General features: G+C 42.7%; 6 protein-coding genes across 10 annotated transcripts; 4 read left to right on the top strand and 2 right to left on the bottom strand.

Annotated features, from left to right (window-relative positions):
- Positions 1 to 18,086: 18,086 nt before the first annotated feature.
- On the top strand, positions 18,087 to 25,290 carry PSMC3IP (PSMC3 interacting protein). The gene is made up of 8 exons (XM_063132715.1): positions 18,087 to 18,167; positions 20,746 to 20,861; positions 21,859 to 21,948; positions 22,450 to 22,561; positions 22,746 to 22,891; positions 23,364 to 23,417; positions 24,723 to 24,782; positions 24,954 to 25,290. Exons 1-8 carry the CDS (start codon positions 18,131 to 18,133, stop codon positions 25,008 to 25,010), a joined length of 672 nt encoding a protein of 223 aa, XP_062988785.1. The 5' UTR covers positions 18,087 to 18,130; the 3' UTR covers positions 25,011 to 25,290.
- Positions 25,291 to 25,889: 599 nt separating this feature from the next.
- MLX (MAX dimerization protein MLX) lies at positions 25,890 to 33,222 on the bottom strand. Its single transcript, XM_063132702.1, has 8 exons — positions 33,143 to 33,222; positions 31,454 to 31,490; positions 30,612 to 30,701; positions 29,973 to 30,079; positions 29,662 to 29,761; positions 28,584 to 28,683; positions 27,998 to 28,199; positions 25,890 to 27,023 (listed from the first exon to the last, which is right to left on the bottom strand). The coding sequence occupies exons 1-8, from the start codon at positions 33,188 to 33,190 to the stop codon at positions 26,967 to 26,969; spliced, it is 741 nt and encodes a 246-aa protein (XP_062988772.1). The 5' UTR covers positions 33,191 to 33,222; the 3' UTR covers positions 25,890 to 26,966.
- A 1,888-nt stretch (positions 33,223 to 35,110) lies between these two features.
- DHX8 (DEAH-box helicase 8) lies at positions 35,111 to 85,301 on the top strand. The gene is made up of 23 exons (XM_063132423.1): positions 35,111 to 35,273; positions 39,799 to 39,884; positions 39,981 to 40,053; positions 40,970 to 41,052; positions 42,134 to 42,243; positions 43,677 to 43,982; positions 44,694 to 44,838; positions 45,896 to 46,096; positions 47,033 to 47,120; positions 48,283 to 48,380; positions 48,722 to 48,869; positions 53,577 to 53,758; positions 54,682 to 54,876; positions 55,826 to 56,011; positions 56,562 to 56,772; positions 75,000 to 75,181; positions 76,570 to 76,710; positions 77,520 to 77,675; positions 77,922 to 78,059; positions 79,038 to 79,166; positions 81,773 to 81,969; positions 82,612 to 82,791; positions 84,470 to 85,301. The coding sequence occupies exons 1-23, from the start codon at positions 35,168 to 35,170 to the stop codon at positions 84,687 to 84,689; spliced, it is 3,561 nt and encodes a 1,186-aa protein (XP_062988493.1). The 5' UTR covers positions 35,111 to 35,167; the 3' UTR covers positions 84,690 to 85,301.
- A 19,991-nt stretch (positions 85,302 to 105,292) lies between these two features.
- On the top strand, positions 105,293 to 163,732 carry MRC2 (mannose receptor C type 2). The gene is made up of 29 exons (XM_063132120.1): positions 105,293 to 105,635; positions 107,083 to 107,256; positions 109,011 to 109,175; positions 111,213 to 111,326; positions 112,595 to 112,738; positions 113,654 to 113,836; positions 114,585 to 114,739; positions 115,377 to 115,484; positions 132,047 to 132,162; positions 132,445 to 132,593; positions 137,652 to 137,869; positions 139,613 to 139,755; positions 141,003 to 141,105; positions 141,815 to 141,953; positions 144,277 to 144,312; positions 146,281 to 146,441; positions 147,585 to 147,652; positions 147,770 to 147,870; positions 148,225 to 148,370; positions 148,693 to 148,798; positions 149,709 to 149,872; positions 152,797 to 152,905; positions 153,340 to 153,578; positions 154,638 to 154,826; positions 154,947 to 155,067; positions 157,834 to 157,953; positions 161,513 to 161,692; positions 162,437 to 162,463; positions 163,495 to 163,732. The coding sequence occupies exons 1-29, from the start codon at positions 105,380 to 105,382 to the stop codon at positions 163,713 to 163,715; spliced, it is 4,155 nt and encodes a 1,384-aa protein (XP_062988190.1). The 5' UTR covers positions 105,293 to 105,379; the 3' UTR covers positions 163,716 to 163,732.
- A 4,545-nt stretch (positions 163,733 to 168,277) lies between these two features.
- Positions 168,278 to 218,990, bottom strand: MARCHF10 (membrane associated ring-CH-type finger 10). Its single transcript, XM_063116715.1, has 11 exons — positions 218,893 to 218,990; positions 217,131 to 217,286; positions 203,106 to 203,283; positions 195,607 to 195,753; positions 194,250 to 194,312; positions 191,662 to 193,063; positions 185,832 to 185,998; positions 182,899 to 183,008; positions 180,751 to 180,864; positions 176,022 to 176,055; positions 168,278 to 168,931 (listed from the first exon to the last, which is right to left on the bottom strand). The coding sequence occupies exons 1-11, from the start codon at positions 218,977 to 218,979 to the stop codon at positions 168,903 to 168,905; spliced, it is 2,487 nt and encodes an 828-aa protein (XP_062972785.1). The 5' UTR covers positions 218,980 to 218,990; the 3' UTR covers positions 168,278 to 168,902.
- A 51,339-nt stretch (positions 218,991 to 270,329) lies between these two features.
- TANC2 (tetratricopeptide repeat, ankyrin repeat and coiled-coil containing 2) lies at positions 270,330 to 571,584 on the top strand. 5 transcript variants are annotated; one of them, XM_063132062.1, is made up of 28 exons: positions 270,341 to 270,408; positions 318,206 to 318,338; positions 318,505 to 318,604; positions 381,018 to 381,089; positions 405,878 to 405,949; positions 452,253 to 452,363; positions 480,314 to 480,462; positions 489,819 to 490,008; positions 492,234 to 492,497; positions 499,496 to 499,621; positions 505,164 to 505,445; positions 507,411 to 507,544; positions 513,591 to 513,822; positions 513,942 to 514,108; positions 522,471 to 523,078; positions 535,870 to 535,978; positions 537,747 to 537,869; positions 538,501 to 538,737; positions 540,701 to 540,886; positions 542,902 to 542,995; positions 551,299 to 551,432; positions 556,377 to 556,500; positions 557,286 to 557,461; positions 558,483 to 558,615; positions 560,147 to 560,238; positions 563,207 to 563,353; positions 565,029 to 565,129; positions 566,674 to 571,584. In XM_063132062.1, the coding sequence occupies exons 3-28, from the start codon at positions 318,538 to 318,540 to the stop codon at positions 568,613 to 568,615; spliced, it is 6,072 nt and encodes a 2,023-aa protein (XP_062988132.1). In that variant the 5' UTR covers positions 270,341 to 270,408; positions 318,206 to 318,338; positions 318,505 to 318,537; the 3' UTR covers positions 568,616 to 571,584. The 5 variants fall into 5 exon arrangements, with proteins under 5 accessions (XP_062988123.1, XP_062988132.1, XP_062988114.1 ...); XM_063132044.1 differs by having other exon boundaries at positions 405,878 to 406,060; XM_063132053.1 differs by lacking the exon at positions 318,206 to 318,338 and having other exon boundaries at positions 270,330 to 270,408; positions 405,878 to 406,060.
- Positions 571,585 to 576,716: the final 5,132 nt, after the last annotated feature.

Genomic DNA, 576,716 nt, shown 5'->3' with positions numbered 1-576,716 from the left:
ATGTAAAATCAGCATTTGTATGCTCCACATGGCCAGCCCCAGTACAATCTAGCAGCTACTTTTGAACCAGCTGCTCGTTCCAAATACATTCTAAAGGCAGGCCCACATTGAGCGTATTACATCTATCTAATCTAGATACCCGTGGCAGGAATTTGCATGAATTAGCTTCTCTTTGCCAGCTTTCTGTCATTTTCTCCCACACTGATTTCATTTTATCCAACTAAGATACTTAACAATAAGAACTAGAAGCTTAGTTCCTTTTAAAAGTTGGGTCATGGAAGATCCAATTGAAGATGGCAAAGGCTTCTTCGCATTACCCACTGATTCTTCCTTCTATTTGCTCAACTTCTGCAATGCGCTCTACATGGGGCTACCTCTGTGCCTAGTCCGGAAACTTCAATTAGTCCAAAATATGGCAGCCAGGCTGGTCACTGGTACACCTAGGGGTGACCGCATTACACCAGTTTTAAAATCTCTTCACTGGCTGGCGATTAGTTTCCGGGCAAAGTACAAAGTGTTGGTTATTCCCTTTAAAGCCCTACATGGTTTGGGTCCAGACTACCTGTGGGATCGCCTTCTCCCGTTCAATCCACCCCACACACTCAGGTCCTCTGGGAAGAATCCCCTTCAGCTAGCAAAAACTAGATTAACAACGGTTACCCAGAGGACCTTTTCTTCTGCTGCTCCCAGACTGTGGAATGGCCTGCCGGAGGAGATTCGTCAACTTGACAGTCTTTTAGAATTTAAAAAAGCAATAAAGACTGATCTATTGTGGCAGGCCTATTCAGTGAAATTTTAGAATGTTTTCAGGATGTTTTAAAGATGTTTTAATCATGTATGATATGTTTTAATCCGTTTTAATGTGTATTTTATATCATGTTTTTATACTGTTTGTTTTATATTTTGAATTCTTTTAGTTTTGGGGAACCCCCCAGGGAGCTTCAGCTATTGGGCGGTATAAAAACGCAAATACTACTACTACTACTACTACTAATAATAATAATAGTAATAATTGCTTACCGCATCCTATTTGCCCACATATTCTGTATTCTATATTCCTTCCCAACCCATCTAGCCTTTCTTCCTCCCATAATTCCTATGGTAGAAGGGTTGTTTTATTGTGTGTGTTTTAAAAAATAAAAACATTGTGAAAGGTTTGTTTGTGTCCACTGAAGCTATAGCTAAGACGTTAGAAAACAAGCAGGATATTGCACTATGAAAGTGGTATTAGCGAGGTGATGTTTGCCCTGTCCTGGACGGGGTTGCACTCTCCCTAAAGGATCGGGTCCGTAGTTTGGGGGTGCTCTTGGATCCAGAACTGTCACAGGTGAACTCAGTGGCAAAGAGCACCTTTTATCAGCTTAGGCTGATATACCAACTACGCCCTTATCTAGACAGAGATAGCCTAGCTACAGTTATCCATTCTCTCATAACCTCTCGTTTGGATTACTGCAATGTGTTATAAGTGGGGCTGCCTTTGAAAACGGTCCGGAAGCTTCAGCTGGTACAGAACAGGGCAGTCCGTTTACTAACAGAAGCTATAGCTAAGCTGTAGCTTTTTGTACTGTATTTTGTAATTGTGCTTTTAACCTGTTGGTTGTTTTATTGTGGTTTTAATTTTTGTGAACCACCCAGAGAGCTTTGGCTATTGGGCGGTATAAAAACATAATAAATAAATAAATAAATAAATAACAGGGACTGGCCGGCAAGATCTCATTATGCCATTCCTTTTACAACTTCATTGGTTGCCAGTCCAGGTCCGGGCCCAATTCAAAGTGCTGGTATTGACATTTAAAGCCCTAAACGGTTTGGGGGCAGGTTATTTGAAGGAACGCCTCCTCCCATATGTAGCCCGGACCTTAAGATCATCTACAGGGGCCCTTGTCCGTGAGCCCCTGCCAAAGGAAGTGAGGCAGGTGGCTACTAGGAGGAGGGCTTTCTCTGCTGTGGCACCCCAGTTGTGGAATGAGCTCCCCAGAGAGGTCCGCCTGGCGCCTTCACTGTACTCCTTTCGTCGCCAGCTGAAGACCTTTTTATTCTCTCAGTATTTTAACACTTAATTTTAACTTAAATTTAAATTTTACTGTTTTAACTCTGTATTTTAATTTTATATCAATTTTGCTGCGAGGTTTTTATCCTGGTTGTGCTTTTTATACTGTATTTTGTATTTGTGCTTTTAACCTGTTGGTTGTTTTATTATGGTTTTAATTTTTGTGAACAGCCCAGAGAGCTTTGGCTATTGGGCGGTATAAAAATGTAATAAATAAATAAATAAACACGGTATATAAAAGCCAGGAGCCACACTCCTGCTTTATAGTGGTATTGAACTGCACTGACAACTGTTGGGGCCCATTGACACAAACCACATACTGCTTTCACAGTGCTATATCCTGTTCGGTGTGGCTCCTGCCTTTTATATACCGCTTTCATACCACTTCCATAGTGCAATATCCTGCTTGGGGTAAATTAGGCCTAGGCCTCAGTGAGCTGCACACATATGAAGAGATTCACTGCTGCTGTTATGGTAATATGAAATCTGTGCTCCTGCAAACATCAAAGTGACATGGTGGGAGACCCTCTTCTACCTTTGGAGGCAAGTGTCCTGAGCACTTTCCAGGAGCTGCGATCTGATAACAGCTGGCCCTGGAAAGTCTCCAGCAGCTTGGTGAGGACTTCTGCTGGGATGTAGCTCCAGAGAGCTTCGACGATGGCTCCAGCTGCGTCGTTGTACAGATTCTGAAGATCCTACAGCACAAAGAGAGATCGGCATACCCTTTTGGGAACCATCTAAGGCAGGCCTCACAACTTTGGATCTATCAAGCTAATGGAACCCCACCATCCATGTATTGTACCGCATCAGGACCTTGGTAGCCTCCCTGCTTGCAGTCCTAGGCAGGCAGCAAGTTCAGGAGATTTCTCAAGCTCATCATGGGCCACTATACAGGGCAAATGGGGTACATTAAGCTTAGTGGGTCACAAGTTGCATAGGCTTCATCTAAGGAAGAAGGGGAGGAGTTTCAGAACAGGTTAATCAAGTGGCAATGTTTGGAATAGGGCTTAAATCAAAGCAGGGCTCAATCTGGGAACCTGCATTCCAATATCAGTGGGCCTTATGAAAACAAGGGGTAGGAGGTGGGAAAGCAAGCACAGAGTGCTTTTTGGCCTGTAACTGGCATGGCTTTTATCTCCCGCCAAGGACCCCCTCCCACAACACCTTATACACAGATCTGGGATTATGAAGAAGATTGACAAGTGAACCAGAGTAGCTGAGCCCCCACACCCATCAAATTAATGGGTGTGGGGGCTCAGCTAGTTAATGTCACAAATTAAGCAGTGTGACATTAACTCTCAATATTAACATGGACTCTGTGCGAACCTCCTTGCAAAGTTCTTTAAATTCATCCAGGGGCCACCATAGCCATAGGAACATGTGGAAGCAGAACCCTGGTTTCTCTCAGTGCATGGCTCACCAAATCGTATGCATGTTCCTCCAAACAATTTGGACTGGTGAGACTGCATTTTTGGAATGAGGAGGCATGCGTTTTTCACAGAATCTCCAAACAGGCCAGACTACATATAAATGTCCAACCTTGCCATTGCGATACTCACTGTTTTCTTATCAATGTCCTCCATGGCAAGATGGAGCAGGTTCATGGCCAAATTGCCACTTATTTCGCTGGCCGACTTGATAAAAGATGGCAGAAGTTCATTGATGCGCATCCGGTGTACTGGTGCGATCTGCATAGGATTAAAAATGAGTAAGAATTCAAATGAAATCAATAATTTCTCAGTTTGCTTGTGTGTGTGTGTGTCCCCGTGTCTCCAAGAGAGAAAGAGGGGGAAACACCAAATCCAAGATTTCTATTTGCTAAAAAACAAAAACAAAAACCCCACAATAAGAAAGGTCTAACCATGCAATCCCATGCCCAAGTAAGCCCATCACGATCAATGCATTTTACCCCACAGTAGCCATGTTTAGGATTAGAGCCTAAGAATAAAAACAAGACATTTAAATGTTTTTTAAAACAATGGAAGTGGGTGTTAAAATAAAATAATAGTGCCCCAGCTCAATATGGCCTTAGCTAGACTTAAGATTTATCCTGGGATCGTCCCTGCCTGCTCCCCGGATCCCCTGTGTGTCATTTACATGAACAGAGATGACCCTGGGACAATCTTGGGATAAACCTTAGGTCTAGCTAAGGCCTATGTCCCCTTGAACTGAAGGGGATCATCCCAAAAATGGGTTGTATGCAAATGTAAAGTCACAAAAATGAATTTAAAACAAAGCTTCTAAAGAGCAAGTGGATTGTGCTGCCAATGTGGCTGGTAGTCTCTTCTGCCAGCGTGTAATTTGTCTTTTCTTTGTAGGCCAAAGAATCAACCAATACTTTTCTGTGAAAGGAACACTCATCCAAGGTTTACAAAAAGCAAGGAGTTGTTCAGAAACTCAGGCCACAGCTAGACCTAAGGTTTATCTTGGGATCATCCAGGGTTCGCCCCTGCCTGAGCACTGGATCCCCTGTGTGTCACCTAGATGAACAGGTTTGACCCTTGGACGATCCAGGGATAAACCTTAGGTCTAGCTATGGCCAAAGTGTTGCCCAGTATGCAAGTAGAAATACCATATTAAAAAGATTAAGAAGAGTTGTACCCCATAAAACTGCTGCAGGTAGTTGCACGCACTCGTTAAGACCACCACAGGCTGAGTGATCCTCATGGCCCATAGGCTGAGGTTAGAATGGGCCAAGGTGTAGGTGTTACTTGACCCCAAATTCTGGAGGTGTGTAAAGCACAGCTGTGCATCTAGGAAGAAAGAGAAAACAAAAGACCTACAGCAAGTGACACTAACAGATCAGTTACAGAAAACACTTCAAGGACTTCTTGTTCAACAGGACAGCGTGTCCTTATCATGTCTTGTATGTGCACTTCTACCTCCTTTTCTAGAAGGATAAGTAACAAGTCACAAGTAACAAGTTCTTGCTTTTTTTAGATCTCTCCTACCTTAAAAAGAGGCCTGTGACCCATAACTCTCATGTTTTCTACCTTCAGAACTTAATGGCTGCTATCCCCCTTTCATGGAAGGCTGCTCTTGAAGTCTGTTCCAAAGCCTCAGCTAATACCGAATGTAGTGACACAGCCAGGCCTGGCACCAATACATGTCATCTTTGGACAGATGATGGGGCATTGGGGCTCCAGCAGTGCCCACTCCTAGTCTGGGCCACCCTTCAATTTAATTTTGTATTAGCAGTAGGGAAACAGTGATCTTGTGTGTGTGTGTGTGTGTGCGTGTGCGTAAGAGAGGGAGAGAATTCATGAGTGTGTGAGAAATGAATGGGAATTGTAGGTCTTACCCCACCCACCACTGCCATTCTCACCATCAACCCTGCTCACTCGTGCAGCCCTTGAACATTTCATCAAGGGCCAGTACAGCACTCAAACCCCAAAAGTTTGCCTAGCTATTCCATAAAATGGACAAGTTTGTTGGGCTATCCCTGCAATTTAATTTTGTCACCATCAGAATGAGACAGCCCTGCCCCTGGATTCAATCTCAGGCAAAGTCTGAAACATGGCAATCCTAAATTGGTGAATGAATGGACAGGTGGGGCCCATTTGTGTCCTCTCTGGGCTTAGTGATTCTCTTCCTCAAAAAGCCTGATGAAACACAAAGGCTCCCTTACAACAACAGTGTCTCTTGGCATGTACAGACTCCCTCTGTTCCAAGAGGCAGAATTCAGTGGCTAATCTGCACTTGTAGCTGAATTTTGGAAGGGTATCTAAAAGGCAGGAGCCACAATACTGCTTTATAGCGGTATTGAAGTGCACTGACAACTGTTGGGGCCCATTGACACATACCCTATACTGCTTTCATACCACTAGATCCTGCTTGGTGTGGCTCCTGCCTTAATGTTTGCAGAAGCCACCCACAGCAGTGCAGGGCAATGATGTGTTCAGATGATGTGGAATATAGTCAAAAGGTATGATTTCTAGTTTAATAAAGCACTGGATGGGTATCAAATCTTATCCCAAAGAGACTTCCTACTGACGGAATAGCAATTCAAAGGTATGAAACCCCAATTCTGCCTAAGCCAATCCTTAGACACCAGAAGTACAAGACTTAGATCCTCACCAGATACACCCAAATCATCCTTTGGATACACATGGGGACTCCTCCAGTTCATTAGCCTTCTTAACGAAGAGAAAAACCTGCAGAAGTGTTGCAAAATGAAACATGTGTAAAATGCCAGAGTTGTGATGAGAGTTGCTGTAATCCAAAGAAATGTTATAAGACATTTTTGTGCAATGAAAGTAGATCAAGAACTTCTTTCAAAATTTCATATCAGCTTGTGGAAACAAAGAAAGAAAGACAGAACGCTGCTACTTAGCACCAACACCAAATTGATGCTAACCAGTTGGCCCTCCCTTCCACAAAGGATTTCCAGAACTAAATGTAAGGCCAGACGTGGGGGAGGTCCATTAGCCTCCAGGACCCAGTTGGGTGCTGTCAACAACCCTAGTGGGGACCCCTCTTGATTGCTGCACCATATTTTATTCCAGCCTTCCTTTATCATCCAGGCCTCGTCTACACCAAGCAGGATATTCCACTATGAAAAGTGGTATCTAAAAGGCAGGAGCCACACTACTGCTTTATAGCGGTATTGAAGTGCACTGACAACTGTTGGGGCCCATTGATACATACCCTATACTGCTTTCATACCACTATATCCTGCTTGGTGTGGCTCCTGCCTTTTAGATACCACTTTCACACTGATTTCATAGTGCTATATCCTGCTTGGTGTAGATGAGGCCCCAGAGTGAAGTCTCTGTATTAGCACTCAGAACCCCCCTTGGCAGCAATGTTAGCTAAAACCTTAGGAAGCTTCCATTGATGGGCTTCTTCTCTGTCAAATACGTGGTCCTATACAACCAGTAGGAGAACCCCTTCCATTTCAATACAAAGAATTGAAGTATTAAACTATCACCATGACGATCACAGTGAGGATAAAATAAATTAGTGTCACGGTATGGATGTAGTTTTGAAGACCTACAATTATAGGCAGACCATGACTAAGTAACTTCCCTTGTATTGCTTGGAGTATGGCTGTAAAGGTGAATTTCATAACCATTTCAGCTGAAGTCTCGGAAAAGTCTTCCTTATATGATAATATAAAACAGAAAATGATATTATCCTGTGGGTCTGGCTTTCCAAGATCACAATGCATATTTAACCATATTTAAATCTTCAATATGGTTTTGTGGATCTCACAAAACCACTCTCATATAAGGTTGGCTCTTTGATGGGAAAAGTGTTTAAAATGTGTATTAATTGCCCTTAGCTTTGGTGGGTTATGAATTGGAAATCCAATCTGCAAACCAGCCCTAAGTAAAAGTTAATATAGCTCCAAAATAAACCTTTTTCAATACCTGTTACGAAGACCCATTTTTACTGCATTCAGACTCAGTCTGACTGTGAACTGTTTTACACTTTGCCAGAACTTAAAGTGTATCCTGATTGTGACATCATCCATGATATTCAAGCATAACATTTGAACTCACCAGGTTATCCCTGTGCCATATAATGCTCTGCAACTAAGTGGCACATAATGCTCTGCAATGAAGTAACCATCAGCCTGACTATCCAAGTGTGATGTTTAGTTTCAAACTCATAACCTAAATCTGAAGAAGCATTTAGCATAACCTGAAAGTGTGCTTCCAGTATTAAGTGAAGAAACATCCAATAAAAGGTGCAATCTTACTTGCTGGGTGTATTAATGCTCACATATTAGTCTACTTTAAGGAGAGAATCAGCTAGTGTAATATTATTTTTGTTCAGATAAATCCTTGACCTGATATCTTTCAGGCGCTAGGTCAAGACTTTCCTCTTCTCCCAGGCATTTAATGGCATTGAACGCGAAGTTTGTTTTTTAATGGACCCAAGAATTGTTGTTTTAAATGGATGCTGCTGTTTTTATGCTGTTGTTGTTACATCTCTGATGGTTTTTAAAGTGTGTGTGTGTGTATGTGTGTGTGTGTGTGTGTGTGTGTGTGTGTGTGTGTGTGTGTATATATATATATATATATATATATATATATATATATATATTGTTTACTGTTTTTAGCTTTTGTGAACTGCCCAGAGAGCTTCGTGACTTCATGGACCAGCCCACGCCAGAGCCACGCTGCCCAGGGGTAATTAGGCTAATCCTCCCACCATGAGACCGACACACACAGGGAGAGGAAATAAGCCATTGTGGCTTCTTTGGCCTGCACCTCAGTCCTCCCTTATGTGCAAACCTGGCCATTCTATCCAAGCCTGCTAGCCACGATGATGTAATAGAACCTCTAGGTTCCGAGGCAGTATGGGCCAGGGGAGGGGAAAAAAAGTCAGGAAAGGGCAGTTCCATTTATGAAATGAAAGAGGCCGATGCCTTGGGTGGGCTGCCTTTTATAGGCACAGTCCCTCCCTACCTCACATGGTCTACATTTTGCCATGAGGGGTGCCTCTATTCTGCTCCTCCCCCTCGCAACAGCCGGCTTCCCACCCAAGTGCGGCCTGGTCTTTCTGTTTGAGTCCTTGGGCTCAGTTGAAGCAGCTGCGGCGACAGCGGCAGAGCCAGGTAAGTGGGCAAGGGGGAGGGGGGTCTTACCTGCGTCTGTCGTGGCCCATCACCAGCTTCACTAGAGCCCGCGGCTCAACCTGGAAGTGTAGGCCGCAAGATGGGAGCTCCGATTTGGAGCCGAAGCTCTGCAGCAGAGCGGAGCGGACCCTAGGCGGATCGAGGCGGAGCGGGCAGAATCCGCAATTTGCAGATCGGCAGCGGAACGGAGTGGGGGGTCCGTGCACAGCCCTACTTGATTCTATAGTTACTCAAATTGTCTCAGGTGCATATCAACAGCACCATTTTAATTATCCATTAAAATGGTTCTGCTAAGAGTTCATCTGTCGCTTAGACCTTCTCATTCATTCATAATCTATAATGGACAACTAATGTAATATCTTGTTTTCCATCAGGCTCAGTTCATGCAACCATGAACATGAGCTAGTGCTGGGCAGAAAATATGGTTCATTCTTATTCCGAAGATACTTCTATGATACCATTCCATTGCTTGACTGAAACAGGTTTTCTGACGAATTTACTATTTCAATAATGTATGCAAGAATAGAAAATCCTGTTAAATCCTATTGCCCAACCCTGGTAATCTGAACTCCTTATAAATCTCCAATTAATTCTATGATCTATGCCTAATCATGATATGATCTTCATTTCTTATTCGAACGTATTCATAACTAAGGTGTCAAATGAAATCCATCTAAGAAATTTCACTCCTCAGATCTAAACTCCTAACACTTCTATCACATTCCTCAGAAAGCATCTATTCCAGTGCCTCCAAATTTCTCCTTTTCTCTTAGGTTGAATTCAGTGGCAAGTTGGCACCTTGAGAATGTCAATTTCCACAGCCCAGTTGGAGGATTTTGCTAGTTTTGTTGAAACTTTTGCACCTGGGATGTCTGGAGTTTTTACCTAAGGAGGAATATTTGTGAAGGTCTCCAAATCACGCCAACTTAGACAGCAGAATAAAGCTCTAATGTGACATTACTACATTCACATTTTGTAAATATAGCATTTACCTGCAACAGTCAAACAGCGACCTGTGTATTTCCTTATAGCCTTGTGTTATTATAATCAACAGCAAAACAAAGTTACTCCTCTTTAACTAATTAGTGTAATTGTGAACTCAGATTCTTCTTCATCATCATCATCATCATCATCATCATCATCATCATTTCACTGAGGTAATGTCTGAAGAACCCCTTACTTTCCCCCTCACATTAAATTGTGTGATCATTAATGTGTAATTGTCATGTCTACAGAAGCTTACACACTGAAAGTTCAATGTCTACTGATAACTAAGGTTAAGATTTTATGTAATTTTGTTGGCTTGCTGTTTGTCAGTGCAAACCTTAAGATGAATTTTGAGATGAGTTGTTGTTTTTCCCTTAATTTTATTACAACTTTTTTATTATCAGCCTTCTCCTGCAACAGAAGAAGAAACTTCAGGGCAATGTACATAAACAATTTGGGCATTGAAGCCAAACATTTCCCCCCTAGAAACATTGCTAGGCTGGCCAGATCACATTACGCCAGTCCTTTTACAACTTCATTGGCTGCCAGTCCAGATCCGGGCCCAATTCAAAGTGTTGGTATTCACATTTGAAGACCTAAACAGTTTGAGGCCAGGTTATTTGAAGGAACGCCTCCTCCTCCTTTCATCGCCAGCTGAAGACCTTTTTATTCTCTCAGTATTTTAACATTTAATTTTAACTTAATTAATTTTACTGTTCTAACTCTGTATTTTAATCTTATATCAATTTTGCTACGTGGTTTTATCCTGGTTGGGCTTTTTATAATCTATTTTGTATTTGTGCTTTTAACCTGTTGGTTGTTTTATTATGGTTTTAATTTTTGTGAACCGCCCAGGGAGCTTCGGCTATTGGGCGGTATAAAAATGTAATCAAGAAATAAATTACCTCCATAGAATCATAGAATAGCAGAGTTGGAAGGGGCCTACAAGGCCATCGAGTCCAACCCCCTGCTCAATGCAGGAATCCACCCTAAAGCATCCCTGATAGATGGTTGTCCAGCTGCCTCTTGAAGGCCTCTAGTGTGGGAGAGCCCACAACCTCCCTAGGTAGCTGATTCCATTGTCGCACTGCTCTAACAGTCAGGAAGTTTTTCCTGATGTCCAGCCGGAATCTGGCTTCCATGTTCTTTCCACAAATTGTTTTATGCTTTTATCAACGGTTTTCAAGTCCACAGACCTTCTTTTTTTTAATCTTTGAGAAAGGTAATTAAGGGCCAAACTTTACTCTTGTTTACATTGGTGTAACTCCTCATCCATGCATAGCCGCAGAAAACTCACTCAGAAGAGATACCTGGCATACACCAATACAGGATAATCTAGGCATTTAATCATCAGAAAAGCAAGCAACAATGAAACAATAAACACTAACATTTATGTGGCCCTTCTCCTAAGTAATGCAAATGCTTTGTGTACATTATCAGAACAATCCTCACCACAACCTTGTTTTGTAGGCCACTATTGTCATCACCAAACTGCACATTACAGTGAAGCAGCTGAGTGACTCATTAGATTATGTCTCAGTTGGTATTTGAACTAAAGATATTTTAACTCTCATCTTGTGCCCCTAACTGCTATTGCCAATGCCCTTTCTTTTAATCTGCATTCTTCTGCTTTCACCTGTTGTCTTTCTGCCTGCGTGCCTGGTCTTGTCTTTCCCTTTTCCAAAGCACAATTTGACCATTTTTGTACTAATTCTATTTCAAGCACATTTGATGCAAAAATTTGTAACCAGAGGGAGACTTCAGCAGTGGCACATTTCTTCTGCAAGGTAAGTTTCTAGTCATCCACACTTTCCATCAACTCTGATCCAGAGCAAAAACCATCACCTTCTTCACCTAGGTTTGAATCTGGCATCCATCAGTCAGCGCTTTGTAACCCTAACGTTTCTCTAGTATCGCAGTCCGATTTGAGCAGCAGCCTATGAACCAGCCGCTACGTGTTCAAAGTCTTGTATGTGATTAAAGGAGTCACTGCAAGAGACAATGGGCATTCTGGTTTCTTTGTGATACTAAGATCAGCTTCTTTACACATGATTTTTTCCAGGTAGTTTCTTCCTCTGCCTTTCTACTACATTTCATTATACAACCACTAGATTCCACTATGGTAAAGCGGAATTGCACAATTACACAAGTCTCTCCTTCCAATATTTCTAAATAACACCAGGCTTTCTTGTTAGGACCCCACCCCACCCTCCTCGATAATGGTTGCAAAGCACAGGAAAGGTCCTGGAGGATGACAACAGCATCATGCAAAGGATACACAAACTAATGTAAGTGATCAATCATGGGTGCCCAATGAACTCCTCCTGTAAAAACTGAAGGAACAAGAATAAATCCCCTTCTAGCCCTACCACTGACCCAAGGGCTGCTGCTCACTCATTTTTAAATCTTACATTTCAGTCACCGATGATGGCCTTCTAAAACACATCACCCTACTGAATTTGTTCTTAGAAAAGAACAGGGCATCTAAGCAGGATGACAGAGAGTTATCCGACAAGAAGTGAAAATCTTGGAGGTGTTTGGCTTTGCTGAACTCTGTCCTTAAAGCAACAGAAGGGACGTATGAGAATTTCATTTCAGTTTGCTAAACATCAGAATGTGCCCCATTCACACCCCCAAATGGGAACATGAGCACATTCTTTGGGCAAAGCTCATTCTCCCATCCCTAAGCCTGAGGTCACACAGGAAGAAACACTGACGGATCCAAAATAAAAAAATAGCATCTTACCACTTTTCTGAGGATAGCACAGGGCAGCATTGGGCGTAGATAGCTTTCTCCATGAACGTTTGGTGGTCGTTGCTATGATTTGACCAGAAGAATCCATGTCCAGGAAGTGGACTTAACAGTGCAGTCCTACGCCTATTCCTCCCAGGTAAGTCCTACTAGGTCTTACTCCCAGGTAAGAGCTCATAGGATTGAGATTTTAAGAACTGTTCTTCTGGCCTTAAGTCAGAAGAGCAGAGGAGCTTCTCCCACGGGACGGTGTAAAAGCCGGAACGGAACGGAACAGGCCGGAACAGCCCCATAATATAAAAAAAACCATACCAAAAACAGTGGCATGTGTTAGCAACACTTGAGAACAATATTTTAGGACTAAAACCACCAATATTATATCACTATTAACCCCAAAACTCCCAAAACGACGTCTGGAACAGAATGGGATGGCCGGAACGACCACTAGGGAACAAGCGATACCAACCAAACTCACCAGTCATGCATAACTAAATGGCAGGGATGCAATAAGCCACAAAAGTTGCGCCGAAACCACGTTCAGATACCCGTTCCGGGCAAAAAAACGTATTGCGCAAAACGGGCCGTAACGGCAGCTTCCCTATGAGATAAGTGAACCAAACTCACCAGATGCACATAACTAGGTGGGACAAATATAGAAAGCTCCAAAAGTTGCCCCAAAACCACGTTCAGATACCCGTTCCGGGCAAAAACGCGTATTGCGCAAAAACGGCCGTAACGGCAGCTTCCCAATGAGATAAGTGAACCAAACTCACCAGATGCACATGACAAGGTGGGACAAATATAGAAAGCTCTAAAAGTTGCCCCGAAACCACGTTCAGATACCCGTTCCGGGCAAAAACACGTATTGCGCAAAACCGGCCGTAACGGCAGCTTCCCAATGAGGTAAGTGAACCAAACTCACCAGATGCACATGACAAGGTGGGACAAATATAGAACGCTCCAAAAGTTGCCTCAAAACCACGTTCAGATACCCGTTCCGGGCAAAAAAAGTGCTTTCTATATTTGTCCCACCTTGTCATGTGGATCTGGTGAGTTTGGTTCACTTATCTCATTGGGAAGCTGCCGTTACGGCCCGTTTTTGCGCAATACGTGTTTTTGCCCGGAACGGGTATCTGAACGTGGTTTGGGGGCAACTTTTGGAGCTTTCTATATCTGTCCCACCTAGTTATGTGCATCTGGTGAGTTTGGCTCACTTATCTCATTGGGAAGCTGCCGTTACGGCCCATTTTGCGGAATACGCGTTTTTGCCCGGAACGGGTATCTGAACGTGGTTTGGGGGCAACTTTTGGAGCTTTCTATATTTGTCCCACCTAGTTATGTGCATCTGGTGAGTTTGGTTCACTTATCTCATTGGGAAGCTGCCGTTACGGCCCGTTTTGCGCAATACGCGTTTTTGCCAGGAATGGGTATCTGAACGTGGTTTCGGGGCAACTTTTGGAGCTTTCTATATTTGTCCCACCTAGTTATGTGCATCTGGTGAGTTTGGTTCACTTACCTCATTGGGAAGCTGCCGTTACGGCCCGTTTTGCGCAATACACATTTTTGCCCGGAACGGGTATCTGAACATGGTTTTGGGGCAACTGTTGGAGCTTTCTATATTTGTCCCACCTAGTTATGTGCATCTGGTGAGTTTGGTTCACTTATCTCATTGGGAAGCTGCCGTTACGGCCCGTTTTGTGCAATACGTGTTTTTGCCCGGAACGGGTATCTGAACGTGGTTTCGGCGCAACTTTTGTGGCTTATTGCATCCCTGCCATTTAGTTATGCATGACTGGTGAGTTTGGTTGGTATCGCTCGTTCCCTAGTGGCCGTTCCGGCCATCCCATTCTGTTCCGGACGTCGTTTTGGGAGTTTTGGGGTTAATAGTGATATAATATTGGTATGGTTTTAGTCCTAAAATATTGTTCTCAAGTGTTGCTAACACATGCCACTGTTTTTGGTATGGTTTTTTAATATAATGGGGCTGTTCCGGCCTGTTCCATTCCGTTCCGGCTTTTACACCGTCCCATAAATGCCTATTTAAAATTCACCACTTTGTTTTGGTGTCAAATGTTAGCTTTGTCAGACTAAGACTTTGAACTTTCCATTTTCCTTCCCTTCTGTGTCTTGCTTTTTCATTCTCATTTTTGTACAATACTGTTTAAATTGATGTGTATAATTTTGAGAAACGTGCCCCCCCCCACTAAAAACAGGGCAGGATCTACACTACTGCTATTGACAATTGTTGGGGCCCATGACACATTATGTATACCGTTTTCAAACTGCTTTCAAAGTGTTATATCCTGCTTGGCGTAGATATGGCCTGGGATAAAAGTCGTTATAATATAACCAGCATTTAAAAAGTGGGGGAAAGGTAGTCGATCTGGGGAGGTTACAAAACTGACCTTTTGGAATTTATATCTGCATTGGTAGCCTGGTGTTTTTACCAGTCCATGTGAAATTGTTATCCAAGCGCTGCTACCTGATTAAGTCTTTTTCTGCTAAGTGAAGTCAGAATGGCTTTGACTGAGAATATAACCCTTGGTGATGCATTCAACACATGTGAGTCAAGAGAATTTTTTCAAAGATCAGTCCTTGGAATCCCTTCCTAACCTAGGCCATACTTCAGTTGCTTACATTCTTTTATGTTAGAAGAAGTATACATGTTTAGATATTGTCAGGATTAATTAGTCCATGGAAAAGAGTATAATCCTTGCAAATACAATAAACTGATCTTGTATTAATGCCTCCTATTTGAACCCTTAAATTGAAGAGTTGTTTCTCAAGGCAATAGCAAAATATTCAGTTACAAGGATAAATAGCAGGGGGATTATTTGGGCAATAATCAGTGGCTGGTTTTAATTTCCAGCCACCCCCTCAAAAAAAAAAAAAAAAAAAAAAAACCAAGAAGACTCCCCGTAGAATGCAGCCAAGGCCAGTCTGCTTGAACTGCCGTCTTAGATCCCCTCCTAGTTCAAATAACATTCAATTGCACACAGAAGCCTTGTCCTCCATTAATGGAATGTGTATTATCATTTATATCCTACTTTTTTCCTCTTGCAAAAAGGCAGCTTACATTCTATAAATATTTGTTATTGGTGAATAAATACTATATTCAGGCTTCTAAACAGGAATGAAATAGGCAACTGGATTGTCCCGTTTTGCCTAATCAATGGATCACCCCTTTGGCATCTATACCTGACCTTATTCAGCAAAAACATTTGTGTCTATTGAATGCTGCAACATCTCTTTATAATAAGAGATTGTCTAATACAGCTAATTGCAGATGGTGCAATGCTTTTAAAGCTTTTTTAAAAAAAACATGTTTTGGCAATTTCCTGTAGTTTCTTCTTTTTGGGAGGAGGTTATTATATGGATAAATTTTATACTGAAACAGTCTTTATTAGCTGATGTACATATTCTTGGAAATTAAGGAATGGTCAGTGTAAATGGATTTAATGCATTCCTTTGACAGGTAAAAGACTGATATTACATTGGAAGGAGAAACACTCACCTCCTATAATGCCATGGATTGAGGATCTTACCATGCCTTCAACATTTGAACGGGTGGCATACAGACTGGATACTTATTTGGATACCTGCTCCACTTTTGCGGAAAGCTTCCCCCACCCTGCTTTTGTTGAAATTTATGTATAATTACTAGAAACTTGTAATTTCATATACAAATCTATGTATATAATGGTTTTCTTATTCTTTTCCCTTTTTTAAAAATCTTTCATTTTGTGTGAGAGTGTGTGTGTTGAAATGTCAGAATAAAAATATTTTAATTTTTTTTAAAGGCGTCTTAACATGGTTACCATTGTCGCGGAATTTTAGCTGGTTCTTCTGCTATGCCCATAGGTATGAGAAGCACTCATACTCTGTACATGCCTAAATGCTTAGCTTCTTATTGGTTGTTGCATTTTCAGAACTGTATTATGATTGGTGAGAAAGTTCTGCCATGGTATCTAAGGGGAACTGACTCTATAAATATGTTGACATTTCCTGAAATTATTGGGCAGTTTCCTCAGACTGCCACCTTGCAGCGCTGCTCGTAATAAACCTTCTAAGGAGAGAGAAATTGTGTCTTGAGAGTCTTTGACCACCACTCAGCGAACCACACAGGAACCCGTGGTTTTGGGTTCCGCCACACCATCCTTTCTATTTTTTTCGTTGTTGTTGTTGTTTATTCGTTCAGTCGCTTCCGACTCTTCGTGACTTCATGGACCAGCCCACGCCAAAGCTTTCTGTCGGCTGTCGCCACCCCTAGCTCCCCCAAGGTCAAGTCACCTCCAGAATATCATCCATCCATCTTGCCCTTGGTCGGCCCCTCTTCCTTTTGACTTCCACTTTCCCTGGCATCAGCCTCTTCTCCAAGGTATCCTGTCTTCTCATTATGTGGCCAAAGTACTTCAGTTTTGCCTTTAATACCATTCCCTCAAGTGAGCAGTCTGGCTTTATTTCCTGGAGTATGGACTGGTTTGATCTTCTTGCAGTCCAAGGCACTCTCAGAATTTTCCTCCAGCACCACAGTTCAAAAGCATCTCTCTTCCTTCGCTCAGCTTTCCTTATGGTCCAGCTCTCGCAGCCATAGGTTACTACGGGGAATACCATTGCTTTAACTATGCGGACCTTTGTTGTCAGTGTGGTGTCTCTGCTCTTAACTATTTTATCAAGATTTGTCATTGCTCTCCTCCCAAGAAGTAAACGTCTTCTGATTTCCTGGCTGCAGTCAGCGTCTGCAGTAATCTTTGCGCCCAGAAATACAAAGTCTGTCACTGCCTCCATGTTTTCTCCCTCTATTTGCCAGTTATCAATCAAGCTGGTTGCCATAATCTTGGTTTTTTTGAGGTTTAACTGCAACCCAGCTTTTGCACTTTCTTCTTTCACCTTTGTCATAAGGCTCCTCAACTCCTCCTCGCTTTCAGCCATCGATGTAGTGTCATCTGCATATCTGAGATTTTTAATGTTTCTTCCTGCGATTTTAACTCCAGCCTTGGATTTGTCAAGCCCAGCACGTCGCATGATGTGTTCTGCATTTTACCCTGATAAAAACCCTCTGAATAGGTAAGGCTGAGAGTCAGTGACTGGCCTAAAGTCACCCCGTGAGTTCATGGCCTGCGTGGGGGCTAGAACTTGGCTCTCCCAAGTCCCAGCACAACACTCTAACTGCTACACCACGCTGCTCAAAAGCTAAAACGACGCAAAATAAATTTAGAAACATTTGTCCTAAACTCCTGTCTTTGCTGCTACCTTTTGCGGAGTTGGGGCTGTTGCCCAATCACATTTACACTAAAATTATGGATTTCAATCCCTGCCCCCCTACAGACTAGGGTGACCCTATGAAAAGGAGGACAGGGCTCCCGTATCTTTAACAGTTGTATTGAAAAGGAAATTTCAGCAGGTGTCATTTGTATGCATGCAGCTCCTGGTGAAATTCCCTCTTCATCACAACAGTTAAAGATACAGGAGCCCTGCCCTCTTTTGAAAATGGTCACTCTAGTACAGCTCCTGCACTTTAACTGTGGTGATGTAGAGAGAATTTCACCAGGTTCCCTATACAAAGGACACTTTGTAAAATTTCAACCCGGAAGCCGGACAATACTTGTCAATCTACTGTGTGTAGGTCTATGTTCTACAGCGCTTTCTTTTCTTTCCTTTTCTCTCCCCTCGCCCCCCCCCCCGTTTCTTTTTCTTAGCCACAAGCTTCCGCTTCCGGGTTTATCCTGCAGGAGTCTCCGCCGCCGAAGTCAGGATGAGCGGAGGAGGGAAAGCTCGGGAGGCGCCCGCGGGTAAGGCGCCGAGGAGCCGCGGGGGAGAGCTGGAGCCGCCGCCGGGCCCTGGGCCGGCTTTCCTTGCCGCGGCCTTCCGCGTTGCTAGGCGACGTCTCCTCGCGCGGATCTGCCTTGCCGGAATAGAAAACCACGTTGTGATAGAAGCAGATTGAAACTTCGCGTTTCCTCCGGGAGGAATCCCAGCCTGTTGTTTGGCAGGAGGCTGTGTTTTCCGGTGCAAAGGCGCGGGCGGGAGGACGTGTCGTTGCGCTGCTCTTGGCCCCTGCAAGCGCCCAGTGGCCCTTGCTGTTTTGTCGTCGTGTAGCCCGGTGTGTGTCTTCTGCCGTATTCTGACAATCCCTTTAATTAGGGTGGCCCTTTGCAAAGGAGGACAGGGCTCCTGTGTCTTTAACAGTTGCATAGAAAAGGGAATTTCAGCAGGTGTCATTTGTATGCATGCAGCACCTGGTGAAATCCCCTCTTCATCACAACAGTTAAAGCTGCCCTCTTTTAAATCTGGTCACTCTAGTATAGCTCCTGCAGCTTTAACTGTTGTAATGAAGAGGGAATTTCACCAGGTGCTGCATGCATATAAATGACTCCTGCTGAAATCCCCTTTTCTATGCAACTGTTAAAGATACAGGAGCCCTGTCCCCCTTTCCATAGGGTCACCCTAGTTGACAGAGCAAATACTGGGAGAGCAGTAGTAGAGTGACCATATGAAAAGGAGGACAGGGCTCCTGTATCTTTAACAGTTGCATAGAAAAGGGGATTTCAGCAGGTATCAACCAGGATGATCAGGGGTCTGGAAACAAAGCCCTATTATTATTATTATTATTATTATTATTATTATTATTATTATTATTTATATAGCACCATCAATGTACATGGTGCTGTACAGAGTAAAACAGTAAATAGCAAGACCCTGCCGCATAGGCTTACAATCTAATAAAATCATAGTAAAACAATAAGGAGGGGAAGAGAATGCAAACAGGTACAGGGTAGGGTAAGGAGGCACAGGGTAGGGTAAAACTAACAGTAGAAAGTAACAGTAGAAGTCTGCACAACATCAAGTGTTAAAAGCTTTAGGAAAAAGAAAAGTTTTTAGTTGAGCTTTAAAAGCTGCGATTGAACTTGTAGTTCTCAAATGTTCTGGAAGAGCGTTCCAGGCGTAAGGGGCAGCAGACGAAAATGGACGAAGCCGAGCAAGGGAAGTAGAGGCCCTTGGGCAGGCGAGAAACATGGCATCAGAGGAGCGAAGAGCACGAGCGGGGCAATAGTGTGAGATGAGAGAGGAGAGATAGGAAGGAGCTAGACCGTGAAAAGCTTTGAAGGTTAACAGGAGAAGTTTATATTGGATTCTGAAGTGATTTGGAAGCCAATGAAGAGATTGAAGCCTATGAAGAGATTGAAGCCTATGAAGAGAGGCTGAAAGAACTGGGTATGTTTAGCCTGCAGAAGAGAAGATTGAGGGGAGACATGATAGCACTCTTCAAATACTTAAAAGGTTGTCACACAGAGGAGGGCCAGGATCTCTTCTCGATCCTCCCAGAGTGCAGGACGCAGAATAACCGGCTCAAGTTAAAGGAAGCCAGATTCCAGCTCGACATCAAGAAAAACTTCCTATTAGAGCAGTACAACAATGGAACCAGTGACCTAGGGAGGTTGTGGGCTCTCCCACACTAGAGGCCTTCAAGAGGTAGCTGGACAACCATCTGTCAGGGATGCTTTAGGGTGGATTCCTGCATGGAGCAGGGGGTTGGACTCGATGGCCTTGTAGGCCCCTTCCAACTCTGCTATTCTATGATTCTATGTATATATGGAGAACCTGGTGAAATTCCTTCTTCATCACAACAGTTAAAGCTGCAGGAGCTATACTAGAGTGACCAGATTTAAAAGAAGGCAGGGCACCTGCAGCTTTAACTGTTGTGAGGAAGAGAGCATTTCACCAGGTTCTCCATATATACAAATGACACCTGCTGAAATTCCCTTTTCTATGCAACTGTTAAAGATACAGGAGTCCTGTCCTCCTTTTCATAGGGTCACCCTACTTTAATGAGTCCTTTCACAATTTTCCCTTCAAGTTTGCTATAATTAATAGCAGAAGTCTCTTGATTCCTGCCCTTTTAGTGGGATCGCCTTTCATGCCATATTGTTATTTTTATATTTATTTGTATCCCGCCTTTTGCCCAATGCTGGGCCTCAAGGCGGCCTCACAAAGTTTAAAACATACATGGGGGACGACGACAAAACCATAAACATTTAAAATACACAACAAAATTATAAGACATTAACATAGATGGAGGGCCAGATTATTCTCCAAAGGCCTGCTGGCACAATTTTTTTTTAGCCTGCTTCCGAAAGAAAAGATCTTATTTTCATTTTCATAATACCCTATTTCTTTGATTCTAAGACGCACTTTCCCCCCCATATAAACATCTCTAAAAACGGGGTGCGTCTTAGAATCGCAGGTGCTTTTATTTCTTAGAATCAAAGCTTTTTTTCTGTTGGTGGTGCTGAAATTAGTGTGCATCTTACAATCGATGGCGTCTTAGAATCGAAGAAATACAGTATATCCCCTCTTTCTGTCTTGGAGGAGCTGGAGAAGGTGCGGCCGCCATCCTGCTGCGTTATCTTCAGGAGCAGAATCGGCCTCACAGTGCTCAGGATGCGTTTGGCAACTTACAACGAGAGCACGGCCTGGGCAAGACGGTGAGAGAAGACCTCGGAGGTGAAGGTGTGGGAGCTGTATTATCCCACATTAACAAAGGGCACAATGACACCTACAAGACTTTTAAGAGTCAAAATTGTCATGCATCACACCTTCCAAACCTCAGATATGTACTTATATACCTTTCAAATGCCCCCAAATTATGTTGGACTTCTTAGTTGGACACAGTTCTGATTTAAAAAGAAACCCAGCAAATATTGTGTGTTCTTCACAATGCTGGACACTCAGTGGTGTGACACATCCCTGAGATAACTGATTGCTTGGCATATGTACCTATTCCTCTATGCAAATTGTGATGTCAAGTCAGCCCACTCTGCTTATATCAGCAATTTCTGATTATACTATGTGATGCAGTGATGTTGCACCATAGCAGACAGGCTATAGCAAACCTCACATGTTGCTCCCTCAAATGCTTTACTCTACAGGAATATGCAGAAGGTAGTTCTGGATCTACTGCTAGATTTCTGGGTGATTTCCAATAGATCATCAAGGATTTCTAACTCTCTATTTAATAATCGCAACAAAATGACTCCCCATCTATAGTAAATTATACTGCTGAAACTAAGAAAGCTTGCAGCAACCAAGATGGATTTTTATGTGGAAGGACTGTGATTTGTGTTCAGTTTGGGAACTCAAAACCAATTCCTGGGCTAAGATTTCTTTTAATACTATGTATGTTTTGTACAAGGCTCCAGCTGGTGAAGCGCTAGTAAAAACAACAACCCACCAAAGTAGGTCTTGTAATCCTGAAGTCTGCCCACCACTGCTATACGACTCTCACAGCTAGCTCATTTTCCTAGGCTCCTAATAAATAGGAGGGCTGTGTTGAGATAGACTTATGAGTTCATGATAATAAGTCTCCCTTAATGCACAAGCATCTTGGGAGTCCCAAAGTTTTGAATTTCAGGGTTGTTCTTGACATCATGGAGATCTCAGGAAAACTAATTTGTCTCAACCTGCTCCTTGTCTTTGTTGTAGGCTGTAGTGAAGGCACTGGAACAGTTGGCTCAACAAGGGAAGATCAAAGAGAAGGTGTATGGGAAGCAAAAAATTTATTTTCCAGACCAGGTGAGGGAGATATATTTCGATTTCTATGGGAATAAAATGTTTATTTCAGTTACAGATGTGAACCAACTGTTCTTAAAAATGTTTTTTTTAACACAAATATGTTGCAACCCCAAATTCTGTGACAGGAATGAAGTAACATTAGTAGGGAAAACAATGAACTGCTACACACTTGTAGTTTAACAATATAATTAAAAGCTTCTTAATACAAAGCAAATAATTTTGTACTGCTCCACCCATTTTTTTTATGACCGAAAGCAGATTTCATAAAAAAGCTGCTTTCATAAATGGACAAACTGATTCCCAATAGAACTTTATTTTTAAGTTAACTTTAATTGTATTGGAGGAGGTGTGCGTGGCAGGACAGTTTGAGAGTGAAGGGTTTCGCTGTCGACTTCCACACCACCAGAAAAACTTGTTGCTGCCCAGGGAAGTAGAGTTGGAGATGCAGTAGCAGTATTTAACCTAGTTTCTGCATTGTTTTTCATGCCTTTGGTCATCCAGGATCGGTTTGGTAATGTGAGTGACTCAGAACTTAAAGGCTTGGACAATGAGATTTCGGAACTGTCCTGCAAAGTGCAGACTCTCCAACAGAACTGTCGTCAGATGGAGTCAGGTGTGTTTAGGCAGGTCATTTCAGTCTGCTGAGCTAGTCTTGTGCAGAATGAGTGCATGTGTGATTGAGCACTTGAATGGTATGGAGCTTTGTGGAATGTTTGAGCTGTAGTACACAGAATCCCTGTGCTCCTTCCCACTGACGGGTGTCATCTCAGCTGTTGTAACTAGCAATTCCATTCCAGAACTGAAAGAATTGAAGGGCTCTATGACAACACCAGAAATGGTTAAGGAGATTGAAGAGTTAAAAAAAGATTGTGCCAATTATACAGAGAAACTGGAGCGAATTAAATCTGCTGCCAATCATGTGACCCCTGAAGAGAAAGAAAAGGTAACGGAGCTGCCAAGGAAGGGTCCAATGGCAGAGAATGGCAAGGTATAATTGGTCCCATGTGGGTGTCCTGCCATTCTCTGCCAGCTGTGTGTTGGGGCCTCAGAGACCCTGGATGTTCTAAAGTTAACCTCAAGCCTCTTCCATCCTGAGACTCCAAAACACGCATACTGTCATTTTCACCATTACAGCCAGCCTGTGCCAAGATCATTTAAAGTCTGCCTTACTCTAATTGGAATTCATTTATTTATTTTATCAAAGTGAAGATAAACGTGTTTTGGAGTTGGTGGAAGATGCCGTATTCATTTAGAGAACAGGCCCTTTTATAAAAGCATGACTGATTTTCACTTCTGAGGCTCTTCACTCAGTCCGACATATTGCTGTCGTTTTGGTCACATCATAACTGGCTGCATTGCTAATCATTCTGCTAGGGTCTGAAAGTGTAAGAACTGCTTGCTTTTTCTGGTTGCAGGTGTACAGTGAGAAGAAGCTATATTGCAGGGAATGGCGCCGCCGGAAGAGAATGGTAAGGCAGCTTCTTAACTATAGAAGACTGGAAAGAATGAATGGTGTGCGTAGAAGGGGTGATCTTTAGTGATACCACTTGTTTCATTCAGACGTGAATAAACATACTAATAATGTAATGAGTAGAACACACAGTAAACACAATTTGATTATATGCCGTGCCTGTTGTTTTGCTAAGTACTGCATAAGTTTGACAAATAATAATCTAAGGCTCTACCAATAGCTTCCAATGTTCAAATTCAAACTTTGTATTCACAGCTTAATCTGGTTGCAAAGTAGAAAGATTTTAAGCATAAGATTCTGGATTTCGTTGTTACTATGAGACTTAAGGAATTCATCTCTACAGGGTTGACAACAGCTTGTGTATGACATTATGTCCCTTGCTACCAGAAGTTTCTTGAAATACAGGCCACACCATCTTTCCAAATACCAAACCCCCATAAGTTATTAGAGATGTCTCTCAGTTCAGAAACTGAATCCTCACAATCCCTCCTCTTAAAGTTTTAGTCACCTTTAAACTCTAGCTCATTATATTAAATGTGTCTGGGATATTGCTCTATTGAACACTTGCTAACCTGTGCTGGGGTCATGGGGGATTTTGGCACATTTTTCTTTCTGGGGATTTTGCCCATACATCTGAGTATTTGCCTACTGAGTCTCTCACTCCTGGTTGGTTTATTTATTACTTTTCTATACCGCCCAATAGCCGGAGCTGTGGTTCACTTTCTTATTAACTATTTTGAGGTTCGCTACAAGCATTGTGCCTGATATAGCCCCCGTTTGATACTCCCTCCCCTGCATATTTTCAGTTGAACCTTAATTCTAGGTTAGTCACTACTGTCTGTGCACAAAACTGCTTCATTGTTTCTAAAAAGATAACTTCCAAGAATCTTAAGTCTCAAGCCAAGTAGAGGTTTAGAGATGTCTAAATTAAATATTAAGAGTTGGAGAATTTGAGTTGAAGTGTAGACTGCACCTTTATATTTCATTGTGTTCTGCATTATTACTTATGAGCAGACCACTCTGCAAGAAATTGAGAAATGGGGAAAAGCTTGCTGTCGCTATTTCTCCCAGCCACAATATATTACAAAAAATCTCAACCCAACCTTTTGGTAGAGTTAGGCTAGTTCATCTTTTGTGGTAGGTAATTTCACACACACACACACACTCCCCTCCCCTCCCACCCCCCACACACTAACAGGGCAATTTTCTGTTTGTCTACAAATACTCTTAGACTACTATGGTGTTCTGTCTTGACTGATGGGGCAGGCAGCTATAAATATGTGTTTCGACCCTGTCTCAACAGGCAACGGAGTTACTTGATGCAATCCTGGAAGGCTACCCAAAAAGCAAGAAGCAGTTCTTTGTGAGTACTACAAACCCACATTGAGTGACATGACCACACAGGGTGGATTAAACAGGCTTTCTTGGGCAGCTCTCTTAGTGCATCAGTTCAGCCACTGCTCAAAGGTGGGGTGTAAGATGCTCCCATTTTCCTGCCTGGCATCTTAAGGGGTATGTGTTATCCTTTATGCAGGAGGAAGTTGGCATTGAGACAGATGAAGATTTCAATGTTACTTTGCCCACCGTCTGAACCAAGGACTCACCCGTTTTATGAAACAATCACCTACTTAACACTCAAGTTTCAATCCTTCATATTCTACATTGCTGTATATTTTTGAAAGGTCTTTGCATTCAATGGGGATAAGCTGACCTTCCTTACTGCACTATTATTTCTTTTTCCAGCACTCCTCCCTAGTCCTGTCAGGCTGATTGTGATTTTGTTTTAAAAGCTGTTAGCCTCCCTACACAGGATTACCAATAAGCACTTCAGAAAATTGGGGTGGAGAGCACACAATAAATACTTGAATTACTTTGATGGCTTTATCATTTTCTCTTTGAGTAACAGGTCGGTATATTGTACAGAAGGCTTGTGCACATTAAACCAACCCACCCCTTTGTGGTCTGCTATAATGCTTTTTCTGAATACCTAAGTAATGCAGGAATAACAGCAGCTTTGAGGTTAGACTACTTCTAAAGATAGTAATACTGGGTCAAATGATTTTGGGATGGGGAGAGACCTCCTTAAGGTCTGGAGAAGTGTAATATAAATTGTTACCAAGCCATTATGCCTCATTTGCCCCTCTGAAGTTTCGTTTTCCCCAGACTGTTCATGTGGATCATGGGGGTGGGGAGAAAGAGAATTTAACTTTGTCTGGTCTTAGAATGGAAGGGGGCAAGCAGAGATACTTCAGTGAAGTGACTTTCAGATTTAAACCCTGGAGAAGGAGTTTACTGTTTTTTAAAAGTCTAAGATGACATGACTTAAGCAAGCTGGATTACAAGATCAGTGAGAAGGAAGGAACTGCTGGAATAACTTCTGTGCTAGTTACTCAGAAGTATTCAGGCCCAGAGACTTAACACTATAGCTCCAGCCCAGTTCCCTCCAAACAAACCAAGCAAAAGCACCAAATTAATTCAAACACTTAGCAAAATTTATTAGAATTGCTTATAATAAAAAAAATATGTTTTAATTTTCACGAGTGTGGTCTGTTTAAGCGAAGAGTCCTTCTCCACCAACCAGCAGCAGATCCAGGAAGCAGTGCCTATTAAAGGACAGGAGACCTACCTCCTCTGTAGCTAAATAACAAAGTGGAGGAGGTTGGCTTAGGCTTACTTCGCTGCATTATTTAGAAACTGTGGGGCTCTATGGGGTTGAAAAGACCTCCCTCTGCCACCCCCATAGTCTTTAATAAAATGTATAAACCTAGCCAGACTCTCTTAATCTGGTACTGAAGGCAAACTGTGCTTGTGAGCAGATGAAGCATTTAGAAAAGCTCCAAGTGGGCTTCACAGGACTTTGAGGAAGGGGCTTGACTGGCTTATTGCCCTTCTGCTAGGTTTGCAGAATACATTATGCAAAGCAAGCCAATTTATTGCATAATATGTTTAGATCACTGCACTTAGCCCAAACTAAATGCTAGGCAGAGCAATCATGGTGTGTAAATTGGTGTCTCTACATGAATCACAAATTAGACATTGCTCTGCTTTAAACTCCTCATGCCTAGCCAATGCTACTTAAAATTAAAACAAGCCTCATGTGCAATGTTTATGTCTTGTACTAAGGATTTAAAAGGCTTAGCTACCGAAGAAAGGCTGGAGGGAGCTCAAATCCTAGTGTTTCTGTGCCCTTAGAAAAGGAACCAGCTTCACTGGAAAGCCCATGACTATTGTGTTGTAAATGTGTTTCTATCAGACAAGTTAGGTCAACATGCAGAATACAGCAGGGGACCAAGGCTTGAAAAGGGGTTGATGGTAGCAGTTGATCCTCATGAATAGACAACTAATTTCTTTCCTGCTCACTTAAGGATGTTAGTCGTGCCGGCTGAGTAGAGATTTCAGAGGTAAACACAGGCTGAGTAGAGATTTCAGAGGTAAACACAATCAGTAACCCACCCAAAACAGCTCGAAGAGAAATTACTGGCAGAAACAGCCTCTTGGCCACACAGCTCCAAACTGTAATATGCCCCTCCAGTCTTCCCTTGTGGGGTTAGTATAGCTGGCTCTTCAGCTGTTGCAGGACACCAATGACAATGTCCCGTAGGGTCTGTGAAAAGAGAGACCAAATAAGCTGATGGCAGACTGGCTCAGGTTAAGAGGTCGGAAGTCAGGGATAAATGGTTCTACTGGGATTAAGCAACAACCTTTTGGTTTCAGATTACTTAACATGGCAATTTGTTAACCTCTTCAAAGGGAACATGCCCCTATCTTTGGTTTGGGCCAGGTTACCTGTGGGATTCACCTTCTCCCATACAGTCCACCCCGCACACTCAGGTCCTCTGGGGTGAACTTACTTCAGTCAGCTCAAACTAGGCTGACATCAGTTTCCCAGAGTACCTTTTCTTCTGTCGCTCCCAGATTGTGGAATGGCCTGCCGGAGGAGATTCGTAAAATTAACTCTCTGTGTGATTTTAAGGCAGCTTTAAAGACTAGCCTTTTCCGGCAGGCCTATCCAGATCAATGTAAAATCAAGAATTTTTAAGATGTGTTGATTCCTGTTCTAATGTTGTTCCCTGCCTCGATCCAAAGGGAGAGGCAGGTAAGAAATAAATAAAATTATTATTATTATTAAATACCCTGGTTTGGCAGCATCCTGAGAATCTGAAAGGATTTAAAGTAACTGACTACATGAAATGCTTGGAGAAGTTGAGCAAACATAGATAGGACCTCAAGAGTGATGCACCTCCACTCCGTACTAAAGAGTTACACAATCTAAGCACTCAAGTCTTAATTTAAATTAAATTGTAATTTTATGCAGGTACCCTTGCTTAATCTAAATTGCTAGATTTAGATTTTCTGAACACAGCATCCTTCAGCATGGATTAAATTGCCTGGGCATTTAACCTGGCACCAAAAAAAAGTACAAAATTGGCATCAGGCACGCCTCTTGTTCTATATAGTCAGCACCTGTTTCTCTCCGAAAGCGAACAGCCCTGAACCCATGCAGGCTACCCTGAGCTAATCAAGTGCATCTTTGCTACATGAAGCTGCGAGCCACATGCTCTCAAGTTGTGGAATTACCTGTGGCTTGCAGTGCTCCTCTATCCAGCTGAAGACGCATGCAGAGAGTTCCTGAAAGCTTGTCACAGAGATGGAGGCATTGAAGGACTGGAACAAAGAGTCCATGATACCCTGAAAAACGTTGAACTTCACCTGGTCAGAGACTTGGTTCTTCCCTTCATTAGGATTGTCCTGGTGAGCTTTGACAATCTGTTCATAATTTCTGAAATGTATAAATGTGGCTGGTGAAGTTAGGTGAAAACATATGGCATAACCGTTGGGTCTGGAAAGACAGGCTGGGAGGGTTTATACTAACTTGCATTGTGTAATTACATTACATTTCTAGACTGCTTATTAACTGTAGCTCTTTAGTCAATTCACAAAAAAACCCTTAAAACCATAAAATAAAATAACATCGTAAAACATAATATAAAAACAGTAAGTTTAAAACAGAATAGGAATCTTGTTGCAGAGAAAGAGCTTAAACCTCTCAAAAACATGAACCTGATTTGCTGTTCAGGTAAAAGAAGTGAGTTTCCCACCCCTATGAATATTTTGGGGATGGCTTCTCTTGAAGCATGGCATCTGTGCATACACACAGTCTTACATTTTCATGATTTTCAAGGCCATCACATCTTTCCGGAGCGTGGAGACCTCTTCCTCCTGCTTCTTCTTTTCCTTGTGCAAGAATTGAATATAATCAATGGCTGGGGAGAAAAAATGGCTACAGTTTAGCAAACAATTGCAGACAGTGTTCTCAAGATTTAGCATCCACCAGCTATTCTGGTATGTTGCTCAGCCAAGCTGCCCCTGAAGTTATAGACCAGGTTTGGGTGATCAGCAGGGGAAACAATGCAGCATTGGTTGTTTCCCCTGTACGTACCAGCTGCACACATGGGATTACCCTAATTACCGGTGCCACATTGTGGATTGCCGTGTCATTTGAACCCAGTGTGCAGTGCAACCGTTGAGATTTTCTACAACCAGGGGTTGTAGGGTGGGCGAAGTCACCACGGCCACACCATGCGCTGGGTTCAGATGACATGGCAACTCATGACAGGGTGCTGGTAATTAGGGTAATCCCGGTTGCATGACCAGTACAGGTGGAAGAAACAATTGATACTGTGTTGATTCCCCTGCAGATCATCTGAACAACCCCACTGTCTGTCTCTACCTCTAGGACAGGTACAGAACCTCAGGCCCTGTGGCCAAATCCAGCCTTCTGGGGTTCCCCAGGTCTCATGTCCCTTTCCCCAGCTACTGACTGATGGTTTCCTGGCTTTTGTGCAATTTTTTTCCTGTTCCCAAAGGTTGAAATGCCTTTCTTTAGTTACTGGCAGTACAAGGTTTAAGCTAAAATATGCTTGTATTGTTTTTTGTCTTCTGGCCCCTCCCCTTTTGCTCTACCCACCACTCGAATGCCACCTATCCCAGTTTCTCTGAAATCAAATTCAGCCCTTTGGCCGAAAGAGATTCTGCATCACTGCTCAAGGAGGAAGGGAAGTGAGCTAGGCTCCCTCCAGGGACTAACAATAGTAAGATACACCTATCCAGAGAGTTTAATCTGAAAGAGGATGTACAGCAGGAAATGAAACAAGTTTCAGAAGTACTGGTAGTCTAGCAACAAATATAATAGTTAATGGAACATGGAGATAAAGGTGACAGATCAAAAGCCCCCAACTCACTCTTCTGCAGCACAATCGCTTTGCTTAGCTTCTGAGAGCCGATTGAGAAATCCTGCTGCTGGCACGTGGGTACAATTGCTTGCAAGTCGTCATAGCCTTTCTGTAGGAGAGGCAAAGCAGCATTAAAACTCATAAAGCAAGGCTGTCCCTCATGACAAAAAGTTCAAACATAAACAACAAAACCTGAGCCAACATGTCAGTGTCCCTTTCTCTGTTCTTCCAATGTGGGAGCAGTGCAAACATGCCATATAAAGGGAAGTGGGACAGAAGGGGTGGCAAGCATAGATCTGTAGCTCATCCTAAGTTCTCACCTTAATGGCATCCCTCCGTTTCTGTTCAGCCTGTGTGTGGGCACGGCGGCGGCGGTCCTTGTAGGTTTCTTTGTAGGTTTCCTGCTGGTAGTCAGAGTCTTCATCATCTGTGGGAAGAAAAACAGACCTTGTCAGTTAACAGGGCAAGGTAGCAGAAAAGGGCCTAGAAAGCTTTATGGTAGCTTCCTAACCACAAGGTTTCATTAGACTCAAGTTAATGAAAGAATACACGGCACATTTAAGGACCACCATTTTATGTCTGACAGCACCAGTGAACCTTTTCCAAGCTAAAAAGGAACAAATTTCTTTTATGGGCCTCCCTGTCTCCATCATTGCACTTCATGGGCTTCTGGGAAGAAGGGATGGACTGTTCCCAGAGCTACCACGACTGGCACCTTGCACATTCAGGGACTGGCTGAAAAGTTCACCTCTGCCATGTAATAACAGAAGTGTGGCTTCCAAAAGTGACTATCAACCAGCTGCAGGTGTTGAGTGTGATGTCCGAAAGGGTAGTGCCCCCTATAACCACCTAGAAATATAACCACCTAGAAATAATGCAAGGCTACAGACAGGCTCTGTTCACTGCACAATTGGGAGAAATGTGACAGTTTCACAGAGAAGGAAGCTAATGAGCTATACCTGTATTTGGTACTGAAGATGCACTGGTGGAGCCAATGCTGTTAGCTCTTGATACAATGCTCCCCTTTCTCCTGCTTTCCACGAAGAGTGCTGGAAGATAAACACCAAAGTATATCTGACTTGAAGGTGCATACTCAAAATAATTTAATTACCCCTTAATATGCTTTAACCAACCTTTTGTATTTGGAGTGATTAAAGGGTAAAATGGGGATTACCCCACCCGTTCACAACATGCTTATATGTGAAGCAAGGATTCTAAGGTATTACTAATTATAAATGTAGATAAAGGAGCTGGTCTACATTAATGCAAGGGAGTGATCTATTTTGTATACATGTTAAACACTCTATGCACAGCATTGAATAGAACAAAGGTTCCACAAATCAGGTCACCATATCCACCATCCTTTCCTGCTCCCCCTGCAATGTGGCTTCATGCTGGCAGCTGAAAGACAGAGATGAGTCACTGCCCCTCTCCCACATCTAGAGTGAGTGGGAGAGGTCATGCTAATTCATACAATGCTTCGAATTTATTTTGAATGCCTGTAAAGCACAATCTGAAGTTAGATAAGACCTTGTACCTTTTGACTCCTATGCTTGCCAAATAACTCTGAGGGGAGAAGAGTTGGTCACAATAACAAATTATGGCTTACTACTGAGGCCAGCCAACATTTGTGGACCCATAGCATGAATCCACCATGGAAGAAATAGCACCAGCTAAAACACATGGACCAGGAAAAGACAGGAGAAGCAGCCAGGAATATTTAGTAGGTGGATATGGAGCGATATATAAATATTGTAAATAAATATAAGTAAATGAGGGAGGAAGGCTACTACATGCTTACCAGGATCCAGCCCGTTGTCACTAAAAGTTGAATCAACCTGGTTTGTTGAATCACAAAGAGAGAGGTAAAAATAAGACAACTTTGTCTTTAGATACATGCTAATGACTCACTTGAACTGTTCATTCTGAACAGGCTTTCCCAAGCATCTATAGAACTGGACTGCACACCTCCATGCTGAGTGCACGGAGGTTCAACAAATATGCTGTGATCTCATATGGAATAAAACTGAAAAAGTTATTGCTCCCCATTAAAACAATAGAGCAGTTTTTGTCATAAGTTACTGGCTAGACAACTTTTTCTGAAGTCCAAACTGTGATAAACATGACTTTTGCAGCATAGTGAACTAACACCCCCTAGATTCACCCTTTGGGGGAAAAAAAACTCTGGAAAAATCTAAGCGGCAATGCAAGCTCCTTAAAGGGTTCACCAGTCCTCATACAGTTTACTCCAGTAAAGAATCAATGCAGGAAGCAATGGAATGTCACAACACTGAAAGTACAGCCCTCCCTGCCTCCAGAACATAATGGCTTCAGGAATATACTGGGATAAGACCAGGATAAGTCTCCCACTCTGCCAACTGCCTGCTTCCTCACTGCTGAGGTGAGTGCAGCAGGAGGCAGAAATAGCAGTGGGAGGGAATAACTGGGGTGAGAAGAGAGGTACCAGGGAGCAGAAGCAGTGGGGTAGGGAGGAGGAAGAAAAGAAACCCTGAATGAGGAGGAGGAGGGGGAAGAGGAAACTCCAGGGAGAGGAGGTGTGAAGAGAAATGCCAATTCAGGGAGAGACGCCCAGGGAAAAGTGAGAAATGTTGCTGCAGGCCCCAAAAGGTCACCAAGGCACATCTTGAGGACAAGCTCTACTGCCTCCCCCCTTTCATCTGATTAGTCTGACTTCTTCCCCCTTTCCCAGTTTAGTTTACAAACTTTGTCACTTCTCTTCTATCCAGCAGTTAGTGCCAGTGCTAAAACTTAATATTTAACAGAATCAGATGCAAAACAAAAGTTGTAATTGGATTTTAGCCGTGCAAAAACCAATTAGTTCTTTTAAAACCTCACAGGACCACATTCATCATAATACAGCTGTATGCGATCTTAGGGAGAGGAGAATGGATTGCTGCTGTGTGCCCATCTCTACTCTTCTCACATTCTGGGTCAATTAGCAACGAGGTAGGAGACCAACAAGGGAAACTAACGTTTTCTGGCTGACTTCCTGCACATTTAACAGCTCAACTGCAAGCAGATTTTCAGCAGAGGCACCTTATTCCACCACTATGGTAGAGAGGAAGGGCGTCAATTGGAGGAGCAGCAGCAGAATCGCCTCTTAAGCAGCTTTTAAGACAATTCGGGCGACAATTCCAGTTAAGCCACTTACAAAACTAAATCCACATTTAACTGGTTTCCTAACAAGCTGCCCCAGAGAAGGTTTAATACCCTGCGACCTCTCCCTATTGACTGGCTTATTCGACCAGCCGGGAGACGCCGGGGCTCAGGCCTACCTCAAAGGCGGCTACTGTGGGAAAGCGACCCTGGTGGGGGAGAAAGGCATTCTGCATAAGCTCAGAGGCGCTTTCTGAACGACTTCAAGTGTTCTGGGCCCAACTGGATACTGGAGCTGTTTCCCAGACCTGCCCAATACTTTGCCCCTTGGTTCCACCCCGCGGCTTGCCTTTGTTCTCCCGGTTTCACTCACTTTTCCTCCCCAGGCGTTTTCCGGAGAGACGTTTGGCGGTTCCGCCATCTTCCCTCTCCTCTGAACAGTATCACGTGTCATCCTAGTATCAACCAATCAGGGCCGGAGGAGGGTAATTCCCGGAAGAGTCGATTTTGTTTGCAAGGGATGCTAGGAAATGTAGTTTCTTCCCCCCCCCCCCCGACTCAGGCTAGCCCTGAATTCTCTTCTGCTTTCCCGTGAACAAAAGTTGTCTAAATCCCATTGTCTAAATATGCCGCTCTCGGACTGCAAGTAAAAAAGCCATTTTCAAATGCATCTGGGGCGGAAGTGAGAACTGTCCTTCACAGGAACCGTTTATAGGTGGAGGCCATAGGGCCTTTTTCTGGGCTTGCTACATCATTAATTCCCAGGGGTAGGACACGGGTTCCAATCACACGTCCATCCCACAAATGATGGCATCAGCAAAGAGACGGTTCACGCTCTTATTTTGTCCGGAATTTTTTAAAATAGCTTTTCAACTTTTAAAAAGGCGCTTTGCATTTGCAAATTCCATGGCAAATGAATTCCATTATGCGCACATTGCAGGTTGCGCCCCGGAGAGTGGCCTACGACATCGCTGCGGGGTTATTCATTAGGAATATTCATAGAAAAATCATAGAACAGCAGAGTTGGAAGGGGCCTACAAGGCCATCGAGTCCAACCCCCTGCTCAATGCAGGAATCCACCCTAAAGCATCCCTGACAGATGGTTGTCCAGTTGCCTCTTGAAGGCCTCTAGTGTGGGAGAGCCCACAACCTCCCTAGGTAAAATTGCAGGTTGAGGGTCAGGCTGAGAAAGTGGTTTACAAGAACCCTGCAGTGTAGTCCCATGGTATTATACCCCTACTATAGGTTGGCAGTTAGCCTGAGGCTGGAAAATCTGCAGTGTTGTCGAGTATTGCTATACCCACGTTGTAGGCTGCAAGGTGGGGTTGGGCTGAAATATAGAACAATCCAGCAGGGTATTGTAAATATTGTAGGTCAATGCTGGGGCTGATACCGGTTTGAAATTCCAGGCAAAACTCCTCATAGAAAATACCCCTCAGGCTGCAGCAAAGCTATATTTGAAGGAAGCCCCTGCCAAAGGAAGTGAGGCAGGTGGCTACCAGGGGGAGGGCTTTTTCCGATGTAGCACCCCGGTTGTGGAATGAGCTCCCCAGAGAGGTCCACCTGGCGCCTACACTGTACTCCTTTCGAAGCCAGCTGAAGACCTTTTTATTCTCTCAGTATTTTAACACTTAATTTTAACTTAAATTTAAATTTTACTGTTCTAACTCTGTATTTTAATCTTATACCAATTTTTGCTGCGTGGTTTTATCCTGGTTGTGCTTTTTATACTGAATTTTGTATTTGTGTTTTTAAACTGTTGGTTGTTTTATTATTGTTTTAATTTTTGTGAACTGCCCAGAGAGCTTCGGCTATTGGGCGGTATAAAAATGTAATAAATAAATAAATATCGACTTAAATTACCCCTTTCCAGCCAAATCTAACTCTAAATTGCATGCGGAAGTCTTGCCTCTATTAATTTGTATGGAGATGGGTAAACAATTTTATATGAAAAAAAAATTCAAAGAAATCACATTTTCCACAAAGGAAGAGCAAGAATATCTCTCCTTGTCAGTGTTGGGACGCGGGGACCTGTTACCCAGTCATAAGCTACACTTAAATCTTGGATTTTTCCATTGGTTCCTATGGGTAACCCTCTTTTCCAACCGGAGCAGAGAGAGAAAAAGATCTCGGCTGAGTTCGGACGACACGCTAATCAAAGGCTGTTTTGTTCCTCCCCGCCGACAAGCGCGTCGTCCGAACTCAGCCCTCTTGTAACCGGAAACTTGCTTCATTCTAACTGACAAGTCTACGCGTGATGACGTTGAAAACAAAAACCGGAAGTGCGGTCCTCTACGAAGAGTCGGAAACGACTGAAGGAATAAACAACAAAACAACCCCTCGAGCAGTTCTTGGAGCGCTTCCCGGAAGTGCCGGTCCTTGGCTGAGCGGAGGCGCCATGGCGGACCCCACGGAGGAGCTCGCCAAGCTCGAATACCTGTCTCTTGTCTCGAAGGTCTGCACTGAGCTCGACAACCACCTGGGCATCAATGACAAAGACCTGGGTAGGTCCCTCGGGCTCCATCTTATCGTGTGCCTGCCTGTGCGCGGGGGGGGGGGGGGAGGGAGGAAGGGAGGCGGGCGGGCGGCGCCGCCAATGCTGTGCCTCCCCCGAAGGATATCGCCGTGTCGGCTTGTCTCGCCAGCGTTGGAGAGGGGCTGGCGGGGAGCCTTTCCCCGGCCTTCTCCCGCCCTGGGCGTTTCGTCTACGGCAGCCTTCCTCAACCTGGGGCGCTCCAGATGTGTTGGACTGCAGCGCCCCAGGTTAAGGAAGGCTGGTCTACGGCTTCTGGTAAAGACCGTAAAACACCAGCTGAGTTTTACGGTGCCTTTGATTGTGGTCTCATAAGACTGGATGGATGACAGAGCGGCTGGCTGGCTGGCTGGCTGCTTGCTTTCAAAATGAATGGCGATCTGCACCTGTCCAGTGGGATTTAAACAGGGCCGGTGCCAGACTATTTTGCGCCCTAGGCAAGGTGAGCTACATTCACACACACACACACACCCAAAAATGCCAACTTCGATTTTTGAGAACATCTGTTTCCTGGAAAAAATAAGAAGCCCAAAACTTGGAACTGCTAAATTTATTTTAAAGTGCGAGAAATACGTCATGCCAATTATAGCAAACAAATTGGAAAGGAACGTCTATGGGTCTAAAATGCATTATTTAATAGGAATATCACCTCCAAATCATCCCCCCCAACTCACACACGCGCACACACACACGCAGCATCACTCACTCCAAAGAAACACACGCATGAACACATGCATTCACTCAAGGACCCATACATTCTCTCTCTCACTCACACACACCTCAGTCTTACCTTACTTGCTTCTTCTTTTTCTTCTCCACCTCCTGGTGCTTGCTGCTGGCTTCTTCTTGTTTCTTCTTCCCCCTCTTCTTCAGCGCTGGGTGGGTGGGTGATGGAGGCCCAGCCAACTGAGCCCCGCCCCCTGCCTCGCATCGCCCTCATGCTGACGAGTTGGTGCCCCGCCCAGCCAAAGCCAGGGACGCTGGGGGCGTGGCTCCACGTTCAGGCTTCCGGGCGCGTTCCAGAAGTCTGCAAGTGGAGCCGCCCCACCCTAGCATCCCTGGCTTCGCTTCGGCTGGGCGGGCGCAGGGCGCCATCTCGCCCGCACAGGCCCAGCTGAATCCTCGGGCCGGGCCCGGCTCACAGCCAACGCGCGTGAGTGCTGCGCTGCGCCCCTCTTAGCTAGGCACTCTAGGGGGCTGCCTGAGTGGCCTCTATGGTAGCACCGGCCCTGAGTGGGAATTGGTTGCAGTCAGGCATGGTTTGTTTGAAGCAGCCTCACGCAGAGTCACTTCATCTTACTCAACTGGCAGCAATTCTAAGACCGACTGGTAGACAGAAGCCTTGTTGCACCCCTAAGATCCAGTGATGTGGTTTTGTGTCATGTTTTAAATTGAAAGTTTTTCTACTACCCTAAATTGATGGCAAACTGATATGGCATGTATGCTTGCTCTTTAAAATTTTATACCAATATGAAAACAAAATATAGAACTATAGGTGCGACATGCACACCCCATTTGTATATTTTCACCATTCTAAGATATTTAATGCATGAATTTGTACCAGAATATATTCATTGAAAACAGAGAAAAGGGACATACATCATTATGGAACTTTTTCCAAAACACGATAAACAGCATATACTTTTTACGAAGCTATTGTCATAGCTGTTCCGGTTTGCTCATATATAATAAGTAAGATAATTTACCATCACCACAACTTACACTTTGTGAAATGAATTAGATGAGTACTAAACTTCTTTTCCAGTGTGAAACAATAGAAAATAACTATTTACACATCATTTTTGGCTTCACAGGTTTTTTAAAAAATTAACTGAAACTCAAAAGATCTTGTGAAAGTTTATGCCCTGTAATTTGTTCAATATGTAATAGTAAAAAGCATCAGAAACTTGAATTTCTCACATTTTCAAAATGTGCATATAATTTGCATGTAGTTGATTACAGCTCCTACAGTTATAATGTGACAAATGTATACATTTCAATTTATAAGGAGGTAGGTAACACTGATATAATATATTTTAAAAGTTCTTTTCTAAATTCATTGCAGTCAATTTCCCCTCATATATTCTGGTACAAATGTTCCTAAATCATTTATCCTGAAAAAACAGGATGCTATTAGACTTAATAGGTGGGAGTAATCTATATTTATTGACTACCAACCCTTTTACTGGGGAACATGTTTTAGGTAGGAAGACAGTTTTCCCCCATTTCAGCCCTCTGCAGCCTGGATGGCATTGGGGGCAGAGCTATGCTTGCTGAAAGCATCGGCCTGACTTACTTATTATTTATTTATTTATTTATTTATTACATTTCTATACCGCCCAATAGCCGGAGCTCTCTGGGCGGTTCATAAAAATTAAAGCCATTCAAAGTGTAAAACAACACTTCACCCATTTTGTTTTTCTCTCTGCTGAAAGAGACACGATAGATCCCTTTCAGCATGGAGAAAGGGACTCTCTGCCAGCTGGTGCTTGGTCATAATTCCTAATGAGAGCAACAACTGCATGGCTAATTTGAAAAGTTAATTAAAGGCGCAATCTTATGCAACTTCACACAGAAAACAGTCCTAAAATCTTCCAGGGAGATGTAGGACTTTTTTCTGTCTAAACATGTATAAGATCGTGCCCTAAATAATCCATAAGAATTAATTTTCTGAATCCCCTGTTCAGGTGTTATAATATTTCCCTCTTCAATAAAATTAATCAAGACACTCAAATCCTTTCACCAATATGACAATATATCCTAAAACAGGAGTGAGCAATGTTGATGTGGGGCAGAGAATTTTCGGGAAATTTTCCGATGCATGGTAATTTCAGAGTTATAATTAATATTTTTCTGGTAATTATCCTTAGTAGCAAGTATGTCAGAGAATAATATATGTCTTTGAAATACATACATGCCTCAGTGTGAAGTGGAACTATTAAGTAATGACAGAGAAACTGAAGGCACCCCAACCATCTTAGTAGAAGACTTGAACACCATGGAAATAGATGTCTGACTATCAGTGTATCGTGCACAGTTCTTTTGGGTCCCTGAAGTTTATTAGCGTGTCAACAATTTTTAGTGTTTTTTTTTCTTAAATGCAAACAAAGTAAAGGAAGTACATGCTTTTCTCTTTAAAGTTTTACAAGTATTCCAATAAAAAGATCTACATAATATAACATTTAAATCATAGTGACTGGGCTTGCACATAACTGCAGCAAATCATGGATTAATTAACCCAAGATTTGCTGGGGGAGGGGGCAACATTTTGAATACGCAACCTCTGATCAGAGGTTATTCTGTGGTGTACAAACCCGTACACTATGGGTGAATTATGTGTTAACCAACCCTCAGCTAATTTATAGTTTAGATTGGATGTTGCATATTAAAATAGTGGCAGCAAATCATGGGTTTGCACAATTGCCGCTCTTACATGCAAACAGGGCCATTGGTGTGCTTAATTTTTTTTCTCCTCAGATCTTTCAGGTCAAATACTTGTGACCTGAATTGGAACAAGAAATAACATGGGGGGGGGGGGGCTTTTTTCCCTTAGTTTTGTAAAATAAACTTGCTAAATTTGATTATATTCTAAGGCAGCCTTTCCCAGTATGGCTCCCTCCAGATGTGTTGTATTGCAACTCATAGAATGGCCATGCTGGCTAGGAATTCTGGGACTTACAGTCCAACACATCTGGAGGGTGCTAGGTTGGAGGAGACTACTCGGGGCATCAGAATAGGTCAAAACATCTGGGGGGCACAATTCCAGATTCCCCATTATTGTCTGTGGTGGCTAGGGATGTTGACAATTGCAGCCCAAAACATCTGGAGGATATTTTCATTATTTGCTATAGTAACTAGACAATTAAGGAAATATATTTGGAGCTGATTTAAATTTTATGTATAACCAGTACAGTGAAAATCGCCTTGACACACGAATTAAGTAACAATATATCCACATTGCATTTATTGTGATAAAATACTTTTTTAAAGGTGGACAAACCGTTTTCTTCATAGAAGTCCGTAGTGGTAGAATTCATCAAATTCCAGACGTTAGTTATTCTACAAGTTTCATAATAAGACCTTAAAGAAGTAAACTCAATCCCTTTATATGTTATCAAAGCATAGGTAACTATGGCCAGGCTATCCCTGTCCGGGAGAGGCCGCAGCTGATGCTGATGCAAGGCAGTTCTTGCCACAGGAGCTGAATGGGCTGCCGGTGTCAAAGGGGGATCCAGGAATTTCCTCAAATACAAACATGATTCTGTGGGCCGTGAAGAACCCAAGTTCATCTTAGGGAATTTAGCTGTTTGTAGCGAACTCCATTTTGTCTGGAGGGGCTGGCATGCACTCAGTAAAATCACCTGCGTACATTATAAGGTTTTTTAGGGTTCTTGCTTCCTCCAACATAGTTCGCCAGAGGTTGATATCTGAGCCATTTTAGCCTAATCTTTTCCCTCCTTTTATTTAATCTTTCTATTGATCCTTCCTGTTCACAGCTGAATTTGTGATAAACCTCGCAGAAAAAAATACAGCCTTTGATGTATTCAAAGCAGCCTTGGTGAAGAATGGTGCTGAGTTTACAGTAAGTGAGTGTTTTAGTTGGCCGGGAAAGTAACTGAAATACAAATCATTGCATCTGGAAGTTCTGTTTCTAACACAAACACACTGGATATTTCAGGATTCCCTCATCAGTAACCTGCTGCGTCTTATACAGACAATGCGGCCTCCTGCAAAACCTTCCACTAGCAAAGGTATGTGTTTGTCTTTTATCAGTCATTAGAACTTTCAGACGTGTGGAAAGACTTAGAGCCAATTCAAGTCATTATTGCTGTAAAATTCTGCAATAGTTATGTACTGGATTCAAAGCAAGCTTTCCTTGCGGCACAAGCCATATTCTGGAGTGTCACAGCTCCAGTCTCCACCGTCTTTGTTCTGCACACGTTGAGCCCATTTTACAAAAGAGCCCTGAGCAAACTCAGGATTGCTGCCACAATTCCTCAGCCATAGGTGCAAAGCGTCCATGGGGAGGGCTCCCTGCCGTTCCCAACATTGGACCTGTTACAAGTGATCCCAGCCCCTGCCTTCCTCCAAGGGAAAGATGCCCTCCAAAGGCAGATTGTCAGAGTGCTTCTTTGCCCTTTTAGGGCACATGTGACAAGCATATATAATAAGTTTAGATGTGGAATACTTATTGAGAGTTTTCCTTACTCCAGAGGTTGTTAGCAAAAGTTTTACCACATTTTAATTACTATTTGATAGGACCTGTGGGGGCTGGATAATGTTGTAGTGAAGGCTAGAATTAGTCTGTGATTGTCAGTTGCCCACCCCTGGTATAGAATGGGTAGGGTTGGGCACTAAGTGGGTGGATGGTTAACAGACCTTTCTTGTAGCAGGGCACTAGACTAGAGGGCCTTTAGGTACCTTTATAGCTGTGGCATTCTGGGAACAGTTGAGTGTGCAATTTGTCTCTTTTCTTCACCCAACCCTCCAAGCTCAGCAATGGTCTAGCAAAGCCACTTGCAAGAAAGGAAAATGCCAAATATTTTTATTAAAGTAGAAGTCCACCCAAATAAAATGACACCGAGACCCAGTTAGTATCAGAAATGTTTATAATGACATAATGAAAACATTTTAAATTCTGTGTTTTATTTCCACTTATCACATTAGATGTTATTAAATTGAAAACAGAAAAAGAGAAGTTCAAGGAGTTGTTTCCAGCTCTGTGTAGGCCAGACAATCCCGTTGTCAGGGTAGGTGTGTGTATTTTATTTTATTTTTGTCCTTGCTGAAAACTATCATGGTTTGTACTCAGGAGATGGGAGAAGATGGGAAAGCAGAGCGGGGCAGGCAGGGACAAGAGAGCAAACTGAGAACAAGGCAGTAGTGCAGTCCAAGAACTCACATGCACTATATTGGTTGCAGGGACAAAGGCTGGAGGAGGGAGGTTTGGAGGGAGTCAGGGTTGAAAAGCTGGCAACTGAGTCTCAGGGATGGAGATTCTTCCCAGGGTTTGAGCAACAAATTTCAGTGCTTCCAAGCAGTGATGTGGGTTTTCCAGAAAAGTTGGAATTGGGGGAAACTTTCTTCTGCCCTAAATTGATAAGAGTCCCAGTTTAACATGTTTGGCATGTTTTGAGTTACAGTTAGTAAACAAAACTAATGAAGTGTAACATGTTGATTGTATTAGTTGCACATATATCTGCAAAGTTTTTCCAGTAGCAAAAAATAGTTTGAAATGAAATATGTGATTGTTTGGGGGAGGGGGGGATTTCAAAATGTCTATTCAAAGCTTTACTTGGAAATTGTTTTTATTGGAGTACTTCTACATATTTTAAGACATGACAACACCATATCATACAAAACTCTTAAATTAGATTTTAAGAAAAAATGCACCAAAAACTGTAGACTAATTTGTACATACCTGAAGACTTGTGGGCATAAATGAATATGTTTCCTACAGATATTCATCTGCAAAACGTAATTACCACTTTAAATTTAAATTTGACTGATACCTTATCTATTCCATTGCCCAATTTGATTTGTGCTGAATTTTATTGTGTTTGTTCAATACTTCTTTTTTTTTAACCAGTTCTAATGTACGAACCAATGTGTTTCTAAAAAAAGAATTTGCTTTGCGGAAACCCCGTATCACTGCTCCCAAGGAAGGTCTTCCCAGCTATTACTGCTGTTTCCCGACCAATAGGGTGAGCTCTGACCTTAAAGCCGGCAGAAGCTCCGCTTAGCGCACCTGCCACCATGTGCACTTGAAAGGGATGGATGGATCAGGGGGTCTGCTTCCTATTCAGGGACCTTCTCTTCTCTCCTCTACAGACAATGCTGGATGAAGATGACGTGAAGGTGGCTGCTGATGCCCTAAAGGAGCTGGAAGCTTTAATGCCAACGGCAGGCAAGCAGGAGAAACACCGGAGCAATGAGGACCAGTAGGTTGCCTGGGCAGCATCTCCCCCCAGTGTGTGTGTTTCCTCAAAAAGCAGAGCTGATCCAGCTCAACTCCTATTTCCGACAGAACATGCTCTCAGGAATTCACAACTATAGTTGCCAATGGTGGCCAAGACTGGGTGCAGTTTGCATTCAGGAGAAGCCGCAGTATTTTGGTCTGCTTTTCTAAAATAACTGTCAGTATTTTCCTTATAACCTAAATTAAGTTGCTATGCCAACTTCTGCTGTTCTCAATACTTCTGCCAAGCCCTGCCGTCTTCTGATTGACTGACTGAGCAGGGAGTGACAATAGCATTTTAAAAACCATTTTTCTTCCTTCAGACTCCTTCCGTTCTTGCTTCCACGTGTGTCATTTCTGCTGCTCCTCAGTCTTGCTCTGGTCCCTTCTCCAAGTAAACGTCCTCTGTAGCAGAGTGCAATACTAGCTAGCCCCTCACCCCACTCCCTTCCCTTCCAGAAACAACCCCCCCACAATGTTTTACACCAGTTATTTCTGCATTGGCCTTCTAAGAATGATTAAGTAAATAGGACAGCCAAATTGAGCTGCTGTTGTAATGTCTTCAAGGGATCTGTGGAGATTGGTTCCTGTTGTTCCAAGATACCTACACTTGAGGGGCTGGAAAAATGATGATGATGATATTTATTTTTATACTGCCTTTTGCCCAATGCTGGGCCTCAAGGTGGCCTTACAAAGTTTAAAACATACATTGGGGGGGGGGGGGAACATAAACGTTTAAAATACACAACAAAATTATAAGACATTAACATAGATGGAGGGCCAGATTATTCTCCAAAGGCCTGCTGGAACAAAAAAGTTTTAGCCTGCTTCTGAAAGCCCATCAAGGAGGGAGCCAGCCCAGCTTCCACGGGAAGAGAGTTCCAGAGCACTGGAGCAGCCACCGAGAAGGCCCTCTCCCGAGTTCCCACCAAGCGCGCCTGTGAAGGTGGTGGGACTGAAAAAAGGGCTTCTCCAGAAGATCTCAAAGCACAGGCAGGCTTATAAGGGAGAATACGGTCTTTCAGAGAACCTGGACCCGAGCCATATAGGGCTTTATAGGTCATAACCGGCACTTTGAATTGATCCCGGAAACAGACTGGAAGCCAGTGGAGCTGTTTTAACAGGGGAGTTGTGTGCTCCCTGTAACCAGCCCTGGTCAACAATCTGGCTGAAGAGTTTCTTTAGGTGTGGTCAGCCACCATACCCGTCCTTCACTCCTCTCCTGCTAGATGTTATCAGCCACAAACGGCAAAATTTAAGAAAAGAAATGATAGGGTGGACTTCTTATTCCCATCCTCTGTATGAACTGGCATTCATCCAATAGTAGTGACTACTGGGAGCCACAAGAACATCCATTGTTAAAACAGCATCTAAAACAGAGCAGATACGAGTAATCTTAATACTTTTTGTTGCTAGGTTGAAGAAGAAGCGTAGGAGTCGCAGCCGCAGTAGAGATCGGGATCGGAAGCAGAAGCGGAAGCCGTCCTCTCACTCCCGGACACGGGAACGGAATAAGGGTAAATCCAGGTACCGCTCTAGGAGCAGAAGCCCAAGCTGGGACCGCAAGGAACGGGAGAAGCCTGGGGAGAAAGGCAGTGAGCGGTGGAGAGATAAGCATGTGGATCGACCACCACCAGAAGAGCCTTCCATCGGGGACATCTACAATGGCAAAGTCACCAGCATCATGCAGTTTGGCTGCTTTGTCCAGCTCGAAGGACTCAGGTATCTAATGCAAGGTGGATCTCACCTTTTCCCTTCCCGGCTCCTGTGAGTCTGTGCACTTCAGAAAGGGAGCAAGTAAGGCACCATCTTTTTATTATGGCAAGTGTTGTTAACATACAGTTTCATATGCGTAAACATTTTGCTTTTTTTCTGTTCTATGACTGGATTGCTTCAGCATGCACAGACGATTTGCAATCTAGTTAACTGCGTTCCTGTTTAATTATCATGCATTCCTTTTTGGAAGAACGCTCCACTTTTTAGAATAATAATCATTAATAATATCATCCCTAGATAGATAACATTAATTTTTAAAAAAAACACAAAAATGATTAATTTCACTTGAAGATGAGTTCTTTGCAACCTGAAGGCTTGTTTTCCAGAATTTCTGAAAAATTATGTTAGATTTTCATAGATTCCATCCTGCTTTATTAGTGAAGGTTATCCAGGAATGGTTAGCCTACCACAGAACAGAAGTACAGGAAGTAAGTTCTATTGCATTACAAAAGACATACTTTCAAGTTAGCATGCTTAGGTTCCGTATGGAAATCTACTAGTCGAGCTATTAGATGTTTTGTTATTCTAGTCATCTTGATACCTTTTTCTGTTTGTCGAGCTGCATTTGTAAAACATTAGAAAATTCCTGCATGAGCTGTAAAAGACATTCACTGGCTGACTTCTGCTTGGCTCTTTCCATGTCCCGTTCTCCTCTAGAAAGCGCTGGGAAGGACTGGTGCACATCTCAGAGCTGCGCCGTGAGGGGCGTGTTGCTAATGTGGCTGACGTGGTGAGCAAGGGCCAGAGGGTTAAGGTCAAAGTGCTGTCCTTCACTGGCTCTAAAACCAGCCTCAGCATGAAGGTAGGAGAGAACACCCTCCCCGATTCTGTGCAAGCCCATAGGCCTCCTGCTTCAGTTTCCTTTTCCTTCCCGTGCTCTCCAGTCAGTGCCATGCTGCTCCTGATTACCAAGGACATCCTTCAAGTCCCCCAGCCAAGCCTCTTCCTCTGTCACCTTAACCTCACCTTGCTGCTTCTCTACTGTCTCGTATCTCACTACTTATTTGTCAGTCCTGGCCTTTCTTCTGCCGCCCTCCTTCCTCTGACCATATCATGAAGATTCTATTTCTGGCTTGGGCCAACGGTTGGGCAATATACTAAGTTCAGGGTAATTTATATATTTATTATTGCATTTATATCCTGCCTTTTTTCCTGCAAGGAACCCAAGGCGGCATACATAATCCTCCTCCTCCTTTCCATTTTATCCTCACAACAACAACCCTGTGAGGTGGGTTGGGCTGAGAGTCTGTGACTGGCCCAAAGTCACCCAGTGGGTATCCATGGCCAAGCGGGGACTAGAACCCGGATCTCCCGGCTCCCAGTCCGGTACCTTAGCCACTACACCACACTGGCTCTGTTTGAAATGGGCTGCACATACCCTGCAAGTGCTGAAAAATATTTCTTTTAAAATGGTGGTTACAGAGCACCAAAAGGGTTGCGCTCTCTCTCTCTCTCTCTCTCTCTCTCTCTCTCTCTCTCTGTCTGAATTTTGGCGGGTGGTAGTGGAAGGGGGTGCTTGGGGCTCACAGGCTGCATGTCGGCAATCTTGTTCTGATTCTCACTAGTAGTTGTAAGGAAAGGATTGTAATGGGGAGGGGGGGCTGCTGTGAGGGCCGTACTGACCCCTAAGATAGAAGCAGACACAATAGGACCACTGATTTCTGGCCAGTGCTATTTTCTTCCTGGGTGCTCCAAGACAGCAACAGTGATAGTAATGCCAGGCATGCTGTTACAGTACTTCTGACCAGAGAATGAGAATGTGATGTGCTGTAGGATAATTACAAGATCCTTCCAATCTCATTTCCTTTTAACTAAAGCTTCACTCATACATTGTGCGGTACGACTTGTGTTTGCTTTAGGATGTAGATCAAGACACAGGGGAAGATTTGAACCCAAATAGGCGTCGGAACCTCATTGGAGAGGCAGAGGAGACGGCCATGAGAAATCCAGATAGACCCACTCATCTATCCTTGGTCAGCGCTCCTGAGGTGGAGGATGATACACTGGAACGAAAGCGCCTCACTCGTATTTCAGACCCAGAAAAATGGGAAATCAAGCAGGTAAACCATTTCTGGTTCAAGAAGAAATCACTGATGATATTCCATGAGCAAGTTGGAGATCTATCAGCAGAGAAAAGGCGTCAGTTGCGCCATGCAGTTCTATCTACTGCAGTGACTGAGTCTTTAGAACAGAGGTAGGCAAACCTTTTGGGTCTGCAGGCACATTTTCCATTCTGAAATGTGTCTGCAGGTATTGCCATTCATAGACCATAGAATCATAGAATAGTAGAGTTGGAAGAGGCCTACAAGGCCATCGAGTCCAACCCCCTGCTCAATGCAGGAATCCACCCTAAAGCATCCCTGACAGATGGCTGTCCAGCTGCCTCTTGAAGGCCTCCAGTGGGGGAGAGCCCACAACCTCACTAGGTCACTGGTTCCATTGTCGTACTGCTCTAACAGTCAGGAAGTTTTTCCTGATGTCCAGCCATTGGGGTCAATGGGTGCACCTTTCACCCCCACTCACAATTTCCTCCTCCTTTTGGCCCGTGCTTGCTGTTTCCTCCCCCCTGCCCCTCACAACCCCCCTCTTTCGCCCCCTACTCCTGTGGCACTCACCTTATCTCCTGATCAGCTGGAGTGTGAGGGGATGAGTTGCCATGGTGGCAGGACTGAGGAAAGGGAGTAGGGAGAAGGAAAGGGAAGGCCGCATAGGGAATTTGGGAGGTGGTGGTGTTGACGACGGTGGCAATGTGATTGGATGAATGGATGGATGGTCCTGTTTGCAGATGTGGGTTGTGGGGATTGCTAAATGGCCTTGTGGCCTCTTGCAGCTCAGTGGGTCTGTATCATGTAATTGAGAATGTACCTATTTTTGAGATACGTTACATGAGTATAAAGAGGATGCTTGCCTTTGTCACAGAGGCCTGTGTTTAGAACAAAGTGAAAGCTTCTTTGCCCTGAGTTTGAGTATATGTGTCCTCATATCTTCTTTCCCAGATGATTGCTGCCAATGTGCTATCCAAGGAAGAGTTCCCTGACTTTGATGAGGAAACAGGAATCCTGCCAAAAGTTGACGATGAGGAAGGTAATAACCTATTAGGTCCTGTGATAGTCTAGACTTGATGTACTACCATGGTTAGCAACTCATTTTGCTCAATGCCAACTCTGGGGACGGCCTCAGCCATCGAATTCAAACAGTCTGCTGGCAATTCCAGTTACGGCTTAAGACATCTGGAGTTAGTATGAAATTTTATAGGGATAAATGCCAAGTTCTACACCTAGGAAATAGAAACCAATGCACAGTTACAAGATGGGAGATACTTGGCTCAGCAACACTACAAGCAAGAAGGATCTTGGATTGGTTGTAGATCACAAGCTGAATATGAGCCAACAGTGTGATGTGGCTTAAAAAAAAAATGCTATTTTGGGCTTCATTAATGGAAGTGTAGCTTCCAAATTGTGGGAGATACTCGTTCCCCTCTATCCAGCACTGGTTAGGCCTCATCTAGAGTATTGTGTCCAGTTCTGGGCAACTCACTTCAAGAAGGATGCAGACAAGCTGGAGCATGTTCAGAGGAGGGCAACTAGGATGATCAGGGGTCTGGAAAGAAAGCCCTATGAGGAGAGATGGAAAGAACTGGGCATGATTAGCCTTGAGAAGAGAAGGCTGTGGGGAGGCATGATAGCACTCTTGAAGTACTTGAAGGGTTGTCACACAGGAGGGCCAGGATTTCTTCTCAATCATCCCAGAGTGCAGGACATGGAATAGGTTCAAGTTACAGGAAGCCAGATTTCGGCTGGACATCAGGAAAAACATCCTGACTGTTAGAGCACTTTGACAGTGGAACCAGTTACCTAGGGAGGTTGTGGGCTCTCCCACACTAGAAGCCTTCAAGAGGCAGCTGGACAGCCATCTGTCAGGGATGCTTTAAGGTGGATTCCTGCATTGAGGAACTCGATGGCCTTATAGGTCCCTTCCAACTCTACTATTCTATGATTCTATGACCCTCTACATAATGCCTGTGTTTCCTCCAGCAGTCCAGAGACCAGGGTGGGAAATTGCATTGGAACAATGGGGGGAACACATTTGGTAGCAGGGGACCAGGCTGCATTCCTTGGGGGACCATGTTTGACCTAGAAGCTGCTAGATGCCAACCCCTAGTGTATTTGGTAAAGAAAGGGGGGGGGGGTTGATGATCTTGGCTTTAAATTGTGATGGGTATAGAAATGAGCTTGATTCCTTCTAGATGAGGACCTGGAAATCGAATTGGTAGAGGAGGAGCCACCATTCCTGCGAGGGCACACAAAACAGAGCATGGATATGAGCCCCATCAAGATTGTGAAGGTGACTGAATCCAGGTCATGGGTCCCTCTGTAATTGCTAGCGGTGGGAAGGAATGGAAAATGTGGTCTGACACTGGGTTTGTTGGTAGAATCTGTTGTCCCTGAGGATGGGGAAAAGATTTAAATGCTTCCAGCACACTAAGGTGCAATTGAAGGCCTCTGGAAGACAGTGAAAGAGTTGGTTGACTTTGTTCACTATAAATTTGTTCACTTTGTTCCTTGTCTTCCATCTCTCTGGCCAAATAGCACTATTACATCTCCCTGATCCACACCAATTCCAGGAATCCTTAGCACCTCTTCTGCAGTAAGAAATAAATTGTAAATATTTCCTGTTGATTCTAGAACCCTGATGGCTCCCTGTCTCAAGCTGCCATGATGCAAAGTGCCTTAGCTAAAGAGCGGCGAGAGCTGAAACAAGCCCAGCGGGAAGCAGAGATGGATTCTATTCCCATGGGGCTCAACAAACATTGGGTGGATCCCCTTCCAGATGGTACGGCAAATGTTTTTTTTTTTCTAATCTGTTTTGGGGTTTTAAAAACATGCTGTTATTAGAAATTGTTGTGAAATACACTTGAGTGTTCATGATAGTATTTACTTCAAATCAGAATAGAAAATGTAGCAAGCAGTTTGATACGCACAGGGATCCACAAAAGCTGTCAAGCGTTCATAGTCAACGTTTTCTGCTAACCAGCTGTGAAGTACAGTCTCAGTATGATACTGCAACGAAATTATATGCATTTTTCAAAGGAGATCAATTTCGTTTGAATTAAGCTTTGTCAATAAGCGCATGATTTTTTAAAACTGATCCATGTCATGGCTTTTGATCTTTCATTTCTAATTTTTAAAGTTGACCTTTTTTCCTACTTTTTATTTAAATGCCATAATTTTTACAATGCTTAGATTTTCTGGATATAAAACCCAAAATGGGGGAACATATTGATATTGGTCAGTTAGAGTACTATGTGATCCTTTCTGTGCAGGACACGGAATAATGGGCTCCAGTTAAAGGAAGCCAAATTCCAGCTGGACATCAGGAAAAACTTCCTGACTGTTCGAGCAGTACGACAATGGAATCCGTTACCTAGGGAAGTTGTGGGCTCTCCCACACTAGAGGCCTTCAAGAGGCAGCTGGACAACCATCTGTCAGGGATGCTTTAGGGTGGATTCCTGCATTGAGCAGGGGGTTGGACTTGATGGCCTTATAGGCCCCTTCCAACTCTACTATTCTATGATTCTATGATTTATTTAACTTTTTTTTTTTTACAAAAATAAAGGAAGAGGAACACGTTTTTCAAGAAGGTCTGCTGAGGCACTTTACAGGTATTTTTTGTGCCTGAGTTTCCTAAGTTACGACAATATAGCATAGGAGTTAAGACTGCAGAGACCTCTGCTCAAGCACCCACTCAGCAGCCATCAAGCTCACTGCGTGACCTTGGGCTAGTCACACTCTCTTAGCCTCACCTACCTGACCGGGTGGTTGTAAGGATTAAAATATTGGGACAAGGGGAAAGCCATGGAGACCACCTTGAGATCCTTGGAGGAAGGGAGTGATGTAAAATGTAATCAATAAAAGTTTTCAAGTGCAGTTTTTTTTTTAAGCTAAGTGAGTAATGATCTCTTCCCACTTGGAAAAACTACACTGGGTTTTTAAAATTAGGATTCATGCTGAAACCAATTCTTTGTCATACAAAATCATTTAGAGATTTCAGAATGGCCTCAAACTTTTTTTCTTCAAAAAAAGTGAATAAAAATCTCTGAAAAAACAAAGGAAGCAATGTGAAGTATTCAAATTATAATACTTCCTCACTTCTGCAGTTCTTGAATACATTTTTTTATGACTTCACATATTCTTTGAAGATGGCAAACCTATGCACTCTTACTTTAGATAAACTCTGTTAAACTTAATTGGACTTACTTCTGAGTAATCACAGGTAGGCTAATGCTGTAAAATGTATTATCCAAGAATCTTCTGTCAGTTATAATGGATGTTGTGTTCATGCTTGTTCCCTCTGGCATTCACACATGCTGGCAAGCTGACACGAGACACTCACATTAGTGAGACTTCTTTTATTGAGGAAATCACACAGTAGACAAGCCTAATGGTTACACAGTCTCCTAAACACACTTAAAGCTGAACGATGATGATGATAATGATGATGATGATGATGTAGTATTTATTTGTTACCCGCCTCTCCCTCTGGATCGAGGCAGAGTACAACACAAATGCAAAACACCATAAAATACATATAATTGATTAAAACATATAAAACTAATACATTATTAAAAAGCAGCACATTATTAAAAGGCATCTTAAAATTCGATTGGGTAGGCCTGCCGGAAGAGATCAGACTTTATGGATTTCTTAAATTCCAGAAGACTCTTTAAGTTGATGAATCTCTCCCGGCAGGCCATTCCAAAATCTGGAAGCGGCAGAAGAAAAGGTCCTCTGGGTAATGGTTGTCAACCTTGTTTTTGTTGACTGGAGTAAATTCTTCCCAGAGGACCTGAGTGTGCGGGGCAGATTGTATGGGAGTAGGCGATCCCGCAGGTAACTTGGGCCTAAACCATGTAGGGCTTTAAAGGTAATAACCAACACTTTGTACTTTGCCCGGAAACTAATTGGCAGCCAGTATAGTGATTTTAAAGCTGGTGTAATATGGTCACCCCTAGATGTACCATTGACCAACCTGGCTACCATATTTTGAACTAGTTGAAGTTTCCAAACTAGGTACAAAAAAACCCCCTATGTAGAGCGCATTGCAGAAGTCGAGCCTCAGAGTTACCAGCCTCAGAGTTACCAGTGTCTTTAGGTCTTCCAACTCTAGGAAGGGGTGCAGCTGGCGTATCAGCCGAAGCTGATAGTAGGCACTCCTGGCTGTTGCATCTATCTGGGCTGTCATTTGGAGCGACGGATCCAGGCCGGCCTTGTACCTATACCGGACAATAGAATATGTTCCATTAACATGTTCTCGAAGGGGAGCTGTGTTGTTCTTTTTGGTTTAACAGGCTGAGTCTTGTGGCACCTTAAAGCCTAACAAATTTATTATAGCATAATGTTTCATGCATTCTGACGATGCATCTGATGAAACGGTCTGAAGTCCATAAAAGCTTATGCCATAGTACATTTATTGGCTTTTGTGGTGGCAGAAGACTGTTTCTTAACTTTCTCTAGCAAGTTAAATGATCCTACAAAGAACTGTACTATTTCACAACATTTGCCCTGTCCTAACATTTTAGGTAGGCTAGTCTTTGGATTAAATACCATAGAATCTAGTGGAACTTGCCTCTAAATAAGTTCCTTTCCTTCTTCCTACATGAATACAAACCCCTTCCCTCCACATCCAGATGTGATCATGAGCTAATTTATTCATATACAGAATCCATAGAAAGAGGGGAAGCTGCAAGTATCCTGACAACATTCGGGCTCTCCCTCCTTCCTCCCAACATGCAGGTTGCATAAAGCTTCTTGCTTCTGCTGCTGTGTTAAATTGACCACGTGGGACCAAATGGAGCATAGTTTTCCATCAGTACAAGACAGATCCTGCTCTTTTGACGTGTATTGTTGCCCAGTTGCCATTCATAGGAAATTCATTCCTGCTTGATGAGATGACCGCTTGCTTAAATAGCTTTAAAGAAATTAGGTATACGGAGGAATGATGAGTTATCAGTAGCTACTATAACAGCTGGTAATGAAATCTCCATATACCCCCATGATGCTGGGAAGAAATGGGATGGCTATCCCCATCGTTCCCTAGTTTGAGCTTCCAAGAGTCCCTTTCTGGCTAGGCACTATGGTAAACTAAAGTGCTGGAATTGGATCTTTTGGTCAGATTCCACCAGGCAATTTTTGGTGTAGAAAATTCTTATCTGTGCTCCGTGCTGTTCAAAGGAGCCCTCTCCACATGTATATCCAATGCATAGAGGGTGAAACAGGATTCACCCACCAGCTTTGCTCCTCCAACCCCTGCCATTGGCATATTGAGCAGAACACGGACATCTATTCAAGGACAGTTGTGTGTTCCTTCCTTGCCGGCATTGTGCTTGATAGGCGGATGTTGGGAGCAAGGCAGCAGAAGTGGTCTCAACTGCACAGACTGGATATATACATGTGGGGAGGGGGACCACAGCTCTTCTGAACAGCCCTCTACTTAATGTTTGCTGTCCAGTGGCTATCGCTCTCTAGCCAGTCCTCTCCATTGTCCTTGTGTGTGTTGTCAAATGAATACATATGTTCAGGCTTAATGAGTGAAATATATAGAATATTAGTGGAAAAGGGGGAGACGGAAAGCGTAGGTAAGATGGTATGGAAAACCGATTTGAAGGAACAAATAGGACAACTGAGTTGGAAGGGGATATGGAAACAACGAGTGTTGAGAAACATGTCCGTGAGGATAAAAGAAAATTATTATAAGCTCGTCTAGAGGTGTTACCTAACCCCAGTGAAACTAAATATGATAAAGAAGACGAATTCGGCATTATGTTGGAGAGGTTGTCAAGAGAAAGGATCGTATTTACACATGTGGTGGGAATGTATATTTGTACAAAAATTATGGAAAATGGTGTTCAATGAGATAAAAGAAATTATAGGAAGGAGATCGAGGAGACACCAATCGTGGCATTGTTATCAGTGTACGGTGAATTGAAATGTAATCAAGAGATAAAAGAATTGATAAAGAATTTGTTAACAGCTGCAAGATTAATGATATCCAGGAACTGGAAGGTTCAAGGGGATTATATAGAAGACTGGTATAAAGAAATATGGGATATTGCTATTAAAGATAAATTAACATGTAACATCAGAGTTAGAAGAGGAATGACAAAAACAAATGATTTTAAAGTAATATGGAAACCATTTTTGGACTTTGTATTATTAAGGGGGAGAGGGAAAACACCTCCAGAAGAATCATTAAGATTTTGGAAATCAGAATAAGATCCCTGCGGTGGGGGTGCACTTTAATGTTAATCAATGATTAGATCAAAGCAGAATTAAGTGAAAAGAATGTATGTTTATTAGTTTGTTTACGTATGTATTATTATGTATTATGTATTACGGGGTTATTATTTATCTTATTGTTTGTATTGTTTAGAAGTATGGTTATTATGTAGTTATAGAAAATCAATAAAAACATTTTTTTAAAAATGAATACCTATGAAGCTCAGATGTGCATTTCATCAGCTTTATCTCTCTCCTTCCTAGTGGATGGGCGGCAAATTGCTGCCAACATGCGGGGCATAGGTATGATGCCCAATGATATTCCTGAGTGGAAGAAACATGCTTTTGGAGGCAACAAAGCCTCCTACGGCAAAAAGACTCAGCTGTCGATCATTGAGCAGCGGGAAAGTCTCCCAATTTTCCGGCTGAAGGATCAGCTCATCCAGGTAAGGCTGAAAAGATCAGCTGCCATGAATTTAAGGGGTCGTCAAGTCCATTATCCCATCTTGCCTACCACTTTGGCCTGGTCTACCAGGAGATGTCAGTGGTGCACCAAAAGTCAAGGAAACATGTAGAATTATTCTTGCTCTTTAAATTCTGCAGCCAGGAAACCTGAAACCTGCAGCTAGTAGAGTTGATGCAGTTTAATATACTAGTGCCAGCATCTAACAGACTTATGTTTATATGTGCTTTTTATATTGTATTTTGTACTCGTGTTTTTAAATTGTTGGTTGTTTTTATGCTTTTCATGGTTTTAATTTTTGTGAACCGGCCAGAGAGCTTCGGCTATTGGATGGTATAAAAATGTAATAAATAAATAAAATAAATAAAATGTATTTATTAAAATGTATATCCTGCCTTTCTATAATGTATATCAAGGATGATGTCTAATCCAAAGAATAAAATAGTACACAGTAATAACAACAAACCAAAGTTTAAGTCATCCAGCAGTGCAGACTAAAAAATCCTGCAAAGGGCAGTGGCAGCCTGAAAATGGGATCTGCACACAAATTTACTGTTCCAAATTTGCAGAACCTTGATAGGGGACGTCCTGCTACCCAATAAGGCAGGGAAAACACCCCGATGTTATCCTTTAGGGAATTTACAGAGCCCTAGATATAATTGGGTGTATAACAGTGAGGCTCAAGTGGGTGGGGAATGTGAGCCTGGGGTGCCTGCTGAGTGTTGGAGGCTGTATTTTGGGGTTCCCCACAAACTATTGTATTGACACAGCAGTATGATGACTAGTGGCTTGGTTTTAAACAAACAAACAAACAGCCAATTCTGCTAACAATGGGTATAATATTAGCTAAGGGTTGAGCCATACTCTTATCTGAACCAGCCTATTTCAATGCCTTCCCCTTTCCAGGCAGTCCATGATAACCAGATTCTGATAGTTATTGGAGAAACTGGCTCTGGGAAAACAACACAGATCACACAATACCTTGCTGAGGCCGGCTACACCTCCCGAGGGAAGATTGGCTGCACCCAGCCTCGCCGAGTGGCTGCCATGTCTGTTGCCAAGAGGGTATCAGAGGAGTTCGGCTGCTGTTTGGGACAAGAGGTACGATGTGATTTTGTGAAGTGTAATGGACTGGAAACGGAAGAGAGATTGACAGGTAACATGGCTCTAGGTTGGCAGTGATGCTGACTGCTTCCCCCCAGCCCAAAGTAGTGGCGGGCCTCTCTAACTGCATGGGCCGAATTGCTGATTTTAGAACGATCGATGACGAAGCAATGCAAAATTCCACCGATATGTGGCCCTGTAGTTACATACGTAAAAGCGTACTTCTGTGTGTGCGCACACTAATCTCCTTTTCCCATCTCACTTACATTTGCACAGATTCCCCCTCTCCATCTAATAACTGCTTGGTTGGGAATTGTGCTGCCCACTGAAGACTGGGTTCCTCCTGGTTTTCCACATTGCTTTTACTAGCTGGGGGGCGGAAAATTCACTCCCAGGCTGAGCGTTGCTTTTTTCTAAGAACTTGTATGCACTGAATTATGCAACCTCTGACAATTAGGCACATTTACATATGTCCTTATCATTTCTAGCTATGCAGAACATGGATGTCCCACCCTAGACCACCTCTAAAAATCCCACTTCTAGCTTTGCAGATTTCTCCCAGGTATTCCCCACACTCTTTCAAGACTATCTTCGCTGCCTTAAATGATCTAAATTGGCATTGTCTCGTTCTAACGAAAGTGAAGACTTGCAGGTTGCTAGTTTTCCCATCTGATGCCGTTTTCTACACGTGTATGGTGCTGCCACAACTTGTGGAATCCACGTAGTGCAGCGTGTGATCCTTGATTGATATGGGACGTGGCTGGGCTCAGGGCAACCTTGAGGAAATGGCAAAAGGCCAGATGCAATGTGTACACCCTGTTCCAGCAGCTTGAGGCTCCCTACTTTTGCTGTAACCTGTCCACAAACAAACTGGCCCGACACCCCTGTAGTAGAAACCGCTCTCAATTTAATCACTGCCTGTGCATTTTGCCCCACTTGCTGACAGGTTGGCTACACCATCCGATTTGAAGACTGCACCAGCCCTGAGACAGTGATCAAGTACATGACAGATGGAATGTTGCTGCGAGAGTGCCTCATCGACCCCGACTTGACCCAGTACGCAATCATCATGTTGGATGAAGCCCATGAGCGCACCATACACACTGATGTCCTCTTTGGGCTCCTGAAAAAGGTCTCAACTCATTCAAATCTTCCCCTGCCCCCATCCCTGGCTCTAAAAGTAGTAATTGTTGGAAGTCTGTATTTGGAAGTATAATTAGGGTTATAACTTCTGCACTATGTAAGCCTTCTGCTCGAAGCACGAAAAAAAGCTTGTTTGTCTTGGGGCCCCATCTTTGGGTTGGTCTGATTTGGATGCCAGCCAGGGCTCCTGACCCTTGTGGTTTATATCGCCATGTGCATCTTTTTGATCTTTTACATCAGGGGTCCCCAACCCCCGGGCCACAGACCAGTCCCAGTCTGTGGCCTGTTAGGAACCAGGCCGCGCAAGTGAGCTGCTTTCACCACCCCCACCCCAGTATACTTGGGCAGGGGGCGCCATCTCGCCTGGCAAGCCGAAGCGAAGCCAGGACACTGGGGGGGGGGGTTTCCCAAAACCATCCCCTCAGCCCCCCCCCCCCCCCCAGTCTGTGGAAAAATTGTATTCCACGAAACCGGTCCCTGGCGCAAAAAAGGTTGGGGACCGCTGCTTTACATGTTCTGCCAACTTCTCTCTCCTGCAGACAGTTCAGAAGAGACAGGACATGAAACTGATTGTGACGTCAGCCACCCTTGATGCAGTCAAGTTCTCTCAGTACTTCTATGAGGCCCCCATCTTCACCATCCCAGGCAGGACCTACCCAGTGGAGATTCTCTATACGAAAGAGCCAGAGACGGATTACCTGGATGCCAGCCTGATCACGGTCATGCAGATCCACTTGACAGAGCCACCAGGTAAGGCATGGGATAAGATCCATCTTAAGGTCATGGCCCTGAATTGCCAAGATCATGGTTATAAGTGAAACCCATTTCTTCCACCCAATTATTTTTCTCTCTCCTTGCGAAGAAGTACCTTATCTTCAAGTTTTTAACCCGACCAGTTGGCTTATTTTTTTTAAGTACTTGAATATAAAATCCATCTGCTAGACTTGCTCCCCTCTAACAACCAAAAAGCTGCCTGAAGAAAAAATTATTGTATTTCCTAATATTCAGACCTGGACCTCATTAGATACCAGTCTTTAAAAACATAATGCTGATGAATAGGAATTTTAATGTGTGTGTTTTTCAACCCTGGGACAACTGTCAGAGCTCCCTCTTCCCCATACCTTCGCAGTACGTTAGCTGTAGGTTTTATAAGCAGGATTCAAACAGTCTTACAAAACTATGGTTCCCAGAGTTCTTTGGCTGTGAAGCCATTGTGACCTAAAGGGAATTAAGTTTATAATGGAGATATGGCCTAAGAACTCCCCCTATCTGCCCTGAAGCCTTTTTCCTTTGATGAATAACAGTGGTATGAGAGCACAGCTCTCCCTTGGTGAAGGAGGGTTTCCAGAGCAGGTTACCTCCTCCCACTTGCTCTTGAGGCAGGGCTAAGCTGATCAGGTAGACTTGACTGTGCCCATCATAACGATTCCCCTCCCCCCCCCAGTTCTGGCCTTGCCTGCTTCTCTCAATGACCTAGGCCTTTATTGGCCATCATTTGTAGACTAGACTGTTTCTTTCTCCATTCCCAACACTTAGTTTATTAGGCTGGGAAGGAAGCCAGCTGATCTCCCTCAATAATGTAAAAGGCTTGCCTCCATGCCTTTGCTGCCCGTTCAGTCAAGGGAGCAATACAGGGGTCTTACCCCCATGCTTCTCCAGATGGGGAGGCAAGCAACTATCATCTCCCCACACTCCCCATTTGGATGCCACTGGTGGAACTCAAGTTGCATCAATCCATGGGCAGCAGTTGTGCCTCAGCCCCACTAAAGGCATGGAATGGCCACGTCATCTCTGCCACTCTCCCTGATTCTGTGCCCTCCAGGTCAGGCAAAGCTCTCACCACTGCATTGTTCCGGTACCAGTTCACCCACCCATCCCATTGTGTTTGGATAGCCCCTTCATCCAGGCTTTTGCCAGTGGAGAAAGAAAGTCATTGTTAATGATGGAGGTTGGAAAAAAGAAGCCTGAAAGTGGCATGTAAGGGATAATTCCTCATCTTTGTCCTCTTTAAACTCTTACAAACCCTTAACTATAGTTGGTAGATACCAGGATTTGCCTTGTGACTCCCCCATTGAAGAGAGTAGGCAAACTGATCACAATCCGTCTGATTCTACATGCACCAACAGTTGATCTTGTGACCCTGGCACACATTCTAGGGCTGATACTCTCCTGCGTAGACACAGTCCTTTGGGAAGGTTTCACGTGAACGAACTCCTGCCCTGTCAAAGTAAGGTTGCCCATTGGCATCATCGCAAGATCCGCCTTCCTCTCTGGAAGCTGGTGGGTGGAGGAATCAAACCTTAACAAGGGGTAATTGGCGGGGGGCGGAGCCTGACGGTTCATGGAGCGGTAGGCTTTTTTCTCATCTCCAGAGAAGGAAGCCAAGAAGCGTAATTAAATCTCTTCTTAATTAAATCTCTTCTTAAATCTCTTCCTAATTGGCAATTATGTGAGTACTGTCTTTGATAATGAATGGTGAAATATATTTGTAAGCGGATAAATTGGAATGTCTCTCAGAAAGCAGCGGAACGGTTAGTTTCATTTTTGAGCTTTCCGGCAGCTTTAAAGGGAGACTTTCAAAAACATAAATCACAGCGTTACCGGAGGCAGAGACAGTAATTATATACTATCTAGAAGCAATAAAGATAAAGTAATAAATAACTCTGAGGTGAAAGTTACTGAGACGAAGGAGAAGTTGTGAGTTGTTGTTGATGGGATCGACTTCCGTCCAGTAACTAGAAGAGTCTCGGAGGATTAAATGCCAAAGAGGAAAAATAAATCTAAAGACCCCACCTGGGTGAGAGGCAAGTCACACCCCTCAGATCATTCAGCAGCCAGACTGTTTAAAGTTGATATCCCCAGTAACAGTAACGGGGAAGGAAACGGTCTGGCAGATAAACAAAACAGTGAACAACAGCAGAACGATAAGATGGCGGCAGAAGCTGGCATTGGGCCAAAATCAGCACTTGATGAACTGCAGGAGAATTTGAAAGAATTTATCAAAAATAATAATGAGGCAATGCTTCAAGAAATGAAATTAATTAAGGAAGATGTTTTTAAAAAGATGGAAAATCTACATACTTCAGTTGTGAAAGTAGAGAAAGATGTTAAAGAGATTAAAACAGAAATAAATCAAAAATCAAAAAAAGTGGATCTGAATGAACAACAGCTAACTGAGCAAAATGTTAAATTTGATGAGTATGAGAAGAGGCTGATTCGTTTAGAAGACAAGAACGAAAAGGAAATATTCGAATTAAATATCTCCCAGAAACACAAGGAGAAAATTTGAGATCCAGCATCTTGGGATGGTTCAAGTCTCTGGTTCCAGATTTGGATATAAACCAACAAGACATAGACAGAATTCACAGAGTAGCTGGAAACAGATCAAGAGCCATGCCAAGAGATATTTTGGTTAAATTTGGCAATTATTATAAGAAAGAGCAACTGATGAAAAAATTGAGATCAATAACAATGCTGAAGTTTCAAGAAATACCAGTCCAACTCTACAATCATCTTTGTCAGCAAACTATCCTATGGAGGAGGAGCGTAAAACCAGTTTTGGCAAAGCTTAAGCGGGTTGGTATTGCTTACTCATGGGGTTACCCGGTGTTCCTGAGATTTACGCAAGATGGAAAACAGCACATAGTAACATCGTTGGAGCAGGGATTGGAGCTGCTGAGAAGTCTGGGGATGGATAGTGATATTTCACCTCAGCAAGAAGAAGGAGAGGGAGAAGGTCCAGGCCCAAGTGGGGAATAAAGCGTCAAGAAGAGGGAGATAATATTAATAAAAAAATGAGTAAAGGGCTTGCCGTATAAGAACTGTGGGCTTCATCACCCACCCCCCTTAGGGTTGGTTGACCATGACTGGGGTGTTACACCCACGGAGCAGAGGGGGGGGAAGGGGTGAAGAGGGAAGGGGAGGGAGGGGGTTTGGGGGGGAAGGGTAGGGTAATAAAGTAGTGTTGATATGTTGTTATAGGTTAAAAATTATGTTTTTGTCACAAATATGGGTGGACACACGGGATCTAAAAGAACTCAATCAAAAAGCAAATGGATAAGAAGATACAAATTTCAATACTCAATGTCAAAGGTCTGGGGGCAATTGTTAAAAGGAAGAGAATAGAGCAATTATTAAATAAAGAAGGGGCCGACTTTATCTTTCTGCGGGAAACAGATCAAGCTAAGGAAGGTATGAATGAAATACTTTTAAAATGGTCAGGGTGCTATGAAAAGGCCCTAGGGACTTCAAAAAAAATGGGGTAGCTATAATAATTTCTAAGAAAAGTGGATTTAATATGGAAAAGAGTAAAAAGGATGATAAAGAGAGATTTATTATGGTACAAGGGCAATTGGAAGGTAATTATTATACTTTAATAAATGTATATGCCCCAAATGAGAGACAAAAAGATTTCTTTAAAGAACTGTTTAAGGAAATAGATGAATTTAAAAGGGGTTATGTTACTATAGCTGGAGATTTTAATATGGTTATGGACAATAGGGTAGATAGGTCCAACCCTACCAGGTTTGAGATAAGAAATAATATTACAATTTTAAATAAAATGATAAAAGAGAAGGATTATGTGGACGGGTGGCATTTAATCAGTAGGGGGGATCCTCGTTTTATGTATTATTCTCCAGTTCATAAAACTTTTTCCAGGATAGATCATATTTTTGGACGAGTAAGGAGGACAACTTGTCCTCTTGATCCCTGTCCTTCTTGGCTGGTCGCCCAGGGAGGAGATGCAGTTAGACTACAACTACAACATATTATTAATGCATCTCTCAGGGAGGGGAGTTTTCCACCATGTTCAAAAGAAGCAGTGGTACGGCCGCTTCTCAAAAAGCCCTCCCTGGATCCCCTGGACCTTAATAATTATAGACCAGTATCAAATCTTCCATTTTTGGGCAAGGTGGTTGAGAGGGCCGTTGCCTTCCAACTCCAAGCAGTCTTGGATGATACAGATTTTCTAGACCCATTTCAAACTGGCTTTAGGGCAGGATACGGAGTTGAGACAGCTATGGTTGCCTTAGTGGACGATCTCCGCATGAGTGTTGACAGGGGGAGTGTGTCCCTGCTGATACTTTTGGACCTTTCAGCAGCTTTCGATACCATCGACCATGGTATCCTTCTGGAATGCCTGAGGGGTTTGGGAATCGGGGGCACTGTGCTCCAGTGGTTCCGGTCCTACCTTTCAGGTAGATTCCAGATGGTGATGCTTGGGGATAGTTTCTCCTCAAAAAAGGAGCTGTTGTATGGCGTACCACAAGGTGCCATCCTATCCCCAATGCTGTTTAACATCTACATGAAACCGCTGGGAGAGATCATCCGGAGGCATGGGGCGGGGTGCTATCAGTATGCTGATGACACCCAAATATATTTCTCTATGCCTTCAATAACAGCATCAGCTAAGGATAGTGTGTCTCCTCTGAATGAATGCTTGGAGGCAGTAATGGGCTGAATGAGGAAAAACAAACTGAAGCTGAATCCGGACAAAACAGAGGTGCTTGCTGTCAAGGGCTCTGACCTAGGTTTGGAGGTGTGTCAGCCAGTTCTGGATGGGGCTACACTCCCCCTGAAAGACCGTTCGCAGTTTGGGGGTGCTCCTGGATCCGTCACTCCAAATGACAGCCCAGATAGATGCGACGGCCAGGAGTGCCTACTATCAGCTTCGGCTGATATGCCAGCTGCGCCCCTTCTTAGAGTCAGAAGACCTAAAGACAGTAGTGCACGCGCTGGTAACCTCAAGGCTTGACTTCTGCAATGCGCTCTACACAGGGCTACCATTGTACCTAGTTCGGAAACTTCAACTCGTTCAAAATATGGCAGCCAGGTTGGTTACCGGTACACCTAGGGGTGACCACATTACACCAACATTAAAATCACTCCACTGGCTGCCAATTAGTTTCCGGGCAAAGTACAAAGTGTTGGTCATTACCTTTAAAGCCCTAAATCGTTTGGGTCCAGGTTGTAAGGATGGGGTTAATTCATACAAAGAATAGCTTTTTAGAAATGTTAAAATATACTTTTATTGTTATGATTTTAGGAGCAGAGCAGATAAGCGCCAGCTGCATGTGGGCGTTCTGGCACATCCTGGAACCGCTTGGGGCCAGGCCGATCAGCCTTGAGCGAAAATTAACATTTCTGGGAAGGTGTGAACGATCCTCGCAAGGGAGGGGGGAAGGAGTAGGAGAAACTATCTATAAAGAGTACATTTTGCAAGGGGCTTTTGTTCTGAGCTGGATGACCACATGGCTGGGTGAAGTATAGTTTGCAACTTAGTTATTTTTTAGTTTGCTTGGTCTGGGTGCCTACTCTGTATCTGCATGTTTTATCCATTGAATGCTAATCTTGTATTTCCTACCCTTATCCTCAATAAATTTGGGCCTAACCCTCCAGTTTTGGAGCCGTGTGCGTGTATTCTTGGGATCTGTGCAAAATCCAGTAGAAAAGCCAGCTTTGCTGGGGCGTGCTTCCTTTACACAGGTTACTTGCGGGATCGCCTACTCCCATATAGTCCGCCCCACACACTCAGGTCCTCTGGGGAGAACTTACTTCAGTCAGCTAAAACTAGGCTGACATCAGTTTCCCAGAGGACCTTTTCTTCTGTCGCCCCCAGATTGTGGAATGGCCTGCCGGAGGAGATTCGTAAAATTAACTCTCTGTGTGATTTTAAGGCAGCTTTAAAGACTAGCCTTTTCCGGCAGGCCTATCCAGATCAATGTTAAATCATGATTTTTTAAGATGTATTGATTCCTGTTCTAATGTTGTTCCCCGCCTCGATCTAAAAGGAGAGGCGAGTAAGAAATAAATTTATTATTATTATTATTATTATTATTATTATTATTATTATTATTATTATTATATTTTTGTCTCAAAGGATTTAGCAATAAAGCTGTGAAATATGAAAGTAGGGGTAATTAAAGTAACTGACCATGCATTGGTAAGCCTTGATTTTAAAGTAAAAAGAGATTATAGGGAAGCGAATAGATGGAAGATGAACGCTAGTATTTTAAAATATGATAAGGTTGTAGAAAAAATGCAGAAAGAAATGTCGGAAATATGGGAAATTAACGAAAATGGGGGAAGTTCACCAGTTGTGTGGGATACAATGAAGGCTGTGACTAGAGGGATCTGTATTAGAGAAATGTGTAATTTAAGGAGGCAACAAGAGGGAATACAGAAAAATTTAGAAGAAGGGATCAAGAAGTTGGAAAAAGAGTATTTGCAAAGCAGAAATAAACAAATATTGTTAGAATTCCAAGCAAAAAAGAAAGAAGTAGAAAATAAGAATTTAGAAGAAGTACAGAAGAATTTGATTTATATGAAAAGAGAGTATTTTGAGAATAGTAATAAAAATTCAAAGGTGCTAGCAAGACTCACACAAAAGGAAAAGATGAAGAATTCGATAGGGATAGTGAAGGACAAATTAGGGAAACCATGTAGTATTATGAAAGAGATCCATTTCAGTTGGGTTTCAGGCCTGGTTTTGGAACGGAAACTGCCTTGGTCGCCCTGTGGGATGACCTCTGTCGGGAGAGAGACAGGGGGAGTGCGACCCTGTTGATTCTCCTGGACCTCTCAGCGGCCTTCGATACCATCGACCATGGTATCCTTCTGGATAGGTTGTCTGAGCTGGGAGTTGGAGGTACTGCGTTGCAGTGGTTCCGCTCCTACTTGGATGGCCGATTCCAGAAGGTGGTGCTGGGGGATTATTGCTCTGTGCCGTGGCTCCTAAGCCATGGGGTTCCACAGGGCTCTATCTTATCCCCTATGCTGTTTAACATATACATGAAGCCGCTGGGGGAGGTTATCCGGAGATGTGGACTGAGGTGTCATCAATATGCGGATGATACCCAGCTCTACCTTTCCTTTTCATCAAACCCAGGTGAGGCAGTGAATGTTCTGAACCAGTGCCTGAGCACGGTAATGGACTGGATAAGGGCTAACAAACTGAGACTCAATCCAGACAAGACAGAGGTACTGTTAGCGGGTGGTTCATCTGTCCGGCGAAGTGATGCTTGCCCTGTCCTGGACGGGGTTGCACTCTCCCTAAAGGATCGGGTCCGTAGTTTGGGGGTGCTTTTGGATCCAGAACTGTCACTTGAGGCACAGGTGAACTCAGTGGCAAAGAGCACCTTTTATCAGCTTAGGTTGATATACCAACAACGCCCTTATCTGGACAGAGATAGCCTAGCTACAGTTATCCATGCTCTGATAACCTCTCACTTGGATTACTGCAATGCGTTATACGTGGGGCTGCCTTTGAAAACGGTCCGGAAGCTTCAGCTGGTACAAAATAGGGCAGCCCGTTTACTAACAGGGACTGGCCGACAAGTTCACATTACGCCAGTCCTTTTCCAGCTTCATTGGCTGCCAGTCCAGGTCCGGGCCCGATTCAAAGTGCTGGTATTGACATTTAAAGCCCTAAACGGTTTGGGGCCAGGTTATCTGAAGGAACGCCTCCTCCCATATGTACCTACCCAGACCTTAAGATCATCTACAGGAGCCCTTCTCCGTGAGCCCCTGCCAAAGGAAGTGAGGCTGGTGGCTACTAGGAGGAGGGCTTTCTCCGCTGTGGCACCCCGGTTGTGGAACGAGCTCCCCAGAGAGGTCCACCTGGCGCCTACACTGTACTGCTTTTGTCGCCAGCTGAAAACCTTTTTATTCACTCAGTATTTTAACACTTAATTTTAACTTAAATTTAAATTTTACTGTTTTAACTCTGTATTTTAATCTTATAATCAACTTTGCTGTGTGGTTTTATCCTGGTTGCGCTTTTTATACTGTATTTCGTAATTGTGTTTTTAACCCGTTGGATGTTTTTTGTGGTTTTAATTTTTGTGAACTGCCCAGAGAGCTTCGGCTATTGGGCGGTATAAAAATGTAATAAATAAATAAATAAGAGAAAATAAAGATATTTCAGGAATTTTACCAAGAATTATATAAAGAGAAAGATTCATTAAAGATGAAGATGGAGAGATATATAGATAAATATATAAAGAAGGGTCTAATAGAAGAGGATAAAGATTTAATGGAAAAGGATATATCTCAAAAGGAAATAGAGGAAGCTATTGAGAAATTGAGAGGGGGTAAATCCCCTGGATTAGATGGGTTGAGATCTGAATATTATAAAACATTTTAAAAAATGTTGGTACCAAAATTAATGAAATTATATAATGGAATTATAAAAGGAGAGACGATACCACCATCGTGGGAAAAATCATTTATTATTTTAATTCCAAAGCCAGATAAGGACTTAACAGTCCCAGATTCTTATAGACCAATTTCATTAATAAATCAGGATGCAAAAATCTTTTCAGCTATATTGGCAAGGAGAATGAATACTTTTATAGGTAAATATATTGGGGAAGATCAGTGTGGCTTTGTGGGGGGGTAGACAAATGCCTAATTTGGTTGGAAGAGTTTTAAATATGGTACAAGAGGTAAAAAAAATGGGAACAAGAGCAGAGATAATAGCGCTGGATATATTTAAGGCGTTTGATTGTGTGAGCTGGCAAGCACTAAAGAGGATAATAGAAAAAATGGGGTTTGGAAATAGATTCAAAGGTATAATTGAGCAATTATACTCACAAAACACAGCTTCAGTGGTGATAAATGACAGAGTTACGGAAAAGATACAATTTGCCCGAGGGACCAGACAAGGATGCCCACTCTCACCGGTCCTATTTGTATTGGTTATAGAACTATTGGCAAATGTGATAAGAGAAGACAATATGATAGAGGGAGTAGGTTGTAATAATAATAAAATAATAAAAATAAATATGTTCGCAGATGATACTTTATTGACAATTAAGAATCCATTAGAAAAAATGGAAAGAATTAAGTATCATCTGAAAGATTTTGAAGAAGTCACGGGAATGAGAATAAATTGGACAAAATCAGAAATGATGTTATTTAATTATATTAAAAAGGAAAGGAAGGATTGGGAAAGTAAGGAGAAGAATATGAAAATTAAAGAGAGGATTAAATATTTAGGAATTAAAATTACAAAAGATTTAGAGGATTTAGAAAAGGAGAATTTAAATAATTTTAAAAAAGAAGTTATAGATAAATTAGAAAAATATAGAGGATTAAATTTATCGTGGTTTGGAAGAATAGCTTTAGTAAAAATGAAGATATTACCAAAGGTAAATTTTGTGTTTAGAATGTTACCAATAAGAATATCTGAAAAAGAGATTAAAAGTTGGCAAAATATTTTAAATAATTATTGTAATGGGAATAAGAAAGTGAGAATAAATAAAAAAAGGTGGAATTTAACACAAAAAGAAGGAGGATTAGGACTCCCAAATATAAAGTTATATTATGTAGCCAATAGATTAAGACATATAGCAGAAAGTATGTTAGGAGTGGGAGATTTAAGTTGGTTAGAGGATAGAAAAGGAATGGACAAAGAGTGGAAATTGGAAAATATATATACTTTAGAGAATATAATAAAAAATGGGGGGAAGAAATAGAGAACCCCCTCCTAAAAAATCACTGGGAAATATGGCGTGTATATAAAAAGGAGTTACTTCCGAGTATTTCTCCAATAACACCAGTGATAATGTTAGGGAAATTTCCAGGGAATTTAAAAGATAAATTAGGGAAAATACTAATAGAGAAGGATATAATGAAACTAAAAAATTGGTTAACACTCGAGAGGAAATAGAAGAGGTTTTAAAGGAGAGGAATTTAACATGGTTAAATTATTTTCAATTAGAGCGATGGAGGAAGAAATGGTTAAAGGGTAATGGAGAGTGTAGAGAATTAATGAAATTTGAGGAGATGATTTTAAAAAGAGAAACTGAGAAAGGAGAAAATAAAATGATAAAATGTTTAACGAGTGAAATATATAGAATATTGACTGGGAAGGGGGAGTCAGAAAATATGGGTAAGATGGTGTGGGAAATGGATTTGAAGATACAAATAGGGTAGCAGAGTTGGGAGGGAATATGGAGACAAACAGTGTTGAGGAGTATGTCAGTGAGGATAAAAGAGAACTATTACAAGATTTTATGGAGGTGGTATCTAACCCCGGTGAGATTAAATAAAATGAACAAGCTGAACTCAGCAAATTGCTGGAGAGGATGTAAAGAAAAAGGAACGTATTTACATATGTGGTGGGAATGTGAATTTGTTCAAAAAATGTGGAAAATGGTGTTTAAAGAGATAAATGATATCGTGGGAATGGAGATTGAAGAGACACCTACAGTGGCATTGCTATCATTATATGGAGATTTAAAATGTAATAAAGAAACAAAAGAACTGATAACGAATTTGCTAACAGCAGCAAGGCTGATCATATCTAGGAACTGGAAGGTGCAAGGAGATTATCAGGTTGAGGACAGGTATAAAGAGATTTGGGATATTGCTATAAATGATAAATTGACATGTAATATAAAAATAAGGAAAGGGATAACAAAAACACATGATTTTGAGGGAATTTGGAATCAGTTCCTAGAATATGTATTATCTAGGGGGAGTGGAAGACCACCTCCAGAAGAATCAATGAGATTTTGGAAACAGGAATAGATCCCGGGGTGGGGGGGTGCACTTTATGTTATGCAATGATGTAAAAATATCAATTAGAAATGTTATAAGGATAATCAAGATATGTATTATTATTATTATTATTATTATTATTATTATTATTTGTATAGCACCATCAATGTACATGGTGCTGTACAGAGTAAAACAGTAAATATTATGGTTTTTGTTGTTGTTGTCTTGTGTTGTGAATATTGTAGTATTGTATTAGTGTATTGTTTTTTTTTTTTTTTAATAATTTTTATTCATTTTCAACACTATATAAACATAGATAAACATTTCCAAAATATAACTAAAACAAACACAATAAGAAAAAAAATACATCAAATATCTGCTGTATACATATTGAATAATTGTTGAGTACAAATATCAAAAACTATTACATATGCCTTATCACACTACAACATCTTCGTTCTTAACATAAAAGTGCACCCCCCACCTCGGGATCATTCTTGAGTCCAAAATCTAATCGTTTCTTCTGCTGGTGGTTTCCCACTTCCCTTAGTAAACACAAACACTAGGAACTGTTTCCAGATTCCTTCGAACTCATTTATTTTAGTTACGCCTTTTCTCCACTTAATATTACATGTCAGTTTATCATTAATGGCTATGTCCCATACTTCTTTATACCATTCCTCAATAGAATATTCCCCTTGAATCTTCCAGTTCCTAGCTACCATCAATCGTGCTGCAACCAGCAAACTCGATATCAGCTCTATAGTTTCTTTTCCACACTTTATATCTTCAAATAGTGACAGCAATGCAATCTTTGGCGTTTGTTCTATTTTCATTCCCACTATTTCTTCAATTTCTGAGAACACCATCTTCCATAATCTTTGTACATATTTGCATTGCCACCACATATGTAAATACGTTCCTTTTTCCCCACAACCTCTCCAACAATTTGCTGAATGTTGATCACTTATCTTATTCAATCTAACCGGGGTTAGGTACCACCTCCATAAAATTTTAAAATAATTCTCCTTTATTCTTACTGATAAACTTCTCAACACTCTTTGTTTCCATAGTCCCTCCCAGCTCTGTCGCCCTATTTGTATCTTCAAATCTGATTCCCAAACCATTTTCTCTGTATTCTCTCTAAACTCCTTCTCTAACAATATTTTATATATTTCACTCATTAATCCTTTTGAAACTATACTACCTCCTTTTCCTTTCTCCTTACTTACTACTAATTCTTCAAACCTCGTCATCTTTCTGCACATTCTATTATCTTTAATCCACTTTTTATTCCATTGTTCTAATTGACCATATTCTAGCCAAGATATCTTCTTCTCCTTTAACAAATTTTCCATATCCTCTCTTGTTTTAATATCTCTTACCCAATCCTTTAATTTTATTTTATTTTTCTCTTTTAATATTTTACATAATCTGCCCTTTAGATCCTCTGGGAAATTCTTTAACATTATTATCGGTGCTAAGGGAGAGTTGCTCGGAAGCAGCTTCCCTTTAAATTTACTCCAAATTTCCCATTGAGTCCTCAAGAGTGGATTATCTATACTTCCAACCCACTTTCTTCCTCCATCTTTAAAAAAAACATTCTCCAAATTCATCTCTACCTTACTTATGATTTTTTCCTCCATCCAATATAAATCTCCTACTCCCATAATTGCTTCTACAACATGTCTTAATCTATTTGCTACGTAGTATAATTTTATGTTTGGGAGACCCATTCCCCCCTTTTTTTGGCTTAGGTACCAATTATTTTTATTCACTCTTGCTCTCTTTTCTCCATTACAATATTATTAATAATATTTTGCCAACTTTTTATCTCGGTTTCTGATATTTTTATAGGTAGCATCCTAAATACAAAATTAATTTTAGCTAATATCTTCATTTTTATCAAAGCTATTCTCCCAAACCAAGATAAATATAATCTTTTATATTTCTCCAATTTCTCTAGTACCTCCTTCTTTAACCTCATTAAATTTTCCCTTTCTAAATTCTCTAGATTTTTTGTAATTTTAATTCCCAAATATTTAATCTCGTTCTTAACTTTCAATTCCATTCCCTTAAATTCCCAATCCTTTTCTTCCTTCTTAGTATAGTTAAACAACATCATCTCTGATTTAGACCAATTTATTTTTAACCCTGTAATTTCCTCAAATTCCCTCAACTGATATTTAATTCTTTCTAATTTTCTTAATGGATTCTTAATGGTCAATAAAGTATCATCCGCAAACATGTTTAACTTTATTTCCCTTACCTCTCCAATTCCTTCTAACTCTTTATCCTCCCTTAGTGCCTTCGCCAAAACTTCCATAACCATTACAAACAGGACCGGCGAGAGCGGACATCCTTGTCTTGTTCCTCTGGCTAGTCGTATCTTTTCAGTAAGTCCGTCATTTACCACCACTACCGCCGTATTTTGGGAATATAGCTGTTCTATTACATTTTTAAATTTATTTCCAAATCCCAATTTATCTATAATACTCTTTAGTGCCTGCCAGCTCACACAATCAAAAGCTTTAAAAATATCTAATGCCATAATACCTGCCTTAATATTTGCTTTTTTTATTACATTTATTACATTTAAAACTCTACCCACTAAATTATGCATATGCCTTCCTACCACAAACCCACATTGATCTGCTCCTATATATTCTGCCAAAAATTTATTTAGTCGTTTGGCCATAATAGATGTAAAAATTTTAGCATCCTGATTTATTAAAGAAATAGGTCTATAAGAATCGGGATTAGTCAAGTCTTTATCTGGTTTTGGGATCAGAATTATCACTGAATTTTCCCATGATTCAGGTATCTTCTCTCCTGATAATATCCTATTATAAAGTTCCATTAATTTTGGAACTAAACAATCTTTGAAGACCTTATAATATTCTGGACCCAAACCATCTGCTCCTGGTGATTTACCCACTTTTAACTTATCAATAACCTCTTCAACTTCTCTTTGAGTTATTACTGACTCCATTAACTCCTTATATTCTGATTTTATTTCCTTCTTTATAAACCTTCCAATATACTCCTCCACCTTTTCTTGTTGAATTTCTTTACCCTTGTACAATTCCTGATAAAATTCCTGAAAAATTTTTATTTTAACTTTCATTGCATGACAATAATTCCCTCGGCTATCTTTCAACGTTTCTATCCCATTCCTCCCTTTTTCTTTTTGTGTGAGCTTGGCAAGCAACCTCGAGTTCTTATCACTGTTTTCAAAAAATTCCCTTTTCATATACATTAAATTCTTTTGAATCTCTTCTATATTTAAGTTTTCTAATTGTTTCTTCTTAGCTTGTATTTCCACTAATTTATATTTATCTTTACCTCGCCAATATCTTTCCTCCAAGTTTTTAATTTCTATCTCTAACTTTTCCTGTTCTGCACGTTGTTGTCTTTTTAAGCTACATGTTTCTCTAATACAGATTCCTCTTGCTACAGCCTTCATGGTGTCCCAAATGACTGACCCAGCTGTTCCTCCTTTTTCATTAATTTCCCATGACTCCGACAATTCCTTCCGAATTTTATCTACTATTTTATTGTATTTCAATATCTTTGTGTTCAGCTTCCATCTATATGCCTCTTTATAATCTTTCTTAACTGTAAATTCTAAACTTAACAAGGCATGATCAGTTACTTTTATTACCCCCATTTCCATTTTACAAATCCTCGTTGCAAAGTCTTTTGAAACAAATATATGATCTATCCTGGAGTATGTATGATGAACTGGGGAAAAGTATGAAAATCCAGGCCTATTCCCGTTAAGTAATCGCCACGAATCTAAATAATCATTTTCTTTTACTAATTTATTCAATATAGTCATATTGTTCCTCTTTTCAGCATTAGTGGGATTTGACCTGTCCCATTTATTATCCATAACCATATTAAAATCCCCAGCTAATATAGCATACCCCTCCTTAAATTCTTCTATTTCTTTAAACAACTTTATAAAAAACTCTCTATGCCTCTCATTTGGGGCATAAACATTAATCAAAGTATAGACCTTTCCCTCAATTTTACCTTTTAACATAAGATATCTACCCTTATCATCCTTTTTTACTTCTTCTAATGTAAACCCACTTTTTTTTGAAATCAAAGTGGCCACTCCATTTTTTTTCGATGTCCCTAATGACTTTTCATAATAGGCTAACCACTTTAATTTTATCATATTCGAATTCTCGGAGCCTTGGTGTGTCTCTTGGATCATTATAATATCTGATCCCTCTTTATTAAGCATTTGTTCTATTCTCTTCCTTTTCACGACTGCCCCTAAACCTTTAACATTGAGTGTTGATACCTTTATCTTTTTATCCATAATCACCCTTTTGAAATCTCTTCCGATCCCTTGTGCTCAGCAATTCAAACTTACTTACATAAAAACACAAACTCCATACATAGAACCCCCACCCTCCTACCCCAATCCCTCCTCCCCTACCTTCCCCCCCTCCCCACCCCCCCACTCTAATCCCCCCCCATATCCCCGTGAGTCTAGTACTCCAGCCATCTACTTTAAAGGGGGGGGGAGGCAGTGCTGTGCCTGGCCGGCAGGTTTCTATATTAGCATTTCTATTTGCAATTATCTCCAAACATGATTAACAATTCTCTTACTCTCCAGATGTCCCAGCCTCATTCCCTCCCCCACCCACTCCAGCCCCATTTGCTTCCCCATCCAGACCCAGCCTCTTCAGCAAATCTTTACCTTGATCCAATGAGGTTACTCTGTGTTCCCTCCTCCCATATGTAAATCTTAAAAAAACCGGGTAACCCCATGCATAAGGAATTTTATTCTTCATTAATGTTTCCGTTATTGGTTTAAGACTACGTCTCCAATTTAATGTGTGTTGAGAGAGATCATTGTAAATTTGCACTGGTTTGCCTTTATACTGTATCTGAACCTTAGATCTCAATTCTTTCATAATTTGCTCTTTTTTGTAATAGTTACCAAATTTCACCAATATGTCTCTAGTCCCTTTGTAGTTTTGCCCCCCCACACGGTGGACTCGGTCCAGATCCGATCCATCTATTGGTATGTCAGGCATCAGCTCCTTGAACCAGTTCACGATAATTTCTCTAAGATCTTCTCCTTGCGTCTCCTTCAGCTGCTTTATTCGAAGCGAAGATCTACGAGATTGATCTTCCAAGGCAATCAAACGCAATTCCCATTCTTTAAATTGTATATTAATTGATTTTTCAAAAGCCTCTTGTTTCTTCTGGTCCAGATCCGCTTTAGCCTCTATCTCTTTGATCTTATCCGAATTTTCCATCGCTTTATCCGCAATAGTACGCATTTGTTTTCTGAATTCACTCATATGCTGATCCATTTTTTTAAAAATAATAATGTTATTTTCTGCTATAATAGCCTTGATTTCCATTAAAGAGGGAGGGTTACTACCACTTTCTTTTCCCCCTTCAGCCATGTTTTTTTTCTTTATTTGGTATTGTATCCAAAGAGACTGGGTCTATATCTTCCTCTTCCTGTTCAACTCCAGGGGCTGTACTTTCCAGGAAGGAGAGGTGAGCCAAATTATGATTTGAAGGTTTCTTTTTTTGTATATTAAGCTTTTCCCAACTTTTGATCTTCCTTTTAACGTTTGGCATGGGACCCTTCTGAGTAGGGCATAAATCTTAGAGTAGCTTACTTCCTTAGCAACTCATGCTGGCTTCTCTATTGTATAGCAAACTGACTTCCTTCTTCACGAGGGGGGGAATATCCAGTTCACAACAGCATTCACTAGAGGGGATCAGATTTAATCATTCACAGTCTCTCAGCATCCCACATCTCCCTCACCGAATGCCAAATGCAGCTTTTTTCGCCCCTTCACCCCCCCTTCTCGCCACGCCAATAAATCCAATCAACAACTTCCACCTTAGAAAGCCAGCATTTCAATCGTTCCCATGTGAGATAAAGATGAAAGGTTATAACACAAATCAATGTCCGGCAAGCGTAAATTCCTTCTTTTTAAACTGCGTCAGAGTCAGCGTTTACTTTCACTTTTGAGAGTTGCCGTTTAGACAGACATTGCATTAATCATAGTTCATCTCACCTCCCTTCTTCAAATCTGTCCACTTTCCCAGCTCCTGTTGGTTTTATAATCATTTTCTGTCGGTTGCTCAAAGATTTATGCCCATTAGAAGAGAGATAATTGCCTTTTCCGGCAAGCGCCGTTCAGAGCCTCAGAAGAAACCCGCCATCGCTCAGGCTGCCAAGCTCCGCCCCCCCGTATTAGTGTATTGTTAATCAATAAAAACCACAAAAAAACCCCACAAGGGGTAATTGGCAAGGTTGTGAAGACTTTGATCTCTCAAACTGGAGCTTGAGACTTGCAGAGCAGTCGCACGGGCCTCTGCTTTCTTTCGACATTGAAAACCTGACTCCTTTGCCTCCACGGAGACAACTTTTGAAAACACAAGTACGTCCTCAGCTGAAACAGCAAGACAAACCAGCCAGTGATATAGGACTGCTTTTCTTCATCTTGCTCTCCTCCATGAGAAATTGACATTTGTGCTCATAATGAATGCTTGTTCTTTTTTGTGCACCCACAAAAACTTTTTTGTGCATTCCCATCTAGTTTAATCCTAAAACTCTCTTGTTCGTTGGAGTGACAGTTTTGTTTCCAAGAACTTCAGATAAGTGAAGTTCAAATCCTGGGGATTGACCTCACTCCTCTTTGGATGCTTCTGTTAAGCAGTTCTATTTCCAGTGTTATCCAGAATTGTTAAGATGTCTCAGCTTCAATTAGGTATGGACTAATTAGTCTATTTCCAGTCTGTATTCAATTATAAGTGCATTCTGTATTCAATTATAAATCCATTCTGTTCAATTTCCGCATCGGTTTGCAATTTAAAAACACACACGCAACCTTCTCTGATATATGCATTTGTGTATAATTTCTGCATTGCATAATTCAGAGAAGTGTGAAATTCAAAGCATAACTGATCCGAAAATAAAACTGAGAAGTGCAAATTAGATCAGCCCAGTTAAAAATGTGAATTGAAAGAAATTCTTCCCCATCCCTAGATTCAGTATGGCACAGAACTGGGAGGGGCCTCCTCCCATTGGACACTCTCAGATCTACCTGCTTTGCATGGACAGTGCCTTGAGAGTGAGTGGGAGGAGAAAGGAACCTCCATCCAGAAGAAGAAAATATGTCGGATATCAGCATTGCTTTCTGTATGATGCCAACTGTCGGTGAGCGGAAAGTTAGTTTTTCCAGGATAGTGCTCTTTGCATCCACCTACATATTTTCATGCTTGTTTTCACAGCTATAGGGATTGGAGAAATGAATTTGAATTGATATAATGAAACAAAGATTCTTAAGATGCAGTTTTGAACATTCTTGCCTATCGGTATAGGAGGAAAAGTATAACTGTGAGCTCATATGGTTGTCTCTTTCTGGAATTGTAAGCATTGTGTTCTGACATCTAACCATAGGTGCTGGTTTCTTTCTGTGCAGGAGACATCCTAGTGTTTTTGACTGGCCAGGAGGAAATTGACACGGCCTGTGAGATTCTCTATGAGCGAATGAAATCCCTGGGTCCTGATGTGCCTGAGCTGATCATCTTACCTGTGTATTCAGCATTGCCTAGTGAGATGCAAACACGGATCTTTGATCCAGCTCCCCCAGGCAGCCGAAAGGTAAGTACGTGCTCCACCTCTTCTAGCAGGATGGGCTGCCCCTCCCCCCCCCCCCCCCCGCTAATGCAGTGCATAAGAAAGGTCTCTTCCGGATCAGATTGCAGGTCCATTCAGCGCAGGAGATGCTTCAGATAAGGCCGCTAGCAGGCCATGAAGGCCAGCCACTCTTCTCTGGTGCCTTCCCACCTCCTGTAGCCTGTTTTCAGTGGCATATATTACCTCTGAACATGGAAGTTCCCAATAACAGGATAAAGGGGACAGATAGGGGGCACAAAGGTGGAAAGACAATGCCATGCATTCTACCAACCATAAAAACCTGGAATAAATGTTATAAACACTTTCAAGCTCAGGGAAGTTGCATATTTTTGCCAGTAAATCAAAGTTCACATTTGAGTTCTTTAAGAATTCTTGGGTGGGTGCCCCCCCAACCTGGTGATTTGTCAGTTTTTTATTTGTCATTTAACCCCAGAACTTAATCTCTTGCCCCTTATATTTCACATAGTTCATCAGATACCTTTTCTGAGAAAGCAGTTTAGGCATAGTTAACTGTCCAACATCTTCCACATTGAAGATGGATGCAAACAACTCATTTAGTTTTTCTACAATCTCCCTAACTTCCTTCAGCATTCCTTTCACTTGTTTGTTGTCTAGTAGTTCAGTATTGCCTTGGCTTGTTTACGGCTTGTGATGTATTTTAAAGAAATTTTAATTTCCTGGCTCCTTCCTGGTTGCCTTCTGAAAAAATTAATGTTACGCTAGCTACCTTCCAATCCTCCAGTAAGTTGTATATTTTTCTTAGAAGCTCAACAATTTCACATTCAAGCTCTTAAAGGGCTCTTGCATGTGCCATCTAGATCCTGGTTATTTCATTTTTAATTTCTCAGTTAGCCCAACAACTCATCCCTTTTAGCAGGCATGGAGCCTTGCCCCCCCCCTTCCTCCGCCCACTAATAATTTGGTGGTTTCCTGGGGTTTGCAGTGGTGGGGTTCCCCCCATTCTAGTGGTTGTAATACCTCTCCTAAGGGCTAATGACTAGCAGTAAGAACTTTAAGCTAAAATATGCTGGTATTTTGGCCCGTTTTGCCTCACCTACCACTGGAATGCAGCCCTCGAGCTTCCTGGAAATTGAATTTGGCCCTTGGGATGAAAAAGGAGTGACACCTCTGCTTTATAATCTCTACTTTAGTTCTTCAGAGAGCCTGTGCCTGAACCACTTTTTAAAGGAAGGAATCGCTAGCATTTTCTGCAGTGAAGACTGATCTGCGCTATTTCTGTGTATATTGAGTGAATCGTATATGGGGAAATAACGGAAGTGTAACCCAGCTTTTGCCATCTCTTCTTGGCATATTTGACTTGAGCTGTCCCTCATCCCTTTTTTCCTGTCTAGGTGGTAATTGCCACAAACATCGCTGAAACTTCGCTTACGATTGATGGCATCTACTATGTGGTAGACCCTGGCTTTGTGAAGCAGAAAGTGTACAACTCCAAGACCGGGATTGACCAGCTGGTTGTGACACCAATTTCCCAGGTACACGGTGTGCTGGGTAGCTCTTCTGCTGGAAACCTGCGACCGGGGTGCCCCGCGACAGCATAACTTCTGGTAGCAGATGGGATGAATTTATTTTGCTCAGCCCTGTGAAGTGTGAAAAAGAAATCCATTGCCTTTTTTGTGCTATTCTCAGGCTATGAATAGGTTGTCTTCATGGGATTCTAGTCCTATTCTAGTGCTGACTATTTGTTTAATTTTAAGATTGAAGTGGGCACTGCTTGTCCCATGAGATCATCCACAAATAAAGATCAACTTCAGAACGCAGTTACTCCCATCTAGGGCTCATCAGCTGTCTGCCCTGATCAGTACATGTTCTTTCCTGTCTTCTGTATTCTCTTTCCCAAGTGCTACTCCAAACAAACTTGTTTCCAGAACCTTTTGTTCTCCTTTTACCCATTTGAAGAGATCTGCCTCAATTGGGAAAATTTGCCTAACTCATTCTATAATTTATAATTATTCTGCTTCTGAAGAACTTCTCAGACTCTGCTGCTACCCCCACTCACATCATCAGCACCTTCTGAGATTCCATAAAGCAATGCTTGCACACTTCCGATTCTAACTTAAGTCTTAAATGCTAGAAACGTTTTTTGAGATTTCTTGAGATTCTTAGGATGCTGAATTCTGTGTGTATGCAGTCTAATCATAGAATACCAAAAGCTCCTTTAATTCTTTGGACTTTTTTCATATCTTTGCCTCTTCTTTTCCTCCTGGTTCATATCACATTTTACTGGTTCACTGTAGAAGTGATTCACTCCCCCATTTGGCAACTTCTCTATGCTTTCAAATAGGCTCAAGCAAAGCAGCGAGCTGGCAGAGCTGGAAGAACAGGCCCTGGCAAATGCTACCGACTCTACACAGAGCGTGCTTACCGTGATGAGATGCTCACCACCAATGTGCCTGAGATCCAAAGGACCAATTTGGCCAGCACTGTGCTGTCTCTCAAGGTAGGCAGTGGCGAATTAATAGCCAGGCTCGGATGACTGAGCAAGTTCAAAAGACCTCTCACTAAGTAGGTTTTGGAGGGGGGGGTTGTTTTAAGGGCAAATGAATTTCTCTATCCATAAAACTTAAGTTAGAGATTTTTCTTTGCAGCAGAGCAGAGGAACATCTTTCTCAGTTTCCAAATGTATTCACCACCACCACCTTCTTCTTCTTCTTTCTCTCTCTCTCTCTCTCGGTGATGCACATAGGCTATGGGGATCAATGACCTGCTGTCTTTTGATTTTATGGATGCTCCCCCAATGGAAACTCTGATCACTGCGATGGAGCAACTGTACACCCTCGGAGCCCTGGATGATGAGGGCCTGCTCACACGACTGGGGCGCCGGGTATGGCCTGCATTATTCTGCTCTCACTACTCTGGGTGGGTGATAGAAGAGATGTCAAAACTAGGGGAAGCCTCTGGGAAAGGCTGTGTAGAAAATCTTGTGTCATCCAGAAGAAGCTACATGAGTCTGCATACATTTGTTTATTTTGTATAATTCAGATACCTGGAACCAGGCTGGCCAAGGAATTTTTGATAAGAAGGGACTGGGAAAGTCATGATAGCTGGAGACAGTTTGGCAGGGGAAAAGAAATAGTAGCAGCAGTGTGGAAGAGAAGGAACTGTGCAGGGCACTGAAAATCTTTTCTTCCTGTTCTGAAGATCTAAAAGGGCCCGCTCAACCCGTTTCTGAGATTTCACCAGATACTGGACATGGTTTTTTTCTAGTTCCTCACCAGTACAAACTAGGAGTATGCTTTAAAAAGAGAAAGCAGGCTGAGGCTACCAGATACTGAATTTTGTGACTACCGTATTTCGTTGATTGTAAGACACCATCGATTGTAAGATGCACACTAATTTCAGTACCACCACCAACAAAAAAAGCTTTGATTTTAAGAATACTCACACCCGCGATTCTAAGACACACCTCGTTTTTAGAGATGTTTATATGGGGGGAAAAGTGCGTCTTAGAATTAAAGAAATACAGTAATATAAAAACCCATGACTTTGGATTCACAGAACATGCCTTGCCCTGACTTTGGTTGGCCATGGAGAGACTAGCTCTCCAAACGTTATTGGATGAGAGACAGATAGAGAGCTGCATTGCCCTTCATTTGCCAGTGTGGCTGTGAAACATCTTTGAGAAGAAAGAGTTTAAACTTATGAAAGTTATACTAGACAAGACCACAATACATTGTTCCTTCCTAGCAAAGATTCAGTTTCCATCTGGTTGTCATTGGCATTCTTTTCTTGGGGAGGCTGTATGGATGTGATGGGGAAAAACAAAAGCAAACCCAGACACAGTTCTCCTCCTTCCTGGCAGATGGCCGAGTTCCCCCTGGAGCCCATGCTGTGCAAGATGCTCATCATGTCGGTTCACCTGGGTTGCAGCGAGGAGATGCTCACCATCGTGTCCATGCTATCTGTGCAGAATGTCTTCTACCGACCCAAGGTAAGTGGGTGTGTTTGGGGGAGAAAGTGATGGTACTCGACAGGCCAGTGGGTTGTGCTGCTCCCAGTGGGTTTGGGGTCAAGGAAGGAGAAAACAACATGGAATGCCGGCCTAGTGAAGATTAGACATAGGTCTGGGAGACCTGACTTCAAGCCTCGTCCTTGTCATCTATTCAGTTTGCACTACTGGAGTCACCCAGCATCACCTCCTTGTTTTAAAGCACAAAGAGGAGATATAATGGGCACAGCAGGACACGTATAGTCGGCATATGATTCCCTAATGAGTTAACTTGCAGATTGCTTAGGGTCCGGGCCCTATTCAAAGTGCTGGTATTAACATTTGAAGCCCTAAACAGCTTGGGGCCAGGCTATCTGAAGGAACGCCTCCTCCTGTATGTACCTGCCCGGACCCTAAGGTCATCCTCAGGGGTCCTTCTCCGCAAACCCCTGACAAAGGAAGTGAGGCAGGTGGCTACCAGGAGGAGGGCCTTCTCTGCTGTGGCACCCCGGCTGTGGAATGAGCTCCCTAAGGAGGTTCGCCTGGCACCTACATTATATGCTTTTAGACGCCAGGTGAAGACCTTTTTATTCTCCCAGCATTTTAACAGTCTATAAATAAATTTTAACTGGTGTTTTAAATTTGTAATTTTGCATTGCTGCTGTTTTTATCTGGTTGAGCTTTTATATTGTATTTTATATTATGTTTTTATACTGTTGTTTTATACTTTGAATGGTTTTAATTTTTGTGAACCGCCCAGAGAGCTCCGGCTATTGGACGGTATAGACATGCAATAACTAAATAAATAAAAAACAGGGGTCAGAGGGCAGCAGGGCTCATGCCAGCCCCAAAGCAGGACCAATGCCCATCCCAGAGTCCTGCATAGGGACCTTTGACAGCTGCTTTCAATGGAGAGTCAGCAATAATTGGGAAGGGCCGTGTGACACACCCACAAGAGAACCAGGGGCTGCCAGACAAGATTGTCCTCCCACTGCCCACCCGACACCACACTCATTTTCACCTCAAACCGGATAGAGGGCTTGCGGCGTCTTGCCAAGTCAGTGACGTAGACCAAGTTGTAGACAATGTTCTCCATGCAGCCACGGAAGTTCTGCATGGAAGTTCTGAGGCGCTGTTTCTCATGGTTCATCACTCCTCCAAAGAAGACCTGCAGAGGCCAGAACAAGGAGAGCGCGACTCAGCTGGGGCCCAAGGGAATGCATGGCTTCCCGATGTCCAAAGGAGCACCCTGCTCTTATGGTGCAACAGAGAGGCTGTGGGGGGATTGTTACAAGGTCAAAGCATCTTGTTTTATACTTTGAATGTTTTTAATTTTTGTGAACGCCCAGAGAGCTCCGGCTATTGGGCGGTATAGAAATGCAATAAATAAAGAAATAAATTATCAGTAATTCTCTTGGTATGGTTCTAATAATCTAATGCTTTAAACACCTGATCATTATTCGGTAGTATTTATGTGATATTCATCAAATATTTCAGCAGCTCAAACTGCCCAACTCCACAAGCTATGTAAAATCTAATACGATGCCACAAATGGGAGGAACATCAGCAGTGACCTTTCCTTCATTGTTGAGTTGATGTCCAGCAAAATGGATAACTTGAAAATGAGCGGCTTTGTTCAGATAGTGTCATGAGTAATGACGAGGAGAACTTTGTTCGGTTCTCTTTTTGATGCAGAGTTGCCTAATTCGCACTTCCTGAACCAATACACAAACTAAAATGCAGTTATTCTTTGATATTCTCAAATTGTGCAATACAGGTCTCCAATAAAAGTTGCACAAAAATGCGTGTATTAGAGGGAAATGGACACAGAAATGAAATGAAAATGTGTAAAAGATTAGGGAAAATTGCATCCCAAAACTCACATGTGAGGCAAAGTTGCATAATGAAATGAGATCTATTAAACGAAATCGCACAAATGCCTACAATTTTTTGTGCAGATTTGGCCATTTTTAACTGATGTGCAAATGGGGCAAAATTAACTTAAGTTTGGAAAAGTGAGAAATGGAGAGAAACTGAAATGGACAGATTTGTCTGTCCCTAGTCATGGGCCAGTGGACAGTGATTTGTTTCATACACTAGAAATGAAAATAAAAAAGGAGTGTGAAATTTATATATAGTTTGCATTTGTATGCAAATAGATTGCCAGGCCATTAATAAAAGCAAAAACTCCACCCCTCTCTAAATCTGCTCACACAGGCCTGTCGGTAGTAGTGGGATTAATTCAGTAATCATGTATAAAATGGTGGGTTCCAATTATTTGCTTGAATTTTTATCATCGATTTTAAAATTTGTGCTTGTGCAGTTGACTAGCAGTTGTGACCTCATTACAGGAGCTTTCCACAGCAGCTGGAAAGCGGGAGGGGAGGGAAGATATGTGATCAGACCTCTCACCCTCATAGCTCCGCCTGCAGGTGCAGTAGATAGGATCCACAGCATCCTACAGTGGCCTAGACGCTATCCAGGGGCCATAGCATTGCTTTCTAAGTAACTGTTTATAATTTGTGCCTGTTTCCCTACTTTGCATTGGCACTCTTAGCGAGAGCAAGATGGCCTTTAGAGGAAACTGACCTCTTGTCACATATGTTCAGGACAAGCAAGCTCTTGCTGATCAGAAGAAAGCCAAGTTCCATCAGACTGAAGGGGACCACCTCACACTTCTGGCCGTTTACAACTCGTGGAAGAACAACAAGTTCTCAAATCCCTGGTGCTATGAAAACTTCATCCAAGCCCGTTCGCTGCGTCGTGCTCAGGATATTCGCAAGCAGATGCTGGGCATCATGGACAGGTGAGGGTGTGGCCATGGACAGGAGAAAGATGCTTTTTTCAGCTTTAGAACCAGGTGAACTGACCACAGTGGTCCATGACCCAGTAACATCCAGCTGTGATTATTGTAATGTGTTTTATGTGGGGCTGCCTCTGAAAAGTCTTTGGAAACTCCATCATGGCAGCCCGGCTTTTGACAGCGGTTGGCCGTTTTGGTCATGTTACTTAATTGGCTCCCAGTTTGTTTCTGGGTGCAATTCAGAGTTCTGATTCTAATCTTTAAAGCTCTAAATCACGAGTGAGGAATGTGTGGCCCTCTAAACATATCCAGTAGTGAGGGAAGATGGGTCCTTCAGATTCAGCAAAATTTGAAAGACCACGTTTCCCTGAAAAGTTTATATAAGTCTGTGTGCACCAATTGCTGGGGAACATGGGTGGGAGGGTGCTGTTGCACCATGTCCTGCTTTGTGGGTCCCTGGCCGACGGCTGGTTGGCCACTTATGTTCTTAAATTATATTTCAAGTTGGGTTAAAACTCTTATTTGGGCAACCTCCCTCTTGTGGGAGGGCAAACTTAAGTGGAGCTTAAGTGGGCTTTAGCCCAAGCTAGGGGCCCTGCGTCATTACAAGCATCTGTTCTAAACCCTTCCATCACTCCTTGGCAGGCACAAGCTGGATGTAGTGTCATGTGGGAAAGCAACAGTACGAGTCCAGAAAGCCATTTGCAGTGGTTTCTTCCGGAACGCAGCCAAGAAGGACCCTCAGGAGGGCTACCGGACTTTGATTGACCAGCAGGTGGTCTACATCCATCCCTCAAGCGCCCTCTTCAACCGCCAACCGGAATGGTAAGCAGGTTAGGAGGTGATTAGAGAGTGAAGTCCATTTACAAGATGTGAAGCATTTGCTGCCTTAGTTCTAGATATTGGGAGAACTAAAAGTTGGAAATAAAGGAACACACCCATCTTGCTAGGGATGCCTGACTGTGTAGTACAGTAGTGTACAACTGCCTGGATTCATCCTTTTTGACGTGAGTGTTAACACGTTGTTTTACTTGACCCCTTTAAATAATAGCCTTCCTCTACACTTTTAAGGTTGAGAAATGTGGGATATCTTTTTTTTGTCCCCTTGAATTTTAGAGCCTCATGTGGCGCAGAGTGGTAAGCGGCAGTTACTGCAGCCGAAACTCTCCCCATGGCCTGAGTTCGATCCCAGCGGAAGCTGGTTCTCAGGCAGCCGGCTCAGGTCGACTCAGCCTTCCATCCTTCCGAGGTCGGTGAAATGAGTACCCAGCTAGCTGGGGGAAAGGGAACTGCGACTGGGGAAGGCAATGGCCAACCACCCCGCTACAAAGTCTGCCAAGAAAACGTCAGCGAAAGCAGGCGTCCCTCTAGGAGTCAGCAATGACTCAAGTGCTTGCCCGAGAGGTTCCTTTCCTTTCCTGAGTTTGCTTTATTCCTTCTCTCTATTCTGGTATGTTATGGTGCAATCAAGTTAAGAGAGAGCTTCACGGGCCTAAGTTATGGCATTACCTCTTGTGTCAGGTTGTGGTGGAGAAATTCTGAATATTCTCAGTGTCAGCTGGCATATATTCCACATCACATCTTAGAGCAGTATACCAAAAAAGGAATGATGTTAGTCAAGTTCTCTCCTCCGACAGCCTACTGTACTACTGGGACCTACCGTACTACTGGGTTTCTATGGGCAGACAAGACAGCGGTTCTGAGGGTCTGTAGGAGAACTGAGCCGGAAGTGGGGCTTTCTCCTCTTCGGGATGGGATTGTGCTGCACTTGAAAGACTAGGTATCGTTTGGGAATACTTCTGGACCCACCCTTGCTCCTAAATGCTCAGGTGGCTGCTGTGTCCCTTGGTATGCTTGTTGCACAGTTTTGGCTGGTATACGAGCCCCTTCCTAGATAAATTAAATCTGGCCGCTGGATTACTGGAATACATTCTACATGGAGCTAATTTGGAAACTTCAGCTTGGGGGAAAATGCAGTAGTCAAATTATTTCTGGAGCCCGCTTTGCTGATCACATCACCTCAGTTTTGTTTTAACTGTACTGGCTTGCATTCTCCCCCCCCCCCCCCCCATGCGATTCAAAGTGCTGATTCTTACCTACAAAGTAGGGCCTGGATATTTGAAGGAAACACAGCACCCAAGCTTCTGTCCCCCATGGCATCAGAGGCCTTGCTGCGCGTCGCACCACTTTCAGAAACACGACTGGTTGGGACATGAGATAACGCCTTTTCTATTGCGGCACTAGAGAGGCTGGGTTGGCTCCCAATCTTTTAAGATTTGGGTGGGCTGCTAAAATCAGATCAGCCTGTCACATTTTGATGCCAAATTTGTTTGGGAAGGATTCAACACCTGATGCTCTGGTTCTAGTTACCCCGGGTGTGGGAATCCTCCTTCATGTAATTATGTGTGGGAGAGATTTTGTAGAGTAAAAGTGGGGAAGAGCATCATTTGAAGAGAGAGCGGTGTCCTAATCCACCACCCCCTTTGCTGTCCTCTCCCCACAGGGTGGTCTACCATGAGCTCGTGCTCACAACCAAGGAGTACATGCGGGAAGTCACCACCATAGACCCCCGCTGGCTGGTGGAGTTTGCCCCAGCCTTCTTCAAGGTCTCTGACCCCACGAAGCTGAGCAAGCAGAAGAAGCAGCAGCGCCTGGAGCCACTTTACAATCGCTACGAGGAGCCCAACGCCTGGAGGATATCACGAGCGTTCAGGCGACGATGAGCGATCTTCCGTGCCTGCCAAGAACTGTTGGACATTCCTGTGTCACCCATACTTGGGCCATCTAATGTCCTGTAAAGGCAGAGGATGGAGGGGAGTGGGAGGAAGTGCAGCTCTCAACCACACCTGAGTGAGACACCATGGTTAATTTTGGCGGTGCCTTTTATCTTGAAGAGAAAGGTTCCTTTAGTCCTGTCCAAGGATCAAAAGTTGCTGTGTAATTTTGGACTGACCTAGCTACTGAAAGGCCTTGCTGAATTTCAGTTTATATGCTGACCTAACCCTTCGGAACTGTTGTATTTTGCTTTAAAGCAACCCACCACCAGCACAGTTGAACGGCTACACTTTTGGAAGAAGCAGGAAGACGGCCTAGATTTCTGTATGGGCTAGTCCTGCTTGGATGGGGTTTGTCAGGTGTGCTGCAATGTCATTGTCCACTTCCTGTCTGAGTCCAAACAGCCCGCAAAGGCTTTTGGTGTATACTAACATTTTATTTTTTAAAAAAAATGTTCACTGACATCAGAACTGCTGTCATTAAAGAACTATTCCTGTATTTGATCAAAAATATTCCCAAGCAGCTTTTTTTTAATTTTAGAAAACAAAATCTGGGGACAGTGTTTTGTATTGCAATTTTGTCTGTCTTCGTAGTGCTGGATGGAAGCCCAATTTTGCAGTGCTTTTAGGAGAAACAATAGTGATGTGCTTTTAGGAGTGACAATAGTACACTCATGGCAGCTGCCTCCTTGCCTAAGGAGCGTAAGGCAGGTTGTGTGTATCTTTTTGTCCTTGATGTATCTGGTACAAGGAGGGACTTTTAAATAGGTTATCTTCTCTGCAGTGGATTTTCTCTTGGACTGAAAGCTGTCTATTATGTTTCAGGCTGCTCTTCTTTCTGTTGTTGTTGTTGAGATGCTGCAGGAATTATAAGGCCACTGTAGTAACCCTAAGTTATGGGTGAGTTGGCTGAATCACATTCCAGCATTATAACCACAAATGATTAGTTATACTGCCATGGTTTTTTAAAAAAGACAAACCTTATTCCTTCCCCTCTTCCCAATCTCAAATACGCATTTAGAGGGGACCAGCTTCATCCACTCCCATGCTAATATCATTGGTGCAAAGCACTATTTATGCCACAGTAGGTTCCTTTGATTCGCTTTCCATTAGACTTTTGCAAGCTGTAAATTAAGGCCTTCAAGAGGCAGCTGGACAACCCTCTGTCAGGGATGCTTTAGGGTGGATTCCTGCATTGAGCAGGGGGTTGGACTCGATGGCCTTGTAGGCCCCTTCCAACTCTGCTATTCTATGATTCTATAAGGAGCATAGTGTTATCTATACAAAGAACCTTTGTTTATTATGAGGCAATAGCTAATTTCAGCGATAAAAAATGACCATGTACACTGATGGTGCTATATAAATAAATAATAATAATAACTGGAATTAATAATAACTGGAATTATTTTTGTAGAAGTAGCTCCGTACCCCATATATTTCCCCTGATGTGCTTAGAGTGCTCTACAAAAGCAGAGATCCGCTGAGTGTACGTGGCTTTGTCATTGTGGAGAGCTGGTATATGGGCAGCTAGAAGCTGTCTGAAACTCTTTACAACAGCTTTCAGCAGTTAGCACATCTGGTTTAAATTAATTTATAAGAATAAACTTGTATGATTTGGGAGCTGGAAGAGAAATAATCTCTGGTTTATAAGTGAAACATTTTGGGTTTTATTTTAAAAAAGAAACCAAGGAAAGAGATGTAGGCATGAAGCCTACAGTGAGGGGAGGCAATAATATATCTCAAATACTGAAGTGATCATGCTGCCCTCAAAGAGAAAAGAGCAAGTCCTGCTTTGGGAAAGGGGGGGGAGGGGCAGAGTTGGGCCTGGTCTTCAGGATGCAAGGGCCCCTATTGACCAGAGTAGTTCTCAAAAACACACCTGCCACCAGGTGCTTGGAGCCCTCCTCCTGAGGTGGTCACAGTGTCTATAGCCTGTGAGGGGGGACCCTGGACAATCCCATGGACCCGGGGATGTAAAAAAATTAGATTTTACGAAGTTTATGACCACTGAATTTTTATCACTCTCTAAAAAATGTCTGTAATAGTCACCTTAAAGCCCAATTGAGTTAAAGATAATATTGCAGCCCTATCTGCAAATCACAGTAATGAGATCTGATTTAGTCCAAGCTTTGGTGGGTGTTTTACTACACCCAGCAATGAAGAAGAAACCTCATTCTAAAATATACAGAATAAAAATGGGGCCAACATGCATCCCTCTTTTGCACCCCTTTTTATCATGATCTCATCTGAATTTTGGTCCTGTGGACCACTGATTTGGGTATGCAAGTTACAAATGAGAACCAACAATCTTCTATACATAGAACTTTTTTCTAATTTATCCCACAGTTGTTTTTACAAAATAGAATCAAAGTTTCCTTTCTGGTCAATGAATGTAGTAAACAATTTCTCTTTGCTTGGGTTAGTATATTTCGCTGCTGAAGAGGCCAACATATTACAATGATCCAGTGTGGATTTCTTAGGACAAAAATCAATTTGTTTTTGTCCCAGAATGTCATAATCTTCTAAGTTAACAATTTCAGACAGATCCCTTGTATATAGTTTCCCCATGAGGGACAAAAAAAGAGGAAGCTGCCGTAGCTGGTCTAGAAGGTACATAAGGAAGCAAGCTCCCAGAGAGAGAGCGCAAAGCGAGCAAACAGGAGTTTGTCAGGGGGAATGTAGTGGAAGAGGAGACCAAGGCAAAGAGGAGAGAGCCCTTGAGTAAATCCACGAAGCTGCTATTCAAAGTGTCCGTGTGCTTGCCTTGTACTCCTGAGTGCTGATTCAAGGGGCGTGTCATAAGAGCTGCTGCTGGGCCTGAAGGGGTGCAGCCTGATTGCTCTCAGCAACTGAGTGGGCAGGGAGGTTCGTTCTGTTTCTTGACTCCTAGCTGAGCAGAGAAGAGGAGCTGCCCCAGCTGGTCTAGAAGGTACATAAGGAAGGAAGCTCCCAGAGCGAGAGTGACTGGAGTGAATAGGGAGAGCAAACAGGAGTTTGTCAGGGGGAGTTCAGCAGGGAAGGTCCTTAACAAAATTTTGTTCTTGTAAGACACAGTCATCTAGTAGGGGACTTTGTTGTTTACCTTCAGAGAGGACAGGACAAAGCACAGGTAATTCCAATACAATCGGAAAGGCATAAACAAAATGGAAATAGGGACTATGGACAGAAAGGAGTTTCTAGTGGTGGTGACCTGCAAAGTATGTGCAATGTTTGTGTTTCTGCCTGAGCTCAACATGGCGTACACCTGCAACAAGTGCAAGCAGGTTGAAGTATTGGAAGAAAAAGTGAGAATACTTGATCAGCAACTCTTCACCTTCCAAGGAATAAGAGAAGGCGAAGTGTACTTAAACAGAATGGTGGAACTACAACAGCAACAAGGAGCAAAAGAGATTGAAGAGCAACAACAAGTTGAAGCAGAAGTGAGGGGTGCTGAGGTGAGGAAAGCCAATGAAGAGGAAACTCCCTGGAAAAGGGTGACAGGAGCAGAAGAACTAGAAGACACTCTGCACCAGTAGAACCATTAGACTTATGTAACCACTTTCACGAGGTGGAGGATGAGACTGGAGGACAGCCTGCAGAGGAAGAATTACAGGGGACCCCACGCCACAGCGAGCAAGAGGCAGAAGGTCAGTCGACCAAGAAGAAGAGAAGAGTAGTTGTTGCTGCGTGGAATTGAAGCCCAAGTATGTTGCGAAAACCTGTGGACTTGCCAGGTATGTTGTCTCCCTGAGCACAGATTAGAGATGTGACTGAAGGGTTGCCAAAGCTCATAAAGCCCATTGACACATATCCTTTTCTTCTCATCCATGTGGGAACAAATGATACTGCCAAGAGGTGCTATGAAGGAATCACATCAGATGTGGAAGCTCTGGGAAAGAAACTCAAGAACTTTGGGACCCAGATAGTTTTCTCATCTATCCCTCACAGTTCTTGGAAAAGGAATAGAAAGGGAAAGAAAAATACTCTGGGTCAACAATTGGATATGAAGGTGGTGCCGACATGAGAGATTCAGCTTCTGGGACCACAGGCTGTGCTACGTGGAAGATGGACTGCTGGCAAGGGACGGGTTGCCCCTCACAAGGGCTGGGAAGAATGTGTTCGGCCACAGCATGAAGAACTTCATCAGGAGGGCTTTAAACTGAATCCTACGGGGGAGGGAGATGAAAACTTGGAGGCAACAATGGATGAAAGCTTCTGCACCATAACAGAGAGAACAGCTCCAATAGCACCCAAAAATAGTCTTCACAACAATGTAGGGAAGGAGCCAGACTATAAAGCTCATGGTCTTCGATGTCTATATACTAATGCCCTGAGTATAGGAAACAAACAGAATGAACTTGAACTCTTAATACATTAAGACAAAGATGACTTAATAGGTATAACTGAAACTTGGTGGGATGACTCCCATGACTAGTATATAGCAATTGAAGGATATAACTTCTAAAAGAACAGAAGAAATAGAAATGGAGGTGGAGTTGCACTATATGTTTAAAATAGTTATCGCTGCATAGAAATACAGGAGGATGAGCCGGGGAGCCCCATCAAGAGCATCTGGATTAAAATAAATGGGGCAAGGAATAAAAGGAGCATTATAGTTTGTTTTTATACTGTTTTTTATGTTTTTGATGTTTTTTAAATTTTGTATACTTTTAATGTTTACCATTTTTAATTGTTGTAAATCGCCCAGAGAGCTTTGGCTGTGGGGCGGTATATAAATGTAATAAATAAATAGTTGGGGTCTGCTACCAAACACCTAATCAAGGACAAGACGAGGATGAAACTTTTGAAAAGCAAATTAGCAGTGTTTCAAGGAAATCCAATGCAGTAATAATGGGGAGCCAATTAACCCTGATATCTGTTGGGAGACAAATTCTGCCAAAAGTGGACCTTCCAAGAAATTCCTAACATATGCCACTGATAACTTTCTCTTAAGAAAATAGAGGAAGCAACTAGAGTATTGGCTATCCTTGACTTGATACTAACAAATAGGGATGACTTAGTGGATAAAGTGGCAGTTACGGGAACTCGGGGGGGGGGAAGTGACCACATCATACTTGAGTTGTTGGTTTTAAAATAAGCAAAAGCTGAGTGTAGCCATACGCATACTCTGGATTTCAGGAAAGCCGATTCAAATAAACTCAGAGCTATGCTAAGTAAAATCCCATGGCAAGTAACCCTAATGAAAAGAGGAGTCCAAGATGGGTGGGAGTTTTTTAAAAAGGAAATTTTAAAGGCACAATTCCAACAAGGAAAAAAGATAGAAGACAACAAAAGAAACCAATTGGCTCCCAAAAAGCTTAGAAATGACCTGAAAACAAAAAAGGACACATATAGGAAGTGGAAGGAAGGCCAGGCTACAAAAGAAGAGTACAGACAGGTAGCACAGAAGTGCCGGAATGGCGTCAGGAAGGCTAAAGCTGAGAATGAGCTGAGGCTAGCGAGGGATGCTAAAAGCAATAAAATGTCTTCAGATATGTCAATAGTAAAAGACAAAGGAAAGAAATGATGGTTCAACTACTTAATGAGGATTTCCAATTTATAACAGATGACAAAGAAAAGGCTGAAGTGTTTAATTCCTAATTTGGCTCAGTCTTCTCCCCAAAGTGGGTCTATGACCCCCTGGAAAAAGTGAAGTCCATGCTTGAAGGGGCTGGATTGCAGTTTGAGATTGATAAACAAATGGTCAAGGAAGACCTAATTTCTTTGAATGTGTTCAAATCTTCAGGGCCCGATGAATCCAAAGAGATCTCTCCAAGCTGGGAGAGTGGGCATCCAAATGGCAGATGCGGTTCAATGTAAGCAAGTGTAAGGTGATGCACGTTGGGGCAAAAAAACCAAACAACTTCAGGTATAACCTAATGGGATCTGAGCTGGCGGTGACCGAACAAGAAAGATCTTGGGGTTGTGGTGGACAGCTTGATGAAAATGTCCACCCAGTGTACAGCAGCTGTAAAGAAGGCAAACTCCATGTCAGACGTTATAAGAAAAGGAATTGAGAATAAAACTGCTAGTATCACACTGCCCTTATACAAATCTACAGTGCGACCACACTTAGAATACTGTGTACAGTTCTGGTCACCACTCCTAAAAAAGGATTTAATAGAGGTGTGAAAAGTTCAGAGAAGGGCAACTAAAATGATTAAAGGGCTGGAGCCTATCCCCTATGAGGGAAGGTTAGCTTGGAAAAAAGGAGGCTAAGGAGAGACATGATAGAGGTGTACAAAATTATTCATGATACGGAGAATGTGGATAGACATTTTTCTCCCTCTCCCAAAATACTACAACCCAGGGTCATCCCATGAAGCTGATCGGTGGGAGATCCAGGACAAATAAAAGGAAGTACTTCTTCACACAGCACATAGTTAAATTATGGAACTCACTACCACAAGATATAGTGATGGCCACCAATTTGGATGGCTTTAAAAGGGGGTTGGATAAATTCCTGGAGGCAAAGGCTATCAATTAATACTAGCCCTGATGGTTGTGTGCTATCTCCAGTATTCGAGGTAGTAAGCCTGTGTGCACCAGCTGCTGGGGAACATGGGTGGGAGGGTGCTATTGCACTACGTCATGCTTTGTTGGTCCCTGGCTGACAGCTAGTTGGCCACTGTGTGAATAGAGTGCTGGACTAGATGGACCCTTGGGCTGATCCAGCATGGCACTTCTTACGTTGTTATGTTCTTAACGGCATCCTAGAGTAATAAAGGAGCTGGCAGAAGAACTCTCAGAACCACTGCTTTAATGTGGATTCCTACACTGAGCAGGGGGTTGAACTCAGTGGCCTTATAGGTCCCTTCCAACTCTACTATTCTATGATTCTATAAGGTACCCAGAATCTCATTACCAGGAGCAATGCAGAAGCCAAACCTATCATAGAAATGATGAGTAAATATCTGGGGCCTGCTCTGTCGACCAGCTGCCACCCAGGACTGCAAGGCACATTATTACTGCACCCACTGTAGTAGGTGTTTATACTAACAAACTTTAGTTTTATCTTTCACTGTAGTACAAGCCGAGTCTGTGACTTCATCTGATTCAGTGCTTTGGCTCCTTTTTTTAGTTGACAATACCAATTTATCATAGAAGTACATATACAAATGCCAGTTAATGTGGTAAGGCTGTTATATCCTATGCAACAAACTCTGAGTGCCTGGGTCCAACAAGGCGAGCAGAACCTAAGGCCCAATAGCCAAATGTGGCCCACCTGGAGTCTCAGACCAGCCCTTTGGGGTCTCCCAGGTGGCCCCAAACCCCTTTCCCCTGACTCACTGATTGTTGCATGGTTTCCTGGCTTCTATGCCCTTTTTTCTCCATTCTAAAAAGTTGAAATGCTTCTCCTTAATAGCAATAAGGTTTAAGTTAAAATATATTGGTATTCATTTTATTTTTTGCTTTCAGACTCACCCACCCTTGGAATGCAACCACTGAGAACTTCTCCCAAATGGAATATGGCCCTTGGGCTGCAAGAGGTTCTGCATCCCACCCGTGGTGTAAACCCACACATGCACAGGTCCACACATGGGGGATACTTGGGTCAGCAAGACTAAAAACAAGAAGGATCTTGGAATTGTTGTAGATCACAAGCTGAATATGAGCCAACAGAGTGATATGGCTGCAAGAAAGGCAAATGCCATTTTGGGCTGCATTAATAGAAGTATAGCTTCCTAATCATGGATGGTCCTGGTTCCTCTCTATTCGGCCATGGTTAGGCCTCATCTAGAGTATTGCGTCCAATTCTGGGCTCCACACTTCAAGAAGGATGCAGACAAGCTGGAGTGTGTTCAGAGGAGGGCAACCAGGATGATCAGGGGTCTGGAAAAAAAGCCCTATGAGGAGAGACTGAAAGAACTGGGCATGTTGAGCCCGGAGAAGAGAAGACTGAGGGGAGACATGATAGCACTCTTCAAATACTTAAAAGGTTGTCACACAGTGGAGGGCCAGGATCTCTTCTTGATCATCCCAGAGTGCAGGACACGGAATAATGGGCTCAAGTTAAAGGAAGCCAGATTCCAGCTGGACATCAGGAAAATCTTCCTGACTGTTAGAGCAGTACGACAATGGAATCTATTACCTAGGGAGGTTCTTACCTAGGGAGGTTCTCCCACACTAGAGGCCTTCAAGAGGCAGCTGGACAACCACCTGTCAGGGATGCTTTAGGGTGGATTCCTGCATTGAGCAGGGGGTTGGACTCGATGGCCTTGTAGGCCCCTTCCAACTCTGCTATTCTATGATTCTATGTACACACATTCCAATTACAAGCTAGTGGGCAGGAATGGGATTTGGAGATGCCTACTGCTGAGTGACCAACGTTGATTCACCAAGGGAAATAGCATGCAAGTGCACACAAGTAAATAGGCAGCTGGAAAAGCAATTTTTTTCTAACCTTAGAAATGTCAGGTTGGTTTTGTTAAGCTGACACACTTTAACAATCTAGCCTGTTCCCTTTCCGCTGCCTCCATTGAAAATTATTAAGGTAGTGGATGAGCTGTGGTGTTGTGTCTGTGATGGCTGTTTCCCATGTGTTTGTAATAACTTGATGTCACAGTTTATCATGTGATAAACGGAGGTGTAACCTTTGCACCAGAAATGCATAATGATGATATAATAATAATAATAATAATAATAATAATAATAATAATAATAATGTAATATTGTTGATTGGATAGTGGAATATTCTACACTGGGGTAAAATTATGCCATCTGTATAGCTGTGCAGCATTGTTTCTCAGACTGAATGGCAAGGTAGGTTGTTTTCTACTTGATTAAAAGAGAACCAAGAGTGCATTCAACATGACAGATTTCTCTGTCCTGTGATGGTGGCTGAAGGTGAAGGGTTATGACTTAGAGGGGCAGCTGGTCTTTTAGGTAATCTTCCAGATGCATTGTAGCCCACACAGTCATTTTATAATATCACCATTTATTTATAGGAAAGATGTTGGGAAGGGGATATAATGAGAATCTTTAAAAGCTCGGGTTTACTGTCGCTCTGAGATTTATATTAAATTTGAGGAATTGGCGGTGGCTCTACTCCTTCCATCACTTCGAAATTGAGTGGCGCAAACTATTGGAACGCCTTTTTGTGGCAATGCAAGTAAAGGCAGGCTATTGCACATCCTGCTCACCCTATCAAACAGCTGGGGTTTGTTCATATTTTATTTTAATGTCAGTATAACAAGACATAACACGTATCTGTACACGTAGCATCGCACACTTTTTAAGTGCTGGTGCGTAACTGGGAGGAAAAATCCAAAGGAGATTAATGGGGGGGGAGAGAGAGGGCGAGAAGCGAGATATTGCCCCCCCCCTCCTGCAAGAATAGCTTTGAAAAGCACAGGATCCAGAACTTCTCCTCCTTCCTCCTCCTCCTCCTCCCCCCCCCACCCGCGACTTGCAACGTGTTGCAGCTCTTCTTAGCGCAGCTCCAGCTGCCAAACCGCTAAGAAGTTCGCCTCCACTTTGGAAGTCTTCGAGGAAGCGCCTCCCGCCCCATCCCGCCCCATCCCGCCCTCCTTTCCCTTCCGCCCACAACTGGCTGGGCAGCCTCTGGGGTTCGTGACGCAGCGTCTGAATTCTTCGGAGGCAGGGAGGGGCTTTGGGACGCGGGGGGGGGCATTCCTTTTCTCTCCCATCTCTCTGTCTCTCTCTCTCCCCCATCACCTTCCCAGCGGGAGAAGGGCTCGGGAGGGGAGAGGCCCCTGAGCCGAGGCGCACCAGGAGGCGCGCGCCAGAGCGCCAGGATCACGGCAAGGAGGAGAGGAGCCGGCCCCGCTATGAACCTCCCCGGCGCCCGCTCTTCGCCATGGCCTCGCCTGCTGAGATGCGCCCTGGGCATCCTTCTGACCGTTGAGGTCGCACTCTGCACTCTTCTCCCAGGTAGGCTCCATGAGAGGGATGGGGGCTACGAGAGGAGCTGCTGGTAGAACTCTGCCTTAAGGGGGGGGGGGCATCCTAGAAAAGTTGGCATGCGTTTTTCTGGATTGCTTTCCCTTTTTTCCTCTTGTTGGACGGTGATGGGGGGGGGGTGCTTGAGTTTTGCAAAGCAAGGAGAGACCTGAATGAAACCAGATGTGGCTTGGAATGGCAAAGGGAGGAGGATGGAAGGCTGGCTGGCTGGCTGGCGAGATGAACTGGCTGTTTTAAAAACTTGCTCCCCTTCCTCAGCTCCAGCAACAAAGTGTTCTTTCTAGGAATGCAAGATTATTCCAGATGCATTTGAGCTGAGGAAGGGACCCTGTTGCTTCCAGTCCTGATGTTTGGAAATTTTTACTTCCTCACCAACTAAATCCCGCTTCGCTACCCTGGAGGCTTTTCAGATGTGTCCAGCCACAATAAAACCCACACAACCACTTCATGGCAGCAGATGTTGCCAGACAAACCAGTGTTGCGAAACACACACAATTCACAAAAAGCACAAAAGTGGCTCTAATTGTCAAACGATGGTAGGGGTGAAACGAATGAGAGATACTTATTGGTCCCAAGAGCTTTTGTCAATTGCACAATATGTGGACTTTGAGCATAGTTACACTGGACTTCTTCTTTCCTTCCCTTTTGGCAAAACTGCTCTAGGCAGGTCATTAGTTTGTACTAGACAGTGAAAAACATTTTTTAAATCCTGCTCTTGTAGTTTCTGCATATTTTATGATCTGCACACTAACAAAAAAGCCGCTGCAGCTAAATGATACATTTAGAAAAGAGCCGCACTGGGGCTTAAGAAGAGAAAAATGTAACCTAAAATAAATAAGAAAGCAGTTGGGGGAAATAGGAGGAGCTGCAAATGAAAACTGAAGCAGCGCATAGTGTAGGAATTGCACCATTTTGGAAATACTTGTTTATAAAGCTATAGCAAAAGATGTAATGGCAGGGTGCAACCAGCTTATAAGGAGATAACGGCGCAGGCTGAATTAGGTAAGAGACTGGGCACCAATATAAAGTCCCTCCTCCATTGCTCTATGGGACTTCAAAATTCTGCCATTGTCTAGTCAGCCAGTAACCATCCCTGCTACTTCTGTTCAACACTAGAAGTAATGTAAATCCCCCACTGCACTTCCCCAGGCACTCCTGCTCCTAACAACCCCCACTCCCTGCAGCACCTTCTGAAGTGAACCCCCACCCCCACCCCAGGGAGATGCAGTCACAGGTCTCCCGTGTTGTGTAGTTTAGCCCCTAATATGCTGAGCTTGGGCCTGGGAGGATGCATAGTCATAACCCCTTGAGTCGCAAACAGGAACCATGGGCAGGTTTCCTTCTCAGTCTCAGTCCCCGACTGTAAAAGAGAAATAACAATGTCCCAACTCTTCAGTCATCATGATCATCATATTATGATCATCAATAGAGGCCCTCCTGTGTGCTCTAAAATCAGTTGAGTGGGATGAGGTCGAGGGGACCTTCTCAGTGACTTTGGCATTCTCTGCGGAGATAGATCCACCTCAGCCTTTTCCTGATGGGTTTCCACCACAGTGTTGGGGGGGGGGGAACTTTAGCTGTTAGTGTTTTTAGTAAACTTTGAATGGCAGAATTTTACTATAGCTGTTACGGTTTTATCTTCTGAGTTTTGCTGCTCTGTGTCATTGTTTAAGTAATGATATTTAAAATATTTAAGTAATATTTTAGTATTTTTGCATCATGATTGTACTTTTATTATATGTGTGTGTGTGTGTAGTATTTTTTCTTTGTTAGCTGCTGTGAACGTTTTAAAAGGTGTAATATGAATGTATTTTTTTAAATAAATGAACAGCTTTCCCCAATCTGATGAACTCCAGCTGTGTTGTACTATAAACCCCATCATTCCTAGGCAGAATGGCCAGTGGGATCTTGGAAGCTGCAGTGCAACATATTCTGGAGAGCACCAGGCTAGGCTGTTGAGGTCTAGGTGGCCCCTGTCACTTTTGAAGACCTCTCTTAAAATAGGAAGAGAGCTGCTTTTAAAACTTCATTCTCTGGGAAAGTGCCATCTGCTTAACTTTTTCCTTTTATTAATTTGGCTGAAAATAGTTAACTCCTACTTTGTAAAAGGCTTATCCTTGCCTGTAAAACAACAGTGTTTTACTCTGAGTGCAAAAAGAAATCTTGTGTGATATGGGAGTTGGTAGGTCTAGTCCAGAGATCCACAGAACCAGCAGATGGCTGCATGCCCACTGCTGCATGAGCAGACCGAGTGGGCCTTGGGGGGGGGGTGCTTCTGTGGGCGAAGGCTGGAGTGGGCAACTAGTGGTCCTCCAGATATTGCCTGTGCCTGGGCTAAGGGATGTGGGATTGGGACAGTTATGTAGCACAAAGGACAACTGAAGTTTGCAAAACCTCAGTATCTTTGAAACTCCATTTGCTCCTGCGTTTATTTAGATTTTCTTTTAGCCTACCCAAACTCTCTCAGAGCAAGTAATGACATGTGCGAAGAAATAAGTGAGCAACTCAGATCCACTCTTTCTATCTCCCTACCCACTGCAACCTTGCCAGAATGAAAAACGGCCTACGTTGTGCATGAAAGTTGCTTGGGCTTCATCCCAAACCTGCAAAGCAACCACTGAGATTACCTCTGAGTATCCCGGTTGCCTTTCAGGGTCAGCTGTACCATGAGGCAGAGAGAGGCGGCCGCAAAAATAGGCAGCTGATTTTGGGTGTTATGAAGTGGTAACAAATAGTTGGTTATTTAACTTATGTATATTGCGTTTTTATACCAGGGATGGGGAGAGGCACTTGTGGGATCTTCTGCCTCAGATGTCAAAGTAACTTGAGCAGCCTTGCATATTTTGCTTCTTGACTTGGGAGGGGATTTGCTGCTCTGACTCAGGCTGAGTACCATAAAAATTGTGACAATATGCTGTAGTTCTAGAAAGTCCTTTCTGCATTAATTTCCCTCTGACTTCACTGTTTACACCCCTAGCCAGGTGTACTGCAAATATACTGCATATATATTAGTAGGCTTTTAGGATGTTTTAACAATGTATACTATGTTTTTAATCAGTATTTAATGTATTTTATACTTACTGTTGTTCCCCGCCTCAATCCAAATGGAGAGGGGGGTAAGAAATAAATTATTATTGTTGTTGTTGTTGTTGTTGTTGTTATTATTATTATTATACCAGAAATTCTGGATAACACTTAATGCATCTGGTGAAGTGGACTGTAGTCCGTGAAAGCTTATCCCATAATAAATTTGATCGTCTTTAAGGTGCCACAAGTCTCTTCAAGGTTTTGGCTGCAATAGGCTGATACAGCTACCCTTCTGGAAGTTCTCGAAAAGTTTGCCATGGCAGGATCACATCCCCATCCCTTATGTGAGGAGGGAGGGAAGGCATTGAGGATATTCCCAAGCCACAGTTATCTAGAAAGCTATGTCTGAATATCTGTTAGCTCCCTCCTGTCCATTCTACTCCGATTCTTGTGCCTGCTGCCATTTTGTCCCCTGCTTCTTTGTCTTGCAATCCCCCTTTCATAGAATCATAGAATAGCAGAGTTGGAAGGGGCCTACAAGGCCATCGAGTCCAACCCCCTGCTCAATGCAGGAATCCACCCTAAAGCATCCCTGACAGATGGTTGTCCAGCTGCCTCTTGAAGGCCTCTAGTGTGGGAGAGCCCACAACCTCCCTAGGTTACTGGTTCCATTGTCGTATTGCTCTAACAATCAGGAAGTTTTTCTTGATGTACAGCTGGAATCTGGCTTCCTTTAACTTGAGCCCATTATTCTGTGTCCTGCACTCTGGGAGGATCGAGAAGAGATCCTGGCCCTCTTCTGTGTGACAACCTTTTAAGTATTTGAAGAGTGCCATCATGTCTCCCCTCAGTCTTCTCTTCTCCAGGCTAAACATGCCCAGTTGTTTCAGTCTCTCTTCAAAGGGCTTTGTTTCCAGACCCCTGATCATCCTGGTTGCCCTCCTCTGAACACGCTCCAGCTTGTCTGCGTCCTTGGTCATCTCCTATGAGCCTACACGTGACCTAGAGCAGTGGTTCTCAATCTTGGGTCTCCAAATGTGGAATACAATTCCCATTATTGGAATTGGAATCAGTTACCTAGGGAGGTTGTGGGCTCAAGTTAAAGGAAGCCAGATTCCAGCTGGACATCAGGAAAAACTTTCTGACTGTTAGAGCAGTACGACAATGGAATCAGTGACCTAGGGAGGTTGTGGGCTGTCCCACACTAGAGGCATTCAAGAGGCAGCTGGACAACCATTTGTCAGGGATGCTTTAGGATGGATTCCTGCATTGAGCAGGGGGTTGGACTCGATGGCCTTATAGCTTCCAACTCTGCTATTCTATGAATGCTGCCTTGGGAATGCTACCTTGAGGTGATGGGAGTTGTAGGTCAACAACGTCTAGTGGCCCACTTTGAGTACCACTGATATTAGCTGGAGAAGTGGGCTTTAAAATCTGGGAGACTTGTGGTAAAGCCTCAACTTTGCCATAGGCTAGTCTTGTGACTTTGAATAAATCACCATATTTCAGCCTTTATTCTTCAATTATAAAATGGAGATAGTAGTGACCCACCATGCAAGGGTAATAAAATATCTCTTCTATTTGACCACACTTTTTGTTTATAAAAGCTCCACGCCATCTATATTCTTTATTTTTTGTTCTCCTTGGCATGGGAGTGCTTTATTTTTCTGCTAACATCTATATTGAACATGTCTTTTTTCTTCTTCTTCTTCTTCTTCTTCTTCTTCTTATTATTATTATTATTACCCGCCTTTTCACATCTTTGCTTTCCAGGAAATAAGTGGATCCTTTCACATATGGTGTGTGTGTGTTCTAGTGAGGGTCAAAGATCCAGTACACTAAACCAGACTCCCCCAATCTAATGCCCTCCAGATGTGGTGGATTACACCCAGGGCCAGCGCTACCATTAGGCCAACTAGGCAGCCACCTAGGGTGCAGACCTCAGAGGGGCGCAGCAGTACTGACCTTACCTCGTTCTTGGATGGATGGAGTTTCGGGAAGAAGGAACCGAAATGGGTTGATCCTTCTCCCAAGTGGTGTCCGCAGCTGCTCTCAAGAGCTGATGCCCCAAGCCGTCCACACACCTACAGAGGCGGTGGCTCTCTGCTCCCCTGATCTTTTCCCCAGCCAGCCACTTGCCTGGAGTTGATGGCCTCTCGCTGCCTGCCCTGGCAGGAAGGAGGCACCTGATCCCACTCTTCTGCTTCCACCTCCTGCGCCGGGTGGCGGTGTCCCCCCTTGCTGTCTTGCCCAGCTGTGGTGTCGCCCTGTGCAAGTCGCCCGCATGCCTGCCTCTAAGGAAGAGCCTTCCCCTCCCCAGGCGCCTGGCGTTCCTGCCTTCCTCCTCTTCGCCCCGAGCAGGCTTTGGCAAGGGAACCTGGCGCAGGGCGCTGCCACCGACAGGAGTCTGCCCCGACGGCCCACGCACCTCAAGGAGGAACAGCCGAGACCGGGAGCCACCCGCTGGAGAACTGCCAGCTCCGTCCCTCACGGTAGCCAGGCAGACACGTCTGAAGCCGGTTCAGGGAGGTGGGAGAGTTTGGGCCCTGGTGGATTCTGAGGCTCAGGAAGGAAGCCACTGCCATGTGGTGATTCTTGTTTATTTATTTGTAATGCCTGTATATCGCTTGATATAATTAAATCTCTAAGTGGTTCACATATCAAAAAACACATTTAAAATACAGTATTAAAAACAGTTTCAACTATACTAACGATACAAATCCCATTTAAAATGCACTATTCGAAACCATTCCAACTACAATAATAATACAAAACCAGTGGTAGTGATGATCGTTCTGTGTGGATGTGTTGCAATGTCACAGGAAAGAGGCAGGGAATGGGCCACTTTTTCGCCCATTCCCTGGTTCAAAGGTGTCCCAGCAGGAGGGGGTGAGCCGGCTGGGATCTCAACCCTTGATGGTTGTGAACTTGCATTCACAAAGATCACACAGGAACTCCGGCCATTAGCCCATCTAATCCAGTATTGGCAACACTGACTGGCACTGGTTCTCCGGGATTTCAGGCAGGAGTTTGTCCTATACCTGCTAAAGAAGCCGAGGATGGAACCTGGACCCTTCTGCCTACAGAGCAGTTGCTCTACCACGGAGCCTGTCCCCTCCCCAGAGACCGTTTGACTGAGTGGCCACCACTTGTGCTGCTGGCTTAGCTGCTCATCTGAAACCACCTATAGGCTGCAATCCTAAACACATGTATTAGGGCTTAATCGCCACTGAACACAATGGGACTTACTTCCTTTGGAGTAAATGCGTAGGATTGTTGCAAGAGCAGAGTCACCCGTACACAATAATGTATGCTGCCCAAGTTCTCATTACTGGATTTATTTATTTATTTAGGATGACCATATGAAAACGACAGGGCTCCTGTATCTTTAACAGTTGTATTGAAAAGGAAATTTCAGCAGGTATCATTTGTATATATGGGGAACCTGGTGAAATTCCCTCTTCATCACACCAGTTAAAGCTGCAGGTGCCCTGCCCTCTTTTAAATCTGGTCACTTTAGTATAGCTCCTGCAGCTTTAACTGTGGTGATGAAGAGGGAATTTCACCAGGTTCCCCATATGTACAAATGACACCTGCTGAAATTTCCTTTTCAATACAACTGTTAAAGATACAGGAGCCCGGTCCTCCTTTTCATTTTGTCACCCTACATTAAGAAGTATTGTATTTGTAGTGACTTAAATAGCAGATCTCTGCGATGTTTTGCCCTGTGATGGTTGACTCACACGTAGAAGTCAACACTTGCTGTGGCTCTCCACTGTTGATGAACTTAGTTCCAGTCCTTCCCTACCGGGTTGAGTTTTTTCAGTCGGCTGGCAGGGCTGTGTTCCCCATGGAATTAGATCCTCCTGTGGAAGATCAAAGATGCATCTTCTTAGCTCTAGGGTGCACAGCCTTTTTGGCCCCAAGGGCCACATGGCATGCTGGTTTGGGGGGGGGGGTCAGAGTTGCACATGTGTGCTTGCATGCACACACACGCACACACGAGTGTGCATGCAAGCACACATGTGCTGCAGCAGGGAAAGAGTAATGTATATCAGTATCGCTGGGGGACTGAGTGGTGAGTATGGGCACAGGGGATTTTGGGTGTGTGGAAAGGGCTTCCATGGCGGATGGGCACAGTAAAGGCCTTGGGTGGCTGCAAACTGTGAACCTGCCTTCAATTCTCCAGCTACAACTTATATCATATTACTTTAATCAAGTTTGCAGAACTGTGACAAGTTCAGAACATAAATGGTACTAGATCTTTTCCATAACCCAGTAACATTTTATTTAGTGCTTAATTTCAAACTGAGTTAAGTAAATGGGAGTTAACATGACAGGTTGGTTATGTTAAGTAACCTTAAATTGTATATATACTTAAAGATGTGTGAAGTAAAAGGTTTTAATGCTGTGTTGCCAATGGCGGAGGTATGCATTATACCGAGTGCCCTTCAGTTCAAAATGATTTGTGTGCCACAATATTTTCTTTTGTATTTGTGAAAGATAATCAAAAATTGATTATTGCAATTTAAAATAAATTTAGCAGTTTCAAGTTTTGTGCTTTTTGTTTTTTCTACAAAACATCTGTTCTTAAAAATCGAAGTTGCCAAAATAAAATTGGGGTGTGTGCAAGTAGTTTGCCTTGCCTAGGGCGCAAAATAGTCTGGCACCGGCCCTGACTACATCAGTCCAGCATGGCCATGGTGGAGTCGGGCTAAGTTGAGCTTTTCTGAGTGGTTCAGGTGTTACTCACATCAAATCCACTACCGGAACCCTCAGAGGCGTGCTATGATGAATTTGCAAAACGTTTTGAGGATAAAATCACTCACCTTGAACACCACTGTTGATTCAGAGTCTGATGAGGGATCCAGTGCATTGTCTTAACCTGTTTTGTGGGATCAGTTTCAGTTTTTGGAGCCTGAGGATGTGGACAAAATGCTTGCATCTGTCTGACCCACCATGACTTTTTCAAACTAGCTGCAAGGGGTGGACCAGATGGATCAGCAGAGTAGTAAATGCATAATTACTACAGTGAATGCATCATTACTAGTCAAGAGAGACAACAGAGGCTGCACAGACAACCCAGAGACATCTGTTGTAATGTAATAATAATAATAATAATAATAATAATAATAATAATAATAATTTATTTCTTACTCGTCTCTCCGATTGGATCGAGACGGGGAACAACAAGAAGCATAAAACATGCTTAGCCCCACGGTGCTGGCATTCAATGCAGGGCATTAGGAAGAGGGTCCCAGAGTCACGTGTTTGTGCAGGAAGCAGACAGGAGTCCAAAGTCTGGATGTGTGACGTGGGTGCCAGTGCACAAGCCTTGAGAAGCTCATGTATATAAGTGAGAAGTGTGAATGGGTGGAGTACTGTCCACCCACAACACCCACCCTAATGTTAGAGTAGAGGAACTTGTGACAATCATGCACAAGTTTTTTTAAAAATTGGACTTTAAAAATAAAAAAGCCAGCCAGCTGGCAGCCTGCAGCGGAGTGAGAATACAGTCAGAAAATATCATAGAATCATAGAATAGCAGAGCCGGAAGGGGCCTACAAGGCCATCGAGTCCAACCCCCTGCTCAATGCAGGAATCCACCCTAAAGCATCCCTGACAGGTGGTTGTCCAGCTGCCTCTTGAATGCCTCTAGTGTGGGAGAGCCCACAATCTCCTTAGGTAACTGATTCCATTGTCGTACTACTCTAACAGTCAGGAAGTTTTTCCTGATGTCCAGCTGGAATCTGGCTTCCTTTAACTTGAGTCCATTATTCCGTGTCCTGCACTCTGGGAGGATCGAGAAGAGATCCTGGCCCTCCTCTGTGTGACCACCTTTTAGGTATTTGAAGAGTGCTATCATGTCTCCCCTCCATCTTCTCCTCTCCAGGCTAAACATGCCCAGTTCTTTCAGTCTCTCTTCATAGGGTTTTGTTTCCAGACCCCTGATCATCCTGGTTGCCCTTCTCTGAACACGCTCCAGCTTCCTTCCAGCTTGAGGGAAGGGGAGAATGTATCATACAGAGTATAGCCAAAGCTTCAAAGTACAGCAAAAGCTACAAAAGTAGGAGTGAGTGAATTTCAGATACATTGAATGTCTCACTTGTTATTTATTTCAGTGATTTTAACATTACGATGTTATGTAGAACAAATTTGTCTTAATTGTGTGCTGTAAAATCAGACATGTGACCAAGGCTATATTCGTGTGGGCACGCCCCCTTGGTGCTGGACAACCCCCTGGGGCTGTACTTGTTGGTAATCATGCCCTCTTGGGGGCCAACCATGTTGTCCTCCTTTTTGGTTTCCAAAATATGGTCACCCTAGGAGTTGTAGTCCAACCCATCTGGACAGCTGTAGGTTGGGGAAGACTGTAATTCAGTTTCCCAGAATTTGCATTTCGAGATCAATTGTGGTCTGAAAGTTAAATCAGCCAGTGCATCAACTAGAGTTTTTTCCCCTGCAAAGAATCTGGAGCATTCTGGGATTAGTTGCGAACAGAGGCCAAATCATGCAGTGGGGTCTTGTGGCAAAGTGCAAGGGAAAGAAAGGGCTGCATGCAGGAGGAGAAAGTTCGATCCCTTTCCCCTCACACCCTCCACACTCCCGGGCATTTTGTTTAATTATTGAACTGGTTTATCTGTACTGCCCTTTAAAGTCCATACATAAGAAGGTTCCCAATAAAGCCTGGATTTCGTGCCTTTGCTATCCCCTCCCTAGGTATCTTACTATTGTGTTTTTTTCCCAATGAAAGGTTATAATTTTCTAAGCTTTCCTGCAAGTTGTAATTTTCTAACTTTAGCCCTTTGTTTTTAGAGTAAGCTGATGGTTGTTTGGTCATAAGCACACGTCCTTGCTGGTGTGGACAGTTTATGATGACCTTATGATTTCTAAAGGCACATAGCTAGGAACATGGGGTAGTCTTGGGAGAGCGAACTCTTCCCAGAACTTGCCATCTGTTGCTGACACCTTGGAGTCAAGGAGGAGGAGGAGCCCTTTTAGGAGGCAGGGAAAGGGAACTGGACAGAGTTAATTTTTGAAAATATTGGCGCCTGAAAGGCACAACCTATGAGCTGCAAACCTGGCCCTTTAAACTGGAAGCAGTTTAAGGCCTGGGTCTTGTGGCCCTACTAGGAATATTGCTAAAAAGTTCAACTTGGCACCAGAAATCAATTGTAAGGTTAGTCACTATTAGGAGTTTGAAAATAAAACAGCAAGTATAATGTCATTATGCAATAATATATTTATTTACATTCAGAGTGTTGTATATTATTCTAGTTAGCTGCCCCTGACTTGCTTGATCCTTCTAGAACTGTTTGCTTCAGATACAGGGCTAGTGAGACCAGACCCCTCCCCATCTAGGCGACATGCCACATTGTACCTACTCTCCCGTTCTGACATGGTGGTGTGCGGTGGTTTGGATGGATTGACCTGTGGGGGATTGTTGGGAGGATAGTCCTCTATGTGGCAAAGTGTTTGGCACTAGATGGGTGTCCGGATTTGGGCCCTTTGTGGGATTTTTAAATACTACCTCCTCTTTAATTTGTATTTTTTCAGACTCTGGGATCTTTCTCATATATAGCAGTGATCTACAGGGCTGCTTGGAGACAAAGGACTCTCTGGTGAAAATTTCCAAAGGCTGTAACACCAGCCTTCCAGCTCAGAAGTGGAAATGGGTTTCCCGGAACCGGCTTTTCAACATCGGAACTATGCAATGCTTGGGGGTCTCCTGGAAGACTGCAAACACCAGCACAGCAGCCCACGCACTGGCCACTTATGAGTGTGACCGTGAATCTGTCAGCATGCGGTGGAACTGCCGGAGCCTGGGGGACCAGCTGTCCCAGTATTTGAGCTCCAGGCTGGGGAACTCGTCACTGATGACACCGGAGAGGGGCGACCAGGCACGCGGAGGGCAATGGAAGGTCTATGACCGTGATGGAGATCTGTGCTCCCGGCCATACTCTGGTAAAGCCTGCATAAGGGGATTGAAGCTTAATCTTCTCATCCTTCAGCGCTGCTGATGCTATGATCCATGGGCGTACTGTGTAAATCCAGAAATTAATATCTTATTTGAGAACCTATGTTTTTATATAAAAAAAGAACGAAAAAGAGGTTACTAAATCTCATGAGTCCACAAGAATGTCATAACTGCCTTAGATTAACTAGTCCATCATTCCGGCTGCCAGTAGCCAGCCAATTGCCTTTGCAGCTCACAAGCAGGGCATGATGGGGATAGCCAACCTCTGCCGTTTGTCCCCAGCGACTTGTAATCTAGTCAGAGGTGGATGGCCTCTGAACCTGGTCCTAGCAATCAAGACTGAGAAGGACCTAGCCTTGATGGCTTGATTGATTGAAATAGGCGACCATAACAGCATTTGGTAGGAATTAATTGCATAGATTAATTATGCACTGTATGAAGAAAGATTTATTATTGCCTACTCTGGGCAAAACAAATGTAACTTTATCATGAACTTTAACATGTTGTAATCCTGTAGCATATTGGCTCCTGAAAAGATGGTTTTTGCAGGGTTTATCCTACATTCCCAAAGTAAATCCAAATTGAAAAAAATGTACGATTCTTCTGAAAGATGGATTTTGATTTTTGCCTCTCTGCCAAAATGCTAACCAAGTTCCATATTCCTGGGTTCTCACTGGGTTCCATTCTGCCCAAGGAGGGGCAGGCTTGAAAGTCACCAACCAGCATTCACACCTAATGGCTCTTAAGTTCAAACATTGTCCTCAGTTTGCATGAGGAACAGCTGCATGGTGAGATTGTTTTGCTGCGGTTTGGATCCAGACTAAGTCTCACTTACTTCCATCGAAATCAATCTGAAAAATTAGTCATGACTAACTAAAGCCCCACTGATTTAAGTGCAACTGATTTATTCTGGATCCATCCCTCTATCACCAGGCCTGTATGTGCATTCTGTAGTTCTACAGCTGCACATGAAAGCATGAAAATTGGTAACTGGCATGGGACTCAGTATTCTGAAATTTTTAATTTTTGTGAGGGGAAAAAAAGCAAGGTTCTTGCCTGTAACACTGCAACAGATAGAAATATGTGGTCAGTCCTTGGAGAAGTGTCGGAAACCAGAAGTAAGCCATGCAGAATTTCCAGAGGACTGTGAGGACATTGAAGGTTTGGTACTCTTCCCCAAAACATCCCCTAAACCAGCATTCCCCAACCTCATGCCTTCCAGTTGTGTTGGGACTGTAGCTCCATCATTGCCAGCCAGAATGCAAATTGCAGTGGATGTGTTAGCTAGTGATCATGGTAGGGCGACCCTATGAAAAGGAGGACAGGGCTCCTGTATCTTTAACAGTTGTATTGAAAAGGTCTCTCTCTCTCTCTCTCTCTCTCTCTCTCTCTCTCTCTTTCTTTCTTTCTTTCTTTCCCTATGTCTTTCTCCAGAAATTTACACCATTCAAGGCAACTCTCATGGAAAGCCATGCACCATCCCTTTCAAGTATGATAACCAGTGGTTCTACGATTGTACAAGCATGGGGCGTGGAGATGGTCACCTCTGGTGTGCTACCACACAGGATTATGGCAAAGATGAGAGATGGGGGTTCTGTCCCATTAAAAGTAAGTTGCTTCCATGTTCTATGGAATTGTGGGCACTGGTGGGGCCCTAGGTTATCACCAGTGCACCTAGCCATGGGAGTAAAGAGATGGTTGTGTCAATGGGATAATTTGAAAAACAGTGCTCTTTTGTTAAACCTCCCCCTCCCCATAAGAGTTTTTGTTCACTTTCCTTCTGCCACCTAAGCTCCTTTGCCTTCAGCCTATGGCTTACTGAGCTACTCTGCCATTCCTATAAACATTGACCTGGTCCACATATCATAGTTAACAAGCCATAGGTGTTGAGAAGATAAGTGGGAGCAAGTGAACATATGTTCTGGTTGCCATGCACCCACCCTGCTGTGATGCACAACCCAGATTCACTTAGTCTTTGGGTTGCTTATCATGACGTCCAGACCTGGAACTCTGGGATGCTGGGGGACGAAGAACCCAGAGTTTGGACCCATTATTAAGTTTTTTAGTGTGTTTGTTTCTATGTAAGTTTTCCCCAGGCCTCCCAAGCTAGTTCCTTTTGCTCTCCTGCCAGGTGGACCACTGAATATTCAGTCTCTTGCTTCTTCAGCCCCCTCCCCCACTATTCCTGCCTTTCCACCCTACTTCCCACCAACAATGCACGTGTTTATGAGTTTTGCATAGCCAACTTGATGTTCATCAAACAGCAGCTGCACTTGCCCCCCGCATTCTGTGATTGATCCTGCCTCATCAACAACAAAAGTAGTAATAAACATTCCATGCAAATGCAGTGTCTAGGACAAGGGACTAAAATAGGTAGCTTTACCCTAAAATGTGTATAAGATAGGTATGACAGTGTAGTAAAAGTTGCACTACCTGTATAGGAGAATAGGCTTCTTGAATGTTGATGGATTTCGTCCCTGAAGTCTAAGCATTAGGCTTTTTCCTTGAGTGTGGCAGGTAGAATGTAATATTTTAGCTCAGAGTGAGTTACACATTTTAATGTACACATGTATATTAACATTAAACAAACCAGGATGATCAGGGGTCTGGAAACAAAGCCCTATGAAGAGAGACTGAAAGAACTGGGCATGTTTAGCCTGGAGAAGAGAAGATGGAGGGGAGACATGACAGCACTCTTCAAATACTTAAAAGGTTGTCACACAGAGGAGGGCCAGGATCTCTTCTCGATCCTCCCAGAGTGCAGGACACGGAATAATGGACTCAAGTTAAAGGAAGCCAGATTCCAGCTGGACATCGGGAAAAACTTCCTGACTGTTAGAGCAGTACGACAATGGAATCAGTGACCTAGGGAGGTTGTGGGCTCTCCCACACTAGAGGCCTTCAAGAGGCAGCTGGACAAGCATCTGTCAGGGATGCTTTAGGGTGGATTCCTGCATTGAGCAGGGGTTGGACTCGATGGCCTTGTAGGCCCCTTCCAACTCTGCTATTCTATGATTCTAATGTAAGAAGAGTGCATTTCTCTTCCTGGAATGCTTCATTTGAATAAACAAGGTGTGGGTTTACAACGTATTGAAGGCCCTGCCACCGATACCCAAGTGACGCTGTGTCTCCCCTTGTCCCCGCTCTGCCTTACATTCCCCTCTTCTCTTCTCTTTCCCCAAGGGCCCCCAACCACACAACACAGAGGCTGGGAAGCGCCCTTTGCATTATAATCTGAAATGTTTGGAAAAGCAGCCGGCTCCCTTTGGCACTGCTGGAAGACAGCTGCCCGCAAGGTGCCTACTGGTTCATATGACTCTTGGTTTTGTTCACTTTCAGTAACTTCCTCACTATCCCCTCAGGCAATGACTGTGATACATTCTGGGACAGGGACCACCTCACCAATAGCTGCTACCAGTTCAACTTCCAGTCCACCCTCTCTTGGCAGGAGGCCGGGAAGAGCTGTGAGCAACAAGGAGCCAGCCTGCTTAGCATCACTGAGATCCATGAACAGACCTACATCAATGGTGAGCAATGTGCACCTTGGACGGAGCCAGCTTCTGCTGGAAAATGTGTGCAGGGCCTTTTGTCTGCAGAGCTCTTTTCTCTGCCCGTTTCTCTCTTAAGCACATGGACAAATGCTATTCCATAATGGCTGCCCGTCCTGGACTACGTCAGTGTTTGAAAACTAGTTTTGGTAAGGGGCTACAATGAGCAGTGCTATTTGGATAGCAGATCAACACATGTACAACATAAATGTAAGTATTGTAAGACAAAGCGAAGCTTGCAGGCATTTCGTACGAGAGAGATGGGATTCAGGGAGAGAGCGGGTCTCTGACACACACACACACACACACACACACACACACACACCAGCAATAGTGAAGCACAAGCTGAAGGGGCAGGATTGCAGTTTGAGATTGATAAACAAGTGGTCAAGGGACACCTCATTTCCTTGAATGAGTTCAAATCTCCAGGGCCCGATGAACTGCATCCTAGAGTAATGAAGGAGCTAGCAGAAGAACTCTCAGAACCTTTGCAAAATCATGGAAGACGGGTAAGGTGCCGGACGACTGGAGGAGGGCTGACATTGTCCCTATCTTCAAAAAGGGCAAAAAGGAGGAACCTGGGAACTACAGACCAGTCAGTCTGACATCCATCCCTGGGAAAATTCTGGAGCAGATGATAAAGAAGTCAATCTGTAAACACCTTGAAATCAATGCGGTGGTCACTAGAAGCCAACATGGATTTGTCAAGAACAAGTCCTGTCAGACTAATTTGATCTCATTCTTTGATCGGGTAACCTCCCTTGTGGACTGTGGGAATGTTGTGGATGTCATATATCTTGACTTCAGCAAAGCTTTTGACAAAGTACCACATGACATTCTGATTAACAAACTAGCTCAAAGTGGGCTAGATGGAACAACTATTAGGTGGATTCACAGTTGGCTACAGAATCGGACTCAAAGAGTGCTAATCAGTGGTACCTTCTCAAACTGGGGGGAAATAACAAGCAGGGTATTGCAGGGCTCTGTCCTGGGCCCAGTGCTCGTCAACATTTTTATTTATGACTTGGATGAAGAGGTACAAGGAATGCTTATCAAATTTGTCAAGTTCTACACCTAGGAAAAAGAAACCAAATGCACAGTTACTGGGGACACTTGGCTCAGCAATACTACAAGCAAGAAGGATCTTGGAATTGTCTTAGATCGCAACCTGAATATGAGCCAACAGTGTGATGTGGCTTAAAAAAAAGCAAATGCTATTTTGGGATGCATCAATAGAAGTATAGCTTCCAAATTGCGCGAAGGACTGGTACCCCTCTACATGGCCCTGGTTAGGCCTCATCTTGAGTATTGTGTCCAGTTCTGGGCACCACACCTCAAGAAGGATGCAGGCAAGCTGGAGGGGGTTCAGAGCAGGGCAGCGAGGGGATCAGGGGTCAGGAAACAAAGCCCTATGAGGAGAGACTGAAAGAACTGGGCATGTTTAGCCTTGATAAGAGAAGACTGAGGGGAGACATGATAGCACTCTTCAAATACTTAAAAGGTTGTCACACAGATAAGGGCCAGGATCTCTTCTTGATCATCCTGGAGTGCAGGACCCAGACTAATGGGGTCAAGTTACAGGAAGCCAGATTCTGGCTGGACTCCAGGAAAAACTTCCTGACTGTAAGAGCAGTATGACAGTAGAACCAATTACCTAGGGAGGTTGTAGGCTCTCGCTCACTAGATGCATTCAAGAGGCAACTGGACAGCCCTCTGTCAGGGATGCTTTAAGGTGGATTCCAGCATTGAGAAGGGGGTTGGACTCGATGGCCTTGTAGGACCCTTCCAACTATACTATTCTATGATTCAGAGAGAGAGATGGGATTCCGGGAAGACTGGGCTCTGCTGGGTGGATGGTAAGGGAGAGCCTAGTAGCAAGCTTTGGTGAGTTAGGTGGACGGAGGGAGTGATGATTGGAAACTGTGTCTGGGAGCAGCAGATGCAGGTGTGATTGAATGTGGCTAATACTGGAGGGTCTGATCCTGTGGCATTCATACTCTTCTTTCTTTGTATCAGGGCTGCTAACTGGATATGGTTCCACTCTTTGGATTGGACTTAATGATTTGGACCTCACCGGGGGCTGGCAGTGGTCAGACAATTCACCCTTAAAGTTCCTTAACTGGGAGAATGGTAAGTCAGATGGGGAGATGGAGCAGGAATGGAGAATATCTCCAAAAACTATCAACAGAACCATCTTGCAGGCACAGACTGTTGGCATATATTGCTTAATTTCATAGCCTCTCCTGTATCAAAGGGTCCTTTAGATAGATCCTTGTCCTATAATTGGATGAATGAAGTAGAATCAATAAGTGGACACAGGAAATTCTAAGATATTAATCTAAAATAAACATGCTCTCATTAAGGTGAAGCCAGACATCATGTAAATCAAGTTCTTCAGCCGAGATCCAAACCCATCTTCCCCAATGGCTTCACAGTTTACATGATAGACGTATCGGCCATTAACCTGTCTGTTCCCCTTTCAGGCATGTTGCCTGGCTTATATTTTAAAGCACCACATGAATGTTTATCTATCCATACTTTGCCTTATTTGATGGGGCAGGAATTGAGACTTTTTTCCCTCTGGGTATTGGGGAGGGTCATGACTTCATAGCCACCAGTGCTAATCACAGGTGGCTTGTACTGCAAACATTTAGAACAGATTTTCTTTTACAGAGCTTGTCCATGGCAAGGCCACTTCAAACCCATCTTCACTGCTCTATAAATGTTACATTTGCCTTCATCTTTAGTCATTCTTGCTGTGGCTGGAGAAAGGAGAATGGATGGCCAGTACTAGATCTTTCAGCACTGAGTTCATAGAATCATAGAATCACAGAATAGCAGAGTTGGAAGGGGCCTACAAGGCCATCGAGTCCAACCCCCTGCTCAATGCAGGAATCCACCCTAAAGCATCCCTGACAGATGGCTGTCCATCTGCCTCTTGAAGGCCTCTAGTGTGGGAGAGCCCACAACCTCCCTAGGTCAGACCAATTTGTCTTATAACTTACTTCCACAGTTGTTGATGGTGATGATGATGATAATGATGATGATGATATACCACTTTTAAGAGTGCAGTGTGTTTTACAATTCTTAGATGGGCTTGCCCCAAGCTACTTTGCAATTGTCATGTCTGAGCATTGACTTGAACTTGGGTCTACTTGGGTAAACACAGCTCTTTAACAGCACTATAGAAATTCTCCAGTTTCTTCTAAGAAATTCTGCAGGGCATGTCGTATGCTGCTTCTCGTGGGAGTACCGCCTCAGTATTTGAAATTCTGAACTGATCTCAAATGACATCCTTAAATGTTTCTTGCAACATTACAAGCCTTTCTCAGGCTGTGGTTTTCCGTTTTAAATAATGGCCATTGCAAGGATGGGTGATCGCCTCCTTCTATCTGTAGATCAGCCTGACAACCCCAATGAAGAAAACTGTGGGGTGATCCGGACAGAGTCGTCAGGGGGATGGCAGAACCGGGACTGCAGCATCGCCTTGCCCTACATCTGCAAGAAGAAACCTAATGCCACCTCTACTACGTACTTGGCAGGTATGTAGTTTGGAGAAAGGCCGTAACCAAAATATTTATAAGAAGTTGAAAACTGCCTATGGTTTGATTGCCATTCTGCACCCTCTAACAACCATTTGCTGAACTGATGTAATGTGAGGGGAAAGTGGGCCCAGAGACAGCATGACTAGCACAAAGAGAGTAGGCAGAGGGGACTTGTAAACCGGGCCCTTGAGATAAGGATGCATTGACAAGCCCGAAAGGAAGAGCTGAGTGAAAGAGGCCTGGTGAAAAGTTTCACAGTGAGTGGTAGCAGTGGTGGTTTTTATAATTATTAAACTTTATTATTACCGTATTTCTTCGATTCTAAGATGCACTTTTTTCCCCATATAAACATCTCTAAAAACGGGGTGCATCTTAGAATCGTGGGTGCCTTTATTATTTCTTAGAATCAAAGCTTTTTTTTCTGTTGGTGGTACTGAAATTAGTGTGCGCCTTACAATCGATGGCGTCTTAGAATCGAAGAAATACGGTATTATTAAACTTTATTATTATTATTAAACTTTATTATTATTATTATTATTAAACCTAATTAATTAATTAATTAATTTTAAGAAAAAAATACTCTGGGACAGGAGTGTTTGGAAGGCAAGGGAGTTTTGGAGGCTGAGAACCAGGCAGCCCAATGCATCAAAGGGAGGAGAAGGAGGAGGAGGAGGGTAGAATTTTACATTTTATTTGTAGCTAGCTAAAGTTTTGGAGGAAGTGCAGGCCTTTAGTTTGAATGCTTCAGTTAGCTCTTATGGTTGAGGAACTCCTAGGCTCATGTAGTTTATTTTGTCAACGGTGAGCCTGTGATATTCTGCACACTGGGGAGTAGATCTATGACGTGAGCTCGTAATTAAACAAAGCCCATGACTGCTCCAAGTGCCGTTTACTGAAGTTTCTCTGCCTTAGAGTCTGAGATGAAGATCGACTGTGACCCTAGCTGGCAGCCGTTCCAGTCCAACTGCTACCGCTTGATCGGTGAAAAGAAGAGTTGGCCAGATGCCAAAAAGGCTTGCTTGCGGAATGAGGGGGACCTGGTGAGCATCCACACGCTCCCGGAACTGGAGTTTGTTACCAAGCAAATCAAGCAGGGTAAGCAAGAGTTGAGTCAAATATGTGGTTTGTGTGTATAAGGAAATGCGTGGGAAATCGCTAATAATTTGTTTTTTTAAAAAAGTAGAGGTTGAGTCGGACGTAAATACTTGAGCAGTGCACTTGTGGGTCCATCCCTTTTAGGGTGGATGTGTACAGGATAGATGAACCAAACCCAGAAACAACTGATTCTGCCTGTTTCCAGAAGCTGTTAGCTGTGCAGAGTGCTGATTGGCTGGAACTTGTAACAATCACAAACCCAACTCCCTCCCACTTTCCCATCCATCTGTTCAGAATGTGGAATAGCTAAGTCCTTGTGGCAATCACAAAAATACTCGCCCCTCCCCACAAGTGTTAAAATTAAGGAATTGTATTTATTCATTTATTTGTAAGGCACTGAATAAATGTTTAAATAGATGAATATTCTAGTTGCTTGGGGGAAAAGATTTCAAAAGCAGGAGGCGAGCGGGCAAAATCCACACTGGAGCTGAGCCAAGTACAGGAGTGCAGCTTGGGGGAAGCCGCAGCAGGGAAACCTTCACTCACTCCTGTATGTCTCTTGGCTCTAAGTTCCTAGTCCTCATGGAAGAGAGACTGAAGACATTCTGATAAATGCTTCCAAGCCAGAGTAGAGCAACTGGGGAAGATTCAGGGATGCCTTGTGTAGGTATTAGGCATGTTCCTGGCAGATGAATGGGACAGGATTATTCATTTTGTAGAAATCCACCCCTTCTACTTCTTTTGGCAGATGTCGAAGAACTCTGGATTGGCCTGAATGATCTCAGACTACAGATGAACTTTGAATGGTCAGATGGCACGCCAGTGCAGTTCACGTTCTGGCACCGCTTTGAGCCCAACAATTTTCGGAACAGCTTGGAGGACTGTGTGACTATTTGGGGACCAGTATGTATAGAGCCGGAGGGACACCCGTCATGGAAGGGGCATGCAATTTTGAGTATACAGGGCAGATTCCTCTCGGTCGTGCAGGAGTAGGGGGCTGCACGCACATATAAACACACGCATCACAGTGACCCCGTTACAGATCGTGCTTTCCTATTAAATAACTGGCAGCTTGCTGTTTCGTAATGACCACCCACACCTGCTGTTTGAACTGTCTCGGTCTGCCTCAGCTCTGGGTTATTGGGGCGGGTGGGTGTAATTTGTTTTACAGAAAAGGGTGCTGACAAGAAGAGGGGAGTAGTGCAGCCAAGATGCAGAAGCATGCCCAGGCGTATAGCGAGAGTGCCAGCATAGCATAAGGCCGAGAGATGGGAAAAGCACAAGAGGGCTGATAGCAGAGGGGCTAGTCAAGGACGGAGAGAGGGGCAAGCATGGGGAGAAGGCAGTCAAGGCCAGAGCGTTAATGGACGCTTGGGTGTGGCTGGGCCCAGTAAAGACGTTTTGCATCCAGTCGATGCAGCAGGAAGGAAGGGCCAGCAAGCTATCCTATTTGTGGTTTGCATGTCTTGAAAACCCGCCCTCCCCCCACCGACTGTGAAACCACCCTCCCTTGAGCCGGAACTTTTCTGCCTCTGTCCAGGAGGGGAGATGGAATGACAGCCCTTGCAACCAGACATTGCCTTCTGTCTGTAAGAAGCGGGGTCGCGTGAGTCAAGGGAGAGAAGAGGAGGACCATGGCTGCACAAAGGTAAAGAGAACCCATCCTTCCACACCTGCAAGCCAATGGGAGGGGGTGAAGAGGGTGGGTGTTGTGTGTCAAAGTTTGCCTCCTGAGGAAGAGGCCTCTTCAAATCCATGTAGGAGCAGCCCTGGGAAGGAGAAGGGTGGCGCGTGGCCTCTCCTACTCAGCTTGTTAAGATGACTGATGTAGGACAGACTAATCTGGGCTGCTGGGGTGTGATTCTGTTTGAAAGGACAGGTGCTACTAAACTACTGGGGGGCTTCAGTGGGGAATGCTATCAGGCGGGAGTTTGCAAGTGGGAGAGAACGGCTACAGAGGCCCCTCTTGCCGCAGGAATGCTTGTAGGGCTACTTATAGGGAAAGGGCACTTACGTATATGGGGTGTGAATATGAATGCACATATGATATGGATGTTTATATAGGGGTAGCCTAGCAGTACAGCACAGGCACAGGGAGAAAGGCACTTCTGCATTGGTAACTCATGTGAAATGGCTGAACGGTCCTTAGGCATGCCACACGTGGGTAAGGGGCCTAGATCCAGTCAGTGGGAGCTGCATGGATATCCCTAGCTTCCTGCTGTACCAGTGTTTCGCAGGCTGGATTCAGCGGAAGCTGAATCGCCACGACCGTTTGTGTGCCCATCGATGGCAACCACATCGTTCTCATTCCCTGGTCCTGGAAGCTCGGGGTTGTCCTGCAGACGCACGTCACCCCGAGACTTGCAGATGTTGTGCAGGATGCATCAGTGAGCATCAGTGCACTTTTAAGCGGCCAAGTGCAGGCTCAACGGGGACTCTAGCAGGGCTGTTGTAGTAGTTAAAGTCTTTCTGCTTGGCTGGCCTCAGAGCCCGGGACTGGGACATCAGCCACAGTTGAGGTGCAAAAGTTGAAACCCCTGCATCAACATCCATAAATCTCCACTTTGTGTCCACAAGTGCCTGGAGCACTATGCTGTAAAAGCATGTGCAGTTGTAGAACTGTTCCCCCCTTCCTGGCAGAGCGAAAATGAGGACATGCATGGAATCCAGGGGCCCTGTCGCACAAGGGAACCCCAGTTCACAGGACCCCCTACGTGTTGTTTCTCTCATATCCCCCACCCCTGCCCCTTTATGACATTCAGCACTCGCACCATCTCTCTCTCGAGATTTTGCAGGCAGTAAATTCCCCCACTCTGAAGGTTGTGCTGAGAGGTGGGTACCCAGTGTTGGAAGCCCATTTGTACAGGGTCAGCCCTGCACCTTTTCAACTGATACTGATTTTCACATTCCTGTGTCTGGATACTGGATTATGTGGTCAATTTCTGATGCTGTGATTTCAAAAGTTGCCCAGGCCATGTGGAAAGTGACACGGAATCTAGCTTCGTCCCAAGCATCGACCTCCAGCATTGACGTCCAAACCGCTCCAGTGCACAGCAGTGTGCCATGACAGACAACGCATCTGTCTGTGGTAAGCTGTTCTGCCACAGCGGGAGTGATCACGGCATCGTGGTCTGCGTCCACAGAAGCAAACATTTGAAGCCTTTGCAGACTGCGGAAGCTTCCTGGGCCCGGCCGGCATGGGTTTCGGCCATAGCCCTGTGCCTCCCCCTCACCTCCACCCGCAACGTACAGGTGCAGCGGAGCCAATAGAGAATCAGTTGCAGCGCAATGGCGCTGCAAGAGCTCGGGCTGGCCATTGCGCTGATCAGTAAGGGCTCTTAGAGCAATTTTCATCGCGGTAGCAGTTACTGCTGCTTCTGTCATAACTCACTTCAAAGGTTGTCCCAGAGTAGAAGGCAGGGGAGTGAGCAGCCAGGCGTCACAACGGTTTAGCTGCAGAGGAAGGAGGCGTTGAAGAAGAGGAATGGGGAGGAGGCAGAAGTGTGGGAAACCAGCGCTTGGAACTGACTTAGGCCTTTGCTAGACCTACCTGAAAGTCCGGTCGGGAGGAGGGGCGAGCCCATGGCACAAGTAGTGTGGGCTGTCACCCCAGTCTATCAGTCAGACGCGACGGGCTAAAGGCAAACCCCGTCGTGTCTGCCATTTTTTTTCATTTTTAAAGGGCTGGGTGCGCAGGAGCGCACGAGCGACAAAGGTGAGGTGTTTTTTTTAAAAAAAGGTTTCCCTGCTCCCCCCTGCCGCGATCTCCCCTCCCTGGCTGCGATCTCCCCTCCCCAGCCGCGATCTCTTCCCCTGCCCCGTGCGCAGCTTCTCCCGGCTACGCGCAAGTAAGCTGCGTAGCCGGGAAAAGTCGCGGAATGGGCTAGACCTTCCGCAGTCCTGGGCTCAGCCCGGGACTGCGGAAATACCAGGCTACAAGTGGAGCTCATTACCCCGGGGCAAGGGAGGGTTGACCCCTGCCTAAACCCAGGATCCCCTGTGCGTCATCTGGATGCACAGGGGCGATCCTGGGTATCAGCCCAGGCTAACCCCTTGTCTAGCAAAGCCCTTAGTGTGCTCAACAGGGGACGGCTGGCAGCTGCTTCAGCTGGAGGCGTGTCTGAATTGGTTATGGAGACACCCTGGGCAGAGCAGAAGGGATACTCATAGCATCCCCGTTACTATTTAAAGTTAGGTAGCGGGGAGGCTACTGGGGACGGATAACCACAAGCTCCAGCCTGCACAGCAAGCAGCAGGTCTTGGTTAATAGACCAACTTCGATGTTTGCTTTGCTGCAGATACCTGTGGAGCAGTTCGTACCGCTTCTCAAAAAGGGGCACTGCGGGGGATGGTGCTTCATAAGTCAGATTTGGGAGGAGGGAGACAGCGAGCAAAGAGGAAGAGGAAGACAGAGATTGAATAAACAAATACATTTTTTTAGAAAAGGAGCTTGAGGTTTGCGATAACACCCCCCCACACACACACACACACAACATACATCATATCCCACTGAAAACACAGCAGGTTGTCAGGCAGCTTTGCACCGAGGGTGATAGATTCATGGTCGCTGGTAGCTGATCCTAATCTTTAAGAGAGCTCTTACAGGTGTTTGTGGTTCCAGAATTGAAAGTGAACCATCCCATACACCCCCTTCAACCCCACTCAAGCCAAGGAATACCCAGCGCAGCAAGGCAACACGGCTGCATTCTGACACTGAGCACCTTCCCCTTTTCCATACTGCCTTCCTGTGTCTGTGGGTGCCGGCAACTGCTACAGAGGCCTCTTAGAGCCGCTGGTTCTGCTTCCTCCACTCTACCAGCAGCACTGGGGGGTGGGTGGGTGTTCAGTTGCCTCTAGGCCATGGTGTGGTGCCACCCGTGGATCCACTATAGGGCGCACTGGGAAGAGTAGCTGGCGGGGGTGCATGTTCTGGCTGGCCCTGGCCTGGAGGTTGAGGCAGTTGGTGGCACAGGAGCAGGAGGGTTAGGGAGGGGGAGAAACTGCTTCAGGATGTGGGCCGTCTGGATCTCGCACTTGTTGGCCTTGCGCAGTTTGATCCGTCAATGCCTGATCAAGACCAGGTCCGAGGCTGCCATGCTTTCACATACACACTTACCTGAGGCATGGATGCTGTTAGCTATGGCTCTAGTTGGCCAGATCACCACTAGACATTCATTGGCCCTTCTTCTACCTTCCTGCTCGTTCGTTTCCCTGAAAAGTTTACATATGCGCTCCCCTGCTGCTTCAGTGGCACTGACCAAGTCCCGTGTGAGCGGAACCCCCTTGGTTTTATGGGTGTTGTGGAGATGCGCCACCCTTTGCACTTTGGTTAGGCGCAGCTCTTCCCCAGCTCCTGTCAGCTCAGCGGCCGCCAGTCTTGGTGGTTCTGTGGGTTGCTCTTCTCCAGCTGCATCCCTGCCTCCCACCTCCTTCTGGGACTAGCCAGCGCCAGACAGGTAGCTTGGCTCTGGGAACAGATGTACCAACTCCATGTGCTCCCTAGTTCACCTGAGATAGTTTTGAAAGCAGAGACCCCTGAAGTTCACTTCCCAGATCTTCTGGAAGATCTCCGGTACCAGTGAGAGGCCGGTCTAGATGAACAATAGTGTGACATGCTCACAGCTGCTCCTTCTCCGCAGACAGGCGCCTGGTGGCACAGGTGGGGGAGCCCTACTGCCTCGAGGGCAGATATCCATATTTTCCGCATGGAGGTCCAGCACTGACTGCATTTCCCTTGGGAAAATACGCTGCCAGGCCAATTTACCAATTGCACTACCAAAGTCCTTTGTTTTAGGTGGAGCACCTGGGCTCATGCTGTTGTGCTGTTGTAGGCCCGGTTCCCTTTCTTGCAGCAGAAGGAAAATATGTTGTCAAAGAATATGTTGAAGAACTTGTCCCAGAAATTTATTTATTAATTTATTTATTTATTACATTTATATACCACTCCATAGCCGAAGCTCCCTGGGCAGTTTACAAAAGTTAAAAACAGTAAACATTAAAAATATACAAAACTTAAAAAACCATCAAAAACATAAAAACAACAGTATAAAAACAACAGTATCCATTTAAAAACAACACTTCTTGGGTCCATTAAAAAACAAACTTAGTGTTGTTAAATGCTGTTAAATGCCTGGGAGAAGAGAAAAGTTTTGACCTGGTGCCTGAAAGTTAAAAGTGTTGGTGCCAGGTGAGACTCATCGGGGAGATCATTCCACAGTTGGGGGGCCACCACCGAAAAGGCCCGCTCCCTTGTTGCCATCCTCCAAGCTTCCTTTGGAGAAGGCACTTGGAGGACAACCTTAGATGTTGAGCGCAGTGTACGGGTAGGTTCATAGAATCATACAATAGCAGAGTTGGAAGGGGCCTACAAGGCCATCGAGTCCAATCCCCTGCTCAATGCAGGAATCCACCCTAAGGCATCCCTGACAGATGGTTGTCCAGCTGCCTCTTGAATGCAGGATGTCGGGAGAGGCGTTCCATCAGGTATCGTGGTGGGGGGCAGGCTTCTGGGGCAGCAGAGATGGGCTTGCAGGGGATAATGTATGTTCCACACAGAACAATTGTTGTGGTGGCCGAGGTTCTGGGGGTCATGAAATAGTTGCAGATGGGGCCCATGTCAATTGCCCATGCAGGATAGGGCTCAGGACATTTGATGTGCCTGGTGCCAGGCAGGAGGAATCACAGGTTGGAGACTGGCAGCTCTTCATGGGCCAGTACCTGACTCTCTGGGGGCGGGCCAAGCGAATACCACTCTCGGCGGTGTAACCGGGAGTCACACCCCTCTAGTCCAGCAGGATTGTTGCGAGCTTGTCATAGAATGCCTGCACATTTGTTGTGAGTTGTAATTTCTTCAACCCATATAGCTTTTCTTTCCACTGCACGGGTGTGTGTGTGAAAGTTGCCTTGCAGTAACATTTGCTTGGAGAACCAGGGGAAAAGAGAAATGGGCCTGCTGCTCAGGTGATGGAGCGAGGCCATCCGGGGGAGGCTGGACGAGGGCTCCAGTGTGTAGGCAAGCAAGGGTGGCAAGAGCTCACCAAAAAGGGGGTGATGTTAGTATCAGCCCCGTTCCGTTGATGACAGCATGTTAATGGATTGGAGAATATGACGTTTCAAAACAATGCGTAAGTAACGTCATTTAAAAAATTAGGGGATTCTTCTCCAAAGGAATCTTTTGAAAACCTTGTGGGGGGGAGGGGGGAGGAAGGGTGCCTTGAGGACACAACCAAAGTTGGCAGGATTTATTTATTTTATTTATTTATTGCATTTATATACCGCCTCATAGCTGAAGCTCTCTGGGCGGTTTACAAAAGTTAAAAACAGTAAACATTAAAAACAAATATACAATGTTTAAAAACATAAAAAGCATAAAAACAAAAGTTTCCTTATAAAAACAGCTATTCTGGGGTCCGTTAAAAACAAACAAACTCAGCATATGTTGTTCAATGCCTGGGAGAAGAGAAAGGTCTTAACCTGGCACCGAAAAGATAACAATGTTGGCGCCAGGCGAGCCTCGTCGGGGAGATCATTCCATAATTGGGGGGCCACCACTGAAAAGGCCCTCTCTCTTGTTGCCATCCTCTGAGCTTCCCTCGGAGTAGGCACTTGGAGGAGGGCCTTAGATGTAGAGTGCAGTGGGCGGGTAGGTTCATGTCGGGAGAGGCGTTCCGTCAGGTATTGTGGTCCCAAGCCGTGTAAGGCTTTCTAACAAGCTTCTTCAAGGTTGCTGTGTAGATTTCACCCAGGTGGGATTAGAAAAAGCTATTTTGCTGACTAGCGGAGTGTCAAAAGAATGTGGCTGAGGAGACTGCTGAGGAAGGAGGGAGGGTGCAGGATGCCACAGCAAGGCAGAGTTTGGCAACTAAGATTGTTCAGCAGGAGAGGAGTGGGTCAGTTCACACTAAGCCATAGTGGGTTGTGGTGTGTGCCACCAGCCATTTTGAATATTCAATCCATGGCAGGTGATCACCATGGCTCATCTTGTCTTGCAAACCCAGCAAAAGTGGCTTATATGAGGGTTGAAAACCCCCTCAAGGGTTAAAACCCACAGGCTGTTTTAGGAGTATATGAGGGTCGTTGAGTCCTCACATAAGCCAACCTCACCAGGTTTGCACATGATAAGCCATGGTGCCCGCCCGCCCAAGCTGGAATTGTGCCAACAGTGTGATGTGGCTGCAAGAAAGGTAAATGCTATTTTGGGCTGCATTAATAGAAGTATAGCTTCCAAATCACGTGAGGTACTGGTTCCTCTCTATTCGGCCCTGGTTAGGCCTCATCTAGAGTATTGCATCCAGTTCTGTGCTCCACAATTCAAGAAGGACGCAGACAAGCTGGAGCGTGTTCAGAGGAGGGCAACCAGGATGATCAGGGGTCTGGAAACAAAGCCCTATGAGGAGAGACTGAAAGAACTGGGCATGTTTAGCCTGGAGAAGAGAAGATTGAGGGGAGACATGATAGCATTCTTCAAATACTTAAAACGGTTGTCACACAGAGGAGGGCCAGGATCTCTTCTCGATCCTCCCAGAGTGCAGGACATGGAATAACGGGCTCAAGTTAAAGGAAGCCAGATTCCGGATGGACATCAGGAAAAACTTCCTGACTGTTAGAGCAGTACGACAATGGAATCAGTTGCCTGGTGAGGTTGTGGGCTCTCCCACACTAGAGGCCTTCAAGAGGCAGCTGGACAACCATCTGTCAGGGATGCTTTAGGGTGGATTCCTGCATTGAGCAGGGGGTTGGACTCGATGGCCTTGTAGCCCCTTCCAACTCTGCTATTCTATGATTCTATGAAAGAATGGGCAGCACACAACACAATGCGTCGTGGCTTAAATAAGCCATACTGGCGTGCAGTTATTGGACAAACCTGATCAGTGTGTCTAAATTTCAGAAAGGTTCTGGACTTCAAATTAATTATAATAAATCAGTACTGCTGTACATGAATGTGCCCCAAGCAAAGCAGCAGAAAATTCAGGACCAGTTTAAGGTCAATCTGTAGCATTCTTGCATGAGATACCTAGGTATTGTTATCCCAAAAGACATCTGCCAATTGGCTAACTATAATCCAGCAAATAGAGGCATCAAGCAGAAGTTACATAAATAGGAATACCTGAAATTGTCACTATTCAGCAGGATAGCCTCATTTTAAATGATGCCTCCTGCCCAAATTTTATTTTTATTCCAAATGATCCCTGTACTGCCCTCTGATGGCAAGATAAAGAAATGGCAAAGGGTGGCAGAGCTGTTCACTGACAATGGTAGAGGGAGTAGGTTGCCTAAGGGGGTGATGTACAGGCACCCGAAATGAAGGTAGATGGTCTGTTTCTAATCTGAAATTATACCTGGACTATTGCTTTTCTACTTGACATACTGCAAAGTATATGGGTTGGAAAACACTGAACTACTAGATGATCCACTGGGCCCCTTGTGATCAGATAGTTTTATGATGGCATTGATCTGTTGAAGAAAATGTCTCCCCTGCTGAGCTGTCCTACTAAACCTGTTTCCTGTTTCCTTCTTCCCCTGGGTTTGCAAGAGATAGTGCTTCCTTGTTCCCGCTCATTTATTTGCTTTCCTTTTGCTCTCCTCTCAGTCTGCAAACCTGCTGCCTCCTTTCGAAGGCCTCTTCGCTCTGTGGAGAACAGTGAAAACTGTGGTTGCCTTCAAAAGCAGCTTTTAGGATCTCAGAAGAGGTCCTCCCTCCATCTGCCTGGCCAATTTGAGCTGCCTTGGCATGAACAGCTCTTATTGTGCTCCCAGCTCCAGAGAGGTGCCAATATCAATAAGCCTGAGCTCTGAAATGAGGCCGTGATGGGATTTGCCTCTTTTTTGTCAAAGAGAGATTGGGTTTCCCCTTCTTAGAGCCTCTGATGAGGGGCCGGACATTGGCTGTGGGGAAGAGGCCTTATTGCCTTGATGTGGTTGTCCTCTTTTTAAATGCTGAGCTGCTTCATCTTGTGCTGTGAGTGACCTTGAAAACTAACGTAGTTAATAAGACCAAATCTACGACACTCATTGGGGCAAGGTCAGTTTTAATTGTGTTTTTACACATGGGGGGAAAGGCAGAGAGACTCTGGCCACAGCGAGACCTAAGGTTTATCCTGGGATCATCCCGGGTTCGCCCCTGCCTGAGCACTGGATCCCCTGTGTGCCACCTAGATGAACAGGTTTGACCCCTGGACGATCCAGGGATAAACCTGAGGTCTAGCTGTGGCCTTACAGTGCAATTCCTTGGGAATGAGGGCTTATTCCCAAGGAAGGGTGTACAGGGCAATAAATCCATGGCAGAATTGTTTTTTCAGCTCCATTCTAAGAACAACCCAAGGCCACAATCGTGGGGAAAAAACCCTCTCAGGCTATTTCCAGAAAGATGGATCCTAGAACCAAAGCATTGCTCTTCCACTGTAAGCTACAAGTGGAGTTGCAACTGACTTTCCACATTAGCAGGGATATTGCACATTTTCTGTGTGTACATCCTGCTGTGTTATCAGAACCAGACCTAGAGCTCCATCCTACGAGTGTTTTATTGCACGCTCGTTACTGGGCACTCACGGAGTTTGCTCAGGTCCCTCACATGACCTCGTCTGCCTCCCGCGCGCCTTCTGCCCCTTCTGGCCTTCCTTGCGTGACAAAAAGAACCTCGTTAAGTCCGATGTATTCTTGAACACGGAATTGCTGCTCTCTCCTGCTGTGTGCAGGAGAAGCGGCGCCGTTAGAGCTGCAGACTCAATGGGCCTCGAGCTGGTTGTCTACTAACTCTTTTGAAAGAGAACGTAACTGAGGAACAAAAACATGGGCGGAGAAGGGACGGTAGGGAGCGTGTTTCCTCCCCCTTCCCCTGTGATGGAGCTTCTAGCCTTAGGGCAAGACAGCAGGGCAACACACGTGGCCCTCACTGCTGTGCTACTGAATTCGATGGCAGTGGTTCAAAATGAAAACAAAATTTACATTAAAATGTTGCCTGTAGCACTCTGTTTGCAAGCTACAGGTGACCCTTTCTGCACTTTGTAGCAGCTACGGGTGGCCAAAAGGATCAAACTGAGTTGCAAACAAGGTGAATGCAACCTTTTGTAGTGCTATGGAGCAGCTTGCTGCTGAATTTTGTTAGCAAACCACTGGTAGTTTTTTTTTTAAAAAAATCTCCCCCCCCCCCCCCGTATGGAGGGGAGAGGGGTCTGGGGAGAGAATATGGCCCCTGGACCTCCCACAGTTGACCACCCCTTTGTTAGGGAGAGTGAAGCAGCTGCCTCAGGCGCCTGATTTGTCGTGTCATGAAAGGGCAACAAATTGTAGTTACTACTACAAGGTATTTGCTTTGTTTACTGTATTGTATTTTTTATGCCGAGGGAGCAGTGATCCTTAAAAAAAAACCCATCATTTATTTAAGCACAATTGCCCAATACTGTCCATGAAACGTCAAAACCAACAATGTTTAAGCTTTGCTTTGGGATGAAAGTGTAGTTTGGATTTATTTCATTAGAAAAAAACATTATTGAAATGGTGGTGACCAGAAAGATAGTAAGGATTCACTTTTTAAAAAATTTAGCCTGATAGCACTATAACACTCTTTCATTTAAGCATTGTGTCACTCATATTTTAATATTAAAAAATATATATTTAATATTAGCCTTTAATATTTAGCCTTCTCTGGCAGGCCTATCCAGATCAATGTAAAATCAAGAATTTTTAAGATGTATTGATTCCTGTTCTAATGTTGTTCCCTGCCTCGATCCAAAGGGAGAGGCGGGTAAGAAATAGATATATTATTATTAATAATATTTAAAACACATAGCTGGAAACTGGCTGATAAATGTACCCAGTTGAAAAGGCAATAGAGAATGTGTGCTGAGTAACAGCAGGTTTTCCATCGTGGTCTCTGTGCATCCACACATGGTGGGCTCTGTGCCTGCGCTGAGTCTGGTTTTGGGAAACTTCCATAGCTGAGGATGGTGTTTGGCGGGATCCCTCCCCCACCGTCTCACTGCGCATGCTTCGGGGGATATGATGTGTGTGTGTGTTATCGCAAACATCAAGCTCTTGTTCTAACACATGTATTTGTTTATTCAATCTCTTTGCTCGCTGTCTCCCTCCTCCCAAATCTGATTTATTAACCACCATCAATCACCCTTGTCCTCAGTTCTCTTTTGACTGCTGCTGGTGCTGCATGTTGGGAGCTTCACTCCAAGAGAATCTATTTTTCCCCCTCATTGCTGAGGTTTTTCCTTTCTCCTAATCTTTGCCTCTTTCTTCACTTTTCTCTCTTCATTAGCTGCAAAAAAATAAAAAATAAAAATTAATTAGTTAGCCTGTTCCTCACCTCCTTTATTCTACATCGCCATGTTCAGATCCTATCTGACAACACCGCTTGTCTGGTATCTCAACAAGCAAGGCGGCACGTATTCTGGATATCTACAACTGGGTGATCCCAAGGGGAATCACTCTGACCATCCTGCATATTGCAGGGAAAGAAAACCACCCAGCAGACACCCTCAGTCAGGTTTACCCCTCGACCCATGAGTGGGAGCTCTCGCCAGCGATACTTCAGTGCCTCTTCACATGTTGGGGAATGCCAACAATAGACCTCTTCGCCTCGCCAAACAATGTGTTTTGCTGGAGGTTCTGCTCGAGATTAAGCCACAGCAAATCGTCTCTTGGAGACACTCTTCTAATACCATGGACAGATGTTCTGTGCTACCTATTTCCTCCGTCCCTGATGCTAACTCGGGTCATCACTAAACCCAGGACAGATGCCTCAAATGCCATCCTTATAGCACTGTGGTGGCCACGACAGCCTTGGTTTGCCTCCCTTCATATTCTATTGAAAGGGGTGTTCCTCTGGCTCCCACCAGTACCAGACCTCATCTCCTTGGACCACAGTCTGATCCTCCACCCATATCTTCACACCCTGAAAGTAACAGTATGGAGAATGGACAACATGAATCCACCCAAGATCTCCCTGAGTGTAGTGGCTTTGCTTCCCCCCCCCCCCGGCTTTTCAGGCCTACACTACCTCTGTGGCACAAAGGGCTCTATTTAAAAAGTGCTCTGGTTGTGGCAATAAAGTGCCTTTATCTGATGGCCACTCCCTCTGCCTCCTTTGTTTGGGAGAATTTCATGTTGTCGAGTCTTGTGCCCATTGCATGAAACTCTCAAAACTGGTCCGCTGAAACCAATCAGATCCCCTCAAGGCGATCCTTTAGAAGAGGGCTCTAGAAGTGCTGGATAATCCTTGGTCAGACTGGGGACAGACCTTGCCCCAACCGGGCCCTGCTAGCCCTCCACTGTGCCAGACGGACCACCTGACTCTGGGGAGGTCACTTACAGTCTCTAAAGCAAGGAAATTATCCAAAAAAGTGCTGGATAATCCTTGGTCAGACTGGGGACAGACCTTGCCCCAACCGGGCCCTGCTAGCCCTCCACTGTGCCAGACGGACCACCTGACTCTGGGGAGGTCACTTACAGTCTCTAAAGCAAGGAAATTATCCAAAAACATGTCAATATCAGAAGACCGTAAAAATAAACCCAAGGATCCCTCTAAGAAATCAAAAGAGTCCGGACATGCTGAACTCCACCTTCCGACTCCACAGACTCCACTGCCAGTACAGCTGCACAGCCCTCCAGTACCAACAGCTCCTACAGTACCAGTCTCGGGTCCGGGCCCTTCGATACCACATTCATCAACCATTAGATGTCAGAGCCTGGAACGGCTGCAACTTTGGCAGAGCCGTCCTCTCCTTGATCCTGGAGTAGGTCTCCTATAGTGAACCTACCCACCTCCGTTAAGTGAGCTTGTTATTCACCCATAATGTGTGATGCACAGAAACCACGACGAAGAAATGCAGGTTGCTTACCTGTAACTGTAGGTCTTCGAGTGGTCATCATGGCATTCACACAACTCACCCACCGTCCCCTCTTCAGTATCGCTACATCATCTCGGTTGGCACCAAGTGAGGTATCTGCCTATTTTGATTCCCTCAGTTCTGAAGCCATTGGCAGTCTCACGGAACTGAGGACAAGGGTGGAAACCGCCAGAGCACGCGCAGTAGGACAGTGGGGGAGCCCACAATGTGTGAATGCACAGATGACCACTTGAAGAACTGCAGTTACAGATAAGCAACCTGCATTTCACATGTTTGATACATCACTGCACATGTTGAAAGCACACCCCTTTAAAACTTCCGAAGAATACCGCTAAGGTTGTCTATACCTGCAGAGATGGTGCGATGCTTTAGGATCGGCAATCCTTGACTTGTTATTGACCAATAGGGATGATTTAGTGGATAAAGTGGCAGTTACGGGAACTCTGGGGGAAAGTGACCACATCATACTTGAATTCTTGATTATGAAGGAGACAAAAGTTGAGCATAGCCATATACGTACTCTGGATTTTAGGAAAGCTGATTTTAATAAACTCAGAACTATGATAAGTAAGGTCCCATGGCAAATGAGCCTAATGAGAAAAGGAGTGCAGGATGGGTGGGAGTATTTAAAAAAGGAAATTTTAAAGGCACAGTTACAAACCATTCCAACAAGGAGAAAAGATAGAAGACAACAGAGGAAACCAATGTGGCTCCACAAAAAGCTTAGAGATGACCTGAAAACAAAAAGGGATACATATAGGAAGTGGAAGGAAGGCCAGGCTACAAAAGAAGAGTACAGACAAGTGGCGCAGAAGTGCCGAAATGGCGTCAGGAAGGCTAAAGCTGTGAATGAGCTGATATTAGCGAGGGATGCTAAAAGCAATAAAAAGGCTTTCTTCAGATACGTGAGTAGTAAAAGACAGAGGAAAGAAATGGTGGTTCAACTGCTTAATGAGGATGGCAAATTGATAACAGATGACAAAGAAAAGGCTGAAGTGCTCAATGCCTACTTTGCCTCAGTCTTCTCCCAAAAGCGGGTCTATAACCCCCCAGGAAAAAGTGAAGCAGAAGTTGAGGGTGCAGGATTACAGTTTGAGATTGATAAACAAATGGTCAAAGAACACCTAATTTCCTTGAATGAGTTCAAATCTCCAGGGCCCGATGAACTGCATCCTAGAGTAATGAAGGAGCTAGCAGAAGAACTCTCAGAACCTTTGTCTATTATCTTTGCAAAATCATGGAAGACGGGTGAGGTGCCGGACGACTGGAGGAGGACTAACGTTGTTCCTATCTTCAAAAAGGGCAAAAAGGAGGAACCTGGGAACTACAGACCAGTCAGTCTGACATCCATCCCTGGGAAAATTCTGGAGCAGAGTATAAAGAAGTCAATCTGTAAACACCTTGAAATCAATGTGGTGATCACTAGAAGCCAACATGGATTTGTCAAGAACAAGTCCTGTCAGACAAATTTGATCTCCTTTTTTGAATTGGTAACCTCCCTTGTGGACCGTGGGAATGCTGTGAACGTCATATATCTTGACTTCAGCAAAGCTTTTGACAAAGTACCACATGACATTCTGATTAACAAACTAGCTAAAAGTGGGCTAGATGGAACAACTATTCGGTGGATTCACAGTTGGCTACAGAATCGGACTCAAAGAGTACTTATCAATGGAACCTTCTCAAACTGGGGAGAGGCAACGAGTGGGGTACCGCAGGGCTCAGTCCTGGGCCCAGTGCTCTTCAACATTTTTATTAATGATTTGGACGAGGAGGTGCAGGGAACGCTGATCAAATTTGCAGATGACCCAAAATTGGGTGGGATAGCTAATACCCTGGAAGACAGAAACAAACTTCAAAGTGATCTTGATAGGCTGGAGTGCTGGGCTGAAAACAACAGGATGAAATTTAATAGGGATAAATGCCAAGTTCTACATTTAGGAAATAGAAACCAAAGGCACAGTTACAAGATGGGGGATACTTGGCTCAGCAATACTACAAACGAGAAGGATCTTGGAATTGTTGTAGATTGCAAGCTGAATATGAGCCAACAGTGCGATATGGCTGCAAGAAAGGCAAATGCTATTTTGGGCTGCATTAATAGAAATATAGCTTCCAAATCACGTGAGGTACTGGTTCCTCTCTATTCAGCCCTGGTTAGGCCTCATCTAGAGTATTGCGTCCAGTTCTGGGCTCCACAATTCAAGAAGGATGCAGACAAGCTGGAGCGTGTTCAGAGGAGGGCAACCAAGATGATCAGGGGTCTGGAAACAAAGCCCTATGAAGAGAGACTGAAGGAACTGGGCATGTTTAGCCTGGAGAAGAGAAGATTGAGGGCACTCTTCAAATACTTAAAAGGTTGTCACACAGAGGAGGGCCTGGATCTCTTCTCGATCCTCCCACAGTGCAGGACACAGAATGACGGGCTCAAGTTAAAGGAAGCCAGATTCCAGCTGGACATCGGGAAAAACTTCCTGACTGTTAGAGCAGTGTGACAATGGAATCAGTGACCTAGGGAGGTTGTGGGCTCTCCCACACTAGAGGCCTTCAAGAGGCAGCTGGACAACCACCTGTCAGGGATGCTTTCGGGTGGGTTCCTGCATTGAGCAGGGGGTTGGACTCGATGGCCTTGTAGGCCCCTTCCAACTCTGCTATTCTATGATTCTATGATTAAAAAAGAGTTGGACTTTCTGAGGTCTGAAAAAAGAAGGAAGAACTGAGTGGAGGACAACACTGAGGGAATGTGAGTGAGCCAAGCATGGCCACTCCACACAAAACATCTAGCGTGGAAGGGAGCTACGCTGCCATGTTCCCGCTGGTGCAGTATGTTCAGTGCTGTTGAATTGCCAGCATTGGATGCTGCCCCAGGTGTCCTTTTATTCCACACTGAAATGTGATATGTGTAATGTTAGAGACCAGATAGTGAATTTGTTACTCTTCTCTCAGTGATCCTTGTAATCTTCACTGTTTTCACAGTAGTTCTGTCATTTCTGTCACATTTTGTGCAGTAGTGTGTGCTTGATACGGTTATCTTTGGTTCTTCATGGTGGTTTCCCTCAACCGCTCACTCCACTTCTCTATTGTGACATCTTCCTTGTTATTTGTGTGTGTGCGTGTGTGTGTGCGTGTGTGTGCATGCATTGTACTTTTCTTTTTATTTTTTTACAGAAGGAGGACATTTGTGAAAGAAAACATGATGGATTCTAAAAAGAACCATTTACTATAATGGCTGTGGTGAAACTTTCTTGAAGTGTGTCCTGGTTTTCATCTGGTTGCTCTTATCATCACTTTATTTTCATGTTGTTGTTGTTGAGTTGTTTGAGTTAAACAATCTGATTATAGTGCCTCTGAGCCTTCCCCCCACCCCCGATGTACCAACGTCCTGCCTAGCAAACCTCTGTGGTAGTTTGGGGTAAACTTATTTGTTTCGTTTGATTGTACATGGTGCCAAATTTGGGTCTGAGGGGGTCCTGGGCAAGATGTCCTTCATGGGCCCAGGTCCCCCAGGTCCATGGACCTCCCTATGGAGGCTTACTGGACTGTGGTGGGCAATGGAGGACAAAGACAGAGGAGGAACACTGCCGCTTATCTCATTTCCCCTCTCTTTTCCTGGTACTACATTGTTGGCTGCTGCTGCTGCTGCTGCTGTTGTCTCCACTCGCAAGAGCATAGACGGTGCTCCCTGAGTTCCCTGGCCCCTGTTAAAAAGTCTTTATTTCTCAGCACTCAATGGAGCACCAGAAAAGAGAGGGAAATGATTGAAAGGCACTATGGAGGCCAGAATAGTGCATGTGACACCATGGCAGCAGCATTCAAAAGAGTTCCATTGAGTGCTCTTTTGAGCACTGGGAAGGGGGGAAATGCTGGTGTTGGTGAGCCCTGCTTGGGCCTCAGCATTTGCCTGAGTCTGCCTAGCGCTGATGCTGGCCCTAATAGCAAATCACATTTTGAAGGAGCTAGTTGGCTAATAAAACCAAATAGGTCAAACATAATAACCCACCAGCAAATTAGAATGAAACTATCAAAATAAAATTCATTGAATTTTTCTTACTCTTTCGACCCATCCTTCCATCCTTCCAAGGTTGGTAAAATGAGTACCCAGCTAGCTGGGGGAAAGGTAACCACGACTGGGGAAGGCAATGGCAAACCACCCCACTACAAAGTCTGCCAAGAAAACGTTGCGAAAGCAGGCGTCCCTCGAGGAGTCAGCAATGATGACTCAAGTGCTCGCACGAGAGGTTCCTTTCCTTTCCTTTCCTATAGTTTCAATATGTGATTATTTAATTGTTAATTCATGCATATCAGTTTCATGAGTTGTTTTTGTTTTTGTTTTTTACTGTTATGTCCTTGTCAGGGTTGGAAATGGCACAGTCCATCTTGCTATTGGCTGGGTGATGATCATGTGATATACAGTGATGCTCGGAAGATGTGCAAGGACCACAGGTCTACCCTGGTCACCATCACCAACAGGTGTGTGCTTTGTTATAAGACACGTAGAGGTCTTTTTGTAGCATAGACATTTTGTAAATAAACAGGGTTAGGGTGGCAAGGGTTTCTAGATATTCCACTGCAGATCCTTTAGAATGAAGGTGGGCCAGGCACTTGACCATTGTGGTTGTCTTTGGAAGGAGCAGGTGCTACCTGGATGCCAGAGATGGCGGCAAAATAGCAGGATGCCAGGTGAACACCAACCTCAGGAGGAAGGATGTGGTGTGGAAGCGACTGACTCATTCCTTTGTCTCCCTGGACAAGGTTTGAACAGGCCTATGTGAGCAGCCTAATTTACAGCTGGGAGGATGAATATTTCTGGACAGCGCTACAGGACATAAACGAAACAGGCTCCTTCCGTTGGCTGAGCGGGGATGAAGTCACGTACACCCACTGGAACCGCAACCAGCCTGGTAAAAACTCTGTGCGCACGCGTGTACACACCTAGGGTTTGTTTATCTTGTGTGTGTACATCCTGCTCTTCGAGCTAGAAAGAAAACCATCCCAAATATTATGCCGGTTTATGCCTTCCCCTTAAAATAAAAGGGAAAGAAAGTATTTTGCCTCCCCCCTGCTTGAACCCCATTTGCTCTCTTGTCCCTTCTTGTCACACCTGCTCTTTGCCTGCGGAATTCTGGACTGTGCAGGTGGCTCCTGCAAAGGGCCGGGCTGGGCGGGTGACCCTGTCCTCACAACAATGAGTTGGATAAGATGGCTTTTGCCTTTCCAACTTTCATATTGCAACGAAGTGTATGGCTCAGCAATACTATAAACGAGAAGGATCTTGGAATTGTTGTAGATCACAAGCTGAATAGGAGCCAACAGTGCGATATGGCTGCAAGGAAGGCAAATGCTATTTTGGGCTGCATTAATAGAAGTATAGCTTCCAAATCACGCAAGGTACTGGTTCCTCTCTATTTGGCCCTGGTTAGGCCTCATCTAGAGTATTGCGTCCAGTTCTGGGCTCCACACTTCAAGAAAGACGCAGACAAGCTGGAGCGTGTTCAGAGGAGGGCAACCAGGATGATCAGGGGTCTGGAAACAAAGCCCTATGAGGAGAGACTGAAAGAACTGGGCATGTTTAGCCTGGAGAAGAGAAGATTGAGGGGAGACATGATAGCACTCTTAAAATACTTAAAAGGTTGTCACACAGAGGAGGACCAGGATCTCTTTTCGATCCTCCCAGAGTGCAGAACACGGAATAACGGACTCAAGTTAAAGGAAGCCAGATTCCGGCTGGACATCAGGGAAAACTTCCTGACTGTTAGAGCAGTACGACAATGGAATCAGTGACCTAGGGAGGTTGTGGGCTCTCCCACACTAGAGGCCTTTAAGAGGCAGCTGGACAACCATCTGTCAGGGGTGCTTTAGGGTGGATTCCTGCATTGAGCAGGGGGTTGGACTCGATGGCCTTGTGGGCCCCTTCCAACTCTGCTATTCTCGTTCTATGATTTATAGACTAAATGTTTGTTAAGGCTGTTCATCCCAAATGTTCTCTTCATAGCTTTCCCTATGATAATACCCTTTTTATGATTAGCATAATGTCTTCGTCTATTCCTGCTATCATAAAAGTCATCTTATATTAGTCTGTTTTCTCAATGCACAGACTTATTTGATTCAGTTTTCCCTTACAGCCAAAGTCCAGAACCTCTGTTTCCATTTTTCGCTAATATGTTCATGATGTATGTTTGCTAGAATTTCTAACCTTGCTGCAGCACAAAAGATAAATTACATTTGTGTAGAATATTTTTTATTGCTTCCTTCAAATATTGAAATCAGTCCAAGGGCAGACGGAGTCATTGTTTTTATTTGTGCACTTGCTGGATTCACTCCTGGCAGCCGGCATGGAAACCATCATGCCCACGGCTACCTCTCCAAGGTGGGAAATTCAACCTCGGAAAGTGAGGAAAGGGGGCATTCTGGTGGGCGGGAAGGAGAGGAGACCAAAGAGGAGCCCCTTCCAACCCCTTTTCCTCCCCATCCAAAGCTGTCTTGTCAGACGGGCTGAAAAGCCCGTCTAGCAAAAATACTGGAGATCGGAGGACAGGGGGGGGTGAAGAACGCCTCTGTTGCTCCTCCCACATTACTGCCTTTGGCTTGGCAGGGTGTAGGAAACTTGGAAGCCTCCATGTTCAAGGAACTTCTGTGCAGCAAGGCCACAATAAATATAACTGTGTTTTTCTGTGCTTAGGTTTCGACGATGTATTGTTTTCAGAGTATTTTCTCTTGCTTTGTTGCAGGCAGATTTTACAAGCTCTATTGAGCAGATGATTCCCATTATTTCAGATCTACGTTATACCAATATCTTGTTCCCAGGTTAATTTTATCTCATTAGTATTCCAAGACGTTTCCACTGTTATCGTATTGGTATAGAATACCAGTCCCTTTACTTTTGTAGTTTTCAGTTCATAGAATCATAGAATAGCAGAGTTGGAAGGGGCCTACAAGGCCATCGAGTCCAAGCCCCTGCTCAATGCAGGAATCTACATTAAAGCATCCCTGACAGATGGCTGTAAACTTGCCTCTTGAAGGCCTCTAGTGTGGGAGAGCACACAACCTCCCTAGGCAATTGGTTCCATTGTCGTACTGCTCTAACAGTCAGGAAGTTTTTCCTGATGTCCAGCTGGAATCTGGCTTCTTTTAACTTGAGCCGGTTATTCTGCGTCCTGCACTCTGGGAGGATCGAGAAGGGATCCTGGCCCTCCTCTGTGTGACAACCGTTTTAAGTATTTGAAGAGTGCTATCAGGTCTCCCCTTAATCTTCTCCTCTCCAGGCTAAACATGCCCAGTTCTTTCAGTCTCTCCTCATAGGGCTTTGTTTCCAGACCCCTCATCATCCTGGTTGCCCTCATCTGAACCCCCTCCAGGTTGTCTGCATCCTTCTTGAAGTGTGGAGCCCAGAACTGGACGCAATACTCTAGATGAGGCCTAACCAGGGCCGAATAGAGAGGAACCAGTACCTCACGTGATTTGGAAGCTATACTTCTATTAATGCAGCCCAAAATAGCATTTGCCTTTCTTGCATCCATATCGCACTGTTGGCTCATATTCAGCTTGCGATCTACAACAATTCCAAGATCCTTCTCGTTTGTAGTATTGCTGAGCCAAGTATCCCCCATCTTGTAACTGTGCATTTGGTTTCTTTTTCCTAGATGTAGAACTTGGCATTTATCCCTATTAAATTTCATTCTGTGGTTTTCAGCCCAGCGCTATAGCCTATGAATATCACTTTGAAATTTGTTTCTGTCTTCCAGGGTATTAGCTATCCCACCCAATTTTGTGTCATCTACAAATTTGATAAGCGTTCCCTGCACCTCCTCATCCAAAACATGAATAAAAATGTTGAAGAGCACTGGGCCCAGGACTGAGCCCTGTGGTACCCCACTCGTTGCCTTCCCCCAGTTTGAGAAGATTCCGTTGAAGGTTCTCTTTGAGTCTGATTCTGCAGCCAACTGTGGATGCACCTAATAGTTGTTCCATCTAGCCCACTTTTAGCTAGTTTGCTAATCAGAATGTCATGTGGTACTTTGTCAAAAGCTTTGCTGAGTCGAGATATATTATGCCCACAGCATTCCCACAGTCCACACGGGAGTTTACCCGATCAAAAAATGAGATCAGTTGTGTTAGTGGATGTATAACCATTGCTTTAACTGTGGAAGTTGACATACAATTGAATTTGGATCCAGTACAGCACCATGTACATTGATGGTGCTATATAAATAAATAATAATAATAATAACAGTAGAACTTTCATTTGGGTGCCAGACCTAGAGCTATTCCTATATATAGATCTCTTAGGGCACAATCCTGTGGCCCTTAGACATTGCCTGAGGGGCCCATAGGATATTGGGGATTTTCATCTCCAAGGCAATACAGAGCTCAGAGGTGAAAATCCCCACTCCGATCTTTATCCACTCTGATCTCCTCTCAGCTCCGCAGTGGCTGTGTCAGGACCTCAGACAAGGACGGGGAGAGGGAAAAGGAGGTGGACGAGGGAGGGGAGGGAGGAGGAGAAGCCAGGATACACTGTATCCTGTGGCCTCCTCAACCGCAGGACAGAGAGGCAAAAATCGCTTCCCTTGCTCCTCCCGTCCTGCCAGCAGCAACCCATCAGAACATAGGAATCCCAGAAACCTCTGAGACTGGAGCTCCTGTCCAGCAGGGAGCAACCTGGTGAGGTTTCGCCCTTAATCTGAAAGTCTCCCATGGTCTGTATTATTTAAAAATTATTTTTACTGTAAAATAAAGGGTGAAACAAGACGGGAATTGCTGGTGATGGTAGCAGGGCTAATTTTTCGTGTCAGTTGCTCTGTGCTACTATTGTGGCACGGAGGAAAGGGTTTATGATTTCACTGGTATATTTACATTGCTAATTTAAAAGCTTAGTTCCCCGCCCTTTAGTTTATTCTGTCTTTTGGGATTTCCATATTGATCCATGTTTTTTCTTTGTCATTACATTTATTTATTTATTTATTTATTACATTTTTATACCGACCAATAGCCGAAGCTCTCTGGACAGTTCGCATAAGATAATCATTGTTGATAAGTTGATAAGCATTGAAATATCTTCAGATATTTGATACACCTAGTCCCCCATTTTTGTGGTCTATATACTATCTTTCGGCCATAGCTAGACCTAAGGATTATCCCTGGATCGTCCAGGGGTCAAACCTGTTCATCTAGGTGACACACAGGGGATCTAGTGCTCAGGCAGGGGTGAACCCTGGATGATCCCAGGATAAACCTTAGGTCTAGCTGTGGCCAAAGAGACAGATAGTATATAAAGTGGTTGTTTTAGGTCTTGCTTTTCTTTTACATTTGTGAATAAAATCCAATATTGATTTTTGCCACTTTAAAAGAAATTTCTCTGGCAAAAATGCTGTGGACAAACATTTGAAGATGGTGCCTCTGAACTAGAGGAAGTAAAGGGACAGATTGTGCAGCAGGAGGTGGAGATGGTGAAAGCAACTGAGCGGGTTGGAAATGTGGAACTACAAGTGGGGATTGTAGCCTGGAGGTGTCCTCTGGATGTGGTGGGAGTACCCACATGCGGTGATACCGTGGCGCATTCACTTGCAAGTGAAACAGTGGGTTTTAAAGGAAGGTTGTTTTACTGTAGAGAAAGGCCCATCTGTATTGACAAGGATACTCTGCATCCACTGAGCACAATGTGATGCATCTTCATACAACCTAAAGTCAGAATTTAGGAACATTCCTGCTGGATCCGGTCTGGATCCATCTAATCCAGCATCCTGTTCCCATAGTAGCCAATCAGATGCCCCCGGGAAGCTCACAAAGAGGATATGATGGCAACAGCAGGACACATGCTTTTTCTTGATGCAAGGAAGTTAAAAAAAAGTACTTCTAGCCATAGTAAACACGATTAATCGCTTTGCCAAGCCAGAGGGAAATCATGTCTTTGGCTTAAACACGTTCTCTGGTATATTTCCCCCTTCCCTCGAGTTTTATAGGCTATAACAGAGGTGGCTGCGTTGCCTTGGCCACTGGGAGTGCCGTGGGCCTATGGGAAGTGAAGAACTGCACCACTTCCAAGGCCAAATATATCTGCAGGCAGAATTTGGGAACTCCAGTGAACCCTGAGCTTCCCTCACCACATCCCACACCCAGCCTCACTGGCTCTTGTCCTTCCGGATGGAGCTCCAGCCCCAAACTGAGGCACTGCTACAAGGTAAGTATACATTCATTTTGCATCCACAAAGGTTGGGTGACCATATGGAAAGGAGGACAGGGCTCCTGTATCTTTAAAGCTGTATAGGAAAGGGAATTTCAGCAAGTGTAATAAATACATGTAGCACCTGAAAATTTTGTCTTCATCATAACAGTTAAAGCTGCAGGAGCCTCTTGACCAGATACAAAAGAGAGGAGGGCTCCTGTAGCTTTTAACTATTGTGAGGAAGAGGGAATTTCACCAGGTGCTGCATGTATACAAAGGACACCTGCTGAAAATCCCTTTTCTCTGCAACTGTTAAAGATACAGGAGCCCTGTCCTCCTTTTCATAGGGTCACCCTACACAAAGGGAGGGAGGCCAGCCAGCCTCATGGCTCTCACTCAGAACCCTCCATGGAAGGGGATTTTATTTTAACTCAAATTGATTTTTATTCAAAATTTGTGAAAACACTTTAATAATGCAACTTAGATTATGGTGGGTATGCATATTTGCGCATGCATGTGTGTAAGATAGACAGTCTCACACACGAACAAAGACATCCCTAATATGAGAAGCTTGAGTATCTTCTAGGGGCATTATGAGATCTATTTAAACCTCCTGTATTTGGGGACCAAAACAATATAAATACATAAATGGACCCCCCCCCCATTCTGTTTCATTTCAGGTACCATAGGAATTGTTCTGTGCTGTCACAAACCCCTGCCCCCCCCAATTCCATCTCTGTGTGTATATTTAATTTGAGGGTTTCAAAGTGAATGAGAGACAATTAAAGACTGTATGTTGCTGTCAATTAAAGGGAGTACTGTGAGAGTCTGAGGGCTTTCAAGATTGACACTTGGGTTATGATAAACCCCTCATACTCTCCTTGCTTGCATATCTGCAATAAATGCATTGCCCTTAATACAATTTTATATTTTATGTCAAATTCTAGTTATTCTCAAATGCTTCTCACTGTATTTTTAAAAAGGAGAAAAGAGGTGTCCATTTTAACAATATGGACAAAAACGGTTCTATTATTTATAGGTGGGGTTTTTTTTGTAAATATAACTAAATATTTGAAAATACATTTGGAGTACAATCCAATGAATAGGATTTTCCCTTTAATAGAATATGTGAGTTAAAAGATTGCATAAGAGTTACGTTTGCTTTTAATATGAGTACCTTTTTATAAAAATGAAACCAAAACCAATCGCCAACCACTATTTAAATGTCTTACAAAGAATAAAACCTGAACTTTGTATTATCCTGTCCCCTAGGAGGGGAAGTTGTGGCCTGCCAGATGGTGTTGGAATCCAAATCCCATCAGCTTGAGCCAGTGCTTTATAGTAATAGTCAATTGCCAGGGATTATGGGAGCTGTAGTCTAGCAACATCTGGAGGGCCCAAAGTTCCTATCCCTATCCTGTCCCCAAAACCAACCAAATCGTAAGTAATGTCTGGTGCTGGTTTTGAAAAGTTGTCAGGCTGTGTTTTAGGTGAGTCTCCAAGGGAAGGACATTCTTCTGGGACAGCCTTATTTTCACTTTGTAGGACCCCACCCTCATCTTTCCCCCAGTGAGGTCTTTGTGTGAAATCTTTCCCATCTGTGTGCTGCTCATAGTGGTCAGGTTCAATTCTCCTGGGGGTATTGGTGCTATACTGTGCATTTCTGGGATGGTGCACAGTGCCTTATAGTAATGGTTGTTAATGCTTGGAGTCTGTAGCCCCTGTGAGATGACTCCTTTCTCCCTGCTTCTTGGACAGGTGTTCAACTATGAGAAACTGCAGGAAAAGAAAAGTTGGATCAGTGCCCAGTTGTTCTGCCAGGAGCTGAAAGCACAGCTTTTGAGCCTAGGCAGTTTTGAGGAGGAACATTTTGTGGCCAATACCCTCAACAAGATTTTCGGGTGAGGAGCAAAAGATTCATGTTTCCAGGTGACACCTTTGCATGTATATCTATGTGCACTCATGCATACCTGGGTGCTCCTGGGTACGTAGGTGCACTTGCAAATGTGTCTCAGGTCATGTGCCTGCAAGAGGTAATGTCACGGCAATTACTTCGTTGGCTAGATGGTGCTCTGATCCTTTTTGAATTGGAGCCGGGAGCTGAAAGAAATAAGTTGAGCAGTCCTGGCTTCTTTAAAATCTGGAGAATAAAAATGTTATCTGGCAATTTTTAAAGGGGAAGGGAGTGGGGAAAGAATGAGAGGGCTTTGCTGTGACAAAAATACCTGTTGGCTTCAGAAGAAGCCTGTCTGTTTCCTGGGAGGTTATCACGTGTTCAGTTTTTGCTAAAAATAAAAGTAAACCCCACAAGTTGACTGGTTCATCAGTGGTCCCCTCTTTGATATTTTTTAAGTCAAGCCTTGTAAAATTCTCCTCAATGCTGGTATCTCCCTGTCCCTTCTGCAATAAACAATTCAAGCAACTGAGCCAAACCACTTGCAGCAGGGGCAGATAAAAATCCCTCCTGGACAATTTGATTAATGGGGTAAACTTCTCCTCAATCTCTCGTGTTCTACATGCCCTGAGCATAAAGCCAAACCATAGCCCTGCGGTAGAGCACATGCTTTATATGTACATGCTTTATATGTAGGCAGTCCTAGGTTCAATTCTGGCTGTCTCCAGAGAAAGGATCTCAGGGCTGGGAAAGGCCTCTCTCTGCTTGTGCCCTTGGACAGTAGAGGGAGCAGTTCTGGGCTAACAAGATCTATGTTCTGACTTAAAAACAAAAAAGAAGGGATGTCCAACAAGAACATTTGTTTTAACTGTTAGAGAAAGCAAGAAATAGAATTAAGTATTTTGTTAGGTAGAAATTGTACTACTATTATTCTTGAGTATCCTGTACCCTAGATCCTTGTGTATTATCAACCTCTGACTCTGCATAAATTTCAACCTACCCAGAGTCTTACTGAGGCCCAAATTCTCCTCACCAAATACCTTGACTCAAGTTGTGTCACTCATTTTCCTCTGGGCATGTGATAAACAACAACAAGGTCTTTGATGAGAGGCAGAGAGAAGAACAGGGGGAAATGCCCTGAAAGCTTTAGTGGGCCACCACGACTGGAGCACCAGCACTGAAAAAGTCAACATCTATGAGTTGCCGACAGTGTCTTTATCCCTCCTGATCTTTCTCCTCTTTGGTTCCCTCCAGGGTCTCAGAACCTGAAATCCACGAACAGCACTGGTTCTGGATTGGCTTGAATCGCCGGGACCCTGGAGTTGAGAGGAGCTGGCGATGGAGTGATGGGCTTGGGGTGAGTGGTGGGTTGGCACAGACAGGCCCCCTTTAAAAAGGGGAAGAGAGTTTTGCATGCTTAACCCCCCTGCGGTGGGGCCTGCATAACTGAGATGATGGGGCAGTGGAGTTCACGTGGGAAGCACCAGTGGTGGGCTGCTGCGCCAGTCTTTGCCGCCCGGCAGACTTCCTGCGTGCGGTGAGTACGGGGGCTGCCGCAGCCTTGGATCTTGGAGCACAGGGCTCCACACCCAAACTCCCCAGCGCCACTGGCTTAGTTTTGCCAGACCCTCCCTGAGATATGCATGTCTTGGGCAGGGCCGGCATAATTAAGATGGCCGGCCCAGAGAAATGTATTTATTTATTTATTACATTTATATACCGCCCCACAGCTGAAGCTCTCTGGGCGGTTTACAGCAGTTATGGGTGTGCTTACAAAGGGTTTGCAAAGTTTACAAAGAAGGGTTCCCATGCTCTTTGTGGCTCACAGCTCTGTTCAGTGCTGCCCCTCTGCCGGCTGCCATGGGGGTCAGCAGGTAGCCAACTTGCTGGTGGTGGCAGCGATAGTCATGGCAGCAAGTTTGTGCGTGTGGCTTAGCTACCCCGTCATTGTGGTCAGACAGGGTGCTTGCCCTCAAGGAAATGGGCGAGGGGAGGGGGATGACCGGGGGCTACCTGAGCAGGAGTCTCAGAGACTAACGTGCCCCACACCTTTCCTTGGCCCTCAGTTTTCATACCAGAACTTTGACCGCAGTAACCATGATGACGATGACATCCGTAACTGTGTGGCACTGGACTTGGCTTCCTTGCAGTGGATGACTCTCCAGTGTGAAGTTCAACTGGACTGGATCTGCAAATTGCCCAAAGGTGACTGGGATGATGATGGGAGGGGAGCTAGAGGAGCCCTGGAAACTTGGAGAGCGCAATGTATAGAAGACGGAATTTGAACTTGCTTTGCAGCTTCCATTCCATTTCCAGCTGCCTTTGGGTTTTGCCCCGCGTTCTTAAGCATCTTAGTCACAATAAAGAATTACGCGGTTTCTTTTTTCATTTCTGCATATCGTGAAACGTGAGGTTTGAAGGAAGTTTCTTTTTGTGGTTTAATCTTTTTATTATTTCCAAACACCAATAAATAAAAGACATTACAGAGCAAAAAAACAAAACAAAAATGAACAAAAAAACCCACACAAAAATAAAATGTTCTTCAAATAGTCTCCCCAGTAAAAATATGCAACAATGTTGTTATTATTTATTTCTTACTCTATCACTGTCAAATCCAAATCTCTAATTTCTCTCTTAACATATCCTACTTTATTGGTTGGATCCACAGATATACAAGTCATCTTTCTCTCATCCCCTCCCCTCCTGAAGTTTACAAAGGGTTCCCATTCACTTATAAATCTTACAGTCGATTTTTCTCTCATTATTGCCATGAGTTTCGCCATCTCCGATAGCTCAAACATCTTCAGTAGCCATTCCTCTATTGTGGGCGCTATTTTGGCCTTCCATCTTTGTGCATATAGTAATCTTGCAGCTGTCGTCATCTATAAGAATATAGTCCCATGGTTCTTTTTCATTTGATCATCCATAAATCCCAAAAGTATTCCGGTTTCAGTTGGATATTAATTTTTAGGATTTTTTGGATGACAGAATTAATTTGTATCCAGAAAGTTTTTGCTTTTTTGCAGGTCCACCATGCATGGTAGAATGTTCCGTGCTGCTCTTCACATTTCCAGCACAATCCTGATGCCCCTTTATACATTTTAGCCAATTTTGCTGGTGGCATATGCCACCTATACATCATTTTGTAACAATTTTCTTTAAGATTAGTACTTAACATAAATTTTAGCCCTCTTGTCCACATATTTCCCCATTGTGCCATTGGTATACTATATCCCATATTCTGGTCCCATTTTATCAAACATTCTTTCACTTGTTCTTCTTTTGAAGGAAGTTTCTTGTCATTGTCAGCCAACCAAAGCATGTCCATTAGCAGAGGCAACGGGTGCATAGCTCTTATTGACATCAATAGCTGGGGGAGACCCCTGCCTCGACCTCATGGTTTCTATGGCTATGGCAGTTTGCTTTAAGTTGAGCTAATCTCAGCACTATTTGACCTGCCAGATGGAGGATTATTTTGGGTCTGACCTCCATGCCTTTTTATATTGCTCTTATCAGCTGCACCCGTGGTTTTTTATGATACTGTTTATTTTTGCTGTTGTTAATGGTTTGACTAATTTCTGAGGATTTTATAATTTTTAACTGTACAAATGAAATGGAGGGGCAGGATATAAGTACTTTAAACCCCAGGGGTAGGCAACATGGTGTCCATATGGGCGCCAACGGGCCCCTATCCCCCCCCCTTTTTTTTTTAAAAAAAAAATCAAATTAACTCTGTTTCTTACAAGAAGCTGGGACTGCTGTGGAATGAGTTTCTGTTGGTGCTGTCGTTTAGCGTGTTGGGGTTCAGACCCCACCTCTGTCTTGTACTTAGTCTTTTGGGCAAATTATTTGTCCTTTGCCACACCTCCCATGGCAGCCATTTTGTGCTGGTGCCCAGAACGCAAACTCACATGAAGTTTGTATATGCTAATGTATATGTATAGATGCACATTTAGAAAATGATTACTTTAATTTAAATAGAAATACAGCACATCTCACCATAGTGGTGATCAGGTCTGCCTGCTGAGTTTGCTGCCCAGATGTTAACTGTGGATGGGCAACTTTAATGCCCCTGCTCTCCACTCTTAGAGCTCTTTAGCTTTTGACTGGACTTGCTCTGGACAAACAGAAGATGCCGTCAGATATAGAACTGTCCTCTGGCAGGCATTCAAATAGAGGACTACCCTCTGTAAAGTGGGGCACTCACCTGATCTAGAAGTAGGGCAACTTATTTACTCTTTCTCTATAACCAACATAGATTAGAATGCAGATAGGATCTGGCAACTTTCCCCAACCTGGTGCATTCCAGATGTATTAAGGTGTAACTCCCATCACCAACAATGCCATGGTGGCTGGAGATAATGGGAGTTGCAGTCTGACACACCTGAAGGCCACCAATTTGGGAAAGGTGGGTTAAGGGAACGCCTGAAGGATCCTTTCTTCCTAAATCAGGAGCTGAAATAAATCCTGGGCTATGCCTGGCCCACCTCCCTTACTTTCTTGCTGATCCTATGATATTGTTCAATAGGCACTGATGTGAAAGAGCCGGAGACAACCGTCCAAGGTGAGTGGCCATATTTCCATCCTCCACCCCTCCATAAATCACCCTTGCAAAGAGAGCTCTCTGACTCCACCCCCACCCCTCTACCCCTTGCCTTGCTGACACTTCTTTTCCTTTAGCTTGCCTATATCCAAAACAAATGTGTTTGCTTTGGATGTGTACAAGCTAGCGGGGAAAGAAGTGTCAACTTCCTGTCTCTATTTGACTGTGCTGTTTGCACCATGCTTTTGGAGATCTAACATGGTAGTCTTATCACAGTGAGGTGCAGGGCTGTTGCTAGTGTCTAGGATAGGTACATATATGTGGCAGTATCCTATGCTTTTAGTTAGACATTGTAGTATGCAGCTGAGAGTGGCAGATGTTCCCGAAAAGTCACGTTCTATTTTCTCCCATGGGCAGTGAAGTGAATCAAGAAGAGAAGGCTGCACAGTGAATGCAAAACCAACAACAACTTTAATAAATAAAAGGTTACTGAAAACAGGCAGTGCAGCATACTGCTGTAGGCAAGGCTGAACAGGAAAATTGGAAGCACAGTGCCAGTTACTTCCTGTTATGGCAAGCCAGGAGGGCCAATTCACTACAGGCACCCTGTCAAAAGCAGGAAATTAGTAGAACAGAAAGAATCCTTGTCAGCCGAGGACAGGGATTTCCCATAAATGCCTTTTTGAAAGGTTTGGATAAGTTCCTGGCGATCCCAACTTCCAGTGGTTCTTAGCCATGAAAGACCTAGGGTTGGAACTTCCTACTTAAGAAGTAGGAGATCCCTGATTAACAGATGCTGGGAATGAACCACAGCGAACGTCGCTCTCCCATTATGTCTGTGAGTTTTCCCTGGGGCCATATTGTTGGTAGAAGACAACCCATTGCCCTATAAGGTCTTTTGATGTGATCCAAGGTGACATTCATTACATGACGGGTGGGGAAACTGTGGCCCTCCAGATATTGTTGGGCTCTATCTCCCACCAACCATGGCCAGCATAGCCAAAGGTAAGGGATGATGGGGATTGTAGTCCAACGTAATCTGGAAAGCAATAGGTTTCCCACCCTTGCATTACATTAATAAACAAATCTATTTATTTATTTATTGTATTTTTATACCTCCCCATAGCCTAAGCTCCCTGGGCGGTTCACAAAAATTAAAACCATTCAAGGTATAAAACAAACAGTATAAAACATGATATAAAATACAATATAAAAGCACAACCAGGATAAAATCAGCAGCAGTGCAGAAATACAAATTTAAAACAGCAAAGTTAAAATTGAATTTATAGACTGTTAAAATGCTGAGAGAATAAAAAGGTCTACATAACTATATTGGCTTAGAATCCATGCCAAGGGTTGAACATCAATTTGATTAAGATTTAGGTTAGGGATGCAAAACTCTTTAGAGGCGGGAGACTGGATTGCCCTCACCAGGCCCACTGTGGCCAGACGATGGCGGGGGGTGTAGCCCAGCCCCCCACATCACCACCTTTTTTCTTTTTCCTTTGTGCTGGAAGGAGGCATGAAGCTGTGCTTCTTTCTACACGGCGAAAGGGACCAAGGCTGAGCCGCCCCGCATCCCCACTGCTACCTCTGATGTGGAATCAGGCATAGCAGCAGGAGTGGGGGCGGAGGATTGTGGGACTCACCTGTGCAGGATATGGCCAGCCCCAATGCCTGTTGCCCCCATCGTCACTGTGACCTCCCATCTCAGATCAGAGATAAGAGCAGGGGAACGCCCCGCCCCTCATCGGAGGAATCCCAAGAGGTTATGTAGGCGGCATTAGGCCCACAGGCCAGAGGTTCTGCTCCCCTGCTTTAGGTTGACTAGGTGTCTGCACCAACAGTTCCCCCAAGAAAGCCAAAACTCAGATGGGAAGTAGAGAAACAAGAGATTGCTGTATTGATGGTTAAGGGACAGCTGATCTGCCTCCACTTTGAAAACACCCAAGTTACAGCACAGTCTTCACACTGCCCCTTTCCCTACAGGAAGCAATGAGTGGGTGAAATATCAGAATGCCGAATACAAGTTCTTTGACCACCATTCAACTTGGGTGCAGGCTCAGCGGATCTGCACTTGGTTCCAAGCCGAACTGGCGTCAGTTCACAGCGAAGCTGAGCTGAACTTTCTGGGCCTAAACCTGAAGAAGGTAGGGAGCTGCCTAGAATAGATCACAGTTGTTGTTTTTCTGACAATAACATGTGCAGTGGTGAATATATGGTGAAAGAAAATCATTTAAAATCGCATCCAGTTGTGGCAGGAATTCTAGGCCTGGAAGAGACCAAAATCTCAACTACAGTTATATTGTACCTTAAGCAGCCTTCTTCCTGGAGTCTTCCTGAGTGGGTTTACAGGTTTTGTGGGGATAATGACAACTGGGAGAAGACTGAAGGGGCGTAACTGATTTTTTAAAAAATTATATCTATACATCTATGCAAAAATGTTGCAATGTATCTCCAGCCCTGCACAGAAATGCCCATGTTCAGGACTTCAACCCACCTGGAAAAGGAGGTTTATATCATGGCTAGGGGCTCACCAAAGACATCTTTCCCCCAGCCCTGTTTCTGAAATCTTCCCCTGCAAGGCAAGCTTGCGTGGAGAGGAACGTTTTTGACCTCATTGGTTCATACTCCCAACTCTAATGCTCACTCCAGGATACTGTAAGCTGTATAATCAGGCCAGTTCCACCTCTTTCCCCTAGCTTTCCTTCAGTTACACATTCAGTTTTTCTTGGCTCAACTGCCAACAGCCGTAGTCGTATCTGGAGAGCCAGTCACAGATTTTCTACCTCATAGGGAGTCTTGACCTAGATGGAATAATCTCAGTACAAAGCAGCTCCCTATGTTCAGTACGTTCACATTTTCACATCTGTACATCTATGCATAGGCTGTGTGAAGACTGTAGACTTACTTAGGGAGGATACAGGCAGTGTTGTGTACATTCTGCAGGACTAATTACCAAAGTACATTTTCAGTCTACCTTTCTTTAAAAAAATCCTCAAGGTGGCATGTGCAGAGTTCCAGGCATGTGTCATTTGGTATATGAGAACGTAGCTGTGAACCTGCAGGCAATGCTGGTATCTCAAGACCTTTCCCAGAGTGACTGAAGTCCTGAAGTGTCTTTGCAATTTGGGCCAAAAGGGAGGTTGGGAACACAAAGTTCTGGCAGCTTCTAATTATGGGAGGCAGTCTGAAGGTCGTGATTAGCTGGTTCCTCTTGGTCCCAGTCTTCATTTTGTTCTCTCCCTCTCTCTGATGCAAATGTGTGCCATCCTACACACTGGACTGGCCAGTTCTCAAGGGGGCAGGAGCAGCACTGGTGGATTGGGCTCAACACCTATGAGAATGATGGGCGATTTCGGTGAGTCTCTATATTCCTGGCTATCCATGCTACTGCCCCAGGAAGCGTTTTGTTTACTGGATTCCTGCATGTGCTCAAAATACAGAGCTCTTCTTACATGCTGTTTGCCTTCTCCAGGTGGTCTGACAGTTCCCTCTTGAACTTCATCTCATGGGCACCAGGCAAGCCACGGCCAATTAGCAAAGACAGGAAGTGTGTGTACATGACAGCTAGTCGAGGTGAGTAGTGGGCATGAGGATACTTGTCTGATATTCCTAACTGAATCGGAGAGCACTTTCTTCCCTGTGTCCCTTTGCAGTTCTGTGGTCAGCTGAGAATCTGCATTTTCATTTTCAATTCTGTGTGTGGCAGGGGTGGGGGAGGAATGCATGGCTTCTATACTTTTAGAGCATGGGAGACAAACCACCACTATGCCCAGGTTTGGGGTTTCCCTGTGCCAGAATTTTTATCACAAAATGGAGCCCATTGTTTCTGCTAGAGTCTCTTCCCTGAAGAGGGCTAATGCATCTCTCGCACACTTTGGACAAAGCAAACACAGCATCCTTTTACACTCCTCTTTTCCTCTTCTGCAGAGGACTGGGGTGACCAGAAATGTTTCACTTCTCTGCCTTACATCTGCAAGCGCACCAACGACACGTCAGTGTGGCCTTCCTTGCCACCGCTGCCCGTGCCGACTCCTGGCAGCTGCACCCAGGGTTGGCAGGCCTTCGGCAACAAGGTACTTGGAGTGCCGAGCTGGCATAATGCATAGGGGGCAGCTTGCTGGGACTGGCTGGCTGGCTGGGTGAGAAATGGCTGGGTGAAACCTGGTTGTAAAGCCCAGGGATGTTCACATGGTGGCTTTGAGCCGTCACGATCCCTCAGCCTAACTTTCCTCATAGGGTTGTTGCAGGTTGATGAAGCCATGCATGCTGCCCCAAGCTGTTTGGAGTAAGGGTGGGATTAAAATTAAGGAATTTAAAATAAAAATGAATGGAACCCTCTTCCAGAAATCTCTCCTATTTCATCTCTCTATCTCTTCATCACTATACATCACGTAGTGCTTTAGGATTTACAGCCAAGAGCTGGTGACATGGCCAGAGGCAAAGCACACATGTGAGGTCCAGGGGGGCATGTTGGCTACCATCTCCAACCACCTTGAACAAGGTATGTCTTCTCCATGGGTGCTTTGTTCACATGCAAGTATGCACACACATGGTCTAGCTTTGCCTCTGGGAACTGAATAACTGTGGTCCAGGCAGGAGTGTTCCCTAATAGCAACTGTGGGGAACAAGCAGCCTTTTCAGATGGAAGAAAAAGGGTGTGTGAATTGGGGTGAGGAGTCCAAAATGATTTCAGTAAACTGAAAAACAAAACTGTTCATTTGTTATGGCAGTGTTTGAATTGTATTTGAAACATCAGGTTCCCAGGCTGACACAAGAGTTGCCATCCTGAGTAAATTCAATGGTTTGTGGAGCTCACCATCCTGTCTTCAGAAAGTCATATGCCAGAGGGAAGTTTGCAAGCAGGGCAAGTTGCTAACATCTGTCCTCTATTAAAGCACCAGCATTTGGTAGCCAGAGATCAGCTTTCTCTCTCTCTCTGTCTCCCTCCCCTACCTGGGAGTATGCTTGTGATCATCATGGCCAATAGCCACTGTCAGGCCTGTCTCATCCCCAGAAATGTTTTGAATGTTGGACTAGAATGGACCATTGGGTCCATCCAGCAGGACTGTTTTCCTATTCTAGCACTCAGTTCAAGAATATTTGAAAAAAAGATTAGTGTGTGCAGAATGCTTATCCCTCACCTTTTGCACAGCTGAAGTCTGCCTCCACAAGTCTGAGGCTAGGCAGTTAGAGGCCAAGAGGCAGGTTTAAGCCCTGGCACTTCTGTTTGAAAAAGTAACCACCAGCCCCAGCTGTTTTTTACAGACTCATAGTGGGAGATGGTGGTGGGGAGGTGAATTTGATAGGAAAACTGGAATTCAGCTTCATAGCTTCTACTCCCATTTATAAAAACACTTCCTTCCTGACTTTCTCCAATAACGTGCCAAGTACTTTCCCTTCCCTTCCTCCAGCTTTTATAACTACTCTTCTACCAAGTATGACCTTTGACATGTGGATTGGCCTCCATGATGCTAAGAAGGAGTTCCAGTGGGTGGAACCTGGACCTATCAAGTACGTGAACTGGGCCCCTGGTGAGCCATCTGGGTATGGAGCAGCCACTGCCAGTGAGAACCCGGTGAGCAAACTCTTGTACTCCTCCTTTCACCTATTTTTGTAACACACTCTGAGAAACCTTTTGTTGGGATTCTGGAAGTGCTTCCAGATGGAGATGTCCTAGTGCTACAATAGAATCACAGAGTCAAAGAATAGCAGAGTTGGAAGGGGCCTACAAGGCCATCGTGTCCAATGCAGGAATCCACCCTAAAGCATCCCTGACAGATGGTTGTCTAGCTGCCTCTTGAAGGCCTCTAGTGTGGGAGAGCCCACAACCTCCCTAGGAAACTGATTCCATTGTCGTACTGCTCTAACAGTCAGGAAGTTTTTCCTGATGTCTAGCTGGAATCTGGCTTCCTTTAACTTGAGCCCGTTATTCTGTGTCCTGCACTCTGGGATGATTGAGAAGAGATCCTGGCCCTCCTCTGTGTGACAACCTTTTAAGTATTGAAGAGTGCTATCATGTCTCCCCTCAATCTTCTCTTCTCCAGGCTAAACATACCCAGTTCTTTCAGTCTCTCTTCATAGGGCTTTGTTTCCAGACCCCTGATCATCCTGGTTGCCCTCCTCTGAACACGCTCCAGCTTGTCTGCGTCCTTCTTGAATTGTAGCGCCCAGAACTGGACGCAATACACTAGATGAGGCCTAACCAGGGACGAATAGAGAGGAACCAGTACCTCACACGATTTGGAAGCTATACTTCTATTAATGCAGCCCAAAATAGCATTTGCCTTTCTTGCAGCCATATCACACTGTTGGCTCATATTCAGCTTGTGATTTACAACAATTTCCAAATCCTTCTCATTTGTAGTATTGCTGAGCCAGTATCCCTCATCTTGTAACTGTGCCTTTGGTTTCTTTTTCCTAAATGTAGAACTTGGCATTTATCCCTATTAAATTTCATTCTGTTGTTTTCAGCCCACCACTCCAGCCTATCAAGATCACTTTGAAGTTTGTTTCTGTCTTCCAGGGTATTAGCCATCCCACCCAATTTTGTGTCATCTTCAAATTTGATCAGCGTTCCCTGCACCTCCTCGTCCAAATCATTAATAAAAATGTTGAAGAGCACTGGGCCCAGGACTGATCCCTGCGGTACCCCACTCGTTGCCTCTCCCCAGTTTGAGAAGGTTCCATTGATAAGCACTCTTTGAATCTGATTCTGTAGCCAACTATGAATCCACCTAATAGTTGTTCCATCTAGCCCTCTTTTAGGTAGTTTGTTAATCAGAATGTCATGTGGTACTTTGTCAAAAGCTTTGCTGAAGTCAAGATATATGACTTCAATCAAAAGACAATGTACAGCTATTATTTCCCCCCTTCATGTATTTTTTCTTGTAAGAAAAAAATTTGAAAGAAGTGATGGAAAAACCTGGGAAGTGGAAGATGTCACCTGGTCCTCCCTTAAAATCCTGTAAATGAAGCAGGGTGATTGCACAATAAAGGCTTTGTGTGGAAGCACCCATGTTTTTTCTTTGGATACTTTTTAGATGCTTTTGGGTACCTATATATATAGTTTTGCCAGCTGCACCATGTACTTATATTAGAACAAAAATGTTACCATAGGTGTGTTTACATCTGAAAGGTGTGTGTTCTACAATTTTCTGTCTTTAAGCCCAGGTGAAAGCATAGAAAACATGCTCTGGACAGAATATAGCTTCCTGAAAACATTAACTTGCATTTTTCAAAGAAACAAATTTCTAGCCTTTTACATTTGAAAATGGGTAATAGCTGGTGAAATCTCAGAAGCCATCACAGGCACTTCGGGAAGAATCCCATTGGTCATGGGGCAGAACTTTCAATGGATACTGATGTTTTTATACTGTTTTTTATGTCTCTGATGGTTTTTAAATTTTGTATACTTTTTAATATTTACTGTTTTAACTTTTGTGAACTGCCCAGAGAGCTTCGGCTGTGGGGCGGTATATAAATGAAATAAATAAATAAATAAATAAATAACATCTTGCCCTCCCCCATGTATGAATGAAACAATAAATTCTACGAAATAAATATATGCATACTTACATAATTTCTGCAGGTTTTAGAATTCTGCTTTTTATTTTTAAGAATAGCGTGTTATGTTTTGTTCTTACCATTCTGATTGCCATTCTGAGTTATACTTAAAATACATCTATCTCAGTGCTCTTGTTGATGACAAAGACTAGACAGATGCCCGAGGGGCTCTCAGATGGGTAAAATGGTGATAGTTTTAGCTTGTTCTTTGGCTGCAGTATCTGGTAAATCAGACACAACACGGCTCTGATGTGGAGGTTCCATTTTGAGCTGTCATGGAAAACAACTACCTGTAGTTAAGTATCTACTGGTTAACTACCAGTAGTTAAGTGAGGCATGTCAGAGGCCATTAAAGCACTTTGTGCCAATGAGTTCCACAGACTGGTTATGTTAAGAAATATTTTGTGTCTGTCCTGAATCCGTTGCCTATGTTCTGCACCACCTACAAGACTTATAATACTTGTCAAGGGCAGCTGTGGGTAGAGTATGTTGCAAATACGAAGCTTCAAGACAAGGGCTGCAGGCAACTCAGTGAGTTTTAGAGCTTTTCTACACAACGCATGTATTGTGCTCATCATTCCTAACTCACATTTGTTTATGGGTTTAGATGACCTTTAGTTTCACTTTATTTTTTAAAGAGCACTTTTGTGGGGGTTGGGGAGCATTAGAGCAGAGGAGAATGTAATATTTGTGAAAGCAAAGCAAAACATATTCGTACACTTGTGTAATTGCATTATTCTTGTATACGATAGCACCATCTAGAGGTTATGTAGCAGAAAAGCAGGAAAGGAAAAGCTCTTTATGTAGAGCTCAGATCTCAATTCTGAGGAATTGAGGAAACTGAAAGCAGATACATGGGATTAACACACAGCTCCTGTTGATCGCACTCTGAACACAGGTGAATGACTTTGATCCTCCTGCTTCTGTCCCTCACAGACTAACTGTGCTGTGATTTGGCATGGCTTCCCATCCCTGTTCACTGGTCGCTGGGATGACAGGAACTGCCTGGAGGAGAAACATGCTTTCATCTGCCAGAAGAGCAAAGGTAAGGATGCCGGAAAGCTGCAAAGAGTGTTAGCTGACCTGTATTTGTGCTTGGTGTGGGAGGGTTGGGGTATTTTGGTCCCTTGTCCCAAGGACCGTGTCATTCCTCCTTCATTAAGCACCAGTGCACTTATATCCTGGATTCACTGTAGAATTGCCTAGGCAATTACCTAGGATATCAGTGTTACTTAGACCTCCCCTGCCCCAAGGACTGAAGTTTATTTACCAAAGGGATATGAAAGCAGGAAGAAACAGCTGTTGGTGGAAAAGGGGGTGAGGGAGCTAAGAAAACACTTGTGTGATGTTCAAGAAGTTCTAATACACTTTTGAATTAGCCTGGTAGTGTTGCGTTAATGGCTCTGGAGGGAATTGCAAGGCATAATTATTCCAATTCTGAAAAGTTCTTATCCTCTTTCTTGTCACCCCACCCTCCAGATCCTACATTAAGCCCTTCTTCAGTGCCCCCCTCCCCTGCTCCCAATTCCACCCTTTCCTATCTCAACAGTACTTATCGCATCCTGAAGAAGCCTCTAAAGTGGCAGGAAGCTGTGCTCTTATGTGAGAGCCTCAATGCAAGCCTGGCGAGCGTGATGGAGCCATACACCCAGGCCTACCTCACCCAAGCAGTCAGCAGCATGCGTGCCCCACTCTGGATTGGCTTGTTCAACGAGGAGGTGAGGCAGCAGGGAAGACCAGAGCATGGTGGAAAGGAAGGCCTGGCCCTGCCATATGGCGAGGTGAAGCAACCTGCTTCAGGCAGCATCAGGAAAGGGAAATAGATGAAGACAGGGATGGGGGTATTTGCATGGTATAGGAAGACATTTAAAAGTGTCAGCCCTAGCAAGCTTTTGGATTTCGCTATAAGGCAGCAAAATGTCTTGGACCAACACATAAAGTGCATCCATTCAAGGCAGGGGTGGCACAGTTACTAGACCAGTGGGCTGATTTGCAAAAGTCACATACACAGTGCACCCACCTGCATGTGAGCACAAGATTGGCAGCTAGGCCATAGAGCCAGAGCCTGATATTGACTGATAATCATAGAATCTAGCTGTAAGAATGTACATACAGGTCACCTGTCCCGATCCTTTGCCTCAACTTTAAAGCAGGCTCCTCTTCACATAGAAATGAAGAAAATGCTTGCATTTTGAAAGTCAATCTGTTGGAAGTTACTTCATTCTCGGTGCATGGTGGGAACTGATGAGTAAGTGGGTAAAAGCTGGGAGGGCAGGTGGCTGCTGGTGACCATGCTTCATACCTATCCACTGAACCAAATCGCTTGCAACACACCAGGCCATGAAAACACCTATGTGTCAAGAGATCCCCTTGCAATTCAACAAGGGCTGAATAATCATCAGAGGAAAATGTGGGTTCCAGCTTTTTGGAAAATGGCGTTGCTATCCTTAAAGTCCTCATCTGTGGCTCTTTGCATATTAAGGAGAATCATGGAGGGGGATATATAAGCTGTGGCTGCCTTAACAGTCACAGAGAAAGGAATGCTGTCTGGGCTGGATCTTACTCCTGCAATAAGCCTTGCATGGAGAACCACCATTGTGGCTCTATGCTGCGTGGCAGGGTCACCCCACATACCAAAATCATTCGCAAGCTTACATGTGTACCTCCTAATTACCTGATGTATTCTTCACCATACGCTGCTTCTGCACCTCCCTCAGCTATCTCACTTTGTCACTTTGTGTGTATGGCAAATCTTTCTATGTATTGGCTGCTTTAAGGGGAGACGGAGCTACACGTGGTTCACAGATGACAGCCTTTCCTACACAAACTGGCAGGAAGGAGAACCAGAGCAAATTGTGGGGTGCACATACATGGACGTAGATGGGACATGGAGGACCGCCAGCTGTGACAACAAGCTGCAAGGGGCCATCTGCAAGATGAATACAGGTGCTGTACCCATGTGGGAACTCCATGGAGACATGAAGGAATGTTGAAATAGGGGTCTTCTCCCCCTTATCCCTGAACTTGAAATTCTTCTAACCAAGGATTCCTTTTCAGGGGTCCGTTCCTCACACAAGTGGAGCTACAATGGGAGCTGCCCTAGATCTGTGGAGGATTCCTCCTGGGTCCCCTTCCGGAATCACTGCTATGCCTTCCACATGGAAGTCATGCTGAACCAGAAGGAAGCTATGGGGAGGTGTCAGAAAGGTAAAGGCTTCTAAAAGGCTCCACTTCAATTTATGGGTATCTTGGACATAATCCAAGCAGGTCTCAGCCCCAGTACATGACTTCCAGCATGTCAGACTTTGAAGCATCAACATGAATAATATTTTCTCTTACTTGGGTTGTCCCTGTTTTCTTCATGCCTATTTTCTTTTCTTCTGAAGTCTAACGTACACGACAGCATGTGGCTGAATGTGGATTGCTGGGGATTTGACAGTAGCATCCTATCTACTTATTCCTCTACTTGGAACTGTGGCCAGCTGGGATATTTAAAAAATACAGTCCTCAGTGTATATGAAATGTGTTAATGTTAGGGATGTCATTTTGGATTTGTTCATTTATAAGTCTGTTCAATCTGCTTTTTTAAAAAATGCATGAAAATTCACAATTTGGGGAAACAAAATATGCATTTTTGTAAGCATTTTATCCTAAAATACATTTTTAATACGTTTCGGCACTTTTTGAGCCAAGAATGGTAGCATAAAATTTGGAGAAGTATGAAAACTGCAGGATTACTGCATTTTGGATTTGTGTATTAGCCTGGAAAGTGCAAGTAAGACTGAAAAATGCAGTCTGAATGAAATCCTCAACCTCTTTACAATGGACTGGGTTCAGATTTGATGATATCCCACAATGGATTAAATAGGCCATAGTGGTTTATTTAACCCATCATGGGTTATTATGTCATCTGTCAGGTATTTTTTAATCCACAAGGGCTTATTTGCCCAGAATAACTCATGATCTGCAGTAGGGGTCATTTAACCAACTGTGGGTTATCGTGTTGTCTGTCAGGCACAGTGGGTTATTTTGGTTGGCTACAGAGCTGCACAGCAAGAGCTGTTCAGATCACGGCTGCTCTGCTCCTCGTAGGTGTTCTCTGTATGTCTATGCCAGCAATGTCTTTGGGGTGGGGGGATGCGCAATTGTTCTTTAGCAATATTGACAACACTGACAAGCCTGCATGCCAGCAATGGTTATGGGGGGAAATGTGCAATTCAGGGCTTTGATGGTGTATTGGATGCATCCCGACGAGGAGAAGCTGTATGTGAACTCTGGTCCCAATCTTGCAAACTTTCAAGGGTTTATTTGTGCCATCCTCTTTTTGCTGCACCTGGGATTTTTCCACCTCTGGGTGTAATTGCTCAGGGTTTTGATGGTGCATCAGGTGCCTCCCAACTAGGTAAGACTATGTGTGAAGTCTGGTCGCAATCCTGCAAACTTCCAAGGGTTTATTTATGCCACCCCCTTTTCAGTGCATTCTAAGATTTTGCTCATTGTAGCCCCTGCTGTGATATAATGAATGGGTGAAATAGCGCCACTGCTTGGGCAGGAGGACTGCAGCAGGATGGGTCAGATTAGGCACAGTAGCTTAATAAGGCTGTGCACAGTTGCGTATTAGCCTGGTCGTATGCCAGGGCATTGTGTGCATAGCTTATTAAGCTATGGTGGACTAAAGTGACGTCCAAACATGGGCAGTGTGTGTGTTTATTTGTGTACATTTATTTATTTGAGTACACTCATACACAATATGAGGGAAGGCAATAAGGTCTTCCTTATCTGTGGGAGTTGAAAGTGGCTTGGGCTGTATGATGTCAGAAAACAAAATGCCACCGAAAACAAAGCGAACAAGTGTTTGCTGGTGGGAATGGGTGATTTCTAGAGGGATGGAGAGCTCTGGTAGTGGAGAAAAATGAGCAGGACATTCACTGGGCCATTATTGCATGAATGTTTATTACTACGGGTATTTCTGAAATGCTCCTCATCTGAATTTCTACTTTTTTTTGGAATTTGGCATCAGTGGAAATATTTAGCAGAGTGGAAGTGAAAATGTTATGTGAACCGCTTAGAGAGCTTTGGCTATGGGGCAGTAGACAAATGCCATAAATAAAGTAAATAAAAATAAAATGTTGGCACCCATGGTTCTTCCAGTTTTGTTTTGTTTTTGTATTTGCAGCTCGTTTGGAGAAGTAGAGGTTTTTAAACATCATATAGAGTTATTGTTTTTGCATTCTGCAGAAGCACAGGGAAAACTTTAAGATTGGAAATGAATGAATAAATAAAAATCCCTTGTTTCCAGTTTCATTTCTGAATACTATGCAAACCAAAAAAATTAAATATAAGAAAATATGTCGGGCATTTTTTATATGAAGGCACTAAAATTGAGGGTATTCTTATTCAAAGATATTTAAACTATATACCAAAACAACAACATATAATCCTAAAATACAATAAAAACAGAACAGCGTACAGTCATAAACACTTTAAACAACAGTACTTTTTACAAAATGTTTTTACATTTTTAAACGTTATTAAATCATTGCATTTTTTTTTATGGTAAGGTAACTCAATTTGTATATAAATTTAACAGGACAAACTAACCAGCTAAAATTCTCTAGGCAAACAAAGAAAGTTTAAACCTGGTGCCAAAAGATAGTAAAATAGATGCCACTTGCATTTCTGTGGGGAGGAACTTCCACAAATGGGGTTCTATAACAGAGAGCACTCTCCCCTTGTTTACATATGTGTGGGAGGTACTTTGGTGGTGGTGGGGCTCCCCAGCAGAACTTGAAAAGTGGGCAGGCAGGCTGGTATAGGGAGACGCTCTTTCCTACAAAGTCGCAATATTCAAGAGCCTTTCTGCTGTGACTGAGGATCATTCGTAAGGAAGTGTAAATGTGAGCTAGCTTTGCTCTTCCTGCCTTATAACCCTTCAGGCTGATGCATTTCGCCCCCCCCCCTCCCATCCCACAGTTGGAGGCACAGTACTGTCCATCCTAGATGAGATGGAGAACGTCTTCGTTTGGGAGCATCTCCAAGCTTATGAGAGCCAATCCAAAGGGGCTTGGCTGGGGATGGCCTTTAACCCCAAAGGTAAAGTCGGTGTTGTTGTTCTTTTCTTCTTGAATGATTGGCACGCAGTTATACATCAGGTTAGGAAACACAGAGCGGGGGTGGGTGTGTTTGAGGCAGTAAATGAAGAGCAGTGTCAGCGAATTAACTGACACTGAGGAGCAATCCAATTACCCCAAACATGGATCAGAGCCAATTCAATTCCATTTAACTTAAAATGTGTGTTTTCTCATTCAGATCTAAAACTATCAATGTGTACAAGAGTACTGATCTCTAGTCCAAGAGACTTACAGTCTGTAATCAGACATGAAAGAAATAACAGAGAAAGGGAAAGGAAAGGAAAGGAAATCAAGAGTAAACTGGGGAAGGTTATTAAATGACTGCAATATTTCATATAATTGCAATTATATGCAATTATTGTATGTACAGTAATGTGCAAAAGTCTTAGGCCACTCTGAAAAATGCAAATGAAAGCAATAATTGTTTATTTGTTTAAAAAAATATCATTATATAACATTGAAGTAAACAATGAAACAGTAATACAATGAAAAGTAACCAAAACTCTTGCGTTTTTAAAACAAGTCAGTATTTTGTGTGGCCTCCCTTAGAATGCAAAGCTGAAGTAATTGGCTTTGGTTATTATTATTATTATTATTTATTTATTTATATAGCACCATCAATGTACATGGTGCTGTACAGAGTAAAACAGTAAATAGCAAGACTCTGCCGCATAGGTAGACTGTTCTGTAATTCTTTCAAGTAGTCCTGTGGTGAATTCTTCCAAGCTTATTGTAGGACGTGCCATAACTCGTCTTTTGACTTTGGCTGCATTTTGTTCTTTTCCCTGTCCAAGTGATCCCACATAGCTTCAATTATGTGGAAGTCGGGGCTCTGAGGTAGGCAATCTAATACTGTGAGTGTTCCATCTCCAGACTTCTGCTCTAAGTAGGTCTTAATTGTGTTTGCTAAGTGTTTCGGGTTGTTATCACATTGAAAGATAAAGTTCTTTCTGATCAGTCAGTTCCCTGAAGGTACAGCATGATGAATCAAGATCTGTTTATATTTCTCAGCATTTATAATTCCATCGTTTTTGACCAGGGCTAGATGCAGTATTTTGGATAAGGTGGAATAAAAAGCAGGAAATAACACCATGAAAGCAGTATGTGGAATGTGTCCCAACAGTTCTCATTGAACTTTAATACCACTATAAAGCAGTAGTGTAGATCAGATCCCCTACACCATCAGCTGAAATGCACCCCCAGACCATGACAGAACCACCACCTTATTCTTAGAAGGCTGCAGGCAGGCATCAATGTACTTCTCGCCAACTCTTCTTCTGATATATTGGCACCTTTGTGAACCACAGATTTCAAATTTGGCCTCCTCACTCCGTAAGACTTTCTGCCACAGGTTGTCGCTCCATGCTTTCTGGTCTTTCGTATACTGCAATCTCTTCTGCTTGCTGCCTACAACACCATTTCCTGTGAGACTTCTTCTCACAGTCGAAGCATGTAATTTGGTGCCACATGACTCTGCCAGATGTTGAGCAAGCACTTCACTGGATTTTCTTCTGCCCCTCAAGGTAGTAACCTTTAAAAACTGTTCAACAGATGCAGATAGTTTTTAGGGTCTTCCACTGTGTTTTCTGTCTTCAATTTGCCCAGTTTCTTCAAATTTATGGCAGCTTGAACACCACATCTTCAAAATCTTGTTCAGCTAATCAATACCTCGTTAAGTTTCATTCCACCACCAGGTGTGCTGGTGGTGGAATGAAACTGTACATGGAAGGGCTGGGGTGCCTCAAGGGAAGGTTTCAGAAACAAACGTGTTCTTCTAGCCATCTCACAAGATATCAATAACTTTTTGGAAAACACAAGGAATTCTTGTTACTTTTTAATTGTATTAATGTTCATTTGTATTTATTCTAATATTTTCCAAGCAAATAAACAGTGCCCAGATAAATAACTTCAAACATAATTTTCTTGGGTGGCCTAACATTTTTGCACAGTACTGTACTTAAGCTTAGTTGCAGTAGGTTATGGGGATGACAGGCTAGTGCCAAAGCCTTCATGGAAAAGGTGAGTTTGGAGTATGGATCTGTCGAAAGAGAAGAGGCATCACGTAGGTGTACTGGGAGGCAGTTTCATACCTAAGGGACAAAGGGGCGCAAGGTAATTGCAGGGGTGGGCTAGAAAAGTGAAGGTCATGGACAGGAATGTATTGGATCTGAGAGCAGAGAGATAAGGGGAACCAAGGTAAAGACCCTGTGCTGGACAGGAAGTCAGTGTAGGAATATAAGCAACGTGTGTCATGTGATCAGAACAACAAGAGGGGTGGATGATTTTGGCAATGGATGGATGGGTAAGGTGAGCGGACTGAGGTTAGACAACGGAAGACTAGAGAAAAGGTTGCGGTAGTTAAGGTGAGAGATGACCAAGGCGTGAACCAAAGTTTCTCTGAGGAGACAGAGGATGGGAAATATTTTTGAAATGTTATAAAGGAGAAACAACTTTATTTGGTGACAATATGAGAAACAAAGTAAAGGGAGGAGTCAAAGATAAAACCGAAGCTTTATTCCAGTTCAACAGGATAGATGGATATGGAGAGTGTATGAGGAAAGGAAGGCGTGGGGAAGAAAGGTGAGATGTTTAATCTTGGACTACTGAATATGAGACAACAATGAAGTATCCAAGTGGAAATTTGAACTTTGTCACATATGCTAGAAAATTTAACAGATTATGATTTAGACTGAGTCAGCCAGAAACTCATTGTTGGGATTTGTTTGTACAGCAGTTCCTAATAGGATCTCTGTGTGTACGAAGTTGGTTTGATATAACCTGATTTAGTGATTACTGCAAGTCAAGTAGCAGACACACTGCATCTGTCTTGAGGGACTCTACTGGATCTTCTGCTCCCATCCCTTAGAAATGTCATTAGGTGGATCTACAAAGGTTCCCCCTTGCCCCCAACATTTCCTTCCCTATTTATCTAGTTCCTACCTTCCTTCCCTCCATAGCTCTATTTCCATTCTGCGATAACTGGCTTGTAGCAGTCAGGTATTTGCAACTACACACATCTCCTTCAGAAATTCCAGCGTGGTTGTAAGGTATATGGTGAGCAATCCTCAACCATCGTTATTTTAGTTGTCTTGTAAGCCATGTAGAATCATAGAATCATAGAATAGCAGAGTTGGAAGGGGCCTACAAGGCCATCGAGTCCAACCCCCTGCTCAATGCAGGAATCCACCCTAAAGCATCCCTGACAGATGGTTGTCCAGCTGCCTCTTGAAGGCCTCTAGTGTGGGAGAGCCCACAACCTCTCTAGGTAACTGATGGTTTGTGCCCCCATCCCCTCACACCCCTAGTTTGAAAAACTGCCTTTATTATGTCCAGCACTCTTGGCCACCAGACTACTCAGGCATCCTTGCAGCCTGATTCCTAACAGCCTGCTATATTTAGGAGTAGTTTTGGGAATGTGATCTTCGATAATTTGCCACCTTCTGGCAGACAGGTTGTGTGGGCTGAACCACTTTATGTAGAAGAGCTCTTTCTTATATGATGTATTTCTACCCTCTCTACAGGGGGGATGCTTGTCTGGCATGACCACATGGCTGTGAATTATTCTAACTGGGGGCAGCATGACACAGGGCCGAGCATGCTCAGCCAAAACAGCTGCTATTGGATCCAGAGAAGCAATGGGGTGTGGCATCTGGGCTCTTGTTCCAATGTCACCATGGGAGTCATCTGTAAGACAGCCCGAGGTAAGCAGGTGATTTGAAGTCCATGGAGCTAAACACTGAAGCAGTGTTTCTAATGGTCATGAGTCAGACTTCAGCATCAGATGAGAGCAGGAGCCCATGGTGTGGAGGTTTGTCTTTTTGTACCCTATTGCAAAGGCAAGTTGCAGTAGATAAGGGAACGGCTTGGGATTAGGTGGGAATTTAGTCCACTGGGTGGATACCTTACTGGCTGGCCTAAATGGATATTGTAAACGTGGATTACACACTTGTTCCTTATTTCGAGTAGATGGTGGTCACCATGTGGTTGCGGTAAATGAAAATATTTATTGTATCAACTGAGGCTGTTGCAGGAATCTGCAGCTCTTTGCAGGTTCATGGGACTCATCAGGCAGAGTGAAAAGAGAGGCAGCTTTTAAGGCGAAGAGGGGGAGCTGGGTTGAAAGACTGATCTTAACTTTTCTGTTTTACCTAATGAAGAGTTCTATGAACCCGGAAAGTTCTGCATATTCTTACTCCTTCCTAAGCTGGTTTGGTATCAAACCGTCTGTTTGATACAAGTATTAAATGGGGGGAAATTAAGGACAAAAAGAACTAGAGCTAAGGTTGTTGTACCACAGTTAAGTTTGGTTTGGGTTGAAATCAAGACATATATGATTAGACTTCAAGGAATGCAGCAGCAAAGCAGGGAGGGAGTCAGTGAACAGTATTGGAGATCCCTCTTTGAGCAATATCAGCAGCTGATTCTCTTTTCTTTTTCCATGACAGTGGACGGAAACCAAGTCTCCAGATCAGGTATGCACCAACTGCTTTCTTACACTCCTTTAAATAGAAGTGTTGAAATTTGATCTACTCCTAATCCATTTCTCTGGCTGTAAACCCAGACCTTTGTATATTCCATACAAAGGATGTGGCAAGAATTTGAAGCAAGGGTTCTGACTATGGAAACACCTCTACTTGAATTACAGTGGGTGAGCTCAATTGAGGTGGACAGACTAAATTGTGCCTAACACAAATAGGTCAACCTTGATTGTGTTTGCAGCACACCCTATCCTCCGCTGCTCTCCCACTTACCTGAAGTGAAAACATAAACGTAGGGCAGGAGGGGTCCAATGGAGAAGAGAGGATCCAGCAGGCCCTTTTAGCAGTCAGTAATGCCCTTCCATTTGGGGAATCATGGGACTTGTAGTCCAACACTTTCTTCAGCAAAGCATTACTTCCTCCCAGGGACCCATGGGACTTGCAGTCCAGCACCATATAATTTGGTATCTTGAGTGGAGTCCCGTATTCAGAGACTTCGATTTAAGACCACCTCCATGTTTTTTGATCACATGTATTTAAAAATAAGCTTGAAACCAGATTTGTAAATGCTGATGAAAAGTTAGAAGTTGGGGATGGGATGGTGGTGAGCAGAGCTTCTAGTAATGAGTGAATGGGGCTTCCATAGTCTGCATACTTCCTTATTACTCCCCGGCGATTAGAGAAATAGAATTCATTTTGCAAATTGAACAGCACATTTGTATCGAATATATTCCAGCCACAGAAATTGGCACTTTGGCATAGTATGTGGCTATTTTTGGTACAAATATAGACTTATGTTAAAGTTGTCTCCCTAGCAAAAGGGCTCTAGGTGAGGACTCTTTGCCTTAGCAAGCCCTGCTCCTTTTGAAACCCAATGGCAGGAATTCCCTCACTTCAGTGTATCTGCTCATAATTCCCTAGCCTGCTAACCAAAGTGGAGCTAGTCCACCCATAAGGGATCCTGCTCACTCCTCTATAAATTTGAGCCTTCTCCTTTCCTCAAGATCCTCTCCTCTCTTCTGCAGCTTTCCTGGAGAACACAAAGGCCATTGTTGTGGTCATCCTCTCCTCTTTAGCACTGTGTGCACTGATAGCTATTGCCATCTACCTGTACAAGCGTCGGTGGATCTCCGAGCGAGGGACATTTGAGAGTGCTCGCTACAGTCGCACCAACTCCAACCCTAGTGAATCCGCTGAGAAGAACATCCTGGTGTCCGATATGGAGATGAATGAACAGCAAGACTAATGTTGGAAATGGCAAACGTGGGGTGGGGGTGGGAGGGAGAGCAGGGAAGGGAAGGACATGAGTACCTGTCATATACACTATCTGAAAAGTAAGCCCCTGAGTACAGCAGCTGAATCACTGTCATGGGGTGGGAAGACAGGACAGTTGAACCACTAAGGAGATGTGGAGAAATACAAAACAGGGTTTTTCTTTAGGAACTTGTCCAATATGTATATGACACCAACAGAAATCCAAAGCTGGCCTTGTAAATCTGCCCCACTCAGAGAAGAGCTTCAGAGAGAAAGGGAAGATGGTTCACTTCTTGGAGAAAAACCTCTTTGGGCACCAGCACAGCCTTCTCCACATCCCCTTAGAAACCAAAAATACAACCCTTGGTTATAGCAAAATAGGGAAGAACTTTGTAGGGGTTTCTTACCTCTTTCTTGGTAAGAATATGTCTCTCTTTTTTGCATTGCATTACTTCTTGGAGCCATGTGAATAATTAAAGAGTAAAGGGCCCTTGAATTGCTATTAATGGTGGTTCGACCTTGTATTTATTTGATGCTGAGTTACCCCAATAACAGTTTCTTCTCCAGCCATGCTACCGCCATAGCAACCATTCTGTGGTTAAATGCTGTTGCCATAGAGGGCTTTTCTGCAAGAACACTGAAAGTGGTGCCACAAACACTTCCACAGCTACAAGTGACCTCTCAGTTACAGAAACACATCAAATAATAGGTCTGTGCTTGGGGTGGAGCAAATAGGAATGTGATTTGCTGTATTTATAAAAACAAATAAAACACTGCTCTATATGCCCTTCCTTGCAAAACCCACCAACTCTTCCCCTCTAAACAGGTGTGGGGGAGACTCACAAAATGATCAGATTATTGTGTGGGGTTGTGTCACTTCCAACTGATTATGAAACAAACAGTATCCAGTACGTGTGGTGAAGGCACAGCTACGTTCCAAACAATCAAAGGAACAATGAGAATGAACTGACTGTATTGGAGCAAGGAGTGCATTTTTTAGCAACAAAGCACTGTAGTTTAAGAACTTGGGAGAATGTATTGTGCCTGCAGCAGAAGCACTGCCCTGAAGGACAAAGCCTACAAGAAGTGAAAAACAAATACACATTTTTTTTTGCACAAAAAGCAGTATTGCAGAAAGGCCCTCTGATTATCTATTTCTTGCGTGGAAAACTAGCGTGCTGGCTCTTTCTTAATGTTCATTTTTCTATTTTGTTGCCTTGCTGGATAAGAGGTATAAATAACTTGTTTTCTGATAGCTCTCATTTTACACTGTATCAAATATGCTGACACTTGTGCCTTCTTTTGGAGGGCATTTTGTGACCGTGTGTAGATTTGCTTGCCAAAGACTGTGCATAGTCAGGAATCCCCCACCCCACCCCATCCAAACACATACTGCTTTTAATCATTTGAAGTAATGCAGTAAGACCACAAGTTTTTCTTGCTTCCAGAAGAGCACACAGTTCTCCCAGACAACTTGGGTTTGGACCAAGATTCGGGAAGGCAGTGAAGAGACTGGCAACTGAGAGTTGTGGCCTTTTATAATAGAGATCTGGAATGAAGAGAACCACATTTTGACTGGGGACCCTGCGATAGGAATTCCTCTTCGTTCTTTGCTTCCAACCAAATAACATTGGGTAGTGGCTGTGACAATGAAGGGGGAAATAGCTATTATTATTTTTCTATTATGGGGATTATTGTATAAGGAAAAAAAGCTGGTTATTTTCACTTAAGCTGGATATTAAGTGTATGTAAAAATGTTTACCATTGTCTTTTTCATCTTTAGGCACCTGAGAACTGCCATACTAATCTAAAGTAAGGCAATTTCAGAAACAATCTTAAGTTTTTCCAGTTCCTTTGCTTTCCCTTGATGGCTGCTGCTTGTTTCCTGGGCATCTTTTTGATTCAAATGAAGATGTTCATATATAGATTGATTTATGGCTAATTTGCTCAATAGCTTTTCTGCTCAGGGGAACATTTCCAAGCTTAATTGGAATCATGACTTAGCCTTGGACTCTTCCATCCTAGGGGTCTGTCATGGGATGGGTGCAGTATTAATGTCTGGGAGCATGTGCAGTGTGCCTTCATCTCACTGATGAACAGCCAAAGGCAGCCCTCAAATATCTAGGTGATGAGTTCCCAGGACAGAGGGGATGATTTGTAAGATTTGGGCATGAGGAGCTGCACAGTTGACAAATGAAGCTTTAATCCTTTTGCAGCAATATCTAGCACACGATTATCATGCAAACAGATTGTGGAAATGGTCCAGGCAAACAAGCCAAGCACCACTGTTCACTGGAATGGATATTCTCTGAAATCAGAGAATCCTTCCCAAGAATGTTGGTGTGCAATACAAATGCTCCTTCAACATCTTGACAGGGAAATTGTCGTGGAACCATCTCCAGACAGGAAGGTAGGCAGGCTGTCTAATGTATATTCAGGAATTAAGTGCAATAGCAGAGCTGAAAGGAGGGAAGATCAACCTCTTCATCCACCCAGCTGCACATGCTGCTGCTATTCCCTCAATCTCTCCCTCAGTAATGACAATAGCTTAGTTTTCCCTCAACAGGTGCTTTTGGTAGTTTTCTTGCCCTCTTCTGTTTAGCTTTAGTTTTCAAAGTGAAGTAAACACAACTGCACAATTATCAATTAACTTTATACAAAGGGGGGTACCCCCCCCCCCATAATGAAAGTGTTTGTTTGGAATTACTGGAAAAATGCTTCAGATTAAATGATATTTTTATGACCATTTTGAATAATGTGAAAAGGTGCTGAGAAAGAAACTGGTAACTTTTAAAATAGATTACTTTTGCCTTTTTTTAATAAGTCTTCTACAATCTTGAAATAAAGCTTCATTCCCCATCAGTTTCAGCAAAATCAGTTTCTTCTTCTCCCATTGTTTTCAGTGCTTTTACAAACAACTTTTGCCTGTAGTGATTCCGTCTTTATTTTCTTAGTATTTATCATCTCAATGCAAATCTTTTTTTTAGTTGATATTGGGAAGCATCTTGGGTTATTCTAATCCTAATCCTGACAGAAATTTCTCTTCAATGGCTATGGTTGGACTTCAAATGAATTTTAAAAGCACTTCTCTTAGTCTTTTGAGTTGGTCAATGTGTGAAACCAGTAGTTTTGTGGAAAGCTGCTCAGTTTGGCCCAGACCAGATGTGATTATAGCAACTTTTTATACTGCTAGTTACTCACTTGATGGAACTGAATAACATTATCTCCTTTGAACCACATGGCTTAGCTAGGTCCTCCACTCAAGTTTCACTAAACTACATATGTAGGTGGACAGATGGATTGGAAATGAGATTGGACTGTACATAAGTCATTATTAACCTCAGTAGCCCTGCAATGTGCTCACCTAATCTATATTTAGAGAGCAGTCAGGGAAGTTCATTCTGGCGCTTTCAATTATAAAGCAAGATCAAAATTTGAATGTTACTCAGGTATCAGCCATTGAGTTGCACCAGCAATGAGAGAAACCTCAGGGCCACAACTCTGAAAAGCATATCTAGACAGAGGTTGGCAACAAGACATCAGCAAGGAGAAGAAGTTAAGCTCAGCTCTATTTGCATAAGAAGCAGCTGATAAAAAAGGCTGTCTTCTGGGCTACAATTCAAGGAACTACTTTAGACCAATATAGGCATGAGAATAATGTTCCAAGAAAATGTCTTCCTTGAAAAGGAATTCATATATTTATAACAAGCATGCAAGGTGTGAACTACAAGGGGTCCTTGAAAACTGTCTTGCAGCTCCAGAATTGTCTTTGTTGGAGGCTTGCTTGTGAAAGAAAATTTTATTTATTTTATTTATTTATTACATTTTTATACCGCCCAATAGCCGAAGCTCTCTGGGCGGTTCACAAAAAAATCCACCACTGTGGGACAGTGGCAACATTAAAAGTGTCTTTTCCATCTAAGAAGAGCTCCCACAGTTTTTCAGGCAACTGAGGACATTTACTCTTCTGCTTTGTTTCCTCTCTTGTAGTCTCCTTTGTTTTCTCCATATACAAATCAGTTTCTCCAACTTGCAATACTAGCTATACACATTTTTAGCTTTTCACATTTGACAGCAATGATTGCAACACAACAAGAAGTGCATGTTATTCTTCAAATTTAGCCTGCCATGATAATGAAAACAGCATGGAAATTAGCTGCAGTCCTCAGTCGCTTGGCGTCTTTCCAGTAAGAGCCCTTTTGAACTCTCTGAGCTACAGCTGCTGCTATGGCTATTTTATCATAAGTCCAGCATGGACAGTGTAGTAGGTGCTATACAGAACACAGGGGTAGTACAATCCCTACACTGAGAAACAACAGTTGACATGTGGGGAGGGGGGCATAAATTGCCTTAGAGGTTAGATTGTCTTCCTTACACCAGGTAAAGAGGGTTTACACCAAAAGGACTGGCACTTTATATGATATTCACCTTTGTTGTGCACCCCCCTAAAAGTAACAACTTGCTTATTGCAGCATATTTATCTATTTGTTTTTTTAAAAAAGGGGGAAGGGGTGTTTGAAGCGTGAACAAAAGAATTGTTTTTTATTTGGCTTTTAAGGGAAGGCAGTAATGTCATAAAAGTTGCTCATACAATAGTACATCAATACATTTACATTTGTGTGCAATGGAATGTCCTGTGACAAGGCTGGGCGTACAATTCAGTTTTAATGTTCAAAACCATTCTCGAGCTCCAAGAAACCCCAGATTCACAGAAGTGCAAGTCTGGCACAGAACAGGATTCTAGAACAGGTGTGGCAAAAGTAGTTATCCAGTTCATAATCTCAAACAGTTGCCAAAGGTCAGTAAAAGACACACATAACTCTCCTAGCCATTGTTTACGTTGTGATTTGAGTAACTGGTGGCCAGTCAGCGGGAGAGATTGCAAGTTCTACACTCTGCAAGTTGCGCTTCATAACCCATGGTGTTTCCAAAAAGATGGCCAGACAATATTACAACTTGAAACAAAACAAAACACAAGAACCAAACCACACAAACAGCCAACACAACCCCAGACCCTTACAAGGCTTTAGATTTAAATGAGTGACACTGAATATGAATGGTGCACATACTCATTGTGGCCTGGTGTTAAGAAAGAGGGTGGAAGTGGAAGGGTGCGGAGAAGGGCTCTCTGTCAGATTCCCAAAGAGAGTTCTTTTCTTTAAATCCTCCTTGATAATTCTTAGCCACTGTTGCCAGAATTAGCTGAATCTGCAAAGATGGAGGAAATGAACGACATGTCAGAACACCTTTCTCCATAAAATGTCAACAGTCTTAAAGTATTCAATAAACTGTTATTCAAGAAAGCAATGAAGGTCCAAATGGTCACCATAAATAAGAAAATTATTTGCTTACCTTCAGAAGCTAATTCTGACACGTTTCAGAAAACCAAGGAGCCAGAGAAACCAAGAGCTTAGGCATTCAAGAATCCAGCCAAATTCATTATTCCCTACCTGCCCATAAGCCAGGACTATCCAAAAGGATAAGAGGATATATCCGGAAAAAGTAAGACAGTTGGATCTATTTAGATTTGAGAGGGGATTCAAATAAATCATAAGGTGGTAGAGCCCCCAAAACGGGTTTGCCACAAAATGGGTTTGCCACTGAATTTTGGTAGCAAATCACTACAGAATTTTTAAAAGGACAAATGTAGCTTGAAAACAAATTTAACCTTTTAACCCTGCATAGCATTTTGCTGCTGAAATTTGGTGGCAAATGGCCAATTTTTTTTATGCCAAATGTAGTGACATGGCCGTGGCAGGAGTGAGGCCTGGGAGGTGGGTGGGCTAAGAGGCCTACTGGTACTGGTTCTCCATGTAGGCTGTGGACAACACAGCTCAAAAAGATGTAGCAGACGAGACATTGAGAGGAGTGTCCTAACTATAAAGATGTTAACAGTGCTGACCTTGTAGTGTACGTATAACTGCAATTTTTCTCACCTCTTTGTCTATTTAGAAGCACACTGATCACTTTTGACTAAAGTAGACTTGACACATGAGTCAAGAAGAATAGTTGGATTATCAGTATACTTTCAGATTGATAGCTACTGCTGTCCCTGTTCATCCTTGAAGAATGAAGATCGGCAGTTTGATGGTGGGGCCAGATGTTATAACCTAAAAGATGATTTCTGCAGCTTGCAGATTATATTTTGCTATGTTTCCATGTAGGGTAAAGTTCCTGTAAAGAAAATACCCTGAAAGACAGAAACAAAATTCAAACTGATCTTGATAGGCTGGAGTGCTGGGCTGAAAACAACAGAATGAAATTTAATAGGGATAAATGCCACGTTCTACACCTAGGAAAAAGAAACCAAAAGGATACTTGGCTCAGTAATACTACAAGCGAGAAGGAGCTTGGAACGGTTGTAGATCACAAGCTGAATATTAGCCAAGAGTATGCTGTGATGCCAAAAAAAGCAAATGCTATTTTGGGCTGCATTAATAGAAGTATAGCTTCCAAATTGCACAAGGTACTGGTTCCCCTCTATTCCGCACTGGTTAGGCCTCATCTTGAGTACTGTGTCCAGTTCTGGGCACCACAATTCAAAAATGATGCAGATGAGCTGGAGGGCACAGGAGGGCAACAAGGATGATCAGGGGCCTGGAATCAAAGAGCTATGAGGTGAAACTGAAAGAAATGTGCATGTTTAGCTTGGAGAAGAGAAGACTGAGGGGAGACATGATAGCACTCTTCAAATACGTGAAAGGTTGTCACACAGAGGAGGGCCAGGATCTCTTCTCAATCATCCCAGAGTGCAGGACACGGAATAATGGACTCAAGTTACAGGAAGTCAGATTCCGGCTGGACATCAGGAAAAACTTCCCCTCTAAACATCCATCACCTATTATCCAGCGGACTGAAAACCTCACTCCTCATGCTACTTTTGCACATATCTCCAACCACTATCAGTTTTGTATGGATGCTTATTTAGATACATAGACCATTTATATTAACATATATATTTGAATTAGAAAAGCCAAATCCTTCTTTTTCTCTCTCTTTCTTTTTTTAGTAAGGGTGATGTAAACTATTATAGTACTTGGATATGTGTTATGATATGTTCTTCCTCTCTCTTCCTTCTCATTTATGGTCCTTTGTGTTTGTTTGTTATTGTTATATTTATTTATTTTAAAATATTGTGTACATTAACACTTCACATGTATTCCACGGCCATTTGGATTTCTTGCATTTCAAGGCCATTTGGCTCTACTATTTACATATTTTCTCTCTCTATTCATCTATGCAGCTGCTGCCACAAAACTCCCTCATTGCAGATTCCTAGATAGAGTTACAGTACATTTAACAGCACTAACTAGTTCCATCCCAGAAGAATTTAAAGATAAATAAAAAATATATTTGAGGCACTAAACTTGATAGAGAATCAGAAGAGCTGTGGACTGAAGTTAGAGATATGTTCCGTTTCCTGACTCCTAGCTGAGCAGAGTAGAGAAGAGGAGCTGCCCCAGCTGCTCTAGAAGGTACCTAAGGAAGCCAGCTGCCAATTAGAGAGTGAATAGTGTGAGCAAACAGGAGTTTGTCAGGGGAGGTCCCTAACAACAAAAAATGTTCTTGTAAGACACACCGATATAGTACGGGATTCTGTTGTTAACCTTCAGGGAGGATAGAACAAAGCACAGGCTATTCCAGTACAGTAAGAAAGGCAGAAACAAAAAGGGACTATGGATGGAAAGGATTCGCCAGTGGTGGCGACCTGCAAGGTTTGTGTGCTTCCTTCTTTGTTTCTTGCTCCTCAATCACTACTCTGTCTAAAGCTGGGCTAGAAGAGAATTGGCTGGGAGGAGCCACAGAGGCCAGGACCAAGGCAAAAAGCCTGGTCATATGTTTATGCCTTTCCTGAGTAGTGGAAGGAGTTAACCCATGGTGGATGTCTCCTGTGTACTACATTGGAATGGAACTTCACGGTAAGTACCCAACTTTCCATTTAAAAATATGATTTTGCTCTCCCTTTTTTGTTCTCCTCTATTTCTCTACATTATTTATTGTAGTATTTCTCTTTGCCCCTATGCACTAGTTGCTGTATTGTTGCATTTAGGATTTGAACTATGTTTCTATCTCCTTTTCCTTTTGCTTGTTTTCTATTTATGACCATTTTAAGAATTTCATCGGTCATCCATTGATGTGTTTCTCTCTTTTTAATTAGAGGTATTGACTTTTTGCGTTCTTCCCTAATAATATCATAGGATCATAGAATCATAGACTAGTAGACTTGGAAGGGGCCTATAGAGCCCCATCAAGTCCAACCGCCTGCTCAATGCAGGAATCCACCTTAAAACATTCCAGACAGATGGCTGCCCATCTACCTCTTGAACGCCTGTAGTGTGGGAGGGCCTAGATAATTGGTTCCATTGTTTTTCCTGATGTCCAGCCGGAATCTGGTTTCCTGTAACTTGAGCCCATTAGTCCGTGTCCTTCACTCTGCAATGATCGAGAAGAGATCCTGGCCCTCCTCTGTGTGACAACATTTCAAGTATTTGAAGATTGCTATCATGTCTCCCATCAATAGTCTCTTCTCAAGGCTAAACATGCCCAGCTCTTTCAGTCTTTCCTCATAGGGCTTTGACTCCTTTTCTCATTAGGATCACTTGCTGTGGGACCTTACTTATCATAGTTCTGAGATTATTAAAATAATCTTTCCTAAAATCCAGAGTATGTGTATGGCTACGCTCAGCTTTTGCTTCCTTTAAAATCACTTTCCCCTAGAGTTCCAGTAACTGTCACTTTATCCACTAAGTCATCCCTATTGGTCAGTATCAAGTCAAGGATAACCAATCCACTAGTTCCTTCCTCCACTTCCTGTAGGAGAAAATTATCAGCCACACATGTCAGAAATTTCTTGGAAGAGCCACATTTGGGAGAATTTGTCTCCTAACAGTTATCAGGGTAATTGAAGTCCCCCATCACTACTACATTGCACTTTATTGAAACACTGGCAATTTGCTTTTCAAAAGTTTCATGCTCATCTTCTCCTTGATTGGGTGGTTGGTCCGACTATCATGCTCCTCTTATTCCTTGCCTAATTGATTATAATCCAGATGCTCTCAATGGGGCTCCCAGGCTCCCTCTCCTGTATTTCTGTGCAGAGATAAGTATTTTTTAACATATAGTGTGACTCTGTCTCCCTTTCTATTTCTTCTTTTCTTTTTGAACAAATTATACCCTTCAATTGCTGTATTCCACTCATGGGAGTCATCCCACCAAGTTTCAGTTCTACCTGTCAAGTCGTATTTGCCCTCACATATTAAGAGTTCAAGTTCGTTCAGTTTGTTTCCCATACTTTGGGCATTAGTATATAGACATCAAAGACCATGTGCTTTATAGTCTGGCTTCTTTCCTATACTATTGTGAAGGCTATTATTGGGTGCTACTGGAGCTGTTCTCTCTATTATGGTGCATAAGCCTTCATCCATTGTTGCCTCCAAGTTTATGTTCCCCTCCCCCGTAGGATTCAGTTTAAAGCCCTCCTGATGAAGTTCTTCATGCTGTGCTGTGGCCAAACACATTCTTCCCAGCCTTTGTGAGGTGCAACCCGTCCCTTCCCAGCAGTCCATCTTCCAAGTAGCATAGCCTGTAGTCCCAGAATCCAAATCACTCACATAAGCACCATCTTCGTAGCCAGTTGCTCACCCAGAGTATTTTTCTTTCCCTTTCTACTCATCTTCCACAAACTGAGAGGATGTATGAGAAAACTATCTGGGCTCCAAAGTTCTTGAGTTTCCTTCCCAAACCTTCAAAGTCTGACATGATTTCTTCATAGCTCCGCTTGGCAGTATCATTTGTTCCCACATGAATGAGAAAAAAAGGATATGTGTCAGTGGGCTTTATAAGCTTTAACGCTTCAGTCACATCTCAAATCTGTCCTCCAGGGAGACAGCATATCTGACGAGTCCATGGGTCTTTGCAACATACTTGAGTTTCAATCCCACTCAACAGGGAGTCTCCCACAACGACTTCTCTTCTCTTCTTCTTGTTGTAGGCCTTGCTATTGTTGCCTCTGCTCGATTGACCTTCTGCCTCTTGTTCACTGCGGCATGGGGTTCCCCTGTAATTCTTCTTCTGCAGACTGTCCTCCAGTCTCATCTTCCAGCAGCTGAAAGAGGTTTCATAGCTCTAGTGGTTCCACTGGTGCAGAGTGACTTCTACTTCTGCTCCTGTCACCACTTTCCAGGAGTTTCCTCTTCATTGGCTTTCTTCACCACAGCATGCCCCATTTGCTACATTGTGTGAGGGTTGGTTGCTGTGATGGCATCGGAATCAGTTGGGGGCATGGACATCGGCTTTGCCTGAACACAACAACCCCCGCCCCTGGTTAGAATCCTAGCAAACTGAAACAGCAGTGACCAATCGCTCCTCTGATTTGAGTGGGGGGAGTGTTTTATGGGCAGCAGCTTGGGTTACTGGCCTTTCTTTTTTCCTTTGAGCTTTTCTTGTTTGTTGGAGGCATCTTGTAGCAAAACAAGAAAAAACCAAGAGGGAAAAAACAAAGTTATTTCTTTTCTCTTAAGCAGAGAACAGAAAAAAAGAGTAGATAAACTTTATACAGGTAAAGGTTTGTAAAGATAAAGACTAGGAAAGGAATAAGATAATAAGAGGCCTGAGTAGAGAGTTTGTTGAAAGAGAAATTAGAACAAGCTCTGTCGCAGGCAGAGGCAAGGAATGAACTGGCCAGGAGAAGCCACAGAGGCCACGAACAAGGCAAAAAGCCTGGTCACATACTCCTTGTCTGTGGGAGGAGTAGTGGGAGGATGTCTCCTCAGACCGGATAGGGATGAATAAATCTGTGTGCAACAATGGCAATATTGTTCCAGCTGGAATGGTCTGAAGTTAATCCAACAACTAGTTATGCTCAGGGCTGGTAGTTAATCCCACTGGTAGTTATGCTCATTATGACCCAAGTTTAAAATCACTACACTGGCTGCCAATTAGTTTCCGGGTGAAGTATAAAGTGTTGGTTATTACCTTTAAAGACCTACATGGTTTGGGTCCAGGCTACCTGCGGGATCGCCTTCTCCCGTACAATCCTCCCTGCACACTCAGGTCCTCTGGAAAGAATTCACTTCAGCCAGCAAAAACTAGATTAACAACGGCTACCCAGAGGACCTTCTCTGCTGCCTCTCCCAGACTGTGGAATGGCCTAAGATCCGCCAACTCAATAGTCTTTCTGAATATAAAAAAGCAATAAAGACTGTTCTCTTCCGGCAGGCCTACCCAGTCGAATTTTAAGATGTCTGGCTGTTATTTTAATAATGTACTAGTTTTATATGTTTTAATCAGTTTTATGTATTTTATAATGTTTTTGTATTCTATGTTGTTCCCCGCCTCAATCCAGAGGGAGAGGCGGGTAAGAAATAATAATAATAATAATAATAATAATAATAATAATGTTGCATGTAATGACAATCCATGGGTGACCTATGTGTTGTTGGCCACAAGTGGGAGCAAGTGAGCATGCTGCCTTTGGCGCAGTCCTCACTTTCAGTAAACAACCTACAATGGCCCGGTTGGTAGGTTGTGAGCATGATGTCCAATCCCTGACACTCTGGGTTCTTTAGGGGTTAAACAACCCAATAATCTATGATTTGCTGTAGAATTAGGCCCAAACAAACCAGTGTCTGGATTCAGACATCAAGCTCAAAACCAATGAACAAGATGATCGTAGGTTGCATACTGAAAGCAGGACGTGCACTGGAGGCACCCCCACTAAGTCATGGTTAAATATCTCACAAATTGGTGCTAAATGTGAAACAGGTCGATGTTTTGTTACTTGCACTTCATAAAATTGAATGCAGAGAAGCAGCCAATATGTACAGAATAGTTATAACAAGTGCAGGATTTTTGCATAAAATACAGAACTGGGATCTTCATAAGATGTGTATCACATCCCATTTATCCAAATGGATACTGTAAAAACATGCAATATTGGCCATTTTCTGGCTGCTGCCCTGCATATATTTTCAAAACTTTTTGAAAAATGTACTATTAGAAATAATCTTCAGTCTTTCTAAATGTAAGAGCTAGAGCATCCCAACAGTTAATAGCAAATTTCTAGACTGTTGAAGTAAAGTTGAAGGAAGGAGGATCATGCAAGTCACCATGAAAAGTATTTTAACTATCTGATTTGATGCACAGTAGAGGTATCTAATACCTTTGCAGAATGAGGGTGAGTAATAATTATTGTATCTAGGAATGTGTAGACTTTGTGAGGAATAACACACAAAAGTGACTGAGAATGATTAAGTAGCCAACGTCTTGGGAGGCTCCTGTAAACCTTATATAAACCTACTTTGATTTTCCTCTGTTCTAGGTTGTCTTGAGAGCTAAGGGAAAAGAAGAAAAAGATTAATACATGTTGCCTCTCATAACAGTGAAGAGACATGTAATTTTTCAACATCTCAGGGGGAAATATGGTTGGAATGACCTAGAAAACACAGCTGTTATACACTTACCATAAGTTGTTTTTCCCTGACTTCTCCCTACAAGCTCCAGAGATATGGAGTTAGCCTCTGGCTGCCCATTGACTGGCAGAACGTTTCAAATTTTCAAAGAAAGATTCAATCCCCGCCTCCTTGGCTCCTCCTCTGGCTTGAATTCCCCTGACTAAATACTTGCCAAGTCTAGAGGAAAACCCAGTCCAGAAGGACAACAGAAAACAATATGAAGCGACATTCCCCCTCCAAAGTAACTGAGTAGAAGACAGGGCAACAACCAAAGGATATTGCAGAAAAACCTTTACTGAACAAGTAAACAAATGAGGACGCAAGACCAAGTAACAAAAAGACGCAATGAAATGAAGTATGAGTTTAGAAGCGAAGTAAGAAATAAAATCTACCTGGAGAGGCAGTAGAGAGACCTCTCCACCCTCTAGCTAGCAAGAACAGGTGGGATTGAAGCTACTCTGGGAGAAGTCAGGGAAAAACAGCTTGTGGTAAGTATAACAGTGGTGTATTCCCCTAACTTCTCCCTACATGTTCCAAAGCTATCAGACTTACCAAAGCTATAGCAATACAGGGTGGGAGACATCCCAGATTCATTAAAAAAAAACCAGCCCAAAGTTCTAGTGACTGAAGGCTGCCTCAGCATCTAACTACTCTTAAATACTGTAAAGAGTAAATACATACTGTAATGATCCAAAGCCCACGTCGCTGCCCTACCCACTTTCTTCCAGGAAGCTCTGGACTGAAGGGTCCATGCAGAGGAAGCCCCTCTAGTCGAATGCACTAAGACTCCTATAGGCTGATGCCTTATAGATCTCTGCAATGTGGACCTTGATTCACTTTAGTAAGGGAGGGTGGTGAGGCACTCTTGTTTGCCTTGTTACAGCCAAAAATAATGAACAGGACCTGATGTACCCTAAAAGGCCTGGTATGGATGATGCAAACTTTAAGAACCCTGTGTAGGTCAAGGGAGTGCCAAACCTTCTCACAAGTAAGCTGAGAAATGGGTAGAGTTGGCATGACCAACTCTGTGGAAGCGGCCTGGAGGCACAAGCCAAGTTATAGGAGGAAAACCACCCTGTCAGTAAAGAACTGACACAAGGTAGATGAAGCGGACAGTGCTCCCAATTCAGAGATTTGCCTGGTGGATGGAATTGCCACCCAACTTCAACAAAAGATAGAGAGTGAAGTGGCACCTTATGCAAGGTTGGAAAGGAGGTAGAGTAAGGGCCTTGTGAACGAATGTGAGGTTCCAGGGGGTGGATCTATGTAGCATTGGGGGAGCCAGTTGAGAACAGCTCTTGAGAAAGTGAGTAATGTGAGTGTGGGACGTAATACCCTGGGGAGCATTACAGTCCCACACACTCCTATGCTAGAAACCTAGCACCTGAGAGTATTAACTTTAAGGCCCTTGTCCAAGCTGGACTGAAGGAAGTGTACCAGGTCAAGCATAGAGACCAAAAAGGATTGGTACACCTAGAGATGAAGACTTCACAAGTGGCCCCATAGAGGTTATGGGGGCCAAAGAGCTGCAAAGGGTGGAAATGACCTTCCCTGAGTACCCCAAGGCCTCTAGGTTGTTGTGCTTGACCTCCAGGCTGCCAACCCAAGGAATTCCAAGTTCCAATGGAGAGGTGGTATGGATGACCCACTGCCAGCTTAGGAGATGGGGGGACTGTCTTCAGGGCCAGTATGGGACAATTATTGTCCCAACAGAATTATTTCTGCCCCCTGAAATTTCACCTGGGTCATGACCAGGAATAGGATGGCTAGTGGAGTAAGGCATAAAGCAGGCTCCTTGGCCAGGACATTCAGGACGTTCACCCTGCTGAAAAACGCTGGGACTTTTATGTTTCCTGCAGAGGCAATCAGGTCCAAGCATGGATTCCCAAAGTGACCCCTTACCATGTTGCATGAAGAGCCCAGTCCCAGGCAGCTTAGTCAGTCCACTACCATGTTAGAATGCCTTTTATGTGCACACTGTAGAGAGAGATGGGATGACCTACTGCCAATACTACTAGGAGGGGAATCACCTTCCTGTGCTGAGCGTCTGACTGTGATCCCCCTTGGAGATTTACGTAAGTGATCACTGCTGTGCTGTCTGCTGGGATCAGAACCTGATGTCTCTTTACTAGGTGTTCCACTACTAGAAGAGCGAGGTGGATGGCCCAGAGCTCTAGGAAGCTCCTCTCCTGCCAGTTCCATAGCCCCTGTGTAAGAAGGAACCACACACGGCACCCCAGCCCTCCAGGCAAGCATCAGTCGTTACTACTGTCCTGTCTCGTATTGTGAGAGGGTACCCCTTTTCTTTGGGGTAAATTCAAGAGCCACTAGTCCAGGGACTGACAAACTCCCCTTTTGAGGCTGATCAGCATTTGGACTGAGTTCCTGATCTCTTCCAGCCAGGAAGGACAGTACTAGTCCAAGGCAGAGCATTGCCCATGGAATGATCCTGAGGCAGGAGACCAGCATGGCTAACAGGGGTGGGGAGAGGGTGAACAGAGGGAGGTGGAGTGACAAGTGGGCCTCCTGAGAGCCTTAACTGTGTCTGTTCTCTGTGGGGAGCCAGATATATGGAAAATCCTGAGGTGATCAGGATCACCTCAAGATGCTGGAGTGAGGGTGGGGGTGGGGGTTGAAGGTGGCTCTTTTTCTGGTTTATGAGGAAGCCCATTGAGGTAAGGCAACTGGCTGTTAGGCTGACTGCCCAAACACCCTGCTGGAAGGAGGGGGCCACCACCAGCCAGTCATCCACAAATGCGTACATGCCCTCCTCGGCCTGGATGACCACAACCTCCACCAGAACCCTGGTGAAGACTCGGGGACAGGAGAAGCCGAGCGTGAGCACCTTGCACTGCCAGTATAGGCCCTGGACACAAAACCACAGAAAAGGTCTGTGTTGGCTGCAAATGGCTATATGTATATATGCGTCCTGCAGGTCCACTGAGGCTAGGAAGCACCTGCTCCCTCCCTTCCAAACTGCTCCATGGTGGGAAGACAAGTAGGGGGCGCGGTCTTGAGGGTCTGGCAGGGCTGGTCCTTTAAAAGTGGGCAAGAGAGCCCTAATGCCTGGCAGGAGGAAGAGCCTTTCCCCTGAAAAAGAGCAGCCAACTCCGGGTCTCCTCTGAACTAGGGGGCACAGGTGGCATAGGACGGACGGGCCTCTGGGGCAGCTCCAGCATGGACGAAACCTGGGGGAGAATAGAGGCCCAATCCAAACAATACACCACAGCACCGGGTCCCTCTTAAATTGGGGGTGCAGGTGGAGGGAGGCTACCTTACTCCCTTTCAGGAGTTGGTCCCACATTTTTCCTCTTGCAGCTCGCGAGCTCCAAAGATAATTCTGCCCTCAGCAGGCAGAAGAGAGAGACTGGGAAATTCAGGCTGGTGGAGGAACCGAGGAGGCAGGGACTACATTTTTCTTTGGAAATTTGAAACATTCTGCCAATCAATGGGCAGCCAGAGGTTAACGCATAGCTTTGAAGCTTGTAGGGAGAAGTCGGGTGGGGGACACTTTGAAGGATGGAAAGCATTAAAAATATGGAGACATGATACCATTGCTGAAACTTGAGACACAGGAGAAGTTAGAATTATTCATAATATTGGAAGATACTGCAAATAGTCCAAACCCTTACTTGGCTTGTTGGCAATATGAAAAAGTTTGCTTCCTTTGCACATAGCCCTGTGATTAGATACCTTCCTGTGTGTACTTTTATGTATCTCCACAGGGTCCTCAGAGGAAAGAATAGTTTGAAAAAACCTGACAAAGTATCTGGAATCTTGGTCATCAAGCAAATAATGTCAGAAGTGAGGTATGGGTTTCCAGAGCAATACATAAATACAATGTGCCCATAATTTCAAGGGGGTTAAATAGGTGCTGCATATTTATGACATGTTGAACATTAATGAGGATTGTAGTTTCATAACAATAACTTAACATTTTAAGGCTTTTTTTATTTCTCATGTTATACATAAATAGAAGATGACTAAGGCAATAAAGACAGAGATAATGATACATGTATATACTATGCCAGAGGGCTGACCCAAAGGTACAGACTGACGCGCACACATATATCCATACATTCACATGTGGGGATGGAGAGGTTTAAACCTTTCATCCCTGCACACTGAGATGTCATCACCTGTCTCCCCTCACTGCTGCCCAGCTGATGGGTGTTTTTCCCAACACCAATCAGCCGGACAGGTAGGGGTGAGCTGTGTGATTTAAATGGGGAGGATGGTGCATGAGGAAAACTGAGTAAATAGGTACAGGATCATAACCAGCCTGTCAGGAGAACTGACCACATATGCTGCATGTCAGAGTTGCTTTATGCAACTACTTGGGTACTCTGGTATTCGTTGCAATAAATATGCAAACTGCAAAGAGAAGAAGCAATGAACATGCCCCAAGGAGTTGAGGCTATTTGCAGCTTCCAGGTAAAACTTTTTGGGGATGTATCTTTCTTTTCACATATTTACCGCAGTAATTGAATACTGCTGCATCCAGGCTGGCTTGATACAGCTCAAAGCTTCCTATGTAAACAATAAGAAGGAATTAAGTATTTTTCTGTCTCTTACTCTATCTCTTGAGGCTTGGTTGTAGTTTAATCTCATAAGTTCTGCAAATCTTTGCTCATACAGGTGAAGGAGCAGCACAAGGTAGAGACCCGAATTCATTAGCTCGTCCTGGGCCTATATGTAGAGAGAAAGCTTATGCATTGCTCTGAAAGCTTGGGACGCAGTGTACATAACGCTTACCCATGGTTTATTTAACCCATGGGAAACCTATGGTTTGTCACCGTACCCAGTGTTTGTCTGGCAGTTTGTTTTCTAAATCCCTAGGTTGTTTGCTTCCCTTCTCCTTTGCTGGCACTCTCCCTCCCTGAATCCCAAATATCTTTGCAGTGCTAAAGTACTGGCATGGAGAGTGGTCAGGTTTCTTTGTAACACACTTGCCTGCCGTCTCTGTAGCCTGGCAAAACAGCCAATGAATAAGCCATGGTTCTGGGTTCAAATGTAATAAAACTCATAGTTTTAATAGCCCAGAGTTCACAGCCAAATAACAAACCATGGCTTCTCTTTTTGGGTTGTTTGTAGTTAATAAACCACGGTTTGTTAGCACGGCTAGGTTCACATATCACAACAACCCAGAATTCAACAACCCATGGGGTAAATAAATTATGGTCTATCATTATGAGCAAACTCAGCCAGTGACAAAAGATTAGTTGGGCTGTCTGGTATCTGAGCCTGTCTGAGAGAAAACTCACACTGGGGGAAAGGTTGTCGGTAGGTAAGCCATGAGAGGCAGAGGGGAATGTTCTGCATGCCTCACCCATGTAGCAGCATTTCTGCTCTTAAAATTGGACCTTCTCTTTGTAAATGATTGGGGCAGATTCTAGTTTAAATACGCAGATCTGCTACTAGTACACCCCCACACAGATACATACAAATGATCCCAAGATTTAATTTGATTTATTTGCTGAAATGCAGTATCCAGGAAGGTAGATCACTGCAAATTGGATTGGACTAGCAGTGTGGGAGAACAGGATGCTTAATCTTTCTTACTGGGTGCTTTTCCAGTCAAATAATCCTTTCCCTTTATTTTCCCAAAAGTGAGGGAAAAGATACAGGATCCTCATTTTTTTATTTTGTTTTGGTCAAGGAAGAACGACATCATGTATCAAAAGCAGGAGTTGTAGAGAGATTATCCACTTCACATTATACAACTCCCAACAGTATCAGGCATGAAATCCCATAGAAGACTACTATACTCAACTCTAATACCCCCAATGGTTATGACTTGGGTATGCATGTGTGTAGAAAAGCCTAACACTAAAGCATCTATCCCTTTAAAAAGCCATTCCATAGCACTTCATTTCTCACAGCACTCTACTGTCATGCTTCAACCATTCTCCATGCACGGAGACAGAAATTGCCCATATAGTTTTGTCGACTAGTAGATTGGAATCTCTCTGAGCGCTTATACATTCTTGGATTGTTGAAAGGTGCCAAAGACCCATCTCCTGAGATGCTCCTCTACACAAGTGCTAAACCTGTCCTATCCCTAGTGTTAAAATTCTGCCTCTAGAGGTATGTCAAGCCCCATTTGAAAATGACTGACAGGAGGATCCAACCCTCCATCACCTCCTTTTCTAATCCACATTGTTAAACATGAGAATGATCCACTATGAACATTTGTCGTCTTCTAGAAGTCTGAGATTCCTTCCTTTTTAAGATTATCTAGTTGAGGTTATTTAAAGTCACTTGCTTTAAGTTCTTGCAGTTCAAGAGTAACGATAAAATTGTGAAGTGGGAGCAAAAGAAACTGGGGAATCTGGATGACTGTGTTTCCATCTGAGCTTCCCCACAGTCATTAACACAAAAGTGATAGTCCTCTATGGTGACTGGTGCTTTTTCTATGCAGCTGCCAGTGGTGTTGACTGGGTGCAACTTTGTGTACTTTCATGGAGGAGTTGCACGATTGCCATGAATTTTGTATAAACTGTCATGGTTCCTGCATTTTAAATTTAAAAAGATATTTTTACAGTATTGCTGTTATCACTACTGGCTGAGAATGCAATGCAGACTAGCATGCAGAGCAAGCAAAGGGACTCTCATCTGGAACACAGAATGGTCGTGCAGGATTGGACCAATGAGCACTGATAGAAAGCTTGGCATTGTTTAAAATTGTTAAAACATTCTGAGAGTGGCTATTTGATTTCTTACCCGAGACTGCTGATGATTCCTGTAATAGTCATTCACATTAAAATCATCCAGATCTACAGTAAGGCTCTGCTTACAGAGTTCACATGTTTTCACTGCACCAAGCTCAGCACCTGAAGAACATAAATTCTTTGCTTTATCTTATCATAGAATCATAGAATAGCAGAGTTGGAAGGGGCCTACAAGGCCATTGAGTCCAACCCCCTGCTCAATGCAGGAATCCACCCTAAAGCATCCCTGACAGGTGGTTGTCCAGCTGTCTCTTGAAGGCCTCTAGTGTGGGAGAGCCCACAACCTCCCTAGGTAACTGATTCCATTGTCGTACTGCTCTAACAGTCAAGAAGTTTTTCCTGATGTCCAGCTTCCTTTAACTTGAGCCCGTTATTCCGTGTCCTGCACTCAGGGAGGATTGAGAAGAGATCCTGGCCCTCCTCTGTGTGATAACCTTTTAAGTATTTGAAGAGTGCTATCAGGTCTCCCCTCAATCTTCTATTCTCCAGGCTAAACATGCCCAGTTCTTTCAGTCTCTCTTCATAGGGCTTTGTTTCCAGACCCCTCATCATCCTGGTTGCCCTCCTCTGAACCCCCTCCAGCTTGTCTGCGTCCTTCTTGAATTGTGGAGCCCAGAACTGGACACAATACTCTAGATGAGGCCTAACTAGGGCCGAATAGAGAGGAACCAGGACCACACGCGATTTGGAAGCTATACTTCTGTTAATGCAGCCCAAAATAGCATTTGCCTTTCTTGCAGCCATATTGCACTGTTGGCTCATATTCAGCTTCAGATAGAGACTTTCTGAAGGTTGAAAATTTTCACATTTGACTAAACACTACTCCCGTCATCTGAATTATTCAGGGCTATTGCATCCACAATAACATCGTGGAATACAGTATTTGGGACAGAATTTAGCATCTTGGCTTTCAATTTTGAGCTGGGAAGGTACGGGTAAAAGGACATGGTTGATACCTGAAGAAATGTCAGAAGCCTATTTTTGCTCAGCATAACTTCTAGTAACTGCAGAAGAGGACCTGAACTTTTCCCCTAGTGCACTACAACTGGGATAATGATTGGGACCTGTCTGCAACTCAGCTGAGCTATGGAAAGAACCTGGTCTTCAACTTCATCACAGTGTGCTGAGCAGGGAGGCCTAAATATCTGTGCTCAGCATGCTATGATGCAGATGAAAATGCCCTCAACTGAGGGGAGGGGGTGTTCTGAGAAGGATGAAACGGTGCACATGTATGTGACAGAATGTGTATGTGTGTCTGTTATGTGAATATGCTGGAGCCATTAACAGTGGTCCATTGCTTTCTCTTGCTTTCGCCGAGAAAGCAATGGACCAAATCTGCTCCATCCATCACGTTTCTGAGAATCCATCTCCTGTTTTCCAATGAGTCAAGACTTCTAAATGTGCAGCAGCAGCAGTAAGCAAAGGCCTCAACAAGTCTTTGGTCCCGTTTGGACATCATGATAGGCCATGATGCACAGTAGCTTATTTTTTAAAATACTCCACAATCCCCGGCCACATAAACAAGCTAATAAGCTACTGTGTGCAATTTGACTGACCTCCCTGCTCCCCGCCCTGGAGCAGTGCTGCTGTTTCACCTGCAAAATGCTGGAGGTGAATAACAATTGAATAACAATTACTTTACTGGTTTAACTTTATTCCTTTGGTGGTCGCCTGTTGTGGTTCTTTTTGTTCATATTAACTCCACCATTGCCTTGCGTTTATCTGTCAGCTGTGTTGCCAGCTCAGTGTCACAGTGATGGGCTGGAGGACTACTGAATAATCTGATTGCAATTCTGTCCTGAAGTACTGGAACAGATATTGCATGTTCCTGCCACCTTGCATTACTTCTTTACTTTTAAGTGTTTTAGGGGGTCTTGAAACCTTTGAAGAGTAGGGGGAAGTAAGTGGAAAGAACAACATTGTTCATAACCGTGACAAGATAAAAATAAATAAATAAAGACAGCTGATGCATCCAGGGACGGATTGCTTTTCACCCCATCACCACCAAGTCAGTATGAATCTGAGTAAGCGTAGGATAAGGAGTATGATCCTGAAACGTATTTGTAAGCCATTTTGTACTATGCAAAGTACTTTGAGGACTTCTTGTAGAAAAGCAGTATATAAATATTTTAAATAAATATATAAGTTTTAAGTGCATTAGACTTATAGAAGTCCAGTTATGTGCATTTTTCTCTCAGAGTATAAAGCAACTATAACACACCAAAACTGTGGCTTTCCTCCAGTTTGGTTTTGATAGTCTTTAGATATGTGGATTGCATATCTTTCAGACAACACAATCCTATTCATGTCTATTTATAAGTAAGATCCACTAAGTACAATGGGGCTTACTCCTAGGTAAGCAGGTTTAGGACTACAGTCAGAGTCTGAAAAACTATGTTGTGTTGTGGGGGTTGTTTTTTTTTTGCAGTTTCAGCTACCACCACTAAAGAACTAGTTTAGTGGATAAGGCGGATTTCCCAGACATGTATACTGCACCTAATGAGTGGTCTAATGAGTTTGATTGTTATTGGAGTGGAAAGGATTCAGTGAAATCCTTAAATAGTTATAGAATTTATTTTTTCCCCCATTGATGTCAGTGCACATGGGGTGCTTCCAGACAGAAGGCTCCTAGCGCTAACACTCAGAAGGCATTGTGCAGCTATTCCATTTTGTCTTCCTTAAATGATTTTCCATAAGAAAAACGACAGAAGAAACAATGGGAAAATGGGAGGGTTATGAGTGGAACACAATGTTATCTGGACACACACACACCAGTAAAATCCTATAAATGGGGAAGGGTGATGGTGCCATAAAAACCTTACCTGGAAGAGCTCACCATGTGCCTGGGCCATCCTGTATCATGATGGAATTTCTGAAATAAATTACATGTTATTGTTCCTTCTTTGCCTGAACTTGCAAACATACCTGATTTTATCTTGGCCTTTAACCAGGTCTTTAAACATTCCTGATGAACAAACCGAAGAGTCCCGCCACACCCACATGGTTCTAGCAGGGGATTGGTTATGGATCCTCCAGCAATCTGACATATCCGACACTGATCTCCTTCCTCTTCAGAGTCTTCTGCCAGGAGACTGGAGATACACAAGAATTTTAGAAAGTCCCACAATTTAAATATACGTTAATGGACTGGAGCATTGGCATTCAGAAGGACACACTTATTAATTTAATGATTTTTATAGTTTCAAACATTACAGACATTCATGCCACCAAATCATTACATAAAATGCAAACAGAAGGGCATGCTTAGGGTAAACAAAACATTTATTAATTCTTCATTCCCTCTCACACACTAGGTGAGTAGATTCAGCTAGGACTGTACTCCGTTCAATTGCCATACAGAACTGGGAAGGCAGATCAGAGTTTCAAGTTATTATTTTTGTTTGTAGCAATCATTTCTAATATATGTACACTTTTTGTTGTCCCCTGTCCATGTCTTTGCGTACTCTGCCAAAAATCTAAAATCCTCACTTTTCCACTCTCCTCAGATTCCCACCACCACCAATTTCTTAAAAATACGTATTCATTTAACAACAGTTCTATGAAGAACAGCTTGCTCCTTTTGTTTGGGATTTTTTTCAATTTGGATGGCGTGTTACAGGAATATTATAAACAAAGTGCAATATATCTACCAAATGCAGTACTGGACCTATCTTACTAGAGAAAACTACATGAAAACTACAATCACACACAAGTGAAATAAGCACATGTACAATATACCACCTGTCAATGGTTTGGGAAAACAATTGTATATTACAAAGAAGGTGAACACAACCAACATTAACACCCTATTATCCAGACTCAAAAAAACAAAAAAGAAGAAGTCACAATTTAACAAAAACAAAAGCCCAGCCCACCTTTCAGTGTCTTTTGTAAACCGCCCAGAGAGCTTCAGCTATGGGGCGGTATATAAATTTAATAAATACATAAATTTATTCATATTTATAATGAGCTGGATCCAGATTTAGTCATACTGAAAGTAGTTTTATTGAAATCAATGGGACTTAAGGCATAACTAAGTTGACAACTACTCATTTCATTCATTCATTCATCTATCTATCCATCCATCCATCATCATCGAGTGTAGCTCAACACCAAATTATTAATTACTGAGGGAGCCATCCTATGTCCCTTCGACAGCATCTGGGAGGGGGAAGAATTGTTTGGTTCCCTGGCTCCGACCTCTAATGAACCACCAGAGCTATGGACCACTTTCAGGTACTGGTGGATGAGACTGGAGGACAGTCTGCAGAGGGACCCTGAGGAACAGTGAGCAAGAGGCAGGAGGTCAGTCAAGCAGAGGCAACAATACCAAGGTCTACAACAACAAGAAGAGAAGAGTAGTCATTGTGGGAGACTCCATACTGCATGGGAGTGAAACCCAAGTATGGACTTGCCAGGTATGCTGTCTCCTAGTGGACAGATTCGAGATGTGACTGAAGGGTTGCCAAAGTTCATAAAGCCCTCTGACACATATCCTTTTGTTCTCTTCCATGTGGGAACAAATGTTACTGCCAAGTGGAGCTATGAATAAATTACGTCAGACTTCGAAGCTTTGGGAAGCAAACTCAAGAAATTTAGGAGCCAGATATTTTTCTCATTAATCCTTCCAGTTCTTGGAATAAAAAGGGAAAGAAATATACTAAGGGTGCACGACTTGCTATGAAGGTGGCATCGACATGAGAGATTTGGATTCTGGGACTACAGGCTATGCTACTTGGAAGATGGACTGCTGGCAAGGGACGGGTTGCACCTCACAAGGGCTGGGAAGAATGTGTTTGGCAACAGCACAGCATGAAGAACTTCATCAGGAGGGCTTTAAACTGAACCCTACAGGGGATGGAAATGTAAACTTGGAGGCAACAATGGATGAAGCCTTATGCACCATAACAGAGAGAACAGCTCCAATAGCACCCATTAATAGTCTTCACAATAAATGTCGAAAAGAAGCCAGACTATAAAGCACATGTTCTTCGAAGTCTATATACTAATGCCCAGAGTATGGGAAACAAACAGAATAATCCTGAACTCTTAATCCATGAAGGCAAGTATGACTTGATAGGTATAACTGAAACTTGGTGGGATGACTCCCATGACTGGAATACAGCAATTGAACAGAAGATATAGAAAGGGAGGCAGAGTCACACTATATGTTAAAAATACTTATCCCTGCACAGAAATACAGGAGCATGATGCTGGTAGCCCCATTGAGAGCATCTAGATTAAGATAAATAGGGCAAGGAATAAAAGAAACATGACAGTCGGAGTCTACTATTGACCACCCAATCAAGGAGAAGACTTTTGAAAAGCAAATTGCCAGTGTTTTAAGGAAGTGCACTATAATAGTAATGCGGGACTTCAACTACCCCGATATCTGTTGGGAGACAAATTCTGCCAAAAGTGGCCCTTCCAAGAAATTCCTGACATGTGTGGCTGATAAGTTTCTCTTACAGAACGTGGAGGAAGGAACTAGAAGATCGGCTATCCTTGACTTGATACTGACCAATAAGGATGACTTAGTGGATAAAGTGACAGTTACAGGAACTCTAGGGGAAGGAAGCAAAAGCTGAGTGTAACCATACGCGTACTCAGCATTTTAGGAAAGCTGATTTTAATAAACTCAGAACAATGATAAATAAGGTCTCATGGCAAGTGGCCCTAATGAGAAAAGGAGTCCGATGCGTGAGAGTTTTGAAAAATGAGATTTGAAAAGCACAATTACAAACAATTCCAAAAAAGATAGAAGACAACAGAAGAAGCTAATGAGGCTCCACAAAAAGCTTAGAGATGACCTGAAAACAAAAAACGGACACATATAGGAAGTGGAAGGAAGGCCAGGCTACCAAAGAAGAGTACAGATAGGTAGCACAGAAGTGCAGGATTGGCATCAGAAAGGCTAAAGCTGCGAATGAGCTGAGGCTAGCGAGGGATGCTAAAAGCAGCAAAAAGACTTTCTTCAGGTACATACATACCAAAGACAGAGGAAAGAAATGGTGGTTCAACCATTCTCCCAATGAGAATGGCAAATTGGTAACAGATGACAAAGAAAAGGCTGAAGTGCTCAATTGCTACTTTGGCTCAGTCTTCTCCCAAAAGCAGGTCTATGACCGCCCCACCCAAGGCAAAAGTGAAGTACAAACTGAAGGGGCAGGATTGCAGTTTGAGATTGAGAAACAAATGTTCAAGGAACACTTAATTTCTTAGAATTAGTTCAAATCTCCAGGGTCCTATCAACTACATCCTACACTATTAAAGGAGCTGGTAGAAGAACTCTCAGAACCGCTGTCTATTATCTTTGCAATATCATGGATGATGGGTGACGTGCCAGATGACTGGAGGAGGGCAAATGTTGTCCTTATCTTCCAAAAGGATAAAAAAAGGAGGAACCTGGGAATTAGTCTGACATCTATTCCTGGAGAAATTTTGTTGCAGATTATAAAGAAGTCAATGTGTAAGCACCTTGAAAACAGTATGGTGATTACTAGAAACCAGCATGGATTTGTCAAGAACAAATCCTGTCAGACTAATCCGATTTTTTGATTGGGTAACTTCCATTGTTGTCTATGGGAAAGGTGTGGACATAATATATCTTGACTTCAACAAAGCTTTTGACAAAGTACCGCATGACATTCTGATTAGGAAACCTGGGGTGTTGGGAGATGAGGAGGGGGAAATATCCAGACAAATGGAGCTGATGTATGAGGAATATTTGCAGCTCATCCCCCATCAGCTGAGATTGGCAAAGATGAAGGAAGAAAGGGAATCCAGCTCTGGCTACCTTAACCCAGCCAGTTAAGGTGGATTGGCAGCAATTTCCAGTGTATAGGAAGTGAGAAGAAGTGGCTGCTTTTTCTTTTACCCCTTTTTGAGACTGCCTGTGAGGAAGCAGGAGAAGTGGGATCCCGAAGGGTGAACATTCTGCAGACTCAGGTCACTGGAACCTTGGTTAGTTTGATGGCCCAGCTTCCTCGAGAGTCACGCTCGGACTGTAAATACTTTAAGGGGTTGCTGAGGCAGCACTATGCCCTCTCTGAGGAATACTGCCGGAGGAAATTCAGGGCTTTGACTATGGGGGTGGTAGAGACGTACACCACCTTTAACACCCAACTTATAGCCACTTTTGATGCTTGGCTGGAAGTGGCAGGAGTGACAGCCTGGGCAGAGTTCCATGAATTGATCATTAGAGAACAGCTTTACAAACACTTCCCAGAGACGTTCGGGGTGTCGATGAGCAAGAAGGCCCCCAAAAATGTGACAGTAGTAGGAGGGTGGCTGATCGGCTGGGAGTTTTTGAAAGAAGGTATCCCATGAACTGGATTGGAGGAAGGCATGCCATTGAGAGCGGGCAAAGGATGCCAAAGAAGCCCATGGAGGACAATTGTCCTAGTGCTCCAACAGCAGCCTAGAAAGGGAGCCTAGGGAAGAGAAGACTGAGGGGAGACATGTTAGTACTCTTCAAGTACTTGAAAGGTCACACAGAGGGCCAGGATCTCTTCTCGGAATAATAGGCTCAAGTTACAGGAAGCCAGATTCTGGCTGGATATCAGGAAAAACTTCCAGACTGTTAGAGCAGTACGACAATGGAACCAATTCTCTAGGCTCTCCTACACTAGAGGCATTCAAGAGGCAGCTGGACATCCATCAGTCAGGTGTGTTTTAAGGTGGATTCCTGCATTGAGCAAGGGGTTAGACTCAATGGTTTTATAGGCCCCTTCCAATGCTACTATTCTTTGATTCTATGAACTATGTATAGTTAGGTCCTTATTTAAGAAATTAAGGATAGGTTATGTTCCTGTAAATGGAACCAAATTGTTGAATACGCAGAGATCATTCTATATTCTTGAATTTATCTGTAGAGCAGCAGTAGATACGAACTTGGAGATATCCTAGCAGGGAATGTCAGATATCCTTACACAAAATACATTACCCCATTTCAAAATTTCCAGAGCTGATATTAAAGACAGATTACAAGTCTGAGACTGATTACAGTCTGTGACTGCCTCAAAATGGCTTTAGAGAAGGCAAGGTACATTTGTAGTGACGGATCTTGGAATTGTTGTAGATCGCAAGCTGAATATGAGCCAACAGTGCGATATGGCTGCAAGAAAGGCAAATGCTATTTTGGGCTGCATTAATAGAAGTATAGCTTCCAAATCACGTGAGGTACTAGTTCCTCTCTATTTGGCCCTGGTTAGGCCTCATCTAGAGTATTGCGTCCAGTTCTGGGCTCCACAATTCAAGAAGGACGCAGACAAGCTGGAGCGTGTTCAGAGGAGGGCAACCAGGATGATCAGGGGTCTGGAAACAAAGCCCTATGAAGAGAGACTGAAAGAACTGGGCATGTTTAGCCTGGAGAAGAGAAGATGGAGGGGAGACATGATAGCACTCTTCAAATACTTGAAAGGTTGTCACACAGAGGAGGGCCAGGATCTCTTCTCGATCCTCCCAGAGTGCAGGACATGGAATAACGGGCTCAAGTTAAAGGAAGCCAGATTCCAGCTGGACATCAGGAAAAACTTCCTGACTGTTAGAGCAGTATGACAATGGAATCAGCTACCTAGGGAGGTTGTGGGCTCTCCCACACTAGAGGCCTTCAAGAGGCAGCTGGACAACCATTTGTCAGGGATGTTTTAGGGTGGATTCCTGCATTGAGCAGGGGGTTGGACTCGATGGCCTTGTAGGCCCCTTCCAACTCTGCTATTCTATGATTCTACCCCTCATACTATCTACTACTCACCTCTCTTGCAATTTTTTCAGTTTCTCAGGATCGGTCTCAGGTTTATTAATCTCCTTTGCACTTAGTGAACTGCAAGCAGTTGTACTGCTCATGAAGTTGCTCTGATTTCGCAAATCAGATACCGTCAGGAAAATTGGTACTTGATCGGGCAGAGGACCAGTCATGTGAAGATGTGCTGTAAAGTTTGCCCGGAAAAGAGATGGGTGAACAGAATCTGTGGAAGATGAGGAGCTGTGGGAATTCAGAAAGTTGTCTTCATCATGAGAAGTGGTGCTTGGAGATATGCTGCTTAGACCATTGCTTATACTATCCTCAAGCAAGCTACTGTCCTCAAAGGTGCTGATTGTGGGTGATGAAGAGTGACAACTTTCAGCAGCTGAAAAGGAATCCCTGATTCTTATAGGAGATAGTTGTCTGCGAGCAGTGAACCTTGGGCTTCCATTCAGTTCTGTAACTTGCATAGAAGCTGTAGCAACATCCACACTACCTGCAGCCTCGGTTCTGTTTGCAGGTTGTACTAAAGAGCCTGGGATATTAAACGTAGAACGCATGGAAGGCCTTTGAACTGTTGGCCTAGCTGAATTAACAAGTCCAACGTAACTTCTTTGATTGCTATCAAAACACTGTCTTTCTCTGCCATAGATGTTGCTCCCTGGCCAGTCTTCAGTAGAAATTAAATGACTAATAGCTTCGTCAGCTGCTGCACTTCCTGGCCTGCTGTCAGCACGTGGGCTTCTTGCACTAAATGCTAAATTTTCACCTTCATTTTTATGAGCCTCTTCCAAAAGATTTTCTTCAAGAGCATAAGGCTTCCTTTGGTCCCTTGTCTTTCTTTGCCCAGATGAAGCTTGTTCAATAGCTGTGTCCCCTGCTATATTATGTTGCCGTAGCAATCTATGGGGAAGTTCAGCCCTTCTTCCATCACCCCCAACTCCCATTTCAAAGTAATGCTGTTCCACCTGGGTTAAAGAATTCCCAGTAATCCTGCTACTTTGATCAAGAAGAGGAGGCATATTGAACTCAACGGAAAGAAGTTCTTCTTCTAAGGGGTTAACATCTTTGGTGTCTTCATTCTCTCCAGTAGAATCTTCCAAATTTGAGCACAACTTTGCATAATAATCATCTTCTTTGGGCCTTATAGGGGTATTCTTAATGGGTGGAAGGTTTGAATTGTTTGACTCGCTTGATATGGAAGGACCATTAGCAACCTGAACAGCAGAATCCATCGGGTTAGTCGAGGGCTGCTGAGCTGATGTTAGAACATTCCCTTTTCTGAGTTCCTTTTCAAGGGTTTTGCTATCCATGCTTAGTTTAGAGGATTGGACAAAGTTCCTTCTTTCTTGATATTTTTTCTTAGTCTTGAGAGCAGGGCCATTTCTTTGTCCTGTGACATCTTGTGGGTCTACATTGAGAACAAAATTGTTTTCAGAATGTGCCTACTGCCAACTTCTGAAGCACTCATTCAGTATTAGTGGTTGCCAAAATGACAGAAGTATCATCAGCGGACAATATATTTTCTGGATCCATAACTAACTTGGGGCTTGCATGACTCCTCAACACCCACCACCTCCAGCTCCATCCTCTGAAACTGTTTCTTTAAACTTTGCCATACCATCCCTTAATTTGGAGGCCTGGTGGGAGAAAATGAAGTGAGGCTTTCTCTTAGCTTACTGGTGAATCAAGTTTGACTCTCCCCAATGAATTAAGTCTTTAAGAACTAGACTACACTTTACATCACTACTTCTTTCCCAATGTCTTCTCCAAATCTTTTAAGGATGATTAGGAATACCCTGAATAAAATTGAGATCCAGCATAGGTCAATGTATGAGTAAGGCTTATTTGAGTACACATGTAGATATGTGCATAATCACTCATCCTTTCATATACGAAGAATATGGAAAAGACCTTAAAACACTAACAAAACTAGTCTAGACAATGTGCAGGGAAAATAAGAGTGTTGCACATAAATCTTTGCAACACACAAAAATATGCACACTTTATTTACTGCAATGTTAGTCATGCTTCGGGGAAATTAAAGCACTATAAAATCCAGCAAATCACTAACCAGAGACCATGATGGAACATGGAAGTGACCTTGCACTGTGGGCAATAATGCCTCTGCATAATACTACTTCCAAGTAATGGAAAACTGTCTGTTTATAGCCTTAAATTGAATACTCACATTACTCAAGGTACTGTGAGAAGCCATGGACCACACAGGAGAAGCCCATGCTGCAGCTCTTCTCCATACTAATAGCAACCCTTGAAAAACTGTCTTCATGCTGGCATAGGGAGGAGGAGTGCTGGCATAGTATGGATGTCTCCCATACGATTCGAGGCTTCTCACATTATCCCAGCAATGCAAGAAGAAATGGCGTTGCTATGGGTCCCCTACGCTGTTCCTATCTGCCTCACTCATTTATCTAACAAGGCTGTTGTGATGTCAAAATACATAGTGTAAAACATAGTTAATGATACATAGATGTCAGGGCATAGTTTCAGCACTGCAGTGGGCCTTGCAGCTTATAGTTAAGATAAAGAGTATCACCAGGCAAGTGTTTATCACACACTCATTACTGGCCACTCACGGTTTTTCCCGGGTCCTTTCGACGATGCCGTCTGCCTCCCGCACGTCTCCCGCTCATTCTGGTCTTTTTTCCGTCATAAAATAAGACAGAGAAAATCTGATTTGGGGGACTATAGAAAAACTTGCCACCATTTCCTGCAGAGTGCAGGACCAGCAGCACAATAAAAACGCCCACTGAATGGGCCACATAGACTTTATTTGCTGCTTCTTTATTCCCCATGTGAAGAAAGAGGAAACTGTTTGGCATTATTTTGGGTCAGCAGCAGGAGTCAAAGTGACAGTAGGGAGACATGACCCCACCCCACCCCGATCTGATGACGCTCTTAATTAGAAGTAGTCTGGAAGGGTTAAAGCTTATTCATTCTGCGGAATGTCAGAATCAGTGTGAGTTTATCTCTGTCAGCATTCTCAGAGCAGAGCAGGGAGGAGTCATCCTTCTCCCTGCAGCCATCTGCTTGCCTTGGCCTTGAGCAAAAAAGCTCTCCATGAGAAACTGACAGGAGTTGGGCAGGAGTTTGCAGAAGGGTCACTCAGATTGAAGCATCATCTTGGAGGGCTGAGCAGTGACACCTTGTTTGGACAAGGCCTTTCTGAAAGGCCAAGAAGCATTGTCTGTCAAGGGGTCTGGAGGAGGTATTTTACTGTCATGCCTCCCCCTTTAAGATGATGCAAAGGAGCCTTTGCTAGGAACATCTCATCTGCATTGCACGAAGCCCTCTCTGTTTGAATCCATCATCACCTGAGGTTCTGGAGGCACTCTGCACATGGACTCTTCTACTTAGAACTTAAATTGCCAACGGCTTGCCATGAGAAATACTGAGAGACTTTTCATAAACACGAACTCCTGTTTGTTGTGGATTGTGTTTCTTTGTTTGTCATCAGCTCTGTGTACTGGCAGACTGAGTTTGATCTATGACTTTTAGACTTTTTTATAACTTTTTAAAATTTGTAGTCGAGGTGACTGAGCACAATCTAAACCTCATTGCATGAAGGGACTATATCCCCCCTATCCACATATGGTGAATTCCTACTACATGCATGAAACCTTTCCTTGTGCAGAAAAGATGCTCCTGCATATTTGGATCTCCATGTACACCTTGGACCTATTAGACTTGTCTAACCAGGAATAAACCACAATTCAGGTGTAGAAGCTTTGATGTCTATCAGGACGTCTCCTTCAACTTCAATGGAGGAGGCAATTCTGGGTGTACATTTTCCCTCTCCGCTGGGGCAGGCAGGAACTCCGCTCACAGAAGAGCTCCATATATACAATGGAATGCAGATGAAACTCTGGACTAAGGATGGTATCCATAACTAAGAGTTATCAAATGAGCACAATTTGAAGAAGTGGTTCTCACCAGACCCTCTAGTATTCTTTGCTAGTCCATGCAGCACTGGTGTTTTTCTCCCCCTTCCTTCCACTCTTTGCATATTCTCGGAGTCTGGATTTTCCAACAAACTTCTCTGGTTCATTCGTCTTCTTGATAAAATTGGCTTCTGGAAAGCTGTTAAACATAGTTTTAGGGATATGCTCTTTTTAGGTACCACATACTTGGGAAAATGTGGGCCCACAGAGCCTAAGCTGTAAGCAATTTAGTTGTATGACTACAGAACATGTTTGCAGCTTACATGGTACAGAAGTTAATGCATATACCCCAATTTATAATTTCTATGGTTTTTTGTGGCATAAGTAACTTCATTGAGAATTTTTTTCTGTTCTTAACAGGATCAAAATTATTTTTGATCCTAGGAATGTATCTTCCTGTAGTGTGATAATTATAAAATGGAAGGACAAGGAGGTGGGGAGATACTTGACCAGACATGTGGAGAACTATTGTATGACTTATATCTAACCTGTAGTTGGGTTATTTTATGGGTTGTTGTGTTGAGATGACACAACAAGCCATGCCTGGGTGGGTAATTAGGCTAATGGCGCCTGGCATGCATCACTGATTTAAACAAGCCACCATGGCTTATTTGATCATGCAAACGAAGCCTCTGTCTTTGCTCCTGGATGTTGAGATAGTGGATGTGAGCAGAAGTGAGTTTCCCTAGTTTAGGCTACTGTGCCAGCTGCTTCTGTGACTGAAGAAGTCAGATCAGGTATGGCAACACACCCCTTTGTTTCACAAAGATTGGAATATTGCAAGGTACTCTATCCAGGGCTATTTCTGAAAAGTATTCAGAAACTTCTGCTGACCCAGAATGAGGCTACTAGAGTTTGACTGTTCTGAGCAGCATGCAATACTCTTATTACCACAGTTGTAATAGCTTGACGTCTGTTTTATGCACAAAGTGCTGGCTATCACCTTTAAAACTGTGCCTCCTGCTGTGTAATTTGGCTAGACAGGCATTTTTGCCTGTTTAGCTGAGGCATTGGGGAGGGATAAAGAAAGAGGCTGGCAGCGGCTGGGATTATGGCCCCCTTTCCCTTCCCTCCAAGGTCACAATTGTGACCTCAGAGAGGCAGCTAGTGCAGTTCTCTCTGCACCACTGCAAGGGGAAGGGTAGTTTGGACTCCTGGGTCGGGAATCAGAGCATTGTAGGAAGCTGACCTATTCTATGCCCCACCAGAGTCTGTCTAGGGGGGATTCCACACATCGTACTGAGGGCGCTTCCATGCGCCCCCAGTGTGCACCCAAAGCGATCGTGTAGCTTGCCTGGAAGAGACGAGGAAGAGGCGTCCTTGCCGCCTTCTTCCGTCGAGCTCTCCGACCCAGTTGGCGAGGAGGTAGGTGGGTGGCGGCGGCAGCAGCGGCAAGGATGCCTCTTCCTCGTCCCTTCGAACAGGCAAGCTACACGATGGCTTTGGGTGCGCACTGGGGGCACATGGAAGTGCCCTTAGTACGACATGTGGAATCCCCCTAGGAGTCATAGAATTGCTCTCCCCAAGATGTTTTGGGGATAATCTCTACTCAAAAGTGAATCATGTACATGCAAGGCTTCTAGATTGAAATCCTTCAAATTAGAACAATTGTGCCCAAGTCCAAGAAATTGTCCAAAGGTAATTTATACCTAAAGTGATACAGATGTACTATGGGAATAAATTTTATTTCTATGACTAAAACACAAACAAAAACAATTCTATTAGTAGTTAAAAAGGTTACTACTAGCATGCCAAAAAGTCACAGATGGATAATTCATAGCAGATAGGATTGGCAGGAGACAGAACATCACACTTGGAGGTGGACTTGGTGATTGAGAGAGTGAATTCTTAGTAATTGCTATGAAAACCTGTGTCCCACCTAGACTACTTCTGAGTCCCACCAGTTGAAAACCACTCCTATAGCCCATCTCTCCGCCCATTTCAAGGAGATGCTGCAAAATAAAAGAACAAGTGCCCTAGCTGCTAAAAAGGAAGGCTTAGGCACCGAAGAAAGATTGTCTGTGTACTTACTAAGATGCACTCTGAAGATCATTTTCACTGAGGACTGAGCACAAACCTCAAACTTTAAAAAGATAATTTCTATTATTTTTATTTTAAGAATGGCTATAAGTTATTCTGCAAAACAGAGGTATATTTTGTGGAGTAAACCCATCAGTATCATGATGCAGTATTTCCAACATATATATATATACACACAGAGCATGTATATACACATATATACACACTTGACAGACACCTCCTGTCTTCTCCACAACAGAGCCCTGATTGCTGGCTGTCTATAATACTAGAGTTGCAAGAAGGGTCCACAGTCCTCTCTGATGCCCACAAAGTTCCATAGTGAAAGGGGCAATTAGAACAGGGTAACACGCCCAATGAAGTGATGAGAAAAATTGCATCATCAACCTGTCCCAACATTATTCTTGTCCCCCCAAAAGAGGGCCATGCTTTATGGCAGAATGGGGCCATCCAGGAGATGAACTGTTCCTGCCTCCCCTGAATCTATTGGGCTGTTGAGTGAGCTGAGTGCTAGAGAGTCTAAAATATATGTTGGCTGAAAGAAGAAACAGCAAGGTGGAGGAGATATGGGATAGAATCAAATGTTGCGTGACCAGTCATCCACTCATGCAGGAAGACTTAATTGGGTTCCACGCATTGGGTTCCACTCACAGGGCCCAAAAAGTTTGGAGAAAAACTTGCACAGAAGCAACGTGCTGTTTATGAGAAGGGGAACAAAAAGGCAAGGGAATAGCAAGTTGAGAAGGACCTTGACTTAAATTGGTTTGAAAAGGCCAGACCGATTTTGGGAGAAGATCTGTTAAACCCTGTATCATCAGGGAACTTAAACCTATGTTGCCTCAGCCATTTCTCCCCTGAAACATGTCTGCTTACTAGGCCCAAGTAGCCTCTACCACCCCTATATTTTATTTTTGTATACTATACTTATTATCCTGCTTTTCAGCTGTCAAGTTGCCCAACACAGCTTATATATATAAAAAATTAAAATCACAATTAGAATTGCCTTTACTCCGCTCTGATCACCATGCACAAACTATGTGTTTGAAAGACATACTCAAAACCCCTACACCCTCCTCATTCCACTCTATGTAAGCAAAAAGGGAGGCGATAAAACAGCAACCAGTGGAAGCCCAACCACCTTCCTTGATTCTCCTTCACTTTGGGGGAAAAACTTGGGGACGGGGGGAAGGTGCAAGTGTTGGGAGGTCCTGACAGGCAGTCCACTCAGCAGTGAATGAGGCTCTGTGGGACCATCCTTGCTAGATTACAAGCCCCTGGATTTCCAAGCAGGAAATTACACACATCCCTCCCCCCTCCATGGAATCCATTGTCTGGCCCATGAATCCCTGCTGGGAAGGACCCACATATCACTTAATGCTAAAGACATGGCCTGCTCTGCAGTCTTCATTTGTGCTCTCTGCTGCCTGCTACCCCTCTCTCAAGGTGAATGAATGAATGAATGAACAGTTTATTTGTTTGTAGCACAAAGACCATTGCAAAATACAGAATTGTTCACATATAGCAACACACATTATTTGAAATATTCAAAATATTCGAGGTACAATCCTTGCTCAGCCAAGGAGTCAGTCAGTGGGGTCACTCTAGGGGTGCTCCATTTATCTGTAGCACCCACTCTTTGCTATTGCGACAGTAACATACATGCCAAAGTCACAAGGTTAATTTCAGTGATTACATTATAACCTAAAATACTAGTAGTCAATATCTGTCACTATCAGATAGGTGGGATCTCTGATGATAGTTTATACAATACTATTAAATCAAATGGTCCCCCTTACAATCTACGCAGACTTCGTTTAGAAAGTTATTTCTGATTTTTTGGGCTGCAGCCACAAACTTTGCTACCTTGATTGTGATTACTTTATTATGGTCCGCCAGCAGATCGCAGATAATGTCTCTAGTGTGCCAACCCGCTCTTGCTTACAATAGTTCCCCCTCCCTCAAGGTGATTTTTTTTCTCCTCAAGGTGGTGGAGGGCAGAGTAGAGTGTAAAAGCAATTAAAAAGGACTTGAAAAAGATAGGCTGTCCTCCTCAGTTGTGCTCAATCACTGTAAGACAGTTGTGCATCCTTACTTCAAATTCTTGTCCCATCCCTAATCATAATAATGCAATAAAATTAAAAACCAATACAGATCAGGATAGCAGTACAACAGGTAAAATCCCAGCATTAAAACAAACAAAACATTAATCGATTCAAAAAAAAGGTCTGCATATGGCACTGGAAAGAAGTCAGAGCCCTCCTTGAAAGGGAGTTCCAAAATTAGGCACTACAGTAAAAAAGAAGGGGGAAAGGCCTTTTCTCCAGCCATCACCCCCTTACCTATTGGGAGATGGGGCAGAGAAGGACTTCTGAGAACAATCCTAATATCAAGTAATTAGGTTTATGTGATAGAACCTGTAATGGTCCCAAACTGGGGCTTTAAGGTTGCCTGTAACTTAATATAATCTAAAAGGCCCTTCTAAGTATCCTAGAAGGTGCGTTATGTATTTATAACAGAGAGGACCTTTTCTAGGGTGGTGCCCGGACTCTGGAATCCCTTCCTTAAAGGGGCTCAACTACCAGCACCAGGTTATTTCTATTCTGTTTGCTGAATCATTTTAAAAGAAATTACATTCTGTTCTTACATTCTGTCCGCTGTGGCACCCCAGTTGTGGAATGAGCTCCCCAGAGAGGTCCGCCTGGCACCTACACTGTACTCTTCGTCGCCAGCTGAAGACCTTTTTATTCTCTCAGTATTTTAACACTTAATTTTAACTTAAATTTAAATTCTACTGTTCTAACTCTGTATTTTAATCTTATATCAATTTTGCTGCATGGTTTTTTCCTGGTTGTGCTTTTTATACTGTATTTTGTATTTGTGCTTTTAACCTGTTGGTAGTTTTATTATGGTTTTAATTTTTGCGAACTGCCCAGAGAGCTTCGGCTATTAGGCGGTATTAAAATGTAATAAATAAATAAATAAATAATGCTTGTAATCTGTTTTTATTCTGCTTAATTGTTACATTGTATTTTGTTATGGCTATTGGTTATTTTTATTATATTGTATTTATATGCATGCGTGAATAGTTTTATGATTTTATATATTGCCTAGGAATCCTCTGGATGAAGGCTTGTAATTTTTTTTTTAAAAAAATTAAACTAAAACTGATTTGTGTTTGGTAATGGAGTGGGATTTACTCTGTGCATGTGTGTATGTGTAATATATATTATACACACACACATCCCACCTCTGATCCCAGCTAGCAGTATTGCCATAGTATTTTGAATCAGCTGCAGTTTCTGAACAGTCTTCAATACCAGCCCCAAGTATAATGCACAAATGAGATCCTACCATAGCATTGCTCAGGCTACCTCTGTCCAAATTAATCTCAGATGGTGAAACATGCTTCATGCTACAAAGACTACTTATGTCCTTAAAAACACTGATACTACCTCAAGACTGCAAACTTGCTCCTTCGGAGGGAATCAACACCATCTACTACCTCCCAGGTCAGACAAATCAGCCACTAACTGCACCTCTCATATGAGGACTGAGCTTCAGTTTATGAGAATTTCGCTCCTGTTCACAAATCAAATGAACAGGTTCTGTTTGCAACCCTAAACCCCAATGAAAGCAGGAATGCAATTCTTGAGTCGTTTTTGCAAACTTGGAGCAGATCTACATGTCGTACTGAAGGCGCTTGCGTGCGCCTCCAAAATGATTGTGTAGATCCTGCAGAAGAGACGGAGGAAGAGGCGGAGGAGGAGGCGGCCCCGCATCGCCCCTCGCGAAGAGGAACGGCTCCGAGTGATTGACATCGTTGGGGACTAGAGCGTCCTTGCCGCCACCACTCACCTCCCCGCCGGCCTCCTGCTGCCAGCGAAACAGCCACCCGGGGCGGAGAGCTCGGCGGAAGAAGCCGCCGCCCCGCCTTCTTCCGCCCCGGGTGGCTCTTTCGTCGGCAGCAGGAGGCCGGCGGGGAGGTGGGCGGCAGCGGCAAGGACGCTCTAGGCCCCAACGATGTCAATCACTTGGAGCCGTTCCACCTCGCGAGGGGCGATGCGGGGCCGCCTCCTCCTCCTCCTCCTCCTCCGCCTCTTCCTCTGTCTCTTCTGCAGGATCTACACAATCGTTTTGGGGGCGCACTGGAGGCGCACGCAAGTGCCTTCAGTACGACCTGTAGATGCCCTCTTGCACTCATGTTCAGAAGTGTGCATTTGTGCAACTCCCCAATTTCATTTTGATGCTTTATCCTGGGAGATGCACATTTTAGGTAGGGAAAACATGCATTTTTTAAAAAATGCATTTTTTTTTCAATTAGGAAAAAATATTTTTTCCTAATTTTCCTAATTTTCCTAATATTTTTTCCACTTTTAAAAATGTGATTTTGGGAGGGTGGGGGGAGATATTGGCATTCAGGAACACAACCAAGGCAAAACACGCTTCAAAGAAGAATTTGGAACACCTCGATGTACTGAAACATTGCATGTTTGCCCATCCCTTGTTGGCACTCATCCAGTCCATTGCCAATCCCAGACAGCAATTCAATACTTCTACCGCTCCACCTACATGCGATGAAAGGAGAAGTACAGTGAGGTGTTACCAGTATACTGTTGACACTTTACCTCAGATCCCCAGATAATTTCACAGAGTGATTTCATGTACATGTCAAACAGCATGGGTAACAAGATTGAGAACTGTGAACAACACAGCATAACTGCCATGGGAGAGAGAAATAGCTCCCCAGCACTAACTTCTAGAAACAAGCCATCCAGATAGGAATGAAAGCACTATCCCCTAATACACAAGTTCCTCTTCCTACCAGCAAACCCTTCTCTGTATAACAAGGGTTTGGAAATTCCAGCCTTGAGGCCAATTCCAGCCCACTAAGGGGTCAAACCCAGCCCTCCTAGGTCCTAATATGGCCCTCCTGGGTTTCCCTGATAGCAATGCCCCCTGGTCCCACCCCCTTCCCCTCTACTATTATTATTATTTGATTGACTGGTACTTTTACAGCTTTTGTGCAGTTTTTCCCTCATTCAAGAAGCTTAAAAAGCCTCTTCTAAGGCTTAGTTACTGAGAGTAAGAGCCTTAAACTATAACATGCTGGTATTTTTGCCCCACCCCTTTGCCTTCAGTCCTGCCCATCACAGGAATACAACTCCCAATGCAGTACAACAAGCATTGCTTCCATACACAGCTCACAATACTTTCCAAGTAAGACTTTTGCTGTAGCCTCCTTGTTGCTTGCTGTTATGCCTACTCCAGCCTGAGTGTGATGCGGCCCCTTAGTCAATCAACTGGTTTTGTCTGCAATACTGGATCTATCTCTTGGCTCTCTTTGAACTCCAGTCCTACATGCTCACCTATGAACCATTTCCTGCAAAAAGTAATAGCCAAGCAAGCTCCAACTCTGGGCATTATTAAACAGTTGAGAACTCTCTCCATACACACCTGGAGTGTCTTTTTTGGGGCAACATCCATTTTTTTCTGGTTTTCTGGAGCATGTGGTTGGTTTTTGCTTCTGCTTAACAGATGTTTTATCAATGGCAGGAAACTTAGCTTCTGATTTGTTCCGAAGAGACTTTATAGTGGATTTCAGTTCACAGCCAGAAGCTTCATCAGAAGAGGTCTGGTTAGATGAAAGGATAATTAAATATCAGCAGAAGAATCTTCTACTAGCACAAAGCTTCATCTAGGGAATGATACTTCCTCTTTACTCTTGGATGCATAGGAGCTTATTGTGGTTACTTGGTAGTGAGGGGAAAGTACTCTTCAGTAGGACTGTTCGAAGATTTACTCTTTGCAAATATCAGTTTGAGGTGACCAAATCCGCACCTGCATTAAAGTGCAGATCAGAAATAAATTATCCATTGGGTTTTTCATCACCTGAATTTATACTAAAATGTTTATTTTAAGAGAGTATACTGTAAAAATATTATTTAAATGTGGATTTTCATGTGGATTTTTTTTCTTGCGGGGACAGGACAGAACAGGGTAGAACAGATTTATGGGTGAATACATGCAAAAATGACATGGACCATAAATATACTGATTCACCCACCCTACTCCTAAAAGGCACCATCTTCTTGAGGACAACATTATACATTCTAGGATTGAAACCCACACATTTGGATGACCCCCCCTCTTCATGCTTCCCAAGGAAATGGCAGGTCCTCACGCTGACTTGTTCTCCTCAACACCACTCCCACAATGCCTCCCTATTTTTCCGCTGTAGACAGATGAACGCCCAAATAGCAAGGATGTGGGAGCTCCCCTGATCCCAGAAGATTAAACCCTCCAGTTAAATCTAATGTTTAAATAACCAGGGAATCTTATTATTATTATTATTATTATTATTTATTTATATAGCACCATCAATGTACATGGTGCTGTACAGAGTAAAACAGTAAATAGCAAGGCCCTGCCGCATAGGCTTACAATCTAATAAAATCATAGTAAAAACAATAAGGAGGGGAAGAGAATGCCAACAGGCACAGGGTAGGGTAAGCAGGCACAGGGTAGGGTAGAACTAACAGTATAAAGTCCACACAACATCAAGTTTTAAAAGCTTTAGGAAAAAGAAAAGTTTTTAGTTGAGCTTTAAAAGCTGCGATTGAACTTGTAGTTCTCAAATGTTCTGGAAGAGCGTTCCAGGTGTAAGGGGCAGCCGAAGAAAATGGACGAAGCCGAGCAAGGGAAGTAGAGGCCCTTGGGCAGGCGAGAAACATGGCATCAGAGGAGCGAAGAGCACGAGCGGGGCAATAGTGTGAGATGAGAGAGGAGAGATAGGAAGGAGCTAGACCGTGAAAAGCTTTGAAGGTTAACAGGAGAAGTTTATATTGGATTCTGAAGTGAATTGGAAGCCAATGAAGAGATTTCAGAAGCGGAGTAACATGGTCAGAGCGGCGAGCCAAGAAGATGATCTTTGCGGCAGAGTGGTGAACAGAAACCAACGGACTGATGTGAGAAGAAGGAAAGCCAGAGAGAAGAAGGTTGCAGTAGTCCAACCGTGAAATAACCAGTGCATGAACAAGCGTCTTGGCAGAAGAGACAGACAAAAATGATCGAATCCTGGCAATATTATACAGGAAAAAACGACAAGATTTAGCTTTTTAGATGTTTTCATATTTTTGCTTTTCTTTTGTTTCTTAAAGAGCCTCGTGTGGCGCAGAGTGGTAAGCGGCAGTTACTGCAGCCGGAACTCTCCCCACGGCCTGAGTTTGATCCCAGCGGAAGCTGGTTCTCAGGCAGCCGGCTCAGGTCGACTCAGCCTTCCATCCTTCTGAGGTCAGTAAAATGAGTACCCAGCTAGCTGGGGGAAAGGTAACTGCGACTGGGGAAGGCAATGGCAAACCACCCCGCTGCAAAGTCTGCCAAGGTCAGCGGAAGGAGGCGTCCCTCTAGGAGTCAGCAATGACTCAAGTGCTTGCAGGAGAGGTTCCTTTCCTTTCCTTTCCTTTGTTTCTTACGCGCCCCATTTTGAGCCACTTTTTTGTCTCCTTTCATAGAATCATAGAATCATAGAATAGCAGAGTTGGAAGGGGCCTACAAGGCCATCGAGTCCAACCCCCTGCTCAATGCAGGAATCCACCCTAAAGCATCCCTGACAGATGGTTGTCCAGCTGCCTCTTGAATGCCTCTAGTGTGGGAGAGCCCACAACCTCCCTAGGTAGCTGATTCCACTGTCGCACTGCTCTAACAGTCAGGAAGTTTTTCCTGATGTCCAGCCGGAATCTGGCTTCCTTTAACTTGAGCCCGTTATTCCGTGTCCTGCACTCTGGGAGAATCGAGAAGAGATCCTGGCCCTCCTCTGTGTGACAACCTTTTAAGTATTTGAAGAGTGCTATCATGTCTCCCCTCAATCTTCTCTTCTCCAGGCTAAACATGCCCAGTTCTTTCAGTCTCTAGACTGGTTCTTTCTGGAATTGCATGTCTTCTTGTTTGACGACTCTGTTTGAGCTTTGCTTTTATCACCATTACCTTTTACCAGCTGGTTCCTCTCCTGTGAATTAAAGCATTCAGTCAGAGTTGTTAACAACCTGTTACTTTCTGCCAAAAAGTTTTTAATGAGGGCTAGTTCTTTAGATATCATAAGTAACTGCCCTTCCAGCTGAAGAAATTCCTTCCCTGTATCCTCTGTTTGCAAGGAGATTGTGTTGTAATTCTTCCTTGAGATATTAGCTAGTTTGGATATTAATTCCCTTCTCAGTCAGAGGAGAGGAGCAAGGGAAGATCATGGGAAAGAGTACATAGACTCATGTAATCCCTTGGCACACTCCCAATGATTGCCCAGGGAGAGTTGGCGAAGAGGGGCAAAAAGTGTTCTCCAAATAAGCTCACTGAAATATAATTCTGAGGTTCAATTTAGCTCACCTAGGAACCATGTTTGGCAAATGGCCTGAGAGAGGCTATAGCTCGATACTAGAGCACATGCTTTGCATGTAGAAGGTCAAAGATTTAATTCCCAGCATCTCAGGTAGGATAAGAAAAAAAAACCTGCCTGTAACGCTGGGGAGTTGCTGCCAATCTGTGTCGACAATACTGGGCTAAATGGACCCAAAATCTGACTTGATATAAGGCAGTTTCCTATGTTCCTAGTTAGACCTGTTCAAATCTAGCCATACCTGGAATAACATATATGACCTATATCATATGAATGGAGAAAGACTGTGGAGAGGGAGATAAAAACTAAGTAATTGTGCAAACCATGAAATTTTCTTGACTGTGGATTTGTGTGTAATCAAGGAATCCTGTAAATACTTCCATGTTCGCAGCTCAAACAGGTTGTAGCAGCACCAACAAGCAAACTGCATTTAATGTTATATTTTCATGCAGCATAAAGCACACATTAGGTTTAATGCTTTTTAAAATTAAGTATATTTTCAATATTGAGATGTCAAGCCTTATGGCATCTGTAAAGGACATTCCATTTTAAATCTCCCAGGTTTTTGTTAGGAAATCTGCTAATGCAGATTTTAGCAAAGGTGTTTTAATTTAATTCCATCAATATGCTACTTACACCTCCTCACATGAGACTGTTTAATCCACAATGGACTCTTTGGTGCTTTCTTTCCTTCTTCCCCAATATATTCTGGGTGGACATAAAGTGACTGGAAGTCTAGCCCAATATCCCAAAAGTGTGCCAGCCAGACTGGCACCCTATATCCAAAAAGGAGATGATCTAAAAAGAAGATGATTGACGTGGTCACCCATTTGGATGGCTTTAAAAGTGGGTTAGAAAAAAATCAGGATTTCAATGGCTACTAATCCTGATGCCTCTATGCTACTACCTCCAGTATCAGAGGCAGTAAGCCTATGTACACCAGTTGCTGGGGAACATGGGCAGGAGGATGCTGTTGCACTCATGTCCTGCTTGTGGGTTCCAGTTGACAACAGATTGGCCACTATGTAAACAGAGTGCTGGATTAGATGGACCCTTGGTCTGATTCAGCCTGGCTCTTATATTTTTATGCTCTCTAAGAGACTCCTTTCCTTCCCTTCCCTTTCTGGTAAACATCGAATAGTAGAAAGACCACAAGCCACACTTTTTAAGGTGTTTTTTTTAACTTTTCTCTTTTACTTTTACTTTACTTTCCCCCTTTACTTTTACTTTTCTCTTTTACTTTTACTTTACTTTCCCCCTTTACTTTTACTTTTCCCTTTTACTTAACAAAACAGTTATCAAGAAATTTCTATCTATTTTATAGCATTGGAACAAGAGAATTATCACATCCTTCTATCCCAAATTTTATACATTCCCTAAGATGGAAGAGGGCAGGAAATGCAGGTTGCTTACCTGTAACTGTAGTTCTTCGAGTGGTCATCTATGCATTCACACATATGGGCTTTGCGCCTGCGCAGAGACCGAACCGGAATCTCTATAGCTAAGTGGAACGTTTTTGGCGGGAACCCCTCCCCCACGCTACTGCGCATGTCCCTGGGGTTCCCGCCCTTACCTCAGTTTACAGGAGTCTGACATTGTGCCCCCATAAACATGAGTGTAAAATAAAATACATTCCAATATATATATCTGTGTCATTTGTAAGCTTCACACCACCAAGTGGGGATGGTGGGTGGGTTGTGTGAATGCATAGATGACCACTCGAAGAACTACAGTTACAGGTAAGCAACCTGCATTTCTTCATCGTGGTCTCTATGCATCACACATATGGGCGAGTAGCAAGCTGACATACCTTTGGAGGTGGGTTGGTGCATCATCTGAGGATCTCCGAGAGCACTGTCCTCCCAAACGAGCAGTCTTGTCTCGCACGGGTGTCCAAACTGTAGTGTCTAACAAACGTGGATGGAGTGGACCACGTTGCAGCTCTACAAATGTCTGTTAAAGGCACACCTCTGCTGAACGCAACAGATGTTGCAACGGCTCTAGTAGAGTGAGCTGTCACAGGCTTCAAAAGCTCTAGCTTTGAGAGGGCATAGGCCATTTCAATTGTCTCGACTATCCAGCGCGATAACCGCTGGCATGACACAGGGAGTCCCTTAGAAGGCTCTCCATAACAAACAAACAATTGATTTATTTTCCTAAAACCTTCTGTCCTAGCCTTGTAAAAAGCAAGGGCTCTTCTTACATCGAGCGTATGTAATGAGGACTCAACAGGTGTTGCAGGATTCGGGAAGAAGGCTGGTACAGTGACATGTTGGGACAGATGAAAGGTTGACACTACCTTTGGCAGGAAGGCAGGATCTGTGCACAGCACAACCTTGTCCTTGTGGAAGATAGTGTAAGGAGCATCTATCCTGAGAGCTCTAAGCTCACTTGCACGTCTCGCCGATGTAATGGCTACTAAGAAGACAGTCTTGAATGTTAAGAGCCTAAGGTCTGTTGAGGCCATGGGCTCCAAGGGTTTCCTTGTCAGTGATTGTAATACGACTGACAGGCTCCATGGTGGAACGATACCCTTTACTGTCGGTATCGTATTCTTAAGTCCTTTTAGGAATTTTCTGGATGTTGGATGTGTAAAAGGTGAAAACCCATCCATGCCCCGATGATAGGCCGTAATAGAAGCTAAGTGGACTCTGACTGAGCTGAGTTTGAGTCCCTGCTGATAAAGTGTCAATAAGTATTGAAGAATCAGTGATATAGGGCAAGATTCCGATGGTTGATTATTCTCTAAGGCAAACTTTTGGAAACTTTGCCACTTCGCCATGTAAGACTTTCTTGTTGAAGGCTTTAATGAAGCCAACAATATATGGTCTACAGTTAAATTCTCTATACGAGGGGAGGAGTGGTTGTTATCCTCCACGCCGTCATCTTGAGGGTCGACAGATTTGCGTGTCGAACCCTGCCCTGGTGCCGAGACAGCAGCGTCGGTATCGACGGGAGTCTGATGTAATTCCTGTTCGATAGTCAAAAGGCATGGGGGAACCACATCTGTCAGGGCCACCATGGTGTGATCAAGATGCAGTCGGGCCTGTCTGTCTGGATCTTAGCTAGTACTTTCGTCAACAGTGGAAAAGGTGGAAAGACGTAAAGAAGTTTTCCTTTCCAAGTTCTGGTGAAGGCGTCTCCTAGAGAGTTTCTTCCTGTCCCTGCTCTGCTGCAGAATCTGGAACAGGCTGCGTTTTCTTCGGTAGCGAAGACATTGACAGCAGGTCGCCCCCAATACCGAAAGAGTTTCAGTGTTGAGCTCCCACTCGTGGTCGATGTGGAAGGATCTGCTGAGGGAGTCTGCAATGGTGTTCTCTTTCCCCACTACGTGGATTGCAGTCAGGTAAGTATTTCTCTTTATGCACCAGTTCCAAATTCTGAGTGCCGATCGGTTCAGGGGGTATAATCTTGTTCCACCCTGTCTGTTGATGTATGCCACTACGGTGGTGTTGTCCGTCGCGATCAGGACGTTTCGGCCTTCGATAATTTGTGCGAAGGTCTTTAATGCATTCTCCACCGCTAAAAGTTCCAGGTGATTGATATGATGTTCTCTCTGGGAAGGAGGCCAGCGGCCTTGAGCCGTGAGGGAGTCGCAGTGCGCCCCCCCATCCAGTCAATGAGGCATCCGTCGTGATCGTTACCGAAGGGGTTTCTTGTTGGAACGGGATCCCTTCTAAGAGATTCGCCATCGAAAACCACCATTTCAGGGATGCTCTTACTTGCCTTGGGATAGACAGGTAAGTTCGGCACCATTAATCCAAGTAACCTTTGGATTGACCATGCCGAGACCTTTAGACTGCCTTCGGTAGCGATGGCTAAATCCCGAAGGGTGTCTGCTCTGGTCGAGGGCAGGTAAGCTCTCCCGTCTCTCGACGATAGGGTTACTCCTATAAAGTTCAGCTTCTGATGTGGAGTCAAGATGGATTTTTCCTCATTGACCCATAAGCCTAACGAATCCAACAGGTTGAGAATAGTTAGTATATCCTTCTGGAGCGTGCTACTTCTGTCCGCTACCAGAAGTCAATCGTCTAGGTACGGGTATATGTAAATCCCTTTCTGTCTTAGATGGGCGCACACCACCGCCATCACCTTCGTGAAGACCCTCGGTGCCGTGGCAAGTCCGAAGGGAAGAACGGTGAACTGGAACTGGGACGCGCCGATTGAGAATCGCAGGTAAGCTTGATGCGACTTCCTGATGGAGATATGGAAGTATGCATCCTTCAGATCCACCACAGCGAACCAAACCCCTTTGTGTAGCAGTTGTAGAATGGAAGTAACCATTATCATACGGAACTTTTTCGGGGTGATGTACTTGTTTAATTGTCTTAAGTCCATGATCGGTCAAAGACCTCCATCTTTCTTCGGGACTGTGAAGTAGCGCGAGAAAACCCCCAGGTTGAGTTCCTCTGCGGGTACGGGAGAGATGGCTCCCTTCGCTAATAGGGTTTGTACCTCGAGAAGCAGAGGAGGGGACGGCGCTGTTACTTTCACCCCCGAAGGAGGGAGGACATCGAGCTTGATGGCATACCCCGACTTGATGATAGTGAGCACCCAGGAGTCTGATGTTATTGACTCCCATTGATGGTAAAAAGGTGCTAGGCGGTTCGCAAAGGGTGGTGGGTCTGGGGCGAAGGAGTCAAACCCGCTGCTTCTTATTGAAGTCAGGCTGATGCTTGTCCTGCTGAAAACGGCTTTGGTATGGCCGCTTTCTTTGGAGCTGTTGCTGTTGCTGTCTTGGCTGTCCCTGATAATGAGGACACTGTTGCAGTTGTTGTACAGGTGGCCTTGTCCACTGTCTCAGCTTGTACTGCCCAGAGGGAGCAGAGAAACCCATTTTCTTTGCCGTTGTGCATGCTTTGTAGATGGAGTCTAAAGTATCATCGGTCTTGCTGTTGAACAAGCCCTCACCATCGAAGGGCATGTTTTCGATCCTGGACTTGGTCTCGTAAGCCAGGTTGGCAGATCTTAGCCAAGCATGTCTTCTCAAAGATATGGCACCCATCATACTTTTTGAGTGACAGTCGACCTGGTGCCGCACGGTAGACAGCTGTTGTTTGGCTATGGCTGAGGCTTCAGCTTGAAAGACCCTAGCCAGCTCTCTCTTATCCTCCGGGAGGTAATCACATAGTGATCCAACTTTGTCCCAGAGGAAGAGTTGATGGTAAGTTGAGGCTCTGATACCAAGGGAGGCCGAGGAGTAAATCCTCCTGCCTGTAAGGTCTAACTTCCTGCCCTCTTTATCCATGGGGGCGGAATGGGCTTTTTGCGACTAGCCTTGAGCTGACTCCACTACAATAGAGTTTGGTTTTGGGTGTTGGACCAAAAATCCTGCATCTCCTTCTTGTATACGATAGAGGGTTTCCAATCTCCTCGATGTAGCTTGCGTAACGGCTGGTGTCTTCCACGATAGCTGCGCTGTTTGTTTCAGAGCAGGGAGAAGAGGGATAGCAATTGCTGAATTGGTTTTAGTGTGGAATACATCGTAAATGGGATCGTCCACAGGTACATCTGCTTGTTGAACGTCCAATCCAAGCGCTTGTGCCATCTGTAACATATGATCGGAAAATCTGCCCATATCATCAGATGGTGATGAAGGGTCTTGTGCATGTATGGTATCGTCTGGTGACGGTACCGACAGTGTAACCAACAGTCCGGATTCGGAGTCAGAAGGGTAATTATCTTCAGGTGAAGATAGAGTAACTAATTGGAGCTGGTGTGCAGGATCTAGCTCTTCGTGTTGTATCGGTACCGAGGCTGTTGCCGCCACCGGTATCGAAGAGTGGTCTTGGCGTCGATGAGTCGACATTGGAAAAGTTTGGCGAACCGAAGATGGCGCTAGTGGCAGCTGGCATACCCTAGATGTTGGTGGAGGCTGGGCAAAATACGCTTCAGGCGGGTATTGGTAGCCATGATCACTTTGAAAATATCTCTGTGGTCGGTAGCGATCCCAATCATAATAGTCATGTCCGAATTGGGGCTCAGAATACTGGGAAGCCCTATCCCATTCACGCCTCAGTGTACGTCTCGGCGAGGGTTGTGATAAAGGAATAATTTCCCGAGACTCTTGAGGCCTTACGGGCTCTCTAAATGAGGCCACTGAGGCCGAGTCACGTATCTCACTCTCTGATAGGCTGGGAGGGTGTGTCGGTAACGTGCTCGTCGGTACCGATTGAGATTTCGGCGTCGAACGAGGCCTCGGTACCAAAACGGTCGTCGGTATGGTAGGAGGACTTGACTGGCTGCGAGGCAGTTCAGACGGTCGGGAAGACCCTAGAGAGGGTTTTTCCACGTCTTTCCTCTTTTTCTTCTTCTTTTTCTCCATTTTGGAGGAGGACTTGGGAGTCCGGGCCTTTTTTGCGATTTTCTTGGCCGCGGAGCTCGCCAATGACCGTCCAGGCGTGAAGGGTATCAGTGCCCTACTAGTCACTCTGGAATCCTCGCACACTTCAGAGCTACGGTCAACAACGGACTTATTTGGTGCCGTTTTACCCATTTTCACTGTGTCTGTAGCCCTGAGGGCTTTTTCCCACAGGATGGCGCGAAGGCGGTCGGCTCTATTCTTCCTGGTTTGCTTGGTAAATGCTATGCAATGGTGGCAAGCCTCTACTTTGTGGCCTTCGCCCAGGCAAAGAACACACAGGGAGTGTCCGTCCGTAGGGGGAAGCTTAGCTCCACACTTAACACACTTACAGAACGGGGCCTTCACTGCCATGCGGCTCAGGCACCCGCGACCGAAGTCGCTGAAGAGAAATCTATTTAAGAACAAATTTTTATATATATAGATTAGAAGAGAAGAGAAGAATATGAGAGAAAGTCGAGAAAAGAAGAAGATTGAAAAGGTTTAAGAAGAATTATAGGTAACAAACGCTAGAGATTCGGTTACAGGTCTAGGCACAATGGCGGACGACGAAGAACTGAGGTAAGGGCGGGAACCCCAGGGACATGCGCAGTAGCGTGGGGGAGGGGTTCCCGCCAAAAACGTTCCACTTAGCTATAGAAGATTCCGGTTCGGTCTCTGCGCAGGCGCAAAGCCCATATGTGTGATGCATAGAGACCACAATGAAGAACTCACCTTGTCTGTTAGACATCCAAACTATACACTTTATTAATTGCATGGTTAGTAATCACATCAGGGATTTTAAAATTTTAATCTGAGGCGTGGGGAGTAGGCTCCCAATGATGCAATCCAAGTGATGTTGATGGCAGCTTTTTTCCTAAGGTAAACTGTAGCACACAGCAGGGGGAGGGGCATTTTCATTCTTATTTTTTGAATTGAGCATGGGCTGAACCCCCTAATATTTGGAAGTTTACAGGTGTTGATACCCATGGTAATCAAAGCAAATGCAGTGCCACTGATTAAGGTATTTTGAAAGTTAAGGAAGTATCTGACTCCTTCATAAATAGGGTGACCATATGAAAAGGAGGACAGGGTTCCTGTATCTTTAACAGTTGTATTGAAAAGGAAATTCCAGCAGGTGTCATTTGTATATATGGAGAACCTGCTGAAATTTCCTCTTCATCACAACAGTTAAAGCTGCAGGTGCCCTGCCCTCTTAAATCTGGTCACTCTAATATAGCTGCTGCACCTTTAACTGTTGTGACGAAGAGAAAATTTCACCAGGTTCTCCATATATAGAAATGACACCTGCTGAAACTCCCTTTTCTATGCAACTGTTAAAGATACAGGAGCCCTGTCCTCCTTTTCATATGGTCACCCTACACTGACTGGATTATTTTATGATTTGGCCTAAGTCCCCTGTGCCAACGTAACTTGGAAATATACTATCACTGGAGACTCTATGCAGGCAGATCTCCAATGGAGGAGCTGAAAATAGTTGAAGCTGGATGCATTTCACATGAGACGAGGTCTTAATTAAAACCTAAACTCCTTCAGACCCTGTGCCATGCCCCCAAGCTGGCATAATTTTATACCAGCAAAGAAGGCAGTGTAAGTTAAAGCACTCCTATTGCACTCAACGGAGAGACAAAATATACTACCCTCCACTTCCTTACATATCACAAAGAAACATTCCAATTAACTCCCTACCTAAACACAACATATAATATAATGTGGATTACATAGGTTAACTGTGTATTAAGCCTACTGTATGGGAAATCCTGCCTTGTAGGAGAGGGCTGTTCTAGATTGCTTTATATCCCATCCCATGATTCTATAAAATTAAACTGTTCCCTTCATTGTTGGATTGCCTGCCGTGCTGCCCTATTATGCAAAGCACCCCATCAAATTTGTTGATCAGGCACCAAATGGTAATTATGGTGTTCTTTATTGAAAGCCGCATTGGATCATATCCAACTGCAGGACTGGGGTGTGGGTGGGTGTATATGTGTGAAGAAAAGCCTTTTCTAAGAATCCCTCCTTATTATGTAGTGAGCATCCAGCTAATACCTTCCCTGAAAACCTGCTTAAGAAGTTGTCAAGTCTGGCAGGAGTTTCTTCAAAGAAAGAAGAAAATTCATACTCCTTTTCTTCCTTATTTCCTGTTAAATTGCTGATATAATAATATGTTAGGAACTTACATGCATGGTGTTACTTACTCTATTTCTCTATCTAACTGTGAGAAAATTTACTCTAAATGGATGTGGTCAAAAAGCCTATTTTACTGATTGGTTTACCAAATCCCCTTCAATCCTTCTGTACTATGCATGCAAGAGTTCAAACTGGGATCACTGACCCCTGAAAATATTCTGTTAATTGGAATTCTAATAGCAATCTTTTGGAACACTGAGTATGGCAGTTTTTTAGCATGCTAGTACAGCATTTTAGACAAAACATTTCTTTTTATGCTGTATTATTTTGAATTCTCTTGTTTTCTTCTATTTTCATTGGTAAAATAAACTCTTTAAATTTGGGTCTTGGCAAACTCAGGATTGCTGCTTCTTAAGAGCATAACATGTTTGTGGGTAAGAGAGCAAAAGACAAAGATAATGCCTCTGGCCAGCGACGATTGGAAAGGTTAAAGTTTCTGCTGCAGATTTTGCCCTGTATAGAGCATAATCAGATGGTGGTGGTGGTGGGGAATCGCATTTCCCTACTGTCACTTTTCTGCCCCATCCCACCATACTTCCTCTTTCTTCCCAGAGAAGTAAACAAATCCCATGGTCCATTCAGGGGCTGTTTCTATCACGCTGCTTTTCCTGCACATAGCAGGAAATGGCGACACATTCCATTCCCCCCCCCAAAAGTCAAATAAAAACAGTCTATTTTGTGACGGGAAAAGGGCAAGAAGGAGTGGGACGCAGGTGGTGGTGGTGGGGATGGCATCGTATAAAGGACGCATGAAAAACCATGAATGGGCAGTAGCGACCATGCGATAAAATGTTCATCTGATGAACCCCATAATATCATACGCCTCATCCTGAAAAGCTTCTCCTAGTTGCAGAAACATCAACATAAGGAGTAGTGGTGGCGCACAGCAGTTAAAAGTAAAAGGAAAGAGCCATTCTGGATTAGATCATGAGTCAATCTGTCACATGGAAGTTATGAAGCAGGTTTTTCTAGTCTAAGACCTAGTTCACATGGAAAGTCAAACCATGATTTAATTAACTATAAATTGTTGAACTGTGGGTTGTCATTATGTGTGAACCCAGAACTATGGTTTAGCTATGGGATGTTAACCAGAAAGAACCCACAAAGGGAATTCATGGTTTGTTGTTGGGTTGTGAATTGTGGGTTGTTTAAACCATGGCTTGTTGTTACATGCGAACCTACAATCTTGGATTATTCATGGTTTTTTTCCAGGTTTCAGAGGCAGTGGGCAAGTGCAGACAAAAAACCCTACCTCTTTACATGCCAGTACTGCAGTGCCGCAAAGACGCTTGGAATACAGAGAGGGAGCAACCAAAGGATAAGGGAAACAAACAACCCAGGGACTGAGAAAACAAGCCATAGTTTGTTCAATCATCTGCTAGACAAGCCCTGGGTGAGGCAAGAAGCCATGGTTTAAATAAACCATGGGTTAATGTTACATGCAAATGCCTGCATGAGAAGGGAGAACAGGGATCGCTGGGTGGTGCAATTTGGTTTTTGGTTGTAAAGTTTAAAAGGTCTAGTGAGAGGGGGGATGATTTTAGGATTAACTTCCGGATTTTGAGGAATTAGATATACATTGGTGTAACTCTAGCACCACTTGTCTCCTTACTTCCTTTTATGTTCCTGTAATACATATTCAATTTATATAAAAACAGATTATTACAAACATACCATATACCATAAATACTCTCTCTATAAAGAAAGCTGAACTTTGTAGGTCTACTTGGAATTTCTCCTTTTCTCAGGAAGAAGATAAGGTGAAACAGGCTTTGTGCCACAATGAAACAGTTCACAGAAGAGTACATACACTTAAGAATGGATGTAAAGAGCAGTAAGCATCATGTATTCCTACAGTTTCTTTCCCTTCACTTCTGTTTTTGTGTGTGAAAGGATGTGGATTAAAATCCTCATCTCCTGCACAAAAACAAGTATGTATGCTTGTAAGGGTTGTTCAGGAAGTCATGTCTTATATTCATACCCTTCATAATTCTTTATACATAGAGAAGTATTTGCTACAAACAAGGAAGGTCAGCCTCAGTAAAGCCATGCCAATCTTTTCCTCTGCTTAGATTTCTACTCAGGAAGTGTTCTTTGTGGTTTTCAGAGATAGCCTTAAAAAGGCTGGAATGGGCCCTACCTTGGTGAAGTTCACATTATGAAATGTTTTGGTCTTTTCTCAAGAGGAGTTTACTTGCACTTCTCTGATCTCTTTCACCTCCACTTCTCAATAAGAACAGTACACAAATTAATGAGAGTATTGAGGCCTTGTTAAACTGAAAAGAATCGTTTGCAAGGGAGATCAAACGGCTTTCACCTTCCAGAGTAACAGTTAAACATAATTCTAGGACTAAGGGGTGGAACTATTGGCTGTCCTACTGGAGCTTTCTATATCTATATCTATATCTATATCTATATCTATCTATCTATCTATATATATTTAAAAACTTTTTCCTGAATTTCTGGGAATTCCAAGTGATCATTATCAGGATACTCTTGTATTCCAGTTGAACTGTATCTCTAGTTAACAGATAGTAGTTACCTGTCTATTAATGGGAAGTTTTGAAATCCACGGCTTTTCATAACTGCGCACAGCAGAGATGGACGATATACTGGTCTGCCGCAGTTCCTGTCTAGTGTGTTGCTCTCGCTTCTTCTCAGATGGCTCTTTAGTCTGTTCTTGCTTTCTCAGGCAAGCCTAAGAAACAAAGCATGCATCTATCTGAAGTAAAGTGCTTGATGTGGGGCCCCAGTTGCTAACACTCCTTTTTTAGGGAAGGTACTTGAGAGGGTTGTGGCGGAGCAACTGCAGGCACTCTTGGAGGATACTGATTATCTAGATCCATTCCAGTCTGGGTTCCGATCTGGTTACAGGACTGAATCAGCCTTGGTCGCCCTGATGGATGACCTTTATCGAGAGAGGGACAGGGGGAATGCAACCCTGTTAATCCTGCTCGATCTCTCAGCGGCTTTTGATACCATCGACCATGGTATCCTCCTGGATCGACTCTGTGGGATGGGCATCGGAGGCACTGTTTTACAGTGGTTCCGGTCCTACCTACGGGGTCGCTTTCAAAGAGTAGCATTGGGTGATCAGTCCTCGGCCTCCTGGCAATTGAGCTATGGAGTGCCGCAGGGCACCATCTTGTCCCCAATGTTACTTAACATCTATATGAAGCCGTTGGGAGCGGTCATTAGGGGATTTGGAGCTAAATGCCATCAATATGCTGATGACACACAGCTCTATCTCCCTGTGACAACTGAATCAGGTAAGGCTGTGCAGGTCCTGGACCAGTGCCTAGACTCAGTAATGGGCTGGATGAGGGCCAATAAACTGAGACTAAATCCTGGCAAGACGGAAGCCCTGTGGGTGAGTGGTTCCCGAGTCCGGGAGACAGGCTCATTGCCAGTTCTGGATGGGGTTGCACTGCCTCTGAAAGAACAGGTTCGTAGTTTGGGGGTACTCTTAGACCCATTTCTGTTGTTGGAGGCTCAAGTAGCCGCCACGGCTCGGAGTGCCCTTTACCATCTTTGGTTGGTTCGCCAACTACGGCCTCTCCTGGACAGGGATAGCTTGACCACGGTGGTACAGGCATTGGTAACCTCAAGATTGGATTACTGCAACGCGCTCTATGTGGGGCTGCCCTTGAAGCTGCTCCAGAAGCTGGAGCTAGTGCAGAATGCTACAGCTCGGCTGTTGTCTGGAGTTGCTCCTTTCCAGCATGTAACTCCTCTGCTGAAGAAACTGTGGCTGCCTATTCGCTACCAGGCCAGGTTTAAGGTTCTTGTACTTGTGTACAAAGCCCTAAACAACTTGGGACCAGGATACCTGGGAGAGCGCCTTCTCCCTTACCACCCTGCCCGATCACTGAGGTCATCCAAGGGCCTGCTCCTGGTGGTTCCACATAGATCCATCCTCCGATTGGAATCCACCAGGGGAAGAGCCTTCAGCGTGGTGACGCCCCTCCTGTGAAATTCCCTGCCTCTGGAAGTCAGGCAGGCACTAACCTTGTACTCCTTTCGGCGCCTCCTGAAAACATCTTTATTCCAAGAAGCTTTTCTTTAACATGCAGCCTTGGATTACTGTTATTGCTTCTTTTAAATTTTGTTTTAACTGTTTTTATTCTGTTTTTATTTTCATTTTACCTTGTACACCACTCCGAAATTTTTCAATGGGGAGCGGTATATAAATATTCTAAATAAATAATTAAACAAAGAGACACCTCAACCTCCAGCCCCAGCCCTCAATGCTTTGGGCTCACGTTCTACATGGGAAAATCAACACAGTGAATGAACCTTCTTACCTGATACTCTGTATCCATTTTGTGCTGCATCTCTCTCAGGTACTGAGCATCACTGATAAACTTCTGTCTTTCCTTTGCTTCATACATGGCAATGCTTCAGGAAAACCTATATAAATAAAAACAGACAGTCATAAGACAGGTACTGATCATGCAGAATTATTTATTTATTTATTTATTTATTTATTACATTTATATCCCGCCTTTTTTCCTCCCAGGAACCCAAGGTGGCATACATAATCCTCTTCCTCTCCATGTTATCCTCACAACAACCACCCTGTGAGGTAGGTTGGGCTAAGAGTATGTGACTGGCCTAAAGTCACCCAGTGGGTTTCCATGGCCAAGTGGGGACTAGAACCTGGATCTCCTAACTCCCAGTCTAACACCTTAGCCACTACACCACACTGGAATTCTCTGTGCTTTTCCTTCAGAGTCAACATCAGACTATGATGGGCTACAAAAACAACTCCAATGTTATCAAAACCACTTTAAGCTTTGGAAGCTTGCTGCTCGATTCCTATTTAAAACAGAAAGGGAGTCCAACCACAAACATTGGACATCAATATCTAGTGATATTTTCAGGCTTAGAGAAATGGGGCAAATCAAAACCCATTTAAAAGAAATAGGTTAGCAGCTTTCACATGGAGCTCGAGGATGTTGACAAGGTGCTTGGACAGGTCCGCGCAACCACCTCTGTACTGGATCCTTGCCCCTCTTGGCTAATAAAAGCTAGTAGGGATGGAACAGCCGGCTGGGCCAAGGAGGTGATTAATGCCTCTCTATGAGAGGGAGTGGTCCCAGACTGTCTGAAAGAGGTGGTAGTGAGACCACTCCTGAAGAAAACTTCCTTGGACCCGGAAAATCTTAGTAACTACAGGCCGGTAGCAAATGTTCCATTCCTGGGCAAGGTCCTTGAGCGGGTGGTGGCGGGCCAGCTCCAGACACTCTTGGATGAGACTAATTATCTGGATCCATTTCAGTCGGGTTTCAGGCCTGGCTTTGGCACGGAAACAGCCTTGGTCACCCTGTATGATGACTTATGTCGGGAGAAAGACAGGGGGAGTGTGACTCTGTTGATTCTCCTTGATCTCTCAGCGGCTTTCGATACCATCGACCATGGTATCCTTTTGGAATGTCTGGCTGAGTTGTGAGTGGGGGGCACTGCATTGCAGTGGTTCTGCTCCTACTTGGCGGGTCAGCTCCAGAAGGTGGTGCTTGGGGTACATTGCTTGGCCCCATGGACTCTCCAGTATGGGGTTCAGCAGGGGTCGGTCTTGTCCCCCATGCTGTTTTAACATGTACATGAAACCGTTGGGTGCAGTCATCCAGAGTTTTGGAGTGCGCTGTCATCAGTACGCTGACGACATGCAGCTCTACTGCTCCTTTTCATCTTCATCAGGTGTGGCTGTGGATGTGCTGAACCGGTGCTTGGCTGCGACAATGGACTGGATGAGGGCTAATAAACTGAAACTCAATCCAGACAAGACTGAGATGCTGCTGGTGGGTGGTTCCTCTGATCGGATGGGGGGCATTCAACCAGTTCTGGATGGGGTTGCATTCCCCCTGAAGGAGCAGTTCATAGCTTGGGGGTTCTCCTAGAACCATCTTTGTCACTTGAGGCTCAGGTGGCCTCGGTGGCATGGAGTGGTTTCTACCAACTCCGGTTGGTGGCCCAGCTACGCCCCTATCTAGACAGGGATAACCTAGCTTCAGTTGTCCATACTTTGGTAACTTCCAAATTAGATTACTGCAATGCCCTCTACATGGGGCAGCCTTTGAAGATGGTCTAGAAGCTGCAGCTTGTGCAAAATGCGGCGGCCAGATTGATAGCTGGAACAGGGAGGTTTGAGCATATAACATCGATTCTGGCCCGCTTGCATTGGCTGCCTATATGTTTCCGAGCCCAATTCAAGGTGCTGGTTTTAACCTATAAAGCCCTACATGAACTCCTCTCCCGACATGAACCTAACCGTACACTGCGCTCAACATCTAAGGTCCTCCTCCGAGTGCCTACTCCGAGGGAAGCTCGGAGGATGGCAACAAGGGAGAGGGCCTTCTCAGTGGTTGCCCCCCGACTGTGGAATGATCTTCCCGATGAGGCTCGCCTGGCGCCAACATTGTTATCTTTTCGGCGCCAGGTCAAGACTTTTCTCTTCTCCCAGGCATTTTAACAGCATTTAACAACGTTAAGTTTGTTTTTAATGGACCCCAGAACTGTTGTTTTTAAATGGATACTGTTGTTTTTATACTGTTTATGTTTTTGATGGTTTTTAAATTTTGTATACTTTTAATGTTACCATTTTTAATTGTTGTAAACTGCCCAGAGAGCTTCGGCTGTGGGGCGGTATATAAATGTAATAAAATAAATAAATAAATAAATGGGACATCCTCCAAAAGATCAAACTATGATGATTAGCCACAGCTTAATTTCTAAGATGTATTGCTTCCTGAAATTGGCTATCTAACAAAGGGTTAATAATGATATCTTTAAAAGACCCAAATGGATCCCAAAGTTATACTATGCCTTCTTCTTACTAAGAATTATCAAAGGTATTCTAGGTGTATCAAAAGTTAGTAGAGGTCTTTTAGCCAATTTACGAGTTTGCAAGATTCTACTGTTACCAAATCAATGTGTCATGGAGAAAGTTGAAGTAGAAAACCCAAATGCTGAAAGGCAAGACTTTTTAACTGCCAAGAAGGCATATCAAGCACTAATTGGGTTGCAACACAACTTTTATTAAATTTACTAAATTTGAGGTGAAGTTTGCTTATTTTGTTGGTCACCAAATATTTTACTACCCTGATTGAGAGGCTCAGAGTGAAGATATTCAATCTTAGAACATTGTAAATGCTAAAATGAAAGATAGTGGCTGTTTTGAATTTATTAACTCCTTTGATGTTTTGCTGTTCCAGGAAATTTGGGCTAAAAAATGAGCCAAAAGGTTCTGTGATTGGAATGGTAGAAGCTAGTTCTACTAGACCTAGTGCAGGACTTGCCTGCCTTGTCTCTCTCTCACTTGATCTGTCCGTTACTTGGCTGCCCCTCTGTAATCCAATTGTTATGGTAGTTCTGATAAAATTTAAAGCTTGTAGGTTTTTTTTGCTTTTTAGCATATACTTATATACTGTACAAGGCAGGAAGTGAAGGCCAGCTGTGATAAATTGGAACAATGCTGTATTTTGACAGAATCTCATCATTCTTCAGCTCATTTAATTATTGCTGGTGATCTTAAGGCAAGAATTGGTTCAGATAATGATACAGTACATTCTTCTAAACACTGGCATCTGAGGGATTTGAATGGCTGCCCAACTAGATTCTTAAAGGAGCAAAAGATCAATTACAGTTTTTGTTTAGCTCATTTTTATTAGACATACAGGTATGATAATTTTAAACAGAAATTGGGGGATTGGTAAAATAGAATATTTATATTTCGTTATAGAGGAAGTAGTATGGTTGATTATATGATAGTTTCAGGATCAGTGTATAAGTTCTATAAATAATTTGATGTGGAGAATTGGCTTGATAGTGATCATTTGCCACTGATTACTAATTTGGCTATCCCATCCTCCATGCATTTAGCTTCAAATCGGCATGCTTATCATTTTGAATTGGATTTTTTTTTAAAAAAAAAAAGGGGGGGGAGAAATGATTATTAAAACTGGAAGAGAAAATTCCTTGAAGTATTCCAAAAGGATAGGAACACTGACATTCTGTAATCTTTTGTCTAATTCTTGCTCCTCAGAAGAATATTATTGCTGATAGAGTCCAAACAAAGAGAGGCCCAGTATCTTTAAATATATATTTAAAAAACACAGAACAACTTCTATCAACAGTATAAAAAGACAACGTTAGAAACTTTGCAGATTCCTTCTTCCAGCAAAGGCGTACAAGTCCCTAATCACTTATAAGAAGCAACCAATGATGTAGGGATCATGGAAGTTACGGATAGCTGCCACCTCCTACAAAGATAGTAAAACATTCTGGAAAATGGTTTCAGTTGTCTTGAAATGCCTATGTGAATTTCCTGACTATTGCATTACGTTGTGAGTCTGGGAACAACATTTCTATAAATGTGAACCACCCAAAGAGCTTCAAGATATTGGGTGTTACAGAAATGTAATAAATAAGTAAGATCTTTAATGATAGGAAGAGTAGAAAATATATCAGTGCTCCCTGAACAGGATCCAGTTATCATTCAGGAAGTTAGGGATTTGATCTTATATCTGAAACTGGGAAAAGCACCTGGTCCTGATTTTATCTCCCTCATCCCCACCAAATTACTCAAGGTCAATGTGGACTGGTGGGCCCCACTTTTGTTTGCTCTTTAATTTTATTAACAAAGCCAGTCATATGCCTGAAATTTGACATAAAGCAATAATTATTCTAATTCACCAAAAAAGGTGTAAATCTGATCCCATTAAGACCAATAAACCTGCTGTCATTGGAAAATTATATGACAGCTTTCTTTACAATAAATACAAGGCTTGGCTAGAGATAGAAAACGTGGTTCTATCTGTTTTATTCTATCACACCTTGCAAAAAATATTGGTTATGCCAATAAGAGGCTATTTGTGGCCTTTGTGGATCTTAAATCAGCCTTTGATCAAATACCTCTCCAGCATCTGTGGGCTAAGTTAAAGATTACATCAATTGACAAAAGGTTGCTTTTTCTTATAAAGCAATTTTATTTGGAAACTTCCACTTGAATTTGATGTGGAGTTGGTGGCAATCTATCAAATTCTGTAATGTCATCCGCAGAAGTTAAACAGGGGTACAGTCTGACGCCTCGTTTGTTTAATCTTTATATTAATGATCTCACTCCCTATCTTAACTCCCCTGAATTTCACTCACCAAGATTCACAGAAAAAAGGGTGCCCTTACTACTTTATGCAGATGATGCAACTCTTCTTTCTCAAACTCATCAGTTTAATACATTGTTATCTTTTCGGCTAAGGTTAAGATCTTTCTCTTTTCTCAGGCATTTGGCAGCACATGCCAAGTTTAACCAGGACCAGATCTACACCAAGCAGGACATGGCGGTTTGAAAACTGTATATAGTGTGTGACCTGGGCCCCAACAATGGTCACTACTATTAAAAACTGATTTAAAGCAGTAGTGCAGATCCTTGCCAGGTCTTGGGTTTGTTTTATTGATTGCTTAAAGTTGTCACTATGTGTATTGTCTGTTTGTGTTTTCATGTAAATGAATTTTTTAAACTTTGTATACTGTTATCTTCAATGGTTTTTAATCTTGTAAACCACCCAGAGAACTTCAGCTATGGGGTGGAATAAAAATGTAGTAGCAGCAGTAGTAATAATAATAATAATCCATTTATTAAAGGAATTCTCCAATTATTGTTAGAATAAGAATTAAATTATTCCAATCAACTGTGTGAAAACCACATTTTTAGTATTTTCAAAAGATAACAAAAAATAGAGTTGGTCTTTAGACGGATATCCTCTTGAACAAGTCTCAACGTTTATTTATTTATTACATTTTCTTACTGCCCATTAGCTGGGGCTCTCTGGGCAGTGCACATTTAAAAGCTTTAGTTTATTGGCCTACATCCAAGCCATAACTGCATCCAGGCACTGGTTCAGAATGTGCACGGCCTCTCACGATTCAGATGTTACAGAGAAATAGACCTGGGTGTCATCAGCATACTGGTGACACCTTGCCACAAATCTCCTGATGGCTGCTCCCAATAGATTTATATAGATATTAAATAACATTGGGGAAAGGATGTTCAACAGTTCAGCTGCCACGGGACAGAAGTACAGACCCTTAATGCTATTCTCTGGAACCAAACCTGCAAGTATGAGTTTAATCTCTGTAGAACAGCGTCTCCGACCCCCAACTCATGGAGGTGGTCCAGGAGGATACCGTGGTCAATGGTATCAAAAACCACTAAGAGATCAAGTAGTAGTAACAGGGTCACACTCCCCCCTGTCCCAAAGAAGGCTATTTCCAGACTCCTCATTGAGCAGAGCAGAAGAACTGCCCCAGCTGGACTAGAAGCTACATAAGGAAGCCAGCTCCCAGAGAGAGCTGGCTCCCAGCTCCATTGTTACTCTTCAGGGAAAACAGGACAAAGCACAGGCTATTCCAGTACAGTAAGAAAGGCAAAAACAAAAAGGGACAATGGAAGGAAAGGATTCTCCAGTGGTGGTAACCTGCAAGGTATGTGCAATGTTCGTGTTCCTGCCTGAGATCAACATGGCGTACACCTGCAACAAGTGCAAGCTGGTTGCATTATTGGAAGAAAAAGTGAATGTACTTGAGCTATGAGTGCCCACCCTCCAAGGAATAAGAGAAGACAAGGAGTTCTTAGAAACAAAGAATAGCAAAGTTGGAAGGGGCCTACAAGGCCATCGAGTCCAACCCCCTGCTCAATGCAGGAATCCACCCTAAAACATCCCTGACAGATGGTTGTCCAGCTGCCTCTTGAAGGCCTCTAGTGTGGGAGAGCCCACAACCTCCCTAGGTAACTGATTCCATTGTCGTACTGCTCTAACAGTCAGGAAGTTTTTCCTGATATCCAGCTGGAATCTGGCTTCCTTTAACTTGAGCCCATTATTCCGTGTCCTGCACTCTGGTAGGATCGAGAAGAGATCCTGGCCCTCCTCTGTGTGACAACCTTTTAAGTATTTGAAGAGTGCTATCAGGTCTCCCCTCAATCTTCTCTTCTCCAGGCTAAACATGCCCAGTTCTTTCAGTCTCTCTTCATAAGGCTTTGTTTCCAGACCCTTGATCATCCTGGTTGCCCTCCTCTGAACACGCTCCAGCTTGTCTGCGTCCTTCTTGAATTGTGGAGCCCAGAACTGGACGCAATACTCTAGATTCGGCCTAACCATGGCCAAATAGAGAGGAACCAGTACCTCACGTGATTTGGAAGCTATACTTCTATTAATGTAACTAGCTGTACCCGGCCACGCGTTGCTGTGGCTCAGTCTGGTTAAATGGAAAAGAAAGAAAAGAGAAAGCGCACGTTTCTAATATGTTTAATTTCACAATGCTTGTGGGTATACAAAAATTTTTGTTGTTCCATTGTCTGTGCAGATATAGAGATTGTCTGGTTTGCCGACTCTAGAACACGCAACATATAATTGTCCATGTGAGAACCAATCCGTGTCTAGATCTAAACCGCACAGTTCTAAAGATTGGCCCTGAGCTTTGTTGATGGTGATTGCAAACGCCAATCGAATTGGGAATTGCAATCTCTTAAATTGAAATGGCATATCCGTTGGAATCATAGGAATGTGAGGAATGAGGACATCTTCACCTTTGAAAGGTCCTGTCAAGATTGTTCCTTCTATGACGTTGCTCAGTAATTTTTTTACTGCAAGCCGCGTGCCATTGCAAAGCTTTGGCTGGTTGATATTTTGCAACATGATAATTGGCACGCCGATTTTCAATTGCAGTACGTGTGGTGGCATCCCTGGCAGATCGAGTGAATTCAAAAATTCTGTTGGATAATTAAAAGCTTCATCTGCTTCCACAACAGTGTCGATGGACTTGTATGTGACTGCCTCGCTTTGAATGTTAGACTGAATAATATTGTTAAGTTCATAGATGTCTTTGTTCTTGGCCGCAAGAATAGCTCGTTCACTCAGCCAATCGTGATTCTTATAATTGGTTTGAATATTGGGAAATACTTTTTGAACCAATTCTTCTTTTGACGTCACTAAATTGCAGAAGTTATGAGGCAATGAAATTCGTCCTGAGGTCAGATCAACCGGCACCTTTCCGTTCCCAATTTCCAGCAATTGACGTGAGAATATCTCAGCTGATCGATCGTTTTGCAGCTGGACACGCATATTTGTAGTTAATTTTAACGTCTTTACGTGTCGCCACAAAGTAGAGTATTTCAGGGAAGCATTTATTTCGTCCGCTGGTGTCGATCGAGGAATTACAGGTAATGTTTGCCTGAAATCTCCTGCAAGCAATATTAATGCGTTCTGAAATGGTCTGATGTTTCCACGCAAATCTTGCAATGATCGATCAAGAGCCTCAAGCGATTTTTTGTGCGCCATTGTGCATTCATCCCAAACAATAAGTTTGCATTTTTGCAATACTTTTCTCATGCCGGATGCTTTGGAAATGTTGCACATGGGAGTTTCAATGAATTGCATGTTCAATGGCAATTTCAAAGCGGAATGAGCAGTTCTTCCACCTGGTAGCAATGTCGCAGCTATTCCGTACGACGCAAAAGCTAAGGCTATGTCATTTTGGGATCGAATTGCTGCCAGAATCAATGTAATTAGGAACGTTTTACCAGTTCCTCCTGGCACATCTAAGAAGATTTCTCCAACCCCGTTATTGACAGTTTGCATTATTTGATCGTAAATGCCATTTTGCTCAAGCGTTAGCTTAGGAATATTTGATTGCACATACGACAAAAGATCACCCGTGTTGTAATTTTGTTCAGGACGCAATTCTACATCGAACGAAGTATGTTAAATGCATACCAAATGCACAGTTACAAGATGGGGGACATTTGACTCAGCAATACTACAAACGAGAAAGATCTTGGAATTGTTGTAGATCACAAGCTGAATATGAGCCAACAGTGCGATATGGCTGCAAGAAAGGCAAATGCTATTTTGGGCTGCATTAATAGAAGTATAGCTTCCAAATCACGTGAGGTACTGGTTCCTCTCTATTCGGCCCTGGTTAGGCCTCATCTAGAGTATTGTGTCCAGTTCTGAGCTCCACAATTCAAGAAGGACGCAGACAAGCTGGAGCGTGTTCAGAAGAGGGCAACCGGGATGATCAGAGGTCTAGAAACAAAGCCCTATGAAGAGAGACTGAAAGAACTGGGCATGTTTAGCCTGGAGAAGAGAAGATGGAGGGGAGACATGATAGCACTCTTCAAATACTTAAAAGGTATTCACTCTTCAAATACTTCTCGATCCTCCCAGAGTGCAGGACACGGAATAATGGGCTCAAGTTAAAGGAAGCCAGATTCCGGCTGGACATCAGGAAAAACTTCCTAACTGTTAGAGCAGTGCGACGGTGGAATCAGTTACCTAGGGAGGTTGTGGGCTCTCCCACACTAGAGGCCTTCAAGAGGCAGCTGGACAACCATCTGTCAGGGATGCTTTAGGGTGGATTCCTGCATTGAGCAGGGGGTTGGACTCGATGGCCTTGTAGGCCCCTTCCAACTCTGCTATTCTATGATTCTATGATTCTATGAAGCACGTGTCATTTTGACATAACATGAAGAAAGCAGTTAACGTTGTAGCCAGTGGATTCAGGGCTATTTGTTGCACATTTGCAGCTGTGAAATAAACGCGTTGTCCATTTTCTAGATGTACTGCTAAGTGAACAACAGCTGGACTTCGTTCATGTATGGGAAATGAAAGAATTCGCCATACAGCTTCATTGCTGCTTATGTATCTTCCAGCCTGACCAGCATGTGTTCCTTTTACGTCCAACAGATGGTGCTTTTTTTCAAAAAAGCATGTTTTTACCTGTCACAGGTGTGACATCTATATAATATAGGTATATAAAAACACGCGCGTATTCGAATGCAACGTTGTGTCAAAATTTCAAAGCAATCGGTGAAGAACTTTCGGAGATTTAAGATTTTGAACAAACGAACATTTACATTTTTATTTATATAGAAGATAAAAGTATAATAGCATTTGCCTTTCTTGCAGCCATATCGCACTGTTGGCTCATATTCAGCTTGTGATCTACAACAATTCCAAGATCCTTCTCGTTTGTAGTATTGCTGAGCCAAGTTTCCCCCATCTTGTAACTGTGCCTTTGGTTTCTATTTCCTAAATGTAGAACTTGGCATTTATCCCTATTAAATTTCATCCTGTTGTTTTCAGCCCAGCACTCCAGCCTATCAAGATCACTTTGAAGTTTGTTTCTGTCTTCCAGGGTATTTGCTATCCCACCCAATTTTGTGTCATCTGCAAATTTGATCAGCGTTCCCTGCACCTCCTCGTCCAAATCATTAATAAAAATGTTGAAGAGCACTGGGCTCAGGACTGAGCCCTGTCGTACCCCACTCATTGCCTCTCCCCAGTTTGAGAAGGTTCCATTGATAAGTACTCTTTGAGTCCGATTCTGTAGCCAACTGTGAATCCACCTAATAGTTGTTCCATCTAGCCCACTTTTAGCTAGTTTGTTAATCAGAATATCATGTGGTACTTTGTCAAAAGCTTTGCTGAAGTCAAGATATGACATCCACAGCATTCCCACAGTCCACAAGGGAGGTTACCCTATCAAAAAATGAGATCAAATTAGTCTGACAGGACTTGTTCTTGACAAATCCATGTTGGCTTCTAGTGATCACCGCATTGATTTCAAGGTGTTTACAGATTGACTTCTTTATAATCTGCTCCAGAATTTTCCCTGGGATGGATGTCAGACTGACTGGTCTGTAGTTCCCAGGTTCCTCCTTTTTGCCCTTTTTGAAGATAGGGACAACGTTAGCCCTCTTCCAGTTACCCGGCACCTCACCCGTCTTCCATGATTTTGCAAAGATAATAGACAAAGGTTCTGAGAGTTCTTCCGCTAGCTCCTTCATTACTCTAGGATGCAGTTCATCGGGCCGTGGCGATTTGAACTCATTCAAGGAAATTAGGTGTTCTTTGACCATTTGTTTATCAATTCTGTTCTTAGACAGAACAGTGGGACTTCAACAGCAGAGAGAAGCACAGGAGGTGGAAGAGCAACAGCAAGCTGAAGCAGAAGTGGGGAATGCTGAGGTGAGGAAAGGGTGACAGGAGCAGAAGAAGTAGAAGACACTCTGCACCAATAGAACCACTAGAGCTATGTAACTACTTTCAGCTGCTGGAAGATAAGACTAGAAGACAGTCTGCAGAGGAAGAATTACACAGGATCCCATGCAGCAGTGAGCAAGAGGCAGAAGGTCAGTTGAGCAGAGGCAACAATACCAAGGCCTACAACAAGAATAGTAGTTGTGGGAGAGACCCTGTTGCATGGGATTTAAACTCAAGTATGTTGCAAAGACCCATGGACTTGCCAGGTATGCTATCTCCCTGGAGGACAGATTTGAGATGTGACTGAAGGGTTGCCAAAGCTCATCAAGCCCACTGATACATCCTTTCCTTCTCATTCATGTGGGAACAAATTATACTGCCATGCGGAGCTATGAAGAAATCATCTCAGCCTTTGAAGGCTTGGGAAGGAAACTCAAGAACTTTGGGGCCCAGATAGTTTTCTCATACATCCTCCCAGTTTGTGGAAGAGGAGTAGAAAGGGAAAGAAAAATACTCTGGGTGAACAACTGGCTACGAAGATGGTGCTGATGTGAGTGATTTGGATTCTGGGACCATGGGCCGTGCTACTTGGAAGATGGACTGCTGGCAAAGGACAGGTTGCACCTCACAAGAGCTGGGAAGAATGTGTTTGGCCATAGCATGAAGAACTTCATCAGGAGGGCTTTAAACTGAATCCTATGGGGGTGGGGGATGTAAACTTGGAGGCAATGAGGATGAAGGCTTGTGCACATAACAGAGGGAATAGCTCTAACAGCACCCCAAAATAATCTTCACAACAGTATAGAAAAGAAGCCAGACTATAAAGCACATGGTCTTCAATGTCTGTATACTAATACCCAGAGTATGGGAAACAAACAGAACGAACTTGAAAATACATGAAGGCAAATACAACTTGACAGGTATAACTGAAACTTTTCAAAAAAGGACATTTTAAAGGCACAATTACAAACAATTCCGACATGGAGAAAAGATAGAAGACAACAGAAGAAACCAATGTGGCTCCACAAAAAGCTTAGAGATGACCTGAAAACAAAAAAGGAGACATATAGGAAGTGGAAGGAAGGCCAGGCTACAAAAGAAGAGTACAAACAGGTAGCACAGAAGTGCCATCAGGAAGGCTAAAGCTGAGAATGAGCTGAGGCTAAAACAACAAAAAAGCTTTCTTCGGGTATGTGCATAGTAAAAGACAGAGGAAAGAAATGGTGATTCAACTGCTTAATGAGGATGGCAAATTGATAACAGATGACAAAGAAAAGGCCGAAATGCTCAATTCCTACTTTGGCTCAGTCTTCTCCCAAAAGCAAGTCTTTGACCACCACCACCCCTCCAAAATTTTCCCAGGGATTGATGTCAGACTGACTGGTCTGTAGCTCCTGGGTTCCTTCTTTTTGAAGATAGGAACATTTGCCCTACTCCAGTCATCTGACAGAGATAATAGACTGTGGCTCTGAGAGTTCTTCTGCCAGTTCCTTTATTACTCTAGGATGCAGTTCATGGGCCCTGTAGATTTTAACTTATTCAGTGTAATTAGGTGTTCCTTGACCATTTGTCTATCAATCTCAAGATCAGAGATAGCTGTGAGGAAGTCCTCTGAGGGAATTCCTCCAGGGGGCCAGGCTTGGAGCGATGTGGACTGGATTGGAGTGCCTGGCAGACTGGAGGTTCTGCACCCTTTTACTAGACAGTTATGTGGTCTTGGTGGCCTCTGGAATGTACTCCCCATTGACATTAGGAATGCATCTCCAGTCTTGATCTCTAGACATCTGCTCAAGAATCATCTCTTTCTGCAGGGCTTTCCTGAAGGGTGATCCAGCCAGTATGGTTATAGTTGATAAGTGAATATTCTACTGTTCATTATTATTGTATTTTATGTTTTTATCATTTCTGTTAACTACTTTAATAGCCTACTGGAAAGCATATAGAAATCTATAAGACCATTACTTTTATCCTATGCATTACTATGGCAGCACCCCGCTCCCAGCAACTCAGGGAAAGCAAACTATTGATTGATTTCTCCTATGCCTTATTTAAATTCCACATAACAAGGGTAACAGGTTCGTAATAGGTGCAACTTGGCTAAACTGGAGGGAGTGGGGGGAAGGGCTAATGCAGGGATGGAGAACTAATTTTGGAAGAGGATAGATGACCCCACCCAACACAGGCCAGATGACATGAAGGTGCATGGTCATATACTCTGATGCCTTCCAGACCCCAATTTCACTGCGCAGCGGTTTTCCTCCTTGGCCAGGGAACTGGCTTTGCTGCACTTCACTCCCAATTGGGACAGCAAGCAGATTCCCCAAAGCAGAATCCTGGAATCTTAATTGGGAAAGGAAATGGCGTGCTAAGGGAAGTCTTCACTGTTATCGCCATTCACTGATTCACAGGGGCTATAGTTCACTGGCAGAGCACATGCTCTGTATGTACAGAGCCGTTCCAAAGTTCAATCCCAGCATCTCTGAGGGCTAGGAAAGAATCCTGCTTGAAACCCTAGAGATCTGCTGCTCGTCAGCATGGTCTGACTCAGTATAACGCACCTATGTTCCTTATAGCAATGGGGTTCCTCTCCCCACTAACCAGCATGCTGCAAGGATTTGAGGAGTGGGCAGATGAGGCCACAGGCCAATGACTTCCCATTCCTGGACTTATGGAATCACTTATTGTTCCCATTTGCTTTTCTGTACTTACAATGGCCTTAACCTTAGGATGCTTTTAGTATGTTTTTTAGGAAGTTTTAACGATGTATACTGTGTTTTGATTAATATTTTATGTGTTTTATACTTGTTGTTCCCCGCCTTGATCAGGATGGAGAGGCAGGTTAGAAATAAATTTATTATTATTATTATTATTATTATTATTATTATTATTATTATTATCCTTAAATGCACTCACACTCAGGATCACTGCAGCTGCTGTTGCCCTCTCATTGCGGTGCTCTACTGTGCAGAATAGATCCTCTGGAGGCAGGCTTGCCACACTATGTACAGCAGAAGGAAAGGGAGGAGGGAGAAGGAAAGGGCAACGGAGAGGGAAGGAAAGGGCATGGGGGAAATGGAAGCTTATATTAGAGAGAAAGCAGAGAGGGAGTCAAAGTCAACCAGGCACTGTGGTTCTCTGAAGTCCAAACATTCTGTTTCCCTTGGCATTTTCAGTGACTTAACAATATTCTGAGAACTGTAACATGTCACAGGTGGGAATATCTCCCCCAGCAGATAGCTCTGACCAAATTTAGCAGAAAATAATTCTGGATGTGAACAGCTGCTATACAAGGTGCATAATTTGCCCCTAGGGCTTATATTAACTAAACATGCTCTGTGACAGAAAGAGACCAATTTTGTATCATAAAAGTACTAAGATAGCATGTGGGATAAGTGCTCTGTGCACTAAAGAAATAAGAAATGTGAACTGCCCAGAGAGTTTAGGCTATGGGGCAGTATACAAATGTAATAAATAAAATTAGGGAAAAGCAAACCGGAGAGGCTACAAGACCAGTAACTTGCTCAAGAACCTCACTACAAGGTAGAGGTGTGGTCTGAGCCCCAGAACCTTAAGATCATCTACAGGAGCCCTTCTCCGTGAGCCCCTGCCAAAGGAAGTGAGGCAGGTGGCTACTAGGAGGAGGGCTTTCTCCGCTGTGGCACCCCGGTTGTGGAATGAGCTCCCCAGAGAGGTCCGCCTGGCGCCTACACTGTACTGCTTTCGTCGCCAGCTGAAGACCTTTTTATTCTCTCAGTATTTTAACACTTAATTTTAACTTAAATTTAAATCTTACTGTTTTAACTCTGTATTTTAATCTTATATCAATTTTGCTGTGTGGTTTTATCCTGGTTGTGCTTTTTATACTGTATTTTGTAATTGTGCTTTTAACCTGTTGGTTGTTTTATTGTGGTTTTAATTTTTGTGAACCGCCCAGAGAGCTTCGGCTATTGGACGGTATAAAAATGTAATAAATAAATAAATAAATAAATAAACTCAAACTCACTCCTTGGAAAGTTCTCCAGTTCTCTCTCACTCTCCCCTTAACACCCCACACTCCCAGTACACAAGGTCCAGTTGCCCTAGCCATTCATTTCTCTCACTCTCAGGATCACTTTGGTATGGTTAGTCTCTACTTAATGGAATATATAGCTACGGCATGGGAAAAGAGGATCTCCCACAGCATAAAAGGGAATCTATACAGGTAGAATAATCCCCTCTTGTGCCCATATTTATTAGATTCTCCCTAGTTTAGCAAGGAAGGCTTTAGATGTGGGAGGGATATGTCGGTGCTGCTAAAATGGCGGGCAAGTTTCTCCTGCTGGGAGCGGAAGTTGAAACTTCCTCGCATAAATGAAGAGGCTCCCAGAAATAATCTCTCCATACAGAAGGAAAAACGTAGATGGAGTCAGAGGTTGTTTCCTCAAACTCAGCCAAGGTGTGCATATATGTGTGCTTGTTGATGCCTTTTTCTCTGAATGAGGGCCTCCCTCCTGACATGAAGAGGTAAGGTGAGGTGAGGTGTGTGAGATGAGGTGTGTGAGGTGGGGTGAGGTAGGGTAGGTGAGGTGAGATGGGGGGGTGAGGTGGGGTGTGTGAGATGAGGTGTGTGAGGTGGGGTGAGGTAGGGTAGGTGAGGTGAGATGGGGGGGTGAGGTGGGGTGAGGTAGGGTAGGTGAGGTGGGTGAGATGGGGTGCGTGAGGTGAGGTAGGGTAGGTGAGGTGAGGTGGGTGGGGTGGGGTGGGGTGAGGTGAGGTAGGGTAGGTGAGGTGGGTGAGATGGGGTGCGTGAGGTGAGGTAGGGTAGGTGAGGTGAGGTGGGTGGGGTGGGGTGGGGTGAGGTGAGGTAGGGTAGGTGAGGTGAGGTGAGGTGGGTGGGGTGGGGTGGGGTGGGGTGAGGTGAGGTAGGGTAGGTGAGGTGAGGTGGGTGGGGTGGGGTGGGGTGAGGTGAGGTAGGGTAGGTGAGGTGGGTGAGATGGGGTGCGTGAGGTGAGGTAGGGTAGGTGAGGTGAGGTGGGTGGGGTGGGGTGGGGTGAGGTGAGGTAGGGTAGGTGAGGTGAGGTGAGGTGGGTGGGGTGGGGTGGGGTGGGGTGAGGTGAGGTGAGGTAGGGTAGGTGAGGTGAGGTGGGTGGGGTGGGGTGAGGTGAGGTAGGGTAGGTGAGGTGGGTGAGATGGGGTGCGTGAGGTGAGGTGAGGTGGGTGGGGTGGGGTGGGGTGGGGTGAGGTGGGGGCGCCCCCCTCCCCGCGGCCGGCCCGGGAGACTGAGAGCAGAGGCCTCCCTCGGCTGCTTCGAGTATCTCCCAGGACGGGGGAGGGGCGGGGGCGAGGCGGCGTAGGGGGAGAAGCTGGTTCCCCTTCATAAACCGGTCATGCAGATGTAAATCCACCACCGGAAATGGGGTGGGGTCTGTTCCTGCTGTCAGCGGGTCAGTGACGGCCATAGAAATGAACGAATGAGGACCTTCCGCGCGCCCCTCCCCCATTCGTCCCACAGACGTGGGGTGGGGTGGAAGGGTAGCGGCGTACCCGCGGGCCTCCCACACTCAGGCCACGTCGAAGGGCGCGGAGAGGGAGCGTCAGGGGAATCGGCCTGCCCCGGGGAAACCGCTCACCTTGCCTCGGCCCCTGCCTCAGAGCCGCTCTCTCAGAGCCGGGCAGGCAGCGTCTCCCCGTTGCCATCACAACGCCCACAGTTCCGGTTTAGAAGGGAGGGGGCGTGCGCAATGCCGGAAAGAACGCAGAGAGATAACAGAAGTAGAGTGATACATCACATGTTCTGGATAAAAAAATTGCTAAGTTGACATCAGAGAAGCCATCTTTAAATCTTCACGGATGCGGAAGTGGAAGTTTGCCTTAAAAATCAAGAGAGAAATCCACGATTTTAGTATGGCTGTGAGTGGGCACTAAAAAGTTAAGAAGAAGACATGATAGCACTCTTCAAATACTTAAAAGGTTGTCACACAGAGGAGGGCCAGGATCTCTTCTCGATCCTCCCAGAGTGCAGGACAAGGAATAACGGGCTCAAGTTAAAGGAAGCCAGATTCCGGCTGGACATCAGGAAAAACTTCCTGACTGTTAGAGCAGTACGACAATGGAATCAGTTACCTAGGGAGGTTGTGGGCTCTCCCACACTAGAGGCCTTCAAGAGGCAGCTGGACAACCCTCTGTCAGGGATGCTTTAGGGTGGATTCCTGCATTGAGCAGGGGGTTGGACTTGATGGCCTTGTAGACCCCTTCCAACTCTGCTATTCTATGATAAGAAGAGAGTTTATGTTCTTTTGATCTATATTCTTATTTTGCATGGGAAATTAGTATTTAAATATTGGGGGGGGGGGAAATAGTCCGACTAATGAAAATCATTCTCTCGACGTTGTAAGGGTGTGTGTGCCGTGGTTGAGAGAGTGGCTTATGATAACTTTGCAGTATAGCTTGCTTAGGGTGACCATATGAAAAGGAGGGCTCCTGTATCTTTAACAGTTGTATTCAAATAGGAATTTCAGCAGGAGTCATTTGTATATATGGAGAACCTGGTGAAATTCCCTCTTCATCACCACAGTTAAAGCTGCAGGAGCCGTGCCCTCTTTTAAATCTGGTCACTCTAGTATAGCTCCTGCAACTTTAACTGTAGTGATGAAGAGGGAATTTCACTAGATTCTCCATATATACAAATGACACCTGCTGAAATTCCCTTTTCTATGCAACTGTTAAAGATACAGGAGCCCTGCCCTCCTTTTCATAGGGTCACCCTAAGCTTGCTTATAGCTGGGTTTCTCCATTGATTTCAGGGGGGGCGGGGCGGTCTGTGAAAACCTGGGTACCGCTCTACAACTTTCTATCTCTGTGGTCTGCGGGGGCGGGCAGGCCGTGTGCCAGGCAAGAGGGACAAGCCAATTGGAGAGTCGGGCAGGGTGGACAGAGTGAAGAAAAGTGAGCGAATGGGGAGAGGAAAGGCAGGAAGCGCTGCTCGCGAATCTCGAAGGCAGCGTTGTGCGGTTGCGCGAAGGCTTGCAGTTTACGCTTCCATCGCCGTCGTCATGACGCACCGCACGAGCGCCCCCAAATTCTCGAGGGGAAGCTGTGTTCGTCTGTTGCAGCAAAAACAAGGAAGAGTCTTGGGACACCTTAGAGCAGTGGGTCCCAATTTACTAAGTACTGCGGACCCCTTGTTTTTCAAATGCCAAGCCAAGGACCACCTACTTATGAAAATTTTGTTATCTCTATGGTAGTTACCTGTGCAAAGCAATTTTTTTTGGAGAAAATAAGGGGTAGCCCTTAATAAGCAAAGGATTTTAGGTATACTAAAAACAGACCATAAAATTTGAGATATTACCATGCAAAAATGGCAATGATTTAGTTACGAATATAAAGATGAATTTAATTTTACTAACGTCTAGTTTACAATTGAACAAATTATGACTTGTCTAGCAGCTACTAAACCTAAATGTGATGGGAGAAATCATGCCTCTTTTTGTCCCGAACAATCCCTTCAACATCCGGTTCCATATTTCCCACTTTTAATCTCAAATCTGCATCAACATTGAGCCAATTTCTATGCTTGTTCTTCATATAACAAAATGTCGAAAATGTTTGTTCACAAAGATATGTGGAACAAAAGGGAACTAGATGTTTCAAAGCTTTTTCACCTAACTTCTTATAATCAGGAAAAACCTTCATCCAGAATTGGTCCAGTCTATATTCTTGGGAAAATGATTTCAATGAACCATCACAAGTCAAGTCAGCAAGTGCATCTTGCTCTTCAGCAGACAGAGTTGTGAGTTGTACATCACCACATTCAAAAGGGTTCCTTCTCCATGAGTTTTCAGGATTAGGTGCAGGGAAGTAATCTCTGAAGCTAGTTGCTAAATCACGCAGGTGCTCAGTGATGTTATATTTTACTTCTGGTAGGAATTCGTCATCAGTGAACTCCAGAAATGAATGGTGAATATGTGAATGGTGCCACGGACCCCTGGGTGGGTTATGTGGACCACCAATTCGGAACCACTGTCTTAGTAACAAGCGCAAAACTCTGTTGCATCAGTGCAACTAAAGCAACACCAGTAACCGATTGGAGGGGCGGAGTGGATATCCATTAAACAGCTGGGTAAACTTGGGTGAAAAGCTGCACAACGGTGTATTTACTGAACAAACGATTGTGTGAGGACTCAGGTACATCTTATTGAAAAGTAGCGGTTATTTGGATGATGATTATGATAGCTGGAATGGCCCTTTTCTTGTTTTTGTAGCAATAAACGAACACAGCTGTTATAACGACGGTGGCATATACTAGAGAGATTTATTTAGTGTATTTATATAGCCGCACCATTAGATCTCTGGGCAGCTCCCAATATACAAGTTAATACTTAAATTTAAACTGAGAGGCCCAGGCTAAAAATCAGAAGTTATTTAAAAGGCCCAAGTGAATTAAAAGGCCTTCATCTGGCACCAAAAAGATAGGTATAGAAGTACTAATAAAGTAAGTTGATTTGAATGTCTTCTAAAATTGCTTTAGTTTGCGGTTATTGCATTCAATACTAAATGCTGTGTTGCCGCACTCTCTCTATATAAAACAACTCTGCTGCAAGTCAGGACAGGCTTTTCATCAAATTTAAGCCACAGCAATTTTATCTTTATCTTACATCTTAGTTACCTCCAATGTATTTAGAGGCCCATCATAATATGAGGCCCAAAGCCATGGCTTACTTGGCTTTTCCTAAATCCAGCACTGCCTGTAACTGGTGCCACCTCTGAAAAGTCCCTCTCCCTAGTAGCCACCTTCCTCTCCTTTGGCAGGGGTACTAGGAGGAGGGCCTCTGAAGAAGATCTTAATGTTTGAGTAGGTGTGTATGAGTGGAGGCAAATGTTCACATAACTGGTACCAAGCCATTTAAAATCAGTGTTCTAAATTGGGCCTGGAAATGGATTGTGAGCCAGTGCAGCTGACAAAGCACAGGCATAATATGGTCAAAACATCCAGTTCATAATCTTACAGCCTTATTTTGGTATGCTTCCAGATGGAGGGCTGCTAGTAGTGCCATTTAAATGGTGATTGTACAGTTATTCCACCTTTTCTTCCTTAATGGCTTTTCTGCTGTAAAAAAAAAGATGAAAGAAGTGGCATGAAAATACAGGGCGGCAGTTTACAAGTGGACAATGATGATGTCTGGAGTTCCTATAAAATTCTGTAAATATGGCAGGGCAATGATGAGCTGGACCAGCTGTGGTTTCTGAACTGTTTTTCTACATAGCTTGTCCATGTACAAAAGACTGCAATAATCTAAACAGGGGGTTACCAAAACATAATTAAATACTGCCAAGCTATCTCCATCCAGGTAAGGTTGCAATTACCTTATCAGCTGAAGCTGATAAAATACACTTTGAACCACAAAAGTCACATGAGGCTTTAATACTGCTGAATCACAAAGTACACCAAACTGTGAACCTGATCCTTAGAGGGCGTGGCGATCTCATCTGGAACAGGCTGAACATCTCCTTGTTGTCTCTGAATCGCTGCCTTCATCCATTATATTTCCGCACCTAAGAACTGATGGCCACAGCCTCACCTGCAACTGATCTGATTAAAAAAAGATTATGCCATTGCAAAATCAATATTTTTAAAATGTTCTGGATGGATTGTAGCTTAGAAAGAATAAAATATTGCAGGCGATCTGATTTTTAAATACTGTGCATTAGTATCTCAGAATGCCGTGGAATATTTGAGGGTTATTTCCCCGCTCAAACAAGCTATGTCGCCTGGGTTTGGATGGCATGGCAAGCCATGGCCAGGTGGGTAATTGGGGTAATAGCATTGGCATGCGCTGCGGATTTAAACAAGCCATGGTTGCTTGTTTTGCTTGTGCAAACCGGGTCATTAACTATAGCTGGGTGTAGTAAAACATAGATGCCATTATGAAATGTTTGAATTGAGTGTATGCTACATAAATAAAACGTTGAAAGATAACGCACTGGAGAACTAGTGTGGCGCAGTGGTTAGAGTATTGGATTGGGACTGGGGAGATCTGGGTCTTGGGGAGATCTGACCCCACAGATCTGGGGAGATCTGACCCCACTCAGTCATGAAGCTCACAGGATAACTTTGGACCAGTCACTGATTCTCAGCTTAACCTACCTCACAGGATTGCGGGGAAGATAAAATGGAGAGGAAGAGGATCATGTACACCACCTTGGTTTCCTTGCAAGAGGGAAACGGGAAATAAATGAAATACGTACATACATTACAACTCACAACATTCCTGACCACCGGCCACATTGGCTGGGGCTGATGAGAGTCAAAATGCAAAACGACTGAAGGGCGGCACAGGTTGAGGAAGGCTGGAGTTAAAAAACCCAACAACTTCCAGAAAGTAGAAGACTAAGGCTTCAGCTAGACCTAAGGTTTACTCCGGGGTCGTCCCTGCCTGCTCCCGGGATCCCCTGTGTGTCATTTACATGAACAGGGATGATCCCGGGATAAACCTTAGGTCTAACTGAGGCCTAAGAAGTGCTTATGGTACTCTGAACTCTTTGTAAGGGTAGGGTGCAGCAGCCATAAGTCCTCAGTATGCCAAGAAGCCGTTAGAGAAACGAGGTCAGCAGCTCCCTGGGCTTTAGCTGTGTCCCCTATCAGATCTAGCTTTGCCTATCATCAGCTGTGGTCCTTCATTAAGTGGGTCACCAGCCCTTCTTAGGGAAAAGTTTTTAGTTATTATGAGGTCTGCCCCTATCATAGCTTAAAGACTTGTTTGAAGGTGGTTAGTTGAGATGAAAGGAAAAGGCAGTTCCTTCCGTCCTACTTAATGTCTAGATTGTGAAGAAGGCAGAGCCTTATAGCATGCTGGACTATGGGGTGGGGTGGCAATTGGGATCAGTTGATAGACACACCTGACAATTGCTCCTCCACTTCAAACATACTTTGAACTGTTTATCCTTTGCAACTTCACAAGTTCATGGGGGGTGGGGTGGATAGTAAGTGCAGCTCCTTATCGAAATTAATCCCGTGCAGTGTAGCACTATAGTGCAATTGTGCAGCAAGCTGCTCCCTCAGTGTCAAACATGAGTGACACTGATATTGAACTAAACTTGGAGAGGGGGGAGGAAAATGGTGTGCAGCTGTATATATGTGTTGGAGGAATAGACAACACATCACAACTTTTTCTTGTGGGTCCCAACTTGTATAATACAATAACATAGATCTCTTTTCATTCTGAAACTTCCCATCGTGTATATTTTGCTGAGCGGGAAAACAATCAAATGGATGTGAACATAGGTGCTGTTTTATCTACCTCTTCTATTATTTCCCCCTGTAATTTGAAGTGCTGTGTTTCCTGAACAGATGGAAGGCAAGAAAAAGCACCCAGGGGCAGTTGCCTTGTCCATGGCCTTGGCAGCAGAGTTACCAGGTTCCCTACAGATCCAACTAGCTTTTATTTGGCTTCTAATAATCTCTCAGTGGTTCTTGTGTCTACTGTGGTGGAGGGCTTTTGGTCTGGTGGCATTTTCAGATTGCTAGCAATATGAACCTCAACATTTTAAAATTTGTATGGGTTTTAATTTGTGATATACGTTTGGTTAGGGTTGCCGTATGTCCCGGAAAACCGGAAATGTCCCAGTTTCCAAGCATTTCCAAAATGTCCTGGCTAGTCAGTCAAGAATCCCAGATTCCTGTTCCAGCCGGCCAGAGAAATTCCAACCTCCATAATGGTGCCTTGAGCCTGCTCAGTGGAGTGTAAGTCTCCATATTGAAGTCTCCTCTAGCTTTTGAGAACTAGTGGAGGAATGTAATTTAGTGTCATTTTTTCTGTTTGTTTGCTTAAACTGTTCTTTGCCTATTATTTATTCCCAGGTGCTTCAGGCTGCAATCCTATGCATACTTACCTGGGAATAAGTCCTATTTAACTTAATAGGAAATGTTTCTGAGTAGACACACATAGGATTGCAGTGTTAGATAACTAAGCTTAGATAGCTTTCTTTCTTTCCCTAGACCTTTACATATTGCTCAGTTTTTTTTAAAAAAAAATCCTACCCCCCCCCCTCCCAAGTTGTCCCGGTTTTGTGGATTCAGAATATGGCAACCCTACGTTTGGTTGTAATTACAAACAAAACAGATATTGCTTCCTACAAGGCAAGCAGAATGTTGAAGATCATGTAGAGTCAGATAAAATAACAAGTAATATGAAGGTGAAGTCTGTGGTTTAGCTTCAATTTATAGATAGCACTTACTTTCTCCTCTCACAGGTGCTTAATTTGCCTGGTTCCTTTACTTTTTTCTCAGTTCTGTTGCTAGTGCTCTGAAGCTTCATCACTAGCTGGGCTCACAGGTATAAGCCAGTGCTATGAGCACAAGGACTAATTTCAGATGTCTTTTTTTATATAATATTTTTATAATTATTTCAAAACATAACAAACTCACAAACACAAAATACACAAAGTAAAACAGAGGGGGAAAAACATACAAAATTAAAATGGGCTTCCGATTTTCTCCACAGCAAAAATATGTAACAATATTTTCTTTTGCTCTATGATTACAAAAGTCAAAATTCCCCTCTTCCTTTTATCTTAAAGTTTTCTTCTTGTTCATTGGATCCATAGATAAACAAATCATTATTTTCTTGATCCTGCATAAAGTCTATAAAAGGATTCCATTCAGTTCTGAACCTAGATGTTGACTTTTCTCTAGTTATTGACATAAGTTTTGCCATCTCCGCCAACTCCAACATCTTCAATAGCTGTTCGTCCATCGTAGGTACTAATGCGCCTTTCCATTTTTGTGCGTATAGTAGTCTCGCTGCCATTATCATACATAAAAATAAAATCCCATAATTCCTTTTCATCTGATCGTCCATTAAGCCCAAAAGGAAATATTCTAGTTTCAATTGTATATTGGTTTTTAATATCTTCTGTATTAATGAATCTGTATCCAAAAAGTTCTAGCTTTTTTACAAGTCCACCATATATGATAAAATGTTCCCTCTTGTTCTTCACATTTCCAACAAGCTCCCAATATGCCTTTATACAATTTAGCCAATTTAGGAGGAGACATATACCATCTATACATCATCTTATAAAAGTTCTCTTTCAAGCTAGAACGTAAAGTAAATTTTAAGCCTCTTGAACACATATTTTCCCATTGTACCATTGGTATATTATATCCAAAATTTTGCCCCCATTTTATTGTACAATCCTTTTATCCTCTGTCTCAAACTTCAACAAAAGTTTATATATTTTTGCAATAACATGTTCATCATTTGTACATAGTTTAACTCTCTGCTGAGTGAAGAATTATTTTCTTTTGTCTGTCTTGGATCCAATCAGCTGCATGGGATGACCCCAGGTTCTGGTATTATTAATGGAGAAAAACATCTCTGTATTCACTATCTCTATGCCAAGCATAATTTTGTACACTTTTCTCATATCTTTCCTTACACAACATTTTCCTAAGCTAAACAGCCACTGACTTTGTAAATTTTCCTCATAAAGGAGTTGCTCCAGCCTCGGTTTGAAAAGACTGAGGCCTGGCATATTTTCAAAGGGGAGTAACACCCTATACCACATAATTGTGGGAATTGTAAAGTTAGCCCCAATAAATCTTCAGGGAGTGCACAGCAGCCCGCATTGGCCACTGATGACGACCTCTTGTCGAAACGCGTTTGGCCTTTTTCTACGTTGTTTTAGCTATACATTGGTCTGTGCAATATGTTATTGCACTTTTAATGCAATATCATTGTTAATCTTTATTTTACCTATTACCACCACCACCACCACCACCACGTTGATTAGCGTGTCATCCAAACTCAGCCAATGAGTGAAGCAGTACCACTGCTGGGGCAGAGGCCTGTAGCAGGAGAAGGGGGATGACTCAGATTACACAGAGAAGTTTAATAAATTATGCATAGTAGCTTATTTGTCTGATCATGTGGGGGATAACAGTAGTTTATTTTCAAAACAAGCTACAGTGAATAGCTTATTAACCCATCATGGCTTAAAGTGATGTCCGAATGCAACCTAAGTTCTGCATCTTACAGGAATTTGGGCAACAAGGTTTAGAATGAGCTTGAAACTCAGTATATCTTTTAGATGAAAATAACACCGTTATAGTTTGCTGGTTTCTGAGGGTGGCTGCTCTGGTGGATGTACTTGACTTGGGCACCTCCTGGTTTTTAGTCCTTAACCGTCCTATACATGTCTATACGTTTAGTCCTATACATATTTACTCAGAATTCAATGGGGCTTATGCCTAAGGAAGTGGTTATAGGATTTCAGCCTAGTTATTTTTGCTCTTTGATAACATTTACCTCTGAGAATATGACAGCTAGAAACCTTTTTTTAAAATGGAAGTTGAAATTCCTAAGAGTGTAAGAAGAATCTCCAGCACCCACAGATATGCCTGGAGACCCATATGCAGCTTGTGCGTTGGTTGTATATTGTTACTTGCTATGTTACCCTTCCAAGCCCAGCCCAAAGCAGGTCGCCACCTGAAGCGCTGGGGACCCACTGCTGTCCCCTCCCCCCTGCCACCTCCCATGCACGTCCAAGAAGCAGCAGGCGCTCGGTTGCCCAGACGCCTCGCTGTGCCGTGCCTCCTGACCCTGCCCACCACCAGTCAACTAATTTTTCCACAGAGGTTGCCAGTGTGCTGCCTCTGTAAGGTCTTTCTGTCTTCAGGATCCATTCAGTGCCTGCACGCCTGTCTGAAGGCAGAAAGACCTTACAGAGGCAGCGCGCTGGTGATGCGAACATGCGTGTCCCTGCTAAGGAAAGTAAGCCTGCTGGCTGGCAGGGTTGGGAGCAGGAGGTGCTGCGCCCGCTTCCTTCCGCTCAATGGGGAGATCGCCCCAGCGCAGCCACACTAAAGAACAGGGATGGCAAGGTCAGTTAACCCTTGCCTTTCTCTGCCAAGGCTGCCTTACCCAGGACCAGGGCCGGTGCCAGACTATTTTGCGCCCTAGGCAAAGTGAGCAACTTTCACACACACACACACCCCAAAAAAAATGCCAACTTTGATTTTTAAGGACGTATGTTTCCTGGAAAAAATAAGAAGCACAAAACTTGAAACTGCTAAATTTATTTTAAAGTGCAAGAAATACGTCATGCCAATTATAGCAAACAAATTGGAAAGGAATGTCTATGGGTCTAAAATGCATTATTTAATAGGAATATCACCTCCAAATCATCCCCCCAACTCACACGCGCACGCACACACACACACACTCAGCATCACTCACTCCAAACAAACACACGCATTAACACATGCATTCACTCAAAGGCCCCATTCACCCATACATTCTCTCTCTCTCTCTCTCTTCCGGGTGCGTTCTGGAAGTCTGAACGTGGAGCCGCCCCACCCCCACCCCAGAGTCCCTGGCTTTGCTTCGGCTGGGTGGGCATGGGGTGCCATCTTGCCCGCCCAGGCCCAGCTGAATCCTCGGGCCGGGCCGGCTCACAGCCAACGCACGTGAGTGCTGTGCTGTGCCCAGCGCCCCTCTTAGCTTGGTGCTCTAGGCAGCCGCCTGAGTGGCCTCTATGGTAGCACCGGCCCTGCCCAGGACGAGGGGGCACTGGTGGGGGCGGTGGCACAGATTCGCCGCTCTTTCCGTTCCCTGCTGCCTCGTGTGGGAGCTTCCCCCTGCTTCACGTAAGGCCAGCTCTGTACCTTTATCGTTATCGAACCTTCTCCTGGGAATAATAGGAGTTACAATCCAAGACATCTGGAGGGCACCAGGCTTGGGAAGGCTGTCCTAAGTTCTCTGTTTGGTGTGATTTTTGACAACACTGCCCTCTTTCCAATTTAGCATACGCATTTGCAACTTGTTAAAATTCTTGATAATTGCAACCTAATGCACACGTAGAAAGAACTGTTTGCAACCCTGTCAGACTGAAGGAGGCTTTGCAGTGGTAGCACCCCAGTTGGGAAATACCCTCCCAAGAGACGCTTTCCTATGTTGTGGTCTTTTCAGTGCCAAGTGAGGACCCTTTTATTCTTGCAGGTTTTTTAGTCCTTCCATTTGTAAAAATAGTGTTCATGCTCTTTATATCATAGCATGTCGCTGATTTTACTTTGGTTTTATTCTATAGCTGTTTGGGGTTTTGTTATTTATAGGTTTTTACACTATGTTTTATTTTTATTTATTTATTTATTACATTTTTATACCGCCCAATAGCTGAAGCTCTCTGGGCGGTTCACAATTATATAGTTTGAATTCTTAGAGTTTATATTATATAGTTTCGAATTCTTATTTTGTGAACCACCCAGAGAGCTTTGGCTATTGGGTGGGTGTGAATGATAGATTGATCAATCAATCAATCAATCACTGCTGTCTTGTTCCATTCAGGGTGGGGAGATCTACCAAGAGAAGGCTGCTTTGATAGGATGCCCAGGATTTTTTTTTTTAAAGAAAAAGAAAGGAATATATTTAGAAGCCGTGCCTCTTAACTTGGGATCTATTGCTTATGTATGATCACTATGGCAACCAGGAGACTGGAATAGGGGACATTCCTTTTATGGCCCATTTCCGGATTCAGCATTGGCAGAACTTGTGCCTGCAAACTCCCCAGTTACTTGGCAACCTGTTCTTTATGCTGCAGTTGCTAGGAAACACTGTCTGTTGCATAGTGTGGTGGCTTCCCCCCACACACCCACTTTTAGTGATGCCTGATATCATGATCATATGTTCCATTCTGCTTACTTTTTCTCTCTCTCCCTCTCCTTTGAGTATGAATAATTAGTGTGAGCTACAGTAGCAGTTCCTGCTTTGTCAACGCTGTGGTTCCTTTCCTCTGTCCCTGGCCATGATTTTTACTGCTTTCAGGAAAGGACAACGAAGACAATAGGGTCTTGTCTTTTAAAAGCATGTTACCTTCAAGGTGATGCTCTCACAGCATCATCAAAATGTTTTCTCTCTGTAAAAGGCTACCACACCATTGCCCTCACAACTTTGAAAAGAATTTCTGAAAAAAATAGTCAAAAATGCCCAGCCAAATTTTATGCCTATGAATAGGGCGATTAACTTGGTGGGTGGGGAGAGAAATCAGAATAAACTATTTAGTAAACTTATTTTTATAAGATTTTATAGACTGCTCCTGTATCTTACTATAGTATGATATTAGTCTTGCTTTTATAGTGACCATTCATCCTTATCATTTAACTTTTTTATTGCAATAAAAATATTGTAGAGTGAGACAAAGTCTTTTGCTTTTATATTGCATATTTATTGTTTTATATTCTATGATTTTATCTGTACGCCACCCTGAGATCCTAATGATATAGGACAGGATACAAATGTTTTAAATAAATAAAATATTTGCCCACTGTTGTCAAAAAGCTCAAGCAAGCGGAGTAACAATAGGCCAGATAGTGGGTGACTTTAGCCCTGTTCAGGAATTCTGAGCCTGAAATATGCTGTAATCTCTGTGTTCATGTGAGGAGCATCCCCAGAGTATCTCCTCTTCAGATAGTGAGGGCAACAAATGCAACAAGGGGGAGGGGCGCGGCTGGAGTATTCCTTCTCCACACGTTTGGCCACACCTAGCTGGATTTGTCATGAGCGCTCACAGCCCAAACGTTATCTAGAAGATATCTTGAAGCAAAGAAGGACAGCAATAGTAATTGCGTTAGGCTAGTATTGTTAGTGGAGCAATATGACCTTTAATTGTTGTGGCTAGAATACACTGCAGCTGTTTATTGCAGAGGAAAGTCAGAAGAGAGGGCAAGCCATCTTTCATGGTATCTTGAGATGCTTCCAGACGAGGCTTTTATTGTGCAGTCGCACCTAGGGTTGCCATATGTCCCGGAAAACCGGGAATGTCCCGGTTTCCAAGCATTTCCAAAATGTCCTGGCTAGTCAGTCAAGAATCCCAGATTCCTGTTCCAGCCGGCCAGAGAAATTCCACCCTCCAAAATGGTGCCTTGAGCCTGCTCAGTGGAGTGTAAGTCTCCATATTGAAGTCTCCTCTAGCTTTTGAGAACTAGTGGAGGAATGTAATTTAGTGTCATTTTTTTCTGTTTGTTTGCTTAAACTGTTCTTTGCCTATTATTTATTCTCAGGTGCTTAAGTACTTCAGGCTGCAATCCTATGCATACTTACCTGGGAATAAGTCCTATTTAACGTAATAGGATTTGTTTCTGAGTAGACACACATAGGATTGCAGTGTTTGATAACTAAAGCTTAGATAGCTTGCTTTCTTTCCCTAGACCTTTAAATATTGCTCAGTTTTTTTTAAAAAAAATCCTAGCCCTCCCCCCTCAAAAAAAATTGTCCCGGTTTTGTGGATTCAGAATATGGCAACCCTAGTCATGCCTTGCCTCAATTCATGCAATTTTATGGGGCATCCAGATGATGAGACGTAGTTTGGGGTGCTCTTAAATGCAACAGCTTGTGGATACTCTTAGAGCATCATCACACAGGGGAAAACCTATTTGCTTACCGTCGCTTCTCTGCCCATGCATTTGTCCCTCATTACTTCCTCTTTTGAAAGAGGAAGTAAACAAGTTGTTCAGTGGGCTTTTTTGATCCTGTTGCTTCTCCTGCACACAGCAGGAGATAGCAGCAACTTCTGTCTTTAAAAATAAGTTGGATTTACTGGGGTGTTTCTTTGTCATGCAAAGAGGGAGCAGGAGGCACATGGGAGGCAGACGACGCCATGAGAGGGACCCCCAAGAATCCGTGAATGCCCAGTAACAAGCATGCAATAAAACACTTGTCTGATGGAGCTCTTAGATCCAACTGCCATTAGGGGCACAGGTAGCCTGGGGGTGTTGGTATATCGGCGTTGGTATATCACAAATTTGACAAGATGCTTGGAAACATTTGTGCAACCACTTCTGTAATGGATCCTTGCCCCTCTTGGTTTCTAAAAATCCACAGGGATAGAACAGCTGCTGGGATACGGAGGTAATTAATGCCTCCTTGTGAGAGGGAATGGTTCTAAGCTGACTGAAAGAGGCAGCAATCAGACCACTCTAAGAAATCCTCTCTAGACCCGGAAGATCTTAATAATTTCAGGCCTATGCAAATGTTCCTGTCCTGGGCAAGGTCCTTGAGCGGGTGGTGGCCAACCAGCTCAATACACTCTTGGAAAGAAAGCCCTATGAGGAGAGACTGAGAGAACTGGGCATGTTTAGCCTTGAGAAGAGAAGATTGAGGGGAGACATGATCGCAGTCTCCAAATACTTGAAAGGTTGAGCCCATCCGTGTCCTGCACTCTGGGATGATCGAGGAGAGATCCTGGCCCTTCTTTGTGTGACAACCTTTCACAAGGAGGCATTAATTGCCATGTTGATTACAATGCCCATCAAAGACAAGAACCAATGAACTGGAGGGGGAAGGAGAAGAGGTGGGGCAGGCACAATAGCAACAGGAGAGAAAAGAGAGAGTTCACTGGTATAGCGATGATCGTGAAAGGGACAAGCCCTTGCCGCAGTAATGAAATGAAGGTCAAAATTGTGGGTGCATACCACGAAAAAGAAGTAGGTGTGATGGAGCCCAAAGATTCCATGACTTGGCTTTATTTAAACGTTAGTTTGGTGACATAGATCACACTTCAGATGTCACAGCACTTAAATTTAGAAGTTATAAATCAATTAACTTCAGGGCTAACAGCCCGTGGCTTAAATTTAGAAATAGTACAGAAGCAGAATCATAGTCAGAGCCAGAAACTTCACTCTTAGAACATTAGGGGTTCAAAGCACGTAGAGATCCAGGTTTACCATACAAGATTCAGAACAGGTCACAATTAAAGAGGAGTCACAACTAGAGCCCCAAACAAAAATAGAGACATTACCAAATTTAGGATCCCTATGTTCAGGAGCCCCAAGGTGATTTGGGTTTAGTATACAAGAATAATTTTGTGGCAAGGCAGAATTCTTGCTTATTGGAATAGTTCCTTTTACAAAATCATTACACGACAGGAGTCCAAGCCAAACTAAGTCCAGGATTCACAAAACAACCAGACCAGAGCACCCCTGGCCAAATAGGGACATCCCCAGATGCAGAATGAGATGCACTGCATGAACGGAATGCTGGACTAGATAGGCCCTTGATCTGATCCAACATGGTACCTTTTGTGTTCTTATGAAGATTCATCAATGTATCTGACATGCTGGCATTAATCTCCCCAATTTTGCAAATGTTTTAGATCTTTCTTTAGCAATTTGCCAATTGTTAATTTTACAGTACGTCAGGGCATTGTTGTGCAGAGAAGGCAAGGCATGATGACTTAATTTTTTTTCTTGATATTTATTTATTACATTTTTATACCGCCCAATAGCTGAAGCTCTCTGGGCGGTTCACAAAAATTAAAGCCATGCATCAGTTCTTGGTACACTAGTGCTTTCCATCAAGATAGTGAACTTCTATTTGCACCTCAGATAATAAAATACGAGCAATAGGTAAATAGCTGTAACATTGTAGATAACATTGATGCAGGTTATATTTTTCATATGCTCAATATAAGAGACTTTCCTGAGAATTATTATGTCTTTCTTTTCATGAGTCGTCTTGAGATATCTCCTTTTGTAAGAAGATACCCCCATGCTAACCTCTTTTGGGACAGGTTCAGATCCTGTTAATACAATTTTCTGCAGTAGGCAGGGACTGGATTTGGGGAATTGCTGTATCTTGATCCAAAGCTGCTAGGACAAGAGTACTATGAGATGGATTTCATTTCTGGAACTATACATACAATATCCTGAGAAGGTACAGAAGTTTGCATAGTTAGCTTCTTACTGCTTGGTCTTCTGATCAGTTTCTCAGTGACAGTTTACAAATTTGTATTTGTCAAATACAAGAAAGATTTCACATTTGGCCAGTATTGATTATTTAAGCAACTCCTACAAGAAAAATAGATGTATAGAAGAACTGAGCCATTGTAAGGATCCTTATTCATTGACATTTCAGGTTTTAACAGGTTGTAAATGACCTACAGAACATTAGTTGAAGTGGATCCCTGCATTGAGCAGGGGATTGGACTCAAAGGCCTTATAGGCTCCTTCCAACTGTACTATTCTATGATTCTCGTTATTGGGCAGATCAGAAATGTACTAAATAAATAAATAACTACATAAAATGTGTTCTGTTGTTTTTTTGTGATACACTGTGGTTTATTAGAAGCTGGGAGAGAAGTATGGAGAGATTCCTGCATTGAGCAGGGGGTTGGACTCGATGGCCTTGTAAGCCCCTTTCAACTCTGCTATTCTATGATTCTATGTTCAGCAATGTATTTCTTTTCTCACCACAATGTTTCTTTCCCTTTTATCTGTTCTGTTATGCACACCCTAATTCTTCTAGTGGTGAGAAATTCCAGCAGTGCAGTGCTTATCCGGGTTTGGTTTCCTTTTGAAGATCACTGGAGGCTTATTAACATTTTAGAATATTTGCATTTATTTATAAATATACAGGCTGTGCAGAGATAGAAGCACATAGCTTAAATACTCCAGCAGAGAGTCACAGTTCACTGTTCCAGTCCTATATCACTTTTCTAGGCCAGGAAGATAACCAGATGCTTCCTGATCCCAGAACTTTGCTCTATGTCTGTTTTCATTCTGCCTCAAACTATTTGTAGTCTTTTCTTCCCACAGAACCTGAATTAGAGCAGGGATGCAATCAGGCCTTGCCATCAGGCCCACTGCAGATGACATAATGATGCCATCCCCCTTTTCTTCTCTCCATGCTGGGAGAAGCAGAGAGAGAGAGAGAATCCCTCATCTTTGCATGGTGCGTGCTGCCCCCTGTTATCTGTGTTCTAAGATAACAGCAGGGATGTCCCTGCTGGTGCACAGGGAAAACACATACAGTTATCCCCAGTCGCAGATCAGGGATGACTTCCAAGGCATTGAAGTTTATCCAATTTATTTTTGGATTATGTATTTATTTATTAGATTTATACCCTGTCTTTCTGTCAAAAAAATGGCACTCAAGGGGGCTTACAAAACAATTAAAATAGGTTAAATGGATCCCCACTATGTCTGGAGGGCAATCGACATGAGTAATTTGGTGCGAAGGGAGAACAGTTTGAGGTCTTTTGTGACACTTGATATCGTTGCCTATCTGCAACTAACCAGCCAGTTCCCCCTTGTAAAGCCATATTATTTGAAAGTCCTGTTACTCCATCTTTCTACTTAAAGCGAATCCTAGGCGGTTCCTCTGCGGTATATCCTGTAGCTCCGTATTAATTCCTGGGTGTACCTCTGTGACGTGGCTGCAACCTGGCAGTGATAATGGTCAAGGGGTGCCCCCCATTCACTTCCCCCCCCGAGGCAATACTGTCACCAGTGAAAGTAATTGCTCCATCTTTGTAATTTATAAAAGTGCTACAACAATTTTACTTCCCTTCAGAATTGGCCATTTTCCATTAATAAAAGTGCAGGAGTTCGTGATGTTATGATAGAGCAGGCAGGCTTGATACTCTCACTGTGTAAAGCCATATGTGTGCAGTTTTGATGGGGAGTAAAATCGCTGTAGCACTTTTATGAATTGGAAAGGTAGTGGTTACTCTCATTGCCTTTCCCCATTCATAAATGCTCTGTAGCAATTTTACTCCCCTTTGAAATTGTGCAGTTATGGCTTTACACAGTGAGAGTATGAAGTCTGCCTGTCCAATTCATAATTTTATTCCCCATTGAGACTGGGCACTTCGTGCTTTATACAGTGAAAGTAGGAAGCCTGCTCCTCCCATTCATAAAGGGAGAGCTGAAACAAGGCTCTCTCATTCACTTCAGGTGTTGATGACATTCAGCTCTCCGCCCAGACTCTGCCCACCCAACCCGAAGTTTCAAGTCTGAAAATGCCATCAATGCATTGAGAATTGCTTTCAGGTGCTGCATACTGTGCTGCTCTTGCTTTGTGTGCCACTGACAGACCAAAGCCATTTTCAGGAAAAAGCGGAGAAAAGCTAGAAGTGATTCTCAATGTGTTTCCATTAAGATGGCTCCTGGATCACACAGAGTGAAAGAAAATGCACTGAAGATGAGGCACAGATTTGCTGGAGGTGTGTAGCCACCAGAAGCACCTACCTGCAAATGTGGTGGGATTGCCCACTGGTGCAAAGGTTTTGGGTCGAGCTCTTTGCCAGTGAGGTAACACAACAAGATATAACACTATCTGTAAAAGTGGGACTACTATCTCTTTATATGAATTTGAATACATAAATAAGGCATAAAGAGCTCCTGACTATTTTCTGGACAGCAGCCAGGTTGGTCATAGCTGCTAAGTGGAAATCAGCAAATGAACTTTTTATTATATCTAAACAGAAAAGTTCAGACCTTGCAATACTGGAGAAACTCACTAAACATCTTCAGGTACAAAGAGGCCAAGTAGAAATTGACACTTCTTATGGAATATGGTATCCATTCATTGAATGCACTAATACTGAATTCACTAATACTTAAGGACCAGGCAGACCTGTATGGGAGAGCAGTCTTTTGGTCCAAAGCTGTATAGGGCTCTATATGTCATACCCAGCACTTTGAATTCTGCTTGGAAACAGACTGGGAGCCAGTGAAGCTGCTGTAATGAGGAAGTCACAAGTTCCCTGTAACTGGCCCCAGTCCAAAGACTGGCCGCAGTATTCTGGACCAGTTGAAGCCTCTGAACTGTTTTCAAAGGCAGCCCCATGTAGAACACATTACAGTAGTCCAAACAGGATGTAACTAAGGTATGTGTGATGATGCCCAGGTCAGATGTCTCTAATAATTTCTAGGATTACAACATGCTGGAGAGGGGAGGGCGGAGATATGCAGAACATTCCTCAACATGGTCCTGTATTGAGAAGCAATTGACTAACTATTTACTGCACATGGCAAGATGCTGCCTCTAGTTTACTTAATGAAGGATGTGCCAGCACAGACCTGGCTAGCAGGTCTAACCCTCTTTGCATTACCATTCCAAGCTAATAATAACAATCCTATTTTGATGGATCCACAGTGGCTCTCTGTTAAAGGGAGTTCAGGTAAGGGAGGAAGTTCAGGTAAGGGAGGATGTTCAGGTAAGGGAGGGAGTTTTTCTGGGTGGAGATCACAGCCATATCTGTATTAAGATAGGTTATTCCTGGCTGTTTAATTTATTCATTACGTCATTTGTGTTCTCTTGGGTAGACTTCTCTCTCTCTCTTAAAATGGGGGTGAGATCACTCCCCATGTATGCCAGTCTTGATTATACTGAACAATGATTTTAGCTAATATTCTAACTTGGTTCCCCAATTAAATGGAATTGGGTGACACAAACCAAAAATAATCATATAAACCCTAATAGGAATACAGACTCCCTAAGATTAAAATAAATGGGGCAAGGAATAAAAATAACATGATAATCGGAGTCTACTACTGACCACCCAATCAAGGAGAACACAAGGATGAAACTTTTGAGAAACAAATTGCCAGTGTTTCAAGGAAGGCTGATGGGGGACTTCAATTACCCCGATATCTGTTGGTAGACAAATACTGCCAAAAGTGGCCCTTCCAAGAAATTCCTGACATGTGTGGGTGAGAACCTTCTCCTAGAGAAAGTGGAGGAAGGGACTAGAGGATTGGCAATCCTTGACTTGATATTGACCATTAGGGTTGACTTAGTGGATAAAGTGGCAGTTATGGGAACTCTGGGGGAAATGACCATGTCATACTTGAATTCTTGCTTTTAAAGGAAGCAAAAACTGAGTGTAGCCATACACGTAGTCTGGATTTTAGGAAAGCTGATTTTAATAAACTCAGAACTATGATAAGTAAGGTCCCATGGCAAGTGACCCTAATGAGAAAAAGAGTTCAACATGGGTGGGAGTATTTAAAAAAGGAAACCTTAAAGCCACAAGTACAAACAATTCCAACAAGGAAAAAAGAAGACAACAGAAGGAACCAATGTGGTTTCACAAAAAACTTAGAGATGACCTGAAAACAAAAAAAGGATACATATAGGAAATGGAAGGAAGGCCAGGCTACAAAAGAAGAGTATAGACAGGTGTTGCAGAAGTGCCGAAAAAGGGTCAGGAAGGCTAAAGCTGAGAATAAGCTGAGATTAGCAAGGGATGCTAAAAGCAACAAAAAGGCTTTCTTTCAGTTACATGAATAGTAAAAGACAGAGGAAAGAAATGGTGGTTCAACTGCTTGAGGATGGCAAATTGATAGCAGATGACAAAGAAAAGGCCGAAGTGCTCAATTCCTACTTTGGCTCAGTCTTCTCCCAAAAGCGGGTCTATGAAGCACAAGTTGAGGGGGCAGGATTGCAGTTTGAGATTGATAAACAAATGGTCAAGGAACACCTAATTTCTTTGAATGAGTTCAAATCTCCAGGGCCCGATGAACTGCATCCTTGAGTAATGAAGGAGCTAGCAGAAGAACTCTCAGAACCACTGTCTATTATCTTTGCAAAACCATGGAAGAAGGGTGAGGTGCTGGAGGGCAAAAAGGAGGAACCTGGGAACTACAGACCAGTCAGTCTGACATCCATCCCAGATAAAATTTGGGAGCAGATTTTGGATCTGTAAGCACCTTGAAAACAATGCAGTGACTACTAGAAGCCATCATGGATTTCTCAAGAACAAATCCTGTCAGACTAATCTGACCTCACTTTTTGATCGGGTAACCTCCCTTGTGGATTGTGGGAATGCTGTGGATGTCATATATCTTGACTTCAGCAAAGCTTTTGACAAAGTGCCCCATGATATTCTGATTAACAAATTAGCTAAAACTGGGCTAGATGGAAAAACTATTAGGTGGATTCACAGTTGGCTACAGAATCAGACTCAAAGAGTGCTTATCAATGGAACCTTCTCAAACTGGGGGGAGGCAACGAGTGGGGTGCCGCAGGGCTTATTCCTGGGCCCAGTGCTCTTCAACATTTGTATTAATGATATGGACAAGGAGGTGCAGGGAACGCTTATCAAATCTGCAGATGACACAAAATTGGGTGGGATGGCTAATACCCTGGAAGACAGAAACAAACTTCAAAGTGATCTTGATAGGCTGGAGTGCTGGGCTGAAAACAACAGAATGAAATTTAATACACCTTAGTATACACCTGAGCTGAGGGCAATGAAGCAAAAGGGGAGACTTCTAGAATGCAGGTGGAGGAAAACTCGTGCTGGGTCTGATCGAACACGGGTTAGAGCTCACTATCGAGCCTACTCTGTGGCGGTGAGGGTGGCAAAGAGACAGTTCTTTTCCACCAGCATTGCATCTTCTCAGTGTCGTCCGGCAGAGCTTTTCCGGGTGGTTCGCGGCCTGTTACACTCTGGGCCAGGGCGTGAGATGGTTGAACCCTCGGTAGCACGCTGTGACGAGTTTGCATGGCACTTTGAAGATAAAGTCGCTCAGATTCGTCATGAATTGGACACCACACTTAATGCAGCTCCACTAGTAGAGACGTTCAGAGCGCCTTCCGGCTCAGTTTTATTGGATGAGTTTCAGTTATTGAGGCCCGAGGATGTGGACAAGGTGCTTGGCCAAGTCTGGTCGACCACCTGTGTGCTTGACCCTTGCACCTCGTGGCTCATTACATCAAATAAGGAGGGGATCACTGGCTGGGTCCAGGAGGTTGTAAATGCCTCCTTGAGAGAGGGAGTGGTGCCGGCCTCTTCAAAAGAGGCGGTAATTAGACCACTCCTGAAGAAGCCTAATCTGGACCCGGAGGATGTTAACAACTACAGGCCGGTGGATAATATCCCTTTCCTGGGCAAGGTGCTTGAGCGGGTGGTTGCAGGACAACTCCAGGCACTCTTGAATGAAACGGATTATCTAGATCCATTTCAATCGGGTTTCAGGCCTGGTTTTGGAACGGAAACTGCCTTGGTCGCCCTGTGGGATGACCTCTGTCGGGAGAGAGACAGGGGGAGTGCGACCCTGTTGGTTCTCCTGGACCTTTCAGCGGCCTTCGATACCATCGACAATGGTATCCTTCTGGATAGGTTGTCTGACCTGGGAGTTGGAGGTACTGCGTTGCAGTGGTTCCGCTCCTATTTGGATGGCTGATTCCAGAAGGTGGTGCTGGGGGATTATTGCTCTGTGCCGTGGCTCCTAAGTCATGGGGTTCCACAGGGCTCTATTTTATCCCCTATGCTTTTTAACATATACATGAAGCCGCTGGGGGAGGTTATCCGGAGATGTGGACTGAGGTGTCATCAATATGCAGATGATACTCAGCTCTACCTTTCCTTTTCATCAAACCCAGGTGAGGCAGTGACTGTTCTGAACCAGTGCCTGAGCATGGTAATGGACTAGATGAGGGCTAACAAACTGAGACTCAATCCAGACAAGACGGAGGTACTGTTAGCGGGTGGTTCATCTGTCCGGCAAGGTGATGTTTGCCCTGTCCTGGACGGGGTTGCACTCTCGCTAAAGGATCAGGTCCGTAGTTTGGGGGTGCTCTTGGATCCAGAACTGTCACTTGAGGCACAGGTGAACACAGTGGCAAAGAGCACCTTTTATCAGCTTAAGCTGATATACCAACTACGCCCTTATCTGGACAGAGATAGCCTAGCTACAGTTATCCATGCTCTGATAACCTCTTGCTTGGATTACTGCAATGCGTTATACGTGGGGCTGCCTTTGAAAACGGTCCGGAAGCTTCAGCTGGTACAAAATAGGGCAGCCAGTTTACTAACAGGGACTGGCCGGCGAGATCACATTACGCCAGTCCTTTTCCAGCTTCATTGGCTGCCAGTCCAGGTCCGGGCCCGATTCAAAGTGCTGGTATTGACATTTAAAGCCCTAAACGGTTTGGGGCCAGGTTATTTGAAGGAACGCCTCCTCCCATATGTACCTGCCCAGACCTTAAGATCATATACAGGAGCCCTTCTCTGTGAGCCCCTGCCAAAGGAAGTGAGGCAGGTGGCTACTAGGAGGAGGGCTTTCTCTGCTGTGGCACCCCAGTTGTGGAATGAGCTCCCCAGAGAGGTCCGCCTGGCGCCTACACTGTACTGCTTTCGTCGCCAGCTGAAGACCTTTTTATTCTCTCAGTATTTTAACACTTAATTTTAACTTAAATTTGAATTTTATTGTTCTAACTCTGTATTTTAATCTTATATCAATTTCTGCTGCGTGGTTTTATCCTGGTTGTGCTTTTTATACTGTATTTTGTAATTGTGCTTTTAACCTGTTGGTTGTTTTATTGTGGTTTTAATTTTTGTGAACCGCCCAGAGAGCTTCAACTATTGGGCAGTATAAAAATGCAATAAATAAATAAATAAATAAATAAATAAAATTTAATAGGGATAAATGCCAAGTTCTACACCCAGGCTCTTCCAATGTTCCATGCTCTAACTTGTTGCGGTACTGTACTGTATCCAGCTTTGCTGTGCATGGTAAGAAGAAAGCCTGGGCAATTTGGAAGGCACTGCTTGAACTAACAGGAACCCTGCTGGAATTGCCCTGTGTACCAAGAGACATCATGTACCACATCATGCATATCATCAAGAAATGTGTTATCCTATTATATGACAGAATTGCGGAAAGCCCAAGCAGGAAAGATTTCGGACAGTAAAGGCAAGATGTTCTCCATAGTCTTGGCACAAATTAAATACCAAGCGATGGGCTACTGGAGTCCTCCTGATGATATAACTGACAGAGGTCTCTAACACATAAGTTCCCACTACACCTTGAGGGGCATGCCTGTTCTACCCTCTTTAGACAGCCTCCATGCCCAAGGAGACAGTTTATTAATTACTTGGACAAGAAGGTGCAGGGAATGGTCATCAAATTTACAGATGATGCAAAATTGGGTGGGATAGCTAATTCCCTGGAAGATAGAAACAAACTTCACAGTGATCTTGATAGGCTGGAGTGCTGGGCTGAAAACAACAAAATGAAATTTAATAGGGATAAATGCCAAGTTCTACACCTAGGAAAAAGAAACCAAATGCACAGTTACAAGATGGGGGATACTTGGCTCAGCAATACACAAATGGGAAGGATCTTGGAATTGTTGTAAATCACAAGCTGAATCTGAACCAACAGTATGGTGTGGGTGCAAAAAAAGCAAATTCTATTTTGGGCTGCATTAATAGAAGCATAGCTTCCAAATTGCGTGAGATACTGCTTTGTCCAGTTCTGGGCACCACACTTCAAGAAGGATGCAGATAAGCTGGAGCGTCTTCAGAGGGAGGGCAACGAGGATGGTCTGGAAAGAAAGCCCTATGAGGAGAACTGGGCATGTTTAGTCTGGAGAAGAGAAGATTGAGGGAGACATGATAGCACTCTTCAAATACTTGAAAGGTTGTCACACAGAGGAGGGCCAGGATCTCTTCTCAATCATCCCAGAGTTGGAATAGGCTCAAGTTACAGGAAGCCAGATTCCGGCTGGACATCAGAAAAATCTTCCTCACTGTTAGAGCAGTACGACAATGGAACCAGTTACCTAGGGAGGTTGTGAGCTCTCTCACACTAGAGGCCTTCAAGAGGCAGCTGGACAACCACATGTCAGATATGCTTTAAGGTGGATTCCTTCATTGAGCAGGGGATTGGACTTGATGACCTTATAGGCCCCTTCCAACTCTACTATTCTATAAATACCCATGATATGGGGATCAATGCAACAGTAGATACCTCCAAAAGCCGAGGAACTGCTATAATTCTAGCAGCAAATATTAATTTTCAAGTCACTGATACAAATTGATCATTCCTGATTCGTAATAAAATGGCACAAAGGGGCTTTAAAAAAGCTGTACAGTGAATATTTAGTATGGGGTTTGTGCAGAGGTGGTTGTTGAGCATTGAGTATTTGAATGAATCTGGCTGACTGAAGCCAGGAGCACAGTGTCCACTGTATGTTGCCATTGCCATTCCTGGTTGGACAACAGTGAGATTCAAATGCCACCATTTGCAATGCTTCACTCATAACTATGTTAAAATGACATATTTTTAAATAAGTGGAAAGGGTGTTTACATTCTGCTTGTGTGCATAATTAACTGGCATTTTTAGTGAAGTTCTGTTTAAGTTTGTTTTTGAACAATCAGAAAGGGAGCAATTCCTTTGAGCAATGGATGACATCAGATAAGTAGGGACTAGAATTCCCACTAGGAATCTTTCTCTTTGAAATGGTTGAAATTAATTCATCACATCTCCCAAACAGTTAAAGAAAGTGTGCAGATAAGTTCTTAGATGACATAAGTCAACTATTTGGGTACTTTGTCAAAAGCTTTGCTGAAGTTAAGATGTATTATGACCACAGCATTCCCACAGTCCACAAGGGAGGTTACCCGATCAAAAAATGTGATCAGATTAGTCTGGCAGGATTTGTTCTTGACAAATCCATGCTGGCTTCTTTAATTACTGCATTGTTTTCGAGGTGTTTACAGATTGCCTTCTTTGCCTTCTTTATAATCGGCTTTTCCCCCCCAGAGATGGGCGGCAGGGTCCTTAGGCAGGAGGGCCAGGACGGACAGAGACGGAACTGGCTTGGGTGGTTGGAATACTGGTGGAGCAAGCTGGGAGTGAGGCATGGGTCTCAGGTGGCAGAGTCCAACAGAGGGCCAGAGGCAGGAGGCAGATCCAGGAAACAGGCACAAGGTCAGACACAGGTTCAGAATCTAAGCAGGGGCCAGAGGCAGAAGAGAAGTCTAGTCAACAAGCAGGCAAGGTCCAGGCAGAGATCAAGGCAAGAGACAGAGTCCAGGAGGAACGGCATCCAAACAAGGGCCAGAGGCAAAAGTCGATGGTCAAAGGCAAAGCAAGGTTCAAGCACGTACCAGGTAGTGAAGGGGCCAGGGGCAGAGGCGTGGTCGAGACAAACAAGAGGTCCAGTGAGGTGAGGCAAGATCTGCAGTAGCAAATGGTCAGGAACTGGCTGCAGCTAGCACGAGAGACTGTGTTGCTATGGCAAAGGCTGAAGAGGAAATGCAGTTCTTATATAGGCCTTTCCTGGCTGCTCCCAGCTGTTCTGTATGAGTCCATCTGGGAGTGCCTGCTGGTCTGGGCCTGAACCCTGCAAGGCTTTACCAGCCAGGGATCGCATTCTGCGAAGCCCTGCAGCTGGTTATATGGAAAGCTGCTGACAGATGGTGCTGCAGGACAGGACAGATCCTGACACCTTTTTTGTTTTCAGGTCAAAGCTTTTTGTTTTCAGCTTCAAGCTTTTTGTGGAGCCACATTGATTTCTTCTGTTGTCTTCTATATCTTTTCCTTGTTATAATTGTTTGTAATTGTGCCTTTAAAATTTCCTTTTTAAAAAACTCCAACCCATCTTGGACTTCTTTTTTCATTAGGGTCACTTGCCATGGGACCTTACTTATCATAGTTCTGAGTTTATTACATTTGAGAACATTTTCTTTCTTTTTTTTGAAGTATATTAAATTAGCCATTAAATTTCACCATTGTAGTCACTCCCACTAGTCATCACAATGACCCAGTTCAGACAACACAACAGCCCATCATGGGTTAATTAACTTTCAAGGAGCTGGGGTGTGTGCTAGCCATCATTATGAATATGCAGCCCCTGACTTGGGGTTTTCATGCCGTGTGAAACCAACTAGTGGAGGTTATTTGAAACCACAACAATGCTCGCATAACCCTACAGTAGACTGTGAGTTATGCAAGGGTTGTTTAGCCCTTAAATAATCCCTGTTGGCTGGGTTCACACAACATGACAAGCCCCAGTTGGGAGCTGCATATTCATAATGATAACCAGCATATGCTATAGGTCCTGAAAGGTAAATCAATGCATGATGGGCTGTGGTGTCATGCAAACTGGCCCAACGTATTGGGATCCGTGCAGAATTACTGTTTTGGGAGGAACCAACGCATGATCGACTCTAGAACCAATATGCTTTTGACAGATCTGTGGTATCTGCTGAGCTTATCACATGTTGGAGCTTTGTGAATAGCACAGTTCCATGTGTGGAACATCAACATCAGCTGCATACTAAAATGGTGTTGTGGTGTGAAGATAAATTCCATTCTGTGATTCTGAGTTTGGAACAGGCAGATGATATTTCCATAATATTTTATCTGAAATGAACACTACCCAAAATAACACTATTCAAATTTCAAGGGCAAGTTTTTTTTTCTTGCATTGCTGGCGACCTATACAAACTTAAATTCCATGTGGCTAAAGATTTAAATAAGACCTGCCAATAAATTCAGTAAAACAGCATTTGATCCTTGGTGATAAAGAAAAGGAAGGAACTATATTTTAAAGCATGCTCTGTACAGTAGGAGACATTATGCTGCTTCCTGTGTGCAGTTTACATAGGGAGTGTCCCTCTTTGCTTAACCAAACAACATAATTATATAGATTGTACTGTCTCCTCTTTTCCTCCCAGGCTTTGGTTTCTGTTGCAGGCAAAAAGTAAAGATGCGTATTTATCTTTTCAAGTCTTTGAAAGGCAGATATGTATACTGCTGGTGAAGAAGAATGCTACGCTTTTTAAAGACTGTTTTATTTTAATGGAATATACTGGGACGGGATTCTCAGAGAGTGGATCTTTATGTAAACAAAATGGAACCATCTATGCAAAAGAGGGGGGGATCAGCAAGTTTGGGGGAACCCAATGGTTTGGAGAAGACCTTTTTTATCCTAAGCACCCCACTCCACAATAGCTCAAAGAAGAATGACCATGCTCAGCGGCCACAAAATACTGGCTGACTTTTGGCAGGGGAGTAGGTAGAGGGAATGTCTTGGGAAAGTGCTGGTTGGCTGGCTGGAACCCTGAACATTTTGCTGCAGGTCCCAGACTTGTTGCATTAAATGCATTTTTGTTCTTATATTAAATGCCACTGATTTTATTGTGGTCATTGAATTTGATAGAACTAAATGGAATGGTCCAAAGCTGAAAATGTGCTAGTTTCTAGTTTTCTAGTAATACTTCTTCCAGCTTACTGGTTGAAGCACTTAACTGAGGAGTGTAAGGGTAGCATGCAGATATTCCTCAGAATTTCATGCAGCAAAGCTGTCTCTCATTGCTGTTCAAGGTCTGGTTAAAACAAAGATTGTGGTGAATCAAGTTGTCTCTGATTGACTCTTTTTTGCCACCCCACCTCTTGCTATCATTCCCAAACCCACCCAGAATTTCCTCCTTATTTTCTGAGTAGCTTGAAGGAGGCTCTGTCTGTGTGAGAAGGAGAGGAAGTATGTACAATCCACAACAACACACAGATGTAGAGGTATGTGTCTTTGGGAGTCTGAGAATTATGTGAATGTGGGGAGGGAAGGGATTGCTTCATCCTCACTCCAATTTACCAAACAATCCTGAGGCCCTGTAATGTTGGCAGGCTCCATACACAGCTTCAATGCTGACATAACATAGAACTTAATTGGGATCCTATATTCACCCAACTCAGAACAGGAGAAGAAAAAGACACTACTCTGAAAAGCGTAAAATAGAGCAATGATGACAGCCCACTATACGTAGAAAAACCACCAGTGCCCAGCAATGGTGTGCTGACAATGCCCACATGAGAAACAACCATGGAAGGAGCCTGTATATGTGCAACACAGAGAGACCCCCACAATGGTGCCACGGTCCTCAACAAGCACAGACCAAGACAAATGACACATCATCCCCAACTGTCACAGTTCCTTTGCACAGCAAGGAAAAGCAAACACATAGGCAGGATCTACACTACTGCTTTAAAACGGTTTATAACACTAGTGACAACTGTTGAGGCCCACGACACAGTACATATACAGTTTTCAAAATGTTTTCATACTCTATTTGGTGTAGATCTGGCCTCATATTCACACTGTACTGATTCAAGTCTTCACATAAGGGAAAATATAATTTGCTCAAATGACCCAGAAGGAAGATAGGCAACCAGACTAGAGGGTGATCTAAATGGAGACACTTTCTGGGATGATTTGGGCAAAACTCGGATTTTCAGAGAATTGAATTACCTCCTTCCATGGCACACACAACCCAGTAAAGTGCTGTATTCCTCAGAGAAAACCTTCCTTTGTGGGGCAAACAGGAACTGAAACTGCATTAGTTCAGGGTTGAGTGGGGAGAGTCCCATGAGTAGAAATGAATGTCATCAGTTGTGTAGGTGCAGGGCAGCCAAGGAGCAGAGGCTTGCTCTCCCTTGCATGTTCAATGAAGTGCAATGGAATACTTACTTACACGTAGACATTCATGAAAAAAACAACCCACATACACATGCATTGAGCAGGGGGTTGGACTCAATGGCCTTGTAGGTCCCTTCCAACTCTGCTATTCTATGATTCTATGATTTATGAGGCAGGTGGTCAGGAAGGCTGAGTTAGTTGTGCTGTGTATGCCTCTGGTAGTGGAGTTAGGGAGCAGGAGGGGAGGCCAGCAAGCCAGCCAGTGAAAGCATCAGCGGCAGATGTCAGTGGCTCGCCTTACTTATCATAGTTCTGAGTTTATTAAAATCAGCTTTCCTAAAATCCAGAGTATGCGTATGGCTACACTCAGCTTTTGCTTCCTTCCCCCAGAATTCCCCTTATTGACACTTCTATTCATTAAGTCATCCCTATTGGTCAGTATCAAGTCAAGGATAGCAGATCCTTTAGTTCCTTCCTCCCCTTTCTGTAGGAGAAAGTTATCAACCACACATGTCAGGAATTTCTTGGAAGGGACGCTTTTGGCAGTATTTGTGTCTCAACAGATATTGGGGTAATTGAAGTCCCCCATCACTACTACATCACACTTCCTTGAAACACTGGCAATTTGCTTTTCCAAAGTTTCATCCTTGTCTTTTCCTTGATTGGGTGGTCGGTAGTAGACTCCAACTATCATGCTGCTTTTATTCATTGCCCCATTTATTTTAATCCACATGCTCTTGATGGGGCTACCAGGCTCATCTGCCTGTATTTCTGTGCAAGGATAAATATTTTTAACATATAGTGCGCCTCTGCCTCCCTTTCTATTTTTTCTGTTCTTTTTGAATAAATTATACCCTTCAATTGCTGTATTCTAGTCATGGTATTCTGTATTCTGTTATACCTATCAAGTCATATTTGCCTTCATATATTAACAGTTCAAGTTCATTCTGTTGGTTCCCCATACTCTAGGCATTAGTATATAGACATTGAAGACCATGTGCTTTATAGTCTGGCTTCTTTCCTATACTATTGTGAAGACTATTTGGGGCGCTGTTAGATCTGTTCTCTCTGTTATGGTTCATAAGCCTTCATCCATTGTTCCCTCCAAGTTTACATCTCCCTCCCCCGTAGGATTCAGTTTAAAGCCCTCCTGATAAAGTTCTTCATGCTGTGGCCAAACACATTCTTCCCAGCCCTTGTGAGATAAAACCCATCTCTTGCCAGCAGTCCATCTTATGTCGGTACCACCTTCATATCCAGTCATTTACCCAGAGTATTTTTCTTTCCCTTTCTGTTCCTCTTCCAAGAACTGGGAGGATGGATGAGAAAACTATCTGGGTCCCAAAGTTCCTTCCCAAAGCTTCAAAGTCTGATGTGATTTCTTTGTAGCTCCGCTTGGCAATATCATTTGTTCCCGCATGAAGAAAAGGTTATGTGTCAGTAGGCTTTACGAGTTTTGGCAACCCTTCAGTCATGTCTCGAATCTGTCCTCCATACCTGGCGAGTTCATGGGTCTTTGCGACATACTTGAGTTTCAATCCCATGCAACAGGGAGACTCCCACAATGACTACTCGAGCTGAGGGGGTTTGACTGGGTGCATCCAGGGGGTGATAAATGCTTCCCTTCAGGAAAGGATGGTCCTTGCTGTTCTTAAGTAGTGTGACCACTCCTGAAGAAATCCACCCTGGATCTGATGGTACTAGACAACTACTGTCCAGTCGCAAACACCTCCTTTTTAGGGAAGGTACTTGAGAGGGTTGTGGTGGAGCAACTGCAGGCATTCTTGGAGGATACTGATTATCTAGACCCCTTCTACTCTGGGTTTTGATTTGGTGATGGGACTGAATCAGCCTTGGTTACTCTGATGGATGACCTTTATTGAGAGAGGGTTAGGAGTGCAACCCTTTAATTCTGCTTGATCTGTCATTGGCTTTTGATACCATCGACTATGGTATCCTCCTGGATCAACTCCGTGGGACGGGCATCGAAGGCACTGTGCTACAGTGCTTCCCATCTTACCTATGGGGTCGTTTTCAGAGAGTAACGTTGGGTGACCTTTCCTTGGCCCCTTGGCAATTGAGTTATGGGATGCTGCAGGGCACCATCTTGTCCCTAGTGTCATGTAACATCTATATGAAGCCACTGGGAGCGGTCATTAGGGGGTTTAGAGCTAAATGCCATCAATATGCTGATGGCATTATTTTCACCAAAATTTGAAAGAAGTATAGGATATGCCAAACTACAGTTTCAATTAAAAAGGACAAATGTGTCAATTTTCAGCACTCGTTAACTTGCTGTATCTGTGGCAATATGTATTGGATCAATTTGAAATTCTGCACAAATATAGAACGCATTGCCAAAGAGGGACTCTAAGAATTCCCCACCATTGGCCAGGCCGGCTGGAGTCGGTAGGCTCCAAAGCATCTGGAGGACACCAGGTTGGGGACATTGCTTTAAAGGTACTCTAATCTGGCCTACAGACCCTCTGCAAGTTTCTCCAGTTGGTGCCCCCCCGTTATCTCAGATCTCCGATAGATTACAGAAAGAGCGACCACTTTCTTTGGCAAGGATCAAGTCCTGCTGCCTTGCATCCTCCCAACCCCACTAATTGGAGAGTGGATGGGTGCTACTCAGACAGAGAAGCGAAGGCGACCCAGCTGTGTTTGTGCACCAGTCCATTGCAAGAAGACTGATGATGGAGCAGAGCTGACCTACTGTGGAAACAGGCATTCATTTAGATATCATGGGCCCAAGCCATGCAAGTCTTTAAAATTAAGCACTTTGATTTGTGCTTGAAACTGGACTGGCAGCCAATACAGATGTTTTGTGAACCGCCCAGAGAGCTTCAGCTACTGGGCGGTATAAAAATGTAATAAATAAATTAATAATTGCTAAGATATTGGTTCCCATCAAAACCTTGCAGCTGTATTTTAAGCTAATTGAAGGTTCTGAAGTCTTCAAAGGCAACCTCACGCACAACAAATTAAACACCTATCCCAGAGATTACTATGGTGTGGATAACTGTGGTCAGTTTATCTCTGTTGGAAGGGCTGTTGCGTCAGCTGGAACACCAGCCTTGTGGAAGGCACACAGAGCCAGCTGGGTCTGCTACATCAAGGAACATCTGTAGTCTATGCACTTGATTATTTGGTAGAATGCAAGCCTATCCAGATCTATTTATGCACTTTGATTATGCCATTCTTCCAGGGCGCTAAGGGGACAATGTATTGTCTCTTTTCATTTATCCTCATAATAACCTTGTTAAGTAAGAACATAAGAAGAGCCGTTCCGATTAAAGAGCAGTGATCAGAGCAGTGATCAGGGCTACCATTGTACATAGTTCAGAAACTTCAACTAGTTCAAAATATGGCAGCCAGGTTGGTCACCAGTACATCTAGGGGTGAGCATATTTCCCCAACATTAAAATCACTCCACTGGCTGCCAATTATTTATTTATTTATTGCATTTCTATACTGCCCAATAGCTGAAGCTCTCTGGGCAGTTTACAAATTTAAGACAATTCAAAACAAAACAATAGTATAAAACCATAATATAAAATGCAATATAAAAGCACAACCAAGATAAAAACAGCAGCAATGCAAAAATACAAATTTAAAACAGCAAAGTTAAAATTAATTTATAGACTATTAAAATACTGGGAGAATAAAAAGGTCTTCACCTGGCGTCTAAAAGAATATAATGTAAGTGCCAAGCGAACCTCCTTAGGGAGCTCATTCCACAGCCAGGGTGCCACAGCAGAGAAGGCCCTCCTCCTGGTAGCCACCTGCCTCACTTCCTTTGGTTTTAGTTTCTGGGCAAAGTACAAAGTGTTGGTCATTACCTTTAAAGCCCTAAATGGTTTGGGTCCAGGTTACCTGTGGGATCACCTTCTCCCATACAGTGCGCCCCGCACACTCAGTTCCTCTGGGGAGAACTTACTTCAGTCAGCCAAGACTAGGGGGGAATCCGCACGTCATACCAAGACCGCTTCTAAGCGACCCCAGTGCGACGTGAAAGCGATCGTGTAACTTGCCTTTGGAAGAGCCGAGGAAGAGCCGTCCATGCCGCTGCCACCCACAGACCTCCTCGCCGGCTGGGACGGAGAGCTCGGGGGAAGACGGCGGGGTGGAGAGCTTCTTCCGCTCTCCACCCCGCCTTCTTCCGCCGAGCTCTCCTCGCTGGCCAGCGAGGAGGTCTGTGGGCGGCGGCGGCGGCAGCAAGGACGGCTCTTCCTCGGCTCTTCCAAAGGCAAGTTACACGATCGCTTTCACGTCGCACTGGGGTCGCCTAGAAGCGGTCTCGGTACGACGTGCAGATTCCCCCCTGGGCTGACATCAGTTTCCCAGAGGACCTTTTCTTCTGTCGTCCCCAGATTGTGGAACGGCCTGCCGAAGGAGATTCGTAAAATTAACTCTCTGTGATTTTAAGACAGCTTTGAAGAGTACACTTTTCCTGCAGATCTATCCAGATCAATGTAAAATCAAGAATTTTTAAGATGCATTGATTCTTGTACTAATGTTGTTCTGCACCTCGATCCAAAGGGAGAGGCGGGTAAGAAATAAATATATGATGATGATGATGATGATGATGCCTCTGATACTGTGAGATACTGATACTGTAAAATACAGATACTGTAAGACCAACGCTGCTATCTTTCCGGCGCCAGGTTAAGACTTTCCTCTTTGCCCAGGCATATGGCGGCACATCTTAATCACTCACATGTTTAGTTTTTTAACGGTTTTTAATGCTTTATGTGTGTATGTTCTGTGTTTTAGAATTTTAAATTTTGTATACTCGTTATCTTAATTTTGTGAACCGCCCAGAGAGCTTCGGCTATTGGGCGGTATAAAAATGTAATAAATAAATAAATAAATAAAATAAATAAATAAATAATTTCTGTAAACTGCCCAGAGAGCCCTGGCTATGGGAGCGGTATATAAGTGCAATAAATAAATAAATAAATAAATAAAAACAAATTACCGTATAGCTATTATGACTAGTAGCCAGTTAACCTTATCCTCCTTGAGGTAGGCTAGGCACTGCAGTTAAAAGATGAATTGCAGTAGAACATGCTAAATCCAACCATTATAGGTTGTGGTTTTGGTATTTTTCAGTCTGGCAATCTAAATTCTTGACAGAAATATATAGTAGTATATTCTTTGCACTACAGGAGTCAAGCTGGAATTCAGACTTTAACTTGACCTGTAAAAAATTGTCTCCTGGCTATTTAATGCCAGCACACCACCATGGGTTTTCAAAATGCAAAATAAATAAATATATTATTATTACAATCCGCCTTGCACGCTCAGGTCCTCTGGGAAGAATTTACTCCAGTCAACAAAAACAAGGCTGACAACTATTACCCAGAGGACCTATTACCCGGAGCACCTCCCAGATTATGGCATTAGAGATTCGTCAATTTAACAGTCTTCTGGATTTTAAGAAAGCCATAAAGACTGCTGTCTTCGTGCAGGCCTACCCAGTTGAATTTTAAGATGCCTTTTAATAATGTGCTGCTTTTTAATAATGTTTTAGTTTCAAATGTTTTAATCAATTATGTGTATTTTGTGCCGTTTGCATTTGTGTTGTACTCCGCCTCAATCAGGAGGGAGAGGCAGGTAACGAATTATTTATTTATTTATTTAATTTATTACATTTCTATACCGCCCAATAGCTGGAGTTATTATTATTATTATCATTATTATTATTATTATTATTTTAAAAGTGCTGCTTTGCATTCAAGAAGATGTATGTTCTTATAGAGCCTGCCCATCAGCCACTCTCTCTCCTAACACTCTGAATCTTCCCTGCAAGAAGAAGGAACATTTGGATCTAGAGATGCAGCAGGCAAACGGTTATTTTAGGTAGAGCCGAGCACGCGCGTCCCTAAACCTTCAAGTATTGCCTGACCCCACCCCTCCGTTAATACCAATGCCTCTCTTTCCTTATCTTTCCTTATCCCGCTCTGCGTAGCCCACCCTTCTCGTGCAGAGACCCCTTCACCCTTAAGGTCAGGGGCGTGCCTGGAGCGGGGCCGGGAGAATGTAAAAAAAAATGGGGGGGGGGGGGCGCGCGGCAACCATATCTAAGAGCACGCGGGCGCGCGCGCGCCCCCTAGCGCCCACAAATCCGGTGGAGAGGTGAAAGGAAGTTGAAGCGCCACAGAGGTGGCTCTAGCCCCGCCCACCACCTGTGTGCTGGCACGAGCTGCCGCTGCTCTTCCCGTCTTCGGATAGGAGATGAGCGAGCCGGGCGCCCCACCCGTGGCAGAAGTGATTGACTGACCAGGCAAACGGCGTGCGCGCCTCTGCATGCGCGCGCATATCCGAAGAAGCGCGAGGCGGTGCCACCCACTCCTCCTCCCGATCCGCTGAATCACTTCACTCATTGGGGCGCCGCGCGTGAAAGAGAGTGGCGTGCGCGCGCGCGCGTTCTCGTCCTTCCCTTCGCTTCGCTCTCACTCACTCCTGCTGTGGGGGTTGTTTTGTGAGGGAAAGACTGACTGAAGGAGTGGGGGCAGCGGCAGTAGCCGCCGCCGCCATCATCATCATCACGGTTCCCGTCAGCTTTTCCCTCAGTTTGGCCATATTATTTGAAGAGGAAGGAAGGAAGGAGTGAGTCGCTCCTCCTCCTCCTCCTCCTCTTCGCCGCCGCCGCCGCCTTCGGGATGTGGTGAGGGGGGCAGGCAAGGCTCCCCCACCCCTACCCCCACCCCTCCCCCAAATCCCCGGGGCAGAGGAAGGGAAGGAGGAGAAGCAGAAGTTGCCGCGCCCCGAAGGTTGCTCGGACGGATCCCAACGCCGGAGTAGGTGAGTGAAGAGAGAATCGCCCGAGAGAGACTCAGCCCGGCGGGCGCCTGCCGCCTCCCTCGGAGGGAAGACGGGGGCGCTGGATGGGTGTGCCTGGATAACCTACGCGGGGGTGGGGAGGAGGGATTCTGTCATCGCGCTCGGCCCGTCTCCCCCTCCCCTCCTCCCCTCCCCTCCCCCGTGTGCCATATCACTGTAACATCGATGTGGAAGGAAGGAAGGAGGAGATTGGTTCACACGGCTTGGAGGAGTGGTTGCCTGATAGCAGATCCGCTGTATCTGTCCGCTTAGTCGCACACAAACACGTCTCAATGTACAATGCCGATTTTGCATTCATTTGAGTGTGCAGAATAGACAGGCACATGTATGTACATTGACATCAAAGGTTAATCAACCCGACGTATCTACAGTAGAACACACGTGTCAAGTATGAATTCGTAAAATGTTGCTTGTCTGTGGAGATCATTTGGTGATCCGTGGTTTTCTCATAGCAGGGTGGTTTGAAATGGAAGGACATATATAATGTATTCTGGTCGGAAAAACAGTAGCACATTGGTTAGGAAAAGGATGTTGCTGTGTGTTTTAGAGTGTAGTTGTGAAGAGAGGAGTATTATGGGCTGTCAGGATCATTTCTCTCTCCTACTCATCGCTATCCAGAATCTGGGTCTATTGGTGGTATGTGGTGTGTATAGTTAGAAGTATATTATTACAGGAGGCCGGTGGAATACATCACAAGTGCTTCAAAGGGGGGGGGGAAATTATGGTGCTTTATAAGGCAGGGAAATGGATGTCATGTATTAAACTATTGGGGAGGCGGAAATAGTAGAGTCTTGTTTTGGGGTGACAGATGTGAAAGTGGGAACAGTGATGCATGTAGGAAAACATCCTGTGCATGTGTTAGAGTTGCAACATATCAGCCTTGGTGTCAGAGGTGATGGTTGCAGACCATCACCAGTACAGGTTGAATGTAAATTGGGGGCAGGGAGCAGAAGGATCCCATGATGTAACAATGCATGCATAAAGCCCTTAGATTAGGATGTTGTTATCAGTCATGTGTGGAAACAGAGAACATCTTGCTATGAAGAGTATGGTTATCTTTGTATGTCAGGAGTGAAAGGTAAACTGGTATTGTTCATTGAACAGGCACTGAGGCAGGCTGGGACTGACTTGGTGATAAATGGTCTGACAGTTTGGAGATGGGCTTGTTGATATGAGGATGGCAGAAGGTGTTTGTTAGACGTCATTTATGTTTGTTGTTATGAGGATTACAGATGTCTCAGTAGGTTCGTAAAGGGAGGGGAAACCCTCTCATTCATTGCTGGTGAAGAAGCAATTGTATTGGGAAATAGATGATTATTTTAATCTATGTGAATTCAAATATCGGTGGCCAGCATTTATATTGGAGACAAATTATTCACACACATTGATTGAAAGCAGTAGCCAGCCTAATTCTAGTACCCTTCTCATGGGAACCAGTCAGAAAAACACAGAACTGCATTCTCAGGATGTGTTAGAAATGTAATTTATATAATTGTAATTGAAGTAGACTACATTGGTTGTCTTAGCAATATAAACAATAATAATTGGGAGATAAATGCATTGTATAATCAGTTATTTTCTTATATGAAATCTGTATGAATATGCGGGCTGCTTCAGTTTGATGGTGAACTTGATCAGAAATATTGGTTTGTTGAAGTGAGAGCAATAGCCATTTATTTATTTATTGCATTTCTATGCCGCCCTATAGCTGAAGCTCTCTGGGCTGTTTTAGTAACATTTATGTTTTAAGGAACTATATATTTTGCATTTAATTTTACTAGAAATGTATTGTCAACCATTCCTCTTAAAGTGGAGACTATGAGCATCATCAAAAAGGGAAAAATCAAGTCCGCTTACGCATTTGTCCCTAATTACTTCCTCTTTTGAAAGAGGAAGCCAACATGCACGTGGCCCATTTAGTGGGCCATTTTGGTCGCACTGTTTCTCCTGCACACAGCAGGAGATAATGGCAACTTCTGTCTTTATTTTAAGTCGGACTTACTGGGGTGTTTCTTTGTGGTGCAAAGAAGGCTTGGGAGGCAGACAAGGTCGTGAGAGGGACCTGCGAAAATCCATGAGTGCCCAGTAACGAGCATGCAATAAAATGCTCATCTGACAGAGCTCTAAATTACACATACAAAACTAAGGATGAATCCTAAGTAAACTTGTTTTGAAGTAAAATCCACTGATATTGTTCACTTTACCTCTCAGTCAACAAGTATTAAAATGAGTATTGGTAGCTTTAGCAATTTCTTCCTTATAACCAATTTACATTTGTTTTACACAATTTTATTTCATTTGGACAAGATGTCTTGCAGTTTATACTTCTGTGACGCTGATACTAAGTGTTCAATTTTATTTACTGGTGTAAGCTCCAGTAAATTCAATGGGACTTATTTCTGAGGATTCTGCTGTTCATCAAGCTACCAACCTTTTGAATTTGTTTGCCTTCCCTGATGATCAGTTGTATTTAATGTGCCTCACTTATACCCTATTTCTTCGATTCTAAGACACACTTTTCCCCCCATATAAACATCTCTAAAAATGGGGTGTGTCTTAGAATCGCGGGTGTGTCTTAGGGTTGTTTTTTCTGTTGGTGGTACTGAAATTAGTGTGCGTCTTACAATCGATGGTGTCTTACAATCGAAGAAATATGGTAGTAGTTTTTTTAAAAAACATCTCTGTATGTCAAGTAGGGATTTGATCTTTCTATTGATCACTGAATGGTTGAGAACTTTCTCCATTTGAAATGATTGCATTGGACAAGCATGGCTGTGTTTTGGAACTCCTGTTTTTCAAGACAGAGCTGTAAGAACCGTAAATGCCTATTTATCAATTTCCTATGAATATAATTTCTGTGCTTAGGAGCTTGACATGTTCTTTCCAGGTTTGCTTCTAGGGGCTTGACCAGAAAATTTTGAGCAGCATCTTGTGATGTAGAAACTTTTATATAAGAAACTTTTACCCACCCATTTGTGGTGGATAATAAAATAAAGTAATAAAAATAATCCTTATTTTCATATTCATATTTTAAATTAGGCTTTAGGAGGCCTATTGCTAAAAGAAAGAAGTGTCTTGGACAGCCCTCTTGTTGACTCCCCTCGCCAAATCTAAATATACTTTTTGATTAAAAAAAAGTGTTTGGTTTGTTTTCATCAGGAACCTTGGAGGAAGGTAAGAACAAGTTGAGATTCCAGTCATAAATTTGGGAAAGAATGCATTGCTAGCTAGCCACTGAATTGCAAGTCTGTTTCTTCTGGAATATAAAATTTTATGTGGGTAGTGATATAATTTGGTAGTGATATAATTTGGTAGTGATATAATTTCAAGATTCCTCACTTAGCTTTTTTTTGCTGCTGATAATTTTCTTTATCATTTTGATTTAGTAAAATATCTGAAGTGGTTTGTGAAAAATGGCATAGTGAAACTGTAAAAAACGTGTTTGCAGTATCTGAAGATCATACACAAAAACATCTCACTGTCCTGTTTGGTTTGTAATGTTTTAATGAAGCTTGATATACATGTTTTGCATATACTTATTTGTGGACAAGAACAACTGTAGAAATTTTTAATTTGTAGGTTGTTTCTATATAAATTTGTAAGTGATATTGAAACTTCTACCCAATTTGTGCCTGTTTAGAATTTGTCATCAAGCCTTTGAAAATTTAGAAATAAGTATTTACAAATGAGTAATTTTTACATTCTAATGCAAAATTGGAGTAAAAAATGTTCATATGCTCAAAGTTCCAAGTGTGAATGTTTAGTTCAATGGCGCTATTCATGTTGTGTGTTCTGACATATTTAAGGCTTTAGTTCTTCACAGGAAAGACACTGTATGAGAGTTAATGGGTGGGCAAATTAATTTGTTAGAGTAGTATGCTCTTTCAAATTAGCAAAAGAGAGAAGGAAAGCAGTTGAATCATGCTTGTTGACATTTCATTTCACTTGTTGCCAGTATTTGCCATTTATTTACCGTTCATGCTAAAATGCATGTTTGGTTATCAGTACCTGACTCTGCGTTGTAGACAAATGGAATTATAGTAAAAAAAAATGATATTAAGGTTTAATATTGTGGTTTAATTTAAGTTATTTTGAAAGTTATGAAAACAAGATTGCACAGAAAATGAAGGTAAAATAAATACGTCCTTTATAAAAGGTAATCTAACATAGTGAGGCTATCGAGATTAGCAAAAGATCCTGCAAAAACTCAACTGACAGTGCAGTTCTATACATGTCTACACCCTGGGTATAGGATTACAGTCTTTGTTTTATTCGTGTTGCTATACAATATTAAGTCTTGATGGTTTATCCCCCACCCCTGCCCCATGAACCATAGGACAATTACTCTTCTTGGATTTCTGTCCCAGCTTGTTGAGGAATAGTGGGATAGGTTACTACTTACATGATTAAGGAGTCTGATTTGTAGTACATCAGGACAAATTTGTGCTATCCAAGATCTGTCTTAATTCTGTTTTAGCTTTATGTAGGCGTAATGGTCCCAATTTCTGTACAGAATTGGGAACAGGCCATGGGGTTGCACCCTCTCTCATCCCCTGGAGTGTGAATTCCTACCATTTGCCGTTCAGAGTAATTGAGTGTTGCATTGGTTCACCATAGTGGTTCAGGGTTCCCACTTAACTGAGATTTCAAACTATGGTTCCTGGCTGGTTTCAAATCCTGATTAAAGAAGAACTGTAGGCAAGTGGTGGAAATTTTGCATTCCAGAAAGGAGAGATTGGGAAGGGACCACGAGATCCTGCTCCCTATCTGTTGATTATCGCTAACTGGGAGTGTTGCAACTATATTTATTAAATGTCTTTATTAAAATATTTTTATTCCAACTTTCCATTAAAATGCTCAAGGCAGTTTAAAGAAAATATATTAAACATATAAATTACAGTGATAACAGACAAACATTCAGATAAGAATGGGGGATTGAAAATTCAGCAATTTAAAATGTTGCCAATTGGAGAGAGCAACCCTGTGGCCTGAAGGGCAATAGGATACTGGGAATTCCCAGCACTCCAACCTCAGAAGGGAAGTTGGAGATCCCCTCTCCCAACCCTTTACAGAAGGCCCACTTCCTGGTGTCTGTGAGATGGCAGTCTTCAGGTCGTAGTACAACCAGCAAAGCCTCCTTTAATGATCACACAGGTTTCTGTTGGAGAAGGTGAACTGCTGGGTAACTGGCCCAAGCTTTTCAGGGCATTATATGCCAGCAGTAAGACCTTGTACTTGGCTCAATAGCTAATAGGAAGCTAGTGCATTTATCCACTCAATCTGGGGTTAATTGATGTTATCCAAGTTACAGATTAGTTACAGTTTTCAGCAAAGATCACAAGGTCTGGAATAGTGGTTCACAGAAATCTGTGGCTAAAACACTGGGATGCAGACCAGTTCAAAGCCATCCTGTTCACCACCTCTGTGAGATCAGACTTTTTGTTGTTGTTTTCTTGTTACTCTCCTGATCGAAACCAGGGGGTGGGGGGAAGACACTACCTTCTGCTCCCAAGAAGGACACAGATAAGCCAAAAAAGAAAAGCTTCCATTTCTTTTTGTCGCTACTGAAACTCTTCTGTGTATAGACATCCCAGATATTCCAAGCCACCATGGCTTACTGTCAAAACCGATCACCAGTATTCCTTCAGTGAGTGGCTTCTTACTTCATTCCATGATCATGGACAGATGACTATATCAGGCTATTTCAAAGGACTAATAATCTCTATACCATTTTGCCTCCTCCCTTACTTCTAGGTTCCCAACAAAAGGATTCTGAATGCCATCAGCAATCTGCTTGCTATGATCCACGTGTTTTCCCTGTCTTCTTCTGCGGCTCCTGCTGCATAGCCAAAAATGCCTCTGCTGCCTGTGCAACAGTTACAGGTTCTTTTGTTGTTTATTCATTCAGTCGTTTCCGACTCTTCGTGACTTCATGGACCAGCCCATGCCAGAGCTTTCTGTCAGCCGTTGCCACCCCCAGCTCCCCCAAAGTCAAGTCTGTCACCTCCAGAATATCATCCATCCATCTTGCCCTTGGTCGGCCCCTCTTCCTTTTGCCTTCCACTTTCCCTAGCATCAGCCTCTTCTCCAGGGTATCCTGTCTTCTCATTATGTGGCCAAAGTACTTCAGTTTTGCCTTTAATACCATTCCCTCAAGTGAGCAGTCTGGCTTTATTTCCTGGAGTATGGACTGGTTTGATCTTCTTGCAGTCCAAGGCACACTCAGAATTTTCCTCCAACACCACAGTTCAAAAGCATCTATCTTCCTTCACTCAGCTTTCCTTATGGTCCAGCTCTCGCAGTCATAGGTTACTATGGGAAATACCATTACTTTAACTATGCGGACCTTTGTTGTCAGTGTGGTGTCTCTGCTCTTAACTATTTTATCAAGATTTGTCATTGTTCTCCTCCCAAGAAGTAAACGTCTTCTGATTTCCTGGCTGCAGTCAGCGTCTGCAGTAATCTTTGCGCCCAGAAATACAAAGTCTGTCACTGCCTCCACGTTTTCTCCCTCTATTTGTCAGTTATCAATCAAGCTAGTTGCCATAATCTTGGTTTTTTTGAGGTTTAACTGCAACCCGGCTTTTGCACTTTCTTCTTTCACCTTTGGCTCCTCAGCTCCTCCTCGCTTTCAGCCATCAAAGTGGTGTCATCTGCATATCTGAGATTGTTAATGTTTCTTCCTGCGATTTTAACTCTAGCCTTGGATTCGTCAAGCCCAGCACGTCCCATAATGTGTTCTGCATACAAGTTGAATAGGTAAGGTGAGAGTATACAACCCTGCCGTACTCCTTTCCCAATCTTAAACCAGTCCGTTGTTCCGTGGTCTGTTCTTACCGTTGCTACTTGTTCGTTATACAGATTCCTCAGGAGGCAGACAAGATGACTTGGTATCCCCATACCACCAAGAACTTGCCACAGTTTGTTATGATCCACACAGTCAAAGGCTTTAGAATAGTCAATAAAATAGAAATAGATGTTTTTCTGGAACTCCCTGGCTTTCTCCATTATCCAGCGGATATTGGCAATTTGGTCCCTAGTTCCTCTGCCTTTTCTAAAACCAGCTTGTACATCTGGCAATTCTCGCTCCATGAATTGCTGGAGTCTACCTTGCAGGATCTTGAGTATTACCTTGCTGGCATGTGAAATAAGTGGCACTGTCCGATAGTTTGAACATTCTTTAGTGTTTCCCTTTTTTGGTATGGGATATAAGTTGATTTTTTCCAGTCTGATGGCCATTCTTGTGTTTTCCAAATTTGCTGGCATATGGCATGCATCACCTTGACAGCATCATCTTGCAATATTTTAAACAGTTCAGCTGGGATACCGTCGTCTCCTGCTGCCTTGTTATTAGCAATGCTTCTTAAGGCCCATTCAACCTCACTCTTCAGGATGTCTGGCTCTAACTCACTGACCACACCATCTGAGCTATCCCTGATATTATTATCCTTCCTATATAGATCTTCCGTATATTCTTGCCACCTTTTCTTGATCTCTTCTGTTTCTGTTAGGTCCTTGCCATCTTTGTTTTTGATCATACCCATTTTTGCCTGGAATTTACCTCCGATGTTTCTAATTTTCTGGAAGAGGTCTCTTGTCCTTCCTATTCTGTTGTCTTCTTCCACTTCCACGCATTGCTTGTTTAAAAATAATTCCTTATCTCTTCTGGCTAACCTCTGGAATTTTGCATTTAATTGGGCATATCTCCCCCTATCACTGTTGCCTTTTGCTTTCCTTCTTTCTTGGGCTACTTCCAGTGTCTCAGCAGACAGCCATCTTGCCTTCTTGGTTTTCTTTTTCTTTGGGACATTTTTTGTTGCCACCTCTTGGACAATGTTGCGAACTTCTGTCCATAGTTCTTCCGGGACCCTATCTACTAAATCTAGTCCCTTAAATCTATTCTTCACTTCCACTGCATATTCATTAGGAATATTAGTGAGCTCATATCTAACTGATCTGTGGGTCTTCCCTATTCTCTTTAGTTTGATTCTAAATTGTGCAATAAGAAGTTCGTGATCTGAACTACAGTCAGCTCCAGGTCTTGTTTTAAAAATGGCAAATTTAGCTTGTTTTCTACTTGGAAGTTTGAGTGGTTGATCTGCCCAGAAGAAATTGTTACTTACCTGGATTCTAACTGCAAGTTTGCCATTTGGATCCATATTTCTGCATTTCTCCTCTCCTCCTTTGCACCTAATTTCCATACCAGAGATTGCATGTCTTCTTTCTGTATGAAAATAGTTTATATTTTTGACAGTTGGGGCTAACCTCTTCCATGAACTTTTCTACTTCAACTGTCATCTTTTGAGGGAGTGACCAGAACTATATTTGTTACTCAAAATGTAGGTGCAGCATAATTTCTATAAGGACACTCTGTTAGTGGTCTCATATTCTGCCAAGTCTGCTTTCTGCATTCTGTCCTCTTTCCCTCCCTCTGCAACATCCAGTTCTGAAATAGATGTAGTCACCTCCTATGACCTACATCCTGTCTACTCATTAAAATTACGAGGTGTCATTGGTCCTTCAAGCTGGTCTTAAATTAATAGGAGCAAAAGCGCTCATTCCTCAACCATTGTTTATGGCTGTCAGAAAATTTCTTTACATTGTTCATACTTACTGATGCCCAGTGGTGTTCCAGCATTAGAGTTGCCTGTGCCCAGAAGATAATTCAGTGGCCACAGATCAGCTTTTGAGGGCTGCTTGTCTGCCAAAATCTGCCCAAGAAAATAGAAAAAGTTTAATGCATTTGTCATGGGTAGGCAATCTGGTGCCCTCCAGATGTCTTTGACTACAATTCTGATAATCACTGACCATTAGCCATGCTGATTGGGACTCTCAGGAATTGTAGTTGAAAACATCTGAAGGGTGCCAGATGGCCTACATCTGTGCTGCATCTTATCCAGGAATGACTCTGATTCTATGACTCTGTCCTCCTGCATTTGTGTATTAACTAGCCCAATAGAATCATAGAATAGCAGAGCTGGAAGGGGCCTACAAGGCCATCGAGTCCAACCCCCTGCTCAATGTAGGAATCCACCCTAAAGCATCCCCGACAGATGGTTGTCCAGCTGCCCCTTGAAGGCCTCTAGTGTGGGAGAGGCCACAACCTCACCAGACAACTGATTCCACAGTTGCACTGCTCTAACAGTCAGGACGTTTTTCCTGATGTCCAGCTGGAATCTGGCTTCCTTTAACTTGAGCCCATTACTCTTTGTCCTGCACTCTGGGAGGATCGAGAAGAGATCCTGGCCCTCCTCTGTGTGACAACCTTTTAAGTATTTGAAGAGTGCTATCATGTCTTCCCTCAATCTTCTCTTCTCCAGGCTAAACATGCCCAGTTCTTTCAGTCTCTTCATAGGGCTTTGTTTCCAGACCACTGATCATCCTGGTTGCCCTCCTCTGAACACGCTCCAGCTTGTCTGCATCCTTCTTGAATTGTGGAGCCCAGAACTGGACGCAATACTCTAGATGAGGCCTAACCAGGGCTGAATAGAGAGGAACCAGTACCTCGCGTGATTTGGAAGCTATACTTCTATTAATGCAGCCCCAAATAGCATTTGCCTTTCTTGCAGCCATATCGCACTGTTGGCTCATATTCAGCTTGCGATCTACAACAATTCCAAGATCCTTCTCATTTGTAATATTGCTGAGCCAAGTATCCCCCATCTTGTAACTGTGCCTTTGGTTTCTATTTCCTAAATGTAGAACTTGGCATTTATCCCTATTAAATTTCATCCTGTTGTTTTCAGCCTATCAAGATCACTTTGAAGTTTGTTTCTGTCTTCCAGGGTATTAGCTATCCCACCCAATTTTGTGTCATCTGCAAATTTGATAAGCATTCCCTGCACCTCCTCGTCCAAATCATTAATAAAAATGTTGACAACTAATGAACAAATCCACCAGTTCTGCCATACCATGTTCCTGTTACAGGACCTTACAAGTTACATAGGGCTGAAGATAGCTCAAATAAGTTCTAGGATTTCAGCTCCCCATTCTTTTAATCTGCAGTGAAACTAAATTGCAGTGCTGCTTTTGCAGCCTTAATGCTGAATGAGTTGCAAACCTGAGGGAAAAGACCGTTAAGGCTGACCTGATAATATCTCAGAACTGATATTTATTTATTTATTTATTTATTATTGAATTTATAGCCCACCTTTTTTCCTCCAAGAAACCCAAGGTGGCATACAGAATCCTCCTTCTCTCCATTTTTATCCTCACAACAACAACTGTGTGAAGTAGGCTGGGCTGAGAGTCTGTGACTGGCCCAAAGTCACCCAATGGGTTTCCATGGCTGAGTGAGGACTAGAACCCGGATCTCCCAACTCCCAGTCTGACACTTTAGCCACCAAACCACACTGTCTGGGTTCACGCAATCACAACAATCTACCATGGTTTATTTAAGCCATGGTGAGTTGTGGCATGTGCCAGTCGCCTTTTTGAATATTCAAGCCTCAGCATGTGTGTACCATGGCTTTTTGTGTTGTGTGAACCTGGTGACTGTGACTTATGCAAGTGTTAAATAACCATGGGTTGCTCTAGGGTTATGCAAGGGCTATTTAACCCTCGCATAAACCATCCTTGTTGGGTTTTCGCAACACAATAAGCCATTGTGATCACCTGTTGTGGCTTGAATATTCAAAATGGTCACCGGCACACACTGCAACCCTTGGTGCGGCTGTAGTGATCATGCAAACCAGCCAATTAAGTCAATGGGGATAGCAGGATAGCAAGCCAGTATTGCTACTCAGTGTGGATTTATTTAAATCAAGGTGATTTAAATAGGTGATTTAAATAATTGTTTAAATCAGCAAAAAGAAGAGGTAAACTTAAGTCATTGATTTAGATGCATTTCCTCACTGAAGCATTTTCATATATTTCCTGAACAGTGGTGCAAATCTTACCAATAAGCCGTGTTAATTTACAACTAAATAGAGTATTAGAGTAGATTTTACACTGTTGCATTCTTACCAGCAAGCTTTGCATATCTTCATCTCACTGTACATATTTTGCATGCTTCCCCCCCTTTTCCCCCTATAGAGGAAATGTCTTTAAAATATTCTCACATGGGGTCTTTCTTTTGTTCAACACTCATGGCAGTTTAAGGTTAACAGCACAATCCTATACATGTCTACTCAGAGTTCATTAGGGCTTACTCCCAGATAAGAGGGCATAGGATTGCAGCTTTAGTATGGGAATACAGGAAGATGCATACTGGACAATTTTGTGTTCTCTTTTTCCATCTAGTTTTGCTCTTTTATGCTTTACTGTGGCTTGGGCCAGTCTTGCCCTCATGAAAAACAGCAAAATAAAAAAATGCTCGTGATTGGTAGGTCAAAGCAACTTTTCATAATTACCGGGCAGAAAAAAAAAATTTAAAATTTTTTTTTTAGAGTATCTGTTTTTATGTCCCCTGCTATATTGTCTTTCTATTTTAACCATGCTTGGCCCAACACTACCACATAAGTACAAAACAACAACACTCTTATCTAGCCTATGTCTTTGCACATGGGTGGTCAGAGAAACGAAAAGCCCAGAACTTTCAAGAAGCAAGACCTGGTAATTAGGCTGTATGGGGCCATTTTCATGAGATGAAAAATTGAAATGAGTGCCCATGTTTGATTTTTAGGTAACCACTTATATGAGACTATAAGGATGCATTCCGACAACATGATAGTCAATGGTGCGGAAATAACAAACTCGACAGTTGTTTATCTAGGGGGTACTCCCTATACAACATGATAATAATAAACTGTAGTGTGGATTAGAATCAGCGTTGCGTTGACTATTAGTCCATGCTGAGTTGACTCACTCATGCCTGCCCTCTCTCCCCCTTAGTCCTCCCACTAGTCTCCCATCAGCCATTGCTGCTGAAAATCTATCCTGCTAGCTGGACTAGAGCAGCCGCTACCGCTTTGACTGCTCTTGCCTTGCGACTCTGGCTGACGAAATTGTTGAGTTATGGCTTTATAAGCTGTTTAGTTATTGCACAGACTGGGCTTCTGGCACATAACCTTTTGTGTTAAGTTTCTGTCTGGGCCCTTACAGAAACTAGCAGAGATTACAGCGGTTCTCAGCCAAGTCAGCAAAGACGTGAATTAAGACAGAGATTTGTATAGGTTAAAATAAACCTTTTTACTGGAAAATAAATATATAATTTAGTTATGGCAGTACAGATACAAATACTTACAAACGGTCAGTCAATACAGCTCACATGAGGGACATGGAAGTTATACATGCACTTGAAAATGCATTTACTTTTATAGACAACCTGTACAATGATGCAACTCCTTGCAACCCTTAATTGAAGACAATCAGTTAGACAATTATTCAATTATGACACTCAATGTCCAGGTGTAGAGTCGACCTTTAAGTTTCTGCTGAGTCTTCTGTTCCTCCAGATCCTCAGCAATTAACAAATCAATGGAAAACATAACCAGGATCCATTCCAGGATCCAACACCCCTTCTTATGTTTACACATTGATTAACAATAACACATTGTAGTTATTTACACTTTTTCCTCCCTGAAACCTAACGTTTCACAAACTTCTCTATGTTTGGTGGGACCTAGTGGTTTTGTGAAAATGTCTGCTAGATTCTCTTTAGACTCACAATAAACTAGCTTCAAAACTCCACTTGCTATGTGTTCCTTCACGTTTTGATACTTGATTGCAATATGTTTGGACTTAGATTTAAAAATCTCTGTGTTGGCCAAACCTATGCATGCTTGTGAATCACAGTAAACTGTCACTGGCTTCTCCACCGAGACCTTAAAGTCCTTTATTAACTGGATCAGCCAAGTAACTTCTCCACACAATTCAGATAGAGCACCATACTCAGTCTCGCAGGATGATATTGAGACAAACACTTGCTTCCTGGACTTCCAGCATATTGGTGCCTTTCCAAATGTCAATACATATCCAGACGTGGATTTGCGGTCCTCGACACAGCCACCCCAGTCTGAATCCACATAGCACAACAGCTTCTTATCTGCATCAGCAGATAACTTCAGGCTATGATTTAAGGTTTCTTTCAAGTACCTTAAAATTCTTTTCACTGCTTGCCAAGCAGGCACAGTTGGATTAGCAACAAACCTGCTTAAAATGTTGACAGAAGCAGACAAATCTGGCCTTGACCAGTTCACTAGGTACATTAACATTCCCACCACCGAATGATACAAGCCTGGATCACTAAAGTCCTCTCCTTGTAAGTTCTTTAGGGCATCCAACTCCATGGGGCTTTTTGCTGGTTTGCATTGAGACATTCCACACCGTTCCAGCAGACTCAGAATTTTTTGCTTTTGACTCAGCAAAAAACTTCCATCTTCTGCCTGGTTGATTTCTACTCCTAAATAATTCTTTACAACACCTAGGGATTTCAAATTGTACCTGCTACTCAGTTGCTCAGCTACTTTGTTGATTTCAGCGTCACTGGAACAAGATATTATCAAATCATCAACATAAATCAAAATAGCCTTGTAGGCTTTACTTTTTCCCTTTGTATAAAGACAAGGGTCAGCTAGGCTTCTTACAAATCCCATTTCACTCACCAGAGTATTGTTTAGTAAAGAATTCCAACACCTAGCACTCTGCTTTAACCCATAAATCGCCTTCTTTAGAAACCACACGGTGCTGTCATCTGTTTCTAAACCTTCAGGCTTCCTTAAATATATTTTCTCAACGATTGGCGCGTTGAGATAAGCGGTCTGAAAATCATATTGCCTCACTTCAAGGTTTTCTTTGGCTGCAGTTGTCAAAAACAAACGCAAAGTCTCTGATTTTGCTGTTGGGGCGAAAGTTTGGTCATAATCGACCTCCTTAACCTGGTTGAACCCTCGGGCGACTAGTCGAGCCTTGAATCTCTGCTCCCCTGTCTCTAACTGCTTGCGTTTAAACACCCATCTGCAGGTTAGAGATTTTTGCCCTGCTGGTAAAACTGTCTCCTCAAAAACTCCGTTTTCTTTGAGACTATCTAGCTCCCTTTGCATGGCACGTTCCCACTGTTGTCTTTCTAAAGGATTCAATTTCTTCACTTCAGAATAGGAATTAGGCTCATAATTTACATAACAAGCATCAAAGCCGTACCTTTTAGGACAGTGGTTCTCAACCTTCCTAATGCCGCGACCCTTTAATACAGTTCCTCATGTTGTGGTGACCCCCAACCATAAAATTATTTTCGTTCTTCTCTACACGATCCATTGTCATGGGATGGTTTGCTAATGAAAATAATACATAACAATAGCTTTAATAATACAAAAGATGATACATGACATAGTTCAGTCAATACAGTTTCCTAAGACCATCGGAAATATGTGTTTTCCGATGGTCTTAGGCGACCCCTGTGAAAGGGTCATTCGACCCCCAAAGGGGTCCTGACCCACAGGTTGAGAACCGCTGTTTTAGGAGGTATGCCTTTATTTGCTCTTTGAGAACGTCTAGGAACTTCTTCCTGCTTCTCCTGCTCTGCTAACTCTTGAGCCTCTATACTCGGACTGGTCACTAGCAACTCAGGCTTTTGCCTGCTATCTAGTTCCACCAGGACTTCCGGGTTGTCATGCACCTCTCTCCAGTTTTGCTCACTGAATCTAGCTGATCTGGAGACCACTATTCTACCCCCCTTCGCACAGGTACCGCTAGCTATTGTACTCATAACCTACAAATCTCATTCTGATCCCCTTTGGAGAACTTTGCCGTCTCTGTGAAAGTGGAACATTTACAATTGCAAAACTCCCCCAAGTTCTTAAGTGCTTGAGGTTTGGTCTTTTGCTGTAAAGTAAAGAAAAAGGAATGTCATTAATGGTTTTAGACCAAGTCCTGTTGCAAAGGTAATTAGCTGCCACAAACGCTTCTCCCCACAATTGTGGCTCTGCCTTTGCGTCTTTCATCAGGCATTCCATCTTCTCCTTTAAAATGCCGATCCTCCTTTCTATATTTCCATTTTGCCACGGGCTCTTCGGATTACAATATTTATGATTTATGCCAGTCTTTTTACAAAACTGCTTGAAATCCAACGACTGGAACTCTCCTCCTTGATCCGTCAAAAATTCCCGGACTTGCTTCTGCAGATTTCTCTCTATAAATTTAACCCATTCTTTCACCATGCTTAGACATTCTGATTTGTGCTTTAACAAATACACCCACAAGAAACGGGTCTTATCATCTAAAATGATTAATGCATATCTGGCTTTTCCATAGCTCTCAGGAAAAGGGCCAGCCAAGTCCATATGAATCAATCCCAGAACATTTTTATGCCGCCAGTCTCTGACACGTGGAATATTCATAACCTTAGACTTAGCAATTTTGCATATAGAACAATCAAGGTACTTCTTGCACCCCTGAACTTTTACTCCCTCTGAAAAACTCAGAGTTTTGTTCAGAACCTTAAAACTTGAATGTCCAAGTCTTCTATGAAATAAATGGATGCAATTGTCATGATTAGGCACATTTTCATTAGTTTCCATACAACCTGCTTGTATTTCTGAAACTCCTTCCTCATTAGAATTGCCATCTATGAAATACAATCCATTTTTCAGCTTTCCCATTCCTCTTAGGAGTCCATGCTTACGAATAAAGCATTTGTCTTTTTCAAAAGACACACAGAAATCCTTTTCTGTTACATTGGAAACTCCTAGAAGGGAAAAATTCAAACTGGGAACAAACAATGCATTCTCAAAGCACTCTTTCAAAAAAGGTAAGAAGCACGTTCCTTCGCCAGATGCTTGGATCTTCGTCCCATCAGCCAGCGCTATAAATTTTTCAGAAGAGTCCCTGAAGTTCCGGAAAAACTCAGGTCTATTCGAAATCACGGTGGAACATGCAGAGTCTTTGAGCCATTCCTTGCTCCCGCCTTCCGCTTGCTTGCAGAGCTGACTTCTGACTTCTGCCGTGACTAGCTGCGCTGATTTACTCTTCCCTCGGGGTTTTTCTTCTTTGTTGGGCTCTGATTGTAATCTGACTCTACAATCCTTTTGAATATGCCCCAATTTCTGATATCTGAAGCACCGAAGAAACTTTTTAGGCTTGGACTTTCTCGAAGTTGAAAATGCTGACTCATCTTCCTCCTTCTTCACCGAAGCCTTAACCCCTTCAGATATTGTATTTAATGTCATGTCCTGGACCCGCAATGCTTCTAACGTTGTCACCAGCACGTCCCAAGACGGTGGTAAACTGGACAACACCACGTACACTTTCATTTCGTCTGTTAAGGGTAAGCCCGCTGCACTTAAACTTTCAAAGCAGTCTCTTAATTTCTGCAAATGAGCTTTTATGTCTTCTCCCTCTTTCATAAGTGTACGGTAAAGCTTTCTTGTTAAGCTTATTCTAGCTCCTGCGGTCTCTCTGACATATATAAGTCTGAGTTTAGTCCAGATAACGTCAACCGTGTCTTCTCTGCTTATATAAGACAGTTGATCGTTCCTCATAGACAAAACAATGTGAGCTTTTGCCCTCTCAGCGTGACGTCCCCACTCGCGTAACTCGGCTGCATTCAAATCTTCTGCTGGGGCATTTATTACAACTTCCCACAGTCCAAGATTTCTTAGGCTCATTTCTATCTTAAATGACCATGACATATAATTTTCATCTGTAAGTAACTCAATAGGGACAGTGTTCCCAACATTTAATGCCATAATTTCAATTTAACAGGTTGTTTCTGGTTTACAACCCCTTCAGTGGTTTAATTTCTCTTAGGGCCTGACCAGCTATCCAGATTCAGATTCCTCAGTGCCCTCTTAAATTCAAAACCACTCTTGCCAGTCCTTTTCCGTGTGATTTTCCAGACACCGCTATCCGAAATAGCTTCTGGCTGTCTGTTCCAACGACTTTTATAAAGTCGCTCAGGAATTAAATCAATCACGGCTTAATTCTTCAGTTCTACTGCACTTGCTGAGAAAACTCGTGCGTTATGGCTCAGCTTGGGGTACTGGGCCCATAACCTGTTGAGTTATGGCTTTATAAGCTGTTTAGTTATTGCACAGACTGGGCTTCTGGCACATAACCTTTTGTGTTAAGTTTCTGTCTGGGCCCTTACAGAAACTAGCAGAGATTACAGCGGTAACAAATCAATGGAAAACATAACCAGGATCCATTCCAGGATCCAACAGAAATAACAAATGGTCACCAAGGAAATAACCAACGGTGCCCTCCATAAAACACAACCAACGGTGGGTTAAATAGTGTAACCATATGAAAAGGAGGACAGGGCTCCTGTACTTTTAACAGTTGTGTAGAAGTGGGATATTTTTGCAGTTGTCATTTGTATTCATGCAGCACCTGGAGAAATTCCCTCATCACAACAGTTAAAGCTGCAGGAGCCTGGCCCTCTTTTGTATCTGGTCTTTCTAGTATAGCTCCTGCAGCTTTAACTGTTGTGATGAAGAGGGAATTTTGCCAGGTGCTGCATGCATACAAATAACACCTGCTAAAATTCTCTTTTCTATACAACTGTTAGAGGTACAGGAGCCCTGTCCTCTTTTTCATATGGTCACCCTAGGGTTAAATAACCAACTCTGCACAGCACTGGTTATTTAGAATCATAGAATCATAGAATAGCAGAGTTGGAAGGGGCCTACAAGGCCATCGAGTCCAACCCCCTGCTCAATGCAGGAATCCACCCTAAAGCATCCCTGACAGATGGTTGTCCAGCTGCCTCTTGAATGCCTCTAGTGTGGGAGAGCCCACAACCTCCCTAGGTTACTGATTCCACCGTCGCACTGCTCTAACAGTTAGGAAGTTTTTCCTGATGTCCAGCCGGAATCTGGCTTCCTTTAACTTGAGCCCGTTATTCCGTGTCCTGCACTCTGGGAGGATTGAGAAGAGATCCTGGCCCTCCTCTGTGTGACAACCTTTTACGTATTTGAAGAGTGCTATCATGTCTCCCCTCAATCTTCTCTTCTCCAGGCTAAACATGCCCAGTTCTTTCAGTCTCTCTTCATAGGGCTTTGTTTCTAGACCTCTGATCATCCTGGTTGCCCTCTTCTGAACACGCTCCAGCTTGTCTGCGTCCTTCTTGAATTGTGGAGCCCAGAACTGGACGCAATACTCTAGATGAGGCCTAACCAGGGCCGAATAGAGAGAAATCAGTACCTCACGTGATTTGGAAGCTATACTTCTATTATTGCAGCCCAAAATAGCATTTGCCTTTCTTGCAGCCATATCGCACTGTTGGCTCATATTCAGCTTGTGATCTACAACAATTCCAAGATCCTTCTCGTTTGTAGTATTGCTGAGCCAAGTGTCCCCCATCTTGTAACTGTGCCTTTTGTTTCTATTCCCTAAATGTAGAACTTGGCATTTATCCCTATTAAATTTCATTCTGTTGTTTTCAGCCCAGCACTCCAGCCTATCAAGATCACTTTGAAGTTTGTTTCTGTCTTCCAGGGTATTAGCTATCCCACCCAATTTTGTGTCATCTGCAAATTTGATCAGCGTTCCCTGCACCTCCTCGTCCAAATCATTAATAAAAATGTTGAAGAGCACTGGGCTCAGGACTGAGCCCTGTGGCACCCCACTCATTGCCTCTCCCCAGTTTGAGAAGGTTCCATTGATAAGTACTCTTTGAGTCCGATTCTGTAGCCAGCTGTGGATCCACCTAATAGTTGTTCCATCTAGCCCACTTTTAGCTAGTTTGTTAACCAGAATGTCATGTGGTACTTTGTCAAAAGCTTTGCAGAAGTCAAGATATATGACATCCACAGCATTCCCACAGTCCACAAGGGAGGTTATCCTATCAAAAAATGAGATCAAATTTGTCTGACAGTATTTGTTCCTGACAAATCCATGTTGACTTCTAGTAATTACTGCATTGATTTCAAGGTGTTTACAGATTGACTTCTTTATAATCTGCTCCAGAATTTTCCCAGGGATGGATGTCAGACTGACTGGTCTGTAGTTTGCAGGTTCCTCCTTTTTGCCCTTTTTGAAGATAGGGACAACGTTAGCCCTCCTCCAGTCGTCCGGCACCTCACCCGTCTTCCATGATTTTGCAAAGATAATAGACAAAGGTTCTGAGAGTTCTTCTGCTAGCTCCTTCATTACTCTTGGATGCAGTTCATCGGGCCCTGGAGATTTAAACTCATTCAAGGAAATTAGGTGTTCTTTGACTATTTGTTTATCAATCTCAAACTGCAATCCTGCCCCCTCAACTTCTGCTTCACTTTTTCCAGGGGGGTCATAGACCCGCTTTTGGGAGAAGACCGAGGCAAAGTAGGAATTGAGCATTTCAGCCTTTTCTTTGTCGTCTGTTATCAATTTGCCATCCTCATTAAGCAGTTGAACCACCATTTCTTTCTTCTGTCTTTTACTACTCACATTTCTGAAGAAAGCCTTTTTATTGCTTTTAGCATCCCTCGCTAATCTCAGCTCATTCACAGCTTTAGCCTTCCTGACGCCATTTCGGCACTTCTGCGCCACTTGTCTGTACTCTTCTTTTGTAGCCTGGCCTTCCTTCCACTTCCTATATGTATCCCTTTTTGTTTTCAGGTCATCTCTAAGCTTTTTGTGGAGCCACATTGGTTTCCTCTGTTGTCTTCTATCTTTTCTCGTTGTTGGAATGGTTTGTAACTGTGCCTTTAAAATTTCCTTTTTTAAATACTCCCACCCATCCTGCACTCCTTTTCTCATTAGGCTCATTTGCCATGGGACCTTACTTATAATAGTTCTGAGTTTATTAAAATCCGCTTTCCTAAAATCCAGAGTACGTGTATGGCTGTGCTCGAATTTTGTCTCCTTCATAATCAAGAATTCAAGTATGACGTGGTCACTTTCCCCCAGAGTTCCCGTAACTGCCACTTTATCCACTAAGTCATCCCTGTTGGTCAATAACAAGTCAAGGATTGCCGATCCTCTAGTTCCTTCCACCACTTTCTGTAGGAGAAAGTTATCACCCATACATGTCAGGAATTTCTTGGAAGGGCTGCTTTTGGCAGTAATGGTCTCCCAACAGATATCAGGGTAATTGAAGTCCCCCATCACTAGTACATCACACTTCCTTGAAACACTGGCAATTTGTTTCTCAAAAGTTTCGTCCTCGTCTTCTCCTTGATTGGGTGGTCGGTAGTAGACTCCGATTATCATATTCTTTTTATTCCTAGCCCCATTTATTTTAATCCAGACGCTCTCGACGGGGCTCCCAGTCTGATCCGCCTGTATTTCTGTGCAGGGATAGGTATTTTTAACATATAGTGCAACTCCACCTCCCTTTCTATTTCTTCTGTTCTTTTTGAACAAGTTATATCCTTCAATTGCTATATTCCAGTCATGGGAGTCATCCCACCAAGTTTCAGTTATACCTATCAAGTCGTATTTGCCTTCATGTAATAAGAGTTCAAGTTCATTCTGTTTGTTTCCCATGCTCTGGGCATTAGTATATAGACATTGAAGACCATGTGTTTTATAGTCTGGCTTTGTTCCTACCTTGTTGCAGACACTATTTTGGGACACTGTTGGAGCTGTTCTCTGTACTGTGGTGCCTTGGCCTTCATCCCTTGTTGCCTTGAGGTTTACGTCTCCCGCCCCCATAAGATTCAGTTTAAAGCCCTCCTGATGAAGTTCTTCATGCTGTGGCCGAACTCATTCTTTCCAGCCCTTGTGAGGTGCAACCCATCCCTTGCCAGCAGTCCATGTTCCAAGTAGCGTAGCCCGTGGTCCCAGAATCCAAAACTCTCACGACGGCACCACCTTCGAAGCCAGTCATTCATCCAGAGTATTTTTCTTTCCCTTTCTAATCCTCTTCCAAGAACCGGGAGGATGGATGAGAAAACTACCTGGGCCCCAAAGTTCTTCAGTTTCCTTCCCAGAACGTCGAAGTCTGAAATTTGTGTTGGTTAGTTTGGCCAAATAACCAACTGTTGGTTAAAAAACTCCCATGTTCGGTTTAATAACAAACTGTCAACTATTTAAACCACTTTGGGTCAAAGACTAGGTTTAGTATTTTTATGAAACTGTTTAATTGTGGCTGTTATTTTTTAAAAGTATGAGAGAAATTTAGTATTTTATTTGTGATGTTTTAAAAAATCAAAAATATCAATTTAAATAAAACCTAATTTACATTTTAAAAAAACCAACTTTTTTTTAAAAAAAGCAATTGTCATTTTTTTTTATCCACCCTGCTGTTTCAATGTTGCAATGTCTTGTACAATTACAAAATTGGGCTAGCACTCTTGCTACAGTAAGTAAGTTGGCACCTACCTTTTGAACAGTCTTGGACTTTTGTAATTGTAGGGAGACCCCAGCCCCAGTCAATGTAATGTCTCTGCTTGTTCTCACAGCACTGAAGAAAGCTACTACCAGGGGTGCCTTACATAGTGGCACTTCGTACTCTGGGTGGCAGAGGCTTGAGAAGTTATGTAACTTAAGTTATTGTCCTGTGGAAAAGATTCCAGGAGAGAGAAAAATTGGCAAAGATGACTTTAGGGCCTGCTTCAGCTAGATCTCCCCCCTCCCCCTCACAGGGTCATCTGCCATCAACTGCCCGCAGGGATGGATTCCAGGAGAGATAGGAAGTGGTAGACGAGGATACTACCTGCTCCTATTTCAGCTGGTTTCTCTCTCTACCACCAGCTGCCTTGTGGGAAGGATTTCATTGTTAGTTGTGACTTTATTAATGTTACGTTACTTATGAGCCGCTTTGGTAGGATTTGTATCCTGAAAGGTAGTGTATAAATAATTGTGATGAATAACTAAATGAATAAATGTACAGCTGCTCCTGGATTGTTGGATGTTGCAGGGCGTCTATGGCCCAAATTTACAGAATTCTCTCTGGCCCATCCCTCTAGCACAGACTTCCGCCACCTGGTGACTCGTCAGCCCAGTAAGCATGGCGAAGGGCCAGGAATGCTGGGAATTGTAGTCCAAAACATGTGTATCCTGAATACTTGGGATATGCCCCTGTACACATCCCCCAGCTTTTTTTTAAAACTGCAAGATGTCCTTTTGTTATAATGCATACTACTTTGGTTGGCTAGTGTGCCCACTGTTGTGCACTGTTGATTCTTTTCAACTGTGTTTTGATTGAATTTTTCCTATTCTTTGTGAATTGCATTTACAGAAATAGTGCTATGATGTTTACCCCATAAATCATGTTATCTGTGTGGAAAAGTAACGTTGACATAGCAGAAAGATGCTATAATGACTGAAGTGCCAATTTTTAGCTTCCAAATGGGTAACTTAGTGGCTCAGTTCACACAGCACTTTTTTCTACTCAGTAGCGTTTGTAGGGGGTATTCACCACACAACATGTTCCAGTTGCACCGTTGTGTGGGTGTGGCCCCCTGTGGATTGGAGTAAAAGTCAACACAGTGTTTGCTTGACAGTTCCTCTGCCCTATATCCTCCCCCAGTGCTCCCAATGGTATCCCATCAGCCATTGCTGCAAAAAATAACAGTCCCAGCAGCTCTCCTTTCGCCACTATTGCCAGAGAACTCTATGGTCACTGGGAAATTCCACTCAACAGGAAACTCCATGGAGACCTCCAGACAACATGGAACACAATGGTTGTGCAAGAACTCTCCTCTGCACAGTGTGGAGATTCAGGGTGAAGTGTTTTGTTTTTTTAAAAAAACCACCCTCCACTGTGGGGTGGAGGTTTCCCTCCAGACAACACTTTTCTCAATGGTGGTGTAACAACTCCACAGTGGAGTTGTTACACCACCGTTGAAAAAAGTATTGCTTGAACTGAGCCAATGAATGCCAAACTATTCTAGTGAAGTGGCACCTCTTGTCTTGAAGCACCTGTGCCAACTCAAGCATTGATAATTTCCATTTATCCTGAAAAATGTTTACTCTTGATTGTAGTTATCAGAACTGACTATATTGGATATAGTAGCATGTATTATTGTCCTTAGCACTCCTAACCTTGATGGAAATATACAGGGTAATTTAAGAAATGGTGAGGTAATCATGTTCTTGTTAATGGTTGCATGTTTGGTAGTGATGCAGCCGTGGAAAGCAAGATCTGAATATTCAAAACGTGGCTGGTTTGCCAAAATATGAAAAATTGCACACTTGGAAAGATTAATTCATTACAGTAGAGTGGCATGAGGGACTGTGAAACATGACCAATTCATAGAAATCTGATTTCCATTTATCAGTTGTATATATAAAAGAACAGTGGACAATAACTTCCGACAGCCCAAAAGTCATTCTGGAAAGATAGTGAAACGCAGAGGCTGATAAGGACTAAGCTGGACAAGCCCATGCCTACAGTCACCAGAGGTCCTAAAGGGGACCTTGTTCAGCATTTTAATGAACATGAAACAAACACAATATAGGAGCATGTATTTGTTGTTTGTATTGTTGATCTTTATTATGTTTCATGTTGTTGATATTGTATTATTCATGATGTCAATAAAAGTAAATTAAATAAAAAGGCAGTACAAAATTATTAAGGCCCACAGTGTAGTTCTTTTACGTCATCGTTATTTGACTTTGAGTAAATATTAGAAAAAGCTGTTTACAAGGAAGAAGCATGAATATTTTTGACACAATGGTATGAGGTAGAATTTTGCTAAATTTTGGTACCTTATTTCATCTTCAAACTGCATAGGAGATGCTTACATTTTGTTAAGGAAGGTAAAAAGCGAGAAGACTCCTGGGATGAATGGAATTCCTCCTGATTTATTGATCAATTGTGCTGACTAGTAGATCCTGGTTTTAGCCACCTGCACTTATTAGTAAAACTGGAAATTGGTTAATATTAATTGTGGTGCCTATTTACAAGAAAGTTTCAAGATCTGATCCCAAGAATTATCGTTCTGCAAATATTTTGGATGTGGTCAGTAAATTATATGTGAGGTACCTTCTAGATAATTTAGGAAGTTAGATGGGTTCAGAAAACCTTTCGTCTGAAGAGCATGCAGTAGATTGCCAAAGTAGATCAGCAGTTGACCATTGCTTCCTCCTAAATCACCTAGTAAGAAAATATAGATTCCCACACATTTATGCTGCTTTTGTAGATTTTCGGGCTGCTTTTGATTCCAAATCTCAGCCTCGTGTTTGGCACAAACTGGCTCCTTTGAATGTGGATTTTAGGTTGCTAAGGAGAATTCAGGGGTTGTTTGATAATTCTACTATACATGTCAGTGTTACTGGAGGTGGCAGTTTATTGGAAGCCATTATTGTGAATAAAGGGAGTGCAACAGGGATGCCTAATGGCACCGCTTTTATTTAATCTGTATCTTAATTTTTCTAGATCAGATGGGAAGATAGTGATGGCACTGCTTGAGCTATATGAAATCAAATGACTGCCCCAGCCTCCCATACTCAGATAACACAGCCCTGGAATCAGAACAGCATAAATGTTGTCTAACCTGTGGCTGTTCCTAGATGTAAACCCAAGGCAATTCAGAAGGTGACTGTTTAAGAGAATTTTTTGATAGGCCTCGCCTTTAAATTTACTGGCAGTTAAAGACATGGGGGTTGAATCATGGTCACCAAAATGTGTATACCATTTCTAAACACCCCCCCCCCCCAGTGGCCTATTTGATTGCAGGGAGGTTTGATCTGAACGTCTCAAGATGTCTGACTTAATACTGACTTTCAGACAGTTAAAGACAAATATGGAGGACAATTTCTTGACAAGGGCTGTAAAATCTTTATAAAGTACAATGGAACACTACTTTAACTGCCTATGTGGTTTTAGATGGCTCATAACTAAATGTAGATTTAAAAACCTGCAGTTTATGGAAGGTAAGGGATACTATGGTGGCCAATTTAGGGTGAATAGACATTGTCCAATTGGATGCCAGAAGGTAGAGGATTTGGTTCACCTTCTTCTGCAATGTCCATTATATCTCGATTTGAGGATTTAATTGCCTTAATCCCCTGACTGCTGGTATTAGAGAGAGCCCCTCTTTAAACAGAATCTTATTAGATTAGTTGGGACAGATTATTTTGTGAATAATCTGTCCCAACCACCTGCTAAATTTGTTAAATTGACTCTAGGGAAGAGAACTTTTTTTTATCTTCACAAATGATAACATAATTAACATATTTTAATTAATTTAATAATTTTAGTGTATAAAAAAGTCAAGAACATAAGAACTATGTTGCATCAGACTGACGGTACATCTAGTCCAGCATTCTGTTCACACAGTGGCCAGTCAGCTGTTGACCAGGAACCCACAAGTTGGACATGGGTGGAAGGGTGCTGTTGCACTCATGTTGCCCAACCGCTGGTGAACATAGGCTTACTGCCTCTTCTACTGGAGGTAGCACATAGCTATCAGATTTAGTAGCCATTGGTAGCCTCCTCCTCCAGGAATTTATCCAACCTCCTTTTAAAGCCATTTTATTGGTGATGATCGCTACATCTTGTGGCAGCGAATTCTATAGTTTAATTCTGTGCTGTGTGAAAAAGTACTTCCTTTTATCTGTCATGAATCTTCCACCAATCAGCTTCATGGGATGACCCCAGGTTCTATATTTTGAGAGAAGGAGAAAAATATCTCCCTATCCACATACTCCAAACCATGTGTAATTTTGTATACCTCTATCATGTCTCTTCTTGCCTTCCTTTCCCCCCCAAGCTGAACAATCTCCGCTGTTGTAACCTTCCATCATAGGGGAGATGCTTCTGCCCCTTGATCATTTTAGTTGCTCTTTTATGCACTTTTTCTAGCTGGAAAAATGCAGAAAATAACTTTTTTAAAGTATGATTACCAGAACTGCACACAGTATTCCTAGTGTGGTCACACCATAGATTTGTATAAAGGCAGTATGATACTGGCAGTTTTATTCTCAATACTTTTTATAATTATGCCTAACATGGAGTTTGCCTTTTCTATAGAAGGTGCAGGCTGGGTTGACATTTTCATCAAACTGTTCACTACAATCCCAAGATCTCTTTCTTGGTCAGTCACTGCTAGCTCAGATCCCATCAGGTTATACTTGAAGTTGAGATTTTTTGCCCCACTGTGCATCACTTTACACTTGCTTACATTGAACTGCATTTGCCATTTTGATGCCCATTCTTCCAGTTTGGAAAGAACCTTTTGGAGCTCCTTACAATCCCTTTTTGTTTTAACCACCCTAAATAATTTGGTGTCATTGGCAAACTTTGCCACTTCACTGTTTACTCTTAATTTTAGATAATTTATGAACAGTTTGAAAAGCATTGATTTAGTTGGGCTCCACTTTTTACTTCCCTCCATTGGAAGGATTTACCATTTATTTCTACTCTCTGCATTCTGATCTTCAGCCACTTACTGATTCATAAAAGGACCTCTCCTCTTATTCTATGAGTGCTATGCTTGCTCAGGCGACTTTGGTGAGGGACTTTTTCAAAAGTCTTTTTGGAAGTCAAAGTAAGCAATGTCTGCTGGCTCACCCTTGTCTATGTGTTTTTTGACATTCTCAAAGAATTCAAAAAGGTTAGTTAGACAGGACTTCGCTTTTCAGAAGCATGTTGATTCTTTTTCAGCAGGGCTTGTCCTTTTATATGCCTACTAATTTTATCTTAAAAATGCTTTCAAGCAAATTTATCCAGAACAGATGTTAAGCTAACTGCCCTGTAATCTTCTAGTCCCCTGGTATATAGGCTGATCTTTGGGACTTGCTGCATATTTTTGTTAAAAGATCAACAATTTTATATTTGTGTTATTTGAGAACTCTAGGATGGATTCCATCTGGGCCTGGTGATTTATTTGCTTTCAATTTATCAAGTAGGTTGAGAACTACATCTTTTGTCAACATTATTTGCCTCAGTTCCTCATTCCATTCTTGAAAATATCAGTTCAGATATCTTCTGCAGTGAAGATTGAGAAGAATTAATTCAGGTTCTCTGCAATCTCCTTTTCCTCCTTCAGTACTCCTTTAGCTTAATTTGTCATCCAATAGTCCAACTACCTTCCTAGCTGATTTTCTGCTTCTGATAGATTTAAAGAATTCTTTATTGTTGGCCTTGATATTGCTAGCGATATGCTCTTCAAAATACTTTTTCACATCTCTTATTGTCTGCTTGCATCGCCTTTGTGCAAGCTTGTGCTTCCTTTTGTTCTTCTTTGTGATCTCTTTGCATCACATATATGGGTTCTGCACCTCCGGGAACCTCGATCTGGGAAACTTCTAAAGCTGAGGATCATTTTGGCAGGAATCCTCCCCCACCATCCTACTGCACATACCCACAGTGAGTTCCCACTTATTCCCTCAGTTCTTTTTCGACTGCTGCAACGATTGCTTTGTGAGTAAGTTCTGCTTCTTAATAGAGCATTTGATTGTAGTTTGCTGAGGTTTTGGATAGTCATTTAATGTTTACTGTTCATTATTCATAATTTTTCTTCCTAAAAGAGCAACAATTTTTATTTTATTGTTTTTGTATTCTTTCTCACGGTCTCTGATTACTGAGGTACCAGTGTAGGGCACTGAAGGCAACATTTATAAAGTGTGTTAAGTGCAACAATAAATTACCACCATTGGATGGGCAATCTTGTCGAAAAAGTTGCTGGACGTTGTGGATATACCTAAACAAGCAGAGGGAACACAACCAGGACAAACAATATCAGGAAGGATATCTCCACTAGGTCCTGCCTCCCCAGTAACTTCAGTCCCAAGAACAGACTCTCTTATTCCTGGTCGCTCTCTGGAAAAGTAGATAATGCTGTTGCCAAAATGCAAAGATTACATTTAGACATTCTGGGAGTCAGTGATATTCAATGGCCAGGTAATGGAGAATGTCCCTTTGACAAAGGGCTAATGTATTTTGCAGGAGGAAATGACCGGTATCATAGATAGGGAGTGGCATTATTAGTACGTGAAGAATTTAAAAGATTGTTTTTGAATGTTATAAGATACTCCAAGAGTTTAATAATGATACAGCAGAAAACCCGTCGGTAAAATTAATATCATTCAAATATATGCCTCTACAGCAGATAAAAGTGATGATGAAAGTAATGATTTTTACAATTAAATAAACGAAGTCCTTAAAATAACTAAAAAACATGCCACCACAATAAATTTAGGAGACTTTAATGCAAAAGTAGAAGAAGGAAAGGTTGGTGAATATGTCAGAGCTTATGGGTTAGGCAGTAGAAATGATAGACAGGAAAAGCTGATTGAGCTTTGCCAACTGAAGGATATGGTTATAACAAACACATGGTTTAAGCTTCCAAAAAGAAGACTGTATACATGGACATCACCCAGACATACAAAAGAAAACATTGTTAGGAATCAAATTGCTATATCCTCATTAACAAGAGATATAGGAATGCCATCAAGCTTGTAAAAACATATCCAGGCGCTGATGTAAAATCAGATCACAACCCACTTGTTGCGGTTCTTAACGTAAGATTAAAGCAATTAAGGGAAAAAATACAAAGTTTAAATATCAACATGCTTAGAGATACTGAAATAAAGGAAGAGGTGAAGAAAGAAAAAAGAAAGAAAGGAAAATTTACAAAAAAATCAGAGTAACAATGAAACCTGCTTGAATGAAATATGGAATGAAATAAAGGAAGCCATACTGAAAGCAGGAAAGACCAACTTAAAGAAGAGCAGACCTAAAGGAAAGCAGAAATGGATGACCTCTGAGACCCTTGCTTTAATGGGAGAAATAAGAAAATATAAGGGGCATGACCTAGAAAGATACAATAATTACAGAAATTAAAATGTAAAATCATAGAAGTGAAAGAGAAATTGATGGTAGACAGAAGTAAAGAAATTAAAGAATTAGAAAGCAAATGACACATTTGGGTTACACAAAAAAGTGAAAGAAGTGAAAGCTGTAGGGGGGAAAAGGCAACCTGGTTACTAAAAGCTGAACATGGAATAATTATATTAGATTTCCCACAAAACTTAAGAGATGGGAAGAATACATGAAGGAGCTGTTTGATGACACAAGTTCAGATCTGAATAAAGAGGATGGAATCAAACAAGGACCTGATATTATGTGTGAGGAAGTAAAACATGCTATAAGGGATACAAAGGAAAGAAAGTCTGCTGGCCCTGATGGGATACCAGTTGAACTACTCAAGTTAATTGAAGGAGACGAAATACAACTCTGGGTAGACTTGTACAGTACTATCTATAAAACTGGTAAAACTATACAATCTTACCAAGAGAATAGCTCAAATCAATGTTTGTAGTATTGCCCAAGAAAGATAATGCCAAAGAATGCTCTGAATATAGAACAATTAGCTTCATGTGTCATGCAATAAAAGTATTTCTTAAAATTATTTACAACCAAATTTATAAGAAATTAGAACAGTATATAAGTGAAACTTAATTTGGATTTAGAAACAGAATGGGAACAAGAGAAGCTTTATGTGAACGTCTTAATTCAAAAATGCCTTGATGTGAACAAAGAAATATACTTGGGATTTATTGGCTATAAGAAGGCATTTGATAAAGTTGATCATGAGCGATCGATTTGACATATTGAGAAAAACTGATATAGACTGCTGGGATATTTTGATTATAGAGGAGTGAAAGGGGGTTGTATTCTAGCCAAACAAACAGTTGGGATAAACATCAATGGAAGGTAATTAACACAGTTCGATACACTGATGACATTGTGGTAATAGACAACCTATCTGACTTACAAAAACTACTAGATCGGATCAATGAAGTGAGTAATGATTACTGACTCAGAAGGAATATCAAGAAAACGAAATATATGGTAATAAGTAAAAAGTTTTCTACTGTGCCTAACGTTGCAATAAACAATGTGCCAATCAAGCATGTCAAAAATATAAATACCTAGGAACTTGGCTCAATGAAGGTAATGAACAAACACAAGAGATAAATGCAAGAATTGAGATGGCAAGAACAGCGTTTGTCAAAATGAAACAACTGCTAAAGATTTGGATGATAAGATCCATGTTTTTAGTATTATTTTATGGAGTGGAAGTTTGGACAGTTAAGAAAAACAATTTCAGCAAAATTGAATCTTTTGAAATTTGGATATACTGATGTATGTTGTAAATACCATGGATTGACCGAATAACAAACCAGAACGTACTACATAGGGTAAACAAACCAACAGAATTAATAAATATCAAAAGAAGAAAATTGCAATATCTTGGTCATATTATTAGAGGAGAAATATACACCATACTCTAACTTATTCAAGGGAGAATTCAAGGGAAAAGATCAGTGGGAAGATGATGAACATCATAGCTAAAGAACTTGAAGGAATGGTATATCTATACTTCTATACAATTATTTAGAGCAGTGGTGTCAAACAAAATAACTGTAATGATAGCTAATCTCTGATAGGAGATGGCACCCTAAGAAGAAGATCCATTACCCCATCAGTCTTCTTACAAGTGGTGAGAGGTAGACACACTAGGGATATGTCCCCAGACTCTGTGAAATCAACTCACTATGCAAGAACAAAATCAGTGTCCATTTTAGTAGAAAAAGGTCTCATTCTCCACTTCGTGAATGTGAGAGATTTCTGGATGGTCTTACCCTACTTGCAGGTCATATTGCTAGAACGATTGGTGGTCCTTTAGAAACCAAGATTCTCTTGGGCTCCTCAGCGGCTTTCAGTACCATCGACCATGGTATCCTTCTGGATAGGTTGGGCTGGGAGTTGGGGGCACTATGTTGCAGCGGTTCCACTCCTACTTGGATGGTGATTCCAGAAGGTAGTGCTGGGGGATTATTGCTCTGTGCCATGGCATTTAGCCCATGGGGTTCCACATGGCTCTATTTTATCCCCTATGCTGTTCAACAGCTACATGAAACCGCTGGGAGATGTTATCCAGAGATGTGGGCTGAGGGGTCATGAATATGCAGATGACACCCAGCTCTACCTCTCCTTTTCATCAAACCCAGGTGAGGCAGTGGCTGTTCTGAATCAGTGCTTGGGCACAGTAATGGACTGGATGAGGGCCAACAAACTGACTCAATGCAGACAAGATGGAGGTACTGTTAGCGGGTGGTTTGTCTGTCTGGTTAAGTGATGTTCACCCTGTTCTGGAGGGGGTTGCACTCCCCCTAAAGGATCAGGTTTGTAGTTTGGGGGTGTTCTTGGATCCAGAACTGTCACTTGAGGCACAGGTAAACTCAGTGGCAAAGAGCACCTTTAATCCTCTTAGGCTGATATACCAACAGCGCTATTTATCTGGACAGAGATAACCTAGCTACAGTTATCCATGCTCTGATAAACTCTTGTATGGATTACTGCAATGTGTTATATGTGGGGCTGCCTTTGAAAACGGTCTGGAAACTTCAGCTGGTACAAAACAGGGCAGCACAACTGCTAACAGGGACTGGCCAACAAGACCACATCACGCTAGTCCTTTTCCAGCTTCACTGGCTGTCAGTCCAGGTCCGGGCCTGATTCAGAGTGCTGGTATTAACATTCAAAGCCCTAAACAGCTTGCGGCTAGGCCATCTGAAGGAACACCTCCTCTTAAGGAGGCAGAGATCCTTACGAAGTTCTTCAGGGGGTCTAGGTCATAGAAGGAAGTGCTGAGAAAACAAGGCTACAAGCCTTGATATACCTGCTCTGTATGTAGTTTGGTTCTTGCAAGTGAACTACGTGATGGGATTGGAATGATGTATGTGCCTGAATCTGCTGTAGTGCTATAACTTCTATATCAGCAAGGAAATGCTTAATTGGAATTCCTAACTGTCAAGACCTGTAGATACAATAGAAGACAAATAACTTAGCTTGATAAGGAGGACTGGCCATCCAGGTCAACCTGACATTGCCAGAAGAGCTATAGGCTATCAGTGGCTGAGGATACATTTATAGTGGCTTGTAATTAGCGGGGGATGCATTTTAAGCTACATTGTACCAACCGAATATTGAAATCCCTTAGGTACCACAATGAGTACTGTCTCTGCAATACTATATGCTGCTAGCGGACCAAATATCCATGTATTTATCCACTCGCACGTGGCGTCTATATAATACCCATTCTAATGTTGATTGTGTTGTTAAGTCCGCAGTCCATTGCATTATGGGAGGTGAACATTTATCCTTCCAATGTAATAATATAAGTCTTTTAGCTGTCATAAGGGCTTGGAAAACCCATTTGCGCTGACCATGTGTTAACTGCCAAGAAACTGCTAGGTAGTTTAGGAGGACATGCACATCATTGCATATTAAAGATTGTTCCAGTATAAAGTTTATGCTTATTATAATCTCCTCCCAAAAGGGTGCAACTATTGAGCATTGCCAAAACATATGACTAAAAGAAGCATATATCTAGGATTGCCATATTCTGAATCCACAAAACTGGGACAATTCCTAACATTTATTTGTTTATTTTTGCATTTAAAATACATAAGTCATTTGACAGAATAATGTATAAACTTCTGGTTTGGGATGGCAGCATAGTTGGATCATTCTTGCTCTGCTCCGTTCTTGTTAACTTTTTTATAAGCCTTCTGACAGCCTTGTTATCTAACTTATTTCTCGCACGGACTTTGTTTCGTTTGCTTTTACTCTCTGCTTAATTACTTGCTGTAATTTGTGGGAGGTTTTGAGGATGGCTCCACCGAAAACAAAACTCTCTCCCCTTTTTTTTCTTTCCAGTTTATATGATAGAAATGATGATAATTCTACATACACAATCTATGGTGTCGTGTCCCCTCCCCCCGGGTTTTCACGATGTATTTCTGTTTTGTTTGTTGATATTCACAAAAATAATAATAAAAAAACATTAATAAAATAACCTGTATATTAACGTGACACTTCCAACACTTCTGTCTTAGGGAAAGCAAGAATAGTCAAAGGGCCTCTGATAGGGCAGGCCAGAACAGTTGGAGGATCTACAAGAGTAGCCAAGGTGTCTGTCTTTCTTAGGGCAGGCCCGAGTAGTCTGAAGAGTCTGCAGTAGGGCAGGCTAGAATAGCTGAGGGCTCTGTGTCAGGGCAGACCAGAACAGGAGAGGGGAGCATGACTTTTGCCAGATACTGCCCGTCTGGTCTTATTATTTATTTATTTATTTATTTATTTATTACATTTCTATACCGCCCAATAGCCAGAGCTCTCTGGGCGTTTCACAAAAATTAAAAACATTCAAAGTATAAAAACAGTATAAAACCATAATATAAAATACAATATAAAATACAATCTTGTTGGAGAGATCTAACATATCCTTTGAAAAAAATGATAATTGGTCAAAGAAAACTGGCAGAAAAGAATGACAGATGCCCTGGCATTCTGAAATCAAGAGAAAGAAAGTAAGACTTAAGTGGTTCAAACAGTACTAAAATTAGAATCATAGAATAGTAAGAGTTGGAAAGGGCCTATAAGGCCATCGAGCCAACATTAAAGCATCCCTGACAGATGGCTGTCCAGTTCTATCTTGAATACCGCTGGTGTGGGAGAGCCCATTACCTTCTTAAGTAATTGGTTCCATTGTCCTACTACTATAACAGTCAGGAGGTTTTTCCTGATGTCCAGCTGGAATCTGGCTTCCTGTAACTTTTATTTTAATTGTTCTTTTTATTGTGAACATCAACAAAACATAACAGAAAATACATCGTGAAAACAAAAGACCCCCCATACATTGCATATATAGGATTATCGTCATTTACCATTCCATAAAAATAAAAAAGCAGGGGGGAGAGTTATACAAAGGTTTCAAGAAAATGGATCTGAAGATCCATCTGCGCTGACCATGTTAACTTCCAAGAAGCTGGTAGGTAATTTAGGAGGATGTGCACATTGTTCCATATTATAGATTGTTTCAGTACAAAGTTCATCCTTATTACAACCTTCTCCCAAAACGGGGCAACTAGAAGTGTTAGATGCATTACATCTCCAGCAATTGTGCAAGTTAGACAAACTCTTATTGAAAAGGTGTTGTGGAGTCCGATAAACCTGAAACAGATTTTTTTTTGCTGAATAAGACGTAACCTAAGATCCATAAAAGCTTCAGAAACAGATGTTAGAGCAACCGTCCATTGGTTAGGCACGATAGGGCACTCCAATTCTCTGTTCCAGTTCAGTCTTAGACTATGGGTGTCATATTTACCTACTGCTACTAAATACTTATATATATATATGGGTTGTGGATCAACGTGTCAGTTCAGCTGTTATAAGTGATTCTAACAGTGCTGGAGGCTCCTAAGCTGTAAAAGCAGCTGGACCAAACCTAGATTCCAACAGGTGTTGCAATTGCAAGTATTGCCATTGAGCAGTAGCAGGTAAATTATAATTACAGTAACACATAAGTCTGAAAAGGACGAAAACTCATCATCTGAGCCTATTAATTGATCCAAAGTAAAAATCATCTTATTCGTCCATGTCCTCCACAGAAATGGTTTCCTTCCAATTCTTAAATCTGCGTTTTCCCATATAGTCCGTTTTTGCATGACAGAATGGATCAAACTGTGTTTGACATGATATTATATGCCATGTCTCTCTAGCAGGCAAAATAGTAAGAGGGGGGTTACTTATTCTGATATGACGAGAACCGAGTGCTGTCCATTTGGGAATCATAAGGCTTCCAGAACTGACCATGATGACAGTTCTGAAGGAGCAGAAGAAGACCAAAACTTAGTAAGCCTGATGATACAAAGCTAGGTCTGGAAAACCAAACCCACCTTCTTTAATAGGAAGCTGCATCCATTTCAAAGATATTCGATGTGGGGAAGAACCCCAGAAGAATTTACAAAACAAACCATTAACTTGTCAAAAGTATTTGCCAGGTATAAGTAAAGGAATCCCGCACATAACATAGACTATTCGAGGTATAATATTCATCTTAACTGTGTTGACTTTACCCCACAAACTCAACTTTAACGGTGTCCATCTATCTATGTCTCGTGCAATCTCACTAATCAGCTTATTCAAATTTATTATAATCAATTGAGATACATCTCTGGGAATAAGTATTCCCAGATTGGTAATAAAATCAGAGCACCAGCAAAATTGGCCTTTAGCCAACACACTATTTATTATTTATTTATTTATTTATTTAAAACATTTGTATCCCTCCCTACACTAGGAAATATACTATCTCCAGTCAGCATCAACTCCGACTTTGACCAATTAATTAAGTAACCAGAAAGATCACCGAAGGTGTTAATCAATTTTATCAAAGCAGGAATAGATCTCTGGAGTTTAGAAATAAACAATAAAAGATCATCAGCATAGAGAATAATGTTAAATTTTAGATCAGCATGTACAAACCTTTGAATACTACTAATTGCATAAACCAGGGGTTCCAAAAATAGATCATATATCAATGGGGAAAGCGGACGTCCTTGCCTAGTACCTCCCTCAAGCATGAAAAACATCGAAAACTAACCATTGGTCAAAACTTTTGCTCTTGGAGTCGTTTCCTGTAACTTGAGCCCATTATTCCATGCCCTGCACTCTGGGATGATCAAGAGGAGATCCTTTCCCTCCTCTGTGTGACAATCCCTCAAGTACTTGAAGAGTGCTATCATGTCTCCCCTCAGTCTTCTCAAGGCTAAACATGCCTAATTCTTTCAGTCTCTCCTCATAGGACTTTGTTTCCAGACCCCTGATCATCCTCATTGTCTTCCTCTGAACCCCCTCCAGCTTGTCTGCATCCTTCTTGAACTGTGGTGCCCAGAACTGGACACAGTACTCAAGATGAGGCCTAACCAATGCTGTATATAGTTTGCTCTTAGGATGAAACACAGTTGTAATAAAGAAAACTTCTCAAGAAGATATAACGAACTTAAAGAATATCTCCAACAATGCAGATACCCAAGTCACATTATTGACTACAATGTCAATCGAACATCAGTATTATCCAGGGATATCCTTTATGTAGCAAAGATTAACTCTTTGAAAGAAAATTGCATTCCATTTGTTGTGGGCTAACATGTAGCTATCCCTAATTACCGAAAGTTATCTTACTACATCCTATTGTGCTCATTTAACGGAAGCTGTTAATTCTCCACCATGCATCACATTCAGAAAACCACCCAATCTTCACAAATTGTTAAAGTTTCACTTAAACAAACGCAGGATCATATAATTGTAAATCAACATGTTGCATTACCTGTAGTTAACTTCTAGTAACAAATGCTTTCAGCAATAAAGACTGATCTATTCCGGCAGGCCTATCCAGTGAAATTTTAGAATATTTTAAGGATGTTTTAATCATGCATGCTATGTTTTCAATCAGTTTTTAATGTGTTTTATATTCATTGTTGTTCCCCACCTCGATCCAAGTGGAGAGGCGGGTAAGAAATATTATTATTATTATTATTGTTATTAGGGAGTACAATTGGAAACAAAACATATTGCATTAGACAATCGTTAACATGCTCCTCCACTTATGTGGTTTATTTAATTGAATGTAAAATAAAATGGATTTCGTATGTAGACAATGACTGGATTCAGACAACACGATAACCAATGGTGGTTTAAATAGTCAACGGTTGGTTATCATGTTGTGTGGAGGGAGTTTTTTAACCAATAGTTGGTTATTTGGCTGAAATAACCAACACAAATAGCCAACTCTCTGCTGAGTTGGCAATTTAATCCACCATAGGTTATTGTGTCATGCAGAGGGCACTGCTGGTTATTTCCTTGGCCACCATTGATTATTTTGTCAGCCACAGAGTTGCAAGGGAAGAGTGATCAATGCAGGGTCTGCCACTCTAGTCCAGCTGGCAGGATAGATTTTTGGCAGCAATGGCTGATGGGATACTAGTGGGAGGACTGAGGGGGGAGATGAGTGAGTCAACTCAGCGTGGACTAATAGTCAACTCAACACTCCATGGTTGAATATTATCATGTTGTGTGGAAAGTACCCTCTAGATAAACAACTGTCGAGTTGATTCTTACTCCACTATTGACTATCGTGTTGTTTGAACGCAGCCAATATGTAGGGAAAATATTCAAAGAGTTGTAAGGTCCTCAATCCATTGCATTATAAGGAGATGAGCGTTTTTCCTTTCAATGTTATAATATCAGTCAAAAGGGCAAAGAATCCACTTAAGCTGAGTATTTGTTAATTTTCAGGAAACTTGTAGATAATTTAAAAGAGCATGTACATCAGCAAATGTTAATGACGGCTTGAGTACAAAATTTATCTGTATGATAACCTTCTCCTGAAAAGAAGCTACTGTACATTGCCATAACATATGTTTAAAAGAAACATTAGTTGCATTGCGCTGCCAGCAATTAGCTAAATTAGGAAAAAACCTTATTAAAGAGACTCTGCAGTGTCCAATAAACATGAAACAAGTTTTTGCTGAATTAGATACAGCCTAAGATTCATAGAGCTTACATTATTGAACATGATTGTTTCTACACAACCTGTATTTCTGTTTGTCTATTGTATCTAAATATTATTTATAGCATGCACTTTTAATCTTGTACCTGCTTTAAAGGGTAAGGCCATGTCTCCTATTTATGTTCATAATCTAGAAAATAGATCCAGGATATTAGCTATCCCACCCAATTTTGTGTCATCTGCAAATTTGATGAGCATTCCCTGAACCTCCTCATCCAAGTCATTAATAAAAATGTTGAAGAGCATCGGTCCCAGGACTGAGCCCTGTGGTATCCCGCTTGTTACCTCCCTCCAGTTCGAGAAGGTTCCATTGAATAGTACTCTTTGAGTCCAATTCTGTAGCCAGCTGTGGATCCATCAATTAGTTGTTCCATCTAGCCCACTTTTAACTAGTTTGCTGATCAGAATGTCATGTGGTACTTTGTCAAAAGCTTTGCTGAAGTCAACATATTATGTCCACAACTTTCCACAACATATATTATGTCCACAAAAGAGGTTACCCAATCAAAGAATGCGATCAGATTAGTCTGGCAGGATTTGTTCTTGAGAAATCCATGCTGGCTTCTCGTAATCACTGCATTGTTTTCAGAGTTCTTACAGATTGACTTCTTTATAATCTGCACCAAAAATTTCCCAGGGATCCAGACTAACTGGTCTATAGTTCCCAGGTGCCTCCTTTTTGAAGACAGGGACAACATTAGCCTTCCTCCAGTCATCCGGAACTTCACCCATCTTCAATGATTTTGGAAAGGTAATTAATTGACAGTGGTTCTGAGGATTCTTCTGCCAGCTCCCTTATTACTGTAGGATGCAATTCATCAGGCCCTGGAGATTTGAACTTGTTTCCTGACTTGGAGCTGAGCAGAAGCAGGGAAGAGAAGCTGGCACAGCTCAAGTAGAAGCTAGAAAAGTAAGCTAGTTCCCAGAGAGCGAGCGAACAGGAAGAGCAAACAGGAGTTTGATAGGGGGAGTTCGGCAGGGGAGGTCATGGGGGAGGCCGCTAAGAAAAAAGAAAAAAAAAGAGGGGGGGGAAACAAAGAAAAACATAAAGAGAAACCCCCCCCCCAAAACAACAACAACAACAACAACCCCCCCCCCCAAAATCTTATTTTCCCTTAAGACATACTCATATAGTTGCGTACCTTCAGAGAGGACAGGACAAAGCAAAGGCAATTCCACTATAATCAGAAAGGAAAAAACAAAGCAGAAATAGACAATATGGATGGAAAGGAGCCCCTAGAGGTGGTGACCTGCAAAGGGTGTGCAATGTTCATGTTTCTGCCTGAGCTCAACATAGCGTATACCTGTAACAAGTGCAAGCTGGTGGCACTTTTGGAAGAAAAAGTGAGAGGACTTGAGCGGCGAATGTCCATCCTCCAAAGAATAAGAGAAGACGAGGAGTTCTTAGACCGAACGGTGGAACTGCAACAGCAACAAGAAGCACACGAGATTGAACAGCAACAGCCAGCTGAAGCAGAAGTGGAGTATGCTGAGGGGAGGGAAACCAATGAAGAGGAAACTCTCTGGAAAAGAGTGACAGTTAGGAGCAGAAGAACTAGAAGGCATTCTGCACCGGTGGAACCATTACAGTTAAGCAACCGCTTTCAGCTTCTGGAGGATGAATCTGAAGGACAGTTTGCAGAGGAAGAAGTACAGGAGACACCATGCAACAATGAACTAGAGGCAGAAGGTAGGTCAACCAAGAAGAAGAGAAGAGTAGTCGTTGTGGGAGACTCCCTGCTGCGTGGGATTGAAACCCAAGTATGTCGTGAAGACCCATGGACTCGCCAGGTGTGCTGTCTCCCTGGAGCAAAGATTAGAGATGTGACTGAAGGGTTACCGAAACTCATAAAGCCCACGGACACATACCCCTTTCTTCTCATCCATGTGGGAACAAATGATGTTGCCAAGCAGAGCTACGAAGAAATCATTTCAGACTTTGAAGCTCTGGGAAGGAAACTGAAGAACTTTGGGGCCCAGGTAGTTTTCTCATCCATCCTCCCGGTTCTTGGAAGAGGATTAGAAAGGGAAAGTAAAATACTCCGGGTGAACGACTGGCTACGAAGGTGGTGCCGACGTGAGAGTTTTGGATTCTGGGACCATGGGCTACGCTACTTGGAACATGGACTGCTGGCAAGGGATGGGTTGCACCTCACAAGGGCTGGAAAGAATGTGTTCGGCCGCAGCATGAAGAACTTGATCAGGAAGGCTTTAAACTGAATCTTACGGGGGCGGGAGACGTAAACTTCGAGGCAACAATGGATGAAGGCCAATGCACCACAGTACAGAGAACAGCTCCAATAGTGCCCCAAAATAGTGTCCGCAGCAATGTAGGAACAAAGCCAGACTATAAACACATGGTCTTCGATGTCTATAAAATTCTGGAGCAGATTATAAAGAAGTCAATCTGTAAACACCTTGAAATCAATGCAGTGATCACTAGAAGCCAACATGGATTTGTCAAGAACAAGTCCTGTCAGACAAATTTGATCACATTTTTTGATAAAGTAACCTCCCTTGTGGACCGTGGGAATGCTGTGGACGTCATATATCTTGACTTCAGCAAAGCTTTTGACAAAGTACCACATGACATTCTGATTAACAAACTAGCTAAAAGTGGGCTAGATGGAACAACTATTAGGTGGATTCACAGTTGGCTACAGAATAGGACTCAAAGAGTACTTATCAATGGAACCTTCTCAAACTGGGGAGAGGCAACGAGTGGGGTACCACAGGGCTCAGTCCTGGGCCCAGTGCTCTTCAACATTTTTATTAATGATTTTGATGAGGAGGTGCAGAGAACGCTTATCAAATTTGCAGATGACACAAAATTGGGTGGGATAGCTAATACCCTGAAAGTCAGAAACAAACTTCAAAGTGATCTTGATAGGCTGGAGTGCTGGGCTGAAAACCACAGAATGACATTTAATAGGGATAAATACCAAGTTCTACCTTTAGGAAATAGAAACCAAATGCACAGTTACAAGATGGGGGATACTGGCTTAGCAATAGGATACTGGCTTAGCAAGAAGGATCTTGGAGTTGTTGTAGATCACAAGCTGAATATGAGACAACAGTGCGATATGGCTGCAAGAAAGGCAAATGCTATTTTGGGCTGCATTAATAGAAATATAGCTTCCAAATCGCGTGAGGTACTGGTTCCTCTCTAATCGGCCCTGGTTAGGCCTCATCTAGAGTATTGTGTCCAGTTCTGGGCTCCAGAATTCAAGAAGGACGCAGACAAGCTGGAGTGTATTCAGAGGAGGGCAACCAGGATGATCAGGGGTCTGGAAACAAAGCCCTATGAAGAGAGACTGAAAGAACTGGGCATGTTTAGCCTGGAGAAGAGAAGATTGAGGGGAGACATGATAGCACTCTTCAAATACTTAAAAGGTTGTCACACATAGGAGGGCCAGGATCTCTTCTCGATCCTCCCCGAGTGCAGGACACGGAATAATGGGCTCAAGTTAAAGGAATCCAGATTCCAGCTGGACATCAGGAAAAACTTCCTGACTGTTAGAGCAGTACAACAATGGAATCAGTTACCTAGGGAGGTTGTGGGCTCTCCCACACTAGAGGCCTTCAAGAGGCAGCTGGACAACCATCTGTCAGGGATGCTTTAGGGTTGAATCCTGCATTGAGCAGGGGGTTGGACTTGATGGCCTTATAGGCCCCTTCCAACTCTGCTATTCTATGATTCTATGAAAGAAATTCGGCGTTCCTTGACCATTTGTTTATCAATCTCAAACTGCAATCCTTCCCCTTCAGCTTCTACTTCAGTTTTGCGAGGGGGACATAGACCCGCTTTTGAGAGAAGACAGGAGTCCTGTCTTGACATTGGCCTGTCGGTGTTGCAAGGCCTTGCATTCTTGCATTGGTGCTCCTTCCCAGCATCTGCACAGGAAGGAGTGCTAATGTGGAGTTGATGATGCCGCCGGCAGGCCGAGCACCAGGGAGGGGGAGGAATGGGCAGCCATCGCTTCTCCCTCTGGCTGCCCTCTTCCTCCCCCCCCCCATTTTTTATTTTATGTTTTAATCTGTAGATGTGACGGTATTGCTGAGCCAAGTATCCCCCATCTGGTAACTGTGTATTTGGTATCTTTTTCCTAGTTGTTGAACTTGGCATTTATCTCTACTAAATTTAATTCTGTTGCTTTCAGCCCAGCGCTCCAACCTATCAAGATCACTTTGCAGTTTGCTTCTATCTTCCAGGATATTAGCTATCCCAACCAATATTGTGTCATCTGCAAATTTGATGAGCATTTCCTGCACCTCCTCATCCAAATCATTAATAAAAATGTTGAAGAGCACTGGGCCCACTATCAGACATTAAGAACATAAGAAGTGCCACGCTGGATCAGACCAAGGGTCCATCTAGTCCAGCATTCTGTTCACACAGTGGCCAACCAGCCATCGGCCAGGGATGAACAAGCAGGACATGGTGCAACAGCAGCCTCCCATCCATGTTCCCCAGCAACTGTGGCACACAGGTTTACTGCCTCGAATACTGGAGATAGCACACAACCATCAGGGCTAGTAGCCATTGATAGCCTTTGCCTTAGGAATTTATCCAACCCCCTTTTAAAGCCATCCAAATTGGTGGCTATCACTACACCTTGTGGTAGTCAGTTCCATTATTAACTATGTGCTGTGTGAAGAAATACTTCCTTTTATTTGTCCTGGATAAATCAGCTTCATGGGATGACCCCGGGTTCTAGTATTTTGAGAGAGGGAGAAAAATGTCTCCCTATCCACATTCTCCGCACCATGCAGAATTTTGTACACCTCTATCATGTCTCCCCTTAGCCTCCTTTTTCCCAAGCTAAACAATCCCAATTGATGTAACCTTCCCTCATAGGGGAGATGCTCCAGCCCCGTAATAATTTTAGTTGCCCTTTTCTGCACTTTTTCCAGCTCTATAATATCCTTTTTTAAGGTTGGCGACCAGAACTGTACACAGTATTCTAAGTATGGTCACAACGTAGATTTGTATAAGGGCAGTATGATACTGGCCATTTTATTCTCAATTCCTTTTCTTATAATGCCTAACATGGAGTTTGCCTTCTTTGCAGTGGCCACACACTGGGTGGACATTTTCATAGAGCTGTCCACCACAATCCCAAAATCTCTTTCTTCTTTGGTCACCGCCAGCTCAGATCCCATTAAGTTATACTTGAAGTTGGAGGGTTTTTTGCCCCAAGTGTAGGCAACCTTACACTTGCTTACATTGAACTGCATCTACCATTTGGATACCCACTCTCCCAGCTTGGAGAGATCCCGTTGGAGCTCTTCACAATACCTTTGTGTTTTAACAACCTTAAATAATTTGGTGTCTTCAGCAAACTTGGCCACTTCACTGCTCACTCCTAATTCCAGATCATTTATGAACAAGTTGGAAGGAATTGATCCCAATACCTATCCCTGTGGGACCCCACTATTTACTTCCCTCCATCGGCAGAATTGACTATTTATTCCTACTCTCTGATTTCTGTTCTTTAACCAGTTACTGATCCATAAGAGGACCTCTCCTCTTATTCCATGTTTACTAAGTGTATTCAGGACTCTTTAGCAAGGAAATCCTAGCAAGGAAACCTAGCTTGCAAATAAATAGTACACCGCTTGCAGGATATGGAGTAGACATTACAAAGTCAAAAGGAGCAGCACTAGTTAGAACCAGAAAAACAGGCAAACTTGAAGGTGCTGGAAAAATAGTAACACCAGTCCTATAAATGTTTTTGTGCCTGAGAAATTTTGGTAGGTTAGCTTTTTGTCAGAGTTGTTTATGAGTGGTCTATTTGGGGGGGGGGATGTGGAAGTTATGAGCTTTGGAGAATGGTTTAATGGTAGATATTACATTTTGAGGAGATTAGTTATGATCTATGAATATTCTAGATAACTTGTACAGATGGAACAATAAATTTCTTTCACAATAATAAACAAAATAATATCGTAGGTAGGAATGCACATTTACTATTTATTTGATCATTCATGCTGTTGGCACTTAGGAGATAATTTACCCCATCCCTTCCCCATCCTGGTGCCTTCCAGATGTTTTGGATTTCAGCTCTCAGCATCTCTAGCCAACATGACAAGTAGTCAAGAATGCTGGGTTTTTTGGTCGAAACATATCTGGAGGGCATTTTTACATCTTACTAGGAACTGTTACAGTATCTCTAGTTTTATATCTGTGGGATCTAAATCACATGACAATTTAGTTTGTAGGAGATATCCAGTAGAAACTGTGGAATCTGCAAAAGATAGAGCCTTGAATTGAACCAGAAAGGATTTACTTCAGGCAGACAAATCTGAGCAGTCTATAGTCTGGCCTTTGTTTAAATCGATGTGAATTGCTTTAGAAAATAGTATTAATCATCACTGTCACCTTTTGGGAGATATTTCTGTAAAGCTGGCCAGAGGGACCTGTGGCCCTACAGATAGAATGTTGGGGTATAACTTAAATAAATAAATAAATAAAGGTTTTGTTGGATTTGACTTCCATCATTTTGTCCCAGCCAATTTGGCCAATGGTCAGGAATGATGAGAGTTGTAATCTGATAAAATCTGGAGAGCCACAGATTCCCTACCTTAACTGTACAAGCAAACCACTAATGATATAACAATAATATCGTAGTACAAAGTAATATACATCAAAACTCACAAAGATACAATTGTTACTAAGAACCTCTCCTCTACAGACATTTTCTTTCAGGGAAGTGTGTATATTGTAAACAGGCACATGAGAAGACATTTTCCCACAATTCTGCAGACAATAAAATGCTTTATATAATATACAAGAGTTCTAATGTCATCTATGCCATTGACAGTCCCTGCGAATGATTTTACATAAGAAAAGACGGCAAGGAGATTTCAAGGAATTTATTGGGAAACACAAATGTAATATTCTGAATAATTTGGCTGAAGAACCATTTGTCGAATGTTTCTCTAGATACAATAACAGGCCCACTGATTTTGTTTTCTATACTCTGAGTGAAGGTAACCTTCGGCTGGTTGGCCTTCATTAATAACACTTCAATTTCTAAGTCTTTTTCTTGCATCTCTTGCTTTCACAAATGTGTCTTCTGAGAAGATAGTCATGCCAATTATCTTACTGTTTTCTTTGATGTTTTCCAACCAAATTTTTGCAGAATCATACTTTGGGAATTTATTTATTTATTTTTTACTTTTCTATACTGCCCAATAGCCGAAGCTTTCTGGGCGGTTCACAACAATTAAAACAATAACATACAAAACAGTAAAATAGAGGAAAAAGCAGTGTAAAACTACAAGTTAAAATAAACAGAAGCTAGCAGTAAACATTTTAAAATACAATACTAGATAAAAACAAACTAAAAAACTAAAATGCCTGGGAGAATGAAAAGAACTTCACCTGGCACTGAAACAAGCACAACTGTAGTGATTTAGCTATTTATAGTGGCTACAATTTGTATTGTAATTGCCCTTCAGGCACAAAAATATTTCATGCTGTGTTTTTACAGTTAAGTTATTTTCCCAGGATCTTGGGGGGCCTGTTTGTTTTTCTGGCCCAGATATTATACCTGGAGAACAAAATTCTCCACTTTACAGCTTGGATGATCTGGCAATATCTTTGATATCACAACACATACATAGTCATTTTCAATGTGTATAAGGCAGCCACAAGGCAATTTTATGGTTATGTGGACTAGTTTTTTCTACTATTGAACTTGTTGTGAACTGCTTAAACAACCCTCAAGATACTTGGGAACTCTCTACAACAATGGCAATTGTGTCAACACTTGCAAGTGAGGGTAGACTCAGTCACTGAACTGTGCAAGTTGGCCACTTGGTCCCAGCTGATATAAAATTTCCAAACACCACTTGAAGGTTCGAGGCTCTAGGTTAGAGCTTGGTTCTTGCCTAAACTTTCAGTTTCTCTCTCTCTGAGAAAATGTCCTTCTGGCCTTCTTATTCTCCAACAAGGCAGGACAACAGGGATGTCTGCCCCAATCATTTGAGAGAAGTGAAAAGGTTAATCACAAGTGAGGAATCAAGTCAAAAGAACAGTAGATGAGGGTATTTGCTTCTATTCTCAATCAGGAAGAGGCAAGCAGCAATTCACAAGCCATGAAGGCCCAATATGCTCTCCATGTTAAGATAATAGCACTCTCTAGGTGCAAAGATGCATCTGAGAATTCAGTATTGTATATATCTATATTTTAACCAGGAATTATTCTCTAATGCTGTATATTGTCTTCGATATTTTCTTACTTTTGTGTGTGTGTGTATTATGCTATTTCAGTAAAACCTTACTTTAAAAAGCATTTCATGCATTCTGAAAGATAAAATATTTTATAGGGCTCTCTCAAATGTCCAATTTTTCTGTTAGAAATTTGAAAACAATTCTCAGAGGAAAACCCTAGGTCAAAATGAGCTTGAATGTTGTTCCTTGAATGTTGTTAGTTTTTCTCCAGGCCTGCACATGTCTAGGTCCTGTCTCTCTATCTAACCCCAAACATTTATATGGCTGGTCCTGGCTCAGTTAGGCATAATGGCCCTTCTTGGTTTGCTTTCCTGATGACAGCATATTTTCCTACAGGTACATTAGTTTTCTAGTCTTCTATATATGTACTGTGGGTTACTTACCTATGCTGATGTTTGTTGAGTTGTCATTTGTGTAGTCATACAATTCACTCTCCTACTATAGCTGTTGTGTGTTTTCTTTGAGGTAGTGAGAAGAAACTGAGTGGGAAGTGGCTCACTTTGCCCATACATGCCTTAACAAGCAATCTGCAGGTTGTGTGCGGCCCTCAGCTGACTTTCGTGAAGGTCTGGAAAAATATGGGGAAAATATCAAGAAAAAAATATTTTTTTCTGTTTTTTCCTGAAAAAAATGGAAAAATTGAACAGCTTTGGATTATGAAATATTTCCTTTTAGAATTTAACACAAAGTATTTATATATAGTTAACCAGTCTTTACTCTCCCACACATGATTTCTAAAAACAATGTAATAGATATAAAATGTCTGGAAATAAGGAAGCCATGGGGGAATTTTTTTTAATCCTCTCTGTAAGATTCCCAGCGTTGTTAGTTCTTTTATTCCTTATTAAAATTATTGATCTAAAGTATATTTTACTGCTAGACATTTATGCTCGAGTTTCCCATCATGTGAGTAGAGTCACCATTGTGCGTTCTTGACAGCCCAAGCCCCCACTGGCACGAGGACCTTAATACACTATCCACTGCATGTAGATTCTTAGAGCAAAGTGCCACCTTATTGAGAGGGAAGGACTGAGTACCTGTTCCTGGACTAAAATTCTAGAATTTTCTGAAACCAGCTTTGGGGAAGCGCAGACCCATATGTGACTGCATAACCACTAGTAGAATGTTCATTACAGGTAGTATCCTGCCCAGTACCAAGAACACCCAAGAAGTGCCTTTTCATATGATTCAAGGGTTGCTTTTTCAAACCCCACCCACCTGACAAAAAGGGTTTTTTTCTGGAATTTTTCCCTCTAGAGTGTGCACTGACTGGCAACATACATGCCTCCTACACAGCACCATTGTACACATGCATGCTGAACCTGTACATGTCCGACACGTTGCTTGTTCTTTACTGGTGGCAATTACTGTTATTGCTGTTTCATCTTGACTAGAATCTCTCTCAGCTGTACTACGTTCTGGGTGTGGTCTGATCTCACATTTCATTGAAAGTTGTTGGAAGGCATTGGGGTGGGTAGGGCCTGTTTAGGATTGGTATTGCAGAATGCATATTTGGGTTTATCATTTTCTTGTGCTGATTTAATCCTACTTTCTGTTCCTGATGAAAATTGCCCATCCCCTATATCTCCCCACTTGGAGAAAATGTGAGTTTACTCAGAGGTTTTTCCTAATGGGGCAAATAGCTGGTTTAGGGAGGAAATGTTCAGCTTGTGAAAGTTTAAACCACACACATACCATAATCCCAACCTGAACTCCCCCACCCTTATTTAGAGGCTTCCCAAAATTTAAAGATCTGATCACAGATTTCCATTGTTCGTCTAGTTTAGCTCTCAAACAATATTAGAATGTGGGACTTGCTTAACTGCCACAGATTATAAATAAGTCAGTAAATAAGTGAACATTATTTAAGTGAACAAATAAGTAAATAGGTTGAAAAATAAGTGAACATTCTTTATTAAGGTGTCCAATGTTTAAGAAATCCTGAAATCATGTATGGTTTGCATGATTTATTCTGATTTTGCTTATCAAGGGGAGGAGAAAGACCTATGCAGGTCACCAGCCTCCTACTCCCTGAAAATCTTACTTAGACACCCCTCTGAATTTTGAGGTCCCACCTGGTATTGCTAATCCACTTTACCTTAGCATCTAAAAGACCTGGAAAGTGCTTTCTTTCCAAAAGAATGAAAGGGGATTTCTGTACACCATTCAATATTCTGTGGGTTTCTAAATCTGCCCGGAATTGCGCAATGGTGCTATATTAGTAAACAAGGTAATTAAGGGGGGTCATTGGGTGTATGTGTAAATAACTTCACCCTCTGAGTATCCTAATCCTGTTCCACTAGTGCATCTCAGTGGATCTTTCATACTGATCTGTTTCCTGTTTATATAGGTTTGGTGCTATCGACTGCCTTTGCAAGACATGGCCTCTTCGCAATAAAATTCTGGATTCTACATTGTACCAACATGGGGGCTACCTTGCCAATTTTACCCATGGCAGCATTTTGTCCCAAACTATTAAACAGGTGAGACAGAACAGAATCCTGAAATATGTGCTGAACATGGTCAGTCTCTGGAAGAACAGAACACCTGCAACAGAAGACTAATACTTTATTTTCACTTGTGTGATTTTTTGAGTGGTATCCTACAAATTATTTAATTGATATATTTCACTTTTTTTAATTTATACAGCTTTGGGGGCGTGCTGATTAGAACAGAACAGCCATGTTTCGGAACAGTCTCAAGATGCTTCTTACGGGTGGAAAATCAAACCGCAAAAACAGATCCAGTGGTAAGTGAAGGAAGGAGTGTCTTGATCCAACTTAATCCCCCCAATCCAGCAAATAAAATTTGTATATAGAAGCTTGCTGCAAGGTGGGATGGAGTATTGCCACACCAAGCAATATGGTGCTCTCCTGCCCTCTATTCCATTGGAGCCCCTCTGTAGTTTAGGCTTCTGCACTAAATCTTGTTTTTCTACACATACAACAGAATGTATACTTCTGGTGTTTTGTAGTTGTCTGGATTGAAGTTCCATGTTGTATAGATCCACAGTTAACAAGTAGATTGGTCTCTTGACCAATCTAGCCTTAACCAATAGTCACTTCCCATACTGCTAAGATTTCAGACTTCTTAGCGTTGTTGCTGCTATTGTCCTTGCCACCACAATTCACTTTGCTACCCCTTAATACAACAACTGTGCCATCTGGGCTGAAAAATAGCTGAATGAGAAGAGAAGAGGAAATTAGTCTAATCATGTATGTGATTGCTGGACAACTGTGCAGACTTCCTCTATTTCCAGAACCTGATTCATTAATGCTACATTAAGAATTTAAATTTTAATGAGTGAGGCTGCAATCCTATGCACACTTATTTGGAAATACGACCCATTGAGCTCAGTATGACTTAATTCTGAGTATATTTGCAAAGGATTGGCCTAAAAATGAACTAAAGATTTTGTGATTGATAGCACTTCAATTTCATTATGCTTCTGCTATGATCCTTTTCAATTGGATAAAAGAGTGTTCTATCGTATAATGCACAAAAGATGAGTTTTCTATAGACTACCTTTAGGGAGAATTTCTATTTGAAATTCAGCAAGACTTGATGGCTTTATTTACAGAACGTTAGTATGCCTTATACACAGTCTTTTATTGGAACTCCAAGTTGTGATGTAGAATTTCCAGGAAATATGTAATCGGATTACTCCTGCACCCAAATGAAAATGAAATAAAATACTATGATGGGATTTCAGGACCTCCCACTCACTCTGTGAGATCTATTGGTTCACAACCACAGTGTGTTTTTACTGGAATATAAATTGCAAACTATGTGATTTGACATCTGCAGGTCAGATGTACTGTGTTAATTATGCAGAGTAAACGTGAAAATATAAAGTCACTTTATCTTAGTGATTCACTAAACATACTCTTGGTAAAAAGTAAAATTCTATACCTAATCCATTGTGAATTTGATTGGAATCTTCATGTTTCTTGAGAAACTGCATGAGTACAGCTGTGCACAAGTCCTGAAACAGTTGAAATTTAGATTTTATTTAAGCAGGGAATCACAAATACACATCTCAGTGACAGGAACAGTTTTTGTTCTGTTGAGATCCTCTGCCCTTCTCCCAAGCTTAGTGAAGGGCAGGGGAACTTACCAGACCTCACACTGACTTGGGAAAGGAATATAAGGCAGAGGTATATTTCACAGTTTTTTTAAGCCTCCTTAAGGCTCAGTGGAAGGCCAGAGAGCATTCTCATCCTCCCGACTGGATTCTGGGAAGGAAGGTTACCCCCAAAGGTTATTCACAATTTATAGGTTAGGATTAGTGCTATCACAAATCTTTGTTGGCTACTAAGGATTCTCAAAATTTATCAACTCCCGCATTTGACAGTTGTACACTTTTTTAAAAGTTCGGAATTACGCCTCTCAACTGTAGGTAAAAGTATCGTGGCTTCTTTCATGTGGAATTTGCCATGAGCAGATTTCCTTTCTATAATTAGAATTCTTTGCAGCATTTCCCAAAGAAAGCAACTAGCATCAGCAATCTGGGTCAGTGGAGGCATGCTAAAGATGCCTCAATATTTAGTGATGTGGCCCGGTAGTTCTGGCTGACTGGTGATGTATAATGAGAACGCTGAAATAATAACATCTTCCTAGTAAAGTATTGAACAAACATAGAAATCATACATTTAAAAAGAAACAGCTTTAATATGAAATGTTGGAGTTCTAACTTGTAGAGTGGGGACCAGGTGATGTAATCTCAAAATAAATTAAATCACAATTTCATCAGTAGAAGTTTTGCCTATATGTATCTTTAGTAGTCAAAATAGAGTCCTATAATACTTTGAATACAAACTAATTTACTGTTTGTGTGGAAGGCCCTACTTCTTCAGATACATAGCATTATTCACTATACTAGTGAATACCCACTATACTAGTGAACACTATAATACTCCTAGGCCATTTCTACACCTGCCTTTTTTCCTGGGATCGTCCCGGGATCATCCCTGTGCATCCAAATGACACACAGAGGATCCCAGGAGCAGGCAGGGATGATCCCTCCATTTGCCTGGGATAATCCTTAGGTGTAGAAAGGGCCCTAGTGTGGTGTTTAAGAAATAATGCTCTGCGTCTGATGAAGTGGTCGCAGATTCAATCACCAGCATCTTCAGGTAGGGCAGAAAAAGCTCCTGCCTGAAACCCTGGACAGTCGCTGCTGGTGTTGACAATACTGGGCTAGACGAACCCATGTTCTGACTTAGTATAAGGCAGCTTCCTACCTTCCTAAGTAGGGCCTTGCAAATAAAAGCTCATGCCACAATAAATTGGTTTGTATTTAAGACCTCTTTGATGTATCTGTTACAAGTGGCTGGCATAGCGAAGCATTTCATTTTCATTTATTTCATTTCTGTATTGCCTAATAGCCAAAGTTCTCTGGGCAGTTCACAAAAGTAAGTTCAAAATGCGGCAGGATCTTGCTATTTACTGTTTTACTCTGTACAGCACCATGTACACTGATGGTGCTATATAAATAAATAAATAAATAATAATAATAATAATAATAATAATAATAAAAATTCAACATAATGAAAACATAATATAAAATCTTTAACATATAAACTTTTAAAAGAATTTAACAGCTTAAAAACAGTTATAATAAGATACTGGGACCTAAAAGAAAAGAAATAAGATACTGGGACCTGATAAAACAACTGACATTAAAAAATCCATCATAAGCTATCACTTGCTTAGGAGTAATCAACTGAAACTTGAAGCTAGATCAGGTTTCTGGTAATATTTAAATTATGTGGTGAGTAAAAGTCTATACAGGGAATACTTCTGTAAACTGTATTGCAGGACATATTATAGTCTGAATACTTCTTCGCTGAGATCTTATGGAAAAAGTATGAGGCATGGGTTCAGGTCCTATCTTGGCCATCAGTTCACCAGGCGGCTTTGGGCAATTTATCCTCACTCTGTTTTCTACCTGTAAAGCACAACAATAGTAACATATCATGCAGCCCAGTTATATCCCTGACCATGACCTTTTTTGAAATGGGGGAAAAAGTGTTTTCCTTGAATGCAGGAGGGAGAGAGCCAAAGTGGATAGGCTGATTATATAATGGAAAAGAGGAATAATGGTGGAGAAAGAGCAACCATGAGTTGGGAGGGGATAGGACTATGGGGTCATATGGTGGGGTTAGATGTGGACAACAGGTTAGTCAAATTGTCAAGTGAGACAGGAAAACAGGGAAGGCATAAGGGTGTAGGAGGAGGGAGAGATGGAGGAGGAGATAAAACAAGGAGAGATAAGAGTTGGATAGTTTGAGCTTTATCATTGAAGGAGGCAGCAAAGCCATCAGAAGAGATTGGGGAATGGGTAGGCATGGGGCAGGCCTTAGACAGGCATCAAAGGTAGAAAAAAACGGCAGAGCATTCCTGGAGTTGGTGTGGATTTGAATGACAGTTCTGTTGGTTAGCAAGGAAAAGTAAAAGTTGGGGAATGGGAATAAATGTCCCATTCTTTTGTCCAAATCTAGAGGTGTTAAAATGCACAAGGGCATGATGTTGAATGGAAGGAGTGAACCAGATGTAGCCATCAGTGGAGTGAATAGTTCTTTGGGAGAACAGGCAAACAAGTCAAGTTTGGACAGGTTGGATTGTTTTAAGTCAAAGTCATTTAAATAAATAATTTAAATCATGATTTAAAATGAGCAAGGGAAAAAAAAGCCTGATTTAAACTTTGGTTTACATCAAGATTCCCATTGAAAACTCTTCATGTATTTCCTAAACAATGGTACCATTCCAAAATTTGCAAACCTGGTAGAGTGTAAATAATGTTTAAGAAATTAACAATAAATGAGAAATTATTTTCAATAAATAAATACTTCAGGTTATTAATGAAAACAACAACTTCTATCCATCCTGTTGGGGATGAATTGAAGATGGAGCTTGCAGAATATAAGGAGTGGGCTGATCCCAGCAGACAGCACAGCAGTGATCACATGTAAATCTCCAAGGTGGATCACAGTCAGACACTCTGTAAAGGGAGGTGATTCCCCTCCTATTGGTATTGGCAGTAGATCATCCTGTCTCTCTCTACAGTGAGCACGTAAAGGTCATTCTAATGTGGTAGTGGACTGACTAAGCTGTCTTGGACTAGATCAGATCGATTGGGCCCATCACCCCCCGGTATTCAACTGGTAAGGGATCACTTTGGGAAACCTTAATTGAACCTGTTTGCCTCTGTAGAAAACGTAAAAGTTCCAATGTTTTTCAGCAGACATTGGGGCTCAGGGGTGAACACCCTGAACACCAAGTGGCCAAGGGGCCTGCTTTATTCCTTACTCCACTAGTCATATTACCCCTGGTCCTGACAAATGTGAAATTTGAGGGGGTAGAAATAATTATTATTGCCCCATACTCCCCCATCTCCTAAGCTGTCAGTGGGTCGTCCATATCACCTCTCCCTGTCCAGGGACCTCCTTTGCCAGGGCCCCATCCTGCATTGGAACTTGAAATTCCTTGGGTTGGCAGCCTGGAGGTCAAGCACAACAACTTAGGAGCCTTGGGGGTACTCAGGGAAGGTCATTTCCACCCTTTGCAGTTCTAGGGCCCCCATCACCTCTAGGTACTATGGGGCACTTGGGAAGTCTTCATCTCTAGATGTACCAATTCTTTCTCTTCTCTTTGCTTGCCCTGGTACACTTGCTTCAGTCCAGCTTGGACAAGGGCCTTAAACATCATAATCATAATCATAATGCTTACCCACCTCTCCATTTTGATCGAGGTGGGGCACAACAGTAAGTACACCTAATATCTTTGAATGAGTTCAGATCTCCAGGGCCCAATGAACTGCATCCTAGAGTAATGAAGGAGCTAGCAGAAAAACTCTCAGAACCACTGTCTGTTATCTTTGCAAAATCATGGAAGATGGGTGAGGTGCTGGACGACTGGAGGAGGGCAAACATTGTCCCTATCTACAAAAAGGGCAAAAAGGAGGAACCTGGGAACTACAGACTGGTCAGTCTGACATCCATCCCTGGGAAAATTCTGGAGCAGAATATAGAGAATTCAATCTGTAAGCACCTTGAAAACAATGCAGTAATTACTAGAAGCCAACATGGATTTGTCAGGAACAAATCCTGCTAGACTAATTTGATCTCATTTTTGATCGGGTAACCTCACTTGTGGACTGTGGGAATGCTGTGGATGTAATATAGCTTGACTTCAGCAAAGCTTTTGACAAAGTACCACATGACATTCTGATTAACAAACTAGCTAAAAGTGGGCTAGATGGAAAAACTGTTAGGTGGATTCACAGTTGGCTACAGAATTAGATTCAAAGAGTACTTATCAATGGTACCTTCTCAAACTGGGGGGAGTAACAAGTGGGGTACCGCAGGGCTTAGTCCTCGGCCCAGTGTTCTTCAACATTTTTATTAATGATTTGGACGAGGAGGTGCAGGGAATGCTGATCAAATCTGCAGACGACACAAAATTGGGTGGGATAGCTAATACCCTGGAAGACAGAAACAAACTTCAAAGTGATCTCGACAGGCTGGAGTGCTGGGCTGAAAACAACAGAATGAAATTTAATAGGGATAAATGCCAAGTCCTCTATCTAGGAAATAGAAACCAAATGCACAGTTACAAGATGGGGGATACTTGGCCCAGCAATACTACAGACGAGAAGGATATTGGAATTGTTGTAGATCACAAGCTAAATATGAGCTGACAGTGTGATGTGGCTGCAAAAAATGCAAATGTTATTTTGGGCTGCATTAATAGAAGTATAGCTTCCAAATCATGTGAGGTACTGGTTCCTCTCCATTCGACCTTGGTTAGGCCTCATCTTGAGTATTGCATCCAGTTCTGGGCACCACACTTCAAGAAGGATACAGACAAGCTGGAGCATGTTCAGAGGAGTACAACGAGGATGATCAGGGGTCTGGAAACAAAGCCCTATGAAGAGAAACTGAAAGAACTGGGCATATTTAGCCTGGAGAAGAGAAGATTGAGGGGAGACATGATAGCACTCCTTCAAATATTTGAAAGGTTGTCACACAGAGGAGGGCCGGGATCTCTTCTCGATCATCCCAGAGTGCAGGACATGGAGCAAGTTCGTAGCTTGGGGGATCTTTTAGAGCCATCTTTGTCACTTGAGGCTCAGGTGACCTCAGTGGCACGGAGTGCCTTCTACAAACTCCGGTTGGTGGCCCAGCTACGCCCCTATCTAGACAGGGATAACTTGGCTTCAGTTGTCCATGCTCTGATAACCTCCAAGTTAGATTACTGCAATGCACTCTACGTAGGGCTGCCTTTGAAGACAGTTCGGAAGCTGCAGCTCATGCAAAATGCAGCTGCCAGATTGATTTCGGGAATCAGAAGGTTCGACCATATAACACCTGCTCTGGTCCACTTGCACTGGCTGCCTGTATGTTTCCGAGCCCAATTCAAGGTGCTGGTTTTGACCTATAAAGCCTTACATGCCTTGGTACTACAATACCTGACGGAACGCCTCTCCCGACGTGAATATACCCGGTCACTACGTTCAACATCTAAGGTCCTCCTCCGGGTGCCTACTCCGAGAGAGGCTCGGAGTGTGGCAACGAGGGACAGGGCCTTTTCGGTGGTGGCCCCCAGACTATGGAATGATCTCCCTGACGAGGCTCGCCTGGCACCAACGCTGCTATCTTTCCAGCGCCAGGTTAAGACTTTCCTCTTTGCCCAGGCATATGGCGGCACATCTTAATCACCCACATGTTTAGGTTTTTTAATGGTTTTTAATGCTTTATGTATGTATGTTCTGTGTTTTAGAATTTTAAATTTTGTATACATGTTTTTATCTTAATTTTAGAATTTCTGTAAACCGCCCAGAGAGCCCTGGCTGTGGAAGCAGTATATAAGTGCAATAAATAAATAAATATAAATAATGGACTCAAGTTACAGGAAGCCAGATTCCGGCTGGACATCAGGAAAAACTTCCTCATTGTTAGAGCTGTACAACAATGAAACCAGTTACCTAGAGAGGTTGTGGGCTCTCTCACACTAGAGGCATTCAAGAGGCAGCTGGACAACTAACTGTCAGGTATGCTTTAGGGTGGATTCCTGCATTGAGCGGGTGGTTGGACTTGATGTCCTTATAGGCCCCTTCCAACTTTAATATTCTATGATTTTAAGTATAAAATACATAAAACACTGAGTAAAAACATAGTATACATTGTTAAAACATCCTAAAAAAATCTTAAAAGCATACTAAAAGCATCCTAAAATTCCACTGGATAGGCCTGCCAGAAGAGATCAGTCTTTATAGCTTCCTTAAATGCTAAAAGTCAGTTAAGTGGATGAATCTCCTCCGGTAGTACTCTCAGGTGCCAAGTTTCTAGCATAGCTATGTGCAGGACTGTAATGCTCTCCAGGGTATTACGTCCCACACTTACTCACTTTCTCAAGAGCTGTTCTCAACTGACTCCCCCAATGGTACATAGATTCACCACCTGGAATCTCACATTTGTTCTCAAGGCCCTTACTCTACCTCCTTTCAAACCTTGCGTAAGGTGCCACTTCACTCTCTATCTTTTGTTGAAGTTTGCCATGCTGGTGGCAGTTACATCTGCGAGGAGAATCTCTGAATTGGGACCACTGTTTGCTTCGTCTACTTTATGTCACTTCTTCACTGACAGGGTGGTTTTCCTCCTATATCCTGGCTTCCACCCCAAGGCTGCTTAGGCAGAGAACAGGAGTTGGTCCTGCCTTCCTTCTATGTGTTCCTCAGCTTCCTTGTGAGAAGGCTTGGCACTCCCTTGACCTTCACAGGGTTCTTAAAGTTTATATCATTCGTATGAGGCCTTTTCGGGAACATCAGGCCCTGTTCATTATTTTTGGCTGTAACCTCAGTCTCCTCCTTTACTAAAGTGAATCAAGACCCGCATCACAGAGACCTATAAGGCATTACAACCCCTCAGCCTATAGAAATCTTAGCACATTTTAAGAACATAAAAACATAAGAAGAGCCATGCTGGATCAGACCGAGGGTCCATCTAGTCCAGCACTCTGTTCACACAGTGGCCAACCAGCTGTCGACCAGGGACCAACAAAATAGGACATGGTCAACACCACCCTCCCACCCATGTTCCCCAGCAACTGGTGCTCACAGGCTTACTACCTCGGATACTGGAAGAAGCACATAACCATCAGTACGTTTTTAAACTGAGGGCTTTTAAGTATGTGAGCTGAGAGTGGGTTTTCGTTATACCTTTAAGGGGTTAATTGCATATGTTTGTGTTGTGTGTTAATTTCGTAATTGGATACTGGAGGCTTCTTGGGATCTATTCCAAACCTCATTCAGTGGGAGAATGAGTCCTTGAGCTCTGATATTGAGAATGGTGTATTAACAACTGAACTATTTACCAGTGTTAAGAACATTTTTAATAGCTTTTAATCTGTCATGGATGTGTTGATTGTGGAAGGTTTGGGTTATTTTTTTCTACTACATATTTGAATGGTTGGAGAAACCATCAACCTGTTTATAATCAGATCGTTTGGTTTCATATTCTTCAGTTTTCTTTTTGTAAACTTGTCATATACTTTTGGTTTATTTTCATTCTCTAATCTAAATTACCCTTTTCTGTACTCTTGACTGTAGCTGTGGTATAAGCTTTTGGAGGCAAGGTGATCACAACTGCATCCTATCATAAATGTGGAAGCATCACTGATTGCTATAAAAGAAACAGATGGTGCAGTATAGGTGATTTATTTATGGGTAAGCAGTAGGATATCTGATCCCACTATATCACAAGGAAGTTGTGGCTTCTCTTGAGTAAAGTAAATTTTGAGTGAAGTATTGCTAACTCCACTTTCCTGTTTGAGTTGATCAGGTCTGCTATGGTAACACCGCATCCTCTACTCTATGTGAATACAACCTTGCTACAGAAGAAACTCAGATAAAGTATTTACTGACCCGATTCGCATAATTACACAACCCCTGGTTTGTTAACCAGGGCTTGTATTGGAACATGCTGGAGTGAGTGAGTGTGCTGCTCTCTTCTCTGCTTCAGCTTTGTTTCTGCTTTGCTAAACAACCCAGGAATGCCCAGTTCCTGGTTTCTTTCCATGATGTATGAACCTGAAATTCTGGGTTGGTGAGGCAGATATGACTAATGGTTTGTTGTTGGGTTAAAACTGGTTCGTTTTGTCCCACAGTAACCCAGAATTCCAGGTTCACATGTCATGGAAACAACCCAGGAACAGGGCATTCCTGGATTGTTTAGTAAAGCAGAAACAACGCAGCAGCGGACGAGGGCATAACACTCATTCATTCTCACATGTTTGTGTTTCTTTTTAGCAAAGTGGAAACAGCAATGCAGTTGGGAGGCAGCATGCTTGCTTGTTCCCCTGCGCTCACAGACACCATAGTTAATCCATTGGTTGTTTAATCATGTGAACTGGACCAATGTCTCTGAACTTTTGCAGTACTTTTGACAAGTACTTAGGGACAGCATAGTTCCTATGAAACAGAACTCACTTAGTTCAGGTAATACCTTCCCACCCCCACCCCGGTAAAACCCAAAAGGTATCTGGTTTCTTGTTTTGATCAGGTTTTGGACAGTATAGCTTTTGCTTCAACAGAAAAGGAAAAGATTATGACCTAGCCACTTTCAATGGCAGAGAGTACATCTTTTAAAGTCCTCCTAGTACATCAGAAACTGAAGCAGAAACAAACACAACAGTAAGAAGATGAGGAGTGGACCGGACTCAAGTACCTGAGCCTCCCCTTCTGACTAAAATATGCAAAATCAAACTGGAAATAAACAAAATCACTATTTGTTAAGAAACCATATTCAAACACTGGTGCAGATTTCAGAAAAAATCGATTCCCTTCTCACGAACACTTAGCATCATAGATGGAATTCCAAAGGGACTACAAAGAACCATGATTGATGTTTCTTTAGACTAGCAACACAACAATGGCATTGTAAAACTCACCTCAAATATTCAGGGATTCACGCTCTTCCAGAACACTTGAGAACTACAAACTTAATCACTGCTTTTAAAACTCAGCTAAAAACTTTTCTTTTCCCTATAGCCTTCAAATATTGAGTTTGTTCTGACTCTATGCTGTTTAGCTTCACCCTACCCGGTGCCTGTTTACACTTCCCTGTGCCTGTTCGCATTCTCCTTCCCTCTTTATTGTTTACTACAACTTATTAGATTGTAAGCCTACGTGGCAGGGTCCTGCTATTTACTGTGTTATCTGTACAGCACCATGTACATTGATGGTGCTATATAAATAAATAATAATAAATAATAATAATAAGATACCAGACTTTTTTCTAACTGAACTAATAGACTATATTGGATTGTCTCACCTCCCACCATCTATTTGTAAAGAACAAAATACCAAAATGCATTGGCTCCTCTGCTGCTTGTACAAGTAAGAACCATACTCCAGAGACCTATTATAAAACTGCAGCCCCAAGTTGTTCCAAGTTATCTAACAGTTCATGTTACATACATATTTTGCACTTGCATGCCCTAAAATCTCTGAATAGCAACATTTCACCTAAAAGTTTGATCTATGAAATACTTTATTTGGATTTTATTTTGCATAGGTAGGGACTATTCTCAAGATGCTGTATAACGAAGTTCACACACTCTGAATATACATTTTAGGGAGTGCAGCAGTCACACACAAAACTTATTTTCCACATTTAATAACAACATTGGCAGACCAGTGATAGGTATGAGAATACACTATGAACATCACCACACAATGCATTTAGGATTTTTTATATGATCAGATGAGTCATACACTTAGCTATGACTCAGAAAAGTGCAGAGGGATAAATCAAATAATTTAATTAAATGTCATAATGATTGATGTAACAGTGGCAGAAAAATAAAACTGACTTTTCACTCAGTATAGCATACTGAATGAATTTAGATTGCCAATGCTAATTCAGCTTGTGTGCTTGGAGAAACGTAGTGGAAGCCGATCTACTGTTAAGCATCAGAATATTGGTCAACATTTATATTTCTTTTACACAAATGATAAGACTATCATATTAACATTATTACTGCAATACCTAAAACATATCAGACTCATATGAAGACTATGGGCTCATCTACACCAAGCAGGATATTCCACTATGAAAGCGGCATGAAAGCAGTACATAAAAGGCAGGAGCCACATTACTGCTTTATAGCGGTATTGAAGTGCACTGCAAGATCTACACTACTGCTTTATAGTGGTACTGAAGTGTACTGACAACTGTTGGGGCCCATGACACATCTACACCAAGCAGGATATTCCACTATGAAAGCGGTATATGGTATGTGTCATGGGCCCCAACAGTTGCTAGTGGACTTGAATACCGCTATAAAGTAGTCGTGTGGCTCCTACCTTTTATATACCGCTTTCGTACCACTTTCATAGTGGAACATCCTGCTTGGTGTAGATGAGCCCTTAGACTAGGTTTGGACAACCTGATGACCCATGTTGGTTTAAATAACCCATCATGAATTATTTAACCCATTGTGGGTTATTGTGTCATCTGTTGGGAACTTTTTATCCCATGATGAGTTATTTGCATGGAATAACTCAATCTGATAACCCACAGCCTGCAGTAGAGGTTATTTAACCCACTGTGGGTTATCATGCTGTCTGTTGGGCACCATGAGTTAATTTGCTCACCTATGGAGTTGTGTGGCAAGATGGGATCATATAGCTGCTACCACTCTATGAACCTTTGGAGGTTTGCAGGATTTGGGACCACACATTATAGGCAGGCTCCCCTAGTTGGGAGGCATCAGATCCATCTTCAAAATCTTGCACAGTTTCATGCAGGTGGGTGCACCAAATAGAGGGTTAGAGAAATAAACCTTTGGAAAATAAGTAAAACCGAGCAAAAATGCACATTTCCCCCATAGTCTAAAGTGCACAATTGAGCAAGGGGGGAATTTGTGCCATTGTGAATTTGTGCAAATTTTCAGTTGTGCAAATGTGCATTTGTGGGAATTTGTACTTGTGCAATTGTGCACTTTAGACTATTGAGGAAATGTGCATTTTTGGCTGTTTATTTTTGCTTATTTTCCAAACATTTACTTCTGTCACTCTGTTTTTGATGCACTCTAAACTTTTCCTCCTGTGGGTGTATTTGCGTATGGTTTTGAAGGTGGATTGGGTGCCTCCCCACTAGGGGAGGCTGAGTATGACGTTTGGTCCCGATCCTGCAAACCTCCAAGAGTTTATTAGTTCCAACCTCTGTTTGGTTCACCAGGGATATTTCCTCCTCCATGTGTAATTTTGTGCAGGGCATGTTAGATTGGGTGCCTCCTGATTAGGAGATGACTGTGTGAAGTTTTGCCCCGATCCTGCAAACCTCACCTCCCTTTTGGTGCATTTGGGATTTTTGCAACTTGGTGAGTAGTTGCCTGTGGTTTTGATGTTGGATCAGATGCCCCCGAACTGCAAATGTCTAGTGCTTTAGATGTGAAACAGTGCCACTGCGCAGGCGGGAGGACTGCAGCATGACAGGGTGGGTGAGTCAAACTACAGGCAAATTACACACAATAGCTTAAGCTACTCACAATAGTTAATAAGCCTGTTTGTGTGGTAGGGAGCATGGACTATCTCAAAAATACGCCTCTGTGTGTAGTTTATTAACCCATCATGGGCTATCGTGACATCCGAACGAGGCCAATGTTTCTAATAGCACAGTTGTATGCATGCTATTGTGGTGTAGTGTGGCGTATTGGCTAGAGTGTTGGACTGGGAGTTGGGAGATCCAGGTTCTAGTCCCCACTTGGCCATGGAAGCTCATTGGGTGATTTTGGGCCACTCACAGACTCTCAGCCCAACTTACGTCACAGGGTTGTTGTTTTGAGGATAAAATGAGAGAGGAGGAGGATTATGTATGCCACCTTGAGTTCATTAAGGAGGAAAAATCCAGGATATAAATGTAATAAATAAATAAATAAAATGCTACAACCAACAACCCAACACTTATAAAAGCTATTTCTAAATATATTTAACTGTGCTTCTATAACTTTTTCAGAAACTGGCATTTGGAATTTGTTTGGAAATCAATGCTAGTCATTTTATTTTTGTGACTGTTTATATCCCTCCAGCTAAATCCAATGAGCAGATCAAGAAACTATGGCATAAAGTAGAGAGCTATTTATCCACTCAAATTATTAGGTTCCCTGAGGCATATTTATATATTCTGGGTGACTTTAATGCCAGGATTGGTTCCAATAACAACGATCTAGAAGCAAGATACCCTATCTTGAGTGAACTTAGGGAAAATTGAAATTTTCCACACAGAAACTCAAAAGATCAGTTTCTGAATTACGCCGGCTTTTGCCTGGCTCAACTTCAGCTCAGTCTGGATTTAGTTATTTTAAATGGGGTGGACCTTTGGGAAGGCTCAGGTGAATTTACCTTCTCAAATTTATTTGGTTTGAGCACAATAGGCTATGGGCTGGCATCTAGAAATGCCTTCCAGTTAGTCTATCATTTTTATATAGGTACAAGAACCTGTAGTGATCACCAGCCTATAACCCTTACTTTATATGTCCCAACTCCTAATTTACGACTACCCCATACCCACTTAACTGATGTCCTGTTTGAGTGCCCACACAGAATAAGGGTAAAATGGTCTGATAAATTAAGCAGTCTTCTAGAGGAAAGATTAAACTCCGATTCGGTAATTTGATGAAGATCAGCAATTTTGTGGAAGGAATCGGAATTTTAGAAAGTAATTGCACTTAAAAAAATGTAGCATTGGAAGTCATTCAACATTACCTTTCCCAATTTCAAGAGAAAGATAGAGCAAAGTTGTTAAGTTTCACCTCTTTTTTCATTATATTCAAGTTGAATTTATTTTGCTCAGCTTGATCATCCTAATCAAAGATATTGGCCTTGTCTACACCAGTCATTTATTCCAGAATACTATCAAGGTTGTCCCTACCACTCCACATGACGTTCACCTACTCTCGCGGTGATCTAGGGATGACCCCTCAATTTTTCAGGAATATCGCTTACAGCTTTTGTCATGATTTTTCTGGCTCTCTCGCTGCAATCCCAAAGTCCGTGGCAGGTGTGCCCTCCCCCTTCCTGAAGCTGTTTCTATTCAGTGTGAGCTCCCAGCTTAGCAAACAGCCAACCCATTGTCAGGGGCGTGACCAGCGGTTTGGACATGTGCGGGAGTGGACATCTGCCATTTTTGGCACAGTTTTTGATTGGTTATCGGCGTCTTTTGGCAACGACCATTTGTATGTGTTTTTTTTAACACAAACATTGAAGCAGTACCTATCCCCCCTGTGTTTCTGTGTATTTGTGCTGGTGCGCATCTCAGAGAAGTTATTAAAAAATAACAATTCTGTGCCTCTTACCCATCTGTCCAGTCCCGCCCACTTTTGCTGATGCCCCTTCGGAAGTGCCAACACTTTTATTCGCAGGAGAAAAATGTCTCCCTATCCACATTCTCCCAATCACTTATTTATTTATTTATTTATTTATTACATTTTTATACCGCCCAATAGCCGAAGCTCTCTGGGCGGTTCACAAAAATTAAAACCACAGTAAAACACTGAGGTCATCGGAGGGCATGCTCCTTGTGGTTCCATGTGTACCTGTGGCCCGATTGGAATCCACCAGGAGAAGAGCCTTTAGTGTAGTGGCCCCTTCTCTGTGTAACTCTGCCCCTGGAGATCAGGCAGGCACCAACACTAAGCTGCTTCCGGCGCCTCCTGAAAACATTTTTGTTTTGAGAAGCCTTTCCCAACTGACTAGCCACTGTTTTTTCTGGCTCCTTTGTTTTTAAATTTAATAATTTTAATTTGCTTTTTAAATCTTCTTTCTTTTACTGTTTATATCTATGTTCACTGCTGTGGAATCTGTGTTAGATAATTGTGGGATATATAAATGTTGTAAATAAATGAATAAAATAAATAAAATGGATAAGAGGAGGATCATGTAACATCCCTTGGTTTCCTTGGAAGAAAAAAGCGCAGGACATAAATGTAATAATACATTAAAAAAAAAAAACACCTGGAGATAAAGTGATGAAACATCTCCGTATCATGCTCCATCAGGAAATCTATCATCTGTCCTGGGAAAAGGCTCAGGCGAGGAGGCACAATGTGGTAAGGTGGCTGAATCATGTCTGGGACTGGGGTTAGTTTCAGTACCTTGGTCAGCAATCCTGGAGCTAACAAGTTACTCCAGCAGCGTCTTGGAGCAACTGGCAGACTTTTATAGTCAGATCAGGATAGTCATTATGGAAATTCAGCCTGCTTGGGTGCTGCATCTGGTGTTCAAGGGTCAGCAGCCTTTTCCTGCAGATGTCGGCTTCTCTCGGAAAAAAAGGTTGGAGGACGGAGGGGCGAACCTTTTTCAGCAAGAGAAGCCAACGCATGCAGGACTGCTCCTCAGGGTCTCCCTTTACACTAGAGGAGTCTGAGGTCCACTCCTCAGAGTCAGGGGGAAGGCGCACCTCCTGGGGTGTCTGTGGTAAGACATAGGGCCTGAGGCAGTGGGCTCCATTTCAGAAGGACCAGGGACTGGTTCTGGTGCTTCCTGAAAGTCACTCTCTCTGGAGGCTTCAGTCTCTGAGGACTTCTGGTCCCAGGTCATGGCACTCAGCCTATAGTTGTGCACAACTGGCCTCTCCTCTCACAATTTTCCGCTTTATTTGGGTCAAAGTAATTTAGGGGGCCTTTTCACCAAATCTCTCCAGTGAGAAGAGACATTTTCCCAACAGTTTATTGGAGATGGTGCTGATCGTTATCAGTGTTTTTGTCTTTTCCCCCAAGCAGAGCTTTCTTCTTTTTTTCCTGAGTCTTTTTGCTTTTTTTTGTATTGCCATTGCTAGTGCCAATAGCAGCAGCTGTGTTGGTAGTTTGACCACCAAATTGCATCCTTGTAAGGCACCACCAGGGGTCGCTGGACCCATCTGTCTTCCCTTTCATGCTGAAAACACCCAGGTATAAGGAGTGGCATCCAATTGCAAAGTAAACATGGAAACCCACATTATTGGCTGTTCCCCACTCAAGTGAAGCAGCAGCAGCGCATTAAGCCACTGCTATAAAGCTGTGGAAAGAGGAGAAAGAGGAGGAGCAGGGAGAGGGATACTGGGAAAGACAAGCAGCAATAGCCGTTCTGGGGAATGCAGACTAACAACTAAGGGCCAGGAAGATGCTGAATGGATCCATTGCCTGAAAGCCCCAGACAGGGCTTCCTTTGCTTGGAGACCAGAAAAACCTTAGTTGGCCACTTTTCCAACACTGAATGAAGGTTCTGGTGCTGAGAACCACGAGCCTGTCCATCACTTAGCACAGGCCCAGGCATTCTTACTAATCCAAGAAGGTATCCAGATGCTTTTGGGAGATTACCACACATGCCAAAACTCGGTCTTATGCTTTTACTCAGAGGAACTTGAGTAATCCCATCAGCTAACTTGTCCAGGTAGCTACTTCCCCAGAGTCAAGAAGTATCCCTTTGAGGAAGAACTCAGTAAGAAGGAGTGGAGAATGTGGAGGCATCACACCAGTAGGAAATGAACCATAGTCTTTCTGAAAGAGGAACAGGAGGTAGAAGCACCTGAAAGGCCATTGTGCCTGAATCATTGACATGATATACATCCATTGAGGGAGAAAGGAAGGTCTGGCTGGGGGCATTGTTGCTTTAAATATGAAATTTTCAGCTATCCAGCTTCAACTGAGTGGGAGGGGGAAACTGCAGTTTTACTTGCAGAACATCCAGATATGAATCAATATGGATGTTAAGAACATAAGAACAGCCATGCTGGATCAGACCAAGAGTCCATCTAGTTCAGCACACTGTTAACACAATGGCCAACCAGTTGTTGACCACGATCGGACAAGCAGGACACTGGTGCAACAGCACTCTCCCACCCATGTTCCCCAGCAACTGGTGAATATAGGATTACTGCCTTGGATACTGGATACATATAGCCATCAGAACTAGTAGCCATTGATAGCCTTCTCCAGGAATTTGTCCAAGCCCCTTTTAAAGCCATCCAAGTTGGTGGCCATCACTACACCTTGTCACGAATTTCATAGTTTAACTATGAACTGTGTGAAGAAGTACTTCCTTTTATCTGTCCTGAATCTCCCACCAATCAGCTTCATGGGATGACCCCAGGTTCTAGTATTACATATTATACATAATACTATGATAATATTACAAATATTATGAAAGGGAAAGAAATAACTCCCTATCTACTTTCTCCACACCATACATGGTTTTGTACACCTCTATCATGTCTCCTTTTAACCTCCTTTTTTCCAAGCTAAACAGTCCCAGCTGTTGTAACCCTCTATGATAGGGGAGATGCTCTAGTCCCTTGATCATTTTAGTTGCCCTTTTCTGCACTTTTTCCAGCTTTACAATATCTTATTTTATGTGTGGTTACCAGAACTGTACACAGGATTCTAAGTGTAGATGCACCATAGATTTGTATAAAGGCAGTATGATACTGGAAGTTTTATTCTCAATACTTTTTATAATTATGCCTAACATGGAGTTTGCCTTTTCTATAGAAGGTGCACACTGGGTTGACATTTTCATCAAACTGTTCACCACAATCCCAAGATCTCTTTCTTGATCAGTCACTGCTAGCCCAGATCCCATCAGGTTATACTTGAAGTTGAGATTTTTGCCCCAGTGTGCATCACTTCTCACTGGCTTACATTGAACCACATTTGCCATTTGGATGCCCGCTCTCGCAGTTTGGAGAGATACTTTTGGAGCGCTTCACAATCCCTTTTTGTTTTAACCTCTTTAAATAATTTGGTGTCATTGGCAAACTTGGGCACTTCACTGCCATCTCCCAATTACAGATCATTTATGAACAAGTTGAAAAGCATCAGTCCCAATATAGATCCCTGTGGAAACCCACTATTTACTTCCCTCCATTAGGAGAATTTACCATTTATTAACAATGGCAGGTGTTTTGCTATTTATTAATAATGGCAGGCGTTTTGCAAGTGTAATGTAAAAGTTAAAACATTTAAAAAATAAAGGACAGAGTAAATTAAAAAGCTAAAAAGAATATATATATATATATATATATATATATATATATATATAAAGTAATTTATGCAGTAAGGTAAAAGAAGTTTAATCCATTTGTATATACAGTGGTTGTAATTATGTAGGCTTCGCTATTGTTTTAGATCTCAGTAAATGCAGTGCCTTGAAAGTGATTATTAGGCAGCCCGTTTCTTAAGTCAGGGTTTTACCACTAATATCCTAAAGGGGGTGCTGATTTACCATCATACAATGGGTTAATGAAGACTGAAAGTGGAGCACAGATATTCTACAGAGAAAATGTAAAGGCTTTGCCTGCAGCTGTACGGCTTTACGTAGGCACCTGTGGGTTTCAGTGTGTTTAATGCACAGACTGCAGTATGAGGCTAACACTGACATTTGCTGACTCTAGTATACTCCTCTGCCTGCTGCTCTGCCAGCTTGTGCACCATCCAGAAGACAGGCAAAATGGTGCAGTGTGTTCGAGGCTTCCTTAGGAAACAATAACCTTCAGTATGATGCAGAGGTAGGTTTGCAATGCCGTTTAGCTGCACACAGAGAGACAGAGCAAGATGAATTGCTTTAGCACAATAATTCTGGCTATGCTACTTTAACTAATCCTGAATTTAGTGACAATTATATTGCACGTAAAATATATTTGCATGCTACTACCACTGCAGATAAAACTGAACATATTACTACATTCATGAGCGTGTATTATACAGTATATATTTTTCTACCATGTTGTTTTAGAAACATCTTCATTCTTATACCAAGCTGTATTTGCTAGATAACATTACAGTAAGCTCCTTCCAATAACAATGCATTTTTTGGCATAGAAAACAGGGAGGAGAAGGGAATAAAGTTCTATTTTATAACAGTGTACATTTGTGGAGAATTCTCAGTTGAGATAGCAGAGGGGGAAAATGCTTTTATTGATGAATGCAGTGCCCTATTAGAGTTTGCATTGCAGATGAACAGTATTTAAAAATAGTACCATTGTCTGCCACTTGTTCAAACTAATCATATTTGAGACACGAAGGAGTAAAAAAGAACTGCAAAAACCCCAAGGAAACAAACATGCAAGCAGATTTGGCTTTTACTTTAGAATCTTTCTTTGATCAGAGCATTGTCTGTTTAAAATAGCTTTAGTAGTGATTGTTTCAACAACGTATTGTAAGGTTAACATTAAGAAGATACAGTATCAGTAGAAGCATTTTTTTAAAATCTGATGGGAAATTATTGCTGAATGATAAGATATATTATTTCTGTTTATTTTTAAACAAGATTTTATACTTGTTTGCTTTTTAGCTACCTTCTTTGTAGCTAAAGCCTTACAAGCTTTGTAGCATGACATCACAGGCTTTGGTCATTGGATGCTGATGATTATGGAGTATGATAAAAGGGTTAGATTAAGCAGCCACACCTGGGCATTTTTTGGCATCTTTGGCTGTGATTTCATAAGTTTATTATCCAAGTTTGCGCACATGAAATAGAGTGAGAAATGTTTTATTAGTGTGTCTGTGTGTATTAGAGGTGGGGAAAATAGGCGTACAGATTTCTATACTTTGGTAATAGTGGGTTAGAAAGCCTTTTCTTAAAATGATTATTTTGATCTATGTGCCTCAATAAAAATGTTCTATATATGTACAGAAGCAGCACGGTATTGTTTCTTGATTTATTCTGTTTATTGGAGGGGTTTGAATAAGGATTCTGTGCAGAGAATCAATATTAAGAACCCATTGGTGGGATGCAATGTTAACCCTGAAGTAGATTAAAATTTCAGTGTTGAAAATGCAGATCCCTTTGTTGTTAATGGCTAGATGTGGGATTTTCACTGTATGCTATTACTAGCATTACTATTCTTTTTGTTCTGATCTCAATTCTGCATGCAAACATTCTACCACAACAATTCCTCCATCACAAAGAAATATAGTTTAATACATTTCTGCAAATTAAGAGATAAAATTTGCCTCAATTTCATCAATGCTGAATATCTGCATTTTCATCCTTTTATTTTAAGCAATGGAAGGCTCTTCTATTCCCTTATGTTTAAGTCACATGTTGCTGCTGCTGTTGACAGAGTTGTCAGTTATGTGCTGCAACTATGATGAGGTTTAGAACAATATTGCTTAAAGGCAACAAATAATTTACCTGTGAGATTATTCTAATTATGGAGGCTCCACCATATGATAACTTCTGGACATCTTAATGACTCTGAAATGTTATATAATCCTGACTGAGTGTTGCAGATTAAATGGTGTAATATGATTGGTTCTGTAATAAGATACAGTAACAGTTGGACGTAGTCTACCTAAGTGCTTCAAAATCACCTTCAGCATGTTGGTTAGAAACAATCTTTAAAATATAAAGATGAATTTCATTGAGAGCTATTCTGAGCTCTTTCATTCAAACAGCAGCACATCTAGATTAAATCCTGAAGTACTCTGTTTCTTACTCTGTAGTGCTTGTTCCTAATGTATCCTATGTTGTGCCATGCAATTTCGGGTCTATTTATGTTAGACAAATGAATTCACTATACATGTAGTGTAGAGAAATGGATGTGTATATCTATTATCTTAAAAATATAGAATGTAAAATTTATATTGGGGACAGATTAATTGAAGACAAACATGGATTATCAGCTTCAATATTGTTTGGATTTATATTTTATAATATGTAATTTTGGATAACAGTGACATCATGTAATTTGAATTCCCACAGCAGGCTATTGCAGTCCAAGCAGGTGGAGAATTGTCTTCCTTTGACAGCTTATTAGGTCAGAATAATGTATGCTGGCCTTGACATATGTATTACTTATGGCAAGTTGAGGCAATGAAATTCAATTATTAATTTACTAAATGTATGGCCATTTTCCATTTAAAATATTTAATAGATTAGCTATAATCTGAGGCTTCATACAGTGAAAGGATTCTGTTTTGAGATAATAGAATTTCAAACTAGTCTGATTATGTTTCAGTGGCTGCAGATAAGAGATGCAGATAGAACTAGGATGTAGCTGTTTTAGAAGCAGAATTAATTCTATGAAGGATTTTTTTTACCATATATTTTAGTGCTCATATTTCAAAATGATCTGATATGCTAATAGAGAGGTAGAATGGAGACATCTGGTTGCTAGTCTTTCGTGCTCAAAACAAAATGGCTGGTGACTCCCATTGCTGCAAACTGCAGATGAAAAACTGGCTGCAATTAAAAGATTTTTTCAATGAAAGGAAAAGCAACAAAACATGATGATTTTGCCTGCATGTTTTGTGCCAGTTGTTTGCAAGGAAGAAAAGTAAAACAGTAGTTTCTTTATTAGTGAAAATTTGCAAGCGAATAGTCTGAGTTTTAATTTTTAAACAAAGTCTTAAATGCAAGATTACATTCCAGATGAATATTTTAGCTATGTTTTTACACTTTTACTGTCCTTTTTGGAACAATTCATTTAAAATAAATACCATATAATTGATGTCTGCAAACTACCCCTAAAAATAGACAACTGAAGAAAAGGTTCAAGTATCCAAATTCTTATATTTTTAAATATACTTTTACAGCAGGTGGACTGGGGGATCCTTTCCAAAGCATTTTTATGGGAGCAATTTGTTCCAGATTTTCCAGAAAATAATTCCCAAGTTTTAAGGATCGAAGGAATTGGCCTTCCAGACTTTTTTGCAGGAAGGTCAATTTCAGACATCACTGTTCAAAGAGTTTCCAGTTGGCTATTAACTGGGTATGGATCCTCTTATAAAGTAGAATTTGCTGTTCTGCTTTGACCAAGCAAATGCTGTGTGTGTGGAAATATGGTGGCAGTGACGCCATACCCCAGAATATTATAACTTATATATAACTTTATGTGGCTATATTTGGACGATTTGACACTTTTTTTCCCAGGCACAGCTGTGTGTTCAGCAATATGGTCTTGGGGGCTGGCGTGTTTTAACAAAGATATTATTTCCCCTGATAGATATTTCCTAGTGATAATCTGAAAGGCATTGGTATTCTGATTTAATATATATAGGAGCAAAGAACTTCCCCATCATAAACATCACCATAAGAGAGGCTATAGCTTGGTGGTAGAGTCCATGCTTTGCATGCAGAAGGCCACAAATTTAATCCTTGGCATTTCCAGCTAAATGGATTGCTGGTAGTAGGCCTGGGAAAGACCACCGAATGCTTGTTTTGGTCACTTGTCACTGTGTGAGAGGATGTGGAACAGATATGCTCCCCACACACACTCAAAACAAATGTATCCTGCTATTAGGGGGGTACTTCAGATTTAGCTGAATCCCGAACCAAATTGGGCTGATTCGGACAGATCCAGGAGACTGAATCAAAGTGGCGCTCCTCTGAAGGGAATTGAAATGTTGATTTCCAATGATGGTTGATGGGAGAATCAGAAGTGGTCTCTAAATTGATCTGATATGGTATCTGAATCAGTCTGAGGCAGATCTGGTTGTTTTCTGAATCACCAAATCAGTATCCAAACAGTATTGTGGTTGGTGCAAATTAGGTTGGTCTGAAAACACCTAATCTTGACTGTAAATAGGGATGAGTGAAGAGGGTAGGCCACATGAAGTTATAGTGCATCTCAGAATCTCTTGCACCTTCTTACTTTGTGATGCATCCTCAATTCACTCGGGGCAACCAGCTTGGTTGGAAGGAGTGCAAGACTCTCACTTGCTGCTTTTCATCTGATTGGTCCTGCTGTCCTGTGTGAAGTTAGAATGCATCCATTTTAGAGAACTCTTAACACATTCCAAGTTTGTATAGGGCAATTGAGCCAGATACACCAAAAGCAGTTTGTGAGAGAGTACTGTCATAGTTCAGCTGGGTGCATAATAAGAATGCACCCCAAACCCACTGCAATGGTATTCACTACAAGTAGGCATGTCTTACCTCCTTCCAGTGTCTCTCATGTCCCCCTACTTGGGGGAGGAGTTGAGTGGTGGCAGCCACTGGAGCCTGTGGATCCAATTTTTTTCCAGATGCCAACTGCCATCCCTTTGAAAAGACAGTACTAAACTGGTTAGACCAGTAGTGTTCGTATAAGGCAAACATATGTTCAAAATAAGAAAAAGTACAAAGAATCAGGGGAAAAGGTACCAGGTACCTGCCTAATTTTATTTGCAGAGCTGAATCCAGCAAAGTGATTAATGAACAAGATTCCGAGTTTTAGTGCTTGTTCTTTTGCATGGTCCTTCTACATCTTCTTTAGGAAGAGGCTGTAGCTCAAGCAATTTTGAATGCAAAATCTAGATAGCAGGCTAGAAAGCCCACTGCCAGAAAAGACAATACTGGGCTATATAGATTATTGTTCTGACATTTTCTGGAAGCTTCAACTGTTGCTGCAGGTGACATTTATTTCAGTTGGCTGTCTTACTGAAGAGAGGGAAGGAGGCAATGCTGGCAAACCATCTGAATCCCTTTGACTCCTCCATTGGAGAAACAAAGGGGACCTGACCACTTCTGCTTTGCCTGTCCTGCCTCCTTCCTCCCAATGTGGGAATGAGGTGGGCCAGAGCTAACCCAGACTAGGCTGGCTCGGATTCTCTGTGCACAGGACTTCTAGAGATGTAACATTTCTGTAAATTTTGAAGCTGGGGATGGACAGGATTTATTATTATTATTATTATTATTATTATTAATAATAATAATAATAATAATAATAATAATATACATTTTAGCATTCATAAATTATACATCAGAAGTTTCATATACAGAATCCAAATGAAACACAACAGCTTGGAACAGTCAACTACTAGAGTATTGCTAGAGTTTGACTGTAGGAGTTCATTGCAATCAAATCAAAGTCTTTGGACAGGATTATTCTATTTGGGGTGGGTTGGGATGGACATTTTGGGAGAAAATGAAAAAAAATCCAATAGTTTTTTCTTTTTGTTTTAGCACTCTTTGCAAATCTAAAGTCACTTCATTGCTTTAGGAGAGTCTTCCCCAACTTGGTACCTTCTAGATGTTTTGGACTTCAGCTCCCATCAGCCCCATGCAGCATGCCTAATGGCTAGAAATGCTGGGAGTTATACTCCAAAACATGTGGGGGGTCACCATTTTTGGGAAGGCTGCTTGACGGCACAATCCTTTTCAGCTTTTGACAGAAAAAGGTCCTACAATTTCCAGCATTCCTCAGCCAGCATGGCAGCTGTAAGACTTTTTTCTGTATAAATTTGCATAGGATTGCACCCTTAGAAACAACTGAATCACCCTGGAAGCCAGAAGAAGCAGGAATAACTGGAGGTAGCATCTGTTTGTAAAGATTTGTAGGGAAATTCCTAAACTTGTTTGTGGGGTGGAGTTTAGTGAAATCTGGTCTGAAGAAAAAGCTGTTGAAATTTTATCTAGTTTGGAAAGACCCTCCCCCCTTTAGGAATAATCAGCAACGATGTTTAATTTAAGAACTTTTAAGCAATCTCAACCTGTTATTTGAAGAGTGACATTTTATTCTAATTTGAAAATTAACCTGTTGTCTACACCATAGGAACCAGACTACTGAGTTCCTTTTAGGTAGAGAGCATTTATTCTAGTAGCAGCAGTTAATGGTTTTCTAGCTGAGGCAGCATTCTCTAGCAGTGAGGTCTAATTGGGAACTTTATTAAAAACTCTGACAGTGAGTTCCATAGTCCCAATCTGCAGTTATTTTTTTTAAAAAAGAAAAGAAACGTAGATGGGATAACCCACATGCTGTTCAGTCACATCTGGTGGCAGTGACACGTTAACCTACAGTGGTTTTTTAATGTCTTTGTTTTAGATTAGAACTACATTAATTGATTGCTCCAGCATTTAACCAGAACATGCCCAGAAACATAGGACTCTATAGAACAAAAGCCATACCGTGAAAAATGCACATTTTCTTCTATATTATGATATGGTGATTCTATTCACATGTTGAGCATGACTTGGAGCATCCCTAAATGTCTATCAGTAAAGGTTGGTGTTTGTGGATTCCTAGTCAACATTGTGGCCATTGGCCTGTGATGTCCGCTGGGTTTCATCTTATCTCCCATGCTATTTAACATATACATGAGACCACTGAGAGAGACTGTCTGGAGTGTCTGGGGTGCCACCATTATGTTGATGATACCCAACTCTCTCCTTTCCATCTAAATCCATGGAAGTTGTTCTGATTCTAAATTGGTGCCTGTTGTTGGTAATGTACTGGATGAGGGCAAACAAATTGAAGCTTAATCCATCTTAATCCAGACAAGACAGAGTTACTCCTGGCCATTTAAAAGGCAGATCAGGGAATAGGGATTCAACTGGTGCTGAATGGGGTTACACTTCCCCTGGACACTCAGGTTCGCAGTTTGGGTGTACTCTCGGACTGTCCCTTGAACCTGGATGCCCAGGTCACAGTGGTGGCCAGGAATATGTTTGAACAGCTTGGGTTAGTGTGCCAACTGCACCCATTCCCAGAGATGTCTGATTTGACCATGGTCATACATGCCTTAGTTCCATCCTGTTTGGACTACTGTAACACACACTACATGGGGCTTCCTTAAAAATTGTTCAGAAACTCCAGGTAGTCCAGAATTCTGTGACTAAACTGTTGACCAGGATTGGTTACAGGGAACACACGACTGCCCTCATTGCAGCAGTTTTACTGGCTACCAATCTGTTTCTAGCAGAATTCAAAGTTGTATTTATGACCTATATGGCTTGGGAACAGGCTACCTGAAAGATTGCCTTCTCCCGTACTTCTTCAAGAATGCAACCCTCAGAGGGGTGTTTTGTAGTGATGTGAGAGAGGGCCTTTTTAGTGGCAGTTCCCAGGCTGTGGAACTCCCTCTGGAGGCAGGCTAGATTAGATTCACTTCCTCTCTGCTGTCCTCCTGTTGGCAAACAAAGATCGCTTTATTCAAGAAATCCTTTGACTTGTAAGTGTGTCTGTTGGATTGGATGCTTGTTTTTATTCTGTTATTTTTGTGTTTTTATTGTATTTTAATGTCATTTATTGTTTCATAGTATTTTACATTGTTTTTTAAGCTGTCTTGAGTGACATTTTTGGTAGAATTCAAATAAATTAAATAAATAAATAATCTCACTGAAAAGGTTTTTAAAAAATCCGCCTTGGCTTCATTATTTCCAGAAAAGTTTACATTTATATTCTTCCTATAAATGTCTTATTACATAGTTTTGATAAATTGTGTGTGGGAGTAAAGGTTTGGTAGCAATATATAGACATGTTGTTTAAAATAGTTCAGTAATTCTAAAAGAAAATATTTTAGTTCTCATTTGTTCCCCAATTTTTGGGAAAAAATGCCAAAAACAATCCTTGAAAAAATTGTTTTTTCCCTAGGCCTTTACATTTCTACAGCTTTCCCAACCAAGAAAATCTATACATAACAAAGCCTAGTCCCTGGACCAAGTTTGGTTCTTCTTCGTGGTCTCTGTGTATCACACATATGGGCTCTGCGCCTGCGCGAAGCCCCGCTTCGGGAATCTTCTATAGCTAAGAGGCATTTTGGGCGGGAACCCCTCCCCCTCTACCGCGCATATGCAGAGGGGTTCCCGCACCAATTACCCAGTTCTTCTTAGACCGTCATCGTGACAGCCTCGTCGGGAACATCTCTGTGAAAATAAAACGAAATAGCTAAGACTTACCTTTCCTTTATTCTTATTCTTCTATTTTCTCTTCTTTACTCCTCTTTCCAGTCTTTTCTATAGTAAAAAAAATTTTTTTTTTTTTACCTCATACTTACTCTTACTTTACTCTGGTCCGCATGGGTCCCAAGGCCCCATTTAAAAAGTGTGCCCGTTGCGGCACGAAGCTTCCACCCTCCGACGGACACAATTTTTGTGTTATCTGCTTAGGAGAGGGACACAAAGTTGATGCCTGTCCCCACTGCCAAGCCTTCTCAAAACTCACGAGGCAGCATAGAGCGGACAAACTAAGGGCTGAGCTGTGGGAAAGGGCACTCACAGCAGTGGACAAACCTGCTATGGCTTCGCAAAAAGAGCCTCTCGTGCCTCCAGCTCCTGTCCAGCCGACATCAAGTCATGCTGACAGACCCCGCCAGGACACCCCGACAAAGCCAGGGCATTCCTTAACTGCATCGGTAGCGAAAAAGCTATCAAAAAAGGCAAGAACGCCGAAATCAACGGAGAAAAAACATAAGAAAAGGGCCAAATCCTCAAAACACGATACTCATAAAGCCAAGACACCGACGTCGACGGCTTTACCGATGCCAGATAAGCCATCGTTATCAACAGCACTACCGATATCGATAACACCAGCTCCGCTGGTTTCGATAGCTGACCCGATAATGACCGCATCGTTATCAGAGGGTGAAATTAGGGATGCCGCATCTAGTCGCAGCAGAGAACCATTACAGTTACCAACAATATCGAATAGAGCCTCGCCTTTGAGAAACTTACCTGTGCAAGACGAGCGCAATCAACAATATCGACGATCAAGATCTATTGATCGAACATCGGAGTGTTGTCGTTCTTCGGAATCCGTGCACTCTTTCGATACTCGATATTGAGAGTCTGACCTCGGTTATTATCGAAGGCACCACCGTTCTAGATCTCCTGTAAGAGATTGGGAGAGAGAATCACAATGGTCACTTATCAAGACCAACTTACTACTATACAGATTGGCGCGAACTTGATGATCGATATCGGCGCTAAGATCGACCATCACTGCCTCGACGTCGACAACTTTTGGCAACAATTTCGGCACTCCAAACAGCAATCGAGGCACCTCAAGTAGCTAGGCTACCTATAGATGATAGACCACAATCACTACGTGATGAGGACACAACAATTCATCATTTGCATCAAACTGAGGAAATTCAGACTATCCAGATCCCATCTTCTCCTCAGTCGGTAGAGGACTACTGCTCGGACTCTGCATTGGCTACTTCACCGGCACCATCGATACCGTCTCCCGATTCGATAGCGGAGGCGCAAGGATCAATCTCTCCATCAGAGGGATTAGGACATTTTGCCGACCTTATCCAAAGAATGGTGCAAGCGTTAGGAATTGAGACGAGACAAACGATAGAAAAACTAGTAGACCCAGTCTTTGAGGCGATTTACACGGAGGCAACGACTCCAGTAGCTATTCCGTTCCTACCAACTCTAACAAGAACAGTTAAGGACCATTGGAAGGACCCCACGATACTTCAGCCATCATCAAAGTGCCTTGATAATATGTACAGGGTTTTGATAAAGATGCGGAATTTTTATTCATGCACCCCCACCCAATTCAATAATAGTGGAATCGGCACAGGGCCGTTCCCAAAGAGTACACACCGTGCCAGTGGACAAGGAGGGCCGGCGTTTAGACTTGATGGGGCGTAGATTATATTCCACAGCATCCCTAAGCCTAAGGTATCGAACTACCAGGCTACGATGTCAAGGTACCAACTTTTCTTGTGGGACAAGATGATGCCGTTATGTGATAATCTAGATTTACCCTGCACTTGGGGTAATGCAGAAAATGATGTCAGGTAGGCGTGGCCATACTCATTGTTAACAAGGGTGTTGCCCACCTAACTTCCTATGGCCCATGGAGTGCTGGAGGGGGTCATCTGCCTCACCACCAAACATTAATCCTGCATCCCTGGCTTATGTAATCTATTTTTCTAAATGCATAGATGGGGATCCAAGATAAGGGTTCTTTTCACGCAAGGGGCTTCCAACTCACTGAAAGCGTTGACTTTTTTCCTTTAGCAACAGACCCCACTTCCATGTCACAATTTGCTTTTGAAACTTCCCTCCATCTCAAAAGTAATGTGCCCTACAGCTTTGGCTGTTTGGGGCAGAATAATTCTAAGGATGCAAACCTGGGAGTACACACCATAGTTAATCAGAGTTGATATGCATAGCTTTAGAGTAAAAAAAAACACTGCTTTGACAATTTGGCAGCTGCATTTTTGGGGGGCGGGGAGGTGCATGTTTCCTAAAGTATTAAGATAAAAAGAAGCAGGAAAGCATTGTGTGAAGCAGTCAGACAATTAGACGACAGTTTGGAAAAGTTACAAAAGAGAAATTTGTATTTACAGTCACTATGGAAGATGTCAGGCAGATGCCCATGCTTTGGTGGTGGTGGTGGTGGTGGTGTGGAGTGACAAGCTCACTGGGTGATCTTGGATCAGTCACACTCCTTTCCACCTAACCTTCCTCACAGGATAACCTACATATGCCACTCTGAGCTCCAAGGAGGAGGAAATTGTTATATGGGTGATTGACAGATTATCATTATTATTTTTTAAAAAAACCTTGACTCCAGATGGCATAAACCTGAAAATTCTGAAAGAACTAAAGGCTGCTCTTTTTGTGTGTTAAGTTGAATCAGGTGTGCTGGTGATGGAATTTAGCAAACACAGTTCATGGAATGAAACTGTACATGGAATGGCTGGGGTGCCTCGAGGAGAGATTTGGGAAACAAACTTGTTTTCTTCTAGCCATCTCACATGAAACTCTACACGACGTCATATATCTTGACTTCAGCAAAGCACCACATGACATTCTGATTAACAAACTAGCTAAAAGTGGGCTAGATGGAACAACTATTAGGTGGATTCACAGTTGGCTACAGAATCGGACTCAAAGAGTACTTATCAATGGAACCTTCTCAAACTGGGGAGAGGCAACGAGTGGGGTACCGCAGGACTCAGTCCTGGGCCCAGTGCTCTTCAACATTTTTATTAATGATTTGGATGAGGGAGGTGCAGGGAACGCTTATCAAATTTGCAGATGACACCAAATTGGGTGGGATAGCTAATAGCCTGGAAGACAGAAACAAACTTCAAAGTGATCTTGATAGGCTGGAGTGCTGGGCTGAAATCAACAGAATGAAATTTAATAGGGATAAATGCCAAGTTCTACATTTAGGAAATAGAAACCAAATGCACAGTTACAAGATGGGGGATACTTGGCCCAGCAATACTACAAACGAGAAGGATCTTGGAATTGTTGTAGATCGCAAGCTGAATATGAGCCAACAGTGCGATATGGCTGCAAGAAAGGCCAATGCTATTTTGGGCTGCATTAATAGAAGTATAGCTTCCAAATCACGTGAGGTACTAGTTCCTCTCTATTCAGCCCTGGTTAGGCCTCATCTAGAGTTTTGTGTCCAGTTCTGGGCTCCACAATTCAAGAAGGATGCAGACAAGCTGGAGCGTGTTCAGAGGAGGGCAACCAGGATGATCAGGGGTCTGGAAACAAAGCCCTATGAAGAGAGACTGAAAGAACTGGGCATGTTTAGCCTGGAGAAGAGAAGATTGAGGGGAGACATGATAGCACTCTTCAAATACTTCAAAGGTTGTCACACAGAGGAGGGCCAGGATCTCTTCTCGATCCTCCCAGAGTGCAGGACACGGAATAACGGGCTCAAGTTAAAGGAAGCCAGATTCCAGCTGGACATCAGGAAAAACTTCCTGACTGTTAGAGCAGTACAACAATGGAATCAGTTGCCTGGTGAGGTTGTGGGCTCTCCCACACTAGAGGCCTTCAAGAGGCAGCTGGATAACCATCTGTCAGGGATGCTTTAGGGTAGATTCCTGCATTGAGCAGTTGGACTCGATGGCCATGTCAGCCGCTTCCAACTCTGCTATTCTATGATTCTATGAAACCACTGAGAGCTGTCATCCAGAGTTTTGGAGTACCTTATCATCAGTATGCTGACGACATGCATTTCTACTTCACCTTTTCATCAGGATGTAGTATGTGGTAACTCAGTGCCTGGCTGCGGCAATGGCCTGGATGGGGGCTAATAAACTGAAACTCATTCCAGACAAGAACTGTGATGCTGTTAGTGAGTGGTTCTCCTGACTGGATGGAGGGTGCTCAACCTGTTCTGGATAGGGTTGGACTTGCTTTGAAGGAACAGGTTTGTAGCTTGGGGTTCTCCTGGAGCAATCTTTCTCACTTGAGGCTTAGGTGGACTCAATGGAATGTAGTGGCTTCTATAACTTCAGTTAGTGGCCTAGCTATGCCCCTATCTGGGCAGGGATAACCTGACTTCAGTTGTCTATACTCTGGTAACCTCCAAGTTAGACTGCAGTTCACTCCATGTGGGGCTGTCTTTAAAGACTGTTCAGAAGCTGCAGATTGTGCAAAATGCAGCAGCCAAGTTGACAATAAAAACTAGCGATCTCCTCTCATATTTCCTCCTGGCATGGACTGTCATTACAACAGATAAATGGGTTCTGTCTATAATATCCAACAGTTACAGAATCAAGTTTGATAACCTCCCTCCTCTCAGTACCATGCAAGTTAATGCCCCTTCTCCAGTTCTACAACAAGAGATCTACACATTGCTCCAGAAGGGTGCAATCGAACTAGTCCTTCGCAGTTGACTAATCGACGTTTTCTATTCCAAGTACTTTACAGTACCGAAGAAGGATGGAGGGCTTTGACTGATCCTAGATCTCGGAATTCTCAATGCTTATCTCACTCCAAGAAAGTTCCGGATGGTTCCCTTCACATCCATTCTCCCTCTGCTAAGGAAAAGAGATTTGTTCGCATCCATTAAACTCCTGGATGCTTATTTTCATATTGCAATGGAGACATCACTTCGTAAGTTTCTTCACTTTATCATGGGAGATCTTATTTATCAGTATTGGGTCCTTCCATTCAGTTTTGTGACTGCCCCAAGTGTCTTCTCAAAATGTGTGTCAGTGGTATGTGCTCACCTTCGTCTCAATGGCGTTGAGGTATACCTGTACCTCAATGACTGATTGCTCATAGCACTAGCGAGAGATCAACTTTGAAAGTCAATATTGATTACCGCTCATCTTTTACAAATTCTGGGTCCATAAATCAATCAAGAAAAGTCTTGTCTGGTGCCACACACAGCGATACAATTCATCCGTGCACATCTCGATTCTGTTGTCACCGCATTGCATTGCTCAGAACAAGTCTTTGGTCTTGACAAACAACTACTGTGTTTTTGGTTCAACTATTAGGCCTCATGGCATCGACTGCCGCAGTAGTAGAGTTTGTGAGGTACTATATGAGGACCCTTTTGTTGTTGTTTATTCGTTCAGTCGCTTCCGACTAGGGTTTCTAGAGAATTTCAATCTCAAAAGAAATGCATGGAGTACTCCACTGCCAATGGTCAGGAACTCACTTGACTGGTGGACAATACCAGAACACCTCTTACAGGGTGTCCCATTCCACCAGCCTCAACCATTGAGAAGTTACCACGAACGTATCCCTCCTAGGCTGGGGAGCTCATTGCTTGGGCTTAACAGTGCACAGTTGATGGTTGAGGATAGAATCAAGAGACCATATAAATGTACTCAAGCTCAGAACAGTCCAAAAGACACTCAAAGCCTTCAATCAACACTTGGCAGGCACATCAGATAGTATCAGGTAACACTACGGTAACTGTGTATCAAACAGGGTGGGATGCGGTCGCTCCAATTACTGGACCTCACCCTTCAGATCATACAATGGTGTATTCACAGAAAGACAAGAATAACAGCAGTGCATGTGGCAGGGTTGACAAAATCTTAGCAGATTGCCTCAGCAGAAACGTTCAAAATGGACACCTTCAACATTCATTAAGCACTATTGTTTGGACATACAGGGACAAGCTGACAGTGCTTTAGGCAAAGCTGTCTTGTCATCAATATTTGCCTAGACACCATTCTACCTCCAGTAAGTTAGTTTGCTAATTGCCCATGTGTGTGATGCACAGAGACAGTGAAGAAGAAAGACATGTTTCTTACCTGTAACCATCGTTCTTTGAGTGGTCATCTGTGCATTCACACAACCCACCCACCATCCCCACTTCGGTGTCAATATAGATTACTATTGATACCGGGGATGGATTCCTTGGTTCCAAGGCCACATTGTCGATCTCAAAAGGCCACAACATCAATGTCAAGGAACTGAGGGAATAGAGTGGGAACCCTTCAGGGCATGTGCAGTTCGCTATGTGGGAGAGTTTCCCACCCAAAACACCTCAGCTATAGAAGTTTTTCCCCATAATGAGGCTCCACACTGGTGCAAAGCCCCATTTTGTAAATGCACAGATGATCACTTGAAGAACTACAGTTACAGAAAAGCAACCTGTCTTTTCTCCTCAAATGTCCAGGTTGGCTCTCCTTAGAAGAGGTGGGCTCATCAAGAGAAACAAAAATTCACCTCAGAAGCTGACGGTCGCTTGCCTCACCTCAAGGAATCATATGTCTCTGTAAAACCAAAGCAGAAATGTGTTAATAATTTTTTCACATTTTATACAATTGGTACAATCTATTGTCAACATGGGATGATTTAGGGGAAGATGCTCTTATGGGAAATGTGATAATCCTGAAAGAAAGTGCAGATGCAGGAACAGTCATTGAACTACTGATGACAGTTGCTGACTTTGTTATTGTTGAATTTGAGATCGGAAAATTGAAAAGAAAATTTGTTGGCCAGGTGATTGAATATGGTATTCACGAATATGAACTTTTCATCTTAAAAAAGGGGCTCCCCTAATATTTGACTTCCCTGCAAATGATGATAAACGTTGGGTTGAAAAGAAACATGTAATTAGAGTATTGCTACAGCCAAGTGGGCCTGGCTGTGGGCCAGGCCCACTTGGGCCTTACAACTTCCTACATGGATTTTGTGCTGATCTGCAACTTAGGAAAGTGTAATATGTACAGTTTTGGAGGCATGTATTTGTTTGTGTCTGTCAGTGGATTGGCATATGTTGTTTACATGTCATTTGCCAGAAAACACGTTATTCCACAGTTTCCAATAAACGTTTCCATAAGTTTGACACCTGCCTATGAAATACTAGCTTTTAATGTTTATTGCTGCTGATGGAGGTTTTTTTATTCATAGTTTTAGAGAGTTCATTTGTTTTAAGTTATAGATAAATTCTTGAGGTTGTAAAACTCTTTTACAGTGGTCTCATCCTTTAAAACACAATAAAAAGAAAGCATGTAAACTCATTGTGACATATTTATTTATTGTTTTTGTTGGGAAGATCAATCTAATTAACACATTAATAGTTTAATGTTAATTGGAGTTCAAATAATATTAGTAATTTAAAAAAAACACATATGAAAAGACCCTTACAAATGTTATGTTGATCACTACAGAATTATACATGAGTTTTTTTGTCATAATCTCTGGAGTTTTTGTCACTGAAGCCCTTATAGTACCTCATTCAGTCAGGGCCATCTCAACGTATTTTGGGAAACCTATGTAAATACAATTTTGCTGGAAACCACCCCCCTTCCCACATACCATTGTCAGTTCCTGAGCTGCATAAAATGGGGGAAAAATGTGTTTCTTAGGATATTGATTTCTTCTTTTTTTAATTTCTTTCATATTACAATCAGAGGGATATGGGCCCATAGGCCAGCTGCATAGAATCATAGAACAGCAGAGTTGGAAAGGGCCTACAAGGCCATCGAGTCCAACCCCCTGCTCAATGCAGGAATCCACCCTAAAGCATCCCTGACAGATGTTTTTTAATAAACATACACCAGTACAATTAAAGCAAAAACAACATACTACATAAATGTTGAATAACATCAATATCATCTCTATATAACATAATCAACTTAACATATACGTGCACCCCCCACCTCGGGATCTCATTCCTGATTCCAAAATCTCATACTTTCTTCTACTGGTGGTTTCCCACTTCCCTTAGAAAACACAAATATTAGGAAATGTTTCCAAATTCCTTCAAAATCATTTGTTTTAGCTATACCTCTTCTCCATTTAATATTACAAGTCAATTTATCATTTATAGCTATATCCCATACTTCTTTGCACCATTCTTCAATAGAATATTCCCCTTGAATCTTCCAGTTCCTAGCTACAATCAATCTTGCTGCAGTCAGCAAATTCGTTATCAATTCCTTAATTTCTTTTTTACATTTTAAATCTTCCAATAGTGACAGTAATGCAACTTTTGGTGTTCGTTCTATCTTCATTCCCACAATTTCTTCAATCTCCAAAAACACCATCTTCCACAATTTTTGTACATATTTGCATTCCCACCACATATGTAAATATGTTCCTTTTCCCCCACATCCTCTCCAACAATTTGCTGAATGCTGATTATTTATCTTATTTAATCTAACCGGGGTTAGGTACCACCTCCATATAATTTTAAAGTAATTCTCTTTTATTCTTACTGACATATTTCTCAACGCTCTTTGTTTCCATAGTCCCTCCCAGCTCTGTTGTCCTATTTGTACATTCAAGTCTGTCTCCCAAACCATTTTACCTGTACTATCCATCAACCCTTTCTCCACCAATATTCTATATATTTCACTCATTAACCCTTTTAACGCTGTTCTTTTTCCCTTATCATTTTCTTTCTTAACTATTAATTCCTCAAACTTCGTCAATTCTCTACAATCTCCATTTTCTCTTACCCACTTTTTAGTCCACTGTTCTAATTGCCAATAATTTAACCAAGTTAATTTTTTATCTTTTAAAACCTCTTCCAAATCCTCTCTTGTATTCATTTCTCTTAACCATTCCCTTAATTTCATTTTATTTTTTTCTATTAAAACTTTACTTAATCTACTCTTTAATTCCTCCGGGAAATTCTTTAGCATTATTACCGGTGATAGAGGTGAGTTGCTCGGGAGCAACTCCCCTTTATATTTACTCCAAATTTCCCAGTGAAACCTCAAGAGCGGGTTACCTATACTTTCCACCCATTTTTTTCCCCTTCCCTAAAAAATACATTTTCCAAATTAATCTCTATATTACTTGTAGTTTTATCATCCATCCAATCTAATTCTCCTATTCCTATAATTGTCTCCACAATATGTCTTAGCCTATTAGCTACGTAATATAGTTTAATATTTGGGAGACCCAATCCTCCCTTTTTTTGACTTAAATACCATTTATTCTTATTTACCCTCGCTTTCTTATCTCCATTACAATAATTGTTTATGATATTTTGCCAACTTTTTATCTCTGATTCTGAAATTTTTATTGGTAACATCCTAAACACAAAATTAATCTTTGCTAAAATCTTCATTTTTATTAATGCTATTCTTCCAAACCAGGATAAATTTAATCTTTTATATTTTTTCCAATTTTACTAAAATCTCTTTTTTTAAACTATTTAAATTCTCTTTCTCTAAACTCTCTAAATTCTGTGTAATTTTAATTCCCAAATATCCAATCTGTTCCTTAACTCTCATTTCTCTTCCCTTTTCTTCCCAATCCTTCTGTTCCTTTTTAGTATAATTAAATAACAGCATCTCTGATTTGGACCAATTTATTCTTAACCCAGTAATATCCTCAAATTCTCTCAGTTGCTGTTTAATTCTTCCCATCTTTCCTATAGGATTTTTCATAGTTAGCAAGGTATCATCTGCAAACATATTCAATTTTATTTTTTTAATACTACCTATTCTTTCTATCTCTCCATCATCTCTTATTGCATTCGCCAATAATTCCATTACCATTACAAACAGGACCGGCGAGAGTGGACATCCTTGTCTTGTCCCTCTGGCTAGTCATATCTTATCCGTAACTCCGTCATTCACTACCACTACGGCTGTATTTTGAGAGTACAACTGTTCTATTATAGCTTTAAATTTATTTCCAAATCCCATTTTATTTAAAACCATCTTTAAAGCTTGCCAGCTCACACAATCAAAAGCCTTGAAAATATCCAATGCCAAAATTCCCGCTTTAATCTTAGACTTTTTATCACCTGTATTGCATTTAAAACTCTTCCCACTAAGTTATGCATTTGTCTACCTGCTACAAATCCACATTGATCTTCCCCTATATATTCACCTATAAATTTATTCAACCGCCTGAAATTTTGAAATTTTTTTAGCATCTTGATTTATTAATGAAATAGGTCTATCTGAATCAGGGACAGTCAAATCTTTATCTGGTTTTGGTATTAAAATTATTAATCAATGTTCCCAAGATTCTGGTGTCCTTTCTCCTTCCAATATGGAGTTGTACAGCTTCAATAATTTCGGTACTAAGAAGGTTTTAAAAACCTTACAATATTCCGATCCTAAACCATCTACCCCAGGTGATTTACCCACTTTCAAATTCTCAATTACTTCTTCAATTTCTCTTTGAGTTATTACCTTCTCCATTAACTCTTTATGTTCTATTTTTACTCCCTTCTGTTTCAAAGATAGGTTTGTTGCAAATGAGGAATGCAGTATTATATAAAAATAAAACTTTTATTGCCTCAAACAAACATAGCTTCTAACTAACTTCTCTCCAGCCCTGACTGACTCCCGAGAGTGCTGAGTCACTGACTGCTGTGTCACCTCCTGATTGGGCGAGTATTCCTTCAATCAAAGTCTGTGTCCCTGACTTCCTCTTCCATCTAACTTCCTGTGTGTCTCACTTAGTTCTACCTATTGATACACCTTCTTTATATACTTTTCTATATAAGCTTCCAACTTCTTTTTTTGAATATCCTTTCTCTTATATAATTCTTGATAAAATTCTTGAATTTTTTTTATTTTACTCTTCATTATATGACAATAATTCCCTTGTTTATCTTTCAATATTCCTATCCCATTCCTAGCTTTTTCCTTTTGTGTGTCTGGCCAGCAATCTAGAATTTTTATTGTTATTTTCAAAATACTCCCTTTTCATATAAATTAATTTTTTCTGGACTTCATCTAAATTTAAATTTTCTAATTGTTTTTTCTTCGCTTGTATTTCTATTAATTTATGTTTATTTTTAAATTGCCAATAATCTTTCTCCAATTTCTTAATCTCTACCTCCAACTTTTCCTGCTCTACAAATTGTTGCCTCCTTAAATTACACATTTCTCTAATACATATCCCTCTTGCTACTGCCTTCATGGTATCCCAAACAACTGCCCTTGTCGTTCCTCCCTTCTCATTAATTTCCCAAGTCTCTGACAGTTCCCTCTGCATTTTTTCTACCACTTTATTATACTTCAAAATTTTTGTATTTAATTTCCACCTAAACGCTTCTTTATAATTCTTTCTAACTGTAAACTCTAAACTTAGCAATGCGTGATCTGTTACCTTTATTACCCCCGTTTCCATTTTACATACCTTAGTTGCAAACTCTTTTGAAACGAATATATAATCTATCCTAGAGTATGTATGATGAACTGGAGAGTAGTAAGAAAAGCCAGGATTCGCCCCACTAAGTAAACGCCAACAATCCACATAATCTTTTTCTCTTACTAATTTATTCAATATAGTAATGTTATTTCTCTTTTCCGCATTAGTGGGGTTTGACCTGTCCAATCTATTATCCATTACCATATTAAAGTCCCCAGCTAAAATAACATACCCCTCCTTAAACTCTTCTATTTCTTTAAATAATTCCATATAAAACTCTCTATGTCTCTCATTAGGGGCATAAACATTAACTAATGTATATGCTTTACCTTCAATTTGTCCCTTTATCATAAGATATCTACCATTATCATCCTTTTTTATAGTTTCTAATATAAATCCACTTTTTTAAAAATCAAAATAGCCACTCCATTTTTTGTTGTTGTCCCCAGTGACTTTTCATAATAAACTGTCCATTTTCTGTGTATTTCGTTTACTTCATCAGACCCTTGGTGTGTTTCTTGCAGCATAATAATATCAGATCTTTCTCAATTTAACATTTGTTCAATTCTCCTCCTTTTCACAACTGCCCCCAGACCTTTGACATTGAGCATTGATACTTTAATTTTCTTATCCATATTTAACCTTTTGATACTCCTTCCGATCCCGTGTGCTCTGCAACTCATAATCACATACATCAAAACATAAAAACCCTGAACCCCCTTCAAATCCCTCCCTCCCGCCCTATTAACCCTCCCCACCCCCCATCCCACCCCCACCTCTTTCCCCCTCCAAATCCCCATAAGTCTACCACTCCAGCCATTATCTACCTTTAAGGGAGGGGGGGGAGGCGGCGCTCCGCTCGACCGGCAAGACCTCTATATTTAACAACTTTTATGTATTATTATCTCTTAATACTTGACATTCAAAATATGCTGGTTTGCACTTGTGTTTTTCCTCTGACTGGATTAAAAATTTAAGATCTAGCAACTTAGTTCTCAATCATCCTAAAGTAAATCACTCCTTTTTTAGATAAGACAGAAACTAATGAACACAAGCACTACAGGTTAACTGAGAAGCAGTTCGGCAGGGGTGAACAACATGTAGCTCACAGGTCTCATGTGCCCATCATAGACTTTTTTGGGGGAACACTCTTGCCCCCTTTAATTTTTCATTGGAATAATAATAATAATAATAATAAATTTATTTCTTACCCATCTCTCCCTTTGGATCGAAAACCATTGAAAGCAAGGTATACTTGAAGAAGAATCATGCTCTTGGAAGCCTCCTGGGAATGCAATTCTGCTTGTAAACTAGGGTGACCATATTTTGGAAACCAAAAAGGAGGATAACATGACCTGCCTCAAAGAGGCATGCCCACCCCAACATGCCTGGCCCCCAAGGTAGGCCCATCCTGACATGACCATCCCCCAAGGGTATGTGGCCTCAGTCACATGTGTGATTCTACAGCTCACAGTTTAGACAAACCTGTTCTACATAATATGTTAATGTTAAAAACACTGAAATAAAGAGTAAGTGAGACATTCAGTGTATCTGAAATCAACATGTATTTTTAGTTGCTGTACACATTTCTTTGTGGTAGTATTTTTTGCTGTCCTCATACAAGATCAATAGAAAAGAAAATATATTTTACATTTTTCTAAAGAAAACAGATCCTGGATTAGAAAAAAAAATAGCTAAAGAATATACACCAGTGCTAGATTAAACAGAAAATGGGAAATATGCAGGTAAGAAAGATTAGAAAGGGAGGCTAAAAGTGCAATCTTTTTGCCAAAAAAAGTCTTGCAACTCCTAGCATTCCACAGCATGCATAGGATTGTGCCCTAACCAGAAGCAAGCCTCACTGTGTTTAATAGTACTTATTCCCAGGTAAGAGTGGAGAAAGAAGAGAGAAAGAATGATTTGGTCCCTGTAGCAATCTTTTTTCAGGCCTATTCCGTGTGATTTAATATTAAGCAAGAAAGAGAAGCTCTCTTTAAAACTTTGTAACACTTGTGATGTAATATAAATTAGATTTTCACAAGTCAATTTTTTTTAAAGGTCTTGCTCCAGGCATAGCCTTTTGCAGATTTTTAGCTGTACGCTATTGGGAGAACTGGTGATAAGCACCCATGGTATGGTCTCAGTGGTGAGTTTTTACCGAACCCTGTTACTATACCACTATCAAAACATTTGTTTACAAGTTAGAAGATTACGGAGTTTACATTTTATTTATTTATTACATTTATATACCATTTTTCCTCCAAGGAACTCAAGGTGGTGTTCATACTCCTTCTCCTCTGCATTTTCTCCTTATAACAGCAACAAACGGGTGACGTAGGCTAGGCTGAAAGTCTGTTACTGGCCCAGTCACACAGTAAGCTTCCACGGCTGAGTGGGGATTAGAACCCAGATCCCTTGACTCTCAGTCCAACGCTCTAGGCACTACACCACAGTCTTTCTGTACAAAATACAGTACATCTCACTTCTGGAAGCGAGAGGGGACTCTTGGCCACCATATGACCACCTCACACACTGTTTTTGAAATTTCCCCAAGCTTCACATAGGGTTTGCCATGCAACCTGGAGAGTGTTATTTGAAAAATATGAGACTTAACATCTCCTTCGGCATATGGAACTACTTTTTGTGCTATTTGGATTGTACTGTGCCCCCATTTCCCCCCCATGACCGTTTTTAACTTTTCAAACACTGCACTACCCTACAAATGTCTACACAAGCAATTGATTTATGTTCTCATCATTCTAGTTTGACCCAGTTTTGTTTTGCAGTCATTTCCTGAATGTGGTGCCTTATGGTTCAGATGAGAGCTGAACCAGACGAATTGAAACATGCCACGGAAGCTCTCCTATTGAATGCTTGTGAAAACTACCCCTTTAAGAGTAAATGTGCTTAAGGCGTGTAACCTGTTTGCTTTCAGTGCCTTAGATCTACATTGACAAGTTGTGCTATCTTTTACCCAAAAATTTCCGGATAGTTTGGGTTTGCTTTGATTATACCGTTTAGTGCAAAATATATATAAGCTGATGGGTTTTTTTTAGCTGATTGTAGCTGTAGTTTTTTAGTTAACAAAAATCTTGCTGGCTGGAGTTCCTGTTAATATATTTTTCTCCTCCTCCTCATTATTATTATTATTATTATTATTATTATTATTATTATGTTTGTTACAATCCTACATTGCCTTTCTGGAAGTTTACAAAAATTCAGAAAATAAATATTATAAACAAATAGACATAGTAAAACATGAAAAACAACCCCCAAAACCATTTGGTTAATGTTATCTAAGGGTAAATATCCTGGATGGCCTTATTTCCTTTTTACTGTTTTGAAAAGGGGGTGGGGCATTAAAATTAAAAAAGAAAGAAAACGTTGTTGAATATGTTGAAAAGGAAAAGGTGGTTTCCAAGAGGCATGAAGATGTTTAGCCTTAGGCTGTACTGAAAACCTGTAATTTTATCAGAATATATTGTGGTATTCATGGAGACAGTTTGCAACTGAGTCCCAGCGATTGCAGTACAAGAAAGCAGAGAGGAACAGGTTGTGATTCATGTGAGAAAAAGCATATGTCACACTGATGCTATTGATGGTTTAGTCTTTGACTTATGAAAGCGGCAGTGGGGATGGGTGGGGGAAGGAAATACTTTCTTCTACCATTGGCGCAAGAGTAATGGAGCAAAGGACACCAGGCCAATAATGTTCAAGAAGGCTAATGGAAAGAAAATCATTTATGCACAGAGCTGGTGAAAATGGCATGCCACATGGAAGCCTTTTTTTTTGCTGAAGTCACAACAAAATATTCAAAAACACCTGGAGTAAAGGAGCAGTTGGAACTTTAGCCATAACTTCATTATTTAAGCAAGTCTAACTCCACAGTATAGCTTCCTTCAGTTTATATTCTTGAACAGAAATCCCAGTTGCATTTGGAAGTATGAAGAAGCAAGTTCGTAGGTACCACACCCAAATAATGTATTCTATAATACAATGCATCTGGGATTGTAGGTGCACCATGTACATTGATGGTGCTATATAAATAAATAAATAAATAAATAAATAAATAAATAATAGGTGTGCATATAGCAAAAGTCCAGAAGTATAGACTGTGTATCAGTCGCTCTGCTGCTTCCTCCCCTCCTCTCTTCTAAAGGACAGGCCTGGCCCCTTTCCTGCACACCATCTCCACCACCTCACTGCCCCAGCTGGCGGAAAGGCTGCTGTGGTACCTGAGCTGCTGCTGATGCCGCCACCCCACCCTTCGGTGCCTTTGAACACGGCTGCCTGCCACCACACCCTTCAGCATCTTCACGCGCAGCTGGTGGCTGGCTGGCTGGCTGGCTGCTGCGCTGCTGGTGCTGGTCCACCGCCGCACCTGGCCCTGCTGCTGCTGATAGCCAGTGTATGCACGCCCTGCCCCACCTTTTCCAGAAGTCTCAAATCTTGCAAGACTTTCGAGATAAGGTGGGTGAAGTCTCGACAGAAGTTTCATGAGACTTCAGACTTCTGGGACCGACACGTCTTTTTTGCGCTGCATCCCACACTGTCTTCTGAGCTGGTTCAGAAGACAGCAAGGAATGCAGCCTGTGCCATTTCTCCAGAGAACTGGGTCAAACTGGGTTTTTTCGGGTGGGTTGGTCACCCTATAAGATGTGTGTTCTTCATGTGTTTTGTTTTCAAGCAGATCAGTACCTTTTTGTTGCCATTGCAATGTGGCAATTTTGCTGTAGTGGGAGAGGAGTGTGGCCTCTGGTGGTTGCTCTTCAACCCATGGAATTTGCCTGATTTAGCTGCTTTGTTCTAGAGGTGGTTGCCCCATGTATAATTATTTTTAGGCCCATCTATATTTCTGGCCAGCTCACTAGTTTTCTGAATTACACAGGTTCTATACACCATGGTAACTATTGTTAATCCATCAAATGGGTGAAAGAAGTAGATACGGATGCCTAAGAAGAAATCTATTTTCTTATAAAGGTGGTGGTGATTGTGATCGTGTGTGGATAACTTTGCCATAGTTGTTATGAGGTGTAATACCAATACTCTTAAGTAATACTTAATAGGTTTGAAAGTGTTATGGCCAAATCATCTGCATATAAGTTAGTAAGAATCTTTTCCCTCTTAATCTGGATTCCTTCAATTGAGTTAGCATTTCTTATAAGATTGGCCAGTGGTATTATGGATAAAGCAAATAAAAGGGGTGATAATAGGCAGCCCTGCTTGGCACCTCGATATATTGAGATAGGTGATGAATCCAGGTCATTTGTTCTGACCAGTGTGGACCTGAAACAGTAAAAAGATTTCAAAGTGTTTGTAAATTTTGAACCCAGTCCCATAGCCTCCCCCCCGTTCATGAATTCCAATTTGTCAAAAGCTTTTGATACATCAAGGGAGACAATGGCACAGGACCTATTCTTGTTTTGAGAATAATGAAAAATCTCATTTAACAGCCTTCGTATAGGATCAGAGATCTGTCTTCTCTTGATGAACCCAGACTGAACTTTCTTAATATATTTAGATGTAATTTCATTTAACCTCGAAGCCAAAATTCCTGTAAACCATTTATAATCTTGGATGAGCAATGAAATTGATCTGTAGTTTTCTACTTCCTCTGTCATTTTTTAGTTTAGGAAATAAAATTACCCTGGAAGTTGTCTATGTCTCCAGGATGGGCTTGTTGTCCAAGATGTCATTGAATAATTTCAGCAAAAATAGTGGTAGTAAGGGCTCAAAGGTCTTATAGAACCTCTAGTGAAACCCAGGAGCCTTATTTTTTTTTAGTTTTTTAATGACCAAATGAATTTCTTCTTTTGTGATTTCTTTATTTTAAAAGTCTTTATGCGCTAATGATATTTGAGAAATTAAAGTTCTTCTTCGTGGTCACTTCATCACACATAAGGGCTCTGTGCCTGGGCGGCGCTTCATTTGGAAAACTTCTATAGCTGAGAGGATTTTTGGCGGGAACTCCTCCCCGAACCGTCTCTATGCGCATACTCCAAGGGTGTTCCCACCTAGTCCCTCAATTCTTCATTGACTGACATAGTGGCAGCTTCAACGTAGGAGACTTCTTAGTCTTTGACCACACTGAGAGACTACTTCATAATAATATTTTATTTTATTCCATTCTATTCTTTTTTTTTCTGTTTCTTTTACCTTTCTAGTTTTGCATTTTTCATTCCTTCGGATATATTTTTCTGGTGTTCTTTGATCATACCATGTCCCAGGTGCATGATTGTTAAGGCCCCTTTTTGGAAGTGTGTCTGTTGTGGAAGAAAGCTCCTCCCTCTGACGGACACTTTTTGTACGTTTTATGCTTATGTGAAGGACATATAGTTGAGACCTGCCATCACTGTATGTCCTTCACCAAGCAGACCAGGAAACACCAGGCCAATTGAATGAGGTCTAAAAGTGCTAAGAAGCCTAAGCATCAGGAGTTGCAAAAGAAGAAAAAGAAGTGGAGACCCAGAAACTCTCTCCCTAGGTCCTCGTGGCACACTGGTATGTATACTGATGCCACCACTATTGCTTAATTCACCGATACAGAGATGTGAACAAACACCAGTACTGTTACCAGCATCGATACTGATTGCCTTGGCGTTGGAAGGCGACTGCTGGATTCCTCACAAGCGATGGCACACACCCCTCTTGACATTGTGCCACAGGCTGCCACCACAGCTTTTTCCCACCTCTCTCTGCCTATATCACCCATTCCATCCAGACAAGAGACAACATCCCTGAAATCCAGGCACCGCAGGGACAGGTCTGGATTCCCTCAGTTGGAGTGGGATAGACGTTCTGAATAGTCCTCCTACCAGTATTGTAGAAGGAATTGCAGAGTGGGAATATTATCGACCCTCAGAGGCTGAGTATGATTGACATGATTACCCCAGGCTCCATAGGAGTTGGAGCCCATGCCCCTATTGTCCACCATCACTACCAAGGTCCAGAGGGCATGACAGCTTCATGCCACCTCCTCTTCCGGTCATGAGTAGGTCCCTTCCACCAAAGGAGCAAGCCTTCCCAACTGCTCATATCTTTCTTCGACAACTGACGCCGGAATGGACATCATTCCGTGTGTATCTGGATCCTCCGATCCCAGTGAGTAATTTGATTCCATTTTTGTCTGGATTAGCTGAAATGTATAGTTCATTAAAGTATTTGCTAAATATTTCAATGATTTGGGATGGAATAAAAACTCTTTCACCATTGCTGTCTCTAATTGAATATATTCTATTTTTGTTTTGTTTTTTCTGATATGAGTTGCAAGATGATTTGTCGCCAAATTCACAATATTTTTGATTAACATAATTCAAATTCATTGTAGTTTTATAGAAATCTAGAGTTTCCCATTCAGCTTTTTTACTTGTCAGTTGTTTTAGAGTGTGAGGACTGCCTGTTTTCTTATGCTGATTTTCCAGAGCTTTAATCTCTGCCTCTATTTTCTTCCTTTGAGCCTCTTTAATTTTTTTGAGGGTGCTCATTTCTTTTATATAATGCCCTCTAATCAAAGCCTTTAAGGTATCCCAAATTGTGTTTGGCAGTTCCGGAGTCAAATTCTCTTTTTAAAATGCTGAAGAGTGTGTGTGTGTGTGTGTTTGTTCACAAATTTCCTGTTTTTGTAATAGTATGGGGTGAAGTTTCCAGCTTTAGGACTGATGTGCACAGTTTCCCACGTGAAACACTGCTGAGACTGGAGCGTGATCCAATATTGTTTTGGCTTCCTTTAGCTTCAGCTTACCCATGTTTGAAGATAAAAATTAACCTTCATGGGAGTACGAGAGCTGGGACACGCGGAGAAGAATGTATAATCCCTTTCAGATGGTTGTAGAATTCTCCAAACATCACAAACCCAAACTCACAAAGAACACACTCCATTTCTGATTTGCCATCCTTCTGCTTTTTATGACCCCTGCTTCCACTCCTTTCTAAGTACAGGTCTACTACTTTGTTCAGAATCCTGGCAATAAGCACTGTTCCTTCCTTAAAGTTCTCCAAGGTTTACAATGTGTCTCTCAGAAATTGAATTTGACCAGAATTTGGTGAGTAAATGCATCCTAAGGTTATCTTTTGACCTCTTAAAATGCCTTTAGCAAACACATAATGCCTTCTAGTTTCTGACGCTGTATCTGAGAATTGTGATTTCACATCTGTTTATTATTGCTGTCAACATCACACATGATTGTGAGTTTCCTTCTGCAACAAAAGACTCCCTAATGCATATCCCCTTTAACAATAAGTCTTTCTGATTTTGTTTATGGTGTGTTTCTTGTAAGAAGATAACATCTGGATTGTCCTTTTTATCAACATCTGTACCCTTCTACGTTTAATTGGGGAGCCCATCCCCTTGGTATTTAAAAGACCATATTTTCAAACATGCTTCCAGTAGTTAGCATAAGCTTTAAAGTACTCTCAGTCTCAAGTCCCCTCTTGCTACCACTGTCTGACATTGTCCCTACCACAGTTATGTGCATGTACACAAACATTCCATTAACAACTATGTAATAACATAAACTATAACCATGAACAGTTTCCCTTTTTCATTTGACAGACCCGTCCCTGTGGGATGGACCATGCAACAACAGTATTTACGAGGCAATTTAGGGGAATTCAGTGTAGGAAAGTCCAATCCAGATTGCTCCTCTCACCCCACCAACCCAAAATTTAAAAGTGTTTAAGACAATATAGTTGTTTTTGCCTTCCAAAGATCCCTTTCCCAATTACTCATCGATGAATATGTGGAAATAAAAGATATACATTTATATGTAATCCTTGACCAATTAACTTCTGTCATAAGTCAGCATGCATATATTACATTTTTCAATATTGTACTCCGTATTTGATCAATATAATTCTTATCTGAAAGTAAAGCAAAATCAGATGTTTAACATTAGGGAGCTCAGCAGTTGGTGTTTTGTGCTTCTTTCTTTGCCTTCTGGGATGTTCTGACCACTCAGTTTCATTGCCTTGTTCCTCCACTTCTTGATTGTCAGATTCTTGCTCCTCTGATTCTGACCAGCCTTTAATATTCAGCAGGAGCATTTTAAGTAAAGATATTGCTTCTTTCTGAGTAGAAACTATGTGGGTCTTGCCGTCCTTGTGGATTCTTAGTTTCACAGGATGACTCCATCAGTAAGGAATGTTGGTTCTGCAGTGTTGCTCTGTGAAGAATTTAAAAGATTTTCTTCTGATAAGAGACTCAGGACACAAGTCTTAGAAAAGTTGCACGGTGCTGCCCTCTATTAACAGGGGAGGCTTGTTTCTTGCAGCTTTTAAACTGGCTAGGGTAATCAACTGTCTGGTCTTCCCCAGATTTAACTGGGTTTTTGCTCCCTCCTGGGAGGTCTGGGGGGAATTAGCGGGACGGAACACTAGGTAGCTATCACTGCTTCTTGGAAGCCAGCTAGTGGTGGCTGCTTAGTGCTCCATTATGCTGCCTCCTGAGCCACTCCCTGGCCACCTCTCCCATTCGCTGGCCACCTCTCCTGGAAGTCCCACATCTTGTGAGACTTCTGAGAGGCGGGGAAGCAGCGGCTGTGTCTTCGCTCTGCTCGGGCTGGGTGTACCACATCTGCCAGGCATGATGCGTCTCATCACCATGTTGTGGTGGCAGCCAGTGACCAGCGATCCTCGCACTCCTGCTGCCACTGCTCTTGCTCACTCCTCAGCTCCACGTCTCCACTGCCACGCTGCCTCCTGCGTCTCCAGCAGCAGCAGCAAATTAGGGCTGCCCATCCCCTTGCCGCCTGCTGGCATTTCCAGTGGGTGTGTGCAGCTGAGCTTGGTCTTGGCTCTGCTGCGGGCACCCTAAGCGCCTGCCTGCTGTTCCTCAGGTGCTACAGGGCTGCAGGAGTGGATGGGTGTCCTCTCCCTAAGGAAGGGAGTTTGATGGCTCTGCCCCCTTACCTTGTGAGTGATGCTTGCTGGCAGGGGATGTGACTTTTGAGGACGTGATTGGGTGTGTGTGTGTGTGTGTGTGTGTGTGTGAGAGAGAGAGAGAGAGAGAGAGAGAGAGTTGCTGTGTATTTCCAGGGAAGGTGGGTGAAGAATATAAACTTGGTAATAATAATAAATATAATGAATAATAGCATAATAAACAGAAGTTGGGGTGTCCATAGGTAACACTGTCACCAAGAAAGTTTTAATAGTGAGCTGTAGAATTGAACATGAGATGAAGGCCATATTGAGGTGGGCATGCCCCCTTGGGGGTCAGCCATGTTTGGTTTCCAAAATATGGTCACTCTAAAAATGGTGTCCCTTAGTGCTTCATTTGACAGTTTGACGATAATGTATCTCAGGGGAGCTCCAACCTGCAGCTTAGGGTATAAGGCATGGTGAGCTCTGATATCAGCTCCAGCTCCAGGAAGGTGTTAATGAGCCATTCTGTTAAGTACTTAAGGATCTCCTTTCCCTCAGCCACTTCTTTAACCCCTTGAATTTTGAGGTTAACCCTTCTGCTTCAGTTGTCCAAAGATTCTATCTTTTGGCTTAGCTTTTCATTAATCAAAGTCAGTTTTTTAATCTTCTGGTGTTTCAGCCCCAGTTCCATGGCATTCATTGCTGTTGTAGAGGAGTCATTTAGCTTAGCTACTACCACCTCAATAGTCTTTCAAAGGCATTATTGTGTCATTCCAGTCTTTATAGAGCAGCTTTATTTGTTCTGCTACTTCTGACATGTTATCTACACCACCTTTAGCCATCTTGTTTGGCCTTCCCATCTCACCATTGTCAGAGAGGCCTCTTTTAGCTATTCTATTTCTTAAGTAAAAAAAAGTGCTTCTAACTGACCTTCATTAGAATTGGCAGGACCCTGAGTAGCAGAGTGGTACTGATCTGAGCTGCTCTGGCCGCACAAGTCTGAGGGCTAGTAAAAGAACCCATGGTGACCACCACACGACATGATAACCCACGGTGGGTTAAATGACAAACTCTGCAGGGCATGGGTTATCAGAGTGGATAGTTTTGGCCAAATAAGCCACTGTGGGTTAAAACAAATCCTTGTCCAGTGGTGAGCTCTAACTCTCCCACTGTCCTTCAGGTCTGGATCATGCTCCTGTGGAGAGCCAGACTCTTCTAGACTCTTCCTGACTAGCAACAAGTTGCTGCAAGAATAGGTCTTCAGAGAAGAGGGACTGTGATCCTGCATGCTCTGCTTGGCGTTCTGTGGGATCCGTGCTACTGGGCGTGCAAGGGTTGTGAAAAGCCTGAAGGTGCAGATGCCTGGGACTTCATCAGCTAAGCCTAAGCTGCAATAGGGGAGTATAAATAAGAGAATGGGAAAGAGCTGTGGGAACTTAGCAGGGGAAGGTCTGGAATTGTGGGAGGATGTGTGGGAAGAGGTCCTTGGGATAATGCAGGAATGGAGCAAAACAGAGGTCAGTATATACCTCAACCACAAAGGCTCGTTTCAGTAGCACTTTATGAAACATCAGTTCAAACTATCATTTTGGAATGTTATAAACACCAGCATAGTTTAGATTAAAGTTTCCACTGACAGTAATAACACTGGGAGGAGTTTCAACCTTTTTGAATGGGGAAAAACTGCACAAAAGGAAACTATGAAGCGATCTGTCACAGGGAGACAGAGCTGGGTGTCATCAGCATACTGATGGCACTTAGCTTCAAATCTCATGACTGATCCAAGTGGCTTCATATAGATGTTAAACAACATTGAGGAAAAGATGGTACCCTGCAGAACCCCATAGCTCAGTTTTCAAGGAGCCAAGGTATAGTTACCCAATATTATTCTTTGAAGCCAACCCCACAGGAAGTACTGGAACCACTATAACACAGTGCCTCCAATGCCTTAGAGCCTCTGGAATCCATTCAAATCCAATCTTTGGGGGTGGACCATCCTAATAGGTCCCCCACTGTGTGAAAAAAGGCAGCCGTTGTTAGTCTAACTCTCAACAGGGTCTTAACATAACAAGGGAGCTTCAGGCTACTGTCCTCCAGCCCAGTAGAGAAAATCAAGTCCAGTATATATCCTGTTATATGTTTACAGCTGATGACATGTTGGGACAGCCCTATGGTGGCCATGAAATCATGAACTGCCCCAGACCTGGCAGCTGCAGCATGAATGTTGAGATCCCTCCAGGACCATCATCTGTAGATGTGGTTCTGTAACACCAAGCCAGAGACTGCCTCCATCAGCTCAGCCAGGGAGACTGCTGGACAGCAGAATGGACAGAAAAACCAGTGGAATCCTTAGTCTGCACTGCTCTCCCAACACAACATACAAATACTCTAAGGTGGTACTCACGTGATCAGGAAGTCTCAAGAGGAAGACAGACCATAGCAGCTCCCTCTCCCTGATCTTTGTGCCTATTCTGGTGCTGAACCAAGTACTCAGGAGGTCAGGACTGGGAGAGACTATAACTCCTTTCAGATGTCTCATTTATGCATATATCTCACATATACATGCATCCAAATCCTCATCCATACTCAAGGCATGAAGGAGATTCCAACTGTATTGATGGCACCACCACCCTGCTGCCTCTCTCCTGATGTTGGTCCTAGCCCAGTCACCACTATGGGTTTGGAGCCAGAATCCGATTCAGAGCAGGATGATTGGGAACCCAGTTCACTCATGGGAAGCTTGGGGTCTATAGCTTAGCTCTGCCTAGCTTCCCATCTGATTGTAGGCTGAAGGAGATGATCCTCCCTATCAGCCACCGCTGCAAGGTGCACCCTTTAAGCAGGCCTCTGAGTGGGAATGTGAGAACTATACAGGAGGAAGACTCTGCAGGGGAGGGGGACTCTGGAGTATCACCAAGGTTATGATACCAATTGAAAAGGGTGGAACAGAGATGCTCCCTCAGACATACTGGTTGTTTAAGGGCCAGATTCCCTTGTCAGAAAGGGAGCTTTAACAGCCTCTCCCCTGTATTTAAACCATGCTGAGGCTGAAGAGTCTTTGCTGAAAACAAGGTCTTAAATGCTCAGAATACTTTCTTGCCTGGACTTACCATGAATCTTAAACTCTTTTCTGCTTTGAATCTTGTATCATTAGGACTCTGACTTGCAATATAATACTGGGACTCTGTGTGAATTCTATCCTTGGGACTGTCTCTTGAAACAACACAATGTGTTGTTGATTTATTGGGAATTATAAACACTGTAATCTCTGCCATGAGCTCTGGAAAGCTAATCTGTGTAACATCGTCTACTGTAATGAAGAGCTTCGTTGTTACCTGTGATCTGTGTTGATTTGCCAGAAAGTGTCAGAAAGCTGGGTCTAACACCTAATGGTCAGCTTCTTTCGTCCAGGCATATAGCTAAAATCCCTGCTTAAAACAGGCAGACAATTTAAACCTCATCCTAGTCAGAAACACTAAAATTGGAGGACCCCAGTCAGTGGTTGTAGGAATGATTGGTTGCAGAGGTCTCTACCTCACCCCTGTGGAGGAGAACTTTTTTTTAAAGTGCCCCTAGCTGATTTGCCACCATGATTCCTAGACTGGGATTGCCCTGATCCCTAGCCAGATCACTTCCTTTTCTCATCCTGGCCTGGAAAGAATGGGGCTTCAATTGGAGGAGGGTGATCATACCAGTTCCTTCTCTGGAGGGGCAGGATGTTACCAAAGAGAATGGAATTGAAGGCAGCTCTGAGGAGGGGGCTGAATGGGCAGTGGATACACTTGCAAGGTCCACTCAGCAGCACAAAGATGGGGGATGGACCAGACAGCCAGCTAATAAAAATGGGTCTGTCTGTGGCTGGGGACTGGCTGTGCGAGTGGCTACTTTTTGTTGTTGTTGTTGCTCTCAGCCATTCTCCATTGGTTCACCATGATATTGGTTGCTTCTCCAGAGACCAATCACAAGAGGAGAATTGCATTTGTATGTGAGAGCAAGTGTGAGAGAATGCATATCCTTATCCGTTGTAGTTATTTGTATACAATGGAACCTTTGCTGTGACAGAGGAGCCACCCAGAACAAGTAAAAATCATATGTATATATATTTCCTTTTCATCCTTTTTGGGTATTGTTGTTGTGGATTTTTTAAAGGGCCAATTGTGCTTGCAGTAGGGTTGTGCATTATTCTTAGGGCCAAATGTACTTGCAATGGAGCTGTGGATTTTTCTTAGTGTTAAATGTGCTTTCCCTGGGGCTGGAAATTTTTCTTAGGGCTAAATGTGCTTGCGATAGGGCCATGGAGTTTTTTAAGGGGCAAATGTGTTCGCAGTGGAGCGTTGGATTTTGTTAGGGCTAAATGTACTTGTAGTATGGATATTGGAGGGATCCGTTCTGCGGAGTGGAGCTCACCGAATCTTCATCAGCTCAACCACCGAGACTTTGGCTTGTTTTCCTGTGACCTGATCCGACTCGATCTGCATCAAGTTGGGCCAGTTTGCAGATATTTATTTTTTTTAAAATTGTTCATAAATAGCAATTTGCAAAATTTTCACAGATTTTGACTGCGATTTTGATCCTACCTCTAAACATTTTCCCCCAGATCAAGTGATGGGAGAAATCCTTTTCCTTGGATTGTGGGGGTGGGTTTCTTGGCAGTAGGGAGGTGTGGGGCAGGGGAGGAAAGGGGTGCCCCTGTGGAGGGAACCTTGTGGGTGACCCCACACCCTGGCATGAAGGGGGATTCTGGTGGGAAGTGGGTCTTTCTCATGCCTGGCACCCTCGCTTTCACAGAAGAAACAGAGCGCTTCCCCAGTTCCCCGTAGGGATCTCTCTCTCTCTCTCTTCCTTGCATTGGAGAGCTGTCATTTTTGCTGTAGAGACTGAGCTTGGAAGGGGGAACCAAAGCAGCGCCTCCCTCACCCTCCTAACAACTTCTCCCCTCCTCTTTCAATGATCTTGTTTTGTGTTTGCAATTATGTTTATGTTAACACTTTTTCATCTGGATTTAACACACACACACACACACACACACGATGGCAAGATCCAGCTATTCTTCTTCGTGGTCTCTGTGCATCACACAAAATGGGCTCTGCGCCTGCGCGGAGTCTCGATCGGGAAAAACTTCTATAGCTGAGGAGTTTTTGGCGGGAACCCCTCCCCCATGCACTGAGTGCGCATGCGCAAGCTGAGGGGTTCCCGCCCTGAAGCTCAGTTCTCTTTCGACCGCCATTGTGGTGACCTCGTTGGGAAATTCTCTGTAGGAAATAAATTGTAAAAGGCGTTTTATTCTTCTTTCTATCCTTCTCATATTTCTTCTTTATTATTATTATTGTTATTTTACAATTTTTTCTTTTCCTAATTTTTGCGAAAAAGCGAAAACGCCCGAAAGGGCGCATGGCCCTCAAGGCCCCGTTCAGGAAGTGTACCAAGTGTGGAAGTAAACTTCCTCCCTCAGACGGACACTCATTGTGCCTTTTGTGTTTGGGTGAAGCACATATTGTCGAGACCTGTCGTTTTTGCCAAGCCTTTTCCAAGCAAACACAACGACACAGGTCAGATAGGCTAAAAGCCCTCCTTTGGAGCAAAGCCTTACAATCAGTCAAAAAACCCTCGACATCGACTTCCAGCACTATGGAGCCTGTTGAAACCTCCCCAAAATCTCCTTTATTGGCTCAGGAACAGCAACAGCCAGAGATACCTGTGACGCCTGGGAGAAGTATTACGCTTTCTATTGCCAAACGATTAGCAAAGAAAGCAAAGAAGGCAAAGCATACTGCCTCAAATCCGGAGGAGCGCAGGAAAAAGAGAAATAAAAAATCTCTTAAAAAGAGTGTGCCGAACCCTACTCGGCTGTCTTCTCCTCCTCCGATGACTAATATACCGATGCTGACGGTCGATACCGTACAATCTCCCTCGGCATCGAGGAATGATCCTTTGCCGCAGACTTCGGCGGCCGAGCCTTCGGCATCGATGCCGACACCGGCACAGCCTTTACCACCACCACCGCCGCTATTGCTGTCGCCTATACCAGCACTAAGGCCACAGTCGGCACGGGGCCCGAGGCTGATGTCAACGTCTGAAGGGGAGATAAGAGATGTATCTCCAGCCCCTATACTGCCTGGACAGGCGCGAACTGAGGACAGACGTTATAGACATGACTCCCCAGACTCCATGTTTTCGGGTCGCTCAGGGAGAGACTACTACTACTATGATAGACCACCACTGCCAAGAGACAGGTCCCGTTCACCACACCATGAGAGATGGGAACGGCATTCTTACAGAGACCAATATTATGGTCATGATATGTATTACCAAAGACCTTATGAAGGACAATGGGGATATTCTCCCCAAACCTATTACACCCGACTGCCATATTCTACGGGACACCCACAGGCTGAGCCTGTAGCTAGACCTTCAGCTACAATGCCTAACCCTCAATCCAGTCTTATCGATGCCAGCACACAACCAATGCAACCGCCTTCATCGCTACCTCTCAGTCTACAGGCATCCCAACCACAGCAACCAGAACCACTCATTCACGTGCCAATTCCTAGAGTGAATTCTCCGTCGTCCCCCCATGACGATTATGAATCTGATTCTTCTTCTTCGTCATCAGCACGACCATCTATTGCCTCCCCAGACATAGAGGTTGCTCCCCAAGGGGGCATCTCTCCATCAGAGGATTTGGGCCATTTCTCTGACCAAATTATTAGAATGGCTCAGGCATTGGGTCTCCAAGTCGAACAAGCCGCGTCCACTGTACAGGACCCGGTCTTCGATTCCATCACGTCCGACACCTCTAAACCAGTGGCCATTCCAATGTTACCAGCCTTGCTGGAAACTATTAAACAGTCTTGGAAGTCACCTTCAACTGCTCCACCGACTTCAAAAAGATTGGAGGGGATGTACAAGATCCAAAACGCAGATGTACAGTTCCTCTTTGAGCACCCGCCTCCAAACTCCATCGTCGTCGAGGCAGCCCAGGGCAAAAGTAGGCACCAGCATTCCTCACCTGTAGACAAAGAGGGACGTCGTCTAGACCTTCTTGTTCGCAGGTTATACACCTCCTCCTCCTTGGGGTTAAAGATCACAAATTACCAAGCAGCAATGTCGGGTTACCAACTACTACTCTGGGACAAGATGGGAAAATTAATGGAACACTTACCTGAAGATAAAAAGCATTTGGCCAGACTCTTCCATTCCGAAGCATCACAGCTGTCTCGTCAACAAATACATACTTCAAAACACCAAGTTGACTGCATAGCAAAAACTCTCACGGGAACCATAGTGCTCCGTCGACATGCTTGGCTCCGCTCGGCCGGCCTTTCTCAAGAAGCTCGCTCTAGAATAGAGGACTTACCATTCGACGGTATTGGGCTTTTCAATGCCGACACCGACAACTCGCTCGATACCGTGCAAAAGGCGAGAACTACAGCCCGCCGTATGGGGTTCAACCAACCCCAACAACAACAATTCCAACGTCGATGGGTCCACCCGCGTTCCTCATATTATGCCAATAGGCAACAATACCAACAATTCCAACCTCACCAGCAACCACCACAACAACAACAAGCGTCCCAGCCACGTAAGCAATTCTCAAATTACAGAGGCAGAATCACCTCTCGGAGGAACGACGCAGGTTTTAAACGGCGTCTTTGATTTTTTACCCACACCAGTAAATGATTTCCCCATTTTCTTTGATGATAGGCTCTCCCACTATTTCCATCAATGGGAGACTATCACTACCGACACCTGGGTCCTCTCTACAATACAGAGAGGATACCGTATAGAATTTAAAACCCTCCCTCTTCTCAGTAACGTAAACGTTACACCACCTACAACACCCTTACTCCAGGAAGTCCATATGCTCCTTGGTAAAGGTGCCATCGAATCTGTTCCATGGAGTCAACTTTATAGGGGTTTCTACTCAAGGTACTTTACCGTACCAAAAAGAGATGGAGGACTTCGCCCTATTTTGGATTTACGTTTATTAAATTTACATATTGCAACCAGAAAGTTTAGAATGGTTTCCTTAGCTTCTATTATCCCATTATTATTGAAGGGACAATGGTTCGCTTCTATTGACCTTCGCGATGCCTATTTCCACATCGCAATGGAGGGCACATACGGAAGATATTTACGTTTTATAATTGGCCATAACATCTACCAATACAGAACTCTCCCTTTTGGCCTATCCACGGCCCCAAGAGTTTTTTCAAAATGTATGTCTACAGTCTGTGCCCACCTTCGTCTCAAGGGAGTAGAAGTCTATCCTTACCTTGATGATTGGCTTTTGGTAGCACCAACAAAACAACAACTACAAAATTTGATTCAAATTACTTGCAGTTTATTATGTAAATTAGGCCTTTATATCAACTATGAAAAATCCCAATTAAACCCCTCACAGGTCATCGAGTTTATTGGGGGAATCCTCGATGCTGTAGCTGCCCGAGCCTTCTTACCGGCCGCACGATGCGCACGCATCATCCATCTCGCTCAGACTTTTCGGTGTCGATCCCATATATCGGCGTTCAAGGTGCAACAGTTATTAGGCCTTATGGCCTCTACCACTGCAGTGGTTCAATATGCCCGTCTAAAAATGCGACCGCTTCAATCCTGGCTGCTGAAGCACTTCAACCCTCAAAAAGACTCAAAAAATCTCTTGCTGTACCCACCAGCATCAGTAAAGGACTCCCTTATATGGTGGACAATAGCCGATCACTTGACGTGGGGAATTCCTTTCAGCCAGGAACAACCAACAAAGATATTAACCACAGACGCTTCAATGCGAGGTTGGGGCACACATTTAAGCTCCCTATCTGTCCAGGGCATATGGTCCAAAAAAGAAGCCAGACAACACATAAATCTTCTTGAACTGAGAGCAGTTCAAAGAGCCCTGGTTGCGTTCGAAGCCCAGGTTGCGGGACACTTTATACAGATTACCACAGACAATACTACAGTGGTTTCCTACTTGAACAAGGAGGGTGGCACCAAATCGGAGCATCTGCTAAATTTGACAATCAAAATTTTCGACTGGTGTATCCCAAGGCATGTAACTTTTACCGCCATCCATATCGCCGGTACCGAAAACACTCTGGCCGATTTCCTAAGTCGATCCCATCATCTTGCACACGAATGGCAGCTCAACAGGTCTGTGGCCAAAGTAATTTTCCAAATGTGGAACATACCAGACATCGATCTTTTCGCCACACGGACAAACAGGATCGTCCACAGTTTTTGCAGTCGAGCAGGTCCCTGGGCGATGCCTTCACCTTGCAATGGACAAACGCCCTTTTTTACGCGTTTCCCCCATTTCCCATCATACCGAGGGTAATCACCAAGATAAATCACTTTGTTTACTTTCTTAATGATGTTGCTATATAAGTGTAGCTGCAATTGGGGTTACATCGATATTGAGTTATTGAAGCTTTTTGTTCGGTATCCATACCAACACATAGTATTATGTAACAGCACTTGTTTTTCGGTATCGATGTCTCCATCGATACTGACAGTTTTTATTACTCTCGGTCCCGAGGCCACAATGTCGGTCTCAAGGAACTGAGCTTCAGGGCAGGAACCCCTCAGCTTGCGCATGCGCACTCAGTGCATGGGGGAGGGGTTCCCGCCAAAAACGCCTCAGCTATAGAAGTTTTTACTTAGAAAAATTCCCACAGAGCTCACGGGGACTTCTGAGTATACATGCCAAGGATTGGGCTGCACAGCTGGAATCCTACCCATGTTTACTAGGGAGTAAGTCTCCCTAGTAAACCAGGTTTACTAGTAAACCTGGTGGATGGTCACCCTACTTTGAAGGAAACTTCTGCTTGCATGTATTTTCCTCTGCAGAAGGGAAATACCTAATATGGCAGCAGCAGGCCATTTGGGAATATTTTGTCTTGGTCCCTGCTGTGGTTAAAATTGCTTACTTTTTTTTTTTTAAAGAACTTTATATTCATCTAAAAGCTGAAATAGTTAACCATTCAAAAATGTTGGTATTTGTTGTAGAAGAAAACTAACCAGAAGAATAAATAATCTTATTAGTACAGTTTAAAAGCCTATTTGGTGGTGGTCATTCTGGCACACCATGAACTGTTGAAGCTGGTTCATCTCCTGAAACCTACAAGAAACCCACATCTTTGAATATGTATTAAGGTTATGTTAAACAATGTACTTCTACTAAAAATGACAGTTAAATAGAATCTCCGTCACTAATGATGTAAAGTGTGATTTAAATCATTAAAATTGTGTCCTTCAGAGAAGTGATTGAAATCATGATTTAAACCAATTTGATTTCAATCAAATCAACCCTGTTCCTCCAAAAACAGAATTTTGCTCCAACTGCAAGTTGATCTAGCTACTGCATAATTGAAAGCAAAGCATGAACTGGTACTTTAAAGGAAGTGGAGGCCCACCTATCCAAATCAGATGATACTGCTGAGATTATGTGACTTTCACAATTGTTACTTAAATATGTTTGTTTTCCTCTTACTTCCCCAATATTTTTTTCCTTTTGCAGCGTCCATTAGTTAGTGAAGTTGTGAGCCTGAAATTCACTTTTCTTTTGATATCTGTATACTACTTAGAAAAATTTAGGCACTCTATAAGTGATATTATTAGAACAGGATGAGTCTTTTGCTACTTTGTCCATGTGGCTGAGTTAAACTTGAAGTGACGGCCATTATAAAGTTAAAGTGTAAAATCGTTGTTAAACTAAATTGTTTTTTGCTGTTTTGGTTAGGGTACGTAGCAGGCTGGCAATTCTGCCTGCAGGATATAACAGGAAGAAAATGCCATATTGCAAAATCTGTCAAAGTAGTGCAGATACTGCTTCATTTTCAGCTTTGGCTATTCAACGTGTCTTCAGCTGTGTAGATTTTTTTAGAAGAAATTCTGGCTTAGGCTGTAGAGATCCTTTTTTAAAAACATGTAGGGGATGGAGAAATTGTGGGAGCCAGCCAATGGAAACTGCACAATTTCCCCAGCATGCCATTAGCACACTTTGCCTCCCCCCCCCACCAATTTTTTAATTTTTAAATCCAAGGGGGCCTCTAAGGCCACGATTAGCACCGGGAGGGGGGGATGCAATATCCCCAAAAGTGGGGAAATTGTGCGTGGGGAAATTGCATTTTACCCCCTGCTAGTGGGGTACTCCTTGTTAATAGGGCCTTTAAGGCCTCCATTGGCACAGGGAGGGGTGGGGGAAGACAGAAACACAATTTTCCCAGCCTTGGGGAATTTGTGTATTTCCCCCCGCTGCAGTAATGGCAACTGCCATTAACACAGGGGGGGGGGGGAGACAAAGGGCACGTGCAGGTCAGGGCGGAACTGAGTTCCACCCGGAACTGTGCTCCGTTTATCCTTTGGCAGTGATGGGGTGAAAATCCACTGGGCACTTCCGTTGGGGCCTGTGAGTGCTGATCATGGGGGCATCCACTGCCTTTGTAGGCCCAGGTGGATTTTCACCCCATTGCTAAGGTGCATAGCTTATCTATATTTAATGTAGTTCTCTATTGTATCATATTTCTCACCATACTACAAGAACATTGCAATACCTACTGCAGATTACTGCTTTAGCAAATAAGCTCCAAATTGACACAAACATTACTTCTGTTGCAGCTAGATAAAAGATGCCTACCTCACCCTGGAGCACTACTTTGTTTATGTCATGGCTATCAGATCTTGCATTTAAAGAACCATGTTTAGGAGGAAGGGAGTCTTCAGATGGACGGAACATACTGTATTTCTTCGATTCTAAGACACACTCCCCCCACCCATATAAACATCTCTAAAAACAGGGTGTGTTTATTATTTCTTAGAATCAAAACTTTTTTTCTGGTGGTGGTACTGAAATTAGTGTGCGTCTTACAATCGATGGCGTCTTACAATCAAAGAAATACGGTATTGTAGATATCATCAAATCATAGAATCATAGAATAGTAGAGTTGGAAGGGGCCTATAAGGCCTTGGAGTCCAACCCCCTGCTCAATGCAGGAATCCACCTTAAAGCATCCCTGACAGATGGCTGTCGAGCTGCCTCTTGAAGGCTTCTAGTGTAGGAGAGCCCACAATCAGAGGGAGCCAAAGATGCATTTTGTTTAGGGACCTGTTCAGGTTGTGTTAACTCAGGGATTCATTGTATATGATTGTTGCAAAGCAGTTTCACTTAAAAAATAAAGAAGTATTGAAACCTCATTAACTAAAATGACTACAAATTAGTCAATTAATCTAACAAACCAATAGAATTCCATAACCTTTTTTTTATTGATTCCTTGCTTCTTGTTTGATTTTAACATGGTTTTCAGGATATTTATTGTTTGCTCCTTTGGACACTAACTACATCTGTGTCCTTTTTTTGGTTTTATCTTCTATGTATACATCTTTTTTAAAAAGTTCAGTTGGGAACAAGCATTTTGATATTATTTCTAACAATTTTGCACAGAACTGTATTTCAAAATAGCCTTAGTGAATGGCGGTTATATGCTTATTTGGCTATAGTAGTCTCTCTGAAGTTACAGTACATGTTGTTTTAAGGACCTGATCCTGCAAGGGAATTGGGAGTCATGGGTGGGAGGGTGCTGTTGCACCATTCTAAGAGATTGGCACAATTACAATACGTTGTTATAGAAGAAACTTGGCAAGTCGTCCTGGGTAAAATTTCTTCCCAGTCCACAAACTAAAGTTAAGACTGCACAGCTTCATTTGGATAATCTGCAAGTGCTCCATGTCCCCCCACGTGCAACCACTTTGCTCGTTCTTTTGCCTAACCATACCTTTCCATTAGATGTGAACTAGGAACTATGGTGAATGGCTTTGAAACAAGCCAGATTCAAAAGCCAGTTTAACTGCATTGCAGGTGCATGGAGCTCTTGCATATTTTGGTTTAATAAACCAGGATTTGATTGTCTGAAGCATGGTTTAAAGGTGGCTTCTGAATCAAGGGCTGGATCAACACTATTGCTTTAAAGCGCTTTATAACAGTTTTATAGCTCTTTAAAGCAGTTAAAGCAGTAGTGTAGATCCGGCCCTGACTTGTTTAGAATCCATTAGCTGTAGGTACTGGTTTGCACATAATAGGACTCTATGGTTAACTGCAGCTTCATAGTTTCTTCATTCGGTTGAAGGGACTAGCAAAGGGGTTGTGTGTGAATGTACGGAGCTTGTGCATATCTGTTTTATTATGCCAGAATTTGATTGTTCAAACTGAGCTTCTCTTGGAAGGAAAGTACAACTGTGATCCCTCCCATTTTTTAAAAAAAATATTGTACAGATTCTTTATATTTACAGTGGTCCTTTAGCAATTCTCTGTTGCTGGATGCACTATTGCTTTGTAGAATGTCATCAAGCAAAGTCATTTGGGGAAGGTTTGAGGGCTAACTCTTTCTCTATAGAAACAGTTTAGTATTGGTTGTCCTCTTCTGGTGTGTGTGTAGGTCCTTTGCTTGTGTATTTCTAAAATCTTAAGGCTGTTTAATAATGAATATCACATTTGGTGTAGGACACTTTCACTGGGCACCCTGACCTCCTACTGCCTAACGTTATCTGTTTGCCTCCTTTTCCGTAAAGCTCCCCTCTTTCATTTGTACTTATAAATAAAATTCATATATTTAATAAATTCTGCAGTTAGTTCACGTGGTTGTCCTTTTAATACGCATTCTGTTCTGACTATGTCATACATTCTGGAATATACTTATCGACATGCATATCTATTGTTACTAATCTGGTCGTTTGATCAATCAGAATGACGTGTACTTAATTGCATAATATTTCCATGCCCTTCTCATTTGTCCACAAAGGTTTATTTACACATTAGTGTCTGCTACTGCAGCCTTTTCTGAACAGTATAAAAACACTTGTGAATGATAACTTGTTGGAATGATAACTTAATTGTGAAGGCATATTTCATAGAACAATTACCTGGTTTTCAACTCTCAGTTTATTTCCAATATGGACAATTATTTCTTTATGGTTTGGAACATCTGATCTGTTTTGTTAAAAAAAAAAAAAAAGTGATACGTCAGTGTGACTTTGTTCAGATGTTTATGGAGGCATTTTTGGCCTTTCCAAATATTGCATGGATCCTGTTGAGGGACTAAAGACACGAAACAGAGCTTTCGCTGTTGGCTGTCTTCTCTCTTTTATAACCAAAATAAAGCCAATGGACTTGCTGTGCCTTTAGATACAGCAATGGTTCTGGAAGGGAAGCTGCATCTGCCTGATCTCTCTGCTGCATTGATATATTTGTGCTGTTTTGGTTCTCCTGCAGATGGAGGAAGCGAGGAACCACCAGACCGAAGACAGGCAAGCATAGATTACTGTCATAGCCATTCTGGACAAGGTAAGTAAACAATGGATTTCCAAAGATCACATACTCTTTGCTGAATCTATTTGTGATATTTTATTTTAATGTATTTAAAATCCACAGTGATTCACAAGCTTTTTTTTTTTAGAAACTCTTGACATTTAAAGAGATAGGTAAACTCTTATCAATAGTATTGTAAGGCTTCACATGAAGTGACCTCAAATCCTATTCTTATTAAACATTATATGTACTACAGTATATTCTGTTTCCTTGAATTTGTAATCCCCACAGCAACAAAAATACACAAGGCCACATGACAATGCGATTTGATAACTTATAGCAACTTTTCTCTGAGGAAATATCTCATGCAAATGCAGTTTAAGAAACCAATAGAGAAGCATTCTGAGGAAGGAATATTCCCTCACTACATTAAATCAGCCATTTGTATGCTTTCTTCTCTGCACTTCTTCTTACTACTGTATTGTAGGTGGTTCAGTTTAACTAGCTTCACTCTACCTGCCCTGCAGCATCCATTGTCTATCTTATCTGTGACAGACACAGGCAAGTTCTTCTGTGGGAACGGAAATCAGATTCTGTATCCTACAAAATTGGGGCCAGCCAGAAATATCAATTCAGAAAGATGCTGGAGAGGTTGTGATGAACTTCCACATTTGGTGGACATGCATCCATATTAATCTCTCAAAAATTATTACTCAAAAGTTTTAAGATAGTAATGAAATTCCCTCTAAAACAGTTGATTTACTGAATAAAAGATGCCCCCTTTAACTAAACAGAGATCTAATTAAATACTTACAGGAAGTCATCTAATATTTCCTCAATAATGCGCTGGCTGCACAGATTGTGTGATATTGCTAGTAGCCAAAGGTTTGAAAAAGAATTGCTTTCTTGAAAAATTGCTCCCATTTATCTTACAAGATGCAAGAAAATATAAATAGATTTAACCAGGATGTCACATAATATACTTGCTACTGTAAATTTTTAAAAAATTGGGTAGGCTTGGCAGCGAGTAGGGTGATATAGAGGTACAAGCAATGTTTGTAGTCAGTTTAGAGTTGTAATGGCTCTGTTCTTTGTCATAAATATTTTTAGCTATCCTCTCTGCACTTCCACTTTATATGTGTTGAACATTGTTCAATAAGGCAAACACTAAAAAGATACTAGCTCTTAGACTAGATGATATAATTAGATTTTTTTAAAAAATTCTAGATGTGCTTAATAAAGTGATGGCAAAATCTTACAAATTTTAGTAACAAATTGTAAAAAGCCACAAACCATTAAGTTCATTTTAGCATCATTTGTCAACATTTTTGTCATATGAATCTGAATTATATGAAGGCACCAATTTTGAAAATAAAGGTAGTGTAAATGGTTTTATTAGTTATTTATTTGTTTCCAAAATATTTATGCTACATGTCATCATTGATTCCTGGGTAGTATACAACATAAAATGTTACCGAGAGAAGTTCAGCAGTTAAGGTGCCTAATGTTCCAATATCTGAGAGACTGAAGATTCTCTATATTATAAAATTAAACTAATTTTCCCCATCAGTGTGTAATTTAGCATGTATAATCTTCCTGGGGAGTGAGAGTTACTGAAAATTACTGAGTTACAGAAGTTTTAAACGCTTATTTTAAATTAGAACCTTCACAATGTATTACCTGGGTTTTGCTGACTGAAAACATACTTTATCTTCTTTTCTTTTCTTTTTATTTATTTTTTTATTTTTATTTTTACTACAATAATAACGATAAAGAACAGGAAAAACCCTACTTAATACAATAATCTAATAATGATAATAACAATAACAACAATAATAATCATAATAACCATAATAAAAATGATAATAATAGAAGGTGCAACCCACCCCCTGGGACCATTATTCTCCACTCCAAAATTGTAACACATCTTGTGACGATTTACACCCTTTCCCTTTTCCTAATACAAATTTGACGAATGGTTTCCAAATCTCCTCAAAATCGTTCCACTTTAATCTTCCTTTCTTAACTTTCATATACCCCGTTAGCCTATCATTAATAGCAATATCACAGACTTCTTTATACCATTCTTCTGTTTTATATTCTCTTTGTTCTTTCCTATTCCTAGCAATTATCAGTCTAGCTGCTGTTAGTAAATTAGTTATTAATTCTTTACTATTTTGCGTACATTGGACCCCTTCATATATTGATAACAATGCTATCTTTGGGCCTATTTCTACCTTCAGTCCCATTATTTCATTTATTTCTTTAAATATCATTTCCCAAAACTTCTGAATATTTTTACAATCCCACCACATATGAAAATACGTACCTATTTCCTGACACCCTCTCCAACAATTTACTGAATATTTCTTATCTATCTGGTGTAATCTTACTGGTGTTAAATACCACCTCCATACTAATTTGTAGTAATTTTCTTTTATTCTTGTCGACATACTCTTTAATATACGTTGACTCCATATCTTCCCCCACTCTTGACCATTTAACTGTCCTACCATATCTTGGTCCCATATCATTTTAATATGTTCTTGTTGTTTTTCCATGCTCATTAGTATCTTATACACCGCTCTCATTATACCCCTTCCAACTAAGGGCCTTGCTAGACCTGCCGGATAAGCCAGCAGGTAGGAGGGGTGACGGCGCGCTAGAGCTAGCGTGCGCTGTCGCCGGCTTCTACACGCACGACGCAACGGGGCAACGGGAAGCCCCGTAGCGTCGGCCTTTTTTTTTTAAAGGGACCATGTGCGCCGGAGAAGGTAAGTGCTTCTTTTTTAAACAATAAAGCCCCCTCCCCCTCCCCCTGATTCCCCCCAATGCCCGATGACCTCCTCCCCCCTCGCTCACCCGTCCTCCCCCCATCCTCGATGCCCGGCTTCCCCCCCCGCACCATCCTCGATGCCCGGCTTTCCCCCCCCGCGCCATCCTCGATGCCCGGCTTTCCCCCCCGCGCCATCCTCGATGCCCGGTTTCCCCCCCGTGCCATCCTCGATGCCCGGTTTCCCCCCCTGCGCCATCCCCGATGCCTTGTCCCTGGCTCTCCTTCCCTCGTCCCCGTCCCCGAGTTCCTGCCTTCCCCCCCGCGCCATCCCCGATGCCTTGTCCCCGGCTCTCCTTCCCTCGCCCCCATCCCCGATGTCCAGCCTTCCCCCGCGCCATCCCCGATGTCTTGTCCTCGGCTCTCCTTCCCTCACCCCCGTCCCCAATGTCTGGCCTTCCCCCCCCTCTCTCCTGCCGGGTCTGGCCTTCCCCCCCCTCTCTCCCCCCCCCGGGAACCCCCCCGTCCCATGGGCACAGCGCTTGTATGAGCGCTGTGCCCAGTCCGTGGCTTTTCCCGGATATGTGAACTGCCCAGAGAGCTCCGGCTATTGGGCGGTATAAAAATGTAATAAATAAATAAATAAATAAATACTCGCGAGTAAGCGAGCAGCTGCAAAAAGCCACGGACCCTGGTAGACGTTCCGCAGCCCTGGCCTGAGGCCGGGGCTGCGGAAAAGCCGGGCCATAAGCAAATTCGCTTATGCCGGCTTAATTTATTTATTTATTTATTTATTACATTTTTATGGCAGGTTTCAGCGCGGCCTGACCCCGGATTCCCCTGTGCGTCATCTGGATGCACAGGAGGGAAACCGGGCCTCACACCGCGCTAACGCCTGGTCTAGCAAGGCCCTAACTTTCCATTTTTGTTTGCTCTTTGTAAAATCAACCTTTCCATTTCTGTACACTCTATATTTTCCTCTTTCCACTTTTTTGTCTATTGTTGTAGTTGTGGTGCCTCCATGCAAGCGTTTTGCCTCTCTCTTACTAACCCTTTTATTTTGTCTTTGTCCATTACCTTCATCCAATCTTTTAATTTATTTATTCCCTTTTCCCCTAAATCTTTCTCCAATTCTTTCTTCAAATTCTCTGGGAAATTCCTTATCATCACCACTGGCGTTAGGGGTGATATCTGTGGCATTAATTTTTCTTTATATTTGGCCCAAATCTCTATTATATTTTTCATCAGGGGGTTCTCTACTCCCCCCATTTCTTTTTTTTTTTCAAATTATAAAAAAAATGTTCTCCAACCTATACTACTTCTCTTGCGTCTCCCATTCTAACCATTCCAAATTTTTATTTCCTATCATCCCCTCTATCACATATCTTAATTGATTTGCAATGTAATACCACTTTATATTAGGGAGACCCAATCCTCCCGCTTTTGGAGATTCATACCATATCTTCTTATTGATCCTTGCTTTCTTATCCCCATTACCATAATTATTAACTACCGTTTGCCAATATTTCACTTCTGCTTCTGACACTTTAATTGGTAACATTCTAAACAAAAAATTAATCTTTGGTATGATCTTCATTTTTATAATTGCTATTCTTCCAAACCATGATAATCTTATTTTCCTAAATTCCTCCATCTTTTTCTTAATCTCCTATTTCAGCCCTTCAAAATTTTTCTCTCCCAAATCCTTTAAATCCTCAGTTATATATACTCCTAAATATTTAATAGACCTCCTCACTTTAATCTTTACATTTCTACTTATCTCCTCCTGTATCTGTTCCTTATTATAGTTAAATAACATCATTTCTGAGTTAGGCCAATTAATCTGTAGCCCTGTCATTCCTCCAAACTCCTTCAGATGTTGTTTAACCCTTTCCATTCTCTCCAAAGGCTCCTCTATAGTTAATAGAGTATCATCCGCAAACAAACTTATTTTGGTTTTCTCTCTACTTCCTATCCCTTTGATACTTTAATCTTTTCTAATTATTATTGCCAATGTTTCTCTTACTAATGCAAATAAAACTGGAGAAAGGGGACATCCTTGCCGTGTACCTCGGGTTAGGAAAATTCGTTCTGTCAACCCATCATTTACCTGTACCCATGCACTATTTTTTGGATATAACTTGTTTATCATACCTTTAAATCTCTCACCAAATCCCAATCTTTCTATTATCATTTTTAGCGCTGGCCATTCCACGCAATCAAAGGCTTTAAAAATATCTAAGGCTATCAACCCCGCTTTAAATTTATTTCTCCCAATTATATCTATTGTATTAAGTACCCTTCCAATTAAATTAGACATCTGTCTTCCTGCTACAAATCCGCATTGGTCTCTTTCGATAACTTCAATTAGCTATAAATTTATTTATCCTTTTAGCCATAATTGCTGTCAATATTTTTGCATCTTGATTCAATAACAAGATGGGCCTATACGACCCAGGATCTATTGGGTCTTTCTCTGGTTTTGGTATTGCTTTATCTTCTTCTTTGTTTAAATCAGCCTTCCCCAACCTAGTAATCCTAAGTAATTTTAAAACCCGGATGTTATGGTCTTATGGGGAGCCTTTTTAGATGCGGAAAGAGAGAGACACTCTCATACTAGTAAAAATCTTCAATAAATTCTTCTTCAGTCCGCTCTACGCGTTTCGGATAGAAATCCTTCTGGAAAGGAAAAGCTTGAGGACCTTTTAGTTATTGGTTTTATATTTCAACAGCTTGTGTTTTTCTTCAGTTCCTGAGGAAGGATTTTTATCTGAACTGCATATATATTGAAGAAGAATTTATTGAAGATAAGTTCTTTACTAGTGCTTTTCCTCATTTGTTTTGAGGTGCTTTCCCCTCTTTTCTCCACTTCAGCCCTTGTAGATGGCCATGTGTATTACTTCAGCTATGAAGCACACAACTGACATTTCTCTGCACATATACCCAGCCACCATTCACTGCTTTACAATTGCTTCTGCAGTCCTGATACGTTAGAACAAAAATAACAACAAAACTGTTTTCCAATTTCGATAAAATAATAACTACTTTGAGCATGTGTTGTTTTAAGCACCTAAATTACAGCATGTATTGATTGTGTGTGTTACTGTCAAGTCCTAGCCAAATTAGATTCTTGTGTTTCATATCGGTAATCAAAAGAATCTAATCTGATCTGGGACTTGACAGAATCAGAATCCCATGACTATTTATTTATTTATTACATTTCTATACCACCCAATAACCGAAGCTCTCTGGGCGGTTCACAAGAATACAATGGAGTACAAGAGTACAATGAAGTTTGCTTCTATTTCTCTGATAGCCTTATTACCTTTTTCTTTCTGGATGATTGTTTGGAGTCTCTCTGGGCTCCAGGGTCCTGGACCTTGATTCCAAGGTCCAATCCTAGCAGCAGCATTGATCTAATGGGAGTTGAAACATCTATAGGTTGGGGAAGTTTGGTTTTGATTATGTCCCAAATTCCTAAATAATGCAGGAGTTTGTCTTTTCATGGGTTATGTGAAAATTCATTGTGTAATTTAAAAATTATGTTGGGTTTTGAAATTTTTATTTTAAATTGGTATCAATTCATTTCAATTTCCCATGGTCTTTTAGCTGTGTTGCTCTGCAGGTTGGGGATAAAACTTCATTGTATGTCAAGGAATTCAGAATAAAACTGCGAGTATCATACTGCCTTTATACAAATCTATGGTGTGACCACACTTGGAATACAGTGTACAGTTCTGGTCACCACACTTAAAAAAAGGAGTGCCTACTATCAGCTTCAGCTGATATGCCAGCTGCGCCCCTTCCTAGAGTTGGAAGACCTAAAGATGGTAGTGCATGCGCTGGTAACTTTGAGTCTCAACTTCTGCAATGTACTCTGCATAGAGCTACCTTTTGAACTTCAATTAGTTCAAAATATGGCAGCCTAAGGTGGACCACATTACACCAGTCTTAAAATCTCTTCACTGGCTGCCAATTAGTTTCCAGGGAAGTATAAAGTGTTGTTTATTACCTTTAAAGCCCTACGTGGTTTGGGACCAGGCTACCTGCCTTCTCCCATACAGCCTTCTCCCATACAATTTGCCCAGCACACTCAGGTCCTCTGGGAAGAATCTACTTCAGTCTGCCAAAATTAGGCTGACAAGTATTACCCAGAGGACCTTCTCTTCTGCTGCTCCCAGACTGTGGAATGGCCTGCCGGAGGAAATTCATCAACTTAACAGTCTTTTAGCATTTAAGAAAGCTATAAAGACCGATCTCTTCCATCAGGCCTATCCAGTGGAATTTTAGGATGCTTTTAGGATGTTTTTTTAAAGAAGTTTCCCTGTTGATCCAAACAGAGAGGCGGGTAAGAAATATTTTTTATTATTATTATAATTAATATTATTATTGAGCTGGAAAAGGGGCAGAAAAGGGCAACTAAAATGATTAAGGTGCTGGAGCATCTCCCCTATGAGGGAAGGCTACAACAGCTGGGACTGTTTAGCTTGGAAAAAAGGAGGCTAAGTGGAGACGTGATAGAGGTGTTCAGAATTATGCATGGTGTGGAGAATGTGGATAGGGAGACATTTTTCTCCCTCTCCCATAAAACTAGAACCCGGGTCATCCCATGAAGCTGGTTGGTGGGAGATTCAGGACAGATAAAAGGAAGTACTTCTTCACACAGTGCATAGTTAAACTATGGAATTCACTACCACAGATTTTGTGATCGCCACCAGTTTGTATGGCTTTAAAAAGGGGTTGGATAGATTCCTGGAGGAGAAAGTTGTCAATGGCCACTAGTCGTGACGGCTATGTGCTACTAGTGCTGGGGAAGATGGGTGGGAGGGTACTGTTGCACCATGTCCTGCTTGTGGGTCCCTGGTCGGCAGCTGGTTGGCCACTGTGTGAACCGAGTGCTAGACTAGGTGGACCCTTGGTCTGATCCTGCATGGCTCTTCTTATGTTCTTAAGGGTTAATAAGATACATATTTTTGAATTTGAAATCTTTAGTTTTGAGAAACACCCTCTTTGAAAGCCCTCTGCTTGCAAATTGAATTCATTTTAAACAGCCAGCTTTTGGGACTGTCCAATCTTATTTTTGGGTTTTCATATATATGGGACTTCTTTTTTCCTCAGTTTTCCTGACTTCCTCAGTACTTCATTTATCTATCAATCTGGCTCTCTTACTACATTTACAAGCTCTCTTAGTATATAATCTATTCTCTATACTCCAAATGAAAAACATATAGGAAAATAGGGGATCAGGGTACAATTGGCCAATCTTGTATCTGCGTATCTGGGAATAAAACAGATTGAAACTGGTGTGACTAGACCTGTAGGATTGGCTGACTTCAATTACCCTCACATTGACTGGATAAATGTGTGTTCTGATCACAGCAATGAGATAAAATTTCAAGAAACCCCAAAGAACTCTTCTTCGCATTGGTCTTGGAACCAATGAGAGGAAGGCAATCCTGGAAGAAATTGTAAATGTGAGATGTCAGAGTGTGAGATGTCAGAGCTGTTGAAGTAATTGGAAATAGTGACCACAGCAGTTATCAAATTTAATATAGATGTATTTATTTTTATTTTATTGTTTATTTTAAAATGTTTGTGTATCACTTTTATGCCCATCAGGGCCCTCAAAGTAAACATGCACTAAAATCACAGCAACATAAAAGCAAAAAACAACATAAAGGCAAAAAACAAAGAAACAAGAACTAGAAAGTTCTTTGTTTTTTTAAAAAAGACCAGACAGAACTGTTTTAAATGTTAGCTGTTTATGTTTTTATGTTTTAAAATTTTGTATATTGATTTTTAATGTTTATTAGTCTGTTAATCTTTGTAAACTGCCCAGAGAGATTCAGCTGTGAGACGGTATATAATTGTAACAAATAACAACAACAACAACAACAACTGTAAAGGCCAAAATCTTAGCAAAATAATACAGGGTTTACTGCCTGTTAAACTTTAAAAAGGGAGCCAACCTGTCTAGGAGGGAGTTCCTCAGTTGAAATGTTCCTATAGAAAAAGCCCTATCTTGAATACTTACCAGCCTAACCTCTCTTGGTGGTGAAACATACAACTGGACCTCTGATGAAGATTTCAATTTATGGGCAGGCTCATACTGGAGGAGGTGGTCCTTCAAATATGCTGGGCCCAACCTGTTTAGGACTTTATAGGTCAGAACTAGCACCTTTAATTGGACTCAGAAACAAAATGGAAGCCAATGCAGTTGGTTGAAGACCAGTGGGTATATTGTTTCTAAAGTACATGACAGACGGCTGGTGGCTGTCATATTTTGCACTAGCTGTAATTTTTGAACACTTTTCAAGGGCCCCCAAGGAGCACATTACAATAACACAAATGAGAGATAATTTAGGTATAAATCAAAGGCCAATCTGTCTTCCCTAGGAAGGAGTGTAGCTAGCGCACCAGCCAAACCTGGGCACTTCTGAACACAGCAGCCACCTGGTCATCCAGGAGCAATGCTGGGTCCAAGAATGCTACGAACCTGGTCCTTTAGAGGGAGTTCAATCCCATGCAGAACAGGTTGTACCCCCAATCCCACATTGCCTACTGTCCTCTTGATTACTGACCAAGAGGATCTCAGTCTTCTCTGGACTGAGACTGTTTGCCCACATCCAATCCCTCACTGCGTTCAGACAGTGGTTCAGGAGGACTTCAGCCTCCTTGGCATCAACTGAGAAAGAGATATAGAGATGGGTATCACCCAACCCCAAAACCCTGTCTGATCTTCCTAACAGTTCCATGGAAATGTTAAATGGCATAGGGGACAATATTGAGCACTGAAGAACCTCATAAGCTAACAGCCACAAGGCTAAACCGTTGTCCTCCAACATTGCCTTCTGAGAATGTTTTGCTAAATAGAACCAGAATGATGGCAAAACTGTGCTCCCAAGTTCTGTATCAGCAAAACAGCCCAGAAGAATTAACATGATCAATGGTATAAAATGCAGAATTTCCCCCCTATCCAGTTCTCAGTGTAGGTCATCTACCAAGATGGCAAAAGCGGTTTCTGTCCCCAAACCAGGCCTGAAAATAAATTGGAATGGATCCAAATAATCAGCTTCTTCCAAGTTAGTCTTGTGTTGAACTGCCACCACTTACTTTGAAAAGGAAAATTGGAAACTGGTCAGTAATTATTTAGGTAGTGGGATCCAGTGAAGACTTCTTTAGCAAAAGTTTTATAACTGGTTCCTTTAGATGGACTGGAACATACCTCTCTTTGACGAAGCACATACAACCTTCTCTACCCAGTTGGCCAGCCCTCCTTGGAGGGTCTTAATAATCTGGATGGGTTTGGGTCTACAAAGAAGTGGCTGGTCACACTGCTATAAGCAAGTTGTCTACATCCTCAGGTTGAATTAACTGAAACTCTTCCATCAAAACTGTACAAGCAATTGCTTCAATTACCTCACTAGAAATCACCCTCAATGTGGAGACCTAGTCAGAGCAGATAAGAGTGATATCAGCAAAATGTTTTTCAAGTTCATCACAGTGGGGTTTTGAGGGTTTCTCCTCACTACTTCAGAGTCTAGAACGTATTGGCCCCTTTACCTGTCATACAACTCCACTTGATGACATTGTGCTGATGCAGTGGAGGCAGAGAAGGACAATTTCACTGCCGTCATCACCACAGCATTGGCCCTGAAATGTATGCTAACTTGTATTCACTTGGATTTGTTCCACATCTTCCTCCACCGGCACCCAAGTGCTTCATTGCCCTGAGTTCCTTAGAAAACCAAGGCATCTGTGTAGAGGGAACCCAGGAGCGATCATGTCAGCTGCCCAGGTTATCACCCTGTTGCAGGGATCAACCAGGGAATTAGCAGGAGTGCTCTGACAGCTGTAAATCCCCCAGAACATTCAGAAATTTCCCTAGATCCATTCTCTGAGGGCAGGCCATTTTAATATGCACCCCACTTTTGCAGAGGTTAAAAGCCGCAGAAAATTTAAGATGTATTAGATAGTGATTTGCCCATGACAACAGAGTTCTTTGGTATCATCATACCCACATATCACCATCGTCCTGGCTAGCAAAAACCAGGTCAAGGATGTACCCTACCACACAAATCTTATTTTAGAACAATGGGTCAGGGATGTTGATTTTCAATATTCTGTATCAAATCCTCTCTAATACACTTTACTTTAATTTTTGAATTCCTTGGATATGCCAGATATCTGGATAATCTAACTATCCCCAATTATTGCCATGTCTTCTCTAGGGCTAGATGTAATTGCCTCCCTTCTGCAGTATTGGAAGGCCGCTACCAGAATGTCCCACATGAGGATCACTTGCACCCTTTTGGAGATGAAGTAGTTGAAACTTTAGGTCATTTTTTTAAATGTAGCCTTCATAGGGACAAATGTCATAAACTACTTTGCCCTGGAAAGACATGGGAACAGTCTTTGGAACATTTCTGGGCTGGTTCAAACAAGTCAGTCACAAAGTTGGTGGCAAAGTTACTCTTCTCTGCTCAAAGGTCTTGTAAGATTATTTCTTCATCCTAATTTGTAAGTCATATTAGTGTTTTAATTATGTCCATATATTTAAATATGTGTATGTTTTAATGACCATTCCTCAACTTGTTGTGTAATGAATTAATTATTATGTTTTATGTTTTTAATTATTATGATTCACTATTTGTTAGTGGGTCTGTGACCACATAATAAAATGAACTGAACTGATCTAGGGAAAGAAAGGAAATGGGATTCTCCCCTTTTGACCAAAGGGTTTTTATTTTCAGGTCTAAGGAGTAGGCACCAGATAGATTAGAAATATGTTTGGATGTATGTCCATGAACAAAGCAGCTCTAACTGAAAGGTATCAAGTCAAGGGCTGCCTTTTGAAGGGAAAAATATAGAAGAGTTGAGAGTCCTCTTAATTTAAGATGAGATAGTGACTGCATTGAACCCTAAGGGTGCTGAAATACCGGAGCAGATGAATCCATTCTATATCCAGCTAAAAGAGAAAGAACTAGATCAGGGTTGCACAAGGGCCGAAGCTGGTGTTTCCATGGGGAGCAGGCACACACAGGTGTGAAAAGTGTGCATACACACACACTTGGGTGAGGGCTTAGTCTCCTCCTAAGAACCCTATAGGCATCTCTGCTTTTGTGTCGCTACTGGCAGTATAAAAGCAATGATTCCGGCCCTAGCCACTCAGCCTAAATGCTATCTTATTAATGCCAGTAGCAGTGTTAAAGCAGTGATCTGGGATGCAGCCTCCTCCTTGCCTAGCGCCCCTGATTCTGTTGCTGCTGCCACCATTAATTATAATAAAACAGCAATCTGGTTCAATTACTGCCTTATTGCTGCACTACTGCCTCATCGTTCCATTTTTTTAATGATGGCAGGTCAAGGTCTTTGGGTGCTGCCAGAAAGGGCTTGGGGGCTGTTACAGATTATGCACCCCTTAAATAGAGTTACAAGAGCTAGAGCTGCAGGACAGAATGAAGCAGCAGGAGACCCATCTTTGTCAGCAGAAGACCCAGTATCTACTGAAAGAGGAATGTTTCAACCAAGAGAGGAAACAGTGGGAAGAGCATGATAAGGATTGGGAAGTCTTCCTTTTGAAGGCCCAATGGTCAGTTTATCCATTGAAGGGGTGGAGTGGCCTATACAAAGTAGGGGCAGTTGAATCCTAAACATAATTCACATCTATAATTGTGGGGAAAGACATGTTAGGGCCAGATATGGAAACTGTGTAATGACCCATAGCCAAAAGAAAAAGCCTGAAAGTGAAAAAGAAAATTTTATTCCCTCCAGCAGACACAACACTCCTCTGCCCAGTAAAACTGGTTCTTCTTCGTGGTCTCTGTGCATCACACATATGGTCTCTGCGCCTGCGCAGGGCCAGCTTCGGAAACTTCTCTAGCTGAAAGTCTTTTAGGCGGGAACCCTCCCCCACCGTCCACTGAGCATGCTCAGGGGTTCCCGCCTAATCCCCTCAGTTCTCTTCAACCGCCTGTAGGGTCAACAGCTTGTGGAGACTTCTCGTGTGTGGTATACTTTACCTCAGCTGAAAATATTCTATTTTCCTTCTTGTCTTTTCTCTCCAGTTTTCTAATCTTTTCTATTTAGTTATTATATATATATATATATATATATATATATATATATATATATTTAAAAAAAAAGAATTCGTTTGTTGTTAGTTAGCCTTGTGGCTTATGGCACATCAAGGCCTCTTCAAGAAGTGCCCCATTTGCAGACTGAAGATCACGCTAACCGACGGACATTCCCTTTGTTTGCTTTGCTTGGGGGACACACATTGTGGAATCTTGTGTGTTTTGTCTAAAATTCTCGAGGCAAACGAGAAAAAACTGATCAGACCGCCTTTGGGCGTTGTTCTGAAAAAAGGCGTTGGAGGCAGTGGAGGTACCGAGAGGATCTCGTCACTCCAAATCTCCTATTATAATGGAGTCTATGCCCCAACCTCCTCCCGCACGGAGTGAAGCCTTATCAGTTCCCCCTTCCTCCTCTCAGCCGCATCAACAAAGGCGGCAAAGAAGATTTCTAAGAGAGTGAGAGAGCATTCTGGGGCTGACAACCCCGGAAAGAAAAGAGCAAACTTAAGACGGAAAATGGGAAGAAAAAAACCGTTGAAACCGACTTCGTCGGTACCGAGGAGCCCGGTACCAAGCACTTCGGTACCGAGGCATCCGACAGGGCACAGGAGCCCAATGTCGAGCCTTTCATTGCAAAGGTCTCCTCCGGAACCGATAAGCCCGATACCGAGGCTATCGCTACCGAGACCATTTTCGATACCGAGATGGGCGACACCATCCGCACCACTGGTATCGAATTCTCCGCCCCAGGCAGGGCACGGTATCGCCTCACCGATACTTTCTCCGCTGCAGATCATCATGATACCGACAGATGATCCCAGCGTAAGAGCATCGATTTCGGAAGGCGAAATTAGAGGTTCCTCCCTGGATAATACCGTACCTGATCGGGGTCCCAGTTCCCCTCGGTACCGAGAGGAACCACAGCCCATCGATACCGACGGACGTCGGTACCGACAAGTGCCCCAGCAACCGCCGGTCGATACCGAAGGCTATCGATACCGACATATGCCTCCTTACAGATACGACCGGGGTCGTTCACCGGCTTTAGCTCATTCAGGTCCTCAATATATGACCTATGACGAGCGACATCTGTCCCCTCCAAGAATGTGGGACTATTACGCTGATTGGCAACCTCCCTAGTATCCTCCGTATCATTACGAGGATTGGAGACACAGAAGGCACCAAGATTACTATTATCAGTATCGGTAGGAACGGCAACACGAGCCGTACCCGCGTTTCCGCCAACCACCCTCCAAAGCGATCTTCCCTCCATCCCTCCCAGAGGATGTCTTGGCCATGCCACCGCCGCCTCTACCATCGGTACCGAGGCGCGCTCCGCAACCAACGCAAACCGCAGTACCAACCGCTTCGGTGCCATCGGAAGCATTGCAAACATTGCCTACATCAGACATGGGACTGGATGTTCCATCGGAGGAGGATTACCAATCAGACTCCTCACAAGATACATCACCACCAGATGACCTCGTGGTCACTGCAGATGTGGTGTCCCCTTCAGAGGACTTAGCACACTTTACTGATAAGGTACAAAGAATGGCAAGGTCCCTAGGGGCTCAAATATCCCAACCTATAGAGAAATGTAATGACCCAGTTTACGATGATGTATACTATGGGTCATCAACCCCAGTGGCTATTCCATATTTGCCTGTGCTGCTGCGCACAGCACAACAATCATGGAAGCTGCCCTCTTCTATGCCACAACGTCGAGGAGGCTAGACAACATATATTTATAAGATGCAGGACTAAATTGTCCCGTACCTATTTACATACAAATAATGCACCAGTGGACAAAGAAGGCCGTAGGTTGCATTACCAAGCCACAATGGAAAAACGTAAGCTCTTTTTATGGGGGAATATTACATCTCTCTCTGGATTCTTGCCAGATGACTAAACGGAACTGGCAGATGTTTTTGTATTGAGGCTATGAGACTTTCTCGACAATAGCTTAATACAGCACGCCACGCTACGGACTGCGCCTCAAAGCCATGGTAGTTTCCATTGCGCTACGAAGGCATGCGTAGCTGAGGTCCGCAGGGCTGTCCCAGCAGGCACGCACCCGCATAGGGGATCTGCCGTTCGATGGAAGCCAGATCTAACCACTACTGTTAAGAGTCCCCATGACTGGCCTCCTCGGTAGCAATAATAACTAGGTTCTTCAGTACACTGAAGCCTCTCGATACCGAGACTTGCAACAATATAACTAGCTTCTTCAGTGCCTAGCCTGTGACCTCTCGGTACCTAGATTGAAGCCTCTCGGTACCGTGACTTGCAACAATATAACTAGCTTCTTCAGTGCCTAGCCTGTGACCTCTCGGTACCTAGACTGCTCTCAATACCGAGAAACAATATAACTAGCTTCTTCAATGCAGAGCTTGAAGCCTCTCGATACCGAGTCTGGCAACAATATAACTAGTTTCTTTGGTACCGAAATGAATCCCTCAGTGCCGAGACTGGCAACAATGTAGCTTCTTCGGTACAGACTGGAGCCCTCGATACCAACAGTGGCAATTACATAACTAGCATCTACAATGCAGACGCTGGAGTTCTCTATGCTGACACTGGCAATGAACATAACTGGCTTTTTTGGTACCAAGGTTGAAATTTTTGGTACTGAAAATGACAATAACATAACAATAACGTTAATAGCTCTTTGGTACAAACGCTGTGACTCTTGATACCAAGAGGGCATCTTGCATGCAGCTTCAATGTCAGAGGGTGAGATGTAATATCTCTCCCCTCCAAAGCCAATGGACATCTGTCCACCACATCAGGCAGTGTATACCTTGCAGGCTAACCACCTATTTCAAGGTCCCCATTCCAGAGTCTCTACACTCTGAGTGCTTTGCTTTCAATGGAGAGCGTTTTATTACCATGATGTCTGATGTCATCATTTTTGGGGGGCCCTCCCTTGGAAGAGGAAGGGACACAATGTTAAATGGGCCACGTCTCCTGAGAATACCATACAAGCATGGGTACTGGCTTTAGTACCGTGATGAGGATACGTACAACCGAGATCACTGTCATTGCGAGCGATACACAGGGCTCAGCTGTTATAGCCACAATGCGTCAGCACAATTACTTAGCTCTTCCCCATTCCACCCCCATTCCATGGGACATTAGGAGATCAACTTGGGGAAGATAAGAATAGTCCTTTGAGGACTATCAGTCGGTCTCAACATTGCTCTCTTCTGCATCACCTACACAGGACAGAACCTCCTTTGGAGGACTTATACCACTTCCCGGTCATTGAGGATGACCAGGCTTGGTATTGAGACACATAACTAGGAAAATAAAGTGCAGGATTTTGTATCTCATGCTGTATGTACTGAGAAGCCAACTCCAGTGTCGATATTTTTCCTCCCAGCACTGCTTCTGACAGTTAAAAATTCCTGGAAGGGCCCTTCTTGATGGCTCTGACATTGGAAAGTGCAGAATCTTTACATAAGGTCCAGTAATGGACATGGGGTTTTTTCTTTATGCACCCGTGTTCCAATTCTATATTAGTTCAGTTAGCCCCAAGGGGAGTTTTCAGAACATATTCATCTGCTTTGGGCCCCAGAGTCATACACTATCTAGTTATGATGTCCAGATACAACTTTCCTCTTGTCAGCAACTTTACATGACCCGTCACTTCACTGTGAGTTGAGAGCGATGGTGCGCGCTCTGGCGCTTCGCATGCATACCTATGATTAGCAGGTCTCACTCCGTGAACTAGATTGAGGACCTCCCATTCGATGGTGAAGGATTGTTCAATCCCATCGCTCATCTCGTCTCCTGCATCAGAACCAGCAAATTACAGATGACACACTGTCCTTCTTAATGCTGCTCCTCAAGAAGGGAGTAGGTTTTGCCCCATACACATAAAGTATGCATACTTCCATATAGCCATTCAGAACACTCGCCAGAGGTACCTTGGGTTTATCATAGGTACCGATATGTCCCAGTTTGGGTGCGTCTATTGGACCTAAGCACAGCCCACCGAATGTTTGCAAAATATATGGCAGTTCATTGCCTACACAGGGTGAAAGTCTACCTATATTTAGACAACTGGCTTCTAGTAGCATCTTTGAAGAGGATGCTATCGAAGGCAGTGGGAGTAATCCTCAATTTATTGAGCTCTCTGGACCTCATAGTAGAAACCACAATGTTAGACTGTCAATCCTTACCCCCTGATATATGGGACATAATTCTAGCAGCTAAGAAACAAGCGACTAGAAAGTCATATGCTACCAAATGGGAAGCTCACTCCTCCTTTGCACTAAGCAGGAATGAGAAACCCCTTTCAGAGCCTATTTCCACCATCCTCACTTTTCTTTTTTCCTTGTTAAAAGAGGCCTTGAGTTTCCTCACTTAGAGTTTATCTGGCAGCGATTTCTGCCTCACATTTATGGATTCAGGGCTGTTCGGTCTTCACTCATCCACTGGTTAAGCACTTTATGAAAGGGATGAAAGATACAGTTTCACCCCTTCGTTCCTTTGTTCTGCAATGGATCCTTTCCGTGGTGCTCAAAGCACTGTCTGCCAAGCCTTTCGAACCGTTGGCAAAGACAGATTTGCGTTTACCGACTTTTAAGGTGGCATTCCTTGTTGCCATAACGTCTGCTAGATGTGCATCAGAGTTAGCGGCACTCCGTATGGACTCACCTTATACAGTTTTTCATGCCGACAAAGTGGTCCTTAGACCGGACCCAGCTTTCTTCCAAAGGTTGTTTCTCCTTTCACCTTGGGCAGGATTTTACTCTGCCAAGCTTTTTCCTTGCACCAACAACACTTCTTGAGTCGACACTACATACGCTGGACAGAACAGTGACTCTCCGGAGATCCCTAAGATTTTTTGTTTGTTATGGGTCAAACAAAAGGGACTCCAAGCATCTCCGCAGAGAATATCTGCTTGGGTTTTTCAGACTATTAAATTAGCCTATGAACTTGCTGGCCCCCCACTGAAGGGGAAAGTGCACTCTCACTCCACCCGAGGAGGGGCCACTGCTACAGCTTTTGAAAGAGGTATTGCCATAGCGAACCTCTGCAAAGCGGATACCTGGTCGACACCTCTGACTTTTGCCAGTCACTACCGTCTGGACATCAGAGCGCGTAGAGACTGTGCCTTTGGGCGTGCCGTCTTATCGGCAATCCATTGAATTTTCATCCATCACCTGACACCACCCACCTCCGGGTAGTCAGCTTGTTATTCGCCCATATGTGTGATGCACAGAGACCACGAAGAAGAAAGACAGGTTGCTTACCTGTAACTGTAGTTCTTCGAGTGGTCATCTGTGCAGTCACACAACCCTCCCACCGTCCCCACTATGGTGTCATTATTTTTTGATCACCTGGTGGTTCTCCTCAGTGAGACTGTTTAGGTGGTTTCAAGAACTGAGGGGATTAGGCGGGAACCCCTGAGCATGCTCAGTGGACGGTGGGGGAGGGGTTCCCGCCTAAAAGACTTTCAGCTAGAGAAGTTTCCGACCTGGCCCTGCGCAGGCGCAGAGCCCATATGTGTGACTGCACAGATGACCACTCGAAGAACTACAGTTACAGGTAAGCAACCTGTCTTTTTTGCTGGCCAAACAGCTTTATTAATCTCACCTGCTTGATTAGTGTTGGTTTCCACTAGTGTCATCAGATAATACCCAAAAGATTTGACCTACGTTTTGGTGCAATTGCTGGACCCTTGTCAGACCTAACAAAAATGGTTTGAACTTCAGAGTGTCAGGCAGCTTTTGAGAAGCTGAAAGATGTATTGATTTTTTTTAACCTGTGTTGCAGGCACCTGATTTCAGCATACCTTTTATTATAGTTACAGATGCTTCTGATAACAGGACTGGGAGCAGTGTTATTACAAGACTATGAGAATATTAAAGCATCCAATAGCTTAATTGAATAAAACGTTGTTGCCATAGGAGATATAATTCTTCCATCCAAAAACAAAAGTCTGGTAGTTGTGAACTTTAGATCACTTCAAACCTTATGGAATTTAGGAATTTAGGACAGGAATTTAGACTATGGACCATGCTTTGCAATGAATCCAGACTATGCAAAACTTGAATTCAAAGTTGCAGAAGTGGTCCTCGAAACTTCAGGCATTTCAAATGAACATGCGACACTCACATGGAAGAGAGAACACCATTGTAGATGGTCTTTCCCAAAAAGATGTTGGTTAAAAAGGAGACATGAAATTTCCTAAAAGCCTGTCTTACCAGGATACATGTTGCACAGTGATCCTTTGCGAGGCTGTGTTTCACTGAAAGAGAAGTGTGTATGGGAGATGTAAGGGAACAGAGTTGTCCTTCATTTTTGTATTTAGTTTGGTTTACGGATATTATCGAGGTTGAGTCTTTGTGTGTGCTAGTCAGTTTTAGCCAAAAAGTTAGAAGTTTAAAGGTCAAAAGTTTTATTAGAATATTGATGTCAGGAAGTTTTGCTCAGGAGGCCAGGAAATTATAAAGTTCAACAGAAAGTCAGAGGAAGGTAGAACAAAGTTTCAACTCAAGAAACAGAAATTTCGTTTGCAGAAATGGAACAAGAGAGAGTTTATTCTAGTGGCAGCAGTTATTTATTTATTTATTTACAGCATTTATATACCACTCCACATCTAAACAGATTCCGGAATGGTGAACAATAAAAGATAAGATGATAAAAAGATAAAAGAAATAAAACACCATATTATGAACTGTTATTTTTTTTAAAAGAGTACTGATAACAACCGTGGCTGGTCAGTCAAGGGATCCTTCCTGGAATAAAACTGTTTTCAGGAGCCCCAGGAAGCAACACATGGTGGCACCTGTCTGACCTCCATAAAAGGGGGCCACCATACTGAAGGCTCTTCTCCGGGTGGACTCCAGTGGGGCCATATGTCCATGCTGCTTTATAGCTGAGGCGGCATTGCCTATTGGTGAGGTCTAATTGAGAACCTTGGCTATGAGTTCTGTAGACTCAAGCCTAAAACTGTGAGTTCTGTGGCTGTGAGTTCTGTAGACCCAAGCCTAAAACTGTGAGTTCTGTGGCTGTGAGTTCTGTAGACCCAAGCCTAAAACTGTGAGTTCTGTGGCTGTGAGTTCTGTAGACTCAAGCCTAAAACTGTGAGTTCTGTGGCTGTGAGTTCTGTAGACCCAAGCCTAAAAGTTAATTAAAAAAGAAAAGAAACACAGGTGGGATTACCAACATGCTGTTCCATTGCAGGCAGATGGTTATTGAGGTGGGTGGCCTGTGTGTGCCAATACAATGGGCATTTGGCATGGTTTGGGAAAGAGCAGGAGTGGGAAGGCAGCACTGAGAAGCGGTGGGGGACAGAGCGATGCTGGATCACCTGTGTGCACCTGTACAATGGGCATTTGGCGTGGCTTGGGGAAGAGCGGGAGCGGGGAGGAGCAGGGGGAGATTGGAGCTGCTGCCTGGTTGCCTGGCTCGGCGAAATGGCTCATTGCTAATGGTGTGCACAGAGCAGGGGCAGGGAGGGGTTTGGGCATGCGAAAGACCAGTGGCTGAACTGTTTGGGAGAGAAGTGGAGGTGGAGGCAGCCCCATTGTAACCTGTGGAATTTGAGTTGTCTTGGGGAAGGGAACTGGGAGGGGGGGAAAGAAGGAGGGGGTGGCTGTGATTGTTGGCAGCCATTAAGAGCAACTTCCTGCAAAAGAGAAGAGGAAACACAAAATATCTTGAGTAAGATTAAAAAAAAAGAAGAAGCTTTAAAGAAAGCACCTGGAAAAGCAAGTATTATACGACAAATTAAAATGCTTCAACAACAATTATCAATGATAACAATTCAGGACATGGGGAAAAAATAAATTTTGTGAAGCAAAGAAATTTTGAATCAGCAAATAAACCAGGAAAATGGTTGGCTTATAAATTAAGAAAAGAAAAAGAAAAGAGAATAATAGTTAATATAAAAGAGAATGGAATGGAACTAACAGAGAACAAAAATATACAAAGAGCTTTCCACCAGTATTATTCAAATTTGTATAAAAGACATTTCAGTTGATTTAATGGACAAATATATTAAAAAACAAAAAATTACCAAGAATTTCCAAAAAACAATAAACAATGGGTGAAATGGTGGAAGCAATAAGAAAAACTAAGTTGGGGGAAAACACCAGGGCCAGATGGATTGCCAGGATTATACTATAAGAAATTTGAAGAGGAACTTTTACAACCTTTACAGAACACAATGAACGAGATTTTAAGTGGCAGAGAGATTCCTGATACTTGGAAGACAGCGTATATAATGTTTATACCGAAAGAGGGACAGGACCTGACTTTGACAAAGAATTATAGACCAATATCACTATTAAATAACGATTATAAATTATTTATGGAAATTTTGGCAGGAAGGCTTCAGAAAATGTTACGAGAATTCATACATGAGGATCAAAGTGGATTTCTACCCAAAAGGCAGATGAAAGACAATGTAAGAACAATTTTAAATGTGGTGGAATATTTGGAAAAACATCTGGGGGGAAAAGTGGCTTTGATCTTCTTAGACGCAGAGAAAGCATTCGATAATCTTAACTAGAACTTTTTATTAGAACTTTAGAAGAACTGGACCTTGGAGAAAATTTTATAAAATGAGTGAAATCCATCTATACCTCTCAAAAAGCGCAAATAATTATAAATGGAGATGTGTCTAAATCTTGTGAAATACAAAGAGGAACATTGTTCCACCACTATTATTTATTTTAGTATTGGAACTGCTGAATTGAGATATAAGACAAGAAGAACGAATCGGGGGAATAAAGATAAACATGAGATATATAAATTGAGGCCTTTGCAGACGATTTAGTGTTTACTTTGGAGGATCCTTTAAAGGGCATTGGAACTCTGATGAGTAAATTGAAAGAATTTGGGGCATTAACAGGTTTTAAAGTTAATAAACAAAAAACAAAGATGTTAACAAAGAATATGAATTCTCAAGAACAAGTAAAATTGATAGAAAAGGCAGGTTTCCAAATTGAAAAGAAGGTAAAATATTTGGGGATTGTATTAACAAATATGAATTGTATGTTATTTCAAAATAGTTATGTTAAGGTATGGAATGAGGTTAAAAGGGATTTGGAGCGATGGGAAAAGGTCGAATTGTCACTTTTGGGAAGAATTGCAACAATCAAAATGAATGTACTGCCAAGAATGTTATTTTTGTTTCAAACTATACCTGTTGTAACATCAGACCTACCATTTAAGCAGTGGCAGAAAGAGATAACTAAATTTATCTGACAAGCAAAAAAACCAAGAGTTAAAATTAAAATATTGCAGGATGCAAAAGAAAGAGGAGGACTGGTGTTGCCAGATCTCAAAGTATATTTCTCTGCCTGCTGTTTATTGTGGATGAAAGAGTGGGTGACATTAAAAAGCAGAAGAATGTTGGAACTTGAAGGACATGAATTGAGATTTGGTTGGCATGGTTACCTGTGGTATGATAAAGCAAAAGTTAACGTGGAATTTAATCATCACTATGTAAGACATGCTATCTTAAGAACATGGAATAAATACAAATTAAGGTTTTGCCAGAAAACACCGCTATGGGTATCGATGGAAGAGGCTCTTCATAGAAGGGATTTTACAAGTATGCACAAATGGTTAACATATAATGATGTATTAGAATTGTCACAAGGTGAATATAAGTTAAAAAGAAGGGGGAAATTGTTGAAAGAAGGTCATACATGTCAATGCTTTTCTTACACACAAATTATGGAAAGGTTCAAAATAGATAAGAAAAATCATGGGTTTGAACAAACAAAATCTGAATTTGAAATATTATTATGTACAAATGATGAACATGTTATTGCAAAGACGTATAAATTGTTAAGATATGAGACGGAAGATGAGCAAATAAAAGATTGTATTATAAAATGGGCACAATATTTTGGACATAACATCTTAATGGATGAGTGGGAAAATATGTGGGGAAAGGTTTTAAAATTTACATTATGTGCAAAACTTAAAGAGAAATTTTATAAGATAATATATAGATGGTATATGTCACCTGTTAAATTAGCTAAAATGTTTAAAGGTGCCTCAAGAAATTGTTGGAAATGTAAAAAAGAAGAAGGGCTTTTTTTATCATCTTTGGTGGACTTGGAAAAAAGCCAGGACATTTTGGACTCAAATACATACCTTAATTCAAAAAATATTAAAGACATACATAGAAATGAAAACGAAAGCTTTCTTACTTGGACTAATGGACAAGCAAATAAAAGAGAAGGGGAGAACTTTATTTTTGTATATGACATCAGCAGCAAGATTGCTATACACACAAAACTGGAAGAACGAAACAATACCAACAATGGACAAATGGATGTTGAAGATGTTGGAACTTGCAGAGATGGCAACACTTACAGCAATAATGAGAGAAAGGTCAACAACTATGTTTATGCTGGAATGGAAACTTCTGAAAGAGATAGAGAAAAATGATGTATTTGTTTATGGGTTTTAGTATTAAGATGGGGAAAGAGAGGAAAGGAGGAGGGATTAGAGAGAAATGAAGTACAATTTTGTTGTAAAACAAAATAAATCATAAGAACAGATAAATCATAAGAAAGAACTGAATTTGATTGACATGTAAATAGTAATTAAGAAATTAGTTGGCATTTTTGGCATGAAGAGGGCTAAAAATGTACTTTAACCTTACCCGTAAATGTTTTTATTGTAACTGTAGTTGTTTCATGTATACCTTTGTTTGCATGTATTATATGTGATGTCTGTGTTGGTGATGTTTTTTTAAAAAATTAAAGAAAAAAGAGCAGTGTCCTGCAGTGCATCAGGAGTAGGAAAGGGGAACGTGTTGTTTCTCCAGTGTGTACGCTCGGAGGAGGAGTGCTGTTTGGGCTGAGGGCTTGAAGATGCGTGTGGAGCCCCCTGATCGCTGCAACGACTGGTCATTCCTTCCCCCCATTCCCCCACAGCCCTGGTCTGACACCCCTGCTGTGGCATGCGCGGACTTGTCCAGAGCTATTGAGACCACACCATCCAGTGCTTGTTGGGGAGAGGGGGAGCAGGGCAGGGCAGGGCAGGGCAGGGCAGGGCATGGGTGCCTGTCAGGAGCCCATAATTTTGTCAGTGCTGTCAGGGCACGAGGGGGAGGTGGGCGCAATCTCTTGCTAGGCAGATTTCAGAATTGAGTTGTGTCTGCTGTAGCAGAGTGGCAGGCACAGTTTTGGCTGCGCTTGTCTGGGGAATCTGTAGCCAACCAAAATAGTCAAGTCAACAGTGTGAAATAGTCCACGGAGTCTGACAGATGACACGCTAACCAACGGTTATGTGAATAGGGGAAATAAGGTCTACATGTGCCACCAAAAAGAGTACAACACAGATGCTAGGCAAGCTTCTCTGGGAAGCTCATTCCGCAACCAGGTTGCCATAAAAGAAGCAGTCCTCTTAGTAACCACTCACCTCACTTCCTTTGGTGGGGGCTCTCCAAGAAGGAATGCTGAAAAGGGAGTGAAGAAGATGAAAGGGTTTAGAAACAAAAATGATGGCATAGGTTCAAATAATACACATAAAATCAACTGAATGGGATGTTTGCATTCAATTCAAATGTTCAGGATTTCATATTGATTTGTATTTGTGCTGAAATGACCATTATTTGAGGGTCTGGTGCTTTGCTTTAGCTCTTCTGACCCAGACATTCCAAACATATGAGCTACTTTGCAATATTCTAGTCAACACTCCAACAAGGTTGGATATGTAATCTGTAAAAAAGTGGCTTCCCAGGTTGAGCATGGGTATGTCATGAAGGAAAAAATATTTGGCTTCCCTTAACATAGACTCAAGGCTCTGTCTGTGGAACTAGTGAGATATCCAATTGATAGTTTAGGGAAAGTAGTTTGATTTGAATAAGAAATTATCCGACTTTAATATATGTTGCTGTGTAAAGTCCCACAGTAGTTGTCTATGAGCAGATTTTAAACAAGCATGCAATATTACATTCATGTTTTTCTTTTCTTGTATTGCTATATTTCTCTCAGGTGGCAGCTCCACAGAGAACGACTGTGCTTTTGAACAAGAGTATGCTATCCCAACACTCCCAGTCCCCGAAGGTATGCAGCACATTCGGATTATGGAAGGCATGTCCCGCTCTCTCCCATCCTCCCCATTACTAACACATCAGTCTATCAGTGTTCGGCTCCAGCCCATGAAGAAATTAACTGGTAAGGAACTTACACAAGTTTAGCAAGTTTGAAATGTTGAATACAGATCGTTTCCCTCATTTCACCCCCAAAATCTCCCCCCCAAACACAATTCTCAGTGATAATCCGTTTGTTTGACATTGTGTAAATTAAATGAGTTTGCTTTCAATTTTACTTGGTCTGTGTACAATATTAATTTTAGGAGTCTGTTGTGAACAAAGAAAGGAGAAAAAAATTAGAACGCAATACTGAGCAGCACAGGGAGAGACTGGACGTGGTGCGGCTAGCCTCCCTTCCCACTCACCAGTCACATGGACACTATTACCAGGAAGGGAGGGGAAGGGAAAGGAAGTAAATAAATCCTTGCCAATACCATGCAGAACCAGAATCTACTCCAGGATTTTCTGCCAGCCTAATTTAGTTGCTGTAACACAATCTCCTTCTCTGAGAATTCTTGTTTACCAAGATCAAAGACTTTCTTTCACCCTTGGACTGTGTTGATGGTGTGTTTGTTGAAATCCAGTTTAGCGTGTTGTATAAATCGAGGTTTATTTTTGGCTTACAGATCCTGGTTGTTTGGGAGCAACAGGTTATTATCCTTGGTTCAGACAGCATACTAAACAAATCATTCATGGAGCCAAGTGGTAATGAATGGGCTCAGTGCTGAAGGAGCACACAGCTCATTCATGATAAAACAGGATTCTCCAGAGCCCTGGCTTAACATTCTGTCTGAATGCGATCAGTGTGTCAGAATTCCCTTTGCCACTCTTCAAATGAGAGATGTTTCTCTTATTTCCAATATTTTTGCAATTAAAATTCAAGCTTTTACTAATATATTTTAATTAATTACAATTTATATTCAGGGTTAAATCCAACTTCATGCTGGAGGAACTCCACTAGCCTAACAAAACTTGCTCCTTCCCTCCTCCTCATTGCAATCCTCTGCACTGCCCCAAAATCTGCTCCAGACGGTAACTCAGCCCTCTAGAGTAAATTTTGAGGGCCTGTGAGGGGGAGGGGAATTGCAGTTCTATTAGCAGACTTACACTATTGGATCCTGCCCTCCGTGTTTAATAACGATATAGGTGTATTCTCTTTGGAGCTTTACAGTATTCTTGTATCTAACCAAGTTTTGGTTCCCGCCCTCAAATTTAAGTAATGTAAATACATACTTCTCACATTCTTGAGAATACCTGTTCTTCAAATGTTTGAAAAAACTCAGTTGCAAAGCAATGTGGTCCCCTTATCTTTAGTATGTTTCTGAGCTTTTTTATTTATTTATTATTATTTCTTTCATTTCAGTGCCGCCCAATGATCAAAGCTCTATAAAGATTAAAACCTTAAAAATATATTATAAAAACCAGTTACATACAAACATATAAACAGACAGTACATATATCTAAAACAATTTTAAACAATCAACAATAAGAAGAATCCAGGAACTGATTAAAACCTCATGATTTCTGAGAGAAAAGGAAGGTTTTAACCGAGCACTGAAAAGATACCAAAGTTGTTGCTGGATGGGCTGCATCAGGGAGATCATTCAATAATTGGGGGGCCACCTCTGAGAAGGCCTTTCCTTTGTTGCCATCTTCTGAGCTTCCCTTGGAAGAAGCACCTGGAAAACGGCCTTAGATGATGACCGTAGTGTATGGGTAGGTTCACACTGGGAGAAGAGCTCCATCAGGTATTGTTGATCTGTCTTATACATTTGCTAGGCACTTCCAAGATAAAAAATCTTTTTGTGTCTTAGGATGTAGATTTCTGTGTTAACAGCAGGTGAATCAACTGAGGTATCCCAGGCCCATCCTTTTCCTGGTTTCTTGGATGTGTTTCAGTTGGTACAGCCTGAGGACATTGACATGGTGTTTGAACTGGTTTGTGCAATCACTTCTGTATTAGATCCCTGCCCTTCTTGGCTTATAAAAACTGGCAGGGAGGTAATCGATGCCTCCTTTTGAGAGAGAGTGGTTCCAAACTGGCCGAAAGAGATGGTGTTGAGACCACTTCTGAAGAAAATCTTATCAACTTTAGGCTGGTGGAAAATGTTCCTTTCCTGGGTAGGATGGGGAATATGCTGCTCATGGACTACATGCAGTCCGCTGCCACACTCCATGAGACCCCCCAAACCCTTGGGAGCTCCACCCATTTTCCTTGCAGCCCAAGGAAGATTGTTGTTCCAGCTGTGCTATTAGCAGCACTGGGGCAATAGCCCCAGTTGGGTTTGTTGTGGGGTGGAAGAGGCTTTAATCTCCCGGCCCAGAGATCTCGATCTGTATTTTCACTGTTATTAGCAGCCAGAAAACAGCCATTTTGTAGCAGACTACTGGCAAGACTACTTGCTCCCTCCCACTAAAGTTTGTGTGGAAACAGTGATTCCAATTTAACCTCCCTCCCCGTAGAGATCACAACATGGCCAAAATTATTGTTTTGCCACCACTAATAATGGCAGAAAAATAGTGATTTTGAGGGGATCATTGCAGGGTGGGAGAGGCTTTGATCCAGATGATCCCATCTGAGTGTGCAGGGAGAAGTTTAAACCTCCCCATCCTGCCTGCTGAGTGCTGCAAGTCTAACACTTCTTTCCCATCTTTTGGGATGTAGACCTTCCCAGAAGTAAATTTCAGCATTATTCATCACAAAGAATTCACCCTAATTAGTTGCATAACTCAAGGACTAAGCCAGGTTTTGATCTTGGATGAGCAAATCAAACCTGGTTGGACAAGGCAAGTGGTATGTTCAATCATATCCTCCACATTTCTTTACTGCAGCAGCACAGACTCAGTAGGGAGGTGGAATTGCTGTGGTCTTTTTTGATTCCATGTTTGGCACCCAGGAATCTGTCTGGCAATCCCCACAGTTTGAATGTATGTAGTTTGTGTTGGTCTCATAGAGCTGCCACTTATTTCTGCTAGCTAATACACAAATGGAATTTATTAAGACAAATGTAACTGATTTTGTTTACAAATGTATGAACGTTTTAAAATGTCTGATTCTGTTTTTAACTTATTTTCTGAGGTTTTATTAATGGCAATTAATAAATTGCCTCCCTAGGCAACCTCCCTAGGTAGCTGATTCCATAGAGCAGTGCGACAATGGAATCAGCTACCTAGGGAGGTTGTGGGCTCTCCCACACTAGAGGCATTCAAGAGGCAGCTGGACAACCATCTGTCAGGGATGCTTTAGGGTGGATTCCTGCATTGAGCAGGGGGTTGGACTCGATGGCCTTGTAGGCCCCTTCCAACTCTGCTATTCTATGATTCTATGATTCTAATGGTTAAACTATAATAATAGAACAGCAACTGTGTTGTGTTCTTCTTCCCAACAGTCTCTCTGATGGAGCTGTTGGTGGTGTTGAAATTCCCCAGACTAGTTGTTTTGGAAGGTTATTTATTATTCATGCCAAGACCTCATTGTCTGGTGCAGTTTAGGATTTCTTGGTACTTGTGACAACCATGGGTCTGTCCTAGGTTCTGTCCAGTTCTTCACGTGTGGTTGGTTATGCCCTGGTATTCTTAATTCCCGTGGGAGGATCACTTCCTGATAGGGTTTAGAAGATTTTGCAGGGTTGAATGATCTATTAGAATGTCCCTTCATTGGAGACTAATGGCTCCAGATGGTTTCCTGATGTTCTTTGTCGTGGTCTCTGTGCATCACACATATGGGCTCTGTGCCTGTGCAGGGCCTTGTCTTGGAAACGTCTATAGCTGAGGTGTTTTCGGTGGGAAACCCTTCCCCATGCCAACTGTGCATGTCCTAACGGGATTCCCGCCTAATTGTATTGTATTGTATTATTGCATTTATATCCCGCCTTTTTCACCCCAAGTAACCTCCAAGTACATAATCCTCCTCCTCCTCTCCATTTTATCCTCACAACAACAACCCTGTGAGGTGGGTTGTGCTGAGAGTCTGTGACTGGCCCAAAGTCACCCAGTGGGTTTCTATGGCCAAGTGGGGTCTAGAACCTGGATCTCCCGATTCCCAGTCTGACACTTTAGCCACTACACCACACTGGCTCCCCCAGTTCTCTTTTGACCATTATTGTGGCAACTGCGTTGAGAATTTCTCCTGTTGGTTATTGCTAAACTCAACCTGTGGGACATTTTTATTCTATCTTTTATATCCTCTTATAGTAAATTCTGTTAACTTTATTTTCTTTTTTTCTTCTTTTTTTCGCGATCTCCGATCACCTGAGAGGCTGCATGGCCCTCCGAAGTCTGTTCCAAAAGTCTTCAAAGTGTGGGAGCAAATTGCCAAGCTCAGACAGCCATTCCCTTTGCCTTCTCTGTTCAGGCAAAGGCCACGTAGTGGTGTCTTGCAATTCTGCCAATCTTCTTCCAAACAAACCAGGAGATCCTGCTTGAATAGGCTAAAAGCTGTCCTGTGGAGTATTTATTTATTTATTTATTTATTTATTACATTTCTATACCGCCCAACAGCCGAAGCTCTCTGGGCGGTTCACAAAAAGTAGAGCTCTTCAGGCGGGCAATCAACCGCAAGTTCCATCAGCTCCTGCCGAGACTCTTATGGCAGACTCCCCTCCATAGGGATTGTCATTGGAGGTGTCATGTCTAACCCTGCTGCCCCTATTTTGGGAGAAGATGTTTCAGGTAATCAATCAGAATCAGATTAAGAACTAGAAGACGCAGCGCCAGACACCAGCCAGCCTGTACCAGTGGGGGAGGAAGCTCTCACAGGCGATTTCCCAGCTGGGAGTCAGCCCTCTCCAGAGCTTATCTCCTCAAGGCCAAATCCTACACACTCAGTGGGAAGTGAGCTTCTTTCCGGAGGAGAGCATCCTGACAAGCTAGCTGATGCTAGGGTCCCCAAGAAGCTGAAACGCACAGCATGGAAGGAAGGCCTGAGAAAGTCGGTTTGATTACGTCAGAACCTGCCTCCGCACCAGGCGCTCTGAAGTTACGGGGCATTTGAAAAGTGGCTTCCAATTTTATTTATTTTATTTATTACATTTATTACATTTCTATACCGCCCAATAGCCAGAGCTCTCTGGGCGGTTAACAATTCTATTCTTCTTGAATGGACAATTGTCTTGCTTAATTTGCATAGTTTTGCCTAGGGGGATGTTTCCAAGAGGTTAAACTCTATTCAGGTAGAAGAGACATGTGTTGCTTAATAAAAGCTTTGTAGATTACTTAGCAAGCCTCCCATCGAAAGCAGGAGTTTTCTGAGAAACATGACAGGAGGCTGTTAGACCTTATGAACATCCACCCACACCAGGCAGATTAATTACGCAGTCTCTTGCTAAAAAGTTATCTAAGAGGGCAACAATGATCCCCGTGGCCAGTACCATAGACTTCTAGGGATCGACCAGAGGAGCCCTCAATACCAACATGAGCCCTCCTGCCAATACCACTGCTACAATCACTGATACCAACTGCATGCCCAGCTCCAATGTTGGATATCAGTTAGCCTACATCAACATCAGAAGGAGAGAGTCAGGACATGCCACAGGTCGACAATACGAAAGAGATCTCATTCCCCACTAGATTGAGACAGAAGATCCGACTGGTTCTTCTTTGTGGTCTCTATGCATCACACATATGGGCTCTGCGCCTGCGCGGAGACCGGAACCTTAACCTTTACTAGCTTGGTAAAACGTTTTAGGCGGGAACCCCTCCCCCACGCCACTGCGCATGTATCCGGGGTTCCCGCCTTTACCTCAGTTCTTCATCGTCCGCCATTGTGCTAAGACTGAAGAAACCGACCCTCTAGCGTTTTCTCTCACCTTTGAATTCTGATTCGCCAAAAGATCTTGTAGATAGTTTTTCTTCTCTTATTTCCAAGTTATTCAACCCTATAAAAAAATAAGAAGAAAAAAAAGAAAAAAATTATTATAGCTTTTCCCCCCTCAAACAGTGATCTTATGGTCGCGGGCGCCTCCCAGGCGCATGGCCGTTAAAGCACCATTTAGAAAGTGCGTCAGATGTGGATCCAAACTCCCACCAACCGACGGCCACTCTCTATGTGTAATTTGCCTTGGTGAAGCGCACAAGGTGGAAACGTGTCATCATTGTATGGCCTTCACAAAGCAAACAAGAAAGAACAGAGCCGATAGACTAAGATCTATTCTCTGGGAGAAAGCCCTCAGGGCCACAGATCCAACACAACAAAAGCGGATGGAAAAACACACTACAAAGACTATCCACGATGATCAGAGCTCCAAAATACGCTCGTTCGTCATATCGGATACTACAATGGCGGAAAATAGGGCTCTGATACCCCTTACGCCAAGTTGATCTTTGGCCACATCCGCGGCTAAGAAGATTTCAAAGAAAGCCCGGACGCCAAAGTCTGCAGAAATGCAGAAGAAGAAGAAGAAAAAGAGGAAGGAGTCTGAAAAACCCTCCTCTCCACGCGGCGCGGCGAGACCACCCTCGACGCTGTCCGCTTCAAGGCCGAGCCACCACTCGGTATCGACTACGGTACCGACGGTCACGGAAATTACCGTACCGAGCCACCCTTCCGATAACACCAAGCTCAATATCGGAAGGGGAAATCCGTGATTCTGCATCGGCAGCTTCTGTGCATGGTGTTGTGACCCACCAGGACGCAGAAAATCAAGTTGAGGTAGAACAACATAGGCCTCAATCTCCAAGGCTTGACCCGCAGAGACAGATCACACTCACCTAGATCTGACTGGGAGAGGGCTTCCCAATATTCTGACTCCTATAGACAACAGGACTTCTACGATTGGGAATACTACCGCCCTCGTACAGCTCGTATTCCTTACAGCTATCCCCTCTTCTAGTCCTTCCCCCAACCAGATGGTTCCTGGCGGCCTTATCAGCTTGCTCTCGGGTCTGATGCTGCTGCTGCTGAATGCCAGGGCAGTCCAAAACAAAATCTCTCTCATCCATGATCTGATTGTGGATGAGGGGGCTGACCTGGTATGTATCACTGAGACCTGGGTGGGTGAACTGGGAGGGGTTGCTCTCACCCAGCTCTGCCCTCCTGGGTACTCGGTGCAGCACCAGCACAGACTCGAGGGCCGGGGAGGGGGGTTTGCCATGGTCTATAGAAATACAATCTCCCTCTCTAGGCTTCCTGTTCAGTCGAGTACTGATCTTGAGTGTCTGTACTGTGTGTTGGGTACTCAAGACAGATTAGGGATTCTGCTGGTGTACCATCCACCCTGCTGCCCAACAGTCTCCCTGCCTGAGCTGACGGAGGTTGTCTCGGACCTGGTGTTGAGGACCCCCAGGATGGTGGTTCTGGGGGATCTCAACTTCCATGCCGAGGCCGCTGTATCCGGAGCGGCTCAGGACTTCATGGCTGCCATGACAACCATGGGGCTGTCTCAACATGTTACTGGCCCAACGCATGTAAAAGGACACACGCTTGATCTGGTTTTCTCGACTGGACAGGAGGATGGTGATCTGAAAGTGGGGGAATTAACATCTACCCCCTTGTCATGGTCGGATCACTTCCTATTGAGGTTTAGACTCTCGGCGGCCTTTTCCCTCTGCAACGGTGGGGGGCGTATTAAAATGGTCCGCCCCCGGAGGCTAATGGACTCCGATGGATTCCAGAGGACTCTGGGGGATTTTCCTGCTGATATGGCCAGTGCTCCTGTTGAAGCCCAGGTCGCTCTGTGGAATGCAGAGATGACTCGGGCGGTTGACACGATCGCACCCAAGCGTCCTCTCCCTCTGAGCAGAGCCCGGTCATACACCTGAGCTGAGGGCAATGAAGCAAGAGGGGAGACAGCTAGAATGCAGGTGGAGAAAAACTCGTGCTGGGTCTGATCAAACACGGGTTAGAGCTCACTATCGAGCCTACTCTGTGGCGGTGAGGGTGGCAAAGAGACAGTTCTTTTCCACCAGCATTGCATCTTCTCAGTGTCGTCCAGCAGAGCTTTTCCGAGTGGTTCGCGGCCTGTTACACTCTGGGCCAGGGCGTGAGATAGTTGAACCCTCGGTAGCACGCTGCGATGAGTTTGCACGGCACTTTGAAGATAAAGTCACTCAGATTCGTCATGAATTGGACACCACACTTAATGCAGCTCCACTAGTAGAGGCGTTCAGAGCACCGTCCGGCTCAGTTTTATTAGATGAGTTTCAGTTATTGAGGCCCGAGGATGTGGACAAGGTGCTTGGCCAAGTCCGGTCGACCACCTGTGTGCTTGACCCTTGCCCTTCGTGGCTCATTACATCAAGTAAGGAGGGGATCGCCGGCTGGGTCCAGGAGGTTGTGAATGCCTCCTTGAGAGAGGGAGTGGTGCCGGCCTCTTTAAAAGAGGCGGTAATTAGACCACTCCTGAAGAAGCCTAATCTGGACCCGGAGGATGTTAACAACTACAGGCCGGTGGATAATATCCCTTTCCTGGGCAAGGTGCTTGAGCGGGTGGCAGGACAACTCCAGGCACTCTTGAATGAAACGGATTATCTAGATCCATTTCAATCGGGTTTCAGGCCTGGTTTTGGAACGGAAACTGCCTTGGTCGCCCTGTGGGATGACCTCTGTCGGGAGAGAGACAGGGTGTGTGCGACCCTGTTGATTCTCCTGGACCTCTCAGCGGCCTTCGATACCATCGACCATGGTATCCTTCTGGATAGGTTGTCTGAGCTGGGAGTTGGAGGTACTGCGTTGCAGTGGTTCCGCTCCTACTTGGATGGCCGATTCCAGAAGGTGGTGCTGGGGGATTATTGCTCTGTGCCGTGGCTCCTAAGCCATGGGGTTCCACAGGGCTCTATCTTATCCCCTATGCTGTTTAACATATACATGAAGCTGCTGGGGGAGGTTATCCGGAGATGTGGACTGAGGTGTCATCAATATGCGGATGATACCCAGCTCTACCTTTCCTTTTCATCAAACCCAGGTGAGGCAGTGACTGTTCTGAACCAGTGCCTGGGCACGGTAGCAATTGCTACAATTGCTATTGTGTTATCAGTGTCTCTATTGAGAAGGGTTGGAAACTAGCATTTTGTGTTTGATGGAAAAATAAGCCAGCCCTACATGGTGTTTGGATTTTTAATGTTTTATATTTATTTATCTCATAATATTCCATTTATACACTCCTTTGCAGCCAAGTTTGGTTTGTAACATTCAGACAAATATACAATATAATTAGGGTTATATTGATGCGTGGGGTAGGCATTCTGCCCCCTGCCAATTGGTTATACAGTCAGGTTCAAGACTCTTAATTCCAGAATTAAGGGGCAGAAGAAACTGCAAATGAGTTTAGGGACTGGCTAATGGTAAAAGGTGCCAATACAAAGAAGCAGCTCTTCTGATAATAGAGAGACTTTATAAGCCAGGGGGTTAGTTAGAAGGTTGCTTTGGAAGGTTGAGTCAAGATGTTATAACTGAAGACAGCTAGGTACAGTACTTTCTGTTGTTCACAGGAAAGATGAACCCATAATGCCATCTTGAATAAAAGGACCACAGTGTGTTTTAGCTGCCTGCATCAAACCTGGAATGCAGCCATTTTCTTTGTCAAGCAACTCAGAGTCCTCAGAGAATTGATGGGGGTGGAAATAGAGGGTGGCATAAAACACAAAAATAGTCTACTGTGGGCGGGGTAATGCTAGATGAACATGTGAGGTGTGTGGTTTTATAAAGGAGCTGTGAAGAAGGCTGCATCATGGCAAAAGGGTACAGGAATAAACCTGTAATTCTTAGCTGCTTATCTTCACCTTTATGGTGCAAGAAACACTTCTGCCTCCTCTTTATAAAGAAAAATCAAGATTTTTTTTTTTTTTTTTTTTAAGAGGAACATAAAATGGTTTGGAAGAATACAACTGATGAAAAACTGGTGAACAGTGTTGGGGAAATGACACTACTAGTTTATTAATACTGATTGCTTTATAAACGAAAACAGCAATATCTTAGACTTAGCTTTGCATAGACATTTTCTGTGTAAGGGAAAATATTAGAGATAACAGAGAAGTCTTCAGATTAAATGTGAGCGGGTTGTGCTGAGTGACCAGTTTAAAACAAATACCATTTTTAAACATGAGATTTAATGTGCTGTATCTTTGACATGTTTTCTTCACTTTGGCAAATAGTAGCTGTGGGGAAGAAACTTAGAGTAGGAAAACAGCATGAAGGAACGGTTAAACTTCCTCCCAAAGGTTGTGATGCCATTCTGATTTGTGGTTTCCAGTTACTGCTTTTAACTAACTTAGGGTGCATTCCTGTGCATGTTTACATAGAAAAAGTCCTACAACTCCCGTATTTATTATTTATTTATTTATTTATTTAAGCATTTTTATGCTGCCATTCAGCCAAAATAGGCTCTCATGGCGGCTTACAAAAGTATTTCTTGACAGTCCCTGCCCACAGGCTTACAATCTAAAAGACATTCTGGCTGGGGAATGCTGAGAGTTGTGGGACTTTTTCTGTCTAAACATGCACAGGATTGCACCCTTAAAAACTAAGCACTACATGTACACGCACACACATGAGATTTAATCATAGAACTACTGTTTTGCAAAGTTTATTCCTATGTCTGGGAATGTTTGTCAGCTGTTTTTCTAGCATCTGTTTTTTTTTTAAATACAACAACAACAAAAACAACAAAAAACAGTTGATACATTAATATAAAATTGCCTTAATATCGTATATTCATACTTAAGCTATTAAACATATTCGTACTCAACATAACAGTGCTCCCCCCACCTCGGGATCTCATTCCTGTTTCCAAAAACTCATAGATTCATCTGTTGGTGGTTTCCCACTTCCCTTAGAAAACACAAACTCTAGGAACTTTTTCCATATACCCTCAAAATCATTCGTTTTTACTATACCTCTTTTCATTTTAATATTACATGTCAATTTATCATTTATAGCAATGTCCCACACTTCTTTATACCATTCTTCAATACAATAGTCTCATTGAGTCTTCCAGTTCCTAGCTACAATCAGCCTCGCAGCCGTCAGCAGGTTCGTTATCAGTTCTTTAGTTTCTTTATTACATTTAAGTTCTTCTTGCAGTGAGAGTAATGCAATCCTTGTTGTGTCCTCTATTTTAAATCCCACAATCTGCTCAATTTCAAAGAACACCATCTTCCACAACTTTTGTACATGTTTACAATCCCACCACATATGTAAATACGTTCCTTTTTCACCACAACCCCTCCAACAATCTGCTGAAAGCTGATTATTAATCTTATTTAATCTAACCGGAGTTAAATACCACCTCCATACAAGTTTATAGTAATTCTCCTTTATTCTTACTGATATATTTCTCAACACTCTCTGTCTCTATAGTCCTTCCCACCTCTGCTGTCCTATCTGTATCTTCAAATCAGTCTCCCAACCCACTTTCCCGACACTATCCAACACTCCTTTCTCAGCTAATATAATATATAGTTGACTCATTAACCCTTTTGTCCCTATATTTTGTCCCTTATCAATTTCTTTTTTTTCAATTAATTCCTCAAATTTCGTCCTCTCTCCACACTCTGCATTTTCTCTTACCCAGTTTTTAGTCCATTGTTTCAATTGCCCATAGTTTAACCACGTTAATTTCAAATCTTTTAAAACTTCCTCCAACCTCTTTCTTGTATTCATCCCCCTTAACCATTCTCTTAATTTCATTTTATTTTTTTCTATTAAAACTTTGCTTAATCTATTCTTTAAGTCTTCAGGAAAATTCTTTAGCATTATCACCGGAGTTAGGGAGGAATTACTTGAAAGCAGTTCCTTTTTATATTTGTTCCAAAGTTCCCAATGGAACTTCAAAAACTGATTATCTAAATCGTTAAGCCATTTACCCTTCCCTTTTTCCTTAAAAAATACATTCTGCAATTTTAAATCTATATTAACTGATATATTTTCCTCCATCCATTCTAAATCCCCTACCCCTAAAATTGCTTCAGCAATGTGTCTTAACCTATTTGGTATATAATAGTACTTAAGGTTTGGGAGACCCAATCCTCCCTTCCTTTGGCTTAAATACCATTTACTTTTATTAATCCTTGATTTCTTCTCAGCATTACAGTAATTATTTATAAGATTCTGCCAACTTTTTAACTCTAAATCTGAAATTCTTATTGGTAACATCCTAAAGAAAAAATTAATCTTAGGTAAAATTTTCATCTTTATTAAAGCTATTCTTCCAAACCAAGAAAGGTTCAGTTTCTTATACTTCTTTAACTTTTCTACTATTTCTTTTTTCAATCCATTTAAATTCTCACTTTCCAAATCTTCTAGATTTTTAGTGGGGATCTTAATACCCAAATATTTAATTTTTCCTTTACTTTTCAAAACTGAAGCCTTCCCTTCCCATTCCTTTTCTTCCTTTTTGGTATAATTAAATAACATCAGTTCCGATTTTGCCCAATTTATTCTTAACCCCGTAACTTCTTCAAATTCTTTCAACTGCTGTTTAATTCTTTCCATTTTACCTATAGGATCTCTAAAAGTTATCAGTGTATCATCTGCAAACATATTCAACTTTATTTTGTTACTGCTACCTATCCCCTCTATCTCCCCATCTTCTCTTATTGTGTTTGCCAACAATTCCATCACCAATACAAACAGGACTGGCGAGAGTGGGCATCCTTGTCTTGTCCCTATGGCTAGTCGTATCTTATCCGTTCTTCCATCATTTACTACCACTACGGCTGTGTTTTTGGAATATAACTGCTCTATTATTGCTCTAAATTTGTTACCAAATCCCATTTTATTTAAAACCAACTTTAAAGTTTGCCAACTCACACAATCGAAAGCCTTAAAAATATCTAACGCTAAAATACCCACCTTATTCTTTGACTTATTTATCCCCTGTATTACATTCAAAACTCTACCTATTAATGTGTGCATCTGTCTTCCTGCTATAAAACCACATTGGTCTTCCCCTACATATTTAGCTATAAATTTATTTAGCCTTTTAGCCAAAATAGTTGAAAAAGTTTTAGCATCTTGATTTATTAACGAAATTGGTCTATATGAATCAGGGAGAGTCAAGTCCTTATCCGGTTTCGGAATTAAAATTATTATAGAATGCTCCCATGACTCTGGAATCTGCTCCCCTTCCATTATTGCATTATATAATTTCAACAACTTTGGCACTATTAATATTTTAAATTTTTTATAAAACTCTGGTCCTAGACCATCTACCCCCGGTGATTTCCCTACTTTAAGCTGGTCTATGACCTCCTCTATTTCACTTTGCGGTACATTTTTATCCATTATTTCCTTATGCTCTTTTTCTAATCCTTTCTTCAAAAATTTATCCACATACCCTTCCATCCTCATCGTTTGGGTATCTCTTTCCTTATATAAATCTTCAAAAAATTCCTGAATTTTTTTTATTTTGTCCTTCATCATGTGACAATAATTACCTTGCTTATTTTTTACTGGCCCTATCCCATTTTTAGCTTTTTCCTTTTGTGTGAGTTTGGCAAGCATCTTCGAGTTCTTATTACTATTTTGAAAATATTCCCTTTTCATATAAATTAAATTCCTCTGAACCTCTTCTATATTTATATTTTCTAATTCCCTTTTTTTGCCTGTAATTCTATTAATTTATGTTTATTCTTATTTTGCCAATATTCTTTTTCCAACTTTATTATCTCTTTCTCTAGAGTAACCTGCCTTGCCTCCTGTTGTCTTTTTAAATTACACGTTTCCCTGATACAATTCTCCCTAAACACAGCCTTCATGGTATCCCAGACCACTGCAGTTCTTGTTCTTTTCATTTATTTCCCATGTTTCTGACAATTCCTTCTGCATTTTCTCAATTACTTTATCATGCTTAAATATCTTAGTGTTCAATCTCCACCTTAGTGCTTCTTTGTAATCCTTACTAACTGCAAAATCTAAACTTACCAATGCATGATCCGTTACCTTAATTACTCCTACTTCCATTCTGCATATCTTAGTTACAAAATCTCTAGATACAAAAATATCAATCCTGGAATATGTATGATGGACTGGAGAGTAGAACGTAAATCCTGGGTCTGCCCCTCTAAGAACTCTCCAACAATCAACAAAATCCTTTTCTTTAATTAATTTCTTTAAAATAGTAACATTGTTTCTCTTTTCTACCTTAGAGGGATTTGACCTATCTACTCTATTATCCATAACCATATTAAAATCTCCAGCCAAAATAACATACCCCTCCTTGAATTCTTCTATCTCTCTTAATACCTCTTCATAAAATTCTTTTTGTTTATTATTTGGTGCATAAACATTGATCAAAGTATACATTTTCCCTTCAATTTGACCCTTAATCAAGAGATATCTCCCATTCCCATCTTTTTTAATATTCTCCAACATAAACCCACTTCTTTTTGAAATCAAAATGGCCACTCCATTTTTTTTTGACGTCCCCAGTGACATTTCATAATAAACTGGCCATTTTAAGCGAATAGCATTGGTCTTTTCGTTAGGTTGATGCGTTTCTTGCAGAAAAATGTCAGAACCATCCCTATTTAACAATTGCTCAATCCTTCTCCTTTTCACGACTGCCCCCAGACCTTTAACATTAAGCGTTGAGATTCTTATCTTCTTATCCATATTTAATTCTTTGATCTTCTTTTCGATCCTGTACGTGTTGAAAACCTAACTTACATACATAAAAACACAACACCCCAATCATACCCTTCCCTCCCACCCCACTTCCCCTTTCCCTCCCATATCTTTTCCCCCCATTATATCCCCGGGGAGTCTAGCACTCCGGCCATTATTTAACCCTTGGACGGGGTGAAAGCAGCCAGGAACACAGAGCCAGCAGGATCTAATATGATTATACTACTTATCATCACTATATTATCCACTTTACACCCCACCCCCTTCTAGCATATGTTTTATTTCATGTTGGATCATCATTAATGTCACATTGTGTAGTTTAGTTTAAAAATAAGCTAAAATTTTAAACTAATGATGTATGTCTATAATGTAGCAAAATTTGAATTTAGAACGAAATTAGAATTAGAAGTCCTTGCAACTGTGTTCTGGTTGGTTCATCTGGCCTAGCTTGAGGCTTTGTGGCTCATAAATGTTGGAAAGCTAAAGAAGAGTTCTGAGCTATAAATGCCAGCCACTTTAGAACAATTATGGGAGCAAGAAACTTCCTTTCCTTCAAAACAGAATTGTGTATTTTATTGTGAGTTTTAATTTGCCTCTTACGGTTTAGAACTCAGTATCATACTTCAGTTCCCTAAAGATGCTGGGCTTTTAAAATAGTTTGTACTGGAGAAGGAATGTTGAGGTGATTGGGATGGAATTCTTCATTTTCTAGTTAGTCACAACCTGAGGAAACGATCAGGTATTTTACCCCAGAACGTATGATAAGCAACTCAAACTCTGAAGTAATGCATGGAGAAATAGGTCTTTACTCCATAGCAACAGAGCTAGTCAGCAACTAAGGGCAGAGCTGCTGCAGCTACAGAGTAAGAGAACCAGCCATGTCTGTTTGTGTTGCTGTATTACTGCACTTCACCCCTGTTTAGCACACATTTAATTGGTTGATTGTTGTTTTATTCACAGCCACCTTAAACTACTGCATTTTGTGCTCCTCAGCAGGTGTACCAACATACAGTAGGTGCAAAGGACAGTCTCATGATGCCTTTATGCAAGGCCATCTCCTTTGCTCACTACTGTAGCTCCCGTCTTTTGTAATGCTCAGACTCTTGGACAGGTGCCTGAGGGCTCTTCACTAAAAGAGAGCATGGTCGCTGGTCAAGACCTGGGCAACAGATGCAGAAAGATGGACAAATCTGAGCTCTGGTAGAGGAACAGGTGCATAATGTCTGCTTCAAACTCGCATCCATGAGAAAGTCAGAAGAATTCTCCCATAATGCAACCTCCCATCAGCATGCCCTCCTGAATAGGCATCAGCAAGGTCACATCAGCTAGGCAAAGCAGATAAGGTTAATTGAGGAATGTGACTCCTCTTGGTCAAGACAAGACTCAAAACAATGGATGCTCAGAGGTGACCTTGTGAGCACACGCTGGGTGAGATGCATCCCCTCCCATAAACTTGGAGGTGTGATTGTGTAGGTCTGCATGGCCATGGGGGCTCCCGGTGCTCTTTAAGACTCCAGGTCCCCCTTCCAGATACACACATTTGTACTTATTGTCATGCAAATGTGTTAGGGATCCTCAGTAAGACTTCGGGTGGTGCAAGGGATGCTTGAATAGGGAACAGCTCTGTCTGTTAAGCCAGAATGCAGTCAATACCACAGACATCAGTGTGGTGGCAGGGCAGGTTGGGCTGATGGGAGAGGGAAGGTTCCAGTCCCCCTCTGAAGAGCAGTCTCATCTTTTACTCCTTATACCTCTGCGTTGACACCTTTTTCACCCCACAATCCAACATCACCAGTGGAGGCAGCTTCAGCCAGCCATGCCTCTCCTCCCTCATCCCCATGCAGGTGGATTTGCACATGCTGTTACTGGAGGCATATATCCAGAACCAGCAGAATGGTTCTGGATCCTCTTACTGAGTGATGCTGCACGCATTTTGACCTTCTGTCTGAACAGGGCCACCATTGTGCTCTGCAATCCAGGCAACTATCCATGCCCAACTATCCCATGTCTTGTTGGGAATACATTTGGCCTTGCTTGCCACTCCCTCCATTCATCTCACTGCCCCCTCTTGGCCTTGTCCCCTTCCTCACGGGCCTTCCTCCATTTCATTGTGGAATCATGGGACTCATGAGACTTCAGATCCTATCCCTGGTGTTGTCTTCCCCCATGTGATATTCTACTGACCCCCCCCCCACTTTTGGCCCCAGAAGAAGCCACACCACTCCAACAGTGTCTAAAGATGCCTTCCCAATCCTGGATCTCTTTAGATGTGGAATGCCAATGCTCAGGGATGGTGGAAGTTGGAGTTCAAACCTTCTGAATGAAACCAGGGTGGGAAAGGCTGGTCTGAGGTATTCCTTCCTGGCTAGGCTTTGACTGCACATAAAGACAACACAGAGTTAAATGATACTAACTGAAATGTCAGTGGTCTTTACTGAGCAACATTAGAAGGAATGTGGTTTCTGTGAGAAAACAAAAACATGTAGATTCTAGTCAAACCCTCACAGCAGCAGGGCTCCTGTGCCTTTATTTATTTTATTTATTTATTTATTACATTTTTATACTGCCCAATAGCCGAAGCTCTCTGGGCGGTTCACAAAAATTAAAACCACAGTAAAACACCCAACAGGTTAAAACACAATTACGTGCCTTGGAGAATGACCAGACGAACAGCAAAGTACCTTTGTGGGGCTGGAGCGTGACATGGACTGTTTTATCAAGGGGATAGCAAGAGTGCAGGATCTTGGCTGAAGAGAGGTATTTGACAGTGAACCCTGGAGCAGATGGGAGTTTGGCTTGTCTGTATCATTTGCAGGCTCTGCCTTCAGCCCAACAGCATGGGTTCCAGACTTATTGGGCAGCAGCCTCTGGAGAGAAGAGGGAGGTGGTGGTGGGGACAGATAGCAACTAGCAGGAGGCAACATCTGTGGTACATTGTGTGAGTCCTGGCATGCATGGGCAGTGTGTTGTTTAGGTGATGGTTTAGTTGGAATAGTGCTGAGTGCAGCATGGGGGAGGCCGGGAGAATGAAATGAGTATGTTGTTTACTAATCCTAAAATCCTCTTGGGAGTTGCAGTGGGCCTCTGCAGGTGGGGACAATGTGCATGGCTTTGAGCATCCAGGCTCTGATTCCACAAGACACAAATTAGTGGCCTCAGTGGTTAGTGTGGAGTGCCTGGTTGTGGACCACAGAGAACTGCACAATATGATTCTGCTGAAAGAACATAGTGTGGTATCAGATTGCAACCCACCAATATTACTGACAATGTGTGGGGGTTGGGTAAAGGTTGGTGATTATAACAGGCCACCATGGTGGCATATGCACTCCTCACCTGAGAAGAGCTTTGTCCTCCCCCCACCTAGTGTTGTAGAGCTGGAAAAGGGCTTATATATGTGTGTTTTTATGTGTGTGGAACCTGCTCTTGCCTACTGATGGGAGGGAAGTAAGTTACAGTAACACATAGTATCTGCACGACAGGAAGTGGGGTAGGTAAAGACCAGGGAGAATGTTCCAGTAATCCACCGTTCCAGCGTCTGCTCCCCTCTCCCCATTTTTCTGGCTTACCTAGGTGAGATGCTGTGGGCAGCACCCCTCAGTTCCTGTAAGAGGTGTTTGGTATTCATGGCTGCACTCCTGGGAATGACAACCTGTGGGGGTTCTAAACAGAGAGGTGTTAGAAGAGTGGATGGACTCCCACATGTGGCAAGGAGTTGTTGTGGATGTTCTCTTCACTTTGCTTTTTTTTCCCATTGTTATTGTTTTGTTTTTGTTTTGTGAATTTCTGGATTTCGAGCATTCTCCTGTGCTGCGCATAGGTTTCCAGCACCAGAGTTTCCCCTGGTAAGGCCAGAGAGATAGTCCCATGCTGCATGGCCTCTCATCTAAGTTATGCACTGTGTGAGTTTCAGACAGGAGTAACCAGAGTCCCGTTTAAGAGTCCATGCCTAAAATCATGCACTGAAAAATGTAGCTGGCTAGTTGCTGAAAGGTAAACAGCAATGGTGCCAGGTATATTGCCTTTATCAAAGTCCAAATCTTGTATTAATTCTGTCAGTGACCAGCATGACATATAAAAAACAAAACATATAAAAGTAAAATACAGAGCTACAGAGTCTCTGAAAGTTCCTGGTGAATTTTGCATGCTACAACACAAAATCTGTAAACACTGAAAGTTGTGGATGCATTTTGGTCAGAGAGAAATGAGGAAATATAGAAGGCATCCAATAATCCTGGCAGTTTTAGTAAAAGAGGTTCAATAAAAATGCTGTGTAAATTGTGATAGAAGAAACAGTACAAAAGAACATGAGTTGCCGATTCAACCTCTCCAGAGCCACAGGGGCACTTGCGTTCCCAGTGGGGGATTTTACAGAACTGCTGAGAGAAGAGCATTGAAGTGTGTCAAAGAAAAAGGTCTCCGATGATTTTGAATGAAGATTACAGAAAGATAATTCACCAGCTTATTTGGCTTGAGTGCTCTGTCAGATAAAATATGGTTGGGGGTTAAGGTCATGTTGGCGTTCAACTTCTATCATACTTCGCTTAAGGTTCACTCTGGCCTTCTCATATCCCAAGGAGATCAGATGGCCCCAAGAGAATACATATATCTGGAGCTTTTGAGGCAGGGTTTGCTTCCATACTGACTAAAAAACACCTTATAGAATTAGCAAAGCTAAACCAGCTGGATTTTTTTAAAACTTCAGCTAGAAATTAAAGCTATCAAGTTAGGCTCTAGTTTCAACTTTCTGAAGGCCAGCATCCAGTTGCAGGGTGGTGTTTTGGATGCAGCAAGGTACTTGGAGAATGGCTCTAAGAAATTTAGATTTAACTACTCTCAGAAGTGTAAAACTGGAATAAGGGCCAAGCTGGGCTCCATTCAAGAGAAAGGTTAAAGATTTAGCCTCAAACAGCTTATTTACCACCAGTACATAATAGCCTCATCTGGTGCTACAGTGTACCGTGGAAGAAGCACTTATTTAGGCTAACGGGGTGGCATATTCTCCAGGTGCTTTTTGGGCACCGTTAGTTTATAAAGATAATGCCCATGTTCGACCTTGTGACCATTTATACGCCAGCTATGTGACTTCTGTTTTTTGGCTTTGTTTTATTTATTTATTTACAATATTTATATACCGCTCCCTATGAAGATTTTGGAGCATTGAATAAATAGAATAAAAGAATAAAAGCAGCATTAAAAATACATTTTAAAAGAACAAGGTTCAGATAAAACCACAGTCTGTCATTCAGAGAAAGCTGCTTTGAACAATAACATTTTCAGGAGGTGCCAAAAGCAATGCAACGTTATCACCCGCCTGACCTCCAAAGGCAGGGAGTTCCATAGGAAGGGGAGGCACCACAATGAAGGCTCTTCTCCTGGTAGACTCCATGTGGAACCACCAGAAACATGCACTCAGATGACATCAGTGACCAGGCAGGTTGATAAGGGAGAAGGCGCTCTCTCAGATATCCTGGTCCCAAGTTGTTTAGGGCTTTGTGCAGTAGTACTAGAACCTTAAACCTGCCCCCGTAGTGAATAGGCAGCCAGTAGATTTCCCTCTGGTAGGTGTTCATCATAGCAACATTGGACAAGGGCTTGCAAGGCTCTCTTCAGACCTATAGGCAATTAGGACAGGGCCATATTCAGCGTATAATTACGCTAATAGGCACCTGTCAGCTAGCTGAGGAAGATGGATGTCTGGGTGGTCGAGGGCTTTGACTAAGGAATCCATATAAAAATTAAACAAAGTGGGACCATTATACAACCTTGCTTTATCCCTTTAGATGTTGGAACTTGGGCCAGAAAGAACACCCTCTGAGTTACATCTAATTTTTTAGATGGTACTTTCGTGTAACTAATACATGAGCGGTAAAAGTCAACGGCCCACCGCAATATCCTCAGACTTGTTCCACAGTCTTTCTCTGGAAATGGACCTGTCTGCTCTCTCAGACCATCAAGGTCTGTCCTCTCAGACTTGTCAAGGTGTTCCGACATCTTGGTGCCACAAAAGAAGAGGCTCACCCCTTGTGCTCATCTGCAGTACTTCAGACATGAAGTAGTGACTCAGAAGATGATCTCGGATGCAGGGCAGATTCCTGTTGCTGAAAGCAATTCTTAAGATACTTTGGTCATTTAGAACTTTAAGGATCAAAACCAGCACTGGAAACAAATTGGTATCCAGTGTAGATGGCATAATATTGGTGTTCTATAACATTCCTACATAGTATATTGCTGTATATAATATAGCAATAATATTATCTTATAATGTTGGCATTTTACCTGCTCCATTTAGCACCCTGGCAGCCACTTTCTGGACCAGTTTCTGAACTGTCTTCAGAGATGGCCCCACGTTAAACTCATAGGTTGTGTAAAGGCTGTATTTAGTTTCAACCAACATGTTTAATTTGTATAGTAATCAGGATGCATGCTTGTTTGGCAACAAAGGAATTTCACACTTGAAAACGTGATTCAAATAAATGATTTAAAACTATTTCTTTCTTTGTGATTGTAACTCAGTGTTGTGGATGTGTGTTATTATCCTCCTGGCTGCTATAAAGTTGAGCCTAAAGTGGTGTATGGTTTGTGCTGGACACAAGATGGAGGGTGGTTGTTTGAGGTGCCCCTCATGCCCAAATCAATGACAGTAATTTAAACCAGTCAATTAAGTTAATAGAATAATAGATTTGGAAGGGATCTGAAAAGTCATCTTGTCCAACTCCTCCTTATATAGGAAATCTGATGTAGGGACATAGGAAGCTGCATTATACTGAGTGAGACCATTGGTCCATCTAGCCCAGTATTGTTAACATTGGGTTTCAGGTGGGATTCCTTTCCTCGCCTTGCCTGAAAAAGCTGGGTATCGAACCTGGGACTTTTTGCATGCAAACCATGTGCTCTGTCACACTACCTATTTAAATCAATCCACTTTTAATCAGTTACTATGATTAAATGCCTTGCTGATTTTTGATACCAGCTTTGGTTACCATGTTGTCTGTGTTCCACTTTGTGCTTGTCATTATATAGTACAGAAAAGGAATCTAGCAAAGATTCTTGAAGAGGCTTGCACCTAATGCCTCAAGATTTTTTCCGTGGGTTGGGGCTAGTGCAGAGTCACTGAGTCTTCAACCAATTCCAGGGCTGCTTTGTCACATTACTGTAGTTTAGTTCACCTTTTCTATAAAGTCAGCTTGCTTCCTTTCTGACATGCCAGGCTTCTGTTGGTCTTGTTTTCTGTTGCAAACATTTGACTGCTAATATTGCCCAACTACTGCAAGAAGAGCCTTTGTGCTTTTTCAGTGTAGCTGCTGCTGCTGCTGCAATATTCCCAGCACAAACAGTTTTCTATTTGAGGTGATTATACATGTGACAATTTGTTGTGACTGAAAATGAAGGCTACACAGACATGTGCTAGAGAGAAGGTAAGTGTTAAAGGGTTTATTGCTTTTTAATACAAATCATTCCCGGAATCCATGTCACAGCTCTATATATGGTAGTGCTTTTTTCTATGAGTTACCATGACAACAGCAGCATTGCACCATTCATCAGCTCTGGACTGGGTTGCATTGCTAGGCATTCATGTTACTCCTGAATGTTAAGGAGCATATCAGTGAAGAATCATTCACTTGGATATACTGCGCCATTACCTATCTGTCCTTTCTGTTATTTACTCTGACAAGGGGTGGGACAAATTAAAGGGCACCACAGAGGAACACTGTGTGAAAATACTTAATATAACCCCCAGGCAGCTATAGAGTCTACATTAGTGTGGTAGTCTGGGAAGAAAGGTTATTTAGTACTGAACGACTTATGCCATTTGTGTGAGCTCTCATGGAATTGACCTTGAATTGGCTTTCCTTGCTTACTCAGAAGATGCAAGCAACATAGAGAGATTGGTTTTTGGGATCAAACCTCGCAAGATGTGAAACATCACACTGACACTGTCAGCAGTGATATGGATCTAGCAGCAAGGAAACCAAAAGGGTGGATTGCTGGCAACGTTGCCTGTGAAAGAGCAGGGTTTTTTTTATCACTAGCAGAAAGATTGCATTGTATCGACTAATGGGGAGGAAGAACTGAAGCCTGTAAGTATATGGGGAAGAAAATTGGCATTTGCTGGAAATGTTTATTAATCTTTTCTGGCCTGCTTCAAACTGTAAAAAAAATGAATTCAGAAAAAGGGATTTTGATTCTTGAATACAAAGAAACTGTTAAGAGGATGCTGTTTTGAATTAGAGGTGTTGTGCATAGATTTTTAACTGTTTGCTTATGGCTTTTATATAATGCATTCAGCATTCCCTTTTAAAGTAAGATGCTCACTTTTACGTGAAACTAAAAAAAATGATGTTGTAGTATTATTTTCCTTATCTAATAAAACATAAGTAGTTGTATTATTTCTTTGCTGTAGCTGTTGGAGATCCTGTTACTCGGAGTATAGTATCCAACAGATTGCTGTTGTACTGAAAGATGCTTTTCACCTCATGTTTTAAATATGGCTGGATTATGAAACACACAGCTCCCCACAGCCCACAAAGAAAAATACAGGCTTGCCACTTGCAAATGTTGTTTATACACTAACAGGATATAACAATATCAGAAACTGCAATCACAGATTTCAAGGTTGCAGATTCCTTTAGGACAAACAATACATAATTTCATTTCGGAAAACTGCTTCTAAATTCTGTGTGCAATGTGAAACGAATACCAATATTTGCATTTTCAAACAACTGTATATATTTACTTTATGGAATTGGAATAAGGCCCTATTGAATCATTCTTGCAACTAGTTAGATGGTATGCTCTAGATTTTTAGAAAAGGTTTAATGAGATTTCTGAAAACATGCATTGTTCCCCTTCTGAGCCTAATTTGGTGTGTCTGCTGGAAATAATATTTTTAATGTGTAAATCAGCTTGAGAGACAAGATGAATGCTGTAGATTCTTTAAAGATGGGGGAACCTTTTATTTGGACATTAGTGTCAGCAAACATAGCAGCTATTAGTACTATATAATTGATAGAATGCTGTTAGGATTGCAGCTAAGTCAATTGACATGGAGATATATTTTCTTGAAATCAGTATGGCATTTTCCTACATGATTACTTTGAGCTGGAATTAATATTTAATTTCTTGTTTTCACATTAAATATTTTTTCTTCTGTGGCAAAGTTCATAAATTACTTGATCTCATGTAACTCTTTGAACTAATATTTTAAAAACTGCCCTTCAAAATGAAGATGATAATATTGTGTATTACTAGTGATGGAAGTAGAATTTGAATTGGAGGGTCTGGAGTTCAGCATGCCTCATCCCAACGTAAGAGTGAACCTAAATCCTTTCAACTTAGGCCACAAGACTTAACATGCCTACCTGTGGGGCAATGGTAGCAGCAAGGCTCTCTTTATGGCATAGTATGGACTCAGGAGCCCTGGAGAACTGTTTTTATCTGGGGTGCTGCTATTTCATTCTTCTAAGCACCAGAGAGAGGGAGGGAGGGAGGGAGAAGAGATTCTGCTACTGCTCTATCATGAGACCCCTACATTTGGAAGAGGGGAAGTGGAAGTATAGACATTCATGGGAGGGAATTGTCTAATCCACTGGCCTTTTGTGATTCTGTGCAAGTACTCAAAAAGACTTGAGGTTTATTTTGAGCACTTGGAAGGCAAGGTTGTGAAAAAGTGAGTGGAAATGACATGAGCCAAAGGGACTACTTTGTGGTCCCTGCAGATGTGTGTATGCAATTCTGTGTCTTTCAGAACCTTCTAACGCTTAATTCTACATCTTTTGGTAATAGAGTCTCCCCCCTTCAGTCTAACACATATGCTCAGAGAGGAGGATCCCATATTTTCCTGTTCAGTTTTTCTTTGTCCAATACAGCAGCAGAATCAAAGGAACTTTTTGCAACTCCAAGCAAGTTAGGGCTACTCTTGGTCCCTCTCACCCCACCTCTTGTTCAGGTTTTTCTTCAGCCCTTTGCCCATTTTCATTTATTTATTTTTGTTAGTTCGTGCTCTCAGTGTCAATCTCAGGGCCTTGCTAGACCTACCTTTGAATCCAGTTGGGAGGAGGGGCCAGCCCGTGCTAAAATTAGTGCGGGCCATCACCCCTGTCTATACGTAAGATGCGACAGGCTGCAGGAAGGACCCGTCACGTCCGCCATTTTTTTTACTTTAAAAGGGCCATGTGTGCAGGAGCTCACCAACGATAAAGATAAGCGCTTTTTTAAAGGGTTCTCCACTCCCCCCGCCCCCGATTTCCCCACCCTGGCTGCAATCCCCCCGCCCGCCCGCTATCTCCAATAAACTCAGAACTATGACAAGTAAGGTCCCATGGCAAGTGAGCCTAATGAGAAAAGGAGTGCAGGATGGGTGGGAGTATTTAAAAAAGGAAATTTTAAAGGCACAGTTACAAACAATTCCAACAAGGAGAAAAGATAGAAGACAACAAAGGAAACCAATGTGGCTCCACAAAAAGCTTAGAGATGACCTTAAAAAGAAAAAAGGATACATATAGGAAATGGAAGGAAGGCCAGGCTGCAAAAGAAGAGTACAGACAGGTGTCACAGAAGTGCCGAAATGGCGTCAGGAAGGCTAAAGCTGTGAATGAGCTGAGATTAGCGAGGGATGCTAAAAGCAATAAAAAGGCTTTCTTCAGATATGTGAGTAGTAAAAGACAGAGGAAAGAAATGGTGGTTCAACTGCTTAATGAGGATGGCAAATTGATAACAGATGACAAAGAAAAGGCTGAAGTGCTCAATTCCTACTTTGCCTCAGTCTTCTCCCAAAAGCGGGTCTATGACCCCCCTGGAAAAAGTGAAGCAGAAGTTGAGGGGGCAGGATTGCAGTTTGAGATTGATAAACAAATGGTCAAAGAACACCTAATTTCCTTGAATGAGTTCAAATCTCCAGGGCCCGATTAACTGCATCCTAGAGTAATGAAGGAGCTAGCAGAAGAACTCTCAGAACCTTTGTCTATTATCTTTGCAAAATCATGGAAGATGAGTGAGGTGCCGGACGACTGGAGGAGGGCTAACGTTGTTCCTATCTTCAAAAAGGGCAAAAAGGAGGACCCTGGGAACTACAGACCAGTCAGTCTGACATCCATCCCTGGGAAAATTCTGGAGCAGATTATAAGGAAGTCAATCTGTAAACACCTTGAAATCAATGCAGTGATTACTAGAAGCCAACATGGATTTGTCAGGAACAAATCCTGTCAGACTAATTTGATCTCATTTTTTAATAGGATAATCTCCCTTGTGGACTGTGGGAATGCTGTGGACGTCATATATCTTGACTTCAGCAAAGCTTTTGACAAAGTGCCCCATGATATTCTGATTAACAAACTAGCTAAAAGTGGGCTAGATGGAACAACTATTAGGTGGATTCACAGTTGGCTACAGAATCGGACTCAAAGAGTAGAATCATAGAATCATAGAATAGCAGAATTAGAAGGGGTCTACAAGGCCATCGAGTCCAACCCCCTGCTCAATGCAGGAATCCACCCTAAAGCATCCCTGACAGATGGTTGTCCAGCTGTCTCTTGAAGCCCTCTAGTGTGGGAGAGCCCACAGCCTCCCTAGGTAACTTATCAATGGAACCTTCTCAAACTGGGGAGAGGCAACGAGTGGGGTACCGCAGGGCCCAGTCCTGGGCCCAGTGCTCTTCAACATTTTTATTAATGATTTGGACGAGGAAGTGCAGGGAATGCTTATCAAATTTGCAGATGACACAAAATTGGGTAGGATAGCTAATACCCTGGAAGACAGAAACAAACTTCAAAGTGATCTTGATAGGCTGGAGTGATGTGGTGAAAACAACTGAATGAAATTTAATAGGGATAAATGCCAAGTCCTACATTTAGGAAATAGAAACCAAATGCACAGTTACAAGATGGGGGATACTTGGCTCAGCAATACTACAAACAAGAAGGATCTTGGAATTGTATGGCTGCAAGAAAGGCAAATGCTATTTTGGGCTGCATTAATAGAAGTATAGCTTCCAAATCACGTGAGGTACTGGTTCCTCTCTATTCGGCCTTGGTTAGGCCTCATCTAGAGTATTGCGTCCAGTTCTGGGCTCCACAGTTCAAGAAGGACGCAGACAAGCTGGAGGGGGTTCAGAGGAGGGCAACCAGGATGATCAGGGGTCTGGAAACAATTCCCTAGGAGGAGAAACTGAAAGAACTGGGCATGTTTAGCCTGGAGAAGAGAAGGTTGAGGGGAGATATGATAGCACTCTTCAAATACTTAAAAGGTTGTCACACATAGGAGGGCCAGGATCTCTTCTGGATCCTCCCAGAGTGCAGGACATGGAATAACGGGCTCAAGTTAAAGGAAGCCAGATTCCAGCTGGACATCAGGAAAAACTTCCTGATTGTTAGAGCAGTACAACAATGGAATCAGTGACCTAGGGAGGTTGTGGGCTCTCCCACACTAGAGGCCTTCAAGAGGCAGCTGGACAACCATCTGTCAGGGATGCTTTAGGGTGGATTCCTGCATTGAGCAGGAGGTTGGACTCGATGGCCTTGTAGGCCCCTTCCAACTCTGCTATTCTATGATTCTATGAATCCCCCCACCTGCGATCTTCGATCCCCCCATCCCCCCTGGCTGCGTTTCCCCCCCATCCCCCCCCCCGGCTCTGTCCCCCCCGGCTCCATTTCCCCCCCCCCCATCTCTCCACCCTGCCCTGATGACTGCAGCGCCCCTGTGGAGCACTGTGCGCCGTCCGCTGCTTTTCCCAGCTACTCACGAGTAAATGCGGTAGCCGGGAAAAGCGGTGGAATGGGCTACACGGTCTCGGGCTCAGCCCGAGACTGCGGGAAATACCGGGCCACAACCGGTGCTGGTTATCCTGGGCCAAGGGAAGGTTACCCCTGCCTGAGCCCGGGATCCCCTGAGCCTGGGGTCCATCTGGGCTGCCCTGTCGTCTAGCAAGGCCCTCAGTGTTTATTAGTTCTCTGTTTCAGAGACATTGGGCTAGAACACTGGTGCTATCAGTTTGGGAAGCCTAATCTAACACATAGAAGAGTTCTTCCCTGGTTCTTTTATCTTCATGCTGCTGATCCTTTTTATTACTGCCTCTAGTGAAACATCTGTTTGTTCTACTGTTGAGGTGATTTTGGTTTCAGAAATTGGTAGTGAAGTATTCTGGTGAGTTGTGCAACCCGGTGGGGTTTCCTGTATCTGTCAGTGGAGTTATAATATAACAGATTATATAAGGCAGGAAGCAATTAACTTTTGTGTATCTGAGATCAAAATTTGCTTTCTGTTTGCTGACCATGCAGAACTAAAATAGAAAAAAAGCCTTTTTTAAAAGTGACTGACATATTTACAGCATTCTCCTTAAAATTTGTGGACAGGCTTAGGAAGTGGGGCATGCTTTATTTGTCTTAAGAAGAGTACTTCTTTCCAACTTTTGCTTCTAATTGCTTTGTAGTAGAATAGTAATTTCTTCAAGAAAAAAGGCAAAGACAGGCTAGTTTTTTTGGATGGAAGAACATGCCCCGTATGGGACCTTCCAATGGTAGTGGTTAGATGAGACGGTGGCATTGCCGCTTGGTTTTATCCTGGTTGTGGTTTTATATTGTACTTTTATATTGTGTTTTTATACTGTTGCTTGTTTTATACTTTGAATTGTACTTCATGGTTTTAATTTTTGTAAACTGCACAGAGAGTTTCGGGTATTGGGTGGTATAGAAATGCAATAAATACATAAATAAATTGCAGAGTATGATCTCAAAAAGCTTTGAGGCTGACAACTTGCTATAACAAAGGTCAGAATTAGATTGAATTTAGTAGTATTTGAAGTCCAAATCAGGCTTTGTCTTCTTGGGTGACTGAGGAATGCCTCTTTACTTTTGCATTCCTTTGGTACTAGTAGGGTGCCATATTTTGGAAACCAAAGAGGAGGACACCCCAACATGACCACACCCCAAGGGGGCATTTCCACCCCAACATTATTATTATTTATTTATTTATTTATTTATATAGCACCATCAATGTACATGGTGCTGTACGGAGTAAAACAATAAAATAGCAAAACCCTGCCGCATAGGCTTACATTCTAATAAAATCATAATAAAACAATAAGAAGGGGAAGAGAATGCACCAAACAGGCACAGGGTAGAGTAAAACTAACAGTATGGCCTTGGTCACATGTCTGATTATACAGTAATTACGCCTCTGGTTCATTAGCAGTGTAAACAAGACCGTGGTCAGTAGCAAGACAAAGAAAGGCCAGAACGGATGTCCATTATCACAATGCTAGACAAGGATCTTTCCCTCTTTTTATCCAAATATCTCCTGGATTTACACTGCCACAGTGTGCAGAGAATAGCTGTTAGCTGAGATTTTAGTTGTTCAAGGCGCATTGGGCATCTAATGGATTTGGTTTTTATTATTATTATTATTAATAATAATGTAATCACCACCTCAGAGTTTATTTTTGAGTATCTAAGATTAAAAGTTGTAGTCTTTCTTTTATTCTCACCTTGTAAAATAGATATAAAATATCTTCGACTCGTGTATGTATCAACTCATTCACTGACCACTTGAAGCATTGTGAATTTACTCACCAGGGAGCAAGTTCCACTAAGGCCAATGCTTCTTATTTTTGATCAGACATATATAGGATTACACTGTTAATAAGTTAGTTCTTTCTTATGACAGCCCATCCTGTAATTAGCCTTAAATGAAGTTGCTTACAGGGTCTTTCGTATTTTTATTGCTGTTCATGATAAATCTTCACTGTGATAGAATTTAATAAAGCTGAATAGTGCAATGCTATATGTATCTGTTCAGAAGTAAGTCCCATTGACTGCATTAGGGCTTGCTCCCAGGTAAGTGGGCATAGGTTTGCAGCCTAAACTGAGCCTGCAGTCCTAAAGTGTTAATTAACATAAAAATAATTACAAATACAAAACAGGATCATTGATAGAGGAGGGGAAAGTTTCTACAATTGTGGAAGAAGTTGTCAGTCACACACAAGATGAACATAGTTTGCAAAGATAATCAATGCAAATAATATTTCAACAAGGCCCAGAAGGTGTTAAGTGTATGTTTTGTGTGATGCAGGAAATGCAACACAGAACTATCCTTCCAGATATGAAAATATAAGCAAATACGAAAACTTTTCAGACTTCTCTTTCCTTGGCATAATAGGAAGTTCCAAGTCTAAACTTTTGACTTGTATTTCTAGATCTTCACCCCACTCCCACCCACACAAAAAGATAGAGAGCCTCAAATAAATAAATAAACTATAGGACAATAAAGAAATTATATAAATCAATCAATCAGTAACGGGAGTCTGTCCTTCCAAGTAAAGTCAGGAGTCGTGTTGGACACATCCAAGCACTTCAATGTCTCTAAAGTAACATTTTCATTGGTTCCTTTGTAAACACTTTAACTGCATTTCAAGTTCCACTTATCAGAATTTCAGAACATGTAAATAAATCTAATGAAAGTCAATGTAAAGTAGAGAAAGTTCACCCCAGATGTAAGAGAAGAAGAATACTAAAGTAGATTCCCAGAAGAACCATCTTTTCAATATACTTAATTTAAAAATGGGTTTCCCCCCACCAACTTTCACACATGCACCCCTTATTCCAGCTCACCCCAGCTACTCCTGAAAGCAAAACTCCTTGGTGACAGTGTTACCTATAAACACCCCAACTTCTGTTTATTATGCTATTATTTATTCTGCTTGTTAATTATTTATTCTGATTATTATTGTTTATTCTGTTTATATTCTACATCTGACTTCCCTGGAAACACACAGCACCCATCACTCACACTCTCTCGCTATCTCAAACATCCAATCACTTCCTCTGAAGTCACATCTGCACCTCCTGCCAGATCTTCCCTCCACCACATGTTCTTTTGGAGCCTCACTTCCTCCAAGAATTCACTCCGTCCTCAGTCCCAGGAGAACGCCTACCACTGTCGCAGCTTGCAGGGAATCCCTCCAATCTTTACCTCCAAAGAAGTTGCTGATCTCCTCAAAGATGGCTAGGACATCGTGGAGGGCCAAACCAAGACATTTTGCTGCCTGAAGCGGAAAAGCAAATTGTAGAATCATAGAATATGAGAGTTGGAAGGGGCCTACAAGGCCATTGAGTCCAACTCCCTGCTCAATGCAGGAATCCACCCTAAATGATGCCCTCTCTCCCACCGTCAAGTTCTTTTGGTATTTATGGACTCTAGTCTGTGAAAGTTTATTATGCCATAATAAAGTTGTGAGTCTTAAAGATGCCATAAGACACTTTGTGCCTTTTGAACACAAAAGAAAAAGTGGTCCCTCCGTTTCTTGAGAAAAGAGAGCTAACAATAATGGCAACCCAGGTTTTTTTTAAAAAAAGATTCTACACATGTGCAGAGTTTCACAATTTAAACTCACTCAAGGTGAATCCTATGCATATTTAGACAGAAAAAAGTCCTACAACTCTTAGCATTCTCCAGCCAGCCATGCTGGCTAGGGGATTCTGGGAGTTGTAGGAATTTTTCTTGTCTAAATGTGCAGAAGATTGTGCCTTTAACTCATCAGGTCACACCAGCATGACCACATACCCCAGCACGGCCAACCAGGGTTGATGCCATGCTTGTCCCTGGAGGTGCTGCTGCCAGACTTCCTCTTGCACTCACCTGCAACCTTACCTGGATGCACTTGTCTCCTGGCCTATTAGAGCATAGCTGTCAGTCCGCTCACAAGTGAGCGTGACGGAGAGTTGGGCAGCTGCCTAACCTTCTCCTTCTATACTCTCATTGGTGTATTTACTCTGTGGAGGTGGTTGCATTGCTATGATGAGCTGGGAGCTGAGCAGCTGCTTGGCTTCTGGCCCGTTACTGTGCTGCTGCTATCAGGTAAGCCCAGTTGGGAGAGGGAAGGCAGGTGCCATTGCAGGGGCGGGAGTGGTGGTGGGTGCTGGTCAGCACAGGGGCAGCCACTGTGTGCCGCTTGTCTAAGGCTTACAAAAATCTGGAACAAGGTTTTTAGGTCTTGTGATTATTCCCAGAACCACTTATAGCGCTAGTCAATTCATTGGGTTTACACTTTGATGTGCCTACACAGGTCCAGTTCTTTGTGGCAGAGGAGGGAGGCCAAGGTCTCTTGAGTTTTCTGTTCCTTATGGGCTCATTGTAGAGAAAAGAATTTATTTATTTATTATATTTTTATACCGCCCAATAGCTGAAGCTCTCAGGACGGTTCACAAAAATTAAAATAATAAAGAGCATAAAAACAACCAACAATCTAAAAACACAAATACAAAATACAATATAAAAAGCACAACCAGGATAAAACCACACAGCAAAAATTGATATAGGTTAAAATATGGAATTAAAACAGCAAAGTTTAAAATTTAAGTTAATAGGTGTTAAAATACTGAGAAAATAAAAAGATAGTCAGCTGGCGACAGAAGGAATACAGTGTAGGCGCCAGCTGATCCTCTCTGGGGAGCTCGTTCCACAGCCGAGGTGCCACAGCAGAGAAAGCCCTCCTCCTAGTAGTCACCTGCCTCACTTCCTTTGGCAGGGGCTCACGGAGAAGGGCCCCTGTAGATGATCTTAAGGTCCGGGTAGGTACATATGGGAGGAGGTGTTCCTTCAAATAACCTGGCCCCAAACCGTTCAACACTTTAACTACTGCACCACATTGGCTCTCTGTCTTTAGTATTCTCTCTTTATTCCAGCTGGATTCAATCCGAATAAGACATAAAGTTCCTTGGAAAACCTCACATTGCCAGAATACATGGAGGAACGTCTTACACAAATGTTACTTCTTGAACATATTCTGGAATTCATAGAAGAAGAAAAGCTTTATTTCCTGCTTACAGTAATTAGCTGTGCTTATTGAAGGCCTATTAAAATGGAATGTTCCAAATGTCTTGATTTTAAAAGGAAAAGGCATTTGCTTTTAAAAATCAAACCCATCAAAAATAAATGTTAAAACAGGAAATATTAGGGAATCAGGTGAAATAAATGCATATAAGGCTATAGTGGATTTTATTTTTGGTTTTCTTTTGTTACATTAGAAAGGACAAGCCTCCTCTTCTTGATGGTCAGACAAAGGCCTGGTTGAACAAATATATTTTAAAACTCATTTTGCTCTGTATGTCAAGTGTCATAGGAAGTGTTGTTGCATCACAAATGCAAGAGAACTTTCCATTCATTAGTGCTTTGAAAAATCAGAGTTGTGGCTGCATTCTCAAAGATGTTCAACTCACCCTTCTCCAGCCTGGCCTGGGCCTAGAGCTCCAAGGGCTTGGTGCCCAAGCGTGTTTACTCAGAGGTAAGTCCTCATTGTGTGCAGTGAAGCTTTCTCCCGTGCAAGCATGCCTCAGTTGGCCTCACTCCTCTCCTGTGGGCGGTGGTTGCTTGACGCACTGCTTTCCTTCATCAGGCCCACAGTGAGTGAGGCAAAGCAGCGTTGGTTGGTGGGTCGCTTGCATCAGTGCTCATTGCCTCAGCTTCTCTGCCTCCACGGCCACCCATGGAGCCCACCCCACGCCTCAGCACCCCGAGTCGAGCAATATGGGCCAGGCCTTGTTGCTATCCCTGCCGTCGTTAACGCCGCCACGATGTTTCTTTGCATTCAATGGGTGTGAGAAGGAGGTGGAGGAGGAAAAGTAGGTGGTGGTGAAGAAGGAGGCGGCGGGGAGCCAGTTCTCCCGGCCAGACCGTGGTGGGAAACAAAGAGTCAGGCAGCAGCGCAGAGATGGGGATGCTGCAGCTACAGGAGGGGGGGCGTCGAGGCACTCAGGTTGCCCTTCTCTTTTCCTCTCTGCCTCTCTCCTCTCCCCTCTCCCTCTGCCTCGAGTGAATATATTGGGCGGTGGTGGTTGTGGCCTGAGGAGAGCAGCTTTTTGACAGGAGGAGATGGACGTGGGCAATAGAGGAGGAGAGGAAACAGATCGAGACTGCTCTTGGGTAATGATTATGGGTGTGGGAGCGATTCAGGTGGGAGGTGGGGAGTGCGGCTGCTTCAAGGTTGGGAAGGATGGGGGAGAGGAGAGCGATGGCTGACTTTCCAGGGGTGGGGTGAATATATCGTGGGTTGGGATGTCCGGGATGAAGGTGGGGCATGAGGGAGGATGGCAGAAGATAATTGCTAAATGCGTGGGGCCACTGATATTAGTGCTCTGGAGAACAGGATTAACAGCTGGAAAGAGGCTCACCCTCACGCCTGGACATCATAGCAAATCCACCCGGACTCCCCATGAGGGAGCAAAAACCCTGACTAGACCAGGCAAATCTGGATGATTGGTCACCCTAGGTACTAGTAATCTCTTCGTAGATCCTCTGGGATCACTGTTAAGTAGGGCTGGGCAATTGGTGGGACAGTTCAGGGAGACCTTGGTTGCTTCCTAAAGTGGGCTGTGCTGGCAGTTCCAATATTTATGTCTAGCCATGCCACTTCACCAGCCCTTCCCCATGACTGTTCCCTTCTGGATTGGGTTGGTGGTTTAGGCAGATTTTAAAGGTCCTCCATGGTGGCTTTCTAGTGGTTGGTACTGGAGTCTTACATTTGGCTTGCTCAATGTGACAATGAACAAGAAAAGCCAAATATTCTTCACTTCAAGAAGAAAAGTGTTCAGAAATTATATGGGCTACAAAAGAGAGAAATGCAAAAATATTCTAGTGGGAGACTTTTTAAAAACCTTTGGTTTTTTTTAATGAAAACCACTCTGAATATTTAGAAAGAACAAAAATGCAAACAAAAAAGAATATTTTTATTTATTTTTTACCGGCATGTGTGCAATATTTGTCAGTATATAATTATCCTTTTGCTAATATTTATAAATGTTGAATATATGTTTGTCCATGTATGTATGTTCAGTCAAATTTCTCTTTGGCTGCTCAGCTTTCTAAAGAATCAGCAGTCAATAGGAAAACAAACAAATTAAGAGCTAGGTGGTTGTTCAGATAAATGAAAGAGCTCTTTGAATTGAACTGATCAGAGAGGATTTTTCTGGCTATGTGTTGTTGCAATATGCTGTGGATACAGGTATTTGGAGGTTGAATCCCATACATTTGGAGTTAATATCAATATTTGGTCTCTGAATAAATATAGCATACAGTGGCAGGTTTATTTTTGGCTTGAGTCTTTTAATGGAGTAACTTGCAAAAGCTATCCATACGCCTGACTTATGTCTTGTGATATGCCACTTTAGCTGCATAGCTTTAGAATTATTTTAGGCTGTAATTTCTGTAGGAGTGAAAGTGTCTCCTCCTTTTGTTCTTTCAGAAACAGAGTATTTTGCTAGCTTTAAAAGTAGCCATTATGAGTGTATGAAAGGATGCTGTTTAACATATTCTATATTACGTAATTCAGGAAAGGACAATATGTTCAACATTGATATAACTGCGTTATAGACCATGGACATACATACTCAGTGCTTGAAAAATCTAGACAGACCCAAGATACATGAGGGTTGAAAAACATTATCAATTTGGGTATCTTTTGGATTTTGTTGCTTGTTTCTCTTATCAGGTTTTCAAGTATACCACTTCAACTATGAGGGCAAGGGTTCTACTAAAGAGTTCATAAGGTGCACAAATGTGCTTTGTACATATGTTAATATGCCTCTTGTTCATATGTTGACCACCCCTGATTTTATGGAAAATAGATAAAAAGAGAGGAGGCAGTAAATTCCATAAATATAAGATTCAGAAGCTCTTCTCTTTCCTTGGAAGACAGAATGGTTTCATACTGATAAGATGTGTCATGTTGTCATGGCATCATGCAGAATGAGAGTGGTATCTTTCAGCATTTTCTTTGAATACTACATGTATGCTGGGCCATGGGATGTATTGTTAAAAAGTAGAGTCATGTGGGGGGCCTATGACATCATCACAGGTGGCCTTCTAATTTGGGGGTCCTCCAACCTAGCATTTAAAGCAAATAAAAAGCAAGGAAGTAGCAACTTCAAATAACCAGCAAAATTGAGATACCCCTAGCTCTCACAACGGGCAGCTAGAGACCTGTTTTGGGCCAAAAACACGACCAACAAAAAGAAGGCTTGCCAAAATGGGTAAGGAAAATAACAATTCAGTGGTAGAGATGGCAGATCAGAGCAGACAACGTAGGGAAGATAGGTCCCTAGCTATAGACCCGTTAAAAGTACAAACAGAAGGGGTAGTTTCAAAACCATTTCTAAAATGGCTGTAGTGGCTATGAGTCTAGGCTTATGCCAATGAAAAGTGATCAGGAAATAGGTTAAATCAAATGAAGAGCTGGAGCAGAAACTTGAAGCAATGGAAAATAGAAGTCACTGGGCAAGCATTCATTTCAAAGGGGATGAAAGAGTGAGCTGAGGGCAAGGACTTTCTTAAATTTCTGATAGACTGGCTGTCAGAATTCTGCCCCAACATCAAATTGACCCAGGTTGACATTATTTATGCCCATAGGGCATTATACATGAAACCCCCTTATGGTGCCAGACCACAGGTCATTATCACAAAATTTGCAAATGAAGCCCTAGCACCCAGCAGTGTGGGAGAGGGGCAACTTTTTCTTACGGAATCCCCACTGCAACTTTATCAGAATTTGAGCTGGAGATCTTGCTGAAACTGAAGGTGTTCAAATTCTACATGGATCAACTGAGACTAGCTAAAATTACATACCACTGGGGTCACCTAGTCAAATTAATCTTACAAACAGGTGGGAAAACCTGCACTCATATTAGAGGAGGCAAGAGAGCTATTGAAATGGCTCAACCTGAATCTGGGGGAGGCAGAAAAATTGAGTAGCGAGGAGGATATAGCTCAAGAGGCCAAGGACTCCTGTAAAGAAGGAAGAGAGTGGATTGAACACACCAAAAAACAGAAGAAGAAACCAGGTTGCTAAGGCTTAGACAACTGTTGCCGACCCGGTTTTTATGGCGTCTATTGAAACTTTTGGGAGCCCATAACAGTAAATATCATAGTAATCAAAGAGCTTCACTCTGTAAAAATCTGAGGGAAAGAGATTAATATTGTGCTGAGTGTATTTGCTTTGTAAATCATTCTTGAAAGTTATTCTGGGGAGGATGAGGGAAAGGGGTTCAATTTGTCTGAAAGCCCCTTACTTAGAGTTCTTTGGTAATGATAACACAAGGTGCAATGTCCGGATTAAAGATATTGCCTTGGAATGTGAAGAGTATGGGATCTCCTATAAATTGCAAGAGTATAGAAGACCTGTTTAAATAGAGAACGGTGACATTTCACTTGTACAAGAAACACACAAAAAAGAATGTCTTTTAAAGTACTTAAGAATAGAGATATCAAGGTCCAGGGGAAAATGGGAAAAATTGTGGTGGTGGTGGGGAAACCCACATCCCCCCCCCACGTTATTTACGGAGAACAGTTTTTTATTTCCCCCCAAAAATTGAACAGCTTTAGTTTATGAAATATTTTCTTCTAGAATTTAAGACAAGGTGTTTTCATAGTTACCCAGTATTTTTTAATCCTCTCTATAAAATACTTAGCATAGTTTTTTCTCATTCCTTATTAAAATTATTGATCTAAAGTATCTTTTATTGATAGGGCCTGTTCGGACAACATGCTAAACCATGTTAGTCCACTAACCCTTTTGCAGCAAATGGTTAGTGAGTGTGTTTAAATCACGGTTATGTAGCCACCATGCTTAGAAATGATTCACACAACATGCTAGGTCATGGTTCACATTACATGCTAAGCTGTAATGTTTAGCTTAAAATGCTTAACATCATGGCTTAGTGTGTCATCTGAACATGGTCATAGACGGTTATGCTCAATTTCCCAACATGTAAGTAGAGTCACCATATCATAATAATGGAAGAAAATGCACATTCTTGATAGTTTGGTTTTTGTTCTATAGTTTTGTGTTTCTGAGCTTGTTCTAGTTAGACACTATAGCCATCAATTAATGTAGTTCTAAATGAAAACCCACACGTGAAAAAACCCCCACTGTAGATTACCCATCACTGTCACTGGATGCAACAGAATAACATGTGGGTTATCCCACCTATATTTCTCTTCTCTTTTAAACTAACTTTTGAGATTTGGGTCTATAGAACTCACTGCACAGTGTTTAATAAAGTTCTCAATCAGACCTCACTGCTTGGGAATACTGTCTCAGCTATAAAACTTTTTAACTTCTACCACTAGAATAAACCCTCTCTACCTAAAAAAAAACCCCAATAGCCTGGTTGCTATGGTGTAGACATGGGATTGGCAAGACCACTGGAGACAACCTTTCAGAATGAACCAAAAAAAAGGAAGATACTCATTAACAGAAATTATTTATAAAAGTGAATAAAATGACACTCTTCAAATAATAAACTGAGATTCCTTAAAGGTTTTTTTTAAAAAATTAAATATGGTTACTTACCTTTCCCAAGCTGATTCTTTCCCAACTAAAATATATCTCAATAGCTTTTCCTTCAGATTAGATTTCCCTAACTACACCCCTCATACAGGAAAGATTTAGGAATTTCCATAAACTTCCTTACAAATAGGATCAGATACTGTCTTGCCCCTCCTCCAGTGAATAAATAAATATTCCTTTATTTCCATCAGCCACAAGACTTAGCATCTGAAATGAAATGTACAAAAACTAAAAGCAAGATTATACTTGACCAAAGTTACCCAAGTTGCATTCTAAAAAGTTACATTAAGTACAGATTCCAAAATAAATACAAGTCTTTAAACATAAAATAAAAATGAGTAAATAAAACAAATAAACTTCTGTTCAGTCGAAGGAACTGTGAGAAATTAAGACTCTGATAAAATGGTAGATCTTATTTTGATAGCACCTGCAGTTTTTGCTGTCACCTGCTTATTTTGGTCTTCAAGAAGAAAATACACGAAAGCAATAACTGAGCGCCCTGGAATAGATAACAGTAGTGGAGTGATCATCTCTTTCCTCAAGTCTCTGTAAAAAGTACAAAATAATAATACACGAGGTACTGTTTCGATACTGCCATCTCCACATGAGCATATGCAGTTTTCCAACGGGATTCTTTTAAATCTGCCCTTGAGTACAGCTGATGGCTGTATATTCAGTCTTGCATAAGGGAAAGCTTGTCTGTATTTTAAAACTGTTAAGTTTTGCAAGTAAGATGACAATGTATCAAAATGTCCAGATGGAAAGTAGTCATACCACGGACAAAATTTTCTTATAGTGGCCAAATTGTTCTGTCGTTCAATATATCATGTAGGCGCTGTCTAACTAGATCTTTTGCTTTGCTTAACCCCAGAGTTAATAAATGTTGTGGTAATAAACCAGAGGAGTAAGGTTTTAAAGTGGTGGTCTTCATCTAAACACTCTCATGGGGATCCTGCAGAACCAAGGGGAGCAAACCAGTGGGAATGAAGTTCAGCCGAAGCCAACGATCAAGCATCCTGTACCAGGCCTGTAAACTAACAGAGGGAAGTTTAGCCTCCAAACGCAAGGAGGCATTTGGAACACAGCATGAGACAGAAAAAAATTGTCTTTAAAACTTAGACTGAACAACTTCCACAGGTCTAGAATAAACATCCACCCAAATCTGAGCCAATAATAATAATAATAACAACCACCACAACCATCACAACAACAACTCGCCTCTCCCTCTGGATCGAGGCGGGGTACAACACAAGTGCAACTGTGCTTAAAGGATTGACTTTAAACACTTCAAGTGCTGAGGGTATATGGTTGCCTCCTTTTGTGCAAAAAAAAGCATGTTAAATGTTAGCGCTCTGAGATGCTTTTTCCACCATATATTTCTGATGGGCTGATTATGACCCTGTTGATTGAAAAGACCACACCAAGGTATTTAAAGACTTTGTGTTGTTTTATTGTTTATCCATATATCATCTATGGGTCCTGTATTTTCTAGAGAACACCATAACTTTAGTTTTGTTATAATTCACCACTAGGTGTTCTTTTTGGCAGTATTCAGAAAATGTTCTCATCACTCTTTTTAAGCCCACTTTTGTTTGAGAAAAGTACGTCGTCTGAGTACAATAAGATCGAAATAGCTTTTGTAGCCAATTTAGGGGCGTGAAATGTTGGAGATATTAAGTTCTTAACAATATCATTTATGGAATGATCTCCCCGATGAGGCTTGCCTGGCGCCAACATTGTTATCTTTTCGGTGCCAGATCAAGACTTTTCTCTTCTCCCAGGCATTTAACAGCATTTAACCAGCATATGCTGAGTTTTTTTAAACTGATCCCAGAATAGTTGTTTTTAAATGGATATTGTCTGTTTTTGTTTGTATTTTATGCTTTTTATGGTTTTAAATTTTGTATATTTCTTTTTAATGTTCACTGTTTTCAACTTTTGTAAACTTCCCAGAGAGCTTCGGCTATGGGGCGGTATATAAATGTAAATAATAATAATAATAATAATGTACAAATTAAACTATACAGGGGCCAAAATGCAGCCTTGCTTAACTCCCTTTGTGGCTACTACAGACTCTGTAAGCTGTCCATCTGTAGAGCATCGCACCTTCAGTCAGGTATTATATAAACATTTAATCAAAAAATAAGTCTTTTCTCTATAGTTGAGGGCCCCTCCTCCAGTTCTTCCTGCTGCTCCTGGCTTCTAGGATGATTCAGATGTTTCAGGGATTACTTGCTGGTGTTCCCTTTGGTCAGACATTAAATAAGAACCTAAAATATGTTATGTATATCTGGGTTTGCTCATAAAGTTATGATGTTTGATATATTAAATATAAAAGTATAGTTTATTCAGGCAATAATTACAAATTTACTGAGTATACTGTAAAGCTTTTAAATGTAGTAATTTTATGAGCAAACCAAGTTATGCATAACTTTGGGGACAGAAAGGCTGTTTTATGCTCTTAAAGCAGCCCTTCCCAACTTGGTGCCCTCCAGATGTTTTGGATTACAATGTCCAGCATTCCTGACCATCGGTCATGCTGCTTGAGGCTGGTGGAAGCTGAATTCTAAAATATGTAGAAGGCACCAGTTGGGTAAGGCTGTCCTAAAGCGACTTTAGATCTGTAAAGAGCACTGATGAAAAAGTATGGCATATTTTTTCCATTTCCCCAATATTTCTGTTTTTTTTCAGCCCCTCTTGTCCCGGGAAAAAACTTTCCCCCCACGACTTAAAGATTTCCAGAAGTTTTATACCGCTACCTAAGACTGAGTTTCATTTATACAGCCATAGAGTCATTCAAATCTAGAGGGGTCCTAGATTTGGATGACCCTATGGCTGCATAAATGCTTTTGGGAGAAGAAGGGGCCAAAGTAGGAATTGAGCACTGGTCTTTTCTTTGTCATCTGTTATCAATTTGCCTTCTACACTGAGTATTTGAACCACCATTTCTTTCCTCTGTCTTTTATTATGCATGTAACTGAAGAAAGCTTTTTTGTTGCTTTTAGCATCCCTCGCTAGCCTCAGCTCATTCTCAGCTTTAGCCTTCCAGATGTCATTCCTGCACTTCTGTGCTACCTGTCTGTACTCTTCTTTTATAGCCTGGCCTTCCTTCCACATCCTATATGTGTCCTTTTTTGTTTTCAGGTCATCTCTAAGCTTTTTGTGGTGCCACATTGGTTTCTTCAGTTGTCTTCTATCTTTTTTCCTTGTTGGAATTGTTTGTAATTGTGCCTTTAAAATTTACTTTTTTAAAAATTCCCACCCATCTTGGACTACTTTTTCTCATTAGGGTGACTTGCCATGGGATCTTCTTACTGTTCTGAGTTTATTAAAATCAGCTTTCCTAAAATCCATATTGTGCCTTATGACCATGTCTTATTCCCTTTGCGCGTCTCCCACTGGTCTGCCACTCCTTGCACCATTTCTTTCGTTACAAAATAATCCTCAAAGAAGTGACTGTTCTGAGCTATAGCGACATTTGTCACCATTTCCTGCCATGTGCAGGAGAAGTTTTGCTATAAAACGCCCACTAGGGGGCACTGTCCCACTACACTGAATGGACCACTTGGTGGCTGCTTTCTTCCTCTTTCTCCCCCGTGTGATTCTTCTTGTCCCTATCATAGAAGAGAAGCAGAGAGCAAGAGCAACAGTAAGGAAATGCGTTTTTCCCGCGTCTGAAAGATCTCTTGATCAGGTCTCTCCCCCCTCCCAATATTATGGCTAGCCATATCAATAGTTTGGTACCTGGATATATTACATTTGATCAGTTTGGTTTTGTAAAAGGAAGGCAGATAGCAGAACCAATAGAGAAGTTTCTAAACATAATGTAGCAGGGATTGAAGAATAAAAATAGATCAAGCTCCATTGTCTCCCTTGATGCCATTCCAATTTGTCATTTGACGAATTGGAATGGCCTATTCAGAGTTCTATACCACTTCAATTAAGTGATAATGAGGACCAAACATACAGACAGTGCACCATTCCACCTCTGTTTTTTGCTTTTTCAATAGAACCCTAAGTGAATCAAATAAGACAGGATTAGTAGTGAATGGTCTCAGATATTAAATCTGTCTCTTCAGGATTTACCTAGTCCACACCTCCCAGACCAAACACATACTCGGACCCATTCTACAGTTGAATGTACATTTTTGAGTTTACAATTGTGTTTCGTGGATTGAAAAGCATGTTGGACAGCATGCTTAGATTTGAAAATGTGCATGAAAAGATGTGTACTTTTGAAAAAATGCACACAAATATGCTTTAAACAATGGGAAAAACTGCACACATTTCAAAGACGCACACAACTGATACATACATTAGGAAAAAATATGCACAAAAATATCCACGAATTTTCATCCGAAAAGGAAAAAAAAACAACTCTTGCAATCCGATATGGACTCCAGTCAGAACAAGCTTGGAGATGGAATTTGGAGAACTTGGTTGAACTCAGGTTTTACTGATTCACACACCCCTAATAGGTTTGCACTCTTACTTACTTTCTCTTGACTGCTTTTTTAAAAACACTGTTCATGGTAGCAGTGGCAGCCAGAGCAGAGCTGCTTCCCAGGGATGCCTCTGGAATGATGCTAGAGTGATTGCATGGCTGGCTGGAGAATATTGGGAGTTGTAGGGTTTTTTTCTATCTAAACATGCATATATTGTTCACCGGAATCCTCCCTAAGCATCTGAATCTCTTCCCCCCCACCCCATTAGGTATTATTATGCTGTAATTTGAGAATCTTCAATCACAGCATTTCCTTGAAAGGCTTATCTCTAATCAGTTATCTCACATGCCTTTGGGTTTGAGAAAAGCAGTATCATTAAAGTTTCATGTTGTAAAGAAGTGGTATCATTTGTATATAAGGTATTGAACTCTAAGTGGATAAAAAAAACATCCCCCATATGTGGATACATGGGCACAAGAATTTGAATCCTGGTTAGGAGAGTAGGTCTAAGTTAAAATTTGAGCCTCATGTCCTTTTCTCTAAATAGTCTCTGAATATTTGGGAATTAGTTTTAAAGTTTTTAATAGGTGGCATTATACGTCATTACTTCTAGGTCTTGCTTGAGTTTATTCCTCTTTATATTGGGGAAAATATGGGGCCTCTGAAATATTGTTGCATTGTTGCTGGATCTTTCCAAAGATGTGTTCTTTTTGGTTCCAGTTATTTAATCTATCAAGAAAATTACTGATTTTGGATTGTCATTAAAATCTTCAGGCATTATATTAGTATGCTTGGTTTCAGAGGCCAGCAGGAAGCAGGAAGTTGATCTATTTCCTCCTTGGTTCAGCTAAATTTGTAACTGATAAGAACTGGAGGTACTAATTAAAACATGGCTATCTTTTCTGAGTTACATTGGGGTGAATTCAGGTTCAGGCAGGTGCAACTAGGCTGGCAGAAGTGGTCTTTCTCATCTCCACACATCAGCCCCTCGAGACTCTCTAATGCTGTACAGATGGTCAGGGGACCGGGCTGCGTGGGGTAAGTAGTACTGCAGGAATTGGTGCAAGGGCGATCCCCAAAAACAGACAAGTACCTTCTTTGCATGCAGGGGTGTGGGCATGTGTGTGCAGGTAAAAGAGAGAATGGGGTGCATAGATATGAATGTACATGTGCATATACATGTGAATGTGAGTAGTGTGTGTACAAATAAGTGTGTGTATCCGGGAAGCATGCTGGGTGCTGTATGCCAGCAGTGAGGGTAGCATCACCCACTTTGAGCTGTAGCCCTAATGTTCTTGCTTGGAGCCAATGTTGCTCTCAAGTAAAAAATAAATAAATAAATGTTTCCCAATCCCTGGCATAGATTGTAAGTCTCAAGGGACAAAGATGTGTTATCTTGTACTCTGTAAAGTACCATGCAGATTGATGATGCTTTATTATTTTTTTGTTATCATTATTATTTGAACCATGTGTGTAACATGCTTATATCTTACAACAGAAATTTAGACAATCTTCTAAGGCTCAGCAATGGGAAAAAAACATTACAAGACCCAGGGGTCCACAAATACATTTGTCAGCTCACTAGCGGTGACTGAATCCTTTAATTTGGCAAAACAAGTCCAGTGTAATATCAGGGCTAAGACATTGCCCCTTCTCAAGTCAGAGAAAGGAGGTTCAAAATCAGTGGCAAATAAACATTTTTTGCTGTCTTTCAAGACTTTTTAAAATGTCTGGCAAGACCACTATTGATTTCACTGAGGAACAGTATTATCTGGAGTGGGGGAAAAGATGACAATAAGTTACTACAAAAGAAAGTTACACAGGTCTCCTTATTGCCTAGTAAAGCCTGCCAGTATTTCCCCAGATTCTATATATCTTGTGCAAGTGTGATGCCATTCTTTGGCCAGAAGCCAGTATTCCGTCTCTCCACTGTTTCAAAGAAGTCATCCTTCATCTCTTGAATTTGGTACATGTTTAAATCCCTCCCTTCAACCAAAAGTTTCCTTAAAAATATTACATATAATAGAAATTTAGAAACCAATCCATCAGTATGAGTTGACTTTCAATGCAGTGAGAATAGAGTAAGTGATCTACTTTCAAAAAGTAAATAATTTATGGAAGGATAGATAGACTAATGTCTTCAAGGCATAGCAACAGAAGAAGTCAGTAACTTGGGTGAAGCAGCAGCAACTGTGGGATGTTACAAAACCAATCACAGACTTTATTGCAGTACTTTAGCAGACATGTAGGAAAAGCAAATTTCCCCATATTTTCCTGTAAGTGGTAAACTGGTCATATATTTTGACTCATACTCACGCTGCAAGTTCACATGTTATCTCTCACATGGATTTCCTACTGCTAAAGAGATGAATGACTGAAACTTCTCGTTTAAAGAAACAGAGTTCAAAAATTGAAAGTTGCAAGTCTTGTTTGCCCCTCTGAAGCCTGGCCAACCCCAACTGGTGCCCTCTAGTTGTTTTGAACTCCAGCTCTCATCAGCCCTAACCAGCATGACAAATAGTCAGGAATCCTGGGGATTTTAGTCCAAAACATCTGGAGGGCACCATGTTGGGGAAAGATGCTGTAGAGTGTATCCTGGAAGGGTGGTGTTACTCTAGCAGGCCACTGAGATGCTAGATGATAACATTTTAGATATTTGAGGGCACTTCATGGACTTGTTAGAACCAGTGTCATCTGCAGTACATTCGTTCATATACATTTATTTATTTTTTTGCAAAACTCTTTGACCCAAGACTCTACTTAGACATAGAGGATTGCTTGCATTTCACATATCAATGCAGTTTAATCAAATTGCCTTCAGTTCTCTGGAAAAAAACACCCCACCCACTCCTGCGATCTGTCTGGAACAAGGATGTGAAACTTGTGGTCATAGGACACATACAATCCTCAGACTAATTTCAAAAGTTCTGTTCAAGTGATCAGTTCTGACCTCTGACAGAAGTGCTGTGCTTTTCCCATTCCTCCCTGCCCAGTGGACTTCTAAGGAGGAGGTCAGGAGATTGAAAGAGAGAGAAGAGTGGGTATCAGGAAGAGAGAATTGAGAAAAGGAAGTGGCAGAAAGAGAGAGAAATGGGATTGTTCTATCCTCTGTTGGCTCTGGCCTTGCCCACCACCACCATGTGGCCTCCAACAGATTACCCATTGGAGAACAGGGCCTTTGACAGAAAAAAAAATTCCCCATCTCTGCTTTAAAGCCTGAGAGAATAATATAATGGGGCTCCAATGCAGTAGGCAGAAATTATTGATGCCATGAGTTGCACAGTCCTATATCTATATGTCCTTTGGGATGGCGTTGATGCTGTACTTAGAAGGAAGGAAATTGTGAAACTGGATATATTTAGGCAGTCTAGTACATAATTTATTTGCTCTGAAGCAACTTACAAAACTGACAATGAAGTGTGGATCCGTTAGACCACAGTGGAAGGTGAATTGTTCCCATTATTTGTGTGTGGATGTTTGCTAGCCTGCCCAGAAAAAAATGGCTGTGCAATAGGCACAACCTTTAGTATGCAATTCTATGCACACTTATCTTGGAGTAAGCTCCACTGAACATAGTTGAGCTTACTTCTGAGTAAATATGTATAGGGGTCTATTGTTAATCATTCCTGCACTGAGCAGGGGGTTGGCCTTATAAGGCCTTATGGCCTCTGCTATTCTATGATTCTATTCTATGACCCTTAGATTAGCTGAAGGTGGATTCTTCATTTTTCAGAAGTCCATGGGGGTAATGTTGTGATAGAGATCAAATATCTGCATTAATTTGCATTTTTTTTAAATGATCTTTTCCTAGGAGTTCCATTTTTGGCATTAAAAAAGGAACCTGATCTGGGCCTGATATAATTTGTTTAGTTAAGTACTTCCATGTGTTATTTATTGTCCTCTTACTTACGACCTCTCTTTATGTTTCCCTCTTCTTAAGCTCCACTAAGAAAGGCAAAATTTGTTGAGAGCCCTCGAATCCCAGAATCTGAGCTTGGCTCACCAACTCTCACTTCAGCACCAAAACTGGACCTTGATGCCTACTGCCCTGGTAAGCATGCATGAAGAGCCCCGCTGCATTTAGAGACGGGGCGGGGTGGGGGGAGTTGCTCTGGCTCAGCACCCCTTAGCCCCTTCCTTGCCAAAGGTTATGGATTTGTGCACTGGTCAGATCTGGCACCTTTTCATTTAGGCAGATGGCTGCTAACTTATATTTTGAGTTCTTAAGGAGTTAAATTATGGCTTCCCAGAATTGCAGCTACTTTGCAGGTGGCAATATATCTCTGTTGGCCCAGGCCATGATGTATTTGGAAATGTTAGTGCATACATAGTACTGCTCACTCCCTGGGAGTTCTTTGCTGTTAGAGATCATCACAGGGGCTCTCTGGGTGCTTGTGGGTTGAGCTACTTTAGACATGAAGCACTAGTAGCAAAGTTTGTTTTTCCCCCTACAGTGGTGGAAATTATCCTTGTGTGGGTTGCTCCTCCCACTTGCTCTGGTGCTCAGGGCCATATTCAATCTGGGTTCCAGGTAGCTAACTGTGAGAGACAACCCCTCCCAAATAAACAAAATGAAATGTACCAGCTCAATTTATAGATGCCAAGGGAAGGTGGAAAGAACATAACAACATAAGAAGAACTGTGGATTCGATCAGGGGTCTGTCTAGCCTAGCATTCTGTTAACACAGTGGCCAACCAGATACCCAGGGGAAATCCACAAGCAGGACATAAGTGCAACAGCACCCTCCCACCCATGTTCTCCAGCAACTGGTGCACATAGGCATACTGCCTCTGATACTTTGAGAAGCAACTTGTATTTGCACAGACAAGGAGAGGATCCAAAGTTCTCATTGGAACCATCAGAGGATTTCTCAGATGTGGGCTGGAGCCACTTAGCCTGGGAACCTGTCCCAAAGCCCAGCCCAGAATGAGCAAGTGTTTCCTAGAGGTGTACAGCCACCTTCATCCCAGACCCAGTCAAGAACCCAGACTCTGCAGAGGGTGTGGCACAGGCAGCAACCACAGACCCACTCCAGCTAGGGAGTATAGCACAGTCATGAAGCAGGGGGTGAGTACTGGGCCCTGGGAGTCATCTCCCTATCCCTACCAGTAATCAGCACAATCATCCTCCACCCGGACTTACACCAATGAGTTTGCTAGGCCATAGTGAGAGGCCTGCAACACCCACTCCTTTTCACCTGTCCCCAGCATCATCCTGACCAATGAAGAGGCCCTGGTGGTGAGTATGGCAACCATGAGACAAGTGGGGCAAAAAACAAATGTGCGAAATGCTGCCATGACTGTGAGGATGAGAAGGCAGGCCTTCTCCTCTTCTTTGTCCTCATCCCCCTCCCTGCCAGAGAATGCCCCAGAAAGCATCCCAGGGAACTATGCTGGTAAAGTGGTTGATAGTCAGCAGGAGTGTGCGGGCTCTCGCCCTCTACATCAGGTTGGGCAAGCTCAGAACCACACCATCCAGACAAAGCCCTGCATGAGGCAAAGGGCAAGGCACCAACGTGAAACCCCATCACTGCAATGGCTAGTGACAGGAAGCCCATTAAACCACTGAGGCCTACTCTAAATGCACCTGCCTCCATTCAGGGTGAGGAAGGACAGGACTCTTCAAGCCCAGACTGTGAAGGAAGGGCATCCATCCCCCCTCTCATCAGGCAGGGAAGAAGGAGAGCTCTCTCCAGATGAAACTTTACAGAGCACGTCCACTTCCATGAGGCTTTGACAAAGTGAGATTCTTCTTCGTGGGGCTTTGCACCTGCGCAGAGCCTTGATTCGGGTAACTTCCAAAGCTGAGGATCTTTTGCAGGAGGCTGGTGAGAACAATAGTGTCAGAAGAGGAAACCCAGTTATAGCCTAATGCAATGACTACTAGGCTGGGGCCTCTGAATCCATGGGAACACAGGTTCCTAAAGATGAGGAGGAAGGGGTAGGTATAAGAAACCCAATGTTAGACTCCAGTTGAAAAGGGGGGCAATGTAGAGTCATCAAATGCTTCAAGAGACTGGCAGCCAGGGAGGCCACCCTCTGGAAAGACCCACCTTAAGTATAGGATTTAGTAGCTCACTCAGGTTGCAAAGGGAAGTCCATAGTAGCCGGTGGCAGTTTCGTGGCAACTCTTTCATGGTAGCTTAATTCAGGTGACTATATGAGCCTGTATTACCTTTAATGGATGCATACTGTCTGTAACCTAAGGCAATGCTTGTTTGCTTGTAGTTTGATGATGATGATGATTTACATTTCTATATCGGCCATAGCCCAAGTTCTCTGAGCAGTTTACAAAGATTAAAAATATAAAAAATACAATATGTGAAATTTTAAAACCTAAAACACACACATTAATTGACTGGAAATATGACCTGAAAGCTTGACTGCAAAGAAAACTAAGCGTCTGGGTATCTGTCAGCAGCCTGACACCAGTCCAGACACTACAATATCTGGGTAGAATCTTAGACATGAGGTTATGGATCCCCTTCCACATCAACAGGAGAGAAAAGATCCAGGAAATCATCAAGAGAGTTGGGAAATCAAAGTTTGCAGTATTGATGCTCCTAGCCCCCTTATAAGGACATTTATAAGGCTCTGACCTGGCAATTATGCCAAAGTTTATTAAACATTTTAATTGGATTTGAAGTCCAGAAAGTAAATAGATGTTGGCAAAGCAATTCTGTACAAACCTCCCATCTACATCCTAGTAATATTGCTAATCTTCCAATATTGGGCTGCACAGAGGCCATAAAAGCATGGCCTATGGATCTAACCTGGCCCACAGAGGTTGCCCATCCATCCCACTTGGGCTCCCTCGGTGGGTCCCCACCCCTCCCCAAGCTCTGCCCGCTGGGGGCTTCGGGAGGAGGTAGGGAGATAAATCCCTTTCTGATCTCTGATCTGTGGTTGATGATAACAAGGATATTCCCCATCTGCTGCTCTCTCTCCCAAAAGGATTGGGAGAGTGGCAGCTGTATAATTGTCCAGCACTCAAAAGAGCTCCTGGATGAGTGAGCTTCATTTATTCTTCTCCTTCCTCACTTGAGGAAAGCAAAGAATGAGTGAAGCCAGGCTGAGCAGCTTTGTTAGCCGTGCATCCTCTTCCCAATGGGAGAAGATACAAGGCAAGTGAAGCGGTTTCGCTGAGTGTGGGCCTTATTCTGTGGGACAAGCTCCACATGCAGTGAAGCTGGTCCCAGTGAATGTATCAGAAGGATCACCCTCCCAACAGAGGGCATAGCCCTGCCCCTGCCATTTGATCAGGAGGGCACACCCCTTTGATATCATTTGGCTCACAGAGGGCTAGAGATGTAAAGTTTCCAGAAATCTTGAAGCCATGGGGGGAAAACAGTCCCCCCCCACCCGTTTTTTCCCCAGAAAATGGAATTTTTTGGAAAAATGGGGGGGGAATGCAATATTAGCACTTTTTACAGATCAAAAGTCACTTTGTTACTTTAGGAACATAAAATGTAATTCTGTACAAGTTGGTTTGGCATAATTTTTTACCTTTTGGGGGGTAACGAATGGAGCTACAAGCTCCTAAACTATAAGGAACACCTGCACTTTAAAGAACCTCTTTGGTTTTGCCAGTTTATGAGGAGCAGGCAAAAAACAATTAAAAACAACAACAGAGGAAACCATCAACACTATTTATTTATTTATTTATTTATTTATTTATTGTTGCATTTATATCCCGCCTCTTATTCCTGCAAGGAACCCAAGGTGGCGTACATAATCCTCCTTCTCTCCACTTTATCCTCACAACAACAACCCTGTGAGGTGGGTTGAGCTGAGAGTCTGTGACTGGCCCAAAGTCACCCACTGGGTTTCCATGGCCAAGTGGGGACTAGAACCCGGATCTCCTGACTCCCAGTCTGACACTCTAGCCACTACACCATACTGGCTCCCTTTGTTACATTAGTAACAAAGAAAAATATTTATGTCTCCGCAAGTCCTCCATAGTGTCTAGCAGACATAAAGCACCCATTCCCATAAAAAGAACTGAGAAAAAGGGCCCCCCAAGATTCAATGAATGTGCATGAAATTTAATCAGACTCGTTTTCTGAGCTATAGCTATCATTGTCAGTTTCAGTCTCTGCTTCAGTGGCAGAAATGCATCTTCCTCTTGGATTTGAGAGTTGTAGTCTCAATTTGCAACCTAGGACTTGCTTGTTTTCGGTGCATAGACATTGTAATAATCTGATACTGTACATAGTTTTTAGAAATCTTTTGGAGACGTAACCTTGTCTTAAACATTTTTATTCATCATGCTAAAATAAAACATTCCATAATCCATTTTTTATTCATCCCCCCTTTTTTTTTTTCAATTTTTCAGAGGGGGAAGGGCTTCGAAACAAAGGGGGGAGATGTTTCCCCCCGAGGTTTCCGTTCCCCCCCCCCCAGGCCTTCACATCTCTACAGAGGGCTGAGTGGGGACATCCTCTCCCCCAGTTTTCATTGCCCACCCCTGCCATAAAGATTAAAACAGGGCTGTGCTTACCTGTAACTGATAGTCAGGTACGGGCACTCTATTGAATCTCACATTGAGGAAAGTCACTCAGCAAGGGAAAGAGTGCTTCATGCACAAGAGAACTTCTGGAAGATTTTGCAGCAGGCCTGTGAATACACAGTGCCCAGGGTGGGTGCAGAGACTCACTTGATGAACATAAATGCAGCACTGTTTACCTTTCTCTTCCCTCTTTTTGTCTGTCTGTCTGCTTGTTGTAACAGTGCTATTTTTGGTAATATCAGACTCCCTTAATCTATTTCATCAGGCAAAAATAGATAGACTGTACAGGTTCCATAGCCTTTTTGAGTTGGTGGGTATATCTGGAATTTTGTAAGAGTGTCATGGCCACTCTCATAAACTGTCTGCCATTGGTTGGCTTGCCCATTCATAAAAGAGCTTTGGCTATTGGCCAGTAGAAAAATGTAATAAATAAGATGGATATTGTGATGGGTACAGCCAGTCACAAAACATTCATTTCTCAGAAGGCAAACCGGCGAGACTAAAAGAAAAGTAACTTGCCCAAGAACCTAAGTACAAGGTAGAGGTGGAGTCTGAACTCAGAAACATAAAACCATTCTCATTGAACCCAAATAAAGATGGCACTGGAAGGCAGAATCTCACTTTGTAGTAATTTTCTGAGTTAATGAATTATTATTTTTTTAAAAAAATCTTACATTAATTACAAATCAGGAGGGTCAGAGTATCTACTGGCATATGGGTGCCCACAGGCACCATGTTGGAGTCCCCAGCTGAGTAAACTTTAGGGCAAAGCACTGGTGTTTCTTTAAACATATGAACAGCACATAGTAGTGATAGTAATTTGTAGTAATGAGATAGTAATGAGTAGTAATAATAATAAATAGTAAGTGGAACCTGCAACAAAATGTGTATCTTCACTTCCTAGCAGTAGTGCTTCTGTTCAGGGTTCCACCCACTCACACACTTATAAGCCCTCTTCCAAAACACTAAAATACAAAAGGAGTTCATGCAGGACATTCCACTCCCCACTCCCACCCAAGTTTTCTGCTTTCCCTTTCCAACTGTCACTCAGCATTCTGTGGCTAGTGATCAGATTCAATCCTCTTTGGGGTGTGTGTGTGTTTCCACCTTTAGAGATTTTTTTAAAAGGTATTTTCTCATTCTACAAACCTTGGGATTCCCATAAACTTGCTGAAACTTGTTTCCCAGTGGCTTCCATTTTGGCTCTGTTTCTGTTGGCACTCACCACCTGAGTTCACTATTTCAGAAAATAAGGTTATTATTCTTAGCTTCAATAATAATGATATGCCAGCTCTACTGCAGATCTTTGTACCACTGTTGCAGCGCTCTCACAGACGATAGAATAGGAGCCTAAAACTCCTGCACCCCCATTCAGTATGATTTTTTTTCAGCCACTTTTCTGTATGGCTGTGGAGAAACTGCAAGGAAGAAACCAGGGGCTATTCCCCTTATACAACAGCTCTTCTCAGTGTCCCTGCCCTTCTTCCTCGTTGTAGGAGTCTTGCTTCCTTCTTCTTCAAATAGAAGGAATTTAACAGGTGGCTGCTAACTCTGCTCTTCTTTAACATCCTCAGATGGGAGGGGGTCAGACATTCTTATAATGTTAAATGTTTGATAATTGCTGCCCAGGGCAGTTGTAGTCTGTGCAGTTACAGAGAGATTCACTTGAAGGACTTACAAATTTAGGTAAGTTACATATAGTGGGAACTGCTTTTAGTTTCCTTATTTTTTCTCTTAAATTTGCAGTCTTAAAAGACTGCAAATGACTGTAGTTTTCCATGGTAAAACATCCTTTCCCCTCATTACTTTAGGTTCTCTGCAGACTTTGACAAATGTGTGCATCTTGCTGTAGTTTGCAGAAATGGGCATTGTTAGAAATAAAGCATTTCATCTCCCTGATTTAACCCAATATGTGCCTTGGCTCTTCTGTTCATCACTTCACTTCTTCAATGAGGGATTGCAAGCTGTTGCAGATGTGAGAATTCCATTAAATCTTTATTTAGCTGCAGCTCACTGCCTGGCTGCTTCTGAACTTGGACTAGTTGCTTGGCAACCTCATGTAGGCTGTGCACAGCGGGAGCACAATACAGGCAGACAAGACTTTTATCTGAAGAGTTGGGGCGGATCTATTTTCAGCTGTTTTCTGAAATCTTGGCTGCTGAGTATTCCTATAAGCAAAGGTATTGCATGACATTTATATTCTTGTGATGGAGACATTGGCATAAAGTAATTTGGGGTCATATAGAGTTTCTATTTTAAAACTGGTTTCAAATAGAGTAAATATCAATGTCAAAAAATGAGACCTAATTTCAGTGGTAAACACTGCATGTTCAAAAGGAGGCTCACCTCAGTGTAGCTGGTATAAAGTTTTATTGAAAACAAATGGTGATAGTTTAGTGCTTACTATATGGGTGGATGCGTTCTTAATCCTGTGTCAGGTCCTAGAAGCTTGGAAATATATAAGGAAGCATTTTAGATTAAGTTAAAAATAACTGGCAAACTCATGGGCCAGGAGCAGATTCAGAGGCAGAGGCATAAAGGATATGGGAATCACAAAGGGAGCTGTTTATGTGTCAGCAATGCAGTTCCATATGCTAGGATATCTTTCAGAGGAACTTGACCCTCTCCTTCTCATCTCATCCTCCCACCCTCTTCAACAAGAGGACTGCAGTTCATTGGAGAACAGAGAGCAAAGAACTTGAATTGCTGGGATGTTTGCAGCATGTTGAAATAGGTGTGTTTGAAGATTTGGAAGAATAATAGAAAAAAATAAGATTTGGTCAGATTTTTGCTGAGAAAGAATGTCATAAGCCAAAAATACACTAAGGGGAGGCCTTGTGACATAAAGGTTTATGTTTTCCCTTCTTCATTCCCCCTCCCCACTCTGTCCACTCCCTGTTATAGAACATTCCATATGAGGAATGAGCTATTTTCTCCTGTGATGGAATAAGGGTTAGTCCTCAGAAACCTCAGGTGGGAGAGGAGAGAGCCTGTTGGCATTGTTGTTTATACTCAGAATTTGAAATTCAAACCAAGACCTCTGATCTTAATTCCCTGCCCTGTCTTACAATCTAGTTTCTTCTCATTCCACTTCAGGATGGTTAAGCAACTAGTCTTTTGTTACAGAGCTAATTCCACCATTGTAGTGATAAAAATATGTCGTGAAATATGGTGATTTCTACTCCAGATGATTGTTGCATGCCAGGATCTCTTCTCGATCATTCCAGAGTGCAGAACACAGAATAATGGGCTCAAGTTACAGGAAGCCAGATTCCAGCTGGACATCAAGAAAAAAATCCTGACTGTTAGAGCAGTATGGCAATGGAACCAATGACCTAGGGAGGTCGTGGGCTCTCCCATACTAGAGGCCTTCAAGAGGCAGCTGTACAGCCATGTGTCAGGGTTGCTTTAAGGTGGATTCCTGCATTGAGCAGGGGGTTGGACTCGATGGCCTTATAGGCGCCTTCCAATTCTACTACTCTCTGATTCTGTGCTCATTTTTTTATACAGGGTTCTTTCCAAATTGCTGAATACTGATAAATGTGCTGTGTTTTATATAGATAATTGAGGAAAATGCTAAATAAGCAGATTAGGAAATACTTATATCCTTCATAATATCTTGCTTCTGGTTTAGTGCCATGAGGATTTGTTTGGATAGCAGAATGTCATTCTGTGTTACCCTTAAAATCTTCAGTGTAGTCCTGATACATGCAACATTCTTGTTAAACGGGAGAGGGCGACCTTTTCAATAGCCCAGACACAATCATGAACCAGAAGGCCCAAACTGAATTGCATACTTTTGTTGGATTTAAATGAAGTCGAATGTTTGAAAACATTTGTAATCTCAGCTATTCTTTTTGGTTTACAGAAAAGGAATATATCTGTTCTGATGTGGTGTCTTGCATGTTATCAGCTGAAATATATATACAGTTATCCACTGACAAGCCCCAGTTAAGGTCTGAAGCCCGTTCTTCGGCATATGCTTGTATTGGCAACAAGTTCTAAGTTAGAGTAATGAGCTATCTAGTAAAGGAGAAGATTTGATAAAAGGAGAAAAAGCTTGCAGAGATTTTAAAGTACTTTAAGTATAGTGGTCATATAATACAAATGTCTGGAAAGGAAAGGAACCTCTCGTGCAAGCACTTGAGTCATTGCTGACTCCTAGAGGGATGCCTGCTTTCGCTGATGTTTTCTTGGCAGACTTTGTAGCGGGGTGGTTTGCCATTGCCTTTCCCAGTCACAGTTACCTTTCCCCCAGCTAGCTGGGTATTCATTTCACCCACCTCGGAAGGATGAAAGGCTGAGTCGACCCGAGCCGGCTGCCTGAGAACCAGCTTCCTTTGGGATCGAACTCAGGCCGTGGGGAGAGTTTCAGCTGCAGTAATTGCTGCTTACCACTCTGCGCCACACGAGGCTCTACAAATGTCTAGGGAGACTGATATGTGCATTGGTTCCTAGTGCAAATTGGCAGCAGAGTGAGACGTTAAAGCTTTAGGATATCATCCTATTTTAAGCCTTACATTCATTCTTCCAAAAATAGTATATGTGCCACCTATCCATCCATAAAAGCAAAACATGAAACATTGATGCTAATACAAGCTATTCAACTATTTCTCCAATATCTATGTGGTCTGTGGGCATGTCTACACCAGGGGAATTGAGCACTTCTTGGGGAGAGAAGTCTTACTAAAAAGATGTTAAAGATGCCAGAGTAGAACTTTTAAGGAGGCTGATCAGCTGTTACCCTAGACGATAATAATATCCTCCAATCGTTCCAATTCTCCCAACACTATTTATTTATTACATTTTTATAACGCCCAATAGCCAAAGCTCTCTGGACGGTTCACAAAACTGGTTCACTACATGATTTTCTAAGCCCTATCCTGAATAACTCGTTGCACCCAAGTTCCAAATTTTGCAATCCTCATCCTGAATATGACTGCTACAGAGTCTCCCCAAACTGGGTAGCAAAAGAAGAGCAAGGAATAGGAGGGAGTGGAGGCACCATTAAATGGTGACAAATAAGTTTGTTTCTTGAAAATAACTTGATTCTAAAAGCAAAAAGATAAATATGCTTCAAAGAGTGCCTGCAATGTCACCAAAGGCACAGACTGAAGCTCTTCTAAGATGGCTGCCTTCTATCAGCTTTCTCTGAAAAGGCATTGTTCTCTTTGCTTGGGTGCTTACATGATTCTTCAAGTGGTGCTGCTAGCATGCTGCAGGCAGCAAATTATCTAGCAAAGCTACTGTGGCTGCAAAGTACTTTTGACTGGCATAACTACACGTGGTGTGCTTAATATTGCCACTGTTATTTTGAAGGTGAAGTACTCAGGAGGGAGAGGAGAAGCAAACAATAAACAATAAATTAACGATATCTTCTCCATTCCCCTGCCCCTTCAGCGGAGACTTAAAAAAAGAACAGGAAGGAGAGATTCCTCAGCCAGGAAGTCCCCAGGTCCCTTCTACAGTGGCAGCATCTTCTCTGAGTTTTGCCACTTCTGAGGGCAGGCAAGGAAGTGTGCAAGCAAGAGAAGGCAGTGGCTGGTCCTACCTTCTCTCTCTCTTATTCATCCTCTCTGAGTTGCACAGCAGGGAGGATTGGGTCAACAACGTTGCCTAGAGAGAAAGATTGAGCAGCCAATTCTGGCTGCCTGCTTACTGTTTCCCTTTGGGCAGGGCAACATGGAGAGTTGGCACAGAAGTAGTGGCACCCTCATCCACTCACCCATTCACCTGCACTCTACCTCTGAGTGGCATGGTGGTGGGCATTGGATCCAACCAGCCCAATCTCCACACCATATAGTGAGAGAGGGTGGGAGAGCAGGCAAAGGTGGTGGCTCCCCATCAGCTTTTGCTTGTTCACTTCCTCTGAATGGGTAATTTCTCCAATTTCTTGTCCAATTTCTCTCACCCAAAGAGATAGGATGCACAAGCAGGCAGAGCACTCCAGAGGAAGAGGGAAAGAGAGCCGTCAGAGGGAGAGCTGCCATCACTTGCCAAACACTTCCTGCCAAGAGAAGGAAGGCAGTGACTGTGTGGAGCCAGTGACTGCTCCTACAAAAAAGCAGCCACTGCTTTCTCTGGTTCACTCTGTCTCTCACTCTCTGTCTCCGCCACCCCCCTGTCATGCTTCTGGGGCAGGTGGGGAAGAGTGCATGCAGAAGGCCGCATCTACTCTAACTTGCTCTCTTTTCTTCATACTTTCTGGGCATTGTGGCAGCGTGGATTGGTCCTGTGCTACTGCCCTAAAGAGAGGGTGAGAGCAGCCGCCTCTGCCTACTCACTGTGCTCATCTGCACCAGGCAGGATATCCCACTATGAAAGTGGTATGAAAGAGGTATATAAAAGGCAGGAGTCATACTGCTGCTTTATAGCAGTATTGAAGTACACTGACAACTGTTGGGGCCCATTGACACACACCATATGCTGCTTTCATACCACTTTCATAGTGCTATATCCTGCTTGGTGTAGATGTGTCATGGGCCCCAACAGTTATCAGTGCACTTCAGTACCACTATAAAGCAGTAGGGCAGATCTTACAGTGCACTTCAATACCATTATAAAGCAGTAATGTGGCTCCTGCCTTTTATATACTGCTTTCATACCTCTTTCATAGTGGGATATCCTGCCTGGTGTAGATGAGCCCACTCACTCACTCACTCACTCACTCACTCACTCACTCACCCTTCTCTCTCTCTGGGTCATCCAGCATATAATGATGGTCATGGAATAAGCAGCCACTTGATCTTCTCACTTGCTCATCTGAATTTTTCCTCTGTACAGCACTGTATTGGGGATTCTGCACTGAATTCTTCCAGAGCTAGAGGGTGAGTGAGAGGAGGCAACTTCTGTGTCCACACAATCGCCCAGCTTTTCTTTTTTTGGACAGCAAGGACTGGGCAAGTGATGTTTACTACTGTTCAGATTGCTCACCTGCAATGCTCTACCTGCTTGCTTGCTCACCCTCTCTCTTTGGGATTGCAGCAGGAAGGATTGGGCTTAGCAGGGCCATCCAGGGAGAGAGAGTGAACAAAAGGTGGACTGCTCACACACACTCTCCCAGTGTGTGGGGTGGAAGAGATAGAGCAAGAGAGGGATAGAGAGAGAGACCCCCAGCCTTTGGACCTTCCAGTGTGCAGTAGAGAATTCTAATGAGGCACAGGCTACTTCATTGGGAATAGGACTGTCAGTGCCTTATTCAGGGCCCTCCCCACCAGAGGACACAGCCCTGCCATTGTCCTCTGGCTCAGAAGATGAGTCCCCAATATAAACTCCAGCTTCACAGAAGTCTCATCCTACATAATCAGTCAAAAACAGTCCAGTCAACTTTTCTAGGCAGGGATGAGCTAATCGCACTGCAGGTCTTGGCAGCCTATGTAAGGCTTTGTTTGGCTTTAGCTCTCTTCTGAGACAATATCCTCCCATTCCTCCAGATGGAGAGAAAGCCAGGCAGTAGGACTCACTAGAATTTATCCCAAGTTTGTATTTTTTCCTACCTTGATCTGACTGCCATCAGATGCTACCAGCTTCCCCTGTGAGACTCCAGAAATCACAGAACAGGACAGATGTGAAGAATTGGTCTCATTGGACCACTACACTGGAGAGTGTAGGTGAGTGAGTGATGGGATGAGTGGCTGATCTTTCTATGGCCCGCTTTCTATGCTGCAGTGCTGACAAAGAGAGGACGAAAAAGCAGACTTTGCTCATGAATAAGAAAAGTCCAGTATATGTTTTTGTCTTCTATGACCAGACAAAATAATCTCTCTATTCCTTTCTTGTTGCTTCTGCACTAGATATAGCTGTTCTGAACCCTGTAAAAGGGGAATAAGTTGCGAATGGGTAATGACCACTATGCATGAAGTGGATTCACTGATCGATTTGGGCAAGTCAGCCTTGAACCTCCCTTGCAATAATATAGGAAACTAGTGATAGTGGTGTTTATGTACTGCCATGGATATGATAAGTTAATGTATAAGAATTCTTTGCCATGGATGATTCACTTAGTCTTCTCATTCTCATTGTTTCCCATTTAGAAAAGGTATTTGGTATTCCAACAAGCTGTGGGTGATGAAACAGTCTGGATGATTGCTGGAGCATAAACGGCATAGAACTTGCAACAAAGATGACCATTCACGTGTTAGACCACATAATTATGTGTCTGGTGTATCTGTGAAGGCAGTGAAGAGGGCTTACTTTGCTGCCTTCATTGCATCCTCAAGTACCTGTCCAGCAGAGCTATTCCAAGTGGTTTGTAGACTTTTAACATCTCAACTATAGAGTGGGGTCTGCAGCCATCAGAAGCCTACTGTGACAGATTGGCAAGGCATTTTGAAGATAAAATCACTTGTCTCTGTTAGGACTTAGACACTGTTGTTCTTGGAAGCCATGATGAGATGTCCAATGCACCATCATATGGTCCAGTTTTGTGGAATGAATTTCAGTTGTTGCAGCCTGAGGCAGGGCCGTCTAGGACTATGCGAATGAGGTGGTTGCCCCTCATGCCAGCCACAGTACTGGTGCCAAGCAGTAGCTGTGGTAGGTGGCTGGCTGGCTTTGTCTTGGGTGGCAGCAACTGCACACCATCACCACTTCTCTTTCTCTCTGGAGCCGTTGCTGCTGCTGGGTACGTGCATTGCTGCTGCTTCAGCTCCTTTTCCACATACACATGGGCTGCCTGTGCCTTTCCCCATCGTTTGGTTCAGTGCTCTGTAATCCTGGACGGGAAGGAGCTGCTCTAAAGGACTGTCTGCCTTTTGTATCTTTGCAGCAGCAACTTTCTCATCGCTCCCATCTTAACAATTCCCCATTCCTAGCACTCAAATGGGCTGTGTGGCAAATACAGTCCCAAATACAAGTTCTTTCTCTGCCCCATACTTGCCCTCCCATTCCTCTCTGGGGCAGTTGCTACCACTGAGTGCACTCTTCATCTGTTGCTGCTCCAACTCCCCCTTTTCCCACGTGCACACTTGCTACCTGAGTCCTTCCTCCTCCTGCCCTCACAGCTCAGGGTTCTGGAATCCCAGAAGGGAAGGAGATGTTTCCCTCCTCCAGGGATTCCTGGAGGAAAGAAGCTACTTCTACTACTTTGTCTACACCTTTCCTGTATTTTCTGCATTTTTGCAGCACTACTCCTATTTCAACAACCAACAATGTATATCCAGTTCTTAAAAGAGCCCACTGGGCACTGCCTGCCTGGTCATTCACCATGTAATCTAAGGGCACTACACTGGGCAAAATGACTGCAAATACAACACGCTCACTCACTTTTGCAAGGTAGGAAGGGGGAAATATGCAAAATATTTCCCCCTCCCTAGCAACTTCCCTTGAAATAGTTAGGATCCCGTGCAAGTGCCACGAGGCACCTAATGAATCATTTACCAGGATTGTCTGGCTGCAATCCTGTGCATAAGTACATGGCAGCGTGTGTTTCACTGAAGCCTGCAAGACTTGCTTCCATGTAAACATGCATTGGATCGAGATTTGGAAAGAATGTGTCACCTTTTCTGCTTCTGTACCCAGCTGCTTACACAAACCAGAACCAGCACTCCTCTGGGTACAGTAAGGGCCTTGCTAGACGAGGCTTTAGCCCAGTGCGAGGCCCGGGTTTGTCCCTGTGCGTCCAGATGACGCACAGGGTATCCCGGGCTCAGGCAGGAGTCAACCCTCCCTGGGCCCAGGCTAACTGGCACCTCTTTTAGCCCATTTTTTCCTACGGTCTCGGGCTGAGCCTGAGACCGCAGGTGTGTAGCCAGCTCTGCTGCTTTTCCCGGCTACCGCATTTACTCCTGAGTAGCTGGGGAAAGCGGCATCAGGGCTAGGGGGGGACATGGGGGGGCGGGAATTGGAGATCGGGGGGCGGGAAACAGAAGCCTTCGGGGGGGCGGGAAACGGAGGCCAGGGGAGATCGCCGGGGGGGGGGAAGAATCAGGGAAGGGGGGAGCAGGGAACCCATTTTTTTTTAAAAAAAATCCCTACCTTTAGTGCTGCTGCGCTCCTGTGCATGCGGCCCCTTTAACTATGAAAGAAAATGGCAGACAAGACGGGGCTTTCCCAGAAGTAGGAAAGCCCCGTCGCATCCACCATTTTCTTTCGTAGTTAAAGGGGCCATGTGTACAGGCCCGGATTCCAAGGTAGATCTAGGAAAGCCCTGAATGTACTGAAAAAGTTGAAAGGGAGACATGTGAGGGCAGAAGAGGGCAACCAGGATGATCAGAGGTCTAGAAACAAAGCCCTATGAAGAGAGCCTGAAAGAACTGAGCATGTTTAGCCTGGAGAAGAGAAGATTGAGGGGAGACATGATAGCACTCTTCAAATACTTAAGGTTGTCACACAGAGGAGGGCCAGGATCTCTTCTCGATCCTCCCAGAGTACAGGACACGGAATAACGGGCTCAAGTTAAAGGAAGCCAGATTCCGGCTGGACATCAGGAAAAACTTCCTGACTGTTAGAGCAGTGCGACGGTGGAATCAGCTACCTAGGGAGGTTGTGGGCTCTCCCACACTAGAGGCCTTCAAGAGGCAGCTGGACAACCATCTGTCAGGGATGCTTTCGGGTGGATTCCTGCATTGAGCGGGGGGTTGGACTCGATGGCCTTGTAGGCCCCTTCCAACTCTGCTATTCTATGATTCTATGATTCTATGATGCAATCCTCCTGTGTAAATAAGAAGTAAATCCTACTGTCCAGTGGGTCTTCTTCTAGGTAATATTGCTTACACTGCACTGCAATTTAAACTGTATTAGTTGATCTCTTGACTGTATTCTTGGCATTTTTTTCAAAATTCTAAACTAGTGTTGGCAGCAGAAACCTGAGCATGTTTACTTAAAATTAAGCCCCTCCCACTACATTCAATGGGGTTTATTGCCAGGTAGAGCCAGAGTCTCTGAAGAGTGTTTGTTTGCATTACTTTTAGATTTGCTTGAAAACAAGGTGGATTGCTTTATTATAGATAGACACTTCCTTGTTTTGAGTTGTGGAAAGGTTTGTCCCAGAGGACCCCACTAGAAGAAGAGGGATGTAGGAGAAGAGAGAGAGGGAGAAAGGAGTATAAAGGGAAATTGTGGTAAATAAAAGTTTAGTGGGGGAAATGATGATCTGTTTGCATTCAGTTAGTGTTTTTGGGACTTCCCTACTGAGAAGAAAATATAAAACAATTTGGCAATAGGACATTACACCCTGTGAGACTGCATGCAATTTTTACTTACATTTATCTTGACTTCAGCAAAGCTTTTGACAAAGTACCACATGACATTCTGATTAACAAACTAGCTAAAAGTGGGCTAGATGGAACAACTATTAGGTGGATCCACAGCTGGCTACAGAATCGGACTCAAAGAGTACTTATCAATGGAACCTTCTCAAACTGGGGAGAGGCGAGTGGGGTGCCTCAGGGCTCAGTCCTGGGCCCAGTGCTCTTCAACATTTTTATTAATGATTTGGATGAGGAGGTGCAGAGAACGCTGATCAAATTTGCAGATGACACAAAATTGGGTGGGATAGCTAATAGCCTGGAAGACAGAAACAAACTTCAAGGTGATCTTGATAGGCTGGAGTGCTGGGCTGAAAACAACAGAATGAAATTTAATAGGGATAAATGCCAAGTTCTACATTTAGGGAATAGAAACCAAATGCACAGTTACAAGATGGGAGACACTTGGCTCAGCAATACTACAAACGAGAAAGATCTTGGAATTGTTGTAGATCACAAGCTGAATATGAGCCAACAGTGTGATATGGCTGCAAGAAAGGCAAATGCTATTTTGGGCTGCATTAATAGAAGTATAGCTTCCAAATCACGTGAGGTCCTGGTTCCTCTCTATTCGGCCCTGGTTAGGCCTCATCTAGAGTATTGTGTCCAGTTCTGGGCTCCACAATTCAAGAAGGACGCAGACAAGCTGGAGCGTGTTCAGAAGAGGGCAACCAGGATGATCAGAGGTCTAGAAACAAAGCCCTATGAAGAGAGACTGAAAGAACTGGGCATGTTTAGCCTGGAGAAGAGAAGATTGAGGGGAGACATGATAGCACTCTTCAAATACTTAAAAGGTTGTCACACAGAGGAGGGCCAGGATCTCTTCTCGATCCTCCCAGAGTTCAGGACACGGAATAACGGGCTCAAGTTAAAGGAAGCCAGATTCCAGCTGGACATCAGGAAAAACTTCTAACTGTTAGAGCAGTGTGACGGTGGAATCAGTTACCTAGGGAGGTTGTGGGCTCTCCCACACTAGAGGCATTCAAGAGGCAGCTGGACAACCATCTGTCAGGGATGCTTTAGGGTAGATTCCTGCATTGAGCAGGGGGTTGGACTCGATGGCCTTGTAGGCCCCTTCCAACTCTGCTATTCTATGATTCTATGATTTCTGCTGAGCTTCTCCATTAAACAGTTAAAGGTGCAATGCTTCCATTTGTGCTAGTTATCAGGTTCCCATTTCCTCAAGTATTTAAGTGCACGTCTTTCTAGAAAATGTTCACTATGTCACAGATTCCACCTCCACCATCATTCCTGCCTAAACCTGGGGATCCACCACTCTTTTGGGAGCAATTAAGAATTAAGAAAAGGGAAAAGCTCTCCTTTTATATTTTCTAGGCGCTAAAGGCCAAAGGATTTTCTAATGTCTACTGCCAGTCCTTGATTTGCCACCAGATGTCAATCCATCTGAAGCTGCCATAAGAACTGTGGATGACCATCTTAATCCATTGTTGAACATATCAGAACATTTTAAATACTTTAATTTTTTTAGAATTTTATTTTTAGTGTGCATTAAATCATAAAATACATTTTACAAAATACATCAATTTAACAGAAAATATAGCTAAGGAAAAGGAGAAATAACTACAGCAGCCATTCTCTTCGTTTATAAAGGAAAAGAGAAAAACAATATTCATGTGACGTTTGGAGCCAAAGATATGAATTATGTCCACAGGATGTCTAGCTTCACAGAATAAGCCAGACCACGTCTGTTTAGCCATATAGTTCTCCAAATAAATTCATACTTAGAAGGTATTTGCCATCCATGTGATTGTCGAGTCATAAATGTTATAAAGTGCCACCAGGTTGCTGTAAAATCTGATGGATCAACTTCATCGCAGAAAGCATGTATGAGTCAAATTTCTCAGAAATGGCAGTATACTGTACATAACTTTCTTAAACCATAAAGCTATGGAGTAGCAAGGCACATTTTTCCAACCTTGAGCGATGATCAGTCGAGCGGCAATTACAGAAAAGATTTGAATTCGGCCCCTCAAACAATCATAATAAACACAATTGGGGGATAATTCTATACATTGGTCTGTGATCATACTAATCTCGTCAAGAACTTTCTCCCAAAGTCTTCACCCATGGATGAAACTCCACCACATGTGCCAGTACGTTCCCTTTGCCAGGCAGCCTCGCCAACAGGCATTATTGCCCGATCTAGTAATATAAGATGCAGACTGGAGTTAAGTACCAGCCCTGAATTACTTTTAAAGAGTTCTCACGGATATATGCTGATACTAAATGAAATGGCTGGGAAGACCAGAGATTGGACCATTTGACGGGGTCAATCTCTGTGCCCAAATCAGATTCCCAAACATTTTTCAGACTTCTAAATGAAGATTTAAAAGTAGTGAATAAATGTTAGATAATATACCCTTAGAAGTATTGGAGTATGTTGAAAGGTACAGCTCAAAGGTTCTCAAGTTTCTGCTACCTCTTTCCCTAACCTCAGAGTCTTTCAAGATTATTTTTATTTGTTGCTTATGCAGCCAAGTGAGTCCTGAGTCTTGCAAGTTTTCATTTATTTGTTGTTCAGTTAATAATTTGCCCTGTGGCTAAAAATTCCATAAAGATCCTACTCCTGCTCTAGCCAAAATGCTAAGCATAGCAGTTTTGTCTAAGTTATGAAATTGTTGAAGGTATGGAAGAGGGATATGGGGTTACAGGAAAGAGATCAGCTTGTTGTTCCATCTTTGTCATGCTTCCACTGTACATCTAGTAAAGATGTTTGGCGCAAGTAGACCGTTGCATTGGTTTGAAAAGACTAAAGAAGGTGAGGAGAATGCTCCCATTTCTATTGGTGCACAAAATTTACTTTTGTCATGAGTGTGATTTTTGTCTTATTTTAAAAGTATCAAAATATGTGGGTAGTGATGGAAATCCCCACCCTCCCAAATTAGCTTTAATATAATAAAAAGGATGATGCCGGTGTAGTTCGCTTGGCTTGTAGAATATATTTATTGAAGAGCTTTTGCTAGGAAGTTAGTGTTTTATTAGGTACTGTTAAGGGAAGAGTTTGGAAGAGGAAAAGAATCTTAGGGAGTGCCATCATTTGAAGTGCTGTGATTCTCCCAAATAAAAGTTGACATTCCTCCAAGACTTTATTTCCGTGGTTATATTCTCAGTTATGCCAAAACCCTATTGACCAGTATGTGGCTGCTCTGTATGAATTGAGTGCTACTTTGTGTTTTTGCAACCTTTGCAGAAGAGATTGTTCGAGGTCAAGTTGTCATGAAAATAGACACCCCTAAAGTACCTGAGAAGCTTCTAATGGCAAAGGACCTCACTCTGAAAACAAATGAAAAATTGAATAGTCCCCTCCAAGGTGCTAAATTGTTCTCCACTGGACTAGATACAATGACATAAGACAGCTAGCAAAAAAGAACTCCCAAGTAAATGCTTTTACACCTTATCAGTGCTACTGGTATGGAAAACCTAATCATATAATAAGGCAGACTTTAAAAGCATTCTTGCTATGGCAGCATTATGAAGAACTGCAGTAAAAAGGGATATTTTGCCAGTGTTTGTAAGTCCACAGAGCTTACACAGTCTTATAGATGAGGATGAAGTAGAGTGTGTGGGACATCTTTCAGCCACAATCCTCAGTGTCACAGAAAACCATTCCATGCCTGACTGCTTCATCCAAGTCAACAGTTATCATATAAGGATGCTACCAGATTTAGACTCACCATACACCATTATTTTTCGACATTTGTATTCTGTATCAGTGCATGTGGACTAGCTCCCCAATCCCATAGAATTATGTTGTCACATGAAAGTTATACCGGCCATTCTGTTGCTGGGTAGCTCAAGTCTGGTGCTGGATCAAAGCCTCCCATAAGGTGCTTAAGTAGACAACTGCTGTATGTATTTGGCTACACTTGCATACTGCTTCATGCATGGACATTGTTTTAGGAAGCACACCATGGCATGTGCCCCAAATCCTCAGAGGTATGCCCCAGTCATCAACTTTAATACAAGCTTGCCTCTTCCCTCTGAGCTCAGAAACTTTTCAATGATTAGGACATACTTCCTTTGCAAATCAACAGAAGGTGTAGCATGAAGGCCTTTTAAACTATAGGAGACATTGCTACATTTATTCCCACGGTCTGTTCTCTTTCTTTCTTTCTTTCTTTCTTTCTTTCTTTCTTTCTTTCTTTCTTTTTCTTTTTCTTTTTCTTTCTTTCTTCTCCCTCCCTAATTTTATATTCTTACATGCCCACTAGCTGGAACCTTGCTTGCAATGAATGTTTGAAGAGGGAGGAGGAAGGGCAGGAAGACCTACCTATGAAATACTGTTATTTCACCAAGCATCTGATTTTTCTGCCCCAAACTGGAATTTTGGCTCCTGCAGAAGCGCAGTGGCTTCAGTACAGCAAAGGATGTAATTAGCCTTCACAGATTCTTGTTTCACCTGCACCTTTAGCTTTTTCCACATAGCTGCAGGTAGCAGATTATACCAACAAGAGGGTTAGGACTATATGGAGTCATGTTCCAGGACATGCTGGGGAGACTCTTTGCAGAGTGCCTCATGGTGGTGCCTGCAGGTACAGGGCTTTATATAAGTTTTACAGTTTTAAAAAGCAAGAAAAAGCCCTCAGTCACCTCACCACATAAAGTTAAGTAAGGTATGGATAACCCTCATGGCCCTTCTACCTCTACTCCCAAATTCCTCTAAAGTGCTACCCCTCTGAAATAGCCCACGTATTTTGGGGCATTCTTCACCATTATCCTTCCCCTGTCCTGCTCTTTCTTTTGGTTCTTTTTACCATCCAGAGCAAGTCTTGGTGAATTCTCAAGAGGGGAGGATGGTGGGTAAGAGAAATTCTGAACTGTATTTGACTTTATACAAACAGACAAGAGGGTTTATTTTTCTCCTTCAGCTCCTCATCCAGCTCTTTCAGAAGAGTGGTTTAACGTGGTTGCAAAGGAAGGAACCTTAGATTATTTTTCTTTGTTAGTTGCCATTATCCAGGAATGGAATGACAAGCTTTAATAAAACAGACGTTAATGGGCAGGCAGACATGATAAATATTGCTCACTTATATAACCCTATGTATGTACACTCAGAATTATCTCGTTATGCTCAATGGTGCTTACTCTTAGGGAAGTGTACCTAGGATTGCAGCCCAATTTACTTTTGTGGGGAGATTTGCAGCCTGATTTTCTGCATGTTTATTCAGAAATCCTCAATTGTGAGCATGGCACTGGCAGCTTAATAAACTGCATACCTTGTTCCAGTTGACTGACATGGGTACGCTTTCATCCCAATCCTATGCATTTTTTCTCATATGCGCTTTTATTCTTCTTTTTGCATGAACTTTTTGAGGGAAATAGGGGAGAGTTGCAAAAACCAGAAACAAAACATCTGTTTTTATGAAGAGTTCCTGGAGAATGGAAGGATGAAGAGGGGTTGTTGTGTTGAGGGGAACAAAGTGTATGTGATCTGGTTGCAGTTTTCTTGTGACAGGTGTATTCAATGCTTAATCTCTAAAAAAGGGAATACTGAGGCTTTAATCTATGTAGAGTATATTGGATCACTCCTATACGTGTGGGAAGACAAATGATGTAACTGCTCAGAGGTGAGAGAAAAGCATTCTGCATATGCTCAGAAGCACTCCTTATTTCAATTTTTTTTGCAAATTGGTGAAATATAAATAAATAAATATTACCGCATGCAAATTTGTGTCCCTGGCCTGTGCCCCAGGTCTTTTAAGTACCTAGCAATATTCCTGGCTTCAAGGCTTCTGTCCCACTTAAGAGCTCTAAGGGCAGGCAGACCTCCCAACAATTTTTTTTTTTTTTGGTTATCCTAGCTTCGCAATTTTATTGCACTTCGCCCTGGGGCGCAAGGCCTTCCAAGCACCCTTCAGAAAGTGCTCAAACTGCAGAAGCAAGTTACCACCTTCTGATGGCCACTGCCTATGTTTATTTTGCCTCGGCAAGAGCTATAAAGTTGAGACTTGCCTCTTGTGCCAGGCATTTTCAAAACAAGCACGATGGCACCGCGAAGATCGCTTTAGATCTGAGTTGTGGAAAAAGGCGCTGGAGGCAGTGCCCGCTAAAAGACTAGAGATGCCTGTGACTGTTCTGCAAGAACAACCATCAATGAGCACCTCATCCGGTCTAAGTTGTCGGTTTGGCGAGGGGAATAGACAGCCAGGAGAAGCGCCTACCATGGGCCACTCCCTGGTTGCTACAGTAGCAAAGAAGCTATTGAAAAAAACTTGGACACCGACTCAAACCGAGCAGAAAAAGAAAAAACGGAAGCACTCAGAAATACCTAATGAACCTGCACCAAAGAACCCTAAAGGCATCCTGACCCCGCCACCGTTGTTAGATTCACCGATATCAGTGATACTTCAACAGCTATTACTGGGTAATAACCCGGCTCAAACAGTGGATGACTTATCGATTCAAACTGTCGATGTGGTACCTACGGTATCAATCTCGGAAGGAGAGATATGGGACTCATCCCCACTACCACCTGTTTTGTCTGCACCTCAGCAGTATTACTCCCCCCATGGGACCAAAGAGATCCTCTCCGGAGAGAGTGAGAATGCCCTTGCATGCTCAAGTCTGGGAGGGAGACCATCATGACTCTCCTGAGCCAGACAGACATCGCCCCTCAGAACCAAGATTTTGAGCAACATCATTATACCCAGAACTGTCATCGACCACACTCACTGACATCCGACTGGGATCAGCAGTCCAAATGGTCGTTACCATTCAGACCGGCTTACTACTGGGGTTCTTGGCACCAGTAGTAAGCTGGTGGCACCCCATCCAATATACCCACCCGTATCCGCGATCTACTCGATACGAGGCCCACCATCAGCATTGATCTCAAGACCGGAGGAATTCTTTTTAGTACCGCAGCTACCAGCTATACCAACCTGTCGACCACCTGCACCATCAGTGCATCTGGTATCGACAGCTCCAATTCCACTACCTAGCATACAGTCAACACCCATACAGTTGAGGCCGAGAATGCCATCAGTGTTGAGAATATCTCCTCAATGTACAGAGACCGATAAAGACACCACGACTCGCCCTGATGGCTCACCTGACTCGGCAGCTGATGGCTATCAGTCAGATTCGCCTTCTTGTTCTTCAGTGGGCCCTTCTGTTTCATCTCCTGATGCCCTTGTGGCATTGCAAGACTTTATTCCTCCATTTGAGGACCTTGGTCATTTTTCAGACCAAATTCAGAGGATGGCACAATCCCTAGGTATAGAGACCCACCAATTGTCACAAAAAATTACCGACCCAGTGTTCAATGCCATGCACATGGAAACTGCTATGCCGGTTGCAATTCCACTGTTGCCAGCATTACAACAGACTATACAGCAATCATGGAAGTCACCCGCGTCTCTAGTACACACTTCTAAAAGGCTTGAAAATATGTACAAAATGTTGGAGAAAGATGCAACCACTATTGAGTTCGAACTCAATAATGGTTGAATCAGCACAAGGCTGTTCCCAACACACCCATACTGTCCCTGTAGATAAGGAGAGCTATCAATTGGACTTGATGGGACATAGACTTTATTCTTCCGCATCCTTGAGTCTAAAGGTATCTAACTACCAAGCTACCATGGCCAGATACCAGCTCTTCCTATGGGACAAAATGAGCTCCCTAGTTGACCATCTTAATGAAGACCACAGGGAGCTAGCACGTATATTTCAGACAGAAGCGGTATGTTTGGCTAAACAACAACTTAACACCACTCGGCACCAAGCAGATTGTGGGGCGAAATTGATGGTGGGAGCAGTGGCCCTAAGGCGACATGCATGGTTAAGATCCACAGGTCTTTCGCAAGAGGCAAGGTCCTGAATTGAAGACCTACCCTTTGATGGCATAGGTCTGTATAATGCCAAAACAGACGAGGCAATGGACTCGGTCCAGAAGGCTAAGACGACTGCTAAAAAGATGGGATTAGCACCCCGTCCACAACAGTATAAACAGAAAAGGTGGTATCGCCAACAACCATCCCAATATTCTCATTTCCAGGCTGACCGGTCTACTGTTAGACAACCACATCAAGTTCAGCCTCAAAATAAACATCCACCACCATATAAATTCTGCCCTCAACATCAAAAGAACAACGGCAATGATAAGCGCCAGCTTTGACTTTCTGTCACCCCAGCACACTATGACACCATTTGGACATTGACTCCCCCCTTTCTTTTTGGCAGACTCAGATAACTACCGACTGCTGGGTCCTCAAAATCATAGCAAAAGGATACCGTATAGATTCATGGCAATCCCTCAACTGGGAGAGATCTGAATCACACAACCCTCCCCTACACTGCAAGCAAAAATTCTTGCACTTTTGCAAAAAGGAGCTATCATACAGGTTTCCCCAGGACCGCATTCTATTCCTGCTACTTTACTGTGCTGAAAAGAGACGGGGGACTGTGTCCAATTTTGGATCTCAGAAATCTCAACCTCTTCATGAGAACCAGGAAATTTCGGATTTTATTTATTATTACATTTATATACCGCCCAATAGCTGGAGCTCTCTGGGCGGTTCACAAAAATTAAAACCATTCATAGTATAAACAACAGTACAAAACCATAATATAAAATACAATATAAAAGCTCAACCAGATGAAAACAGCAGCAATGCAAAATTACAAATTTAAAACACCAAGTTAAAATTTATTTATAGACTGTTAAAATGCTGGGAGAATAAAAAGGTCTTCACCTGGCGTCTAAAAGCATATAATGTAGGTGCCAAGCGAACCTACATTTCACTAGCCGTTATCCTACCTCTGCTGACCAAGGATACTTTCACATTGATATCCGTGATTCCAGAGACGTTCCTCAGGTTTGCAATGGGAGACCAATTTTTCCAGTTCAGGGTATTTCCCTTTGGTTTGTCGACCATACCACGTGTCTTTACTAAATGCATGGCGGTGGTGTGTGCATACTTGAGGCAGATGAGGATCCAATTGTACCCCTACATAGACGACTGGCTGGTAGTGGGGACATCCAGACGAAGTTTGACAAGGCAAATCGATATCATCCAGACTTTGCTGGCCAATCTCGGTCTGTGTCTCAACGAGGAGAAATCAAATTTCATTCCATCCTGTTAGATAAAGTTCATCGGAGCCATGCTCAATGCCGACACCGATCAAGCATACTTACCTTGGGACAGAGCCACGGCCCTCATAACGCTAGCAGAACGGATTGGTCATCAGCAAATTGTATTATGATGATGATGATGATGATGATTACATTTATATACCGCCCCATAGCTGAAGCTCTCTGGGCGGTTTACAAAAGTTAAAAACAGCATTTTTAAAAGTGTTGTAAAAACATTTCCCATTCAAAAGCTGTTAGGTCTGATGGCAGCCACTACTGCTGTAGTGCCCTTCGCACGTTTAAAGATGCATCGCCCCCTACTATGGTTTTTGAAAGTTTTCCACCCGGCTGCAAATGCCAGAAAAACGAGGCTTCGTTTACCGAACAAGTTGGCTGCATCTTTACTATGGTGGATTCGACCAAACCACCTCCTGGTAAGGATACCATTTCATCAAGATCTTCCCACGATGATGCTGACCACGGATGCATCTCTGCTAGGCTGGGGCACTCACTGCTAGAATCTGATGATACAAGGTGTGTGGCTGAACAGGCACAAACATTCTCACATCAATGTTTTAGAACTCCTTGCCTTCCAGAAAGCTCTCAAGGCATTTGTTTCTGTGCTCAAGGGCAACCATATTCAGGTGACTTCCGACAACACTACAGTGGTATTTCACCTCAACAAGCAGGGAGGAATGAGATCCATCTGACTGGTCAAATTGACAATACAGATCTTGGAGCGGTGCATTCGACACAACATCACGATCACCGCTGTTCACATAGCAGACAAGGACAACGAGTTGGCAGACCATCTCAGCAGAACTATCCCAACATTGCACAAGTGGCAACTGCACTCACAAGTGGTTCAAACCAACTTTATGAAATGCGGAACACCGACCTGTTTGCAACACAGGCTACCTCAGTATGCTGCCACTTCTGCAGTAAAGCGGGTCGAGGCAGGCATTCCTTCTGACTTGGTCACTTCCTTCTGACTTGGTCACATGAACTCTACCTGTTTCCTCCCTTCCCTCTGCTAACCAAGGTGTTAGAGAAGTTCACAATAGACAATGCTGACTGTATACTGGTGACCCCATGGTGGCCCAGGCAGAGTTGGTTTGCTCCACTACTAACCAGATCATTGGGACACTACTGCTGCCTCCCGAGGCATCCAGACCTGCTGCATCGACAGGGGACACACATTTACAACTCCAAACTCGACACGTAGCATTTGTCAGCCTGGAGACTGTTTCAATAGAAACCAATCATCAGATAACCTCTAAAATACAGCAGGTTCTTGATGCAGCATTAAAACCATCCACTCGTTATTCATACTTAAGGAAATGGTTGAAGTTCAAGGGTTTTGCATTGTCTAGCCAGTTTGAACCAGATTCCTGCTCAATTCGGCAAGTTTTATTGTTTTGTTAATGCTGGGAGACAATGGTCTTCAGTTCTCTTAATTGAAGAGAGAATGCCATATCGGCATATCATAATCCCTCAAATGGGTATTCCGTATTTTCTCACCCCCTAACCCAACGATTCCTAAAGGGTTTACCTAATTTGAAACCGCCCACCAAACCACCCATTCCATCATGGAGTCTGTCTGTGGTGCTGCACGCCCTCACCATCAAACTGTTTGAGCCCATGGCTACATCGGACTTGAACTTACTAACTTGGAAGGTGTCCTTTCTTGAATCCATAACGTCAGCAAGTTGAACTAGTGAGCTTGCAGCTGATGAATGCTTTCTGGTGTTTCACCGCGATAAGATGGTGCTATGCCCAGATACTCAGTTTTTGCTGAAGGTGGCATCAAACTTTCATGTGAATCAGGATCTGGTCCTACCAACCTTTTTTTCAGTCTCCTGCCATGGCCATAGAGTCCACTTTACACATGTTGGCACACACCGAAAGTTTTAGACAATCTTCCTGTTCGTTTGTTTGCTACAGAGAGCAAAAGAAGGGACACCCAGTGTCAACACAGGCTTTCTGCATGGCTTGTACAGACGATTTTTTGGCTTACAAGTTGGCTAAGATGCTGGTAACAGTTAAGGCCCATTCCACTAGGGCTGTCTCTACATCGATAGCATTCGGCCCAGGGGTTTCCCTACTGGAACTGTGCCATGCAGCAACATAGTCTACACCAGCTACATTTATCAAACATTATAAATTAGACGTTTGATCTAGAGCAGATTGCTCTTTTGGAAGAGCAGTCCTTTTGGCGATTCTGCAATGAGACACTGACCTGCCACCTGTAAGACAGCTTGCTATTTGCCCATATGTGTGATGCACAGAGACCACGAAGAAGAACGGGTTGCTTACCTGCAACTGTGGTTCTTCGAGTGGTCATCTGTGCAGTCACACAACCCTCCCACCTTTCCCACTTTGGTGTCTTTTAATTCTGTACACTGATTTGGGTCTGATCCTCAGTCCTGGGGCCACAATGGGGTATCATGTGAACTGAGAATTGTATTGGTTCTCCTACATGCCACTCTTGTGCTAAAAATTGCAAGTTGTATTTTTGTATTTTGTTTTTAATATGGGGGCACATTTGGGCTGAAAAGTGTAGTAAACATATTTAGAAAAGTAAATAAAATGTGCAGTGTTTACTTATTATATGTAATCAAGAAGGTACTCATATGAGTACAAAGGTTTTTTCCCTTCAGATTTAGGGAAGTGTTCCCAAGATTTAAAATTGTAACGTTGAAAGCAGTGTCAAAGGGTCTACTCTAAGAGGAGCTCAGGAATTATTATTATTATTATTATTATTATTATTATTATTATTATTATTATTATTATTGCAGTTGTACACATACGTTATTTTGTGTAGAGCCTAAAAATCAGGCATATTCTAAAAATCCACAAAGTTTTCTTTTTATTTATAAAAGGCATGTGTCTAGCCCTTAGGTTATGACGAGTGGGTGTATATCTTCAGTTCTACAGATGCAATGAGATCATCTATTCAGGACTGAGCAACCTTTGGTGGGGAAAAATAGTTAAAAAAGAGACTACACCCTTGAGATGTCATCATCTAATTGAATGTTAGAAACTTTGGTGGGATGAAGAAGATCTGGGAAACATTGGACAGTGACATAATTTGGCGGTATGAAGTATAATTGATAAAGTTAATGCCCTCTTTTTCTATCTGTGTACAGGTGAAGCTGAGCAGGAGCTGGGACCCCCTCCATCGGTAGATGAGGCAGCAAATACACTCATGACTCGCCTGGGCTTCCTCCTGGGAGAGAAAGTCACCGAGGTGCAGGCAGGACATCAGTACAGCATGGAAGTTGAAGAAGACAATCAGGTGGGCTCTTCACCTTCTGCAGAATGACAGTAATTTCACTTTGTCTGATCCTGACGTAACACTTGATTTGTAAAATCAAATTTGTTGGGAGCGGTCATTAGGGGATTTGGAGCTAAATGCCATCAATACGCTGATGACACGCAGCTCTATCTCCCTGTGACAACTGAATCAGGTGAGGCTGTGCAAGTCCTGGACCAGTGCCTAGACTCAGTAATGGGCTGGATGAGGGCCAATAAACTGAGACTGAATCCTGGCAAGACGGAAGCCATGTGGGTGAGTGGTTCCCGAGTCCGGGAGACAGGCTCATTGCCTGTTCTGGATGGGGTTGCTCTGCCTCTGAAAGAACAGGTTCATAGTTTGGGGGTACTCTTAGACCCATTTCTGTCGTTGGAGGCTCAAGTAGCCGCCACGGCTCGGAGTGCCTTTTACCATCTTCGGTTGGTTCGCCAACTACGGCCTCTCCTGGACAGGGATAGCTTGACCATGGTGGTACAGGTATTGGTAACCTCAAGATTGGATTTCTGCAATGCGCTCTATGTGGGGCTGCCCTTGAAGCTGCTCCGGAAGCTGGAGCTAGTGCAGAATGCTGCAGCTCGGCTGTTGTCTGGAGCTGCCCCTTTCCAGCCTGTAACTCTTCTGCTGAGGGAACTGCACTGGCTGCCTATTCGCTACCGGGCCAGGTTTAAGGTTCTTGTACTTGTGTACAAAGCCCTAAACAACTTGGGACCAGGATACCTGAGAGAGCGCCTTCTCTCTTACCAACCTGCCCGGTCACTGAGGTCATCCGAGGGCCTGCTCCTGGTGGTTCCACCTAGATCCATCCTCCGATTGGAGCCCACCAGGGGAAGAGCCTTCAGCGTGGTGGCGCCCCTCCTGTGGAATTCTCTGCCTCTGGCGGTCAGACAGGCTCCGACCTTGTACTCCTTTCGGCGCCTCCTGAAAACATCTTTATTCCAAGAAGCCTTTCTTTAACATGCAGCCTTGGATTTCTGTGTTGTTGTTTTTTGCTTCTTTTTAAATATTGTTTAAACTGTTTTATTCTGTTTTTATTTTCATTTTTACCTTGTACACCGCTCCGAAATTTTTCAATGGGGAGCGGTATATAAATATTCTAAATAAATAAATAAATAAATAATAAAATGAGAGGTTGTGATTAAGCTTAATCCATCAGAAATAATATCTTACCATCTGAGATCCATGGGAGATTATGGTGGTTACACGGTGACTGTGGTATATTCTCATAGGCACAATCTGCTGTAGGAAGCCTGCAGGTTTGGCAGAGATGGGGAAAAGCTGTCCCAGTTTATATATTATACTAGCTGTTATACCCAGCATTGCTCGCCCCCGCACCCCCCCCCCCCAAGATATATCTCTGCAAGATAGTCATCTTAAAGTAGTAGGCCAGTGCTAGGCTTGTGAGTTAACTTTTAAACGAATTAAATTTGTTTCTTTTTTCCCTCTCTCACGCTCACGACAACCCCACAAGGTAGGCTAGTGCTAGGCCTGTGAGGTAACTTTAAAATAGTTTAAATTAGTTTCTTTTCTCTCTCTCTCACCCCTGATGCAGGCCAGGGCTGCCATAAAGCCACAGCTTTCCATGGCCTGCTCAACCGTCTTCTGCTTGGGGCTCTTGGCAGGTGCCGGGAAGCCTCTGAGGACGGCCAAGTTGAAGCCCCGTGCCTGCCTCGGCCTGCGCTTCTCACCCACCAAGTGCTCCAGCAGGAGGCTCTACTGAAGCGTTGGGGCTGGCAAGTCTGGCCAGCCAGTCCACACTGCACTGTGCTATCGGTGCCTGTAGGTAGGCCATGAGGGAGCCAGCCAGCTGACTGACTGACTGCTCGGTCATTGCTATCAGCGACGAGGGCGGAGCTGCAGCCTCCCGCTCCCAATGGTGCCTACTGACTGAGGCAGCCGGTCGGCCACTGTGTGAACAGGATGCTGGATCAGATGGACCCTTGCTCTGATCCAGCATCAAGGCTCTTCTTAAGCTTCTGATCATTTATTTTTCATAGTGTGAAAAGGCTTGGCTCTTCAGTGTGCCACCCAGGCATAAGTGGAAAAGGTAGCAGACCGATGTCAGGAAAAGGAAAAAAGCAGCATTCCCTGTCAAAACACTTGTTGGGTAGCTAATGCCTGAAAAGGAAAGCAAACTGGGGTGGCTCGGTGCATAAGGCTGGGAGGTGATAAAATGTAGCCCACATTCATCCATTGCTACACAACCAGTACACATTTGCCTGCAGGGACAAAGGTGAGGGACATCAGAAGTGGGAATTCAGAATGGGAAATCAGAATGCAACGCACAGGCCAAATCTGGGAAGTGTCTATTTTGCAGTTGTGAAAAATCTATTCTATATTGCAGGGATAGTCAACCTGGTGTGTCTATGTTTGGGAGTTCCCCCCCCCCCCCCCCGCAATTCTTGCCACTGCCTGGCTGCCAGCCCCCCCAAAATCCAGCAGCAAATCAGTATGGAGCCATAAAATACAGGACAGATTAATAAAGGGCTGAAGTACCAGTTATAGCTGGGGAACAAAATCCCCCCCCCTCTGCTGCCAGGCCCTCCACATAGAAATCTCTCCCTTGTGTTTGAATAAAACACCCATCTTAAGCTTGAGAGAAGGTGTACTCATCATCATCCATGCTAAAGGGACTATGTGTGTGTGCGTGCGTGCGTGCGTGCGTGCGTGCGTGCGTGCATGTGTCTAAAATAGACTATTATGACAGACTCTGCATGAGGCTGCCCTCAAGTATAGGAAACTACAACCTGTGCAAAATCCTGCATTTTTAGGCATTTCTTTTTCTGACCATATGACACTAGTCTTGTTAAAATTACAGTTAGTATCTGAGCCCAATTCGAGATGAGAATTCTAATTCATTTCTGAGAATCAGTTCAAAGTTCTGCGCAAATTCAAAGTAATAGAACCCCAAATGGCTTGGAACCGTTCTGCTGCATGAACCCACTCATCAACTGCAATCGTCTTCAAAAACCCTGCTCTGTGTTCCACCAGTAAAAGGTCCACATGCAAGGGTTATGAAACAGCCTTTGGGTTGTGGTTCCCTGATTATGGAACTCCCTCCCAAAAGAGGCCTTTATCAAAAGCCTTTTGGAAGTCCAAAGACACAATGTCCACTGGATCACCCCTGTCTACATGTTTGTTGACACTCTTAAAGAATTTTAGTAGATTAGTGAGACAGGACTTGCCTTTGCGGAAGCCCTGTTGATTCTTCTTCAGCAGGACCTGCCCTTCTATATGCTTACTAATTTTGTCTTTAATAATGCTTTCAACAATTTACCTGGAACAGATATCAAGCTAACTGGCCTGTAATTCCCTGGATCCCTTTTTGAAAAGTGGTGTTATATTGGCCATCTTCCAGTCCTCTGGTACAAAGGCTGAGCTTAGAGACATGTTGCATATTTTTGTGAGGAGGTCCACAATTTCATATTTGAGTTCTTTGAGAACTCTAGGATGGATACCATCTGGGCCTGGTGAATTATTTGCTTTCAATTTGTCAATAAGGTTGAGAACTTCATTTTCTCACCACTATTTTCCTCAGTTCCTCAGCCTCCCTTCCTGAAAACATCAGTTCAGGCAGAGGCATCTGTCCTGTATCCTCTGCAGTGAACACCGATGCAAAGAATTCATTCAACTTCTCTGCAATTTCACTGTCCTCCTTTAGTATTCCCTTAACTCCATTGTTATCCAATGGTCCAACTGCTTCCCTAGCTGGTTTCCTGCTTCTGACATATTTAAAGAATTATTTATTGTTGGACTTGTTATTATTAGCGATGTGCTCTTCAAAATGCTTTTTTGCATATCTTACTGTTTGCTTGCAACTCCTTTATGCCAGCTTGTGCTCCCTTTGATTTTCTTCACTTGGGCAAGACTTCCATTTTCTGAAGGAAGCCCTCTTTTCTACAATAGCTTCCTTGACACTGCTTGTTAACCATGCTGGTGACCTCTTGGACTTGGTGCTACCTTTCCTAACCTGTGGAATACATTTTAGTTGAGCTTCTATTATTGTGCTTTTGAGTAAGCTTCATGCATTTTCCAAGGATTTAACCCTCTTGATTCCCCCTTTCAACTTTCTTTTCACTAGTTCCCTCATTTTAGAGAAGTTTCCTCTTTTGAAGTCAAGTGTGAATGTGTTGGATTTCCTGGGCAACTTCCACTTAAGTATATATTGAATCTGATAGCACTGTGGTCACTGTTACCGATTGGTTCAACAATATTTACATCTTGTATTAGGTCCTGGGAAGCATCACTTAGGATTAAGTCCAGGGTTGCCTCCCCTCTGGTTGGTTCCAAGATCAACTGTTCCAGGGCACAGTCATTTAGGATATCAAGAAATTTAACCTCTTTGTCATGACTGGAATATGAATTTATCCACTCAATGTGAGGATAATTCAAGTCACCCATTATTACAATACTTCCTCATTTGTAGGCCTCCTTGAATTCATTCTCCATCTCAAGGTCACTCTGAGCATTTTGGTCTGGGGGACGATAGCACGTTCCTAGCACTATATTAGCATTTTCACCCACAGCACTTCTGTGGAAGAGTCTTCCCCGTTTAGGTGCTCTAGTCTACTTGACACAACACCCTCTTTGATGTACAGAGCAACACCGCCCCCAGTACGCCCTTCCCTGTCCTTCCTGTAAAGTTTTTATCCAGGGATGACCATATTCCACTGGTTCTCCCCATTCCACCAGGCTTCTGTAATGACCACTATGTCCAGGTTCTCCTTTGAAACCAAGCACTTTTGTAAACTGCCCAGAGAGCTTCAGCTATGGGGCGGTATATAAATGCAATAAAATAAATAAATAAATAAATTTCTCCCAACTTGGTTTGGAGGCTTCTAGCATTTGCATAGAAACACCTGTACACAGTGTCCCTCCCCAGATGTCTCTGCCGTGTCCCTTTTTTCCTGTTGCACTTTAACCTCTTTGATTGACTATCAAGTTCTATCCTGTACTATTAGCTCCCCTTCGACATTGGGACCATCAAAAGCATATTCAGATTCATCTCCTTCAGATGATTTAACCCGAACCAGATGCTTCCCAGCTCCTGCCGGCTTTCCCCCAGGATTTCATTTAAAAGCTGCTCTGCCACCTTTTTTATGTTTAGCGCCAGCAGTCTCGTTCCATTTTGGTTTAAGTGCAGCCCCGCCCCTCTTGTACAGGCCCAGCTTGTCCCAAAATGTTCCCCAGTACCTAATAAATCTGAACCCCTCCTCTCTGCACCATCATCTCATCCACGCATTGAGACTTCTCAACTGCCTTGCACATGGAACTCATAGCATTTCAGACAAAACTACCTTGGTGGTCCAGGATTTCAACCTTCTGCCTAGCAACCTAAATTTGGCTTCCAGGACCTCACGACTACATTTCCCCACATCGTTGGTACCAAAGTGGACCACAACAACTGACTCTACCCCAGCACTGTCTACTATGCTATCTAGACAGCACATGATATCCACAACCTTCGCACCAGACAGGCAATTTACCATGCAGTCTGTATGCCCGTCACAAACCCAGCTGCCTAATGATCGAATCTCCCACTACCACAAGCCCCCCTCCCCCCAGAGGCACATTCTCGGTGCGAGAGGATATTTGCACGTTTCCTGTGGAATGGGTCCCTTCTAAGGGATCATTTCCCTCTTCCTCAGAGCGACACCCTCCTTCCTGGAGACCCTCATTCTCTGACTGCAGAGGAGCTGTCACCAAAGGAGTGGGACATCGCTCTTAGGTCCCTGAAGGTCTCATCTATCAACCTCTCTGCCTTTCTTAGCTTCTCTAGGTCAGCGACCTTGGCCTCAAGGGAACGAACTTGTTCCCTAAGAGCCAGGAGCTCTTTACACTGAGCACACACCCATGATTTCTGTCCAGCAGGCAGAACTCAGTGCAATACACTGGGAAGCCCCCCCCCCCCACACACACACCTTGCTGGCATTCTACTTTCATAACTTTTTTAAAAAAATATTATTGCTGTTACAGGGTTTGTTTACTAGAACTCTGTTTCTGGGAGAAGGTAGGGAGTTTATTTTGAGTTTAGTGTTTGTTGGTTGGTTTTAAAGTTACTTACTCTGAGTAGGGAAGGGAATAGTTTACCGCCCTGGCTTCGTTGCCCTGCTGAGCCTAAAACGAAGCTAGCAAAGAGTGGGTCTTATTTCCACATGTGTATGGGGTTTTCTTTAAACCAAAGATGAAAATCAAGGGATAAGTTGATTTCTTAAGCTTACTTAAACTTGCTATACTTAATGGGTTGCTCTTTAGGGTGAGCCTAAACTAAAACTAGCAAGGAGTGAGTCTTTTTTATTCTATTTTTTCTGTGTATATGTTGTTGTTTTTTAGCTAGGTGATAAGCTGTATAAACACTTGGTTTATACAGAGTAGTCTTTAAGGCCCAAAATCTGAGTCTAAACTGAAGCTAGTGTACGCTTTTTTTCTGTTTCTAAGCAGACACCTCCAATACCTGGCCCTGTACAGTGGCTCCTATCAATATAGAGCTACGAATTGCTTCCCCTCCCTTATAGCTTGGGGTTAGTTAAAATATGTAGCTTGGATTCTTTTCAACTACTCTGTAATCTTACAGCAAGAGTAGGAGGTGCTGTTGTACCTTGTCCTGCTTGTGGTCCCTTGTCGACAGCTGCTTGGCTACTGTGTGAATCAAGTGCTGGACTAGATGGACCCTTAGTCTGATCCAGCATGACTCATGTTCTTAAGGTCTTCAGTCCATTGCATTATAGGAGGTGAGTGCTTATCCTTTCAATGTTGTATTATCAGTATTTTAGCTGTCAAAAATGTGCGGAGAATCCATTTGCACTGATTGTACATTAACTTCTAGGAAGCAGGTAGATAATTTAAGAGGACATGTACATTAGTTAATATGACGTATGTTCCAATACAAAGTTTATCCTTATAATTACACACACATCCCAAAAGGGTCACTGCCAGAATATATGGTGTGTTACACCATAGCTGTGTTACACCTCCAGCAATTAGCTGACTTTGACAACCCTTCTTGAAGAGACGTTGTGGCATCCAATAGACATAGAACAAGAGTTTTGCTGAATAACATGAAACCTGAGATCATAGAAGTTTCAGAGACAGATGCTGAAGCAGCAATCCATTGATTAAGCAAAGAAAAGACTCAGCTGCTTCAGGTGATTGAAATTTCTTTAACTGATGTCGATAGGCAACACAAAAGACTGCAAGAGAATGGCTGTGGTAATGCAATGCCAGCTGTCCCACCTTAGTAAAGCCTGTTCTCTGATCTGAAACCTGCTTGGTATAATTTGGATAAAGCATGATTGCCAGAACCCCAAGGAAGTTCTCTTTTTCCCTGGATGTACAAAACAGGTATTCTTGAGCTGAATAACAGATATGGTAGATAATATTTCTTCATGGAGAGAAGAAAATCTTATCAATAATTGGATACAATGCCATATAATTAAGTGGCTATGAAACCACTAATGCTTCAATATTCCAAGAAATTATTCCAATACTCCTAAAGAAAAAAGTCTAAGAGTGGAGAACATTTTTCTACAGTAGGGGTGGGGAACATTTTTTGACCTGAGGGCAAGATTGCAACCCAGAATACTAGCAGTAGGTATGGCCAGAAGCCAAATTGTGCATGGCCACCTCAACCTCACACACCATTTACACAGGCATGCATGTACCCAAGTATGCACACATGATCCACATAGGCATGCACGTGCCGCCTGCACCATTCATGCAACATATCATCTACACCATTCATGCACACACACACACACACACACACACACACACACTCCATCCACACATCTCTCTCTCTCTCTCTCTCTCTCTCTCTCTCTCTCACACACACACACACACACACACACACTCTTCATACATTTTATTCAAATTCATATACACCCTAACCGTACTATTCACCCCTCCATTTATACACATAACCTTTCCCACCCCCTCCCTCAGGTGATACATGCAGATAAGTGGAGGGGAGCATTTTAATCCCTGACATGAAGTGCTGAGTAGTGGGTAGGTTTAAACATCTCTGCCCAGTGTACCCTGATGGGGATGAACATTGTGCCCCAGACTGGCATGGATCATCTGAGGAGCTGAGAGGTCCTGATCTCAGCATGCCATCATGGGAAAACCTCTTCTCATGATGGGAAGAGGTTTTCCCTTTCTCAGTGCTCAGCAGGTTCACTTTCTCACTGGAGTTAACAGCTTTTTCCTGCACAGAGTCAAATTGAATTGCTTTTGTTTTATCAGAAAAAGAGTTAAGTCTTTGAAAGGGCTCCAGCACTTGTGAGACACAATGGAAAGACAGAATTTTAGGTCCGAATTGGGTGAAGACAGTGTCAGTTCCAGATACAATACAGTGTGTACCTTATCTGGACAGAGATAGCCTAGCTACAGTTATCCATGCTTTGATAACCTCTCGTTTGGATTACTGCAATGCATTGTACGTGGGGCTGCCTTTGAAAACGGTCCAGAAACTTCAACTGGTACAAAACAGGGCAGCTCGTTTACTAACAGGGACTGGCCGGCAAGATCACATCACGCCAGTGCTTTTACAACTTCATTGGCGGCCAGTCCAGGTCCCGGCCCAATCCAAAGTGCTGGTACTAACATACAAAGCCCTAAACGGCTTGGGGCCAGGTATTTGAAGGAACGTTTCCTCCCATATGTACCTGCCCGGACTTTAAGATGGTGTCCTTTTCCGTGAGCCCCTGCTAAAGGAAGTGAGGCAGGTGGCTACTAGGAGGAGGGCTTTCTCTGCTGTGGCACCCCGGCTGTGGAAGAGCTCCCCAGAGAGGTCCGCCTGGCGCCTACACTGTACTCTTTTCGTCGCCAGCTGAAGACCTTTTTATGTTCTCAGTATTTTAACAACTAAATTTAAACTTTGCTGTTTTAATTCTGTATTTTCATCCTATATTAATTTCTGCTGTGTGCTTTTATCCTGGTTGTGCTTTTTATATTGTATTTTGTATTTGGGTTTTTAGATTTTTGGATGTTTTATTATGTTCTTAATGGTTTTAATTTTTGTGAACCGCCGAGAGAGCTTTGGCTATTGGGCGGTATAAAAATGTAATAAATAAATAAATAAATAAATACTATAATTCTGTACCCAGAGATGGAATAAATGGTAGGACTTGTAAGTATGTGGAAGAATGAGAGAGAGAGAGAGAGAGAGAGAGAGAGAGAGAGAGAGAGTTTATATCCATTATCTTAGCCAAGACAGCATTCCAGTAGTCCACCATATTTGCTGTTATGCCATGTGGATTCTTAACTATGAGCCACAGTCAGGTGCTTGCATGCTTCAGTAATTGATTGTAGTGAGTTATTTGTTCCTGTTTCTAATTTTCTAGACCTCAGCAGTATCCCAGCGAATAAGTCCGTGTTCCACACTGACCAGTAGTACTGCTTCACCACCTGCCAGCAGTCCCTGCTCTACCCTCCCTCAAACTAGTACCAAGGATGTCATGGCGAAGGACTGCAGTTATGGAGCTGTCACCAGCCCCACTTCTACACTTGAAAGCAGAGACAGTGGCATCATAGGTGAGATATGTCCATGGACACCAGCACTGTGTTTTGGAATACAGAATGTTAGTGTCATGGAGAGTTGGGATTATTATTATTGTTATTATTATCATCATTATCATTTATATACTGCCCCATAGCGGAAGCTCTCTGGATGGTTTACAAAGATTAAAACACTGAACATTAAAACCGATATACAAATTTAAAACCATAAAAAACATAAAAACAGATTAGATAAAACAGGTTAATTTGTAAGTCTGTTTTGGACCTTTGTTTCGCCTACATACCAACCTGCCTGCCTCTCTCCAGGGTTTGATTTTATTTTGTAATCTTTAATCCAACCTTTCCATTTGAAGACACCCAAACAGAATAAACTAAACAGAAATCAAGCCAAATTTAAAACAGCTAGAAAATAAACCTGTTAAAGATAGACAAAGTGCCAGATAAAATACCAAAACAAATCAACCAGATAAAGTTTTTAAATTCTGGCTGAAATAAATATGATAAGTAACAAAAATAATAATTAAAGAGGGTGTCAAGTGGATCTCTTGACCAACAGGAGTATCCTCCCCACACATGTCACAGGGAATATCATGATATCTTGTCATGATATCTTGTAAACCGCCCAGAGAGCTTCAGCTATTGGGCGGTATAGAAATGCAATAAATAAATATATAAATTCTGTTCCAAATTATGAAGCGAAGACTGCCAAGCTTCTGAGGGCAGTCAAGCTGCTGCTTGAAGTAATGGCAAAGCTTTTTTTCTGATTAAAAATAAAGAAAATCCCTCACCTACTTTGTCTTTAAATATAAACCAGCATTCCACCCAAACGTTTTTTGATTTCATCAACCTTAAAATTCACCAATGCCCCCTGATTTGCAGCAGGACAAATGATCCTTTAAAAAGTGGGGTGTGGTCATTCAGTCCAGCCTGACTATCAATAGATGAGCCCAGTTCTACTTTACAGGGGTTAGTCAAGGCATCAACCAAACTGCCAACTATAACAAGCAAAACGCAGGTGCAAAATTACTAACTGGGACCAGAAGGTCTGAACATATAACACCAATTCTGGCTCACTTGCATTGGCAGCCTGTATGTTTCAGAGCCCAATTTATGGTGCCGGTTTTAATTTATAAAGCATTACATAGCTTGGGACCACAATGCCTCTCCCAGAATGCCTCTCGGAGCGCCTCTCCTGGCACTAAAATCAACATCTGGGGGCCCCCTCCAAGGGAGGCTCAGAAGGTGGCAACAAAGGAGAGAGCCTTCTCAATGGTTGCCCCCTGACTGTGGGATGAGTGGCCCACTGAGGCCTGCCTGGTGCCGATACTGTCATCTTTTCGGCTCTAGGTAAAAATCACCCTCTACTCCCACACATTTTAGGGAATATGATGAGGCATTTAGAGGTTTATTAGGAAAAAACATTGTTTACTTGAATTGTTTTTTAGCTGTTTACATTGCTTTAATTTTTCTATGTTAAAACTTTTAGACCATTTTCATTATGAGGGAGATCAAGAATGAGGACCTAAGTTGACAAGTTTGGCAGGGGTGGGGGATATTGTCACCCTATGTTACACTCATAATTAGGCTTAGGAAAGTGAGGTATTTCCCTGAAGACTCAGAAAATTGGTTGGTTTATTCCTGATCGTAAATTGGACAGTGTTATGCCTCCCTAATGCCATTAAAAGCATGGTGGGATCCAATCCCACCTCCATGGCCCAAGACCTTCCAACACATCCAAAGGCGTCCTGCCACTCATGCACCTATATGCCTCCAAACTGTCTTCCACTTGCATGTCTTCACCCACTTACCTGACTGCTAACTCCAGTGGCAGTGGGAGGTCTTTTTCTCCCTGCCCTCTGCTCTGTATGAGGAGACTGAGGAAGGAGGTTAAAGAGATACCAATTTTTCTTCTTTTCTACCTCCCGCTTTCAGGAGTTCTGTTGATCTGTGTTCATTAGGGTTTCCAGGTTTAATTTGGAGATTGTACCTTTAACTTCTGTCCAAATGTTTGGGGCCATTACGAGATTATAGGACCAGTGAACCCAGCTCCTCTGTTGGTCCTTCTCTCACCGGAGATCTAGAGTGTCTAAATAAATGTCATATTGTTAAACTTTGGAAACTTTAATCTTCATTTATTAAGTCACATATGAATTAACTGCTTCCTTTTTTGTTATTAATATTTTATTGAACTCAAATTAATTGCTTCCTTTGTCATTGGTGTTCTTTTTTGTCTGTTGTAGCAACACTGACAAGCTATTCCGAAAATATGGATCGTGCCAAGTATGGAGGGGAAAGCAGTAAAGAATTAGGATCTGGAGGAAACCTGAAACCTTGGCAGTCTCAAAAATCTAGCATAGACTCTTGTTTATATCGAGTAGATGAAAACATGACAGCCTCTACATACAGTTTAAATAAGATCCCTGAAAGGAACCTAGAGACAGTTTTATCACAATCAGTACAATCCATTCCACTCTACCTTATGCCACGGCCAAACTCTGTAGCAGGTAAGAAATTCTCATTCTTTGTTTAAATTAATTATAATAAATGATAAGCTTACAACAGTATGTTGTCATTTTACATTGATAACATTCTATTTTAAAAATACTTCCAAGTGTTGAAAACACAAATTTTAGAATAACAACTCATATTGGTTACTAGATTCTAGATTTCTAATTTCTAGCTTTATGGTCCATAAATTCCTTCTTTCTCAACCTTATTTTGGAGAGCCAGTGTGGTGTAGTTGCTAAGGTTTTGGACTGGGAGCTGGGCGATCCGGGTTCTAGTCCCCACTCAGCCATGGAAACCCACTGGGTGACTTTGAGCCAGTCACCAACTCTCAGCCCAACCTACCTCACAGGGTTGTTGTGAGGATAAAATGGAGAGGAGGAGGAGGAGGATGTACGCCGCCTTGGGTTCATTGGAGGGGGAAAAGGCGGGATATAAATGTAATAATAGATAAATAGATAAACCTTGTTATGTGAAACTTACTCTAGAATTTATTTAGAGTAAAAGCTCAATTGCTGATAGTGTCACCGATGAGCCACTCTGTGGAGGAATCCTTCATAGTAACAGGAAAATCTATGCCAGGCATCTCTTGGAGACGTTACAGGCATGGGTGGAGGAGAAGGCCTTACTCGCTCCAGAACGGACTGGGTTCCATGCAGGACAGTGAACTCCTGACTACCTGTTTCCTACTGAAGCATATTATTAATAAATATTTGGCTGAATTTAACAAACAGATCTTTTTGTCTTTTTTTGAATTAAAAGCCACTTTTGATTCTATCCTCCCGCATCATTTGTGGAAAACATTACAAGCCCTTGTGTGTTGATCCACAGCTATTAAACTGTATCATGAGACTGTACTTTGAGACATCTCTAAGAATTAGAGTAAGGCGTGAAGGACAATTATCTAACATTTTACCAGTTACAAAGGTGTAAGGCGGGTGTTTATTGGCTCCTTTTCAATTTATTTCTAAATGATGTGGTTCTTGGTTGCTATTTCTTAGGCTTAATAAGATCTCAATCCTGTTTAAGTGTATGATGCTATTCTTATTTCGTATGCTCAGGTAGGATTATGTAGATTATTGAGACAGTTTAGCCAATAGTTTCAGAATTAACAGCTTTCTATTAATTTTGATGACTAAAATAATGATATTTGGCAGAACTAAACTAGTCTATAACTGTAAATTGTATGGGAACATTCTAGAACAAGTATTTTCATGTAAGGATCTCAGATTTTAAATATTCATTCTTGTCTTAGAGAGTTGTTGAACTGTCAGGTAGTGATTGGGTAGTAGTTTTCATTTTGGACTTGCATTAAAATATTCCTGATGATAGGCCATCATGGGCATCCGAATCATGATCATCATGATAACCTTTGCTCCTCCAGCTGTGCCATCTTCAGTTATTCCAAGATCTCCATCAGTTGTCCCCACCCTTTCTCCCTTGCTACTCCTTATGCTTGAAACTGCCTCCCAGGGCATCTTCCTTCTTTCAAATACCTCTTCAAAAGCCACCTTTTCCATGAAGCCTTTTGCACAACTTCCTAGTTCTTGTGCGCTACTGGAACTAAGCCTATGTGTAATTTAAAGACTGCAGGCTCCATCACATGTAATTTCCCCCCCTGCTTTGGCTCCGTGTTTTTTATCGATGCTCTTTCGCTTGTTTGCTCTTCCACTCCACCCCGCCCCTTCTCTTTCTCCCTCCTGTTCATTGGTTGCTCCTCCCCCCCCCCCTTAACAAGACAGATTTGTCCAGCAAAAATGGAACAACCCTTAGTCCGGCTCTTTGGGGGCATCGAGGGAGAACAATCCTGTCTCGGCAGAGCTTTGGGCATTTTACGATTTTAAAAAACGCTTTCAAGCCTGGGATGCAAGGTTTGGGTTTTCTGTTGAGGCTTGGAGAGATTGCTGGGAGAGATTGCTTTTCCCTGCCAGGACCTGATGCAATCCATTCAGGCCAAAAGCAAGGCTCCTGTCACAGCACACGCCCCCAGCAAAGGAAAACACACTGAGGGAAAATAATCCAGACTTTAGGCATTCTAGAAAAAGATGTTAAAGCCTGGGGAAGAGGTGTGGTGTCATCAGGATAGGCATGGCGTCATGTGAGTACCGTGCTGCAAATCCACACACCAGGCATGGCAAAAGTGCACTCAATCTTTGGTGTGATGGAAGTCTACATATTCTTTCACTGTTTACTTCCCTTTGTATTCAGTAAAGCACTGTGCATATTTATAGTTTTCTATAAATAAATCATCCTGATTGTCCCAAATAAAATTAGGTCTATAGAAGCTCTGCAGAAGCCTTTGACATGTGATCTCCTTTAGGACAAAAGTGTAATTTCTTCTCCTTTGGCCAAATTCTCTAGATATTCCCCTCTTCTCCCTTTTAAGCAGCATCTCATCAAAATTTACCTACATTGGAACTATTCACAATCTTTTACAGTAACTAGGCAAAGTAAATGACACATTTTGCTTTAGTGCAGTTGTGCATCATACTTAGATTGATATTTTCATTCTGGCAAGTCTGAGTTAAATTAAACTAAAATGTGCAGATGGAGATTCAGTGTGAGGGTAAATGTGTTATGCATCAGTTTGGAGTAGGGACTTCATGTGGACATTTAGTGACTCTGTTCAGATGACATGCTAAGCCACAGTGGTTAAGCATTTTGAGCTAAACATTGGGGTTTAGCATTTCTCTATGCCTTCAATAACAGCATCAGCTAAGGATAGCGTGTCTCCTCTGAATGACTGCTTGGAGGCGGTAATGGGCTGGATGAGGAAAAACAAATTGAAGCTGAATCCAGACAAAACAGAGGTGCTTGCTGTCAAGGGCTCTGACCTAGGTTTGGAGGTGTGTCAACCGGTTCTGGATGGGGCTACACTCCCCCTGAAAGACTGTGTTCGCAGTTTGGGGGTGCTCCTGGATCCGTCGCTCCAAATGACAGCCCAGATAGATGCGACAGCCTGGAGTGCCTACTATCAGCTTCGGCTGATACGCCAGCTGCACCCCTTCTTAGAGTCAGAAGACCTAAAGACAGTAGTGCACACGCTGGTAACCTCAAGGCTTGAATTCTGCAATGCGCTCTACATAGGGCTACCATTGTACCTAGTTCGGAAACTTCAACTGGTTCAAAATATGGCAGCCAGGTTGGTCACCAGTACATCTAGGGGTGAGCATATTACCCCAACATTAAAATCACTCCACTGGCTGCCAATTAGTTTTTGGGCAAAGTACAAAGTGTTGGTCATTACCTTTAAAGCCCTAAATGGTTTGGGTCCAGGTTACCTGCGGGATCGCCTTCTCCCATACAGTCCACCCTGCACACTCAGGTCCTCTGGGGTGAACTTACTTCAGTCAGCTAAAACTAGGCTGACATCAGTTTCCCAGAGGACCTTTTCTTCTGTCGCCCCCAGATTGTGGAATGGCCTGCCGGAGGAGATTCATAAAATTAACTCTTTATGTGATTTTAAGGCAGCTTTAAAGACTAGCCTTTTCCGGCAGGCCTATCCAGATCAATGTAAAATCAAGAATTTTTAAGATGTATTGATTCCTGTTCTAATGTTGTTCCCCGCCTTGATCCAAAGGGAGAGGCGGGTATATTATTATTATTATTATTATTATTATTATTATTATTATTATTATTATTATTATTATTATTATTATTTCATGGTTTAAACATGCTCACTAACTATTTGCTGCAAAAGGGTTAGCGGCCTATGGCTTAGTGTGTTGTCTGAATAGGCCTGATAGCTTAGAACAGCCTTCCCCCACCTGATGCCCTCCAGATGTCCCATCATCCCCATCATCCCCATCTGGCAAGACTATTCTGACTGGGTCTGATGGGACTGTAGTCCAAGTCACCTGGGAGTGGGGGGCACTAGTTGATGAAGGCTGGCTTAGAACAGAAGCAGATGTACATATAGGTTGTCCTTAGCTGATCTCTGTTTAAAACTATAGATAGAATATCCCTGTGTGCATGCTTTTATGTTCCATGCAATTTTAATGTTGCTCTTGTAGTTCTGTTCTTTTGGCTCAGTGAAAAGGAAAATCTGGGTAGAAGAACTGTTCTTCAAATATTTCTCGGGGACTTTATTTTTCATTCTTAGTGAATGGAGTTGTTCAGTATTCCTCAGTTTGAGCTAAGAGAATATTTACAATAGGTAAATTAAACAGTGTTGTTTGCTTAGTAACCCTTTCATCCATGATAAGAGCTCAGGGTAGTTACAGTATACCACTATCTTATTTAATCTTTACAACAGCACTAAGAAGTGAACTAGGTGGAAAGATGGTGACTTGCCCAAGGCTGTGCTTTATGGGTGAGGAACGATTTTGATGTCTAGTCTCCGTGCACCACAAACTGTAACCTTACATGTAGCTGACTCCACCTAGTTAGCAGGGCTGAAAAGCATGACTTGTCAGGACTTGCATACACCTATCAATAGCTGATATCATGTATTTCATAACCTATTGGAAGTGTTCATGGTGTGAAATGTTTGCCACAACAAACTCGGATATGGACAATTAATAAATTGAGAAGATCCTCATCATAAGGTTTCAAGTTCTAATAAACAAATCCCAAGGAAAAAAGTTCCCATTTTCTAAAAATTCTCCCATTTTTAACTTAGAGGTTAACCAAATTGATTTAAAGAAGCGTTATCCGTTATTTAGCTACATAGACTATAGATCTTCAAATAATCAGGTCAAACATATTCATGTTAAGAGCATGAATATTTTTTCCTTTTTTAATGGTTTATTATTTATATGAATTGCACATAATACATCTAAATAGTACTAAACATAGTATAGACTAAAGTGTATACAACCAACAAGAAATAATTTTAACAACATATAAACAACACATACATTATAAATGTTTAAAATTAAATACATCATTATACATATAATTTAAAAATATTATAATATTTACTTGGAGGAAAAACTCATGTACTTATGAATATCAAATTTGTGCCTTAATTTTCTAAAAGAAATGAAAGGAGACCAACTAATATTAGTTTTTTTTAATTTTCTTGTTTGTTTGAAGTCCCTCAGTCTTACAAACTCTATTAATTTTATCAATTCTGCAATTTTCAAGTCTTTAATTAACCATTCTATAAATGGACATACTTTTCCACATTTGATCTATGAAAATTCTTCCAGTGGGTAATAGGTCCCAAATTAACTTTCTTTGATCTGAAGCAAATTGCTCTAATTAACCTAACAGGATTATCAATGGATCTAAGGGTATAATCTCATATACCATCAGTGAAATTGTATTACATACATCATACTAAAAGTTTGCAGTCTCTCCGCACCTCCACAAAATATGCTTTCTGAGATCCGTATTTCCAGAAGACATCATTAGTATCAACATAAAGTCTACTCAACCTATAGAGAGTCAAGTAGTACTTGACACATGTTTTTATAATAACTCTCTTATTGATGCAACGTGAAGAAAGTCCTTTATTTATTTTGTTATTATTATTATTATTTGTAATTTAAAGAAATACTTGATCTGCAATTGGGTGTTCTAACCATTTTTCCCAATTGGATTTGAAACTTGTTTATCTAAAGACAGCAATAATATGTATAACTTAGAAAGGAAATCTATGACTCCCAGATAGCATTTAAGGAGCCATAGAATAGGATGGAGTCTTCCCCTCAACCTGTAGACAGAGCTACAACCTCTGAGAGAATCCCTGCTCAGATCTCCCTGGCCCCATCCACTGTGGAAAGCTTCATGGCAACTCTTGTGACCTGGGAAGAGGGCAGGGAAAGGGAACATGCCAGCAGGTGGAGAGGCAAGAACATGGATCCACTGGATCTGCAAGCCTCAGCATTTGTGTCCATGCCCCCAGGAAAGTAGGAGAACTAGACAGGCCTCTGAGCCTGTCTAGATCAAAATACATTTCAGGAATGGAAGGCTAAAAACCCTTTGTTGGTCATCCTGTCCTTCCAGGCAGAGCTTGGAGTAGATAGAGGCTTTGGCATCAGAGCCTTCTATCTATTTAGTGTCAATCCTATTGGGTTTCTCTCTTAGATAATACCACAACTTGTACTTGCTTATAACCTACTTTCCATGCACCCATGCTTTTCCTGAATCTTTCAGGCCCAAATCCAGATAGGGAGGTGGAGTGCTTGGGACCAGCAAAGATGCCCCATGTTCTCGTGTATTGCCTTATGAAGCATATGAGCCTTACTGTATTGCAGAGGAATCCTCCTGTGAGTTGACCCATACTTATTTCATGCTTGTGAACAAGCACAATTTGTGACATTGCACAATTACATTACTGATCATGGAGCATGTCTGTTAAGACGTTGGCTTTAGCTTCCAGTTTCCTTGCTTTGTGGAGCTTGATCCAACATGAGATCACATTAACTTCAGTCTTAAATTGGCAGGGATTTTTTATCACTGAATTTTCCTCATTCTTAAAAATGAGATCTATGACTACAGTGCTCTGAAAAAACGCAAAAGCACAAACTAAAAGACAAAACACCAACAAGTAGATATATACAAATGAATAGGTATGTTCAGAAAATCGTATTTCTCAATAAGCGTGCACAGGATTCCAACATGACTTTTACTTTTAAAAAGATGGGAGCTGGTGTCCAACAGTACCTGGAGAATCACAAGTTGAGCACCCCTGTGGTATTACAAACACATACCAATAGCTGGCTTCCACACAGAGATCTGCTGTATTTGGTTTGAAAATACCTGCTACACAGGGGACCATATCAAGTAACCATCTAAATTGCCTTCAAGATCTTGCTCCTTAAAGACAGGATATTAGTGTTTTAAATCAATAAAATAAGGCAAGCCTGTAAAGGACACACAACCTCCTGGGTTGCCTGCAGATGCCCAAGTTGTGTAATTGTAGATGACTTCAAAATAAAGGTAATGCACAGTAAATATGGAATAGCTTAATTAATGAGTGTTATATGTGTATATTTACTAGAATGTAGTAAGATTGTGTCTGATCAAGCTTTTTTCCCCCTACTGACAGCCACTAGTTCAGCCCACTTAGAAGATCTAGCTTATTTAGATGAGCAGCGACATGCTCCCCTACGCACATCTCTCCGGATGCCTCGCCAGAGCATGGGTGGTGCTCGTACACAACAGGACCTAAGAGGTAAGGATGATGCATCTGTGATACATGCTAGGGTCTTCACCAATGTCTTGTCATTGCTCTAAAGTCTTCAAAACAAAACACAGTCTCTGTAAGATTTTGTTTTTTAAAAAATGGTTCTGTGAATATGAAAATTAAAGATTAGGTAGTAGCAACCTTTTTATCACAGACGCCTAACGAATATTTACAAGGGATTCGCAAATTGGGAAGGAATCTAGCCTTATCTGAACTAGAACATGTTTTTGAATTTTGCTGCAGTAGTCTACCACAGCTGTTCAAAACATACATAATGAGCACTTTTAATGTAGTATGATTTAAATCTAGGCAGAAATAATTACCTCTAATATCAAACTTAATGGCCACTCACCAACAGTTGGACAGTGAAACAGAGCCACATACAGATAAGAGTAGGGACTTATGTGTTTATGAGAGATTCTCCCTAGGTAGGCAGAAAAATATTATTTTGTCCAAAAAAAACCCCTGAAAGAGAGAGAGAATGATCCTCTCAACCTGGTAGTTGGATGGGATTTGTGAATATAATGGCTTCCCTTAGAAACAGTTAAAAATTGTGACAATGACAAAAGCAAGAGAACGAAGACAATATTTCTTTACTCACTTCCTCCTAGTGAGGCCTATTTTTTTAATTGCATTTTATACCACCCAATAGCTGACGCTCTCTGGGTGTTTCACAAAAAATAAAACCATACAAACTGTATAAAAACATAATATAAAATACAATATAAAAGCACAACTAGGATAAAAGCACAACCAGAATTTCCTCCCACCTAGCTACTTTCAACAGGAAAAGAATAAGAGAACTGTCTTAGATAGTGTGGGAATAAACCCTCCCTTGCCCACTGTACTGTTCAGGTTGGGGGTTGCCTGCCCAGTCAGCTGTTCAGCAAACCCTAACCCTCTGGGGGAGCAGCGGAAGTCAGAAAGAAGCAGCTGGAAGTGTTTTCACCCAGCGTTAGTGCTGTGCCAAGCAGAATTGCTATTCACAGGCCTAACCCTCTGCAGTAGTAGTATCATCTAGTCTTGTCAGGGAAAAGCTCACAGCAGAGTCTGGAGGAAGTAGGTCTGGCAGTGATTCAGAGCATGTGCCAAGATCAGGGGACTGATAGGCAGAGGCTCAAAGGCTGTGTTCAGACAACTTGATAGTCACTGGTGGGGTAATAACCAATTTGATAGTTGTTTATCTAGGGGTACTCCCCACATGACATGATAATAATCAACCATGGTGTGGATTAGGATCAGCATTGACTTGACTATTAGTCCAGGTTGAAACCCAACAGCCTGCTCAAAAAGTCCAAGACCTTGTTTTTGATGTAGTCTGTGCAGAACCAGCAGCACCAGTTGTTATTCTCTTTTTACCTACACTACTGCAAATTGTACATCATGGAAGTCACCCTCTTTGATGCAGCCCACTTTGAAAAGATTGGAAAATATGTACAGAATACAAGAAAAGGATGTCAAGTTCCTGTTTTCACATCCTAATCCCAATTCAGTGGTTGTCGAATCATCCCAGGGTTGATTTCAGAGGATACATTCATCTCTAGTAGATAAAGAGGGAGAGTGACTGGACATGTTAGGTCACAGAATTTATTCTTCCATGGCTTTGGGCCTAAAGCTGCGAATTAACAGGCAGCCATGGCAAGGTATCAACTCTTCCTCTGGGAGAAAATAGGATCACTTTGTGATTATCTCCCAGATGATTGTAGAGAACTAGCCAGACTCTTTCAGACTGAAGCCATGAAACTCTTGTGCCAACAAGTGAATTGTGATGCCAAAGCAATGGTGGGGCAATAGCTCTTCAAAGGCACACATGGGTGAGATCAGAAGGACTTTCTCAGGAGTTGTGATCAAGGATAGAAGGCCTACCCTTTGATGGGGAAGGTATATTCAACACTGGTACCAATGAAGTAATGGAATTGGTTCAGAAAGTGAGAACAACAGGCAGGAAGGTGGGAATGGGTCAGCAGCAACAACAACAGATTCCGCATTTTCACTATTGCAGATGGCTTCATCAGCCATACTATCAGGCGAGGCAACCCGTGGAATGTGCAAGTCGACAGCAGTTTCCACCGAACTTGAAGAGGCAATTCAGACAAACGTTGTCTTTGACTTCATGATTCTACTGTGAGCCATCCCACAACCAGTCTTCAAATCCCATTTAACACCATTCCTACCAGTATCAAAATCCATAACAACAGACAATTGGGTACTTTCCATAATTCAAAGAGGTTACAAAATAGAGTTCTACGCTCTCCCTCCTTTTGTTGGCATCCGAACTACTTCCCCCTTGGAAGTGGTGGTGGAAGAGGTGAGTTCTCTCCTTCTAGAAGGAGCAATTTCTCTGTTCCAGTACATCTACACCAAGGGGGCTTCTATACCCAATATTTTATGGTGCGAAAGAAGGACAGAAGGCTTTGCCCTATTCTGGACCTACACTACAGATGTTTCACATGACAACACTCAGAGATTCTGCCATTGTTTCAATGAAGAGACTGGTTCACATCCATAGTTCTGAAAGATGCCTATTTTCACTTGGCCAAAGAAGAAACTTACCAACAATAATACCTGAGATGTGCTATAGTTCCAGTCATTTTCCAGTTTTGAGTTCTCCCATTTGGATTTCCTACAGCCCCAAAAGTGTTTGCAAAATGCATAGCGGTAGAGTGTGCCAAACTCAGGAAAAAAGGCATCCAGGTATTTCCATATCTAGATGACCGGCTCCTCATGAGTCCTTCTCAAACAGCTCTTCAGTGAGATGTAAAAATTCAGCTACTTCAACAACTCAGTCTCTACCTGAATTGGGAAAAGTTATCTCTGCAGCAGGGCAGGCAGAGGCAAGAACTCCATGGGGCAGTGGGTTGCCTTCATCCTGGAATGGGACTGTATTTTTACATCTTCCCACCACTCCCTCTCTTGTCTCGAATGTTAGTGAAGATTATAGCAGAGGTCACAAACTGTATCCTCATAACACTATAGTGGCTGAAACAGGCTTAGTTTGCCCTGTTACTTTGCAGGGCACAAGGACAGTTCATTTGTGTGACAACCCAACTGAATCACCTGTACCAGGATCGGGGTCTAATCTGACATCCGGATCGTCACAAGCTCGACTGGCAGCATGGAGGCTTTGACCTCGAATGCAACCACAGGATTTACTTCCCAAGTAACAGCTGTTTAGAGGCAACAAAGTAGCGATCTTATGCTTGTAAGTGGGCAGCTTTCACAGAATTTGTAGAGAAGGAAGTGGATAATCCTTCCTCTTGTACTTTAGCCTTAATGTTTACGTTTCTAAGTTCTTTACTGGATAGAAATTTAAAGTTATCTTCAGTAAAAGTTTACCTGGCAGCAATTTCTGACAAACATGCACCATTTCAGGGCTTCTCTATTTCCTCTCATCTATTTTCTCTCATCCTTTGTCACATGGAGTTAAGAATCTAACCCTTCTGGTATGTTCCTAGTTGAAGTCTATCCGTTGTTCTTAAAGCATTGACAATGACAACATTTGAACCACTGGCTACTGTGGACCTCCACCTTCTCTCCTGGAAAGTGGTTTTCTTGGTAGCAATTATGTCTGCTCACAGATGGAGTGAACTTTGCATTTTGAGGATAGTTCCTCCACACATAATATTCCATAAGGAGAAGGTGGTTCTAAGACCTAATGTTTCATTTTTACCCAGAGTAGTTTCTTCATTTCACCTAAACCAAGAGATAGTCCTACCTACATTTTCTCTGACTCCATCGTCGCCCCTAGAGACAACCCTGCAAACCTTAGTCTGCAGGGCACTAGCCTTTTATTAGGCACTTACAGAATCATTTTGAAAATCTCCATGGCTTTTCATATGTTACAGTGGAGACAAGAAAGGGCACCCTGTCTCCTCTCAATGTTTTGAGAGATGGATTGTACGGATAATTAAGCTGGCATATGCCCTTATGAATATGCAACTTACAGGCAGTCTCTGCACATTCAACCCAAGGAATGGCAACGTTGGTCGCATTCGAAATAGGAGTACAGCTACCCGATCTTTGTAAAGTTGCAATGTTTGTCAGGCATTATAGATTGGATGTTTGGACATGGACTGACTATGCCTTTGGATGATTGGTCCTGTCATCAATTTTATGATATGACACTGACCCACCTTCTGGTAAGTCAGTTTGCTATTCGCCCATATGTGTGATGCACAGAGACCATGAAGGACAGGTTGCTTACCTGTAATTGACGTTCTTCGAGTGGTCATCTGTGCATTCACACAACCCTCCCTCCGAATTCTTTTTCTTCTTCCATTCCAAGGCTGCTACGGCGGCCTCAGAGAACTGAGGGAACAGGCGGCAATGGTTACGGATATTTGCACTGGAATGGAGGGGAAGGGGTTCCCACCAAAAATCTTCCTCATTTATAGAATGTTCTTAAATCAAGGCTCCACACAGGTGCGGAGCCCATATGTGTGAATCTTGAGCATTTCTTTACGAACACTGCTGTTCACAAATGTTGAGCCAGTTTTCCCAGAATCATTATGCAAACCAGGCCACTGATTACTTCTAAAAACAGCAATAGCAGTTGTGTGCATGATTGCATCAACATTCCTTTTAATTAATGAAAAGCATAAGGAGTGCTCCCTCTTTGGATGTGCAGAGATGAATACTTGGATATACATAATTTTCACTGATAGATTATATGGAGGCACAGAGACTTTTTCCAAGATCAAGGTAAAGATTCCTGATTGCTGTTTAATCAAATAGAATGTGTTTGCATTATGAACAATGCCACTCTGTAACCTGCATCTTGATCTAGAAAAGAATCCCCTAAAAGGCTTTTCTTACTGTTGACTCTTTAGGGCTAGAGGCAGGAGGGATATTCTTTATCTCCCTCCACCTCACTGACCCCAGAATAGTTGTTTGAAATGGATATTGTCTGGTTTTATGCTTTTTATGGTTTTAAATTTTGAATATTTGTTTTTAATGTTCACTGTTTTAATCTTTGTGAACCACCCAGAGAGACTCAGCTATGGGGTGGTATATAAATGTAATAAATAAATAAATAAATAAAATATACTGAAGGTTTATTAAGAAGAACATGTGGTAGATTACTAATACAGATTGAATAGGCTCAAAAGTGTGCTTGCTGGAGCTGAACAAGGCCTTGTTGGCAGTCAGGATCCAAAGAAGCAGCTCAAACCATTCATTTATTGGAAGTCAATCAGACCAGAATGCCCAGCCAATGTATGGAAAAAGTACAAAATAGAATCCAAAATATCTGTGTCACCCCCATTGGACAGTCCACCACTATTGAATAGAGAAGACAGGTTACGTACGTTTAGAGACCACAAAATCACTCTCCTTTCAAAACATTGTTTTTAGCCCCTTTTTTCACTTTCTGAGTTCTCTACATCTGAATAGAGCAGCACTATGGTAGCCAATGACATCTATGTTAGACAAAGGCACACTATTGTCCAGGACTGGAAGATGATGCTTTGTGCTTTCCTAACCATAACTGATTAAGGAATTGCTGAATTGTATATTCTTTATTCCTCCGCAGTACGTTTTGCACCTTACAGACCTCCCGATATCTCCCTGAAACCATTGCTTTTTGAAGTGCCCAGCATCACCACAGAATCTGTATTTGTGGGCCGGGACTGGGTGTTTCAGGAGATTGATGTGCAATTGCAGAGTGCTGATGCCAGCGTGAACAGAGGTGTGGTGATAGTTGGAAATATTGGCTTTGGAAAGACAGCAATCATATCCAGACTGGTAGCGCTGAGCTGTCATGGCACACGCATGAGGCAGATTGCCTCGGACAGTCCCCATGCCTCCCCAAAACGTAAGTGGAGAACTGTACTAGTGTGTTATGTGCTTGTATAGGTTTCTCCTCCTCCTCCTCCTCCTTTCCTATCTGCCTTTCAGGGCAGCAGCCCTGCCAAGGCAGCTTAGAACAATAAAATACATTAAAACATTAAAATATTAAAAGCAATGAAAACATAAATGTAATAAAATAGCAATGAAAACAACCATAAAAGCCAACAATAAACCAGCAACAACAACAGCAATAGCATCAACAATAGCAATCATATTAAGATAAGGCCAAGGTAAAATAAGTTTTCAAGACCTTCTTAAAAGCCAGCAATGATGAAGCATGGTGGACCTGTGATGCCAACTTGTTCCAAGTTGTTATCTGAGAAGGATTTGCTCCTCTCTCCCTTATACAGGCAGGTTGGGACAGTTCTTTGCACGTTGAACGTATGAGTGTTCCTTGGTAAGGATTGTAGACTATTCATTTTCCAATCCTGTATTATATGAGCTTCAAATTGCAGGAGCTTCAAAGGTATATCTTTCCCTCCAGTGAATAAGGAGTCTCTTCCTTTTCCCTTTTATTGGAACTGTAGCTGAAATAAGAATGTTGGCAGCAGGCTACTTATGATTATGTACTTTTGTGTGAAAAACACCCATTTAACTGAAACACTTTAGTGCCAAGTCTGTTTAGTGAGGACAGGTGAAAGAATTCTTAGGGCATAGCTAGACCAGCCGATATCACGGGGATCGGCCTGGGATCATCCCTGTGCATCCGCATGACGCACAGGGCATCCTGGGAGCAGGGAGGGGTGATCCCTCCCTTGCCCCGGGATATTGGCAGGCCCTTTTTCCCTCTGTCTCGGGATGATCCTGAGACCGCAGAACATGTGGCCGGATATCGTGGGTGGTCCTGGCTCCTCAGGAGCTCCGTGCCCATCGAGGGGGGGGAGCGGGAGGTGTGTTTTTTTGTTTTTGTTTTTTAAAAAAACACTTAGGATTTTGGTGGAGTGCTCGTGCACTCCCGTTCTTTTAAGAAAAATAAATGAAAAATGGTGGCCGCAATGTTGCGCGCCGTGTGTAGATGAGGGTGACCATCTCGCAATCATAAAATCGCAAAATTGTCGCCATACAACCCCTTCATCTAGCCATGGCCTTAGTGGCTGGCTCACAATTATAGAGTTCTCCCTCTGGAAATCTGACAGAGGTCAAGCTGAAGGATCTTCTGGAAAGATATTTTCAGTGGGCAGGGGAATAGGTCAGTTTGGGTTGCTTTAATCTACAGAATTATGGATGGGTTTTGTAGTATTTATGCATTTCCAGCCTTCAGGGTGACATAAACATTCAAATGAAGAAATACTTGTGGGCAGGGGGCATTGTAGCTGTGCCTACATTGTAAGCAGTCCTAGTTTCATATGGTGCCATTTTGATTTGGATTGCTTAATGTTCATCTTTCGCTATTCCTGTATTTGAGTCTTATTTTCTGAGACTTCATGTTTACACCTATTGGCTAATGTAAGGGAAATTGGGCTATCCTTTGTGATGCATGGATATGATTTACTTGCTTCTCATTCTCTCAGATCTAGGCCTACGATTAAAAAGAAAACTATTTACAGGTGTTGTGTGATAGTAGGATGCTATATAATCTGTAGGAGTCTCTGGAACAGGACTGGGGATAGGGAAACAGAGTAATGGACCACACCCTCTTTCACATTTCACAAGTACAGTTCCTTGTGCTAAGTTCATAATTATGATAATGTATACACAGTGAGATTGAGAACAGGTTAGGGCGTATCCCCCATCCCCGGGATTGAATTTAACCACAGACACACCAGATTTACACCAGAAAAACCCTGATTGCATTCTGTCAAGAATAAAATCCTCTGTAAACATTCCTGTTTACTGAAAGCCAGCCTAGAGGATTTATTGGAGCACTTTGGAAGGGATGGAATAATGGCTTATCCCGCCCCCCTGCCCATCCCCATTTTCTGCATTGCAGATGTTGATGCCAACCGAGAGCTTCCCCTCACTCAACAACCTTCTGCTCACTCCTCCATCACCAGTGGGAGCTGCCCTGGAACCCCAGAAATGCGCAGACGCCAGGAAGAGGCTATGCGAAGGCTTGCTGCACAGGTATTTTTTTTGGGGGGGGGAAGTTCTCCCATTTTATTTTTAATTGTCTCTTACCAAAACATAAATATGGCTGTGGCAAAGCAAATACATTCAAGGAAGGTGCTAGTTTATTTTAGGCACCTTCACAATTAATACATTATAATATATTAAAATGGGAATAGTGGAATCCATCTTCCCCATTTTATGATTCCAGAAATGTTACTTCTCCTTACATAGAAGTTCCAGTAATGGCAGAAGAACCACCTCTTGGGGTTATTTCTTCACCACTGTCAAGTGGGAATTCTTTCCTGCAAGATGATACCAGTAAATATTCATTTTAGTTTGTTTGTTGTTTGTTTTAAGCAGTGACATCACTTATATGAAAGCATTGTAGAGTTAAATGAGCGGTTGTTGTTTTTGTGGGAGGAAAAATAATGAAAGATCTACAACTATACTGTTGTATATCTGAAGCAAATCCTAAGCCATAAACTCTTTTTAAAAATAGAAATGGAATCCTGATGCAATTTTGAATTATCCAGTAAAGATAAGGAAGGAAAAGGACAAAACAAATTTCTTTGTGTTATGCTAAGATGAGCTTTTGTCCCTGCTTCGACCTTATGAACAGAGGCCTCCAGAAAGTTTCACTTCATTCTCCCTTATGAGAACCTTTTAGATTCTCCCCATCAGTACCCCAAGAGTTTCATCAGCTGCAGTTTGATGCTCAATTTATTTATTTATTGCATTTTCCTCCAAGGAGCCCATGGCAGGGTACATGATCCTCCTCCTCTTCCTTTTATCCTCACCACACCCCTGTAAGATAAGATAGGCTGAGAGTCAGTGACTGGTCCAAAGTCACCCAGTGAGCTTCATGGCCTGCGTGAGGACATGAGCACAGATCCCCCCAGCACTCTTAAGCACTACACCACACTGGCTTTCCAATCCAATACTTGATGTAGGTTTTCCATAGCCTCTTTTTGTAGCCCTCATAGAGGCTTAGAATCATAGAATAGCAGAGTTGGAAGGGGCCTACAAGGCCATCGAGTCCAACCCCCTGCTCAATGCAGGAATCCACCCTAAAGCATCCCTGACAGATGGTTGTCCAGCTGCCTCTTGAATGCCTCTAGTGTGGGAGAGCCCACAATCTCCCTAGGTAACTGATTCCATTGTCGTACTGCTCTAATAGTCAGGAAGTTTTTCCTGATGTCCAGCTGGAATCTGGCTTCCTTTAACTTGAGCCCGTTATTCCGTGTCCTGCACTCTGGGAAGATCGAGAAGAGATCCTGGCCCTCCTCTGTGTGACAACCTTTTAAGTATTTGAAGAGTGCTACCATGTCTCCCCTCCATCTTCTCTTCTCCAGGCTAAACAGGCCCAGTTCTTTCAGTCTCTCTTCATAGGGCTTTGTTTCCAGACCCCTGATCATCCTGGTTGCCCTCCTCTGAACCCCCTCCAGCTTGTCTGCGTCCTTCTTGAAATGTGGAGCCCAGAACTGGACACAATACTCTAGATGAGGCCTAACCAGGGCCGAATAGAGAGGAACCAGTACCTCACGTGATTTGGAAGCTATACTTCTATTAATGCAGCCCAAAATAGCATTTGCCTTTCTTGCAGCCATATCGCACTGTTGGCTCATATTCAGCTTGCGATCTACAAGCTGAATATGAGCTTGTAGATTACATTATAAAATTATAATATATTATAATTTTCATATATAATCACTGAATATGATTATATATGAAAATGTTCTAGGTTTGAGATGTTCTCTTCCCTCATGTTTTTGCCTCCTCCATTGCTTAGGCGTAGCTCTTGTAGTGCTACCATGCCAATTCTTGACCAAAAATAAAGTAGTCTGAATTTTTAAGTTTTATTTGTTGAGTGCAGAATAAATATTCATATTGAGCACATATAATTGATCTGCATGTTGTAGTTTGAGGATTGAATTTCACGTTGGGCAAATGTTTGATGTAAATAGCTTTATTACCATATACTGATCTGTGCGCCGCTCCTTCTCAAAGCAATATAGTTTCTGTATCTAGCAAGATGTTTGGAAGGTGCATGTAAACATCATGAATGAAGATATAGTAACTGGTTTCAACTATGGTCCCTAACTTTATTAACGTGTCAGGTTTAATCTGCAACACTTATTTAAAGACAGAATCACACCTTTTCAATGTCGGCACCTGTTTCTATGGTGAGAGCTAAGAATGCATTTCCTGCAACAGACTTTAGAGAGGCAATACTATCCTAGCTCCAAGCATCAGAAACAATTTTTGCCCTTTATGGCGTAAACACTTTAACTGAGCACTGTGGAGGGCCTTCAAACATCATTGAATGGGTCAGTGTTGGGGTTAAGAACATAAGAACATAAGCAGTGCCCTGATGCTGGATCAGACCAAGGGTCCATCTCGTCCAGCACCCTGTTCACACAGTGGCCAGTCAGCCGTCGGCCAGGGACCAACAAGGCAGGACATGGTGCACACAGGCTTACTGCCTCGAATACTGGAGATAGCACACAGCCATCAGGGCTAGTAGCAATTTATAGCCTTCTCCTCCAGGAATTTATCTAACCTCCTTTTAAAACCATCCAAATTAGTAATAATAATCATAATAATTTTATTTCTTACCCGCCTCTCCATTTTGAGCGAGGCATGGAACAACAATAAGTATAAAATACATAAAACACTGATTAAAAACATAGTATACATTGTTAAAACTTCCTTAAAAATATCCTAAAAGCATCCTAAAATTCCACTGGATAGGCCTGACGGAAGAGATCAGTCTTTATAGCTTTCTTAAATGCTAAAAGACTGTTAAGTTGACGAATCTCCTCCGGCAGGGAGTCTGGGAGCAGCAGCAGAGAAGGTCATCTGGGTAATACCTCTCAGTCTAGTTTTTGCTGGCTGAAGGAAATTCTTCCCAGAGGACCTGAGTGTGTGGGGCAGATTGTACGGGACAAGGTGATCCCGCAGGAAGCCTGGACCCAAACCATGTAGGGCTTTAAAGGTGATAACCAACACTTTATACTTTGCCCGGAAACTAATTGGCAGCCAGTGAAGAGATTTTAAAACTGGGGTAATGTGGTCACCCCTAGGTGTACCGGTGACCAGCCTGGCTGCCATATTTTGAACTAGTTGAAGTTTCCGGACTAGGCACAAAGGTAGCCCTTTGTAGAGTGCACTGCAGAAGTCGAGCCTCGAAGTTACCAGTGCGTGCACTACCATCTTTAGGTCTTCCGACTCTAGGAAGGGGCGCAGCTGGTGTATCAGCCGAAGCTGATAGTAGGCACTCCTGGCCGTCGCATCTATCTGGGCTGTCATTTGGAGTGACGGATCCAGAAGCACCCCCAAGCTGCGAACACAGTCTTTCAGGGGGAGTGTAACCCCATCCAGAACTGGCTGACACACCTCCAAACCCAGGTTGCGGCCTTTGACATCAAGCACCTCCGTTTTGTCTGGATTCAGCTTCAGCTTCAGTTTGTTTTTCCTCATCCAGCCCCTTACCACCTCTAAGAATTCATTCAGAGGAGACACACTGTCCTTAGCTGATACTGTTGTCAAAGGCATAGAGAAATATATTTGAGTCTCATCACTACATCTTGTGGTAGTGGTTTCCATAATTTAACTATGCGCTGTGTGAAGACATACTTCCTTTCATTTGTCCTGAATCTCCCACCAATCAGCTTCATGGGATGACCCTGGTTTCTAGTATTTTGAGAGGGAGAAAAATGTCTCCCTGTCCACATTCTCCACACCATGCGTAATTTTGTACACCTCTATCATGTCTCCCCTTATCCTCCTTTTTCCCAAGCTAAACAATTCCAGTTATTGTAACCTTCCCTTTAGGGGAGATACTCTAGCCCCTTAATCATTTTAGTTGCCCTTTTATGCACTTTTTCCAGCTCTATAATATCCTTTTTTAGGTGTGGTGACCAGAACTGTAAACAGTATTCTAAGTGTGGTCGCACCGTAGATTTGCATAAGGGCAGTATGATACTGGCCGTTTTATTCTCAATTCCTTTTCTTATCATGTCTAACATGGAGTTTGCCTTCTTTACAATGGCCGCACACTAAGTGGACATTTTCATCGAGCTGTCCACCACAACCCCAAGGCCTCTTTCTTGTTCAGTCACCACCAGCTCAGATCCTATTAGGTTATATTTGTAGTTGGGTGTTTTTTTGCCCCAACGTGCATCACCTTACACTTGCTTACATTGAACCGCATCTGCCATTTGGATGCCCACTCTCCCAGCTTGGAGAGATCCCTTTGGAGCTCTTCACAATCCCTTTGTGTTTTAACAACCTTAAATAATTTGGTGTCATCGGCAAACTTGACCACTTCACTGCTGACTCCTAATTCCAGATCATTTATAAACGAGTTGAAAAGAATTGGTCCCAATACCAATCCCTGTGGGACCCCACTATTTACTTCCCTCCATCGGAAGAATTTACCATTTCTTCCTACTCTGTGCTTTCTGTACTTTAGCCAGTTACTGATCCATAAGAGGACTTCTCCTCTTATTCCATGACTGCTAAGTTTATTCAGGAGTCTTTGGTGGGGGACTTTATCAAAAGCCTTTTGGAAGTCCAAGTAAACAATGTCCACCGGATCACCCCTGTCTACATGTTTGTTGACACTCTCAAAGAATTCTAGTAGATTAGTGAGACAGGACTTGCCTTTGCAGAAGCTGTGTTGATTCTTCTTCAGCAGGACCTGCCCTTCTATATGCTTACTAATTTTGTCTTTAATAATGTTTCCCTGGAACAGATGTCAATCTAACCAGCCTGTAATTTCCCGGGTTAATGAGGCTATTGGAGCTCAAAGAGTAGCTTACCTTCCCAGGCCTCCTTGAAGTGTTTTGCCTTGAGGGGTTGGTTTGGCAAGCCTCCCTTCACCAGTCTCATGCCTCAGGATGCTCACCAATTGTGACCCAATAAATAACAGAGGTTCTCAATTACAGGGGACCTATATCACCCACCAGACTATAGTACTGAGCAGACTAAAGTCTCCTTCCAACCAATCCAAACATGGGACCAAAACATTACTACTTGGGTCTCCACAAGCTGATCCTGTCCTGTTGACATTCAGGTGGGTTGGTGGGCGGGCTTGCTGTCAAAGCGGCTGCAGGGGAAATATGGCTGCCTTGAATGGGAGTATTCGTGCCCCTCCCCTTGTTGGCCATCCTTCATGAGACATTGTAGCCAGTATGGTCCTGGTCTGCCTCCCTTTTAGGGGGTAGAGGCAAAGTTGCTCACAAAATAAAGAAAGGTCTGCATGTTTTATTCCTTTAGAAATCCAAAGCAGAAGTTGAAGCTGTAGTTTTACCACACAATATACCAAGCAGTGTTTTCTAACAAACAAGTTAGCTTATATTAGCAAAAAGCTGTGCTTTAATTCTTCAGATAGCACGGCAGTTGCAATAGTTTTAACAGGCCAGCTCCTCCACTCATTTCCTCTTGTCATAGGCATTTAGCATGGGGTCTCTCTTCTTGTCCGCGTGAATGAAAATTAGCACGCAAATTTTATTTTATTTATTTATTTAAAGCATTTTTATAGCACCGCCTCACCATTTCTGGCATTGAGGCGCTTTACAATAACACATAAAGCAATTCCATTAAAACCCTCAACCCACATTACAACAATTCCATTAAAACCCTCACCCTCAAACCATTAAAAGCCCTCAACCCCAATTTAAACCACCCCCTCCCCAAACTCTTGTGAAAATAAAAACGCCTTATAAAGGCGTTTGAAGCAATTGAAAGTGGGAGCCTGTCGAATCTCCAGTGGCACATTGTTCCATAACCGGGGGCCAGCCACTGAAAAAGCCCTGGCCCCGGCACATTCCAATTTGTAGCGGGGGACCATCAGGGCGCCCTGCTCCTGAGAGCGAGTCTGCCAGTGGTGAGACACAGGAGAAAGGCGAGTGCTCAGTTATCCAGGTCCCAAGCAATGCAGGGCTTTCTACATGGTCAACAAGACGTTGTAGCGCACCCTAGCAGCCACCGGCAGCCAATGCCTCTTTCATTTCACTTCTGTCTATTGAGGAACTGGTGTTTGTTTCCCCTTTCGCAGGTTGTTGCTTATCATTACTGCCAAGCTGATAATGCCTACACTTGTCTTGTGCCAGAATTTGTGCACAATGTGGCAGCCTTACTCTGCCGCTCGCCCCAGTTTGTCGCCTACAGAGAGCAGCTGTTGCGGGAACCCCATCTTCAGAGCATGCTTAGCTTGCGATCCTGTGTTCAGGATCCCCTGGCTTCTTTCCGGAGGGGAGTTCTGGAGCCCCTGGAAAATCTTCATAAAGGTAATGAAAAACATGAGTGTACTTTGATAGCAGCGTATGACTGAATCATGATTTTAAAGCATAACTTGAACATTTTTTGTGCATATATTTCTCCCATTTCCCCACCCCCATATTCTTAGAGAGGAAGATCCCAAATGAAGATTTCTTCATATTGATCGATGGCTTAAATGAAGCTGAATTTCACAAACCTGATTACGGGGATACAATAGTATCATTCCTCAGCAAAATGATAGGCAAATTTCCATCCTGGCTGAAACTGATTGTGACAGTTAGAACAAGTCTACAGGTAGGTTGGGGAGTAGTTTTTCCACTCTTTGGAGTTCTTGCTTATTTCTCACTAAAAATCATAATACGGACAGCTATTTCCATTGACTCCAGCTTCAGTTAGACCTAGTCTGACAATTTACGGGTGTGGACTGCTTGCCAGAGCTGAAGCATCAGGAAAGGTTGATGCTTACAGGTCAAAGGAAGAGCCAATTCCCACTCAAAAAGCAAACAAGAAAAGAATGAAGAAAACTCAATAAGATGCGCTAGCAGGACTTCTGATCTTCTCTGCTTGTGCCTCATCAGAATCTGCTTTTGAAATTCCTCCAACTTTCAAAAAGCAGCTTTGGGTGCATTGTAGAGGGCTGCTTTATTTAAAAAAAAAATCACCTCTTGGCATTTGCAGTTAGTCCTGTAGTTGTCTGGATTGTTCCCAAGGACAGTGAAATAATGATTCTTCTTTGTAGTCTCTGTGCATCACACATATGGGCTCTGCGCCTGCATGCAGCCCTGTTTGGGAAACTTCTATAGCTGAGGAATTTTGGGCCGGAACCCTCCCTCACTATCCCAGTGCACTTGCCCCTAGCAGGTTCAGTTCTCTTGTCACTGCACCAAGGGTCTTCACCAAGGGCATGGCTGTGGTGGGGACTCACCTTCATGTCCAAGGGGGGCAGTATACCCCGATATCTATGATTTGGTGCTGGCAGCATTCCCAAGAGAGGAGATCATGCGGGCGGTCTCTCTGGCGTTACACCTCCCTGATGCTGCCACCACCACTATTTCCGTCAATGTGCAACTCTTCCACTCTCTCGGTAGGCATCTGTAGGAAGGGTTGTGCATGGTGGCAGCAGCATTGGAAGTCCGCGAGCTGGCCTGACACACAGAGATCAGGTCAGGCCAGCCTGTGGTCTGCTGAGTAAGAGTCCAGGGAGCTATGGTGCAGAAAAGTCGATGGATTTTACCCCCTGGATGGAATCCTCTGACATCCCTAGCCATGCAGGAGAGTTACCCACTCAGAAGGTTATCCCTGCAGTGCAAGTCTACTAGTTACTGGGTCTGATGGTGGCTACTACTGTAGTAGTGCCTTTTGCAGAATTGAGGTTGTCAGTGCTGCAAAATTGGTACATCCAGGTGTTCAAACCCTTCTGGGATGCCTATTGCATCTGTCCTCATGCACCCTGGGAAGTGGCAAACACTTTGGATATTTCCCAACCTGTTTGTGGGACGCTGATTCTTCCAGCCTTCCCTGTTTCTAATCCTTACCACAGATACACCCCCTGTCAGGTTGGGAGATACAAGTGGTGTGGACCAAGACAGAATCTACTCATCACATAAATTTCTTGGAATACTGGTAGTTGAGAAGCCCTTGCTGGCTTTCAAGACCAATCTCAGAGGTTGCTTGGTTCAAGTAATTTCAGACAATACTACCGCCGTTTACTATTTGAACAAGAAAGGGGGTTACAAAATTTCTCCCTCTGGTTGACCTAACCCTCAAGATCTTTGACTGGTATATATCAGTCTGGGGGATTCCTTTGCCTTCCAGTGGATGGGAATGCACTTTTCCCACCCTTCCCAATCATAACAAAAGTGCTTCCAAAGATGAGGACAGAGGGGATCACTCTGTGGTGGCCAAGACAAGCTTGGTTCACTCCTATATTTCAATTCCCCCATGGGGAGTGTCACTGGCTTCCTGATTGCACGGAACAAAGCAAGATACGGCAACCAGACCTCAACACAGTACAACTGATGCTGTGGAGTGTCTGTTGACCCTTTGTAATCTGTTGGTCCCTGACACATCTCACAAGCCATCTATGAGTCTTTCTTATGACCGTAAGAGGGCATCCTTTTGCTCCATAGCTGTAACTCATGACTTTGATGCCATTTGGTGTCATTTTACAGTTTATCTTGTCTCTTTATGACAAGGGTTTAAAACTTTATTCCCTGAGAGTATATTTGTCAACTCTCTCTGCTTCTCACGCTCCAATGGACTTTTCTGTTTTTTTATACCCGCTCACTAAGCAGTTTCTTCAGGGTGTATGGAATTTTGCTCCTCCATTCAGCTCCCAGTACCAACATAGAGTTTATCAGTTGTTCTGCAGTCCTTGACTGTTAAGCCATTCAAACCACTTGCAACTTCAGATTTCCATCTCCTGTCTTGGAAAGCTGCCTTTCTGGTGGCTGTTACCTCAGCCTGCCACTCCAGTGCACTGAGTGTGTTACATCTAGATTCACCTTATATGACTCTCCATTGCGATAAGGTGGTGCTCCATCCTGACATAACTTTCCTGCCCAAGGTGGTGTCTTGAGTTCCATTTGAATCAGGACATCATACTCCCAGTTTCTTTCCATCTCCTCCTACTGTGCTTGAATCTATTTTTGAAAGGTGTTGGCTTTCTAAAATCGAGTCTTCTCCCTTATTTGTATGCTATGGAGGCAAGCGGCAAGAACTACCAGTGTCTTCACAGAGAATGTCACCTTGGATGATCCATGCTATTAAGTTGGTGTGTGAACTGGTTGGCCTCAACCATTCTGGTCCAATCTCAGCTCACTCAACTCATGCTGTGGCTTCGTTGGTGGCATTTGGGAAAGGATTCCCCTTCTTGAGCTATGCAGAGGAGCCACCTGGTCAAAACCATCAACCTTCATTAGCTATTACTGATTTGATGTGCAAGACAGAATGGACTGCTCTTTCACCCACGCAGTTCTGTCCACTGTCTTGCAGCAGGACACAAAATCACCCACAAAGAAGAAAGAAATGTTGCTTGTTTGTGACTGTAGTTCTTTGTGTGGTCATCTGTGCATTCACACAACCCAACCAACCACCTTCCCTGGTTCAGTGTTGATATCAATGCTGGTACCAAAGCTCCACTCAGTTCTGGGGCAGCAATGGATGGTCTCAAGGAACTGAAGGAGACAGACACAGTGGAACGGGGCGGGGGTGGTTCCTGCCCCCAAATGCTCAGTTATAGAAGTTTCCCAAATGTGGCTCTGTGTAGGTGCAGAGCTCATTTGTGTGAATGCAGAGATGACTACTTGAAGAACTACAGTTACAGGTAAGCAACCTCTCTTTTTAGTCAGTCATTGTCAGTCATTGTGTGGGAGTATTGAAGGTGTATACTGAAAGCAAAACCTGTTGATTTGCTTAGGAATAGTTTGCCTTCTTTTACAAACAAGTCTTCATTTCAGAAAAAAATCAAATATTTATAACAGTGTTTTCCTTCAGTAGAAGCAAAATGTTAAGTTTTGTAAAAAAAAAAAGTACTGTGTCATCTTTGAGACTAAAAGGTTTATTGTTTCATGAATTTTATGGGCAGCATAATTGATGCATGAATCAGACTGAAAGGGTGACTGATTGATTGACTAAAATACAATGGAAGATAAATCAATCTGACTAGCTGGGACATGAAATAATAATAGAACACATAACTAGAACATCTGCTTGAGCATTAAACATTTTTTTTTGTCCTGGAGCACTGACACATATAAGAACACTTGCGAAGGCACTTTTTTGTAGTAAGTGAAGTGAAAACACTGTTAAATAAAGATACTTTTTTGTAGTAACAGAATCCTCTCAAACCCTAAGAAACAAAAACATGTGAGATAATTCTAACACTGGCTTATACTAAAACTATAAACTTGCTCATTTTCCTCTGGCCAGGATTCTACCCATATTATGGAGAAAATAGGTGAAAAAGAGACCTTAAAAAGTCTACTCTTGACCTCTCCACTTGAAATCATGCCTGTCTCCAAAAGTCCCATACCTAGGACTCCACTAGGATGCATGAGGATTTAGTTGCTGTTTGAAAAATAGATGAAAATGCCCTACTTGCAAGCCTGAATGCGGTCATACTTTTTGAGAAAAGCTCCCACATTCTCAAGCTTGAGGTCTTGTTCACAAATTGCATTCTTTTTGACAAATGCACACTTTAAAACGCACATTTCAAAAAGAATGCATTTTTACATTTTACTCTATGCGGGAAAGTGTGTATCTGTATGTGTACCTGGAAAAATGTGCCTTTTTACTATTAAAATAAATGCTCACATTTCCTGGTGTTTTTTTTTTAATTATTATTTAAAAACATTTTTATAGCGCCACCTCACCATTTCTTGCATCGTGGAGCTTTACAATAAAACATAAAACAATTTCCATTAAAAACCCTCAACCCACATTAAAATTTAAACCACCCCTCCCCCAAACTCTTTGTGAAAGTAACAATTTCTTCTGTTTCAAAGAAAAAAACATGCTTGATTTTGGGAGCAAGAACCAGGCGAAACAAGCATCGAAGTAGAAAACAGAGAACCTTGATGACCTCAAATACCACTTGTTTGTCCATCCCTAGACTCCGCCAAATGTGTGATCCCACCTTTAATTTAAAGGAATGGATTCCAGCTCATTAGGCTGTAGGAGTTTATTTTAGCTGTATTAAGCTAGAGGTGCTTTAACACACACAGGCCCTGCCACAGATGTGATCTACAAACTTCGCTCACAGAGAAGAACCGTGGTACACTGCATATTATATAATCTGAACATTATAGTCATCACTTGCATTCGCAAAGTGCTGCATTTTATAGGTTTTACTGACAGAAAGAATCAACAAATTATTACATAACAAATATTAAGAAAAGACATCATCTTTCATCCATGGATTTGATTTCTTTTTCCTAAATAAAGAACTTTGTAGTTGTCTCTATTAAATTTCATTCTTCCGCCCAGTTTCCTAACCTATGAAGGTAATTTTGAATTTTATTTCTGTCTTCTAAGGCGTTCGCTTTCCCACCCAATTTTGCATCCTCTGGAAATTTGATAAGCATTCCCTTCACCTCTTCCGCCACTTCATTAATAAAAGTGCTGAAAAATAAGGGCCCAGGACCAAGCTCTGTGGCACCCCATTCGATACTTCCATCCCTTTTGATGAAGAACTATAAATGTGCACTCCTTCAGTACACTTCTCCAGACAGCTGTGGATCCACCTAGTAGTAGTGCCATCCAGCCCACGCTTAACCAATTTCCTAATCAGAATATCATGGGGCACTTTGTCAAATGCCTTGCTGAAGTCAAGAAATATTATGTCTGCAGCATTTCCACAATCTACTAGGGAAGTTATCCAATTGAAAAATGAAATTATATTAGTCTGGCAGGATTTATTCTTGATATATCCATGCTAGCTCCTTTCCGGTGATCACTGCTTTAATGTCAAGGTGCCTAGAGATTGAGCACTTTATAATCTGCTTTAGAATCTTCCCAGGTATGGATGTCAGAATGACTGGTCTATAATCCCCCAGATTTCCCTTTTTGTCCTTTGTGAACATAGGGACAACATTTGCCCTCCTCTAGTACTTCACCTGTTCTCCATGATTTCTCAAAGAGAATAGAGGTTCTGAGAGACCATCTACTAGTTCCTTCAACACTCTAGGATGCAGTTTATCTGAACATGGGGATTTGAACTCATTTAAGGTGCTTAGATATTCCCTGACCATCTCTCTTGTCAACCTCAAGCTGCACTCCTACCCCCCTAGCCTATTTGGGACAAATGCCAGATGGGACACAGATCCTCCTTTGTTTACTGGTTAGCATTTTGCCATTGCCACTGAGCAGGTGGTCTACCATTACTTTTGTCCTTCTTTTACTTTGAGGATATTGGTCCTTTTTGTAATTCTCACCATCCAGTGCCAACATCAGCTCATTCTGAGCTTTCGCCTTCTTGATACAATCCCTGCAATTCCAGGCTATCTGCCTGTACATTTCCTTAGTGACCTGTCCTTCCTACTACCTTCTCTTCCTCTCTCTGTTAGGATTTCCTGCCATGAAATCCTACTTACAATTAGTCTGGGTTTATTAAAGACAGCTTTCCTGAATTCTGGGGCTGGAATACACTCAGCATTAGTTTTTTTCTTAAAATCAAGATCTCAAGCATTAAATGGTCACTTTCCTCCAAAGTTCCTGCTCTTTTCCTCTCATCAACTAACACTTATTGGTCAGAATCAAGCGAAGGATGGCTGATCCCCTTATTCTTTCCTCCACCCTCTGAAGAAGAACGTCAGCAAGGCAAGTCAGGAATTTCCTGGAGAGACCATAGTTGTCAGAGTTGTCCCCCAATAAATATCAGGGTAATTAATCTCTCCCATTACTACTACTTCATGCTTCCATGAAATATCTGCAATTTGCTTTTGGAAAGCATCATCCATATCTTCTCCTGATCAGGTAGTCGATAGTAGACTCTAACCACAGTATTGTTTTTATTCCTTCTCCATTTATTTTAATCCTGATGCTTTCAACGGGCCATCCATTCTTTTGGATTTCTGTACATTTCTAAAATACAGCACAACTTGTCCTTCATTCCATAGAATAGCAGAATTGGAAGGGACCTACAAGGCCATCGAGTCCAACCCCCTGCTCAATGCTTCTGTTAATTTTGAACAAGTTATGTCCTTTAGTTGCTCTATTCCAGTTCTGGGAGTCATCCTATAAAGTCTCAGTACCTACTAAGCCATATTTCCCTTCTTGAATCAATAATTCCAGCTCATCCTATTTATTTCCCATACTCTGAGCATTAACATAAAAAACTATGAACGTTATGCTCCAATGACCTCCCTGTATTTTTATTGAGAGTTTTAACAGGATCTACTACAGCTGCTCTCCCAGTTCCTGCTACAGTGCATGAGCCTTTATCTGTAGTCCTTACCCCTGGGCGTTTGTCTCCTTATCCCACAGGAATCAGTTTCAAAACCTCAATTCTTCCAGATAAATATATTATTTCCGGTTTTCCATCTTCTGCCACCAGTTCTTTAACCAAAAAGCAGAAACCGTGATCCCAGAAAACAAATTTTCCCCAGTGACACCATCTTCATAGTCAATTGTTAACCTGCAGGATTCTTTTTTCCCTTTCTAGTCTTCTTCCATGGACCAAAAAGCTGGATGAGAATACCACTTGAGCCCTAAAGCCTTTGAGCTTCCTTCCCAGAGCTTCCTAGTGCAACACGATACTGTCACAGCTGTCCTTAGCATTATCATTCATTCCCACATGGATGAGCAGGCAGAGATAACTGTCAGACTTAATGAGTGCTCATGGGAGACAACATACTTCTTCAGCCAGTGGGTCTGTCTGGTACACTTCTGCACCTATTCCTTGCAGTAGGGAGTCACCAACCATGGCCACCCTTCTCTTCCTTTTGTTCCAGGGAGTGGTTCCATCCCCTCTCTTCTTTAAGGGGATTCTGTCCAGCAAGGTCTGGTGTTGAACTTCCCTTGAAGACTCTCTCTCTCTCTTAATTCCAGAGAAGCTTCTAAATCTTTTCCTCCTGAGTGTCACTGTCATCCATGCAGGTTGCTCCTCCTTTCTTTCATCCTGCTCCTCTTTCCGAGTGGCCCCTTGCAGATGTCCTTGCAGTCCTTCCTGTCCAAGAACTCTTCATCCTCTCTTATACATTGGAATGTGCCACTTGCTGTTCCAGACTTTTTACCTTTTCTTCTAGAAATGCAAGCATTTGCACATGTATATGCCATATTTTATTCAGGCAGGGGGGGAAAACACACCACATACCTTGCAGGTCACCACTGCTGAACCACATCTGACCATTTTCTCTTCCTTGTGGGTCCTCCCTCTTCGCTACAGTGCAGTGTCGCTTCCTTTTTATTATTCCCGTAGCAGCTCAGTGGGCAGGCCCTTCCACTGTCCACTTACCTTATAAGGAAAAAAATTAGATATCCTCCGCTGAACTCCACTGGCAAACTCCTGATAGTTGTCCTGTTAGTTCTCCCTGTGACCTTGCTCAGTGGACTTGCTCCCTGGGAAATGGCTGGTTTATATACCTTCTGGACCCTACTGATGCAGACTAAACTTGCATGCAAGTCAGTGTTCTCCATTTATAGAAGTGCACTGGCAAACCAGCAAAGAATCTGTAGATAATGTCGGTTCCACCCTCTCTTTTCTTTTTCTTTTGTTTGTAGTTTTGGAATTTGTAATTTTGGCTATTGGTTTATTTTAATTTAGTTTAACTGTACCTCCCAAGGACAGTTAACAGGCCTTTTACTGCTGTAATTAAGCATTAGTGCCTAAGCTTGTTTTTTTCCTCTTCCTCCTGAATCCCTTTTCCTTTTGTGCCAAGACTTTTAGATTATGAACCTAAAAGCAGGGACTGTCTTTTATTGATCTAGTTAAACCACTGGGGTGGGTGGGTTTGGCTGGCTTAAGAGCAGGGTAAAAATAAATATGTATAAAGTAATCCCTTTTTGTGCCGCTATGACAGCATCACCAGTTATGGCCTGTAACTCTTTCGCTAAGGAGGTAAAAGGTGCCAATATTTATACCTCGGTGGGAGACTGAATGTATTCCTGCAATGTTTGATTTCTCCAGAATTTACTTTATTCTTTTTTCTTCTTATAGGAAATAATTAAGTTATTGCCCTTCCATAGGATATTTCTGGACAAACTAGAAGAGAATGAAGCTATAGATCAGGATCTCCAAGCCTACATCCTACACCGAATACACAGCAGCTCTGAGATACAGAATAACATCTCTCTTAATGGCAAAATGGACAACACGACTTTTGGCAAACTCAGTTCTCATCTTAAAACCTTGAGTCAAGGATCCTACCTGTACCTTAAGCTCACATTTGATCTCATAGAAAAGGGCTATCTGGTGTTAAAAAGCTCCAGCTATAAGGTAGTTCCTGTCTCCCTTTCAGAGGTGTACCTACTACAATGCAATATGAAGTTCCCAACACAGTCTTCCTTTGACCGGGTAATGCCTCTCCTGAACGTGGCAGTGGCATCTCTGCACCCCTTGACCGATGAGCATATTTTTCAGGCCATCAATGCAGGGAATGTTGAAGGTACCTTGGAGTGGGAGGACTTTCAGCAGAGGATGGAGAACCTCTCCATGTTTCTTATCAAGCGCAGAGATATGACGCGGATGTTTGTCCATCCATCTTTTCGAGAGTGGCTGATCTGGCGAGAAGAAGGAGAAAAAACCAAGTTCCTCTGTGACCCTAGGTAAGTAACTCATCAATTTCAACAGGGAAGGATGGCTAGGAGATCATGTCATTTTTTATAAATATGTCCCTAGGTGGTGACAACTACAAGAAATGAAACCATTGGAAACGAACACTGAACTTTCTATACTTGTATCACATCAACTCAGTGTTGGCTGAGGAGTAGGGCTGGAAAATTAGTTGACCATCACAGTCTAGTGATCTGCATCTGCTTGGGACCATTCTCTCTTTATTTGTGGAGGTCTCAGGGTATGGATGTTAAAGTGCATCAGAAAGGAAGTGGACCTTGAGGCTATGCTGCTTGCCTTTGATGTGATGAAGGACTTTTTTAGGATGTTTTGGAGACATGAAGACCAATGCATCAATAGTCAATGCAATTGTTTAATTATTATTATATTATTATTATTATATTTATTTGTATCCCGCCTTTTGCCCAATGCTGGGCCTCAAGGCGGGCTTACAAAGTTTAAAACATACCTGGCGGGGTGGAAACAAAACCATAAACATTTAAAATACACAACAAAATTATAAGACATTAACATAGATGGAGGGCCAGATTATTCTTCAAAGGCCTGCTGGAACAAAATTTTTTAGCCTGCTTCCGAAAGCCCATCAAGGAGGGAGCCAGCCTAGCTTCCCCGGGAAGAGAGTTCGAGAGCACCGGAGCAGCCACCGAGAAGGCCCTCTCCCATGTTCCCACCAAGCGCGCCGGTGAAGATGGTGGGACTGAAAGAAGGGTTTCTCCAGAAGATCTTAAAGCACAGGCAGGCTCATAAGGGAGAATACGGTCTTTCAAATAACCTTGACCCGAGCCATATAGATGTTTAATTGTTTAATCATGGGTCTGTCTGATTCACATATAAAGCAGGAAGTGGGGGATCCGGTTTTTTAGAGTAAAAATTGTAGATGAGTGAGGGGAGTTGAACCCTCGCTTGACATTTCATTTCATTGTATTTATTTATTTATTTCATTTCTATACTGCCCAATAGCTAAAACTTTCCGGGTGGCTCACAAAAATTGCAATGCAAAATACATAACATAAAACTTTAACATAAAAACGTGTAAAACAGTTAAAATATTAAACAATTAAAAATGTAAAAAAGCCAAAAGCAACTAGTTACAATAAAATATTTGGCCATCACCCAAAAGGCCCTCTTCTTTGTTGACATCTTCAAAGCCACCCTTAATGGAGACAATTCGAGAAGAGCTCAGATGACAGTCGTAAAGTACAGGCAGGTTCATATCAGGAGAGGCATCCAGGTATTGTGGTCCTGAGCTGTGTAAAGCTTTAATGATTAAAATCACTGTGAATTGGGCTCAGAAACATATAGGCAGTCAATGTAAGCAGGTTAGGATTGGTATTATATACTCAGACCTTTTGGTCTCCATTATCAATCTGGCTGTCACATTTTGCACAAGCTGCAGTTTCCAAACAGTCTTCAAGGGCAGCTCCACGTGGAGTGCTTTGCAGTAATCCAACTTGGAAGTTACCAGAGCATAGGCTACTGAAGCCAGGTTATCCCCGTCAAGACAGAGGCATAGCTAGGCCACCACCTAAAGCTGGTAGAAGGCACTTCATGCCACTATGGCTACCTGACCCTCAAGTGACAGTGATGGATCCAAGAGATCCCCCAAGCTATGTACTTGCTCCTTCAGTGGGGGTGCAATAACATCCAGACCTGGATGAACCCCCTCCATCTGTTCAGAAGAACCACCCACTAACAGCATCTCAGTTTTGTCTTCATTGAGTTTCAGTTTATTAGCCCTTGCCCAGTCCATTGTCACAGCCAAGCACTGATCTAGCCCACCTACAGCTTGATGAAGATGAAAAGGAGAAATAGACCTGCATGTTATCAGCATACTGATGGCTGTGCACTCCAAAAATCCAGATGACCTCACTCAAGTGCATGACATGCCACTTAAGTTACCATAGCCTTACCACCACCCCCAGCTGATTTTTCCTCCCAGTTCAGGTCATGTACAGTATCTGAGCTTAGCTGAGAACAGATACCCTGATAATGAAAAAAATGTTTGTTAATAGGTTACAATATCTATTATTTTATTATTTGTTATTTTATTATTTATTATTAACATTTATAAACTGCCTTATTTGCTTGTAAACTATCAAGGTGATGTATAGCTGTTGTTGTTGTTATTGTTGTTGTTGTTATTATTATTATTATTATTATTATTATTATTATTATTATTATTAGCATTTCTTTCCTGCGCAATAGTCGAAGCTCTCTGGGCAGTTCAAAAAATTAAAACCATCAAATAGAATGCAAAATACAAAACACACAATATAAAAAACACAGTATAAAAGTACAACCGGGGTAAAACTGAGCAGTAATGCAGAGATTTATGAAGTTTTAAAATTCAGATTTAAAACAGCAAAGTTAAAAGACTAAGACGGTAAGCTGTTAAAATACTGGGGACGTCTTCACCTGGTGTCAAAAGGAGCATAATATAAGTGCCAGGCGAACCTCTCTAGGGAGCTCATTCCACAGCTGGGTTGCCACAGCAGAGAAGGCCCTCCTCCTGGTAGCCACCTGCCTCACTTCCTTTGGCAGGAGATCAGCTGGTCTCTTCTGTGTGACAGTGGCAGAAGTGTGAGCTTTCTTTGCTTCCCTCACCATTGCAGTATAGTTCTTTAAAAGGTATTTTAGCCGTGTTCAGTTGGATTCATCCTGAGTTCTTCTCCAACAGCACTCTAGGTAACATCCCTCCTATTTCATTGCCCTCAACTCCCTGTTAAACCAGAGAGCTGACCTGGCTCTTTCAGGAGGGAGAGGGCACTTGGGAGCAATAGTGTCAACAGTTCGAGACATTTTTTTTCTGTATACCACAGATCACCCAGGACTTCAACAGTACCACTAACATATGAAGCAGGAAAATCCCCAAACTCATTCAGGAAAACACTCAGATCCATCAGGCATGTAGGGCAGACCATTCTAACCAGCACTCCATCCCTGTGGAGGTCCCATATTGGCAGCCAGTCCAAAACTGCTCCAATCTGTTCTTGGTTAAGCACGTTTTATAATGATGTCGTTTACATTGATGTATGATGAGAATTCAGGGACTTTTTTGTATAGACAGATTAGGAAATATCCTTAGAAATTGGATTACGTCCTTTCCCCTGTGCTCGTCCCATTTGGTCCAAACTGCCTCACAGAACACCTGCACGACGCTGCCTCCTTACTCCCTTCACATCCCTCCTCAAGACCCACCTTTTCTGTGAAGTGTATAGCTTTCCCATGCCCTACTGCAAATGAGCCTGAGAGTAAGCCTTAGCATGTATAGCTGAAATAATTGTACCCTATTTCTTCTTCTTCTTCTTTTTTTTTTTTTTTTACATTTCTATACCGCCCAATAGCCGGAGCTCTCTGGGCGGTTCACAAAAATTAATCAATCTTTGATTCTAAGACGCACTTTTCCCCCCCATATAAACATCTCTAAAAATGGGGTGCGTCTTAGAATTGCGGGTGTGTCTTAGGTGTTTTTTTTCTTTTGGTGGTACTGAAATTAGTGTGTCTTACAATTGATGGCGTCTTACAATCGAAGAAATACGGGTATATGCTTTCCCCATTTACCCCTGCTTCCTCTTCCCTTCCATTCCTCTGTTGTTCCCCTTTGTCAAATTTTAGATTGCAGTTTCTCACAGCAGGAAGGTGTCATCTTGTGCTCTATAAAGTGCAATGCACACTGATGGTGCTATATAAATTATTCTTATTCTTATTCTTATTATTCCTTTCTCATCTGTAAAATTATTGCCCTTTTCACTTCTAGTGAGAATAACTACAAATATAACTGAGATAATAAGCCTTTCCATTTACTGCTGTTATAAATTAAAGTTTTGAATGGTATTCACTCTTAAATCAAAGTCCTTCTGCCTGTATAGTTTCTGACCAGCAGAGCTCCTTCATTTGAAAGTACTGGAAATAATATAGCAGTATTGCGTATACTCTCCAGCAAAGGAGATCGTTACCTTGTCGTGGTGCTGGAGCTTGAGCACCTCAAGGATGCCATGAGCTAAACCGTGAAGGGACACCCAAGACGGGAAGGTCATGGCAGAGAGGTCAGACTAAATACGATCCCTGGGGAAGGTAATGGCAACCCACCCCAGTACTCTTGCCATGAAAACTAAATGGATCAGTACAACCAGAGATATGTCGGTATACCATCGGAAGATAGGACCCCCAGGTCGGAAGATGGTCAAAATGCTACTGGGGAGGAACAGAGGATAAGTTCAACTAGCCCCAGACGTGATGACGCAGCTAGCTCAAAGCCGAAAGGACAAGGCAGCAGGAGACGACGGTATCCCAGCTGAACTGTTTAAAATATTGCAAGATGATGCTGTCAAGGTGATGCATGCCATATGCCAGCAAATCTGGAAAACACAAGAATGGCCATCAGACTGGAAAAAATCAACTTATATCCCCATACCAAAAAAGGGAAACACTAAAGAATGTTCCAACTATCGGACAGTGGCACTTATTTCACATGCCAGCAAGGTAATGCTCAAGATCCTTCAAGGTAGACTCCAGCAATTCATGGAGCGAGAATTGCCAGATGTACAAGCTGGTTTAGAAAAGGCAGAGGAACTAGAGACCAAATTGCCAATATCCGCTGGATAATGGAGAAAGCCAGGGAGTTCCAGAAAAACATCTATTTCTGTTTTATCGACTATTCTAAAGCCTTTGACTGTGTGGATCATAACAAACTGTGGCAAGTTCTTGGTGGTATGGGGATACCAAGTCATCTTGTCTGCCTCCTGAGGAATCTGTATAACAAACAAGTAGCAACGGTAAGAACAGACCACGGAACAACGGACTGGTTTAAGATTGGGAAAGGAGTACGGCAGGGTTGTATACTCTCACCTTACCTATTCAACTTGTATGCAGAACACATCATGCGACGTGCTGGGCTTGACGAATCCAAGGCTGGAGTTAAAATTGCAGGAAGAAACATTAACAACCTCAGATATGCAGATGACACCACTTTGATGGCTGAAAGCGAGGAGGAGCTGAGGAGCCTTATGACAAAGGTGAAAAAAGAAAGTGCAAAAGCCGGGTTGCAGTTAAACCTCAAAAAAACCAAGATTATGGCAACTAGCTTGATTGATAACTGGCAAATAGAGGGAGAAAACGTGGAGGCAGTGACAGACTTTGTATTTCTGGGCGCAAAGATTACTGCAGACGCTGACTGCAGCCAGGAAATCAGAAGACGTTTACTTCTTGGGAGGAGAGCAATGACAAATCTTGATAAAATAGTTAAGAGCAGAGACACCACACTGACAACAAAGGTCCGCATAGTTAAAGTAATGGTATTTCCCATAGTAACCTATGACTGCAAGAGCTGGACCATAAGGAAAGCTGAGCGAAGGAAGATAGATGCTTTTGAACTGTGGTGTTGGAGGAAAATTCTGAGTGTGCCTTGGACTGCAAGAAGATCAAACCAGTCCATACTCCAGGAAATAAAGCCAGACTGCTCACTTGAGGGAATGGTATTAAAGGCAAAACTGAAGTACTTTGGCCACATAATGAGAAGACAGGATACCCTGGAGAAGAGGCTGATGCTAGGGAAAGTGGAAGGCAAAAGGAAGAGGGGCCGACCAAGGGCAAGATGGATGGATGATATTCTGGAGGTGACAGACTTGACCTTGGGGAAGCTGGGGGTGGCGACAGCCAACAGAAAGCTCTGGCGTGGGCTGGTCCATGAAGTCACGAAGAGTCGGAAACGACTGAACGAATAAACAACAATTGCGTATACTGCAACCTAAATTCCTACTAAAAGCTGAGTCAGTTGAACAACTTCCAATGTGTACTAATCTTTAAATCTGATGATGTTATGTTGAATACAAATACGTACATCCTCATCAATACTAAATATTTCATTATAAATGGATTATTATAAAAGTAACACAGTTGGACAAAGCATATTTTTAACATTTTTAACAGATAGTTATAACCATTGCAATATAGGGCTTAGATATTGATATAGCAGTTAATTTGCCTAATTATCTCTACTGTACTATTATAATACTGCATTAGTACTTTAATACAGCTTTGTTTTAATACCCCACCATTTAGCCATTAGTTCAAACAGGTAATGTTAATACTATCTTACCAAGTTTAGACATTTCAACCCTCCTTTGTCTAAACCATGTTTAGCTTTTAGTCTGTCATATGAAATTTTCTAAGAAGTGTTGACAGTTTCTCAAAGTTCCAAAAGGATTGATACTAAAATATGAACAAATGGAACTCTGGGTATAGTATTCATTATCAGCACTGCAATTTTGTCTAACCAGAAAAGAGTAGAAAAGGACCACTTTTTAAAATCAGTGGAAACATTTAGTATCAGTAGTATTGAATAAGTCTTCTACGTCAGATGTCAAATAGTTACAGTTTTAGTTCAAATCAGTAGCACGTTGAAGTTAGCTATTCTTTTATCTCCTCTGCAGTATTACTTGCCAAAAACCCAATCCTATGCATATTTAGAAAAAAGTCCTAAAACTCCCAGCATTCCCCAGACAGCATTTCTGTCTAAACTTGCATCTAACTTCACTTAAATAATGTTCTTCAGATTTATTTTATATCCCCAAACAGTTCCAAATTCCAAAATGCCCTTAAATGCCTGTTATACTGAAGTTCTTGGGTTTGTCAAAACTAAGATTGTATTATTGGTGTCACGCTTTCAAATTGCAAGTAGGCACTGAATGCAATTCCCAGCTATCTACCCATACATTTCCTTAGCAAACCTGTCTCTCCATCTGCCTTCTATATGCGTCCTTTTTAATTTTCAGATAATCACTAAGCTTTTTGTGTAGCTACATTGGCTTCTTCTGTAGTCTTCTATTTCCCCCTCATTGGGATTATTTCTTATTGCGCCTTTAGTATCTCCATTTATAGGAACCCCACCCCCCTTGAACTCATCTTCCGGTTTTTTATTTATTTGTTTATTGCATTTTTATACCGCCCAGTATCCGAAGCTCCCTGGGCGGTTAGGTTTTCTTGGCATAGAATCCTGCTTATCATTGTTCAGAGTTAATTAAAATCAGCTTTCTTGAAGTCCACAATACACATTTGACTATATTTTGCTTGAAATCAAGATATCGAGCATTAAATTATCACTTTCCCCCCAAAGTTCCTGCTAATTTCACCTCATCAACTTACTCTTCCCTATTGGGCTGAATTAAGTCAAGGATGGTTGATTCTCCTGTTCCTTCCTCAACCCTCTGAAGAACAAAGTTGTCAGCAAGGAAAGTCAGGAATTTCCTGGAGAGACCATACTTGGCAGAGTTTGGCATACAAAACAAGACAGGACAAGGGCCCCAATAACAATATCAATGCAAACACTCAAGGTGTACAAGACTTATAACACAACACTGTACCAGTTAAATACAAAATTTATAGTATTTAAATTACAATTATGCCAATTAATTTTATATGCCAATAATTTTACAATATCAGTTTATGTTAGTCAATCCAAAACTTCAAAACAGCTATATCAGTTATGCTAGTCAGTTATCAGTCCAACATTTCAAAACATCTATAGCAGTTATGCTAGTCAGTCTATGGAAACTAGGTATGTTTCTATACGATGCTATACGGGTACTCCTGTAGATATAAAATGTCCACTAACAGTTTACAATAACTGATAACGTTGAAAAATAATGATTTTGTTTCCTGTGTGTAAAAACCTTCCAGTGGTATATTAGTCATTAAAGGCAGAGTGACCTCCTTTTATTTTTTTAGGTTAAGGATGAGGTAATTCCTCTGAAAGAGAAAAACAAATGCATTTATAATATTAGATCTTCCCCAAATTTTCAGTAACACAAACATACCCAAATTTTGCAGTTAATTGCCACCTCATTTTTTCAGCTCACCGTTCCCAGAACATGTAGATTACTCTCAAGACTAAATAAACAGTAGTTACACTAAATAAACAGTAGACTCCAGCCCAGTCATCATAAATCAGGAAGTGAATGAAAATATTTTTTTAAATACCTGATTGTATTTTCATAAGAAACCAAATTTGACTGGGTTCACACAGCATGACAACCCACCATGGGAAGCCATCTATGGTGGGTTGTCATGTTGTCCAAAGCTGGAGTGTTTGACGTTGGATGGTTTATTTATTTATTTATTTATTTATTTATTTATTTGGAACATGTCATGTTGTCCAAATCATGAAAACCTATCTTACTATAGGTTGTGTCAATGGGCTACAGAGCTCATTGGCAAGAGTGGCAAAAAAGCCAGTGCCACTCACTTTTTACGATCATTCCACTGACTGCCCTTCCACCACCACTTTGGATGGACGGTCACTTCTGTGCCTCAAAAATGCACAATGGGCGTCACAATTTTGTTTTTATTTTATTTTATTGTCAATCTTGCGCAAGTGTCTGTTTGAAATGTGGAGTCTTTCCTGGTCAATTTCCTTGTCTGTTTCAACTGTCATAGGGAATGGTAGAATAGGTAACATGCAAAAGATTTCATAAGACATGGTTGCAAATGGGCTAATTTGTGTACAGTTGCGAAGGACTGAGGGAGCAGTAATACTATGGGACCTGGTGGCACAATTCAGAAACATCGAAAATGTGGGGGGACGGGGACAGCCAAGGGTGTAAGTGCACAATATCTCGATTTTAAATGTTGAACGGACATTTCTTAGTGTCCTCCACCTTTTCAACACTTCCCTGACTCTCCAGCTACTCCTCTGGAAAGAGGAGATATTAAGGAGGTATTAATCCCCCTTTTTGCATTTCTTTTTTGGAGCACTTACTGCTGTGATGACTGTGGTTCCTTAACAGTTTTAAAAGGGAAAAAAACCCCGAGAAGGCGGTTGCATGGGATGGAGTGAATGGCGCCTCATGGGATGGGTGGGTGGGTGGGTGGGTGCCACTACTGCTGGTGTTGGCACCCCGCTTGCTCCATCTCATTCTGCCACCCACGGAGGTTTTTTTTTTATTTAACTGTTGGGAATATTTGCACATTTTTTGGGACTGAGAAGTAAGTGGAATGGAAATGTATGCAAATTTAAGGGCTGAGAAGTAAATGGCAAGGAAATTCTCACACCTGCAGTAATGGAAAAGTTAATGCAGGTATTTATTTTATTTTATTTATTACATTTTTATACCGCCCAATAGCCGAAGCTCTCTGGGCAGTTCACAAAAATTAAAACCATGAAGAACATAAAAACAACCAACAATTTAAAAACACAAATGCAAAATACAATATAAAAAGCACAAACAGGATAAAACCACACAACAAAATTTGATATAGGTTAAAATATGAGATTAAAACAGCAAAGTTTAAATTTAAGTTAAATTAAGTGTTAAAATACTGAGGAAGTAAAAAGGTCTTCAGCTGGTGATGGAAGGGAAACAGTGTAGGCACCAAGTGAACCTCTCTGGGGAGCTTGTGCCACAGCCAGGGTGCCACAGCAGAGAAGGCCCTCCTCCTAGTAGCCACCTGCCTCACTTCCTTTGGCAGGGGCTCACGGAGAAGGACCCCTGTAGATGATTTTAAGGTCCAGGCAGGCACATATGGGAGGAGGCATTCCTTCAAATAACCTGGCCCCAAACCGTTTAGGGCTTTGAATGTTAATACCAGCACTTTGAATCGGGCCCACAAAATTCCCTTCCATTTACTTCCCAGCCCTTAAATTTCTGCAAATTTTGCCATGGTTTACTTCCCAGCCATTAAATCTGAATACATTCTCTGTTTTAAACTGCAGCAGTAACTGCTCCAGAAAGGGGCTGCGAAAAGTGATGGTGGTAGTGTTACCTACTCCACTTCGCAGCTCACTTTGAAGGCTGAAACAGACAAGGAAATTGATCAGGCAAGAAGACTCCACATTTCGGACAGCCATAAGTATGCATTTGCTAAAGACTGACAAGAAGAAGAAGAAGAGTAAAAAAATGTGACCTGCCCATTTGCACATTTTTGAGGCACATAATAATAATAATAATAATAATAATAATAATAATAATAATAATAATAATAATAATAATAATAAAAAAAAAAACAGGGATCAGAGTGACCCCAATTGTGCATTTTTGAGGAACCAAAAATAAATAATAAAAAGCAAGGGGGTGAAGGAAGGGGAGGTCAAACCACAGCAAGCCCAATTATCTGTTGGACGTATCATGAGTTGTTCTGTGAACAGCCCACCATGGCTTATTTGCGGAGTGCTTAGTGTGACAACGTGTAAACCCACCCATTGTCTGTCAAAAATTCATCAAAATAAGTTTAAAGTGTAATTGTATAAATACTTCCCATTAGTAGCAAGGTATAATAAAGTGCACCAGATATTTTGAAGTTATTGGTAGTTCTGAGGTACATATGCATAAACCCTTCCATCACTTAATAGGAGTTAAATATAAAGTACAAACTACATAGACCATTAGCAATTTCAACTGTAAATTGCATGTGTAAACCTATTCAGACTCTCAATAAGAAATAAATACGAAGTGCACACTATAAAAACTCTTAAAACAGTGAACATGAATTAGATATAGAATGCAAAAGGACAGATAACGTACATACAAAGAACAAATTATTTAGAGTGGCAGTAAAATGTTGGTAATGTGCCATTAGGTGTTTTAAAGGCCTCGGTTAAGTCACCCAGTCTCTTCTATTCATTCATCTGGCCTCTGTAAATTTGGTCTTTTTTAACTTCAGAACCTACACTAAATTGGGTCTGAAATACCCCAGTGGGTAACCAGTGCTAATCCAAACAGACAAACATTTAATCTCAGCCGACAAGAATCACCACACACATGGTTGTAAATAAGAATCTATTTATTGTGAAAATTGTAAAATTAAACAAATTGGCATGGTGGTTATATGTATACAGTATCTCTCTCTGTGGTTACAAGAAAAGAGAATGAAATGTAAATACAAGATTAAGTAAAAGAATTGCCGTTATTAAAGCAGGTTTTACAAACTTAGCTAATGATAACGGCTTGAGCTTCTAGCAGTGTTCTGACTCTTCCTTATCCGCTTTTGTTTACTATTTGTGGTTTAAAACTAAACTAAACACCCTTTTGACTATACTAAAACATTGCAGTTAACCCTCTCTATTCTTTCTCTAACTTACTATTTGAATCTAAAAGCTATGCTGAAGCTCCTCTGGGCATGTGAAGAGTAAAAGGAGAAGTCAGAGAACTTCTAAGGCTTGGAAATAATTTCAACTTCCAGCTTCAGAAAATAAGCCCAAGTCCTAAGTCCCAACTTTCAGGGAAATACTCTAAGTCCCAAAGTCTTAAAAATGTAAAGAGATTCATAATTACCCAACTCTGTCAATCCACAAGTCCGAGGTGAAGTTGAAGAGAAAATTAAAAATTCTGTCTTAAAGCTCTGCTACCTGTGCTTTTATACACTTGTTCTGGCTCAAAGGTGGGGGTCAATGAGTGATGAGGCCACCATCTCCCAATCACAATTGGCATGAATAAGTGATTAGACCACCCATTCACCAATCAGAAGTTAGGTGTCTCCTCCTTTCCAATATCTCACGTGTTATACTCATGGGGTCTAGAAAACATGGCTGCCATATGGGCGTATTGTCTTGATTGGCGCATAGGACATCTTCTTTGAGCTCATGTTCTTCTTCGGATATATTTGGTCATATCCACCCAAACACCTCCTCCCAAGTGTCACGTTTGCTCAGTATTATGACTTTCCACGCCCATCTTCGAGTGAGGACATTTTCTGATAATCTTAATAGGATTATAAAGTTATAAGAGTATCCTGATTTCATGTATCCTGAAATTAGAAAGCCTGGAAGCGCTTATTGGAGGTAGTAATCATTGATCAATGGCTGCATCAGTCATTCAACATTCCTGTCTATCTGTTCAATCTGCCTGTTTTTCAAATACAGTCCTGTGACCCTGAGCTTGCCTAATGAGCTCTACAAAGGGGCAAGCTAGATGGAGTTAATTGCCACCAAGTTCCCCTTTCACCAATATGGTACATACAGAAAAAAACCATTATTCCTTTCAGCTGCAGAAAGATAGGCATCACTGCAGCAGGCTTATTTATTTATACCCCAGTATTATACTAAAAGTACTTAGAGCAGCATGCAACATATATCCATCTAAAAGCAAGTAATTCTAATGAGATTGAGTTGAATGGTGTTTGTTGTTCCAGGTACCTGGATTCAGTTTAGTATTCAGCAGCATTTCAGGAGAGATATGATCAAAAGTGATAAGCAATTAAGCATGTGATTGTGAGGTGCATCAAAGTAAATGGACACTTTTCAGTGGATGATGAAAGACCGCATTCTCCCTTATGAGCCTGCCCGTGCTTTAAGATCTTCTGGAGAAGCCCTTCTTTCAGTCCTGCCATCTTCACAGGCGTGCTTGGTGGGAACATGGGAGAGGGCCTTCTCGGTGGCTGCTCCAGTGCTCTGGAACTCTCTTCCCGGGGAAACTAGGCTGGCTCCCTCCTTGATGGGCTTTCGGAAGCAGGCAAAACCTTCTTTGTTCTGGAAGGCCTTTGGAGAATAATCTGGCCCTCCGTCTATGTTAATGTCTTATAATTTTGTTGTATATTTTAAACGTTTATGGTTTTGTTTCCCCCCACTCCCCGCCCCTGTATGTTTTAAACTTTCTAAGGCCGCCTTGAGGCCCAGCATTGGGCAAAAGGTGGGATACAATAATAATAATAATAATAATAATAATAATGATGATGATGATGATGATGTGCTAACTGTCAAGAGATGCATTAGAGTTAGAATTCTCACTTGCTTTTCCCATCATGTTTCTTCTTTATCTTGTCTTTTATCTAGGAGTGGCCACACATTGCTCGCCTTCTGGTTTTCCCGTCAAGAAGGAAAACTCAACAGACAGCAGACTATTGAGTTGGGCCATCATATTCTCAAAGCACACATCTTTAAGGTAGTAAGAATCATTCAGTGACATTTCCACATTGGGCTCTGAGTATGCATTGGTGTTGGTATTTTCAGAATACATGAAAAGTCTTAAATGCTTGACATCCACACTAGCAGCTTTACCCTGGTCAGCAATTAATTTAGGGGGAAGGCCAAGGCAATGGGAAAGAACTGATGTTCTGAAAGGGGGATGGATTTAGCCTAGGAATTGCTAGTTGGTGACCCCTACTGTAGAACTTACACACAGTTGACAGATCTGAACCAGTGGCCTTAACTCTGTTATTCTCCTACCAAAGGTGATTCCGTCTGTGGATCAGAAGTGAATTCTTTCAAGGCCCTTTAGCATGTTTTACACTGTTGTTTTTATATTTTTGATGGTTTTAAATTTGTATACTTTTTAATGTTCACTGTTTTAACTTTTGTAAACCGCCCATAGCTTTGGCTATGGGGCAGTATATAAATTTAATACATAAATATGCAATATTAAAACCCTGAGCTGTAGGGAAAGTTTGAGAAGAAATAGTTCTGTAGAAGTTCCCATTGGCAGTGTGATTTCTATATGATAAGACCTAGTGCTAAGCAGTCACATCAGGCTGAACATGTTCTAGTCTGACTCGAGATTGGCATTTTTGGGAGAAAAGAGCTCAGTGCTGTAACCCACTTGCCAAGAGCATCTCTGGAATAGGCACTTTTAATTGTAAGCCCCTTGTCTTAATTAATATACTGTCCTGGAGAATATGGCTAGCAATATGCAAGGAAGATTTGGGGAGATGTAGACAATAACCTTCTTGAAAGAGGGTACTAAAAGAATCCTCTCTGAGGAAAAAGAGCATCTGATCCATTGCCTTCAGAGGAAAATGTTAGCAAAACAAAAACAAAACGCTTCACCTTTATATTATCTTGATTATTCTAGAATAAATTTTCCTTTTTGTCAGTACTTATTTATTTATTCATTGCATTTCTATACCGCCCAATAGCTGAAGCTCTCTGGGTGGTTCACAAGAGTTAAAACCATCACACACAAATCAAAGTATAAAATGAACAATAGTATAAAAACACAATAAAAATAATATATAAAAGCACAACCAGGGTAAAACCTAGCAGCGATGGGGAGATTTATACAGATTTAAAATACAGATTTAAAACAGCAAGGTTGTTAAAATACTGGGAGAATAAGAAGGTCTTCACCTGGCGTCAAAAAGAGTATAACGTTGGTGCCAGGCTAACCTCTCTTGGGAGCTCATTCCACAGCTGGGGTGCCATAGCAGAGAAGGCCCTGCTCCTGGTAGCCACCTGTCTCACCTTCTTTGGCAGAGGCTCATGGAGAAGGACCCCTGAAGATGATTTTAGGGTCCAGGCAGGCACATATGGGAGCAGGCATTAATATAGTCCCCTAGGCTAATATCCTGGACCTAGGCTAAGAGGGGATTATGCTATCTCATAACCAGCGAGGAGGTGGTTCTCTCCTATACATGATGAATTGTGGCTCCTTGTGCTCTGGAGTTCCTGTTTATGTGCATGGGGTTGGGTTCTTTGAAAAAAGTCAGACATCAAAGCATTTAGAACAGAACATATAACCCTTGATGCTCTGACATTGCTTGCATTGGGTATAGGACTCAAAACATCTTCTCCAGTTCTCTTCCTTTGTCTTCAGAAAATTCCTTTGGAGTTGAAAATCCTTGCTAGGAGATTTGGGGTTGAATTCTCGATTTGTTAGTAGCATGTAAAAGAAAAACAGTACTTTGACTTGATCAAGTTTCAAATGTCTTTTGCAGGGGCTGAGTAAAAAAGTTGGCGTTTCTTCCTCAATTCTCCAAGGGCTTTGGATTTCCTACAGCTCAGAAGGTCTTTCCATGGCACTGGCCTCTCTGCGGAACTTGTACACTCCCAACATAAAGGTACTAGAAACAGATGCTGGCCAGGTTGCAGGGGGCAAGTCCCTTAAGGTCCTGAGAAAGCAAAGGCCTCAGAAAGGCTGCAGATGTGGTGAGGAAAGGAAGTCTGTGCATCTTGCTTTCTCTTTCTCACTCTCTCACATTCACCTTTGACCCTCCTCTTCCTCCCTCTGACCCTCCTCCCACCCCCTAGTGCCTAGAATGCTGGTGGCTTTAGTTTTCCTAGAGTGCCTGATTATGTCAGGGTCCTGGGGAAATTACATCTGCCAGCATTCCAGATGCTGGGAAGGAAGGAGAGACAGAAGCAGAGGGGTAAAGAGAAGACTCCCCCTTCCTCTCTTCTTTTGCCACAGTAGCCACCCCAGAGGAGGGAGTGCAGCAGCAGTTTGAAATCTGGAAGCCCGTGCAGGGTTGGGCACCAATTATTAGCAAATTTAGAACTCTTGTTAAAAAATAATAATGGAGGGGTGTGTCCACTATTGCTAAGAAATGCTGGTTTTATCCCAAATCAGGCTTGGGGGAGCTTGCCTATCTCTAGTCCCTTTCTTTCAGTTTATAAAACTGAATATTTATCTCAGCTATTAGAAGTTCGGGGAATACAGTAATACATTCCTATTTCTCTCCTACCGTATAGGTCAGTCGGCTGTTGATCTTGGGAGGTGCCAACATCAATTACAGGACTGAAGTGCTGAACAATGCCCCAATTTTGTGCGTCCAGTCTCACCTTGGTTACACCGAGATGGTAGCTTTGCTGTTGGAGTTTGGAGCAAATGTTGATGCCTCTTCTGAAAGTGGCCTGACTTCTCTCGGATATGCTGCTGCTGCCGGCTATCTAAGCATTGTTGCACTCTTGTGCAAGAAACGAGCCAAGGTGACAAAGCGGGTTGAGCTGACAGCTGTCTGATTCTCGGGGGTGCTCATGGCGCCTTCAGTAAAGTACGGGGTCAGCAGGTCTTAGCTACTGCTTAGCTCAGGGAGGGGGAACATTATTTTTTATTTTTTATTTTAGGATTTTTATGCCGCCATTCAGCCAAAAAAGGCTCTCATGGCGGCTTACAAAGGTATTTCTTGACAGTCCCTGCCCACAGGCTTACAATCTAAAAGACATGACACAAAAGGAAAGGGGATTGGGAGGGAGGAGGAGGAGGAGGGGGGAAAGGAAAGGAAATTCAGGCACTACAATCTTAGTTAGAAAGTTCAGCAGTTACAGTTGACAGCAGGAGGGAGGGGGCTCTCAGCTGGAGCTGGACCCAGGCACGGTGGAGAGGTGCCTGGCTGCTGCTTCCTCCCTCACTGGTGGCCTCTGCAGAGACAGTTGGTAGCAGGAGGGAGGGGGCTCTCAGCTGGAGCTGCTGCTTCCTCCCTTACTGGTGGCCTCTGCAGAGACAGTTGGTGGCAGGAGGGAGGGGGCTCTGAGCTGGAGCTGGACCCAGGCACGGTGCAGAGGTGCCTGGCTGCTGCTTCCTCCCTCACTGGTGGCCTCTGCAGAGACAGTTGGTAGCAGGAGGGAGGGGGCTCTCAGCTGGAGCTGGACCCAGGCTCGATGGAGAGGTGCCTGGCTGCTGCTTCCTCCCTCACTGGTGGCCTCTGCAGGGACAGTTGGTAGCAGGAGGGAGGGGGCTCTCAGCTGGAGCTGGACCCAGGCACGGTGGAGAGGTGCCTGGCTTCTGCTTCCTCCCTCACTGGTGGCCTCTGCAGTGTTACTGCTTAGATCAGGAAAGGGGGCGATGGCCATGTTTGGAGCCACCATCGCAAGGCACTGGAAGAACCTTGAGGTGTCAGTTCTTGGGGCTGCAGTTGTTCGTTGCCTTGCCCATTAGACAAGGTGAGGGCTAAGCTTTAGAGAACTTGCTGGGAGCCTGCCCGGTGAGTTCGCTGAGTCCTGCATGTGCAGCCTCATTCTAAGGAGCCAGGCCGTGTGTGAGCCTTTCCTGAACCCTCAGCAAAGTACACTTTCTAGGGCTTCCAGAAAGGGCGTTTGCTCCCACCCCCTCACCGCTAAAGGCGTGGACGGGGGAATTGCGCACTTTCTGGAGGCTCAGAAAGCATGCTTTGCCTCCCCCCTCATGCCAATCGGGGCCTTAAAGGCCCTCTTAATGCAAGGTTGAGAGGGCCTTCAAGGCCCCCATCGGCACAGGGTTGGGGGAGAGAAATGCAATTTCCCACAAGGCTGGGGAAATTGTGTATTTTCCCTCCACTCTGGCACGGGCCTGTCCTAGCGCTGGGCGGGTCTGCCTGGGCACGTGAGGGCCAGAGGCGGGGGGCATCCACTGCCCTTGTGGGCCCAGGCAGATTTTTGCTCCAATACCAGTGACGCCATGTGAAAGTGGCAGTTCCACTGAGCTGAGTAGTGCAGTAGGGTGGTTCTCCTGCCTGCAAACTCCTCACCATGCTGCCCAGTGTGCATACATGTGTGGATATGGGGAGATTGGGGTGGCCCCACTTACTTTGGGGTGTGGTGATGGTGTGAGCAAACCCCGTTGAAGGCTGGGCTCACAGGGGGATGAGATTTTTCTCACTGGGGGAGTTCATATTCTGAGCTCCTCCTGTTTGGACTTTATCTTATCCCTACTTGCAGAAGAAATCTAGAAGAGTGATTTATGCTACGTTTAAATAATATAACGAGGCTACAGAACTTGCTTGTCATAACCAACAGGGTATGAGTTTCTTTAGGAACATATTCTGGCAATATTTGGCCAGAGAAACATGAAGAATATATTCCATATTCCTTAAGACTGTTATGAAAGCAGAGACTGGAATGAGAGCCTTTGGCATGCCTATCCACAACAGTTAAATTTAATTTTATTTGAAAAATATTTCCTTTCATTGCAAAGGTGGATCACTTGGACAAGAACGGCCAGTGTGCATTGGTACATGCAGCTCTCAGGGGCCACCTGGAGGTTGTCAAGTTCTTGATCCAGTGTGACTGGACAATGGCCGGGCAACAGCAGGGGGTGTTCAAGAAGAGCCAGGCCATCCAGCAGGCGCTCATTGCTGCTGCCAGCATGGGATACACTGAGGTAAGTTGCTCAGCCTTGCTAAACCCTCCTTGGCCAGGCACCCCTTTAACCTAACTCCGTTAAGACACAATGCTGGGCAAAGACAACAGATTTTAAAGGCTGGAGTGGGTGAGGCTCCCTCATTGTATGCATTGAACCGCAGTAGGACTGGAAGAGTTGCCTTCGAAATCAAGCTGAGCAACACCGGCGGGGGGAACGGCAGCCTCCCTGGTTCACAGAATCACTTTTCCCATTATGCATTGAACCTTGCTGTCCGTCACGTGGCATTTGATTGTCTTCAGGCAGAAACGCTACATGTTTAGCTCTGTACGCCAAACATGTATTGTTGTAATGTTGTTTTTAAAATATTTGTCTGCCTCTTTTCTACCATAAATTACATTCAAAGTAACTAACAACAAATCATTAAACAATGACAACACGATAGAACCCCACATTGGAAACTCCATGGGCAATACATATGACAAACAGTTCACATTCACACACAGGCACCACACACACACATTCACATATACTTGCATCATTCACACACATCATCTGTTTTACATCACGGCATCAAGGTGTCGAACCCCGTATTCCATCTCGATAGCCAAAAAGAAAAGAAAAAGGAAATCATTCTAGAAAATGGGCTCTATGGTTCCTGCCATAGAAGCCTCATTCCTAGACTGTCCTACAAACATCCTAGAAAGCCAGTAGGAACCTTAAAATACAGCCTCCTAGGATGTTCTAGCAACACCCTAGGAATGAAACTAACATGGCAGGAACCATAAAGCTTCATTCCTTGAGCAGTTGTTTCCTCCCCCATTTCTTTTATGGTGGCACACACATTGACGCTGGGCATCTGGGGGCTGCCAGACTGGGCTTGGACAGCCATAGGGTTTGCACCCTTGTATTAGGGCATTGGTGGGCAGAAGCAGGGCCGGCGCTACCATTAGGCCAACTAGGCAGCCGCCTAGGGCGCAGACCTCAGAGGGGCACAGTACTGCCCTTTAAGGGTCACAGTTTTATACAAATTAGCTGTTTTAAGAAAAATCATAAAAGGAAAATATAATAGTTCAGAAACTCTTCTTGAACAGCTGAATCGAAGTTGGCAATTTTTTCTGGAGGGTGGGGTGCAAGTAGCTCACCTTGCCTAGGGTGCAAAATAGTCTGGCACCGGCCCAGGGGTAGTTCAGGATCAGTTGATTGGCAAGGATTTCTGAATTCCAATTGTTTTTTCAACAAAAAGTTTTTTAAAAATCTAATCTACATTACTAAAACACACAGATGCGTACACCGATTAGAGACTATTGAAAACAGATTCATGTGTTCAGCAGCAGCTCAGAGACACCATATTCTTTAATTGTATTCCTTTTGCAGCAAACTGTAATATTGGTGGATCTTAGGAATCTAAGAAAACCCACAATAGATCCTACAAACTTAAAGTCTCCATTAGAGGAGGGGTAGGCAACCTGGTTCTCTTCAGATGTTTTGGAGTACAACGTTCATAATCCCTGACCATTAGCAACACTTGCTGGGGCTGATGGGATTTGTCATTCAAAATATCTGGGGAGAAGCACTAGGTTGCCTACTCCTGAATTAGAGTCATAAAATCTGGATGTTACTAAAATGTGAATCATCATCATGGGAATGTCATTCCTTCGGAGGAGAGGTTACAGTAACATACTAACTAATGGTGTAGGCCAGCATGCTGAATGTACAGTGGACCACTTTAATAGATCAGGTTCTGCCCACACTGATTTTAAAAAAAATACGGTTCTATGTACTTTCCATACTATGTGTGACTTTTTTGATCAAACCTTATACTCTTAATTTTCTGAGACTGTGTGTTTATAAAGGCTCATTTTGTACAGTTGTTTCCAATGACTGTAGGGAATGTGTTTTCCTTTAAAGGCAAATAATTATTTTAATGGTGCTGGGAAATGTATCTTCTTTGGGCACGAGTACCAAATAGAAATTTCGTTCACTCCCTTTTTGTTCAAAGCAGTTCATAAATTGACAAGTTCCTTTGTTTTTAGATTGTCTCCTACCTGCTTGATCTCCCAGAAAAAGATGAGGAAGAGGTAGAACGAGCTCAGATCAACAGTTTTGACAGTCTTTGGGGAGAGACAGGTAAATTCTGTAGACGGTTTGTGCCTTTCCTCCTATTGGTTGACTGAGAGAGATTGTTTATCCTCTGGAAAATTCTTACTAGTGCCAACATAATCTCTCTATCTTTTATTTTTCTGGATGTCACATATCTCTTGCTGCTACTTCATTTCAGAAGTAAACACTTCCAAATCTTTGTCAGTTTAACCCAAGTCACTGGAGAGACAGAGACCAAAGAGTACCTGTTTGACCTCAAGCTTACTCGTGTTTAGACTTCCTAAATCTATTCATAGCCCAAAGAATTATAGAGCTAGAGCACAAATGGATGTTTGGGCTTTTAGTCTCCGGGTGTCTAATGCTTTTGCTTGCCTAAAGGTGTTCATAGCCAAAAGCATTGAATAACCAGGAACTGAAGAGGGCATGTACCCTAATCTTATGTCTTCTGTTCTCCAGTTCTTTCAAATTGCATCATATGCCTGAGACCAAAGAGCACATGCACCCATTCAGATCCTGGGTCTCCAGTACTTAGAACTCCGGATGCATTGATGTACTCTTTGGATCCAGGGCAGCTGTGCTGCTATAAAACAGGGGCAGGCAACATGGTGCCTGGGAACATTAATACACCCCAGACACCTTTCTTGGCCCTAGAATTTCCACTTTAGGGGGAGGGGGAAATCTTACTGGCATTTAGGATCGCTTCAAAGGAAAGTGAGGGCCTCCAGCAGCTGCCATCTTCATTTCCCATAAATTCCTCTGGGCCACCCAAGGGCCACAAAGACACTGTTAGGAAATGAAGATGGTGGGCAGCTGTAGGCTGATGCTTTCCCCTGCAGTGGATTCAGCCACCAAGAAAAAGAAGGGGACATGGGACTCCTGTCATTTCTGTCTTAGAAGCTATTGGGGGAAGGGGATAAGAGAGCAGCAGTGGGCTTGGAAGAATGTATGTTGGCTAGGAAGGGCAAGCCAGCTGCGGGGTCAGGAAAGTCAGCAGGGAGGGTATAGGGAGTGCAGCAGGAAGCCAGCCAATGTCTTATTGGAAATCAGGCTTGCCATTTCTTTGGGCAAGCCAGTGTTCCTTATGCTTTCCTTTATCCATTAACACAACAGTTGTAACAAACATGTTCAAATGAATTCACACATCCATTCCCTTATCCAAACTTGAGCTTCCCACTAGCCCATGGGAAGAGCAAGAACTTTGCTGAAGAAGTACAAAGATTTGGCAGATAGCTGGAGAAAATTTTAGTGCTTTGATCTTCATACCATGCAAAGCAGCTTGTTCATCAATAAATCCAGGTGTATGGACTTATCTTCTTGCAAATATAGAAATCTATATAGCAGCATTCCCCAACCCGAAATCTTCAGATGTGTTGGACTACAAGTCTCAGCATCCCCAGCCACCATAGCTAACTGGGATTTGTAGCCCAGTACATCTGGAGGGGGGGGGGAGGTTGGGGAAGGCTGCTATATAGAGAAGAAGCATCCTGTTGCTCCTGCCACTGGTCCTCCAGCTCCCTAGTACCGCTGATATGTCGCGTTTGTGCCCAAATTGTTCCACATTTGTGGCCAAATTGTCTTGCGTAATTGTAATTCTGTTGGTCTCCAAATTGTGCTGCTGTTGGGCTCCTAAGTGAGAGGTGCTGACGAGATAATAAAGTCAGAGATTGAATGAATATTTACCTCTTACAATCAGTGCCTGAGAGAAACGTGAATAGAATCATAGAATAGCAGAGTTGGAAGGGGCCAACAAGGCCATCGAGTCCAACCCCCTGCTCAATGCAGGAATCCACCCTAAAGCATCCTTGACAGATGCTTGTCCAGCTGCCTCTTGAAGGGCTCTAGTGTGGGAGAGCCCACAACCTCACCAGGCAACTGATTCCACCGTCGCACTGCTCTAACAGTTAGGAAGTTTTTCCTGATGTCCAGCCGGAATCTGGCTTCCTTTAACTTGAGCCCGTTATTCCGTGTCCTGCACTCTGGGAGGATCGAGAAGAGATCCTGGCCCTCGTCTGTGTGACAACCTTTTAAGTATTTGAAGAGTGCTATCATGTCTCCCCTCAATCTTCTCTTCTCCAGGCTAAACATGCCCAGTTCTTTCAGTCTCTCTTCATAGGGCTTTGTTTCCAGACCTCTGATCATCTTGGTTGCCCTCTTCTGAACACGCTCCAGCTGGTCTGCGTCCTTCTTGAATTGTGGAGCCCAGAACTGGACGCAATACTCTAGATGAGGCCTAACCAGGGCCGAATAGAGAGGAACCAGTACCTCACGTGATTTGGAAGCTATACTTCTATTAATGCAGCCCAAAACAGCATTTGCCTTTCTTGCAGCCATATCGCACTGTTGGCTCATATTCAGCTTGCAGTCTACAACAATTCCAAGATCCTTCTCGTTTGTAGTATTGCTGAGCCAAGCGTCCCCCATCTTGTAACTGTGCATTTAGTTTCTATTCCCTAAATGTAGAACTTGGCATTTATCCCTATTAAATTTCATCCTGTTGTTTTCAGCCCAGCACTCCAGCCTGTCAAGATCACTTTGAAGTTTGTTTCTGTCTTCCAGGGTATTAGCTATCCCACCCAATTTTGTGTCATCTGCAAATTTGATCAGCGTTCCCTGCACCTCCTCGTCCAAATCATTAATAAAAATGTTGAAGAGCACTGGGCCCAGGACTGAGCCCTGCGGTACCCCACTTGTTGCCTCTCCCCAGTTTGAGAAGGTTCCATTGATAAGCACTCTTTGAGTCCGATTCTGTAGCCAGCTGTGGATCCACCTAATAGTTGTTCCATCTAGCCCACTTTTAGCTAGTTTGTTAATCAGAATGTCATGTGGTACTTTGTCAAAAGCTTTGCTGAAGTCAAGATATATGACATCCACAGCGTTCCCACAGTCCACAAGGGAGGTTATCCTATCAAAAAATGAGATCAAATTTGTCTGACAGTATTTGTTCCTGACAAATCCATGTTGGCTTCTAGTAATCACTGCATTGATTTCAAGGTGTTTACAGATTGACTTCTTTATAATCTGCTCCAGAATTTTCCCAGGGATGGATGTCAGACTGACTGGTCTGTAGTTCCCAGGTTCCTCCTTTTTGCCCTTTTTGAAGATAGGGACAACGTTAGCCCTCCTCCAGTCGTCCGGCACCTCACCCGTCTTCCATGATTTTGCAAAGATAATAGACAAAGGTTCTGAGAGTTCTTCCGCTAGCTCCTTCATTACTCTAGGATGCGGTTCATCGGGCCCTGGAGATTTAAACTCATTCAAGGAAATTAGGTGTTCTTTGACCATTTGTTTATCAATCTCAAACTGCAATCCTGCCCCCTCAACTTCTGCTTCACTTTTTCCTGGGGGGTCATAGACCCGCTTTTGGGAGAAGACCGAGGCAAAGTAGGAATTGAGCATTTCAGCCTTTTCTTTGTCATCTGTTATCAATTTGCCATCCTCATTAAGCAGTTGAACCACCATTTCTTTCCTCTGCCTTTTACTACTCACGTATCTGAAGAAAGCCTTTTTATTTCTTTTAGCATCCCTCGCTAACCTCAGCTCATTCACAGCTTTAGCCTTCCTGACGCCATTTCGGCACTTCTGCGCCACTTGTCTGTACTCTTCTTTTGTAGCCTGGCCTTCCTTCCACTTTGTTTTCAGGTCATCTCTAAGCTTTTTGTGGAGCCACATTGGTTTCCTCTGTTGTCTTCTATCTTGTCTTCTATGTTGTCTTCTATAATAGGCAGCCATAGATGGAAATGCAAATGCTATCATTAAGAACACCTCACAATGTGTCATAACTGATCTATGAAACAGTGCTGGGGACTCAAAAAAGCACCCTAATAATCCACTCTAGCAGGTGCCTCCTTATTCTTAGCAGATAAATTGGACTTTTTAGAAGACAATAGATATTTCAAGCTAAATCGGCTGCATAGCTTCCAACTACTAATTTAAAATTGATGCGTTTTGCACAGCTAACAGATTCACGAAAATCAGTCATACCACCGTTGTTTTCTAAGGGAACTGGATTTGGGTTCTCTTACAGAGAGTTTCTCTTCTGCGATAGGAGAGCTTGTAAGGTTGGTGTGAGAGGCAACAAAATAGTAGAGCAAGAAGCCAGGCCAGAAGATTCAAAGGGACAGATTTGAGCAGCATAAGACAAAGAACTTGGCCTATTGGAGAATGAATTGGTGGGGATGGTGGGCAGGAAAGAAAATGCATTGCAAGCAATTCATTGTGCTGGTTCTGGGAAAGGGTAATTTCAAAAAGTGCTTTGGTCTGTTTTCTAGTTGAAAGTGGCTCCTTATCTCCCAGGCACTTTCACGTTACACAAAGCACATGAAGTCATGAAAAATAATAATATTTTTGGTATTATACCAGAAAAGCTTTTGATGGACTCTGTCTTAGCCTAAAAAAATCCCAAGTTTGTATTTAGATGGAATCATGTCTTTCTGAAGATTGCTTATTATCAGGGCTACAGCCATGGATATACAATATGGGGTAGTATTCTCCAGATCAAATAATCACTTCATACACCCAGCACACGTTACTAGATCCAGCGTTTTTCAATGTAACTGGTCACCCATTAAAAATAATTTTCTCTAAAAAACCTCATTCCAAATTTTATTTCAGTGCCAGGGAGTCAAATCGTTTATTGCATCAGCTCAGTTTCAGCTGAAGTTAACGTTGTTCTAATTCAGACCAGTAAAGGTCTGGAAACTAATTCAGAATACCTGAACCAGTTCCATTCTGATACATGTAGGTAAATTTAAATGTCATTAACATGTTGCTGATGTGTTCAGGTGATACATGCATTTGCGTTATTCCCTACTCTATGGTTAAACATACTATATCAAAAAAATCTACAAATTGTACAGGCATTGGAATATGAGGGAGGGGAGCACAAGGAAAATAATATGTTGATTCTGGATTATTAGTTCATATTTTATAATATGATGGGAAACATTGCAAGTTTAAAGTTTTAAATATATTTATTCTCACATATCCCACACATCCCCATGCAGCCAAATTTCTCACAACCTAGACTCTTGGAACTAACTACATCGAAAGATGTACCCCAGGAGGTTGTTGCATTCTGCAGTGCTTGGGATCCTGCAGACCTAGCTAGTTACAGGTGCAGCCTATCAGGAAACGTACAGATACACACACACACACACACACACACACACACACACACACACACAGAGGTATACAGGCTCTTGGGTTAAAGCTTAGAACAAACAGGTATACAAATAGCTTCCACATTGACCACCTTAGTGCAGGCTGCCCACCAGACTGCTTATTGTCATAGTGTGCTCTACAGTGAATCATGGCTGGAAAACTCCAAAATGACCTCCCAGCTTTATTAAATCATTCTGTTTGGGATCAGAATGTATACCACCAAACCATGTTCTTAGTCAAACTCTTATTCTTAACCAGTAATATGGATTTGTTCTTTGGTTCTGTTCTAATTTGGGTGCAACAGAAACATTTAAGTAACGGTTTGGATTCTGCTCTAGATATGGAAAAATTAAAGGTACAGTCCAGTTTTTGGTTCAGGTTTGGTTTGGCTGCCTGCTCAGTGCACAGGTTTTGGAAAGCAAACTTCCAAATTGCAGTCGCCTCTCAGTGCCACCTTCCTTCAAGGAATCCTTTATTTTCAAATTCCTCAGTGCCAGAAAGGGTGTCATCAGACGAGCATTTTATTGCATACTCATTAGTGCCCACTCACACTTTTTCGCATGTCCTTTTGACAACAACGTCTGCTTCCCGCAAACCTCCTGCCCTTTCTGGTCTTTTTTTCCGTTACAAAATAGACCCCGGTAAAACTGACTTCTTCTTTTTAAGTGAAACTTGCCGCCATTTCCTGTTGTGGGCAGGAAAAACAGCGCAATAAAAACACCCATGGTGTTTTTATTGTCATGGTGGTCATTGCTGCTTCCTCTTTCTTTCCACTTGTAAAGGCCATAGTGACAGTAGGGAAATGTGAACCCCCCCCCCCATCTAATGACACTCAAATAAATACTACTGGGATTTTTGTAGCAGGGAACTGATGCTCTTATCAATAAAATAGGTCTCTGATGAAATTTTGCATCTGCAATGCTGCATACAGTTGTCAACATCCTGGGAACAGGCCCCAACTATCAGCATTTGAGGGAATATTGATGCTGCAATGTAACGCTGCCATGTAATGCTGCCATGTACTTAGTAGTTTTATATGCTAGGAAGCTGCATTGATTTTAAGTGCAGATGAGGGAGATTTTTGGCTTGTTGTTTAACGACAAAGTGTCTCTAATCCTAACCCAAAAGAGTAACATAATAATTTTGTTCGTCTTTAAAGTGCTATAAGATTCCTTGTTATAGTTTGCTACAACAAGCTAACATGGCATCCTTTCTGGGTTTTTGTGTTGATTAAACCAGTTAAGCCATTTTTTTGTTGAGAAACTCTCAAGTTACATGCAGCTCTGGAATGTAGCTCTAATTATGAGCAAGTCCTGGCAGTGGAAAATTATGGAGTAAAAAGAGGGGGAAAAACACCAAAACACTGGTACTGAAAAGAGAGTTAAACTCTGGTGTTTGATGAAGTAAATGAATGGTTTTAATAGTTTTCTTTCAAAAATAATCCAATGATTAAAACAATAAAAATCATGTATTGGGAGCTCAACATTTCGGACCCAGAGTGGTCCTTCCTCAAGAGCTAGAAGTCAATACATCGAGATATTAGTAAGCTGCACATATTCAATATTTTCACAATCCGTTAGAAATATATATCAACGTATCTTGAAAAAATAGTTGTGTGATGATTTAAACAACAATGTAGACCTGCCTTCATAGTTTTCATACTGAAATGGACTTCGAACATTATGCACATTGTATGGAGTTGTATACCACTTAAACATTATGCATTTATAACAAGATTGAAAGTTGTCAAGTCCTTCAGACCTAGAATTTCTCCATATGGCTTTAATAGTTCTATATAAATTCTTAATGCCTTCTTTTTTCTATCTAAAAAGTTTATGTTGCATGTCTTACACATTAGATGTCAATACTGTTCTTAAACATTGTTAAAATCTACACCGACCTGTATGTGGAGATTACGTCCATCTATTTAAGTAAAAAGCAAGATAAAAGTTCTTGAAGTCTTCTCTGTTGTGCGGTAATGTCGACACCTTCGTTGTCTGTAGCAGGACATACATGCTGCTCAGTAGGTTACAGCTGTCTTTTATCAGCCTTAATTGTGTAGGGGGAATCTTGGTGGTTTTGTAGAGGGCTAAAAAAAACCAGATTCTGTTGAGACTTATGTCGCAGAGACAGTGTGGTATATCGTTGTTGATAAAGCATGGATGTTTAAATCATCACACAATGGGTGTTATTCCTGTTTTTTAAGATATGTTGATATATATTTCTAATGGATTGTGAAAATATTGAGTATGTGCAGCTTACTAATACCTTGATGTATTGACTTCTAGCTCCTGAGGAAGGACCACTCTGGGTCCGAACCGTTGAGCTTCCAATACACGATTTTTACTATTGTTTTAATCGTTGGATTAGTTTTGAAAGAAAACTATTAGAACCATTCATTTACTTCTTCTTCTTATTATTATTTATTTATTTATTTATATAGTGCCATCAAGTTTTCATGGTGCTGTACAGAACAAAATAAAACAAAATACAAAACACCCTGCCATATGGCTTACATTCTAAAATCACAGTAACAAACAAACAGGGAGGGGAAAGGCCAACCAGCATACTTCATCGAACACCAGAGTTTTACTCTCTTTACAGTAACAGTGGAAAATTATAGCAAGTGGACAGATTCTTAAATTCATTTAGTAAAATAACCCAAGATTCTATGGATACTTGGTACTTTTGACATGTTGCTATTCTTAATGTGCCAGAAACAATTACTGTACAAGGGACTTCTTTCCAGCTTTCAAATAAATATTCGTTATGCTTATGAGATTTGAGACAATAGCAGCAGTTGCAAGAACACAATAGTAAGAGCTCCTTACCTGGGTGTAGAGATGGTGACATCAGTTTTTCTTCCTTTAATGTCACTTAACATCCATCTATTGGCATAAATGACACAGACAATGTCCTAACAAGGTCTGCACCATTCCTTATCTCTTGGGTAAGTCTAGAAAATGGCAACCTGAAGCCTTTGCTGTTCAATAGTCACAACCCTTTCCTTCCTTTCTCATGTTTCTTTTCTTTTGAAAGTAGATTGTAAGCCTTTAGGCAGGAATTGTTTCCATTTTTGCCACTGCGCACCACTTAGGTACATAGCAGAGCTGGAAGTCATGAAACAGATGGTTTCCTTGGCATGACCTTCATTCTTTTCTCACTTCCAGCCTTGACTGCTGCAGCTGGACGAGGCAAGCTGGATGTTTGTCGTTTGCTTCTTGAACAGGGAGCAGCTGTTGCTCAGCCCAACCGACGTGGGGTCGTTCCCTTATTCAGCGCCGTTAGACAAGGTCATTGGCAGGTAAGAGAAATGGGAAGGGGTCTGAAGAAGAAAGCTCTTTGCTGGTTATTCTTGTCCTAATGAAATAACAAGTACATACACAGCATGGATTCTTGTGGACACTTCTTTTATTATTTTCAACACGCAGGGGTAATTTCTTTGTGAGATACCATAAGAAAAGTTTTGACATGCATCTGCCTATGAAGATGTCCTGGGGATAGCCAGACAGTTTTCAGCATCTCAGAATTCCTACAGCATCTTTGTAAAATGTATAGGTACAAGTCTGAGTCTTTCTGAGTTTCAGTTACAGAGGCTTTTAGAGTTTTTCTGCAGCATAGGAATGTAAGATGTGAAGCAGCAATTATGGGTAGCCCTTGTGAGCAAAAGAGCCAATACTGTGGAAGAAGGAAGGATTGGTTTGACTTGCTGCCAAAGAGAGCATTTCATACCAAATAGACTTGCTTGCTCTTAAATGTCTGTGCTTCACATATAAACAGTGCCTAACTCTTATTTAAAGCATGTTTACGGCTCAGAAATGCTGATAGAAATTTCTTATGGTAGAAGGAACATGTTTTTCCTAAATGTGCCAAATATTCCAATTTAAATTTAAGCAGGTTTTTCTACTTATGTCGGAGACCCATTAGGCAAATTCCAGTTATGCAATTCACTCTTTAACCTCCATGTAGCGCTTTCTGGGCTCTCCAACCCATATCAATAGCCTTCCTCCTTCAGCAACATGATTTCAGGCAATTCCCACCTGACAGTTGAGTAAAAGAGGGCAAGGTTGGATTTAACCCATGGAGTAAGGTTGTTGTTGTTGCTGCTGGTGCTGCTGCTGCTGTTGTGATTGAGTTTAATATACATACATACATGCATTTGCATATATTCCGTGAATCAGGTAAATAATTTAAAAGAGTATGTATATCAGTGAATTTTAACGACTGTTCCAGTACAAAATTTATCAGTATAATTACCTCCTCCCAAAAAGACTACTGGACATTGCCAAAGCATGTTTTTAAAAAGCATTAGCTGCACTACAACCCCAGCAATTAGCTGAAATTGATAATCCCCTATTAAAGAGATGTAGTGGCATCCAATACAAAAGTTTTTGCTGAGTAAGATGCACCCTAGGATCCATTGATGGAATAGGCAGAATGGGACAATGCAGTTGTCTATTCCATTCCTGTTTGAAACCCTGTATATCATGTTTATTCACCAATGACAAGTATTTATTGACACAAGTTATTTTGCCTATCCAGCCTCAATAAGTGCTTCAAATACTGGTGGAGACTCCGATGCTGCAAAAGTGGCCTGGCCAAACCTAGCTACTAACAAAAGTTGCAATTGCAAGGATTGCCATTCAGCCAAAACCTGTTTGGCATGCAAGATCGAAAATGACAAAAAACCATCATCGGCACTCACCAGCTGGTCCAATGTAAAAATCACCTTATCTTTTCATGTCCACCACAAAAACATTTTCTTATCTATTTTTAGATCTGGATTGCCCCCCAAAATCAATTTAACACAAGAAAACGGATGAAAGTGTAATTGACACGACATTATACGCCACACTCCTGTAACTGTAGAAACTGTGGGAAGAGCCATATGTATTCTTGTATGTCTAGAATCTAATGTCATCCATGTAGAGAGGAACCAGACAAGAAGATTCTCAAACTGACCAAGGTAGAAGTTCCAATGCAGATGAGAAAGACCAAAATTCAATACGAATCAGCAGATAAACCCAATGATATAAGAAAATCTTAATGGTTCCCCTACCTTTGCAGAGGGGAAGAGCTGCTGTAAGTCTATACCTCAGCAGGTGTTGATCTGACCATGACAAAGGGATTGATGTAAAGTCCCCCACTTTCAGATCACCATTTCCATGTTCAGTTGTGAAAACCAGGTCTAGAGTACGCCCCGCTACATGCGTTGGGCCAGTGACTTTTTGGCACAGTCCCATGGTTGTCATGGAAACCATGAAATCCTGAACCACCCTGGATAAAGTGTCCTCGGCATGAATGTTGACGTCCCCCAGAACCACTAGTCTGGGGGATCTCAGCAGTGCACCCAAGACCTCCTCTGCCAGCTCAGCTAGGGAGACTGTTAAGCAGCAGGGTGGGCAGTATACCAACAGGATCCCTAATCTGTCCCGTTGACAGAGGTGCAACACTCCAGATCAGTAGTCACACAGACAGGGAGAGAGGGATGGAGTTCCTATAGACAGCAGCAACCTTCTTCCCGGCCTTCAAGTCTACCCTGATGCTGAACCAAGTACCCAAGTGGGCATAGCTAGGAGAGACTAACTCCTCCCTGCTCTCCTTCTCCTGCAGGTGATAGTTCTCCAATACATTTTATCAAAGGCTTTTAAAGCATCCAAAGTTATTCTAATTTTGTATAGTGGAAATAAAATTTCTAAATTTCTAAACCTTTCTATTTGAAATGATATGCCAGAATCTAGCACTGGCTGCAGCCTCCAATTCACCATCTCAGGGCCCCCGCTAAAGAGCCGAGATGCCCAGATTCCAAAAGAAAAATGAAAAGTGGAAGGCTCTAAGCCCTCTAGAACCCAAGCAGGACTGCCACAAGGGGGGAGGTGAAGAGTCAATTGCCACAGGCACCAATGCCGCGATAGTGTGCTCTTGCCACCTCTGAATTCCTACACTCTTCTCTCCGCTGGTTCTACATGCTGCCACCCCCACCTCCCTCCATCGCCATCCACTCTTGACATTCTCTCACTCACAGGAGACCCGGACACCAGTTTGTCATGGAGCATGCTCCCTCTCCCCACCCGCTCCAGCCCAAATGAACCATCAAGGGCTGGGAGGGGAAGAGGGGTGAATAAGCAGCAGTTACTGGTCCAGCTAAAGCTGAACAGTTGAGGGCCGAAGACTCCTCCGGGGTGGGGAAAGTAGCAGCAACCTCCACATCTCTGGCCTCCACTTGGGAGACCTCCGCTTCAGAGCAGAGTTGACCATGGTGGGGGAGGCAAGAGTTTCCTATCCCTGTTTCTACTTCCTTTTCTAGGCCTCCTGTGCTCTGTCTGAAGATATGTGTTGTTTGGACACAAAGTCATAGGGTTCCATGAGGTCCTAAGAGCTGTTTGCTTCCCCTCCCCTTTTGCCCTCCTTTCTCCTAGCACCAGTTGGTGGGGAGAGGAAGAGGCAGAGAGATCAGGAGCAGCTGAGATTGTTCTCTTCCTTTGCTCCCTGGGCAGCAAAGACTTTTCTTCTCTGCTTCTTTCTCACTTGCAAGTCTTATTTATTGCATTTTTATACCACCCAATAGGGTGGTTCATAAAAATTAAAACCATTCAAAGTATAAAACAACTGTATAAAAACATGATATAAAATACAATATAAAAGCACAATATAAAAGTCTTTGGAATCCCCACAGCCGTCAAGTGCTACCATCTCCCCTGCCTTCCTCACTTCCTTTCTCCTAGTAATCAGAACATGTCTCTTCTGTTCTGGGCTCGTGAGAGATTAGACTCTCCCGGTCCTGCCTATGATACACAGCGAGCAGGGATTTGGAGCATAGGTGGGTGGATGCTAAAGAATTTCCACCCCACAGTAGATTTCTTTATTCATTACATTTCTATATTGCCCAGTAGCTGAAGCTCTCTGGGAGGTTCACAACCATTTTAAAGCATAGAATACCGCATGATAAAATACAATTTAAAAGTTAAAAACTATAGTATAAAATATTAATAATAATCATAATAATAATAATGAAACAGAACCTAGCAAATTTTTAAAATATAGTAACAGATTTAAAAAAAACAGAAACTGAAAAACTAAAATGTGTGGGAAAATGAAATGAGCACAATGTAGATGCCTGGCAAGCCTTTCTGGGAAGTGCATTCCATAAACAGGGTGCCACAAAAGAAAATGCCCTCTTCTTACTAGTTGCACTTCCTTTGGCGGGGGCTCCCAGAGAAGGACTGGTAAAGATAATTTGGAAAAGTATTGGCATAACATGATCACATTGTTTCTGGACCATTTTCGAAGCTAGCCCCACATAGAACACATTGCAGTAATCCAGACAAGAGGTTATCAGAGCATGGATAACTGTAGCTAGGCTACCTCTGTCCAGATAAAGATGTGGTTGGTATAAAAACCTAAACCGATAAAAGTGTTCCTGCCATGGAGTCCACCTGTACAATTGTCTTTTAAGAGACAAAGAGGGAGAGGGAGAGAAACTGAAAGTGAATGATGGAAAGACAGAAGTACAGAGTTAGCTAGAGTAAAGGTTAAAAAAAACCCACCAATATATGAGATTCAACAAATTAAAGCTGCAGTCCTAATCCTACTTTCCTGGGAATAAATTAGCTCCATTGAACTCAGTGGGAACTCTAGTCAGCTGCAGTTTGAAGATAAGAGCTTTTTTTCTCCGTTGGAAAGTGGGTGGCGGTAGGGCTGGGGAGGGAACCTGCCCAGCTGGATGGGGAGAACCCCCTTGAGCTGGAGATTCCTTATGCTTGGTCTAGAGGGTGGATGTTCAAAACCTTCTGAAACATAAGAAGAGCCATGATGGATCAGTCCAGCTTGTCCAGCATTCTCTTCACAGTGGCCAGCCATCTGCCTTCCGATCCATTTTAAACAACCTTGTTTTAAATCAAAGCCAATAAACATGTGAGGAATGTTTGAGTATGGCTGATTTTGAAAGGATTGGCTAAGTAGGTGTAACAGTGGGCCTGTTCAGACAACACAGTAAGCCATGGTTAGGCTGCATTTTGCAGCAAATGTTTAGGGAGCGTGTTTAAACCCTCATGAACCACCATGTTCACAAGGTACGCTAAGCCATAATGTTTAGCTCAAAATGCTGAACCACCGTGGCTTCGTGTGTCATTTGAACAAGGTCATAGTGATAATTAATTACAAACTGAGACTTGTTATAAGTATGGAGCACAGGAACATGTGCCTCGTTTTTCATGGCTCTTAGGCTGCATCCTTCATGTGTTTTCAGATTGTTGATCTCTTGCTCACCCATGGTGCAGATGTTAACATGGCAGATAAACAAGGTCGGACTCCATTGATGATGGCAGCTTCGGAGGGACATTTAAGCACAGTAGAGTTCTTACTGGCACAAGGTTAGTTGTAGCATGGTAACAATTCTGCTGATGGAAATCTAACTTCTTCCAACATTAGTAAACAAAAAGTACTCCCTGCACTAAAACACAACAAGTAGAACATCAGGGAGAAAGTTCTAACCTAGTCTATTAAGTGTGTTAAAGTTCTAACCTGATGTGTTAAGTTTTCCATAAGAAAGGGAATCCTAGCTGTCTGTTGTTGTTTTTTTAATGTAAGGGATCCCTACCTGCACTCTAAAATGGTATATTCCCAACAGGGTTCTACCATTTGATTATTCTGAATGTGTAGATAAGCCTTGGGAGTCTTTTCAAAGCTCCCAGAATTGTTATAATCTCTTTTGGGGGTGGGTGGGATTAGGTGTTATTTGTTAGCTGTTACTGGCATGGGCCCACATAATTTAGTTGGCCTTGAAAGCCAGCCCAAACTTGTGCTCACAGTGGATTGCAGGTTGATTGTGATGTGAGTTGTATGTGTATGCACAGACATATGTGACCCTGCCACTGCAGAAGACACCCGATGTGGCCCTTGGGACTGAAAAGGTTGTGTTCTCCTGCTATAAGCAAAGCAGCAAGCTGAGGATCCATGGTCTTGAGAAGCCATTTCTAGCGGCAGCAAGCTAGCTGTTGGCAGTTTTCCAGATCATATAGGGTATATTGCAGGGAACCTAAGTATTTCAGTAATAAAACACACACTTTCCTGTGAATGCATTGCTTCTAGGATGAGATACAAATGGACCTAACACATGCAGATAGACCCATAAGCAGCCTTGCTCTGTTTTCTCCAGGCTCCTCCATTTCATTAATGGACAAAGAAGGACTGACTGCCCTCAGCTGGGCTTGCCTAAAGGGACACCTTTCCGTAGTGCGAGCTTTAGTGGAGAGTGGAGCTGCTACAGATCATGCTGACAAAAATGGCCGCACTCCGTTGGATCTAGCTGCTTTTTATGGTGATGCAGAGGTGGTAAGTGTTTGTGTGTGTGTGTGCAGGAGGCAGGGAATTCAAATCCATAAGAAGATCAAGATGACACCTGCGTGAAACCCAGGGCTGGCCCTGCCATTAGACAGAGTGAGGTAATTGACCCAGGCAACATATGCAGGCCCCTAGCCCTCGGTCTGGAACTTCCACTTCGTTGGAGGGCAGAGCTGCTTGTGCCACACGGCCTCTCCTGTAGCTACACTGCTATCCTCAGAGCAGGGGTGGACAGATGTTTTGCAGTTCTACTCTCAGATGCCCATGCCAGCCTGGTCAGAAATGGTGGGAGTTGAAGTCCAAAACATCTGGAGACCTACTTTTGCCCATCAGTGCAGTAGAGGACAGGGTCCCATCGCCAGTATTGAAGTAAAACTCAACTGCCGGTCCAACTCGCTTTTTGTACGTGGAATGAGTGAAGCATGGAAGCATCTTGTCCTTTGCCTCAGGCAGAAAAACATCTTGGTCCAGCCCTGGTGAAGCCTTCAAATTTGGTTTAAGTCACTGAGCTGCTTGAGTCACCTTTACATTCTTGTACCTCAGTAATGGCCAGCTTTTTTGGAAGCACATCTCAAGTGAAATCCAACATATGAGGTAGTGCCACTTCAGCCTTCTGGGCCATGGGATGGTTTTGCCTTGAGTCTGCTGAACTAAAGAACAGGCATCAGCATTGTGTTATGGTGTCAGGCAGGAGCACAGATCGGACTCCACAGGCACTGTTGCTCCTGGCAGTCATCTAGTGTGAGGCCAAAAGGGATGGAAATCCTGATCTTTGGCCTAGAGTATACTGGTTGACACGCGGACGGTCTTCCTTTTGTGCAGGGGATTGGACACAAAGGTCTTTGGACCTCTTCCACCTCAATTAGTCCAGTGAGATGAGAGAGTAAAAAAAAAAAGTTGATGAGTTCAACATCCCACTTTCAGCTCTTTGGGACTCAAAAAGCTTGCCTTAATTGCATAAACATGATGACTGTCTTTCAGGGTAATGACTCAATTCCTTGCCTATTTGTAGGTTCAGTTTCTGGTGGACCATGGCGCCATGATTGAGCACGTGGACTACAGTGGGATGCGCCCCCTCGACAGGGCTGTGGGTTGCCGCAATACTTCTGTTGTAGTCACCCTCTTGAAGAAAGGAGCCAAGATAGGTAGGCAGGAGTCAAAGGGAAGGAACCCTACCTGCTAGAATCTGCCAAGAGCCATGTCTTCCCAGTTTGTGTAAACAGAGCACACTCCCTTGAAATACGCATGCCCAGTTTTGAAAGAATGCTGTGTCTGCTCCAACAGCAGTATGCAAATATTCTCCATGTGAAAGGACTGCTATGTTGTGTTTGTAACGCAGCTCTTGACAAACTGAGGAAGCAACTCTTGGTGAGCTCTTCCTCTGAAAATGACCGCCAGTTCGACAGTTGTGTTGTGCTGATATGCCGCTGTCACCTGCTGCTTTCTCTGCTCTGTAGATGCTTCTAGACTTGAGTGTTACCTGCGCTGTGCCGCTCCCCGACAGTCTCTCACCTCACAACGGAATTTGCTGGCGCTTTGGCTGCTTTGCTGCCTGCCTCTCACTGCTGCTTTTTTCTTTTCTTTTTTTTAAAAAACATTCACCTTCATCCATTTTTTCCTCCCTCTCCTACAACTTTTTGTTTTCTCCTTTTCTTCAAAGGCTGTCAGACGCTACCGAGTCGCCCACGAGGTATACTTCACTGCTGTCAGCATCCAGCTTGGTGGTCTGACAACTCTGCTTTCTCTTCTATGGTTTTGCCTGCCTGCATTCACCCACCCCCTTTTCATTTTTCTCACCTTCAAATAATTATTTTTTTCCGTACTGTTGCAGAGAATAACTTGAATTCCAGACCTAATATATTTTTAAAATGCTGAAAATTATTCACCCAAAACTTTATGAAATGCTCCCCCTGCCCTTCTAGCTGTGTAACAATTAATTTGCCAACTACTAATAGTTAAGAGCTTTTTAGGTTGCGATCCTATACATATGTGCCTGGGAGTTAGCCCCATTAAACACAATGGGGCTTTCTTTTGAAGAGGAATGCTTTGCACTCTTTAAATACCTACATTTGTGGAATTGGACAATTGTAGAATTGGACTCTTAGACTGCATTAGAAGGGGAGTATACTTGGTCTTTCAAAGCACTTCACAGGTATAAGCCCTGTTTGAAGTGAACCTCGTTCTGAAACACTGCCATGTTTTAAAACCTGTAACATTCTTATCATGGTGACACAAAGATGTCACACAGAAATTCTCAAGTACAAATATATCCAGATTGCTCTAGTATGTCATATATTATTCTGTTTGAAGTTTACATGGATAGAGAGAGTTCTTTTGTTAAACTCTTTGATTTTTCTCCTTAATCGCTGTCTTATTTCCCACCAATGCCAATCAGTGGATATTGGTGTCCTCTTGTGGGAATGACTCCAGCAGTTGTGAGTTATATCAAATTACTTGAAAGATAAGACTGCAAAGAGAAGGTGCCTTTTGCTTTGAGACATCACATGAAAGCTCAACTCTTGTTGGGACCATGTTGCTCCTTGGCTTGGCTGCACCAAGTTGTTCTCTCCAGCAGAAATTTCCTCTCCCAGGATGTTTTTCCACCTTAGCTTTCCTCCCTTACCACCTTTTGCATTGTATAAGTTTTTTACCCATCATGCATCCTGTACACTACAGGTCCAGCAACCTGGGCGATGGCCACCTCCAAGCCAGACATCATGGTCATCCTGTTGAGCAAGCTGATGGAGGAGGGGGACATGTTTTACAAGGTGAGATGGAAAACAGAGCTTTCACCAAGTGTCAGTAACTGAGCTTCTATCTATTCTCTGTTGATACTTTCACATTAAAAAAGCAAACGTTTCTAGCTCTTTGGAGGCGTGATTGAAAGTGTGTGTACAGCTTTTGATAAAAAATAAAATAGGAAAAACCACAGGATAGCTGGGCAGGATGTCAAGTATATGGGGTTTAATTACCTTCTCCAACCCAGGAGCTTAAAGAACCATAGAATCATAGAATAGTAGAGTTGGAAGGGGCCTATAAGGCCATGGAGTCCAACCTCCTGCTCAGTGCAGGAATCCACTCTAGAGCATACCTGACAAATGGTTGTCCAGCTGCCTCTTGAATGCCTCTAGTGTGGGAGACCTAATTTGAATAATATGTATAAATATGTATAAATATACCTAATTTGCACAATTTATATACATCAGACAGTTTTGTGCAGGATTTATCATTATTAATTCAACCTGTCCTGGCACTAGCTTGAATTGCTGAAAACAGAAAAATTCCTTGATCCCAAAACCTAAGAGCAGATGCCCCTTACTCCAAACATTACAATACATGTAAGCTAAGAGTTGCCCCTGAAGAGCATTGCGCTATTCTGGAGATTTTGATTTGGTGGTTTATAAATGCATCCATTGAATGTATTATGCAAGGGGCTTCAGCCCACATTAGGCTCCATGCCTGTCTGGAGTGGCAGTAGCAACAGTTGCTGGGCTTGGCACAGCCCCCCCCCCCCAAAAAAAAAGAGAAAGAGAGAGAGAGAGAAACTTTTTATTTGCTAATATCTGAAATAGCTCTCTTGGCACCAAGATGGTTCTGTTCATTCAGAAATTTAAGCTACTGCTAATGTAATGTTTATATTCTGCACTAAAAATTTAGATTCAGCACAAATTGCATGTAAGACAGGCTGAGGTCAAGAGCAGACGTAATAAGAGCAGGCTGTGAAATGTTCCCTTTCATCTGCAAATTCTCCCTATCATTCCCCTACTATCCTTAACCATAACTGATGTTATATCTGCACTGGCCTTAATATGGCTAACACTTAACCTGATTCTTTTCCTGAAAAAGTCAGATCCTGTTATGGTCGTTCATGCCCGAGTAACTTCTAGGCTGGATTACTGCAATGCACTCTATGTGGTTCTGCCTGTGAAGTTTGAGTTGGTCCAGAATGCCATTGCCAGGTTATCTGGGATAGTAGGAATGACCATATTATGTCAGGTTTCCTGTCTCCCAGTTTATTTCTGGGTTCAATTCAAAGTGTTGACTTTTGTCCTTTAAAGCACTAAATGGATGTGTGAGAAATTGCATCCTTCCAGTTGCTTAAGAACTTTGCTCAATTTCTGAGGCACTTCTTGCTGATAGAAATTCAGCTGGCAAAGACAAGAGAAAGGGACTTTTCAAATGTGGCACTCAGATTATGGAACAACCTCCCAAGAAAAGTGCATTTACTTTTAAGCATACACTTAAGACTTTTATTTTAGTTCAGATCTTTTAAATGATCTGATACTACTGCTTCTGCTTTCTGCTCAAACAGGACTACAGTAATTTCTGGTGCATTTCTGTTGGGCTGTTTTTGTATAAAATAATTCTGTGTTTGAAGTTTCACTTCTTTATGACCACATCAGTGAACACAGGAAAAATTGTCAGGACCGAACTAGATATAATGTTAATTATGTGAATACAATTAACATGGATTTCCCCACCCCCCAAAATGGAAATAGTAGCTGCAGGGATGGCAGCAGGATCAGGACCAGGACATTTCTCCTTTGCCACAGTCACAACAAAAATCCCCCCAGCTCTATGCAAGCTGCTTTTTGCATCATGAAGCCGCCATTGGTGCCAAAGGAGTCATGGCAACTACAAGAGGAGACATTTTTTATCAGGACCACTGCAGGGGGGAAAGGGTTAAACATTTCCTTCCTGCCTGGTCTTGCTTCCTACATGTGCACACACCACACGGTTGCTACTTAACATTTTTTAAAAGATGTACATTTATTGCATTCACACGATTTATGTCACACCTGGTTTGGGCCTAGCTGATTGTTTTTCCTTTGTTCGTAGATCTGAGATATTAGAAGCAGAAACTAAGATGCAGATCGAATAACAGAAAGGTGGTGCCTTGGCAGCAATAGGCATGAGAATTAAAAATGGGAAAAGGCAAGGTGGCAGATTAGAAACCATGTGGCTCATCGTATTCTGGAGGACTCTCACCACATTTGTAGGCCCGGATCCACTCCATTTCCAGGTCTGGGTCATGTAGGAAAGAGGATGTCGCACACCTGACATTTTTCTGTTTCTACATTACTCAGGCTGTCAGTATTGCAACTCTCTTCACGATTGTAAAATCAGCCATGTGTGACAAGAGAACAGTCATTCTGTTCCAATCCACCTGTCGGACTAGTGTAGGATGAGATCTGGTTTGGCAGGAGTGTTGGTGCACTTTTCAAGGCTGTTAGGCACATACTATTGGGAGTGTGTGTGCTCTGACTCCTTGTCCCTGGTGAGATGGTCAAGTATATATGGCCAGCTCACCTCAGGCAGGTACCAACATGCTATGATTTTGAACAAGTTTCCAGTGGCAACTGTGTGCCTGGATTATTCTGTGAACTAACCTTTACAATGTATTTAGCATTTATACTGAGTCTAGCTAAGTTATAAGAAAACTCAACTAGTGAGCAGAAACTGCCTGTCCTAAGCTTTTCTCCATCAATATCAGAGCAGGATACCTAGGAGAATGCCAGAAATGAATCTGGACCATCTACAAAGTCAGAGCTTCCCTGAATGATTTCCATGAAGCCGAATTTTATTCTATAAGGAATTATAGGAACCTTGCCATGGTTATTTCTAGGCAGAACCATGCAGGCACATTCAGTTGCTTTCATAGGTTGTTTTGTAATTGCTGTAACCCTGAAATAGAAAACTGAGTGGTGCCTTTTGACCTGTTTGCCATTCTACCAGAAAGGGAAAGTAAAGGAGGCTGCCCAGCGCTACCAGTATGCTTTGAAGAAGTTCCCCAGAGAAGGGTTTGGAGAGGACCTGAAAACTTTCCGGGAGCTGAAAGTGTCGCTCCTTCTCAACCTCTCCCGATGTCGGAGGAAAATGAATGTAAGTGGCCTCCTACTCAAAGCCCTTTCCTGGACATGATCCTTTCCCAGGTCCCCTTCCTGTTCCTAACCACTCCCTAACCAGACTCTCCCAGAATCCTGGAATGGCCTTGAAAACCTCCACCGTTTTGTAACCTGGTTGTCCTTCACAGAGCACTGGCGTTTTACAGTTCTGAAACAGCCAAGCAATGGTTTAAGATTCATTTCAAGCAATTAAAAATTCATTGCTATTTTTTTTAAAAAAAAGCTGTTATAGCTCTTTGATTTATTTAAAAAAAGATTTCTGTGTGTGTGCAGATTGGAGGAGGAGGATAGATTTAAAAAGCTGTCTTTGCCTTCCAAAGCTCTTGCTTTCTCTTAGAACAGTGACTCACAAACACAAAACACACACAGTTAAAACACACACCTGGCACCCTTCCATCCTCTTCCTGGAGTTGGGCAACATCTTATGTTGATCACAAGTCGTTCCTGTGTCTCAAAACAACACGGGAAGTGTGTGTGTGTGAATGTGTAAGAGAGAAAGTGCTGTTTATGCTGGGAAACCAGTAAATAATGACTCGATTCTATAGAAGTCAACATATATAATAAAAAAATTACATGTTTAGACTTTAGGTCATAGATGCAGCACACGAACGCTAGAAAGGATGGACAGGTTTTGCAGCGGGAAAAGTCATCACATTTGTGAATGGCGGCCACAGAACTGAGGAAGGAACAGTGTGAATTTATGATGGTGTTGCATCTGCAGGTAGCTAGGGTGGGGAGCTTAATATGAAGGAGAGAGACAAGAAATGGATACTATATGTAAAAACATCTACCCAAGCTCTGTATATCCAGGCCATTTTGGAGGGTTTTCCCAACCTTTCCATTGCCCATGTCTTCCTTTTTTTATTGGCTAATGAATACATTCAGACATGCCTATGTCTGTCTTTACTCTTGGAATTTTATATCTAAGACGACATACGCCTGAATCCTCTCATACTTTGAAAGAATGCGTATGGGGTTTTGTGCCATGTAGCCCGGGCCCTGTTGCTCATTCTGGCCATGCCCCCAACTGCCAGCTGTGCACTCAACTGAAAAATGTGGGGCACTCACATGGCATTGTCACTGAGTGCACAGTTGTCGGGGGTGGGGGGAATCTTGGCCAGCATGTGTGTTGGTGGGGGTTGTAGCAGAGCTACACACTATATAGCTCCAGGATCCCCTCATGCATTCCTTCAAACCCCCTCCCCCCCCAAAGGATATGAGAAGAGCAGCACAGAACAGACTAAAGCTCTATGTAGTTTAGCACCCTGTATTCAGCAGCAGCCATAGTCAGTACCTAGGCCAAGCCTTTAGATTTAGCACTGCAAGTGCACAAAGACAAGAGCTGTCAAAGGAAAAGAAATATGGAGCTTGCAGAGTTGTCCAGAGCAGAATGAGTGATAGCAGGCAGATGGGAGACATGTATAAGGAAGAATCAAAACCCTTATATGCCCAGCTTGGGAGTGGATAAACTGTATCTTCTCAAAACAGGGTTGGATCTCTCGATACCAGCTATCTGTGGCATTATGTTAATGTTGGAAAATTCTAAGTCCACATACAGAAATATGTCCATGTCATATTATTATTTTTTCTTCCCAAATTCTGTGTGTGTGTATATATTCAATGACTTATCTACGCACCTATTGTAATGGCAGGATTTTGGAATGGCGGAGGAATTTGCTACTAAAGCACTGGAGCTGAAACCGAAATCTTATGAAGCTTACTATGCAAGAGCAAGGGCCAAACGCAGCAGCAGGTGAGAGGAGAGCCAGAGAGAAATGAAAGGTTCTGTTCTCCTGAGGTTTGGGTGTGACACACTCTAAAAATGCCCCCATTCCACACAAGGAACAAACAGCAAGGGAAAGCCCAAGGGAGACTATAATTATAACCTCAACGTAACAGATTAAGAAACTCATCCCCTTCCATCAAGCTGAGCACCTTCCACAGTTCCAAGTACAGTAACTCTGTAAGTTGGATTATAGTGTCCTCAGAGTGTTCTGCCAGTGCTAATGTTATCCAGATCACTGAAGCACATACCAGGTGAGCATTTGGAGGACAGGGTCAGAGGTTAGCTAGTAATTGCTCTACTCTGTGCTTAAGGTTAGTTGTCGTTACATGAGATGGGGTGAGAGCAGTTGGTGTTCAGAGGGGCCTGGATGATCTGCAGCAGGTAGAATCACATTTTGGAATGCTGAACTCACTGCAGAACTTTGCCACTGCTCACCCCTTTGCTCGGCTCATGGAGTAAGATACCTGCTGTGAGTGTGTGCAGCTTTGGTTTGTGCCAAAGGTTCTTTTTATGACCATCAATGTTGAGCTGAAGGTCCTGCAGTTTAACCACTCAGCTCATGGACAGCCCATCAAACAGCCAATATACCCTTGTCTGGTTCTCTCCCTGCTGGGGGAAAAACTCCATTGCAGAGACAAAGCTCTACTAATTGAGCTACATTGTCAGTGTTCTACATTCCCCCTTTTTATACTCTTGACTTGGCTCTCCACTGTTTGCAATCTGTTGTTCAGCAGCATGACAACCAAGTTCCTTTCTGGGACTGTTCCACATTCTGTTTCTTGGGGTCCGATACAGTGAAAGGAGCCTTCCCTTCCCTTGCCTGCCTCGAAACCTTGCCTTGCCTCGAAACCTTGCCTTGCCTCCCAGCATCAGCAGTCAGTATAGGTCAAACTTGTAGAAGTTTCACAATTTTTGTGTTTTAAAAAACACACCCTTGTGTTTTAAAAAGCAAACAAGAAAGCAAAATGCATGAAGGGTGTAGAGGTTATTCTCTACCAATCAGAATCACATTCAACTAGATGACTGTTTTGTTCAAAAGCTACCAGTGTCCCTGTAAATGACAACCCACCTCCCCCAAACTCCCCACCCTTCTGTTCCTCGAAGGATAGCCAAAGGGGCTTATGGGCTTGCGTCAGGCACTCCCCTCCCTTGCTCCCTTCATTTCCAGAGGAGTCATCCTCAGTGCGTGGAGCGTTGTATGGGCTTAAGCTCAGATCTTACACAGTTGGAGGAGCAGAGCTGCACCCGCCCCGCATACCCTGTAGTTGCTTTCCTTGTTCCCTTCATTTCCAAGAAACAATCTTGGAAATATTGCATCGTTTCTTCTACAGTAGAAATGGAAGAAACAGCCAAATGCTGAAGAATCTGGTTTACATACTTGGAACATCCTCCCCATCATAACTAGCAATGTTTTTCTTCGTAAGATACCTGTTGCTTAAGTCTTACTGAATGCATTCCAGTCTAGAGTAACTTGGTTCCTCTTTTTTTGTCCCTTCTTTTGGGTCAAGCAGACAGTTTTCAGCAGCACTGGAGGACCTGAACGAGGCCATCAAGCTTTGTCCGAACAACCGTGAGATCCAGCGGCTGCTCATGAGGGTGGAAGAAGAGTGCAGACAGACCCAGGTGCAGCTACAGCAGCAACCTCTTGTAGTATCTGAACCCGAAACACATCATGAAGAGTTGTACGAAGCGCAAGACATCTTGGAAGAGGAGTATCTTGAGCAAGAGGTCGAAAACCTTTCTGTTGGCCTGCAGACGGAGTCTCGGCCCAGCCAAACACTGCCCATCATCCAGAGCCCACCTTCTTCTCCTGCCCACCGGGACTCTGCCTACATCTCCAGCTCACCACTTGGTTCACATCAGGTGTTTGACTTCAGATCCAATAGTTCTGTGGGATCACCAACAAGACAGGGATATCAGCCTACTTCTCCAGCACTCTCCCCAACACACCAGAATTCCCACTATAGGCATAGCCCACCACATACATCTCCTGCTCACCAGGCCTCCTCTTACCGTTTTAGCCCCCCTCCAGTTGGTAGTCAAGGGAAAGAATATCAGAGCCCACCTCCTTCACCTCTCCGCAGAGGCCCTCACTATCGGGCCAGCCCTCCTGCAGATAGCATGAGTGTCTACAGGGCTCAGTCTGGCTCACCAGTGCGCTATCAGCAGGAACCCAGCATGAGTCAACTTCCCAGCCGGCCAAAGTCTCCACTCTCTAAAATGACGCAGAGGTCTTTCCAGATGCTTCCACTACCTGTTGCAGTGCCACAGCAAGGGCTTAGGTTGCAGCCTGCCAAGGCACAGATCGTCAGAAGCAACCAGCCAAGTTCAGCTGTGCACTGCAGTACTGTGATCCCAACAGGCACTTATGGCCAAGTAGCCCACTCAGTGGCCAGCAAGTACCAGTCTGCATCAACAGAAATGGCTGTTGGCCAAAGTCGACTGATCTACCAGAGCTCCATTGGGGGGATTGGGGGGGATGGGCGGCCAGTGCAGCATGTTCAAGCCAGTCACAGTGCAGGAGCAATCTGCCAGCATGGCGGGCTGGCTAAAGAGGATCTTCCACAAAGACCTTCCTCTGCCTACCGTGGTGGGATGAGATATAGTCAAACCCCACAGATTGGGCGCAGCCAGTCAGCTTCCTATTATCCAGTCTGCCATGCAAAGCTTGATCTGGAACGTTCCTCCCTGCCCTCTAGCCAACTTGGTTCCCCTGACATCTCTCATTTGATACGAAGGCCCATTACGGTAAACCCCAATGAAATAAAGCCTCATCCGCCAACTCCGAGGCCTCTGCTTCATTCTCAAAGCGTTGGCCTTAGATTTTCTCCTTCTAGCAATAGCATCTCATCCACTCCCAATTTGAACCCCCCATTCCGCCCTTCTGCTTCGATTCAGCAGATGGAGATTCCCCTCAAGCCAGCCTATGACAGATCATGTGATGAGCTTTCCCCAGTCTCTCCAACACAGGGCAGTTACCCCAGTGAGCCTGCCCGCTCCAGGACCACGCCTTTCATGGGAATCATAGATAAAACAGCCCGGACTCAGCAGTATCCTCATCTACACCAACAGAACAGAACATGGGCTGTGTCTTCAGTGGATACTGTCATAAGCCCCACGTCTCCTGGAAATATTCCTCAGCCAGAAACATTCAGCCCACCTTCCTCAATCAGCAGCATTGCCTTTTATAACAAAACCAACAATGCACAGAACGGCCACTTGCTGGAGGACGACTACTACAGCCCACATGGGATGTTGGCCAATGGCTCCCGAGGAGACCTCTTGGAGAGAGTTAGCCAAACCTCGTCATATCCCGATGTCAAGGTGGCCAGGACACTGCCTGTTGCGCAGGCATATCAGGACAACCTCTATAGGCAACTTTCCAGAGACTCCAGGCAAGGACAGACATCCCCTATCAAACCAAAGAGACCATTTGTGGAGTCTAATGTGTGAAATGGATGTGTCTTGGAGTAAGAGCCTAGTGTTTTCAGCACACTTTTCCCAGCTGAATTCCCACATTACATTGCTATTTTTCTTCCTTCCTTTTTGAAAATGTCATTCTCCAACAGACCGCCACCAAGGGTTTTCTTGTCATTTCTGTGTGATGACAAGGCAGTCCAAGACATGCTCCAGACCCTTTGCTACACACAGCTGACCTCAGATAAAGCCAGCACTGTAAATGTTTTCAGCTGTCAGTTAGCTTAGTACATAGTGTTGGGGCTGACCCGGGAAGATTCTATATACACTCAAGGGAGGTAACCAGCTCTTTGATGAAAATGTTGATTTCAAAACCTAATTGATATGAATACAGGCTTTAAAAACTCCTCCAGAGTACTGAACCTTTTTGCTTGGAAATTGCACTCTTCGGTCAGCACAGCGCTGTTCACATTATTTCATTGTGTCCAAAGAGCTTGTAACCTGCACAGAATGGGGCTTTTATTTTGTTTTTAATATTAATGAGGAGCTATGCATAAAACCCATCCTGCTTTTATCTGGTGTAATAGGATTGTACATTAGTCTCAAATATTCATCATTATGAATTTTTTTAACATTCTTGCATGCCAGTCTATTGGTGTGGACTACCACGGGTAACATTGCTTTGAAAGGCATGCTCCAAAAGATACTGGTTTGATTTTCTCTGAGGCATTTTAAACAAATATTCAGGGAGAAATCAAAGTTCTCTACACTTTAGCCAGTCAGTGGACAGCTACCTCGATCTGTATATTGGACTTCTAGTCCATTGTCTGGTGGGCTTGTCCTCTTGATGGGATGGCTTCTTATTGACTCCGCCTCCACGTATTGCTCCCATATTAACAAAGTTCAGTAAAAACTCTGGGATGTCCCAGTGCTCTAAAGCAGCCTTTCCCAACCTTGGGTCCCCAGAGGCTGTTGGATTTCAACTCTTGGCATCCCTGACCATCAGCCATGCTTGCTGGGGATGTTGAGGGTTGTGGTCCAACAACATCTGGGTACTATTTCCAGGGAGTAGCCATGTTAGTCTACTGCAACAAACATTGTTGTGGCACTTTTAAACTAACAAATTTATTATGGTATAAGCTTTCATGGGCCATAGCCCACATCCTGCATCTGATGAAGAGAGCTATAGTCTATGACAGCTTATGCTGGAACAAATGTATTAGTCTTCAGTGTGCCACAAGACTCTCTGTAAAATTTGTACAGACACTCCCATAGTGGCAGTCCATGTCCTCATCCTAGAGTCAAAATTCGTGCTCTCGTAGCAATGTTTCCTGGAGTAGAGATGCCTCAGGGCATCTGGGCATTCCTTTCCTGCAGACACTTTTGGAATGCAACACTTTATTTCACCCTTCTTCACTGGTTGTGGCACATTATAATTTTGATTATCTAGTTCAAGAATGGACAGAAGGTAGATCTCCAGATTTTTTAGACTTCAACTCCCAGAAGTCCAGGAGCACTGGTATGGCCCGGGGTCTGAATCAATTTCCCAGGGGCACAGATCTATTCCTCAGAGCCCTAAGCCTCCATTGGTGCCAATGGAAAGTTAATGACCATGCAAGAAACATTTTTAAGGCAGGTTGCAGGTGGGGAGGGAAGGGTTAGCCCTCCTCTCCCCACATGCTGCAATCCTAAGCGTAATTACTAGGTGTTCTTTCCTAAGCGTAATTACTGGGGGTGGGGGCAAGATTGGGCACTGAACCTTTTACATGCCTAGCATTGCCCCTGCAGAAACTCTTGCCAGGGAGTTGAAGTCCAAAACATCTGAAGATCTACCTTCTGCTTACCCCTGATCTAGGTTAATATGAGATTTAAAACATGTGCTGATGGTGTTAGACACTGGTCTGCTTTTCCAGGCCAAATGCAGAAGGCAGAACGACTGATTAAGGAAGCGTGGGAAAAGAGCAGTTATTGACAAAAAGGCAGGGGGCAGGAAAGGGTTATTCCTGGGTAGCAAGGACATTATACAAATGTTCTCAAAATCTGTGCCATTTTAGGTCAGCTCACGAAGGGTTGACTTGACACCACTGGGGAATGGGTAGAAAGACTAATCTGTGAAAGTATAGAGGATACCAGAGAGCATCAGAGGGTGTCCCCATGACCTTGAAGTTGGCAGAAACACAAAGCAGTGCAAATTACACTCTGCCCTTTCTGCGTTATGATCAGACAAGGGATAAAACTGTTTTACTGCTCCCTGTAAATTAAGCAGGGATGTTTCTCTCCACACCATGATTACACCAGGATTGGATAGCTAATCTCTTGGCCCCAGCTGAAATGGCAGTTCTTCCTTTTTTGGTACGGTGGTTTCTGAAGCAAAGGCCATCCAGCCTCCTCCGAATTACCCTTTGCTACATGATTTACTTTCAATGTATACCTACTTTTTGTTGCGTACTGTCATGAGCTGTTGCCTATAAACAGAAGAATGATAGAAAGTGTATTATTTCTATTAAATTGCAAGGTTTGAACCTTCAAAATCAGGTTAGTAGGTCCCATACTTGGAAGCGTTACAGTTACTTCTTGCTTTAAGGTCTTCTATCTCAGAAAGACAAGATTAATATAACAGTTTCAGGAAATGTTTTGGCTGGTTCTCTTAATATGAGTTGCCACAATTGTTTGAGTCTGAAAAAATTGAACGTTTCCAAGTGTTTGTTTTACTTTGCTTTCGGTCCTTCATTAGAACTCCTTTTGTATATTTTTTCCAGCTCTTAATTGATTGCATTGCAAAATGTATTTTGGTGTAATAGAAAACAAAACATTTAATGGGAGAGGAGTGGCATTATTCTACTATGGGTGTGCTAAGGCATGTTAGTGTCCAACAAGTTCAGACATTTGCAGGTACTTCTTTTCAAGAAGGGGTGCATGTTTCAGTGTTATTTTAACTTAATTGTTGAAAGTAACACCCATGTTCCCTCTTTTCTTATGATAAGTGCATGAGAGAGAGAGAGAGAGAGAGATGTGGGGAGTTTCATAGATAACCCAAGATATAAAGACAGTGCAACTCCAAATTTCCTTTCCTTTATTATTTGAATAAATAAAGCCACTTCCTGCTTTCCCCCTACTCCTTTCTTTTGTGTCTTAGGGAATTTTTTAAAAAAATAAATTTAAATTTGATGACCACTTTTGTGCTATATGAAAGGATCCCTTCATCTTAAGATTTCTCTGTTAACGTAGAAATGTTTTCTGCTTTATGAACACCAGTTATTTAAAGCTCTTTGAAACTGGAATATGCACCAAACAAGAATGTTTCTGTGTGTTTAACAGTGATTTGTTTCTTTAAAGATATTTTTTGCACCTGCTTTAGAACTGTGTGTATCATGCCGAATCTAGAACCTCTTTTGCTGCAGCGGGCCTTCATCAAAATGATTGTTAATATTTTCTGTCTTTTAGCAATGATAAAAAGCACTTGTACTATATTTTTGGTACAATTGGGAGTGTGCTGAGACATCCTATTATCCTGTCTTTCCTGATAAAGTAGGAAAACAAGCAAATTTAGCTCCCTCCATCATTTGGGACATGGAGCAGTAATGTTGCTGTCATGCCAGTTGTTTTTGCAATTTCAAAATTTAAATCTTCTTGATGACATAATGCTTAGAGACTTGAATCTGTCTGCTTTACTCTGCTCTTCACTGCCATTGGGTTCCTTGTACTATAACTGTTTACGTTGATCAGTTAGTAAAAGAAATGGCATGCACATTGAAAATGAGGTTTTAATATGGCCATTGGGCAGGGTTTTCCCTCCCCCATCCCCCCCCCAATAGTACTGTGTTGTGATTTCACAGGATTCTTGCACTGATGGGTTTGTCACCTGCTATCTCTGTAAATGGGGTGCACTTTACAGTTGCATTTGTTACTATGATAAATACTGGCTATTTAAACATGATTGGTGTCTTCATTAGAAATACAGCAGAACAACTCTTGTCTTTCAATATATTTAAAAAAGAAGCAATGACTCAAAATATATAGCACAAGTATTAGCTGCTGCATATAAGCATCAGAGAGTGAAGTATTTTTTTTCAATACAGAGAGAAATATTTGCTGTGACTTATCGAACTGATCTCCCAGCAACTCTCTTAAGGGCACCTGAGGCTTAATTGTTGCTTTTTAAGTAACACACATCTCAGCTGAAATAGGAGCTGCTTTGTCTTAGTTAGAATTTGGCGGGGTACAATGCCTTCTGCATTTGCTTACAACTTACATCTTGGTTGATCGTTGTATCCTCTCCTGAAATACAATGTGATAGAGCACAACATAATTTCTGTCACTGTCCTTTCTGCAAATTAAATGCCTTTTCAAGTGAGTTTTTTTTCTACTCAGGAAAATGTGATAGAATGGCTAACATCACAACCAAGAGGGTTTCCATATGTGTTGAAAAGAAAGGCCATGCAAAAATATTGTACCTACCCACTTATAGAAACACACACGCTCACACGTATGTCCACACTCCGTGTCTAAGCTGGAGTTTCAGAACTCTTTTCATCCACAAAGTCAAGCACACCAAATAAACCAGCTCCTTGAGTCTATCAACACTTCTGCTTTGAATGTATGCTGGTTTTACCAAAGCCTGCCATGTGATGTGATTCTGACGCTGCAGAAAAACCTTCCGTTGCTTCCCAGAAGGCTCCCCCAGAACTAGAATCTAGAGGCCGGCTTAAGCTGTGCCAGTTTGCTCTTTGGTTCTGAGGGCCAAACAAGAAAGGAAGCCTAAGCGGCCTCAAGGGGGTGGGGAGGGGGAGCTCTTGACCCTTTCTCTCCCTACCAGGATCTTGACAAAAAACTCATTTTCTGTGAAATGCAAGTAGCAGCTTCAGAGAAGCAATTTATGTCAGATCATGGCAGGGAGAGAATAGAGGGTTAAACTCCCCCTCCCCACCCTCTATGGTCTCCCCAGGACTGTAGTTTACATAACAAAAATGTGCACGTTAACTGCATTTGTGTAATTAATGCCATGCCTAGTTTGGCCCTGATTCAGCTCCCCAGATCTAAAGGTCTAGTGACATGAGTGTCTAGAAATTTGATGCTGTCGCCTAGGATTTTGAAATAATTAGTCCAAGCTGATTCCTAAAAAGAATTGCTATCAGGGCCTGAAAATGGATTTGAAATCTGAATGCATTTCAATCTCTGCTTGGCTCCAGGGGAGGCAGTTGTTAGCTTTGTACATGGCTCTAATGCTGGTTGTAAGAAATGTTCTTATAGGACAAAACTTTTTTTTTTTGTTAAAAATCTCATTCACAGATGTAGTTTTTCTATGAGAGTGGCTGGAAGATATGCACTCCTTTCCAGTTTCAAAGAGGCAGAGACATATGCAGAGGGTTTGGTAAGGAGAACATTTCTTTCAAAGACTAACCCTGTAGGGTTTTTTAATGTATTTATTTTTACAAGCTTTAGAGAATAGACGGTAGAGAAAGGAACAAGCCTGCACATATTCTGAAAACCCACCACTGGGCTGGCCTTAGGCAGCATTAACAAATTGCTACTATTCCAGAACCACACAAAAAAGTCATCTCGTAAAAACCCAAGTGCCAGCTTCTCCGCGCCTTACATAAAGTAATGAACATCACTGCGTGCCTAGAAATTCTTCTCCTTCTCTGCTTAAGTTGGCCCCTTGAAAACTCTTGGATGGCAGGCTGCATCCCCACCCCAAAACACACACACACATGCATACACACACACACACACACACACACACACACACACACACACACACACACACACTCGCTCTAAGATACACTGGGACTTTCAAGATCTTCATTTACCCAAGTTCAGCTTTTTTTAAAGGGCTTAGTAGGGGCAACTGCTAACGTATCTCCTTTGACATGTTGGATGACTTCATTCAATTTATGGTTGCTGTGAAAAGGGAAGGTGGAACTTGGGGGCACAAGCACAAAGAGATGGAAAACCTGAACTACTTCTCTCCCCCATCCCCAAACTACTTGAATATAATTGCTGGTTAATTATTTCTCCCCTAACAACAGAAATCATATTAAGGGCTGAAATTACATAGCAGGCTATTTTGTGTGCAATTGTTGAAGATGGCTGAATTACTAGGGAACCTCAATTTAGTATTGTCAAACCACTATGCCAGACTAGGCTCCTCCCTCACTGCAAATCAATCCCTGCAGTCCTTTTCTTCTTGGCTATCACTTGGAGTTGTCCTCATAACTGCTTTTCCATTAGAAAGGCAGACACTGCTGGCCTAGGGCTGCTTCTGTGTTGTTAAGTTTGAGCGTGCACATGAGAAGATACTGAAAATGGAATGAGGTTTGCACTTTTATACTTACTTAGAAGTGGGGGGAAAAGATTATGCTTTTCTGATGGCTGCTACCATACTGATTTTATGAGAGAAGTGGAGCAATTCAGCTTTGTTTTGCCGGGACTTGCACCAGACCCTGAGTTCCATTTCCTCGAAGTACCCATTATTATTTACAGATACTAATATTCCTACAGAGTGCAAGGCACTAATCTATACAGGTCCAGGGTTTGGGTTATTTTTGGAGGAGATGTTTTGCTATTCTTAATGCACCAGTTAAATATGTTTCTCATTCCAATGGTGTTCTTTCATTGTTAATTTTCTTCCCCATCAGCATTGCAGCATTTTGCCTGCCTTGTCTGCCTCTGTACAGTAACACTGCACTTCTTTGTATTAAAAACTTTCTGGTTTGCAATCCTTCAAGACACTTGCTGGGAAGACATTGACTTCTTTTTCCTTTTAGCTTTTCTATAATTCTGATGTAAAGGATTTTCTCTGTACAGTATAATATTCAATTGCATGTTCTGTTCTCTTACTGATATAATGAATCACCACACAGTTGTGATCTTTTGCAGCAGGGCAGCCGCACAAATCCCTGCGCTTGACTAAGGCTCTTGGTCACCCCTGTATAAAGGAAAGAAATTTTCTTTCCCTTCACTGTACTTGCTTGAGCAGAGTTTTATTGTCTGTACATGTGAGCTGTGAGATAGACGTGGAAAAAGTTCAAAAAGAATGCATTCTCCCCTGCCCCTCCCTAATGTATACAGATTGTAACCTGTACAATGAACTGTATGTATGAAAAAATGTACTTATTTATAAATGGTTAACACTTGGAAATGGTGTGTTGACTACTGTGTTCAACACGTCTTGGGTTTCAAGATGGTGGAATGGAAAGAGCACATGGTTTCAAGGTGCAACTCCTCAGCTAATTTGCCAATTCCATTTTATGCTTTAACTCTGAGTTAACAGCACAGCCTGTATGTGAACTCCTTGTAAAGTACATCTCTCCCCTATTTTGGCCTCAACACCTTCCATTATAAAGGTTCCTATCGTATACCATTAACCCAGTGGTTTTCAAGGGGACACTTAAAAGCAGAAGACTTGTTTTCTGGGTATGAGTGGGATAGAATGACACAACGCGTTTAAGCCAGTCTTACAGTCACCTTTGGACCACAACTCTACGTGTGTCTCTACAGTCTAGATGAGAATGTCATACACATGCAAATGAAAACTATTTTAACCTCATGTTAGAGAGACAGTTCAAGCAGGGCCTTGACAGCAAACTGCCAATGGCAAAGTAGAGATCAAATTTAATGAGGGGTGCATCCAGAAGTGTATTATTTTAGTAGTGAAACCAATATGGAAGTGCAATTACTACAGTAGTTATATGCATTATATCTACCTATTGGGATTAGGGGTGCCTTGTTCTTCTGGTCTTCAGTAGAAACTGGATCTACACAGCACTGATTGGCTGGCCCTTGGGTCAATCACTTCAAGGGCTGTACCAATCAGTCCATTTTTGGTTCATGTCAGTTTCACATGTGTTTGTTCACATGTCCATTCTGTCCTGCTTCCACATTAATTTGTATGTATTTCATACACATTTTACTGTAAAATGCATTTAATATTACTTTAGCATAAAATGTGCATTTTATACACATTTCAATATAACAGCAATTTTAAATGCATTACAGTACATTTTAAAGCTGAAAACTATTGCAAAATTCAGAGAAGGGCAAAAGTCACATGCACACCCCTCTTGGAAAAGTTATTAATGTACTGAACAAATGTTTGAATAGATAACCATGCAAATGCTGCAAGAATTTAAAAAGC

Source organism: Elgaria multicarinata, chromosome 1, assembly GCF_023053635.1.
Source record: "Elgaria multicarinata webbii isolate HBS135686 ecotype San Diego chromosome 1, rElgMul1.1.pri, whole genome shotgun sequence".
In the NCBI taxonomy this organism is placed as follows: Eukaryota; Metazoa; Chordata; class Lepidosauria; order Squamata; family Anguidae; genus Elgaria; species Elgaria multicarinata.
This window is presented reverse-complemented; position numbering and strand designations above follow the sequence as displayed.

Coding starts and splice junctions, on each gene's coding strand:
- PSMC3IP (XM_063132715.1), top strand. CDS start 18,131: ATGAGCGGAGGAGGGAAAGCTCGGGAGGCGCCCGCGG. Junction 21,949..22,449: donor AAATTTATTTTCCAGACCAG/GTGAGGGAGATA, acceptor TTGGTCATCCAG/GATCGGTTTGGTAATGTGAG. Junction 24,783..24,953: donor AAAGCAAGAAGCAGTTCTTT/GTGAGTACTACA, acceptor TCCTTTATGCAG/GAGGAAGTTGGCATTGAGAC.
- MLX (XM_063132702.1), bottom strand. CDS start 33,190: ATGGCGGAACCGCCAAACGTCTCTCCGGAAAACGCCTGGGGAGGAAAA. Junction 31,491..33,142: donor AAAACGCCTGGGGAGGAAAA/GTGAGTGAAACC, acceptor TCAACAAACCAG/GTTGATTCAACTTTTAGTGA. Junction 30,080..30,611: donor ATCTTCAGTACCAAATACAG/GTATAGCTCATT, acceptor TTCTTCCCACAG/ATGATGAAGACTCTGACTAC.
- DHX8 (XM_063132423.1), top strand. CDS start 35,168: ATGGCGGACCCCACGGAGGAGCTCGCCAAGCTCGAATACCTGTCTCTT. Junction 44,839..45,895: donor AAACCAGCCTCAGCATGAAG/GTAGGAGAGAAC, acceptor TGTTTGCTTTAG/GATGTAGATCAAGACACAGG. Junction 78,060..79,037: donor TCACACGACTGGGGCGCCGG/GTATGGCCTGCA, acceptor CCTTCCTGGCAG/ATGGCCGAGTTCCCCCTGGA.
- MRC2 (XM_063132120.1), top strand. CDS start 105,380: ATGCAATGCTTGGGGGTCTCCTGGAAGACTGCAAACACCAGCACAGCA. Junction 137,870..139,612: donor AACTGAGGCACTGCTACAAG/GTAAGTATACAT, acceptor CTTCTTGGACAG/GTGTTCAACTATGAGAAACT. Junction 146,442..147,584: donor TGGGCCTAAACCTGAAGAAG/GTAGGGAGCTGC, acceptor TGGACTGGCCAG/TTCTCAAGGGGGCAGGAGCA.
- MARCHF10 (XM_063116715.1), bottom strand. CDS start 218,979: ATGTATGAAGCAAAGGAAAGACAGAAGTTTATCAGTGATGCTCAGTAC. Junction 194,313..195,606: donor AAAGAATACTAGAGGGTCTG/GTGAGAACCACT, acceptor GACGGAAAAAAG/ACCAGAATGAGCGGGAGACG. Junction 185,999..191,661: donor CTGAAAAAATTGCAAGAGAG/GTGAGTAGTAGA, acceptor GTGTATCTCCAG/TCTCCTGGCAGAAGACTCTG.
- TANC2 (XM_063132053.1), top strand. CDS start 318,538: ATGTTTCGGAACAGTCTCAAGATGCTTCTTACGGGTGGAAAATCAAAC. Junction 480,463..489,818: donor AAGTTGAAGAAGACAATCAG/GTGGGCTCTTCA, acceptor CTAATTTTCTAG/ACCTCAGCAGTATCCCAGCG. Junction 505,446..507,410: donor TCCCCATGCCTCCCCAAAAC/GTAAGTGGAGAA, acceptor TCTGCATTGCAG/ATGTTGATGCCAACCGAGAG.